Raw genomic sequence first — 576,716 nt, forward strand, 5'->3', positions numbered from 1 at the left:
AATACATTTTGTCTCACCGACTGTCCCCATAAATGTTTGTTTACAATTTGCTTAAAAAAATTCAAAAAGGCCACCCTGAAGTGGTGACATCCACAAAACAGAAGACTTTACACAACTCCGTGGATGGGGAGAAAAGCAAAAAAAAAACAAATTATCGCTCTCTGAATTAGGCAAAGCAGAAACAAATGATTTTATATTTTTTTGTGGTTTTATTGTGGAAGACTAGTAGATTATAACAAAATTCAACATTTTTTCTATTTCTATATCATACAAACCTAAAGAATAAATGTGACGTGTTATTTAAGCTAAACTAGTGTGGCATTTTTTTTTTTTAAATACAGTATTAAGGACATCCTATTGGTTCCACTTATGGGTGAAGGAAGGAGCAGACCAGACATGCCTATCTCCCTACAATAATTTCTGTGGGACTGCTGACATTAGCCAAGTGCTATTTCCGTCAGCCCTATAGAAGTGAATGGATCGGTGGCTGCGCTTGCGCGGTGGGTGCCCTTCGCAATCACTTCTATGGGACTTCTTAAAATAGCTCAGTGTGCCCCATGGCTACTTTTTCGCTTTCCTTCATTTTGCAGGCTCCGTTCTAGAGATGTGTGTGGGTCCCAGAGGTGTCCCCAATGTGTGAGATGGGCCAACCCCCTTAACTACAGTATTTCTGATAAATCTCCTGAATGTGTTTTAGCGCCATTATAATAATACTTAGTTTGTACTACTTCTTTGATGACATCTTGAAGATGCATTGTTAAAATGTTTAATCGTATATGTATACATACAGGTGAAACTCGAAAAATTTAAATATCGTGCAAAAGTCCATTTATTTCAGTAATGCAACTTAAAAGGAATTGCATCAATGCAGCTTGAAATTAGAATTTTGTGAAAAGGTTCAATATTCTAGGCTCAAAGTGTCACACTCTTGTCAGCTAATTAATCCATACCCCCTGAGCAAAGGGTAACTCAATTGAGACTTTGGGGTTTCATAAGCTATAACCCATAATCATCCAAATTATAACAAATAAAGGCTTGAAATATCTCGCTTTGCATGTAAAGAGTCTATCACATATATTAGTTTCATCTTTTAAGTTGCATTACTGAAATCAATGAACTTTGCACGATATTCAAATTTTTCGAGTTTCACCTGTATACTGTAAAACAAGTGTGTTCTGTTAAAAGATTCTTATTAATCAAATTATAGACATTGCTTATCATAGAAATCTATTGGATTAATGTGTGTTTGTGGTATGATTATTTTTTTTTTGATGTTATAATAAATGGGATGCAATTAGCTGAATATGTAAATTTTCTAAATTATACTTTGTAATGTACAATCAATTGTGGTAATTATGCAAATCAAACTCTTATTGGCTTTGTGTGGGGGTGGTCTTATAAACCATATAATTTTCAATTACAATGGAAAACAGTCTTTTTAGTAGTTTTACTTCAGTATTGGTATTCAAATTTATGCTTAGTCTATTTCTGTATAGTATGTTGGAAAAAAAAAACTTGGAAATGAGCAAAGACACATATTGCCCCTTGTCATTTAAGGTGGAATATTTTACCACTCCATCAGGTTTTTTCCTGAGGGGTCCCATCTTTCCCAATTTCATGGAGCCTTTTAACCTGACGAAGGGGACCTAAGTATCCCCGAAACACGTTGTTTTATCTGCTTCACCTGATGAGCAATTTCTAATAAAGAAGAAAATTTTTTCATACCTGCATCTGTCCTTGACTGCGGTCCCACTACGATATTATCTTTCCCAATTTGTCAACTCCAAAAAACATCTATAAACACAGATTAATTTGCTTATTGCAAACTATTTCACCCATTTAAGGGGTTGTTTTTATTGGACAATCTCTGTTTGCTAGTAGAATACAAGTTGTCCAACTACTGCAACCACTAGCTTCCATTTGTAATTTGTGGAGGAATCTCAATGGCTGCTTAAAGGGGTTGTCCAGCTTTATTTAAGTGACGGCCTATCTTAGGTTGGGTTATCACTAGTTGATCGGTCAGGGTATGACACCCCTCATCAGCTGTTCTGTGTGACTCAGTCATGAAAAGTCTAGAAAGGTAGGGGGCACACCAAATAATACACGGAGTGCAAAGGGTGGTGAAAAGAGCATAAGACAACACCTGACCCAAGAGAGAGTCACAAGAACCACCCCATAAATGCACATCCGACAATGAATCAGTATCAAAAATATGTATAAAGTTTATTAAACACACCAACACACACACATTTTAAAAATTGTATACAATTAGAACAAAGTGCGCTATGCAATAAAATATATGTAACCGACACACACAGGTCCACTGAATTGCCACAAAATGGGCATATACACTATAAACCAGCATATAAAAATCCAATACAAAACATAAAGCAAATATGAAGTAAGGTAAGACCACTAGAAATGCAAACAGACCATGATGAGGTCTAATTTAGAGAGCCAAACCTACATGAGCCGCTGGTGCAGTGGACCTGGAAGAATGAGTAACGCCCAACGCGTATCGCCGGAAGGATCCGGCTTACTTATTGTCCAATAAGCTAATCTTTGTTACTACTCTCTTTTCCTTTAACCCCTTAAGGACGCAGGGCGTATCGGTATGCCCTATTTCCCGAGTCCTTAACCCCTTAAGGACATAGGACGTACCGGTACGCCCTATTTCCCGAGTCCTTAAGGACCAAGGACGTACCGGTACGTCCTAACTTTAAATAGGCATTCCGGCACCCCAGGGGTTAATCTGAACAGGATGCCGGCTGAAATCATTCAGCCGGCATCCTGTCACAACGCCAGGGGGGGTCATGTGACCCCCCCCCCGTGTCGGCGATCGCAGCAAACCGCAGGTCAATTCAGATCTGCGGTTTGCTGCGCTTTTTGCAGTTTCTGATCCCCGCGGTCCCTGACCGCGAGGATCAGAAACTTTACAGTGCCTAAATTCAATATTTTTCACCCCCCCCCCCGCACCACCCGCCGGCATCAAATCGTGCAGGGGTGCAGGGGGGGGGTGAAAAATATTGAATTTAGGCACTGTAAAGTTTCTGATCCTGGTGTTGCATGCGGTGGGGGCGTTGCGGGAGGCGGGCGGTGCGGCAGGCGGGATCGCGATCGCCCGCCCGCCTCCCCATGAACGATCGTTGGCTTCTAGTGGGTATACCAGGGTGCCAGCACATTGCTGGCACCCTGGTATAAACGGCTGACATCTATGCAGATGTCAGCCGTTTAACCCTTTCCATACCGCGGTCCGTACGGACCGCTGTATGGAAAAAGTTAACTTTTATCGGTCAGGGAGCTCCCTCCCTCTCCATCGGGGGGCTGCTGTGCCTTTGCAGCCCCCCGATGGAGAGATGAGAGCCCCCCGACAGCCCCCCTCAGCCCCATGCTTACCCTTCCCCGTCTGCGAAGTTGTGGCAGATGGGGAAGGTTCCCAGGGCTCAGGCGTCCTGCTGTCCATGGTGCTGAACAGATCTGTGCTAAAAGCATAGATCTGTTCAGTGTAAGTAAAATACAGTAATATATATTGTACTGTACTGTATTATACAGACATCAGACCCACTGGATCTTCAAGAACCAAATGGGTCTGGGTCAAAAAATGTAAAAAAAAGTGAAAAAAGTTAAGATAAAAAATTTTTTTTTTATCACTGAATAAAAATTAAAAAAATAAAATAAACTACACATATTAGGTATCGCCGCATCCGTAACGACCTGATCTATAAAACGGTCATGTTATTTTCCCCACATGGTGAACACCATAAAAATAAAAAAATAAAAACTATGAGAAAATTGAAATTTTGCCCACCTTACTTCCCAAAAAAAGGAAATAAAAGTGATCAAAATAGTCACATGTACACCAAAATAGTACCAATCTAACCGTCATCTCATCCCGCAAAAAATGAGACCCTCCTCAAGATAATCGTCCAAAAACTGAAAAAACTATGGCTCTTAGACTATGGAAACACTTAAACATGATTTTTTTTTGTTTCAAAAATGAAATCATTGTGTAAAACTTACATAAATAAAAATAAAGTATACATATTAGGTATCGCCACGTCCGTATCGACCGGCTCTATAAAAATATCACATGACCTAACGCCTCAGGTGACCACCGTAAAAAAAAAAAAAAAAAAAAAACGGTGTAAAAAAAGCAATTTTTTGCCATCTTGCGTCACAAAAAGTGTAATAGCAAGCGATCAAAAAGTCATATGCACCCCAAAATAGTGCCAATCAAACCGTCATCTCATCCCGCAAAAAATGAGACCCTACTCAAGTTAATCGCCCAAAAACTGAAAAAACTATGGCTCTTAGACTATGGAGACACTAAAACATTTTTTTGGTTTTAAAAATGAAGTTATTGTATAAAACTTACATAAATAAAAAAATTGTATACATACAGGGAGTGCAGAATTATTAGGCAAGTTGTATTTTTGAGGATTAATTGTATTATTGAACAACAACCATGTTCTCAATGAACCCAAAAAACTCATTAATATCAAAGCTGAATATTTTTGGAAGTAGTTTTTAGTTTGTTTTTAGTTTTAGCTATTTTAGGGGGATATCTGTGTGTGCAGGTGACTATTACTGTGCATAATTATTAGGAAACTTAACAAAAAACAAATATATACCCATTTCAATTATTTATTTTTACCAGTGAAACCAATATAACATCTCAACATTCACAAATATACATTTCTGACATTCAAAAACAAAACAAAAACAATCAGTGACCAATATAGCCATCTTTCTTTGCAAGGACACTCAAAAGCCTGCCATCCATGGATTCTGTCAGTGTTTTGATCTGTTTACCATCAACATTGCGTGCAGCAGCAACCACAGCCTCCCAGACACTGTTCAGAGAGGTGTACTGTTTTCCCTCCTTGTAAATCTCACATTTGATGATGGACCACAGGTTCTCAATGGGGTTCAGATCAGGTGAACAAGGAGGCCATGTCATTAGATTTTCTTCTTTTATACCCTTTCTTGCCAGCCACGCTGTGGAGTACTTGGACGCGTGTGATGGAGCATTGTCCTGCATGAAAATCATGTTTTTCTTGAAGGATGCAGACTTCTTCCTGTACCACTGCTTGAAGAAGGTGTCTTCCAGAAACTGGCAGTAGGACTGGGAGTTGAGCTTGACTCCATCCTCAACCCGAAAAGGCCCCACAAGCTCATCTTTGATGATACCAGCCCAAACCAGTACTCCACCTCCACCTTGCTGGCGTCTGAGTCGGACTGGAGCTCTCTGCCCTTTACCAATCCAGCCACGGGCCCATCCATCTGGCCCATCAAGACTCACTCTCATTTCATCAGTCCATAAAACCTTAGAAAAATCAGTCTTGAGATATTTCTTGGCCCAGTCTTGACGTTTCAGCTTGTGTGTCTTGTTCAGTGGTGGTCGTCTTTCAGCCTTTCTTACCTTGGCCATGTCTCTGAGTATTGCACACCTTGTGCTTTTGGGCACTCCAGTGATGTTGCAGCTCTGAAATATGGCCAAACTGGTGACAAGTGGCATCTTGGCAGCTGCACGCTTGACTTTTCTCAGTTCATGGGCAGTTATTTTGCGCCTTGGTTTTTCCACACGCTTCTTGCGACCCTGTTGACTATTTTGAATGAAACGCTTGATTGTTCGATGATCACGCTTCAGAAGCTTTGCAATTTTAAGAGTGCTGCATCCCTCTGCAAGATATCTCACTATTTTTGACTTTTCTGAGCCTGTCAAGTCCTTCTTTTGACCCATTTTGCCAAAGGAAAGGAAGTTGCCTAATAATTATGCACACCTGATATAGGGTGTTGATGTCATTAGACCACACCCCTTCTCATTACAGAGATGCACATCACCTAATATGCTTAATTGGTTGTAGGCTTTCGAGCCTATACAGCTTGGAGTAAGACAACATGCATAAAGAGGATGATGTGGTCAAAATACTCATTTGCCTAATAATTCTGCACGCAGTGTATTAGGTATCGCCACGTCCGTGACAACCTGCTCTATAAAATTACCACATGATCTAACCTGTCAGATGAAAGTTGTAAATAACAAAAAAAAAAAACGTGCCAATAAAGCTATTTCTTGTTACCTTGCCGCACAAAAAGTGTAATATAGATCAACCAAAAATCATATGTACCCTAAACTAGTACCAACAAAACTGCCACCCTATCCTGCCGTTTCTAAAATGGGGTCACTTTTTTGGAGTTTCTACTCTAGGGGTGCATCGGGGGGGCTTCAAATGGGACATGGTGTCAAAAAAAAACAGTCCAGCAAAATCTGCCTTCCAAAAACCGTATGGCGTTCCTTTCCTTCTGCGCCCTGCCGTGTGCCCGTACAGCGGTTTACAACCACATATGGGGTGTTTCTGTAAACTACAGAATCAGGGCCATAAATAATGAGTTTTGTTTGGCTGTTAACCCTTGCTTTGTAAATGGAAAAAAAAATATTAAAATGGAAAATCTGCCGAAAATGTGAAATTTTGAAATTGTATCTCTATTTTCCATTAATTCTTGTGGAACACCTAAAGGGTTAACAACGTTTGTAAAATCAATTTTGAATACCTTGAGGGGTGTAGTTTCTTAGATGGGGTCACTTTTATGGAGTTTCTACTCTAGGGGTGCATCAGGGGGGCTTCAAATGGGACATGGTGTCAAAAAAACAGTCCAGCAAAATTAGCCCTCCAAAAACCAAACGGCGCACCTTTCACTCTACGCCCCGCTGTGTGGCCATACAGTGGTTTACGGCCACATATGGGGTGTTTCTGTGAACAGCAGAGTCAGGGCAATAAAGATACAGTTTTGTTTGGCTGTTAACCCTTGCTTTGTTAGTGGAAATAATGGGTTAAAATTGAAAATTAGGCAAAAAAATTAAATTCTCAAATTTCATCTCCATTTGCACATAACTCTTGTGCAACACCTAAAGGGTTAACGACGTATGTAAAATCAGTTTTGAATACCTATAGGGGTGTAGTTTCTTAGATGGGGTCAGTTTTAGGGAGTTTCTGCTCTAGGGGTGCATCAGGGGGCTTCAAATGGGACATGGTGTAAATAAACGAGTCCATAAAAATCTGCCTTCCAAAAACCAAACGGCGCACCTTTCACTCTACGCCCCGGTGTGTGGCCATACAGTAGTTTACGGCCACATATTGGGTGTTTCTGTAAACGGCAGAGTCAGGGCAATAAAGATACAGTCTTGTTTGGCTGTTAACCCTTGCTTTGTTAGTGGAAAAAATGGGTTAAAATGAAAAATTTGACAAAAAAATTAAATTCTCAAATTTCCTCCCCATTTGCCAATAACTCTTGTGCACCTAAAGGGTTAACAATGTATGCAAAATCAGTTTTGAATACCTTGAGGGGTGTAGTTTCTTAGATGGGGTCATTTTTGGGTGGTTTCTATTATGTAAGCCTCGCAAAGTGACTTCAAACCTGAACTGGTCCCTAAAAATTGAGTTTTTGTAAATTTCGGAAAAATTTCAAGATTTGCTTCTAAACTTCTAAGCCTTATAACATCCCCAAAAAATAAAATATCATTTCCAAAACATTTCAAACATGAAGTAGACATATGGGGAATGTAAAGTCATCACAATTTTTTTGGGTATTACTATGTATTACAGAAGTAGAGAAACTGAAACTTTGAAATTTGCAAATTTTTCCAAATTTTTGGTAAATTAGGTATTTTTTTGTGCAAAAAAAATAATTTTTTTGACTTCATTTTACCAGTGTCATGAAGTACAATATGTGACAAAAAAACAATCTCAGAACGGCCTGGATAAGTCAAAGCGTTTTAAAGTTATTAGCACTTAAAGTGACACTGGTCAGATTTCCAAAAAATGGCCTGGTCCTTAAGGTGAAAATGAGCCCGGTCCTTAAGGGGTTAAGGACTCAGGGCGTACCGTTACGTCCTAACTTGAAATCGGGATTCCGGCGCCACGGGGGTTAATCGGAACGGGATTTCGGCTGAAATCATTCAGCCGGTATCCCGTAACAATGCAGGGGGGGGGGTCATTTGCCCCCCCCGTATCGACGATCGCAGAAAACCGCAGGTCAATTCAGACCTGCGGTTTTCTGCGTTTCCGGTCCATTCGGGTGTCCTGTGACCCGATGAACCAGAAAAAGACTGCGATCGGTGGCGTAATTATATACCACCTATCGCAGTCCGAGGATTTGGAGAGGCTGTGCTGGCCCTGGTGCTGAACACTGCTGTCCAGGGTGCTGATTAGTGCAGGGGAGAGAGGCGCAAGATTCAAACTTCCTGCGCTCCTCTCTCCCCTCCTCTTCCTGTTCTGCACGAGCACCCGGCAGCATCGTCCAGGACCAGCTCCTGAGTCCCCCTAATCGATATCCATCACCCTCCTGCACCCATCGCCACCCAGGTAGGTTAGGGTCAGTGAGGGAGAGGCACCGTTAGGCAGGGAAAGAAGGGAAAAGTTAGTTAGAAAAAAAAAAGCACTTTTATTCAAAACTTTCTTTGATCCATCTATCAGACCCCAGACCCCCCCCCTGCCACTTGCCCCCCCCACCAGCAATACTGGAGTGGGGACGTCCTATACCAGACCCCACTGTACAGTATGGTCATGACACGTCCCCGGTTTGAGGCCATCCGGAAATGTCTGCATTATTCCGATAATGCAGCATGTCCACACCAAGGTGATCCTGCCTATGACCGGCTGTATAAGATACGGCCGGTCATCGATCACTTTGGGGCCAAATTTCAGCAGGCCTACGTACCTGGAAGGGAGGTCGCGGTTGATGAGTCTCTCGTTGCGTTCAAGGGGAGACTCAGTTTCCGCCAATATATTCCCACAAAGCAGGCGAGGTATGGCGTGAAGCTATGCAAAATTTGTGAGAGTACCTCAGGGTACACTTACAAATTTCGTGTGTACGAGGGGCGAGATTCCCGGATTCAACCCCCAGAATGTCCCCCCACTCTGGGTGTTACCGGGAAACTCGTGTGGGACCTTATGTACCCACTGCTGGATAACGGTTACCACTTGTATGTGGACAACTTTTACACCAGCATTCCCTTGTTCAGGTCCCTTGCCGCCAGATCCACGTTCGCTTGTGGGACCGTGCGGAAAAATCAACGCGGCCTCCCTGCCTACCCACTCCAGGTACCTATCCCCAGGGGTGAGACCCGTGCCCTTACCAGTGGAAACCTGTTGCTGGTCAGGTATAAGGACAAGAGGGATGTCCTTATGCTGTCCACAATCCACGGTAACAGCACCACCCCTGTTCCTGTGCGAGGTACTGCGGCAACGGTCCTCAAGCCCGATTGTATCGTCGACTACAATCGGTATATGGGAGGAGTTGATCTCTCTGATCAAGTCCTCACGCCATATAACGCCATGCGCAAAACCTGGGCATGGTACAAAAAAGTTGCGGTCTACTTGGTGCAGGTTGCCATGTACAACTCTTTTGTACTATCCCGAAGCGCTGGCAGCACAGGGACATTCCTCCAATTCTATGAGGCAGTCCTCAAGGACCTGATCTTTTCGGACCGGGAAAGAGCAGGCCGGAGTACCTTGGGAATTGGAGGCGCCCGGATCGTCCCTGGCCAACACTTTCCAGGTGTGGTCCCCCATACTGGAAAGAAGGGACGAACCCAAAAAAAGAGCAGAGTGTGTCGCAGGAGGGGGATACGGAAGGACACCACCACTCAGTGCGACACGTGCCCCGATCATCCGGGCCTCTGCGTTATCGATTGCTTCAGGGAATATCACACTTCCATGGAGTACTAAATTTTTATAATCCCCAACAGTCCACTAGAGAACATAAAAAACTATGGCTCTCAGACTTTGGAGACACGGAAACTATTTTTTTTTCCCGAAAAAATATTAGTTTTAGTGCAGGCCCTCCAGATGTTGTAAAACTATAACTCCCAGTATGCCCAGACAACCTACAGCCATAAGCAGGGCATGGTGGGAATTGTAGTTTTACAACATCTGGAGGGCCGCAGTTTTAGGATGCCTGCTTAGTGTCTCCAAAGTCTGAGAACCATACATATTGGGCATCGTCGCGTGCGTAAAAGTCATCGCTATAAAAATAATTTTTGATCAAATGCCTCGGATGAACGGTGTTAAAAATATAAAATAAAAACACCAATTTTTGGGCAAAATTTCCATTTGAATCCTTTTTGCCGGTAATAAAGCAAGGGTTAACAGCCAAACAAAACTAAATATTTATTGCCCCGATTCTGTAGTTTGCAGAAACACCCCATATGTGGTCGTAAATGGCTATATAGCCGAACGGCAGGGCATAGAACGAAGGGAACTCCATACGGTTTCTGGAAGGCAGATTTTGATGGACAGTTTTATTTTTGACACAATGTCCCATTAGAAGCCCCCCCTGATGAAGCCTAGACTAGAAACTCCAAAAAAGTGACCCCATCTAAGAAACTACACCCCTCAAGGTATTCAAAAGTTACTTTACAAACTATGTTAACCCTTTAGGTGTTCCACAAAACTAAATAGTGAATGTAGAAACAATTTTAGAATTTAATTTTTTTGTTACATTGCCTCAAAAAAGAGTAATATAGAGCAACCAAAAATCATATTTACCCCTAAAATAGTCCCAAAACAACAACCACCTTATCCCGTAGTTTCCTAGATGGGGTCACTTTTATGGAGTTTCTACTCTAGGGGTGCATCAGGGGGGCTTGAAAGGGTACATGGTGTAAATAAACCAGTCCAGCAAAATCTGCCTTCCAAAAACCATATGACGTTCCCCTTCTTCTATGTCCTGCCGTTTAGCCAAATAGTAGTTTACGACCGCATATGGGGGGTTTACGCAAACTACAGAATCAGAGCAACCCATTTTGAGTTTTGTTTGGCTGTTAACCCATTTTTTCCAGTAATAAAGTAAGGGTTAAAATGGAAATTTTTCCAAAAAATAGAAATTTCTAAATTGTTTCTCCATCTGCCATTAACTCTTGTGGAACACCTAAAGGGTTAACAAAGTTTGTAAACCCAGTTTTGAATACTTTGAGGGGTGTACTTTCTTAGATGGAGTCACTTTTTTGAAATCTCTATTATAGGGGTGCAACAGGGGGCTTCAAATGGGACATGGTATAAACAAAACCAGTCCTGCAAAATCTGCCTTCCAAAACCCATATGGCGTTCCCCTCCTTCTATGTGCTCCCGTTCGGCCAAACAGTAGTTTACGACCACATATGGGGTGTTTCTGCAAACTACAGAATCAGGGCAACCCATTTTGAGTTTTGTTTGGTAGTTAACCCTTGTTTTACTCCTGGAAAAAATTTATTATATTGGAAAATTTTAAAAAAATAGAAATTTCGAAATTGTTTCTCCATCTGCCATTAACTCTTGTGGAACACCTAAAGGGTTAACAAAGTTTGTAAACCCAGTTTTGAATACCTTGAGGGGTGTACTTTCTTAGATGGAGTCACTTTTTTGAAATTTCTATTCTTGGGGTGCAACAGGGGGCTTCAAATGGGACATGGTATAAACAAAACCAGTCCTGCAAAATCTGCCTTCCAAAACCCATATGGCAATCCCCTCCTTCTATGTGCTCCCGTTCGGCCAAACAGTAGTTTACGACCACATATGGGGTGTTTCTAAAAACTACAGAATCGGGGCAACCCATTGTGAGTTTTGTTTGGCAGTTAACCCTTGTTTTACTCCTGGAAAAAATTTATTATATTGGAAAGTTTTCCAAAAAATAGAAATTTCGAAATTGTTTCTCAATCTGCCATTAACTCTTGTGGAAGACCTAAAGGGTTAATAAAGTTTGAAAAAACAGTTTTGAATACCTTGAGGGGTGTAGTTTCTAGAATGGGGTCATTTTTGGGAGGTTTCTATTATCTAAGCCTCACAATATGACTTCAAACCTGAACTGGTCCATAAAAAGTGGGATTTTGAAGATTTCTGAAAAATCTCAAAATTTGCTTCTAAACTTCTAAGCCTTGTAATATCCCCAAAACATAAAATATCATTCCCAAAATGCTACAAACATGAAGTAGACATATGGGGAATGTAAAGTCATCACAATTTTTGGTGGTATTACTATGTATTACAGACGTAGAGAAACTAAAACTTTGAAATTTGCAAACTTTTCTAAATTTTCTGTAAAAATTGTATTTTTTTATGGAAAAAAATTAACTTTTTTGACCCAATTTTAGCAGTGTCATGAAGTACAATATGTGACGAAAAAACAATCTCAGAACGGCCTGGGTACGTCAAAGAGTTTTAAAGTTATGAGCACTTAAAGTGACACTGGTCAGATTTGCAAAAAATTGCCAAGTCCTTAATGTGAAATAGGGCTGAGTCCACACCACACAACAAAACCTTCCATTTCGACTGCTGTTCGGGTAATTGATTCTACCACTCGTTAGGTTACTTTCACACTCGGGTTTGGTGCGGATCCGTCATGGATCTGCACAGACGGAGCCGTTCAGATAAAACAACCGTCTGTCTCCGTTCAGAACGGATCCATTTGTATTATCTTTAACATAGCCAAGATGGATCCGTCTTGAACACCATTGAAAGTCAATGGAGGACGGGTCCGTTTTATATTGTGCCAGATTGTGTCATAGAAAAGGGATCCGTCCCCATTGACTTACATTGTGTGTCAGAACAAATCCATTTGGCTCAGTTTTGCCAGACAGACACCAAAACGCTGCAAGCAGCGGAATGGAGATGGAACGGAGACAAACTGAGGCAAACTGAGGCATTCTGATCCGTTTTGGACCACTTGTGAGAGCCCTGAACGGATCTCACAAATGGAAAGCCAAAACGCCAGTGTGAAAGTAGCTTTACCCAAGGCAATCATCACAGTTCAGTAGGGGGGCAAATTAATGTTCCTTTTGTACTTATCTGAATAGGACAGAATATTCATGCAGTTGCTATGTTTTTTGACAATGCTCTATAACAGGCTTTACGAATAAGTGCTGCAGACACATTCAGATTCTCTGCAGTCAATGGTCTTCACTCTCTTTTCCTACCCCCCCACCCCCCAAAAAAATAAATAAAATCATAGTCTTATGTTATGTGAAAATAATTACATAATGATAAATGCTTCCCTAATAGATACTAGATTACTGCAGGTAACTGGAATAATAAAAGTGATTTGTTTCTCTGTAGCCTTAATGTTTCTATAACATTCAGAAAGAACAGTTATCTGTTCCCCACCTTCTGCCATTTCCTAGGTGAAATGATTTGTTAAGGTAAATTGAGTTGAACATTTATCACTATGATATTTTCATTCATTTTGTGCTTGGTGCAAATGTTTAAAATTTTCATGTTGTCTGTTATTTGTATGTTTGACCGAACTAAGTGAAAATAAGAAAAAAAGCATTTCCATCATGTTATAGGAACAGAAAAAAGAAATGAATGTCAGTTCAGGATCCATCACATAAAAGTTATTGGGGGACATTTACCAAGCACATTGCACCAGAATTATGGTTTATCATGAGCCAAAAAGAATGGCGTTTTGATTTGTGCCAAATATATCAACTTTTTTCTATGGAATTTTCATCATAAACAATGCATCATGCCACAAATGAATTATAAATGTCAAAGTGGTAAGAGCTATCAAATTGGTGCATATTACGCCTCATTCATCATCCTCTTATCGACAGAAATGGCTCAATTTGTTGCGGACAATTATGCCAGCTTATGTGGGGGTGTTTTGTGTAAAAAGTTGCATTTATGGCAGAAAGATGAGACTTTTTGGTATTTTATTACAGTACCACATTCGAATTCGGTGACCTCTTTAGGATGACTGATCTTATATACCTGTAGCAATGGGACTAAATAAAACACCTGAATTCAATGACTAAGGCCTCTTGCACACAAACGTTTTTTTGTTCCGTTTAGGTTCCGTTTTTTGAGTTCCGTATACGGACCGTATACGGAAGCATTCATTTCAATGGATCCGCAAAAAAGATGGAAGGTACTTCCGTTTCCGTATTTCAGTTTTTCCGTTCTGTTCAAAGATAGAACATGTCCTATTATTGTCCGCATAACAGGCAAGGATAGTACTGTTCTATTAGGGGCCAGCTGTTCCTTTCCACAAAAAAATAAATGCACACGGACGTCATCAGTATTTTTTGCGGATCCGTTTTTTGCGGACCGCAAAATACTGAAAAAGCCATACGATCGTGTGCAAGACGCCTAAGAGGTGTGTCTATGACCCAATACTTTGTCTTTGTAGTGTACAGTATGTAGCATTTCTATAATCATACTAACCCATAGAATAATGCCAATATGTTATATATTGTGAAGTAGTATAACATTTGTATGCTGTCTAAAACCTTGATGCGTCCTATAGTCAGGTTGGGCTTATAGTTCGAAAGATACTGTATTAAAGAAAGACATCCAATTGGAACTACTCCTGGGCTTGGCTACAAATATTGCATCAAATAACTACATAAGTTATTCCAGCCTTAACTACTTCTCATAAATCTCCTCAATGTGTTGTAGTGCCATAAGCAATAGATGTCAGTACGTAGCTTGTCATTAGTGTCGAGCGTGAATATTCGAATCATGAATTTTAATCGTGAATATCGCCACTTTGAGAATTTGTGAATATTTAGATTATAGTGCTATATATTCGTATTCGCGAATGACTGGAGATCACGAATTCTCAAATTTATGGCAAATATTCAGCCCAAAATTCGCAAATTCGAATATTGCCTATACCGCTCATCACTACTTGTCATATTTCTTGGACAACATCTTGAAGATGACCCTTTATAAAATATCCTATCCTATATGCATACATATATATCAAGTGTGAAAATCTCTGCTCCAGAAGCCAGGCAAAGAGGTCAGAGAGGGCATAGCCTGACATGCTCACCTGTTCTGCAGAAAAGAGGCAGAACGGGCTTGGCTTGAAAACCAATCATTGAGATCTGTGCTCAGTTTCAGTTATTGGGTATTCACACTGGTTCTTGTGTGTACTAGATCACTCTGTGCATATGGTAAGTGTTCTTGTGTTTTTGATCCAGCTTGTTTACCCAACTACACTTTGCCTGTTCCTTTATTGCTACTGTGCTAGACCTTAGACTGTCTAGAGACTATTCTTCTGAGTTTGTGTCTTGTACCTTTGTCTCTTATGGTTCTGACTCGACTTATTTCTGTAATTGCTACTGGATACTGTTTTGGCTTTGACATTTGTTAGCTCTGTTTTTGACCCTGGCTAGTTCTACAACTCAACCTGTCTGCTCTGCCTGCCAACAGCAACCCAGTGAAAACAAGATAGAATTTTATACCACTAGTTAACCAGTTAGGTTCCTGAGTAGGATTGCTGTATCAGGGCAGCTATTCTGCTGAATGCAGGGTCACTGTAGTTATATTGTTGTTGCAGGGAAAGTTTGACAGCTCTTGCTGAACCAGGTAGCTAGCGCCAAGTCTGTCAGTGGATGCGCAGTTTGCTAAACAAGTTGCCTGTATCCTGTCAGTTGTGTTGTATTGTTTGTTGTGTTATAAAGTTGATTGTGCCACATAATGAAATTATATATACAGTACAGACCAAAAGTTTGGACACACCTTCTCATTCAAAGAGTTTTCTTTATTTTCATGACTATGAAAATTGTAGATTCACACTGAAGGCATCAAAACTATGATGAATTAACACATGTGGAATTATATACATAACAAACAAGTGTGAAACAACTGAAAATGTCATATTCTAGGTTCTTCAAAGTAGCCACCTTTTGCTTTGATTACTGCTTTGGCATTCTCTTGATGAGCTTCAAGAGGTAGTCACCTGAAATGGTTTTCACTTCACAGGTGTGCCCTGTCAGGTTTAATAAGTGGGATTTCTTGCCTTATAAATGGGGTTGGGACCATCAGTGGCGTTGAGGAGAAGTCAGGTGGATACACAGCTGATAGTCCTACTGAATAGACTGTTAGAATTTGTATTATGGCAAGAAAAAAGCAGCTAAGTAAAGAAAAACGAGTGGCCATCATTACTTTAAGAAATGAAGGTCAGTCAGTCAGCCGAAAAATTGGGAAAACTTTGAAAGTAAGGGCTATTTGACCATAAAGTAGAGTGATGGGGTGCTGCGCCAGATGACCTGGCCTCCACAGTCACCGGGCCTGAACCCAATCGTGATGGTTTGGGGTGAGCTGGACCGCAGAGTGAAGGCAAAAGGGCCAGCAAGTGCTAAGTATCTCTGGGAACTCCTTCAAGACTGTTGGAAGACCATTTCAGGGGACTACCTCTTGAAGCTCATCAAGAGAATGCCAAGAGTGTGCAAAGCAGTAATCAAAGCAAAAGGTGGCTACTTTGAAGAACCTAGAATATGACATATTTTCAGTTGTTTCACACTTGTTTATTATGTATATAATTCCACATGTGTTAATTCATAGTTTTGATGCCTTCGTAGTCATGAAAATAAAGAAAACTCTTTGAATGAGAAGGTGTGTCCAAACTTTTGGTCTGTACTGTATATTACTTATAGAATTGGAGAAATCTATTGGATTAATGAGCAGGATTGCTATGAAAATGTTGTTTTACGGTATCAGATGTTATAATAAATGGGATGCAATTAAGTACATATGCACATTTGTGTAATGCATAATCAGTTATGGTAATTATGCAAATCAAATCATATTGGCTTTGTGTGGGGATGATCTAACAAACCATATCATTTTCATTTACTATGGAAAATAGTCTTGTAGTTTTACTTTAATATTGGCATTAAAATGTATGTTTAGTCTATTTCTGTATAGTATACTTTAAAAGACAACATATGTTTCTTGCCCCTGCATTGCCATGTATTGCCTTATGCTATTTCAGGTGATATATTTTACTACTCCATTATCAGGCTTTTCCTGAGTGTCCCATCTTACCTAGGTTGGCTCCCCTAAAACCATTTCTGAACGTAGGTTTACTTCAACAAAGGACAACCCTTCAAGAACACCTTAATTGCTGTCGTGGTTTTGTAATAATATAGTCAACCAACATTAAAGGGGTTTTCCAAGATTTTTATATTACATAGAAACATAGAAACATAGAATGTGTCGGCAGATAAGAACCATTTGGCCCATCCAGTCTGCCCAATATACTAAATACTATGGATAGCCCCCGGCCCTATCTTATATGAAGGATGGCCTTATGCCTATCCCATGCATGCTTAAACTCCTTCACTGTATTTGCAGCTACCACTTCTGCAGGAAGGCTATTCCATGCATCCACTACTCTCTCGGTAAAGTAATACTTCCTGATATTACTTTTAAACCTTTGCCCCTCTAATTTAAAACTATGTCCTCTTGTAGCAGTTTTTCTTCTTTTAAAGGGAACCTGTCACCGGGATTTTGTGTATAGAGTTGGGGACATGGGCTGCTAGATGGCCGCTAGCACATCCGCAATACCCAGTCCCTATAGCTCTATGTGCTTTTATTGTGTCAAATAAACGATTTGATACATATGCAAATTAACCTGAGATGAGTCCTGTCCCACGTACAGGACTCATCTCAGGTTAATTTGCATATGAATCAAATCGGTTTTTTTACACAATAAAAGCACACAGAGCTATGGGGACTGGGTATTGGGGATGTGCTAGCGGCCATCTAGCAACCCATGTCCCTAACTCTATACACAAAATCTCGGTGACAGGTTCCCTTTAAATATTCTCTCCTCTTTTACCTTGTTGATTCCCTTTATGTATTTAAGTTTCTATCATATCCCCTCTGTCTCGTCTTTCTTCCAAGCTATACATGTTAAGGTCCTTTAATCTTTCCTGGTAAGTTTTATCCTGCAATCCATGTACTAGTTTAGTAGCTCTTCTCTGAACTCTCTCCAAAGTATCAATATCCTTCTGGAGATATGGTCTCCAGTACTGCGCACAATACTCCAAATGAGGTCTCACTAGTGCTCTGTAGAGCGGCATGAGCACCTCCCTCTTTCTACTGGTAATGCCTCTCCCTATACACCCAAGCATTCTGCTAGCATTTCCTGCTGCTCTAAGACATTGTCTGCCTACTTTAAGTCTTCTGAAATAATGACCACTAAATCCCTTTCCTCAGATACTGAGGCTAGGACTGTATCACTGATTTTATATTCTGCTCTTGGGTTTTTACGTCCCAGGTGCATTATCTTGCACTTATCAACATTAAATTTTAGTTGCCAGATTTTTGACCATTCCTCTAGTTTTTCTAAATCCTTTTCCATTTGGTGTATCCCTCCAGGAACATCAACCCTGTTACAAATCTGTGTGTCATCAGCAAAAAGACACACCTTACCATCGGGGCCTTCTGCAATTTCGCTGATAAAGATATAAAACAATATGGGTCCCAGAACAGATTGATGACCTATCCTCAGGACAGTACCTGATCAGTGGGGGTCCGACACCCGGGACCCCTACTAATCAACTGTTTGAGAAGGCATTGATGCTCCTGTGAATGCCAGGGCCTTCGCTCTGCTTTTCCTAGGCCAAATGGCGACATGTTCATGTGTCACGTGGCCTAGGAGCAGCTGAGCCTAGTCAAGTGAATGGGTCTGGGCACGATACTAAGCACAGCCACTATACAATGTACGGCACTGTGTTTGGTAAGCTGTGAGAAGGTAACAGTGCTCACAGGCGGGTGTCAGACCCCCACTGATCAGATACTGATGACTTATCCAGGTCATCAATAAAAAAAAAATCTGTAAAATTAAATCTAAACCTAATCATTTCTCTGTAGTCTTCATATAGTCTTGTAGTTTCTATAAAGAGCAGTTATCTTTTCTCTGTGGTCTGCCAGAGATATAAACAGGGAAGAAGAGAGAGTTTTTTCAGGTCTAATACATTTGGGTCCCCGCCTTGAATAAAATGGACAATTCTGCCTTATCGGACCCAAATTTTACATTTTCTAGTTTCTATTGTTGAGCAAAGTGAGCTTCGGATCATAGATCCGAAGTTGCTTCGGTCAGGGCTTCATTTGAATGCTGTACGGATATTTGTCTCCGTACAGCAATTTAAATGTATGGGCTCCGGCAATCAAATTAGTTATTTCTGAAGTCTTGTGGGACCTCGGTGAATAACTTCAGGATTTGATTTTTAAACTTTAAAACCATTTTAAAACATGTATCTAAGGTCTGCTTAGGTACCAGTTTGCACCAAAGCCGACTTCAGATCCATGTTTTAAAATGGTTTTAAAGTTTAAATATCAAATCCAGAATCTATTCACCGAAGTCTTGCAAATAACTCACTTTGCCTCACCGGAGACCATATATTTTAATGCTTTACGGGGACCCATCTCCAAGTTTGTAGCGAATGGACTTCGGATCTAGGATCCAAAGCTCGATTCACTCAGTACTACTAGGTTCACACCAGTGGTGTGAATTCTGGCAGGCTGTTCTGGCAGAGAACAGTCTGCTGAAATTCACCAGATCCAGCACTGCCGGATGTGGACGGAATGGCCGCCGGTCCCATTAAGTATAAAAATTTTGTCCGCGTCCGGCTGAAAAGCGGAGAACCCGCCGGACACAAACCACTGCATGCTGTGGTTTTTGTCTGGCTGATCGTCTGCCGGACCAGCCTACCAGATTGTAGCTACCGCTGCTGTGAAGGTAGCTTAAGAAATTCGCTCATCTTTAAGTTTTTTTCATTGATTTTGTGCATGGTTTATAACTTTCATTTTATCTGTTATTTGTATGTTTGACCTTACTCTCTTTTACCAAACTAACAAAAAAAAGGAAAAAGCTATTACTTCATGTCAAAGCAACAGAAAAAAAGAAAATAATATTGCTTGTTCAATCACATAATAGAAATCAACGGTAAGTCCATCAGGTGTCCAGTGTGTTGTCCAGCATGCTATCATATTTTGTCACACATTTTTCACACACACTGCAAAGTAAGCCCATAATGTAAACTATGATGCAGAGGTGAACATGGCCTACATTTAACCCATTAAGAACCAACCTATTTTGAACCATAACAGGACCATACCTCAACCATACCTCGAGCCATACCTTTTTATTTTTCCATCAACAAAGCTGTCTGAGAGCTCCTTTTTTGAGGACAAATGTAGGGTACCTCTAACTTATTAGTTACCTTTAATATAAAAAAAGAAATAGTGGGGAAGGGAAAAAAAGTAATTCTGCCATAACATATAGCTGTATACAAACCGGATTCCAAAAAAGTTGGGACACTAAACAAATTGTGAATAAAAACTGAATGCAATGATGTGGAGATGGCAAATGTCAATATTTTATTTGTAATAGAACGTGGATGACAGATCAAACGTTTAATCCGAGTAAATGTATCATTTTAAATGGAAAATACGCTGATTCCAATTTTCACGGTGTCAACAAATCCCCAAAAAGTTGGGACAAGTAGCAATAAGAGGCTGGAAAAAGTAAATTTGAGCATAACGAAGAGCTGGAAGACCAATTAACACTAATTAGGTCAATTGGCAACATGATTGGGTATAAAAAGAGCTTCTCAGAGTGGCAGTGTCTCTCAGAAGCCAAGATGGGTAGAGGATCACCAATTCCCACAATGTTGCGCAGAAAGATAGTGGAGCAATATCAGAAAGGTGTTACCCAGCGAAAAATTGCAAAGACTTTGCATCTATCATCATCAACTGTGCAAAACATCATCCGAAGATTCAGAGAATCTGGAACAATCACTGTGCGTAAGGGTCAAGGCCGTAAAACCATACTGGATGCCCGTGATCTCCGGGCCCTTAACCACCTCAGCCCCCAGTGCTTAAACACCCTGAAAGACCAGGCCACTTTTTACACTTCTGACCTACACTACTTTCACCGTTTATTGCTCGGTCATGCAACTTACCACCCAAATGAATTTTACCTCCTTTTCTTCTCACTAATAGAGCTTTCATTTGGTGGTATTTCATTGCTGCTGACATTTTTACTTTTTTTGTTATTAATCGAAATTTAACGATTTTTTTGCAAAAAAATGACATTTTTCACTTTCAGTTGTAAAATTTTGCAAAAAAAACGACATCCATATATAAATTTTGCTCTAAATTTATTGTTCTACATGTCTTTGATTAAAAAAAAAATGTTTGGGTAAAAAAAAAAATGGTTTGGGTAAAAGTTATAGCGTTTACAAACTATGGTACAAAAATGTGAATTTCCGCTTTTTGAAGCAGCTCTGACTTTCTGAGCACCTGTCATGTTTCCTGAGGTTCTACAATGGCCAGACAGTACAAACACCCCACAAATGACCCCATTTCGGAAAATACACACCCTAAGGTATTCGCTGATGGGCATAGTGAGTTCATAGAACTTTTTATTTTTTGTCACAAGTTAGCGGAAAATGATGATTTTTTTCTTTTTTTTTTTTTTTCTTACAAAGTCTCATATTCCACTAACTTGTGACAAAAAATAAAAACTTCCATGAACTCACTATGCCCATCAGCGAATACCCTGGGGTCTCTTCTTTCCAAAATGGGGTCACTTGTGGGGTAGTTATACTGCCCTGGCATTCTAGGGGCCCAAATGTGTGGTAAGGAGTTTGAAATCAAATTCTGTAAAAAATGACGAGTGAAATCCGAAAGGTGCTCTTTGGAATGTGGGCCCCTTTGCCCACCTAGGCTGCAAAAAAGTGTCACACATCTGGTATCTCCGTATTCAGTAGAAGTTGGGGAATGTGTTTTGGGGTGTCTTTTTACATATACCCATGCTGGGTGAGATAAATATCTTGGTCAAATGCCAACTTTGTATAAAAAAATGGGAAAAGTTGTCTTTTGCCAAGATATTTCTCTCACCCAGCATGGGTATATGTAAAATGACACCCCAAAACACATTCCCCACATTCTCCTGAGTACGGAGATACCAGATGTGTGACACTTTTTTGCAGCCTAGGTGGGCAAAGGGGCCCATATTCCAAAGAGCACCTTTCGGATTTCACTCGTCATTTTTTACAGAATTTGATTTCAAACTCCTTACCACACATTTGGGCCCCTAGAATGCCAGGGCAGTATAACTACCCCACAAGTGACCCCATTTTGGAAAGAAGAGACCCCAGGGTATTCGCTGATGGGCATAGTGAGTTCATGGAAGTTTTTATTTTTTGTCACAAGTTAGTGGAATATGAGACTTTGTATGAAAAAAAAAAAAAAAATCATCATTTTCCACTAACTTGTGACAAAAAATAAAAAATTCTAGGAACTCGCCATGCCCCTCACGGAATACCTTGGGGTGTCTTCTTTCCAAAATGGGGTCACTTGTGGGGTAGTTATACTGCCCTGGCATTTTCCAGGGGCCCTAATGTGTGGTAAGTAGGTAAATGACCAGTGAAATCCGAAAGGTGCTCTTTGGAATGTGGGCCCCTTTGCCCACCTAGGCTGCAAAAAAGTGTCACACATCTGGTATCGCCGTATTCAGGAGACGTTGGGGAATGTGTTTTGGGGTGTCTTTTTACATATACCCATGCTGGGTGAGATAAATATCTTGGTCAAATGCCAACTTTGTATAAAAAAATGGGAAAAGTTGTCTTTTGCCAAGATATTTCTCTCACCCAGCATGGGTATATGTAAAATGACACCCCAAAACACATTCCCCACCTTCTCCTGAGTACGGAGATACCAGATGTGTGACACTTTTTTGCAGCCTAGGTGGGCAAAGGGGCCCATATTCCAAAGAGCACCTTTCGGATTTCACTCGTCATTTTTTACAGAATTTGATTTCAAACTCCTTACCACACATTTGGGCCCCTAGAATGCCAGGGCAGTATAACTACCCCACAAGTGACCCCATTTTGGAAAGAAGAGACCCCAGGGTATTCGCTGATGGGCATAGTGAGTTCATGGAAGTTTTTATTTTTTGTCACAAGTTAGTGGAATATGAGACTTTGTATGAAAAAAAAAAAAAAAAAAATCATCATTTTCCACTAACTTGTGACAAAAAATAAAAAATTCTAGGAACTCGCCATGCCCCTCACGGAATACCTTGGGGTGTCTTCTTTCCAAAATGGGGTCACTTGTGGGGTAGTTATACTGCCCTGGCATTTTCCAGGGGCCCTAATGTGTGGTAAGTAGGTAAATGACCAGTGAAATCCGAAAGGTGCTCTTTGGAATGTGGGCCCCTTTGCCCACCTAGGCTGCAAAAAGTGTCACACATCTGGTATCGCCGTATTCAGGAGACGTTGGGGAATGTGTTTTGCGGTGTCTTTTTACATATACCCATGCTGGGTGAGAGAAATATCTTGGCAAAAGACAACTTTTTCCATTTTTTTATACAAAGTTGGCATTTGACCAAGATATTTATCTCACCCAGCATGGGTATATGTAAAATGACACCCCAAAACACATTGCCCAACTTCTCCTGAGTACGGCGATACCAGATGTGTGACACTTTTTTGCAGCCTAGATGCGCAAAGGTGCCCAAATTCCTTTTAGGAGGGCATTTTTAGACATTTGGATACCAGACTTCTTCTCACGCTTTGGGGCCCCTAGAATGCCAGGGCAGTATAAATACCCCACATGTGACCCCATTTTGGAAAGAAGACACCCCAAGGTATTCAATGAGGGGCATGGCGAGTTCATAGAAATTTTTTTTTTTTGGCACAAGTTAGCGGAAATTGATATTTTTTATTTTTTTCTCACAAAGTCTCCCGTTCCGCTAACTTGGGACAAAAATTTCAATCTTTCATGGACTCAATATGCCCCTCACGGAATACCTGGGGGTGTCTTCTTTCCGAAATGGGGTCACATGTGGGGTATTTATACTGCCCTGGCATTCTAGGGGCCCTAAAGCGTGAGAAGAAGTCTGGAATATAAATGTCTAAAAAATTTTACGCATTTGGATTCCGTGAGGGGTATGGTGAGTTCATGTGAGATTTTATTTTTTGTCACAAGTTAGTGGAATATGTGACTTTGTAAGAAAAAAAAATAAATTCCGCTAACTTGGGCCAAAAAAAAGACTGAATGCAGCCTTACAGAGGGGGGGGGGATCAATGACAGGGGGGGTGATCAATGACAGGGGGGGTGATCAATGACAGGGGGGTGATCAGGGAGTCTATATGGGGTGATCACCCAACTGTCATTGATCACCCCCCTGTAAGGCTGCATTCAGACGTCCGTATGATTTTTACGGATCCGATCAGTCTATCAGTGGATCCGTAAAAATCATGCGGACATCTGAATGGAGCTTTACAGGGGGGTGATCAATGACAGAGGGGTAATCAATGACAGGGGGGTGATCAGGGAGTCTATATGGGGTGATCACCACAGTCATTGATCACTCCCCTGTAAGGCTGCATTCAGACGTCCGTATGATTTTTACGGATCCGATCAGTCTATCAGTGGATCCGTAAAAATCATGCGGACATCTGAATGGAGCTTTACAGGGGGGTGATCAATGACAGAGGGGTAATCAATGACAGGGGGGTGATCAGGGAGTCTATATGGGGTGATCACCTCCGTCATTGATCACTCCCCTGTAAGGCTGCATTCAGACGTCCGTATGATTTTTACGGATCCGATCAGTCTATCAGTGGATCCGTAAAAATCATGCGGACATCTGAATGGAGCTTTACAGGGGGGTGATCAATGACAGAGGGGTAATCAATGACAGGGGGGTGATCAGGGAGTCTATATGGGGTGATCACCACAGTCATTGATCACTCCCCTGTAAGGCTTCATTCAGACGTCCGTATGATTTTTACGGATCCGATCAGTCTATCAGTGGATCCGTAAAAATCATGCGGACATCTGAATGGAGCTTTACAGGGGGGTGATCAATGACAGGGGGGTAATCAATGACAGGGGGTGATCAGGGAGTCTATATGGGGTGATCACCACAGTCATTGATCACTCCCCTGTAAGGCTCCATTCAGACGTCCGTATGATTTTTACGGATCCGATCAGTCTATCAGTGGATCCGTAAAAATCATGCGGACATCTGAATGGAGCTTTACAGGGGGTTGATCAATGACAGAGGGGTAATCAATGACAGGGGGGTGATCAGGGAGTCTATATGGGGTGATCACCACAGTCATTGATCACTCCCCTGTAAGGCTGCATTCAGACGTCCGTATGATTTTTACGGATCCGATCAGTCTATCAGTGGATCCGTAAAAATCATGCGGACATCTGAATGGAGCTTTACAGGGGGGTGATCAATGACAGGGGGGTAATCAATGACAGGGGGGTGATCAGGGAGTCTATATGGGGTGATCAGGGGTGATCAAGGGCTAATAAGGGGTTAATAAGTGACGGGGGGGGGGGTGTAGTGTAGTGGTGCTTGGTGCAACATATTACTGAGCTGCCTGTGTCCTCTGGTGGTCGATCCAAACAAAGGGGACCACCAGAGGACCAGGTAGCAGGTATATTAGACGCTGTTATCAAAACAGCGTCTAATATACCTGTTAGGGGTTAAAAAAATCACATCTCCAGCCTGCCAGCGAACGATCGCCGCTGGCAGGCTGGAGATCCACTCGCTTACCTTCCGATCCTGTGAACGCGCGCGCCTGTGTGCGCGCGTTCACAGGAAATCTCGCGTCTCGCGAGAGGACGCACCGGCGCTTCCACCCAGAACAACAGGACCGCCGCAAAGACGCAATCCTGCGTACGGCGGTCCTGAGGAGGTTAAACGACACTGCACCACATACAGGAATGCTACTGTAAAGGAAATCACAGAATGGACTCAGGAATACTTCCAGAAACCATTGTCAGTGAACACAATCCACCGTGCCATCCGCCGTTGCCAGCTGAAACTCTACAGTGCAAAGAAGAAGCCATTTCTAAGCAAGATCCACAAGCTCAGGCGTTTTCACTGGGCCAGGGATCATTTAAAATGTATTGTGGCAAAATGGAAGACTGTTCTGTGGTCAGACGAGTCACGATTCGAAGTTCTTTTTGGAAATCTGGGACGCCATGTCATCCGGACCAAAGAGGACAAGGACAACCCAAGTTGTTATCAACGCTCAGTTCAGAAGCCTGCATCTCTGATGGTATGGGGTTGCATGAGTGCGTGTGGCATGGGCAGCTTGCATGTCTGGAAAAGCACCATCAATGCAGAAAAATATATTCAGGTTCTAGAACAACATATGCTCCCATCCAGACGTCATCTCTTTCAGGGAAGACCCTGCATTTTTCAACAAGATAATGCCAGACCACATTCTGCATCAATCACAACATCATGGCTGTGTAGGAGAAGGATCCGGGTACTGAAATGGCCAGTCTGCAGTCCAGATCTTTCACCTATAGAGAACATTTGCATCATAAAGAGGAAGGTGCAACAAAGAAGGCCCAAGACGATTGAACAGTTAGAGGCCTGTATTAGACAAGAATGGGAGAGCATTCCTATTTCTAAACTTGAGAAACTGGTCTCCTCGTTCCCCAGACGTCTGTTGAGTGTTGTAAAAAGAAGGGGAGATGCCACACAGTGGTGAAAATGGCCTTGTCCCAACTTTTTGGGGATTTGTTGACACCATGAAATTCTGATTCAACATATTTTTCCGTTAAAATGGTACATTTTCTCAGTTTAAACTTTTGTTCCGTGATTTATGTTCTATTCTGAATAAAATATTAGAAGTTGGCACCTCCACATCATTGCATTCAGTTTTTATTCACGATTTGTATAGTGTCCCAACTTTTTTGGAATCCGGTTTGTATTTACATAGTGGTAAGGTTGACAAAAGATATAGATACATCAGGTCCAACCTATAATGCTATCCTAGGGGTCTACCTCTTGAAGCTCATCAAGAAAATGCCAAGAGTGTGCAAAGCAGTAATCAAAGCAAAAGGTGGCTACTTTGAAGAACCTAGAATATGACATATTTTCAGTTTTTTCACACTTGTTTGTTATGTATATAATTCCACATGTGTTAATTCATAGTTTTGATGCCTTCAGTGTGAATCTACAATTTTCAGAGTCATGAAAATAAAGAAAACTCTTTGAATGAGAAGGTGTGTCCAAACTTGGTCTGTACTGTATATCAAAGCAAGACTGATAAAAGTGACCTAGTCTGTAAAGAGTATTCAAAAGGTCAATCAATTGCCGAATAATAATCTCATCGGTTCTGTTATCAGCTAGATCCAATATACAGTTTGATAGGTATTGCTAAACTCCCTTTAAACAGCTAGCTACATGTTAGTTACACACATCAAGTTAATCCTCCGTAGGAAATATCAATGTAATTCCTTAGATACAAAGGTATAACTGAGGGCATAGATGTCATGGATGATCACCCAATGTTGACAAGCGTCAGGCAGACACAAGCAAATGCATGGCAAAGACAGCTATGAGATAAAGCAGTGAAAAGTTTCCCATGTCAATAAGCTCACATGCAGACATAAATAATAACAGCGAAAATAAGTCCAGCATGTAATAGAAGTCAATATTCATTAAATCAGACCAGTGCCAAATAATGCCAGTCACGGCCAACAGGGCCGAATAATTGCGTGACGCCAGAGATGAAAAACTTGATGTTTAAAGCAGACCAAAACAGCAGATGTCAATCATATAGCAAAGCTTCCGGCGTGGCGATAGCGCCAGGCTCAAACGATAAATGTTATATTTTATGAGTAATAGCCTGTGATTTTTAAAACCCTACTCAGAAAAATCAGTTTTTAAGTGCTGCCATCTAATGGCCGTTAAAAACAGTAGTACGCTAGTGCAATACGGCCTTTTGATTTTAAAAAAACAATCCCTCACCTCATCCACTTGCTGGCGCAGAGGCAGTCTGCTTCTCTCTTGATTAAAAATACCTGACAAAGAACCTACCCTGAGCGTGATGACTAGTGTTGAGCGAATTGAAGAATCCAAAAATTTGATTTGCAACAAATCCGAATTTTTTTGTGCTTCGTGGTAATGAATTTTTTTTTTTTCTAAAATGGCGTCTATACATGTTAAAAGTGAAAGCAAAAAGTCTGGGAACACAAGATCACCCATAATGCCGTGCAGCCCACCAATACGCAGATAGCCATCCCCTAAAAGCCTCATCCCTGTGATGTCACAGCCCTTTAAAAGCCTCATCCCGCGTGGTCTCCACCATTTCAATGTGAGCTCAGCTCTTGCACTAGGGATAGTAGTGCTGACGATCTGTAGAAAAAGACAACATTTAATTGGCAGTGTGAAAGTGACAGTGCAGGGATAGGCAGGGACTGTAATCTGAAGCCGAAGGGATCTATAGCATACAGTGCAGTTTGAATCAATCTCAGTGTAGAACACAGAGCTATCTTATTGAATGGTGTCCACAGTGATTAATAGAAAAACAATTTTATTGGGCCCTGATTCCCAAATTGGGGTGAATAACCAATCTCATTCTTCTGTTATTGGGGTGTCCACCATGTTTGATAGATAAACAATTCTATTACACCTAGATTCTCAAATTTGGGTGAATAACCTGTCTTCTTCAACTGTTATCGGGGTGCACACCTTTTTTTAAATAGATAAACAATTCTATTAGGCTTTGATTCTCAAATTGGGGTGAATAACCAATCTCATTCTTTGGTTATTGGGGTGTCCACCATGTTTGATAGATAAACAATTCTATTACACCTGGATTCTCAAATTTGGGTGAATAATCAGTCTCTTTCAACTGCTATTGGGATGTCCACCATGTTTAATAGATAAACAATTCTATTACACCTTTATTCTCAAATTTAGGTGAATAACCTGTCTCCTTCAACTGTTATCGGGGTGCACACCTTGTTTAATAGATGAACAATTCTATTAGGCTTTGATTCTCAAATTGGGGTGAATAACCTGTCTCATTCTACTGATATTGGGGTGTCCATCTTGTTTAATAGAAAAACAATTCTATTAAGCCTTGATTTTCTAATTGGGGTGAATAACCTGTTTTGTTCTACTATTATTGGGGTGTCCACATTGACGCTGAATAACTTACCAGTATATATACAGTTACATATGCAGTTAGTGTTACTGTACAGTATGTCCAACAGACAGTTGCCAGGGCCCTCCAAAGGAACGGGCTGTGGCAAAAATGTTGCTGTAGCCAAGTAGCAGCAGAAAAAAAGTGCTTTAACGACCAATCCCACTGTTCTGAATGGTTGACTCGGTCTTCAACATCATCTCAACTGACATCAGACACTCAAAGCCAGGAGTCAGTTGGTTTCTCTGACACTGTATAGACAGTGTTGTACAAGAATGGATGGAAAATCAAAACCAGTACTTTACCAATCCGAGCTGGTTAAGGCTGTACAGTCCGGCTCCAAAGCTCTTGTAGTCAGCTGTGTGTGGCAGATTCAGTAATCTGTATGTTCTGTGAGCTGTAAGGACCTATGAGGTGTCCCACGTGGTCCTTTGCTATCTCCTGTCTGTACACGTGACTTGGGAGTTTGCAGGGAACTGGGTCCTAGAGTCCGGTCATTATATTCTACCGGCTGGGTTCTCCTGCTTTCGCTGAATATAACAGACAAGTCCGCTGTGTTATGTTGGTATTATTGCCTACTCAGCTGAAATTCGATCCCTCACTGTTCAATACCAAACGCGTTTCGGGACTGAAAGTGCCCCTTCCTCAGTGGTTGAGAATTGGTAAAGATTGGTAAAGTACTGGTTTTGCTCTTCCATCCATTCTTGTACAAGTCTAAATATATTAAGCTAGCTCCAATGTAGTGACTTTACTTAACTCTGCGGACGGAAGTAATCTATATTGCAGACACCTATATACTGGAAGACTACCTTGATTTTACCCTTCTCTTCTTCAAGTGTTATTAAGGAGGACTCTGTTTTTTCAGTTTTCTTCATTTTTTATTTTTTTTTGTGTATGAGGGTCACACCCTGTATCAATAGGGGGACCTCTGAACTTGTCACAATATAGCCCCGTTGAGGATTTATACAGAGTTACATATGAGAGTGAATGACACATGCCATCATATGTAAAGATCATATTTTAAAGTGTTTATGCTGCTATTTTTTTGAGGACATATCTGTACATTTTAGCAATTTCTTATCTACGTATTTCCTAGTTTTATCCAATTTAGAATAAATAGTTTTATTTACTGTCCATTAGTCATTAGTTTTATTTATCATTATCATTAGTGGTCAGATATAGAGTGCCCCCCACTGTCTATCCAATACTTACTCCTTCTATTTCGGTACTGGGGTTACCGTGGGGTGTGCACCTGGTCATTTCCTGTGATTTTCGTTGAGCCACTTACCAGTATACACTTACATACATTTTTACAATTGGTTTCTCTGACAGCACAGTTAAATGGCATGACCCAAGAACAAGTTCTGTGCCCTCACCTGTCCTGAACCTGCCTCTTTCCTTTACTGCTCTTTCTGCCATGCAAATTATGTATGCCGCAGGCTCTGCTCTGCTTTTTACCGAGGGTGAGCTTATTGAGGACAGTCAGCAGCTACAGGCCAGTCCATATTTAGAGGAGAGGTCCACTGCATCCTCCTTTAGGCGTGCAATAAGTGACAATGTCAGTCGAGTGGGAGCAGGTGTTATGAGTGGTCAGAGACGTGGCCATGAGACTAGTGAGAGTGACTGCCAAGAAAAAGGGGGTCCAGTCAGCACATCCCAATGCACAGGTGCACGTCGCCATGCCTAAAAGCACAAAGACAGAAAAACAATGCAACAGCACTCTGCGAACGCAAATAATATACAATACCATAGTTATAAGAAATATTTTGGTACTAATGCTATGCTCATTTTATAAATATGAGATTCTTGGCAAATACATTTTCTACAAAATTATTTGTGCCTTTCTGCCAGTGTCAAGGCGATCTCTCTAGGACAGGAACCTAATTTTAAATACTACCTGTTGGGTGTCATACTGGCTGCCACAAAAATCCAGGGAATGCAGGTTTCACATACATGCTGGGTCCACTCTGCCTTTTGCCACTTTTGGTGCCATGATAGCCTCCATTAAATCCAGGGAATGCAGGTCCAACATGCATGCTGAGCCAATTCTAAACCTTACCTCTCCTGGAACCAGAGGGCTTCCAATTAATACAGGGAGAGCAGGATACAGCTTTATAATTGCACTAATTAAACCTGCATTTCCTGTATTTTTGTGATGACCAGTATGGCTCCCAACAGGTAATATTTAGTGTTAGGCTCCTGTCGTAGAGAGATCGCCTTGACGCCGGTGGACAGGCACAAATAATTTTGTGCAAAATGTACTGTGAGTAAATACACCAGCTCTTTCATATCCTGATCATACCTTGGTCCATTTTTTCTGCATATCAAGGCTGTTTTATATATCACTTTTATCTAGTTTTTTTTTTCCAATGTTTTAATGTATTTAATAAAAGGTATATTTTAATAGGGAAGGACACATATTAGTGATAGTGAAACCATCAAAAAGATGTTTAAAGAAGCAAAAACCTATCCAGCCGTAATTCCTGGGGCTTACCAGACATTGCAGACATTTCCATTAACAAACCATTTAAAGTTTTTATGAGAGAATGGTAGAACAAATTGATGGCTAATGGAAATCATGATCTGACACCTAGTGGATGAATAAATAAGCCCGCTATCACACAAGTTTGTGAGTGGATGAAAACATTGTGGCTGTCAGTGTATTATTGTGAGCTCTGAGATGGTGTATTACTGTGAGATCTGATTTGGGAAATGTCACGTTCCAGAGGCCCAAGACAGACCTCCCGGACGTCTTGCAAACAGGACACAGAGAAAACAGACCAAGGACCAACAGAGAACTTTATTACAAATTTGAACCTGAAGAACAGAGGCAAAACCCAGAGAGCAGAGAGACAGTGAGCCCCGTTCTTCACAGAGCCCCTGCAGGTGGGGATGAACTGGACCGAGGGCTCACTGGTCACACCTCCAGGAAGGTCCCGGTACACTTGGCCCCTACCTGCAAAGAACCACGCAGGTGCAAGCACCAGCAGAATGGACAGCAGAACTGGAACCCAAACAAACTCAGGATATGGATCAGACAACAAGATGAACAGGAACCAGAGCAGAAGCAGATGCCTGGACCCCAAGTGAAATGGAAGCATGGAGGTCTCAGGCAAAGCTGCACACAGACTAGAAATCCTCCCTCCGGAGAACCCAGGGACCCTCTCACGAAGGCAGGACAACACAGGAACAGAAGCAGTAAGGCACTGCAGGACAGACAGGGAACAGACTAGATCAGAATCAGTAATCACTGCCAGGCTGGACATAGAACAGACGGGATCAGAAGCAGTTTAGCACTGCCATGCTATCAGACACAGTTAGAGCACTGCTAGGCTAAACATGGAGCAGAGTAGATCAAGGCAAAGAACAGGTACAGAACATCAGACAAGGCAACAAGAACAACAATGCATTACCAGGCGACACCACAAACAAGGGCAGATGACAAAACCCTGTGGGTCAGCAGCAAGGCAGAAGAAGGACTGACCACAGCTCACAGCTCACAGATCGATATAGCTGCATAATGAGGGCACCTGATAAGCCACACCCAGGAACAGACCAGGGAATGTAAACCCCATCAGAACCACAGAACCAGGAGTACCAGAACCATAGAACATGCAATCACAAATGTCAGTTCACACCAGACACAGAATGTTGCAGCCAGTATGCCCGAACAACAACCAGCATACACAGGAGAACTGTAGCCAGTATGAGGTTACAGACAGCCAGCCTACACAACAATGAGAGACTAACAGAACCACACTGTGATACAACAGACATGCAACCATACTTAGATCATGTTTAAACACAAAGCCACAGCAAGCATGCATCGCAGAACCAACATACATGGGAACACCCACAACCAGTACACAAAGCGCATGCAGCCAGCCTACACGTCACCAGAGACAGGAGCCACAAAGATGCAGACACGGAAGCCACAAACACAGGCCACAGTTAACACACAACACCGGAGACAGCACGCAGGCCCAAGCAACCAGCATTCACAGGTGTCAGCCTGTAGCCAGTATGCGAGGGAACCTGCAGCCAGACTACACGGCAACAGTGTCAAGAACTGCACAGAGATTCAGACAAGGGGAGTACTCACATTCACGGGCATAGTTCAAACAAGACACTGCAGCCAGCACGCAGCCCCAAGCAACCAGCATACACAGGTTTCGGCCTGCAGCCAGTACGCAAGAGAGCATACAGTCAGCCTACACGGCCAAAACTGTCACAGTGAACCGCACCATGACAGGAAAAAATAGACTTAACACGACTTAGATACGTAAACGTTTACTAATCTATGATAAAAGATATATATGCTAAAGATAACATACAGAGTACAGTAAGTAACAGTCTCCAAAGCCTTAAAAAAATGAGCGAGCTCCCCATCGGTTAATTCCCAACATGGCACCCGGCCGACACCCATATGATACAAAGAGAAGTAGTGGTAACAAGAGACATCTTACCGTAAGGACGTCCTCACTGGAGCTAGCCTCTTTGCTTTGCCCCACTTAAAGGTCTTCAGTGTGCAGTACACATGTACAGTTACTTCAGGCTTCTGGAACATGGCTAGGCACAAACAGATACCTTGTAATACAAGTAAAGAATGAAACCGTTGTATAGTCATTCAAAAATATGGCATTAGCAATGACTTAAATGGCACCCTATATGAACAAAGCAAAAAAAGTAACATCAGTGATCGTGAATAGAGTTGAGCGAACACCTGGATGTTCGGGTTCGAGAAGTTCGGCCGAACTTCCCGGAAATGTTCGGGTTCGGGATCCGAACCCGATCCGAACTTCGTCCCGAACCCGAACCCCATTGAAGTCAATGGGGACCCGAACTTTTGGGCACTAAAAAGGCTGTAAAACAGCCCAGGAAAGAGCTAGAGGGCTGCAAAAGGCAGCAACATGTAGGTAAATCCCCTGCAAAACAAATGTGGATAGGGAAATGAATTAAAATTAAAATAAAAAAAATAAAAATGAACCAATATCAATTGGACAGAGGTCCCATAGCAGAGAATCTGGCTTCACGTCAGCAGAGAATCAGTCTCTCCATGCCATAGAAAAGAATCTGGCTTCATGTCAGCAGAGAATCTGGCTTCATGTCAGCGCAAAATCAGTCTTCATGTCACCCACCACTGGAACAGGCCACTGTCACACATTTAGGCCCAGGCACCCAGGCAGAGGAGAGGTCCCGTAACCGAGAATCTGGCCTTATGTCAGCGCAGAATCTGTCTTCATGTCATAGCAGAGAATCAGGCTTCACGTCACCCACCACCGGAACAGGCCACTGTCACACATTTAGGCCCCGGCACCCAGACAGAGGAGAGCGGTCCCGTAACAGAGAATCTGGCCTTATGTCAGCGCAGAATCTGTCTTCATGTCATAGCAGAGAATCAGGCTTCACGTCACCCACCACTGGAACAGGCCACTGTCACACATTTAGGCCCAGGCACCCAGGCAGAGGAGAGAGGTCCCGTAACAGAGAATCTGGCCTTATTTGAGCGCAGAATCTGTCTTCATGTCATAGCAGAGAATCAGGCTTCACTTCACCCACCACTGGAACAGGCCACTGTCACACATTTAGGCCCAGGCACCCAGGCAGAGGAGAGAGGTCCCGTAACAGAGAATCTGGCCTTATGTCAGCGCAGAATCTGTCTTCATGTCATTGCAGAGAATCAGGCTTCACGTCACCCACCACTGGAACAGGCCACTGCCACACATTTAGGCCCAGGCACCCAGGCAGAGGAGAGAGGTCCCGTAACAGAGAATCTGGCCTTATGTCAGCGCAGAATCTGTATACATGTCATAGCAGAGAATCAGGCTTCACGTCACCCACCACTGGAACAGGCCACTGTCACACATTTAGGCCCCGGCACCCAGACAGAGGAGAGCGGTCCCGTAACAGAGAATCTGGCCTTATGTCAGCGCAGAATCAGTCTTCATGTCATAGCAGAGAATCAGGCTTCAAGTCACCCACCACTGGAACAGGCCACTGTCACACATTTAGGCCCAGGCACCCAGGCAGAGGAGAGAGGTCCCGTAACAGAGAATCTGGCCTTATGTCAGCGCAGAATCTGTCTTCATTTCATAGCAGAGAATCAGGCTTCACGTCACCCACCACTGGAACAGGCCACTGTCACACATTTAGGCCCCGGCACCCAGACAGAGGAGAGCGGTCCCGTAACAGAGAATCTGGCCTTATGTCAGCGCAGAATCTGTCTTCATGTCATAGCAGAGAATCAGGCTTCACGTCACCCACCACTGGAACAGGCCACTGTCACACATTTAGGCCCAGGCACCCAGGCAGAGGAGAGAGGTCCCGTAACAGAGAATCTGGCCTTATGTCAGCGCAGAATCTGTATTCATGTCATAGCAGAGAATCAGGCTTCACTTCACCCACCACTGGAACAGGCCACTGTCACACATTTAGGCCCCGGCACCCAGACAGAGGAGAGCGGTCCCGTAACAGAGAATCTGGCCTTATGTCAGCGCAGAATCTGTATTCATGTCATAGCAGAGAATCAGGCTTCACGTCACCCACCACTGGAACAGGCCACTGTCACACATTTAGGCCCCGGCACCCAGACAGAGGAGAGGTTCATTCAACTTTGGGTTGCCCCGCAATATAATGGTAAAATGAAATTAAAAATAGTATTGAATAAGGAAGTGCCCTAGAGTAGAATAATATATTGTTAAGGGGAGGTAGTTAATATCTAATCTGCACAAGGGATGGACAGGTCCTGTGGGATCCATGCCTGGTTCATTTTTATGAACGTCAGCTTGTCCACATTGGCTGTAGACAGGCGGCTGCGTTTGTCTGTAATGACGCCCCCTGCCGTGCTGAATACACGTTCAGACAAAACGCTGGCCGCCGGGCAGGCCAGCACCTCCAAGGCATAAAAGGCTATCTCTGGCCACGTGGACAATTTGGAGACCCAGAAGTTGAATGGGGCCGAACCATCAGTCAGTACGTGGAGGGGTGTGCACAGGTACTGTTCCACCATGTTAGTGAAATGTTGCCTCCTGCTAACACGTTCCGTATCAGGTGGTGGTGCACTTAGCTGTGGCGTGTTGACAAAACTTTTCCACATCTCTGCCATGCTAACCCTGCCCTCAGAGGAGCTGGGCGTGACACAGCTGCGTTGGCGACCTCTTGCTCCTCCTCTGCCTTCGCCTTGGGCTTCCACTGGTTCCCCTGTGACATTTGGGAATGCTCTCAGTAGCGCGTCTACCAACGTGCGCTTGTACTCGCGCATCTTCCTATCGCGCTCCAGTGTAGCAAGTAAGGTGGGCACATTGTCTTTGTACCGGGGATCCAGCAGGGTGGCAACCCAGTAGTCCGCACACGTTAAAATGTGGGCAACTCTGCTGTCGTTGCGCAGGCACTGCAGCATGTAGTCGCTCATGTGTGCCAGGCTGCCCAGAGGTAAGGACAAGCTGTCCTCTGTGGGAGGCGTATCGTCATCGTCCTGTGTTTCCCCCCAGCCACGCACCAGTGATGGGTCCGAGCTGCTTTGGGTGCCACCCCGCTGTGAACATGCTTCATCCTCATCCTCCTCCACCTCCTCCTCATCCTCGTCCTCCTCGTCCTCCAGTAGTGGGCCCTGTCTGGCCACATTTGTACCTGGCCTCTGGTGTTGCAAAAAACCTCCCTCTGAGTCACTTCGAAGAGACTGGCCTGAAAGTGCTAAAAATGACCCCTCTTCCTCCTCTTCCTCCTGGGCCACCTCCTCTTCCATCATCGCCCTAAGTGTTTTCTCAAGGAGACATAGAAGTGGTATTGTAACGCTGATAACGGCGTCATCGCCACTGGCCATGTTGGTGGAGTACTCGAAACAGCGCAACAGGACACACAGGTCTCGCATGGAGGCCCAGTCATTGGTGGCGAAGTGGGTCTGATCCACAGTGCGACTGACCCGTGCGCGCTGCAGCTGAAACTCCACTATGGCCTGCTGCTGCTCGCACAGTCTGTCCAGCATGTGCAAGGTGGAGTTCCACCTGGTGGGCACGTCGCATATGAGGCGGTGAGCAGGAAGGCCGAAGTTACGCTGTAGCGCAGACAGGCGAGCAGCGGCAGGGTGTGAACGCCGGAAGCGCGAACAGACGGCCCGCACTTTATGCAGCAGCTCTGACATGTCGGGGTAGTTGCGAATTAACTTCTGCACCACCAAATTCAGCACATGCGCCAGGCAAGGGATGTGCGTCAAACCGGCTAGTCCCAGAGCTGCAACGAGATTTCGCCCATTATCGCACACCACCAGGCCGGGCTTGAGGCTCACCGGCAGCAACCACTCGTCGGTCTGTTGTTCTATACCCTGCCACAACTCCTGTGCGGTGTGGGGCCTGTCTCCCAAACATATGAGTTTCAGAATGGCCTGCTGACGTTTACACCGTGCTGTGCTCAAGTTGGTGGTGAAGGTGTGTGGCTGACTGGATGAGCAGGTGGAAGAAGAGGAGGAGGAAGCTGAGTAGGAGGAGGAGGAGACAGGAGGCAAAGAATGTTGCCCTGCGATCCTTGGCGGCGGAAGGACGTGCGCCAAACAGCTCTCCGCCTGGGGCCCAGCCGCCACTACATTTACCCAGTGTGCAGTTAGGGAGATATAGCGTCCCTGGCCGTGCTTACTGGTCCACGTATCTGTGGTTAGGTGGACCTTGCCACAGATGGCGTTGTGCAGTGCACACTTGATTTTATCGGACACTTGTTTGTGCAGGGAAGGCACGGCTCTCTTGGAGAAGTAGTGGCGGCTGGGAACAACATACTGTGGGACAGCAAGTGACATGAGCTGTTTGAAGCTGTGTGTGTCCACCAGCCTAAATGACAGCATTTCATAGGCCAGTAGTTTAGAAATGCTGGTATTCAGGGCCAGGGATCGAGGGTGGCTAGGTGGGAATTTACGCTTTCTCTCAAATGTTTGTGAGATGGAGAGCTGAACGCTGCCGTGTGACATGGTTGAGATGCTTGTTGACGCAGGTGGTGGTGTTGGTGGTACATCCCATGTTTGCTGGGCGGCAGGTGCCAACGTTCCTCCAGAGGCGGAGGAAAAGGCCGAGGCGGCGGCAGCAGCAGCAGAAGAGGCCGAGGCGGCGGCAGCAGCAGAAGAGGCCGAGGCGGCAGCAGCAGAAGAGGTAGCAGGGGGAGCCTGAGTGTCTTCCTTGTTTTTTAGGTGTTTACTCCACTGCAGCTCATGCTTTGCATGCAGGTGCCTGGTCATGCAGGTTGTGCTAAGGTTCAGAACGTTAATTTTTCGCTTCAGGCTCTGATGGCACAGCGTGCAAAGCACTCGGGTCTTGTCGTCAGCACATTGTTTGAAGAAGTGCCATGCCAGGGAACTCCTTGAAGCTGCCTTTGGGGTGCTCGGTCCCAGATGGCGGCGGTCAGTAGCAGGCGGAGTCTCTTTGCGGCGGGTGTTCTGATTTTGCCCACTGCTCCCTCTTTTGCTACGCTGTTGGCTCGGTCTCACCACTGCCTCCTCCTCCGAACTGTGAAAGTCAGTGGCACGACCTTCATTCCATGTGGGGTCTAGGACCTCATCGTCCCCTGCATCGTCTTCCACCCAGTCTTGATCCCTGACCTCCTGTTCAGTCTGCACACTGCAGAAAGACGCAGCAGTTGGCACCTGTGTTTCGTCATCATCAGAGACGTGCTGAGGTGGTATTACCATGTCCTCATCATCAGGAAAAATAAGTGGTTGTGCGTTAGTGCATTCTATCTCTTCCACCCCTGGGGAAGGGCTAGGTGGATGCCCTTGGGAAACCCTGGCAGCAGAGTCTTCAAACAGCATAAGAGACTGCTGCATAACTTGAGGCTCAGACAGTTTCCCTGATATGCATGGGGGTGATGTGACAGACCGATGGGCTTGGTTTTCATGCGCCATCTGTGCGCTTTCTGCAGAAGACTGGGTAGGAGATAATGTGAACGTGCTGGATCCACTGTCGGCCACCCAATTGACTAATGCCTGTACCTGCTCAGGCCTTACCATCCTTAGAACGGCATTGGGCCCCACAAAATATAGCTGTAAATTCTGCTGGCTACTGGGACCTGAGGTAGTTGGTTCACTAGGACTTGTGGCTGTGGCAGAACGGCCACGTCCTCTCCCAGCACCAGAGGGTCCACTAATACCACCACGACCATGTCCACGTCCGCGTCCCTTATTAGATGTTTTCCTCATTGTTCCTGTTCACCACAATTTTGAGAATGGCAAATTTGGGAATGCTTTTTCAACCCAGAACAAAAAGTGTGCTTTTACGGTCACTACAAATAACTTGACCAGCTAAAACAGTGCAGATTTGGTTGAATATAGATGTGAGACCTGTTTTTTTTTGCGCTGTGTGACAGGTATAGGTTTAATCACATAATTACACTTCTATCAGCACGCTAGCGTGTGTCTTAGGTTTTTCTGAATGACACTATCAATACCTTCAATGTAAGATTTTCTTTTTGGGATAGATTTCAAGTAGGCCTCAAATACCAGAAACTAGTTATTTTGAGAATGGCAAATTTGGGAATGCTTTTTCAACCCAGAACAAAAAGTCTGCTTTTACGGTCACTACAAATAACTTGACCAGCTAAAACAGTGCAGATTTGGTTGAATAGAGATGTGAGACCTGTTTTTTTTTGCGCTGTGTGACAGGTATAGGTTTAATCACAGAATCACACTTCTATCAGCACGCTAGCGTGTGTCTTAGGTTTTTCTGAATGACACTATCAATACCTTCAATGTAAGATTTTCTTTTTGGGATAGATTTCAAGTAGGCCTCAAATACCAGAAACTAGTTTTTTTGAGAATGGCAAATTTGGGAATGCTTTTTCAACCCAGAACAAAAAGTCTGCTTTTACGGTCACTACAAATAACTTGACCAGCTAAAACAGTGCAGATTTGGTTGAATAGAGATGTGAGACCTGTTTTTTTTTGCGCTGTGTGACAGGTATAGGTTTAATCACAGAATCACACTTCTATCAGCACGCTAGCGTGTGTCTTAGGTTTTTCTGAATGACACTATCAATACCTTCATTGTAAGATTTTCTTTTTGGGATAGATTTCAAGTAGGCCTCAAATACCAGAAACTAGTTATTTTGAGAATGGCAAATTTGGGAATGCTTTTTCAACCTAGAACAAAAAGTCTGCTTTTACGGTCACTACAAATAACTTGACCAGCTAAAACAGTGCAGATTTGGTTGAATAGAGATGTGAGACCTGTTTTTTTTTGCGCTGTGTGACAGGTATAGGTTTAATCACAGAATCACACTTCTATCAGCACGCTAGCGTGTGTCTTAGGTTTTTCTGAATGACACTATCAATACCTTCAATGTAAGATTTTCTTTTTGGGATAGATTTCAAGTAGGCCTCAAATACCAGAAACTAGTTATTTTGAGAATGGCAAATTTGGGAATGCTTTTTCAACCCAGAACAAAAAGTCTGCTTTTACGGTCACTACAAATAACTTGACCAGCTAAAACAGTGCAGATTTGGTTGAATAGAGATGTGAGACCTGTTTTTTTTTGCGCTGTGTGACAGGTATAGGTTTAATCACAGAATCACACTTCTATCAGCACATTAGCGTGTGTCTTAGGTTTTTCTGAATGACACTATCAATACCTTCAATGTAAGATTTTCTTTTTGGGATAGATTTCAAGTAGGCCTCAAATACCAGAAACTAGTTATTTTGAGAATGGCAAATTTGGGAATGCTTTTTCAACCCAGAACAAAAAGTCTGCTTTTACGGTCACTACAAATAACTTGACCAGCTAAAACAGTGCAGATTTGGTTGAATAGAGATGTGAGACCTGTTTTTTTTTGCGCTGTGTGACAGGTATAGGTTTAATCACAGAATCACACTTCTATCAGCACGCTAGCGTGTGTCTTAGGTTTTTCTGAATGACACTATCAATACCTTCAATGTAAGATTTTCTTTTTGGGATAGATTTCAAGTAGGCCTCAAATACCAGAAACTAGTTATTTTGAGAATGGCAAATTTGGGAATGCTTTTTCAACCCAGAACAAAAAGTCTGCTTTTACGGTCACTACAAATAACTTGACCAGCTAAAACAGTGCAGATTTGGTTGAATAGAGATGTGAGACCTGTTTTTTTTTGCGCTGTGTGACAGGTATAGGTTTAATCACAGAATCACACTTCTATCAGCACATTAGCGTGTGTCTTAGGTTTTTCTGAATGACACTATCAATACCTTCAATGTAAGATTTTCTTTTTGGGATAGATTTCAAGTAGGCCTCAAATACCAGAAACTAGTTATTTTGAGAATGGCAAATTTGGGAATGCTTTTTCAACCCAGAACAAAAAGTCTGCTTTTACGGTCACTACAAATAACTTGACCAGCTAAAACAGTGCAGATTTGGTTGAATAGAGATGTGAGACCTGTTTTTTTTTGCGCTGTGTGACAGGTATAGGTTTAATCACAGAATCACACTTCTATCAGCACGCTAGCGTGTGTCTTAGGTTTTTCTGAATGACACTATCAATACCTTCAATGTAAGATTTTCTTTTTGGGATAGATTTCAAGTAGGCCTCAAATACCAGAAACTAGTTATTTTGAGAATGGCAAATTTGGGAATGCTTTTGAACCCAGAACAAAAAGTGTGCTTTTACGGTCAATACAAATAACTTGACCAGCTAAAACAGTACAGATTTGGTTGAATAGAAATGTCAGGTCTATTTTTTAGGCGCTGGGTGACAGGCTCAACTTGCCCCTGATGTAATATATGGCCAAAAAATAACCACACTGTTGATGGTTAAATGCACTTGGGTGACACAGGCTCAGCCTGCACCAGATGTAGTATATGGCTAAAAAATAATCAGACTGTTGATGGTTAAATGCACTTGGGTGACACAGGCTCAGCCTGCACCAGATGTAGTATATGGCCAAAAAATAATCAGACTGTTGATGGTTAAATGCACTTGGGTGACACAGGCTCAGCCTGCAGCTGATGTAGGATATAGCACAAAATAACCACACTATCGATGGTTAAATACACTTGGGTGACACAGGCTCAGCCTGCAGCTGATGTAGTATATGGTCAAAAAATAATCAGACTGTTGATGGTTAAATGCACTTGGGTGACACAGGCTCAGCCTGCAGCTGATGTAGTATATGGCCAAAAAATAACCAGACTGTTGATGGTTAAATGCACTTCGGTGACACAGGCTCAGCCTGCAGCTGATGTAGGATATAGCACAAAATAACCACACTATCGATGGTTAAATACACTTGGTGATAGCTCGTGCTGGCGCACCACAAGTCACAAAATGGCCGCCGATCACCCCAGAAAAAAGTGATCTAAAAACGCTCTGGGCAGCCTCAAAAAAGTGAGCAAGTCAATAATAGCACTTCAATGATCCACAGCTGCAGATCGATCACAGAATGAAGTCTTTTGGAGGAGTTAATCTGCCTAATCTCGCCCTAACGTCGCAGCTGCAACCTCTCCCTATACTGATCATAGCAGAGTGGCGTGCGGCGCTACGTGACTCCAGCTTAAATAGAGGCTGGGTCACATGGTGCACTGGCCAATCACAGCCATGCCAATAGTAGGCATGGCTGTGATGGCCTCTTGGGCCAAGTAGTATGACGCTTGTTGATTGGCTGCTTTGCAGCCTTTCAAAAAGCGCCAAGAAAGCGCCGAACACCGAACCCGAACCCGGACTTTTACGAAAATGTTCGGGTTCGGGTCCGTGTCACGGACACCCCAAAATTCGGTACGAACCCGAACTATACAGTTCGAGTTCGCTCATTCCTAATCGTCAACAATTGAGCTTCATAAATTCCGACAGTAGCGATGAGGACTTCTTGGGGTTCCCTGACGACTAGCAGAGTACTTAACAGTAACAGGAAGAAAATAAGAAAAAAAATATTTTTAACCAAATGGTGGGCTGAAATATTTTATTAATATTTTTTTCTTATTTTCTTCCTCTAAAACCTAGTTGTGTCCTATGGTGCAGAAAAAATGATAATTAATATACAGGTGAAACTCTAAAAATTGAAATATCGTGCAAAAGTCCATTTATTTCAGTAATGAATTATTATTTCAGTAAGGAATTGCATGAATGCAGCTTAAAATTAGAATTTTGTGAAAAGGTTCAATATTCTAGGCTTAACGTCAATCCATACCCCCTGAGCAAAGGGTACCTCAAAATTGTGACTTTGGGGTTTCATAAGCTATAAGCCATAATCATCCAAATTATAACAAATAAAGGCTTGAAATATCTCCATTTGCATGTAATGAGTCAATCTCATATATTATTTTCACTTTTTAAGTTGCATTTCTGAAATGAATGAACTTTGCACGATATTCAAATTTTTCGAGTTTCGCCTGTATATATATTTTTTATAAAGTGCTTTTTAGTGGGTTTTTTTTTGGGGGGGGGGGATTTTTTTTTTTTATAGCTAGCATCTGAAGCTGTAATCATTTCATTTGTGCCTAGGCTTTTAACCATGACAGACCTCAGGCCTCCGACTGCCACGTAATCCATGAACACTCCACCATTTAGTTGTGGACTGTTGATAGATTGGTAGATGGAGGCACCTCCCTCTGTCACTTGAATGAGATGAATAATTGTATTTACACTGCGCCTCAACAAGCAAGATAATCTGCAGGTAATTTTGAAGTGGAAGCAGCACTCGCAAGAGCTTCACTACCTCTTCAGACAGCTGATATTAATGGCCTGTCCTGAGGATAGGTCATCAATATCTTTGCACTATGCAACCTCTTTAATCCTTGTTTAAACCTCATGCACATGGCCAAATTAAGGCTCCGCTCTTTACAGAGCTTTAACCCCTTAAGGACTCGGCCCTATTTCACCTTACGGACTTGGCCATTTTTTTGCAAATCTGACCAGTGTCACTTTAAGTGCTGATAACTTTAAAACGCTTTGACTTATCCCGGCCATTCTGAGATAATTTTTTCGTCACATATTGTACTTCATGACACTAGAGTTGAGCGAACACCTGGATGTTCGGGTTCCAGAAGTTCGGCCGAACTTCCCGGAAATGTTCGGGTTCGGGATCCGAACCCGATCCGAACTTCGTCCCGAACCCGAACCCCATTGAAGTCAATGGGGACCCGAACTTTGGGCACTAAAAAGGCTGTAAAACAGCCCAGGAAAGAGCTAGAGGGCTGCAAAAGGCAGCAACATGTAGGTAAATCCCCTGCAAACAAATGTGGATAGGGAAATGAATTAAAATTAAAATTAAAAAAATAAAAATGAACCAATATCAATTGGACAGAGGTCCCATAGCAGAGAATCTGGCTTCACGTCAGCAGAGAATCAGTCTCTTCATGCCATAGCAAAGAATCTGGCTTCATGTCAGCAAAGAATCAGTCTCTTCATGCCATAGCAGAGAATCTGGCTTCATGTCAGCACAGAATCAGTCTTCATGTCATAGCAGAGAATCAGGCTTCACGTCACCCACCACTGGAACAGGCCACTGTCACACATTTAGGCCCCGGCACCCAGACAGAGGAAAGCGGTCCCGTAACAGAGAATCTGGCCTTATGTCAGCGCAGAATCTGTCTTCATGTCATAGCAGAGAATCAGGCTTCACGTCACCCACCACTGGAACAGGCCACTGTCACACATTTAGGCCCCGGCACCCAGACAGAGGAGAGCGGTCCTGTAACAGAGAATCTGGCCTTATGTCAGCGCAGAATCTGTCTTCATGTCATAGCAGAGAATCAGGCATCACGTCACCCACCACTGGAACAGGCCACTGTCACACATTTAGGCCCAGGCAGAGGAGAGAGGTCCCGTAACAGAGAATCTGGCCTTATGTCAGCGCAGAATCTGTCTTCATGTCATAGCAGAGAATCAGGCTTCACGTCACCCACCACTGGAACAGGCCACTGTCACACATTTAGGCCCCGGCACCCAGACAGAGGAGAGCGGTCCCGTAATAGAGAATCTGGCCTTATGTCAGCGCAGAATCTGTATTCATGTCATAGCAGAGAATCAGGCTTCACGTCACCCACCACTGGAACAGGCCACTGTCACACATTTAGGCCCAGGCACCCAGGCAGAGGAGAGAGGTCCCGTAACAGAGAATCTGGCCTTATGTCAGCGCAGAATCTGTCTTCATGTCATAGCAGAGAATCAGGCTTCACGTCACCCACCACTGGAACAGGCCACTGTCACACATTTAGGCCCCGGCACCCAGACAGAGGAGAGCGGTCCCGTAACAGAGAATCTGGCCTTATGTCAGCGCAGAATCTGTATTCATGTCATAGCAGAGAATCAGGCTTCAAGTCACCCACCACTGGAACAGGCCACTGTCACACATTTAGGCCCAGGCACCCAGGCAGAGGAGAGAGGTCCCGTAACAGAGAATCTGGCCTTATGTCAGCGCAGAATCTGTATTCATGTCATAGCAGAGAATCAGGCTTCACGTCACCCACCACTGGAACAGGCCACTGTCACACATTTAGGCCCAGGCACCCAGGCAGAGGAGAGAGGTCCCGTAACAGAGAATCTGGCCTTATGTCAGCGCAGAATCTGTCTTCATGTCATAGCAGAGAATCAGGCTTCACGTCACCCACCACTGGAACAGGCCACTGTCACACATTTAGGCCCAGGCACCCAGGCAGAGGAGAGAGGTCCCGTAACAGAGAATCTGGACTTATATCAGCGCAGAATCTGTCTTCATGTCATAGCAGAGAATCAGGCTTTACGTCACCCACCACTGGAACAGGCCACTGTCACACATTTAGGCCCAGGCACCCAGGCAGAGGAGAGAGGTCCCGTAACAGAGAATCTGGCCTTATGTCAGCGCAGAATCTGTCTTCATGTCATAGCAGAGAATCAGGCTTCACGTCACCCACCACTGGAACAGGCCACTGTCACACATTTAGGCCCAGGCACCAAGTCAGTGGTGTAGTATGAACCACATGAAGTTTTACCAAATATCCAGTCTGCAGGTTTGCAATAGGGTCATACCAATATACAGGAGCTGCAGCAATGATCACTTGTTAAATATAGTTCCATATATTCATAAGCTGTTAGCAGAGAGTCAGGACATGCTAAATAAACCTCTTCAAATGTGCTATTAGATAACTGAGGAAAGTTTTAACAGACAAAGTCTTTACAGTGGACTCTTCCAGAAAGCCCCCTGTGTATTCTGCTACTTGGTTTGGTCTCCTCAGTGCAGACATTTACTGTGAAGGAGGTAGGATCTCTGTCTAAGTTCTCTAAAGCTAAAGTTCATTTATCTATTGTAAAAAGTTATAATATATACCCATAATAGTTCTGTAAAATGTAAAGAGGTTACTGTATGTTTTTTAGCAGCCTTTAAACCCTGCAGCACATGCTAGGCTGAGTAGATGATGTACAGTTAAAGAGACATGTGTTCTTCCTAAAATGGCTGCAAGACATGCTGTATTCCAGGTCACCCTGCTGCAATATCTTCGTAAATGATTTTCTCTTGTTCATTTTTCTGTATGCTTTGTTATATCCTGTAACATGTATGTGGGAATGTAATATAATGACTGCCTGTTATGATATAGGTGGGCTGGTGACCTGGCTGTATACCACATAGTGGCAGTGTTTCCCTGTTGTATTACAGGCTCCAGCCAAGTGCACTACACCTCAATAAAGCTTTAAACCACAGAAGACCTGAGTGTCTTCCCTTAGAGTCCACTTAGAGTTTATGCCTGGAGGAGCTGGTGACCGAGTGAGTGTGAAAGCTGGAGGTGTCGCAGATGGTGCAAGGAAAAGAAGGTTACATTTGGTGCCGTGACTCGGATGTCATCATTCTGCTCAAAGTGACCAGTGAAGATACCTAAAGTCACCAGTGTGCGAGTTCTGAGGTGATTGTGCCACGGCGGAGCTGCTAGGCGGCAGATTGACCTTATTAGCGGTTTATATCCTCTCAGGAATAGAAGATGAGTGGACGAGCCAGAGCCCGCGGAAGAGCACGTGCCAGGGGGCAGCCCAGCCAAGGACAGCCTGGACAGGAGCAAGAGGCTCAAGAACCTAGACGCATTGAAAGACCCCAGCAGCCACCAGCCGAGCCTTTGCTTGTGGGAAGAGGGCGCCAGAGAGGCCCGCCAGTAGTGGAGAGACCTCCGACTGATGTTCTGCAGCTTTCAGCTGGATTTCAGGACATATCCCTCGGAGAACGGGGTGGCCGCAGGCGTGACTTCCATGACCTTGGAGTGAACACCCGGCAGACCATTGAATAGAAATGTGAGACCTGTTTTTTTTTTTGCACTGTGTGACAGGTTAAGGTTTAATCACAGAATCAGACTTCTATCTGCACGGTAGCGTGTGTCTTAGGTTTTTCTGAATGACACTATTAGTACCTTCAATGTAAGATATCCTTTTTGGGATAGATTTCAAGTAGGCCTCAAATACCAGAAACTAGTTATTTTGAGAATGGCAAATTTGGGAATGCTTTTTTAACCCAGAACAAAAAGTCTGCTTTGACGGTCTCTACAAATAACTTGACCAGCTAAAACTGTGCAGATTTGGTTGAATAGAGATGTGAGACCTGTTTTTTTTTGTGCTGTGTGACAGTTATAGGTTTAATCACAGAATGACACTTCTATCAGCACGCTAGCGTGTGTCTTAGGTTTTTCTGAATGACACTATCAATAACTTCAATGTAAGATTTACTTTTTGGGATAGATTTCAAGTAGGCCTGAAATACCACAAACTAGTTATTTTCAGAATGGCAAATTTGGGAATGCTTTTTCAACCCAGAACAAAAAGTCTGCTTTGACGGTCACTACAAATAACTTGACCAGCTAAAACTGTGCAGATTTGGTTGATTAGAGATGTGAGACCTGTTTTTTTTTGCGCTGTGTGACAGTTATAGGTTTAATCACAGAATGACACTTCTATCAGCACGCTAGCGTGTGTCTTAGGTTTTTCTGAATGACACTATCAATAACTTCAATGTAAGATTTTCTTTTTGGGATAGATTTCAAGTAGGCCTCAAATACCACAAACTAGTTATTTTCAGAATGGCAAATTTTGGAATGCTTTTTCAACCCAGAACAAAAAGTCTGCTTTGACGGTCACTACAAATAACTTGACCAGCTAAAACTGTGCAGATTTGGTTGAATAGAGATGTGAGACCTGTTTTTTTTTGCGCTGTGTGACAGTTATAGGTTTAATCACAGAATGACACTTCTATCAGCACGCTAGCGTGTGTCTTAGGTTTTTCTGAATGACACTATCAATAACTTCAATGTAAGATTTTCTTTTTGGGATAGATTTCAAGTAGGCCTCAAATACCACAAACTAGTTATTTTCAGAATGGCAAATTTGGGAATGCTTTTTCAACCCAGAACAAAAAGTCTGCTTTTACGGTCACTACAAATAACTTGACCAGCTAAAACTGTGCAGATTTGGTTGAATAGAAATGTCAGGTCTATTTTTTAGGCGCTGGGTGACAGGCTCAACTTGCCCCTGATGTAATATATGGCCAAAAAATAACCACACTGTTGATGGTTAAATGCACTTGGGTGACACAGGCTCAGCCTGCAGCTAATGTAGTATATGGCCAAAAAATAATCAGACTGTTGATGGTTAAATTCACTTGGGTGAAACAGGCTCAGCCTGCAGCTGATGTAGTATATGGCCAAAAAATAACCAGACTGTTGATGGTTAAATGCACTTCGGTGACACAGGCTCATCCTGCAGCTGATGTAGGATATAGCACAAAATAACCACACTATCGATGGTTAAATACACTTGGTGATAGCTCGTGCTGGCGCACCCCAAGTCACAAAATGGCCGCCGATCACCCCAGAAAAAAAGTGATCTAAAAACGCTCTGGGCAGCCTCAAAAAAGTGAGCAAGTCAATAATAGCACTTCAATGATCCACAGCTGCAGATCGATCACAGAATGAAGTCTTTTGGAGGAGTTAATCTGCCTAATCTCGCCCTAACGTCGCAGCTGCAACCTCTCCCTATGCTTGAATCAGCAGAGTGACGTGTAGCGCTACGTGACCCAAGCTTATATAGAGGCTGGGTCACATGCTGCACTGGCCAATCACAGCCATGCCAATAGTAGGCAAGGCTGTGATGGCCTCTTGGGGCAAGTAGTATGACGCTTGTTGATTGGCTGCTTTGCAGCCTTTCAAAAAGCGCCAAGAAAGCGCTGAAAACCGAACCCGAACCCAGACTTTTACGAAAATGTTCGGGTTCGGGTCCGTGTCACGGACACCCCAAAATTCGGTACGAACCCGAACTATACAGTTCGGGTTCGCTCATCCCTACATGACACTAGTAAAATGAAGTTAAAAAAAAATAATTTTTATTTATAAAAAATTACCAAATTTACCAGAAATGTGTAAAAAATTGCAAATTTCCAAGTTTCAATTTCTCTATTTCAATAATACATAGTAATACCTCCAAAAATAGTTATTACTTTATATTTACCATATGTCTACTTCATGGTTGGATCATTTTGGAAATGATATTTTATTTTTTGGGGATGTTACAAGGCTTAGAAGTTTAGAAGCAAATCTTGAAATTTTTCTGAAATTTTAAAAAACCTAATTTTTAGGGACCAGTTCAGGTCTGAAGTCACTTTGCGAGGCTTACACAATAGAAACCACCCAAAAATGACCCCGTTCTATAAACTACATCCCTCAAGGTATTCAAAACTGATTTTACAAACTTTGTTAACCCTTTAGGTGTTCCACAAGAATTAATGGAAAATAGAGATACAATTTCAAAATTTCACTTTTTTGGCAGATTTTCCATTTTAATATTTTTTTTCCAGTTACAAAGCAAGGGTTAACAGCCAAACCAAACTCAATATTTATGGCCCTGATTCTGTAGTTTACAGAAACACCCCATATGTGGTCGTAAACTACTGTACAGGCACAACACGGCACGGCGCAGAAGGAAAGGAATGCTATACGGTTTTTGAAAGGCAGATTTTGCTGGACTGTTTTTTTTGACACCATGTCCCATTTGAAGCCCCCCTGATGCACCCCTAGAGTAGAAACTCCATAAAAGTGACCCCATCTAAGAAACTACACCCCTCAAGGTATTCAAAACGGATTTTACAAATGTCGTTTACCCTTTAGGTGTTCCACAAGAATTAATGGAAAATAGAGATACAATTTCAAAATTTCACTTTTTTGGCAGATTTTCCTTTTTAATAATTTTTTTCCAGTTACAAAGCAAGGGTTAACAGCCAAACCAAACTCAATATTTATGGCCCTGATTCTGTAGTTTACAGAAACACCCCATATGTGGTCGTAAACTGCTGTACGGGCACACGGCAGGGCGCAGAAGGAAAGGAATGCCATACGGTTTTTGGAAGGCAGATTTTGCTGGACTGTTTTTTTTGACACCATGTCCCATTTAAAGCCCCCCTAATCAGGGCCGGATTAAGAGCATCATGGGCCCGGTGCAGAAGATTTTAATGGGCCTTTTTATAGAAAATGAAAACACAACGCAGAGCAACTTTTTATAGCACAAATAAAGTGTGAATTTACGCAAAATTACACATGTGAAAATACGCATGCATAAAGTTTGAAGTGTGCACGGGTCTGCGTAATCCCATTCAAGTCTATTGGACTAAAGTTCATGCGTAATTTTGAAGCAGATTTACGCACGGGTTTGCGTGTGAAAAATCTGCTGTGTGAACTTAGCCTAAGTGTACATCTCTGGCCACAGTTTAAATATACAGCCATCTATATAGATGGCTGTATTATGTATAGCCACCCCCTAAGGAGTTAACTAGTGCTGCTGGATATGTCATTCAGGAGCATGAAAAAGCTATTCACGTCTAGCTTTTCCATGCTCCTGAATGGCATATGTGTTTATAAAAGCTAATCTATTATAAGCAGATCTGCCATTGAGGAGCTTGGAAAAGATAGGTAGGCAAGAAATAGTCACCTAGCTTTTCCATGCTCCTGAATGGCATATGTGTTTATAAAAGCTAATCTATTATAAGCAGATATGCCATTGAGGAGCTTGGAAAAGATAGGTAGGCAAGAAATAGTCACCTAGCTTTTCCATGCTCCTGAATGGCATATCTGCTTATATGCATACATGTTTATAATAGCCAAGCTATTATATGCAGATCTGCCATTCAGGAGCATGGAAAACCTAGGTGACAATTTCTCACCTTACCTTTCCATGCTATGCTCCTGAATGGCAAATCTGCCTATAGGCATATCTGTTTATAATACCTGATCTATTATAAGCAGATATACCACCCAGGAGCATTGAAGAGCTAGGTGACTATTTCTCCTTAGCTTTTCCATGCTCCTGAATGGCAGATCTGTTTATAATAGATCAGGCTCAGCTATTATAAAGATATATATGCCTATAAGCAGATATGCAATTCAGGAGCATGGAAAAGCTAGGTGAAAAAAATCATCACCCAGCTTTGCCATGCTCCTGAATGACATGTATAAATTATACAGTATACAGTATAATAGGTCAGGTGAGCCAATGCTGATTTACTTACCGCCTATGAGTTGTTTTCTGGGCAGTACACTGAAGGCTGCTGAACGCGACTCACCGCTGGCTGCACCCCTGACTCCACGCAGGAAGAATTTTGAACTTCCCGCGCGCAGCAGCCGTCACGGTCTTTCACTTTACGGCATGGCCTAGGCCCCAGGGGAGGAGTCTGACGTGACGACGCAGCGCGGCGTGCACAGCTGACCTGTCACCTGACCTGATCTGTCAGCTTTCACTGTCCTGGTGAGTTCTGTAAAGGGCCGGCCTGGGAGATTTCTCCTTGCGCGCCGGCCTTGTCATCATCTGACAGTCAGCACGGTTCGGTCCTACTAAAGGGCAGCGAGGCGGCCTATGCGGGCCTAGCTCCGGTTGGCCTATGCGGACAGGGCCGGACTGGGGATAAAAACCAGCCCTGGAAAAAGTTGCACACCAGCCCCACAGCATTGTGTCCTTATTTACTTGTTTATAAAAGGCGAAAGCATTCATTTTAAAACACGAATATGAATTTTGCCCCACAATAGCTCTTTTGTAGAACCCCCATGGGGGGGGGGGAGCATGTAGCAGAGCTAGTATAGCATGTAGCAGAGCTGTGTGTAGCATGTAGCAGAGCTAGTATAGCATGTAGCAGAGCTGTGTGTGTACAGGGTGCATGCAGCAGTGTAGCAGAGCAGGAAGCCTGGCAGGGACTCAGTGACACCATTCTTTTAACTAATAAACTCTCAGACAATTATCTGAGTCCCTGCAATAACTATAGCCACTACATCACAGTCTGCTCCACTGCATTCACTGCAGCAGAGCTGTGTTTGCCAGGAGCCAGTCCCTCCTGACCTTCGGTTCACTTGAGAGCCGACTCAGGCTACTTTCCCACCTGCGTTCGGAGCTCCGCTCGTGAGCTCCGTTTGAAGGGGCTCACAAGCGGTCCTGAACGCAGCTGTCCAGCCCTAATGCATTCTCAGTGGAGGCGGATCCGCTGAGAATGCATCTGCCTGCCAGCGCTCAGCCTCCGCTCCGCTCAGTGAGCGGACACCTGAACGCTGCTTGCAGCGTTCGGGTGTCCGCCTGGCCGTGCGGAGGCGAGCGGATCCGTCCAGACTTACAATGGAAGTCAATGGGGACGGATCCGCTTGAAGATGACACTATATGGCTCAATCTTCAAGCGGATCCGTCCCCCATTGACTTACAATGTAAAGTCTGAACGGATCCGCTCAGGCTACTTTCAGACTTAGAAATTTTTGTGAACGGATGCGAACGTCTGCATTATAGGAGCGGATCCGTCTGATGAAACATCAGACGGATCCGCTCCGAACGCTAGTGTGAAAGTAGCCTCAGCAAGTGAACCGAAGATCTGATTCATGAAAAAGATCCGAACTTCCCATCTCTAAGAGCAGTGATGCAGCCGCGGTGACAGAGTGGGAAGGGGGGGGCGTGGTGTAGTGACAGCGTGGGGAAGAAGAAATTACAGAGCTGGGGGGGTGGAGCAATGAAAGGTTCTGGGGGAGGAGCAGTGACAGAGCCGTTACAGAGCCAGGAGCATTGATAGAACTTTCACCTCTGCCAGCACCCCTCAGAGGACCCCCTTTCTGCATGTGTTGTCAAACTGGGAAGGTGAGGGGGGTCCTTTCCATGCCACATCAGCAGCTAGTTTGCCTAAACCACCTAGAGGTACGGGTAGTAATGTGCTAAGAGCAAGAGTGTGCACTAAACTAATTGCTGTGATCACATTAAGGCCTCGTTTACACCAGGCAGTGCGTTCCGGCCTGATTCTGTCCAGAATGCCCTGCACCGCATTGCGGCCGGCTAACTATATTGTGAGGCAGGAGGGGGCGTAGTGGTCTGTTGAAGTGATTGGCACCATAACCATGCCCAACGGCTGCAATGCGATTGGCTGCACAGGATCGCAAGGCACATTATGTCTGCGGTCCAGTCAAAACAAAATGCTGCAAGCAGCCTTGTGACCGGACCTCAGGCATAATTGTGCCTTGCGATCCCGTGCATCCGATCGCCTGCGCCTGTGGCTACGGTGCCATTCACTTCAATGGATTGTCACGCCCCCTCCTGCCCCACAACATAGTGAGCCGGCCGCGATGTAGGCATTCTGGACAGAATCATCTGGTGTGAACGAGGCCTAAACTTAGTCATTTCACACCACAAAGGCTGGAACGCAAGCCAGCCACCCATCCCTGCATAAGAAAGCGTGGCGGTGCATTGAAATAAGGTTTTGATTTAAAATTATTTTTTGTATCAGGACAAGTAGGTTGTCATGAGGAACAAGTAGATCGAGCCCCCGCTTTAGTCCTTCGACAAGTAGTTTTTTTTAAAATTTCCACACCCCTGCACTGTTATGGGGGATCTGCGGATGGCACTGTTATGAAGGATCTGCGGATGGCACTGTTATACAGGATCTGTGGATGGCACTGTTATACAGGATCTGTGGATGGCACTGTTATGGAGGATCTGTGGATGGCACTGTTATGGAGGATCTGTGGATGGCACTGTTATGAAGGATCTGTGGTTGGCACTGTTATGGGGGATCTGTAGATCACGCTGTTATGGAGGGGATCTATGGATGACACTGTTATGGGGATCTGTGGATGGCACTGTTATGGGGATCTGTGGATGACACTGTTATGGGGATCTGTGGATGGCACTGTTATGGAGGATCTGTGGATGGCACTGTTATGGAGGATCTGTGGATGGCACTGTTATGGGGATCTGTGGATGGCACTGTTATGGGGGATCTGTGGATGGCACTGTTATGGAGGATCTGTGGATGGCACTGTTATGGGGGATCTGTGGATGGCACTGTTATGGAGGATCTGTGGATGGCACTGTCATGGGGATCTGTGGATGGCACTGTTATGGGGATCTGTGGATGGCACTGTTATGGAGGATCTGTGGATGGCACTGTTATGGGGATCTGTGGATGGCATTGTTATGGGGATCTGTGGATGGCACTGTTATGGAGGATCTGTGGTTGGCACTGTTATGGGGGATCTGTGGATGGCATTGTTATGGGGATCTGTGGATGGCACTGTTATGGAGGATCTGTGGTTGGCACTGTTATGGGGAACTGTGGATGGCATTGTTATGGGGATCTGTGGTTGGCACTGTTATGGGGGACCTATGGATGATGCACTGTTATAGGGGATGTGTGCTATGACTGTACTCTGTACTCAGCCTCCGAGTCCTACCTGATACACAGCCCTGAACAGCCGGATGACAGCTCTGCACAAGCAGCAGCTAGCAGGCTGAAGGACCTTCCGTGATGTCATGATCATGTGATCAGTCACATGTGTGGGAGGAGTCAGGCTCCGGGCAATGTCCGTGCTGGAGCCTGCTGTTGGGGGCGGGGCCGGGGGATGGGCTCCTCTCTCTGTCAGTCCCTCTGTGTAATACTGCACCAGTCAAGGAGCCTCCTCGCTGTCAGCACGGCCGGCCGTGCAGCAGTCAAGGCTACCGGCCTAACGGGCCGTGCCAGTCCGGCCCTGTATGCGGGCTGCTGGGCCTATTTTCATGCAGGGGCCTGGAGCTGCAGCTCCATCCGCCCCTACGTTAATTTGGCCCTGCCCCTAATGCACCCCTAGAGTATAAACTCCATAAAAGTGACCCCATCTAAGAAACTACACCCCTCAAGGTATTCAAAACTGATTTTACAAACGTCGTTAACCCTTTAGGTGTTCCACAAGAATTAATGGAAAATAGAGATACAATTTCAAAATTTCACTTTTTTGGCAGATTTTCCATTTTAATATTTTTTTTCCAGTTACAAAGCAAGGGTTAACAGCCAAACCAAACTCAATATTTATGGCCCTGATTCTGTAGTTTACAGAAACACCCCATATGTGGTCGTAAACTACTGTACAGGCACAACACGGCACGGCGCAGAAGGAAAGGAATGCCATACGGTTTTTGAAAGGCAGATTTTGCTGGACTGTTTTTTTTGACACCATGTCCCATTTGAAGCCCCCCTGATGCACCCCTAGAGTAGAAACTCCATAAAAGTGACCCCATCTAAGAAACTACACCCCTCAAGGTATTCAAAACGGATTTTACAAATGTTGTTTACCCTTTAGGTGTTCCACAAGAATTAATGGAAAATAGAGATACAATTTCAAAATTTCACTTTTTTGGCAGATTTTCCATTTTAATAATTTTTTTCCAGTTACAAAGCAAGGGTTAACAGCCAAACCAAACTCAATATTTATGGCCCTGATTCTGTAGTTTACAGAAACACCCCATATGTGGTCGTAAACTACTGTACAGGCACACGGCAGGGCGCAGAAGGAAAGGAATGCCATACGGTTTTTGGAAGGCAGATTTTGCTGGACTGTTTTTTTTGACACCATGTCCCATTTAAAGCCCCCCTAATGCACCCCTAGAGTATAAACTCCATAAAAGTGACCCCATCTAAGAAACTACACCCCTCAAGGTATTCAAAACTGATTTTACAAACGTCGTTAACCCTTTAGGTGTTCCACAAGAATTAATGGAAAATAGAGATACAATTTTAAAATTTCACTTTTTTGGCAGATTTTCCATTTTAAGAATTTTTTTCCAGTTACAAAGCAAGGGTTAACAGCCAAACCAAAACCAAACTCAATATTTATGGCCCTGATTCTGTAGTTTACAGAAACACCCCATATGTGGTCGTAAACTACTGTACGGGCACACGGCACGGCGCAGAAGGAAAGGAATGCCATACGGTTTTTGAAAGGCAGATTTTGCTGGACTGTTTTTTTTGACACCATGTCCCATTTGAAGCCCCCTGATGCACCCCTAGAGTAGAAACTCTATAAAAGTGACCCCATCTAAGAAACTACACCCCTCAAGGTATTCAAAACAGATTTTACAAATGTCGATAACCCTTTAGGTGTTCCACAAGAGTTATTGGCAAATGGAGATGAAATTTCAGAATTTAAATTTTTTGGCAAATTTTCCATTTTAATCCATTTTCGCAGTAACAAAGCAAGGGTTAACAGCCAAACAAAACTCAATATTTATGGCCCTGATTCTGTAGTTTACAGAAACACCCCATATGTGGTCGTAAACAGCTGTACGGGCACACGGCAGGGCACAGAAGGAAAGGAATGCCATACGGTTTTTGGAAGGCAGATTTTGCTGGACTGTTTTTTTTTTACACCATGTCCCATTTGAAGCCCCCTTGATGCACCCCTAGAGTAGAAACTCCAAAAAAGTGGCCCCATTTTAGAAACTACGAGATAGGGTGGCAGTATTGTTGGTACTAGTTTAGGGTACATATGATTTTTGGTTGCTCTATATTACACTTTTTGTGAGGCAAGATAACAAGAAATAGCTGTTTTGGCACCGTTTTTATTTTTTGTAATTTACAACATTCATCTGACAGGTTAGATACACAATGATTTCATTTTTGAAGCAAAAAAAAACATTTTTTAGTGTTTTCATAGTCTGAGAGACATAATTTTTTCAGTTTTTCGGCGATTACCTTGGGTAGGGTATTATTTTTGCTGGATGAGATGACGGTTTTATTGGCACTATTTTGGGGTGCGTGTGACTTTTTGATCGTTTGCTATTAAACTTTTTGTGATGTAAGGTGACAAAAAATGGTTTATTTAGCAAAGTTTTTATTTTTTACGGTGTTCATCTGAGGGGTTAGATCATGTGATATTTTTATAGAGCCGGTCGATACGAACGCGGCGATACCAAATATGTATACTTTTTTTTATTTATGTAAGTTTTACACAATAACAGCTTTTTTAAAACAAAAAAAATGATGTTTTAGTGTCTCCATATTCTGAGCCATAGTTTTTTTATTTTTTGGGAGATTGTCTCAGGTTTGGGCTCATTTTTTGCGGGATAAGGTGACGGTTTGATTGGTACTATTTTGGTGGGCCTTTTTGATCACTTGCTGTTGTACTTTTTGTGATGTAAGGTGACAAAAAAATTGTTTATTTAGCACAGTTTTTATTTTTTATTTTTTACGGTGTTCATCTGAGGGGTTAGGTCATATGATATGTTTATAGAGCCGGTCGATACGGACGCGGTGATACTTAATATGTATACTTTTTTTTTCTTCCTATTTTTTACCAATTTTTTTTAACTTTATTTGGGGAAAATTACATTTTTGTTTATTTTTACTTGAAACTTTTTTTGGGGAAAACTTTATTTTTTCAACTTTTTTTTTCACTTTATTTTTTGTCCCACTTTGGGACTTGAACTTTTGGGGGTCTAATCTTTTGCAATGCATTCCAATACTTCTGTATTGGAATGCATTGGCTGTATGAGTAATACTGTGTGTATTACTCATACAGCTTTCGGGGCCTGTGAGATCCAGGGGGCTGGATCTCACAGGCTCTTCACCGGAAGGCAGCGCGATGCCTTCCTTAGGCATCTCGCTGCCTTCCATGCCATCGGGTCCCCTCCACAGCCCCATGGGGACCCGATGGCACCGCCGACCACCGCCGCCGCACCAGGTAAAAGCCGCAAACCGCAGGTCTGAATTGACCTGCGGTTTGCTGCGATTGCCGATAAGGGGGGGTCACGGGACCCACGGCGCATTTAGCAGTGGTGCCTGCTCAATGATTTGAGCAGGCACCATGTTCCTATCACCGCCCGCCGGGCGGCGGTGATCGGAACTATAGATGACGTACCGGTACGTCATGGGTCCTTAAGGACTCGGGAACCATGCCGTACCGGACCGGTACGTCATGGGTCCCTAAGGGGTTAATATGGTGCTGATTTAAAGAGAATGTGTATCAGAAAATGAGCTACTGTTTAAAGGGAATCTGTCAGCTCCAAAACAAACCCAGCTAGTGTTAGCTGTGTATAGTGTAAGTGACACAGAGTCTGGTTAAGTCATCTTTATCTTGACACTCATTTGCATTCTGATGCTGTGCACCGACGAATCAGCAGTAAAATGCATTGGGTGGACTCCTCTTTAAGTGTTTTTCATTATGTGTGTGAGCTCAGGAGTCCTCTCAATGCATTTTACTTCTGGTTTGTTGGAGCATAGCATCGGAATACAAGTGAGTATGAAGTGTGAAATTATTACATATCCAGACTTGACATTACTTATTACTATACACCACTTACTGTAGTTTGGGAAGTATTTAATCGCTGACAGATTACCTTTAAATCATGTTTTTATGTCAACGTATTTCTTTAGAATTTTTGTTGATTTGTGTTTTAATTCTCTGTGTCGCTATATTAAGAAAATTGTGCAGTTTTCGCACTGGCCACTAGAACTGTTGAGACTTCCTGTTCTGTACAGGTAACTTTTCGGTAACAATCTCATTACGATCACAAAAAGAATTACAATGACAGATGTCAACTCTGTATAGGTAACACAGGATCCACCATTCACAATAAGTGATATCACAGCTTACCTACTCCCTCCTGACCTCTGTACAAGTCACAGACCATGCCAAGAAAAATCTCCTATTGAAGTCATTTAGGTCCTTCTTTCTCCTCAAAGAAGAGAAAGTCTTGACCTTTTAGGCCTAGTGTGAAAACTGCAAGATTTTAGGATTTTTTTTATATAGTTAGGAACATGGAATTTGTAAGATAAAAATATATGTTTAGCATAAATGTTCAATTTAAAAAATAGGTGGATTTCTGGTGGTGACACATTCACTTTAAGTTCACCTTCGTATGCACCTGTTTGCATACAGAAGCATATGGAGTTTTTTTCTGTCAGAGTCTGTCCAACTTTTAACATACAGAGCTACTCTCTCCTAGGAGCATAGATCGAGAAACAAAAATAAAAGTTAATAATACACATTAAACAATTAATATGCTGCACATTTATTAAGACCGGCGTTTTAGACACCGACCTCTTCATAAGCTAAATGTAAGACAGCTTCGTAGCAGTCTTATATTTAGACCTATTCCTACGCCTAAAACAGCCATAGAAAATGGTAAATGAGATGGGCCTGCCAGCCATTCCCCACCCACGCCATGCCCACAATTTTAGACCTGGTGTAAGCGGGTATAAGTCACAGATTGGTGCGCAACTAGCTATTGCACAGCACTCTGCTCCTATAATACGCCTAGTTTAGTTGGAAAGGGGTCAGAGGGGCTTAAAAATAAATAAAAGAATAGATGCTCACCTCCACCGATCCCCTGCTACTGCTGTTCCGATACTGCCTTGGTCCCTGCAGACCTCCAATCTTAACATGCAGGAAATGCCTCAAAATGCCCTGCCAGCTATCAACTGGCTGAAAGGTCACTGCTGTGGGGATTGGTGGAGGTGAGTATCTCTTATTTTATATTTTTAATACCTCTAACCCCGCTGCCAAATATTTTGATTTAGCTGGAACACCTGTTTAATTCCATGAGTGAAACCAGAAGCTCTGTAAATGTAGTCCTGCTTTTCTATGCTTTTTCAGTGTAGTCATGAAGTATGGCACCAGAGAAATGTGGCCCAGGGAAGTGAAAATGGAAATTTTAATTTGATGCTTTCAGGAATCAAATTCTGAGGAACGATAACAGTCAGACACAAAGAGATGTATAATTACAGGTAATTAAGGCACTTATTTCTACATGTGCAGCCTGTCACTGCTTTTAAATGAATACAAAATGTATGACCACTGACTGACTGCTTTGTGCCGTAGTAAATTGCACACCATGTATCACAATACATACTTATGGCTTTCCACGTAGCTAATACCTGAAATATGCAAAGTAAAAAATTATGGGAAATCATTAGAATGGTTTATTAAAAAGATTAATTACAGTGCGGCACAATATGTCTAGTGGAATCTCAACAAGACACCCTGCAATGCATTGTGCTGCTTCCCCAGGCCCATCAAACAGAACAATGAAACCAGGTATGGAGCCTTCTAGAGATATTTGAAAATATTTAGGTTTTCATTATCTGAAGCCTTTGATTAAACCTATACTAAACCTGCCGATTTTTCTGCAAATGATCGCTAACTAGCGTTCTTATGAATCCAAATCTTTTGACTAGAGTTGAGCAGACACCTGGATGTACAGGTTCGATGGGTTCGGCCAAACTTCACAAAAAAGTTTGAGTACGGGACCCGAACTTGACACGAACTTGAACCCGAACCCTATTGAAGTCAATGGGAAACCAAACTTTTGAGCACTAAAATGGCTCTAAAAATGTCATGGGAAGGGCTAGAGGGCTGCAAATGCCAGCAAAATGTGATTAAGAGCATGTCAACTGCTCTGCAAACAAATGTGGATAGGAAAATGACTTCAAATAACAAAAATAAAATACGTAAAAATACGAGGTGCATATGGAGTAGAAGGTTGAGGAGGCAGTGGATGTGGTGGTGGATGAAGGTGAAAGCGGCAGTGGAGGAGGAGGAGGTAGCCTACACTGGTTTTTGGTTTTAATTTAAATTTTTTTTAATTAGGGTACACCCCAAAACATTGGGAAATATAACCTGTGATCACCCCCTCCAGCCGTGCTAAACAAACGTTCAGACAATACACTGGCAGCAGGACAGGCCAGCACCTCCAAGGCATAAAAGGCAAGCTCAGGCCATGGACCCAATTTGGAGACCCAGAAGTTGAAGGGGGCAGACCCATCAGTCAGAACGTGTAGGCGTGTGCACACATACTGCCCCACCATGTCGCACGTCCCCTTGATGTTCATGATCCAATTGGATATCTTCTCTATCAACTTTCGATGTTCTTTTCTGCGCCTACCATGTTGATCACAGTTAGCAGCGAATCAGGGTTCCACGCCGGAGAGGGAGCATGAGAAAAGGATACCACATCCAAGGGAGGTTAATTGTTTGTAATTAAATGTGATCGAGCGGAAAAGTGGGACAAATTATTGAAGCACAAATGTGGGACAAGTTGTTAAAGTTTAAGCATTGAATGAAAGGAGGGGGCGCGTGTCAATTAAAGAAGAATTTTTGAAATTAAATTCCCTGTCACCAATGCAGAGCAGGGGTTTGTATACGGCAAAATTGGTAAAATGTCACCTGACAATGTAAAAGACGATTTTTTTTAATTTATGTCCCTGTCACCTATGCAGAGCAGGGGTTTAATCACGGCAAAAATGGTCAAATGTCACCCAAGAATGTAACAGACAAATTAGTGAAATGTTTTTACCTGTCTACTAGGTATAGCAGGGGTATATGACAGCCAAAAATTGGTGAATTTCACCTGAATATGTAACAGACAAATTAGTGAAATGTTTTTAACTGGCTACTAGGTACAGCATGGGTATATCACACCCAAAAAATGGGGCATTTCACCCGAATATGTAACAAATTAGTGAAATGTTTTTACCTGTTTACTAGGTGCAGGGGTATATCACACCCAAAAATTTATGAATTTCACCAGAAAATGTAACAGACAAATTAGTGATTTTTTTTTTACCTGTTTGCTAGGTATAGCAGTGGTATATCACACCCAAAAATTGGTGAATTGACATAAAATAAAATACGCACAAATGAAAAAAAATAATGGAGTAGGAGTTTGAGGAGGCGGTGGATGTATCGGTGTAGGTGGAAGCGGCGGTGGAGGAGGACGAGGTAGCCAACATTGGTTTTAATTTTTGATTTTTTTTAAAATTAGGGTACACTGCAAAAGAGTGGGAAATATCCAAAATACAACAATGAGCAATTGCGCTGTAGTATAACAATGGCTGGGTAAGGCCGGTATACATGTCTATTCTGCACAAGGTACGGACAAGTCTTGTGGGATCCATGCCTTGTTCATTTTAATGAACGTGAGCTTGTCCACATTGGCTGTGGACAGACGGCTGCGCTTGTCTGTGATAACGCCCCTTGGCGTAAATGGCAAGCTCAAGCCATGTGCCCAATTTGGAGACCCAGAAGTTGAAAGGGGCAGACCCGTCATTCAGTACGTGTAGGCGTGTGCACACATACTGCTCCACCATGTTGCTAAAATGCTGCATCCTGCTAAGACGTGGCCACCCAGTTATCAGCACAAGTTAGAATGTGGGCAACTCAGCGGTCGTTGCAGAGACTGCAGCATGTAATCGCTCATGTGTGCCAGGCTGCCCAGAGGCAACACAAGCTGTCCTCTGTGGGAGGTGATGGCCAGTGATGGCCAGTCTGGCCAGCATGTGCAAGGTGGAGTTCCACCTTGTGGGGACGTCGCATATGAGGCGGTGAGCGGGAAGGCCGAAGTTACGCTGCAGCGCTGACAGGCGAGCAGCAGCAGGGTGAGAACGCCGAAAGCGCGCACAGACGGCCCGCACTTTATGCAGCAGCTCTGACATATTGGGGTAATTTTTAAGGAATCTCTGCACCACCAAATTCAGCCCATGCGCCAGGCAAGGGATGTGCGTCAAACCGGCTAGTCCCAGAGCTGCTACGAGATTTTGCCCATTATCGCACACCACCAGGCCGGGCTTGAGGCTCACTGCCACCAACCATTCATCGGTCTGTTGTTCAAGGCCCGTCCACAGCTCCTGCGCAGTCTGGGGTTTGTCCCCCAAACAGATAAGTTCTAATACTGCCTGCTGTTGTTCTCCCTGGCTGTGCTGAAGTTGGTGGTGAAGGTGTTACACTGACCGGATGAGGAGCCGGTAGAGGATGAGGAAGCGGAGTAGGAGGATGAAGCAACAGGAGGCAAACTGAAGCGCCCTGCAATCCTCGGTGGTGGAAGGACATGCGCCAAACTTCTATCCGCCTCAGGCCCAGCCGCCACTGCATTTACCCAGTGTGCTGTTAGGGAGATATAATGTCCCTGACCGTGCTTACTGGTCCAAGTATCCATAGTTAGGTGGACCTTACCACAGATGGCGTTGCGCAGTGCACACCTGATTTTGTCCCCCACTTGGTTGTGCAGGGAAGGGATGGCTCACCTGGAAAAGTAGTGCCGACTGGGCACAACGTACTGTGGGACAGCCACCGCCATAAGGCTTTTATAACTCTCCGTCTCCACCAGACAGAATGACAGCATTTCAAAGGCCAGTAAGTTTGAAATACTGGCATTCAGGGCCAGGGATCGCGGGTGAGTAGGGGGGTACTTCCTCTTCCGCTCCAGTGTTTGGGAGATGGAGAGCTGAACGCTTCCATGGGACATTGTGGAGATGCTTGGGGACCCAGGTGGTGGTGTTGCTGGCAGATCCTCTGTTTGCGGGGTGGCAGGTGCCACTGTCACTCCAGAGGTGGATGAAGAGGCCGAGAATGCAGCAGAAGAGGAAGCAGGAGAAGCCAAAGACCTTTCTTTGTTTTTGAGGTGTCTACTCCACTGCAGCTCGTTCTTTGCACTTAGATGCTTGGTCATGCAGGTTATGCTCAGGTTGAGAACGTTTATGCCTCGCTTCAGGCTCTGATTGCACAGCGTGCAAACCACTCGTGTCTTGTCATCAGCACATTGTCTGAAGAACTGCCACGCCAGGGAACTCCTTGGAGATGGCTTTGGTGTGCTCGGTCCCTTGCTGCGGTGGGCAGTAGCAGGCGTACTGTCTAGAGGATGGCCGCTCCGCTTTTGCACCCTGCTCCCTCTTCTGCTGTGCTGGTGTGCGACCACCGCCTCTTCCTCCGAACTACACAGGTCAATCGCATGACCTTGATTCCATGTGGGGCCGAGGACCTCATCGTCCTCCACATCATCTTCCACCCAGTCTTCACCCCTGACTTCCTTTTCAGTCTGCACACTTTCGAAAGCCACAGCAGTTGGCATCTGTGTTTCGTCATCATCCGAGACGTGCTGCGGTGGTCCTCCCATGTACTCATCTTGAAACATAATTGGTTGGGCATCGGTGCAATCAATCTCTTCCACTTCTGGGGCAGGGCTAGGTGGATGGCCCTGGGGAATCCTGCTAACAGAGTCATCAAAAAGCAGAAGAGACTGCTGAATGACTTGGGGCTCAGACTACATGGCTGATTTGCAAGGGGGTGAGGTGAAAGACTGGTGGCCATTGGCTACAGGTGCTAACTCTGATCTTTCAGCAGGAGACTGGGTGGGAGACATTGTGAAGGAACTGGAGGCACTGTCAGCAACCCAATCTACTATCGCCTGTACTTTTTCAGGCCTCACCATTCGTAGAGCCGCATTAGGCCCGACCAAATAACGCTGAAGTTTCTGTCGCCTACTCGCACCCGAGTAAGGTGTTTCCCTTGTGCGTGTAGCTGGCACAGACCGACCACGTCTTCTCCCAGCAACAGGAGCTCCACCAGCAGCACCACAACCGGGGCCTCGTCCCTTATTTGATGCTCTCCTCATATTTCTTAAATTTAGGATCTTGCCCAAAATTGGTGTTTTTTTAATAACCTAATAGAACACCAGTATCTAACGCGTTTATCTCACACTGACAAATGCAGCAAAGGCTGCAAAATTTATTTTTTGGCCCAAAATTTCTGTTTTTTTAATAAAAGAATAGAACACCAGTATCTAATGCGTGTATCTCACACTGACAGACGCAGCAAAGGCTGCAAATTGAGTTTTTGCCCAAAATGGGTGTTTTTTTTATAACAGAATAGAACACCAGTATCTAATGCGTGTATCTCACACTGACAGATGAAGCATAGGTCCCTGATGTAGGGTATTGCTAAAAATGGGTGTTTTATTAAACCCAGAATATTATTGCATTATTTAAAACTTGTATGTCACACTAACAAATGCAGCATAGGCCCCAGATGTAGGGGATTGCCAAAACAGAATAGAACACCAGTATCTAACGCGTGTATCTCACACTGACAGATGCAGCATAGGCTGCAAAATTAAGTATTTTGCCCAAAATGGGTGTTTTTTTTAATAACAGAATAGAACATCAGTATCTAACGTGTGTATCTCACACTGACAGATACAGCAAAGGCTGCAAATTTAGTTTTTTTGTCCAAAATTGGTGTTTTTTTAAACCCAGAAAATTATTGAAGCATTTTAAGCTTGTCTTACACACTGACAAATGCTGAAAAGGCACCAGATGTAGGGTATTGCCAAAAATGGGTGTTTTATTAAACCCAGAATATTATTGCAGTGTTTCAAGCTTGTATCTCACACTGACAGATGCAGCGTAGGCTGCAAAATTAAGTATTTTGCCCAAAATGGGTGTTTTTTTAATAACAGAATAGAACACCAGTATCTATCGCGTGTATCTCACACTGACAGATGCAGCAAAGGCTGCAAATAATTTTTTTTTGCCCAAAATGGGTGTTTTTTTAATAACAGAAAATTATTGAAGTATTTCAAGCTTGTCTTACACACTGACAAATGCTGCAAAGGATATTGCCAAAAATTTGAGTTTTTTTAAACCCAGATATTATTGCAGTATTTAAAGCTTGTATTTCACACTAAAAAATGCAGCATAAGCCCCAGATTTAGGGTATTGCCAAAAATGGGTGTTTTTTTAACCAAGAAAATTATTGCAGTATTTCAAGATCGAATTTCACACTGACAAATGCTGCAAAGGCACCAGATGTAGGATATTGCCAAAATTGGGTGTTTTTGTAAACCCAGATTATTATTGCAGTATTTCAAGATTGCATTTGAATGTCACAAATGCACATATGCTGTGCTGGTGCACTGAGCTTGCATAAAACGGCCGCCGCAGCCCACCTAACGAACAGACGGATAAAAGTTTGTTTTCTGTGTCACTGGGCTCAGGGCGGGGTAAAAAGATTGTGCACTGCACCCACAAAACTAAATCTATGTAGATCGCTGAGTTAACAAGCACTTCAGATTAAAGATTATTTCCTAATCTCTCCCTCACAGCAGCAGCATCCTATCCATACACTAATCAGAGCAGAGTGACGTGTAGCGCTACGTGACTCCAGCTTATATAGAGGCTGGGTCACATGCTGCACTGGCCAATCACAGCCATGCCATTAGTAGGCATGGCTGTGATGGCTTCTAAGGGCACAAAAGTAAAACGCTTGTTGATTGGCTGCTCTGCAGCCTTTCAAAAAGCGGCAATAAATCGCCGAACACCGAACTCGAACCCAAACTTTTACTGAAAAGTTTGGGTTCGGGTCCGTGGCCCAAAAATCTTAAAGTTCAGTACGAACCCGAACTTTACAGTCCCAGCCGCCGCATGGATGGAGCCTGCAAATTGCGGTCCCCAATGCGCGGACCGGACCCACAACAGCCAAGGCCCTATTCTGCCCTTTTTATTGAGTTCCTTTACACTTTATATGGTTGTCAGAAAGGGACAGGCGCAGCCTCCTTGACTTGTCTTTCTCCTGTTTAGCCAATGTGTAGTGCTGATAGCAGAACAGTAAACACGTTAAGTGTAGCAGGGACAGATAGTCTATGGGGATCTAAGGAAAACAGACCAAGTGGCATCCTACTGACAGAGAGAAGGATAGTATTATTCATAACATAGAGCAGTCACACAAAGAGGGTTTGTACATGGAAGCAGCCTGTGGAGGTAATGCACGTCTATGGCTTCTAGAATCCACAACCTTGGCTGAGTTTAAAGGTCTCAGGTCCCCAGTCATACCAAAAAGGGACAGATTGAAGGTCTGTTTAAGGTTTACACCCCTCAGTGGGCATTGTAGACAAAATTTATGAGAAATTTGCACCCCTTGGCTTGATTGGAATATTAGTACTGTTGTACTGGAAAGTGCCTCAGAGAGTTCCTGGAATTGACTCCATAAACCAGTCTCAGGAAGCAGAAACTGGAGTTAAGCGAATCAAAGATCACAAAGTGGACTTCGATCTGAATTTCAAGAAAAAATTGATTTGGCGTGAAGTCAAATTTCCTCATGCTTCAAGGTATTGAATAAATTTTCTCAAAATGGTGGTAAAACAATTTGTGTGCAAAGAGTCCTCTGTGGCCATGTTGATTGAAGATCCCACACAAAATTTCGTGTGTGGTGACGTATGACATCACCACGCCAGCCAGCGTGATGACATCATCACCACCGCGCAAGATTTCGTGCTGGATCTTCAAGCAAGGTGGCGATAATGAGCTCTTCACGATCAAATGGATAAGGTGAGTATTTTTTTTTAACAGATTAACCCCTGGTCATCTCAGATGCTACGATCAGCAATGAACACAGCATCTGAGGGATTCAATGATGAGGGGGAGGCACAATCGCCGTTCCCCATCATTGCGCCCACTACTCACAAAGAAATGTGCTTCATGACAAAGTAATTTATCACAAATCAAATTTCTTTGTGAAATTCCACAAAGCAGCCGATCGAAGTTTTGAGAACTTTGCTCATCTCTAGTGGTAACCTTCAATAACTTTCTGGAAACTGTTGATACATACATCAGTAAAAGTTGGTTATTGGTTTAAATGCACAAGACTACCTTATCATTTGTGGCTATTATTTACATTTCCTGCCTTGCACCTCACAAACTGCCAACACTACAGGCACCCCATTTTCCAACCGGCAGGAGACTGCAACCAGAGTGTGCCCCAGGGGAACAAAAATACACCCCCTCTTCATTGTCTACAGTTCGGGTAGTGCTGGAGCAATACTGCAGCTATTGTGAGTAATCACCATCATCCTTGCACTACAATCACTCCCATCCTCTCCATCACACTCCTCCTGTCCAGGCAGCTGCAAAGACTAGTTCTGCCCTCTAACTGCTGAATGACAGCTTTCTCCCTATACTGTGTGTAACGGTCACATGGGTGGAAGTAGTCCACTCACCTCTAAGGGGTTCCAAACCAGGAAATAAGTCGCCAGATAGTTTCAGCAGAACAGATAACTTTATTCGGTGCTTTTCAGTCTTTTCATAGGAAGGTTATAGCAACAATTCAACCATGTTTACCGTATTTTTTTGTGCTGCCTTTGCAATGTATATTACATGCTTGGCACTCAGCAGTGTCTGTTTCTTTAAGACCCTCCATTTTCTTGAAGCCTAGGGGCGGGTCTTCTCTGTACCACTAGAGCTTGCTGGGACATATCCTGTTCAGTACAGCTCTAGTTACTGTAGTTACCAGATCCACAGGACATCTTAAAGCTATTACAGATTGCAAACCTGATGAACACCAAAGCCTGTGAGTAAAGGGGTTTTTCTAGTCAGCTTGTGTAGAGGGATGTTAGACATTGCAGATAGATAATGTGTGTTTCAGTGTAGTAAGCAAGCACATGTTAGTTAGACCCTATCTTTTGTATTAGCTATGTATAATGTATGTTGCTTGAATAGCCATGCTTATATCTTTCTTTTTATGTTTGTTTCACAGTTTTACCTCACATATCATCTCATATTATATGAACACTATTGTACGCATTCCTGTTCATTATATCTCAGTAAAGATTGCATCAGTTCAGTAAACCAGCGCATCTTTCATTGGGATTCGGTTTATACTTGATGTTAAGCTGTGTACCTAAAGCAACACGCAGTCGAGACATTACAGTAAAAAGGCTTTAAAACGTTGTCAGAAGCAGTTAAACAGCTTTGAATCGTCCTCCGCAGTAAAAGGACTAATAACTCCTTTCAGCCAAGTGGAGTGAAACTAAAGTGAAAGTAATTTCTCTCACTCACTACAACACTGATACTGCCTGTGTCCAGTCATCATCATTATCCACGCTGCCAGCTAAATCAAGATGCAGAACACAGAGAACAACACTCTGACAGTTAACCCTCAAGGCTCCTATAAGGAGGATGACACACACAGCTTGCCCAGAATCAAGTCTAGATGCACAACACTGTCCAGAGCATCCAGTCAAACAAATCTGACTTCAGCTAGCGCCGATTCAGCAAGATCTAAGCGTACTAGTTCTAGACGTTCAAGCATCACCCGTCGGTCATCGGCTAGCGACAAAGCGACTAAGGCAAGAGCAAAAGCAGAGGCAGCTTGCGCCATGGCTTCTTATGCGGAGCAGGAAGCTGAATTGATGAGAGAGCAAGCAAAAAGTGAATCTGAAGCACTTAAAAAGAAAGCAGAAGTGGAAGCATCTTTACACTTACTCAAACAGCAGAAAAACGCGGCAGCAGCCTTAGCCGAGGCAGAAGTTTTCACAAGGGCTGCTGAAGCTCAGTTCGATGGCATAGGAAACCATATGTCATCCCACAGCGCAATCCAACGCACCCGTGAGTACGTACAGTCACAAGCAACCATGTACACTGACCAGCAGTCCAATGACGCGCCTAGGTCTTCATTGACTCCACCAGCAATAAGCAACTTTGATACTACGCAACATTGCAAGACTAAATCAGAATCTCAGTGTAGGAAGTCAAGTGGTCGCATGCTCAGAGACCAATCTGCCAACCCTCCAAGAGTGCAAACGGATGCTCGCGTACTCCCTCCTCAAGCAAATACAAGTCTGGATTATAGCAGAAAGACTTACAACAGACGAGAACAACCACCTAAACAAAGTGGATTCAGTCAAGCGCCTCATCAGCCTTACCAGCCGCAGTCATACCCTGAGTTTACATCTGAGAAGTATTCGCCAGACGCAACAAGTGCTATAGAAGTGGCAAAATTCCTGATGCACCGTGAGATAGTGGGCGCTGGTCTCATGAAATTCGATGACCGTCCAGAAAACTACTGGGCCTGGAGGTCATCTTTCCTGAGCGGTACCCAAGACTTAAATCTGACAGACAAAGGAATGCTTGACCAGCTTGTCAGATGGCTAGGACCAGAGTCCACTGAGCAAGCCCAAAGGATCAGATCAGTACATGTTCATGACGCAGCAGCAGGACTTGCAATGGTGTGGCGGAGACTAGAACAATGCTATGGATCACCTGAAGTGATCGAGGATGCTCTTCTGAAAAGGATAGAAAACTATCCAAGAATAACAAATAAGGATTATCAAAAGCTGAGAGGTTTGGGAGACCTACTCTTAGAAATAGAAGCCGCTAAGTCTAGTGGATATCTGCCAGGTCTCTCATATCTGGATACAGCACGTGGAGTTGAGCCCATAATTGAGAAACTTCCTTACAACTTGCAAGAAAGGTGGGTAGCTCAAGCTTCAAGATACAAGAAAGATCATCGAGTTGCATTTCCACCGTTCGCCTTCTTCGCTGAATTCATAGAAGACCAAGCTGAAATACGCAATGACCCAAGCTTTGCTTTCCTGAACAAGAGAACGGCAAGCTTCCCAAAGGTAGAGCAGAAACCTCCAGGGCTTTACAAAGAACGCAGAGCAACAGTTTCTGTAAGGAAGACAGAAGTTCCGCCTGAATCTGCAGCCAATCAGGAAGACAACACAAGGAAGAAAGTTGAGGAGCCAGATAAAATATGTCCTATCCACAACAAGCCTCATCCACTAAGAAAATGTTGCAGTTTCAGAAGTAAGACATTAGAAGAGCGCAAAGCTTATCTTAAAGACAATCGCATTTGTTTCAGATGCTGCGCTTCAATTCAGCATCTTGCAAAAGACTGTACAAAAACAATACAATGCGCAGAGTGTAACAGTGACAAACACTTGTCAACACTACACCCGGGACCACCACCATGGAACCAAGAAGTTCAGGCAACTCAAGAAGATCATGGTGGGGAGCAAGGCGAGAATACAACGCCAGCAGTAACCTCAAAGTGCACTGAGATCTGTACAGAGCAGGGCCGCTCAAGATCATGCTCCAAGATATGCTTAGTCAAGGTGTATCCAGCAGGTTTCAGAGAAAAAGCAGTCAAGATGTACACAGTCATGGATGAACAGAGTAACAGATCTCTGGCAAAAACAGAATTCTTTGACCTCTTCGGTGACAAAGGAAGTCCAACTCCATACACCTTGAAGACTTGTTCTGGAGTTGTAGAGACAATAGGGAGAAGAGCAAATAACTACATCATCGAGTCATTAGATGGAAAGACAAAGGTGACTCTACCTACCCTCATAGAATGTGATGAGATACCAGACGACAGGTCAGAGATTCCCACACCTGAAGTTGCTCGTCATCACCCTCATCTGGTGCGAATAGCAGACCAAATACCAGCACTAGATCCAGATGCTGCAATCACCCTTCTACTTGGGAGAGATATTCTCAGAGTGCACAAAGTCAGAGAACAGTATAATGGGCCACACAATGCACCATTTTCACAACGCCTTGATCTCGGATGGGTCATCGTTGGAGAAGTATGTCTAGACGGACTGCACAAACCAGCAAAGGTAAATGTCTAAAGAACACATCTGTTGCAGAATGGTCGTACATCTTGTCTTTGCCCATGTACCAACAGTCTACACATTAAAGAGAGATTAGATAACCCAACACATCATCGGAGTATCCAGAGGTGCATGGAAGACTTAGCCTCAACTGGAAATACAGATGAACTGGGTTGTAAGGTGTTTGAAAGAACACGAGACGACGACAAGCCAGCACCCTCGGTAGAAGATACCCTCTTCCTCGAGATCATGGACAGAGAAGTCTACAGAGACAAGTCAGGCAGCTGGGTAGCCCCTCTACCCTTCCGGTCACCACGCCATCGCCTTCCTGACAACAGGGTACAAGCAGAGAAACGCTTCAGTTTGTTGCAGCGCACTCTACAAAGAAAGCCAAATATGAAGAAACACTTCCAAGCCTTCATGCAAAAGATTTTTGACAACGAGCATGCAGAAAGGGCACCACCGCTACAAGAAAACCAAGAACACTGGTACTTACCAATATTTGGGGTGTATCATCCTCAGAAACCAGGTCAGATACGTGTAGTATTTGACTCTAGTGCGAAGCACGAAGGCATCTCACTAAATGACGTCCTTCTCAGCGGACCTGACCTGAACAACACACTCCTTGGAGTACTCATCAGGTTCAGAAAAGAACTTGTAGCAGTAACAGCAGATGTACAACAGATGTTCTACCGTTTCTTCGTTCGAGAAGATCACAGAGACTACTTAAGGTTCCTGTGGTATGCAGACAATGACTTTAACAAAGACATCACAGAGTATAGGATGAAGGTACATGTGTTTGAAAACAGCCCTTCCCCAGCTGTAGCTATCTACAACCTGAAACGAGCAGCACAGCAAGGTGAAAGACATGGTCAAGAAGCCAAACAGTTCGTCATGAAGAACTTCTACGTGGATGATGGACTTGCTTCTTTCTCCAGCAACGAAGAAGCTATTAACGTCCTGAAAAGTACAAAAGAAATGTTGGCAGAATCCAACATAAGATTGAACAAGGTAGCTTCCAACAGCTACAGAGTCATGTAAGCATTTCCAATGGAAGACCATGCTAAAGACCTCAAAAACTTAGATCTAGGAACAGAATCACCACCCTTGCAAAGAAGTCTTGGGCTTAGTTGGGACCTAAAGATTGACAGTTCCACCTTCAGGGTCTCCAGAGAAGAGAAACCATTCACAAAAAGAGGTGTCCTATCTACAGTCAACAGTCTTTATGACCCCCTGGGATTCGTAGCACCCATCATCATGCAAGGCAAAGCTTTTTTGAGACAGATCACTACTGAGCAGGAACAAATTGACTGGGACGTACTTCTTCCTGAAGAGAAGCAAATGCAGTGGAAGTTGTGGAAAGACTCATTGTTAGAGCTTGAACAACTCAACATTCCAAGACCGTACGTATTTGTTTCCTTGTCTGCTACAAAGAGGAGAGAATTATGCGTATTCTCTGACGCTTCCACTATGGCTATCGCAGCTGTAACTTACCTTAGGGTAATAGACACTGAGGGACAAAGCCATGTTGGGTTCATCATGGGAAAATCTAAACTAGCTCCCAGACCTGCTCACACTGTCCCACGTCTAGAACTTTGTGCTGCTGTCTTAGCAGTAGAGATGGCAGACATGATTACGACTGAACTGGACATTGAGATCCATGCAGTGAACTTTTATACGGACAGCAAGATTGTGTTAGGATATATTCACAACGCTTCAAAAAGATTTTACACATACGTGACCAACAGAGTGACACGTATCAGAAAGTCTACAAGTCCAGATCAGTGGCATCACATCAGCACGGACAAGAACCCAGCGGATCATGGGACAAGATTGGTGTCAGCCGCTGTTCTCAAGCAAACTAACTGGTTCGTAGGTCCATCGTTTCTTGGTAAGCCAGAAACCAAAGAGACTACTCAGGTAGAGACCTTTCAGCTCATAGAACCAGATCAAGACAAAGAGGTAAGACCTCAAGTTGCAGTTTGCAAGACTTTAGTTACCAGAGACAGTCTGGGCACCCATAGATTTGAAAGGTTTTCCAGTTGGAAGTCGCTGACCCGTGCAATCGGAAAACTTATCTGTCTAGCCAGATACTCCTGCAGAGCTACTAATACTGATCAGCGTAGCAACGACCATCTTGAACAAGCCAAGGTCGCGATCATCAAATGCGTCCAGCAGGAAGTCTTTAAAGAAGAAATTCAAAGCGTTCTGAAAAAGGAAGATATTTCTCGACACAGTTCGCTCAAGAAGTTGAACCCTATCCTCGACGAAGACGGAGTACTAAGAATTGGAGGTCGTTTGTCGGCAGCGGATATAACTATCCAAGAGAGACATCCCTTCATCATACCTAAGAATCATCACATCGCTCTTCTTCTGGTAAGACACTATCACGAGCAAGTTGCACATCAAGGATGACACTTCACTGAAGGAGCAGTACGGTCAGCAGGATTGTGGATCATAGGAGGTAAGAGACTAGTCTCCAGCGTGATCAGCAAATGCGTTACCTGTAAGAAGATTAGAGGGAAACTTGAGGTTCAGAAGATGTCAAACTTACCTGCAGACAGACTTGCTTCAGATCCTCCGTTCACTCACGTAGGTCTAGACGTTTTTGGACCATGGAACATCTCTTCTCGCAAGACCAGAGGAGGCAGTGCCGAAAGTAAACATTGGGCTGTTCTGTTCTCTTGCCTGAGTACTAGAGCAGTTCATATTGAAGTGATTGAATCTTTATCCACTTCAAGTTTCATCAATGCCTTGAGAAGATTCTTCTCTATCAGAGGACCAGCGAAATTGATTCGTTCAGACCGCGGCACAAACTTTATTGGGGCCTGCAAGGAGTTGAAGATCATCTCTACAGACTCTGAAACAGGTTCCTATCTTAAAGATCAAGGATGCACTTGGACTTTTAATCCTCCACACGCATCGCATATGGGAGGAGCCTGGGAGAGGATGATTGGAGTAGCTCGTCGTATTCTGGATGCCATGCTCCTGAAGGTTGGGTCTACTCGCCTCACTCATGAAGCTTTGACTACACTAATGGCTGAAGTCGTGGCCATTATGAACGCCAGACCTTTGGTTCCAGTGTCTACAGATCCGGAGATGCCATCAGTCTTGACACCCGCAATGCTGCTGACCCAGAAGATGGAACCAGTGACTTTGACCTCAAGGACTTGTATACCAAGCAATGGAGACAAGTTCAAAGCCTTGCGGACATTTTCTGGAAGAGGTGGAGACAGGAATACCTGGTGACACTCCAGCCACGCAAGAAATGGCAAGATGACAAACCCAACTTACAAGTTGGAGACATTGTCTTATTAAAAGACACTCAGGCCCACAGGAACGAATGGCCTATTGGACTCATTGTGGGGACTGATCCTAGTAGTGATGCTAGAGTTAGAAAGGTTGAAGTTAGAATTGTTAGACAGGGCATTCCCAAGGTGTATGCTAGGCCAATTTCTGAAGTAGTTTTACTTCTGTCTAAAGGTTAGTGGCATAACAAAAGGTACGCCAGGTGGGGAGTGTGCTGCCATTGCAATGTATATTACATGCTTGGCACTCAGCAGTGTCTGTTTCTTTAAGACCCTCTATTTTTTGAAGCCTAGGGGCGGGTCTTCTCTGTACCACTAGAGCTTGCTGGGACATATCCTGTTCAGTACAGCTCTAGTTACTGTAGTTACCAGATCCACAGGACATCTTAAAGCTATTACAGATTGCAAACCTGATGAACACCAAAGCCTGTGAGTAAAGGGGTTTTTCTAGTCAGCTTGTGTAGAGGGATGTTAGACATTGCAGATAGATAATGTGTGTTTCAGTGTAGTAAGCAAGCACATGCTAGTTAGGCCCTATCTTTTGTATTAGCTATGTATAATGTATGTTGCTTGAATAGCCATGCTTATATCTTTCTTTTTATGTTTGTTTCACAGTTTTACCTCACATATCATCTCATATTATATGAACACTATTGTACGCATTCCTGTTCATTATATCTCAGTAAAGATTGCATCAGTTCAGTAAACCAGCGCATCTTTCATTGGGATTCGGTTTATACTTGATGTTAAGCTGTGTACCTAAAGCAACACGCAGTCGAGACATTACATTTTTGTTAAAGCATTTCAACTCCCCTTAGGGTGGGTTCACACTTGCATTATGGCATTCCGTTATAGGTTCCATTTATAACGGAATATAACGGAATGCCCAGACAGAATGAAAAACGGAAGCCGTTAAGAGGCCTTCCGTTTTGATCCATCATAATAGAAGTCTATGGGCAAGCATAACAGATCCGTCTTTTTATTTATTTATTCTTCTCCATTTTCGTGCAATTAATACAGCTCGAACCGCTTAACATGCAGATCGTGTTCAAACTGCTTTTCAAAGCTGAGAGGAGCGCTATGTATTTCTGGAATTGACCGGACTTCTTGTTAAAAATAAAAAAATTACCATAGAAATGAATGGCATAATTCTGCAACTAATATAGCCCATCTAATGTGATGTAGATAAAATTGGTATCAGTATAGACGGTGCCTTTAGTATTATATTAGGCCTCATGCACATGGCCGTTGCCTGGCCGTGGCCGTATTGCGGCCCGCAAACAGTGGGTCTGCAATTTGCGGGCATCGGCCGTGTGCTCCCCGTATCACGAATGCGGACCCATTCACTTGAATGGGTCCGCAATCCAGAGATGCGGTATGGAATGGAGGCATGGAACCCCACGTAAGCTTCCGTGGTGTTTCTGTCTGGGCCTCCGCACCGCAAAAAAATAGAACATGTTCTATTTTTTTCCGGTGCAGATGGATCACGGACCCATTAAAGTTGCAGTCCCCAATGCACGGAACGGCAGCACAATGGCCGTGTGCATGAGGCCTTGTGCAGAGATTACTATATACTTTGAACTTTACCATTACATATTAAACTCTCTCTCTCACACACACACACACGCATAAACTTTCAGCTCTTTTCAAGCACTATGGGGGTCATTTATGATTTGAGGTTGTTTTTGTGTCAGTTTTAAGTTCGGCTTTGTTTTGTGTGCCTGCACCAGATTTATGAAATGGTGCACCTTAATAATATGTCTGCTGTAGTGCAATGTGGTTTTAACATTTAGGTGTAAAAGTTCACCAAGAGGTTGCATGGAGTAGGCTGTGACTTTTAGCTTTTAAACAGACCACTGTGAAAAGTGGCAAGGAACACCAAATTAATACAGGAAAATGTCGCACTAGAATGAGGGGTAATCTCGCAGAGGTGCTCCCACTGACAGACAACACCCAGTCTGACAAAAGGTAAGTACAATAAATAGATAATAGTAGAAAAAAAGTAGAAAAAAGTAGAAAAAAAGGCTCTACTGATTTGCACGACACGGTTAGGCGCTCTCTCCAAATATGGCAGTACCAATTGACAAAATAATCGATATAGTAATAATTTCACTAGATGGAGGGCACTCAAATGACTGGGTATGTATATAGGAATTCAATTGCATATGAGGTATATCTCGTTTTATTATTGTACCTTTATATACAAATGATGGATGTATATATCAGGATGAAGTAGCAACATTCAGTAATGATATAACATACAGAAACAATAAGATTTCATCATGCAATAAAAGTTATTAAAATTGTGTCAGGAACGTTATGATTCCTCTTATAAGGTGAAAAAAGTAAAAGGGTCCTTGTATGACTGAAGGATGCCTACCTATGCAGATGATAAGTCTGCATATAGGTCTTATACTGTAGTCTAATGGTAAAATAAGTCCGCTTATGTCCGCTTTTATCCTGAAAATACAGTCACCTTAAGGAAGAAAGCAGGAACAGTCTTACCCCATATAGATGTATTCCGGGGAGCTGCTGCAGAAAGGTGTCCTTACTGAGGTCGTCCGGTCCTCTGCGGCGTGTGGCGGTGGTGCGCACGTGTTCTTCAGCTTCTTCGGGGTCTTCTTCTGTTCCGGCTTCCTGGATCGCTGCGTCACTCTCTGCTATAGATAATAGTGGGGCACTCTCTATTAGTAAAGGGATCTTTATTGAATAAGATAAATTAACAATAGAATATCACAAATATGGCAATGGAATATCAGCAATAGTTGGTAGTAATATTTAACTCAGTAATGTCATAAAACCTAAAACAATAAAAACATACATGCATATACAGATCCCAATAATCAAATAAAATTTAAAAGGCAATAATGTGAGGTCTCTGATCCTAAAAGCAATAATAATCGTGAAAGGTAGTCGATCATAAATATTCGATAATAATGTTCGATGGTAAATTCGATAAAAAATCTTCGATGTAAAATATTCGATAATAAAATATTCAATAAAAATTGTTGAAGATGAGAAGAAGTCACAAATGAGAATTATCGATCTCTACCGAATATTCAAAATAAATGCCCAGTTCTCAACACACATTCATTTAGTGACCAAAATTCGAAACACAGATGGAAGTCGATAATGCATAGGACGACGTTCCACCTGCTCATACAGACAGCGGCGTCCCGCTGTATTTGGCTAGAAAGCGATCGCTTAGTTTTAAATGGAGTATGCACAGTCTTACCAGGAGGTCTTTTAGCTGGACTGTAAGCCCTCGACTCGGTCCACTTTCTATGAAGGTTAAGGTTCCGGTCTCAAGGGCTGTTTGATCAAATTTGAATTTAGCGCCAAACGAACTGCTGGATACACGTGGTCTTGTGTTTGAAACCAGACGTCTTCCGTGTAGTGGTAGTTTCCTTCTTTAGCAATTCAATATTCATACGATAATATCCGAGCCTCCTCAGTCTGGCAATGTCCTTCTTCCAAGTAGGGGGGTTAATACCAGACGCGTTTCGGGGTTTTAGAGCAGTGACCCCTTCATCAGTGGTTGAAGGGGTCACTGCTCTAAAACCCTGAAACGCGTCTGGTATTAACCCCCCTACTTGGAAGAAGGACATTGCCAGACTGAGGAGGCTTGGATATTATCGTATGACTCACGATTATTATTGCTTTTAGGCTGGGTTCAGACCTGAGCGTATTTGATATGCGCGTTTAACGCGCGTTTTTGTCGCGCGTTTTTATGCGCGTTTTTTGCAATAGTAAATGCGCGTTTGACGCGCGTTTGTGTGATTGACTGCAGTGTCCTATGGCCACAAACGCGCGTCAAAACGCCCCAAAGAAGCTCAAGAACTTGTTTGAGCGTAGGGCGTTTTTCAGCGCGTTCAAACGCGCTGTAAAACGCTCAAGTGAGAACCAGGGCCATAGGGAAGCATTGGTTTTCATGTGTTGAGCGTTTTACAGCGCGTTTGAACGCGCTGTAAAACGCTCAAGTGTGAACCCAGCCTTAGGATCAGAGACCTCACATTATTTCCTTTTAAATTTTATTTGATTATTGGGATCTGTATATGCATGTATGTTTTTATTGTTTTAGGTTTTATGACATTACTGAGCTAAATATTACTACCAACTATTGCTGATATTCTATTGCCATATTTGTGATATTCTATTGTTAATTTATCTTATTCAATAAAGATCCCTTTACTAATAGAGAATGCCCCACTATTATCTATTTAAGGAACACCAAATGTTGCAGAAAATGTCACAGTTGCCATGACTTGAGACCTTTTTAGACCACAAAACTGACATATTTAATAATATAAATGTCCCCCTATACAAAACTGACATATCTGGTAAGATAAATGTCCCCCTATTTCCTTCAGGATATCTAGTTTGATCTTGTACTTGACTTATTATGGTTGAAATTAATATGTTAAGTAAAAAAACGAATTTAGAAGATCAAACTGATACAATAGACAGCAGTTTCCAATATTTGTCCAACAAGATAAACATGTCGTGAATTCTGAAATTTCAATTAGTGCTCCTTTCAAATGTCAGCTTTGTTAAAATGGAATTAATAAGGAATTGACCTCATCTACACTAGTTCCAATGCAAGAAAAACACTGTTTGCACATATTTTGTGCCAAAAATGTTTTAATGAATTCTCATGAAGTCTATATTCACACTGTATTTGAGCTGTATTTTTGATGTATAAGGTAAACTTTCATAGGGATCAATCTGTTCTTCGGACTGATTTTTTTAATGAAAGTTTCTTTTGCTTGATTTAAAAAATTTTTTTTACAAGAAATCTGGGGCATTTCACTTTGTGTTCTGCATTGCCTGGGATTGACTGACACACAGGGGGACCCATACAAAATATTGCTGTTGGGCCCTATGATATCTTTGCATGCCCCTGTTTCTGAGATAGCGATCACGTCTCATAAGAAGATGTCAGTATTATATGTTGCACGTTGTAGGCACAGAATTTGTGCATGAGCCTCAAGTTACACTACTGTAAGTACTGTATATCTAGAGCAAATTAGTCCTTTGTGTAGAATCCACAAGTGGTCTTGACTATTGCAGACATTATCATTCCTCTAGAAGTAGACTTATTCCATAGCTGGCAGCCTTCAAAGTTATACTGCTGGGGCATAAATCTACATCTATGACATTAACATACAGTATACAATCTTTAATGCATATTCAACTTGTATATTTCCCATTCCAGGATCACCTAGTAGAAGCAGATGGTGTAAAATGTTAATGATGCTCTTCAAAATGATTCAGATTCTCAAGAGAGGCCATATTGCCAAATGCAATTAGAAATATGGACTAATTGGCTAAGTAAAGAAAGGAATGCAAATATATGGAAGGTATTTTGACTTGCGTTGCTGAAATGAAATGAATGAAATGTGATTGACCATCATAAATCATTGAACAGACTCATTATTAAATATTTATTTACCGGTTGACATGATTCTATAATAATTCATTAATTGTGCATCATGGTTGTTTTTAAAACAAAAAATAGGTAAAATCCTATGCAAAAAGGGTGCCAGTTAAATAATTATCTGCTATTGTTTACCATTTGGCTACCAGTAGCTACTAGTGCGAGTAATTTCTTACCTAGATGTTGTGATGGTCCACTCTCATCTTCTGTACCAAAGTTTCATTAGACAGAGGCTACACAGCGACTTTGGTCTGTAGCACATCGTGCAGCCAACAGTTACCGCAATACAATGTTACATCGCAACTAGTGAAAGAATATGGCGTTACATAGCAATGTGCAGGTTGGTACAACCTAACAGTTGCACAAAATCCATCCCTGCTGAATGTCTGACCACTGCTGGGATGTGGCAACTTGTGGATTACCACGCAACCGCTTCCCTTTCAGTAGTTCGCCAAGCTGTAATTTTTTGCTGTGCCAAGTGTGTTATGGGCCAGCCTTATAGGAAATATGTATACAGTTTTAGCAATCCTCTGTTAATGTATACTGTAGTATAGTATAGTAAAAGTCCTGTAACCCTACATATAAGGCCTCATGCACACGACTGTTATGTGTTTTGCGGTGCGCAAATTGCGGATCCGCAAAACATGGATAACGCCGTAAAAAAAACATAAATAAAAACTGTGCCAAAAATGCAATTTTTTGTCACCTTACATCACAAAAAGTGTAATTCCAAGTGATAAAAAAAAGACATATGCACCCCAAAATAGTACCAATAAAACTGTCATCTCTTTCCACAAAAAATGAATCCCTACATGAGACAATCACCCCAAAAAATAAAAATAAATATGGCTTTAAGAAAATGGAGATGCTAAAACAGGATTTTTTTTCAAAATTGCTTTTATTGTGTAAAACTGAAATACATTAAAATTAAAAATTCGACATATTAGGTATCACCACATCTGTAACAACCTGTTCTATAAAAATATTACATGATCTAACCCCTATGGTGAATTCCATAAAAAAAAAAAAAACTCTGGCAAAACAACCAATTTTTTGGTCACTTTGCCACAGGGTAATATTGAGTGATCAAAAAAATGTACCCAAAAATGGTACCTATAAAAACGTCAACCGCAAAAAAATTAGCCCCTACACAGGACGATCGGCCCTTCAAAATCCATATGGCGCTCCTTTCCCTCTGCACCCTTCTGTGTGCCCACACAGCAGTTTACAACCACATGTCTGTAAACTGTAGAATAAGGGTAATAAATATTGAGTTTTGTTTGGCTGTTAACCATTGCTGTGTTACAAGAAAAAATCGATTAAAATGGAAAATCTGAAAAAAAAAATGAAACTTTGACATTTCACCTCCATTTTCCTTTCATTCTCGTGGGTTAACAAAGTTTGTAAAATCAGTTTTGAATAACGAGGGGTGCAGTTTTTAAAATGGGGTAATTTATGGGTAGTTTCTACTATGTAAGCCCACAAAGTGACTTCGAACTGAACTGGTCCTTAAAAAGTGGGTTTTGGAAATTTTCATAAAAATTTTAAGAATTGCTTTTCAAATTCTAAGCCTTCTAACGTCTTGAAAATAAAATTACATTTTCAAAATGATGCTAACATGAAGTAGACATCTGGGAAATGTACAGTAACAACTATTTTATGAGTTATTACAAACTGCTTTAAAAGCAGAGACATTAAACAATTCATATTCAATTGTGAATTTTTACATTTTTTTTGTCAATTTTGGAATTTATTATAAATAAAGGTGAAACATATTGACCCAAATTTATCACTTACAGGAAATACAATATGTCACAAGAAAACAATTTCAGAATTGCTTGATTGAGTTAAAACGTTCCAGAGTTATTTCCACATAAAGTCAGATTTGCAAAATGTGGCTTGGTCTTTATTGTGAAAACTGGTTTGATCATGAAGGGGTTAAACTATGTAAAATCTGCGATCTGATGAGTGCAAGTACATTCGGTTTGGATATTTATATCCATGCCCCTCTAAATCCATCCACTTTTCTTGCAAAAACAGTTGCAAATTTTGTCACAAGTATGGCACTGTATTCCAGAAACCTGGCACAATATCTACACTTCTGCTGAATTGCTACCTGTAAGAAACTCAAAATTCGGTCTCATGTATATGGCTGTATTACAGTTCCATTTTGCAAGGAGTGACAATTGGGCAACCATAAAAGTTAAAGGAGTCTTAACTGTACTTTTTATTTGTTTCCAGTTTCATACACTGTATGCCAATCAGAGTAAACAATGGGGTATATTCCATTAGATGCTGTATTTATAGGGTTTTCTCACCTAGAAACATCTGTATTAGGGAAAATGCTAGTGGTAATTTACACTGGACTGGGACATTTATTAAAGACTGACGTCAGCTACGTCTTTCTTGATGTATTCTCTACTTCCAGAAGAAGTGCTTAATTTATGATGAGACCCACGCCTTGTCATAAATAAAGCATAATCTCCTTTAATATGTGGAAAGTACAGCGGCTCACCCCTATTTAGTATGGATAGGTGCTCACCCTCCTGGTCCTACCCTCAGGACCCACAAGGAGTGAATGGATATATGCAAAAATGAGGGGGCACACTCACAGGGAACTATTAGATGGATGATACAGTAGTATTTTAATATTTAAAAACACACCCTTAAAATAAATTGGTATAAAACATACATAAAAGCATATATATAACACATCACTTATATAGATCCTCTACATCAATCTCCAATTGTGGGTGATTATCGCAGCAAAATAGTAATGTCCCAAATGCGTTGATAATAGCACTATGGCTAAGTGTCCCAGTAAGAGTCCTGTTCTTATGTAGTATAGAGGTGGCTATATAGCCAATAGTATTGAAACAGTGGTGATATACTGAAGGCTACACAGTGGCCAAATCCTGATGGAACAATATTGATACTATATGTACCAATGTTCAGTAATATGCGCATACAGGGGTATATGCAGAGTTGTGAACTCAGAGACTGAGCTTTAGTTACTTACAGTCTCTTGTAGCTTCCGATATTCCGGTCTTACTTTTCCTGGCTGTCTGACCGCAGCATTAGTTTCCCAGGTGGCCGTACACTCGGAACGTCTCACGTAGTGTACTCGGCCAAAGCGTGGCGTCCCACGTGACCTGGTTGTCTGGGGTACCGGCTAAACGCTGGATTGACGTCACCAATGTGCGACTTGAACTGACGTCACCGGTATGTAACTTGAACTCCGGTTCTATGCCGAAGAATGATCTCGTCTATTGGTGTCTTAGAATATAGAGCTTCCTTGTTCTTTCCAAGAATCCACGCTCACTCTGTTTCGCCAGACGCGTTTCAGGGTCTTACACCCCTTCCTCAGTGGCCACCACTGTTTCAATACTATTGGTTATATAGCCACCTCTATACTACATAAGAACAGGACTCTTACTGGGACACTGAGCCATAGTGCTATTATCAACGCATTTGGGACATTACTATTTTGCTGCGATAATCACCCACAATTGGAGATTGATGTAGAGGATCTATATAAGTGATGTGTTATATATATATGCTTTTATGTATGTTTTATACCAATTTATTTTAAGGGTGTGTTTTTAAATATTAAAATACTACTGTATCATCCATCTAATGCTCTCCCTCAGTCTGTGTTTCTATAAGGAAATGAGATGCATAGATTTATGATTTTCTCCAGAAACTGGTGTCAAGCATGATAAATCTGCCGAGGTTGATGGCCCCAATCATGCCCCACTCACCATGCCCCCTTTTCAGAAAGTGTCTAAACTTGATGTTTGTAACCTTTTTAAACCAGTTTCTGTCATAAGGGCCAGTGTAAATGTCCCCCACTGTGTGCAAAAAATCCCCCTTAAAAACTGTCTGCAGCCAAAAAAGCAGGTGCCCAAAAAATTTCCAAGTGCTGATTCTGGTGCTTTTTTTTCTTTTCTTTATTAAGAATTATCAGAATACATAATAAGGTATAATGGTAGTCATAAAAACACGAAAATAAAAATAAACATCACCAGGTACAATGTAATGTCATAGGGGGGTGGAAGTTGTCCCGCATATTGAGCAAAATTGGTTCTTTAGGATTGTTTGAATCCCGACTAACACTTAATTGTGTACTATCCTTCTCTTATGGGTGTAGTTGCCAGGGTAGGAACCAAAAATAATAAATAGATCTTCAGAAATTCCTGAAAGACCTCCACAGCTTCCAACATGTTTGATTTTCGTGTGGTTTTCCCATGCTGCTAGTTCTTCAAATCTGTAGATTTGATCTACCTTATTTATCCATTGAGACAGGGTGGGCAGGTCTGACTTAAGCCCAAATTTTGGAATCAACAGTCTAGCTGCACATAAAAGGGATTTAAATAATTTTGATGGGTACTGAAGAGAGTTGGGGGGTGAGATCCCAAGTAATGCAAGCTCAGGTGAAATGGGGAAATTTGTATTGTGCACTTTGTTGCAGTTAGCAAAGATCTCTGACCACCAAGTCTGAATTCGGAGGCATGTCCACCAGATGTGAAAAAAGGAGCCTTTATGCTCAAAACATCTCCAACAGGAATCCGAGCTATCCAGATTGAAAAGACACGTGACATCGATAGTTTTATACCACCTAATTAGAATTTTGTACCCATTCTCCTGTGTTCGCACGCATCTGGTGTTTCTGTGGGGTGTCATAATAAGTGAAGAAAGTTAAGGAGGGAACCATGAGACCTTTAGGTCTCTCTCCCAGAGACCAATGAAGGCGGGTTTGGGCATCAGTGTTGGGGTACAGATTAGTTTGTAAATCTTTGAAATAAGTTTGGGGGGTGGTTTTTGTTTTGTAATTAGGATTTCAAACCAAGTAATTGGGCGTAATAAGGCGCTTTTGGGAACGTGTTTCATAGTGAAAGATCTTAAAAATGAAATTAGAGGTGGGGAGAAGTTTAATTCTGGGAAAAGTGCAAGAATGCCTCTTGAGTCAAGAACCTCATCTCCTTCACCAAACAGGGAGATGGCTCTGATTGTACAGTTGCGCACAGTTTTGGGTAAGCTATCTCTAAGTACTTGTGGTGCATGGGCCAGGATATATTTTATATGGATTAGGGGAGAAGGTAAAGGGATGTGTAGACTGAAGCAATTTCCAAGCTGCTAGTGTTGAATTAATCAAAGGGTTAGAAGTAGGGATGAGTGCGAATATTCAAATAGCGAAATATTCGTACGAATATTACAACTTCGTAAATTCGCGAATATTTTGAATATATTAAAATATATTCGTTCTAACGAATATTCATTTTTTTTTCCATCTGAACCCATTAGTCATATTAGTAATTTACTTTAATATCACTAAATTAGTGATAGTAATTTAGTATCAGAAATTTTGTGATCGTAAAAATTACTACTATCACTAATGGGTTGGCTTGGTAGAATTGTTGAATATAGCGCTATATTCTTTATCTTCGTCTATTCGACCAAGCCAACCCAATAGCATACAGCCTTTATGCGACCCGATTCACTCGCATATTTAATTGCCGATTTATCGCATAACATAAACTATCTTACATAAAGAGGAAAATTATAAATCAGTAACGATTCTCATTACTGATTTATAATTTTCCTCTTCATGTAAGATAGTTTATGTTATGTGATAAATCGGCAATTAAATATGCGAGTGAATCGCGTCGCATAAGGGCTGTATGCTATTGGGTTGGCTTGGTCAAATAGACGAAGATAGAGAATATAGCGCTATATTCGCTATATTCGACATTCAACAATTCTACCAAGCCAACAGTTACTTACGGTTGGCTTGGTAGAATTGTCGAATATAGCGAATATAGCGCTATATTCTCTATCTTCGTCTATTTGACCAAGCCAACCCAATAGCATACAGCTCTATGTGACCTGATTCACTTGCGTATGTAATTGCCTATTTGTCGCATAACATAAACTATTCTACATAAAGGGGGAAATTATAAATCAGTAACCCATTACAGATTCTCATTACTGAGTCATAATTTTCCTCTTTATGTACAGCACTAAATTAGCTAAATTGCAGTCTATATGTGTATATTACGAATATTCGCTATATTGCTATAACTTCGATTTTTTGAATATTACGAATATTCGAAAAAACAAAGTTATAGCAATATAGCGAATATTCATAAAATACACATATAGACTGCAATTTAGCTAATACAATGCTATAATCTTTTTTTCGAATATTCGTAATATTCTAAAAATCAAAGTTATAGCAATATAGCGAATATTCGTAATATACACATATAGACTGCAATTTAGCTAATATAGTGCTGTAGTATTTTTTTTTATAGTGTCAATTTTTAAAAAAAATGAAGTTCAGAAGAGACAAAAAAATTTGACTATAAAAAAAAGATTATAGCACTATATTAGCTAAATTATGTGTATTTTACGAATATTCAATATATTGCTATAACTTTGTATTTTAGAATATTCGGAATATTCTAAAAAACAAAGTTATAGCAATACAGAGAATATTTGCAAAATACACATATTAGCCAACCAATATGAAAGTTGCCTTATACAGTTTTAAAAAAATCGCAATACGCGAAAAATTTAATCGCATATTATTCGAGATAAATCGAATAATGATGAATATTCGACGAATATAAGACGAATATTCAATCGAATATTCGCAAAATATTGCAATATCGAATATGGCACCTCCCGCTCATCACTAGTTAGAAGGTCTATCATTAGAAGGAGAGACCTCAACACCCACTAAGAGGCTAGTGAAAGGATGTTTAACACATGTTTGTTCCATGTGTACCCAAGATCTATGTTGGGGACAGGTGAACCAATTAACCACTCTGGATAAAGAAACAGCTCTCCCATACATCTCTGGGTCTGGGAGGCCAATCCCTCCATGTGACTTAGGTTTGTTGAGAGAGGAATATGTCTGGCGCGGTCTCTTCCCTGCCCATAAGAAGGTCTTAAAATTGCGTTTTAATGTATTGTAGAACATTTTTGGTACAGGAATGGGCAGGACCTGCTGTAAATATGTTAGTCTAGGTAAAATCAGAGAGGTGATGATATTCTTCCTCCCAAACCAAGATAACATTAAGGCCTAGTTCACACGAACGTATGGCTTTTATAGTTTTTTGCGGTCCGTCTTAAACGGATCCGTTGGTCCGTTTTTGTCTTCCGTTGTGTTTCCGTTCCGTTTCCGTTCCGTATGTCCGCAAAGAATAGCCGTATGGTTTCCGTTTCCAATCCGTTTTTTGCGGATCAGAAACGGAATAGAAAAGGTTGGACATCATCAGTTTAGGACACATCCCTTTTTCACTCCCCCTATTTAACTTGGTCATGTGATAGTTGTGACTCCATTTTCAGCACCTTGTTTCAGCATTGAGAGCGTATTTGGAATCCTGTGTTTGGCAGACATTGGTTTCTGGCTACAATTTTCTGCTGTATCATGGCTGAGGAGGAACTGGTTCTCTTGTGCTGGCTGCTTTCTCGGGACTTCGAACCGCAGCCAACTCTGCAGAACGTGGAACCGAGGAGGAGGAGGCAGTGGGTTCACCCTATTGTCTCTCAGCGGCACAGGAAGGGTCATTTCCACACGCTGTACATTGATCTGCGACAGCATCCTGAGAAATTTCATCGGTATTGTCGTATGTCTGTGAACAGCTTTGACTTGTTGCTAGCGACTCTGCGCCCTGGCCTCACCTACCAGGACACTAATATGAGGCGCTGCATTTCTCCAGAGGAGCGGCTCATCGTCACGTTGAGGTATGCATCGTTTATTTTATAGAATGTGCTTAGTATTACATGTTATTAATGTTATCATTTTGTTATATGTGTCATAGTGTTGCGCCAAATGTTTAAATGTAAAATAGAGAAATAGTATTGGAGACGGGCACTCTATACCAGGAGACACACACATGTAGATATAGAGTGCACGTCTACACTACTATTTTTCCATTTGCCATTTTATCTGACTGGGTGATTCAGGCTAGACGACTAGCACCTATACATATTTACTGAGCGGGTGACCAACCACTTTGGTTATATTATTTGTAAATGGTGGTTGTTATAGTATATAATCTTTCTTTCTTTTTGTTTTTCAGATTCTTGGCAACAGGGAATTCATTTGTATCTCTGCATTTTGAGTTCCTGCTGGGAGTTTCGACGATTTCTATGATAGTTCGTCAAACATGTGATGTGATTTGGCAGCGACTCAGGGAAGCGGTGATGCCAGTGCCCAAGGCTGAGGATTGGATCCGAATTGCTGCGAGTTTTTATGGTGATGCGCAGTTTCCAAACTGCATTGGGGCACTGGATGGCAAACACATACGTGTTAAGAAGCCGCCTCATTCAGGGTCCCTGTACTACAATTATAAACAGTATTTCTCTGTCGTGCTAATGGCCTTGGCTGACTGTAATTACAAGTTTATAATTGTGGATATTGGTGCATATGGGAGCACTGCAGATGCGCGCATTTTCAGTGCTTCCAGAATGTGTGAGAGACTTCGAGCCAACCAGCTTGCCCTACCAGAGCCCAGATTGCTGCCAGGTTCTGCGGGACCACCGGCTCCATTTGTAATTGTGGCTGATGAAGGGTTTGCTTTGGCACCACATGTCATGCGACCCTTTCCCAGACGCAACCTGGATGACAGCAGACGTATCTTCAACTATCGGCTGAGTAGAGCTCGTCGGTATGTTGAGTGTGCGTTTGGAATACTCACACAGAAGTGGAGAGTATTCCTGTCATCCTTACAGATGGCACCGGAGAATGCCACCCGGGTTATTCAAGCGTGTGTGATCCTGCATAACTTTGTCAGGATTAATGATGGTCCCTCAGAAGTTGAGGATTTGGAATCTGGTCCATCTTCTTCAGGAGGATTGGACCAGACCCTTCACGGACGACCAGGAACTGCAGCCCTTGCAGTTCGGGCCCTCTATGAAGAATATTTTTCAAGTCCTGAGGGAGCAGTGCCGTGGCAGATGGGCGTAGTTCATGGCAGAGTGTAAAATAATCTGGACTCTGGTAATCCTAGTAACTTTCTTTTCCTAGTTGTATTTTTGTTTTTTTGGTGGTGGGGTTATATGTTGATAGTGTAGGGACTCACAAGACAAAGAGGACCCTTGACGTGGGCTTGTGGGCTGGGGTTATATTGTATGAATTGTCAAATTACATTCGTGTAGTCTAAATTGCGAAATTAGTCAATTTTCATGACTACAAAACTCATATATTTGATTGTATAAACAACCCTCTAATACCTCTTAAAAACCATAACTAAATCGGACGGATTTTATGATTGCATACGCACCTATATGTTGCAATACTTATTCAAAACTTGTTGTTTTTCCCTAGGCATGCCGAAGACTTTTAAGATGCTGTCCAAGGTCCCGGATTCGGAGATTATTCAAGCACATACAACATGATTCCAATAGATGTAGATTATGTATTTTTGGGCTTAAGCTGCTCTGCCCATCCTGTGTCCCTGCAACTGTATACAAACAACAATTCCCAGTCTGGGTTGATATTCTATTGCTCTTATAGGGCATGCTTGGAGTTGTAATTTTTATACAGCTGGATGGAGGAAGGTTGAGCAGCGTTGACTTTACGTTTATTGCCAGCCCGAGTTGTAATGATTCACCCAAAAATAGATGTGTATGACGTTTGGAGTGTAGTGATGTAATTCAAACATGTCATGTTGTATACCGTTTAAATGTTGATGCTCTGCTAATAAAAGGAAACAGATTTTTTGAATCTTTGTATATATTTGGAATGAACATTTTCCAGGGTAAAAATAAAAGTGCTTCATATTCAACTATCAAATAAAAAAACAAAACATAACATCAAAATTAAATTTCGGATAATTCCCGCATAAAAGGGCCCTGTGTGCTAGGGCCAGCCACATTAGGGGGTGGTGGGTATCGCATCCTTGGAACAGAACAAGGGGGTCGAGGGGCAAAATCATGTTCTTGGGAAAATAGGGGCTGGGAATAAGTTGGTTGCATGGGCTGCTGGTAATATATACTGGGCCCTGGTTGTGCTGATGTGCCAACGCTTAGAGTTAAAGCCCGACAATGTACATTATGGACTGCCCGCACTAGCTCTACTGGGTCCATAGGGCTTTTTAGAATGTTGGCTACAGTAGCCATTACCGAAACAAAAATGTCTTGCTTTTCAGCAGACAAAGGTTCTATAAGTGGCGCGAGGCCACTGAGCATACGTTCTTCCTTGCCCTCAATCCTTCTCTGCCTTAAATACTCGAGCACCTGACTTTCAACAATGGCTCGAGTATTTAGGGCAGGTTCGGCAGGCTGTGGTGCGGCCCTTCTCCGCCGTGGTCTCCTTAATAAAGGTTCGGGGCTCGACTGACCCTCAGCCCCAACCTCCACAGCAGAGGACTCCTCCCTCTCTGCCGGATCCAACGTTTGCGACATTTGTGGCTCTTCAGTGGCCAGAGAAGGGGAATCCTGTGGAGCAGCCACACGCTCCTCATCACTGGTCGTAGACTCATGGCCCCTCTGCTCTTCCAGGCTGTCAACGGTGCTGTGGAATGAGAGAGTAATGTAAATAACATTGGTACATATATATCCACATTGTATGAACATATAAGCCACATTTCGTAACCCACACTGGATGACATGGCTCCAGTAGACGTGTCACATATTGATTATCAGGATAAATAATCAATCTGAAAAGGCGTTTGGAAATCCTTATTATGTAATATAGAGCTGCACAAATGGTTGTCCCTTATCGCTATCCTCACCTGTTTATAATGTTAGCCATTTGTGCCGGTCAGATCAGGATAAACAATGGTAGCTGGAATACTTTAGTGAACATTGTGGTGACAAGGCCAGTATATTCACACAAGATATTATAACAACATGTACCTGGCTTGTGCACTCCAGCCCTAGTTGTATACTAGCCTATAAAACATTACTGGTAAAATGAAAAATATTTTTCAATAAATAAGCCACTACTAATATATTTGGGGACATTTCTAAGCAAACATTCCAAATAATCTAGACATTTCATACTCACGGCCTAAGGTCCAGCACTGGCTTTAAGAAAGCCAGCTGCCGGGTATAAATGTATGGCTTCTTTCTGACGCCTCCATCACCACTTTTGCCCATGGCCTGAACTCGTTCCCGGCGGAACTGATCCCGGCACGACTGCCAGCGAGTCTTTAAGCGTTGGACTGTAGAAATATAACATAACAACCATTGGAACTTCAAAAATGTCATCACACGTATAAAATCACATCACTAAATATGGTTACTACTACATTAAAACCGGTAAATACTTAATTTAATATACCATATACTGGAGATTTAGAAACTTCATAGGCTGAATAACCTGCGAGATAGCAGGATTGTTGTAACCCGGTAATCATAACAGGCTTTAAACATTATTCAGACTTGATATTTTGACATTACAGGGATACACAATATGAAGCTCTAAAGCTGGTTTAAATGTATACCTCTAAGCATGTCCACACATGAAATATATATCAGACTGCAGCAGGCCATGGTTAAAATTGTGGTTTTACCACAGCAGGTGAGCCACAGGTGGCCATGGCTGATGAATAATCAAACAATATATAGTGCTGAGCACTTTGACATTGAAAAAGCAAGTGCTACACAACATCCTCATGGTGCACATTCTAAAAAACACTTACTGATTTACCTGCTTGTGTAATAGACTCCAATATACACCATTGCTTGACAAGTAACAATGACATTATAGGCATTTTACACATAAAACACATCAACATGGGTTGGCATACCTAATTTTCGGCGTTTTGAGGAACTGGCCTTCTCCCACTCTCTGGGCAACATGTCACGGGTCACCTCGTCCCATGCCCGCTCCTTGCACATGCCGTCGTGATAGGCCTCCGTTCGATTGTCCCAAAGCAGGGGACGTTCCTGGATCAGCAAGATCAATTTCTCTGCATCCATCTTGAGAAGCTGCTATCTTGCAAGGCAGACAGGCTGGGGCCGGTTTCAGCACCTGCACATGTGCTCTTGACAAAGTTTGTAAACACAGAACACATGGCAAAAGTAGGCTGGGCCTAGTATTTCTAAATAAGTGATCCGCAAAAAACGGATAACATACGGATGTGTTCCGTATACATTCCGTTTTTTTTGCGGACCCATTGACTTTAATGGAGCCACGATCCGTGATTTACGGCCAAATATAGGACAAGCTCTATCTTTCAACGGAACGGAAAAACGGAAATACGGAAACGGAATGCATACGGAACACATTCCGTTTTTTTTTGCGGAACCATTGAAATGAATGGTTCCGTATACGGAACACAGAAAAACGGCCCGTTCACTCGCAAAAAAAACGTTCGTGTGAACTAGGCCTAAGGGTTATAAAGTAGTAAGCTGAGCTATTATTGATTGTAGGAGGGGGTATAGTTTAAATTGAATAGTGTCGACAGATTGGGACCAATGTTAACCCCCAGATATGTAATAAATGGTGTGTCCAATGAAAACGGGGAAGAAGCCATTAAGTTGGATTTGATAGATGGGGGAAGATCAAAACTTAAAATTTCGGATTTCTTCATGTTAATTTTGAAGTTAGATAAATAGCTGAAGTGTTCCAATACATTGTAAATAATAGGGAGTGATGTTGTAAGTTTAGTGGATAGTATCAGCAGATCGTCAGCAAAAGTCGCGACTTTGTGTACATGTTGACCCAGTTTTACCCCCTCTATTCTGTACTCCCTTCTTATTGCCTGCAAAAGGGATTCCATGGTTAAAATGAAGAGAAGTCGTGAGAGGGGTCAGCCCTGTCTGGTGCCATTTCGGATAACAAAAGAGGGGGAAAGAGTGCTATTAATGATAATGGATGCTGAAGCATTTGAATACATAGAGAAGACTGCGTTGACAAATGGGGTAGGGAGCCCGAATGCCAATAAGGTCAAGCGCATATAATCCCAATCTACTCTGTCAAATGCCTTTTTGGCATCGGTGCCAAGAAAAATCATGGGTTGTTTTGATTTTTTTTTATGATATAGCATTAAGAACTCTAGAGGTATTTTCCTTACCCTCTCTACCTTGGATGAAGCCCACCTGGTCCCCATGAATTAAATCAGGCAGGAGCAGAGATAGGTGCAATGCTAATATTTTTGTGAATATTTTAAGACCAAGGTTCAGTAGGGAAATCGGGCGGTAATGTGCGCAATTAGAACTATCTTTCCATTATTTAGCGATCAAGGAGATGTGTGCTCTTGTCATATCTTCCGAAAATGGAACACCAGACAGGGCACTGTTATAAATAGCAAGGAGGTGAGGGTTAAGGATCTTTTGGAAAGTACGGTAGTATAAAGCAGGAAGGCCATTGGGCCAGGGCATTTCCCAGTAGGAAGTTGTTTAATGTCTGTTTCCAGTTCATTTATAGTGAAGGGAGCTTGTAGGGTACATGCTTGTGATTCCGATATGGAGGGTAATAAAAGGGAGTGTAGAAAGTTATTTAATGTCTTCGGTGTGAGCGGGGGGGGGGGGCTTTATCTCTCAATTCATTGTCACTTAGGTTATATAACTCGTGATACATTTTCTGGAATTGAGAAGTAGAGATGTCGCGAACATAAAATTTTGTGTGTATGGAATAGATTTTAGGAACCGGGAGATGGAAAAAGATGCTTGGTCGGTCCTCTTACTTCCAATTTGGGGCACTGCGCGTATGCCTTGCAATGTACTGTGCCACCAGATATGAGTGGTGTGTTAAGTAGTACTATTCCTATCAGTTTAATCCCTGTTACGTCCCCTATCAGGGGCCGGTGTATGTAATAGAATTTTGGGACCGGGAGATGGAAAAAGATGCTTGGTTGGTCCTCCTACTTCCAATTTGGGGCACTGCGCGTGCGCCGTGCAATGTACTGTGCCACCAGATATGAGTGGTGTGTTAAGTAGTACTATTCCTATCAGTTTAATCCCTGTTACATCCCCTATCAAGGGACGTGTATGAAATAGATTTTAGACAACCGCAAAGAGTTGTCAATAGTTGACACACTCATGACATAAATTTTATTCCTCTATGCGTCAATCTTGGTGTATGTGCCTTTTTTTTTTGTTTTGTTTTTGCAGACACAGTGCAGCACCAGAGGCCAGAAAAATTAGGCATGTACACATGCCTGAAAAATTAGGTATTGTTGCAGAAAAATGTATGTTTTCCAGGCAGAAAGTGCACTAAAACATTGCGGCTTGTACCCTAGTTGGTGGCGGATAAGTCACGCAAGTCATCCGGCATGCAGAGATAAAATACAGCAGCGTGTGGACCATTTTTAGCCCAAGGCAGCTCATCTCATCAGGCCTTTTTTAGTCAAATGTATCGCCCACTGTCAGTCCCTTCGGGATCCATGCCTCATTCATCTTAATAAAGGTGAGGTAATCTAGACTTTTTTGACTTAGGCAACTTCTCTTCTCAGTGACAATACCTCCTGCTGCACTGAAGGTCCTTTCTGACAGGACACTTGAAGCGGGGCAGGCCAGAAGTTCTATCGCAAATTGGGATAGCTCAGGCCACAGGTCAAGCCTGCACACCCAGTAGTCAAGGTGTTCATCGCTCCTCAGAGTGTCGATATCTGCAGTTAAGGCGAGGTAGTCTGCTACCTGTCGGTCGAGTCGTTCTCTGAGGGTGAACCCCGAAGGGCTGTGGCGATGCGTAGGACTTAAAAAGCTCTGCATGTCCTCCATCAACAACATGTCTGTAAAGCGTCCTGTCCTTGCCGGCGTGGTCGTGGTAGGAGGAGGATTACTTTCACCTCTTCCCCTGTTAGATTCCCGTTGTGCTATGACATCACCCTTACACGCTGTGTAAAGCATACTTTTTAATTTATTTTGGAACTGCTGCATCCTTTCCGACTTGTGGTAATTCGGTAACATTTCAGGCACTTTCTGCTTATACCGGGGGTCTAGTAGCATGGCCACCCAGTACAGGTCGTTCTCCTTCAGCCTTTTTATACGAGGGTCCCTCAACAGGCACGACAGCATGAAAGACCCCATTTGAACAAGGTTGGATGCCGAGCTACTCATGTCCCGTTCCTCGTCCTCACTGATCTCACTGAAAGTCTTTTCTTCCCCCAGCCACGTACAACACCACGGGTACCAGATAGGTGACAACGAGCACCCTGGGATGCCTGCTGTGGTTGGTCTTCCTCCTCCTCCTCAAAGCCACATTCCTTCTCTGACTCCTCTTCCTCAGACTCCTCTTCCAGCGTTGCCGCAGGTCCAGCAAGCGATGCTGATAAGGCTGTTTCTGGTGGTGATGGTGACCACAACTCTTCCTCTTCCTCTTCACGCTTCCTCTTCACGCTCCGCAGAGGCTGTCCTAGCACCCCGGTCATACAAATACTCGTTGACGGCTTTTTCTTGTTGGAGCAGGTGGTCAAACATTAGGAGTGTTGAATTCCAACGTGTCGGGCTGTCGCAAATCAAGCGCCTCACTGGCATGTTGTTTCGCCGCTGCATATCGGAAAAGTGCGCCATGGCCGTGTAGGAACGCCTGAAATGGCCACACACCTTCCTGGCCTGCTTCAGTATGTCCTGTAAGCCTGGGTACTTATGCACAAAGTGTTGTACAATCAGATTCAACACATGTGCCATGCACGGCACATGTGTCAACTTGCCCAAATTCAATGCCGCCAACAAATTGCTTCCGTTGTCACACACCACTTTGCCGATCTCCAGTTGGTGCGGAGTCAGCCACTGATCCACCTGTGCGTTCAGGGTGGACAGGAGTGCTGGTCCGGTGTGACTCTCTGCTTTCAGGCAAGTCAACCCCAATACAGCGTGACACTGTCGTATCCGAGATGTGGAATAGCCCCTGGGGAGCTGGGGTGGTGCAGTTGATGTGGAGCAAGACGCAGCAGCAGAAGAGGACTCAGCCGAGGAGGTTATGGAAGAGGATGGAGTAGGAGGAGTAGATGAGGTGGCAGCAGACCTGCCTGCAAGTCGTGGCGGTGTCACCAACTCCTCTTCAGAGCCACGCATTACATGCTTGGCAGCCTTCAGCAGGTTTACCCAATGCGCAGTATAGGTGATATACCTGCCCTGACCGTGCTTTGCAGACCAGGTATCAGTGGTCAGACTTTGCCATGACTTCCTTTTGCACAATCGAGTACAGGTTGGGGATTGCCTTTGTGAAAAGAAATTTCGGCCGGGTACCTTCCACTGCGGTGTCCCAATAGCTACAAATGTTATCTGCTTAGTTACGCCCCTCCGGAGTATACCCAGTCAGTGGCGCAGTGGGTCCACACCCACTTGCATAACACCTACCTTTGCCTAGATCTTCAGAGGCGCAAGATTTATGTCCGGCTGCTTTCGGTGTTCCAGGCGCCATCTTGGATTCTCTGGCAATGTAGGTATTCGCTGCCTTTTTGATACATTTCTCCACCCCCCCTGCTTGAATCTTGTTTCTAGATGGACCGGATGGGTCAGAGGTTTTAGGTCCACCGATCTTGACCATCTTTAATCCTTCACTTCTTGCGTATATAGGCTAAGAGGGTATAGCTAGAAGCGGAGCTGTGCTTCGCACTTCCATCAGCGTCCGGTGCAGGCTCAGTCCCCAATTCTGGTGCTTTTTTGCAGGTAAGTAAAACAAAATATAATTCCAGAGCCAAATTCATCTGTGTAAATACCCCTATGGGAGAATACTTCCATACAAATGTAATGGATGGTGCATTGGACAGTGATACACAAAAACCCAAACAGCTTGGTTGGCCTCCATTTCCTCAAAGTATAAGGTTATTAGAAATTGGTGATTTTCTTAAAATTTGATTTGGATCTAAATGAACAATCTCTCTCCTATCTCTCTCTCCCTCATCTTCCAGCTGCCTCTCTCTCTCATCTCACTATTCCATCTCTCTCTCCCATTTCTCTTTCCCCTCTATCTCTCTCTCCCTCCCTTTCTGCCATCTAACTCTCCCATCTGGCTCTCTCCCACTCTGTTCTTTCTCCATCCATCTTCCTGTCTCCCTCTCTCCCATCTCTCTCCATTCCTTTCTCCCTCTCTCATTTTTGAATCAATTTGCTCAATCTCTAGTTATTATCAGAAGCAACTTTATTGCTGGGTTTGCTTATTGTCAATCTTCTGTAAGATGACTAGTGTTGAGCGAACAGTTCGAGCATAGTTTTCGTAAAAGTTCGGGTTCGGGTTCGTCGTTCGGCATGTATTTTGGCGCATTTTGAAAGGCTGCAAAGCAGCCAATCAACATGCATCATACTACTTGCCCTAAGATGCCATCGCAGCCATGCCTACTATTGGCAAGGCTGTGATTGGCCAAGTGCAGCATGTGACTCAGCCTCTTTATAAGCTTGTGCGCACGTCGGGACGTGCTCACTCCCGATGTGAATAGAACAGGGATAGACGCAGCTGATGCTAGGGCGAGAATAGGCAGGGATAATTGAATAACTGGAAGCAAATTTCTCTCCTCCACCTGTGATTCATCTGAACAACTGCAGCTGAGCTGCTTTTTTGATAGGGATTGGCTATTTTTAGAGTGGCCAGAGTGATTTTTCCATCCACATGTACCTGGGCTGACCGCCGGCCGCCATTTTGCGACTTGTAGTGCTGCAGCAGAAGCTGCCACAGTGTGCATTCCAAAGCTCCAAACAAGTCAGACATCTACACCTGGGATTCAGACCAATAGCGATTTAGCAGCACAGTCCAAGGCTATTTTTTTTAAAGGTTGTGCAGACCATTTTGTGGCACATGTTACTGGGCTGATAGGCGGCGGCCATCTTGGGACTAGTGCTGCAGCACAATCTCTCCCAACGTCCATTAATCACTTGTAATAGTGGTCTGTGCCATAGAAATCCTACATCAGGGACTTGGGTGTGCTTGTGTCACCCCTACTAATACCAGTCCACCTGTAATCCATACAGTGAAAAGCCATAAAGTATTCCAGTGAGGGAATTTTTATTTTATTTAAAAAAGGCCAAGTTAGTTTATCTGGCGTTCAATATACTAGATACAGTTAGGCCTGCGTTTCATACATCTGGAATTAGCAAACTAATGTGCTGGGGTTGGGAAAACATATATGTACCCATACTAGAATCTGTCAAAGAAAGCGGTACTCACATATAACAGTCATTCCATCTGTAATCCATACAGTCAAAAGACTGAAAGTATTCCAGTGAGGGAATTTTTTTTATTTAAAAAAGGCCAAGTTAGTTTATCTGGCGTTCAATATACTAGATACAGTTAGGCCTGCGTTTCATACATCTGGAATTAGCAAACTAATGTGCTGGGGTTGGGAAAACATATATGTACCCATACTAGAATCTGTCAAAGAAAGCGGTACTCACATATAACAGTCATTCCATCTGTAATCCATACAGTCAAAAGACTGAAAGTATTCCAGTGAGGGAATTTTTTTTTTATTTAAAAAAGGCCAAGTTAGTTTATCTGGCGTTCAATATACTAGATACAGTTAGGCCTGCGTTTCATACATCTGGAATTAGCAAACTAATGTGCTGGGGTTGGGAAAACATATATGTACCCATACTAGAATCTGTCAAAGAAAGCGGTACTCACATATAACAGTCATTCCATCTGTAATCCATACAGTCAAAAGACTGAAAGTATTCCAGTGAGGGGATTTTGCTTATAAAAAATAATATATTTCATTGTGGTGCGAGTTGAATCGCAACAATGAAGAAAAATACTATTAAGGGACGAGGACGCGGTTGTGGTGGTGTCCGTGGAGCCTCTGTTGCTGGTAGAGGACGTGGCCGTTCGGCCCCAGGCGCACACAGTAGGGAACGAACTCCCTCAACTAGCCGGCAGAATGTACCGCAATATCTCGTGGGGCCCAATGCCGCTCTTAGGATGGTAAGGCCTGAGCAGGTACAGGCATTAATCGATTGGGTGGCCGACAGTGCTTCCAGCACGTTCACCACATGGTCTTCCACCCAGTCTTCTGCGGAAAGCGCACAGGTGGCACCTGAAAACCAAGCCCATCAGTCTGTCACATCACCCCCAAGCATATCAGGGAAACGGTCTGAGCCACAAGTTATGCAGCAGTCTCTTCTTCTGTTTGAAGACTCTGCTTCCAGGGTTTCCCAGGGGCGTCCACCTAGCCCTTCCCCAGTGGAGGAAGACATACCATGCACTGACGCACAACCACTTATGTCTCCAGATGAAGAGGACATGGGAATACCACCACAGCAGAGTCACCGACTCTCTGATGATGACGAAACACAGGTGCCCACTGCCGCGTCTTTTTGCAGTGTGCAGACTGAACAGGAGGAGGTCAGGGAGGGAGACTGGGTGGAAGACGATGCAGAGGACGATGAGGTCTTAGACCCCACATGGACTGAAGGTCGTGGCGATGACTTTCACAGTTCAGAGGAAGAGGTAGTGGTGAGACCGAGACAACAGCGAAGCCAAAGAGGGAGCAGGGGGCCAAAGCAGACGAGCCGCCGCCCCCAGAGTTCGCCTGCTACTGGACATCGCAAACAGGGACCCAGCCCCACAAAGGCAGCTTCAAAGAGTTCCCTGGCATGGCACTTCTTTAAACAATGTCCTACCGACAAGACCCGAGTGACTTGCACGCTCTGCCATCAGAGCCTGAGGCGAGGCATTAACGTTCTGAACCTCAGCACAACCTGCATGACCAGGCATCTACATGCAAAGCATGAACTGCAGTGGGGTACACACCTTAAAAACCAGGCACTCGCTGAGGCTCCCCCTGCTCCCTCTACCGCTGCTGCCTCGGCTTCCGCCTCGAGAGGAATGTTGCCACCTGCCGAGCAGCAAACAGAGGATGTGTCACCGACACCACCACCACCGCCACCGTCAACTAGCGTCTCCACTATATCACACAGCAGCGTTCAGCTCTCAATATCTCAAACCTTAGAGAGGAAGCGCAAATTCCCCCCGAGTCACCCTCGAGCCCTTGGCCTGAACGCCAGCATTTCTAAACTGCTGGCCTTTGAAATGCTGTCATTCCGGCTGGTGGACACAGACAGCTTCAAACAGCTGATGGCCATGGCTGTCCCGCAGTATGTGGTTCCCAGCCGCCACTACTTCTCCAAGACAGCCGTGCCTTCCCTGCACATGCAAGTGTCCGATAAAATCAAGTGTGCACTGCGCAACGCCATTTGTGGCAAGGTCCACCTAACCACAGATACGTGGACCAGTAAGCACGGCCAGGGACGCTATATCTCACTAACTGCACACTGGATGAATGTAGTGGCGGCTGGGCCCCCGGCGGACAGTTCCTTGGCGCACGTCCTTCCGCCCCCTAGGATCGCAGGGCATCATTCTCTGCCTCCTGTAGCCTCCTCCTCCTACTCGGCTTCCTCCTCCACTGCTTCCACCAGCTCATCCGGTCAGCCACACACCTTCACCACCAACTTCAGCACAGCCCGGGGTAAACGTCAGCAGGCCATTCTGAAACTCATATGTTTGGGGGACAGGCCCCACAGCGCAAAGGAGTTGTGGCGGGGTATTGAACAACAGACCGACGAGTGGTTTCTGCCGGTGGGCCTCAAGCCAGGCCTGGTGGTATGCGATAATGGGCGAAATCTCGTGGCAGCTCTGGGACTAGCCGGTTTGACGCACATCCCTTGCCTGGCGCATGTGCTGAACTTGGTGGTGCAGAGGTTCATTCACCACTACCCCAACATGTCAGAGCTGCTGCATAAAGTGCGGGCCGTCTGTGCGCGCTTCCGCCGTTCACATCCTGCCGCTGCTCGCCTGTCTGCGCTACAGCGGAACTTCGGCCTTCCCGCTCACCGCCTCATATGCGACGTGCCCACCCGGTGGAACTCCACCTTGCACATGCTGGAGAGACTGTGCGAGCAGCAGCAGGCCATAGTGGAGTTTCAGCTGCAGCACGCTCGCGTCAGTCGTACTGCCGAACAGCACCACTTCACCACCAATGATTGGGCCTCCATGCGAGACCTGTGTGCCCTGCTGCGCTGTTTCGAGTACTCCACCAACATGGCCAGTGGCGATGACACTGTTATCAGCGTTACAATACCACTTCTATGTCTCCTTGAGAAAACACTTAGGGCAATGATGTTAGAGGAGGTGGCCCAGGTGGAGGAGGAGGAGGAGGATGAGGGCTCGTTTCTAACACTTTCGGGCCAGTCTGTTCGAAGTGGCTCAGAGGGAGGTTTGTTTAAGCAGCAGAGGACAGGTTCACAAGTCGCCAGCCAAGGCACTGTACTGGAGGACGAGGAGGATGAGGAGGAGGAGGTGGAGGGGGACGAGGATGACGCAAGTTCACAGCGGGGTGGCAGCCCAGGCCCATCACTGGTGCGTGGCTGGGGGGATACGGTGGACGATGACGATACGCCTCCCACAGAGGACAGCTTGTCCTTACCCATGGGTAGCCTGGCCCACATGAGCGAATATATGCTCCAATGCCTGCGCAACGACAGCAGAGTTGCCCGCGTTTTAACGTGTGCAGACTACTGGGTGGCCACCCTGCTGGATCCCCGGTATAAAGACAATGGGCCAGATATATCATTAGGCTAAGTCACTTTTGTGGAGTCAAAAAGTCGCAAAAAAATGCGCAAATCAAGATTTTGCGACTTTTTTGCGACTTTTTGAAGGCAAGCGCTAAGCACTCCAGTTTTGAGAAAATGGGCGTTTTGGCTTATGCAAATGATTGGCAAGTCAAATTTACTATAGCGACTTTTTAAAAAAGTCGCAAAAAAGTCGCAAAAAAGTCCCAATTTCACTCCAGCGAGGACCATGCTTATCTTATGAGACTTTTTAATAGAACATGCGACTTTTTCATAAAAACGTGCGACTTTTTCATTAAGATGTGCGACTTTTGTAAAGCTGCTTACTGACGGATAAACTGCTACCGTCAAACCACATTTATTATAGTCTTAAAGGGCCGATCATAAATCTGACTTGGCTAAAACTGACTTTAGCCATATGTGAAAGTGGAGTGAGCTGTCAGAGTAATGATACATCTGGCCCAAAGTGCCCACTTTAATTCCTGAACTGGAGCGCGACCGTAAGATGCGCGAGTACAAGCGCACGCTGATAGAGGCGCTCTTGAGAGCATTCCCACATGTCACAGGGGAACAGGTGGAAGGTGAAGGCAGAGGAGTGGCAAGAGGTCGCCAACGCAGCTGTGTCACGGCCAGCTCATCTGAGGGCAGGGTTAGCATGGCAGAAATGTGGAAAAGTTTTGTCTCCACGCCACAGCTATCTGCACCGACACCTGATACGGAACGTGTTAGCAGGAGGCAGCATTTCACTAACATGGTTGAACAGTATGTCTGCACACCCCTCCACATCCTGACGGATGGTTCGGCCCCATTCAACTACTGGGTTTCGAAATTGTCCACGTGGCCAGAGTTAGCATGTTATGCCTTGGAGGTGCTTTCCTGCCCGGCGGCCAGCGTTTTATCTGAACGCGTATTCAGCACGGCAGGGGGCGTCATTACTGACAAGCGCAGCCGCCTGTCCACAGCCAACGTGGACAAGCTGACCTTCATAAAGATGAACCAGGCATGGATCCCACAGGACCTGTCCCTCCCTTGTGCAGAGTAGTCCTTATTAACTGCCTAAAACATGTCTTGTTGTGCTACGGGCCACTTCTTTATTTGATACAAATTTTATGAAACCCACAGTTGAATGAAACTCTTCTCTGTCTGGGCGCCGGGGCCTAACCAGATGAAAGTGGCCGGTTAAACTAACGGGTGACATGAAGCCATAACCTCTGCCATGCTACCTCTGTCTTCTGTCTGGGTGCTGAGGCCTAAGTCAAATAAAGCGGTCTTCTGCTGTGCTGGGGGATATGAAGCTAATCTCTGACCTCTCTCCTCTGTCTGGGTCCAAAGGCCTAAATCACTGAAAGAGGCCTTCTCCTGTGGTGTGTGATATGATGCCAGAATATGTGCTGTGGGGCCTCTCTTCTCTTCCTGGGTGCAGGGGTCAAATAAACTAAATTGTGGCCTACTCCTGTGGTGGCTGATATGATGCCAGAATATGTGCTGTGGTGCCTCTCTCCTCTTCCTGGGTGCAGGGGTCAAAGTAACTAAATGGTGGCTTCTCCTGTGGTGGCTGATATGATGCCAGAATATGTGCTGTGGTGCCTCTCTCCTCTTCCTGGGTGCAGGGGTCAAAGTAACTCAATGGTGGCTTCTCCTGTGGTGGCTGATATGATGCCAGAATATGTGCTGTGGTGCCTCTCTCCTCTGTCTGGGTCCAAAGGCCTAAATCACTGAAAGAGGCCTTCTCCTGTGGTGTGTGATATGATGCCTGAATATGTGCTGTGGTGCCTCTCTCCTCTTCCTGGGTGCGGGGGTCAAAGTAACTCAATGGTGGCTTCTCCTGTGGTGGCTGATATGATGCCAGAATATGTGCTGTGGTGCCTCTCTCCTCTTCCTGGGTGCGGGGGTCAAAGTAACTCAATGGTGGCTTCTCCTGTGGTGGCTGATATGATGCCAGAATATGTGCTGTGGGGCCTCTCTCCTCTTCCTGGGTGCAGGGGTCAAAGTAACTCAATGGTGGCTTCTCCTGTGGTGGTTAGTATGATGCCAGAATATGTGCTGTGGGGCCTCTCTCCTCTTCCTGGGTGCAGGGGTCAAAGTAACTCAATGGTGGCTTCTCCTGTGGTGGCTGATATGATGCCAGAATATGTGCTGTGGTGCCTCTCTCCTCTTCCTGGGTGCGGGGGTCAAAGTAACTCAATGGTGGCTTCTCCTGTGGTGGCTGATATGATGCCAGAATATGTGCTGTGGGGCCTCTCTCCTCTTCCTGGGTGCAGGGGTCAAAGTAACTCAATGGTGGCTTCTCCTGTGGTGGTTAGTATGATGCCAGAATATGTGCTGTGGGGCCTCTCTCCTCTTCCTGGGTGCAGGGGTCAAAGTAACTCAATGGTGGCTTCTCCTGTGGTGGCTGATATGATGCCAGAATATGTGCTGTGGGGCCTCTCTCCTCTTCCTGGGTGCAGGGGTCAAAGTAACTCAATGGTGGCTTCTCCTGTGGTGGCTGATATGATGCCAGAATATGTGCTGTGGTGCCTCTCTCCTCTGTCTGGGTCCAAAGGCCTAAATCACTGAAAGAGGCCTTCTCCTGTGGTGTGTGATATGATGCCTGAATATGTGCTGTGGTGCCTCTCTCCTCTTCCTGGGTGCGGGGGTCAAAGTAACTCAATGGTGGCTTCTCCTGTGGTGGCTGATATGATGCCAGAATATGTGCTGTGGTGCCTCTCTCCTCTTCCTGGGTGCGGGGGTCAAAGTAACTCAATGGTGGCTTCTCCTGTGGTGGCTGATATGATGCCAGAATATGTGCTGTGGGGCCTCTCTCCTCTTCCTGGGTGCAGGGGTCAAAGTAACTCAATGGTGGCTTCTCCTGTGGTGGTTAGTATGATGCCAGAATATGTGCTGTGGGGCCTCTCTCCTCTTCCTGGGTGCAGGGGTCAAAGTAACTCAATGGTGGCTTCTCCTGTGGTGGCTGATATGATGCCAGAATATGTGCTGTGGTGCCTCTCTCCTCTTCCTGGGTGCGGGGGTCAAAGTAACTCAATGGTGGCTTCTCCTGTGGTGGCTGATATGATGCCAGAATATGTGCTGTGGGGCCTCTCTCCTCTTCCTGGGTGCAGGGGTCAAAGTAACTCAATGGTGGCTTCTCCTGTGCTGATTGATATAAAGCTGATGGTTGTGCCATCTGACATGGTTGCCAGGGTCTGATTCAATGGGGGCCTACTCCTGTGGTGGGTGATCTAAATGCCTGATTCTCTGCTGTGAAACCTCTCTCCTCCGTCTGGGTGTAGGGGTCAAAGTCTTTCAAAGTCGCCTTCTCCTGTGCTGATTGATATGAAGCTGATGGTTGTGCCATCTGACATGGTTGCCGGGGTCCCATTAAATTGTGGCCTACTCCTGTGGTGGTTGATATGATGCCTGATTCTCTGATGTGGAACCTCTCTCCTCTGTTTGGGTGAAGGGGTCAAAGTAACTAAATGGTGGCTTCTCCTGTGGTGGCTGATATGATGCCAGAATATGTGCTGTGGGGCCTCTCTCCTCTTCCTGGGTGCAGGGGTCAAAGTAACTCAATGGTGGCTTCTCCTGTGGTGGCTGATATGATGCCAGAATATGTGCTGTGGTGCCTCTCTCCTCTTCCTGGGTGCGGGGGTCAAAGTAACTCAATGGTGGCTTCTCCTGTGGTGGCTGATATGATGCCAGAATATGTGCTGTGGTGCCTCTCTCCTCTTCCTGGGTGCGGGGGTCAAAGTAACTCAATGGTGGCTTCTCCTGTGGTGGCTGATATGATGCCAGAATATGTGCTGTGGTGCCTCTATCCTCTTCCTGGGTGCAGGGGTCAAAGTAACTAAATGGTGGCTTCTCCTGTGGTGGTTGATATGATGCCTGATTCTCTGCTGTGAAACCTCTCTCCTCCATCTGGGTGTAGGGGTCAAAGTCTTTCAAAGTCGCCTTCTCCTGTGCTGATTGATATAAAGCTGATGGTTGTGCCATCTGACATGGTTGCCAGGGTCTGATTCAATGGGGGCCTACTCCTGTGGTGGGTGATCTAAATGCCTGATTCTCTGCTGTGAAACCTCTCTCCTCCGTCTGGGTGTAGGGGTCAAAGTCTTTCAAAGTCGCCTTCTCCTGTGCTGATTGATATGAAGCTGATGGTTGTGCCATCTGACATGGTTGCCGGGGTCCCATTAAATTGGGGCCTACTCCTGTGGTGGGTGATCTAAATGCCTGATTCTCTGCTTTGAAACCTCTCTCCTCCGTCCGGGTGTAGGGGTCAAAGTCTGTCAAAGTCGCCTTCTCCTGTGCTGATTGATATAAAGCTTATGCTTGTGCCATCTGACATGGTTGCCGGGGTCTGATTCAATGGTGGCCTACTCCTGTGGTGGGTGATCTAAATGCCTGATTCTCTGCTGTGTAACCTCTCTCCTCCGTCTGGGTGTAGGGGTCAAAGTAACTAAATGGTGGCCTACTCCTGTGGTGGGTGATATGATGCCTGATTCTCTGATGTGGAACCTCTCTCCTCTGTTTGGGTGAAGGGGTCAAAGTAACTAAATGGTGGCTTCTCCTGTGGTGGCTGATATGATGCCAGAATATGTGCTGTGGGGCCTCTCTCCTCTTCCTGGGTGCAGGGGTCAAAGTAACTCAATGGTGGCTTCTCCTGTGGTGGCTGATATGATGCCAGAATATGTGCTGTGGTGCCTCTCTCCTCTTCCTGGGTGCGGGGGTCAAAGTAACTCAATGGTGGCTTCTCCTGTGGTGGCTGATATGATGCCAGAATATGTGCTCTGGTGCCTCTCTCCTCTTCCTGGGTGCGGGGGTCAAAGTAACTCAATGGTGGCTTCTCCTGTGGTGGCTGATATGATGCCAGAATATGTGCTGTGGTGCCTCTATCCTCTTCCTGGGTGCAGGGGTCAAAGTAACTAAATGGTGGCTTCTCCTGTGGTGGTTGATATGATGCCTGATTCTCTGCTGTGAAACCTCTCTCCTCCATCTGGGTGTAGGGGTCAAAGTCTTTCAAAGTCGCCTTCTCCTGTGCTGATTGATATAAAGCTGATGGTTGTGCCATCTGACATGGTTGCCAGGGTCTGATTCAATGGGGGCCTACTCCTGTGGTGGGTGATCTAAATGCCTGATTCTCTGCTGTGAAACCTCTCTCCTCCGTCTGGGTGTAGGGGTCAAAGTCTTTCAAAGTCGCCTTCTCCTGTGCTGATTGATATGAAGCTGATGGTTGTGCCATCTGACATGGTTGCCGGGGGTCCCATTAAATTGGGGCCTACTCCTGTGGTGGGTGATCTAAATGCCTGATTCTCTGCTTTGAAACCTCTCTCCTCCGTCCGGGTGTAGGGGTCAAAGTCTGTCAAAGTCGCCTTCTCCTGTGCTGATTGATATAAAGCTTATGCTTGTGCCATCTGACATGGTTGCCGGGGTCTGATTCAATGGTGGCCTACTCCTGTGGTGGGTGATCTAAATGCCTGATTCTCTGCTGTGTAACCTCTCTCCTCCGTCTGGGTGTAGGGGTCAAAGTAACTAAATGGTGGCCTACTCCTGTGGTGGGTGATATGATGCCTGATTCTCTGATGTGGAACCTCTCTCCTCTGTTTGGGTGAAGGGGTCAAAGTAACTAAATGGTGGCTTCTCCTGTGGTGGCTGATATGATGCCAGAATATGTGCTGTGGGGCCTCTCTCCTCTTCCTGGGTGCAGGGGTCAAAGTAACTCAATGGTGGCTTCTCCTGTGGTGGCTGATATGATGCCAGAATATGTGCTGTGGGGCCTCTCTCCTCTTCCTGGGTGCTGTGGTCAAAATAATAGTAAGTGACCTTCTCCATTGGTGGGTGACTTGAAGCCTGATTCTGTGCTATGGGACCTCACTCCAATTAATATTGTTTAATTTTTATTTATTTTATGTTAACTCATCATTTCCCTATCTACATTTGTTTGCAGGGGATTTAACTACATTTTGCTGCCTTTTGCAGCCCTCTAGCCCTTTCCGGGTGTGTTTTACAGTCTTTTTAGTGCCCAAAAGTTCGGGTCCCCATTGACTTCTATGGGGTTCGGGTTCGGGATGAAGTTCGGGTCGAGTTCGGATCCCGAACCCGAACATTTTTCGAAAGTTCGGCCGAACTCGTCGAACCCGAACATCCAGGTGTTCGCTCAACTCTAAAGATGACACTTCATAGCTTCTCGAAATTGTAATGTATATTAAACATTATTCAAACAGAAATGCTAATCTTCAGGACTAGCAGAATGCCATTCAAACAGAATTCATACTACATATATTTTAACTATATAAAAACACTCTTCTCTTGGTTGATGGGTAACTGAGTCTACAGTGTTGGACATGTCTACATTATTCTTTATCAAGTTTAAAGCATTTCATTTGCATTGGCTATTTTAGTATATACTGTGCAGGTCTTTGACACTAAGATGGTATAACACAGTCAGCAATGTTTACTTATGATTTTCAGTCCAAAAATCTAAACAGTAATTTTCAATCTAAACCTTAATAAAACATATGAATCTGTCCTGTTAAATGTATTGGCATGCAGTATGCTTGCAAAATAGAACCTAAAGATGGCCATACACAGAGGTTAACTGATTGAGATACTCGTATTTATGTTCATTTCAGTGTGGAGAGGAGAAGAAACCATTACCAGACCCCAATAGCTAAGGGAACACAGGAAATCCAGCATTCTCACCTCTCTTTCACCCGACATCTTTTGTTGGAGGTGGTCTTGAGACCCCCATAAGTATTACAGGTGAAACTCAAAAAATTTGAATACTGTGCAAAGTTAATTTATTTCAGTAATGCAACTTAAAAGGTGAAACTAATACACTACGTGCAGAATTATTAGGCAAATTAGTATTTTGACCACATCATCCTCTTTATGCATGTTGTCTTACTCCAAGCTGTATAGGCTCGAAAGCCTACTACCAATTAAGCATATTAGGTGATGTGCATCTCTGTAATGAGAAGGGGTGTGGTCTAATGACATCAACACCCTATATCAGGTGTGCATAATTATTAGGCAACTTCCTTTCCTTTGGCAAAATGGGTCAAAAGAAGGACTTGACAGGCTCAGAAAAGTCAAAAATAGTGAGATATCTTGCAGAGGGATGCAGCACTCTTAAAATTGCAAAGCTTCTGAAGCGTGATCATCGAACAATCAAGCGTTTCATTCAAAATAGTCAACAGGGTCGCAAGAAGCGTGTGGAAAAACCAAGGCGCAAAATAACTGCCCATGAACTGAGAAAAGTCAAGCGTGCAGCTGCCAAGATGCCACTTGCCACCAGTTTGGCCATATTTCAGAGCTGCAACATCACTGGAGTGCCCAAAAGCACAAGGTGTGCAATACTCAGAGACATGGCCAAGGTAAGAAAGGCTGAAAGACGACCACCACTGAACAAGACACACAAGCTGAAACGTCAAGACTGGGCCAAGAAATATCTCAAGACTGATTTTTCTAAGGTTTTATGGACTGATGAAATGAGAGTGAGTCTTGATGGGCCAGATGGATGGGCCCGTGGCTGGATTGGTAAAGGGCAGAGAGCTCCAGTCCGACTCAGACGCCAGCAAGGTGGAGGTGGAGTACTGGTTTGGGCTGGTATCATCAAAGATGAGCTTGTGGGGCCTTTTCGGGTTGAGGATGGAGTCAAGCTCAACTCCCAGTCCTACTGCCAGTTTCTGGAAGACACCTTCTTCAAGCAGTGATACAGGAAGAAGTCTGCATCCTTCAAGAAAAACATGATTTTCATGCAAGACAATGCTCCATCACACGCGTCCAAGTACTCCACAGCGTGGCTGGCAAGAAAGGGTATAAAAGAAGAAAATCTAATGACATGGCCTCCTTGTTCACCTGATCTGAACCCCATTGAGAACCTGTGGTCCATCATCAAATGTGAGATTTACAAGGAGGGAAAACAGTACACCTCTCTGAACAGTGTCTGGGAGGCTGTGGTTGCTGCTGCACGCAATGTTGATGGTGAACAGATCAAAACACTGACAGAATCCATGGATGGCAGGCTTTTGAGTGTCCTTGCAAAGAAAGGTGGCTATATTGGTCACTGATTTGTTTTTGTTTTGTTTTTGAATGTCAGAAATGTATATTTGTGAATGTTGAGATGTTATATTGGTTTCACTGGTAAAAATAAATAATTGAAATGGGTATATATTTGTTTTTTGTTAAGTTGCCTAATAATTATGCACAGTAATAGTCACCTGCACACACAGATATCCCCCTAAAATAGCTAAAACTAAAAACAAACTAAAAACTACTTCCAAAAATATTCAGCTTTGATATTAATGAGTTTTTTGGGTTCATTGAGAACATGGTTGTTGTTCAATAATAAAATTAATCCTCAAAAATACAACTTGCCTAATAATTCTGCACTCCCTGTATATGAGATAGACTCTTTACATGCAAAGTGAGATATTTCAAGCCTTTATTTGTTATAATTTGGATGATAATGGCTTACAGCTTATGAAACCCCAAAGTCTCAGTTTTGAGGTACCCTTTGCTCAGGGGGTATGGATTAATTAGCTGACTAGAGTGTGACACTTTGAGTCTAGAATATTGAACCTTTTCACAAAATTCTAGCTGTAAGCTGCATTACTACAATTCCTTTTAATTTGCATTAGGCCTCATGCACACGACCGTTGTTTGGGTCTGCATCCGAGCCACCGTTTTGGCGGCTCAGATGCAAACCCATTCACTTCAATGCTGTCCGCATCCGTTGCTCTGTTCCTCGGCCCCGCTAAAAAAATATAACATGTCCTATTCTTGTCCACGCTTTGCGGACAAGAATAGGCATTTATATTGAAGGCTGTCCGTGCTGTTCCGCAAATTGCGATTTGCAGACGGCAAAACACACCACGGTCATGTGGCCTTACGAAAATAAAATTGACTTTTTGCACGATATTCTAATTTTCGAGTTTCATCTGTAAATCTCACTGAAATTCATTGAGTTTAGGCAACTTTATCTAATGGTTATGGCCTTCCTACTTTTTGTGATATAACCATTTGTGATCAGTGATACTGCAGCCCCTGAGATCAGGCGCAGGCACTCAGCGATACAGTGCCTGCGCGGGATTTCAGAGGACAAGAGAGGAGGAAGCAAGGACGGTGCAGTGAATAAATTAAACGACGTAGTGGAGGGGGCGGCACCGTTCAGCAAGGATGTAGGAGTACATTTATTTCTTAGGAGGCGTGCTGGGCTTGGAAGAAAGGCGGGCTGGGCACTGCAGGGGGGCGTTACTGGGCACTAGAGCAGAGTCATAACGCCCCTCTGGGCACCTTGAGACTTAATTTGCATATCAGAAAAATCGCTTTTTCATCTGAATGAAAAGTTGAATAAAAGAAAGAGGACACATGCAGGAATGAGGGTACTTTATTGCACATTGCTATGTTAACAGTATTATAGGCTCAAAATAGGTGACAGATTCCCTTTAACCATTTTTTACATTGTAAAAATGTATTTAAAAAAATATATGATTCCTAGTAGTAAATTGCCAAAAAACAAACACAAATGAAATCGCAATGGGGCAGATTTATTAATTCTATAGCTGGTGTAAACTAAAGGCCATCATACACATAACTGTATTATTGGCCAAACCTGCCGAGAACAGAAGATTAATGTGTATGGGGAGCTCCCGAATCTTCTCCAAAATAATGTTGGGCAAGAGAAGGATTGGGTGAAGTGAATAGTTCTGCCTGATGCTTTTGTTTTCCCAGGAGATAAACTGCCACCAGAAGTGTCTAGCAGCGGCTTTCTCCTCTCTCCGTTGACAATACAGTCGGAAGAGATAGCTGTCGGCTGTATAATCATCTAGCTGACAGCAATTGAATATTTATGGCTGGCTTTAGTCAGGAAATCTAGACTTATTACATTTATCACAGGTGCTCAAGTTGGATGATAAATTTGGTGCATAGCTAAAGACTTTTGTCTAACTCTGTAACAACTATTGGTTGGCTTACTTTGAGACAGAATTTTTCACCAGAATTGTGGCGTAAATAAAGACACAAAACATCGCATCTTATGCCATGTCCCCCTTCCCATTAAGCCCCAATCCCTTTTTGAGCAAGTCAGAAAAAAAGTGTAAAACCCTAGTTGGGCCAAATTGCACAACTTTTTGCAATTTTCTAGACAGATTCTAGGGACAGACACTCTAGTAAATCTGGTCCAATAAACCTCATGAATCAAAGCACAAATAAAATAAAAAAACATGGCCTTATTTCCCCTAGCAACTGATCCAAATCAAAGAGTCATTCTTCCATTGAAGTTTAGAAAATGAAAGGTGACCATTGATTGGTTTTAGGACAGTTTTGCCCCATGGTACCCGTTAAGCTCTTGAGTTGGAAAATAAAATGTGAACCATTTTCTCCTACTGCTCCTCTTTGGTGGAATTTATTGTCTGGAACAGTTTTTGGATATACAGTATTAAAGCATTTTCTGCAAACCGATTGACTTTTGAATGCAGCTAAGTACACCCAAAAACATGAAATGCACCTAGACTTTTAATACCAGTCATTATACAATGTTCTGTACAGCTCTATGTATCCTAAGGGAGAAGTATATAAAGCAGTATTATTATTAGATGAGAACATGCACTTTAAATTGAGTCATTCGCTCAACAAACCCGAGAAACGCAGCCAGGCACTATACAGGTTTCACAAGAAAAAAGTTATGTTAGTCATGATCCAAGAAACCCATTTTAAAGCCTCATCAGTGACTCAGGGCTGGAGCAGATACTATCAGACCTGGTTTCATAGCCCCAACCTGTCTAAAAAGGCAGGAGATGTGTCCTTAGCACTCTATAAAAATTTCTGTCTTCAGACATAGACCCTAGAGGTCGGTTTCTCAAGCTCTCAGTTGACCACACTACCATTACAGTTGCTAATGTTTATTTTCCCAACCAGGGACAGACGACCTTTGGTTCTAAAATCATCAAGAGACTGGCTCCAGTCGCAGATGGCTCTTCCGTTATTCTAGGTGGAGACTTTAACATGGTGATGGACCCAACCATTGACTCCTCGACTGGTAAGTCCTCCATCTCTTCTGTGTCCTTAAAAATGTTCAAAGCTGATCTCTCGGCGCTCAGGCTGATTGACCTTTGGCGTGTGCTGCACCCAGGTGTTAGGGACTATAGTTTCCACTCACAGGCCCATAAAAGCTATGGCAGACTCAATCACCTTTTTATTTACCAGAAGCTACTAGATACAAATCCCCGGTGTTCAATGGACACTTTTATATGGTCTTATCATTCGCCCGTACACTGTTTATTATCTCCCCAAACAACACACAGATGCCCATTTACATGGAAACTAAATGATAACCTATTAAACAACCTAGCCTGTGCATTGGAACTACAAACAGCTATCTCAGACTTCAATACGCTCCATCTATCTGACACCACTGTAGCACCAGTAAAATGGTAAGCCCTCAAATGTGTCATTAGGGGTTTATTCCTGTCTCATGGAGCCAGACTTAAAAAAGAACAATCACACAAACTAACACCCCTCCTTGCAGACCTTGACCATAAGGAAACCTCTAATAAGGTATCTCCTACTGATCAGCTTAAAGCAGATATTTCTTCGATACCAAAAACATTTATGCACCCGAGACAAAATCAAACATGGTTTCTTTGAATACGGAGATAAGTGCAGTAGATGGCTAGCAAGAACACTGCATCCCAGAATGCAACTCCCTTCTATGTCAATCCATGTCATGTTTTTCAACTCCTTCCTAGTTTGTCTTTGTTTCCATGCTGCATCATTCATATGATACTTATCTCACGGGTAGGATTTCATCTAGGTTGACTCGTGACTCGTTTCCTCCACATTCTTCCTTATATTCCTAGTTGATGTCCTTTCTTCATTACATTGTTGTATGACTAAGCTATTTCCTCATCTACAGTCAGGTTCATAAATATTGGGACATCGACACAATGCTAACATTTTTGACTCTATACACCACAACAATGGATTTGAAATGAAACTAACAAGATGTGCTTTAACTGCAGACTGTCAGCTTTAATTTGAGGGTATGTATATCCAAATCAGGTGAACGGTGTAGGAATTGCAACAGTTTGCATATGTGCCTCCCACTTGTTAAGGGACCAAAGTAATGGGACAATTGGCTTCTCAGCTGTTCCATGGCCAGGTGTGTGTTATTCCCTCATTATCCCAATTACAATGAGCAGATAAAAGGTCCAGAGTTAATTTCATGTGTGCTATTTGCATTTGGAATCTGTTGCTGTCAACTCTCAAGATGAGATCCAAAGAGCTGTCACTATCAGTGAAGCAAGCCATCATTAGGCTGAAAAACAAAACAAACCCATCAGAGAGATAGCAAAAACATTAGACGTGGCCAAACAACTGTTTGGAACATTCTTAAATAGAAGGAACGCATCGGTGAGCTCAGCAACACCAAATGACCCGGAAGACAACGGAAAACAACTGTAGTGGATGACTGAAGAATTATTTCCCTGGTGAAGAAAACGCCCTTCACAACAGTTGGCCAGATCAAGAATACTCTCCAGGAGGTAGGTGTATATGTGTCAAAGTCAACAATCAAGAGAAGACTTCACCAGAGTAAATTCAGAGAGTTCACCACAAGATGTAAACGATTGGTGAGCCTCAAAAACAGGAAGGCCAGATTAGAGTTTGCCAAACGACATCTAAAAAAGCCTTCACAGTTCTGGAACAACATCCTATGGACAGATGAGACCAAGATCATCTTGTACCAGAGTGATGGGAAGAGAAGAGTATGGAGAAGGAAAGGAACTGCTCATGATCCTAAGCATACCACCTCATCAGTGAAGCATGGTGGTGGTCGTGTCATGGCGTGGGCATGTATGGCTGCCAATGGAACTGGTTCTCATGTATTTATTGATGATGTGACTGCTGACAAAAGCAGCAGGATGAATTCTGAAGTGTTTCGGGCAATATTATCTGCTCATTTTCAGCCAAAGGCTTCAGAACTCATTAGATGGTGCTTCACAGTGCAGATTGACAATGACACAAAGCATACTGCAAAAGCAACCAAAGAGTTTTTTAAGGGAAAGAAGTAGAATGTTATGCAATTGCCAAGTTAAGCACCTGACCTGAATCTGATTGAGCATGCATTTCACTTGCTGAAGACAAAACTGAGGGAAAATGCCCCAAGAACAAGCAGAAACTGAAGACAGTTGCAGTAGAGGCCTGGCAGAGCATAACCAGGGATGAAACCCAGCGTCTGGTGATGTTTATTCATTCCAGACTTCAGGCTGTAATTGACTGCAAAGGATTTGCAACCAAGTATTAAAAAGTGAAAGTTTGATTTATGATTATTATTATGTTCTATTACTTTTGGTCCCTTAACAAGTGGGAGGCACATATGTAAACTGTTGTAATTCCTACACCGTTCACCTGATTTGGATGTAAAACCCTCAAATTAAAGCTGACAGTCTGCAGTTAAAGCACATCTTGTTTGTTTCATTTCAAATCCACTGTGGTGGTGTATAGAGCCAAAAATGTTAGAATTGTGTCGATGTCCCAATATTTATGAACCTGACTGTATATGGTTTTCTAACAAATGTTACCTCAACCTATGTTTATTGGATGATAAAAATAATTTTATAAAAAAGAGATTGAACCATAAAATTCAGTCATTCGCTGAAAGCTTTGAATTTACAATGTTTTTATGGTGTAGGTCATAGCAACTTTAACCTTTACTCCAATGAATGGTTCTGTCAATGCAGTAAAAGTGCTGTTCCATATCAATTATCATTCCATTAACTAGGGCATGGTCAGTACAGTTGTCAGCTGTTATATCTAAGGTGTCTAAGGGGAACAGATGGGTATATGTATGTAAGCAGTGTGCTTATATGTGAGATTATTACTCAGTCTATAGATGTCATGTATAAGTATTTGATAAACTTCTATATATATATAATTTTTTGTATTATAAGACACAGTCACAGTACCCATGCTGCCCCTGTCCACTACTGAGAGCACCTGTAATGGGCATGTTATTAGCTGGTCTAATGAATCCTAGTTTTGTTTACATATTGTGAACGGCTGGTTGCTTGTGCATTGCTTTTCTATGAAAGAGATGGAATTACAAAATGAAGAAGAGAAGTAGTGTGATGCTCTTGGCAAAATTATGCTGGGAAATCCTGGGTCATGGCATTCGTGTGGATGTTAATTTGAAATGTACCTAAGTAATATTACAGACAAAGTCCTGCTTAGGCTACTTTTACAACTGTGTTTGACTACAATGATATCCGACAGGGATCCAGAATAGGTTTTCAGCAGGAGTGCTGGGTTCCAGAAAGACAAAAACTGGTGCATGATGGAACAGCGTGCCGGATGTGAAACTAGCCTAATGTGCAAAAAAAGTCTGAAATGTTTTGAACATAATGAAGAGATCATAGTGTTGATTTGGCCTTTGGATTCCCCAGGTCACAATGTTATTCAGTACCTTTGGGATGTGCTGAAAGACAAATCAAATCTATCTATGTCTCACCTCCCAAATTACAAGACTTAAAGGGGTTGTCTGAGATAATTAAAAATCCTTGCAATTGCCTAAAATAAGAAAACCTTTTACTTTCCCCTTTCTTGTCTAAGATTTTAAATAATCTTCGGCAATCCCTTTAAAGGATCTGCTGCTAATGTCTTGTGGCAGATACCGCAGGACACCTTCAGAAGTCTTGTGGATTCTGTGCCTCAATGGGTCGGTGCTGTTTTGGAGGCACATGAGCAGTGACCCGGTGGTTCACTACTAAATGGGTTTCTGTAACTTTACTGTTTATGTTATGTTCCACAGGCTAAATATGAGAGTAAGGATTAATTTTTCGGGCCCTAGATTCAGTTGCTAGTTGTTGGCTGTCCCCACCCCTCTAATCTGGGAGCATTAGTAAAGAAGTGAGTGTGTAGATGGTGTTTGAGAGAGATGCAACTGACAGAGATACGCCAGCCCTGTGAGCTTAGAGAAACCAGAAAAGTGGCTGAAAACAGTGCCTGCCACTAAATGAAGTAAGTATTGAACTTTACAGGAGGTTTAGGGCCCTTTCAAGGGACAGTGGATGACAAAAAAGTCAATGACATTAATGTGTGTATGGTTGGCTGCATTTGGTTGATGATCACTGCACTTGGTTGGGGATAACCTTTATGTACCTTGTCATAATTATGAAACAGACTGGCCATCTGAGGATTTGTGCTGCTTGGCTGAACTGGCATGTTTGCTTGGATTAACTGGAAAGAGACTCAAAGATATAGGCCATGCAATGAGTACTTCTCTATGTACAGCCTTGGGAAAACTGTGTATGTAACCTAGAAAGATTGAATCTACTTTTGCAAGACCCTGTGTGTCATCAGCCCATATTGCTTCAGTAAGGTACAGTGGACTTCATCCTCATTGTCTTGCATAGCCTTCTTGCATTGCCACGTCATTGTCCCTTTCCCTACCCATCGAGGGAGCCCTGTTTGCACCTCAAAATCCACTGATACCAAAGGCACCCCACCTACCACCAGGCAGGGAACCACAAACCAGGGTGTGCCCTGAGGAGAAGAAAAGGTGCACCACTCCCTTCACTGGACAACCTAGGGAGCCCCAGAATGAGGACCGCCAACATAAGTCCTACTGCTACGACCATTGCCGCCACCTACTCCTGTTCTCCAGCTCTCCTATTGGGCAGGTGCTTATATTGCTTATACAAGTCATAGCCAAAAGTGTTGGCACCCCTGAAATTTTTCCAGAAAATGAAGTATTTCTCCCAGAAAAGTATTACACATGTTTATTTGTGTGTATTGAAACAACACAACAAAATTGAAAAAAACGCCAAAAAAGATATAATTTTATGCAAAAATCCCAAAATGGGCCGGACAAACTTACTGGAACCCTTAACGTTATATTTGGTTGCACACCCTTTGGAAGAAATAGCTGAAATCAATTGCTTCCTATAACAAGCTTCTTACACCTCTCAACTGGGATTTTGGACTACTCTTCGTTTGCAAACTGCTCAAGGTCTCTCATATTTAAAGGATGCCTTCTCCCAACTGCAATTTTAAGATTTCTCCATAGGTGCTCGATGGGATTTAGATCTGAACTCATTGCTGGCTACTTCAGAACTCTCCAGCGCTTTATTACCATCCATTTCTGGGTGCTTCTTGAAATATGTTTGGGGTCATTGTCCTGCTGGAATACCCATGACCTAGGACGCAAACCCAGCTTTTTGCCCCAAAATCCTTTGGTAATCTTCAGATTTTATGATGCCTGAGGCAGGAAAACAACCCCAAAACATCTTTCAACCTTGACCATATTTGACTGTAAGTACTGTGTTCTTTTCTTTGTAGGCCTCAATCCGTTTTCGGTAAACAGTAGAATGATGTGCTTTACCAAAAGCTCTGTCTTAGTCTCATCTGCCCAGAAGGATTTTGGCTTACTGACATACATTTTTGCAAACTGCAGTCTTACTTTTTTTTAGGTCTCTGTGTCAGCAATGGGGCCCTCCTGGGCCCCCTGTCATAGCGTTTCATTTCATTCTGATGTCAACGGATAGTTTGCGCTGACACTGATGCACCCTGAGCCTGCAAGACAGCTTGAATTTCTTTGGAACTTGATTGGTGCTGCTTATCCACCATCCGTACTATCCTGTGGAGCAACCTTTCATCAATTTTTATCTTCCGTCCACATCCAGGGATTAGCTACAGTGCCATGGCTTGTAAACTTGTTGCTCACCGTGGACAAAGGAACATCAAGATCTCTGGAGATTAACTTATAATATTGAAATTGTTCATATTTTTCCACAATTTTGGTTCTCAAGTCCTCAGACAGTTCTCTTCACCTCTTTCTGTTCTCTATGCTTACTGTGGCACTGTCACAGCGGACAGGATACAAGATACCCAGAATATCAACAAACAAGTCTAGGCAAGAAGCTGGGGATAAAGGTCACCTCCTGACAAATCCCTACCAGCTCTCCCTAGACTTCTATGCCCACGTTCAGACCCTGAAGGTGGGAAAAAACGTGTCCCCGTGCCTAGGCTGAAGATTCCCTAAAATCCCTAAGATGGTGAAAGGGGGAAAGAGGCAGCCTGCTCCCTCAGGACCTGGAGGGGGCAGGCGTCTCTCTAACAGCCTAGACAGACAACCACAAGAAAACAAAACCAACTTATCTTTTACTGAGCAGGAACAGCAAATCCTTCCTTCCGTCCATCCTTCCTCTGAGCCAGACAGAAGCTATAACCCGCACAGGACACTGGGAGTGGGCGTAATTTAAACTCAAACCAACGACCCCACCCAGTGCACCTGAAGGGAGGCGGATATAGCTCAACTCCAAAACAAAAGGCTACACACGTGCTGCTAACCTGGCAGACCTCCGCACATAGCCTGAGCAGGGCATGACAGTCACACACAGACACACAATGCAAAGTTTGTGTCAACTTCTCCCCTTTTTATTTGGTTTCAGGTGTGATTTTTATATTGCCCACACCTTTTACTTGCCACAGGGGAGTTTGAACAAGCATCTCATGCTTGAAACAAAGTTGTTTACCGACAATTTTGAAAAGGTGCCAACAATTTTGTCTGGACCATTTTTGGAGTTTTGTGTGAAATTATGTACAATTTGGCTATTTTTCTTTGAGTTTTTTTTTTGTGTTGTTCCAATACACACAAAGAAAATAAACATGTCAGTCAGGGGTCAGTATTGGGTCCTATCCTCTTTAATATATTTATTAATGATCTTGTTGAAGGCTTGCGCAGTAAAATATAAATTTTTGCAGATGACACTAAACTGTGTAAAGTAATTAACACGGAAGAGGACAGTATACTGCTACAGAGGGATCTTGGGCAGAGAAACAGATGAGATTTAACACTGACAAATTTAGGGTTAAGCACATGGGAAGGAAAAATACATGTCACAAGTACATACTAAATGGTAAAACACTGGGTAACACTGACATGGAAAAGGACCTAGGAATTTTAGTGAACAGCAAACTAAGCTGTAGAAACCAGTGTCAGGCAGCTTCTGCCAAGGCCAATAAGATAATCGGTTGCATCAAAAGGGATACCTGTGATGAGAACATAGTCCTGCCACTTTACAAATCACTAGTCAGACCACACATGGAGTACTGCGTACAGTTATGGGCTCCTGTGAACAAGGCAGACATAGCAGAGCTGGAGGGGGTTCAGAGGAGGGCAACTAAAGTAATAACTGGAATGGGGCAACTACAGTACCCTGAAAGATTATCAAAATTAGGATTATTCACTTTAGAAAAAAGATGACTCAGGGGAGATCTAATAACTATGTAGAAATATATCAGGGGTCAGCACAGAGATCTCTCCCATCATCTATTTATCCCCAGAATTGTGACTGTGACGAGGGGACATCCTCTGCATCTGGAGGATAGAAAGTTTGTACACAAACATAGAAGAGGATTCTTTATGGTAAGAGCAGTAAGACTATGGAATTCTCTGCCTGAGGAGGTGGTGATGGTGAGTACAATAAAATAATTTAAGAGAGGCCTGGATGTATTTCTGGAGTGTAATAATATTACCGGCCATAGCTACTAGAGAGGGGTCGTTGACCCAGGTAGTTATTCTGATTGCCTGATTGGAGTCGTAAAGGAATTTTTTTTTCTCCTAAAGTGGGAAAAATTGGCTTCTACCTCGCAGTGTTCTTTTTTTTTTTGCCTTCTTCTGAATCAATTTGCAGGGTAACAGGTTGAACTACATGAAGAGATGTCTTTTTCAACCTTATAAACTATGTTACTATGTGTATAACAAAATGTGTATTTGCAATAATTTTCTGGGAGAAATACTTCATTTCTGGAAAAATTTCAGAGGTACCAACACTTGTGGCCATGACTGTATCTGATAACTGTAAGTTACTATATACACTTTATAGAAAATACTATATTTCTATGTACTTACTTAGCATATAGTTTTCAGTGAGTGACAGCCTAGGATATAAAAGTTATTATATAAAAAAAGAACCTTATGGTCGATAAATAACCAATCTTGTTAAAGTGCCTCAGGAAACTCAATATAATTATAGCATTATCTCATGATTTCTATCAACGACACAAGGTTTAGCAAGTTATGTTCCCAGATATAGAAATAATTATAGTGCTTACATCCAGGTAGCTATGGTGTTATTGTTTTGCTGCCATTTAAAGCTGGGATGATGTATATGTTACATAAAAGGTGTCAACCTATAATACATATTGGTCTTTGTAAACTAACTACATGGAGCCTCTAGGTACTATTACAGCTATCCAAGCTAATTTCAAAAGAATAAAGAGTTGTTTGGCAGATAATGACATTCGCAACAGCAATTGGGAGAAAATTTCACTTAGACACTGATTATTATGTAGCGAATGAGCGCTTTCTAATGCAATTTGATTTGTTTATTTCCTATTTAGAGTGTATTATTTATTTACACCCATTTAGGATATATAATAACTTATGTGGTTTAATCTTGTAAACTGTACTCATGGAAAAACAAAATTGGCTCAAGTATTTACCACTGAAGACCACACTAGAGCACAATAGATGATTAATGAATATTAATATTAAACTCTTTATCACCTTAGTCCACTAGACACACTAGGTGTTAAGCCACTCTAGACCACCAGGAATATTACAGGAATAGAATAATTAACCCCTTTGCAGCCTCTGATGCAATAGCATGTGAGTGGGGCACAAGAGGTGTATGATTCCGCTCCATACACGGCAGATGCCAGTTGTGTAATACAGTTGGCCCCTGGCCAGGGTCGTACATAGAAACTATTGGGCCCAATAGCAAGAATCTAAATTGGGTCCCCATGCCTCATTTATAGCACATCCCAATACCCATTCTTGGCCTCTCTTTTTGCTCCATGAATTGTTCTTGCTGTTGCGTGTTATATTGTGTGTCATCAGGGCTGGACTGGAATTACAAAACAGCACTGGCACACAAAAGTGGTATACTGATATATACAGTGTATGAGGTACGAGGTATAATAGATACAGTGTGTATAGGTATATAATATACACAGTAGTGTAATTGCATGTGAGTACGAGGTAAAAATTTAAGCTCATACCTCACATATCAGCCCACTGCTGCCTAAGGGGCTGGAAGGCATTGGGCTTGCCTTCTGTGCTATCGGGTCCCCGCCACTGCAGCGCGGAGACCCGATGGGGAAGCGGAGGGCACACATACCCTTCACTGTGACACTGGCATACAAGGGGTTAAAACGCTGACATCTGTGTTTTTACCGATGCCGATGTATGCAGCAGGGGCCCGGCTGCCAGTGACTGCCGGGTCCGTGCCGCTAATCGGGCGGACGCAGGCTCCTGCACCCGCTCGATCAGCCCACCGTACATATTCGGCGCTGGTCCTTAAGTCACATCCGCCAGCGCCGTACATGTACGGCGCGGGTCCTTAAGGGGTTAAAGAACAAGTTTAGTTATTAAGTGACTTTGAGGGGCTAATACAGTCCTGATCAAAAGTTTAAGACCACTTGAAAAATGGCAAAAAATCATATTTAGCATGGCTGGATCTTAACAAGGTTCCAAGTAGAGCTTCAACATGCAACAAGAAGAAATGGGAGTGAGACAAAACATTTTTTGAGCATTCAATTTAACCACCTCAGCCCCCATAGCTTAAACACCCTGAAAGACCAGGCCACTTTTTACACTTCTGACCTACACTACTTTCACCGTTTATTGCTCGGTCATGCAACTTACCACCCAAATGAATTTTATCTCCTTTTCTTCTCACCAATAGAGCTTTCATTTGGTGGTATTTCATTGCTGCTGACATTTTTACTTTTTTTGTTATTAATCAAAATTTAACGATTTTTTTTGCAAAAAAATGACATTTTTCAGTTTCAGTTGTAAAATTTTGCAAAAAAAAACGAGATCCATATATAAATTTTGCTCTAAATTTATTGTTCTACATGTCTTTGATAAAAAAAAATGTTTGGGTAAAAAAAAAATGGTTTGGGTAAAAGTTATAGCGTTTACAAACTATGGTACAAAAATGTGAATTTCCGCTTTTTGAAGCAGCTCTGACTTTCTGAGCACCTGTCATGTTTCCTGAGGTTCTACAATGCCCAGACAGTACAAACAGCCCACAAATGACCCCATTTCGTAAAGTAGACACCCTAAGGTATTCGCTGATGGGCATAGTGAGTTCATAGAACTTTTTATTTTTTGTCACAAGTTAGCGGAAAATGATGATTTTTTTTTCTTTTTTTTCTTACAAAGTCTCATATTCCACTAACTTGTGACCAAAAATAAAAAACTTCCATGAACTCACTATGCCCATCAGGGAATACCTTGGGGTGTCTTCTTTCCAAAATAGGGTCACTTGTGGAGTAGTTATACTGCCCTGGCATTCTAGGGGCCCAAATGTGTGGTAGGGAGTTTGAAATCAAATTCTGTAAAAAATGGCTGGTGAAATCCGAAAGGTGCTCTTTGGAATGTGGGCCCCTTTGCCCACCTAGGCTGCAAAAAAGTGTCACACATGTGGTATCTCCGTATTCAGGAGAAGTTGGGGAATGTGTTTTGGGGTGTCATTTTACATATACCCATGCTGGGTGAGAGAAATATCTTGGTAAAAGACAACTTTGTATAAAAAAATGGGAAAAGTTGTCTTTTGCCAAGATATTTCTCTCACCCAGCATGGGTATATGTAAAATGACACCCCAAAACACATTCCCCAACTTCTCCTGAATACGGAGATACCAGATGTGTGACACTTTTTTGCAGCCTAGGTGGGCAAAGGGGCCTATATTCCAAAGAGCACCTTTCGGATTTCACTGGTCATTTTTTACAGAATTTGATTTCAAACTCCTTACCACACATTTGGGCCCCTAGAATGCCAGGGCAGTATAACTACCCCACAAGTGACCCCATTTTGGAAAGAAGACACCCCAAGGTATTCGCTGATGGGCATAGTGAGTTCAAGGAAGTTTTTATTTTTTGCCACAAGTTAGTGGAATATGAGACTTTGTAAAAAAAAAAAAAATCATCATTTTCCACTAACTTGTGACAAAAAATAAAAAATTCTAGGAACTCGCCATGCCCCTCACGGAATACCTTGGGGTGTCTTCTTTCCAAAATGGGGTCACTTGTGGGGTAGTTATACTGCCCTGGCATTCTAGGGGCCCAAATGTGTGGTAAGGAGTTTGAAATCAAATTCTGTAAAAAATGACCAGTGAAATCCGAAAGGTGCTCTTTGAAATGTGGGCCCCTTTGCCCACCTAGGCTGCAAAAAAGTGTCACACATGTGGTATCTCCGTATTCAGGAGAAGTTGGGGAATGTGTTTTGGGGTGTCATTTTACATATACCCATGCTGGGTGAGAGAAATATCTTGGCAAAAGACAACTTTTCCCATTTTTTTATACAAAGTTGTCTTTTGCCAAGATATTTCTCTCACCCAGCATGGGTATATGTAAAATGACACCCCAAGACACATTCCTCAACTTCTCCTGAATACGGAGATACCACATGTGTGGCACTTTTTTGCAGCCTAGGTGGGCAAAGGGGCCCACATTTCAAAGAGCACCTTTCGGATTTCACTGGTCATTTTTTACAGAATTTGATTTCAAACTCCTTACCACACATTTGGGCCCCTAGAATGCCAGGGCAGTATAACTACCCCACAAGTGACCCCATTTTGCAAAGAAGACACCCCAAGGTATTAGCTGTCTGATGGGCATAGTGAGTTCATGGAAGTTTTTATTTTTTGTCACAAGTTAGTGGAATATGAGACTTTGTAAGAAAAAAAAATAAAAAATCATAATTTTTCACTAACTTGTGACAAAAAATAAAAAATTCTAGGAACTCGCCATGCCCCTCACGGAATACCTTGGGGTAACTTCTTTCCAAAAAGGGGTCACTTGTGGGGTAGTTATACTGCCCTGGCATTTTCCAGGGGCCCTAATGTGTGGTAAGTAGGTAAATGACCTGTGAAATCCTAAAGGTGCTCTTTGGAATGTGGGCCCCTTTGCCCACCTAGGCTGCAAAAAAGTGTCACACATGTGGTATCTCCGTATTCAGGAGAAGTTGGGGAATGTGTTTTGGGGTGTCATTTTACATATACCCATGCTGGGTGAGAGAAATATCTTGGCAAAAGACAACTTTTCCCATTTTTTTATACAAAGTTGGCATTTGACCTAGATATTTCTCTCACCCAGCATGGGTATATGTAAAATGACACCCCAAAACACATTCCCCAACTTCTCCTGAGTACGGCGATACCAGATGTGTGACACTTTTTTGCAGCCTAGATGCGCAAAGGTGCCCAAATTCCTTTTAGGAGGGCATTTTTAGACATTTGGATACCAGACTTCTTCTCACGCTTTGGGGCCCCTAAAATGCCAGGGCAGTATAAATACCCCACATGTGACCCCATTTTGGAAAGAAGACACCCCAAGGTATTCAATGAGGGGCATGGCGAGTTCATAGAAATTTTTTTTTTTTGGCACAAGTTAGCGGAAATTGATATTTTTTATTTTTTTTCTCACAAAGTCTCCCTTTCCGCTAACTTGGGACAAAAATTTCAATCTTTCATGGACTCAATATGCCCCTCACGGAATACCTTGGGGTGTCTTCTTTCCGAAATGGGGTCACATGTTGGGTATTTATACTGCCCTGGCATTCTAGGGGCCCTAAAGCGTGAGAAGAAGTCTGGAATATAAATGTCTAAAAAATTTTACGCATTTGGATTCCATGAGGGGTATGGTGAGTTCATGTGAGATTTTATTTTTTGACACAAGTTAGTGGAATATGAGACTTTGTAAGAAAAAAAAAAAAAATTTCCGCTAAGTTGGGCCAAAAAAATGCCTGAATGGAGCCTTACAGGGGGGTGATCAATGACAGGGGGGTGATCAATGACAGGGGGGTGATCAGGGAGTCTATATGGGGTGATCACTCCCCTGTCATTGATCACCCCCCTGTCATTGATCACCCCCCTATAAGGCTCCATTCAGATGTCCGTATGTGTTTTGCGGATCCGATCCATGTATCAGTGGATCCGTAAAAATCATACGGACATCTGAATGGGCCTGACAGGGGGGTGATCAATGACAGGGGGGTGATCAATGACAGGGGGGTGATCAGGGAGTCTATATGGGGTGATCACCCCCCTGTCATTGATCACCCCCCTATAAGGCTCCATTCAGATGTCCGTGTTTTGCGGATCCGATCCATGTATCAGTGGATCCGCAAAAATCATACGGACATCTGAATGCAGCCTGACAAGGGGGTGATCAATGACAGGGGGGTGATCAATGACAGGGGGGTGATCAGGGAGTCTACATGGGGTGATCACCCCCCTGTCATTGATCACAACCCCTATAAGGCTCCATTCAGATGTCCGTAGCCTGACAGGGGGGTGATCAATGACAGGGGGGTGATCAGGGAGTCTATATGGGGTGATCACCCCCCTATAAGGCTCCATTTAGATGTCCGTATGTGTTTTGCGGATCCGATCCATGTATCAGTGGATCCGTAAAAATCATACGGACATCTGAATGCAGCCTTACAGGGGGGTGATCAATGACAGTGGGGTGATCAGGGAGTCTATATGGGGTGATCACCACAGTCATTGATCACTCCCCTGTAAGGCTCCATTTAGACGTCCGTATGTGTTTTGCGGATCCGATCCATCTATCAGTGGATCCGTAAAATTCATACGAACCTCTGAATGGAGCCTTACAGGGGGTTATCAATGACAGGGGGGTGATCAATGACAGGGGGGTGATCAGGGAGTCTATATGGGGTGATCACCTCCGTCATTGATCGCTCCCCTGTAAGGCTCCATTCAGACGTCCGTATGTGTTTTGCGGATCCGATCCATCTATCAGTGGATCCGTAAAATTCATATGAACCTCTGAATGGAGCCTTACAGGGGGTTATCAATGACAGGGGGGTGATCAATGACAGGGGGGTGATCAGGGAGTCTATATGGGGTGATCACCTCCGTCATTGATCACTCCCCTGTAAGGCTCCATTCAGACGTCCGTATGTGTTTTGCGGATCCGATCCATCTATCAGTGGATCCGTAAAATTCATACGGACCTCTGAATGGAGCCTTACAGGGGGTTATCAATGACAGGGGGGTGATCAATGACAGGGGGTTGATCAGGGAGTCTATATGGGGTGATCTGGGGTGATCAGGGGTGAATAAGGGGTTAATAAGTGACGGGGGGGTGTAGTGTAGTGTAGTGGTGGTTGGTGCTACTTTACTTAGCTACCTGTGTCCCCTGGTGGTCGATCCAAACAAAGGGGACCACCAGAGGACCAGGTAGCAGGTATATTAGACGCTGTTATCATAACAGCGTCTAATATATTTGTTAGGGGTTAAAAAAATCACATCTCCAGCCTGCCAGCGAACGATCGCCGCTGGCAGGCTGGAGATCCACTCTCTTACCTTCCGTTCCTGTGAGCGCGCGCGCCTGTGTGCGCACGTTCACAGGAAATCTCGCGTCTCGCGAGATGACGCACGGATGCGTCCAGGAGGAATGAATCAACCACCTTCCGGACGCATCCGTGCGTTAGGCGGTCGGGAGGTGGTTAATGAAAACAACGAATAAACTGAAACAGGCTGTTTTTCAGCTGAACAAAAGTTTAGGACCACACCTCCAAAAAAAAACGAAACCCCACCCAGAACAGAAATCCAACTTCCAAACATGAACTCAGTAATGAGTAGCTCCGCCGTTATTGTTTATCACTTTAAAAATTTGTTTTGGCATGCTTGATGCAAGCGTTTCCATGAGGTGAGTGGGAACATTTCTCCAAGTGGTGAAGACGGCCGCACAAAGGCCATCTACTGTCTGGAACTGTTGTCCACTTTTGTAATCTTCCCTTGCCATCCATCCCCAAAGGTTCTCAATTGGTTTTAGATCAGGGGAACACGCAGGATGGGCCTAAAGAGTGATGTTATTTTCCTGGAAGAAGTCCCTTATCCTGCAGGTATTGTGTACTGTAGCGTTGTCCTGTTGAAAAACCCAGTCGTTACCACAAAGACGAGGGCCCTCAGTCATGAGGAATGCTCTCTGCAACATCTGGACATAGCCAGCGGCCGTTTGACGCCCCTCCACTTCCTTCAGCTCCATTGTTCCACTAAAGGAAAAAGCACCCCAGACCATTATGGCGCCCCCTCCATGTGGCGCGTAGAAAACATCTCAGGTGCTCTGCTTGTCATGCCTGTAACTTTGGAAACCATCAGGACCATCAAGGTTCAATTTTTTCTCATCAGAGAATAAAACTTTCTTCCACCTTTGAATGTCCCATATTTGGTGCTCTCTTGCAAAGTCCAAATGAGCAGTTCTGTGGCGTTCAAGGAGACAAGGTCTTTGAAGACGTTTTTTTGTTTTTGAAGCCCTTCAGTCTCAGATGCCGTCTGATGGCTATGGGGCTGCAGTAAGGGCTTTAATTTGGGTCGAGGATCGTCCAGTGTCTTGACGGACAGCCAATTGAATCCTCCGGCTCAGTGCTGATGAAATTTTTTGGGGTCTTCCACTTGACTTTTTTGTTCCATAACCCTCAGGATCATTTAATAAATTCCAAATGACAGTCTTACTGCGTCCCACCTCAGCAGCGATGGCGCGCTGTGAGAGACCCTGCTTATGCAGTTCAACAACCCGACCACGTTCAAAAAGGGAGAGTTTTTTTGCCTTTGCCATCACAACGTGTGACTACCTGACAGAAAATGACAATGAATCCACATAATCCACATCTTTGCACAGATTTGGTCTTTTAAAGGCATGTGGTCCTAAAATTTGGATCAGCTGAAAAACAGCCTGTTTCAGTTTAATTGTTATTTTCAATTAATTGAATGCTCAAAAAATGTTTTGTCTCACTCTCATTTCTTCTTGTTGCATGTTGAAGCTCTACTTGGAACCTTGTTAAGATCCAACAATGTAAAAATATTATTTTTTGCAATTTTTCAAGTGGTCTTAAACTTTTGATCAGGACTGTATTAAGGATTAGCAAATTGATTCTTAACAAACCAGTTAGGTAATGAATTTCACAAGTATTTGAAGCCAGAGCTTTTCAGGTTTACTTTGGACAAATGCAGTAAGCCATTGTGCTGCACATGTTGGCAGGCAAAACCACCACGGAGGAAGAAGGACGCTCATACGACCCAAAGAGAAAGTGGGAGGAGGGCATCTTCTGATTGGCTCAGAGGCTCAAAAACAGCCTTAACAGAAGATCAGGGTAGCAGCAGGTAGGGAGATGCCTGTGTAGAATGAGTAGACCTCATTCTATGTTGAGCTGTTGATGAGGGTGGATGGACTATGCAGTATCTGAGTGTAACAGGGACAGTGTAGGTAAAGAACAGAAATAAATAATTGTGTACAATACTAGGGACTTTGATCAGAGTGAGGGGCTGGGACACAGTGTTTAATAATACAGTTGCTGCAGAACCTCATTTAAGTAGTTCTGCTTTATAAAACATGTCACCTGCAAGAAAAAAAAACTGTTGTGCTAAACAAGTGCATATTTTTTTTCAAATATGTTTTTTGTGTTGCATTATAGCAAAAGCTTTTTTCGGTAATTTCTATACCAATGAAATTAAATTCAAATGACACCATAGACAGAAATATTGCCATATTCCCTGCATAGTTATAGAGGTGGTGATGTTGGGGGGTTGATAATTGCATTACAAGATTGCACAGTGTGTCTTAATAGTAAACAAAGGTCTTTTTTGAATGTGTGTTTTTGCACACAAATAAAGCCTCATTCACACTTCAGTGTTTCACAGACGTGTGCTGTACGTGTTCTCCACGGACAGCACACGTCCCTATTCATTTTAATATGTGTATTCACACATCAGTGTTTTAGCACGGATGCATGCTCTATATTGTCCGTGTTCACGGATCCATTACGCCCTTTAAAGTCTATTGGTCCGTGAAAACCATTGATGCCATCAGTGTTTCATCCGTGTTTCACGGATCATTAAGAAGAGATTCTTTGAAAATTATTTTTCAGCTGTTTAGTGTCACTGAAACACGTATGCAACACGGACAGCAAAAAACGGACACACGGACCCAACACGGATCATTCATGGACAGCTTCACGGATGCATCACTGACCACCTGATCATGGATTTGAGCATGGACACGGACATGTGAATGAGGCTTAACATAGTAGACAAATCAGTTATCAGCCTTTCCTGCATTGTTATAGTGATGGTGTGATGTAAGGATGAGCGAGTTTGTTTCTACTGGTTCAGGACTCGTTCCGAATTTTTCAAACAGGATTCACACAAAGCTGAATTGTTTGTGATTTGTTTTGGGGGAGAGAGACCAGTAAACTACATGTATATTATATGGCATTATATGCTCTCTTTTTCTTGATTCTTGACAGAACCGATTTTTTTTTTTTAAATCAGCAAATCTGAAACAGATCACATCTTGAAAGGTTTGCTCATGTCTAGTGTGATGTGAATAATTACAGTGCATGTTTTCAATGAATGCCTTAATAATAAAGAAAGGTATTTTTGAAATCTGACTTTTTAAATGCAAATAACGCAGTAGGCAGAAATATTACCCGTGCCAATACTGCAATATTCCCAAAGTAAATTGTGGCTAGCAGTGTTCAATGTTTCTGTAGAACGGGAAGGACATTTAATTGTGACTCTGTCTTTTAATTACAGAAAACAAACTTGGAATTTTTCTATAACCATTCCATAATTTGTGTGACTGTGTACCAAACCTATGACTTTTCATTTAGGAAAATCAGCCGTTTTCATTAGGCCTCATAATAAAATGTCAGGAATATGGAATATTTCAAAATGAAAAACCCAGCCTTGTCATTCCAGAGCCAGAATGATGGTGGTAGCAGCACCAGCTGTCCAGCCAAAAAAAGAAGTAGTAGTGTAGTAGTAGTAGGTAGTGATGGCCTTGTGGTTCGCCCAGCGGTCAGTTCGCCGCGAACTTTGCGCGTTCGCGATCTGCCTAACATGCGAACATATGGCGATGTCCACGTGCGCCATATTCTTTTGGATTGCACCGAACTTTGACCCATGACGCATCCATCAGGTGGGACAGGACAGCCAATTGAGACGTTTCAGCACATGGACACACCCCCAACCCGATAACAGAACCCGATCTGGCAGCCATTTAACATTATGTGTTTTGCCAGTGTAGGGAGAGGTTGCATTTTGGAGCAGGGACAGGCTGTTAGGAACTTAGGGACACCAAACGCTAGCTAATAGGGCCACAAAAGTCCTTTTAAGGACTGGTAATGTTGTGCTATCAATAGGTGTGATACACAGAGGGGTGTGATATACTTAAAATATATTTTTTAACATAGAAAGCATATTATAGTGCATTTGTATGCTCCCAGAAAATACTGATTGAGGGCTGCGATCTATCAGCTTCCACAAAATAGTGATAGAGGTTTTCCATATAGCTGCGTCCACAAAATTACTGCTTGAGGGTGATATACCAGCTTCAACTAACAACTGATTAGAAATATTTGCGAGTTCTCAAAGTTGCGATATTCGCGATAAATGTTCGCAATTTGAATATTCGCGCTCAACACTACTGTCAACGCATAAGTCGCGGTATGACCAACACTCACCTAGGGACGACCGCCTTAGGAAGGCACCTGGCCTTCCATCACCGAGCCCAGTGGGACCAACGCCATCAGAACCCACAAAGCCACACTACCGGCGCTTCACGCACGTCCTGCATCTTCTCCTTCTCCTCTCTCCTCACATTTGTCCTCCACACCATCTTCCACCATGCCGTCATCACGTTCATCTGGCACAAGGCAGGCTTAAAATTTTCTAGCGTAAAAAATGATGACGCCAGATAATGCTCTTGCCCAACGGCTGACCGCTGGCTTGTCAGAACTGCTAGCCTGCCAACTACTGACATATAAATTGGTGAACTCGGAGGTCTTTAGAAAATTTGTGGCCATTGGCACACCACAATGAAAGGTACCCGGAAGGAAATATTTCTCCCAGAAGGGCATCCCTGAACTATATGGCCACGTTCAGCGGCAAGTTAATATATCTCTGGCACACAGTGTCAGTGCCAAGATACATCTGACCACAGACACGTGGTCTAGCAAACACGGGCAGGGAAGGTACATCATTTTTACTGCCCACTGGGTGAACCTTCTGACGGCCATCAAGCATGTAAACCCGTGGCACCCGTGTGGATTTGGTTTTGCCGCCACGGATTGCATGCAGGCCGGCTGTCACGGATGTATCATGGTCTGGTGGTAGTTGACCCTGACACTTTAGCCGTGCATGCTTGTTGCTGATGGCAACGTGTAGTTTGTAGCATGTTTGGACACTTTCCCTTTAAGTCTGCTTCCCTTCCCATTTCTGGTGTGTATAGGGTTAAGGTGTGAGCAAGTTGGAGCTGGGTGTGGCCTCTTGGCTCTTATAGTACTGTTTTTTGGAGCCTGAGGTTTTAGTTGAGTTCAGCTTCTGGTGGAGCTGGAGTTATGCTGCCATCCTGTACCTTTCCATCTGTCCAGCTTGAGGGCCACCTTGTTGAACATAGTTTGTCATCCCTGGGGCAGGCGGGGACCCTATGCATAGTTGTAATGGTGGTAGTGGTGATGGTACTGGTAGTGACAATGGTAGTGGAAGGGGAATGGTAGCAACAGTGGCACTTGGCAAATACAGAGCAGGGAATTGAGGGGGTGCTGAGGAGGAAACATCAGAGGAGGGTGGTGAAAAAACTGGTTTGGGGACATTGATCCAAAGTCACTGTTCATCCAGGTCTTCACAAGATTGTAAATGTATTTATTCAATATTACTGGTGATGTTCAAGACTTTGGTGTTGCCTGGTCTACCTGTACCCAGAACAAGTCTCTAAAAAAAAACTGCTGGCCTTCTGCACCCCTTTCCTGTTCCTAATGTCCCATGTTTTAATATCACCATGGACTTTAACACCAACATGCTAAACTTTGTTTCTCTGCTTGGCCTCCCATCTGCCAGCCAATTGGCCAAGTTGTTTGTGGAACACTTTTTATATGATGGAAAAATATGTTTAAAAAAACATTTGTTAAGACTGTGAAAGGTGAGCTCTACAATTCACTCTTTAGGCAGACCAGTTTTCCTGTCTCCAGTATTCAAAAAATTTGAGCAACCATGGGAACCAGGAGCCCATATAGTCATATATCTTCTATATGAAAAAGAATTTTCATATAAAAGAGAGGATAAAAAAAATATAAAAATATATTATCCTTCATACAGCAGGTGTGCTCCTTATCAAGTAACCATGTCCCCTCCAGACAGACATGTTTTAGGGAGTTGGCATACTCCTTACCAGATGGTCTCATATCTTTAGTAATAACTTTTAAATACAATGTCCATCTATGTTCACAATTATTATTTTATTTTTTTTATATAGACTGAACTTGCCATGAACTCATCTTTGCCTCCTCAGCCACATAATATAATTTTGGTTCAGGCTGATCTTATTCTTAAAGGCAATGAGATGAGCATTCATTTTGATTATAATGTCATTAGATAATATTGTATACGTATGAAAATGCACAACAATATAACACCTAAGAACACCACTTGCCTGTTATCCTGATGAAGGGATTTGGTGTATTCTGAAACACATTGGAAGGAAGTTGGGTCTCTGCATGCATCTGCAGAAGTGTGTGACACCACACTGAAGTCCCCTTTGGAATCACCTGTTGGCTTCTATCCCAGTACTCAATGGCTGTGCGCTTGCGAAAAGGAACTGAAGACAACAAAGGAGAGAGACACAGAGACTATGTGAGACTGTGAGACTATGGGAATGTGAGAGCGAGGCTGAGGACAGGAATCGGACAATTTCGGTGACATCAATTAACTATACAATTAGAGCATTATTAAGTGTTGTATTACTACTACGGCATCGATATTGATAGGTACTGTACTCCCTTGAACACTAATTCATTATCCACTAAGTAAGTGGAAGGGTGTGAATCTATCTAAGATAGGGATCAGTTTGCTTATTAGTGAAATTATACTTTTGTAGGGCTAAGGTAGGTTGTCTGGATTTAGTATCCTGCTGCGGCACCATAACCGCATTGTGGGAGCACAAGTATTTTGTTCACTACTAGAGAAATTCGATTCAGCCGGTTCGCCAATTTTTTTGAAAAAAACTGCTATTTACTGGCTGCACAGAGCCTTTATGGAGGTGTAGAACACTGTGCCTTGCAGTAACACGCATAGGGAGTCTGCAGTGGTAGTGAAACAATTCTGTGTCAGTATGACATGCAGATGACAGGCGTCACTCTTAGAATCCCTGCACACTTCACTTAGTTACAGGGCCAAAACTGAACATATAACTCAAGTGTGAACTCAGCCTTATCGGTCAATGTTAGCGTCAAAAAGAAGCGCACTCCTTTTACACCATCAGCAGCTGATTCCACATAGATGTATACAGAACCTGTTCTATTAAACACTTATGCAAGAAGAGGCCCCAGAGAGAGTGGAGAGGGTGTCAGCAGTAAGTTTGTCTTGTTGTCACAAATTATTTTGCCCTTCCTCTGATCCGTCAGAACAATAACCCCTAAAAAAATTATCCTGTCTGTCGAGCATCAGCCTTCACTCGGTCAGCATTTGGTCAGTAATCCATCAGTATTGCTAAAGCCAAAAAAAACAGGAGTGGATCCAAAACAGAGATGACACGTGAATGGAATATTTGCATGTCTTCTGTGTTTTGTACCCACTCCTGCTTTTGGCTATCAAATCATAAGCTAATTCTGATGCAAAATAGGGACAATGTCATGCAGGCCTTACAGCTACTACGCAGATAGGATCCCTAGTACATCTCATTTTTCCATCCTTCAGACAGATCAGAAGAAGGGTCAAATAAATGATGATGTCAGCCAGGCTGAAAGGCAAAATAGTGGCCCAGTCATGAAGTGGGGAGGGTGGGAACAGCATGAGAAGTCCAAAGAGTGGCCCTATGACATAGTGGAGAGGTGGAAGCAGCATGAGGAGACCACAGAGTGGCCCGGTGACAGCAGTATCGGGAGGAGGCCACAGAGTGACACAATGACAGTGTGTTGGTGGCAGCAGCAGCATCAGGAGGCTGCAGAGTGGCACAATGACAGAGTGTGGAGGTGTCAGCAGCATCAGGAGGAGGCCACAGGGTGCACAATGACAGTGTGGAGGTGTCAGCGCATCAGGAGGCCACAGAGTAGCATAATGAACAATGTGGAGGTGGCAACAGCAGCAGCATGAGGATACCACAGAGTTTCACAATGACATGAGTGTGGAGGTGGCGGCAGAAGCATCAGGAACAGACCACAGAGTGGCACAATGACAGAGTGTGGAAATGGCAGCAGCATCAGGATGCCAAAGAGTGGCAAGGTGACATAGTGTTGAGGTATCAGCAGCATCAGGAGACCACAGAGAGGCAAGGTGACATAGTGTTGAGGTGGCCGCAGCATCAGGAGACCACAAAGTGGCAAGGTGACATAGTGTGGAGGTGGCAGCAGCATCAAGAGACCACAGAGTGGCAAGGTGACATATTGTGGAGGTGGCTGCAGCATCAGGAGACCACAGAGTGGCAAGGTGACATAGTGTGGAGGTGGCAGCAGCATCAGGAGACCACAGAGTGGCAAGGTGACATAGTGTGGAGGTGGAAGCAGCATTAGGAGACCACAGTGACCCGGTGACAGAGTGGGGAGGTGGGTGGCAATACCAGTACAAGCTGAAGATGGTGGGTGAAAGAAGGAGCACTTAGCATTAGATGTGTGGCATCAGGCGGGTGGCAGCATCAGAATACTAGCTGAGGCAGGTAGCCAGAAGCAACCGGTCTCTTTTGCGCGAAATATAGGCATGGGTCACTTTTGCTAAATTTTCCAAGCTGCTAGAAGTTTCCTGAGGCTGGAGAATTTTTTTGGCTTGGCAGAACATTAAAAATGGCTTTTTATGCAGTTAGAGTGCTCCAATATATTTGTGATTGCGCTAATCGGCACTAATGATGTGAATATTTTGGTGCAATACGTGAAACTTCACATTTTAGCAGGTCTGCATGTATCTATGGACAGCAGAACCTAACACACTGCACCAGCTACACTATTTCAAGATATAACCTACACTGACTATCTGTATTACATATATAAGCTATCTAACTGTAAGAAACAGTCATGTAATGTCTCAAAGTTTCATTATCCTGGTAAACTGTGTTAAAATTTAATGTAAAATGCCTGCAGTATTTGTTTGGTCAGTAGATGGCAGCATAGGACCAATTTGCATTGGAGGTTACCATAGAGAAAGTGTATTAGTGACACTGGTTCTTTAAGGCAGCAGCTAAGTCTTGAAGTGACACGCCCCTTGTGATGTCAGCCTGCCTCAGTGTGAGCAGGAAGAAGGAGGAAGAGAGATTGGAACTGCAGCTGCCGCCATATTGGCAAGATAGAAAACAAGTTCTGTGTTGTGTAAGACGTGTGTGGAGATACTAAAGGACTTCCCTGTGTGGCCAAGCTGTGTGAACTTCGGTCTAGAGACGGATGGAGTACAAAGAAACATTGCATTTAGTGAAGCCAAGTTAAAAGGAATGTGTGCAGCAACTAACCTGTGGAGCCGACATTGGGCTGTGTGGATTGCCCCAAACAGTAAAGAGACTCACAGTGCTGTCGAGGTACCGGACAGTAACTGTAAAATTCTGGATTATATTCAACTGGTTTTCTGGCCTACTGAGGAGGACTTCTTTGTTGCGGATCCTGCGCTGGTTAAAGGAAAGGACGACATCGGGCCCCATCGTGCACTGCCACAAACTGTAAGCGGTCCACTTGGACCACTGGGATAAGGGGGGTGCGCACCCGCTTGAAAGTTAGGGTCAGTTAGGGATAGTTTGTGGGACTATTATTTCTTAGTGTCCGCACTGCGAATACGGACACAGCAAAGGTGAAAATTGTTGCAGTATTTAGCTTGTATTGTTTATACTGTTTTAAATATTTTGCTTGTCTTTACCTCTGTAACTTCACTGTTAACCTGCTTTTATTAATTTATAGTAAATGCAATTTTCTTAATCTTGACTTCTGCGTACGCACTCTTTTCTGGTTGCGGAGTTAAACCACCTGCCTTGCTCTCGGTTCACATAACTATCTATCTACTGTAGTGTGGAAAGCACAGAGCATAGCAATGACACTGCTGTCTCTCTCAGAACTTTAAAAAGCAGTAGAAAATGGCTGCTCTGGAGCTTCTTATATAGTAAGGGGTAGGCAACTTTCCTATTGGTTGCTAGGGATGTTGCTAAGCTCAGACAAAGACATTGCAGCCTTCTCATTGGCCCACAAACAAGAAGGGAGGTTATTGATGGAAAAAAAATCTAGAATATTCGAAATTACGAATATATATCACTATATTCAAAATATTTGCAAATTCTCAAAGTGCCCATATTCACGATTAATAATCGCAATTCGAATATTCCCGCCCAACACTATTCAGGAACCACTTGACAACCAGATTGAATACGTATGCCATGCAGGGCGCATGGCTCAGCCCTCCTTGACGCAGCGCCGACACCATGTTCTTCCCGTTGTCGGTCACCATGGTTCCGATTTTGATTTTTCACGGAGAAAGCCAGGATTCGATTTCTTGATCAAGGACACAGAGCAATCCCTCCCCTTTGTGACTCTGTTCACCCAGGCAAACGAGGTGCAGCCGTTCCCTGCCCATGTGGTATTGCTAGGGGAGCACTGTGAAATGTCCCTGCAGTAAAGGCTTAGGACACGGTGGAAGATGAGTAGGCAGAGGCGGACATTGTCCCAGGACCAACGGCATGAGAACGTGGAGGCGGGAGTTGCTGGTGTGGCTGTGCAGGAGCTACATTCACCCAGTGGACCGTAAAGGACATATATTGTCCCTGACCGAACTTATAGCTCCACAAGTCGGCGGTGCCGTGCACTTTGGCAAACACCGACAGGCTCAAGGACAGGCCCACCTTCTGTTCTACAAATGTGTGCAGGGCTGATACTGCTTTTTTGGAAAATAAATGACGGCTTGGGACTCTCCGCCTTGGCTCAGCACAAGATATCAGTTCTCTGAAAGAGAAGCACCACTTGGAAAGGGAGGGACTGCAGCACCAGCAACTTGGCAAGGAGCACATTCAGCTTCTGCACCGTTGGATGAGTGCACGCATACGGTTGTCTCTTGGCAATCACTTTGGTGATCGATTGCTGACGGAATGACTGAGGAGGAGTAGAAGGAGGAGCAGGAGCATCAGGACCAGAAGATGATGGGAAGGAAAGATCGTTCCATTCTGGTGCGTGCCACTGGGCGATGCTGCGGTTGCTGCGGCAAGCTGGACCACCACATCAGAGCCACGGTTCTCCCAGGCCACTTTAGGATTGTTCCTATTACCCAGGATGTAACCTCCCCTAATGAACCCTGTTCAACATAAATGCTGTGGAATGATTCCTCCCTATCCTTTCCCAAAACCTCGAATAATCTTTCCCTGCACTTGTAAATCATTTTTTTTAGCACAATGAAGTTTTTTCTAGCACTGTCCCTAGTTCCTGCTGACGTCTCTCTTGGCAGTAAGTACACTGTAAAATGGCAGAATCCAAGATGGCTGAGGCTTTTTATAGGGCTGTGACATCACAGGGCTGGCTGGCTGCTGATTGGCTGCATGCATGGCATTATGGGTGATCCCGCCTTCCTAGAGTTCCTTGCTCCATGTCCTCACATGTGCAGCAGGCATTTTAGGAAAAAATGTGATTCGTTACCACGAAGCGTGAGGAAATTCGGATTCGGTGAGAATCAAATTTTTCCTGACATTCAGATCGAATTCCCCTTCGTCAACTTAGATTTGCTCATCTCTAAATATTACCTATGATTTTACAGATAAAGTGGAGCTGTAGTCTAGTCATAGACACTAATTCTGCTATAATGCTGGCTTATGTGACACTCACCAGCCCTCTCCCCTCCTCTCCATTGTTAGTACACTCATATAGTTATATTCCTGTCATAGAACAAAAATGCTGCCTGCTTTAACACTGTTGAGACTGCTGTAATCACAGGTCATTATTACAGTAGCTTATTGTCTAGATCATGGGTGTCAAACATGCGGCCCGCAATGAATATCTTTGCGGCCCGGCAAAGATATTCATTGCTCTGGTTACCTGGAGGCGGGCGGAGTTAAAATAAAAAAGTCAGAGGCGGTCCAGGAGCGGTTGAAGGATGGCGGAGCAGTTGGAGGCGGTCCAGGAGAGGATGGAGGCTGGCGGAGGCGGTCCAGGAAGGATGGAGGTGCGCAGAGGTAAACGTCACGTCCTGATGTGACGTCATCAGGCTCCGCCTGGAGTTCTGACATGCTGCGGACGGCGCCATTGCGGCTATAGACGCAGGGTACCAGATTCACAAGGTAAGAAAAGTACCGTATTTTTCGCCCCATAAGACTCACTTTTTCCCCCCTAAAAGTGGGGGGGAAATGCCCCTGCGTCTTATGGGGCGAATGCTTCCATTTTACAGCACAGTTTGCGACGCTGCAGCATCGCAGACTGCTATGTATGAGCCGGGAGAGAGGAGGGGCTGGAGTACGTAACTAGGGGCGGGGCCCGGTGCAGTCACTGTACTCTTACACCGGGCCCCGCCGCTCACCAAAGTATTTATAAACGTGAATCCTTATCCTGTTATTAAGTTGAACTAACGCTGCCCTCTCCCATGTTCCCCTGTATCCCCATAGCACTTACTTAAGCTTCAATAGCAGGCAGAGCGGACGGCAGCAGTAACGTCACTCACTGACGTCGAGCGCCTGCTCCGCCCACTTTATGAATGAAGCAGGCGGAGCAGACGCGCGACGTCAGTGAGTGACGTTACTGGTGCCGTCCGCTCTGCCTGCTATGGAAGCGTGTTCGTAAGTGCTGTGGGGATACAGGGGAACATGGGAACATGGGAGAGCGCAGCGTTAGTTCAACTTAATAACAGGATAAGGATTCACGTTTATAAATACTTCGGTGAGCAGAGGGCCGGTGTATTGGGGGACACTGTTATGAGGGGGATCTGTGGATGACATATAGCAGTGTCATCCACAGATCCCCCCCATAACAGTTCCATCCACAGATCCCCCCACCTCATAACAATGCCATCCACAGATATCCCATAACAGCACCATCCACAGATCCCCCACCCCATAACAATGCCATCCACAGATCCCCCCACCCCATAACAATGCCATCCACAGATATCCCACCCCATAGCAGTACCATCCACAGATCCCCATAACAGTGCCATCCACAGATCCCCCATAACAGTGCCATCCACAGATCCCCCATAACAGTGTCATCCACAGATCCCCATAACAGTGCCATCCACAGATCCCCCATAACAGCGCCATCCACAGATCCCCCATAACAGCGCCATCCACAGATACCCCATAACAGCGCCATCCGCAGATCCCCCATAACAGTGCCATCCGCAGATCCCCATAACAGTGCCATCCACAGATCCCCCATAACAGTGCCATCCACAGATCCCCATAACAGTGCCATCCACAGATCCCCATAACAGTGCCATCCACAGATCCCCCATAACAGCGCCATCCACAGATCCCCCATAACAGCGCCATCCACAGATCCCCCATAACAGTGCCATCCATAGATCCCCCATAATAGTGTCATGCACAGACCACCATTAATTCAAAGCCCACCAAAAGCACAACTTTTGGTTAAAAATATTTTTTTCTTATTTTCCTCCTCAAAAACCTAGGTGCGTCTTATAGTGAAGTTTAATATTTGTATATATATATATAGGTCTCACTTGTGTTATTGGGCAACGGGATGTTGGGGGTCAGCAGTCATGAAACAACAATGTTGTTCTATGAAAATGTACGATTTTATTTTATTTTTATTGACGCGGCCCACATAAACTTAAATTTTGTTTTTTTGGCCCATGTTAGCCTTTGAGTTTGACATGCTTGGTCTAGATTGATAAGATATTTTAGCTCTTTTAGCTCTATCTACACTCACCTAAAGAATTATTAGGAACACCTGTTCTATTTCTCATTAATGCAATCATCTAGTCAACCAATCACATGGCAGTTGCTTCCATGCATTTAGGGGGGTGCCCCTGGTCAAGACAATCTCCTGAACTCCAAACTGAATGTCAGAATGGGAAAGAAAGGCGATTTAAGCAATTTTGAGCGTGGCATGGTTGTTGGTGCCAGACGGGCCGGTCTGAGTATTTCGCAATCTGCTCAGTTACTGGGATTTTCACACACAACCATTTCTAGGGTTTACAAAGAATGGTGTGAAAAGGTAAAAATATCCAGTATGCGGCAGTCCTGTGGGCAAAAATGCCTTGTGGATGCTAGAGGTCAGGGGAGAATGGGCCGACTGATTCAAGCTGATAGAAGAGCAATGTTGACTGAAATAACCACTCGTTACAACCGAGGTATGCAGCAAAGCATTTGTGAAGCCACAACACGCACAACCTTGAGGCGGATGGGCTACAACAGCAGAAGACCCCACTCATCTCCACTACAAATAGGAAAAAGAGGCTACAATTTGCACGAGCTCACCAAAATTGGACTGTTGAAGACTGGAAAAATGTTGCCTGGTCTGATGAGTCTCGATTTCTGTTGAGACATTCAAATGGTAGAGTCTGAATTTGGCGTAAACAGAATGCGAACATGTGTCCATCCTCTGATGGCTACTTCCAGCAGGATAATGCACCATGTCACAAAGCTCGAATCATTTCAAATTGGTTACTTGAACATGACAATGAGTTCACTGTACTAAAATGGCCCCCACAGTCACCAGATCTCAACCCAATAGAGCATCTTTGGGATGTGGTGGAACGGGAGCTTTGTGCCCTGGATGTGCATCCCTCAAATCTCCATCAACTGCAAGATGCTATCCTATCAATATGGGCCAACATTTCTAAAGAATGCTATCAGCACCTTGTTGGATCAATGCTACGTAGAATTAAGGCAGTTCTGAAAGCAAAAGGGGGTCCAACACCGTATTAGTATGGTGTTCCTAATAATTCTTTAGGAGAGTGTACAGTATCTCTCTATATTTCTGAAATATTGATCTCTATCTGATCTGCTCCTGCAGCTATCAGCAGGGAGGAAGTAAATGGCAGCCTGATTTAAACACTGTTGAGACTGCTGTAATCACAGGTCATTATTACAGTAGCTTTAGTACCTAGATTGGTAAGATATTGAGGTTATTTTAGCTGTATCTATTAGCTATCTATGTACAGTATCTGTCTGTCTCTACCTCTCAATCTCTATATTCCTCTATTTCTGTATAGATTTCTATCTTGTGTGCATCAGCAGGAAGGAAGGAAGGAAATCTCTGCCATAATTTGTCTCCTCCCACTCTGCTCCATACATAAATGAATATATTATGCAGAATGGAGAATGAAGCTAACAAACAATGAAAAGCACTATGTTTTTAATTTTAGATTACAAACTGAAATGTATGCTCTGAGGTGCATATCCCACGAGACTTTTAAGTAGATCACTGGAGGTATGATTTAATGTATTAAAGATAAAAGTAGAGATTATGTTGACAAAAGGTCAATTTAATCAATTAAGTAGACATCTACCTACCTCTCTTTACGCATGTGTGCTTGCCCTGACAGAGATGAACAGGAAAGAATTGTCTCATTAATAAATGTTGCATTGTATGTTGCCATGGAATCTTCTTCCAAGTTCAAGCTTTAAAGGCCAGTATATTTATATACCTTCAAATATTTGCTCTTTCAGGATACTGTGGTCTTTACAGTAATTAACACAAAAGCAGATAACATTGTATAACAGAGAAATTGGAGGCTTGAGCAGAGCCTATTTTTGTGTACACAAATCCTATGCAGAATGCAGATGCACAGATATGTAAAATTCTGGCATCTCTTTGTTTCATCGACAAGCAATGTTCAAGTTCAAAGTTTTATTTGTTGTGTGTAAAATTTTGGAAGCTGGAAGGCTAAAATACAGCTTAGGCAATACAGATATTTCACGTAATTACTCATCTCTAATTTAGTCCTATGTGTCTCTGTGGTTACAAACTACATACAATCCCAGTATATACAGTTTGATCATGCAGTCATGTACTGCTCAATTCCCTCTGCCCTCCTCATGTTGCTAATCTATAGAGAATAGGAGAGGGAACAGAAAGGGAGAGAGGGACAGAGAGAGAAAAGAGAAACACAGGGGTGACTTTTTTTTCATATACCCTATAAGGGAATTAATAGAGAGGAATCAATATAGGTAGGACCTGTGTCAGCACAGTAGGCAGGGAAAACACATACAAATGGTGAGCCCTAACTTGCACTCAACCCGCTGTCCCTGTCTACTTGCAGAACAAGCCCTAAGCAGCAAGTCCACAACTAGTAGACAGTCCCTATGCTGGTTAAGTGTAGAGAGTCAAACCAAGCACCCGCTGTGAAAATCGCAGGGACCTGTTCACACAACTGGAAGCCAGAAACAGAAAAACACACAGAGAAGGGTCGTGCAGGAAAAGGTCGGAGCCAGGAGGTCAATACAGTACTAAATCACAGAGCAGAGAGAGAGGTCAAAGTCAAGCTGAAGTCAAATCCAAAAGTAACAATCCAAACAACAAAATAGCAACAGGAGCACAGAAAGGAAAACCCAAGGGTGTATTGCCTGCAGCGGTTTACATAGCGCACCAAGTTCATGGATCGGGACCTGATAGGTCCATGACTCAGCGCTCCATTAGTCAGAAAACTAGCACACAGGAATAGAGCAGCTGAGCAATCAGCCCACTGTTAGTCTTCTCCAGCACAAGCCTGCTGAGGGGAGATAAAGCATAGCAAACAGTTACTAATGACTATGTCGCATCACCAGGGGACATGGCTTAGCTGCATGCCTCTCCCAGCACAGCTGCGCCTAAGCTGGAGATCTCACTGCTGGAGTAAGTTTGTGACACCAGTATTCAGGATTCTCATTTCTCATTGATTTGACTAGTAACAAAGTAACATAGTAACATAGTACATAAGGCTGAAAAAAGACATTTGTCCATCCAGTTTGGCCTGTTATCCTGCAAGTTGATCCAGAGGAAGGCAAAAAAAAAAACTGTGAGGTAGAAGCCAATTTTTCCCACTTTAGGGGAATAAAAAATTCCTCCCCGACTCCAATCAGGCAACCAGAATAACTCCCTGGATCAACGACCCCTCTCTAGTAGCCATAGCCTGTAATATTATTACACTCCAGAAATACATCCAGGCCCCTCTTGAATTCCTTTATTGTACTCACCATCACCACCTCCTCAGGCAGAGAGTTCCATAGTCTCACTGCTCTTACCGTAAAGAACCCTTTTCTATGTTTGTGTACTAGGTACAATGCAATGCTTAATGTCCCCTGTGATGGTGCTGTAAGGAAACTGGATAGTTACAGAGCTAGGTTTTCCCACATTCGATTGCTGGGGTTCAAGCAGAGGAATATTTTGTGACCAGCCTATGTCAAGCAAGTTTGATGTAAGTACAAAGTAGAGATCCAAAACCTTTTTTAAGATTTTAGGTGGAAAAGATGAGATTAGATATAATAATACATACAAGGTTTTATTTTTATACTACATTTCAATACATTCATAGGAAATATTTACAATACTGTAGGCCAACATCTAATGTATAAGTCTGGGATTTCAGAAATTTAGTGAAAAGGTTATTTTACTTAGCTTGAGCCGTGCAAAAAATTAAGGAGAAGTGGATAAAGTGCTCTATAAAAAATGAAATGGTGATTTATAATGATTGTGATTCGGGGTCACAGTTAGGGTCCATTCACACGTCCGTAAGTGCTTTGCGGATCCGCAAATTGCGGTTCCGCAAAACACGGACACTTGCAATGTGCGATCCGCAATTTGCAGATCCGCACATCACAGACACTATAATAGAAAATGCCTTTTCTGGTTCGCAATTGCGGACAAGAATAGGACATGTTCTATTTTTTCCAGGAACGAAATTGCGGATCCCGAAAAAACTGATGAATAATATACACTCACCTAAAGAATTAGGAACACCATACTAATACGGTGTTGGACCCCCTTTTGCCTTCAGAACTGCCTTAATTCTACGTGGCATTGATTCAACAAGGTGCTGATAGCATTCTTTAGAAATGTTGGCCCATATTGATAGGATAGCATCTTGCAGTTGATGGGATGCACATCCAGGGCACGAAGCTCCCGTTCCACCACATCCCAAAGATGCTCTATTGGGTTGAGATCTGGTGACTGTGGGGGCCATTTTAGTACAGTGAACTCATTGTCATGTTCAAGAAACCAATTTGAAATGATTCAAGCTTTGTGACATGGTGCATTATCCTGCTGGAAGTAGCCATCAGAGGATGGGTACATGGTGGTCATGAAGGGATGGACATGGTCAGAAACAATGCTCAGGTAGCCCGTGGCATTTAAACGATGCCCAATTGGCACTAAGGGGCCTAAAGTGTGCTCAGAAAACATCCCCCACACCATTACACCACCACCACCAGCCTGCACAGTGGTAACAAGGCATGATGGATACATGTTCTCATTCTGTTTACGCCAAATTCGGACTCTACCATTTGAATGTCTCAACAGAAATCGAGACTCATCGGACCAGGCAACATTTTTCCAGTCTTCAACAGTCCAATTTTGGTGAGCTCGTGCAAATTGTAGCCTCTTTTTCCTATTTGTAGTGGAGATGAGTGGTACCCGGTGGGGTCTTCTGCTGTTGTAGCCTATCTGCCTCAAGGTTGTGCGTGTTGTGGCTTCACAAATGCTTTGCTGCATACCTCGGTTGTAACGAGTGGTTATTTCAGTCAACGTTGCTCTACTATCAGCTTGAATCAGTAGGCCCATTCTCCTCTGACCTCTAGCATCCACAAGGCATTTTCACCCACAGGACTGCCGCATACTGGATGTTTTTCCCTTTTCACACCATTCTTTGTAAACCCTAGAAATGGTTGTGCGTGAAAATCCCAGTAACTGAGCAGATTGTGAAATACTCAGACTGGGCCGTCTGGCACCAACAACCATGCCACACTCAAAATATCTTAAATCACCTTTCTTTCCCATTCTGACATTCAGTTTGGAGTTCAGGAGATTGTCTTGACCAGAAGCACCCCCCTAAATGCATTGAAGCAACTGCCATGTGATTGGTTGACTAGATAATTGCATTAATGAGAAATAGAACAGGTGTTCCTAATAATTCTTTAGGTGAGTGTATATTATATGAATAATATATCTAGAGTAATGCATACCATGATGAAAAAAATATATACCACTCACAGGTGTAATTTTCACCCTTTTTTAACTTACCTGTTTATAGCCCTTGTCTTTTCAGTTTCTGTGGGTGGGCAACAAAGAGAGAGAGATGTTTGTTTCTCAATATATATGCATTGTCTAAGGGATACTCTTTTTCATTATGGAGAGACTATGGTACGCCAAGTACACATGTGCAGTATTGTAGGCCAAGCAATGCCCCTGTGGATTTCTGGGAAAGATATTCAAACTAGCTTTCCTAAACCTGCCAGAAGATGTAAGACATGATAATTTACATATATTTTACCCAGAAATCAAGAGGAGTGTTGTGTAGCCCAATAGTTGTCACGCTTATCAACTGGTCTCCATAATAGAAATAGTACCCACCCAGAGGTTACCCTAACGCCTTACAAATAGATATGTTAATCTTCTCTGCTGTTTTTTTCTGATTTAGTCCTGAAAGAACTATTTGCAGACTTGCAGATGTAATGCCGACTTAACTTTTTTTTCTTGCTTTGCTACATAGGCATGTTTAAAAGGCGAGAAATAATCTCTGCCAATTTGCTGTATTAAAATAATGCAGTGCTCATATTGCTGCTGCGTTCTTATTAGTACAATACTGCACAAATATACTCAGTGTACCGGGCGCATTGCCTGGCCTTCTCTCTCTCTCTAGAAACAAATCACAAAACATTCTGGTTCAATTGTATATACACATTTTGAGAAGATGGAATCCTGGACCAGTAGAACCAGTTTATTCATCCTTAGTCATATATATATATATAACGAAAAAAGTAGGACTGCACTCCGAAGTAATGGTGAAGTGAAGATTTTTATTCACCCATAGTATGGCAAACTTGCTGACGTTTCGGCTCACAAGAGCCTTCCTCAAGCATAGAGTCAGTGAAAGTGAATGCATATAAAGGCATATCATAAGTGACCAACCAATCACAGTGTGGTTAAAATCATAGTTCAATTAGATACATCTGTTATAAGTGAATAAACAAAGTGCATGTGCATAAAGTGACATGTGCCGTGAGATCCACAATCCCAGGATGATATCCCTTCATGTAGATCAAACAACGTATATAAAACATCAAATATATATAAAGATTACATTATGATTGAAATTATAATAGAAGTGATAATGTATAAAAGATGAGGATCGTAGAAACTAAACCTTAGGAAGCCGTGGCGCCCACATAGACCATCGCGTTCGTTGGGCGTCTCAGTCTCTTCATTGCGCATGACAAGACGAGCGTCATCATGTATGTCAGTGTTTCGATGTGACGCATGCGCTCTGCAGAGCCAAAATGAAACCACCATTTTGCTTAGAGGCAAATTGCCCTGCGGTTCCATTCGTGTTTATCACATAAATGTTAGCTGTACAAGATGTCTCCTGCACAAAGTAAATAGCCGCGGTAGGTATCTCCTACGTTGACCAGCATATGGATGGGGATCCCGCCCCGCCGAGATGGACACCAATCCATTAGGCCGCATGTGTCAGAGGGGGACACCTCAATGAACCCCGCTGGCACTGTCAGTCCCATTGCTGGCAATAACGCAGCCGTAGAGGGGTTCTCCTTCAGAAATACAAAGACAGCATCACACAAAAAAATAGTTGTTACACGTCTGGAATTGCGCATAAAAGAGAGAACGCTGATGCCACTGCTGGGCCACATCGCTTCCAAAAGGCACAGTTCAGGGGTCCACATCCAATATTGTGAAGGTTAAAATTTCTAAAAGGCAAAGAGAAATTCATACATTAGTTTCTAAATAAATGATATATTGTATATGCAAGTTTGCCATACTATGGGTGAATAAAAATCTTCACTTCACCATTACTTCGGAGTGCAGTCCTACTTTTTTCGTTTTATATTATTGGGTATTGCCGTTACCCTACATTGGACCTTGCACCCACATCCGGGTTGGTGCTCCCGCTGGACTTTTCATATATATATATATATATATACACACACACATACATACACTCACCTAAAGAATTATTATTAACACCTGTTCTATTTCTCATTAATGCAATTATCTAGTCAACCAATCACATGGCAGTTGCTTCAATGCATTTAGGGGGGTGGTCCTGGTCAAGACAATCTCCTGAACTCCAAACTGAATGTCAGAATGGGAAAGAAAGGTGATTTAAGCAATTTTGAGCGTGGCATGGTTGTTGGTGCCAGACGGGCCGGTCTGAGTATTTCACAATCTGCTCAGTTACTGGGATTTTCACGCACAACCATTTCTAGGGTTTACAAAGCATGGTGTGAAAAGGGAAAAACATCCAGTATGCGGCAGTCCTGTGGGCAAAAATGCCTTGTGGATGCTAGAGGTCAGAGGAGAATGGGCCGACTGATTCAAGCTGATAGAAGAGCAACGTTGACTGAAATAACCACTCGTTACAACCGAGGTATGCAGCAAAGCATTTGTGAAGCCACAACACGCACAACCTTGAGGCGGATGGGCTACAACAGCAGAAGACCCCACCGGGTACCACTCATCTCCACTACAAATAGGAAAAAGAGGCTACAATTTGCACGAGCTCACCAAAATTTGACTGTTGAAGACTGGAAAAATGTTGCCTGGTCTGATGAGTCTCGATTTCTGTTGAAACATTCAAATGGTAGAGTCCGAATTTGGCGTAAACAGAATGAGAACGTGTATCCATCATGCCTTGTTACCACTGTGCAGGCTGGTGGTGGTGGTGGTGTGGGGGATGTTTTCTGGGCACACTTTAGTCCCCTTAGTGCCAATTGGGCATCGTTTAAATGCCACGGGCTACCTGAGCATTGTTTCTGAGCATGTCCATCCCTTTATGACCACTATGTACCCATCCTCTGATGGCTACTTCCAGCAGGATAATGCACCATGTCACAAAGTTCGAATCATTTCAAATTGGTTTCTTGAACATGACAATGAGTTCACTGTAATAAAATGGCCCCCACAGTCACCAGATCTCAACCCAATAGAGAATCTTTGGGATGTGGTGGAACGGGAGCTTCGTGCCCTGGATGTGCATCCCTCAAATCTCCATCAACTGCAAGATGCTATCCTATCAATATGGGCCAACATTTCTAAAGAATGCTATCAGCACCTTGTTGAATCAATGCCACGTAGAATTAAGGCAGTTCTGAAGGCAAATGAGAAATAGAACTGGTGTTCCTAATAATTCTTTAGGTGAGTGTATACAGTTGTGTTCAAAATTATTCAACCCCCACTGAAATTGAGTGTTTTGGCAAGTTTGACATTGATTTTGATCATTTCAGTCATCTTGTTTACAATTAAATCAAAGAGGCACTTGTAAGTCAGACAAATATAACATAACATTTATAATGAAATAACCACAAATGTCTTTTCTGTGCTCACATCATTATCAGTTTTATTCAACCCCCAAGTGACATTCAATCTTAGTACTTAGTAAAACATCCTTTTCCAGTTATAACAGCTTTTAAACGTGAAGCATAGCTTGACACAAGTGTCTTGCAGCGATCTACGGGTATCTTCGCCCATTCTTCATGGGCAAAAGCCTCCAGTTCAGTCACATTCTTAGGCTTGCGCGCTGCAACTGCTTTCTTTAAGTCCCACCAGAGGTTCTCAATCGGATTTAAGTCTGGTGACTGCGATGGCCACTTTAAAATGTTCTAGCCTTTAATCTGCAACCATGCTCTAGTGGACTTGGAGGTATGCTTGGGATCATTGTCCTGTTGAAAGGTCCAACGTCTCCCAAGCCTCAAGTTTGTGACGGACTGCATCACATTTTCATCCAATATCCTTGCACACGCTGAAGCTTCCCTGTACCTATAGAAGCAAAACAGCCCCAAAGCATGATTGACCCCCCGCCATGCTTCACAGTAGGCAAGGTGTTCTTTTCTTCATAGGCCTTGTTCTTCCTCCTCCAAACATAGCGTTGATCCATGGGCCCAAACAGTTCTAATTTTGTTTCATCAGTCCACAGAACACTATCCCAAAACTTTTGTGGTTTGTCCACATGACTTTTGGCATACTGCAGTCGACTCTTCTTATTCTTTGGAGACAGCAAGGGGGTGCGCCTAGGAGTTCTGGCATGGAGGCCTTCATTACGCAGTGTGCGTCTTATTGTCTGAGCTGAAACTTCAGTACCCACATCTGACAAATCTTTTTTCAGTTCCTCAGCAGTCACACGGGGACTTTTCTCCACTTTGCGCTTCAGGTAGCGCACAGCAGTCGAAGTCAGCATCTTCTTTCTGCCACGACCAGGTAGCGTTTCAACAGTGCCCTTTGCCTTGAATTTGCAAATGATGCTTCTTATGGTCTCTTGGTATGTTTAACATCTTTGCAATATTCTTATAGCCATTGCCCTTCCTGTGAAGAGAAATCACCTCTTCTCTTGTCTTCCTGGACCATTCTCTTGACTTCACCATGTTTGTAAACACACCAGTAAATGTCTAGAAGGAGCTGAGTATCACAGTCCTTTTAAATCTGCCTAATTGGTGCTTATTATGCTTGATTGCTGCTCCTTGACATCCACAAGTGTTTTCAATACCTGATCGAAAATACTTGAATGAACCTCTGTTCTTAAGAGTGGTAGTCTTTAAGGGGTTGAATAATTGTGTCAATGAAGAAATCACAAAAAAAACAATACTGTATTACAAAAACAATTGATGACATTTTAGTTGCATTTGGTTCTTTAAAAGGTCCTTGTAAGATTTCATTCTGAACACAATTACAAATGTACACTAAATTCCCTAAAACCCTTTACAGCATTGGGGGTTGAATAATTTTGAACACAACTGTATATAAAACTATTGGGGTCTGACTCCCACACCCTCACTGATCAGCTGTTTAGAGCACTGCTTCCTCTTCATAATTTACCTTTGCACTGTCTCCTTTGTAGTGGCGGTACAGTGCATTTATAATTGCTCATCCCATTCACAACAGTTCCTCCTGCTGTCACTACTAAGTAATATGCAGGTAAACTTTGAAGAGGAAGCAGCACTCGCATCAGGGCCACGGCACCTTCAAACAGCTGATCAAAGAGGGTGCCAAGAGTCAGACAGATAAAAGAGGACTGGATCCAGCAAGTAAAAATCAAAATCTTTACTCCATATCAAATCCTGAGAATAGGTCATCGATATTAAACCACTGCACAACCCCTTTAATCACTTCCTCTGCTGAATATAAAATAGTTCTTCAAACAAAGCACCAGAGATTCCACTAATAAATATCGCTGTGTGAGGAAATTATACCCCCAACTCCCAATTTCCTTCTTCTCCACTGTCTAGAAGGAAAGACATACTATATACTTCTATGAATTTAGAAATAGGGATGAATGAATGACAGGCACCTGGGTCCCTTCAGCCCTGAGAGGAGGGGAAGAGAGCAGGAAAGCTACTGAATATGTGGTCCACCAATGAATGTTGTAAGAGGTGGACCAGAATTTCGGCCACAGGAGAAACAGTGTGGTGCGTTACTAGAGGTAAAAATGTGCATAAAAACCTAAGGCCTCCTGCACACGACCGTATGGCTTTTTCTGTGTTTTGCGGTCCGTTTTTTTTCACGGATCTGTTGTTCCGTTTTTTGTTTCCGTTGTGTTTTCGTTTCTGTTCCGTTTTTCCGTTGCGCTTTTCCGTATGGCATATACAGTATACAGTCATTACATAGATAAAATTGGGCTGGGCATAACATTTTCAATAGATGGGTCCGAAAAAAACGGAACGGAAACGGAAGACATACGGATGCATTTCCATATGTGTTTCGTTTTTTTTGCGGACCCATTGACTTGAATGGAGCCACGGACCCATTGACTTGAATGGTTACGTATACGGAACGCAAAAAGCGGCCAGTAAACGGGGGAAAAAAACGGCCGTGTGCAGGAGGCCTAACAGTGTTTTTTATAGGCATGTATATAAGGCTTCATTTGAAATTGATTACATACCGTAGTAATACTTTTCATGAAGATGCCAATTTAAAGAGGTTTAATCTTATTACTGAGTATCCAGCCTATTTTATTCGGGCTCTGACATTATTATGGATTCATAGTGTCTAAAAGACAGATAGGACTATCCCAGGATTGAGAATGAAGGGATGTATTACGCTTGGGTTCTTTATAGTAAATTTATTTGCACAGCTAAAAGCCAAATTTAAATGCCAATTGAGTATTGTGGTTAAGTAGAAAATGTGTGCCTGTGGACCTTTTCTATCTAGAACATGTTTTAGAAATAATTGGCTTTTGTAAGTTTTTTTTTTTTTTAATAATTGGATTAGCTGCAGAGGAGATTTCAATCTGTTTTGATCAATCCAATGCCAGTATCACAAACAGAGCATGGTATCTCCAGAGATGGGACTACCACCTCTTCATAAAAATGGTTATTAGATTAGTTCAAGCAGACTTCCTTTAGGAAAAACGCTAAGCACATAATACTAGTGAATGGCAATACATGGGGCAATTAATGGGCACTTATTTTTATTCATAATGAAATTTGGCGCAATGTAACAGTGTCTGTTGTAGTAACTGAGTTTCATAGCAAGGTTCACGAATATGACTGCAGATGGCTCTGATGAAAATACTGGTGTCTAGATTCAATAAATTCCAATTTAAATACTTTAACGAAGTTGATGAACAGTTAAAAGTAGAATCGGATCTGCTTTACATGAAATAATTGCTGCATACACCTATTTGTGCTGGATTATGGTATGTATACGGCATTAAGGCATAATTTTTGAACACTTGGCCCCAATAAGCTTCTTTTTTTTTTTTTTACCATAACAACAATTTTTGGGAGTTCTCTAATATGAAAAAGCATAACACATGTGATGGTGCATTGCGTTTTTAAATACACAATGGTTTAACATCATTAACTATGTGTTTACTCATAGCTCTCTGCCATGATTTGCTGTTGCTGTCATTACACTCAAGAGCTTAAAAGGAGGGGCGGCGAAAAAGAGCAAAAATTCATAAAAAATTGATAATGAAAAGATACAAAAATCTACATTTTTGGGCCAATTGGAGCATATTTTATTACTGTAAAATTTATTTGGACACAAATAGATTTTTTTTTGAAAATCAACAAATCAGACACTAAATGAATTTCCATAAGTTCACTCATCTCTAATACACAGTCGAGTCAAATTATTATGAACACCAGCTATAGTCCAGAGTAACCTCTGTGTGTAGCACAGACAGAAGCTGGAAGTGCTGGAAATGACTCAGTAAGGTCCTGGTAGGTTGTCACAGGTATCTGGAGACATGCTGACTGCAATGCATCCCACGGCTGCTGGAGGGTAAGTGGGGGAGGATCCATAGAGCGAACACTACTATTGAGGTGGTCCCACAGATGCTCAATTGGATTCAAGTCTGGGGAATTATGGTACAAGGGTAGTACTTAGAAGTTTCAGTCAAGCTCTTCTAACCAATGTTGGACATTTCAACATCGTTTGATCGCAATGGTTCCATTTGTCTACTCACAATACACTTTCATCACACAGCATGCGAACAGTTCACAAACTACAATTTCAGAAATTCCGCCACCCTAGACCATAAGGCTAATCGCATACATTCCCCTTCAGATGATGGTAACAGCGTTTTCTGGCTGAGATTGGAGAACCTGTTACATTGCTCTAATAGACCAAAGCCTCAAGCAGGCTTCGGAGTCTATTAGAGGAATAAACCAATAGAGGCCACTAGGTGGCAGCACTGTGTGTGTATATATATATATTTTGTGAGGGGTAGCTTTCTTTCAGGGGATCATCCTCACAGATACAGCTTCAGGACACCAGGTTTAAGGTCCAAATTGTGTATTTATTGTGGCACACCAGCAAAAGCAGAACAACAAAACAATAAACTTTGGGGAATTGAGTCAGCACAACCTGCATATAGGTGCAGATCACTATGGCGAAATACATATACAAACGGAGAATACAAATGTGATCGCACTCTATATCCAGCATTCTGCCCTGCCTCCATGCTGGATGAGACATTGGTGTACATTTTGGCCAAAGCGTAATAAGCCACTCACCGCGTCAAGGTTGCCTCCATTTGAGTGGTCCCTAACACTCGTTCCCACCTGTTCATGGGCCATGACAGCCACACACTGACCTGCATTCCCTGGATTTTGTGTGGCTGTCATGGCCCATGAACAGGTGGGAACGAGTGTTAGGGACCTTGACGCGGTGAGTGGCTTATTACGCTTTGGCCAAAATGTACACCAATGTCTCATCCAGCATGGAGGCAGGGCAGAATGCTGGATATAAAACAATAAACACTCGCCCGTACAGGCTATAACTAATACATTAACATCCCTGACTCACCTATTAGGTACAGTTCACACCCTGTAAACTGATGCGGCTTTCCCAGCCAATGTCCCACAGCCTCCTGGCTGTACAGAGCACAGTACACCCACTTTCTCAATTCCGATGTCGCTTGTGGGGGATAAAGGCTCAGTAGTCTGCCTGACTATGGCCCTGCGACCCTCCCAGGCATCGCTGCGTCCCTCAACTCCAGGCTACCACCCAGCCTCGTGGCCCCTCAGCCTTGCCTCGCTGAGACCACACTCCCAGAGCCTCCTGGACTCTGTCCACAGGTAACACACTCCTCCTTTACTGACACCCTGGAAGGTGCTTTATGCCAGTCTGAGTACCGCCAGCTGATCTAACTTGTTGTGGAATAGGGGTGTGGACCGCACTATCCACCCCTTACTTGCCTCTAACCTGTGTGAGATCTGTCACTGTCTCACTATATATATATATATATATATATATATATATATCATATTGACAATTAAGTGTTCAATGATGGCTATATAGCCATCAATGAACACAATGGGCAATCGAATAATTGCCAGTTATAGTCACCCAGTGGGACTTACAAAAAGTAAAAAAAAAGTTTTTTTTTTTACACATATAAAAAAAAATTGAAATATAAAAGTTCCTTAAGGGGGTTTCCTTAAAATAAAAATAAAAATACTTAACTAATAAAAAATAAACATCATGGGTATCGCCGCGTGCAAAAATGCCCATACAATTAAAATATAACAATATTAATGGCATACGGCAAATGGCGTAACGGGAAAAAATAAAAATAGCCAATTCGCCATTTTTTGTGATTTCAACTGCCCAATATATATTTTTTAAAGTGATCAAAAAGTTGCACACACTTCAAATTGGTATCACTGAAATGTACAGATCACCCCACATAAAATAAGTACACATAACTACAAAAAAGTTATAGGGGGTCAGAATATGATGATGATATTTTTTTTTAGTATTAAACCGCAAAAATTATACAAGTGTGGTATCATTGCAACCATACTGACCTGGAGAATGAAGATAAAAGGTAAATTTTACAGCATAGTGTAGTAAAAAAATTTAAATAAAAACCTTTGTCAGAATAGAGTTTTCTTCCAATTCTACCCCATTTGGATATTTTTTTCTGCTTTCCACTACATGGTATGCAATCGTAAATGGCGCCATTTGAAAGTACTATTTTTCCCGTGAAAAATAAGGCCTCATAAGTTTATGTAAATGGGAAAATAAAAAAGTTAGGACTATGGGAAGGAGGGGAGTGAAAAACCAAAACATAAAAATGGAAAATCTCAGGGTCCTTTAAGGGTTAACCATGACAGCAACGAGAGATATGTGATCAGATCAGATCACGATATGTGAGCTACACGCTGCCAATGTCGAAGGTAGGAAGTGGTCAAAATTATGCAACTCAACTGTGAATATACAGTGCCTTGAAAAAGTATTCATACCCCTTGAACTTAAAGCCACAAACTTAAATGTATTTTATTGGGATTTTATGTGATAAACAAATCCAAAGTAGCAAGTATGTATGAAGCAAAAAGAAAATGATACATGGTTTTCTACATTTTTAGGCCTCATGCACACGACCGTTGTTCTGGTCCGCATCCGAGCCGCAGTTTTTGCGGCTCGGGGGCGGACCCATTCACTTCAATGGGGCCGCAAAAGATGCGGACAGCACGCCGTGTGCTGTCCACATCCGTTGCTCCGTTCTGTGGCCCCGCAAAAAAAATATAACATGTCCTATTCTTGTCCGTTTTGCGGACAAGAATAGGCATTTGTACAATGTGCCGCCTGTTCTGTTCCGCAAACTGCGGAAGGCACACGGGCGGCTTCTGTGTGCAATTTGCGGACTGCAAAAAACGGAACGGTCGTGTGCATGAGGCCTAAATAAATAAAAATCTGGAAAGTGTCTAAAGCATTTGTATTCAGTCCCCTGTATTCTGATACCACAAAATAAAATCTAGTGTGACCAATTGTCTTCAGAAGTCACCTAATTAGTAAATAGAGTCTCTGTCAGGGACAAAGTTGTGGAGAAGTGTAAAGCAGGTTTAGGTCATTAAAAAAATATCCCAAGCTCTGAACATTTCACGGAGCACTGTTCGGAGTATGGAATAACTGCAAATCTACCAAGATATGGCTGTCCACCTAAACTGACAGTCCAGGCAAGAAGAGGACTATTTAGAGAAGTAGCCAAGAGGTCCATGGTCACTCTGAAAGCGTTGTGTGTGTCAGTAATGTCATTGTACTGTACAGCTGAGACTTGTAATCCCACACATACAACATGAGTATCCTAGCAGTCAACTGCAGACAGGGCAGCAATTTTAGGCCTATTGCACACGACCAGATGGATTTTTCTGTATTTTGCGGTCTGCAAAAAACAGATCTGCAAAAAATACGGATGACATCCATGTGCATTCCGTTTTTTGTGGAACAGAACATCTAGCCCCTAAGGGCTGGTTCACACAAACTTTTTTTGCGTTCCGTATACGGTCCATATACGGAACTATTCATTTCAATGGTTGCGCAAGAAAAACAGAATGTACTCCGTATGCATTCCGTTTCCGTTTTTCAGTTGAAATATAGATCATGTCCTATTATTGCCCACAAATCACGTTCTGTGGCTCCATTCAAGTCAATGGGTCCGCAAAAAAAAAAAAAAACACATACGGAAATGCATCCGTATGTCTTCCGTATCCGTTCAGTTTTTGCGGAACCATCTATTGAAAATTTTATGCCCAGCCCAATTTTTTCTATGTAATTGCTGTATACTGTATATGCCATATGGAAAAACTAAACGGAAACACAACGGAAACAAAAAACAGAACGGATCCGTGAAAAACGAACCGCAAAATACTGAAAAAGCCATATAGCCGTGTGAAAGAGGCCTAATAGAACAGTACTATCCTTGTCCGTTATGCGTTATATCTTGAAACAGAACGGAAAAACGGAAACGGAATGCATACGGAGTACATTCAGGTTTTTTTGGGGACCCATTGAAATGAATGGTTCCGTATACGGACCATATACGGAGCACAAAAAACGGAACGGAAACGGAAAAAAAAATGTTCGTGTGCATGAGGCCTTATTCACTCCCTTTGCAGACAATGGTGAGTGGAAATGCAGTCTTTGTTGAAAATCACAAATATTCATGAGGAAAACCTCAGAGATTGTTGCTATGCGCCCCCACTACATGTCAACAAAGGACCAGAACAGAACTAGGTAAATAAGGAACAATCTTTTTTTGCCTAAATCTTGCTTAGGGCCCTTTCACACTTGCGTTCTTTTCTTCCGGCATAAAGTTCCGTCGTCGGGGCTCTATGCCGGAAGAATCCTGATCAGTTTTATCCTAATGCATTCTGAATGGAGAGAAATCCGTTCAGGATGCATCAGGATGTCTTCAGTTCAGGACCGGAACGTTTTTTGGCCGGAGAAAATACCGCAGCATGCTGCGCTTTTTGCTCCGGCCAAAAATCCTGAACACTTGCCGCATCGACGGATCCGGAATAAATGCCCATTGAAAGGCATTAATCCGGATCCGGCCTTAAGCTAAACGTTGTTTCGGCGCATTGCCGGATCCGACGTTTAGTTTTTTCTGAATGGTTACCATGGCTGCCAAGACGCTAAAGTCCTGGCAGCCATGGTAAAGTGTGGAGCAGGGAGACAGGGAAAGGAAAATGCAGCGGCACTACTTGCAAAACACCTATACCTTCGTGCGTCCGTGTCAAATCCAGGGGAGGCAGCCGTGATGTGGGACCCAGCTGGAGGTGGTGCTCAGCGTGATAAAGTGGTAACTGGATAAAAGTAGAGAAAGAGACGCGGCACTCACCGGACTTCTGAATGCTGGTGACTGTTTATTACAGGTGCGACATCATGCGCAGGCAGGGGGGGCGGGATGGCCACAGTGTGCGTCGGCGGCGACGGCCGTTTCGCGCTGGGATAGCGCTTCTTCTGGCCGGATATGACGTGCAAATGCACGGCTCACCTTATATAGGGGAAGAGGAGCCGGACGTGTCCATGGCAATCCCGAACCTCCCCTGTGTGCAGGTGCATGTAAAAGCATACAGACAGAGACACAAGTAATTAGTTACAATATACAAATGAAGTCATAAAAAAAGACAAGATAATCATGAAATACACATAATATAATTGGGCGACAAATTTCAGGGGTTAGGCCGAGGTTACTAACAGTGAGGGCAGATTCTGAGGTGTAGTTGCATGCATATAGACGCAAGATCTGAAGAGGGGGTAATATCATTGGTTTCAAAAAAAGGGGTGCGGGTGGAACACCCAAATCTGCGGTAATGGGATGGTTGAAGCGGAAATAAAGAATAGACAAGGCGACACGGCCGTGCCGTCATAAGAAGACCGCCATGTCGTTCTTGTCATTTAGACCGAGAGGACCCATGGCATTAGTCCTGATGATCCATCTGGCCTCCCGTTGCAGCAAGAGGCGGTGGCGGTCACCTCCACGGGGGATGGGCCCCACAGCCTCAATGCCCGCAAAGGAGAGGCCAGATGAATCACCATTGTGGGCCGCATGCACATGTTCAATAAGGCGAGGAGAACCTCGCCCGGTGCGGATTGAATTAATGTGCTCACGCACCCGTTCAAGCATCGGCCTGATTGTCTTCCCGATATAAAACATATTGCAGGTACAGAAAATAACATACACGACAAAGGGGGTGCGACAGTTAATAAACTGTCGAACTTTGTGTGTTACGCCCCCTAAGAACAAGGTTTTGGCCTGGGCGTTAAGATGGCAGAAGGAGCAGGTACCACATTTGTGGTTACCTATGGGAATCCTGCTATTTAACCAATTAGATCTTCTGGGTTGCCGAAGAACGCTTTGGACCAATTTGTCCCTTATAGTGTGGCACTTCCTAAAAGAAATAATTGGTTTGCTGGAGGCTATTGTGCCCAATGAAGCATCATGTTTTAAGAGGTCCCAGTTGCTGTATATTGCCCGTCTAATGATGTCAGCTACGGGACTATACTTAAAGACGAAGGCTAATCTCTCGTCTTTTTCTCCGCCAATATTGTCCCTGAGGAGACTAGATCGAGGGCGACTAGCTGCTCGATGCAGTGCATCCAGTACAGTCCTCCTTGGGTAACCCCTCTCAACAAGTCTACCCATAAGTTGGTGGGCCTGCTTGAAAAAGTCCGCGTCGGTACTATTAATTCTACGCAATCGGACAAATTGTCCGTAAGGTACCGCATCTTTCACGGCGGGAGGATGGAAACTGGCCTGGTGGAGCAGCGAATTAGTGGCAGTGGGTTTACGGAAACCTGTTGTGTGCAGGTGGCCTTCAACCACGGAGACATGTACGTCAAGAAAGTCCAGACATCTGCCTCCGAAGTTGAAGGTGAACTTCATGTTCATATTATTAGTATCATTGAGGTACTGCACAAAACGTCCGCACTGCTCTTCGCTGCCCGACCAGACCAGGAACACATCGTCCACGTATCTAAGGAACCTGTGGATGTAGACAAGAAAGGGGTTACCCAAGGAGAAGATGTACGTCTCCTCAAATACCGCCAGGTACAGGTTGGCAAAGGTACATGAAACCGGTGTACCCATTGCTGTACCCTGTATCTGGCGGTACCATTGACGGTTGAATTGGAAGACATTATTACTGAGGACCAGATGGAGAGACTCTGATATGAACTGGGAAAACGTTGAGCCTTTATCTGTCCGGGAGAGGACTGATGCCACCGCTTGAAGGCCTGCGTCATGGGGAATGCGGGTGTAGAGACTCTCCACGTCCAAGGACACAAGGTGGAATTCCTCCCGCCACTCAAGGTCATTGATGGCGCGGAGGAAGTCCCCGGTGTCCTTGAGGTACGTGGGAGTCCCCACTAGGAGAGGCCTAAGGAGCCAGTCCACATACTTCGAAATAGGCTCCGTCGGGGACCCAATACCTGCAATAATGGGTCTCCCCGGTGGATGAAGTAGGGACTTGTGTACCTTTGGCACGAAGTACCACGTCGGGTACTTAGGGAACTTAGGAACAAGCTTCTCCATGATGCTTTTAGGCAAAAAGTTAAGATCAACGTATCTAGAGAGTAGCGAGTGAACCCTGTCGAGTATGGATGGCACAGGGTTCTCACTAAGCTTTAGATACACGGTGGCATCATCTAACTGTCTAGAAGCTTCCTCGAGATAGTAGGTTCTCGGCATCAGGACCACGTAGCCCCCCTTGTCGGCGGGCTTAATGACCACATCGTCTAGGCCGCATAACCAATGTAAGGCGGTCTTCTCCTCATGAGTAATGTTAGGGGGTGCCACTGGGTATACCAGTGCACGTACATCCCTAAGGACCTGCTTATAAAAAAGGTCAATGGAGGAGCCCGTCGGCATGGGGGGCAAAAACGTGGACCCGATACCTCCCGAAAAGGGTTTGGAGGGCTGTGAGGAAACGATATCCTCGTTCTCGGTCTCAATGTCTGCCAGGAACTGGATGCATGACAGTTCGTCTGCATCAAATCTGGGGTACAAGTGGAACTCAGCAGGCGTCAAACATGCCGGGACCTCGCCTGGTAAAGGCGGAGGGCGTGGTAGACACCTCTCAGCAAACAATTTTTTAAGGAACAGTTTGCGTACGGCTTTATACAGGTCAACCTCAAACCCCACAGGATCAAACTGTTCAACCAAGCTATATCCCAGTCCCCGAGAGAGAAGGGAGATACAGCCGGGGGACAATCTGTGGGGCGTAAGGTTAATCACTGTATTGCTAGAAGCAGGTATAGAGGATAAAGGATCAGGGACAGTCATTGTCTCCAGGTGACTTGTCGTCGCCTTCTCGTCGATCTGCGAGCTTGGATGTTTTTGCCTCTTGCGACGGCCTCGTCCCCTCCTGGTTCTCCTCCTAAAGGGGGTTGGTCTGTATTGCGTCCAGCTGATCCAGAGACTCCTATGTCGGACTGGCTAGAGTCAGAGTCCGAGGTCCAAAAATCACTGCGGGTACGTCGTATGTTACGTCTTGGACGACCGCGGTTCCTATTCCAGTCGAACACTCTATCTGTTTCGTAATCCATTTTGTCACGCAAGAACTTGTCCCTCCTCCGCTCTTTAATGTCGATTTGGGTGATGGCTAATTTATTGTTCAGCTTTTTTTCAAAACTGCTGTACTGTGCGGCTGTCATTCTTGCCTTGATTTCGGCATGTGCCTTTTCAAGGTCAGTGTTGACACGCTGGTACTCTTTTTCATCACGCAATAGAATCAAATTCATAATTTCCATTGAAAAGTCGGCATGCATGCGTTTCCATGCCTCCACAAACTCAGGGTCATCTTCATATTGGTAAATCTCTTTATAGATTCGTAGCCCGCGTGGGACCCGACAGCTTTCCTTGTAGGAAGTTAAGGACTTAATGGTCCAGAACAAACGGACCTCTCGGTCGGCCAGCTGAAAAATCTTTGCCTCTAATAAGCGTGTACTCATGGAAAGGACTTGGTCTCTGTCATTGCACAGAGTGAAAAAGTGTAGTGGGGAGCGGGGGAGCAGTATACTTACCATCCGTGCGGCTCCCCGGGCGCTCCAGAGTGACGTCAGGGCGCCCCACGTGCATGGGTGACGTGATCACATGGATCACGTCATCCATGCGCATGGGGCGCTCTGAAGTCATTCTGGAGCGCCCGGGGAGCCGCACGGACGGTAAGTATACTGCTCCCCCGCTCCCCACTACTACTACGGCAACCAGGACTTTAATAGCGTACTGGCTGCCATAGTAACACTAAACGCATTTTGAAGACGGATCCGTCTTCAAATGCTTTCAGTTCACTTGCGTTTTTCCGGATCCTGCGGGCACCTCCGGCAAATGGAGTACACGACGGATCCGGAAACGCAAGTGTGAAAGAGCCCTTAGCCTATGTATACATTGTTTACCATCAGCTTTGCTTTATATTTTCTTACATAACTCAGACAACCCCTTTAAAAGACTTTGGCTGTGTGTTTGGGATCATTATCCTGCTGCAGAATAAATTTGGAGCAAATCTGATGCCTCGCTGATGGTACTGTATGATGTATAAGTATCTACCTGTATTTCTCGGCATTGAGGACACCATTAATCCTTCCTGACTAAATCCCAAACTACATTTACAGTCCCAAACATGCAAGTAACCTCCACCTTGCTTCAATGTTGCCTGCACACACTCATTGGTCATACCGCTCTCTAGCCCTTCAGTGAACAAACTGCCTTCTGTTACAGTCAAATATCTTTAATTTTGACTAATTAGTCCAGAGCACCCTTTGCCATTTTCTGCAACCCTTTTCCTATGATTTTTGCACAGTTGAGTAGCTTTTCCTTGTTTTGTCCACAATTCCTCCATGACGACCACTTCTAGCCAGACTTCTCTCATCAGAAGAAGGGTGTACTTGGGTCCTACTGGTTTCTCTTTTTGAAAACATTCTTAAATTTTTGTATTTTCCACACCTGCAAAAAAATGTTGTACAGTAGTATAACTTTTTGTGGTATTTTAAGGTGTGTAAAAACTGAGTAATCTAGAAAGGGGGTTGTCCAGGTTTCACTAAGTGATGGCCTAAACTCAGGAATCAGGATAGGCCATCACTAGCTGATTGACAATCAACTCTTTTGGTGTAGCTCCATCATTGGATGGCAGCTTTGGAACTACATAGCACCATCAACTGTGTAGTTGACAAAGTTTTTCACTACAGCGTTGTTCCCATTTACTTCAGTGGGAGCAGCGCTGTAGAAAGGAGCTCCATTCACTACAGAGTAGATGGTGCTATAAAGTTCTGGAGCTGATTTCTGGCAAAGGGGCTATACTCGAACAGCTAATTGGCAGGGTTGCGGGGTTTTGGATCCCCACCAATCGGCTAGTGATGGCCTTTCCTGAGAAAAGGATATCTCTTAGTAAACAGAGGAACAAAGGCAGATAAACTATTTGAATGTTAAGTTCCTTATAACAATTTCATATTTTTAATATAATGTTATAAAAACGGTGATGTTATAAATCTTCTAAATTAATTTCTTGGTGGAAAAAAGTATGCCTGCAAGATATACACAGATTAATTTGTTGATGGTTATTATGGTAATTATCTGAGGCTAAATCCTGGTATTTCTAGTCTAGGAAAATAATCTGTGTAAAGAGGGGACATATTTACATGGTATAATGATTATGTCCTTTCATTGAATCATAAGTATTACTGCATTTGCTGAACAAAATAAAATAATTTGCATTCTGGGAAATTGTTCTCAGGGTAGGTAATAATAGTGGCATTACAATTTTGTCTTTCAAGCTGAATGCATCCTTTCTTTTTACTGTAAAAATAGTCAAACCACATTCCTAAAAAAGATCCAAATGTTCAATATATAGGCAATGTGGCTATTTGCTATTGCTTTCACCTTAGCCATGCTGCGGGAATCTACTGGACTACACCTCCACTATTATTATTATAAAATATACGCACTTCACTGGTGCACTTATTTGTGGCAAAAGCGTTTAGTGGCCTATTTCAGTCCAGAAAGAAAAATATGTACGCACTTCACTGGTGTAGTTTTTTGTGGCGATAGGGTTTAGTGGTCTATTTCAGTACAGAAAGAAAAATATATACGCACTTCACTGGTGCACTTATTTGTGGCAAAAGCGTTCAGTGGCCTATTTCATTATAGAAAGAAAAAAATATATGCACTTCACTGGTGCGGTAATTTGTGGAAAAAAGGGTTTAGTGGCCTATTTCACTAAAGAAAGAAAAAAATATACGTACTTCATTGGTGCACCTTTTTGTGGCAAAAGGGTTTAGTGGCCTATTTCAGTACAGAAAGAAAAATATATACGCACTTCACTGGTGCACTTATTTGTGGCAAAAGCGTTCAGTGGCCTATTTCATTATAGAAAGAAAAAAAATATACGCACTTCACTGATGCGTTTTTTTGTGGCAAAAGGGTTTAGTAGCGTATTTCAGTACAGAAAGAAAAAAATATACGCACTTCACTGGTGCACTAATTTGTGTCAAAAGCGTTCAGTGGCCTATTTCATTATAGAAAGAAAAAAATATATGCACTTCACTAGTGCGGTAATTTGTGGCAAAAGGGTTTAGTGGCCTATTTCACTAAAGAAAGAAAAAAATATACGTACTTCATTGGTGCACCTTTTTGTGGCAAAAGGGTTTAGTGGCCTATTTCAGTACAGAAAGAAAAATATATACGCACTTCACTGGTGCACTTATTTGTGGCAAAAGCGTTCAGTGGCCTATTTCATTATAGAAATAAAAAAATATACGCACTTCACTGGTGCAGTTATTTTTGGCAAAAGGGTTTAGTGAAAAATCACTAAAATAAAGTGTCCTAAATGGGAGGAAATGCTCAAAAACCCCAAACACTGTGGCGTGTTTATAACCGGGGGAGGAGATCCTTCACATGTGATCCGTTGCTAGCGGCAGTCCCCAGCAAAAAATGCATACAATGGAGGATGTTGGCAGCGGACCACATGCACCACAAAGGCTTCGTACACAAGATGGAGTAGTGTGTGGATGAAATTATACAAATACATAAATCACTGCAAAAGGTGCACCACAATGATATGCAGCTGACAATACTGGCTAATCCATCAGGCTGATGTTAAAAACTGAAACTTTAGCCAATGTAACATAGTAACATAGTACATAAGGCCGAAAAAAGACATTTGTCCATCTAGTTCAGCCTGTTATCCTGCAAGTTGATCCAGAGGAAGGCAAAAAAAAAACCTGTGAGGTAGAAGCCAATTTTCCCCACTTTAGGGGAATAAAAAATTCCTTCCCGACTCTAATCAGGCAATCAGAATAACTCCCTGGATCAACGACCCCTCTCTAGTAGCTATAGCCTGTAATATTATTACGCTCCAGAAATACATCCAGGCCCCTCTTGAATTCCTTTATTGTACTCACCATCACCACCTCCTCAGGCAGAGAGTTCCATAGTCTCACTGCTCTTACCGTAAAGAATCCTTTTCTATGTTTGTGTACAAACCTTCTTTCCTCTACACGCAGAGGATGTCCCCTCGTCACAGTCACAGTCCTGGGGATAAATTGATGATAGGATAGATCTCTGTACTGACCCCTGATATACAGTGGCGGAAATAATTATTTGACCCCTCACTGATTTTGTAAGTTTGTCCAATGACAAAGAAATGAAAAGTCTCAGAGCAGTATCATTTCAATGGTAGGTTTATTGTAACAGTGGCAGATAGCACATCAAAAGGAAAATCGAAAAAATAACTTTAAATAAAAGATAGCAACTGATTTGCATTTCATTGAGTGAAATAAGTATTTGAACCCCTACCAACCATTAAGAGTTCTGGCTCCCACAGAGTGGTTAGACACTTCTACTCAATTAGTCACCCTCATTAAGGACACCTGTCTTAACTAGTCACCTGTATAAAAGACACCTGTCCACAGAATCAATCAATCAAGCAGACTCCAAACTCTCCAACATGGGAAAGACCAAAGAGCTGTCCAAGGATGTCAGAGACAAAATTGTAGACCTGCACAAGGCTGGAATGGGCTACAAAACCATTAGCAAGAAGCTGGGAGAGAAGGTGACAACTGTTGGTGCGATTGTTCGAAAATGGAAGGAGCACAAAATGACCATCAATCGACCTCGCTCTGGGGCTCCACGCAAGATCTCACCTCGTGGGGTGTCAATGGTTCTGAGAAAGGTGAAAAAGCATCCTAGAACTACACGGGAGGAGTTAGTTAATGACCTCAAATTAGCAGGGACCACAGTCACCAAGAAAACCATTGGAAACACATTACACCGCAATGGATTAAAATCCTGCAGGGCTCGCAAGGTCCCCCTGCTCAGGAAGGCACATGTGCAGGCCCGTCTGAAGTTTGCCAATGAACACCTGAATGATTCAGAGAGTGACTGGGAGAAGGTGCTGTGGTCTGATGAGACCAAAATAGAGCTCTTTGGCATTAACTCAACTCGCTGTGTTTGGAGGAAGAAAAATGCTGCCTATGACCCCCAAAACACCGTCCCCACCGTCAAGCATGGGGGTGGAAACATTTTGCTTTGGGGGTGTTTTTCTGCTAAGGGCACAGGACAACTTATTCGCATAAACGGGAAAATGGACGGAGCCATGTATCGTGAAATCCTGAGCAACAACCTCCTTCCCTCTGCCAGGAAACTGAAAATGGGTCGTGGATGGGTGTTCCAGCACGACAATGACCCAAAACATACAGCAAAGGCAACAAAGGAGTGGCTCAAGAAGAAGCACATTAAGGTCATGGAGTGGCCTAGTCAGTCTCCGGACCTTAATCCAATCGAAAACCTATGGAGGGAGCTCAAGCTCAGAGTTGCACAGAGACAGCCTCGAAACCTTAGGGATTTAGAGATGATCTGCAAAGAGGAGTGGACCAACATTCCTCCTAAAATGTGCGCAAACTTGGTCATCAATTACAAGAAACGTTTGACCTCTGTGCTTGCAAACAAGGGTTTTTCCACCAAGTATTAAGTCTTTTTTTGTTAGAGGGTTCAAATACTTATTTCACTCAATGAAATGCAAATCAGTTGCTATCTTTTATTTAAAGTTATTTTTTCGATTTTCCTTTTGATGTGCTATCTGCCACTGTTACAATAAACCTACCATTGAAATGATACTGTTCTGAGACTTTTCATTTCTTTGTCATTGGACAAACTTACAAAATCAGTGAGGGGTCAAATAATTATTTCCGCCACTGTATTTATACATATTAATTGGATCTCCCCTCAGTGGTCTTTTTTCTAAAGTGAATAACCCTAATTTTGATAATCTTTCAGGGTACTGTAGTTGCCCCATTCCAGTTATTACTTTAGTTGCCCTCCTCTGGACCCTCTCCAGCTCTGCTATGTCTGCCTTGTTTACAGGAGCCCAGAACTGTACACAGTACTCCATGTGTGGTCTGAATAGTGATTTGTAAAGTGGTAGGACTATGTTCTTATCACGGGCATCTATGCCCCTTTTGATGCAACCAATGTATTCCAGTCTTGCAGCCTTATCCCTTATCCAACTGCATGAGTGATCTCACTATGGAGGTATATTGGAGCTTGGCTGTGAGTTGGATCTTAGCACCTTTCAGACCATGTTCACACACCATAGGTAGTCTAGTGGTAGGACCCATGCCACACTGGGATACCTTGACGGTGGTGCAAAAGGGCTCCGTTGTGTTCCTGACTTGAATACATTGGCTAAAGTCTCAGTTTTTAACATCAGCCTGATGGATGAGCCAGTATTGTCAGTTGCATATCATTGGGTTGCACTTTTTGCAGTGATTTATGCAAAAGGATTTAGTGGCCTATATCAGTACAGAAAGAAAAATATATACGCACTTCACTGGTGCATTTATTTCTACTGAAAGTGTTTACTGGCCTATTTCGGTACAAAAAGAAAAATATATTCTCAGTTCACTTTGGCGGTCATATGTGTTGAAAGCATGGCTGGGAGTCAGCAGGGTGGCAGCAGTGGGAGGTCGGGAGCCAAACGTGCCGGGGGTAGAGCACCTGCTTCGCAGCAGCCTACCTACCTGGGAAGTAGTGGTGCAGGGGTTCAGTAGAAGTAGCGGCGGTAGCAGTCAGTCAGTGCGGCGGTTATATGTGTTATTTTCTATTTTAGTACAAAAAGAAAAATACATTATCAGTTCACGTCAGCGGCGGTTATATGTGTTGAAAGCGTTTAGTGGCCTATTTTAGTACAAACAGAAAAATACATTCTCAGTTCACGGTGGCGGTGGTTATATGTGTTGAAAGCGTTTAGTGGCCTATTTCAGTACAAAAATAAAAATAAATTCTCAGTTCATGTTGCCGGCGGTTATATGTCTTGAAAATATTTAGTGGCCTATTTCAGTACAAAAAGACAAATACATTCTCAGTTAACATCGGCGGCGGTTATATGTGGTAAAATCTTTATTGAAGTATTTTGGTCGAAAAACAAAATTTATTTAGCGGTCAGTGCTGCGGTTATATGAGTTTAAATCTTTATTTATGTATTTCGGTCGAAAAACTAATTTTATTCAGCGGTCAGCGCTGCAGTTATATGCGGTAAAATCTTTATTGAAGTTTTTCGGTCGAAAAACTAAATTTATTCAGCGGTCAGAGCTGTGGTTTTATGCGGTAAAATCTTTAGTGACGTATCTTGATAAATTTTGCTACTCTTCTGGGCTCAAAGCTATCTTGACGCTTTGTCTTTTTATTGTCTGTAGCTACTAGAGGCCTGTTCATGCCAGGCAGGTTTCCTCAGAAGTATCTGGGTCGATGAGCAGCCGATACCGCACTTGTATCAATCTTGACAGAATTCATCTCCAGGTGGAGAGAAATATTTTTTTTGGAATGTTTTCTCTATAGTAACCACGTCGTTGAATAAACAGAAGACTGTCGGATTCTCTACTTTCTTAAGCAACACTTAATTTTTATTATTACATTTATTAAATATTGAATATTAAATTGAACCAAAACTTGATTAAAATTATAAGAAAGAAAAATTGAATTTGCCAATATATTATCCCAATCTTCGAGGCAAATTCACAGACAATCAATTTGCCAAGCTTTTTGAGCCGGAGAATATGTATTATTAAATCGTGTTTTAAGCAACACTTTATAAAGTTGAGAAATTTTAACCTTCTGTTCTGTTCCATATTCCCTATAAATGAATAGACGAAGCGGCCACTCTGTGGCCTCCTCATGCTGCTGCCACCTCCACAATCTCTCATCGTTGTGCCACTCTGTGGCCTCCTCCTGATGTTGCTGCCGCCGCCACCTCCACACTCTGAGATTGTGCCACCCTGTGGCCTCCTCCTGATGTTGCTGCCGCCGCTACCTCCAGACTCTGTCATTGTGCCACTCTGTGGCCTCCTACCGATGCTGCTGCTGCCGCCACCTCCAGGCTCTGTCATTGTGCCACCCTGTGGCCTCCTCCTGATGTTGCTGCCGCCACCACCTTCAGGCTCTGTTTTTGTGCCACTCTGTGGCCTCCTCCTGCTGTTGCTGCCGCCGCCACCTCCAGACTTTGTTGTTGTGCCACTGTGGCCTCCTACTGATGCTGCTGCTGCCACCTCCAGTCTTTGTCATTGTGCCACTCTGTGGCCTTCTTCTGATGCTGCTACTGCTGCTGCCGCCACCTCCAGACTCTGTCATTGTGCCACTCAGTGGCCTCCTCATACTTCTGCCACCTCCACACTTTGTCACTGTGCTACCCTATGGCCTCCTCCTGATGCTGCTGCCGCCACCACCTCGAGACTCTGTCATTGTGCCACTCTGTGGCCTCCTACTGATGCTGCTGCTTCCGCCACCTTCAGACTCTGCGATTGTGCCAATCGGTGGCCTCCTCATACTGCTGCCACCTCCACACTCTGCCATTGTGCCACTCAGAGGCCTCCTCATACTGCTGCCGCCACATCCACACTCTGTCATAGTGCCACTCGGTGGCCTCCTCATACTGCTGCCACCTCCACACTCTGTCATTGTGCCACTCGGTGGCCTTCTCCTGATGCTGCTACTGCTGCTGCTGCCACCTCCAGACTCTGTCATTGTGCCACTATGTGACCTCCTGATGCTGCCGCAACCTCCAGACCCTGTCATTGGGCCACTCTGCGGTCTCCTCATGCTGTTCCCACCCTCCCCACTTCATGACTGGGCCACTATTTTGCATTTTGGCCTGGCTGACATCATCATTTGTTGTGTTTGATTGTGCCACTCTGTGGCCTCCTGCTGATGCTGCTGCTGCCGCCACCTGAAGACTTTGTCATTGTGCACTCGGTGGCCTTCTCCTGATGCTGCTACTGCTGCTGCTGCAACCTCCAGACTCTGTCATTGTGCCACTTGATGGCCTCCTACTGATGATGCTGCTTCCGCCACCTCCAGACTCTGTCATTGTGCCAATCGGTGGCCTCCTCATACTGCTGCCACCTCCACACTCTGTCATTGTGCCACTCGGTGGCCTCCTCATACTGCTGCCGCCACATCCACACTCTATCATTGTGCCACTCGGTGGCCTCCTAATACTGCTGCCACCTCCACACTCTGTCATTCTGCCACTCGGTGGCCTTCTCCTGATGCTGCTACTGCTGCTGCTGCCACCTCCACGCTCTGTCATTGTGCCACTATGTGACCTCCTGATGCTGCCGCAACCTCCAGACCCTGTCATTGGGCCACTCTGTGGTCTCGTCATGCTGTTCTCACCCTCCCCACTTCATGACTGGGCCATTATTTTGCCCTTTGGCCTGGCTGACATCATAATTTGTTTGACCGTTCTTCTGATCTGTCAGAATGATGAATGAGATGCACAACGGATCCTGTCTGTGTAGCAGCTGTAAGGCCTGTATGGTCCCATCAGAATTGACTTATGATTTGGTAGCCAAAAGCAGGAGTGGGTACAAAACACAGAAAACATGCAAATATTCTATTCACATGTCATCTCTGTTTTAGATCCAGTCCTGTTTTTTTTGGCATTAGCAATACTGATTATTGAGCAAATGCTGACCAAGTGAAGGCGTATGCTCGACAGAGAGGATCCGTTTTTTGTGGGTTATTGTTCTGACGGATCAGAGGAAGGGCAAATTAATCAGTGACGTCAACACAAACTGACTGCTGACACCCTCTCCACTCTGTCGGGGGGGCTCTACTTGTATAAGCGTTTAATAGAACAGGTTCTAATAACATCTATGTGGAATCAGCTGGCGACGGTGTAAAAAGAGTGCGCTTCTTCTTGCTGCTAACATTGACCTGTAAGGTTGATTTCATACTTGAGTTATTTGGTCAGTTTTGGCCTCGGGACTGCCCTAATAAGTGAAGTGTGCAGTAATTCTAAGAACGAAGCCTGTCATCTGCATGTCATACGGACTCACAGTATTATTTCACTACCAAATCAGACTCCCTATGCGTATTAATACAAGGCACAGTGTTCTACACCACTATAAAGGCTCTCAACAGACAGGAAATAGCTGTTTTTTTTACGTAATTTACTGCGAATATATATCAAATTTTTTAAAAATTTGCTCATCTCTACCTGTCAGTAATCCTAATGAGGAGGTGGCTCACTGATGTGTTAGCGTCCTCTAATCCCAATGCCTCTTCGTAGAAAACTATGTGCATTAAGTATGAAATTATCAAGCACATTCTTTTCTCTCTAAAGAAGAATAAAAAAATCAATAAATAAAAAAAAAAAAATATATATATATATATATATATATATATATATATATATATAAGAAGAAAAAAGGCAGCACTCCAGATTAGTGATGAAAAAGTGGATGGTTTATTCACCCATCTAGCATCAACGTTTCAGCTCTCTCATTGGAGCCTTTGTCTAGCTAAACAAAGGCTCCAATGAGAGAGCTGAAACGTTGCTGCTAGATGGGTGAATAAACCATCCACTTTTTCATCACTAATCTGGAGTGCTGCCTTTTTTCTTCTTTATGCATTTGGGACTTTGGTCTCAGGCCTCTATAAGGAATTGCACCCACGTTTAATGTGTGCTGCTTTTTTCTTTTATTTTTCTTTCTCTCTCTCTCTCTCTATATATATATATATATATTATATATATATATACAGTACAGACCAAAAGTTTGGACATACCTTCTCATTTAAAGAGTTTTCTTTATTTTCATGACTATGAAGGCATGAAAACTATGAATTAACACATGTGGAATTATATACATAACAAACAAGTGTGAAGCAACTGAAAATATGTCATATTCTAGGATCTTCAAAGTAGCCACCTTTTGCTTTGATTACTGCTTTGCACACTCTTGGCATTCTCTTGATGAGCTTGATGAGTCCCCTGAAATGGTCTCCCAACAGTCTTGAAGGAGTTCCCAGAGATGCTTAGCACTTGTTGGCCCTTTTGCCTTCACTCTGCGGTCCAGCTCACCCCAAACCATCTTGATTGGGTTCAGGTCTGGTGACTGTGGAGGCCAAGTCATCTGGCGCAGCACCCCATCACTCTCCTTCATGGTCAAATAGCCCTTACTTTCAAAGTTTTCCCAATTTTTCGGCTGACTGACTGAACTTCATTTCTTAAAGTAATGATGGCCACTCGTTTTTCTTTACTTAGCTGCTTTTTTCTTGCCATAATACAAATTCTAACAGTCTATTCAGTAGGATTATCAGCTGTGTATCCACCTGACTTCTCCTCAACGCAACTGATGGTCCCAACCCCATTTATAAGGAAAGAAATCCCATTTATTAAACCTGACAGGGCACACCTGTGAAGTGAAAACCATTTTAGGGGACTACCTCTTGAAACTCATCAAGAGAATGCCAAGAGTGTGCAAAGCAGTAATCAAAGCAAAAGGTGGCTACTTTGAAGAACCTAGAATATGACATATTTTCAGTTGTTTCACACTTGTTTGTTATGTATATAATTCCACATGTGTTAATTCATAGTTTTGATGCCTTCATAGTCATGAAAATAAAGAAAACTCTTTGAATGAGGTGTGTCCAAACTTTTGGTCTGTACTGTATATATATATTGTACATACAACAACACACCATAAAGTTAGCACATCCTAGAATATAAAACAAATTTGCAAATGCACACAATGCAACAGCATTCTGCTGACACTCAATACAGATTTAGAAGAGCTAACACTCAAACTCTTAACTCAAATTTCTTAACTCATTGTGATATCCAGTAAAAAAAAAAAATAATCCATTGAAAAGCAATTGAAGGTGTCAGTTTAACACAATTAGTTTAGTTAACGCATCTAGTTAAGGCTACTTTCACACTAGTGGCACGGACCTCCGGCAGGCTGTTCCGTCGGGTGAACAGTCTGTCGGATCCGTCCTGCCGCTAGTGAACGTGTGCCCCAGAACTGCCGATCCATCCCTATTGACTATAATGGGGGCGGGGGCGGGGCCTAGTTCCAGCGGAGGCACAGCAGTGCACGGCGAAAGGCTGCCGGAATAAATTTTGGACATGTCGTAGTGCCTCTGCCGACAGGGGACAGAGCGGCAGTCCGGATCTGCATTCACTAGCGGCAGGAAAGATCTGACAGGCTGTTCACCCGATGGAACAGCCTGCCGAAAGTCTGTGCCGCTAGTGTGAAAGTAGCCTAAGTATGTGTGTCAACTGTACTACATCTGTATATAGATTTTAAATTTTACTAATGCCATATTCACTATATAAATAAATATGAGGTGCTTACAGTAAGTCCATAGCCTGTGGCGTTCATAGAGAAGTAAAGGCCCTATAGCATGGATCAAACCACGCCCCCCACAAAGAACAGAAGGTTTTCCTCCTAAACCCCTTTCAATGACCCTTCCACTGCTTCATTTGCTAAAAGTTGTTCATTTAGAGGGTAAAGTCCTGACCAAGTTTTCACCTCCAGTAGAAGAGGAGATAATCCCAACTAAGACTGGGCCCCCTCTTGCCCTAGTCCCATAGCAGTCGCATGGTCTGCCGCTATGGTACTTACGCCCCTGTCCACAGCTATGGCAGACATTCCGGTATTCTGTTCTGGTAGAGGAACAGAATACCAGAATTGCCATCTCTTGCCAGATCCATTGACCACAAAGGGGTCTGTCATGTTTCTGGTATTCATTTTGGCAAGCTGCCAGTCAAAAGAACGCTGTATGAAGCCTCCCAACAGGCCTCAAATGAATTTAGGGAAAGTAGGGACTAATTCAAAACAGATGGGCGGCTAAGCGTGCACAACTACCAGCCTCTTATAATTATATGGATGACTGCCTCTTATAATTACATGCATAACGATAACAATAATTATAATAATAATAATAATCATCATCATCATCATAATTCTGATGACTACATTCCAAATCATGAAGTGAAGAAACACCCCTAGGACCACACCCTTTTATTATATGGTAAAAAAGTGTGGCAAAAAGTGTGGCAACTATAGCTATAGTGGCATTTGCACCTGGATCAAAATACCTGAGAGGACCTGAAGGACCCTGTGCCACATAACATTGTGTCTGCATATAGACCAGAAACCTCAAGTTGCAACTCATCAAACAAAAGATACTTACATCAGTCATAGTGTCCAATTAGTAGCAGATGCAATGATATACTTGAATATAGATTTTATGTTGATGGATGCTTAGTCTTTTCATGTTTATGCATAGTTCTTGGACAGATAGATTAAATCCTTGTAGCATGAGAAACTGAGTGAAAGACACACTGCAGGATGGACAGATGCAAGTAAATTTAGAGGCAAGGTTTTGACAATTCCCATGCAGACCTGTGTGCCTCCATGGTTATACTCTAGAGATTATCATATTGATTCTAAATGACTTAGATTTGTTATGAATTTCACAAAAATGTGCCCGCAAACGAATCCAAAGCAGAGATGAGCGAACTTCTTGAAAATTGTTTACTGTCTGATTCATCAAATTTTCATAAAAATTCAGTTTGTGTGGGAATCGAAGCTACATGAATCGAAGTTACTCTAGTTGGCCTGAAAACTGGTATATTAACACCGTCTAGTCTCCTGGAACTTTTATGAAAAGATGTCATTTTCTAATTTTTGCTCTTTCTCCCCCACTTACCCTTTTAAGCACTTGAGCACAATGGCAGCAATAGTAAATAATGTCAAAGTGACACTAAAATATATAGCTATGGGTAAACATATGGTTGATGGTGTTAACAAACAGTGTGTTTAAAATCAAACTACACCATTGCACGTGTACCATATTTTTTCATATTAGAAAGCTTCCAAAAATTGTCCCCTATCAGGGGCAGATGGTGTTTAAACACACACAGTGTTTTTGCAGAAAAACTGTGGTTTGTTGGGACCAAATGTCCCAAAATTATTCCAGGGGAAGAATGCCTGCCTGTATTTATGCACACACACACTCACACATGTTAGTGTCAGAAGAAATAGTGGCTTGTGCAGTGTCCCACTCTGTGTGAAAAGGGGACACTTTAAACTTTTGCATATGTATGAAATGTATTTATAATTCCCTTTAAAAGGCTGGCAGTGTCATTACATCTATTCACCCCTAGGTGGTGCAGGCACCACTTATATATCTAGCTTGGGGTTTGCTAATACGAGGAAGTTGAAGCAAGTTGTTGGTTGTTGAGAGGAGAACAGAGGAGAAGTTAGGAAGGTAATGGAGGAGCAGAACAGGCCTAGTCCACAATGTAGCTGCCATTTTAGCCACTTGGCTCTGGCCAGGCTAAGGGAGTATAGACAATAGTATTACAGCACAGCACAGCACAGACCAGTGAGTCTACGTCTGCATATACAGAAAGTCTAGTGGAGGTAGAGCTCAACTAGCCAATAGACTTCACAAGCAACAGTGACCGGGAGGAACCTAAAAGTACCTGGACACAGCCGGATGATTAATGCGCGAAATTATCCTTTACCAAATGCCCAATGGACATAGTGGACCGTAATTCTTCAGTGGGCATCCTTTCCAAAGAATGGAGCAGAAGACTGATGCCTGACATTAGGGAGCCGCCCTGTGGATTGCTACTGACCAGTAAGAGTTATTATATTCAGTACCTGAGTGCTAGAGAATGGACTTAGCACAGACTTATATAAGAAAGATAATTGAGGAAAGGTGAATGGGCACTCTTATAAGTGGAATCACATAGACTCAATATGTAGTAGGTCACTAAAATGTATTAAATAGGTAGAGTATAAAGTATAAATAAAATATATATGTATAAAAATAAATACTAAATAAATGTTCAAACAAATATATTAAAAAAATATATAGCCAAATGATAGCAGCACTGTGGTTATTCAGTAAAATATTCCAAGGGTAAGGAATATGGGTAATCAGCTAATAAGCTTGTAGAACAAACACTGAGATACAAGTTCCGAGGTCAAGGCAGAGTTCGTTCAAATATCATATATCTCAGATATTAAACAAAAGGATCCAAGTAGATCATATATGTGATGTCGTGAACAGATTTCTTTATAACAGTATTGCATGGAAAAATTGATACCCAGTTCAAAATGTGACCTATATTGGTGATAGGTATAATTGATATAGTCAAAAACAGTGCAAATGGAAAAGAAAAGATGCAAACCAATGCATATCAAAAAGATGTGTCAAAGGCATAAATAAATAAAAAATGCAACAAATGCAAGAAATGCAAAGAATGCAACAAAATGAAGGGATTATGTTGTCTCTAAAGTGCGAACGTGCTGATGGAGGAATAGATCAGAAAAAATGATCAAGTAAAATAATCGGAGTGACGATGTGTGCGCACTGCCAGTTGCAGGAACTGTCTCCGCAATAGTAATACACTTTTAAAGTAGTTTCTCTGGAGAGTATAACTTATAGTTGCTGATTAATATTCATATATATTGTTGCGATCTGAAATCTGAGTTCAAAATATGATCGCAAAGTTCAGAGATACAAAATGAGGTTGCAGAAAGTTATTCCAGTACTCACATGTATGTAGAAAATGTCCTGTTCGTGGCGTCCCACGTGGAGTGAGTATAGGGTAAGCTTACCTCTGACTTTTATCTTTTGTAATCTCAAATAGAAGGCTTCGATAGTACCTCACTTAGCAAGAATACATGATCTGTATGGCAGATGCAGTCTGTTACGGAGCACTGCTGTATTTCGTTGCTACTCTTTAGCGATCCCGGGAGTCGGCTTGTAGTGAGGCCCCCTGTGTATATTTGCCGTCCCTCGTGTCTCCGATGGTGCCTGCACAGGTGATGGAGCTGAACTAGCTTCCTGCTACTTTCTGTAGCCGTAATTTCTGGACCTTTTACTTGAAAGCGCTTTCTTTAACATCAGCTGGGAGAGCGATATTGAATATCTAATTGCCGGTTATGATGGTGTCAGATCAAATATATCTTATACTCCAGACGCGTTTCGAAGACTCTGCTGTCTTCTTCCTCAGTGGCTATATTTGTTCTGTCTGACAAACCGGCTCTTATATATATGTCTTCCTGGAGGGCTCTATAGTAAATCTGGAATGGATTGTATGGTGTAAGATGGGATTCTCATTGAGTTGCGGTTTATTTGCGTTTTATATGCGTTTTTTCGGCACTGGTGAGTTTTTTACTTATAGGTATCTCTGGCTCTTCTAGAGAGCCCTCTATAGATTATTTTGGACCAAACTCATTGCAGATTTGAGACAGATTTGATGTCAATGAGTCGATTCCCAATATAATCGGGCGTCCTGGTGGGTCTATCAGATTTTTGTGTATTTTAGGCAGGCAGTAGAAGATAGGTAGCCTCTGCTGGGTCCCCAAAATAAAATAAAATTCTTGTTTTGTTAATAGACCTTGTTCAAAACCTTTATTACAGTATTGAGTTAATGTTTCCATAAACTCTTCTGTGGGGTCTTTTTTTTAGTTTCCTGTATGTTGTGTCATCTGAGAGTTGTTTTAAGCATTCTGCATTATATTTATGTGTTTCTAAGAGGACGATAGCTCCTCCCTTATCAGCTGGACGGATGGTTAGATTGTTCTGTGTTTCTTTAATTGCGCGTATCTCTTGTGTAGTTAAATTGTTTCTTCTGGTGGATTTCTCTGGTATTCTTCTCAATTCGGTTTCTATATTCCTTTGGGAATTTTTTTACTTTGGTTTTAGTTCTGTATGTTTAAATTCTGCCTCCTTATATTCGCATGTGTTTACTGTGACCGGATTAAAAAATAAATAAAATTTTAAACAAAGTTTCCTCACAAACTTCTCTACCCCCACATACGTATCAAACTTATTCAACTTTAATGTTGGTGCGAATTTCGTTTGAGCATCAGTTAAAATCACTGAACTCAGATTCACTATAGTTTCCTGGTTTTCCGTATTTATCTGTGGCTGTTGTAAGCCCCTCTTTTTTCTCTGGCTTCTTCATGTCTTTTTTTCTTTATATAAGAAAGAGCCTGTTAAAGTAAAAGTCTTAAGAAAACTCCTTAATAGGGTTGAGCGAACCCGAACTGTAAAGTTCGGGTTCGTACCAAACTTTAGGATTTTGGGACCCCGGACCCGAACCCGAACATTTCCGTAAAAGTTTGGGTTCGGTGTTCGCCGCTTTCTTGGCGCTTTTTGAAAGGCTGCACAGCAGACAATCAACAAGCGTCATACTACTTGCCCCAAAAGGCCATCACAGCCATGCCTACTATTGGCATGGCTGTGATTGGCCAACTGCAGCATGTGACCCAGCCTCCATTTAAGCTGGAGTCACGTAACGCCACCCGTCACTCTGCTCGGATTAGTGTAGGCATAGGCTGCTGCTGCTGTGAGGGAGAGATCAGGGAGGAATCTTATGAAGAACTGCTTCTTTACTCAGCTATATACAGCAAATGTGTTTTGTGGGTGCAGTGCACAATTGTTTTAAGCCTGCCCTGAGCCAACTACTACTGAAAAACAAACTTTTTTCCTTCAGTTAGTCAATATCAATACATAATCGGCAGCCATTTTATGCAACGATAGTGCACCAGCACAGTATATCTGCATGTCTGCAAGTCCAGAAATACTGCTTTGAGACACTGGGTTTAAAAAAAAACTTTTTTCATATAGTGCACATCTAGGAATATCGCTGCATAAGTGACTGTTCAATTTAGGCCAGAAATACGGCTTTCTCATACTGGGTGAAAAAAAACCATCTGTTTCATATAGTGCACATCTAGGATTATAGGTGCATAAGTGAGTGTCACATTTAGGCCAGAAATACGGCTTTGGAATACTGGGTGAAACAAACCCCTCTGTTTCATATAGTGCACATCTAGGATTATAGGTGCATAAGGGACTGTTCATTTTAGGCCAGAAATGCGGCTTTTGCTTACTGGGGTTAAAAAACCCTCTGATATACTGCACATCTGGGATTAGAGGTGCATAAGTTCCTGTGAAATTTAGGCCACAAATGCGGCTTTCTCATACTGGGGCATACTGGGGTGAAAAAAAAACCATCTGTTTCATATAGTGCACATCTAGGATTATAGGTGCATAAGTGAGTGTCACATTTAGGCCAGAAATACGGCTTTGGAATACTGGGTGAAACAAACCCCTCTGTTTCATATAGTGCACATCTAGGATTATAGGTGCATAAGGGACTGTTCATTCTAGGCCAGAAATGCGGCTTTTGCTTACTGGGGTTAAAAAACCCTCTGATATACTGCACATCTGGGATTAGAGGTGCATAAATTCCTGTGAAATTTATGCCACAAATGCGGCTTTCTCATACTGGGGCATACTGGGTTGAAAAAAATACATCTGTTTCATATAGTGCACATCTAGGATTATAGGTGCATAAGTGAGTGTCACATTTAGGCCAGAAATACAGCTTTGGCATACTGGGTGAAACAAACCCCTCTGTTTCATATAGTGCACATCTAGGATTATAGGTGCATAAGGGACTGTTCATTTTAGGCCACAAAATACGGCTTTTGCTTACTGGAGTTAAAAAAACCTCTGATATACTGCACATCTGGGATTGGAGGTGCATAAGTTACTGTGAAATTTAGGCCACAAATACGGCTTTTGCTTACTGGAGTTAGAAAACCCTCTGATATACTGCACATCTGGGATTAGAGGTGCATAAATTCCTGTGAAATTTAGGCCAGAAATATGGCTTTTGCTTACTGGAGTTAAAAAAAAACTCTGATATACTGCACATGTGGCATTAGAGGTGCATAAATTACTGTAAAATTTAGGCCACAAATACGGCTTTTGCTCACTGGAGTTAAAAAAACCTCTGATATACTGCACATCTGGGATTAGAGGTGTATAAATTACTGTGAAATGTAGGCCAAAAATACAGCTTTTGCTTACTGGGGTTAAAAAAAACCTCTGATATACTGCACATCTGGGATTAGAGGTGCATTAATTACTGTGAAATTTAGGCCACAAATACGGCTTTTTGCTTACTGGAGTTAAAAATCCCTCTGATATAGTGCACATCTGGGATTAGAGGTGCATAATTTACTGTGAAATTTAGGCCACAAATACCGCTGTTATATAGAGTTAAAAAAAAGTATTTTTAGTGCAGTACTCTACATCAGGGTTTTTATTGGCGGTAAATTTTTTTTAACAGACTTAACCACTTTTTACTTTGCTTGGTGAACGCTAACTGTGAGGCAAACATCTAATAAGGGACGCGGTCATGGTCGTGGTGATAATGTTGGTGGAGCCTCTGGTGCAGGGCGAGGACGTGGCCATTCTGCCACAGCTACACGTCCTACTGAACCTACTACCTCAGGTCCCAGTAGCCGCCAGAATCTACAGCGATATTTGGTCGGGCCTAATGCAGTTCTAAGGATGGTAAGGCCTGAGCAAGTACAGGCGCTAGTCGATTGGGTGGCCGACAGTGGATCCAGCAGGTTCACATTATCTCCCACCCAGTCTTCTGCAGAAAGCGCACAAAAAGCGCACAGAAAGCCCATTAGTCTGTCACATCACCCCCGTGCATATCAGGGAACCTGTCTGACCCTTAAGTCATGCAGCAGTCTCTTATGCTGTTTGAAGACCCTGCTGGCATCCACCTAGCCGTTCCCCAGGGGTGGAAGACATAGAATGCACTGACGCACAACCACTTATGTTTCCTGATGAGGACATGGGAATACCAACTCAGCACGTCTCTGATGATGACGAAACACAGGTGCAAACTGCTGCGTCTTTCTGCAGTGTGCAGACCGAAAAGGAGGTCAGGGAGGAAGACTGGGTGGAAGACGATGCAGGGGACGATGAGGTCCTAGACCCCACATGGAATGAAGGTCGTGACACTGACTTTCAGAGTTCGGAGGAAGAGGCAGTGGTGAGACCGAGCCAACAGCGTAGCAAAAGAGGGAGCAGGGTGCAAAAGCAGAGCAGCCATCGCCAAAACAGTTCGCCTGCTACTGGCCACAATCACCAGGGACCGAGCACACCAAAGGCAGCTTCAAGGAGTTCCCTGGCATGGCACTTCTTCACACAATGTGCTGGGGACAAGACCCGAGTGGTTTGCACGCTGTGCCATCAGAGCCTGAAGCGAGGCATTAACGTTCTGAACCTTAGCACAACCTGCATGACCAGGCATCTACATGCAAGACATGAGCTGCAGTGGAGTAAGCACCTTCAAAACCAAGAAAGGGCTCAGGCCCCTCCTGCTGCCTCTTCTGCGGCTGCCTCAGCCTCTTCCTCCGCCTCTGGAGGAACGTTGGCACTTGCCGCCCAGCAAACAGAGGATGTGCCACCAACACCACCACCTCCGTCACCAAGCATCTCCACCATGTCACACGGAAGCGTTCAGCTCTCCATCTCAGAAACCTTGGAGAGAAAGCGTAAATTCCCACCTAGCCACGCTCGATCCCTAGTCCTGAATGCCAGCATTTCTCAACTACTGGCCTTTGAAATGCTGTCATTCAGGCTGGTGGAGACGGACAGCTTCAAACAGCTCATGTCGATTGCTGTCCCAAAGTACGTCGTTCCCAGCCGCCACTACTTCTCCAGGAGAGCAGTGCCCTCCCTGCACAACCAAGTATTGGATAAAATAAAGTGTGCACTGCGCAACTCCATCTGTGGCAAGGTCCACCTAACCACAGATACGTGGACCAGTAGGCATGGCCAGGGACGCTATATCTCCCTAACTGCACACTGGGTAAATGTAGTGGCGGCTGGGCCCCAGGTGGAGAGCTGTTTGGCGCACGTCCTTCCACCGCCAAGGATCACAGGCCATCATTCTTTGCCTCCTGTTGCCTCCTCTTCCTACTCGGCTTCCTCCTCCTCTTCTACCACATCCTCATCAGTGACAGACCTTCACCACCAACTTCAGCACAGCCAGGGGTAAACGTCAGTAGGCCGTTCTGAAACTGATGTGTTTGGGGGAAAGGCCCCACACCGCGCAGGAGTTGTGGCGGGGTATAGAACAACAGACCGACGATTGGTTGCTGCCAGTGAGCCTCAAGCCCGGCCTGGTGGTGTGCAATAATGGGCGAAATCTCGTTGCAGCTCTGGGACTAGCCGGTTTGACGCACATCCCTTGCCTGACACATGTGCTGAATTTGGTGGTGCAGAAATTCATTCACAACTACTCCGAAATGTCAGAGCTGCTGCATAAAGTGCAGGCCGTCTGTGCGCGCTTTCGGCGTTCTCATCATGCCGCCGCTCGGCTGTCTGCTCTACAACATAACTTCGGCCTTCCCACTCACCGCCTCATATGCGACGTGCCCACCAGGTGGAACTCCACCTTGCACATGCTGGAGAGACTGTGCGAGCAGCAGCAGACCATAGTGGAGTTTCAGCTGCAGCACGACCGGGTGAGTCGCACTGCGGAACAGCACCACTTCACCACCAATGACTGGGCCTCCATGCGAGACCTGTGTGCCCTGTTGCGCCGTTTCGAGTACTCCACCAACATGGCCAGTGGCGATGACGCCATTATCAGCATTACAATACCACTTCTATGTCTCCTTGAGAAAACACTTAGGGCGATGATGGAAGAGGATGTGGCCCAGGATGAGGAGGAGGAAGAGGGGTCATCTCTAACACTTTCAGGCCAGTCTTTTAGAAGTGGCTCAGAGGGAGGTTTTTTGCAACAGCAGAGGCCAGGCCATGTATATAGTGCAATATGATATAATATACCTGGAGACTTACTCAATTCTCCTTATTCTTTATATAGAGACGCATATAATGTTCATGTGGTTCTCATGCGTTTTTTTTGTTGTTTTTTTTTGTTGCCAACCTCTTTCATCTCTTTTCTCACTCTACCACAATAAAACTGGGATTTGTTCATATTTGTTTGATATTTTCTCATGATGTGTGGGGGTGGGGGCCTTTATTTGGTCTCTTTGAAAGAGGTTGGCAACAAAAAAAAACAACAAAAAGACAAATAACACGCATGAGAACCGCATGAACGTTATATGCGCCTCAATATAAAGAATAAGGAGGATTGAGTAAGTCTTCAGGTATATTATATCATATTGCACTATAGAGGAGAGTTAGTATTTTACAAAGGTGTAATAAATGTAGGAGGGTTCACATTTTATATAGATTGTATTCTATATAAGACAATGTTCAACAAGGTACAAGGGAAGGACCTATTGGTGGATCCACACCAGATTTTGCAAGGAACTTTAATTAGCTAAAAGACGCAACCCACATGGGTATATAAGGAGGCAATATAGGATCTCAAAAACAAGCTACTGAGGAAAGGTGGGTAACCTCGAAACGCGTATAGCAGGAGTGGATGAGATCCCTATATCAGAAGAAAGCCTACAGTAATATTGGAACGTATAGCCGGCTATTGCAGAAAAACTAATAACAAGATTCCTATAAACATCTGCACGGAGGTGGTACCACCTCCGGAATACATAAGAAGCCTAAATTACACAAATTGAATAGCTTCCAGGTCACGTGGGATGCCCCGATCACGTGAGACGCTCTGACATCACGTGAAACGCTCCGAACACGTGGAACGCCGAAACGAAACCGGAAGAAAGTCCCGAACATCACAGCCACAGCGCCGAAGGATACCATCGGCAGCCGCACGTTACTGGGTAAAGGAAGAGGGGTGAGTGCACTGACCTGAGGTGGGACGCCACCACGGCCAGATTACAGAAAATCGAGCAGCCAGCAGTGAGTACTAACAACTAACTGCATACAATAACCCCCAATAAGGACCTTTTGTCACTTGTGTTTTAATTGTGTTTTATATGTTGCTTTTTTATTGATTTATTGATTTTTATGCAAATAAATATGTCATACCCACTATGCATGTCCAGATATTGTGTCCCCTACTATATCCATCAAATTTTCTATCTACCAATCCGTGATTAGGGTGAATCACATATTAGTGTGAGCACCTATCTATGTAAGCAGGAAGGATGAGCCGCTATCCAACTCCGCATTTCTGGATCCCACAAGACTTGTCTGTACCTTGTGCAGAATAGACAGTTCTAACAGCCTCAACCATCCATCCTTGTACTGAAGTGCACTTGTTCCCTTTTTTTATTTTTTATATGTCCCAATATTTTGGGGGATACCCCTATGTAAAAATGCAAAATAACACACATCTGTGTTGGCTACCTATTCCTCCTTCGCCGCCGCTTCCACCTAGACCGCCACGTGAGCCTACACGGCCACATCCATCCATTCACCGCCTCCTCAACCTCTTCCTCCTACATCATTCCTAATTTTTATTTTTTTAAGGTCTTTTATGTTTTTTTAATTCATTTCCCTATCCACATTTGTTTGCAAAGCATTTGCCATGCTCTTAAGCACATTTTGCTGCCTTTTGCAGCCCTCTAGCTCTTTCCAGGGCTATTTTAGAGCCATTTTAGTGGCCAAAAGTTTGGGTCCCCATTGACTTCAAGTTCTGGTCAAGTTCGGGTCCCGAACCCAAACTTTTTTTTCAAGTTCGGCCGAACCAGCCGAGCCCGAACATCCAGGTGTCCGCTCAACTCTACTCCTTAACTGACAACTGTGCAGCCTGTTACAAGGATTACAGCTAAACCAATATCTGAGTCATATCTTTATGCCATATAAATGTACTGTACTGACTATCTGGAGACAAATGATTTAAGTAAAAGTTCAACTGTTTTACTACAACTGACTCCTCATCTTTTCCACCACCAACCTTTGCACCTAACGGTGCTGGCGTCACAAACAACCGGGGTCCCAGCCTCATAAGCACCCTAAACACCTATACCATCAAGGGCACATCAACTACCATCTGGCTGGTGATCCCTGTACTAGAGAGTGCCCCGGAGGATTTAGTGCTGTCCTCCCCATCACTGCACGCCGGCCCAGAGAGCTACAAAAATCGTGAGTAGTACTACTACCCCCATCAGCAGGGCCGGCTTCAGCACCCGGCATACCCGGGCTAGTACCGGGGCCCACTGCTCCTGGGGGTGGCCCACTGAGCTGCTATGAGCACTGCCATCAATGACACAGCTGTCATTTCACTTATGCAGTACCCCTCTGGTGGGCCCTCTGATAGTCATATGAGACCGGCTGCTGCAAAGCTTCAGACACGCCCCCTCTACATAAGACATGTGCAGTACGCAGCCCTGCAGGGTATTGCGATGTGAGGTCACGATTACTTAGGCAAACGAGGGTTGTTATGGGTTACTCACAGTTTCTAGGATGACCCTGGGCAGGTTTACAGCAGTGATGGAGAGGCTGGCACAGAAGTCCTCTGGGGCACTCTCTGTATATAGGGACCAGGCCTGATGGTGGGTGAGGTGCCCTGGATGTTGAAGATGTTTAATGTGCCTAGGGCAACGTCCCTTTAAGGTTCGTAAGGCCAGTGCCTGTAACGGTGGCACACCGATTGATAGTGGTAATAAGTGAGGAACACGCTGTTATGGTGAACCAAACCTTCCTTTACTGGAAAACGGTTAACTTTATACAGTCTTTTGTAAGTTCCAGGTAATTCAGCAGTAATGAGCAGGCTTTCACATCAATGGCAGGTACAATGTTCTTTGCAAGATGCTCAGAGGGTAAAAACAACACTCACAGACCAGGCTGCACTCTTCCTCAGAAATCCTGTGCACTATTCTTCAGAACTCCTGGCAGTTTTTATCCCAAGGCCCGTATGCCCTAATGCTGGCTTTATCCTTGGTAGCAAACTTCCTCAGGTATATATCCTTGCTTTGGGTGAATCCTTCTGCCCTTCAGCTTACTTGTCTAGCTGGAATACTGGCTCTGCTCTGCTTATGGGAACTTGGTTTCTCAGGAGGCAACTCTTCCCCTGGTGATAATATTCTGAGCTAACTCTGGCTCAAAATCCTCAGGCAGGCTGGTCCACTTGGCCTCCTGGTGTCAACTAGAAGCCTGGGCTGTCTAGCTGCATGTCAGGATGTGGCCCTCAGCTTCTCTCTGGCTAAGGTGCACACTCCCTTCTGTCTCTACACAGACTCCTGACTACACAGACTAAACCCCTCCCTGTCTGGGCCTAAATATATATACTAGGGGTTACCTAGCTCCCTCTAGTGCCTAGGATGCTGAACTACACCCTAATAGGCCTGACACACATGTCACAGGAAAATACACATAAATACATATTAAAATGCATTAAAATGTACTGTGAAATACACTGCCACTGTCGCACAGGAGGTGGAGAACAACGTGGCCCAATTGACCCTTGTGTAGTGCCCACATTTACCTAGTGGGACACTACACATGCTGCCTGAGGAGAGAGACTGCAGGGCTTGAGCAAAAGTGTGAACACAGTCTATGAGTCTGCACTGTGACTGTCTCTTCTCTGTGGGACAGGAGGGGGTGGGGGTCAGGGGACTCTTCCAGCTGCTGCTGGATGCTGTAGACCAGCAGCTCCAATGCTATTTAGTTGTTTTACTGCCTCATTAAGAAGTTTGCCTCCATGACACCTGCCCCCCCCACTTCATATCCTGTCCTATCTCATCCTCATGGATTCCCTTCTGTCTCCTCTCCTCCCTCATGTATCCAGAGCTCCTGTTCCACCCTCCTATCTCCTGTTGCTGCCCTGCACATACCTCCTGCCCCTACTTATTGTATGAATCCCCCTCAGAGCCCCTTCCACCTAATTGCTGTGTCCACCCCTCTTGTCTATTTAGGGCCCCGGGCCCCTGTCTCACTCCTCTGCCTCTCATTATGATAGCGTCTGAACCGCATTCACCATAAGGACCTTCTAACGTCTCAGGGTCATGTGACTGTGCCCCCCAGCCTGTACTGTGCCCCTCATCCCGTACTGTGCCCCCTTATACCCTGCATTGTGCCTTCTTACCACACCCTGTACTGTGCCCTCTTATACTCTTTTATCCGGTCACTGTACAGAGGTGTTATCTGGTCACTGTACAGAGGTGTTCCCAAAAATCTTTGCTGGTGATAGATTTATTGGTCACTCACATATGAGTGACCAATAAATCTATCACCAGCAAAGATTTTTGGGAGTGCCGGTTTTCTTTCATTCTTCTGATTTTGGGATTACCTCCACACAAACCGAGCACCCCTCAACCAGTACGCTGTGCCGCCTGACTTCATTACACTGTACAGAGGTGTTATCCGGTCACTGTATGGAGGTGTTATACGGTCACTGTACAGAGGTGTTGAAAATGGATGTCGGGCGACACTGCTGTTGTGGGTGCACGGTCCGCGGGTGTCCCCCAGATGCTTGATTAGAAGAAAGAACCGGCACTCCTTGCGATGTAATTATAAGTATTTTATTCGCCACTCTAGGATAGAGGTGACGCGCGTTTCGGCACATGCAAGTGCCTTTGTCAAACTCATGCAAACAGCAAGTGGCAATGAAATGAACATCAACATATGTTTAAGGTGTTATCCGATCAATGTATGGCAATAACTGTATCCCTTTCTCTGCCCACACCACCTTTTTAGACCTGGCATGAATGGGGAAAAGTTGCAGAAAAGTTGCAGATCATACTGGAGGGTAGACAAGACCTACCAGACAGAACAAACTGGACCAGTTCCAGCCACTCTACCTCCCCAGAAATCCCTGGAATCATGTAACAGGGTATGTGCCAGGGAAAACCACAATTAGTGATGAGAGATTGGAGATTTTTTGTGATTTTTAAACTGGAAAACCATTTTAAAACCTGGATCCGAACTCAGCTTCGGTTCCGAGTTCAGATCCAAGTTTAAAAATGGTTTTCCAGTTTAAAAATCAAATGCAGAAGTTATTTACCGAAGTCTCATGAGACTTTAGCAATAACTGACTTTGCCTTGTCAGAGGCCATATATTTTAATGCTCTCTGTACAGCATTAATCCGATGTTTCGAGCTAAGCGACTTTGGATCTAGGATCCAAAGCTCGCTTCGCTCATCCCTAACCACAATCATTTAGAAAACGAGGACATTTTAAATTTTTTTTAGGAAAAACTACTGGACAGAAGTATGCACATTATACAGCAGAATTCAATATTGGTGAAGGCACGGAACTGCGGTACTACGGAAGGCTGGAAAAAAGTCTCAGTGATGGGAGTAGGCAAAATCTACAGTTGATGACGTACAGAAATATTCAATTTACAGAATGTAGCATTCGGGTTGCAGAGGTACACAAAACTGTGGGTGGTTGTATTAGTTGCACTGAAGCTCCCTGGGCCGGCATGCTGTGGTGGGAAGGCTGCACCAGTTCTTCCCTTTGAGGCACACTGCAGTTCTTGGGATCCTCCTGCCTGATGGCGGTTAAGGTGTCCTTCTTCCTCCTTAATGGTTTTGTTCACCAACATGGACAGTAAGATGGAGCTGAGCTCTGTTTTATGATTTATCCGAAACATCAAAAATTTTGTGACAAATTTTTGGTGAAATTCATACCAAATCCTATTAGTTTAAAATCAATTCGCTCATCCTTAATTAAGATGATTTCTGAAGCTCAGAGCCCTGCAGCCAACAATAAAGTCAGCAAAATTTCTTGAGGGCATAGCTATCTCTTTCAAGCCTTTTAGGGGCATTCTACTTGCTGTGAACAAAATCTACATTTACAGTACAGGAAATGGAATGTTATTGCAACCAGAATTTTTTTTTTAAATCACATGATAATGTCCACAGACTTTCAATTAAACAACTGGGAATATGTTATCCAGCAGAGAAGTTCTTACAGAGAAATCAATCAATAGAACTACTTCAAATCAAGACACTCAAAGGGAATTTCAAGGACAGAAAACATTTGAGACAAAAATGACCAATTATCAAGAAAAATGAACTTGAAACTACCATGATTGAATTTTTAACCTAGCCTCACTAGTGTGCTATTAGAGAACAGTGTTATACTAAGAAAGGGCCGGTACAATTTTCAAATGTTTTATTCATGATTGTGATTATATTCCATACATTTTGCTACATTTTTTCATGTTTCCCCTTGGTTTGTAAGTAGTAAGAATAGCAGGATCATATCACTGTGTACTTCTCTATATCAGGAGTGGTTAATTTTCTTGAGCTGCAATTATGGAAGTTTGTCAACAGCACTGCAGGCATGCCACTCATAAGAGTACCAATACTACAGTGCTCCCATAATTGTGCTGACCAATTATGTCCCATTTTTGTCTTCATGTCGCTGCTTTTGACATTGACTACTTACAGGGGAGTCACATCGTGGAGGAACTGCTTGGTGTCATTAACCAAGAAATCGAATCCTTGCTGTCTCCTCGCCGATTGAAGATCAGAACCACGGTCACCTATAACAGGAAAAACATTGTGTTGGTGCTGTGTCAAAGAGGATTGACCCATGGTCCTGTCTTTAATCTGGTTGTAAACCTGTTCCTCATATCTTTCACCCAATTGCAAGAAGTCTTGAAAATAGCCAGGAAACTATGCATGCACTTCAGCCACTCTCACCCTGAAAAACACGCCCTCCTTGAGCTTCAAAGGCAGACTCATATATGATTTTTCCACAAGTTGGAACTCCAACCTTCACATGTTGGACCGACTATATGAGCAGGGGAAGGCCATGAACAATTTCTTGATGATGCAGGTGTACAGGAGTACTCCTTTGTGTAACTTCGACATTAGCCAGTCAAAGCTCATAAGTGACACCTGCTGTTTGCTCAGGCCCTTCTAGGAGGCCACTTATTTGTCAGTCACCAGGACTATGGGATGAATGATGTAATTCCACTCCTTCACGTCCTGAGAAGATACTGATAAATCTGGCTTGTCAGGGGATAGGAGACGTCAGGGCCACACAGAAAATTAGGTGAGGTGAGCTTCAGGCGTTGCAGCCCTAGAGATAAGTGGGGGGTGGCAGTGGAAAAATGAGCACTTTTATTGTGGAAGCGCTCATCTCTCTATATCCAACTGTATTGCTGTCCTCATGTCCCCTGTATGTTTTGTAGTGATATATGTAATGTTAGGAGGGAAGGGGTTAGGTTGAGAATTTGGTAAAGCGATTGGGGGAGGGGAGTGGAGGGGCGCTGTTTCAATTTTCACTTCAGGAAGCAGAAAGGCTAGGTGCACCCCAGGGAGTGGTGCCTACATTTCACAGCCACCTGAGCCCTATGGGGCTGAATTGGCAGAATAGGAGGAGTAGGAGGACATTAATTCCCAGGAATTGTATACAGAAATAGGTTTCTTTATCTGCCCAAGCTACAGGAGAAGAACAGGAGGAGCATGAGGAGCTGGAGGGAGATGAGGAGGACCAGGCGACAGACCGTGGCAGTATGCAATGGAGATAGAGGCAGAGAGTCCCTCTTATTCCCCTTGTGCAAATGGCCAGATGCATGCTGAGTTGCTTGCGTAGTGACAGCCACACTATCACCATTCGGCAGAGGGATGACTACTGGCTCTCCACCATGTTAGACCCTTGCTAACGGACCAAAAGGAGGGCCTTTTTAACATCTGCTGAGAGGGATGAAAAACTCAGCTACTATCAAGACATTTTATGTAGGAAGTTGGTCACTGCTTATGTGCGCCATCGCCCATCCTCAGGAAGTTCTGACCGGGGGGACCCCCTGCGCTCCCACTCCGCTGCCATGAGTGGTGGGACAGGAGCAGCACCAGCCCCATCAGCAGCAACTTAAGTCTCAAGTCTCTAATGAGCACATTTGGTCACCCGCCTACTGAAGATACCACCTAGCAGCAGCAGCAGGACATGAAGCAGAATCTGAACTAGCAGGTGGTGGCATACTTGGACTGCACCCTGCCATACCTGATCCAAGATCCCCATGAATACTGGCCCACAGGGCCAGATTAAGAGCATTATGGGCCTGGTGCTGAAGATTTTAATGGGCCTTTTTATAGAAAATGAAAACGCAACGCAGAGCAATTTTTTATAACACAAATAAAGTACATCTGTCATATGTTTTATGCATATGAAATCACCAGCATAACTGAATAGATGTTGATGTAACGATACCTTGCATACCTTTATAGAATCTGTTCTTTAGCTTTTACTTAGCTTAATTTTTTTTTAAGTAAAACACTTATGGGGGCCCAGAGTGTCAAAAGAGGTGTGGTAGGGGGTCCTCTGTGCCCCCCAGACTGTAACACCTCTCCCATGTGAAGTCACGCCCGCTCCTTTGGTTGACACCAACTGCTCTCTTGACAGCTACGTGTTGAGATCCTGCGCATGTGCCATGAATGGGTAAATGGGGATTGCAGTACACAAATGTGGAGTCTATAGGAACCTGAGACTTTGCATGCACCGCAATCCCCATTCACAGCGGATGTGTGTGTGTCAAAGAAGGTGCAGGCATGAACTCACAGGGCAAAAACAATGGTGCTTATAGAAAAGACTACATAGTGTAGAGGTATACTGTATATTGTGTGGCACAGTGTATGCTATATGTGTATAACATAAACAAATTTCACATGAAAACTTAGAATTACTTGGCTTGGCCCTTGGGGATCTCGGACACTACTTCAACACTTTGGCTGGGGGGCTCGGTGGAGCTGATGTTGTGTTTTATCCTAATGAGAAACATTTCATAATAAGGATTTGGAGAAGGGGCAGTTGCGTCGCAGAGCAGGGAGATGCGGGTGCTGCTACTAGTGGGCTCATACCATGGGGGAGTAATAAAGCCCTCCATAATGCCCCCCCAATAGAAATAATTATCCTTATAATGTGACAGTGCAAAAAATACCCCCTTGTAATGCCCCCAGTTGAGCTAATGTCCCCATAGTGCTCCCATAATGTGCCAGTATGAAATACCCCCTATAGTGCCCTCAGTAAATGCCCCCATAGTGCTCCTCTCCCCCTTCATTCTAGTGCCCCCATAATGTACCAGTATAAAATATAGAGTGCCCCAGTAGATGCCCTCAGTGTCCCCCATAATTTGCAAGTATAAAATACTCCTTCTTAGTGCCCCCGTAGATGACCCCATAGCACTCCGCTCCCCCACAGTACCCACCATAATGTGCCACAGTATAAAATGCTACTGTACAGAGCCTTCCATATAAAATACCCCTTCTTTGTGGCCTCAGATGCCCCTATAGTGCCCACCAATAATGTGCCAGTAAAAAGTGCCCCCAATAGCGTGCCAGTAATAAGTGCCCCCATAGATGCCCCCCAATAATGTGCCAGTAAAATATGCCCCCATAGACGCCCTCAATCATGTGCCAGTAACAAGTAACAAGGGGCCCCCAATCATGTGCCAGTAACAAGAGCCCCCCAATCATGTGCCAGTAGCAAGAGCCACCTCAATCATGTGCCAGTAACAAGAGCCCCCCCCCAATCATGTGCCAGGAACAAGATCCCCCCCATCATGTGCCAGTAACAAGAGCACCCCCCCAATCATGTGCCAGTAACAAGAGCACCCCCCCAATCATGTGCCAGGAACAATAGCCCCCCCCCCCCCAATCATGTGCCAGGAACAAAAGCACCCCCCAGGCCCCCAATCATGTGCCAGGAACAAGAGCACCGCCCCCAATCATGTGCCAGGAACAAGCGCACCCCCCCCCAATCATGTGCCAGGAACAAGAGCCCCCCCAATCATATGGCAGAAACAAAAGCACCCCCCAGGCCCCCAATCATGTGCCAGGAACAAGAGCACCCCCCCAATCAAGTGCCAGGAACAAAACAAGTGCACCCCTCCAATCATGTGCCAGGACCAAGAGACCCCCCCCCATCATGTACCAGGAACAAGAGCACCCTCCCAGGCCCCCAATCATGTGCAAGGAACAAGAGCACCCTCCCCAATCATGTGCCAGGAACAAGAGCACCCCCCCCATCATGTGCCAGGAACAAGAGCCCCCCCCCATCATGTGCCAGGAACAAGAGCCCCCCCCCCATCATGTGCCAGGAACAAGAGCCCCCCATCATGTGTCAGGAACAAGAGCACCCCCCTAATCATGTGCCAGGAACAAGAGCACCCCCCACTCATGTGCCAGGAACAAGAGCCCCCCCCCCCTCAACCATGTGCCAGGAACAAGAGCCCCCCCATCATGTGCCAGTAACAAGAGGCCCCCCATCATGTGCCAGTAGCAAGAGCCCCCCCATCATGTGCCAGTATCAAGAGCCCCCCCATCATGTGCCAGTAACAAGAACCCGCCATCATGTGCCAGTAACAAGACCCCCCTCCATCATGTGCCAGTAACAAGAGCCTCCCATCATGTGCCAGTAACAAGAACAAGAGCCCCCATCATGTGCCAGTAAGAGCCCCCCCCCATGTTCCAGTAACAAGAGGCCCCCCATCATGTGCAAGTAACAAATAAAACATATAAAGAGACACAGGGAAGGGACACGCCTCTCCTTCCCCTTCCCCGCCGCAGCACAGCCATCTGTATTGCTGTCCTGAGGACGGCGATACAGATTAATATGGAGATGAGTGCTTCCACAATGGAAGCGCTCATCTCCCTGTACACTGCCGCCGCCACCATCAGAGTACTGGTGTCACCCCATCACTGGTGTCACCCGGTGCAGCCCACACCCGCCGCACCCCCCTCGCAACGCCACTGGAGCAGGTCTTCATAGTTATGTTAATTGAAGACAGGGTAACGTCGCAAATACTCAAAATGGCAAACTTTAGGTGACTTGCAAACATCCGTGGAGCATGGTCCGTGCAATCCCGGCCTGCCATCCAGCAGAGTGCACAAAGTGCACAGCGTCATAGCAACCAATGACGCCGTGCAGGTCATGCACTCAGCAGGATGGCAGGCTGGGATTTGATTGACCGTGCTCCACAGATGTGAGCATGACTCCTTAGAGGTTATATTCTAATTGCAAAATTTAAAAATTATATAACACAAACACGGTCAGTTTCAATGCCCCTATACATTACACTAATAAAACTTGAAATGTAGTTACACTTTATAATAGAAACTGAAAATGATGTAAAAAAAAATATATTTTATACTTCATCTAAGGAATCTGATAGCTCGTTCTCATAAATAACATTTTCATCAAATGGATTTGATCATACCGATTCCTAGAAAAAGAAATATTAAATTACAATAATTAGTAAGGATAACATTAGAAAGGTTCAAGAAGATGTACATTGTGGGTGGACCCTGTGTGACAGCTTGGGGACAGAGTGCTTCCAAAGAATGAAAATCAACGCTTTGTGAGCATTCTGTCACCAGGCTGTCACCCAGGGTGTGAAGATGTACATTGTGGGGGGACCCTGGGTGACAGCTTGGGGACAGACCATTTGCGAGCATTCTGTTACCAGGCGATTTGTTTAAGTCAAGCTCAGCGCAAAGGCTGTACGATTATAATATTCAAAAAATATATATAAATATCACATCAGTTTGCTTTTACAGAACATATATATATACACCATGATAAAAAATTTATCGGGAAGTTCACTATGATCGCGATGATAGGCGCGCTCCCGATGCATTGCAGCAGAGAATTATGGGAAGTGAGGGCAACGTCAGAAGAGCGCTGCGTATGGGCAACGGCTGCGCTACAGTCCCTCCCCCTTAGAGCAGAAACTTAGATATTTTGAAGACGGAGTAACGGAAACTAAGAAATGAGACATGTCCAAAAACAGGTGTTTGCAATGCATGCGTTGGAAACGAATAGGGAAAAAGGCTAAGCATCGAGAAAAAAGGTGTAGAGAGGTAAATTTGTGGAATGATAGGTACAATTTAACTGATCGGTGATGGTCCGGCTGCTGGGACCCCTATAGATCCCGAGAACAGAGGTCCCATTCCCCTGATCTGATAAAGCGCCAGGTCGGGCATGCGCTCCATTCATTCTCTATGGACCATCACAAATAGCAGAGCGCTGTACTCTACTATCCTGTGGATAAGGGATAACTCGGCACAACCCCCTTAAATAGTTATTCCTAACTCACAATGCTATGGCATATAACTACTAGCATACACCATAATATTATCATACTATAGGTGGGCCTTTGACTGCCGGAAACCTGTCTACCATGAAAATAAAGGGATCCGGCCACACACTGTACTCCCATATTCGGGAGTACAGTGGGCACACTTCTCTTATGTGCAAGAGCATAAACCACAGTAGACAACTAGCAGCACTTGCGGAATAGGAGAACATTAATAAACACAATCCTGCTTATTACATGACATACTTCTGAATACAAACATTTTAAATGAATGTTTTTCATAAAAGCAATCTCAATTTCACTGGATAATGGGGTAATTGTTGCATCTTATTTTTCTAATGGGCTGTGAAGCGCAAAGCACATTTATTGCATCCACTTGATTTATGCTCATTACTTAACAAAATTACATTGAAAAGCGAAATATATTAAAGATAATAGTAATAATAATGGCTGGATCACAGTAATTTGCACACAATTCCACCATTTAATATATAACATAATACCATATTCATGAAATAGACGATATGAATTGTGTTTTTTTTTTAGATAATATAAATGTAGAGAGTTTTTAATGTATTGTGCTATATATTAAATGGTGGGATTGTGTGCAAATTACTGTGAGCCAGCCATTATTATTACTATTCTGAGGGGTGGTCAGTGGGCTGGGCTCCAGGGTAACTGGTGAGCTTCCTCTACCGTATTGGTAATTTTGAAAAATGAAATATATTAAAGAACTATCTGGAGAGAGACTGCATGTTTACTGTGACTGGAGATATGATGTGTAAATCACTCGGGGACCTGAAATCTCATTATCATCAAATTGACTCTGACTTCACTGTCGTGCCATTTCATGTTACTGGTAGATCAAAGCAGAGAAGGGCCATATTGTAAATTAAATATTCTGCCAGTCAACACATTTCTTATCTTTTATGTTTCTAGGTATTTTAAGCTGTTGTAATTACTTATTCTATGTACAGTACAAGTATTGTTCCACACTTAAAAATAGCTCTGTGTCCCAATAGACTTAAAGGGAGCCTACTAAATCAGTTCTAAAGTAAGCATGTGGCACCAAATCAAAAAAATGCCTTTCTTTTGAATATCTCTGCTTGAAATCCAGCGAAATCAATCTATTTAATTTGAAGCAAATTAGGAAGCCATTGCACCATGGGTGGGGCTTCCCAGCACCTCTCCTTCATAGTGAGTGACAGTGCCAGGATCCTCCGGTTCTGTAATCTCATGTCTGTGCTGATTGGTCTAAGTTCCGCTCATGCACAGACCAGCCCTCGTTCCCTGCCTTCTTTTTTTTTAGTGTATTTGCACTGAATTTAGACTGATCAGCGGAGCCATGCGATTTCAGAGACAACAGAGATGGAAAGCATGGCACTGTCAATCAACCATGGGGGCAGATGTTGAACAGTGGTACTGGGGGAGCGGTGGGGCATGGAATGGTGTACCAGAATTCCTAAATTACATCAAAATCAAAAGAATGATCTCTCTGGATTTCAAGCACGAATTATCAAAAGGAGGGTTTCTAATTAGGTGCCCATCCCCTACAAGGCCGTATGCTTACCTAAGAAGTAATTGGGAGCTGTCAGACTCCGCTTAATGGGGGTAAGGGCGGTTTCACACTTGAGTTAGGATATTCTGTTATAGGTTCTGTTTATAACAGAATATAGCGGAATTCGTAGACGGAAAGCAAAACGGAAGCCTTTACCCTAACACAAGTGAGAACCCGCCTTTATTTGATGGACTATTCTTTATAATTAAATCAAATGTTAACTTTTTTCAGTAATAACACACGGCTGCGTCTATTTAATAGCTATTACTGCGCTGACCGTGGAAAGTGTGTTAACGTGGACTCATGCACAGTGTTGCCTGTCTTCCTGCATGGCCAGGTGTGTGGAGGGATCCCTGGTGTGGTCAGGCAGCTGTCTCTGAAGCTGCAGTGTCTTCTCTGCTTGTCAGAGAAGAAGAAGAAGAAGAAGAAAGAAGAAAATCCCTTTATTTTCCCTCAGTGGGGAAATTTTGGAATAACAGCAGCAATCACATTCACAACAGGAGCAAAAATAAGAGTAATTAGAAATTAAAGATTAAAATACAAGAAAAACATAACACAGAATTTACTTTAAAAATTCACTACTGGGTTTCTGGGAACAGCGGTGGTTATAAATCCTAACCGCTGCTGGGAGGAAGGACCTCCGATAACGTTCCTTCGTGCACCTAGGATGCAGCAGTCTGTCACTGAAGGAGCTCTCCAGCTCCACAACAGCTTTGTGCATGGGGTGGGAGACATTGTCAAGGGCTCTTTCACTCGGGCGTGTCCGGATTAGGTCCGGATGCGTCCCGGTGCATTGCGGCAAATCCGCACGAGTAGGAACGCAATTGAAGTCAGTTTTGACTGCGATTGCGTTCCGATGTTCAGTTTTTATCGCGCGGGTGCAATGTGTTTTGCACGCGCGTGATAAAAAACCGACTGTGGTACCCAGACCCGAACTTCTTCACTGAAGTTCAGGTTTGGTTAGTTGTAGTGTAGATTGTATTATTTCCCCTTATAACATGGTTATAAGGGAAAATAATAGCATTCTGAATACAGAATGCATAGTAAAATAGGGCTGGAGGGGTTAAAAAAAATATATAAAAAATTTAACTCACCTTAATCCTCTTGTTCGCGCAGCCGGCATCATTTCTGTCTTTAACTGTGAGCAATAGGACATTTGATGACGTCACTGCGTTCATCACATGGTCCATCACATGATCTATCACCATGGTGATGGATCATGTGATGAGCGTAGTGATGTCATCAAAGGTCCTATTGCTCACAGTTAAAGACAGAAGAGATGCCGGCTGCGCGAACAAGTGGATTAAGGTGAGTTAATTATAAAAGAAAATTAACCCCTCCAGCCCTATTTTACTATGCATTCTGTATTCAGAATTCTATTATTTTCCCTTATAAACATGTTATAAGGGGAAATAATAATGATCGGGTCCCCTTCCCGATCGTCACCTAGCAATCGTGCGTGAAAATTGCACCGCATCCGCACTTGCTTGCGGATGCTTGTGATTTTCACGCAACCCCATTCACTTCTATGGGGCCTGCGTTACGTGAAAAACGTAGAATATAGAACATGCTGCGATTTTCACGCAACGCACAAGTGATGCGTGAAAATCACCGCTCGTGTGCACAGCCCCATAGAAATGAATGGGTCCGGATTCAGTGCGGGTGCAATGCGTTCACGTCACGCATTGCATCCGCTCGGAAATCTCGCCCGTGTGAAAGAGGCCTAACTGTATAGCTTCTAACCTGATTGACCTTTATAGTACTAACCCTTGCACTATGAAACAATGCACATGAAACTAACCTCGATAAGGGTGGACTTTCTGTTTGGCCTCACTAATGATCCATGTTATTATTTGAACATCTTGTTGTCTTCAGTATGTGGTGTGTTCGACTGGGCAGCTCAACGTGTGAATTTGCAATCACTTGTCTGACATCCCACACGGAGGAATGTCTCAGCTGCTACAATGCATTTTGGAACAGTACATAAAGGTGACATTGCTGTTTGCTGTGCAAGGAGTTGAACAAGTCACAACCCCCTAAGGCCTCATGCACACGACCGTTGTGTGCATCCGCGGCCATTGTTCCGTTTTCCGTTTTTTTTTCGCGGACCCATTGACTTTCAATGGGTCCGTGGAAAAATCAAAAAATGCACCGTTTTGCAGCCGCATCCGTGATTCGTGTTTCCTGTCCGTCAAAAAAATATGACCTGTCCTATTTTTTTGACGGACAACGGTTCACGGACCCATTCAAGTCAATGGGTCCGTGAAAAAAAAAAGGATGCACACAAGATTGCCATCCGCGTCCGTCATCCTTGTCCGTAGGCTACTTTCACACAGACGGATCCGCTGATCCGTCTGTATAAAAGCTTTTTAGATATGATTTTTCACTTCGTGAAAACTCAGATCCGACAGTATATTCTAACACAGAGGCGTTCCCATGGTGATGGGGACGCTTCAAGTTAGAATATACTAAAAGAACTGTGTACATGACTGCCCCCTGTTGCCTGGCAGGTGCTGCCAGGCAGCAGGGGGCAGCCCCCATCCCTCCCCCCCCCCCCTGTATTTAACTCATTGGTGGCCAGTGTGGCCCCCCTCCCTCCCCTGTATTTAACTCATTGGTGGCCAGGGAGGGAGGGTGGGCCGGCCGCACTGGCCACCAATGTGTTAAATACAAGGGAGGGAGGGGGGGCCGGCCACACTGGCCACCAATGAGTTAAATACAGGGGGGAAGGGGGGGTCTGCCCCCTGCTGCCTGGCAGCACCTGCCAGGCAGCAGGGGGAAGTCATGTACACAGTTCTTTTAGTATATTTTAACCTGAAGCGTCCCCATCACCATGGGAACGCCTCTGTGTTAGAATATACTGTCGGATCTGAGTTTCACGATCTAACTCAAATCCGATGATATATTCTAACATAGAGCCGTTCTCATGGTGATGGGGACGCTTCAGGTTAAAATATACCATCGGATGGGAGAAAACTCCAATCTGATGGTATATTAATAGGGACTCCTGACTTTACATTGAAAGTCAATGGGGGACGGATCAGTTTGCAATTGCACCATATTGTGTCAACGTCAAACGGATCCGTCCCCATTGACTTGCATTGTAAGTCAGGACGGATCCATTTGGCTCCGCACGGCCAGGTGGACACCAAAACGACTTTTTTTTCATGTCCGTGGATCCTCCAAAAATCAATGAAGATCCACGGATGAAAAAACGGTCACGGATCACGGAACAACGGAACTCCATTTTGCGGACCGCAAAAAAAAAACGTCCGTGTGCATGAGGCCTAAGGAGTTCACACGGGCGAGATTTCCACGCAGGTGCAAAGCGTGAGGTGAGCGCATTGCACCCGCACTGAATCGTGACCCATTAATTTCTATGGGGCTGTACACATGAGTGGTGATTTTCACACATTACTTATGCGTTGCGTGAAAATCGCAGCATGCTTTATATAGTGCGTTTATCACGCAACGCAGGCTCCATAGAAGTGAATGGGGCTGAGTGAAAATCGCAAGTATCCGCAAGCATCACAAAAAGTGTAATAACAAGCGATCAAAAAGTCATATGCACCCAAAAATAGTGCCAATCACACCGTCATCTCATCCCGCAAAAAATGAGACCCTATCTAAGATAATCGCCCAAAAACTGAAAAAACGATGGCTCTTAGGCCTCATGCACACGACCGTTGTGTGCATCCGTGGCCGTTGTGCCGTTTTCCGTCTTTTTTCGCGGACCCATTGACTTTCAATGGGTCCGTGGAAAAATCGGAAATGCACCGTTTTGCAGCCGCATCCGTGATCCGTGTTTCCTGTCCGTCAAAAAAATAGGACCTGTCCTATTTTTTTGACGGACAACGGTTCACGGACCCATTCAAGTCAATGGTGCCGTGAAAGAACACGGATGCACACAAGATTTGCATCCGCGTCCGTGATCCGTGGCCGTAGGTTACTTTCATACAGACGGATCCGAAGATCTGTCTGCATAAAAGCTTTTTCAGAGCCGAGTTTTCACTTGGTGAAAACTCATATCCGACAGTATATTCTAACAAAGAGGCGTTCCCATAGTGATGGGGACTCTTCTAGTTAGAATATACTAAGAACTGTGTACAGTCGTGGCCAAAAGTTTTGAGAATGACACAAATATTAGTTTTCACAAAGTTTGCTGCTAAACTGCTTTTAGATCTTTGTTTCAGTTGTTTCTGTGATGTAGTGAAATATAATTACACGCACTTCATACATTTCAAAGGCTTTTATCGACAATTCCATGACATTTATGCAAAGAGTCAGTATTTGCAGTGTTGGCCCTTCTTTTTCAGGACCTCTGCAATTCAACTGGGCATGCTCTCAATCAACTTCTGGGCCAATTCCTGACTGATAGCAACCCATTCTTTCATAATCACTTCTTGGAGTTTGTCATAATTAGTGGGTTTTTGTTTGTCCCACCCGCCTCTTGAGGATTGACCACAAGTTCTCAATGGTATTAAGATCTGGGAGTTTCCAGGCCATGGACCCAAAAATGTCAACGTTTTGGTCCCCGAGCCACTTAGTTATCACTTTTGCCTTATGCACGGTGCTCCATCGGCTGGAAAAAGCATTGTTCTTCACCAAACTGTTGTTGGATTGTTAGAAGAAGAAGCTGTTGGAGGGTGTTTTGGTACCATTCTTTATTCATGACTGTGTTTTTAAGCAAAATTGGTGAGTGAGCCCCACTCCTTGGATGAGAAGCAACCCCACACATGAATGGTCTCAGGATGCTTTACTGTTGGCATCTCACAGGACTGATGGTAGCGCTCACCTTTTCTTCTCTGGACAAGCCTTTTTCCAGATGCCCCAAACAATCGGAAAGAGGCTTCATCGGAGAATATGACTTTGCCCCAGTCCTCAGCAGTCCATTCACCATACTTTCTGCAGAAGATCAATCTGTCCTTGATGTTTTTTTTGGAGAGAAGTGGCTTCTTTGCTGCCCTTCTTGACACCAGGCCATCTTCCAAAAGTCTCGCCTCACTGTGCGTGCAGATGCGCTCACACCTGCCTGCTGCCATTCCTGAGCAAGCTCTGCACTGGTTGCACTCCAATCCCGCAGCTGAATCCTCTTTAGCAGATGATCCTGGTGCTTGCTGGACTTTCTTGGACGCCCTGAAGCCTTCTTAACAAGAATTGAACCTCTTTCCTTGAAGTTCTTGATGATTCTATAAATTGTTGATTGAGGTGCAATCTTAGTAGCCACAATATCCTTGCCTGTGAAGCCATTTTTATGCAACACAATGATGGCTGCACGTGTTTTTTTTGCAGGTCACCATGGTTAACAATGGAAGATCAATGATTTCAAGCATCACCCTCCTTTTAACATGTCAAGTCTGCCATTTAACCAATCGCCTGACATAATGATCTCCAGCCTTGTGCTCGTCAACATTCTCACCTGAGTTAACAAGACGATTACCGAAATGATCTCAACAGGTCCTTTAATGACAGCAATGAAATGCAGTGGAAAGTTTTTTTTGGGATTAAGTTCATTTTCATGGCAAAGAAGGACTATGCAATTCATCTTATCACTCTTCATAACATTCTGGAGTATATGCATATTGCTATTATAGAAACTTAAGCAGCAACTTTTCCGATTTCCAATATTTATCTAATTCTCAAAACTTTTGGCCATGACTGTATAAGTGTATCAATCAAAGATGTAATCAAATCAATCAAATATAAAAGTGAACAAAATTCATGATATCAACATTTAAAATATATAGACAAATCTCATTATCAATATCCAAAATACATACAGTACAGACCAAAAGTTTGGACACACCTTCTCATTCAAAGAGTTTTCTTTATTTTCATGACTATGAAGGCATCAAAACTATGAATTAACACATGTGGAATTATATACATAACAAACAAGTGTGAAACAACTGAAAATATGTCATATTCTAGGTTCTTCAAAGTAGCCACCTTTTGCTTTGATTACTGCTTTGCACACTCTTGGCATTCTCTTGATGAGCTTCAAGAGGTAGTCCCCTGAAATGGTCTTCCAACAGTCTTGAAGGAGTTCCAGAGATGCTTAGCACTTGTTGGCCCTTTTGCCTTCACTCTGCGGTCTAGCTCACCCCAAACCATCTCGATTGGGTTCAGGTCCGGTGACTGTGGAGGCCAGGTCATCTGGCGCAGCACCCCATCACTCTCCTTCATGGTCAAATAGCCCTTACTTTCAAAGTTTTTCAAATTTTTCGGCTGAATGACTGACCTTCATTTCTTAAAGTAATGATGGCCACTCGTTTTTCTTTACTTAGCTGCTTTTTTCTTGCCATAATACAAATTCTAACAGTCTATTCAGTAGGACTATCAGCTGTGTATCCACCTGACTTCTCCTCATGCAACTGATGGTCCCAACCCCATTATAAGGCCAAGAAATCCCACTTATTAAACCTGAGAGGGCACACCTGTGAAGTGAAAACCATTTCAGGGGACTACCTCTTGAAGCTCATCAAGAGAATGCCAAGAGTGTGCAAAGCAGTAATCAAAGCAAAAGGTGGCTACTTTGAAGAACATAGAATATGACATATTTTTCAGTTTGTTTCACACTTGTTTGTTATGTATATAATTCCACATGTGTTAATTCATAGTTTTGATGCCTTCAGTGTGAATCTACAATTTCATAGTCATGAAAATAAAGAAAACTCTTTGAATGCGAAGGTGTGTCAAACTTTTGGTCTGTACTGTAAGTGCAGTACATTCACAGTGTTCCGTGATCAATTACATAGTGTACCGTGAACATACATAATACAGTGTAATTACTCATTACAATGTGCAGGTGTACCCTATTACATAGTGTAACCTAAAAAACTCACATCAGCTGATAAGCTGCAAAACATGGAGCATCGCGCTCTCGGCGGCGTCCCCACTCAGTCCCTGCGCATGCGCGGGAACACTAAATCTCGCGATCCCTCGAGTGCAGGAAGGCTGATAGAGCCCATATCAAAAGATGGCTCGATCTGCTCCTCCCAAATGTGCGCATGTCCATGTAGAAGAGGCCTCCCACCAATAGTCATGTGATCCTTGTCACATGATCGGACAAAGGCAGATAAACAAAAAAAGTTTAAGAAATTCAATGGGGAGCTATGGGTCAGGATCGCATCGATACTTGGCTCCAGAGCATATGTGAGTCACGCACACATGGGAACTTAGGACCCAGCGTCCTGTCAACCCTAGGATCTGGCAACAAATTCACTCAACAACTTGATTGTTTTGCACACATGTTCACTATACCCAGATTAGGGACTACGGACAACACGGTACAAGGGAAGAGACACCACTATTCCACTCTAAAGTCAACATTCAGGCCACTGGGCCTCAAGGTTCTCAAAGTAAAAATCCAAAATAACTCTCGCTTTTTAAGGAGGGCTTTCCTATCTCCCCCCCCCCCCCCCCGCCTGCCCATTTGTATCTGTTCTAATATGCTCCATGTTTGCAGCTTATCAGCTGATTGTGAGTTTTTTAAGTTACACTATGTAATAGGGTACATCTGCACCTTGTAATGAGTAATTACACTGTATTATGTATGTTCACGGTACACTATGTAATTGATCACGGAACACTGTGAATGTACTGCACTTATGTATTTTGGATATTGATAATGAGATTTGTCTATATATTTTAAATGTTGATATCATGAATTTTGTTCACTTTTATATTTGATTGATTTGATTACATCTTTGATTGATACACTTATATATTGTGTGATTGTAACACATGTGCACATAGCTTGAGAAAGACCGCAACAAGCGGTTGAAACGTCGCTGCTACCTGACACTGGGTGAATATACCGCATGTGTTCCTTTTGAAATTTATGGTGTGCTGCTGGCTTTTTTTCGTCTTACTGAATTGGACCGTGGTGCTGCATCTTCGTGTTCCAAGTTTGCTGTCTGCATCTGAAGACGCTCTGCACCTAACAATGGCTGCACCTTCGGAAATCCGTGATCCAGATGTCTTTACCTACAGTAGGGAGGATGAGCTGAGGATAATGCGTGATACGGTGAGAGACACCACTTTTTTATTCGCTCCGTCACTACTGGACATCAAAAAACTATTTGAATATGAATCCAAACGCCTAATTAATTTGGAGCTGCATATGTTCACTCTTTGTGAGTATCACCAAACCCACAGAATACCGCGTGGTATGAGGTCACAGTTGAGACCGGACTTATTCCCCAATAATGTTGATTTTTGCACCAGATTCACTAAAAATATGCAACAAATTTGCTTTTGATATGATATTGCTCAATGTGGAGTTCCTGCAAAAAGAAATAACTGTGGTGCAGGAAATTATCCGTAAAAACACAGTTCTACTGGAAGAATTGATGTCAGCTGATGAATATGCTGTGTATATTACTTCATGTACCCCACACTTTGACAAATTTAAATCTGAATTGCAAGAAAAGAAACGGCACAAATGGATCTGTGATATGGAGGATTATACGCGGGGGTATATCTATATGTGGCAACGAGACCCCCCAAAAAAAAAACCAAGGGGTGATAGGAGACAGATGAATCCTCTGGGACAAAAAGAGTATGCGATTGCGACCCCAGGAACGTGTGAAATGGGAACATGGTGATGATGACCTACAAGCAACACCTTCTATACCTTTTTAGGACTCGGTTTCAGATCCAATAGAACCAGGAGGGGGCGGCAAACGCCATCACAAATGGAGAAGACAAAACCAAAAACCACAGACCCCAACGCCAGAAAGTGTCAAAACAAAAAGAGGACACAGTGGTAAATATTTCGTCTCAAATTGAATGTTGCACAACGATCCGTGTTGGACAAGGGGCTTTCGTTTTGCCCCGTCTCCAAGACGGATTGGTTCAACAGGTGTTGGATTTATATAGGTTCTTACGGACTATTAGTAAAAAATTTGGTTCTCTACTCAGCACCAAGAAGTGATGAGGATAGATTATCGAATTAACTTTGTGTAACACAGGGCTATATTTAAGAGCAATTTCAACCCTGTTATTGATCATCCAGCGATTGATGCTTTTTTTCTGGCATGAGGAGAGATATTGATATGCTAAAACATGATTCTGACACTAATTGTCTGAAATACAGCAATATTACATCTCAAGAGATCGCCGCGGTGGACTCTCTTGCCTCCGACCACAGCCTCACCATCAGTCTGCGGACAAGGGTGGTGGGTTGTGGTCAGAGATCTAGTGGCCAATTGAATGATGGTACAGGTGTACAAGCGAGTCACACAAGATCCAAATTTGGCTTGTTAAGAGAGTTGAATCATGCCTTGGAGGCCTTGAAGGCTGACATCATCGATAATAAGCTCTTTTCTACCTATATTGTGACAAACCCTGTACACCTATACTGTACACCTTACCCAAGATCCACAAGAGACTGGATTCCCCCCCGCCCGGGCAACCTATTGTGTCCTGGAGGAAGTCTCTATTCTGCAATGTGGCTATCTTTTTGGACAAATTGTTACGTCAATATGCTACTTCCCCAAAGTCCTACATTAGGGACACCAGTGACTTTTTGTCCAAAATAGATGATCTCGCTATACCTGTTGGCGCCACTCTGGTATCATTCGACGTGTGTAGTCTATACACGTCGATTGACCATGAGTTGGGCCTCCAGGCAGTAAAAGCTTGTTTAAGACACTCAGATTATACCGAAACTTGCCAAATTTAAATTTTGACACTCCTGAGATTTGTTTTGACCAGAAATTACTTCCTGTTTAAGGATGACTTCTTTGTGCAGATGTGTGGGACGGCGATGGGGTCCAACCTGGCGCCCACTTATGCTAACATCTATATGGCCCACCTCAAGGAGTCATCCGTGTATGGCAGCCACCACTTCACACAAGTTCTGGGGTGGTGGCGCTATATCGATGACATCTTCTTGGTGTGGACAGGCGACACGTTGGGCCTTCTCGCGTTCCACGCATTTCTCAACGAGGTCGATCCTACGGTAAAATTTACTGTGGTCCATTCTACAGATAAATTACAATTTCTGGATACAGAGGTCCAGATTATGGGACGGGGATTGGTTACGGATCTTTATGTGAAAAGTACTGGCAAAAATACGCTGTTGCGCTATGATAGCCATCATCCCCGTTCTATGATCCGGTCGTTGCTCTATAGTCAATTCCTCCTAGTCAAGAGGATCGTGAGGGATGAATTGACTAGGGAAACACAATTTAATGAAATGGGTCAGAAATTTGCTGTCTGAGGATATTCTAAGAAATTGATTAGGGGTAGCATTTTGCGAGTTGACATTAATTCCACACAAAGCCCCAAAGAGGGCTCTGCAAAAGCCCCCCATATTCCCTTCGTCTCCCAATTCTCTGCCGACAGTCCGCAAATTGCGGCGGTCATCAGGAGACATTGGAAGATGATAGGAAGCAGCTTCCCCCCAGGTTGAGGAGTTCCATACACCCCCATTATTCTCCTATCGGAAAGGGCGCAAATTGGGCGACAGGTTGGTGAGGTCGGATGTGGGTAGCGGACCAGTGTGAGTACATTATGTGGCTCCACGCGGACTGGCTGCTACCCTTGTCACCATTGTGTAAACTGTTATCTTATGTTGAAGGGGGATTCATTCCCTAATCCGGTGACCAATAAAATGATCAAAATCACCCAGTATTTGACCTGTGACTCGTCCTACGTGGTCTACCAACTATCATGCCCTTGTGGGAGGTGGTATGTTGGGGAGACCACATGGGACGTCAAGACACGGTTAAACCAACATTGATACTCCATTAGAAAAGAAAAAATGGATCTGCCAGTGTCCAAACACTTCAAAAAGGCGAGGCACTCAGAAAAAGATCTGAGGTTCCGCATATTAGAACAGATACAAATGAGCAGGCGAGGGGGAGATAGGAAAGCCCTCCTTAAAAAGCGAGAGTTATTTTGGATTTTTTACTTTGAGAACCTTGAGGCCCAATGGCCTGAATGTTGACTTTAGAGTGGAATAGTGGTGTCTCTCCCCTTGTACCGTGTTGTCCGCAGTCCCTAATCTGGGTAATAGTGAACATGTGATACAAAACAATCAAGTTGAATTGATTTTAACATTTCTTTTTTGTTTTTATAGATTTGGCTATTAATCACAGTCATGACTGACACCCTGCATAAAGACAAGAGCATCCTGAGTCTTGCCAGCTACCCGCAGTTTGGTTTTATTTTTTCACACACAAGGAGGATGGCCCGATCTGTGTTTTGCTTCATGTGTGGCGCTTGATATATGATAGTTGGAGGCCTACCCCCATAGTGAATAACCTTAATATTTTAATTAGAATTTACCGATGCTTTTATCACCAAGAGTTACATCAGGTCTGGCGCTAATCATTTAGTCTGCTTAGTGGATTAGTGGGGTGACCCAAGGGTGACGGTGACGGTTCGCAGCAATGATTCGCAGCGACGCCGCCGCCGCCTGATCACGGCGATGACCTGACTGATGGTACGGTTGGTCTCAGCTGTGGGACACCAGCCTTTCCTGTTATGCGCATGTATTGAGTGAATTTGTTGCCAGATCCTAGGGTTGACAGGACGCTGGATCCTAAGTTCCCATGTGTGCGGGACTCGCATATGCTCTGGGAGCCCAAGTATCGATGCAATCCTGACCCATAGCTCCCCATTGAGTTTCTTAAACTTTTTTTGTTTATCTGCCTTTGTCCGATCATGTGACAAGGATCACATGACTATTGGTGGGAGGCCCCTTCTACATGGAAATGCGCACATTTGGGAGGGAGCAGATCGAGCCATCTTTGATATGGGCTCTATTCAGCCTTCCTGCGCTCGAGGGATCGCGAGATTTAGTGTTCCCGCGCATGCGCAGGGACTGAGTGGGGACGCCGCCCAGAGCGCGATGCTCCATGTTTGCAGCTTATCAGCTTATTGTGAGTTTTTTAACTTACACTATCTAATAGGGTACACCTGCACCTTGTAATGAGTAATTACACTGTATTATGTATGTTCACGGTACACTATGTAATTGATCACGGAACACTGTGAATGTACTGCACTTATGTATTTTGGATATTGATAATGAGATTTGTCTATATATTTTAAATGTTGATATCATGAATTTTGTTCACTTTTATATTTGAAATTGATTTGATTACATCTTTGATTGATACACTTATATATTGTGATTGTAACACATGTGCACATAGCTTGAGAAAGACCGCAACAAGCGGTTGAAACGTCGCTGCTACCTGACACTGGGTGAATAAACCGCATGTGTTCCTTTTGAAATTTATGGTGTGCTGCTGGCTTTTTTTCGTCTTACTGAATTGGACCGTGGTGCTGGTCCACATCGGCCTGATTTGCACCCGAACAAGAGAGTGTGCTGCATCTTCGTTTTCCAAGTTTTATATATACAGTGGAGGAAATAATTATTTGACCCCTCACTGATTTTGTAAGTTTGTCCAATGACAAAGAAATGAAAAGTCTCAGAACAGTATCATTTCAATGGTAGGTTTATTGTAACAGTGGCAGATAGCACATCAAACGGAAAATCGAAAAATAACTTTAAATAAAAGATAGCAACTGATTTGCATTTCATTGAGTGAAATAAGTATTTGAACCCTCTAACAAAAAAAGACTTAATACTTGGTGGAAAAACCCTTGTTTGCAAGCACAGAGGTCAAACGTTTCTTGTAATTGATGACCAAGTTTGCGCACATTTTAGGAGGAATGTTGGTCCACTCCTCTTTGCAGATCATCTCTAAATCCCTAAGGTTTCGAGGCTGTCTCTGTGCAACTCTGAGCTTGAGCTCCCTCCATAGGTTTTCGATTGGATTAAGGTCCGGAGACTGACTAGGCCACTCCATGACCTTAATGTGCTTCTTCTTGAGCCACTCCTTTGTTGCCTTTGCTGTATGTTTTGGGTCATTGTCGTGCTGAACACCCATCCACGACCCATTTTCAGTTTCCTGGCAGAGGGAAGGAGGTTGTCGCTCAGGATTTCACGATACATGGCTCCGTCCATTTTCCCCGTTATGCGAATAAGTTGTCCTGTGCCCTTAGCAGAAAAACACCCCCAAAGCAAAATGTTTCCACCCCCATGCTTGACGGTGGGGACGGTGTTTTGGGGTCATAGGCAGCATTTTTCTTCCTCAAACACAGCGAGTTGAGTTAATGCCAAAGAGCTCTATTTTGGTCTCATCAGACCACAGCACCTTCTCCCAGTCACTCTCTGAATCATTCAGGTGTTCATTGGCAAACTTCAGACGGGCCTGCACATGTGCCTTCCTGAGCAGGGGGACCTTGCGAGCCCTGCAGGATTTTAATCCATTGCGGTGTAATGTGTTTCCAATGGTTTTCTTGGTGACTGTGGTCCCTGCTAATTTGAGGTCATTAACTAACTCCTCCCGTGTAGTTCTAGGATGCTTTTTCACCTTTCTCAGAACCATTGACACCCCACGAGGTGAGATCTTGCGTGGAGCCCCAGAGCGAGGTCGATTGATGGTCATTTTGTGCTCCTTCCATTTTCGAACAATCGCACCAACAGTTGTCACCTTCTCTCCCAGCTTCTTGCTAATGGTTTTGTAGCCCATTCCAGCCTTGTGCAGGTCTACAATTTTGTCTCTGACATCCTTGGACAGCTCTTTGGTCTTTCCCATGTTGGAGAGTTTGGAGTCTGCTTGATTGATTGATTCTGTGGACAGGTGTCTTTTATACAGGTGACTAGTTAAGACAGGTGTCCTTAATGAGGGTGACTAATTGAGTAGAAGTGTCTAACCACTCTGTGGGAGCCAGAACTCTTAATGGTTGGTAGGGGTTCAAATACTTATTTCACTCAATGAAATGCAAATCAGTTGCTATCTTTTATTTAAAGTTATTTTTTTCGATTTTCCTTTTGATGTACTATCTGCCACTGTTACAATAAACCTACCATTGAAATGATACTGTTCTGAGACTTTTCATTTCTTTGTCATTGGACAAACTTACAAAATCAGTGAGGGGTCAAATAATTATTTCCCCCACTGTATATATATATACTAGCTGAAGGACCCGGCTTCACTCTGGTATATTTAATCTATTTCATTTAATATTTTTGTGTGTGGCATTAAAAGATATCAACACTATCCACTATAACAGTGACATCTACAGCACCCCGCCCCCATTAACAGTGACCTCCACAGCCCCCCACCCCTTAACACTGACCCCCCCACAGTGCCCCGTACTTTAAAATTGGACCTCCATAGCAGCCCACCCCCTTAACTTTGTAACTTTGACCTTTATAGCAGCCTTTTCCTTTAACAGTGAGTTTCATAGCACAGCACCCCCTTGACAGTGACCTCCACAGGGGCCCGCCCCCTTAATAGTGGCCTTTACAGCAATCTGTCCCTTAACACTGACCTCCATAGCGGACCATCCCCTTAACTGTGACCTCCACAGCAGCCTGCCCCTAGGGTGGCCAGAGGTCCAGTTTTAGGCTGGACAGTCCAGCTTTCAGACTCACTGTCCTCTGTCTGGCACAGGGCCTGGACGGACACAAGGGAGTCCTTTTGAACAGCTCACTCTCAGACAGCAGCACTGTGCTGTCTGAGTGTGAGCTACAGGAAGAAAATCACCATCCCTCCCACCCCTGACGCTGACAGAAGTTGATTTTTAACTTAATTTTTTCAATCCCTGTTGGCTGAGGAGTGGGAGGGGGCGTGGCCTAACCAGATCTGGGCATGGCTTAGAGGGACCTAGAAGTTGATTTTTAACTTCAATTTTTCAATCCCTGTCGGCTGAGGATTGGGAGGGGCGTGGCCTAACTGGATCGGGGGTGTATCCTTTTGAACAGCTCACTCTCAGACAGCAGCACTGTGCTGTCTGAGTGTGAGCTACAGGGAGAAAGTCACCCTCCCTCCAACCCCTGCAGCTGACAGAAATAGATTTTTACCTTCATTTTTTAAATCCCTGTTGGCTGAGGAGTTGGAGGGGGCGTGGTATAACTGGAACAGGGGTGTGGCTTAGCGGGACCTGGGGTGGGGTTTTAAGGCCGTCTTTTGAGGGTGGAAACATTGTGGCAGAGGGCGTGTCTGGGCTCCTTCCTGCAAGAGTGACGCCCACTGGGCACCTTACTGGCTCATTTGCATACCAAATTAACTGGATTTTCAGAGGATAAAAACATCTATGGATGGAACAAAGGCACATCTTGAAATAAGGTAGTAAGTGCTGTTAGGCCATGGTTTTACTTCAATAGCGATTATCCTGGAGACAGATTTCCTTTACTGTAAAGCTCACCTACAGCAGTGAAGAAAAATGGCTGGGTTGTTATGGAAACCTGGAGTAAAACTGTGTATGTGGAGGCTAAGGGCCTGCGAGCTTCTACTGCAATTGTATTTTTTTTTATATATATATATTAGGAACGGTACGTCCTAGAGAGCTGAGACCTGGTCTAAATTCAGTTCTCATCTATCTGCAACTGGCTGTAATATATGCCTATATAAGGGACTGAGGGTTTGATACATTGTAACCACTCAGCCCCAAGTGATGGAGGTTCAAATGTTTTGTGCACTATACTGGACATATACTCCATGTCTGCACCACTCTGCTCTACAATATTGGCTGCATAGTGAGTTACAGCTGTCAGGGGTGTATACATGCACTAATAGGCATAGGAGCACACCTTGCCTTATGCCTGCTGGCTTACTGTTGTAGTATGGATCGGTGGAATACACATTGTATTTCCTGGTTTATCACGCCAAGGCAACGGTATCACTTAATACACAGGGGGTTTACATTGCACCTACAGTGTATATTTTCCAACACCTGATCTAGTTGATAATCACCAAGGGATTCCCTACGACCATGATAAAAAAATTTAATGGTACATTTAATAAAGTTTTGTTATTTTGTTTTAGTGCCTCAATTTGCAGTGATTAGACCAATATTGGAGACATATCACCTATCTCAGTGATTGTGAAGTCCCTTCCTTTTCAACTGTTAAATGAGATACTCATTATAGAATAACACCCATCATAACCTCCAGATTATCCCTCTTCATTGTACCAATCCATCAGTACTTGTGAGCTATGGAAAGGAAATATTTAGCTCATTAGAATGCACTGAATCTAATTAACAATTGGAAATACCATTATTATTATTGTTATAAATTGATAGTGTATTGAGCATCTTCCATAGCACATGTTTTTTTTTTTAAGGCAACCCACTAGGAGAAGGCAGTGAAGACAGAGAGGATGGAACTGAGGATTAGGAGGAATGTTGTGACCCCAGGCTCCAAGGCCTCTTGCACACGACCGTATGCCCTCTGAGACATACAATCCGGACCGTGAGCGGGCCATATGTCCCGGAGTGGCATTGATTAAGCGCACGGGAGCGCACAGCATCATAGATTGCAATCGTGCTGTGCAGGTCGGGCCGCCCGCGGGACTATTGTCCTGCACTCATATGATCTTATTAGTGCGGGACAATAGTCTCACGGGCGGCTGACATGCACAGCATCATTGTAATCTACACTGCTCAAAAAAATAAAGGGAACACAAAAATAACACATCCTAGATCTGAATTAATTAAATATTCTTCTGAAATACTTTGTTCTTTACATAGTTGAATTTGCTGACAACAAAATCACACAAAAATAAAAAAAATGGAAATCAAATTTTTAACCCATGGAGGTCTGGATTTGGAGTCACACTCAAAACTAAAGTGGAAAAACACACTACAGACTGATACAACTTTGATGTAATGTCCTTAAAACAAGTCAAAATGAGGCTCAGTAGTGTGTGTGGCCTCCACGTGCCTGTATGACCTCCCTACAACGCCTGTGCATGCTCCTGATGAGGTGGCGGACGGTCTCCTGAGGGATCTCCTCCCAGACCTGGACTAAAGCATCTGCCAACTCCTGGACAGTCTGTGGTGCAACGTCACGTTGGTGGATAGAGCGAGACATGATGTCCCAGATGTGCTCAATTGGATTAAGGTCTGGGGAACGGGCAGGCCAGTCCATAGCATCAATGCCTTCGTCTTGCAGGAACTGCTGACACACTCCAGCCACATGAGGTCTAGCATTGTCTTGCATTAGGAGGAACCCAGGGCCAACCGCACCAGCATATGGTCTCACAAGGGGTCTGAGGATCTAATCTCGGTACCTAATGGCAGTCAGGCTACCTCTGGCGTCAGGCTACCTCTCCAAAGAAATGCCACCCCACACCATTACTGACCCAATGCAAAACCGGTCATGCTGGAGGATGTTGCAGGCAGCAGAACATTCGCCACGGCGTCTCAAGACTCTGTCACGTCTGTCACATGTGCTCAGTGTGAACATGCTTTCATCTGTGAAGAGCACAGGGCGCCAGTGGCGAATTTGCCAATCTTGGTGTTCTCTGGCAAATGCCAAACGTCCTGCACGGTGTTGGGCTGTAAGCACAACCCCCACCTGTGGACATCGGGCCCTCATATCACCCTCATGGAGTCTGTTTCTGACCGTTTGACCAGACACATGTACATTTGTGGCCTGCTGGAGGTCATTTTGCAGGGCTCTGGCAGTGCTCCTCCTGTTCCTCCTTGGACAAATGCGGAGGTAGCGGCCCTGCTGCTGGGTTGTTGCCTTCCTACAGCCTCCTCCACGTCTCCTGATGTACTGGCCTGTCTCCTGGTAGCGCCTCCATGCTCTGGACACTACGCTGACAGACACAGCAAACCTTCTTGCCACAGCTCGCATTGATGTGCCATCCTGGATAAGCTGCACTACCTGAGCCACTTGTGTGGGTTGTAGACTCCGTCTCATGCTACCACTAGAGTGAAAGCACCGCCAGCATTCAAAAGTGACCAAAACATCAGCCAGGAAGCATAGGAACTGAGAAGTGGTCTGTGGTTACCACCTGCAGAACCACTCCTTTATTGGGGGTGTCTTGCTAATTGCCTATAATTTCCACCTGTTGTCTATTCCATTTGCACAACAGCATGTGAAATTGATTGTCACTCAGTGTTGCTTCCTAAGTGGACAGTTTGATTTCACAGAAGTATGATTGACTTGGAGTTACATTGTGTTGTTTAAGTGTTCCCTTTATTTTTTTGAGCAGTGTATGATGCTGTGCGCTCCCGTGCACACGATCAATGCCGCTCCAGGACATATGGCCCGCTCACGGACCGTATGTCTTGGAGGGCATATGGTCATGTGCAAGAGGCCTAAGACTGCAAAAATGCAATCAACAGAAGTATTTTCAAAAGCGTTGCCCAACAAGGCTGCTGTTGGATTTAATAATTTTTATGTAATAAAGTCTTGAATTTTATCACAATCTACTCAGGTGCTGGATGCCATTTCTTCATTGCTGCAAAACTACCCTACCTTCGTAAAATTTAAAATGGAAAGAAGTCCCCCTGTCCTCCTCTAAAAGAAAGGCAAAATCCAGATGATTGCATTATGTGTAGTGCTCAGCAAGCTTCTTAATCCATGATTGCTATCAAATTCTACAGGTGAAATTCAAGCTGCTCTAAGTGACTATATTATGCTGCTGGTCTAAAATGTCTACCTTGGATTCTTTCATTGTATCTAAAGATGAACCTACATTTAGAATAATATTCTCTAACCACATACGGTACTTTACTAAGCTTTCACATCACTTTTTAGTAATAGAGCAAATGAAGAAGGAGTTAAATTTAATTTGAATTCAGTAGCTCTAGCTAACTTCAATTTCTGCACACCAGCTATCTGGCTTTGCAGTGAAGTATGCCTGCATAACCATTGATAATGGGCACGTTTGGGAAATCTATTTCATGAACTGCTCCTTGGTAACTAATAGAAATGTATAAAATAAATCTAGAGGTGATTTGCTCTGATTAATTTTCATATACTGGGAACTGCCTTTATATATTACCCTTGTGTAGAATTCATTTTGAAATAAGATTAGTGCATGAGCCCAAGTCAGTGTATATGTTAACTAGAGATGACATCAGGGATTTACAGTAAGAGTAGACTTAGTGATAAGTTAGATTGATGGTGATGTCTTTAATAAAGTTAGAGTACTGGTGACATAAATTTTCAGAATGATGTGTAAGAAAATAATATTTTGTATAGATAGGAAGCGGTTAAACATTTCCATTACAGGTCTCTTTTCGTTCTCTCTTTTTTATTCTTTAGAATTCTCTTTTTTTCTCTGCCTCTTTTTAAGTTCTTGAACGCAAAGACAGCAAAATAAATGTCAAAATGACACTGACATACACTCACCTAAAGAATTATTAGGAACACCATACTAATACGGTGTTGGACCCCCTTTTGCCTTCAGAACTGCCTTAATTATACGTGGCATTGATTCAACAAGGTGCTGATAGCATTCTTTAGAAATTTTGGCCCATATTGATAGGATAGCATCTTGCAGTTGATGGAGATTTGAGGGATGCACATCCAGGGCACGAAGCTCCCGTTCCACCACATCCCAAAGATGCTCTATTGGGTTGAGATCTGGTGACTGTGGGGGCCATTTTAGTACAGTGAACTCATTGTCATGTTCAAGAAACCAATTTGAAATGATTCGAGCTTTGTGACATGGTGCATTATCCTGCTGGAAGTAGCCATCAGAGGATGGATAAATGTTCTCATTCTGTTTACGCCAAATTCGGACTCTACCATTTGAATGTCTCAACAGAAATCGAGACTCATCAGACCAGGCAACATTTTTCCAGTCTTCAACAGTCCAATTTTGGTGAGCTCGTGCAAATTGTAGCCTCTTTTTCCTATTTGTAGTGGAGATGAGTGGTACCCGGTGGGGTCTTCTGCTGTTGTAGCCCATCCGCCTGAAGGTTGTGCGTGTTGTGGCATCACAAATGCTTTGCTGCATACCTCGGTTGTAACGAGTGGTTATTTCAGTCAACGTTGCTCTTCTATCAGCTTGAATCAGTCGGCCCATTCTCCTCTGACCTCTAGCATCCACAAGGCATTTTTGCCCACAGGACTGCCGCATACTGGATGTTTTTCCCTTTTCACACCATTCTTTGTAAACCCTAGAAATGGTTGTGCGTGAAAATCCCAGTAACTGAGCAGATTGTGAAATACTCAGACTGGCCCGTCTGGCACCAACAACCATGCCACGCTCAAAATTGCTTAAATCACCTTTCTTTCCCATTCTGACATTCAGTTTGGAGTTCAGGAGATTGTCTTTACCAGGACCACATCCCTAAATGCATTGAAGCAACTGCCATGTGATTGGTTGACTAGATAATTGCATTAATGAGAAATAGAACAGGTGTTCCTAATAATTCTTTAGGTGAGTGTATACTGTATAGGTTGATGGTGTTAACAAACAGCACACCATCAGATGTTATTCTTTTTAAAATGGAAAAAACAAAAAATTCTTCCTTATTGAGGGCAGATGCCGACTGGTGTTTATACAGTAGTATACAAAGTAGTGATAAAAAAAATATGCCTTAACGGGGCAGATGACTGGGTGTGTTTATACATATATGAACAGTGTTATCATAAAAAAAAACTGTGGCTTGTTCTGAAAAATCAATCCAAATATTATGCCTTAACAGGGGTAGATGCCTACCTATGTTTATACACACACTGTAGTATCGGAAGAAACCATGGCTTGTTCTGGATAAAAGTGTCCAAAAATGATCCCTTTTTTATATGGTGTGGATATGTAGATATGGAACCTCACAGACAAGCTATGAGTTGTGTGAGGGATAGCAGAAGTCGAAGTAACAACCATGATGGCAGAAACACTTCAGTATGGAACCTGATGGACAGATATGCAGCTGTGTAAGGGTAGTCGTAGTGGCTGAAGGGGGGAAAGGCCAGCAGCAGAAATCTAGTATGGAACATGATGGACTGGCATACATTGGCATGATTGAGCCAGTGATAAATAGCCACTATTAGAAATGGCATATCTATTTATTGGCCTCAGCTGGAGGTGTAAAAATCCTCACAGATCCAGACTGCAGGCTTGTCAAGAAACTACGGCAATAGCAAAATGGGTCAGCTCTGGCCGCTGTTACAATATGCCTGCCCTGGAGAAAGGGTGCAGTCTAGGTAGTTCAGGCTGTGCAGGCGTTTACTGATGTGAGTCACTTGAAAAACTGCTCTATCATGTTAATCAAACTGAATTAGCTTCTGTAGTTTCTACTACGTGTCCTATCAGAGAAGACTGGAGGTCAGTGACTCAAGAAATATCCTTGCAAACACCTTGGGGAAGATTTATCAAGCTGGTGTAGAGTAGAACTGACTTTGTTGCCCAGAGGAACCAATCAGATTTGACCTTTCATTTTCCAAAGGAGCTATAAAAAATGAAAAGTGGAATCTGATTAGTGGCTATGGACAACTAAGCCCTACTTTACAGCAGTTTGATAATTCCCCTCCATTGTACCTGTCTTGGAGAAACAAGGGATCAAAAAAAGGGAGGAGAACACAAGACAAAGACAACACAAAAACACCATACATGTATAAGCCTCATAAAACTGAGATGAATATACCTTTGTGAGGGTAAACATACGAAAGTCAGAGTTGAATTATTCAGCAATGCTATCCAACTCCACCTGGAGGAAATAATATGAGAAACCCCTTAACTGTGTGGGGTATGTATCGGTTAACAAAACAGATTTACATACAAACCGGATTCCAAAAAAGTTGGGACACTATACAAATCGTGAATAAAAACTGAATGCAATGATGTGGAGGTGCCAACTTCTAATATTCTATTCAGAATAGAACATAAATCACGGAACAAAAGTTTAAACTGAGAAAATGTACCATTTTAAGGGAAAAATATGTTGAATCAGAATTTCATGGTGTCAACAAATCCCCAAAAAGTTGGGACAAGGCCATTTTCATCACTGTGTCGCATCTCCCCTTCTTCTTACAACACTCAACAGACGTCTGGGGACCGAGGAGACCAGTTTCTCAAGTTTAGAAATAGGAATGCTCTCCCATTCTTGTCTAATACAGGCCTCTAACTGTTCAATCGTCTTGGGCCTTCATTGTTGCACCTTCCTCTTTATGATGCGCCAAATGTTCTCTATAGGTGAAAGATCTGGACTGCAGACTGGCCATTTCAGTACCCGGATCCTTCTCCTACGCAGCCATGATGTTGTGATTGATGCAGAATGTGGTCTGGCATTATCTTGTTGAAAAATGCAGGGTCTTCCCTGAAAGAGATGAGGTCTGGATGGGAGCATATGTTGTTCTAGAACCTAAATATATTTTTCTGCATTGATGGTGCCTTTCCAGACATGCAAGCTGCCCATGCCACACGCACTCATGCAACCCCATACCATCAGAGATGCAGGCTTCTGAACTGAGCGTTGATAACAACTTGGGTTGTCCTTGTCCTCTTTGGTCCGGATGACATGGCGTCCCAGATTTCCAAAAAGAACTTCGAATCGTGACTCGTCTGACCACAGAACAGTCTTCCATTTTGCCACACTCCATTTTAAATGATCCCTGACCCAGTGAAAACGCCTGAGCTTGTGGATCTTGCTTAGAAATGGCTTCTTCTTTGCACTGTAGAGTTTCAGCTGGCAACGGCGGATGGCACGGTGGATTGTGTTCACTGACAATGGTTTCTGGAAGTATTCCTGAGCCCATTCTGTGATTTCCTTTACAGTAGCATTCCTGTTTGTGGTGCAGTGTCGTTTAAGGGCCCGGAGATCACGGGCATCCAGTATGGTTTTACGGCCTTGACCCTTACGCACAGAGATTGTTCCAGATTCTCTGAATCTTCGGATGATGTTATGCACAGTTGATGATGATAGATGCAAAGTCTTTGCAATTTTTCGCTGGGTAACACCTTTCTGATATTGCTCCACTATCTTTCTGCGCAACATTGTGGGAATTGGTGATCCTCTACCCATCTTGACTTCTGAGAGACACTGCCACTCTGAGAAGTTCTTTTTATACCCAATCATGTTGCCAGTTGACCTAATTAGTGTTAATTGGTCTTCCAGCTCTTCGTTATGCTCAAATTTACTTTTTCCAGCCTCTTATTGCTACTTGTCCCAACTTTTTGGGGATTTGTTGACACCGTGAAAATTGGAATCAACGTATTTTTCCTTTAAAATGATACATTTACTCGTATTAAATGTTTGATCTGTCATCTACGTTCTATTACAAATAAAATATTGACATTTGCCATCTCCACATCATTGCATTCCGTTTTTATTCACAATTTGTTTAGTGTCCCAACTTTTTTGGAATCCGGTTTGTAAAAAAATAAATAATCATATTTGCCTCATCTATTTGCTCGCAATCGGTCGGCCGCGGCTATCTTGATTGAAACTCTCACAAGAAATCCTGTGTGACGTATTTCTCTGTAGATCTTTAATCAAGATGGTGGCGGCAGGCCGTCGCGAGCAAATGGATGAGGTAAGTATGATTTAATTTATTATTTGTTTTAATTTTACACTGTGTTATTGCTATCAGATACCTCAATCAGCTATGAACATGTCATCTGAAGGGTGCAATGATGGGGAGCGGCGCAATCGCTGTTCTCTTTTTTTGCACCCACTTTGTGACGAAGTAAATGTATTGTGCTGTATTGAAACAGGGATTAGACCCTGAAATGCTGAAATGTTAGAGTCCCATAATGGGACAAAAAATTAAGTGAAAAAAGAAGTAAAAAAAAAAAAAGTTTAACAAAAAAATGTAATGTTTCAAGTAAAAATAAAAGTGCCATTTTTCCCAAATAAAGTTAAGAAAAATAGGGAAAAAAAGAAAAGTAGACATATTAGGTATCGCCGCGTCTGTATCGACCGGCTCTATAAAAATATCACATGACCTAACCCCTCAGATGAACACTGTCAAAACAATCAAATAAAAATTGTGCTAAATAAAACATTTTTTTTGTCACCTTACATCACTAAAAGTGAAACACCAAGCTATCAAAAATGCATATGCCCCCCAAAATAGTACCAATCTAACCATCACCTCATCCCATAAAAAATGAGCCCCTAAGACAATCGCCAAAAAAACAAAAAAAAACTATGGCTCTCAGACTATGGAGACACCAAAACATGATTTTTTTTGTTTAAAAAATGCTTATATTATGTTAAAGGGTTCTGCAGTTTGTTTAAACTGATGATCTATCCTCTGGATAGATCATCAGCATCTGATCGGCGGGGGTCTGAAACCCGGGACCCCCGCCGATCAGCTATTTGATAAGGCAGCGGCGCTCCAGGAGTGCCACGGCCTTCTCACTGTTTACCCCAGGCCCAGTGATGTCACGACTAGTATCAACTGGCCTGGGCTAATATCTGTTCACTTGAATGAAGCTTAGCTGCGCCCAGGCCAGTTGATACTAGTAGTGACGTCACTGGGCCTGCGGTAAACAGTGAGAAGGCCGTGGCACTCCTGGAGCGCAGCTGCCTTCTCAAACAGCTGATCGGCGGGGGTCCTGTGTGTCAGACCCCCGCCGATCAGATGCTGATGATCTATCCAGAGGATAGATCATCAGTTTAAACAAACTGCAGAACCCCTTTAAATGTAAAAAAAAAAGTGTACATATTAGGTATCGCCGCATCTGTAACAACCTGCTCTATAAAAATACCTATCCCCTCAAGTGAACACCGTAAAAAATAAAAAAATAAAAATGGTGTAAAAAAAGCCATCATAAAAAGTGTAATAGCAAGCGATCAAAAAGTCATACGCACCCCAAAAAAGTGCCAATGAAACAGTCTTCTCATCCCACAAAAATAAAACCCTACCTAAAACAATTCTTCTCTAACAAGCGAGACCCTAGTCAGGTTCTCCCATTCCCTAACCGCAGGTGCCACACCATCTCTCCAATACCCAGATGCTATGGCACGATGTTTAGAAATATCTATCTTATCCACTACCCCCAGAATGCATATTTCAAACTCCCTAGGGACGGTAAACCCATGATATGCCTTTATTTTTTCATTTACCTTCCACCAGAAATCTTTATACATGTCAACAGTATGTGCACATCATCCACCCCTATCTGGCCACATTTTTTGCAGCAAAATTCTTTGGATTTATAGTATTTCATAAGACTCTTGGGGGAATAATATAATTGGTATAATATATTAAGTTGGGTAATCCTATGAAAGAAGTTGTTTGAAACCCCATTTTTTGGCTGTATCACCCTCTCCCAAAACTCTTAAGAACATCCTGCCATTTGTGCATTAGATAATTAATTGCGCTTTTTTCTGTCTTTTGATGTAACAAGGATTCATATATCTTAGACACCAGTTTCTTTCCCGCTATTAATTTTGAAATATTAGCTAGAGGGCGTGGGAAGGTAGTAATTTGTGTTCCCCTTCCCTATGACATCCGTAAGGCTTGTTTCAATTGTAGATAGAAGAAACTCATATCCCTATCTCCTATTCCACACTCAGTTCAGGTATGTGATAATATCTCCCTCCTTCCATATTTGACCCAGTCTGAAGATTCCATATTTCCGCAAGATTCCCTGTTCAATTAGCTTTAATTCTGGAAGTTGAGAATTATCCCACAGTAGGGTGTCAGTATGTAATCTCGTCAGTGGCCACAATTCTCTTACCTCTTTCCAGATTTTGGCCCACAGGCCAAATATTGGTATTTTACTAATTTGCTGTTGTGACAAAATGTCAGCCTCCACCAATTGGAAGATACTGCATTTGTCCAGCTTTTTATTGATCCCTGCTATTATGGCCTTATATCTTTGAGTTACTCCATATTAACATATTTCTGATATGGCCAGAGAAAAAAAAAATGAGTTCCAGATTTGGGACCGACAGCCCACCTTCTCTCTCGCGAATATACAGTATTTGAGCTCTTATCCGCTGTTTTTTACCTCGCCATATCAGATCCACCAGAAGAGAAGCTATTTTTATTTTTTTGGGGAATTAATACCACCGCGTTCCACAATATGTAGTTCAAGGAAGGTAAAATGCACATTTTCACTAGGGAAATACGTCCTGCCATTTCCTGAATTTTAGGGAGCACATTTAGCTGAACATAATCCTTAGAGTTAGGGGTTATCAAAATTCCTAAATATTTTATTGGTTCATCTGATCTCTTAACTTCCAATGCCCCCAGTATTAAGTTATTCAAGGGATCAATCGGGATACAGGCCGATTTAGACCAATTAATATTTAGTCCATCATATTTACTATAATCGTCGAATATCTGGAAGATCCTAGCTAGTGATCCATTGGAGCCCACAAACAGCATGATATCATCTGCATATAAAGCAATTTTTTCTTCATGGGATCCAAACCTAAAACCCATGATTACTTTATCTTGTCTAATCATATCCGCTAAGGGTTCCATGACTATAGCGAATAGCATTTGGGAGAGGGGGCATCCCTGTCTGACCCCCCTACCAACAGCTATATTGTCTGAATATTCTCCATTCAAAATCACCCTTGCAGAGATTTCGGTATATAACGGTTTGATCCAAGAAAAAATATATATCACCAATTCCCATTTTCTTCAATGTTGCAATTAAAAAGGGCCACTCTATAGTATCAAAAGCTTTTGAGGCGTCTACAGTTAAAATCATGCGCTCTCCCCTGTTTGTGGGCTCCAATTGGACATTCATGAAATATCTAATGATATTTTCAGTTGTAGTTTTTCCCGACATGAAACCGGACTGATCCTCATGAACTAGCGTCGGCATTAACCCCCTAAGTCTGGCTGCCAAAATCAGTGCTAGTATTTTATTATCGGTGTTGATCAATGAGATAGGGCGGTATGAATCTGGAAAAATAGGATCCTTCCCCGGTTTCAAGATAAGAGTAATAAGAGCTTCCCTCAAGGAGTCGGGCAATCTCCCCGTCTCCCTGGAGGCAGCCCACATTGTAAGCAATTTGGGGATCAGTATTTCTCTATATTGAGCGTAAATTTCATATGGGATGCCATCTATACCTGGGGTCTTGTTTTTAGTTATGCTTGATAATATTTTATCCACTTCTGTGGGTTCAAGGGGGGTTTCCAGATCTTCCCTTTGTTCCGGGGTTAATGAGGTAATAGTAGCTTTATCCAAAAACTGCTGTATTTGCACCATGCTTTCTTTTATCTTAATACTGTATATATCCGCAAAATATTCCTTAAGTAGGTCTAACTTGGCTGTTTGTTCCGCAGTTTTCTGCCACTGTTTATTTGCTAAACAATATATATATATTTTTTTTGTGTCTGGGCTGCCACAAGGGCGGCTAGATTTTTACCGGGTATATGTGCGTAGATGTAATTGTCCCTAACAGTTTTCTTTTTGTTGTTCTGCCAACAGAAACAGTTAATCTTCCATTTTGGTTACTTTATCGAACCATTCTTTATATTTTTGCCCTGTAGGTATTTTTTTTAATGCCTCTCCGCCTCTTGTTCTAGTTCCAATATTTTCCTCCTTATGCCCTTCTTATATATTACTGTGTATTTTGTGATAATCCCTCTGAAGGCCTTTGCAGCCTCCCAGACCACATTAGTTTCTGCTGAACCCTCATTTATATCAAAATATTCCCTAATCTCTTTCGAAATCCTATTGTGTATACCTATCATGTTTATCCATCCTATGTTTATATTCATCCCTCTTTTTTTCCCCTTTACCCATTTTAGGATTGTGATAATAGGGTTGTGATCCGAAATACCACGTTGTCCATACCTAACTCGTTCAATGTCCAGTGAGCCTTTGTTATTTGTAAAAACTAAATCAATCCGTGATAAACTCCTGTGCGTTTTAGAAAAACATGAGTATCTCTTTAGCCTTGGATACATCACTCTCCAGATATCGATCCAACCCAATTCTTCTGTAATACTTTTTAATTTAGATCCCGTGCATTTCCCTTGTATATTCCCTAATCTACAGTACATCTATCTATTTTACCATCCATTACGTTATTAAAGTCTCCTATTACCAAAAGCGATTTATCCCCCGTGTTGAGGGCAAAGTCATGAATTTTAAGTAGGACCTATGTTTTAAAAGGTGGCGGTATGTAAACATTTGCTATTACCCATGCTTTCCCTTCTAGTATACAGTCCATAAGGACATAACAGCCTTCTTTATCTATCTCAGTTCTTACTACTTTAATGTCTATATCTTGATGTATTAGTATACTCACCCCTCTCGCATATGATGAATAGACTGAATGGAAGGAATACTGCATCCAAGGTCTACTCACCCCTTCTACAGTCTCACTTGTCAGATGTGTCTCTTGTAAACAAAATTATAGCGGGGAGGGACCTTTGTATTGCATCAAAAACTGCCACCCTCTTTACACCCCTACTCCATCCCCTAATATTCCATGGAGATTATTCTCATAAAAAACAGTTGGTATTAACTACCCATCACTTAGATCATTGATAACCAATGGAGAGGGGGGCGAGGGACACCGGGAGAGGAGAGAGAGAAAAAAAAAATACAAAAAAAGGGAAAAGCAGCTGAGGAGTTAACCCTTGCCCACCCCATCCATCCCTCCCCTCCTGAATGACCCAGAGTACAGTCTAACCCTGGCTCTCACCTCATCTCTTAATCATTTCTTTAATCCATTCTTCCTTGTTCTCTACCTTTAGGTCATTTATCTGTAGGAGATCCTCTAAGTCCGAAATTCTTTTTTCTGCTTCAGTCATCCTGTCTTTATATTTTTCTAAGTCCGCTCTAAGAAGCCCAACCACCTCCTTGATGTTTCCAGTCTGGAGAGAGAGAGAGGTCTTTTATTGCCAGGCTACAGTTCTTTATTTCTTGGAATATAGCTTTCAGACTAGGCATCTGCTCCACTTTATTGGGGTCCACCTCTTTCAACTGTTTGCTACCTCTCTCCCTATACCGGAAAAACCTCCCCACGTGTTTTCAAATTGACATTCTCCACCGAACTGAAGGATTCCCCCTCAGGGTCCTGGGATGTATCATCTTTTTTCTTCCTGGGGGGACTAGTCTGTCCACGCATATTAGTCAGCAGCAGTTGCTTGGACTTTTCTGCTTTTTTAACCATTGGGGAAATTGAAGAGTTCAACTCTGGTTGCCCCCTCCAATTTTTCCCTATCCCCTGTCTGGCCATCTCTATACTCCGTATTTGAACCAAGTCTGAAAAAAAACCGGCCAACACTGCAGTGGCCTACAGGGGCGAAGCCTCCCCGCCCCCCGGGTAAATACTTTAGTAGCCTGCTGAACAAAAGTGTTAATCAGCTTAATACAATTGGTGCTATTTCCCCCAATCCACCACTCCCTCGTTCCTCTCAGCACCTTGTTCCAACCTTTTGTGAAGGCTGTCCTCCAGCTTGATGCGGTTAACCGTTTAGTATATATACTCAATTTAAAGAGAGTACATTTTTCAGATATTAGACCGACGGTCACAAAAGGGAATCAATAGGCCACCAACATCAACAGTGAAAATATGTATATCGCCGGCAGTCCTACTCAGTCGATTTAGTACGATTCACTCGGTTAAACTCAAATTCCAAATACAGTTATTTGGGTTAGTTCCGGCCGCATACGGGTGCAAATCACTCAGCTGAGCTCACAATCCATACTAAATGGTCGACCCCGTTAAGGAGACGTCCATTCAGTATAGTTAATGTAATTAAACCACCCCTAGTACTTCCATGGCTAATAAACCGTGCCGACTTTTTGAGTGGTAAGACAGACAATAGGTTATATGGATTAATACATAACACACAATTAGTATGGTTGACGCAGCTGAAGTTGCAATCCGCTCAGTGTGGCTGACACTGCTGCACTCCGAGTTAATTGATATTATTAGCCCGGAGAGCAGTCCCAAATGTCCCCACTCCATAAATTAGCAGGCTTGCACTTATGTGGCAACTCTCGATTAGTAGGATTAGTTCATGCAGCTATTATCAATCTTCAATGCGTCCCATCTTTATCCATATGTATGTCCATAACAATCCAGTTAAGTTTATACACTTGTCTGTGTGGTTCCTATCACATCAATATAAGCTCCCTTTCATACCGCACCGTCCGCGTAGCTGAATGGTCTCAGTTTGATGCAGAAGTGATGAAAAAAAGGGGCTATAGGGAAAGCGAATCTTGCATTTATGCGCCGCAGCCCTCCTCCCAGGCTGTAGGTTCCCTGACCGACATACAAGGGTGGGGGGGGGGGGGGGGGTAAGAGGTGGCTGGATGGTGGATGTTGAGCCAATACACCAACAGACCCCCCTGTCCAACAAACGAAACTCCGCTCATTATCCACTCAGGCCCGGCAACCATACATCTCACCTCAGTGTCGGCCGGCTTCTAGCTTCAGGGGAGAGGCGGAGAAAGCGCCACGCGATCCTCCTAGCACTACCGAATTCCGATGGTCTCTCAGGCTCCGGAGGTCATCTAGGCGCATCTCAACCCTTCGGCATCCGACATCCGGCTACAAGCAGAGACATTCAGAGTCCAGAAGTTGCAGGGCAACGAGGCAGCAGGGAGCAGATCGGTAAGGCAGCGGGACGGTGAGCTGCTGCAGAAGAGGCCTCTATTTCATTGAGGTGCTGGCTGGCTGGAGCTCGGCAGCAGGAAGGGAGGTGCGCACGTCACCTGCGTGAGTCCGCACGCATGCTCCTCCTTTGCATCGCGGCCTACAGCTCCATTTTCCATTAATTCTTGTGGAACACCTAAAGAGTTAACAAAGTTAGCAAAATCAGTTTTGAATACCTTGAGGGGTGTAGTTTCTAAAATGGGGTCATTTTTGGGAGGTTTCTATTATGTAAGCCTCACAAAGTGACTTCAGACCTGATCTGGTCCTTAAAAAGTGGGTTTTGGAAATTCTCAGAAATTTGAAGATTTGGTTCTAAACTTCTAAGCCTTCTTATGTCCCCAAAAAAAATAAAATGGCATTCACAAAATTATTCAAACATGAACTAGACATATGGGGAATGTAAAGTAATAACTATTTTTTGAGTTATTACTATTTATTATAAAAGTAGAGAAATTGAAATTTGCAAATTTGCTAAATTTGCAAAATTTGGTATTTTCTTTTATAAATTATTTTTTTTACTCAATTTCAGAATGGCCTGGATAAGTAAAAGCGTTTTAAAGGTATTAGCCCATAAAGTGACACATGTCAGATTTGCTAAAAATGGTCTGGTCCTTAAGGTGAAAAATGTCTGGGTCCTTAAGGGGTTAACACTAGTGTCAGAGCATTGTGGTGTGTGCGTGTGAAACTAGCTTGACATGATTATACCTCCACATTAAAGTAAATATAACAATAACTAATACTGATCAAAGCTGAATTTTCTAAGCATTTAAGTTTTAGTATTTGTAATTTATGAATATAAATTTGAACATTGTACCTTCAGAAAGTGTATTAATTGTTTGTTCCCTGGCCAGCCTCTGTAAGTGATCACTTTGTCTCTGGAACAATTGATTATGTTATATTTGTCGTTTTTAACTAGATTCACTGATTTGTCTTTAAATAAATAGATTCTTATTCCTGCAGTACTAGCACACAGCTTGACATTTAGGCGTATCAATTTTATAAGGTCATCACAGTTTGCTTGGAATGAATAAAAAGACTAGAAGTTAGTTCAGAGCATTATTTCCTAATCCTTCTTCAAGGGGAAGTTCATGTCTTGAGGATTTCCTTAAACTAAGCATACAAAATGCACACACAAAAAAACATTTTATTAAAGAATCCAGCATCCTTACTTTCATGATCGGGCAATTTTCAGTTTTTTCGTTTTTGTTTTTTGCTCCCAGTCCTCCCAAACCCATAACTTTTTTATTCTTCTGTTCAAATAGCTGTATAATGACTTTTTGCGGGACAAGATGACCTTTCTAATGGTAGTATTTACGGTTGCATACAATGTGGTGGGATGCGGAGAAAAAAATTATAGATTTGGCGCGGGATCTTCAATCAAGATGGCCGCGGCGGCCTTCTTACGCTCAAATGGAAAAGGTGAGTATTTTTTTTAAACCTGTGAAAGCCCTAATTTCTTATCTCAGATGCTGTGATCAGCGATTAATAAATCTGTGTAAAATTGGACAAACCTACAGGTAATGGGATATGCATCTGTCAACTAGGTGCCTTGAGGAGATGCTCAAAATAGCCAAGGAGTAGTAATTTTGCTTAACTACATGGGTCAGTAGTAATTTACCGGATTGATTTCCAATATCAGAAAAAGGTTGGTTTGTAAAGAGACTAAGGAACTGTCTACCAACCATCAACCACTCATCTTTATTAGCTTTAGAATCGTCCTGAATAAATCTGTCGTTCAGAACCTTCCATCTGAGTCTTACATGAGAGTGCTAGGCCATTTTTTTCTTTATTAAAGGAAATGGTAAGTTTAAGACAGCCACTTTAATATGCCTTCAATAAGTCCCATAACACTCGGGAGTATGATCATCTAAATGGATTTCAAAGAGCATAGGAGAATAATCTGCCACAGTATTTCCAAAAACATGATCAATATCATTGTCAGAGACAATGGTGTGAAGCTTAGCAGTAGGCCACTAAAGAAGGATGCTTTATAGTGATGATCGAGCACTCAGCCGAGTACCGCATGTGCACAATGCTCGAGTCTCCTCCTTGCACGTGTCTTGGCTGCTATGCAGCCAATAAACATGCAGGGAGGTACTGGCACGCACTGTAATGCTGTAGTCATGTTGGCTACTGGCATTACAGTGATTGGCTGGCCGGAACGCGTCATCTGGTGCTATAAAGCACCCGATGACACGTGTTCGGCCCAGTCTTAGTCAGGGAGAGTAAAATTATATGGAGAGCAGTAATATATGTTTGTAGTGCAACCTGCGCTAAATTGTTCAGTCTTAGGCAGAGCTGTGCATAGGAAGGGACAGTGTAGGGAATGTTATTGGAAGATTTTTATTAGAAAAACTTTTCAGAGACCCAAAAGTCCTTTTAAGAACAATTGTGTATGACAGCAGCAATATATAGGCCGCTGCATACAGTTAAATTGTCCACGCCACATCTCCTGTGTAAAGTGTGCGCATCCCTAAAATATCGGTGACATCCAGTGTACTTTTTCCGTAGACGGTGACGCTGTGGACAGTTAAATTATCTGTGCCACGTCTCCTGTGTAAAGTGTGCGCATCCAAAAAATATTTGTAACATCCAGTGTACTTTTTCAATAGACAATGTCCGCTGCGGACAGTGAGATTAGCTGCACCACATCTCCAGTGTAAAGTGTGCGCATCCAAAAAATATTTGTAACATCCAGTGTACTTTTTCAATAGACCGTGTCCGCTGCAGACAGTGAGATTAGCTGCGCCACATCTCTGTGTAAATTGTGCGCATCCCTAAAATATCAGTGACATCCAGTGTACTTTTTCCGTAGACGGTGTCCGCTGCGGACAGTTAAATTATCTGCGCCACATCTCCTGTGTAAAGCAGCGATGGACTGGCCATCGGGAGTACCGGGAGAATCCCGGTGGGCCGATCGAATTATGGGCCGGCCAGGGCCGCCATCAGGGGGGTAAAGCTCCAGTAACAGCAGGCAGTGTGGGGGCGGCGCTCACTCACTGACGTCACACGCCTGCTCCTCCCACTAGGCGGCGCAGGCGCGTGACGTCAGTGAGTGAGCGCTGCCGCCCGCACTTGTTACTGGAGGCTGGAGGCGGGAGCTGAATGTAAGGTAGTAAAGACTCTTTACTAAAGAGATGAGCGCTGTGCCCCCACGTGTAGTAGAATACCTACCTGGAGCCAGACTGTGCACAGAAAGGGCACTTTGTCACTGTGGACAAAGTATTACACTTTCTGTGCACAGATTGGCTCTAGGTGGGTACAGTGTGGCACTGCAGTCACTAAGGGCACTATTTATCTGGGCATAGTAGGGCACTATCTGCCCACATAGTCAACATATGGCGCTCTGGGCACTGCCATATAATAGTGTGGGTACGGCGATATTTGGTTCTATGTGGGCACTGTATGATTGTGGGCAGATAGTGCCATACTATCCACAGATAAATGGTGCATTTAGTGCCTGTCGTGCCCACATAGTGCCATATAGAACCCATACTCGGAAAGCGCCATACTTGTGTAGACAGAGTATAATTATAGGCAAAGTATGGCACTTTCTGCCCACGTTTTAGCTCTAGGTAGGTATGATATGGCACTTTGTGGGCACTGTAGACACTAAATACACAACTTATCTGAGCATAGTATGCCCAGGTCTTCCCACGGTCATACAGTGCTCAGATAGCGCCATGTTATGCACAGATAAATGGTGTATTTCTTGCTTATGGTGCCATACAGTACCTACCTAAAGTGAAAACCTACAGTACTTTGGCCACAGTCATACAGTGCCGACATAGAGCCAAAGTATGGCACTTTCTATGCACCTAGGTAGGTACTATATGGGTACAAATGTGCTATTTTTCTGTGAATAGGAGGGCACTATCGTGCTCTATGTGGGCACTGTATCACTATTAGGGCAGATAGTGCCATAGAGACAAAATGTCTCCCAGCACATTATACATGGCTCGTCATCATGGTTACGACCTCCCTGTAATCCAGCATTGGTGGTCGAAAAAAGCACCAAACTATGTGCACTCCCACAATCCCGGCTACTCCTATAGTGTGCAAGCATGACCACCGCTGCTGGATTACAGGGTGGTCAAAACCATGGAAACGAGCAGTGCATAATGTGATGGAAAAATGACTCCCGCCAGCAAAGGAAGCAATATGGACAATCACAATACATTAGTAAGTGCCTTGTATTAATTTTCTCTACAAGATAAATGCCACTTGCTGAAGAGACATAACCCCTTTTTTGAGTGTGTTTGGAAAAAATAAAGTGGGCCGGTCTGGCTGAAGTCCAGGGCCACTTTATTGTCCCAGTCCATCCCTGGTGTAAAGTGTGTGCATCCCAAAAATACCATATTGGCAGTGTGTCTTATGGGGCGAATGCTGCCATTTTTACCATGCTAACACGGCTGCGATGCTGCACAGGGCGACGATGTATCAGCAGGGAGGGAGGAGGGGCTGGAGATCAGCAACTGCTGTTGGAATCACGGCGGGGCCCGGTGCAGTCACTTTACTTTTACACCGGGCACCACCGCTCACAGCAGTCTTCATATCTAAACTGTAATCATCCTTAACCTCTTGGTATCAAACTCCCGTAGCATGCAGGGCAGCCGGCAGCGTAACGCCACTTACTCACGTCACGTGCCTGCTCCTTCCACTTTATTAATGAAGCAGGCGGAGCAGACACGTGACGTGAGTAAGTGACGTTATGCTGCCAGCCGCCCTGCATGCTACAGGAGTTTGACAGTAAGTACTAGTACATGGGATAGCGTTACTTTAACTAACGTCACCAAGAGGTTAAGGATGATAACAGTTTAGATATAAAGACTGCTGTGAGCGGGCCCTGTGTATTGGGGGACACTGTTATGGGGGGATCTGTGGATGACACATATATAGCAGTGTCATCCACAGATCCCCCCATAACAGTGTCATCCACAGATGCCCCCATACCAGTGCCATCCACAGATCCCCCTCCCCATAACAGTGCCATCCACAGATCTCCCTCCCCATAACAGTGCCATCCACAGATCTCCCTCCCATAACAGTACCATCCACAGACCCCCCTCCCATAACAGTGTCATCCACAGATCCCCATAACAGTGCCATCCACAGATCCCCCATAACAGTGCCATCCACAGATCCCCCTCCCCATAACAGTGTCATCCAAAAATCCCCCCATAAGTGTCATCCACAGATCCCCCATAACAGTGCCATCCACAGATCCACCATAACAGTGCCATCCACAGATCCCCCCATAACAGTGCTATTCACAGATCCCCCTCCCCATAACAGTGCCATCCACAGATCCCCCATAACAGTGCCATCCACAGATCCCCCTCCCCATAACAGTGGCATCCACAGATCCCCCCATAAGTGTCATCCACAGATCCCCCATAACAGTGCCATCCACAGATCCACCATAACAGTGCCATCCACAGATCCCCCATAACAGTGCCATTCACAGATCCCCCCATAACAGTGTCATCCACAGATCCCCCATAAGTGTCATCCACAGATCCCCATAACAGTGCCATCCACAGATCTTCATAACAGTGTCATCCACAGATCGCCTCCATAACAGTGTCATCCACAGATCCCCCATAATAGTGTCATCCACAGACCACCATTAGCTCAAAACCCACCAAAAGCACACCTTTTGGTTAAAATTTTAAAATTAGATTTCCGCCAGCACCTATGTTATTGGATCCAACCCCCACTTCTCCTCTTCCGCCTCCAATTCAACCTCCGAATTATCTGCATGTAGCACCAGTCAGTCATCAGTCGGTAGCTGGAAGCAGTGTAGCACTGCAGTGGGGAAGCGGCAACAGGCCGTGCTGAAGCTGATATGCTTAGGGGACAAACAGCACACCGCCGGAGAGCTGTGGCAGGGGATAAGAGACCAGACTGAGCTGTGGCTCTCGCCACTCAACCTAGAACCAGGCATGGTTGTGTCTGATAATGGCTGTAGCTTGGTGGCAGTTTTGGAGCTCGGCAAGCTTAGACACATCCCATGCCTAGCCCACGTCTTAAACTTAGTGGTTCAGCGGTTTCTCAAAACCTACCCCAAATTGCCTGAACAACTAGTGAAGGTACGCCGCATGTGTGCACATTTCCGCACGTCATCGATAGCTTCAGCCGGTCTGTCAATGCTGCAGCAGCGCTTAAAAAATTGCCAGCTCACCGGCTGTTGTGCGACGTGGGCAAGTGCTGGAACTCAACATTTCACATGTTGGCCAGGCTTTGTGAGCAGCATAGGGCAGTAGTGGAATACCAGCTGCAACATGGTCGTCGCCTTTCCAGTCAGCTTCCGCTATTAACAAGCGAGGAGTGGGCATGGATGTGTGACCTCTGTGAGGTTTTAAGAAACTCTGAGGAATCAACACATATGGTGAGCGGTGATAACGCTATTATCAGCGAAACCATCCCACTTCTGTGTCTACTCAAACGCTCACTGCTCACAATTAAGGACGATGCTTTGCATGTGGAAGAGATGTAAATGGGGGAAGACATTACACAGGGTGATAGTCAGACCACCCTCAGTTCATCCTCTCAGCGCAAATTGGATGATGAAGAGGAGGAGCAGGAGACGGTTGCCTCCGCTACAGAGGGTAGTACCCATGGAAGTTTAATTCCTTCTGTTCAGCATGGGTGGGCAGAAGAGGAGGAAGAGGATGAGGAGATTGAGAGTGATCCTCCTGATGATGACAGTGAACTCTTGCCTTTTGGTACTCTGACACACATGGCTGACTTCATGTTAGGCTGCCTTTCCAGCGACCCTCACGTTATACGCATTTTAGACAACACAGATTATTGGTTGTTCACCCTTCTCGACCACCGCTACAAAGAGAACTTATCATCTCTTATTCCTCTGGTGGAGAGGACGAGCAAAACGGTGCAATACCAGAAGATCCTTGTTAAAAAAAAATTGTAAGAATGGTTAGGACCTAACCTGGGTAAGGTTTATTAACAAATAATTTTACAAATGCCTAGGAAGGCAATAAGACCTATCTTGACCCAGGTGAAATTTAATACTTCACTTTTATTATTATATATATTAAAATCTGAATTACTAGGTGAGTGCTCATTTTATTTACCTTTATTAACTATTTTACAAACAAAAAAAATACTATGTTTAAAAATACAGTCAGCACTCCACTAGAGAATTGAGATGTTGAACGGCAATAACGGGGAGTGGAGGGGTGCACTACCTCCCACCCTATTACTTGTAATACAGGGCAATGCCGTATTACTTAGTGCAGGGCTGTTGCCAACTGAATATTGTTGTCAGTATGGCAGTGTAAAGCAGTGGGGAACAGGCGGCATCGACCCACTGTCAGAGGGATGCTAATGACTCCCTTATACACGTGAGGCCAACTTAATGCCAGACCACAGATAGCCCTGCAAGCTATAGTACACACCATAAGCTTGTGTTTGAACTGAATAGCTTGATTGTTCTCTCTATTGAGATGTAGCCCAGCCGGACTGAACACAGTTGGATCACAATGGAGTGGAAGACTGAATCTAAAACTGCAAACTACAACTGCCCCCCGACATGTTTCACCAGTATTCTTGCTTCATCAGGGGAAATGGGCAGCATGGGTCAAGATAGGTCTTATTGCCTTCCTAAATTTCCAAAAATTGCTCCCAAAATTTCCAACTGACAACGCTGGCGGCAGAGTCCGTAGTTCCTTTGGCAACCGAGGAGGGGTAGACAAGGGGAACACACAGCAGTTCCAACAGAAGCAGGGCAACACTCTCCAAAACCTGGGACAGTTTCATGACACTCCGCCAGCACCCTCATCCTGATGCTCGGCCTAGTGTCAGAAGGAGGGAAACATTTTGGAAGATGATAAAGGAGTACATAGTAGACCATGTCAGCATCCTCAATGATCCCTCAGTGCCTTACAACTACTGGGTGTCCAAGCTGGAGACGTGGCATGAATTGGCGCTCTACACCTTGGAGGTGCTGGCCTGCCCTGCCGCCAGCATTTAGTCTGAGCGGGTATTTAGTGCTGCTGGTTAGAGTTGAGCGGACACCTGGATGTTCGGGTTAGACAGGTTTGGCCGAACTTCGGAAAAAAGTTCGAGTTCAGGACCCAAACTTGACCCGAACTTGACCCCGAACCCGAACCCCATTGAAGTCAATGGGGACCCGAACTTTGAGCACTAAAATGGCTGTAAAAAATGTCATGGAAAGGGCTAGAGGTCTGCAAATGGCGTCAAAATGTGGTTAAGAGCATGGCAAGTGCTCTGCAAACAAATGTGGATAGGGAAATGACTTAAAATAACATAAAATATGTAAAAATAAAAAATATTTATCTTGATCTAGGAGGACCAGGTCCATATGGAGAAGGAGGTTGAGGAGGCGGTGGAAGTGGTGGTGGAGGAGAAGGAGGAAACCTGCACTGCTTTTTGGTTTTAAATTTATTTTTATTTTCTTAAATTAGGGTACACCCCAAAACATTGGGAAATATAACCCTCCAGTCGTGCTAAACACACGTTCAGACAATACACCGGCTGCAGGGCAGGCCAGCATCTCCAAGGCGTAAAGGGCAAGCTCAGGCCATGTGCCCAATTTGGAGACCCAGAAGTTGCAGGGGCTGACCCATGTCAGTTAGTTCGTGTAGCCGTGTGCATACTTACTGCCACACCCACCATGTCGCACGTCCCCATGATGTTCACAATCCAATTTGATATCTGCTCTATCAACTTTCGAGGTTCTTTTATGTGCCTACCATGGTGATTACGAGTGGCGGGGAGGAATCAGGGTTCCAGGCCGGAGAGGGAGCGTGAGAAAAAGAGACCAAATTTAAGGGAAATAAATGTATTTAAAAAAATTGGGGATCAAGAAGAAATGTGGGAAAAGTTATTGAGGCGCAAATGTGGGACAAATTACAGAAGCCCAAATGTGGGCCAAAATATTCAAGCGGAGTAGTGGGAAAAGCTATTGAGGCGCAAATGTTGGCCAAAAGAGTATAGCGGAAATGTGGGACAAAGTATTGAAGCTTAAATGTGGTACAACTTGCTTAAGTTTAAGCATTGAATCAAAGGAGGTGGCACGCATCAATTAAAGAAACATTTCAGAAATTAAATTCCCTGTCACCTATGCAGAGCAGGGGTTTATTCATGTCTAAAATTGTATAATGTCAACCTAAGAATGTAACAGAAAAATTACAGAAATTATTTAACCTGTCTACTTGGTAGAGCAGGGGTCTATGACAGAAAACAATTGTTTATTGTCAGCCGAAAAAGTAAAATAAAAATTATTGAAATTTATTAAGCTGTCAACTAGGTAGAGGAGGGGTATATTACACCCAAAAATTTGTGAATTTGACCCTAAAATGTAACTGACAAATGTTATTTTTTTTTTTACCGGTCTACTAGGTATAGCAGTGGTACTTCACACCAAAAAAATGCTGAATTTCAGCAGAAAATTTAAATGACAAATTTATTTTTTTGTTAACCGGCCTACTAGGTATAGCAGTGGTACATCACACCCAAAAATTTGTGAATTTCACCATATAATGTAAGAGACAAATTTGTTTATTGTTTAACCCGTCTACTAGGTATAGCAGTGGTACTTTACACCCCAAAATTGTTGAATTTCAACTGAAAATGTAACTGACAAATATATTTTTTTTTGTTAACCGGCCTACTAGGTATAGCAGTGGTACTATACACCCAGAAATTGGTGAATTTCACCCAAAAATGTTAATGACAATTTATGTAATTTTTTTAACCGGCCTACTAGGTATAGACGTAATACTATACACCCAAAAATTAATGAATTTCACCAAAAAATGTTAATGACAATTTTATTTTATTGTTTAACCTGTCTACTAGGTATAGCAGTGGTACTTCACACTCAAAAATTGTTGAATTTCAACTGTAAATGTAACTGACAAATATATATTTTTTTTTAACCGTCATACTAGGTATAGCAGTGGTACTATACACCCACAAATTGGTGAATTTCACCCAAAAATGTTAATGACAATTATTTTTATTTTTTTAACCGGCCTACTAGGTATAGCAGTGGTACTATACACCCAAAAATTGGTTAAATTAACCAGAAAATGTAAATGACAAAGTAGTGAAATTATATAAAATAAAACACGTACAAAAAAAAAAAAATGGATTTATGAGGTGGAGTTACTCCATATGGAGTAAGAGTTTGAGGAGGCGGTGGACGTAGCGGAGTAGGTGGAAGCGGCGGTGGAGGAGGACGAGATAGCCAACACAGGTTTTTGGTTTTAATTTAATTTTGTAAAATTAGGTACACTCCAAAAGAGTGTGAAATATCCAAAATACAAACATGAGCAATTGCGCTGCAGTATAACAATGGCTGCTTAGTGCCGGTATACATGCCTATTCTGCACAAGGTACGGACAAGTCCTGAGGGATCCATGCCTGGTCCATTTTAATGAATGTGAGCTTGTCCACATTGGCTGTGGACAAGCGGCTGCGCTTGTCTGTGATGACGCCCCCTGCCGTGCTAAACACACGTTCAGATAATACACTGGCTGCAGGGCAGGCCAGCACCTCCAAGGTGTAAAGGGCAAGCTCAGGCCATGTGCCCAATTTGGAGACCCAGAAGTTGAAGGGGGCAGACCCATCATTCAGTACGTGTAGGCGTGTGCACACATACTGCTCCACCATGTTGGTGAAATGCTGCCTCCTGCTAAGATGTTCCATATCAGCGGGTGGTGCTGGTTGTTGTGGCGTGCTGACAAAGCTTTTCCACATGTCGGCCATGCTAACCCTGCCTTCTGAGGTGCTGGCGGTGCCACAGCTGCGTTGGTGACCTCTTCCTCATCCTCAGCCTTCGCCTTGTGCTTCCACTGTGCCCCCGCTGTCAGATGGGAATGCCACCAGCAACGCGTCTACCAGCGTGCGCTTGTACTCGCGCATCTTATGATCACGCTCCAGTGAGGGAATTAAGGACTGTACGTTGTCCTTGTAACGGGGATCCAGCAGCGTGGCCAAACAGTAATCAGCACAAGTTAAAATGTGTAATCGCTCATGTGTGCCAGGCTGCCCAGAGGCAACGAAAAGCTGTCCTCTGTGGGAGGTGTATCGTCTGTGTCCTCTGTATCTTCCCATCCATGCACCAGTGATGGCCATGAGCTGGTCTGGGTGACACACTTCTGTGAACATGATTCCTCCTCCTCCATCTCCTCCTCCTCATCCTCCACCTCCTCATCCTCCAGAACTGTGCCCTGGCTGGACAATTGTGTACCTTGGGTTTGTGGGTGCAGGAACCCACCCTCGGAGCCACTTGGGAATGACTGTCCGGAAACCCTACGAAATGATCCCTCTACCTCCTCCTCCTCCTGTGCCACATCCTCTTCCATCATCGCCAGGAGCGTTTTTTCAAGGAGGTATAGAAGTGGGATAGTAACGCTGGCACTGGCCATGTTATCGGCACTGGCCATGTTGGTGGAGTACTCGAAACAGCGCAACAAGGAACACAGGTCTCGCATGGAGGCCCAGTCATTGGTGGTGAAGTGGTGCTGTTTCGCCGAGCGACTCACCCGTGCGCGCTGCATCTGAAACTCCACTATCGCCTGCTGCTGCTCGCACAATCTGGCCAGCATGTGCAAGGTGGAGTTCCACCTTGTGGGCATGTCGCATATGAGGCGGTGAGCGGGAAGGCCGAAGTTACGCTGCATTGCTGACAGGCGAGCAGTAGCAGGGTGAGAACGCCTAAAGCGCGCACAGACAGCACGCACTTTATTCAGCAGCTCTGACATGTCGGGGTAATTTTTAAGAAATCTCTGCACCACCAAATTCAGCACATGCGCCAGGCAAGAGATGTGCGTCAAACCAGCTAGTCCCAGAGCTGCTACAAGATTTCGCCCATTATCGCACACCACCAGGCCGGGCTTGAGGCTGACTGGCACAAACCACTCATCGGTCTGTTGTTCAAGGCCCGTCCACAGCTCCTGCGCGGTGTGTGGTTTGTCCCCCAAACAGATACGTTTTAAAACTGCCTGCTGTCTTTTATCCCTGGCTGTGCTGAAGTTGGTGGTGAAGGTGTTACGCTGACCAGATGAGGAGCTGGTAGAGGATGAGAAAGCAGAGTAGGAGGAGGAAGCAACAGGAGGCAAACTGAAGCACCCTGCAATCCTCAGTGGTGGAAGGACATGCGCCAAACTGCTATCCGCCTCAGGCCCAGCCGCCACTGCATTTACCCAGTGTGCTGTTATGGAGATATAACGGCCCTGACCGTGCTTACTGGTCCACGTATCCGTAGTCAGGTGTACCTTGCCACAGATGGCGTTGCGCAGTGCACACCTGATTTTGTCCCCTACTTGGTTATGCAGGGAAGGGATGGCTCGCCTTGAAAAGTAGTGGCGGCTGGGCACGATGTACTGTGGGACAGCCACCGCCATAAGACCTTTAAAACTCTCCGTCTCCACCAGACGGAATGACAGCATTTCAAATGACAGTAATTTAGAAATGCTGGCATTCAGGGCTAGGGATCGCGGGTGGGTAGGGGGTACTTCCTCTTCCGCTCCAGCGTTTGGGATATGGAGAGCTGAACGCTTGCGTGGGACATTGTGGAGATGCTTGCTGACCCAGGTGTTGGTGTTGCTGGCAGATCCTCTGTTTGTGGGGTGCCAGGTGGCACTGTCACTCCAGAGGTGGATGAAGAGGAAGCAGGAGGAGCCAGAGACCTTTCTTTGTTTTTGAGGTGTCTACTCCACTGCAGCTTGTGCTTTGCACTTAAATGCCTGGTCATGCAGGTTGTGCTCAGGTTGAGAACGTTTATGCCTCGCTTCAGGCACTGATTGCACAGCGTGCAAACCGCTCTTGTCTTGTCGTCATCACATTGCCTGAAGAACTGCCACGCCAGGGAACTCCTTGGAGCTGGCTTTGGTGTGCTGGGTCCCTTGTTGCGGTGGGCAGTAGGAGGCGTACTGTCTAGAGGATGGCCGCTCTGCTATTGCACCCTGCTCCCTCTTCTTCTGTGCTGGTGGCTCTATGTGACCACCGCCTCTTCCTCTGAACTACATAGGTCACTCGCATGACCTTGATTCCATGTGGGGTCGAGGACCTCATCGTCCTCCACATCATCTTCCACCTAGTCTTTACCCCTGCCTTCCTTGTCAGTCTGCACACTTTCGAAAGCCCCAGCACCTGTGTTTCGTCATCATCTGAGACATGCTGCGATGGTCCTCCAATGTACTCATCTTGAAAGATAAGTGGTTGGACATCGGTGCACTCAATCTCTTCCACTTCTGGGGCAGGGCTAGGTGGATGTCCCTGGGAAACCCTGCTAACAGAGTCATCAAAATGCAGAAGAGACTGCTGCATGACTTGGGGCTCAGACTGCTTGGCTGATTTGCAAGGGGGTGAGGTGAAAGACTGATGGACATGGGCTGCAGGTGCCAACTGTGGTCTTTCAGCAGGAGACTGGGTCGGAGACAATGTGAAGGAACTGGATCCACTGTCAGCAACCCAATCTACTATCGCCTGTACTTGTTCAGGCCTCACCATTCGTAGAGCAGCATTAGGCACGACCAAATACCGCTGTAGGTTTTGTCGCCTACTCGCAACTGAGGAAGGGGTTTCACAGCAGGTCCTCAAGTATAATGTTTTAGAGGGTCAGCTCAGCAGAAGGCTCTCAACCATAATATTTTACAGGGTCAGCTCACCTGCAGGCCCTCACCTTATTATACCTAATAGGTAATTTGAGCGCATGCTGCCTTGCTTGGAAGTGGTAGCCATAGCTGTTTTTCAGGCTCCCTCTCCGGAATCAAACCCTGATTCCCCGTTACCCATGGTCACCATGGTTGGCGCTTAAAATAACATCGAAAGTTGATAGGGCAGACATCCGGATGGATCATCGCCGTCACAGGCATGTGTGATCGGGCCCAGGTTATCTAGAGTCATCAAAGCGGCAGCAGGCCCTCGCCCATAATGTTTTAGATGGTCAGATCAGCAGGCCCTTGCTCCAAATGTTTTTGAGGGTCACTAGCAGGCCATCAATCATAATTTTTCAAGGCTGTGTAAGATGCCCTTCTTTATGTGTAACAAAGGGTGTATTGTAGTGCCGGTTCCTTGTAATTTTTGGCAGCCCTTTCACTTAGTGCATAGGCTTTATGAGTGTAGGATTCCCACTACCTCAACAATTGTACTACAATGTGAATGAGGCCCTCCTTTATGTGATATACAGGTTGTATTAGAGTGCCTTTTCCTTGTAATTTTTGGCAGCACTTGCACTTTATATACAAGTAAATATACAGGAAAGAATGTTTCCTAACAATTTTTCCTCTAAAATCGATTTTATCTTCGGTTTTGTATGTATTATTGTCAGTCTGTAAAAGTGGCGTACTACTCGGACAACATCGTTCCCAGCAGCGACCTGGGAGTCCAAGATGCATCCAGACATCCTCCCCATGCTGTTCCCAAACCATTTCGGTGGCGTTTCCATAAATTTCTGACCTTTTCCTATGAACCAGGCACCCTCCCCTCTTCAGAGCGGGGGGGTGCCTGGTTTAATGATCGGGTGCTCGGTAGAGCACCGGAACATTCTGATGTGTTTGGCCTGAGCCCTCGAGCACTATGGTTCTCGATCAACACTAATACTTTAGGCAAAAATTTCAAGTAAGAATAGAGATGAGACGGGGAGAGGACAGAAAACTTATCTAATAAGGAATGCATATTATCAGCTACAGAGTCTACCAGCAAATCCCCATGCAAAGCACCTTGGCCTATGGTTAAGAGGCTGCAAAGACAGCTGCCATATACAGACACGCCAATGAAGCTGAAGGAGGAATATACTGTATATACATGAGAACAAATGGTTGATGATTAACCCCTTCAGGACACAGCCATTTTTCACCTTAACCGCTTGCCGCCACGCTAACGCCGAAAGGCGTCATTGCGGCGGCTCCCCCAGGCTACGCTAACGCCAATAGGCGTCATCTCGCGTGAGCCGAGATTTCCTGTGAACGCGCGCACACAGGCGCGCGCGCTCACAGGAACGGAAGGTAAGAGAGTTGATCTCCAGCCTGCCAGCGGCGATCGTTCGCTGGCAGGCTGGAGATGTGTTTCTTTTAACCCCTAACAGGTATATTAGACGCTGTTTTGATAACAGCGTCTAATATACCTGCTACCTGGTCCTCTGGTGGTCCCCTTTGTTTGGATCGACCACCAGAGGACACAGGTAGCTCAGTAAAGTAGCACCAAGCACCACTACACTACACTACACCCCCCCCCCCCGGCACTTATTAACCCCTTATTAGCCCCTGATCACCCCTGATCACCCCATATAGACTCCCTGATCACCCCCCTGTCATTGATCACCCCCCTGTCATTGATCACCCCCCTGTCATTGATCACCCCCCTGTAAAGCTCCATTCAGACGTCCGCATGATTTTTACGGATCCACTGATAGATGGATCGGATCCGCAAAACGCATCCGGACGTCTGAATGAAGCCTTACAGGGGCGTGATCAATGACTGTGGTGATCACCCCATATAGACTCCCTGATCACCCCCCTGTCATTGATTACCCCCCTGTCATTGATTACCCCCCTGTAAAGCTCCATTCAGACGTCCGCATGATTTTTACGGATCCACTGATAGATGGATCGGATCCGCAAAACGCATCCGGACGTCTGAATGAAGCCTTACAGGGGCATGATCAATGACTGTGGTGATCACCCCATATAGACTCCCTGATCACCCCCCTGTAAAGCTCCATTCAGATGTCCGCATGATTTTTACGGATGCACTGATAGATGGATCGGATCCGCAAAACGCATCCGGACGTCTGAATGAAGCCTTACAGGGGCATGATCAATGACTGTGGTGATCACCCCATATAGACTCCCTGATCACCCCCCTGTCATTGATTACACCCCTGTCATTGATCACCCCCCTGTAAAGCTCCATTCAGATGTCCGCATGATTTTTACGGATGCACTGATAGATGGATCGGATCCGCAAAACGCATCCGGACGTCTGAATGAAGCCTTACAGGGGCATGATCAATGACTGTGGTGATCACCCCCCTGTCATTGATTACCCCCCTGTAAAGCTCCATTCAGATGTCCGCATGATTTTTACGGATGCACTGATAGATGGATCGGATCCGCAAAACGCATCCGGACGTCTGAATGAAGCCTTACAGGGGCGTGATCAATGACTGTGGTTATCACCCCATATAGACTCCCTGATCACCCCCCTGTCATTGATTACACCCCTGTCATTGATCACCCCCCTGTAAAGCTCCATTCAGATGTCCGCATGATTTTTACGGATCCACTGATAGATGGATCGGATCCGCAAAACGCATCCGGACGTCTGAATGAAGCCTTACAGGGGCGTGATCAATGACTGTGGTGATCACCCCATATAGACTCCCTGATCACCCCCCTGTCATTGATTACCCCCCTGTCATTGATTACCCCCCTGTAAAGCTCCATTCAGACGTCCGCATGATTTTTACGGATCCACTGATAGATGGATCGGATCCACAAAACGCATCCGGACGTCTGAATGAAGCCTTACAGGGGCATGATCAATGACTGTGGTGATCACCCCATATAGACTCCCTGATCACCCCCCTGTAAAGCTCCATTCAGATGTCCGCATGATTTTTACGGATGCACTGATAGATGGATCGGATCCGCAAAACGCATCCGGACGTCTGAATGAAGCCTTACAGGGGCATGATCAATGACTGTGGTGATCACCCCATATAGACTCCCTGATCACCCCCCTGTCATTAATTACCCCCATGTAAAGCTCCATTCAGATGTCCGCATGATTTTTACGGATGCACTGATAGATGGATCGGATCCGCAAAACGCATACGGACGTCTGAATGAAGCCTTACACGGGCGTGATCAATGACTGTGGTTATCACCCCATATAGACTCCCTGATCACCCCCCTGTCATTGATCACCCCCCCTGTCATTGATCACCCCCCTGTCATTGATCACCCCTCTGTAAGGCTCCATTCAGACATTTTTTTTGCCCAAGTTAGCGGAATTATTATTATTTTTTTCTTACAAAGTCTCATATTCCACTAACTTGTGTCAAAAAATAAAATCTCACATGAACTCACCATACCCCTCACGGAAACCAAATGCGTAAAAATTTTTAGACATTTATATTCCAGACTTCTTCTCACGCTTTAGGGCCCCTAGAATGCCAGGGCAGTATAAATACCCCACATGTGACCCCATTTCGGAAAGAAGACACCCCCAGGTATTCCGTGAGTGGCATATTGAGTCCATGAAAGATTGAAATTTTTGTCCCAAGTTAGCGGAACGGGAGACTTTGTGAGAAAAAAATTAAAAATATCAATTTCCGCTAACTTGTGCCAAAAAAAAAAAAATTCTATGAACTCGCCATGCCCCTCATTGAATACCTTGGGGTGTCTTCTTTCCAAAATGGGGTCACATGTGGGGTATTTATACTGCCCTGGCATTCTAGGGGCCCCAAAGCGTGAGAAGAAGTCTGGTATCCAAATGTCTAAAAATGCCCTCCTAAAAGGAATTTGGGCACCTTTGCGCATCTAGGCTGCAATAAAGTGTCACACATCTGGTATCGCCGTACTCAGGAGAAGTTGGGGAATGTGTTTTGGGGTGTCATTTTACATATACCCATGCTGGGTGAGAGAAATATCTTGGTCAAATGCCAACTTTGTATAAAAAAATGGGAAAAGTTGTCTTTTGCCAAGATATTTCTCTCACCCAGCAAGGGTATATGTAAAATGACACCCCAAAACACATTCCCCAACTTCTCCTGAATACGGCGATACCACATGTGTGACACTTTTTTGCAGCCTAGGTGGGCAAAGGGGCCCATATTCCAAAGAGCACCTTTAGGATTTCACAGGTCATTTACCTACTTACCACACATTAGGGCCCCTGGAAAATGCCAGGGCAGTATAACTACCCCACAAGTGACCCCATTTTGGAAAGAAGACACCCCAAGGTATTCCGTAAGGGGCATGGCAAGTTCCTAGAATTTTTTATTTTTTGTCACAAGTTAGTGGAAAATGCTGATTTTTTTTTTTTTTTTTTTTCATACAAAGTCTCATATTCCACTAACTTGTGACAAAAAATAAAAACTTCCAAGAACTCACTATGCCCATCAGCGAATACCTTGGGGTCTCTTCTTTCCAAAATGGGGTCACTTGTGGGGTAGTTATACTGCCCTGGCATTCTAGGGGCCCAAATGTGTGGTAAGGAGTTTGAAATCAAATTCTGTAAAAAATGACCTGTGAAATCCGAAAGGTTCTCTTTGGAATATGGGCCCCTTTGCCCACCTAGGCTGCAAAAAAGTGTCACACATCTGGTATCTCTGTATTCAGGAGAAGTTGAGGAATGTGTTTTGGGGTGTCTTTTTACATATACCCATGCTGGGTGAGATAAATATCTTGGTCAAATGCCAACTTTGTATAAAAAAATGTGAAAAGTTGTCTTTTGCCAAGATATTTCTCTCACCCAGCATGGGTATATGTAAAATGACACCCCAAAACACATTCCCCAACTTCTCCTGAGTACGGAGATACCAGATGTGTGACACTTTTTTGCAGCCTAGGTGGGCAAAGGGGCCCATATTCCAAAGAGCACCTTTCGGATTTCACTGGTCATTTTTTACAGAATTTGATTTCAAACTCCTTACCACACATTTGGGCCCCTAGAATGCCAGGGCAGTATAACTACCCCACAAGTGACCCCATTTTGGAAAGAAGAGACCCCAAGGTATTCGCTGATGGGCATAGTGAGTTCATGGAAGTTTTTATTTTTTGTCACAAGTTAGTGGAATATGAGACTTTGTAAGAAAAAAATAAATAAAAAAAAAATCATCATTTTCCACTAACTTGTGACAAAAAATAAAAAATTCTAGGAACTCGCCATGCCCCTCACGGAATACCTTGGGGTGTCTTCTTTCCAAAATGGGGTCACTTGTGGGGTAGTTTTACTGCCCTGGCATTTTCCAGGGGCCCTAATGTGTGGTAAGTAGGTAAATGACCTGTGAAATCCGAAAGGTGCTCTTTGGAATGTGGGCCCCTTTGCCCACCTAGGCTGCAAAAAAGTGTCACACATCTAGTATCTCCGTACTCGGGAGAAGTTGGGGAATGTGTTTGCAGACATGCAGATAGCCTGTGCTGGTGCACTATCGTTGCATTAAATGGCTGCCGATCATTTATTGATATTGACTAACTGAAGAAAAAAAATTCGTTTTCAGCAGTAGTTGGCTCAGGGCAGGCTTAAAAAACTTGTGCACTGCACCCACAAAACACTTTTGCTGTAGATCGCTGAGTACAAAAAACAGTTCTTGATAAGATTTCTCCCTGATCTCTCCCTCATAGCAGCTGCAGCCTCTCCCTACACTAATCCGAGCAGAGTTAAGGGGCGGCGCTACGTGACTCCAGCTTAAATAGAGGCTGGGTCACATGCTGCAGTTGGCCAATCACAGCCATGCCAATAGTAGGCATGGTTGTGATGGCCTTTTGGGGCAAGTGGTATGACGCATGTTGATGGGCTGCTGTGCAGCCTTTCAAAAAGCGCCATAAAAATCGCCGAACACCGAACCCGAACCCAAACTTTTATGTAAATGTTCGGCTTCGGGTCCGGGTGCCGAAAACCCTAAAGTTCGCTTAACTCTACTAGTAAGTATTCCTATACAGCAGAAATCTCATTATTTTTTATTTTTTATTTTTTTTAGGTAATTGGCCATGCAGCTCTATAGTGTAGTGGTTAACATTCTTGGCTGTAATGTAGAAGGTTGTGAGTTCGAATCCCGCCAGAAACTTTTCAGAAATAGAGGCTAAATTAGATTTAAATTCACTGACTCGAGCATCGCACTTAAGAAGATGCGATATTCGGCCTAGCATGCTCGCCCCACACACTACTAATGAGCAGTTTTCTTCACCTGCCTACTAGAAAAACCATCCACCAGCAGCAAGACATGGAGCAGAACCTGAACCAGCAGGTGGTGGCATATTTGGACTGCACCCTGCCAACCAACATCCAAGATTCCCTGCACTACTGGGCAGCCAAACTTGATTTGTGGCCGCAACTGGCCAAGTTAGCACTGGACAAGCTTTCCTGCCTGGCCAGCTGGGGGCATAGTTACCCCAAGGAGAACTCACCTTTCCATCAAAAATGTGGAGAGAATGACCTTTGTGCAGATGAATCAGGCATGGATCAGCCAGGATTTCCACACACCAGGGCCTGATGCATCAGTGCCTGACTAGATCATTCTGGGTGCCACACCCAAAGTTTGTGAAAAGAGACCCGTGTCTTCTGGCCACCTGCTTCACCTACTATTCTGATGCTGCCACATACATGCTGCCTCTGCTGCCATGTTCTCCTACTAGCACCCAATATCTTGTGTTGTTACTGCCACTGCTGTTGCCCCCACCCTGTTACTGACCACTATGTTGACTCCTCATGCGTTTGCCACCCTCACCACTCTGTGACCAACCACTATGTTGACTTCTCATGCGTTTGTTTCCCTCATATCTCTGTGACTGACAACTATTTTGACTCCTCATGCAGTTGCCATCTCACCATTCTTTGACTGACCACTATGTTGACTTCTCATGCGGTTGCCACCTAACCACTCTGTGACTGGGCCACTATGTTGACTAGTGTTGGGCGGGAATATTCGTATCACAATTTTTAATCGTGATTATCGCCACTTTGAGAATTAGCGAAGATTTAGAATATAGTGCTATATATATAACGTCACATGGCAGTTCTAAACTATGATAAGGAGTGGACCGAAATAGTGGCTGCAGGAGTTCGGTGTGCAGCACGCAAAGCACCGACCCTGGGTCAAATGGTCAGCCTCAGTATGCATAGTGAGCATTCCAATAATAAACTAGTCTGGCTCACCTGCAAAGGCAACTACAAATGCGGACATACGAAATGCATATGTTGCAGCCACATGCTAGTGGGTACAACTTTTAAATCCTCAACCACTGGTAAAAATTATGTTATGAGATCTTATTTAAATTGCAATACTGAATTTGCTATCTATCTGATTACATGCACAATATGTCACTTACAGTATGTGGGCTGCACGACGAACTCAATCAAGGGTCCGTAAACACATATCAGATGTTCCGCATTTCAAAAATTTATCTGCAGCAAGTTTACGTTTTGCAGTGGCGCATGGGGGAAATACCTCTTCACTCATGGTTCAGGAAATTGAAAGAGTAACCACAACTGTCAGGGGCGGTGATCATAGAAGGAAGCTTCTCAGCAGAGAAGCTTTCTGCATGTTTGAACTGGGAACCTGTCTTCCTAACGGTCTCAATAAGTGATATGATCTTATATTGCAATACCAGTAATATCTCTTGCCGCCAGTTCTTAAACAAATTTTTCTATTGATGTTCACACTCGTGTGTTTTTTTTTTCTTTTTCTATTGTTTCTTTTTTGTTTATATGTATTTTAAATAATGGAAGCTGCTCCAGGTTTTGTATTTTACCCCAGTATGGAAATCAGGGGTTTATAAGGATTTGGAGATAATGGTACCATTGTCATGAGTAAGGACCAGTATTGTAAGGTCCGAAACACGTAGACCGTGTACCATGTTTGATTTTGGAAAATTTGAAATGGCAGAATATAAAATACAAGCTGGACTTTATCTTTTTTCTTCTAGTTTGTTCATCCCAGTCCTGGACGTGTCCGTGCTTTGTAAATTGTGCACACAGGTGAGCACTGCTTTATTTTGTCAAATTGTATTTTACTGTGGACTGCGTGCCCTCCCTGTGTGCGAAGATTGTATACACTGGTGGTATTTCCAGTAAATTTTTGGGTCTGAATATGGCACATATGGCGTTGCGGTCATTGGAGGAAGTTCAAGACCGCACTAAAAAGATGGATGCTATTTTTAATCAGCCAGATCAGGCCATACAAGATAACCTGGATCTGCGAATCCTCATGTCGTCTTTGGAGAAATTATTAACCAAAGAGATGCGTACCTGGGGGGATCTGACATTTTTACAAAAATATATAGAGAAAAACATGATCCCGTGGGGCTTAAGAATAAGGAAAAAAACTACAATTATCTACTCTGATATTTTTCTAACACAGTGGCAAGAGATTTTATCGGATTGTTCAATCAAACTCATGCAACTAATTTTGAAGACCAAACACTAATGGAATTGCGAGAGGAAATCAAGATTCTCAGGAACTATTACTGACACATGTGGATAGAATTAGACCACTCTTTTGTGAGTTGGATGATAAACTGACAGAAAGTTTGAATAAAATGGAGGAGGAAAGTTTATTTACAGTACAAACAAAAAATTAATTTAATAGGGACCTACTGGACTACAAAACTAATACTGTTTTTTCCTGTCCGGAATCAAAATCCAACACTCCTCGGTCGATCTTAAGGAAAAAGACTCGTTCCAGGAATAAACGTCACTCAAAAGTTTATTTCAGCTCCACAGAACTGGACTCATCCGACTCAGCAACAGAGGCTACACCTTCTTCTACATATTTACGTGTTACTACAGCACGTAACCCCCCACCAACTTCTCAATCAAAGAGATCTACTTAAAAAAAGACAGGCGGGGAGAAAACACAAGAAAAAATCGCCGCTATCCATCACGAAATAGGAAGGAGAAGGAGAGATTCAGGTAATTAATTTGTTTGCTACTGTCTGCTGAACATTTGAGTGCTTTGAAAAGAGGACTTTCTTTCTCACCGACATATCATTTTGAATTATTGTCGATGTGAATCACCTTACTTGGAACCTGACCCTTAAAAAACATTTTCAAAAGACATTTAAAGGGTTTCTGTCACCCCACTAAAGTGATTTTTTTTTTTTGGGCTAGTTAAATTAGTTATATAGCGATATCTGAAAATATAATAGTGTTCCTTACTTTGATCCAGCAGTTTAGTCAAAAAACTAAGTTTTATCATATGCAAATTCGGTCTCTACCAGCAAGTAGGGCGTCTACTTGCTGGTAGCTGCTGCAGAAATCCGCCCCCTCCTCTTGTTGATTGACAGGGCCAGCCGGGATCTCCTCCTCCGGCCAGCCCTGTCGGCATTTAAAAAATCGCGCGCCCGTGTTGAATCTGCGCAGGCTCTCTGAGATGAGGAGGCTCGTCTCCTCAGAACTCCCTCAGTGCGCCTGCGCCGATGACGTCTTCTATTTCGATGATGTCATCGGCGCAGGCGCACTGAGGGAGCTCTGAGGAGACGAGCCTCCTCATCTCAGAGCGCCTGCGCAGATTCAACACGGGCGCGCGATTTTTGAAATGCCGACAGGGCTGGCCGGAGGAGGAGATCCCGGCTGGCCCTGTCAATCAACAAGAGGAGGGGGCGGATTTCTGCAGCAGCTACCAGCAAGTAGACGCCCTACTTGCTGGTAGAGACCGAATTTGCATATGATAAAACTTCGTTTTTTGACTAAACTGCTGGATCAAAGTAAGGAACACTATTATATTTTCAGATATCGCTATATAACTAATTTAACTAGCCCAAAAAAAAAAAACACTTTAGTGGGGTGACAGAAACCCTTTAACTTGGATCAGGATTCCTCACAAGATAGTGAAGAGGATGGACTTTACAATTCACATTGTTCAATGACTTTTAGGGAGTTGGCACGGGTCTGCCATCTCCAGGAAATGCGGTCTGAGCAGGAGATCAAGAGAAATATTAACAAGTAATTTAAATTTACTACTACTAAAAGTGAATTCTATCCCATACAGTCCAGATCTCCTGCTCTAAACCGCTTCCAGGATTTGATAGAGAGAGACCTATTTGCACTACATGAGAGAGTTACATCTATAAAGGTGGATGTAGGTTCTGGGAATGGATGGAAAAAGCTAATGCAAAAATCTGATTTGGTTATCAAGGAGGAAGGTAAGGGGGGTGCTGTTGTGGTAATGGACAGTTATATTTACAAGAAACAGGTACTTGAAATGTTGAAGGATACCTCCAAATATTTTCACGATCAGTGTGGGGGAAAAACTCCACACTAAACACAGGAGGGAAGGCAAACAGTAACTGGGCCTTGAAACTAGGAAAGAAACAGGTCACCTCCTAAACAACCCTAATCCGGGCTATCAATAGGAAAAGACATTGAAGGTAGGAATATTCATATGCTTTATACCTAGGCCCTTATAACCCTATAAGGCCCTGGAATGAGGTTAGGACCAGAGACAACCCATTCCTCCCCAGATGGACGAATGGAAGTCTCTGTCTCAGGACCAGATACAAACAACAGGGAATATAACAAACACAAAACAATAAGAACAGACAAGACTTATCTGAAAGTAGAAAACTGGCAACTCCAGAAGCACCATAGAGTATGACTGACCAGCTAGTTAGCAGGCAGGAAGAAAATCTATAAACCGCACCTCGAAGAGTGAGAAGCTGCTACTTATGGGAAAGGTAGTTTACCAACAAGCAACACCTGAAGCAAGGGGTGTGGCATTCACCAAAACACAGACACAATAAGATCCACAGTGAATTTGTCAATTTAACCCACGAGTTGCCAGTCTCTCCAATCTCCTGGTACCTGCCACGGGAACGTTCTTGACACATATGTTCCATAACCTTGCAACCGACTCCCCTTATATCAAGCCAAACCATTACAGATTTTGAAGAAAGGCAGCTTTTTGGGGATTTTAAGTGGAAAAAAAGATTGATTATATCTATGTAGAACATCTAGTAATCTCAGTTTTTCACTCCTTGCCAAAAGTACATAAAGAAGTTTTCCCACCTCCCATTAGACCTATTGTGGCTGGGATCGGCTCATATTCGGAGAGATTTTCTGAATTGGTCAACTCCCTCCTACAACCTCTTGTTCCCCTAATTCCGGGTTACATTAAGGACACTAAAAGAGTTCTGCAATCCTTTGATAAATTCTAGTGGCGAGACAATTATGTCTGGATCACTGCTGATGTGGTGTCTTTATACACTAACATACCCCATGACCAGGTGTTGTTGGCTCAGGAGTGGTTTCTTTCAGCCTATAGTGACTACACTTTGACACTCCAGGAATTTGTTTGTTTATCTGTTGAATTTTTGATGAAACATAATTTTTTCATGTTCAACAGGAATTTTTTTCTACAGATACAGTATCTGGAGTCTCGATGGGAGCTAAATTTTCTCCCTCCATAGCCAATATATATATGGTTTGGTGGGAGAAGCAATTTTTATTTGCTGACTCTAATCCATATTTTTGGGATGTTGAGTGGTATGACCTGTTGATTGTGTGGTCTGGAGATGTGGCGCTCATACCATCCTTTAATACATATCTAAATGGTTGTTTGAATTCTATTGTTTTCAGTATGTCTTATGATACACGGCATATTCACTTCCTGGACCTTCGTCTGGTTGGAGATGTTATAAACTCCAGGGTATGTTCATCAACATTTAGAAAGGAAACAGCAGGTAATACAACTTTACTGGCCACCTCATGCCATCCCCCGCATGTGACCGACAATATACCTAGAGGAGAACTGATTATGTTGAGACGTAACTGCTCCAATACAGACACGTTTTTACAGGCGGCTGAAGATGTTGGTAATAGGCTGTATCACAAAGCATATACCACACAATCAATACAGGGAGCTAAGAAATGGGCCCTTGCTCTGGATAGAGAGACTTTGGTCTTTCCTGAAGAAATAAAATCTAAAAATAGGAAGGTACTTAATTCTAAGTTCAGCCAAAGCCAGGTCACGTTTATCACAAAATACAGTGAGGAATATCAAGAAATTTGAAAAATAATAAAACATCACATGACAGTTCTAAACTATGATAAGGAGTGGACCGAAATATTGCCTGCAGGAGTCCTTTGGGCAGCACGAAAAGCACCGACCCTGGGTCAAATGGTCAGCCCCAATATGTGTAGTGAGCATTCCAATAATAAACTAGTCTGGCTTACCTGCAAAGGCAACTACAAATGCAGACATACAAAATGCATATGTTGTAGCCACAACTTTTAAATCCTTAACCACTGGTAAAAATTATGTTTTGAGATCTTATTTAAATTGCAATACGGAATTTGCTATCTATCTGATTACATGCACAATATGTCACTTACAGTATGTGGGCTGCACGACGAACAAGAGTCCGTAAACACATATCAGATGTTTCGCATTTCAAAAACAGCAATGTATCTGCAGCAAGTTTACATTTTGCGGTGGCGCATGGGGGAAATACCTCTTCACTCACAGTTCAGGGAATTGAAAGAGTAACCACACCTGTCAGGGGCAATGATCATAGAAGGAAGCTTCTCAGCAGAGAAGCTTTCTGGCTGTTTGAACTGGGAACCTGTCTTCCTAACGGTCTCAACAAGCGATATGATCTTATATTGCAATACCAGTAATATCTCTTGCCGCCAGTTCTTAAACAAATTTTTCTATTGATGTTCACACTCATGTGTGTTTTTTTCTTTTTATATTGTTTCTTTTTTGTTTATATGTATTTGAAATAATGGAAGCTGCTCCAGGTTTTGTATTTTTCCCGATACCCCAGTATGGAAATCACATGACACTTTATCCTTTTAAACAGGTGTGTTAGGGGTTTATAAGGATTTGGAGATAATGGTACCATTGTCATGAGTAAGGACCAGGATTGTGAGGTAGACCGTGTACCATGTTCGATTTTTTAACATTTTAGGCCGCAGAAAATAAAATACTACGTTTTAGAAGCTGGACTTCAGCTTTTTTCTTCAAGTGCTGTATATTTGTATTCGCGAACATTCTAGATTTCTTTTCCATCAGTAACTTCTCTTCTTGCTTGTGGGCCAATGAGAAGGCTGCAATGTCTTTGTCTGAGCTTAGCAACATCCCTAGCAACCAATAGGAAAGTTGCCTACCCCTTACTATATAAGAACCTCCTTAGCAGCCATTTTCTGTAGTTTTATGGAGTTCTGAGAGAGACAGCAGTGTCATTGCTGTCCTCTGTACTTTGCTGTGTAATTACAGTTGCAAGAAAAAATATGTGAACCCTTTGGAATGATATGGATTTCTGCACAAATTGGTCATAAAATGTGATCTGATCTTCATCTAAGTCACAACAATAGACAATCACAGTCTGCTTAAACTAATAACACACAAAGAATTAAATGTTACCATGTTTTTATTGAACACACCATGTAAATATTCACAGTGCAGGTGGAAAAAGTATGTGAACCCCCTAGACTAATGAGATCTCCAAGAGCTAATTGGAGTGAGGTGTCAGCCAACTGGAGTCCAATCAATGAGATGAGATTGGGGGTGTTGGTGGTTACAGCTGCCCTTCCCTATAAAAAACACACACCAGTTCTGGGTTTGCTTTTCACAAGAAGCATTGCCTGATGTGAATGATGCCTCACACAGAAGACCTATGATTAAGAATTGTTGACTTGCATAAAGCTGGAAAGGGTTATAAAAGTATCTCCAAAAGCCTTGCTGTTCATCAGTCCACGTTAAGACAAATTGTCTATAAATGGAGAACGTTCAGCACTGCTGCTACTTTCCCTAGGAGTGGCCGTCTTGTAAATATGACTGCAAGAGCACAGCACAGACTGCTCAATGAGGTGAAAAATCCTAGAGTGTCAGCTAAAGACTTACAAAAGTCTCTGGCATATGCTAATATCCCTGTTGGCGAATCTATGATACTTAAAACACTAAACAAGAATGGATTTTATGGGAGGATACCACAGAGGAAGCCACTGCTGTCCAAAAAAAACATTGCTGCACGTTTACAGTTTGCACAAGAGCACCTGGATGTTCCACAGCAGTACTGGCAAAATATTCTGTGGACAGATGAAACCAAAGTTGAGTTGTTTGGGAGAAACACACAACACTATGTGTGGAGAAAAATAGGCACAGCACACCAATATCAAAACCTCACCCCAACTGCGAAGTATGGTGGTGGGGGCATCATGGTTTGGGGCTGCTTTGCTGCGTCAGGGCCTGGACGGATTGCTATCATCGAAGAAAAAATGAATTCCCAAGTTTATCAAGACATTTTGCAGGAGAACTTAAGGCCATCTGTCCACCAGCTGAAACTCAACAGAAGATGGGTGTTGCAACAGGACAACGACCCAAAGCATAGAAGTATATCAACAACATAATGGCTTAAACAGAAGAAAATACGCCTTCTGGAGTGGCCCAGTCAGAGTCCTGACCTCAACCCAATTGAAATGCTGTGGCATGACCTCAAGAAAGCGATTCACACCAGACATCCCAAGAATATTGCTGAACTAAAACAGTTCTGTAAAGAGGAATGGTCAAGAATTACTCCTGACCGTTTTGCACGTCTGAACTGCAACTACAGGAAACGTTTGGTTGAAGTTATTGCTGTCAAAGGAGGTTCAACCAGTTATTAAATGCAAGGGTTCACATATTTTTTCCACCTGCAGTGTGTATATTTACATGGTGTGTTCAATAAAAACATGCTAACATTTAATTCTTTGTGTGTTATTAGTTTAAGCAGACTGTAATTGTCTATTGTTGTGACTTAGATGAAGATCAGATCACATTTTATGACCAATTTGTGCAGAAATCCATATCATTCCAAAGGGTTCACATACTTTTTCTTGCAACTGTACATTAGATAGTTAGTTAGTTAGCATATATATATATATATATATATATATATATATATATATATATATATATATATACACTCACCTAAAGAATTATTAGGAACACCTGTTCTATTTCTCATTATTGCAATTATCTAGTCAACCAATCACATGACAGTTGATTCAATGCATTTAGGGGTGTGGTCCTGGTCAAAACAATCTCCTGAACTCCAAACTGAATGTCAGACTGGGAAAGAAAGGTGATTTAAGCAATTTTGAGTGTGGCATAGTTGTTGGTGCCAGACGGGCCGGTCTGAGTATTTCACAATCTGCTCAGTTACTGGGATTTTCACGCACAACCATTTCTAGGGTTTACAAAGAATGGTGTGAAAAGGGAAAAACATCCAGTATGCGGCAGTCCTGTGAAAAAAATGCCTTGTGGATACTAGAGGTCAGAGGATAATGGGCCGACTGATTCAAGCTGATAGAAGAGCAACGTTGACTGAAATAACCACTCGTTACAACCGAGCTATGCAGCAAAGCATTTGTGAAGCCACAACACGCACAACCTTGAGGCGGATGGGCAACAGCAGCAGAAGACCCCACCGGGTACCACTCATCTCCACTGCAAATAGGAAAAAGAGGCTACAATTTACACAAGCTCACCAAAATTGGACTGTTGAAGACTGGAAAAATGTTGCCTGGTCTGATAAGTCTCGATTTCTGTTGAAACATTCAAATGGTAGAGTCCGAATTTGGCGTAAACAGAATGAGAACATGTATCCATCATGCCTTGTTACCACTGTGCAGGCTGGTGATGGTGTAATGGTGTGGGGGATGTTTTCTGGGCACACTTTAGGCCCCTTAGTGCCAATTGGGCATTGTTAAAATGCCAAGGGCTACCTGAACATTGTTTCTGACCATGTCCATCCCTTCATGACCACCATGTACCCATCCTCTAAAGGCTACTTCCAGCAGGATAATGCACCATGTCAAAAAGCTCAAATCATTTCAAATTGGTTTCTTTAACATGACAATGAGTTCACTGTACTAAAATGGCCCCCACAGTCACCAGATCTCAACCCAATAGAGCATCTTTGGGATGTGGTGGAACGGGAGCTTCGTGCCCTGGATGTGCATCCCTCAAATCTCCATCAACTGCAAGATGCTATCCTATCAATATGGGCCAACATTTCTAAAGATTGCTATCAGCACCTTGTTGAATCAATGTCACGTAGAATTAAGGCAGTTCTGAAGGCAAAAGGGGGTCCAACACCGTATTAGTATGGTGTTCCTAATAATTCTTTAGGTGAGTGTATATATATACACTGCTCAAAAAAATAAAGGGAACACTTAAACAACACAATGTAACTCCAAGTCAATCACACTTCTGTGAAATCAAACTGTCCACTTAGGAAGCAACACTGAGTGACAATCAATTTCACATGCTGTTGTGCAAATGGAATAGACAACAGGTGGAAATTATAGGCCATTAGCAAGACACCCCCAATAAAGGAGTGGTTCTGCAGGTGGTAACCACAGACCACTTCTCAGTTCCTATGCTTCCTGGCTAATGTTTTGGTCACTTTTGAATGCTGGCGGTGCTTTCACTCTAGTGGTAGCATGAGACGGAGTCTACAACCCACACAAGTGGCTCAGGTAGTGCAGCTTATCCAGGATGGCACATTAATACGAGCTGTGGCAAGAAGGTTTGCTGTGTCTGTCAGCGTAGTGTCCAGAGCATGGAGGCGCTACCAGGAGACAGGCCAGTACATCAGGAGACGTGGAGGAGGCCGTAGGAGGGCAACAACCCAGCAGCAGGACCGCTACCTCCGCCTTTGTGCTAGGAGGAACAGGAGGAGCACTGCCAGAGCCCTGCAAAATGACCTCCAGCAGGCCACAAATGTGCATGTGTCTGCTCAAACGGTCAGAAACATACTCCATGAGGGTGATATGAGGGCCCGACATCCACAGGTGGGGGTTGTGCTTACAGCCCAATACCGTGCAGGACGTTTGGCATTTGCCAGAGAACACCAAGATTGGCAAATTCGCCACTGGCGCCCTGTGCTCTTCACAGATGAAAGCAGGTTCACACTGAGCATGTGACAGATGTGACAGAGTCTGGAGACGCCATGGAGAACGTTCTGCTGCCTGCAACATCCTCCAGCATGACCGGTTTGGCATTGGGTCAGTAATGGTGTGGGGTGGCATTTCTTTGGAGGGCCGCACAGCCCTCCATGTGCTCGCCAGAGGTAGCCTGACTGCCATTAGGTACCGAGATGAGATCCTCAAACCCTTAGTGAGACCATATGCTGGTGCGGTTGGCCCTGGGTTCCTCCTAATGCAAGACAATGCTAGACCTCATGTGGCTGGAGTGTGTCAGCAGTTCCTGCAAGACGAAGGCATTGATGCTATGGACTGGCCGCCCGTTCCCCAGACCTGAATCCAATTGAGCACATCTGGGACCTCATGTCTCGCTCTATCCACCAACGTCACGTTGCACCACAGACTGTCCAGGGGTTGGCAGATGCTTTAGTCCAGGTCTGGGAGGAGATCCCTCAGAAGACCATCCGCCACCTCATCAGGAGCATGCACAAGCATTGTAGGGAGGCCATACAGGCACGTGGAGGCCACACACACTACTGAGCCTCATTTTGACTTGTTTTAAGGACATTACATCAAAGTTGGATCAGCCTGTAGTGTGTTTTTCCACTTAAATTTTGAGTGTGACTCCAAATCCAGACTTCCATGGGTTAAAAAATTTGATTTCCATTTTTTTATTTTTGTGTGATTTTGTTGTCAGCACATTCAACTATGTAAAGAACAAAGTATTTCAGAAGAATATTTAATTAATTCAGATCTAGGATGTGTTATTTTTGTGTTCCCTTTATTTTTTTGAGCAGTGTATATATATATCTCAATGAAAAACAGAGAAGCACTCCAGTATAGTGAAAAAAAGAAAGCTGTTTATTCACCCAGTGGTGACGTGACGTTTCGGCTCCAACATGAAGCCTTTCTCAAGCTTGAGAAAGGCTTCATGTTGGAGCCGAAACGTCGCGTCACCACTGGGTGAATAAACAGCTTTCTTTTTTTCACCATACTGAAGTGCTGCTCTGTTTTTCATTGATATTATCCTGGGACGCTATTCCCATTGGAGCTTGCACCCAATCTCCAATATCCTAAGGTTGGTGCTGCCATTTATAATATTTTATATATATATACAGTACAGACCAAAAGTTTGGACACACCTTCTCATTCAAAGAGTTTTCTTTATTTTCATGACTATGAAGGCATCAAAACTATGAATTAACACATGTGGAATTATATACATAACAAACAAGTGTGAAACAACTGAAAATATGTCATATTCTAGGTTCTTCAAAGTAGCCACCTTTTGCTTTGATTACTGCTTTGCACACTCTTGGCATTCTCTTGATGAGCTTCAAGAGGTAGTCCCCTGAAATGGTTTTCAGCTCACAGGTGTGCCCTGTCAGGTTTAATAAGTGGGATTTCTTGCCTTATAAATGGGTTTGGGACCATCAGTTGCGTTGAGGAGAAGTCAGGTGGATACACAGCTGATAGTCCTACTGAATAGACTGTTAGAATTTGTATTATGGCAAGAAAAATGCAGCTAAGTAAAGAAAAACGAGTGGCCATCATTAGTTTAAGAAATGAAGGTCAGTCAGTCAGCCGAAAAATTGGGAAAACTTAGAAAGTAAGGGCTATTTGACCATGAAGGAGAGTGATGGGGTGCTGCGCCAGATGACCTGGCCTCCACAGTCACCGGACCTGAACCCAATCGAGATGGTTTGGGGTGAGCTGGACCGCAGAGTGAAGGCAAAAGGGCCAACAAGTGCTAAGCATCACTGGGAACTCCTTCAAGACTGTTGGAAGACCATTTCAGGGGACTACTCTTGAAGATCATCAAGAGAATGCCAAGAGTGTGCAAAGCAGTAATCAAAGCAAAAGGTGGCTACTTTGAAGAACCTAGAATATGACATATTTTCAGTTGTTTCACACTTGTTTGTTATGTATATAATTCCACATGTGTTAATTCATAGTTTTGATGCCTTCATAGTCATGAAAATAAAGAAAACTCTTTGAATGAGAAGGTGTGTCCAAACTTTTGGTCTGTACTGTATATATATATTACAAATAGTGGAAGATAGTCAGTGTACCGTAGGTTAGATCGTAATATAGTGAAGCTGATAGGTTCCAGTGCAGGATGTTAGGTAGTGTGATAGGTTCTGCTGTCCATACATACATGCTACAGACATAGTGCTGTGATGTCACAAGTTCACAACAATACTTAGTATACCAATCAGTAATATGTAATCAGACCTGCTAAAATGTGAAGTTGCACGTATTGCGCCAAAATATGTGCATCATTTATTGCTGATTTGTGCAATCGCGAATATATTGGAGCACTCTATCTGCATATAAAGCTATTGTAATGTTTTGCTGTGCCAACCATTTTCTCCAGTCTCAGGAAACTCCTAGCAGCTTGTAAAATGTAGCAACAGTGACCCACGCCTGTATTGCGCGCGCAATACGCGCATATTACATTGCCGATTGTCGCAATCAAGAAAATAATAGCAAATTCTCGAATTTGCGAATATATGACGAATAATCGCCCAGATATTCGCGAAATATCACAAATCCGAATATTGCCCCTGCCACTCATCACTAATGTTGACTCCTCATGCATTTGTTCTACACCAATGCACAGGCTCTCTGCAGCAGGGAAATAACAGTTTTTTTAAAGCAATTTATCACAAAAAAATTTGCATCGAATCAAATCTTTTTGGAAAATTCAGCTAACTGCCCAAATTGAATTTTTTAAAAGTTCCCTCATCTCTAATGGCCACCTTTGAGGCAATTTTTTTTTATCATTGTATTGTAATTTTGAGCTAAAAATCAAATTTTAATTGATCTTTGCTAAAAAAAAATTAACATAGTTTTTAGTCATTGCATCTGCACACTATTGGGGCTTCTGTTTTACAGCACATCCATCAAGGAGCTGCCATGATGGATCAATCTGTAGCCTCTATCTTTACTTTCCTGACAGCCCATAAACACTCATTATAGCTAAATTCTAATCTGTTTGTTAATAATTTAGCTTAAATTAGTGCTTATAAGCGGTTAGGATTTCAGAGGTAAGGGCTACAGGATGTTCTGTCAAAACAGCTCCCTGCTGCATTTACTGTAAAAAGACAACAGTCTGCAGATACATTGAAGGAGTTGAAAATGTTTAATTAAAAATAATTTAAAAAATGATATTAGCCCAAATGTAGTAGAATGCAATGATAAAAAATAATGCCTGCAATGATGCCCATAGTCTTTAAAGGCTATGGACACCTTTAAGGCAATTTTGTCATGATTGATTGATTTTACTAATTTTGGGCTAAAAATATGTTTTTAATTAGTCTTGTGATACAATCACAAAATCAGTCTGTTTGCAGACTGTCCCTCCTGAGTTCCATCAACTGGCAGCTCATGTAAAGCCTTATCTCTGACCTCATAAACACTCATTTACCCATATCCTTATCAGTTTAAAAAATGGCCAATTGAAAAATGATTTTTAGCCCAAAATGAGCAAAATACAATCATACAATATTGCCCTGAAAGTGACCATAGCCCTTTAAGTCTCAATAATTGTGGGACTGGGATACCACAACATGTTTGAGGGGCCACAAGACATTCCAAGAAAAAGTGAATTTTCATTTTTGCATGCAGAGAATAGCTGAAAACAGAAAATGATTTCTGTTCTTCTAAAAAAAAATGGGTTGCTTAGATAAGCGACTACAACAAAAGGCCCCTTTTCATTAAAATGTAATACTGCAGGTGCAAGCTCTGAAATCATTAGTTCCCGCATTTCATTTTGTGCTTAGTCTAGAATATTATAAGAATTCAATGGTCAAGATCTTGAACAATAAAAATGTATGAGATCCTGTAAATCATGAAGAGCTGAAAATTTAATTGTTTATTGTGTCAGGGGCTGTAAGTTTTAATGATTCATGGCTTGATTTTCATTGTTCTGAAAAGCGATTTCAAATGCCTATTATAAACTAGAAGCAAAGTATTATATATTTTTTTGCTCAGTGTGTAGTCTAATCATTAGGACTGTATTTCGCTTGCACATGGATTGATTGATCTCTGCTTGAATGTACAGAGCTTCACAGTAACTTCCCTGCCCCCCAGTGGGCAGACACAGCTCTATATAGTTTTAATTAGATGCTTGTATAGAAATAATATCTCTACTGTAAGGAAATAAGACAAATATGTCATAAATGTATGATCATTACCTGAAACTAGGGTCAAAATGTGACATTTTTATTCTGGTGCATTTGTATGTTTGCTTTGCAATTTCTACCTACTGTATTATTTATAAATATTTTTTTCATTAAAAAGTAGTAAAGTATAACCTTGTGTATGAATGTGTGCATGTGCAAAAGGAAGGGGCAGGCATGGGTACCTTGATAACTGCTCATAAACTGAAGGATGTAAGAGCCATAAAAATATTTCTAGAGCTATTGTGTATTAGAAACTAGTACTGGGAATAAATCCCAATTATTTATGGAATCCCTGCTTTTGACCCAAATCTCTCTGCCATTCTTTGCTTATTCCTCTTTCCTAAGCTGCAGCCATAATCAATTGTTTTGGCTACAGCGGTGACATCCTGTATACTGCTGCAGCCAAATACTGACTTCAGTGGTGTACTGCACAAGACCACTAAGTTTAGTGATTGACTCTAGCATTGTATGGGACCTCACCGCTGGTGGCTGGGAATGTAAGTTTAAGTTTGCTATTTAAGGCTACTTTCACACTGGCGTTTCTGGGTCCACTTTTGATATCCGTTTCAGGGCTCCCACAAGCGGCCCAAAACAGATCAGTTCGGCCCAAATGGATTCTGAATGGATAAGGATCCGTTCAGAATGCATCAATTTGGCTGCGTTTGGGCTCTGTTGTGCTTTTGACGCGGACACTAAAACGCTGCTTGCAGCGTTTTACTGTCCGCCTGACGATGCGGAGCCAAACGGATCCGTCCTGACTTACAATGTAAGTCAAGGGGATGGATCCGTTTTCACTGACACAATATGGTGCAATTGAAAACGGATCCGTCCCCCATTCACTTTCAATGTAAGTCAAGACGGATCTGAAGTTTTTTTTTGAATAATGCAAACGGATCTGTTATGAACGGATACAAGCGATTGCATTATTGGTGCGGATCCGTCTGTGCAGACACAAGACCGATCTGCACCGAACGCCAGTGTGAAAGTAGCCTAAATTGACTCCCAAAAGCTTCCCCAAATAAAACAAAAAGCATCTTTTGACAATCCCTTGAATTCATTTCTAAGGCAAGTTAATCTTTCTTATCTTTTACACAAGGCGAGATAAGGCTACAGCTCCACAGCAACTTTTGATCACACAATGGTTGCTATAAAATTGTGGCAGCAAAACCTCAATATTTCCCTATGTAGGAATAAATCATTCAACGTTTGAACAAATTTCAATATGGTAGGATCATCAAGAGGCAATCCATAGCTTTAATTATTTCATGTTTTTCTTCATTATTCTTCTCCCTTTCTATAGAATATCTTTCAGGAGGATTCCTCTCAGGATTAGCTTCTTTGAATGTTTCCTACTTCAAACGTGTATAACTCAAACTCTTGATTTCTCTAAAATTAAAAGACTTTTCATTCTGTATTTTTACCTGACAAATTGTTTAAATTGGTCTATGCAAACATGCATTCAATCTAGAAAAATACACCATAATTAGTTTTATTTTATATTTCAGCAATAAATATAAGTATGTTTCTCTGATTTATCAGTGATACATTCAATTAATTAGATAGTCGTGTTGATTCTGGAGATTAAATCTTGAGACCTAAAACTGCAAGACTATTTACTTTCATTAGGACTTTTTTTTATCATATATCCATCCTACATTTCTCATTAAACTGTCAAATCTTGAGTTTATTTTTCTGTTGTGTATTTTCTATCACTAGGCTGTATTATTTTATTCTGTTCTCATCGGTGAAAATATTGCTGCTTTTTTGAAGGATTGTGACATTAAAAGCCTTCTCCACTGACATCTGCTTATGTGTTTCGATCAGATGATCTTAATCATATAGGATATGATTTTATTTAAGTCCTATTTTATAAAGACAGGGCATTGAGATTTGCAGAGTTTATGTGATTAACATAATTACAATTTCTAATGTTGTTGTTGGTTACATGTACACTGTAGTTGTCAGAATGCAACATATATTGCTAATATAGCTAAAAATAAATAGAAATCTGTTGTCTATCTTCTGATCTATGCATTGATATCTAATACACTGCGTGCAGAATTATTAGGCAAATGAGTATTTTGACCACATCATCCTCTTTATGCATGTTATCTTACTCCAAGCTGTATAGGCTCGAAAGCCTACTACCAATTAAACATATTAGGTGATGTGCATCTCTGTAATGAAAGGGGTGTGGTCTAATGACATCAACACCCTATATTAGGTGTGCATAATTATTAGGCAACTTCCTTTCCTTTGGCAAAATGGGTCAAAAGAAGGACTTGACAGGCTCAGAAAAGTCAAAAATAGTGAGATATCTTGCAGAGGGATGCAGCACTCTTAAAATTGCAAAGCTTCTGAAGCGTGATCATCGAACAATCAAGCGTTTCATTCAAAATAGTCAACAGGGTCGCAAGAAGCGTGTGGAAAAACCAAGGCGCAAAATAACTGCCCATGAACTGAGAAAAGTCAAGCGTGCAGCTGCCAAGATGCCACTTGCCACCAGTTTGGCCATATTTCAGAGCTGCAACATCACTGGAGTGCCCAAAAGCACAAGGTGTGCAATACTCAGAGACATGGCCAAGGTAAGAAAGGCTGAAAGATGACCACCACTGAACAAGACACACAAGCTGAAACGTCAAGACTGGGCCAAGAAATATCTCAAGACTGATTTTATGGACTGATGAAATGAGAGTGAGTCTTGATGGGCCAGATGGATGGGCCCATGGCTGGATTGGTAAAGGGCAGAGAGCTCCAGTCCGACTCAGACGCCAGCAAGGTGGAGGTGGAGTACTGGTTTGGGCTGGTATCATCAAAGATGAGCTTGTGGGGCCTTTTCGGGTTGAGGATGGAGTCAAGCTCAACTCCCAGTCCTACTGCCAGTTTCTGGAAGACACCTTCTTCAAGCAGTGGTACAGGAAGAAGTCTGCATCCTTCAAGAAAAACATGATTTTCATGCAGGACAATGCTCCATCACACGCGTCCAAGTACTCCACAGCGTTGCTGGCAAGAAAGGGTATAAAAGAAGAAAATCTAATGACATGGCCTCCTTGTTCACCTGATCTGAACCCCATTGAGAACCTGTGGTCCATCATCAAATGTGAGATTTACAAGGAGGGAAAACAGTACACCTCTCTGAACAGTGTCTGGGAGGCTGTGGTTGCTGCTGCACGCAATGTTGATGGTGAACAGATCAAAACACTGACAGAATCCATGGATGGCAGGCTTTTGAGTGTCCTTGCAAAGAAAGGTGGCTATATTGGTCACTGATTTGTTTTTGTTTTGTTTTTGAATGTCAGAAATGTATATTTGTGAATGTTGAGATGTTATATTGGTTTCACTGGTAAAAAAAAATAATTGAAATGGGTATATATTTGTTTTTTGTTAGGTTGCCTAATAATTATGCACAGTAATAGTCACCTGCACACACAGATATCCCTCTAAAATAGCTAAAACTAAAAACAAACTAAAAACTACTTCCAAAAATATTCAGCTTTGATATTAATGAGTTTTTTGGGTTCATTGAGAACATGGTTGTTGTTCAATGATAAAATTAATCCTCAAAAATACAACTTGCCTAATAATTCTGCACTCCCTGTATTCATATCTGATATTCTTGTAGATCAATTTACTATTAGAAGTACCATGAGGAAGTCTACTGGAAGGTACTACCATTCCATCTTCTTCAATGTGCACCATCTCTGCCTGTCACTTTAATCTGGAATCCAAACATCTAATATTCCTTAATTGTTCCCAGCGTCAGTGGTGTAACTAGAACTGACTGGGCCCCAAAGAAAATTTTTGAATGGCACATTCCCCCCAGTAACCTACTCCCGTGCAACCCTCACTCCTGCAGCTAGTCAAGCTCACTCCCTCAGACCAAACCCAGCAGCGGCACAATTTCCTACACGTGTATACTGTATGTCATGTCACTGTATATAATGTTATTGGATAATACTGTTGAGGGGGCCCTAACAAAAAAATCATTCAGTTCTCCTCCCAGACTATCCCCTTTTTTGAGTTCGGGTTTCGCAGCAGTCGCTTCCCCTGTTTCCACTATGGTTACACCCCTGCCTAGGTTACTTCCCCCATTTCTTCAGCCACTACTCCTAGCACTCCACCACTAAGGCCCCTTTCAGACGGGCGTTGCGGGAAAATGTGCGGGTGCGTTACGGGAACATCCGCGATTTTTCCGCGCGAGTGCAAAACATTGTAATGCGTTTTGCACTCGCGTGAGAAAAATCGCGCGTGTTTGGTACCCAAACCCGAACTTCTTCACAGAAGTTCGGGCTTGGGATCGGCGTTCTGTAGATTGTATTATTTTCCCTTATAACATGGTTATAAGGGAAAATAATAGCATTCTGAATACAGAATGCATAGTAAAACATCGCTGGAGGGGTTAAAAAAATAATAATAATTTAACTCATTTTAGTCCACTTGATCGCGTAGCCCGGCATCTCCTTCTGTCTTCATCCGATGTCTGTGCAGCAACAGGACCTGTGGTGACGTCATTCCGGTCATCACATGATCCATTGCCATGGTAAAAGATCATGTGATGGATCATGTGATGACCGGAGTGATGTCACCACAGGTCCTATTGCTGCACAGAGATCAGATGAAGACAGAAGGAGATGTCGGGCTACGCGATCAAGTGGACTAAAATGAGTTAAATTATTATTATTTTTTTAACCCCTCCAGCGATGTTTTACTATGCATTCTGTATTCAGAATGCTATTATTTTCCCTTATAACCATGTTATAAGGGAAAATAATAATGATCGGGTCTCCATCCCGATTGTCTCCTAGCAACCGTGCGTGAAAATCGCACCGCATCCGCACTTGCTTGCGGATGCTTGCGATTTTCACGCAACCCTATTCATTTCTATGGGGCCTGCGTTACGTGAAAAACGCACAAAGAGGAGTATGCTGCGATTTTCACGCAATGCACAAGTGATGCGTGAAAATCACCGCTCATGTGAACAGCCCCATAGAAATGAATGGGTCGGTATTCAGTGCGGGTGCAATGCGTTCACCTCCCGCATCGCATCCGCGCGGAATACTCGCCCATGTGAAAGGGGCCTAAGTGGATTCTCTCCCACTCAATGATAACAAAAAAGTGACAAAACAGGGGAGGGAGCTGTGCTGTACTTGAATAACATGTCAATGTTCTTTCCTGCGGCACCTATCATATTTTATTAAAACAGTTAGGCTATGTTCACATCTCCATTATTGAACACTGGAAGTCTGATCTGGCAGAGGAACAATCTACCACAATTAATGTATTGGCATAGCCAGACACAGCCACACACCACCAGATCCCCATTGACTATAATGGGATCCAAAGGGGATCGGGGGCTTTCCGGCAAAAATACCAGCTTTCAGTTGTAATAGGCGGGTTTTCTTCAGGAAGATCCAAGCTATGGCAGACAAACGGCTTCCACTATCTCACAAGGGGAAGCCGCAAGGGTCCCTGAAGCGCATCATTGTCGAGGAAAGCCACTTCAGATGCCATGGTCACAATTGACCATGACATCTGAAGGGTTAAATATCTGTAATTGGCATTATCACCCATTGTAGACATTAGCCACAGGAGTCTGATGTTTAAAACAGGCCATTGCGCTTGTGAGTGTGCGCCATTTTTAAAGTACACCGCCAGCAACGAAGTGTTAATATTTCTGCCTTACCTTTGTCCTCTATAACTATATTCCCATGATCATCTTTTAGATGGACAGTATTATGTTTTCTTTCAGTTTAGCATTTACATGTTTTTCAAAATTTTGGAGATTTATTTTGTTGTCCACAATTAGTTTTTCTTTGGCTAGTTTATGCAACTTGATTTCATTTTTATGTTTCCTGATGAGCTATTTCTAAGCCTGGAATTCTTTTTCTGAACCCTTAGCCTTCAATATTTTAATGCTTTTCTTTTGATTTATTATGTTCAGTACATCTCTTTTTAGCCATCTTGGCTTCCTTTCATTCCTGGCATTTGGGTAAAAACCTACTGACAAACTACAGGATTACTACTGTAAGCATTATATGCATATTTTCTAAGGGGACATTATTATTCAAAGGATAATAAATATATACGTAGTTCCACAACTTTAAAGGGGTTCTCTGTTTTTAAAATTAATTTTTATCTGCCCTGAAGGCCCAAGCACTGTGTATTTTCCCTATATACCTGTTTTTAATGTCACTTTCCTTCACCTCTTCTCAGCATCACTGCATTCTGGTGTCACGGTAGGTAGGTAAGCGGGGAAATAACCAAACACAGGGAAAACAAACAGAACAAATGACTAGGCCCAAAAGCTAGGGAGAAAAGGGTCACCTTAGGGCTCTTTCACACTTGCGTTCTTTTCTTCCGGCATAGAGTTCCGCCGTCGGGGCTCTATGCCGGAAGAATCCTGATCAGGATTATCCCCATGCATTCTGAATGAAGTGAAATCCGTTCAGGATGCATCAGGATGTCTTCAGTTCCGGAACAGAAAGTTTTTTGGCCGGAGAAAATACCGCAGCATGCTGCACTTTTTGCTCCGGCCAAAAATCCTGAAGACTTGCCGCAAGGCCGGATCCGGAATTAATGCCCATTGATCCGGACTTAAGCTAAACGTCGTTTCGGTGCATTGCCGGAGACGACATTTAGCTTTTTCTGAATGGTTACCATGGCTGCCGGGACGCTAAAGTCCTGGCAGCCATGGTAAAGTGTAGTGGGGAGCGGGGGAGCAGCATACTTACCGTCCGTGCGGCTCCCGGGGCGCTCCAGAGCGACGTCAGGGCGCCCCAAGCGCATGGATCACGTGATCACATTGGACACGTCATCCATGCGCATGGGGCGCTCTGACGTCATTCTGGAGCGCCTCGGGAGCCGCACGGACTGTAAGTATACCGCTCCCCCGCTCCCCGCTCCTACTATGGCAACCAGGACTTTAATAGCGTCCTGGGTTCCATAGTAACACTGAAAGCATTTTGAAGACGGTTCCGTCTTCAAATGCTTTCAGTACACTTGCGTTTTTCCGGATCCGGAGTGTAATTCCGGCAAGTGGAGTACATGCCGGATCCGGACAACGCAAGTGTGAAAGAGGCCTAAGGCTTTCCCTAAACTGCTGTGCACATATGCATACCCTAATGGTGGATATGAACATGCCCTCGTGCCTAAGTCTATACACCCCCTAAAAACCCTAAGCAGTAGGGAAAAGGGAAGAGGTGACCTGCTTCTTCCAACCAGGAGGAAGCAAGCGTCTCCCTAGAGGCCTAGATAAAAGACACAATGGGAAGAAAAGGAAAGGACTTATCTTGAGCTGTGATGGAGCAGACGATCCACCACACATCCAAAGCCCACAGGAATGAACTATAACCCGCACAGGCCACTGGGGGAAGGAAGAATTAATAGCCTCACTGATAATCAACCCAGAACACCTGAGGGAAGGTGGATCCAGCTCAAACCCAAACCAAAACAGAGGAGTCAGACATGTGCAGCCAGTCTGACAGATCTCCACACATTCACAGGACAAGGCGTGACATCTGGCAGGATATTTACATGCAGATCTTCCTCTGCTTCCTGCTAGGCTTCCCAACCATATTCAGAATGCTTTGTTTTGCAAAGTTTCTCAGGGCTTCCTCCGCCTGCCACATTGTTCCCTCTGTAGTAATCATTCTCCTACACCTTCTATCTCCATGTTAGCAAAATGGAGCAAAACCTAAGCAGATAAAAAAACATTAGAGTTTGTAGAAATATTCAAGACCTCAGGACGGAGCTTCACAAGGATTGCCAAATAGGGTGCTGAATAACTTCCAATGACATGGTCAAAAAGATAGTCTTTGCTGTCCATAAACATTTATAGAGCTCATACACTTGAATGCTATATGAAGATGGATCTCCGTACGGCATTCAAACAAAGTTTTGACTAAAGCAACTTTGGATCTACGTATGATCCAAAGCTCACTTTGCTAAACAGTATTCAAAAGCTAACACATATTGCTGGTGACTTTATAATCATATATTGTGCTAGAAAATAAAGTAGTAATGTGTATATTAGCTTTCTGAGCAGATCTCAGTGTGGTGAAGCTATAGTACATAGTGTATATGATATGTAGATGCTAGGACACAGTTCTACCCTCAGCATGTCTAGTCCTGTCAATCAAGGGGAGGGGAGAGTGTGCAGAGCAGAATACAGAATGCACTACACTTAGGGGGCCTGTTGGGGGGGGCATTGGGCAGACAAGGTGGAATTTTATAAATGGGGCACAGTGAAGGTGGAATGATATAAAGGGGGCACAGAGAAAGTGAAATTATATATAAGGGGACACAGTGAAGATATCACAGAAAAAATATACAAAACATCCTGCACGATATGAGACTCTTAGCCAATTTATTTTGATCAAAACACATCTGTGCCCACCTACCCAGCGCCAAGGTGGTCTCAAGTTCAGGCAGGTCCTACTCAGTACCTACCTATGTAGTTGTGCATCTATATTTAGGCGATCAGACCCTGCACATATAGTGTGTTGCTCCTAGTTACCTCTGTGTGCATCAGCAACCAATGAGAGGAGAAGCACGCACAGCTATATGTACCACCTAATCAAGGTCGCCTATTAGATAGGTGGGGCAAAAGTGCACATGAATGCTACTCCCAGGATAGAAGCGCATCTGAAGGTGACACTCCTTCAAGACAAATTTAAAAAAATCACGGAAAAAGATACATGATACAATAGTAGATCAAAATATATTGAATTAGAGTCTCAGATTTTATCATATCAGAGTGAGGGCTTAGTCCATATGTTGTGTTTGCATCTATTGCTATAGTGTATTATTTTCTGGAACACAGTGAAGATGTATTATATACAGTGGGGGAAATAATTATTTGACCCCTCACTGATTTTGTAAGTTTGTCCAATGACAAAGAAATGAAAAGTCTCAGAACAGTATCATTTCAATGGTAGGTTTATTGTAACAGTGGCAGATAGCACATCAAAAGGAAAATCGAAAAAATAACTTTAAATAAAAGATAGCAACTGATTTGCATTTCATTGAGTGAAATAAGTATTTGAACCCTCTAACAAAAAAAGACTTAATACTTGGTGGAAAAACCCTTGTTTGCAAGCACAGAGGTCAAACGTTTCTTGTAATTGATGACCAAGTTTGCGCACATTTTAGGAGGAATGTTGGTCCACTCCTCTTTGCAGATCATCTCTAAATCCCTAAGGTTTCGAGGCTGTCTCTGTGCAACTCTGAGCTTGAGCTCCCTCCATAGGTTTTCGATTGGATTAAGGTCCGGAGACTGACTAGGCCACTCCATGACCTTAATGTGCTTCTTCTTGAGCCACTCCTTTGTTGCCTTTGCTGTATGTTTTGGGTCATTGTCGTGCTGGAACACCCATCCACGACCCATTTTCAGTTTCCTGGCAGAGGGAAGGAGGTTGTCGCTCAGGATTTCACGATACATGGCTCCGTCCATTTTCCCGTTTATGCGAATAAGTTGTCCTGTGCCCTTAGCAGAAAAACACCCCCAAAGCAAAATGTTTCCACCCCCATGCTTGACGGTGGGGACGGTGTTTTGGGGGTCATAGGCAGCATTTTTCTTCCTCCAAACACAGCGAGTTGAGTTAATGCCAAAGAGCTCTATTTTGGTCTCATCAGACCACAGCACCTTCTCCCAGTCACTCTCTGAATCATTCAGGTGTTCATTGGCAAACTTCAGATGGGCCTGCACATGTGCCTTCCTGAGCAGGGGGACCTTGCGAGCCCTGCAGGATTTTAATCCATTGCGGTGTAATGTGTTTCCAATGGTTTTCTTGGTGACTGTGGTCCCTGCTAATTTGAGGTCATTAACTAACTCCTCCCGTGTAGTTCTAGGATGCTTTTTCACCTTTCTCAGAACCATTGACACCCCACGAGGTGAGATCTTGCGTGGAGCCCCAGAGCGAGGTCGATTGATGGTCATTTTGTGCTCCTTCCATTTTCGAACAATCGCACCAACAGTTGTCACCTTCTCTCCCAGCTTCTTGCTAATGGTTTTGTAGCCCATTCCAGCCTTGTGCAGGTCTACAATTTTGTCTCTGACATCCTTGGACAGCTCTTTGGTCTTTCCCGTGTTGGAGAGTTTGGAGTCTGCTTGATTGATTGATTCTGTGGACAGGTGTCTTTTATACAGGTGACTAGTTAAGACAGGTGTCCTTAATGAGGGTGACTAATTGAGTAGAAGTGTCTAACCACTCTGTGGGAGCCAGAACTCTTAATGGTTGGTAGGGGTTCAAATACTTATTTCACTCAATGAAATGCAAATCAGTTGCTATCTTTTATTTAAAGTTATTTTTTCGATTTTCCTTTTGATGTGCTATCTGCCACTGTTACAATAAACCTACCATTGAAATGATACTGTTCTGAGACTTTTCATTTCTTTGTCATTGGACAAACTTACAAAATCAGTGAGGGGTCAAATAATTATTTCCCCCACTGTATAGGGGGCAAAGAGAAGGTGGCATTATATATAAGGGAACACAGTGAAGGTCGCATTATATATAAGGGGACACAGTGAAGATGGCAGGATATAAAGGGGGCACGGTGAAGTTGGCATTATATAAAGCGAGCACAGTGAAGGTGGCATTATATATAGGGGCACGGGGAAGCTAGCATTATATATAAGGGGGCACGGTGAAGGTGGCATTATATAAAGGGGGCACAGAGAAGCTAGCATTATATATATAAGGGGGCACAGGATAGGGGGGATCCACTGGGACACCTACAGATCACGAGAACAGGGGCCCTGTACCCCTGCAGGCCCCTTGGTGCTCTCTTAAAACGACCGGAAAGGCTGGTTGCACATGTGCGCGGCCACTCCATTTCTATCTGAGTTCGCGAGATAGCTGAGTACAGCGCTCGGCTATCTGTGTCATTTAGGGGAGCAACAAGGGGCCTGAAGGGGATATAGGGTCCTCATTGTCATGATCTGTGGTGGTTCCAGAGGTAGGACCTCCACCGATCAGATAGTTATCCCCTATCCACCAGAATACCGCTTTAATTTTATTCCTGTATTTATTGTATGAGCTTGTTCTGGTGCAGTATTTATGGACTATGTTTATATCCAGTATTATCCCTGGTGCAGTATTTATGGACTATGCTTATATCCAGTATTATCCCTGGTGCAGTATTTATGGACTATGCTTATATCCAGTATTACAATTATGTAGTGATGTTGGTTCCAGCACTGCATTTGCAGTTAAACTTGGATCTGACACTGTACATTGATCTGATACGATCTATTCATATCTGGGGCCTCTGTCACAGATTCTGTTAAAAAGACCAGACAAGAAAGTCTGCACAGGGCATGGAGGACACATCATGAAAGGGGTGGGGCATACACAGGAGGGTGGAGTCTCATGAAAATGGGGCATGTCTACACTGAAATGTGAGTGCAGTACTTGGCAAACACACACAGCAAACTTCTCTACGGCAAGTTGTGTGTGCTGCATTCCTCCTACGCTACTTCAAAGCAGACTATAAGTTCTACTAAATATTCTCCATTATGTGGTGGAGGAGGGACCCATGTTAATTAATTGGGGGACCTCCAAGGAATAGAGTGCTCTGTACTCCTGGAACCCTTTACCTGGCCCTGCCTGGCACCCCCACCGATAAGCAGTTTGAAGAGGCTGTGGCAATCTAGTGAATAACCGTAGCCTATTCCTAAGCCAGTGATGTCACTTTCAGTGGTCATATGGCCTTGGCCTAGGCCTAGTAACAGCTCAGTTCTATTTAAGCGAATAGGCCTAGGCTGCAATACCAAGCACAGCCATTATACAATAAACAGCACTGTGCTTGGTATGCTGTGAGGAGGCTGTAGCACTCACTGGAGTGACATGACCTCCTTTGTACAATCTGTTTTACTTCTACAACAGCTGCTGATTTCTTTGAGAACCGTAACAGAAATGCAAATGTTCTGATCACAAAGAACAAAGACATGCTTCTGTTGTTATTTGATAAGTTAATTATATCCTTTGCACTTTCACATCATCTCAAAGTTCAAACAGATAATTAAATTAAAGCTCATTATACGCCTTCCCTTTCTATGCATTACGCCAACTTCCTAAAGTTAAAATCTTTTTCCTTTAAATGTAAATATATGTAAAGCTAGTACAACCTTTAAAAGATCTAAATACTCCAAAGAAAGCATAAAAATCTATAATTAATACTAGTGACCATAAATGTACTCAAGGTAGAAGTTAGATATAAAATAAAGATGCGCAATAGTAACCTGTATAAAATGACATTTCAAAAGTAATAAAATGCATCTAGAATCCTTTTGAAAAATGGATTGTTGCTACCTCCTGGTTACACACTCTCCTAATGATGGAGATATGCCTTCAGTTAACTATATATAGGCTGATGCCCATCACCAGTTATATGGTGTATGAATGATGCAGTGGTAGTAGACATAGCAGTTAATAAATAATAATAATAAATAAATAAAATATGCTACATGTGCACTTGGCAGCAAAAGGCATCTGTGTTGGTCCCATGTTCATATGTGCCCGCGTTGCTGGGAAAAATTATGTTTTAATATATGCAAATGAGCCTCTAGGAGCAACGGGGACGTTGATGTTGCACCAAAAGTCCCTGTTCTCTCTGCAACTGCAGATCCCTCTCCACTTTGATTGACAGGGCTAGTCATTATGACGTTTTCACTGCCTTGTCAATTAAAGTGGAGAGGGAGTGGCCGTTCCAGAGAAAGTGGAGCCTCTAGGTGTAATGGCCGTGCCCCCATTTCTTATAAAAAGTTCATTTGCATATATTAAAACATAGCTTTTCTCAGCAATGAAGCACATATGAACATGAGACCAACACAGATGTCTTCAGCTGCCAAGTGCACATGTAACAAGTCAGACAGTTTCATAGGTACAAATCTGCTGACAGATGCCCTTTAAATTTGTCTCTGTGTTACACATTTTGGGATTCAACCCTTCTTCTGACAATGTAGAGATATAATAACAGGATTGTAAGTGTCGACATATACATAAGAAGTGGATAAATGCCTTGGTAAATAAATAAAAAATAAATACATAAATACAAAGTAAAGGGGTATTTTGCTTTTGTTAGAAGGGTTCCTTGACAATTAGCAGATCACAAAATGTTAGCCTGCCGGAACCCTTACAGTCAACTGTTATCTGTGGGGAAAACTGGGAGTGTTTTAGTCCCCTGCAGCACCTCCACAGACGAAAGTAAGTATTACACAGTGCTCAATTTATTCTAGTTTCACACCTGCAGCAAAGTTATCCAGTCTAGTCGGATACTGCCGTGCACCACCAGACCCCAATGACTATAATAGGATCCGGCAGAGATTCGGCCAGTTTCCTGCTGCATCCTATTATAGCAAATAGTGCACAGCAGTATCTGGCTAGGCCAGATACTGTAAACTCCAGCAGCCTGTTCCTACCACAGGTGTGAAACTAGCCTAATTAGTTAAAGACTGGGCCATTTTTCATTTTTTCATTATTTTTTTTTTCTACTACATGCGTCTTAGAAAGCCATAACTTTTTTCCGTAAATAGCGGAGAAGCTGGGCGGCACAGCCTAAATCCCCTTATCAGTCCCTGTAGCATGGGTAACACAGATGCGGAGACACAAGCGCAATTGAGTGAAGCTGCGGTCAGGTGGTGCAACGCCTAACAAAAAGCTGATAGCCAAAAGTTTTCACAAGATTGGAGAAGATAATAAGGCGGCACTCACCCAGCAGTAAACCCAACGATCCTTTATTTCATCTGGGATACAGGTAACACTTGCCCTACAGGCCCTACAGGCAAGTGTTACCTGTATCCCAGATGAAATAAAGGATCGTTGGATTTACTGCTGGGTGAGTGCTGCCTTATTATCTTCTCCTATCTTGTGTCATAACTCTTTTCCATTCGGTTATGCAAATACTTTTTGTGCCTTTTTTGGTGATACATTGGGCTTTATTTTTATGTCATTTTTATTTTAGCTTTCTTTGTGTTTTTTTTTTTTTACTAGGAAAATATAAAAAATTGAAAAAATTGGTATTTCACTTTTTTTATAGTACAAAGTGCAACTAAAATAATTTTTTATGTGTCTCCTTTCTGTAATGGTCATTTTAAAACAAGGGAATATATTGATTAAAGTCGCTGGGATGGCCTAGAAGCTGTGGTGTGGTTGCAGGTTTTAATAATTATTTTAATTGATTTTAGTTGATTCTGTAGCTGAACCGTTTTTAGGAGATGATCCTGGTACTTGCTGGACTTTCTTGGGCACCATGAAGCCTTCTTCACAGCAATTAAACCTCTCCTCTTGATGATCCAATAATTGGTTGATTTAGGTGTAATCCTAGAGGCAGCAATGTCCTTGTATGTGAAGCCCTTTTGATCCAAAGCAATGATGACTGCACATATTTCCTTGGAGATAACCACTGTTAACAGAAGAAGACAATGATTTCAAGCACCACCATCCCCCTTCCTCTTAAAGCAACCAGTCTGTTTTTGTAATTCAATCAGTTTTGCATGGTGATATCAACTGCCTTATCCTCGTTAACATTTTCCCCTGAGCTAACCAGTTAATTTAATTTTCATGACAAGTAAATTCTCCTAGCAAGGAATGACTTTGCTATTAATTGCGATTCATCTGATCACTTTTCATAACAATCTAGAGTTAATGCAAGTTGACACCATAGAAACTGAAGCAGCAAATTTTGTGAAAATTTTTGTTTGGCCATTGTACCGCATTACCACCTCTTTTTGTACACCCCCTCCACACACACACACACACACACACACACACACACTATCTGCATTGTGTGATCCTGTGTCATCTTGGATATTTATTGCCATTTCCTGCAATGTGTGTATGTATTAATTTCCTTACAAACCAATGTTAAAGTGTAATGTGCCTGGTTCACCAGCAGATAGTGGCATCTAAGGCAGAGTTAGTTTCCATGGAGAGGACCCTTCTTGTTCCTTCCAGCCTTCTCTAGAGAGGGAGGAGTTTAGTTAGTTAGTGAGTCAGTTCGGAGTAGCCCCTGTATGGGGAAGCAGCAGGCTCTCGTCCCTCCTGGACGAGCCTGCAGAAGAGCAGTCTAGCCTAACCCTTCTGGGGAAAGGTTGTGTGTAGGGATGAGCGAACCCGAACTGTATAGTTCGGGTTCGTACCGAATTTTGGGGTGTCCGTGACACAGACCCGAACCCGAACATTTTCGTAAAAGTCCGGGTTCGGTGTTCGGCGCATTCTTGGCGCTTTTTGAAAGGCTGCAAAGCAGTCAATCAACAAGCGTCATACTACTTGCCCCAAGAGGCCATGACAGCCTTGCCTACTATTGGCATGGCTGTGATTGGCCAGTGCAGCATGTGACCCAGCCTCTATATAAGCTTGGGTCACGTAGCGCTGCACGTCACTCTGCTGATTCAAGCATAGGGAGAGGTTGCTGCTGCGACGTTAGGGCGAGATTAGGCAGATTAACTCCTCCAAAAGACTTCATTCAGTGATCGATCTCCAGCTGTGGATCATTGAAGTGCTAATATCGACTTGCTCACTTTTTTTTAGGCTGCCCAGAGCATTTTTAGATCACTTTTTTCTGGGGTGATCGGCGGCCATTTTGTGGCTTGTGGTGCGCCAGCACAAGCTACCACCAAGTGCTTTTAACCATCAATAGTGTGGTTATTTTTTGCTATATCCTACATCAGCTGCAGGCTGAGCCTGTGTCACCGGAGTGCATTTAACCATCAACAGTCTGGTTATTTTTTGGGCATATACTACATCAGGTGCAGGCTGAGCCTGTGTCACCCAAGTGCATTTAACCATCAACAGTGTGGTTATTTTTTGGCCATATACTACATCAGGTGCAGGCTGAGCCTGTGTCACCCAAGTGCATTTAACCATCAACAGTGTGGTTAATTTTTGGCCATATACTACATCAGGTGCAGGCTGAGCCTGTGTCACCCAAGTGCATTTAACCATCAATAGTGTGGTTATTTTTTGGCCATATACTACATCAGGTGCTGGCTGAGCCTGTGTCACCCAAGTGCATTTAACCATCAACAGTGTGGTTAATTTTTGGCCATATACTACATCAGGTGCAGGCTGAGCCTGTGTCACCGGAGTGCATTTAACCATCAACAGTCTGGTTATTTTTTGGCCATATACTACATCAGGTGCAGGCTGAGCCTGTGTCACCCAAGTGCATTTAACCATCAACAGTGTGGTTATTTTTTGGCCATATACTACATCAGGTGCAGGCTGAGCCTGTGTCACCCAAGTGCATTTAACCATCAACAGTGTGGTTAATTTTTGGCGATATACTACATCAGGTTCAGGCTGAGCCTGTGTCACCCAAGTGCATTTAACCATCAACAGTGTGGTTAATTTTTGGCCATATACTACATAAGGTGCAGGCTGAGCCTGTGTCACCCAAGTGCATTTAACCATCAATAGTGTGGTTATTTTTTGGCCATATACTACATCAGGGGCAAGTTGAGCCTGTCACCCAGCGCCTAAAAAGTAGACCTGACATTTCTATTCAACCAAATCTGTACTGTTTTAGCTGGTCAAGTTATTTGTAGTGACCGTAAAAGCACAGTTTTTGTTCTGGGTTGAAAAACTATTCCCAAATTTGACATTCTCAAAATAAGTAGTTTATGCTATATGAGGCCTACTTGAAATCTATCCCAAAAAGGATATCTTAGATTCAAGGTGCTGATAATGTCATTCAGAAAAACTTAACACACACGCTACCGTGCAGATACAAGTCTAATTCTGTGATTAAACGTATACCTGTCACACAGCGCAAAAAAAAATAGGCCTCACATTTCTATTCAACCAAATCTGTACTGTTTTAGCTGGTCAAGTTATTTGTAGTGACCGTAAAAGCACAGTTTTTGTTCTGGGGTGAAAAACTTTTCCCAAATTTGACATTCTCAAAATAAGTAGTTTATGCTATATGAGGCCTACTTGAAATCTATCCCAAAAAGGATATCTTAGATTCAAGGTGCTGATAATGTCATTCAGAAAAACTTAACACACACGCTACCGTGCAGATACAAGTCTAATTCTGTGATTAAACGTATACCTGTCACACAGCGCAAAAAAAATAGGCCTCACATTTCTATTCAACCAAATCTGTACTGTTTTAGCTGGTCAAGTTATTTGTAGTGACCGTAAAAGCACAGTTTTTGTTCTGGGTTGACAAACTATTCCCAAATTTGACATTCTCAAAATAAGTAGTTTATGCTATATCAGGCCTACTTGAAATCTATCCCAAAAAGGATATCTTAGATTCAAGGTGCTGATAGTGTTATTCAGAAAAACTTAACACACACGCTACCGTGCAGATACAAGTCTAATTCTGTGATTAAACGTATACCTGTCACACAGCGCAAAAAAAAAAAAATAGGCCTCACATTTCTATTCAACCAAATCTGTACTGTTTTAGCTGGTCAAATTATTTGTAGTGACCGTAAAAGCACAGTTTTTGTTCTGGGTTGAAAAACTATTCCCAAATTTGCAATTTTCAAAATAGTGGTGAACGGGAACAATGAGGAAAACATCTAATAAGGGACGCGGACGTGGACATGGTCGTGGTGGTGTTAGTGGACCCTCTGGTGCTGGGAGAGGACGTGGCCGTTCTGCCACAGCCACACGTCCTAGTGAACCAACTACCTCAGGTCCCAGTAGCCAGCAGAATTTACAGCGATATTTGGTGGGGCCCAATGCCGTTCTAAGGATGGTAAGGCCTGAGCAGGTACAGGCATTAGTCAATTGGGTGGCCGACAGTGCATCCAGCACGTTCACATTATCTCCCACCCAGTCTTCTGCAGAAAGCGCACAGATGGCGCATGAAAACCAAGCCCATCAGTCTGTCACATCACCCACATGCATATCAGGGAAACTGTCTGAGCCTCAAGTTATGCAGCAGTCTCTTATGCTGTTTGAAGACTCTGCTGCCAGGGTTTCCCAAGGGCATCCACCTAGCCCTTCCCCAGGGGTGGAAGAGATAGAATGCACTAACGCACAACCACTTATGTTTCTTGATGATGAGGACATGGGAATACCACCTCAGCATGTCTCTGATGATGACGAAACACAGGTGCCAACTGCTGCGTCTTTCTGCAGTGTGCAGACTGAATAGGGTCAGGGATCAAGACTGGGTGGAAGACGATGAGGGGACGATGAGGTCCTAGACCCCACATGGAATAAAGGTCGTGCCACGGACTTTCACAGTTCGGAGGAAGAGGCAGTGGTGAGACCGAGCCAACAGCGTAGCAAAAGAGGGAGCAGTGGGCAAAATCAGAACACCCGCCGCCAAGAGACTCCGCCTGCTACTGACCGCCGCCATCTGGGACCGAGCACCCCAAAGGCAGCTTCAAGGAGTTCCCTGGCATGGCACTTCTTTAAACAATGTGCTGACGACAAGACCCGTGTGGTTTGCACGCTGTGCCATCAGAGCCTGAAGCGAGGCATTAATGTTCTGAACCTTAGCACAACCTGCATGACCAGGCACCTGCATGCAAAGCATAAACTGCAGTGGAGTAAACACCTTAAAAACAAAGAAGTCACTCAGGCTCCCCCTGCTACCTCTTCTGCTGCTGCCGCCTCGGCCTCTTCTGCTGCTGCCGCCGCCTCGGCCTCTTCCTCCGCCTCTGGAGGAATGTTGGCACCTGCCGCCCAGCAAACATGGGATGTACCACCAACACCACCACCTGCGTCACCAAGCATCTCAACCATGTCACACGGCAGCGTTCAGCTCTCCATCTCACAAACATTTGAGAGAAAGCGTAAATTCCCACCTAGCCACCCTCGATCCCTGGCCCTGAATGCCAGCATTTCTAAACTACTGGCCTATGAAATGCTGTCATTTAGGCTGGTGGACACAGACAGCTTCAAACAGCTCATGTCGCTTGCTGTCCCACAGTATGTTGTTCCCAGCCGCCACTACTTCTCCAAGAGAGCCGTGCCTTCCCTGCACAACCAAGTGTCCGATACAATCAAGTGTGCACTGCGCAACGCCATCTGTGGCAAGGTCCACCTAACCACAGATACGTGGACCAGTAAGCACGGCCAGGGACGCTATATCTCCCTAACTGCACACTGGGTAAATGTAGTGGCGGCTGGGCCCCCGGCGGAGAGCTGTTTGGCGCACGTCCTTCCGCCGCCAAGGATCGCAGGGCAACATTCTTTGCCTCCTGTCTCCTCCTCCTCCTACTCAGCTTCCTCCTCCTCTTCTTCCACATGCTCATCCAGTCAGCCACACACCTACACCACCAACTTCAGCACAGCCGGAGTAAACGTCAGCAGGCCGTTCTGAAACTCATATGTTTGGGGGACAGGCCCCACACCGCACAGGAGTTGTGGCGGGGTATAGAACAACAGACCGACGAGTGGTTGCTGCCGGTGAGCCTCAAGCCCGGCCTGGTGGTGTGCGATAATGGGCGAAATCTCGTTGCAGCTCTGGGACTAGCCGGTTTGACGCACATCCCTTGCCTGGCGCATGTGCTGAATTTGGTGGTGCAGAAGTTCATTCGCAACTACCCCGACATGTCAGAGCTGCTGAATAAAGTGTGGGCCGTCTGTTCGCGCTTCCGGCGTTCACACTCTGCTGCTGCACGCCTGTCTGCGCTACAGCGTAACTTCGGCCTTCCCGCTCACCGCCTCATATGCGATGTGCCCACCAGGTGGAATTCCACCTTGCACATGCTGGACAGACTGTGCGAGCAGCAGTAGGCCATAGTGGAGTTTCAGCTGCTGCACGCACGGGTCAGTCGCACTGCGGAACAGCACCACTTCACCACCAATGACTGGGCCTCCATGCGAGACCTGTGTGCCCTGTTGCGCTGTTTCGAGTACTCCACCAACATGGCTAGTGGCGATGACGCCGTTATCAGCGTTACAATACCACTTCTATGTCTCCTTGTGAAAACCCTTAGGGCGATGATGGAAGAGGAGGTGGCCCAGGAGGAAGAGGAGGAAGAGGGGTCATTTTTAGCACTTTCAGGCCAGTCTCTTCGAAGTGACTCAGAGGGAGGTTTTTTGCAACACCAGAGGCCAGGTACAAATGTGGCCAGACAGGGCCCACTACTGGAGGACGAGGAGGACGAGGATGAGGTGGAGGAGAATGAGGATGAAGCATGTTCACAGCGGGGTGGCACCCAAAGCAGCTCGGGCCCATCACTGGTGCGTGGCTGGGGGGAAACACAGGACGATGACGATACGCCTCCCACAGAGGACAGCTTGTCCTTACCTCTGGGCAGCCTGGCACACATGAGCGACTACATGCTGCAGTGCCTGTGCAACGACAGCAGAGTTGCCCACATTTTAACGTGTGCGGACTACTGGGTTGCCACCCTGCTGGATCCCCGGTACAAAGACAATGTGCCCACCTTACTTCCTACACTGGAGCGTGATAGGAAGATGCGCGAGTACAAGCGCACGTTGGTAGACGCGCTACTGAGAGCATTCCCAAATGTCACAGGGGAACCAGTGGAAGCCCAAGGCGAAGGCAGAGGAGGAGCAAGAGGACACCAACGCAGCTGTGTCACGGCCAGCTCCTCTGAGGGCAGGGTTAGCATGGCAGAGATGTGGAAAAGTTTTGTCACCACGCCACAGCTAACTGCACCACCACCTGATACGGAACGTGTTAGCAGGAGGCAACATTTCACTAACATGGTGGAACAGTACCTGTGCACACCCCTCCACGTACTGACTGATAGTTCGGCCCCATTCAACTTCTGGGTCTCCAAATTGTCCACGTGGCCAGAGCTAGCCTTTTATGCCTTGGAGGTGCTGGCCTGCCCGGCGGCCAGCGTTTTGTCTGAACATGTATTCAGCACGGCAGGGGGCGTCATTACAGACAAACGCAGCCGCCTGTCTACAGCCAATGTGGACAAGCTGACGTTCATAAAAATGAACCAGGCATGGATCCCACAGGACCTGTCCATCCCTTGTGCAGATTAGATATTAACTACCTCCCCTTAACAATATATTATTCTACTCCAGGGCACTTCCTCATTCAATCCTATTTTTATTTTAATTTTACCATTATATTGCGGGGCAACCCAAAGTTGAATGAACCTCTCCTCTGCCTGGGTGCCTGGGCGCCTGGGCCTAAATATGTGACAGTGGCCTGTTCCAGTGGTGGGTGACGTGAAGCCTGATTCTCTGCTATGATATGAAGACTGATTCTGTGCTGACATAAGGCCAGATTCTCTGTTACGGGACCTCTCTCCTCTGTCTGGGTGCCGGGGCCTAAATGTGTGACAGTGGCCTGTTCCAGTGGTGGGTGACGTGAAGCCTGATTCTATGCTATGACATGAAGACTGATTCTGTGCTGACATAAGGCCAGATTCTCTGTTACGGGACCTCTCTCCTCTGCCTGGGTGCCTGGGCCTAAATATGTGACAGTGGCCTGTTCCAGTGGTGGGTGACGTGAAGCCTGATTCTCTGCTATGACATGAAGACTGATTCTGTGCTGACATAAGGCCAGATTCTCTGTTACGGGACCTCTCTCCTCTGTCTGGGTGCCGGGGCCTAAATGTGTGACAGTGGCCTGTTCCAGTGGTGGGTGACGTGAAGCCTGATTCTCTGCTATGACATGAAGACTGATTCTGTGCTGACATGAAGCCAGATTCTCTGCTATGGCATGAAGAGACTGATTCTCTGCTGACATGAAGCCAGATTCTTTGCTATGGCATGAAGAGACTGATTCTCTGCTGACGTGAAGCCAGATTCTCTGCTATGGGACCTCTGTCCAATTGATATTGGTTCATTTTTTTTAATTTTTTTTTTATTTTAATTCATTTCCCTATCCACATTTGTTTGCAGGGGATTTACCTACATGTTGCTGCCTTTTGCAGCCCTCTAGCTCTTTCCTGGGCTGTTTTACAGCCTTTTTAGTGCCCAAAAGTTCGGGTCCCCATTGACTTCAATGGGGTTCGGGACGAAGTTCGGGTCGGGTTCGGATCCCGAACCCGAACATTTCCGGGAAGTTCGGCCGAATTCTCGAACCCGAACATCCAGGTGTTCGCTCAACTCTAGTTGTGTGCTGGCTAGCAGAACACTGTTTGCTCTGCTAGGCCCAAAGGCTCTGCCTCTGATGTCTACATGGTTGATTGTCCCCTCCTGGGCTTGCATTGCCTTAAACTCCAAGCTAAGAGAGCTTGATGCCAGAAAGAAGATCCAAAGATTAAAGTAAGAGACAGACTAGAGACAACAAAGCTAAGTTCCAGCAGAAGAGGAAAGTTTCTATTTACTCCAGCTAGCATAGCAAAGCTACAGATATAGCAGAGCTGAGATTGTTGCAGAAGTGTTTGCCTGCCAAAATTAAGCCAATACCTTCTGATGACCAAGAAACCGCTTGGAAACTGTTTGGATTACCGTTTTATGCCAAGTAAAGTTGTGTTCTACGTTGATACAAAGTCTGGACTCTGTTTATTCTACTCATTCATCACCCAAGTACTTGCTTCGGACTACACCACGTCTGGGATCCAAAGATATTCAGTTGGGAGCACGGTGACATGTGCATACAACATCTACAGAGACATTGTAGGCCACTCTACACCACTCTGACAATCCTACATCTGGGTACCAACGCTACCATCTATAAGAGGGACTCCATGTCCTCGTTGCTTAACCGCAACTGGCGTCATGACTACTTGCTCTATAAAAGGGACATATTTCGTAGAAACCTCCTAAGGGGCAAGGGATACCCCAGGAGCTGGCAGTGGGCCGCTGCACCATGACTGTATTATCGCAGTGTTATACTGAATTATATTATGTCATTTAAGGAGGTGCATTTTGCCTGACCGTAAATCTGTATGCCTCTGCTTTTATTTTCAGACACACACAGATTTTATTCTGATGGATTATTTAAAAGTTGAGGGACGTTCCATTGCATGGATTATTACTTACGCATTTTCCCCACAGGAGGAAAGACAATATAAACAACATTCTGCAGCCAACAGAGCACTAGCTAGTTTCATATGGAACTTTTGCAGCCATCCACCTGTAAAATACAGATGTCATATTCCTGAGATAATAAAGAGCATCTATTAGCAGGATCAACCCTAATAAACCAGGTATACTGTCTGGTATAGTTCATCTTGCTGATTACAACAATAGTTCTTTTGTTAACATCTGTGGCCTCATTCAGGAGAAGTCATCTATTAATTAACTATGCTAATGAGAGGCTCTAGCTCCTTGGAGCACCACAAAGCCTCCACTTTCTACCCTTAGCCACTCCGCCTTCCCCTTGACTGACAGGGCCAAACATCCTGATAGTCCTCTTGCCTGGCTTTGTAGTCGCATGCATGTGCCCACTGGTGTAACTAGAGTGTTATGGGCCCCAGTGCAAACTTTGGATTGGGCCCCCCCCCCCCACTCGATTCATACAAAGAGGCGGCATATTTTTTTTACACTAAGCCCAATGCATGGCTACACTCACCCAGTCCTAACTAATAAAATATGGTTCTATCTCATCCAGGGTGTCGCTGGTGTTGGCTTGATGTCCACTGGATCCAGAACAAGGTCCTTGTAGTGATAGAGAAAAAAAGAATAATCACATAAGGAAGGGATGGTGACTGCCCCTGTGAAATCACCAGCAGGGGGCGCTACCACAAAGTAAGTGCTACCACACAGTACTAATGTCGACATTGTGGCCCCTCACAGTAATCAAGCCCACCTTGTGGCTCCTTCACAAAAGTTATGTCCTCCTTGTGGCCCCTCACAGCAGTTATACCCACCTTTGTTCCTGTCACAAGTTATGCCCACTTTTGTGTCCCCTCATAGTAGTTATACAAGATATGTTCCCCCTTCACAGTAGTAATGCCCATATATGTGCCCCCTTACAGTAGTAATGCCCAGATATGTGACCCCTCACAGTAGTTATGGCCATATATGTGCACCCTCACAGTAGTTTTGCCCACATATGTGCCCCCCCACAGTAGTTATGCCCACATATGTGCCCCCTCACAGTAGTTATGCCCACATATGTTCCCCCTCACAGTAGTTTTGCCAGATTAGGTGCCCCCTCAAAGTAGTTATGGCAGATTAGGTGCCCCCTCACAGTAGTTATTCCAGATTAGGTGCCCCCTCAGTAAAGATGCCCACTTTTGTGCCCCTGGAGTGGGCACATATCTGGCCATAACCACTGTGAGGGGTCACACATCTGGCATATCTATGTGAGGGGGCACATATCTGGCCATAACTACTGTGAGGGGGCACATATTAGCGCATGACTACTGTGAGGGGGCACATATCTGGGCATTACTTCTGTGAGGGGGCACATATCTTGGCATTACTACTGTGAGGGGGCACATATCTGGGCATTACTACTGTGAGGGGGCACATATCTGGGCATATCTACTGTGAGAGGGGCACATATCTGGGCATAACTACTGTGAGGGGGGAACGTATCTTGTATAACTATTGTGAGGGGACACATATCTGGGCATAACTACAGTGAGGGGGCAAAAAAGTGGGCATAACTACTGTGACAGGAACAAAGGTGGGCATAACTGCTGTGAGGGGCCACAAGGAGGACATAAATATTGTGAAGGGGCCACAAGGTGGGCTTCATTACTGTGAGGGGTCACAATGTGGGCATTAGTACTGTGTGGTAGCACTTAGGGGAAATGTCCTAGATTACCCTGCTATACATTGGCATGGCTCAGTCTTACAGGCCAGCACAGTGCCCCCTGCTGGTTATTTCACAGGGGCAGTCACTATCCCTTCCTAATGTGATCCAGTAGACATCACGCCGACGCCAGCAACACCCTGGATGAGGTAGGACTAGATTTTATTAGGACTGGGTGAATGTAGCCATGCATTGGGCTTAGGGCTTTTTAACACGAGCAGAGACCAGTTCCGGACAGCAGAGACACGGAGCACTAACATGATTGATAACGCTCCGTGCCTCTCTGTGATCTTTTTACTACAAAATCACGGTGACAACTTTATCTCACTGTGATTTTGTAGCAAAAAGATCACAGAGAGGCAAAGAACATTATTAATCATGTTAATGCTCCGTGTCTCTGCTGTCCGGAATGAGGCTTGGCTCTCTTTCACGCAGCGGATTACCCGCATGGCATCCGCTCGTGTGAAAGAGCCCTTAGTGTAAAGAAAATCTGCTGCCTCATTGTAAAAATGGTGAGGGGGGCGATCCAAAGTTTGCACTGGGGCCCATAACACTCTAGTTACGCCACTGGTCATAAGTATCTGGTCGGTTGGGTCCGACACACGGAACCCCTGCCGATCAGCTGTTTGAGAAGGCAACGGTCACATGGCCTAGGAGCAGCTCAGCCCCATTAAAGTGAATAGGGCTGAGTGCGATACGAATCACAGTAGCTATACAATGAATGGTGCTGTGCTTGGTGAGCTGAGAGAAAGCCGCAGCACTCACAGGAGCACCGCTGCCTTCTCAAAAGAGCTGATCGGTGGGGGTCCCGGGTGTCGGACCTCCATCAATCAGATACTGATGACCTACCCAGAGGATAGTAAATCAAGATCAGTAAAAAAAAATCTCAGAAAACCCTTTTAATACATCAACTATGAACAAAGCAAGCTAGGCACTATTGTGGAGATTCACTGGTATCAATGTCATTGAGCTGCCTTCAGTCCTGAGATTGATGCTGGAGTTCATAAGCTCATGGATCCTCGCCAAAAGTTTACTCCTTCTTGTCGCTATTCCTGTGAATGTAAGTGCTCTTTGTAAGCTCCACAATGTGTCCTGGATGATGTTGTCTGGAGCTGTTCCAGCTGATGGCAAGCTCCAGCCACTTTACAGAAGGTGCACCTCTCTTCATCAGGGATCCCTGATAAAGGAAGGCAGACGTTCCAAAATGCTAAGGATCAGTGTATCTGTTTCCTTGGACTATCCATAGCAGGAATGAAATCACACATCTAATTTCACTGATCCCAAGCTTTCCTCTGGCTAGGGCAGCTCTGAACAGCATCACCCAGGACACATCGTGGAGCCTACATAGAGTGCTTACCTTGAACAGAGATGCAATAAGGAGCAGTAAACATTTTGCGAGAATCAACAAGCTTATGAACTCCAGCATTGATCTCAGCATTGAAGACAGCTCAGAGACATCAATACCAGTGAGTCTACCACGATAGTACCTGGCTTGTATGGTTTATAGTTGATGTATACACTTCTTACACTAAGTGCAAGTCTGTTTGTAGCTATTATGTGCAAAACAACTGTGCGTGTTCGAAAAGATACCATTGAAAAGATGATCCAGAATTGTTATATTATCATGAATGCAAGAATTTACTAGATCATACATGTCAGTTCACGGGTCCTCTTTACCTGTCACTTTCTCACTCAGCCTCCAGATTGACTCAACCCGTCTTCAGGGTGCAATCATTGCTAGCCTCTCTTTTTTACAGCCCACAACCATGCTTTTGGTGGCTGGCTAGGCCTAGACCTCTTCCCAATCTCACAGAAGGTCTTACTGATCACCATTCATGCACTCCATACACACTCTCCCAGCTCTGACTTGCTCTACTTAGCTAGCTTCTTGGGGCTTACAGGAATAGGTTCTCCGTGCTACAAATTTTAATGACCTATCCTAAAGATTAGTCACTAATATCAGATCAGTGGGCAGGGCCGGTACAAGGCAGGGGCCGAAGGAGCGGGTGCCCTGGGCGCTACCATTTGCGGACAGGAGGGGGGCGCAGGTGAAGTGCCAGCAGCAGTGGCGTCGCCAGGGGGGGGCCAGAGGGGGCCACGGCCCCCCTACATCATGCTGTGCCCCCCCATGTGCCCCCCCAACTAAAATGACCCCCCCCCCCCCCCAAGTGAGCAGCCGCCGCCGGGCACAGGGAGATGAGCGCTTCCATTGCGCTCATCTCCATTGTAAACTGTCTGTGCCAGCGGAGGTGCAAGGGAGGGAGAGGCGTGTCCCTTCCCTTTCCTCTGATAGGCTGCAGGCAGGCACCGAAGTGGAGGAGAGGCCCCGCCCCCTAATTACTCCTGTTTACCTTTCTAAAGCTAAAGGACCTTTGATGATGTCATCACAGGTCCTGTAAGGGAACTGCACAGTGTAAAGTGTAGTTCCCAGGTTAGAACAGTGCATCTGCCAGGACCTGTGATGACATCATCTTCAACATCACAGGTCCTGCAGAATCTAGCAAAGGAACTGCACCAAAAATGGTGTAGTTCCTTGGTTTCAAAGGTACATCTGCCAGGACCTGTGATGACATCATCACAGGTCCTTCAACCCCTAACAGCAAGTATTAAAAGTTCACAAGCAGCTCTGTATTGATCCATACAGACTGGAATGGAGAGGTAAGAGGAGGTCCTCCACTTTTCATCATTTACCCCCCCCCCTCCATGCCCTGTTTTTACTCATTGCTCACTCATGTATACTACTTCAGACAGTTACCACTACCTCATGTACCTCACAGTGACTATAATGCATAACTGACCACATATTTCTATAAACACTGCATCTACAGTATTATACCTTCTATGTGTCACATCAATACACTGCTCTGTATATATATATATATATATATATATACACACACATACATGCACACACACTGCATATATTACACAGTATTATACATGCAATATGTACAGATATATAGTATATACCGCAGTGCACTGATATGTGAGGTATGAGGTATAATAGATGCTGTGTGTACAGATATCAGTACACTTCTGTATATACTATATATGTGAGGTACGAGGTATAATAGATGCAGTGTGTACAGATATATAGTATATACAGCAGTGTACTGATATGTGAGGTACGAGGTGTCAATACACTGCTGTATTTACTATATACCTGTACACACTGCATCTATTATACCTCGTACCTCACATATTACACTACTGTATATACTGTATACACTGCATATATTATACCCTGTACCTCACATATCAGTACACTGCTGTATATACTATATACCTGTACACACTGCATCTATTATACCCTGTACCTCACATATCAGAACACTAGGGAATATACTATATACCTGTACACACTGCATCTATTATACCGCGTACCTCACATAACTGTACACTGCTGTATATAATATACATCTGCATCTATTATACCTCTTTTGTGTGCCAGGGCTGTTTTGTAATCCCAATCCGGCCCTGATGGCATAAATTATAAAATGCAGCAGCAAGAATAGTTCATGGAACAAAGGGAGGGGCTATAAAAGGGGAATGGGGGCCCAATTTAGATTCCTGCTATGGGGCCCAGTGATTTTTATGTACGCCCCTGGCTGCAGGCACTAGGCCGGCAGCCTATCAGAGGCCGGCGCAATGACGTCATCGTGCCGCCTGAGCCTTACATTACAGCGTGGGACACAGGAAGAGGCTGCATCGCATCGCTGACACTTAGGTAAGTATAAGTGTTTTTTTTTTGTTTTTTTTTACAATAGTGTTACTGGCACATTGGGGGGGCTTATTACAAAACTGGCACATGATGATGGGGGGGACTTTATACTGGCACATGATGATGGGGGGAACTTTAACTTTATAGTGTCTGTGACTTTCAAAGTCCCACAGTCCTTTGTTCTATTGCTTTAAGTATATTCTTGTTTTGAAACAACATTGATTCTTTCTTAAAAACGGGGGGGGGGGGGGGGGGGGGGCGCAGTTTGCCATCTTCGCCCTGGGCACCAAATGGCCTTGTCCCAGCCCTGTCAGTGGGTATCTTACTCCCAGCACTCCTCAGCTTCTTGAAGATTAAGTGGCCCTTCTGTGAGACATGCATCCTCTTCAATGTTTCCATGTTATCTCCCTTGTAGTGTTGGTTCAGTGTAATTATAACTGCTTGCTCCATTGAAGCAAAAGGGAGAGGAAGCTGCAATTACACTGGGCCACCGAGAGAAATGGCATGCAGGTAAACATTGAGAAGTATGCAGCACTTGGACGAGCATCTTGGCCGGAGAACCCCTCTAAACTGACTCCCTCATTTGCAGTCTTTTCTCATCCCACATGCTTGAATCCTACTTCCTGGTTTGTCATAAGGCTGCTGTCCCACCATTCCATAGGGCAGTGAGGTTTGTCCTGACATCAGCAAATCGTTGGACACTAACCACGCCCCTTGCTCTTGCCAATGACACTTTTTATGCCCTACGTTACAAGGCTCCAATGCAAGAAGTAACCTACAGCAACTGAATAGGAAAACAGGGTGCAGTGGAAGGCTAATAACTTCAGAATAAGGCAGTTTTGATAAGTGATGGTATTTGGGGAAAGTGATATAACAGCGATATCTATTGGGTAAGAAACATTCATATTAGTGGCACACCCCTTTAAATTCAGTGTAGTGTGCAAAACTATACAGTAATAAATACTGCCACTATACACTGATGAGCAAAAGTGTAACAATATTTAGAACTTTTGACTTTCAGGCTCCATATCTCACCATCCACTATAGCTTCAAACATGAAACTACCATAATTTTATAGACAATCATCTTAGCTATCTCATATATAAATTGGACTTGCAATTATTTAGCATATGATTAGTTATGCAGATTCTTGTCATGTTACTGCATTGTTACTGTTCTGCTCCTGGTTGAGGAGCAATCTTTTTCTTCTTGTATACTACAAGTTACAACCTGTTCTCACATTCCCTAATAGGTCAGTGTTGATTCCCAAGCGAAAGGACATTGGTTCGAATCCAAGAGCAACCATGAAGAAGATTTTCCAAGAAAAGAGAAACAGCATTATCCAGCTCATCGATAGCGGTATCTCGGCCAAGAAAATTACCAAACTGCGTCATGTGAGTGCCGTGAGTGACAGTTGGAAAGATACGAAATGAAGTCTGTCCATCCATTCCAAAGAGGTGGATGTCCAGGTAAAATATTGGAGTCAAGAAGTCGGTACATCAGAAGGTCTATCTGTTCTGGCATGACAAACACAGCAGTGGAGGTGGCTCGTATGCTTCGTAATAGTGAGATCACAGACATCCATGCAAGCACCGTGCAACATGCATTACACAAGTCTGGAATGGTGGCCAGGAAAAAGGTGAAGAAGCCTCGACTTCAATATCATCATACCATCAGCTCAAGTTTGCAAAAAGTATGAACAGTGTACAGTAGAAGATTGGAAACAGGTGATTTGGAGCGATGAGACTAAAGTCAATAGACTGGGCTCTGATGGGTGCAAAAGGGAAAAGGGGGCTAACAGACCAAGAAATTAAAGGAACTGTCATGTTTGGTGGAAGATGCCTTATGATATGGGGTTGTTTCACAGCCAAAGGCATTGAATACTTGACCAGGGTCGATGGTGGTCTCAGTGCTAAGCTATATATGAGTATGCCACAAGACCAGTTACTTGATACACTACAGTACTATAGGTATGAAAAAGACAACATAGTGTTCCAGCAGGACAATGACCCGAAGCATACATCGGGATTTACGAAAAAATGGTTCAATGGCAATGAAGTAGAGGGTCTGGATTGGCCTCCACAGTCCCCAGACCTCAACCCAATCGAACACTTGGGGGTAGAGTTAAAGAAAAAGCTGTATTCATACCCAAGTGAGTCAGCCAGTATGCACAAACATTGGGAACGTGTAGAAGAGACCTGGGAACAGATTTCAGTCAAGACTTCCTTGAATATGATTGAGAGCATGCCCAGAAGCTGGAGCCTGAAAGTCAAAAGTTCAAACCATTGTTACCCTTTTGCTCGTCAATGTATATTACAACATATAGTGTACAGGAACATCAATCAAAAGTATTTCTAAAACTAAGCATAACAATATAGTTCATAGGAGGTTAAAGGGGTTGTCCGAGTTATGAAAAAAAATAATATAGCACTGAAAATCTGATATATAACTAAGCTAAGCAGGTTTTATGCAAAAAAAAAATATATATTTTCTCATTTCCCTGATTCTTTTCTGGCCCTTTGTTTACATGCAATAAAAACAATCTCTGCCCCTCCCCCTGCACTGCTAAGGGAGTGAATACAAGAGCTGCCCTGAGTGACATGTTTGCCTGCTGGGAGACTCAGCAGCATGTTGTATGTGTAGGACTATAAGTCCCAGCTGTATAATGACACTGCTAAGGGAGTGAATGCAAGAGCTTCCCTGAGTGACATGTCTGCCTGCTGGTAGACTCTGCAGCATGTTGTATGTGTAGGACTACAAGTTCCAGCTGTATAATGACACTGCTAAGGGAGTAAATACAAGAGCTTCCCTGAGTGACATGTCTGTCTGCTGGGAGACTGCAGCATGTTGTATGTGTAGGACTACAAGTCCAAGCTGTATAATGACACTGCTAAGGGAGTGGATACAAGACCTGCCCTGAGTGCTGGGAGAATCAACAGCAACTTGTAAGTGTAGAACTACAAGTCCCACCTGTATAATGACACTGCTAATACACACAGGATCTTCCCCCTACCTTATTGTGCAATGCTCTCTCTAGTATGTCAGCTCCAGTGCCCAGCATTGTCTCCTCACTGCCTGCAGAGCTGTGCAGCTGAAGGGGTTAAGAATCCTAGCAGAGAGTAGACAGCAGTGAAGGAGGGTGTGGCCAGCACAGTGACTTATGACCTTTATCAGAGCAGGGAGAGAAGCTGACATCACAGGTCATGTGACCCTCAGTGAAATCTGAGAAACCAGCCACTGGAGATGAAGTGAGTTAATTGGAAAGCTGTTACATTTGCTTAGTTAGGAACATAGAAAGAACAAAAAAATAACTCGGATAACCCCTTTAAGTATTAGGCTACTTTCACACTTGCAGTAGCCTTTTCCGGCAGGCAGCCTTTTCCGGCAGGCTAACACAAGTCCACCATGCCACCGCAAGTCTGATCTGGCCCCATTCACTATAATCACGCTGTGGTTTTTGTCTGGCCGCCTCTCGGCTTGTTTGCCATGCTGCGGCCGGACCTCCGGCCTGCCCCTTTATAGTGAATAGGGCCGGAGCGGACTTCCAGCGGCACGGTGGACTTGCGGTAGCATGGACGCCGCCTGGCTATTCCCCCACTGGAACAGCCTGCCGGACCCTGCTGCCGCAAGTGTAAAAGTAGCCTTATGCCCCCTTACAAAAGAATTGGTCTACCCACCTTCTTTGTGGAGATAAGCTCCAACCCACGCCAGTGTTATAACATTGTTTGTTCAAAGTTAACTTAAAAGGAGGCATATGAGGCAAAATCTGGTGTAATATGATGCTTGCTTTGTTAATCATTGACAATTACAAAAATTTTGTAATAGATCTACTGTATATAGTTTTTTTTTTTTTTTTTACTTTTAGTTTTGCTCGCCTTTGGTGTGGGTTTTTGTGGCCATTTCCCCATTTCTAATTGTTTTTTCACTGCACCATTGCATATTGCAATGGCATATTTTAAAGATCCGATACAAAATCGGTAACAAGAAACTTCACTTACTATATGCCATTTATAAAACTGGTTTATGTGGCAGAAGAGCCTTCAGGCACCCTTCAGATATCAGTGCTAACACTGCTCTCACTGTAGCTGTGTTTCTGCTTATACGCTCTATGGGAAAAGAGCTAACAAATTACGCCACAGTTTTTACCATTACCATTCCTAACATTTCTATATTGAGAAACACATGTGCCCACGTACTATAAAGTATATGGCAAATGTCAAGTTTTTTATTTTTGTATTGCAAGGTACTAAAACAACAAAGATTCCCTGTGAGAATGTCCAAGTAGTGTTCCATATTTCTATTAAAATTCAATTTACCAAGGACGACTAACAAACATTGCTGTTTGATGCTACTAATACAGAAGAACAATTTTACATAGCTTTGATTTAATTGGCAACCTCTACAAGATATGCAAATCACGTATCTGATACATTTTAAAAAGTGGATGCTAAATAACCCGATTTAGCAGTCCAGGGAGGTATGCAGAGGCAGCTGCAATACAAAAAAAAAATACTTTGTCACACTTCAGAATTCAGAGATTTTCCACAGAGACCTTCGAAGGATAAGTGAGAAAAGTTACACTTCAGTTCTAAATAGAATAAATAATCTTAAACTGCTTATTGAAAGGTCAAGCAAAGATAAGAGTGCACAAAATGTCAGTCTTCTATAAAAAAAAAATAGAGGACATGAAGTTAAAAAAGCCTTTGTGTAAAAAAAAAGCATAAATCATTAGGCATTCCATGTATGCTCTTTATCTAATTTAAAGGGTACTTCCATTTTTTATGATGATCTTTAAAGAGGAGCTGTCCCCTCTCCTGACATGTCTCTTTTAGTAACTACTTGCATTCCCCGTGTAATAACAATTCTGGAACATCTATTCCTATGGTTTTATGTTGTGCCATTCCTTTGTTATTTATGCTAGAATTTTATGATTGAATTGCCATCAGCTTTCAGTAAAGGTCCAGATGGGTGTTACCAGTTGTGGGTGTGTCTGTGCAGAGTCGGACACATCAGCAACTGGTAACACCCAGCAGTACCTTTACTGCAGACAGCTGGCAATTTATTTTTATAAACTTCTAGCAGGAATAATACAGGAATGGCACAACATAGAGTCATAAGAATGGATGTTCTAGAATTGCTATTACATGGGGAATGAAAGTAGTCACTAAAACTGACATGTCAGGAGAGGTGACAGGTTCTCTTTAAGGAGCCATGGAAAGGTATAGAAGAGACTTCCAACGTCAAATGATTTTATACAAGATATCTTTTATAATAATCTGCTAAAGGGAGTTGAGACACAAGGTTGTAATGACTTTCAATTCAGTATGACGTTCCCATTCCTGAGCAAATTATTTAATTTGTGTTACCCCACATCTGTACACAGAACATTTTTCATAGGCTTAGGCATGTTTAATTACTTAAAACCACATGGATAGTATAATCCCAGTCAAAGTCAAAGTATCTGCCAACATACCCCAGCTGTCTACACTGCAGGATGGAAAAGAAAGCAACTAGCGGCATTAAAGCCAATTTTTTTTTACTCTGCAATGCATCTATATTGATTTATTTAGTATTAGAAATAATTGTAATAATATAATAATGTAATTAAAAAAATAAGCATCATTGCAAATTATGTTACAAATGTCGACTGTATTTTATACTACAAACCCCTGCAGCCATGTGTTACACTTTTCAATTTGCCCCTGCTTTATGCTAGCCTTTAGATCCATGCAAATGAAGGATCAGGCTAAGGCTACATTTACATGACCGTAATTTTTTGGCGGAAATTGCAGATCCACAAAACATGGATACCGGCTGTGTGCTGTCCGTATCTTTTACGGCCCCATTAAAATGAATGGGTCCGCACCCGTTCCACAAAACCATTTTGTGGCACATTATACCACCCCAACAGAACCAACAGAGCCAAATACCACAGTCCATCACAAAATACTGCCAGCAGCACAAAATACATCCCCAAAAACTTCCACTGGCTGGCCCTGAGGAGGATTAAGACGGCGCCTTGGGCATCGGCCCATGGGGATATTTCCCTGTAGGGTCTATGTCCAATCCGCCCCTGGTTGGATCCATGGAAACCAGTCAGATCCGTTATGGTCGGGCATAGACTTGTATTATGACGGATCAAAACGGAATGCCTCTTAAAGGCTTCCAATCTGCATTCCATCATATATTCGGAATACAATTAAAATGCAATCCATAACGGGATTCCTCCACTGCCCGAACGACGAACCCAAACCTGTAAAGTGAGGACTAGAGATGAGCGAATCGAATCGCATAAAACTTTGTTTCAATACTGTACGGACTGGTACCACTTGGAACCGAACCCGAGTTCGGGAAATGGTTTCTTTACAGTACAAATTAATTTATGAATTTATTACTCGAAGTCTCGCGAGGCTTCGCGAAGCAATAACTTTGGCTCATTGGAGCCAATACATTCTAATACTGTATGGAGCTCCTGCTCCGTACAGTATTGGAACCAGGTTTTATGCAAATCGACTTCGGATGTTTCATTTGAAGTCGATTCGCTCCTCCCTAGTCAGGAAACATCTCACTGCCTTAAGGCCTGATGGCACAGCAGACACATGACAAACCAGGAAGTAGGATTCAAGCATGGGGGATTAGAGAAAACTGCAAATGAGGTAAAAAGAAAATCCAAGGAAGAATGGGAGATAGAATAATTAATGAAAATAAACTTTAAGAAATAAACAGTTTAATGGATGATGACATCTCTGAGGCGTATGCTTAGAAATATCCATATTCCACCTCACAACCCAAACTTTTTCTTGGTGTAGGGTCAGACTGGTCTTCCAGAGTACCAGAGGATCCTCCGGTGGGCCCAAGCTCTCATACAATAATGGGCCCTTTATAATACAGGGTCCATACTATCTAGCAGAAAACAATTAGAAATTAACTGACCTTGGAACTAATAACCACCAGATATTCTATTAAACCTTACAAAAGTCCTGAATATGCAATGATAACAAAAATAGCTTAAAAGTGAATGTGCGTATGTCCTGCACACACAGAGGTTGGGCCCTCAGAATTATTTCCTCTGATGGGCCCAGGAACTTCCATCCAGCTCTGTCTTGGTGAACAGCCTGGCAGTGTTGCATCATCTTCTACATCTCACCAGGACATTACTAGTAAGTAAAAAATGTACAAAGTATGCTTTGTGTGATATATTAACATGTCTTGGTTGTGAACCACCAAGGGTGGAGGAAATCTCATCCTAGGTTGTAAAGCATTTTTTTTTCTAGAAAGAGGTCGGAGCTAAATTGGCTATTCAGTTTCTACTTCCTGTCTAGAGGAGTTATGGAATTGGTGAGCTAGAGAGAGGAGTGCATACCAGTCTGCTGAAGAGTCTGCACATGTTCTACCTGTGGTGATTACACAGAAAAAGGTTAAAGGCCCCCATAGCTTTTACCAGGTCATGTTAAAGTTTCCAGCCTGCCTAGCATCATTTTTGCAGTGGCTATTAGGGCTTTGGAAAGTTTGTATGTTCTGTACCTCACTACCAGGAACTGCAGAAAATGTATATTGTTGAATACCACTAAGAAAGGATATAACTCAGAGAAACAAATAGCTCCTACCAGTAAAGGTTTAGCTCCAGTCAGTTAAACTGCCATTGAAGACTGTCTTCTGCTTCCATGATTGGAATTGTTCCATTACTAGTCAAGTAAAGGAACCGTGAAGTTTTTGTTTCACCACTTCCCTGTCTTGTACATATTATTTTGCACATCACCATCAAGGGCAGCGTGCGATCAGGTAATTATTACTCCTATGGTGTGGATCCCCTCTTCATTCTGCCAGCCCTGGGAGTAAGGGAGAAGGACCTGGCCACCAGAGAAACCACTGCCATCTATACAATTACCACCTCTATCTCCTCTCCGCACTTCCACGAGGTTGCTGCATATCTGAACCAACACATAGTAACCAGATGCCTTGGAACATCAAATATGGGTCCTCCTCTCTCCTTGATTGTGTGTTACTTGCAGATGGTCAGGATCCAGCAACAGAACTACAAGTGAGTCTTTGTGTGGAGCTGATCCACATCTGTCTCTCCAATGAGTGTTAGCATGCTTCTACCTCAACTCTATCTTGTGGTAATTCAAAGTCATCTCCTGAATGTGCAGCACACCAGACATGCAGGGTATAGCGACAGTGAGGTCGCGGTATGGGCAATCGAGGGTTACTCACTTTTCTTTGGAGAACCCTGGGCAGGCATGCAACAGTGAAGGAGAGGCAGACACTAGTTCATCTGGGGCACACTCTGTATGGAGAGACCTGGCCTGATGTTATGTGAGGTGCCCTGGGTGTTGTAGGTATTTTTAGTGCCTTAGGCAAGGTCCCTTTAAGGTTCGTGACGCCAGTGCCTGTAACGGTGGCACACCGATTTATAGGAGTAATAAATGAGTACACAGTTGGTGAACTAAACGTTGCTTTACTTGGTGGTAAAAACAGTCCAACTTTGTACCTGTTGTTACAGTAAATGGTAATGCAGTCCCTTGAACAATACTCCACAAGCAGGTTGACTTTCAATGGTGGCAGGTATTAATCTTGCAAGATACTTGGAGGGTAAACAGTTAATGCTTTGCAGTGCAATGCTGCTCTATCCCCTTCAGCTATTCTAGCTGGCTGGATCCCAAGGCCCGGATGCCTAATTGCTGGCTTAAATCCTTGGTATAAATTCCTTCCTCCAGTATTGGCACTTGCTTTACTTTATAGAACCTCTGCCCATCAGGGTACTTATCTGACCTGGTATTATCCTTGCTTGGTAGGGAAGCTGCAGGTTTCTCCCAGGAGGTCCATTCCTACTACTGGGGTAATCTTCTACAGGCAGGCTAGGGTTCTTCACTAGCCTCCTGGTTGTAGCTAGCAGCCAGGGCTATCAAGCTGCATGTCAGGAGGAGGCCCTCAGCATATCTCTGGCTGGTGCCTTCTCACTTCTGTCTTCACAGACTCCTGACTATGAACCTACCCCTCCCTGTCTGGGCCTGGACATTTATACTAGGGGCTCCCTATCTCCCTCTAGTGCCTGGGATGTCTAATTACACCCAACTAGGCCTGCTATACATAATACAGGGAAGCATTGCATGTAAAAACACATAGAAAAATACATTAAATGCATATAAGATCACTGTCCCTTGTGAGTAGAAGTAACACCTGAACCAATTGACCCTTGTGTAGTGCCCACGCCTACCTAGTGGGACACTACAAATGTATATCATTGCACTTAGTAAATGTTGGCCCTACTTGGGCTCCTGATTTTTTCCTTTAAGGCCACTGGAGCCCAGGATTGGACTGACCCACCTCTAGTCCCCTACTGTTATGGGGAGCCGGCACTGCGCTCTCCCTCCACAGCGCCGCTGGCATCCCGCACAGAGTGAGGAGCGAGGATGCAGCCAGTGTCCTCGTCTCCATGGCAGCAACAGGTCAGGGAGGACCTGGCCGCGCACACCTCCTCAGCATGGCCGGCGTCCTCCATCCCCTAGGAAATGAGCTGCAGAGTTACTGAGCGCCGATAGCGTTGACTCGGCACTCAGCTGTATGAAGGTATGGGAGATGAGTCATGTGACACTGGCCATGTCACGTGACTCAGTAATTGGGGACTATTTAAACAGGCTTCCTGCTGGCCACAGGTTGCCTGTGATTGGTCTTGCTACCCTTACCAGCATATTGTTATATTGTGTACTCTGTGTGTTTTGACCTCGGCTTTGTCTTTCACCTCGACCTTGTGACCTCCCTGGAAATGTTGTGACCTTCTGGCTTCTGACTTCGGATTGTGTTGACTCTGTTATTGTGTTTCCCCTTGTGTACCTGCATGACCTCCTGGCTTTGACTTTTGCTTCCTTGACTTTGTTACGGTTTCCTCTTATCTTCTCTAGGCCGCTGCACGTATCTAGCTAGGGACTGCCGCCAAGTTGTACGTCGTCGGTTGGGACGGGCTGAGCAAGTAGGTAGGGACAGAGGTGCGGGTCGGAGATCAGGGCTGCACTCTTCCCTTGTATCCGTGACACCTACCCTCTTCGCAAGTGGCACATGGCACAGTACACTGACTGCACTACATACAGATATTCAGTATACAGCATCTTACCTGTCTATGCATTCATATAAAAACTGGGTACATTATTTAACAAACTACCCAGTTTATTATTACGCATATCAGATGAGATGACCTGCTGGCACAGAGACAGGGTTTCCAGGACAGAATATTTTGAAAGATAGACTAAGCAGCAGGCTACTACTGAAAATAAATGTGTGCTGGTACAGTTTTTGTGATTTGCAATTTGTTTATTTTTTACTATTTATTTTTATTATCATTTTGGGCAAAAAGGGGTGATTCAAATTTTTATATATTTTTTTTAATTTTTTAAAAACATTTACTTTTTTTTTACTTTTTAAAGTCATCCTAGGTGACTATAACAAGCAACCATTACATTGCCTTTTGTATTCAGTAATGGTATATTATTCATGACAAAATACACAATTCAGTATATTCCAATACAGTGCTGCCACCTGCAGGCTTGTATTGAAACATACTAGTGATAGGAATCTTAATCAGGCTCTGGTGTATCATTACAAGGTAACAGCTTCCCCAATCTCAGTCAGGAAAGCTGTTACTGGAGTAGGAGCGTGTAGCTCACACATTTTCACCACTCAGATTTCATGGTCACATGAAACAACAAGACACCTGATGACTAAGGTGCACGCTCCACTCTGAAGCAGGCAGCATCTTTAGAGACCTGTTGGGAAGGGGTTAAGCTTCTTAGATATCTGTATTTAAAATTATCTGGCAATTGAGTTCAGTTTCTACAGCTTTTATTATTTGTTGGCCTGGTTGTATTGCATTAAGTTGTGTTAAAAACTTGTCATATTGGCAGTGAACTTGTGGAGGTGGAAGATCTAATCTCATCTCTGGATTGGATGTCTCGGGAAGCTGCATAGTGTCGGATGTTGGGGAGACCAGCTACCACACAACAACTTAAAGCACTACGGTAAACGTTCATGCCATGGACATCATACCACTCATCTGTTGTTTCATCATAGCATTCAACATTGAATGTGGTGGTAAATCCATTAAAACCTCCTACAGCAAAAAGAAGGTCATCTAGTACTTCAATTCCAAAGTTGCTTCGAGGTGTGACCATAGGAGTCACCACGTGCCAAGTGTTGTTGACAGGGCTGTAAGCCTCAACACTTCTCAGGCGATTAGCTCCATCAAAACCTCCAACCTAAAAAATAAAATAAGTATTACTTAAAGATGGAAAATACTGAAATGGAGATTCTTTTTCATAGAAGTTGGTGATAATTGGGTGTTTACTAGAGGACACTTAGGGAAGAGCACTGTTATGTTTAAGAGCTATAAAATATATATCTAAAGTACCAAACAATTGTCACCTATGATAAATTGTTCTGGGTGACTGATTAGAATAAGAATCACTAGAATTCTTTGGGCTCCATAGCAAAGTCCAGATTGCCCCTCCATCACGTGGCAGTAACATGAAGTTTAGTTCACAGTGGAAGAACAGAAAATGAGATGGTCTGCTTGTTGTTTGTCTTCAGTTTTGCATATTTCCTACTACTGAAGCATATTTCCACCCTTTAGGACAATGTAGGCTACAATATGGATCTGTCTTTAACCTTCCATTGTCATAAAATATGAAATTTGCTTATAAGATGGCGAACCCCATACTCTTTGTATGTGCAGCACATGGACTGCTGATGTATCCTTTATTATTAGCCGTCTGTTTCTTTAAATGAATAGACTAGTTAATTAAAGGCCCTTTACACTGCCTGAACATCGGGCAGATTATTGCTAACAATCATTCTTACGAATACTTGTTAGTGATAATCTGCTGGTATAAATGTGCCACCAGTTACCCAATGAACGTGCGTTTCAATAATAGGATCATTTGTGCAGTCACCTAAATCATTGTTTGCTGGCAACAGATCATGCTTTCTAAACAGCACTCTGCTGCTGGCAAACAATGACTCTGTAGGGGGACGAACAATGGCGCCTTTACACGAAACAATTTAGCCGATTATTGTGGGGAAAGAAGCATACTTTCCCGACAATGGCCTGCTCGACCATGCATTTACATGTAGCGATCTCCTCCACAGTATGGGCAAGAGTAATCGCTAATGCCCTCACTCATCCCCATACAGAATCATTGTGTGCCAGCAGCAGAGTGTTCAGACAGCACAATCTGCTGCCAGCAAATAATGATTTCGGTGACGACACCAACAATCCTTTTGTTTGCGTTTCGCTCATTCATTGGTTAATCGGCGGCACCATTACACCGGTAGATTATCGCTAACAAGCATTCCTACAAGTGTTTCTTAGCGATAATCTTCTCAATGTTCAGTCAGTGTAAAGGGGCTTTATGAGACTGCTCAGTGGTTTAATTGTGTTTTCTTTGTAAACAGGTACAGTACAGACCAAAAGTTTGGACAATAGTGAAGAAATATCCGGCTCAGTTCAGGTGAAGTATTGTAACTTTATTCCAGCGTAATAAAGTCTGTATACAAGTGTAAATTCATCAAAACTATGAATTAACACATGTGGAATTATATACATAACAAACAAGTGTGAAACAACTGAAAATATGTCATATTCTAGGTTCTTCAAAGTAGCCACCTTTTGCTTGGATTACTGCTTTGCACACTCTTGGCATTCTCTTGATGAGCTTCAAGAGGTAGTACCCTCCACATGTGTTAAGTCACAGAAGTTGTGTCCAAACTTTTGGTCTGTACTGTATATATACTGTATATGATTGTGTTTGTATGTATTATATCAATGTTGTCTACTGCAAGTTACCCAAAGTAGGGGTTGCAATATCCTACGGTGCCTCCATAATATGCTGTTATGCTTGATTGCAGGAATGATTGTCTTATTGGTTGTCAGCTACAGATAGCGGAGTAGGCAAAGAAGAGCCTGGACCAGATAGAGAGGTGTACGTTGTGATGCCGATTTGTTGCGGTACCACACTGTAATAAGTAGCTGCAGGGGGGAACAATTAGGAAGAGATATGGTTGGAGGTGGGTACCTATTTCATTAAATATTGGCCAGTGAAACCAGCCTGTGATCTGTTTAACCTGAGGAGATTACGGTGAGCTACAAACTGGTGTAGGTTTGGACTTTGGGAAAGGTGATGAACTGGATGTTTAAAACATGTTGCCGACTGTAAGGATTGCTAGTGGGCTGAAGGTTAGGTGGAGTGATGTAGGGCCTGAAATGAGCGATATAATAGATTTCCTAGTGAGACCAACTTCTGGAAGGGAACAGATCAGCTACGTTACTGAGCTGTGTTCTGTGCAGACTGCCAACAAAGCTGTATATGCTAAGTGTACTGGCAGCCTAAATAAGTTTAACTCAGGAGAAGTCTGCTGTGGTGATAATCACCATGGAAGGATCCAGGAAGGGGTGAGTGGTGCTTAGCTCAAACCAAGGAAGACTGCAGCTAGGTCAAGTCAGTTCTGTGAGGACTGGAGAGACGCTATAGTAGATGCCTTATTATCTGTTGACCTGAGGTGAAATCTAGTGGGTTTATTTGTGAGGTGTTTCAAACTGAATGGGCCTGTCTCAAAAATAAGGGTCATGTGAGTGGGGGCCCTTGAGATTAGTCCCTACGTAAAAGCAATAGGGCTCTAGGGAGTAGAGCCTTGACTGCGAGAAATAGCTACCTTATATTAAATGGAGGGTGATTGGACAGTTGTTTGTGTGAAGCCACACATTTGCTTGGATGTGGCTCCTGTGGAGTGAACAGGAACCTGAAATAGAGGGTTGCACAATTGTTGTGTCCAAATAAGTCTGCAATATTTAAGCAATAGCGCCACCTTGTGTGTAATTGAAACCAATTTGATTCCGTGTCCCTTAAATAGACTGTATCCATTAAAATGGTTCTCCAAGACTCAACTGTCACCATTGTTCTGGTTTCAGCTTCCTTCTCCTCTGCTTCTGGCCTTCTGGACTGGAAGTGTGATGTATTGTCTACAGGCACACCATTGCTGACATCCAATTAATAGCCTCAGCAAGCCATTGATCAGTAAGCAGCAGTGATGTGCATGTAGATTGCAGGTTACAATTCCACTCAAGTGGGGATAGGAAGCGGAGGAGAAGGAAACTGAGCGCTAGAACCAAAGTGACTATGGCAGGTGAGTCTAAAGTTGAACCAGTTAACTTAATTTGGTCTACAATTGCCTTTTTTTTTTTAAAGGGGAACAACGCAAATAACACATCCTAGATGTGTGAATCGGTATGCTTTACATTTTTAGGTATTAAATATCCATACCACATATACTTTTTCTCTATAGGCAATAACTCCCACACCACTACGCCGGCTCCACATTGGAGAGATTGTAGTCCACTGTTTGGTATCAAGGCTGTACATCTCAGCAGTGAATAGGCACTCATTACCATTGAATCCTCCGCAGATGTAAATCTGAACAAAAATTAATAACGAACATAAAAAATATTATACGGTTCTATACGGTTCTTCTACATATTGAAGAAAGATTTACATAAAAGTATCAGTGCTTTATCAGCATTTTATTAATAAAATCACAGAATGGTCTAATAAGTGATTTCCCTGCAAGATACCCAACTGGCAGTAGACATCACATCACTAGTAGTGGATGAAGTCCCAAAGAATGTGGTTTTTGACTCATGGATGATAAAAACGCTAAAAACGCTAAAAACGCTATTATAAATTTTTACTCCTCAATACGAATCACACTGATACACTGCAAATCATGAGCTAAGGAGAGTAATCTAAAATTATGACCTAATATTACAGTTCTAGATAAGCATTAATCTAAATAATTTGTCTTGCATAACGTCATATAGAATATAGGCTTCTGAAAACTTGAATGTGTAGCAACCAATGTTTCACCCTGACATTGGCCACAATTTATGATATCCTAATATCCATAGAAACAAAAAACTATGCTATGGACAATCATCTCCATAAGAAAAAGAGACCCATCCACAGAGAGCTGTTTCTGGATTTTTGACCCTCATCAGTGCTAGCAGGGTATTGGCTAGGTGAAAGATCCTGATGTGATTCTAGTGGAATATTTTTTATTTTCTTATGGAGACTACCAACTTGGTGTAGTGAGTTTAATATGCCAGGCAATGCAAAGTAGCAATTTTCGAGGAAGAAGGAAAGTTGTCTCTCTGGTACAACCTATTGGAAGTAGCTATCCTATCAGTTAATATTCAACCTTTTAATAGGTTTTCCCTTATGAGGAAGATTCTGGATTAGCTTATATCCTTGTTCATGTTACAAGGCCTATTAAAAAGTCAGTCTCAGTATAGCTACCCACAACAGGTGACACTAGAAAGACAATTTAATTTTTTCCTGAAGGACGGCTACTTTGCATACCATGGTTTCTCATTATAACATAGATAGGTGGATTATAACAGACATGATGGATACCACCAGTGCCTATCTGACTTAATTAGATTACAATAAAATCCTTATGGTTCTGCCAGGGTGTCTGTCTGCATGGAGTACTATAATTCAGATGTGAACCCAACCGTAGATTTAAAAAAGTGCCATCAGCACTTAAAGGGGTTGTGACATAAAATCAATATATCCCCAATCCACAGCAAGACTGGGGATAAGCACCTGATCGGTGGGGAATCTGACTGGTGGATCCCCACCGATAATAAGAACAGAGGTCCCGTGTGTCGGTATCAATTGATTGTCTCTGGGACTGTCGGAGATAGCCATGTGCAACACTCGGTTATTTCCGGCACTCCAATTGAATAAGAATGTAGTGGCAGCATGCATACTCAATCTGCCACTACTACCTCATGGACCCCATTCTCATAATTGTGATTTTATTCCAGACTCCTACCGATAAGATGCTTATCCCCTATCCTCTACCTTTAAGAAAGATTAATATCTCCTTACCTTGTCATTAAGTGTGGTGGCACTGGCATCACTCCTCTGCTCATTCATAGGGTCAATCAAAGTCCACTGGTTGTTTTCTGGGTCATACCGTTCAGCAGTGTTCAGACGAAAGTGGCCATCAAAGCCTCCCATTGCATAGATATTTCCATCCAGAATAGTGACACTGATATAACATCTTTTTGAATGCATGGGTGCTACTTGCTGCCATGTTTTCTTAATTGGGTTAAAACTTATTACACTGCTAAAATAGTCCACACTATCAAATCCACCAATAATATACACATGCTCCTTAAAATATGCTGTTCCATGGTACGCTCTTGGACTTAAATCTTCATTTATAATATTGACCCACTGGTCGGCACGGGAATCATAGCACTCAATAGCATTTGTGGGACTACCTCCACTCCAACCACCTATAGCAAACAAGACTGCATAAGGAAGACGAGGTCTGTTCATTGGGTTTATCAAATCCACATTTGAGGGGCCATTTATATTAAGGTCATAAATAGCTTTTAAACCATTAATGATGATAGGCTTGCACTCTTCATTCTCGCTTACATAGTTGTTTGTTTTAACATTGTATTTGAAGTAGTCATCATCCATGAATGCAAAGCGAACCTAGCAATAAAGATTAGAGCAGTTTATAAAACGACAACCAAAGGAGTGAGAAGTACTGAGAAACTGTAAAGTCAAATACATATACATTGTAGAAATATATACAGTATCTATCTAAATATAAATGTACTTCAAAACAGATGAAGGTGCCCTGTGGTATCTGATACTAAGACATTATCATAGAACATTTAAAGGCTATGTACACCTTTGGGGACATTTTTTATTTATTATTGCAATGTACTCATTTTGAGCTAAAATCATTTTTTCAATTGTTTTCTTTTTCAAATTCAGAGCCCTTTTCTCTTACAGGGCTGAGATTCTCTGGTAGCAGGCTCTGTATTTTTACTGTTTCCCATCAGACAGCTCAGCTGAGAGCTCATTATTTCTAAACTGACCTTATAAACACTCATTATAGCTTAGTTCTTATCTTACTGATAAGAATGTGGCTTAAACAACTGTTCATGACCTCTTAGTAATTTAGAGATAAGGTTTATTAGATGACCAAAGTATGATTCAAAAAGCTAGAAAAACTGTTAACCCTTTGTGACCGAACAGCTCATTATTTTTAATAATGACCAATTGAAAAAAAAGATTTTTAGCCCAAAATGAGTAAAATGCAATGATAAAAATAAATTCTCCCGAATGTGTACATAGCCTTTAAATTCTGATTCAAGAGAGGGTGCCTTCATGGATTGGGTTTGTTTTGTCGGAAAATTCAGCACCTTGAACTCTTTGTCATGTTCTTCAAACAATTCTTTAACAATTTTTATTGTGTGGCAGGGACATCCTCATACTGAAAGAGGCCACTGCCTTCAGGCAATTTCTCAAAATGATTGCCAGGACTCAAGGTTTCCCAGGAGAACATTGCTCAGTGTGCCATCCTTCACAAGGTTAGCGTGGGCAGTCTGAGCTGTCTGCAGCTGCATTACAACAAGCCACAATACACTGTACGTTTTTTACAATACACTGTGGGACAGATTTATCATTACTCTGACAGCTCACTCCACTTTCACATATGGCTAAAGTCAGTTTTAGCCAAGTCAGATTTATGATCGGCCCTTTAAGACTGTAATAAATGTGGTTTGACGGTAGCAGTTTATCCGTCAGTAAGCGGCTTTAGAAAAGTCGCACGTCTTTATGAAAAAGTCGCATGTTCTATTAAAAAGTCTCATAAGATAAGCATGGTCCTCACTGGAGTGAAATTGCGCATTTTTTTGCGACTTTTTTCGCCACTTTTTAAATAGTCTAGATCTGTCTAGAGATTCATTTACATAAGAAAACATGCCCACTTTCAGAAAACTGGTGAGCATAGTGCAGAGCAGAAAAAAGTCGCAAATTTTTGCACAGTTTTAGCGATTGCGCAAAATTTTTTTGACTTTTTCACTGCATTATTTTGACTTGAGCTAAAGATAAATCTGGCCCTGTGCGTTTAACAATGCACAGCCAGCTAATACTGACAGATGTTATGACTTTTCAGCTATGCAAAGTTTTGGAGGGAAAAACCAGATGCACTGACCTTCTGCCTGGTGTAGCTGTGCTGTTTATGCCTTAAGACTTGCTTATGTCTGGAAAAACTGCTAATTCCCATATTGTTTGCATTGAAGCTCTAAATAAGTCTATACTAAAAAAAAATTGTAACATTGTATATGCTTGTTTCTCCACTCCACCCTTCCCACTAGAAAATTCTAGTTCAGCTAAGAACTATATATCAGGAGAGCAGTCAGAGCCCTTAGTTGACTCCAGATAGTGTCCAGTGCTTAGTAAAAGAAGCTTTGCTAGGCTGCATAAGTGACCAGAAGATGCTGAGATAGGGATGCTGAGCCACAGACCCAGGGTTACCTACCCATTGACCAGGGAGCCAGCTGGACAACTAAGCCACAGACCCTGGGCCACCAGCCTTTGTCCAGGGTAACAGCCTTCTTGAGAGAGAGTGGGACAGGTAGCTCAGGGCTTTCCTCACCATACACCCTTCTTCTGTCTGAGAGGAGACTGGAGAAGCCAGCTCAGTGCCTTGCCTGTATTGTTTTGAGTTTCTCCAGTAAAGAAGAACACTGGTTTATTGCAGACCCTGACTCTCTGGACCGATTTCCCATTTTCGTGTTCGGGGGACCCAGCGTAGCATCGGGGCTACCCCACACTCAGCCACTGCACCTTCGCTACCCACTAGTCCGAACAGCAAACACCAGGCATGGATGTAGGAGGCACTGTGTATGATGGTAAAAGTCTAAAGAGCCATGGCACACCACTTTCTTAGTTTGATCAATGGAAAGTGAACAGAGCCTCAATAGTCACATATTTATAGAGATATGCTATTAACTGTTACTTGTACAGAACCTTTTTAATTTTGTTAGGAGACCATTTAATGGTGAAAAAAAAACCTTGGCATTACCTCTGAAAGAAGAATTGAGATATACTGTTTCCGGCTTGAAGGGTTATGTTTGATCCACTTGGTAATAGCTTCAAATGCAAATTCTTCCTGTTTAATGTTCAGTTCATCTTTCTCTAAAATGCCTTTAAGGTCCGTAGCTGACAGATCAAGGAACTCATCTGAGATTTTCAATATATTTTCAAAGTTTTGTAAGATGTACATGTATGCCTCCTGATGGAGCTCAGGGCAATAATAATATTCTGTGAACCTATAGATACCAATACAATTTTGTGGGCACAGTTGGTTTTTCAGGAAATCAGAGCAAATACGTAGAAGCCCTAGAATGTTGAAAAAGTCTGCCGCAATAAAGAGATTTTCCACATTTTCAGGGTTGATTGGGACTGTCCAGGTGTAGGCATACTGTAAGACTAATTTCATTGTGTCTGGAGATACACCAGCGATGTCATATACTTTCTCCTCACTGTTTTTCCAGCTACCTGTGAACAATGCTCTGGAAATAAAAATGAAATTGGGAATAACATGATGTACCCATTGACACTGGTAATGTAGAACACCTAGGTGAAAGAGTCAGCTAGAATAAAATAGATTAAAGGGTACTAGACACAGGACATGAACAAAGGTGGTTCTGTGTCTGGTAGATACATAATATAGGAGAGAAAGTATTTACAGTGCTTGTCTGTTGTAAGGTAGTAGAGCGCTACCATCTGGATATACACTAACCTAAAGAATTATTAGGAACACCATACTAATACGGTGTTGGACCCCCTTTTGCCTTCAGAACTGCCTTAATTCTACGTGGCATTGATTCAACAAGGTGCTGATGGATGGATACATGTTCTCATTCTGTTTACGCCAAATTCGGACTCTACCATTTGAATGTCTCAACAGAAATCGAGACTCATCAGACCAGGCAACATTTTTCCAATCTTCAACAGTCCAATTTTGGTGAGCTCGTGCAAATTGTAGCCTCTTTTTCCTATTTGTAGTGGAGATGAGTGGTATCCGGTAGGGTCTTCTGCTGTTGTAGCCCATCCGCCTCAAGGTTGTGCGTGTTGTGGCTTCACAAATTCTTTGCTGCATACCTCGGTTGTAACGGTTATTTCAGTCAACGTTGCTCTTTTATTAGGTTGAATCAGTCGGCCCATTCTCCTCTGACCTCTAGCATCCACAAGGCATTTTTGCCCACAGGACTGCCACATACTGGATGTTTTTCCCTTTTCACACCATTCTTTGTAAACCCTAGAAATGGTTGTGCGTGAAAATCCCAGTAACTGAGCAGATTGTGAAATACTTAGACCGGCCCGTCTGGCACCAACAACCATGCCACGCTCAAAATTGCTTAAATCACCTTTCTTTCCCATTCTGACATTCAGTTTGGAGTTCAGGAGATTTTCTTGACCAGGACCACACCCCTAAATGCATTGAAGCAACTGCCATGTGATTGGTTGACTAGATAATTGCATTAATGAGAAATAGAACAGGTGTTCCTAATAATTCTTTAGGTGAGTGTATATTATGGACTGTGTTATAAGTTTACTACATGGTAAAGAGAGGCTGCCGCCACTCTAAGATATGCATGTGTTATAGTAGCAAGTAAGATGTTTATGTGCTCATGCACAGCAATAAACAATGCTATTTAGCAACATTATTGTACTGTTGGTAATGTCCTGTTGGTTATTAATCACTATTGATATGTGCATTGTGCTCTATTACATAGTCTTATGTAAGAGAAGGACCTGTGGTCACCTGGACATGCCTGTGCAGGTCCTCAGTACTGGTTACTGGTTTCTTTATAATCATATATTGTACTTGTGACTAAAGCAGTAATATGCATACAGTATTAGCTTTCTAAGCATAGAAATCCACTCTTCTCAACATGGTAGGGCTATAGTAAGTAGTGTATATGATATGTACATGCTAGGACACTGTCCTGTCAATTAAAGGCAGGGGGGAGTGTGCAAAGCAGTGCTCCAACTATTCAGCCTTGGTGCTCCAACTTGCTCATTTGCGTACAAATAAAAACACAGATATCTCTGTGGCTGTTTAGCATACAGACAAAAAAAGGACATTGTTTTAATCAGCATGATCAACCCTGCCAGGCAGTATGTCTGGTTTAATAGGGTTGATCATGCTGACAGAGCCTCTTTAAAACTGGTTGTCCAGGAAAAAATAATGGAGGTCATTTACTAAGCTGAAATACGCCTAAATTAGGCATATTTCAGGTGCAGATGGCAACACAATGATTAGTTGCACCGCTATCTGCAATTTTGCCCCTCTCACGCAAGTTCTAAAATTGTGGGCATGGTGTGGGCAGGAAAGGGGAAGAGCCAGCCTGTTTTAGGCATAATGTAGAAAATGTTCAATATGTAAGACAGCTCGGAAGCTGTCTTACATTTAGAACTGGAGATGGATGTGCCGAAGTTATGGAGAGGCCTGCACCGGATCATCTGCCAGCTATGGGGCTTTATTAGGACCATTGTCTAAAACGCTGGTCTTAATAAATGTGCCTCAATATCTTTAAAATAAATAAAATAGGTATACTTGCCTCATTGATCCCTTACCGCCTCCATTCATAGGATGCTCAGTCCCCCTTCATTCTCCACTTCCTGCTGAAGCATGGATGCCCTGACACATGGACACGTGAACGCACCAGCAGACAATCACTGACTGGAACCGGTTACTGCTGCGGCCAGTGATTGGCTGCAGCAGTCACAAGTTCCTGAGTTGGGAGGTCAGTACTGCAGCAGGAAGCAGAGAATGTCAGGAGACCGGGCAACTTTGGAACAGGAGCGGTAGGGTATTGGAGAATTCAGTTATTCAGGGAGAACAATATGGAGCATGCTTTTATTCAGGGTCACAGTTCAGGTATTGTTTAATTCGAGGACACAGTGAGGGACATGTTTATGTTCAGCAGAAAGAAGGGTGGTGCATAATGTTTTCAGGGTTCACAGTTTGAGCATTTTTTAAATCAGTTAGTAGAATGTGTGGGAGCATATTTGTATTCAGAGGAGCACAGTGGGGACTTTTTTAATGCAGAAAATATGTGGGCGTTTCTTTCATTCAGGTGGCACAGTGTGCGGCATTTCTTGATCATTCAAAGGGCACAGTGTGCACATTTTGTATTTTTTATTGGGGCACAGTGGGTCTTTTTAAATCAGGGTCATGTGTGGGCATGTTTTTACTCAGGAGCAAAGTGGGCACAATGTATAGCATAGTTATATTTAGGGGGCGGTGTGTGTGGCTATTATATTAAGTGGGTGGAGCAAAAACAGGAAGCTGAAAAAACCTGGTCAGCAAACTCTGCAGTGACGGCCTGTGGTCAGGAGATGTCATCATGGTCTGGGCCAGATAGAGAAGAAAAGAGAATGGCTCCAAACAGAGAAGATGCCACACATTGAGAAATATGTTACTATTTTCATGGAAGGTGTAGTTTGATATAGAACAAACTTACATAGCAGTTGTGAACTTGACTTTGCAGTTCATCTCTGTATTTAATTTGATCCTGAAGGTATATTTATGAGCTTAGTTCTGGTATATAAGGTTAACTGAGGTTAGCGCTGGGCTATATTTATATTTTGAGCTTGGTTCTGGTATTGTATGTTATGCTTGGCTCTGGTGCTCAATTTATATACTGCTCTTGATTTTGGTGCATTAAGCATTAATTCTATTTAAACTTTTGTATTGAGGTGTATCAGAAACATAAGAGATGTGCCCTGGCGCATGAGGCATGACTCTTCTTTTACCTCTCCTATATAGACTGCATATGTCTATAGTACTGAATGCGCACCTACAGGTCCATAAATAAATAATTCATGGTGTGGCAAACTAGATTAAATTCTATCATTGGTTTGGTGGCACATAAATTGTGATAATTTATATTAAATTACTGTTACATACAATAATATTTATTAGATTCCATGTTATATATGTTGTATTTAGAATATTTTAACAATTTTATTTAGTTATAGAAGGAATAATTTTAATAGTGTGCTATACTGTGGGAATTTTAACATTAGGTTCCCTACTTGGGCTACAAAAATATACATGGGGGGCATGTATATTTTTGTAGCCCAAGTAGGGAACCTAATGTTAAAAATTTTAATCTCACCCCTGGACCACCATTTCACATCGATGGCCTATCCTGATTCTAATTTCTGGAAAATCCCTTTAAGTCCTGTTCCGTTCCGTTATTGCACAAAACATATCCGTATGGTTTCTGTATTTGATCCGTTTTTTTTTTTGCGGATCGTATACGGGAACAGTAACTTATTAATCACCAAACACATGAGCAATATGGGCTGGGCATAGCATTTCCATAGTATGGATCCGCAAAATACGGATGAAATATGGATGACATATGGATGTGTTCCGCGTGCTGGAATGGAAGCGATATAGGGTTTCGTGTGCATGAGCCCTAACATCTATTAAATTATAAATCACTTAAAAGGGCTTTTCTGGGAATAATTGTCGTCACTGATAAAGCCAGTCTTTGGCTGCAATAGAGCAGGTGAAAATGTCCATACCCTGGGAAGAAAACAATGCAGGGACTGGAACAGAATCCAGCACACAGGATCGGAGCAGTGGGAAGTAGGGAAGTATGGCTCTTACAATACATGATGGAGGCTAGAGCCACAAGTAAATAGTTTAAATATTTCTTAGAGTCAATGAAGAACATTCTCCTTAAAGTTAAACCACTCTCTAAACATGATAAACACTGACCTAAAATATGCACTGCATCCGCATAGGATGTTCTTATGGGCACTGAATTCCACACCGCTGGCTTTGATGACAACGTCACACAGCTTGCCCTCCAATCTCAGTTCATTAAAAATAGTGTAAGCCATGGAGGTCATTTTGCTTTCTGTGTCGACAGTTGAGAAGTTTTCCTCGATCTCCATTGTGAGTATGCAACAGTTTGTCCTGTCACCCTTTACCTCACCAAGCCTTTCATATAATGGAATACTGCAATAAAATTATTTGATGGCATCACAATCTACATTGTGTGATGGAATTCTGAACGGAATGGTCAGGATTCAGGAAGAAACATTGGTGTGCCTGTTCAATGTGGAAGTGTAAAGCATTAAATCTTCATGTATATTTCATGATTTATCTATTTATATCGTTTTTTTTTCTGATTTATTTTACGCATGATTTGATGAAATCTCATTGAAAAATTAAGAAAGGGGTCCAGCTTCCAAAAAAGATGACGTTCTTTATTCCAATACACACAAAGACATTAAAAATCCAACATAGCAAACAGGTCTACGCGTTTCGGATACTCTGATACTGATCCTTACTCATGACAATTTTGTTGCTGACTGGCTGCGATCTTAAATAGCTGAAATCCTGAGGGTCACAGGTGATTGCGATAAACAGGAATGAGCATATAAAGTCACAACCTCTGTTCAAATGCCAAGTAAAGATGAGGACAAAAAGTTGGATGCATCAAAGGTAAATGTTAAATCTAAAAATACATTATGAAAAGGAATCAGTAATGCAGGATTAAATTGTGTTTACGATTCAATTCTGCTGGGACATGGGAACCCATGCGAAAAATCCAATAGAACTCCCTATTAAGAAGTTTTCACTTGTAATCCCCACATCTGGTGGGAGGGTTGACCCTCTCCAAAGCTTGAACCTGGAAACCTGCGGTATTGCCCTGGTGTGAAACCGCAAAGTGACGACTGACTGCTGAAACATTTCTAACTTTTGTATGTGGAATATCCAAGAAATGTTTACAAATTCTCACTTTTAAGCTATTTGTGGTGCAACCAATGTATTGAAGATTGCATATAGAACAGGTGATGCACTATACCATGTAACTAGTGTTGCCATTAACATATTGGTGGTGTGGTCTCTGGATAAACCAAAGTGTCTCTGGATTTTATAGACGTGCTTGCCTTTGCAAGATTCAGGGTCCATGGGGGATATTTGCGTTCTATAAGTCTGTTGGCTACAACCTTCATCTCCATTTTAAATGTGTCCTCTTTAGAACAATTCCGCTTGGCCCGAATTAACTCTCCTTTAGGAATATTATGAACCACATGCGGAGGATGAAAGGGTGTAGCCATGAGAGTGGTATTACCAGCCGTATCCTTACGGAACATGCTGGAAAAGACCTGTTGTGTGACATGATAACCCTCTAAAGACAAGTGAAGGAAGGTAATGGTGGGGGTGCCATGTAAAATAGTGAATTTCAAATGACACTGATTATTATTGAGAAAGGTCCCAAAAGAGGGTACGGCCGCCGAATCGCCCGACCATACAAACAGCAGGTCGTCGATATAACGGCCATACCATCTCAGGGAGCCGCTCCAATATTCCATGAAAATAATGAATGGCATTCCCACCACGCCATATAGATATTTGCCATGGATAAGGACGTGACATCTGCTGTGATCCAAGAAAAGTGTTGTTCCCATTTGAAATTGAAGAACACCTGCAATACCACTCGGGTATCCTGCAAATAGCCAGGTATGGATTGAACCAAAGGCTGCAGGATACTGTCTACCCAAGCGGACAATCTCTCAGAAAAGGAGCCAATGCCTGCGACTATTGGCCTCATGGCCCGGGGAAACCACTCTTATGAATTTTCGGTAAGGAGTGGAAAATTGGAATAACTGGATGTTAGATAAACATATAGTCCAGTTGTTTCTGAATAATGAAATCATTTTCCAAGCCATCGGACAATAATCGCAGTAATTCCTGTTGATACTGGGGGGTGGGGTTGTGGTCGAGCTCAAGATAGCGAGGTTTTGTTTTTTATAAATGTAACTATCTAAGACCACCACAGCCCCACCTTTGTCCGCTTGCTTTATAACAACATCATTCAAAAGCATCAGCTCTTTTAAAGCAATATTCTCCCGATGGGACAGATTATCACATTTGTGAATATTATCACATGAGAAAGTTTCTTCACTCAAAGCGACTAAGTCCCTCTCGATAAGTTCCTGAAAGCGATCCAATGCAAAGGAACACGACTGCACCGGATAGAAATCACGATTTAAAAGTGACAAAATGGTGCTCAAAATGATCACTGTCTCTTTCATTCTGAAGAGCACGACACTGTTGCATGTGAGAGAGATTGGCAAGTTCTTCAAAAGAAAAAGCCAAAACTATCCACAACTACTGTATACACAGGAGCACAGGACCTCTTCTACAAAATTTGAATTTGGGTAAACAATACCTGACACAACCAATGTATGCCTGTCTGAGTGCCAATGAGACATGTCAACAGGCTTATCTGTATGTTCAAATGGGAGACTAAAACGTGGGTCCTAGGAGGACAGCAATAGTTTTGTTGTACCTCTTATCTCTCTTACTCTTATACAGCATACAATGGCGAGAGAGAAGGTGCCCATAAAGAAGGGATGTGTATGCACTCATATAGGGCTTTTGGAAAGTCTTTAGCTCCTTTCACTTTTTTCACATCTTGTTATGTTGTGGCCTTGTGCTAAAATAAAAAAGTTAAAGTTTTCCCAATCATTCTGCCCTAAATACCCCATAATAACAAAATGAAAACAGAATCTTTGATAACTTATTGAACAATAAAAAATAAAATGTTGCACTGATGTAAGTATTCAGACTCTTTACTCAGGACTTAGTTGAAGCACCTTGGGCAGCCTCCAGTCTTCTTGGGTATGGTGCCACTTGGATTTGGAGATTTTCTGCCATTCTTCTCTGCAGATCTTCTCAGGTTATGTTAGGTTGGATGGGGACTGTCAGTGGACAGATATTTCCAAGTCTCTCCAGAGATGTTCGATTGGGTTCAATTTAGGGTTCTGGCTGGGCCACTAGAGACTGTTGGTAATTCAGGGAAGGGGGGAACAGGAGAACGACACCTCTGCCGAAAGGGTGGCCCCTATTGCAACCTGAACTAGATAAAGAACACTCATACAACAGGTAACCTTTAGCTGGGTGATGATCGGCCACAGCTTATTTATTTTTTTAACGGCAAAACCAAAGAACTGTCATCTTGGAGCGGTATGCCAACCGCCGGACATCCGGCGGGCAAGTACGCCATCAGCTATCTCCAACTCTTCGCTGTAACAAATGCCGCCACGGAGGAGACCCGTAGCCTTAAACGGGGCTCCGACCACCACCCAGCAAAAACATAGCCTGTTCAATCCCATCCTGCAGGCCGGAAAAAAAGATGTCCAGGCCTATTTCCGTGAGATGGACACTAGTGTTGATCACGAATATTCGAATTTCGAATTTTTATCGCGAATATAGGTACTTCGAAAATTTGCGAATATTTCGAATATAGTTATATATATTCGTAATGTGGAATATTCTAATTTATTTTTTCAATTTTAATTTATTTTTTAATCAGTACACATGATCCCTCACTGCTTCTAGCTTGTGGGCCAATAAGAAGGCTGCAATATACTTGACTTTAGGAGTAGTAGTGTTTGCGAATTTTGCTCTATATTCGTTTTTTTTTTTATATTTGCTATATTGCTATATATTCTTGTTTTAGAGTATTACGAATATTCAAAAAAACTAAGTTATAGCAATATAGAGAATATTCGAAAAAAATCGAATATAGAGCAATTTAACTAATATAGTGCTATAATCTTCGTCTAAGAGTTGTAAATTGAAAAATTCGCAATAAAAAAATTTGAATCCGAAGATTCGAATTCCGAAAATTCGCATATTACACAATCATTACCTTTCCGATTTTTCAAGTAAAAAAAAAAAAATGCGAATTTTCGAATTTTCGATGGCGATGACGCACCACAATGCCACCACGGGACAGCACAAATCGGGACATGCGAGAATTGACTGTTCTCCTACACTTCTCAGCCGCTTCAGCATCTCTGGCCCCATGCCAAAACACTCGAGGAATGATTTCTGACCACACTAAAACCATCTCAGCAAAAAAGGACAAAAACCTTTCAATATCAGAGCGCATGAGTGTCATGAGCTCTGCTAAACGTGAGAGGCAAAGGTCATTGCCACCGGCATGAATCACAAGAATCACATGACCCCTAGAATGAAAAGCGATGTCTACCACCTCCGTGAGAATCTGAGACCATTTAAGACCTCGGATACCCCTCCAGGAAACATCCACCTCTCGAAATCCCAGCATTCGACCTCCAGGCCTGCACTCCGCTCTCTGAGCTGCCCAAAATATGTACGAGTGGCCAACCAACCAGACCGCAGGACGCACCACACCTGAAAGAAAAAACAGTTATCACAAATCCAACAAGCAAATAAAGGCCAAAAACTCGCCACACCATACCCACCGTTTTTAATCCCGGAGACATAACTGAAGACATGAATCAACAATATCTTTTATTTCCCTATTTTAATTTTTAATTTTTATTTTTTTGGAGCTACCGCACTCCTACTATTGTTAATAAGTAAACCTCATCTTAGTACCGCCAACCATCTCCCTTTTTTTTTTTTATCAAAAGATCCGGCCTAACAGGCAGATTGCCACCTACCAATACGCATAACCTCAGCCTCTGGCAGGCCTGCCCTGGCTGCCTCCGTAGCAGCCCCAATACGAAACGAGTGGGTGCCAAATTCCTTCGGGTCAACCCCCACCCGCTCCAAGCAAGAGCGAAAAACAGCTGTAAACTGGAATTTAGTCAGGGGGGAGCCATCTCGATAAGTGAAGAAATTAGACCCCCCAGAACTCAACGCACTGTATTCCGTAACCAAACGAACTGGACAAGCCATACCCTCAACCTAATGAAGAGGGATCCACACCCCCCTGCCAAACTGATCCGTTTTAGATCTGCGAACCAAAACTCTGATCGCCCCATTCCCAAAGACTACATCCTGAAACAGCAAACTCCCCAGTTTCTTACCAGAGGGAGGAAGCAATTCGCCCACCCGAAGGGCAGCAAAAAAGGCCAAACTAAAACAAGCCGAGAACAACGCAGCTTCAAACGGCGAAACGCACACCCCCGAACAGGCTTCGACCAGCCTGCATAACAGGCCGAACGAAACGGGATGCCTACAATCCCTAAGAACATATTCCTTCTTCCAACCCTTCATGGCCTGCCTGATAATGAAATGTTTGGAGACATCGGGCCAACCACAAAGTGGAAGTAAAAGGCCACTCCAGACAACCGCCGCTGAGCCACTGGTGCAGACACACCCATAAATCTCAACTTGAGTAACCACTCCACCGTCACCTCTAAGCGGAGGCCATCTTGCACCGCTACGTTCCTGGCACCCACGACCGATAGCCAGTCGGCCCATGCCTTACCGTGAGCCTGCCAGGTCGCTGGAGACACCGAAGAACCGATAAGGGACATCAGCTGCTGACCACCAAACGCCATAGGTGCTGCGGACATTCCTCCCCGATTTTCTCCGCCTCCGGAAGCAGTTCCCGAAAAACCTGCCAATGAAAACGGGAAAGAGCATCAGCAATTCTGTTATCAACACCTGGAATATGGCGAGCCCTGAAATAAATATTATGCTCCAAGCAGCGCAAAACCAAATGTCGCAAAAGCGCAATCACAGGCAGGGAAGAAGAAGACAGACGGTTGATACAATGAACTACTCCCAAGTTGTCGGACCAAAAACACACGTGATGATCTGAGAGTTTCTGCCCCCAAATTTCAACTGCCACCACAATCGGGAATAATTCCAGAAACGTCAAATTCTTACAGAAACCACGAGAGCGCCACGAATCCGGCCAAGGAGAAGAACACCATTCCTTACCTAAAATAGTACCAAAACCACAGGAACCGGAGGCATCCGAAAAAAGAGACAGAACCGAGTTAGGCATCTCCTCAGAGATAAAACACGTGTGCCCGTTATAGGAGTGTAGAAAAGCCTGCCAAACACGCAAGTCAGCTTTGAGGGACCTAGTTAGACGAATACGGTGATGCGGGGCTCTAGCCCCGCGGGTAGCTAGCGACAAGCACCTGGAAAAAACACGGCCCATGGGCATCACACGACATGCAAAACAGAGCAAACCCAACAACGATTGCAACTGCTATAGGGTAACCTTACGAGCCACAAGAAAACCCTCGATTAAATATAGCAACTTCCGAATCTTCTCACTGGGTAAACGAAAAACCATCTCAACAGAATCAATTTCAATGCCCAAAAATGACAAACACGTGACCGGTCCCTCCATCTTCTCCGCTGATATGGGAACCCCAAACCTCGCCATACAGGCCAAGAATACATTCAGGAGAGTAAGGCAACCATCCCCCGATCCCGGGGAAACAAACAAAAAGTCATCCAGATAGTGAATGACCGACGAGGATAAGGCCTCATACCTAACCACCCATTCCAGAAAACAACCAAACATCTCAAAATAGTGGCAGGAGATAGAACACCCCATGGGGAGACAGGTATCATAATAAAAACGACCTTCAAAAGAACATCCCAGAAGGTGATGACAATCCGGGTGAACGGGCAAAAGTCTAAAGGCTGATTCAATGTCCGATTTAGCCAGGAGAGCGCCTCTTCCCGCCCCCCTAACCAGTGCCACCGCCCGATCAAAAGATACATAAGACACTGAGGCTTCCTCAGGCAGAATGGCATCATTCACCGATGAACCCTTGGGGTAGGACAGGTGGTGTATGAGGCGAAACTTCCCGGGTTCTTTCTTGGGAACAACCCCCAAAGGAGACACTCTCAGGTTAGGAAAAGGAATATAAAGTGGAATACCAGCTCACTATAACTGCGGTTTGGATGTATCCGCGTGCTCGGTGTCGTGGTTTTTCAACCTCCTTGATCAGGTACAGAGAAATAATGGATAGATTCAGACTCCAGCACTCACTTTTTTTGAAGTGTCAAGTTCTCCATCTTTATTGGGTAATTGTGCACAGACAATACAGGACTCGAATTCTCTCTGGTGTAGGCTGTTGACGCGTTTCCAAAGATTCTTATTCGTAACAGTGGAGTGCGTTTGGTGCTCTCAGGTATAAATAGGAACTCAAGTGTGTTTAATTAGCGCTATAGTCACTCCCACCTGTGACCATGCACAGGGTGGAGAGAGAGAATAGCAAGGGGTAGTTGAAATTCCTCCCCTTTACACAGCACATGTCCCAAATAGCTATCACCTGGAGCATCAGAATCATTCCAATCGAATATCTGACATACAGAGAGTTACATAAAGTTACTTTAAAAACAAACTTGTTTCTATATGTACAGATTATCTCTTCTAGCATATTAAAATTGCATAACATAAAAATAAAAGAGTATGAAGAGAAGAGAAACAAATGCGGAAAGGAAAGAAAACTCTGCTGGCAAATCCGCTGCGTTATATAGGGATCCATTCACATTGTATATGCGTTACTTCTTAGTTTGCTTTTCAAAAATAATTACTGAAAAACTTGTTGGATAATATGTATGTGTAGATATATACATAAGTATTCTGCATACACAATATATAGGCAAACAGGAAAAAAGCATAAATATACAGATTTATAAATGAACATTAGCAAAAATGCATGATTTCCCTTCTTAGATTTAAACCTTTTGGATATCTTGTCTCCAGTTTAAATATCCAAAAGGCCTCTCTCAGATTGACTTGATGTTTTGTGTCCCCTCCTCTGATAGAGGTTTTAACTTGTTCTATAGCATATGTTTTCAAGTATTTGGGGCTACGGTTATGTCTTTCAATGAAGTGTCTAGCTACATTTGATATGTTGGTATAGGAAGGATTATCTATATAATTAAGGTGTTCCAGAATCCAATTTTTTAATTTTCTTATGGTGCACCCTATGTACATTTTATCACAGTATTCGCAAAGGATCACATAAACTACTGCTTTTGTGTTGCAATTAATGTAGGACTTAATATTGTAAGTCTGTGTGTGATCTGTATTGCAAAAGGTTTTTGTGTTTTGTACATAGTTGCAGGTTCGGCAGCGCTGGCTGCCGCAGCGTGTGAAACCCTTATATGTCAACCATGTATCTGTTTGCGGGCGAGTTTCTCGAATAAACATGGACGGGGACAAAGAGTTTCCTATTGTTTGTGGTCTTTTTGATACTATCCTGCAGCCCTCTTTAAGTACCGTATTGAGTATGTTGTCCTCATGTAGTACTGGAAGGTATTTTTTGATAATATTTCGGATTAAATTATATTGGCGGCTGTATGTAAGTACTAGAGTAGGTTGTATTACTTTATTTTTGTTGTTTTCACTTAACTCCTCTTTTGTATCTTTTAGCTCTATATTGCTATTTTTTCCGACAATATGTTCTGCTTGTTTATGTATTATTTTGTTTCTATGTTTATTTTTATTTTTACCATCCTCCTTTTTATTTTTGTTTTTATTTTTGTTTTTGAAAAGCAATGATTCCCTGTTTTTTTTTTTTTGCTATTTGTAAGCCTCTTGAGATCATCCATTCAGGATATTTTCTATCCAAGAGGCGCCTTCATATTACTTGGCATTCCCGTTTGAAGGCTTCTAGTGTATTGCAGTTTCTCCTGGCCCGTATAAATTCTCCCACTGGGATAGATTTGATGGTGTGATGACAGTGATGACTGTCTGCCCGTAGAATTGTATTCCCTGCAATCTCTTTTCTGTAAGTTTCTGTCTGGATGACTTTATTTGGAATGCCCGTAAGTCTTAGATCCAAGAAATTCATCATACTTGTGTCCTCACTGTATGTGAATTTGAGATTGTAGTTGTTATTCTGTATATACTGTATGAACTTGTGTATGGCAGGTACATCGCCACTCCATATTATGAGCAAATCATCGATGTACCTGCCATACCAGTTCAAACAGTGGGCAAAAGGATTGTTGACATTATATATGTATTTTTGCTCCCAGTAAATCATAGTTAAGTTGGCAAGGGCTGGAGAATATTTGGCCCCCATTGAAACACCTTGTGATTAAAGGTAAAACACATTATCAAATAAAAAATAATTATGGCACATGAGGAAACGGGTTACATCGAGGACATAATCTATGAAGTCATCTCCATAACCACTGCACTTGTGGAGATGATACTCAATGCTTCAAGTGCAATGGAGTGTGGGATAGAGGGGTATAATGCTACCACATCTATCGTAAGCCATCTGTATTGGGAGTTCCATTGTTTGTTATAGAATGATCGGAGGACTTCTGATGTGTCCTTGATGTAAAACCTCTATCAGAGGAGGGGACACAAAACATCAAGTCAATCTGAGAGAGGCCTTTTGGATATTTAAACTGGAGACAAGATATCCAAAAGGTTTAAATCTAAGAAGGGAAATCATGCATTTTTACTAATGTTCATTTATAAATCTGTATATTTATGCTTTTTTCCTGTTTGCCTATATATTGTGTATGCAGAATACTTATGTATTCAGGGCACACCTGTGAAGTGAAAACCATTTCAGGGGACTACCTCTTGATGCTCATCAAGAGAATGCCAAGAGTGTGCAAAGCAGTAATCAAAGCAAAAGCTGGCTACTTTGAAGAACCTAGAATATGACATATTTTTAGTTGTTTCACACTAGTTTGTTATGTATATAATTCCACATGTGTTAATTCATAGTTTTGATGCCTTCAGTGTGAATCTACAATTTTCATAGTCATGAAAATAAAGAAAACTCTTTGAATGATAAGGTGTGTCCAAACTTTTGGTCTGTACTGTATATAATTCAACATGTGTTAATTCATAGTTTTGATGCCTTCATAGTCATGAAAATAAAGAAAACTCTTTAAATGAGAAGGTGTGTCCAAACTTTTGGTCTGTACTGTATAACAAAATAAAACTAAGAATAAGTGCACTTGAGTACAAGAATGCATGGTTGAGGCTGGTATAAATGTCTATTCTGCACAGGGTACAGACAAGTCCTGTGGGATCCATGCCTGGTTCATTTTAATAAACGTAAGCTTGTCCACATTGGCTGCTGCCTGTGATAATGCTCTCTGCCGTACTAAACACACGTTCAGACTATATACTGGCTCCAAGGCTGACAAAGCTTTTCCACATTTTGGCCATGCTAACCCTGCCTTCTCAGGTGCTTGTGGTGCCCCAGCTGCGTTGGCGACCTCTTCCTCTTCCTTTGCCTTTGCCTTGTGCTTCCACTGTGCCCCCGCTATCAGGTGGGAATGCTATCATCAGCGTGCGCTTGTAGTCGCGCATCTTCCGATCAGTAACAGATGTTTTCACTAAATTGAGTTCCCTGTCAGCAATGCAGAGCAGGGGTTCATTCACGGCAAAAGGGGGTTCATGTCACCCAGCAATACAACAGAGGATTTTGAGAGATTTTGGCCCCTGTCAGCAATGCAGAGCAGGGGTTCCTTCACGGCAAAAGGGGGTTCTTGTCACCCAGCAATAGGACAGAGAATTTTGAGAGATTTAGGCCCCTGTCAGCAATGCAGAGCAGGGGTTCATTCACAGCAAAAGGGGGTTCATGTCACCCAGCAATAGAACAGAGGCTTTTGAGAGATTTAGGCCTCTGTCAGCAATGCAGAGCAGGGGTTGATTCACGGCAAAAGGCGGTTTATGTCACCCAGCAATACAACAGAGGATTTTGAGAGATTTTGGCCCCTGTCAGCAATGCAGAGCAGGGGTTGATTCACGGCAAAAGGGGGTTCATGTCACCCAGAAATAGAACAGAGGATTTTGAGAGCTTTAGGCCCCAGTCACCCAGGCACAGCAGGGGTTCATTCACGGCAAAAGGGGGTTCATGTCACCCAGCAATAGAACAGAGGATTTTTAGAGATTTAGGCCCCTGTCAGCAATGCAGAGCAGGGGTTCATTCATGGCAAAAGGGGATTCATGTCACCCAGCAATACAACAGAGGATTTTGAGAGATTCAGGCCCCAGTCACCCAGGCACAGCAGGGGTTTGTATACGCCAAAAATGGTAAAATGTCACCGGACAATTGAAAATAAGATTTTTTTCAATTTAGGGCACTAAAATTGGCACTTTTTAAAATTAAAATGGCTCTAAAATAGTCATTGAAAAGGCTAGAGGGATGTAAAAGAGCATGGCAACTGCTCTGCAAACAAATGTGGATAGGGAAATAACTTAAAATGAAATAAAATAACAAAAAAATACAAATTATTAACCTGCAACTCAGAGAAGGAGGTGGATATGGAGTCGGAGGTTGAGAAGGCAGTGAATGTGGTGTTGTAGGTGGAGGCAGCAATGGAGGAGGAACAGGTAGCCAACAATGTTTTTTTTTTTTTTTTTTATTGGGGTAGGTAGCCCCCAAAATATTGGGACAAATAAAAAAAAAGAAAATAAAGAATGATTGCACTTGACTTGAGTACAAGAATGAATGTTTGATGGTGGTATAAATGTATATTCTGCACAAGGTACAGACAAGTCTTGTGGGATCCAAGCCTGGTTAATTTTAATGAACGTGAGCTTGTCCACGTTGGCTGTGGACAGGCGGCTGCGTCTGTCTGTAATGACGCCTCCTGCCGTGCTAAATACACGTTCAGAGAGTACACTGGCTGCAGGGCAGGCCAGCACCTCCAAGGCATACAGGGCAAGCTCTGGCCATGTGGACAATTTGGAGACCCAAAAGTTGAATGGGGCAGAACCATCAGTCAGTAAGTGTAGTCGTGTGACCGGATGAGGAGGTAGTAGAAGAGGAGGAGGAAGCCGAGTAGGAAGAGGAGGCAACAGGAGGCAAAGAATGATGCCCTGCGATACTTGGCGGCGGAAGGACGTGCGCCAAACAGCTCTCCGGCTGGGGCCCTGCCGCCACTACATTTACCCAGTGTGCAGTTAGTGAGATATAGCGTCCCTGGCCGTGCTTACTGGTCCACGTATCTGTGGTTAGGTGGACCTTGCCACAGATGGAGCTGCTCAGTGCACACTTGATTTTATCCGATACTTGGTTGTGCAGGGAGGGCACGCCTCTCCTGGAGAAATAGTGGCGGCTGGGAACGACGTACTGTGGGACAGCAAGCGACATGAGCTGTTTGAAGCTGTCTGTCTCCACCAGCCTGAATGACAGCATTTCAAAGGCCAGTAGTTTAGAAATGCTGGCATTCAGGGCAAGGGATCGATGGTGGCTAGGTGGGAATTTACGCTTTCTCTCAAAGGTTTGTGAGATGGAGAGCTGAACGCTTCCGTGTGACATGGTGGAGATGCTTGGTAAAGGAGGTGGTGTTGTTGGTGGCACATCCTCTGTTTGCTGGGCGGCAGGTGCCAACGTTCCTCCAGAGGCGGAGGAAGAGGCAGAGGCAGCAGCAGAAAAGGGAGCAGGAGGGGCCTGAGCCCTTTCTTGGTTTTGAAGGTGCTTACTTCACTGCAGCCCGTGTCTCGCATGTAGATGCCTGGTCATGCAGGTTGTGCTAAGGTTCAGAACGTTAATGCCTCGCTTCAGGCTCTGATGGCACAGCGTGCAAACCACTCGCATCTTGTCGTCATCACATTGTGTGAAGAAGTGCCATGCCAGGAAACTCCTTGAAGCTGCATTTGGTGTGCTCGGTTCCTGTTGACGGTGGCCAGTAGCAGGCGAACTGTTTTGGCGACGGCTGCTCTGCTTTTGCACCCTGCTCCCGCTTTTGCTACGCTGTTGGCTCAGTCTCACCACTGCCTCTTCCGCCGAACTCTGAAAGTCAGTTGCACAACCTTCATTCCATGTGGGGTCTAGGACCTCATCGTCCCCTGCATCGTCTTCCACCCAGTCTTCCTCCCTGACCTCCTTTTCGGTCTGCCCACTGCAGAAAGACGCAGCAGTTGGCACCTGTGTTTCGTCATCATCAGAGACGTGCTGAGGTGGTATTCCCATGTCCTCATCAGGAAACACACGTGGTTGTGAGTCAGTGCATTCTATGTCTTCCACCCCTGGGGTAGTGCTAGGTGGATGCCCTTGGGAAACCCTGCCAGCAGAGTCTTCAAACAGCATAAGAGACTGCTGCATGACTTGAGGCTCAGACAGGTTCCCGATATGCACGGGGGTGATGTGACAGACTGATGGGCATGGGTTTCATGCGCCACCTGTGCGCTTTCTGCAGAAGACTGGGTGGGAGATAATGTGAACGTGCTTGATCCACTGTCGGACACCCAATTGACTAGCGCCTGTACTTGCTCAGGCCTTACCATCCTTAGAACGGCATTAGGCCTGACCAAATATCCCTGTAGATTCTGGCGGCTATTGGGACCTGAGGTAGTAGGTTCAGTAGGAAGTGTAGCTGTGTCAGAACGGCCACGTCCTCTCCCTGCACCAGAGGCTCCACCAACACCACCACCACGACCATGACCGCGTCTCATATTAGATGTTTGCCTCATATTTAGCGTTCACAAAGCAAAGTAAAAAGCTGTTAAGTATGTTAAAAATAATTAACCGTCAATATAAACCCTGATGTAGGGTATTGCACTTTATTTTTTTTTAAACTCTTTATGACAGCGGTATTTGTGGCCTAAATGTGACACTCACTTATGCACGTCTTATCCCAGATGTGCAGTATATTAGAGGGCTTTTTCACCCTAACCAAAAAGCTGTATTTCTGTCCTAAATGTGACAGTGACTTATGCACGTGTAATCACAGATGTGCAGTATATTAGAGGTTTTTTTCACCCTAACCAAAAATCTGTATTTCTGTCCTAAATGTGACAGTGACTTATGCACGTGTAATCCCAGATGTGCAGTATATTAGATGTTTTTTTCACCCTAACCAAAAAGCTGTATTTCTGTCCTAAATGTGACAGTCACTTATGCTTGTCTAATCCCAGATGTGTAGTATATTATAGTTTTTTTTTCATTCCAGTATGCCAAAGCTGTATTTCTGGACTTGCAGATAGCCTATGATGGTGCACTATCGTTGCATAAAATGGCTGCCGATCATGTATTGAAATTGACTAACTGAAGAAAAAAAAGTTAGTTTTTAGCAGTAGTTGGCTCAGGGCAGGCTTAAAAAAATTGTGCACTGCACCCACAAAACACTTTTTCTGTAGATCGCTGAGTACATAAACCAGTTCTTGATGAGATTTCTCCCTGATTTCTCCCTCACAGCAGCTGCAGCCTCTCCCTACACTAATCCGAGCAGAGTGACGGGCGGCGCTACGTGACTCCAGCTTAAATTGAGGCTGGGTCACATGCTGCAGTTGGCCAATCACAGCCATGCCAATAGTAGGCATGGCTGTGATGGCCTTTTGGGGCAAGTAGTATGACGCTTGTTGATTGGCTGCTTTGCAGCCTTTCAAAAAGCGCCATAAAAATCGCCGAACACCAAACCCGAACCCGAACTTTTACGTAAATGTTCTGGTTCAGGTCTGGGTGCCGAAAACCCTAAAGTTCGGTACGAACCCGAACTTTACAGTTCGGGTTCGCTCAACTCTACTACTAACCCCTCCATCCACCCCTACATACAGGGTAATACAGCGCCACATACCTCTTACATCCAGTGACGTCTCTTTGATGTAGATGTTCTCTTTCCTTATCTTCTCCTTTCAGACCTTCAGACCAGACCACCATTTTTCAGCCATTTCTCGTCTCTGCAGTTTGACAAACAAAATCTTAGTTTACTACTTTTCCATCATTCTCCCATCTTTTGGACAAATCATCCTACTACCCCTAATACTGTGCCGCTGTGCTCCCTAAAACTACACTGCAGAAACAGATAAACCCCCTGATAATAGTAGTACCATGCAGATAGTGCCCTTCAATAATTATTGGCACACAGTGCCCTAAAATAACTGCGCCCAGCAAATAGTGCCCCTAACACTAATAGTATAAACATAATGTCCCCCAAAAATAATTGTGGTAAGCTGATACTGTGCCAATGTGCCACAGTAATAGTGCTCCCAAAAGTCCCACCAATAGTAATAATTCTCTGCTAGAGCACACATGGTAGTAATAGTGCTCCTACAGTGCCCCAACATGTCCCCACTGTGCCCCAGAAGTAATAATGCTCCCATAGTGCCTATACTAGTAGTCATGTTCCCCATAGACCAAGTAGTAATAAAGACCATCATAATGCCCCCAGTAGTAATAATTCTCCTTATAATGTGCCAATGCAAAAAAATACCCCCTTTTAATGCCCCCAGTTGAGCTAATATCCCCATAGTGCCCCCATAATGTGGCAGTATAAAATACCCCTATATAGTGCCCCCAGTAAATGCCCCATAGTGCTCCTCTCCCCCCCTTCTTCCTGGTGCTCCCATAATGTACCAGTGCCCCATATATAGTGCCCCAGTAGATGCCCTCAATGTCCCCCATAATTTGCAAATATAAAATACCCCTTCTTAGTGCCCCCCATAGATGAGCCCATAGTACTCCTCTCTACCCTTCCTTATAGTATCCACCATGATGTGCCCCAGTATAAAATGCCCCTATACAGAGCCCCCCTTATAAAATACCCCTTCTTTGTGGCCTCAGTAGAGGCCCCCATAGTGTCCCTCTCCCCCTTCCCCCATATAAAATACTTCTTCTTTGCGGCCTCAGTAGATGCCCCCATAGTGCCACCCAATAATGTGCCAGTAAAAAGTGCCACCAATAATGTGCCAGTAAGAAGTGTCCCCATAGATGCCCCCACAGTGCCCCCCAATAATGTGCCAGTAAGATGTGCCCCCATAGATGACCCCAATAATGTGCCAGTAACAAGTGCCCCCATTGATGCCCTCCAATCATGTGCCAGTAACAAGTGCCCCCATTGATGCCCCCCAATCATGTGCTAGTAACAAGTACCCCTATAAATGCCAACCAATCATGTGCCAGTAACAAGTACCCCCATAGATGCCCCCAATCATGTGCCAGTAACAAATACCCCCATAGATGCCCCCAATCATGTGCCAATAACAAGTGCCCCCATAGATGCCCCCAATCATATGCCAGTAACAAGTGCCCCCATAGATGCCCCCATTTATGTGCCAATAACAGGTGCCTCTATAGATGTCCCCCAATCATGTGCCAGTAACAAGTGCCCCCATAGATGCCCCCCAATCATGTGCCAATAACAAGTGCCTAGTGCCTGCAGCCTATCAGAGGAACGGGGAAGGGAGACGCCTCTCCCTCCTATGCCCCAGCACTTCCATCTGTATCGCTGTCCTGAGGACGGCGATATAGATGACTATGTGCCCTGCCACCGCCCCCCACGTCACCAGTGGCCAGCGGGGCTCAAGATGCAGCTGCCTTGGGCCCCCAAGGAGCAACTGGCCCCGGGGAAGCTGCCCCTTTTGCCCTGCGTTAAAGACGGCCCTGGTTCATTCCATCGCTCATCCTCATGCAGAATCATTGTTTCTGGGCAGCAGAGTGCTGTTTAGACATTACGATCTGCTGCCCAGAAACAATATTTTAGGCATCTGAAAAAACAATTGTTTCACCTGATGAACTAGCATTTTGCTGATTTATCAGGTGATCGGCAGCATCTTTACACAGGCAGATTATTGGGAATGAGCATTTGAATGAACGTATGATTATCCAACCCCTATAATGCCCCCCAAAATGCCAGGGCACCTTATACAGTTTATACTTACCCCGCTCCCTGGCACCCACGTCGCTACTGATGCCCGTACAGCTGCCGCTGCATCTCCCCATCGCACGGATCCAAACATCTGGCGACTGGGCAGGGGGGGGGGGGGCAATAGTAGACCGCAACAGGGATGAGCCTCCCTAGCGTCACCCGTGATGGGAGATGCAGCGGCGGCTGTGCGGTCATTGGTCAAATGATCACTTGGCTGACAGCTATCCCTCCAATTCTCACTTACATATGCATGTTTGGTTCATGTGTAGTGAATGGGGACAAGGGGAAAGCTGCTGCTACACACTTCTGGAAGTAGCTTATCGCCTGAGAACAAAATGATTGAGCAGTTGAAATCCATTATACCCAATTCTCATCTTCCCTGACATCAGATGCAGGTGAATAGTTAGGAGGCTCCTTACATATTAGATGGCCATCTGACCAGGCAAAACCAGTGGGTTTGGCTGACATACAGTGGATATAAAAAGTCTACACACCCCTGTTAAAATGTCAGGTTTCTGTGATGTAAAAAAAATGAGACAAAGAAATACAGCCAGGTCCATAAATATTGGGACATCAACACAATTCTAACATTTTTGGCTCTATACACCACCACAATAGATTTAAAATGAAACAAACAAGATGTGCTTTAACTGCAGACTGTCAGCTTTAATTTGAGGGTATTTACATCTATATCAGGTGAACGGTGTAGGAATTACAACAGTATGTGCATATGTGCCTCCCACTTGTTAAGGGACCAAAAGTAATGGGACAATTGGCTTCTCAGCTGTTCCATGGCCAGGTGTGTGTTATTCCCTCCTTATCCCAATTACAATGAGCAGATAAAAGGTCCAGAGTTCATTTCAAGTGTGCTATTTGCATTTGGAATCTGTTGCTGTCAACTCTCAAGATGAGATCCAAAGAGCTGTCACTATCAGTAAAGCAAGCCATCATTAGGCTGAAAAAAACAAAACAAACCCATCAGAGAGATAGCAAAAACATTAGGCGTGGCCAAAACAACTGTTTGGAACATTCTTAAAATGAAGGAACGCACCGGTGAGCTCAGCAACATCAAAAGACCCGGAAGACTACGGAAAACAACTGTGGTGGCTGACCGAAGAATTTTTTCCCTGGTGAAGAAAACACCCTTCACAACAGTTGGCCAGATCAAGAACACTCTCCAGGAGGTAGGTGTATGTGTGTCAAAGTCAACAATCAAGAGAAGACTTCACCAGAGTGAATACAGAGGGTTCACCACAAGATGTAAACCATTGGTGAGCCTCAAAAACAGGAAGGCCAGATTAGAGTTTGCCAAACGACATCTAAAAAAGCCTTCACAGTTCTGGAACAACATCCTATGGACAGATGAGACCAAGATCAACTTGTACCAGAGTGATGGGAAGAGAAGAGTATAGAGAAGGAAAGGAACTGCTAATGATCGTATGCATACCACCTCATCAGTGAAGCATGGTGGTGGTAGTGTCATGGCGTGGGCATGTATGGCTGCCAATGGAACTGGTTCTCTTGTATTTATTGATGATGTGACTGCTGACAAAAGCATGAATTCTGAAGTGTTTCGGGCTATATTATCTGCTCATATTCAGCCAAATGCTTCAGAACTCATTGGACGGCGCTTCACAGTGCAGATGGACAATGACCCAAAGCATACTGCAAAAGCAACCAAAGAGTTTTTTAAAGGAAAGAAGTGGAACGTTAAGCAATGGGCAAGTCAATCACCTCAGCTGAATCCGATTGAGCATGCATTTCATTTGCTGAAGACAAAACTGATGGGAAAATGCCCCAAGAAAAGCAGGAACTGACGACAGTTGCAGTAGAGGCCTGGCAGAGCATCACCAGGGATGAAACCCACCGTCTGGTGATGTCTATGCATTCCAGACTTCAGGCTGTAATTGACTGTAAAGGATTTGCAACCAAGTATTAAAAAGTTAAAGTTTGATTTATGATTATTATTGTGTCCCATTACTTTTGGTCCCTTAACAAGTGGGAAGCACATATGCAAACTGTTGTAATTCCTACACCGTTCACCTGATTTGGATGTAAATACCCTCAAATTAAAGCTGACAGTCTGCAGTTAAAGCACATCTTGTTCGTTTCATTTACAATCCATTGTGGTGGTGTATTGTGTCAATGTCACAATATTTATGGACCTGACTGTATAAAGCTGCCATTTCCTATATGCTTCTCCATCACTTAGATTCTTTGTAAACTTCATGTATGTACTGACCTTGTTAATAAAATATGCATATCACATTTGCATCTGCAGCGAGCCTCTGTGGAGCTAGTGCAGATGATGAGAGTCATAGTGTACCTGATGAGATGTTGTGTCACGGTGTACTCCCTCATACTGTTGATCCCTAGGGATCAGAGCAGTGGAAAGGTAGTTTGAAGAACTGGCTAGAAGTAAATGTATAACAGTCACTGTATACTTAGTGAAAACTATAACTTGTGGCACATCCAGCAATAGTAGGTTCAAAGTGCAGCTTTGGTCACCAGGACATTAGGTATTATTGCTGCTTATGTGGCAATTAAATGGCACTTGCAGGCACTTGTGAATATATGTGTCCACGTATGACACAGGCTTGGTGTTTGACTAGTCTGGAAGAGGTCTGGATGGGTGCCTCAACCGTAATCCCTGACTTGCAGCAGGGTCTGTAAAGCAGTGGTTTTGCTGATCACTCTGCTGTCTTTATCTGCTGTCATTTTTGGGAATGCTGTACAGTATCTTGACTCTGGCAATCTTCCTCAATAAACTGTTCTCCTGTGAGAACCTATCAGGCTCCTGGAGTAGGAGACATCTGTTCATCCAGTTCGGCCTGTTATCCTGCAAGTTGATCCAGAGGAAGGCAAAAAAAAACTGTGAGGTAGAAGACAATTTTCCCCACTTAAGCGGAAGAAAATTCCTTCCTGACTCCAATCAGGCAATCAGAATAACTCCGTGGATCAACGACCCCTTTCTAGTAGTTATAGCCTGTAATGTTATTACACTCCAGAAATACATCCAGGCCCCTCTTGAACTCTTTTAGTGAACTCACCATCACAACCTCCTCAGGCAAATAGTTCCATAGTCTCACTGCTCTTACCGTAAAGAATCCTCTTCTATGTTTGTGTACAAACCTTCTTTCCTCCAAACGCAGAGGATGTCCCCTCGTTACAGTCTCAGTCTTGGGGATAATTAGATAATGAGAGAGATTTCTGTACTGACCACTGATATATTTATACATAGTTATTAGATCTCCCCTCAGTCATCTTTTTTATAAAGTGAATAACCCAAATTTGAATAATCTTTCAGGATACTGTAGTCCCCCCATTCCAGTTATTACTTTAGTTGCCCTCCTCTGTACCCTCTCCAGCTCTGCTATGTCTGCCTTGTTCACAGAACTGTACACAGTACTTCATGTATGGTCTGACTAGTGGTTTGTAAAGTGGTAGGACTATGTTCTCATCACGGGCATCTATGCCCCTCAGTTTTGATGCAACCCATTATCTTATTGTCAGCAGCTGCCTGACACTGGTTACTTTCTACAGCTTAGTTTGCTGTTCACTAAAATTCCTAGGTCCTTTTCCATGTCAGTATTTTAGGGTCCATTCACACGTCCGTTTTTTCTTTCCTGATCTGTTCCGTTTTTTCTGGAACAGATCTGGACCAGATCTGGACCCATTCATTTTCAATGGGTCCTGGAAAAAAACGGACAGCACAATGTGTGCTGTCCATTTCCGTTGTTCCGTTCCGCATGTCCGTTTAAATATAAAACATGTCCTATTCTTTTCCTGAAAAATCGGATCCTGGTACAATACAAAGTCAATGGATCCGCAAAAAACGGAAGACATTCGGATGTCATTACGTATGTCATCCGTTTTATACGAAATCCGTTCCTGGAAATTACATTTAAATTTTTTTTTTTTTTTTTTAAGAAATCCAAACAACTTTATTTGCTTATTAAAATTTATACATGTTTCCGTTTTTTGCGGATCCGCAAAAAACGGATGACATACGAATGACATACGGAAACATTTTCAGGAACAACGGATCCGCAAAAAACTGACAGAAAATCGGATTATAGAAAAATACTGACGTGTGAATGTAGCCTTACCCAGTGTTTTGCCATTTAGTATGCAGAGAATTGCAGATATCCCCAGGTCAGAGGTAGTGTACATCAATTTGGGAGTGTGCTGGATCTCTTTATTGATATGTATCCAAGACTGGTATACAGTGCCTTGAAAAAGTATTCGTACCCCTTGAATTTTTCCAAATTTTTTCACGTTTTACCCACAAACCTAAATGTATATTATTGGGATTTTATATGATAGACCAGCACAAAGTAGCAAGCATGTGTAAAGTGAAAAGAAAATGATACATGGTTTTCAAAATTTTTAATAAATAAAAATATGAAAAGTGTGGCATGCATTTGTATTTAGCCTTAAATAAAATCGTGTAACCAATTGCCTTCAGAAGTCACCTAATTAGTAAATAGAGTCCACCTGTGTGTAATTTATTCTCAGTATAACTACAGCTGTTCTGTGAAGGCCTCAGAGGTTTGTTAGAGAACATTAGTGATCAAACAGCATAATGAAAACCAAGGAACACACCAGACAGGTCAGGGATACATTTGTGGAGAAGTGTAAAGTAGGATAAGGTTATAAAAAATATCGCAAGCTCTGAACATCTCACAGAGCACTGTTCAATCCATCATCTGAAAATGGAAGTGATGCCCAGGCAAGGAGAGCACTAATTAGAGAAGCAGCCAAGAGGCCAATGGAAGAGCTACAGAGATCCATAGCTTAGGTGGCAGAATCTGTCCACAGAACATTTATTAGTCATGTTCTCCACAAATCTAGCCTTTATGGAAGAGTGGCAAGAAGACAGTCACTTTTTAACCCCTTTAGGACACAGCCTTATTTCACCTTAAGGACCAGGCCAATTTTTGCAAATCTGACCAGTGTCACTTAAAGTGGTGATAACTTTAAAACGCTTTGACTTATCAAAGCCATTCTGAGATTGTTTTTTTGTCACATATTGTACTTCATGACACTGGTAAAATGAAGTAAAAAAAAATCATTTTTATTTATAAAAAAATACCAAATTTACCAAAAATTTGTAAAAAATTGCAAATTTCCAAGTTTCAATTTCTCTACTTCTATAATACATAGTAATACCTCCAAAAATAGTTTTTACTTTACATTCCCCATGTGTCTACTTCATGTTTGGATCATTTTGGGAATGATATTTTATTTTTTGGGGATGTTACAAGGCTTAGAAGTTTAGAAGCAAATCTTGAAATTTTTCAGAAATTTTCAAAAACCCAATTTTTAGGGACCAGTTCAGGTCTGAAGTCACTTTAGGAGGCTTACATAATAGAAACCACCCAATAATGACCCCATACTAGAAACTACACCCCTCAAGGTATTCAAAACTGATTTTACAAACTTAGTTAACCCTTTAGGTGTTGCACAAGAGTTATTGGCAAATGGGGATGAAATTTGAGAATTTCATTTTTTTGCCAAATTTTAACCCATTTTTTCCACTAACAAAGCAAGGGTTAATAGCCAAACAAGACTGTATCTTTATTGCCCTGACTCTGCCGTTTACAGAAACACCCCATATGTGGTCGTACACTATTGTACGGCCACACAGTAGGGCGTAGAGGGAAAGGTGCGCCATATGGCTTTTGGAAGGCAGATTTTGCTGGACTGGATTATTTACACCATGTCCCATTTGAAGCCCCCCTGATGCACCCCTAGAGTAGAAACTCCCTAAAAGTGACCCCATCTAAGAAACTACACCCCTCAAGGTATTCAAAACTTTTTACAAACGTCGTTAACCCTTTAGGTGTTGCACAAGAGTTATTGGCAAATGGGGATGAAATTTGAGAATTAAATTTTTTTGCCAAATTTTCCATTTTAACCCATTTTTTCCACTAACAAAGCAATGGTTAACAGCCAAACAAGACTGTATCTTTATTGCCCTGACTCTGCCGTTTACAGAAACACCCCATATGTGGTCGTACTACTGTACGGCCACACGGCGGGGCGTAGAGGGAAAGGAGCGCCGTGTGGTTTTTGGAGGGCTGATTTTTATGAATCGGTTTATTTACACCGTATCCTGTTTCAACCCCCCTGATGCACCCCTGGAGTAGAAACTCCCTAAAAGTGACCCCATTTTGGAAACTACGGGATAAGGTGGCGGTTTTCTTGGGACTATTTTTAGGGTACATATGATTTTTGGTTGCTCTATATTACATTTTTGTGAGGCAAGGTTACCAAAAATTGAAATTCTGAAATTCCATCTCCATTTGCCATTAACTGTTGAACACCTAAAGGGTTAATAAAGTTTGTAAAATCAGTTTTGAATTCCTTGAGGGGTGTAGTTTCTTAGATTGGGTCACTTTTAGGGAGTTTTTACTCTTGGGGGCATCAGGGGGGCTTCAAAAGGGACATGGTGTCAATAAAAAAGGCCATCAAAATCGGCCTTCCAGAAACCATGTCGGTCCTTTCCTTTTGCCTTTTAGTGATACAGCAGTTTACGACCACAAATGTGGCATTTCTGTAAACTGCAGTATCAGGGTAATAAATATTATGTTTTGTTTGGTTGTTAACCCTTGCTTTGTTACCGTAAAAAAACGTATTGAAATGGAAAAGTGCCAAAAATAGCTGTTTTGGCACTGATTAAAAAAATTTTTTGGACTGTGTTAATCTGGGGGGTTAGGTCATGGGGTATTTTTATAGAGGAGATTCTTATGGACGCGGTGATACCTAGTAAGTCAACTCTTTTTTACAATTATTTAGGTTTTAGACTATATTATCCTTTTTGACACAAAACTTTTTATTTTGTATCTCTAAAGTCAAAGAGTAATTATTTTTATTTTTTTAGCCGATTATCTTAAGTGGGGGCTCATTTTTTGCGGGATGAGAGGACGGTTTTATTGGCACTATTTTGGGGGCTATATGACTTTTTGATCGCTTGCTATTAAACTTTTTGTTATGTAAGGTGACAAAAAAAAATCTTTTTTTGCACAGTTTTTTTTTTTTTTTTTGACCGTGTTAATCTGGGGGGTTAGGTCATGGGTATTTTTATAGAGGAGATTATTACCGACGCGGAGATACCTAATTTGTATATGTTTATAAAATTATTTTAGTTTTTACAATTTTTTTAAAGTCTGAGAACCAGTTTTTTTATCCGATGTCAGTGGTTAAATTGGGATATAAATTTAGTACTCCATGGAAGTGTGGTACTCCCTGAAGCAACCAATAATGCAGAGGCCCGGATGATCGGGGCACGTGTCACATTGAGTAGTGGTGTCCTTCCGTATCCCCCTCCTGTGACACACTCTGCACCTTTTTTGGGTTTGTCCCTTCTTTCCAGTATGGGGGACCACACCTGGAAAGTGTTGGCCAGGGACGATCCGGGCGCCTCAAGTTCCCGAGTTACTCCGGCCTGCTCTTTCCCGGTCTGAAAAGATCAGGGCCTTGAGGACTGCCTCATAGAACTGAAGGAATGTCCCTGTGTTGCCAGCGCTCCGGGACAGCACAAAAGAGTTGTACATGGCAACCTGCACCAAGTAGACCGCAACTTTTTTGTACCATGCCCGGGTTTTGCACATGGCATTATATGGCTCGAGGACTTGATCAGAGAGATCAACTCCTCCCATATACCGATTGTAGTCGACGATACAATCGGGCTTGAGGACCTTTGCCGCGGTACCTCGCACAGGGACAGGGGTGATGCCATTACCATGAATTGTGGACAGTACAAGGACATACCTCTTGTCCTTATATCTGACCAGCAACAGGTTTCCAGTGGTAAGGGCATGGGTCTCACCCCTGGGGATAGGTACCTGGAGGGACTGGAACAAGGGGATACTAGTATAAAAGTTATCCACGTAAAGGTGGTAACCCTTATCTAGCAGTGGGTGCAAAAGGTCCCACACAAGTTTCCCGCTAACACCCAGAATGGGGGGACATTCTGGGGGTTGAATATGGGAGTCTCGCCCCTCGTACACACAAAACTTGTAAGTGTACCCTGAGGTACTCTCACAAAGTTTGTACAGCTTCACGCCATACCTCGCCTGCTTTGAGGAAACATACTGGCGGAAAATAAGTCTCCCCTTGAACGCAATGAGAGACTCATCAACCGCGACCTCCCTTCCAGGTACATAGGCCTGTACAAATTTGGCCCCAAAGTGATCGATGACCGGCCGTATCTTATACAGATGGTCATAGGCAGGATCACCTCGGGGGGGACATGCTGCATTATCTGCATAATGCAGGCATTTCCGGATGGCCTCAAACCGGGAGCGTGTCATGGCTGCACTGTAAAGTGGGGTCTGGTAGAGGACGTCCCCACTCCAGTAATGCCTGACACTAGGTTTCTTGACTAGGCCCATATACAGCACGAGGCTCCAAAATGTCCTCATCTCGGCTGCACTGACCGGCGTCCAGCCACCGGGCCTAGCCAAAAAGGAGCCCGGATGTTGAGCAATGAACTGTTGGGCGTACAGGTTCGTCTGCTCCACCATTAGATTTACCAGTTGGTCACTGAAAAAATGACTAAAAAAGTCATATTCAGTGAAGCCCACTGTGGAAATCTGGATTCCTGGTTGGCCTACAAAATCAGGAATCACGGGCTCAAATCGCTCTGGGGTACACCAGACAAGTTCACCGGCAGGGGGCTCCGGTGGATTTAACTGGTGGGCCGGAAAACTAGTACGAGCCCCAGAGCTGCTCGTACTAGGGTGGGCCACAGGGTCCCTAACATGGCAGTCCCCTTGTTCCGCCTGGCGGCGTCTCCGCCGCCTTGGGGGCTCATCATCATCGCTAGATGATGAGGAGGACCCGGATGACAACAGGAAAGTGTGGTCATCCTCGTCCTCACTGGGACTCTCGGAGTCGGAGGCAAGCTGGGCGTATGCCTACTCGGCCGAGAACGTCCGGCGGGCCTTTGGGGAGTGTGTGTCTGCGTGTGTATGTGCGTGCATGTAAATCTTTATTTGGTGTGCGTGTGTGTGGGGCACGTGTGTTCACGTACTCACCCTAAGCCTAACAGAAAAAAAAAGACTAACAAAAAAAAAAGGGAAAAAAGTAAAAAAAATAAAATAATTTAATTAAAAACCGCTGATCAACCGTCCGAAGTTGATCAGCGGTGGAGTGTGCGAAGCGCTAACAGTGGCCGGATGCTAAGAGTGCCAGCCACAGTCAGCGTACGCACAAAAAAAAAAATACCTGCGCCCCAAAAAAGTTGGGAGGGGGGGCATGGGGGCAAGCAGCAGCACCCCTGGGGGGTCTAGGGTCACACAGCTGTGCTGTGGACCCCAGACACCCTACTTAGGGTGATGCAAGAAAACTTTTTTTCACCACTAACTTTCCCTTTATTTCCCCTGCCTAGCCCAACCTTTCCCTATACTTTCCCTAATTACCTGCTGATAAAGATGGGCGTGCTGGGGCACAGATCGGGTCCTGGGGGCAAGGATGGGTGCTGGGGCACAGATGGGGTTGCGATCCACACGTGCAGGCTGCTATCATTTGAATCTCCCGCCGACCCGCCCTCCTACCAATCAGAGGCGATCCTGAGAGATCGCAGGATGGTGATTGGTGGGGTAAAATCACACCACCAATCACCATCCTGTTCCGGGTTATCGGGTCACCAGAGACCCGAATAACCCGGAAACGCAGAAAACCGCAGGTCTGAATTGACCTACGGTTTTCTGCGATCGCCGACATGGGGGGGGTCACAGGACCCCCCGGCGCATCTAGCCAAGGTGCCTGCTCAATGATTTGAGCAGACACCGGGTTCCGATCACCGCCCGCTGGGCGGCGGTGATCGGAACTTTACATGACGTACCGGTACGTCATGTGTCCTTAAGTACCAGGACAACATGCCGTACCGGTACGTCATGTGTCCTGAAGAGGTTAAAGCAAGCCATAAGAAGTCCTGTTTGCAGTTTGCCACGTAGGGGACACATTAAATATGTGGAAGAAGGTGTTCTGGTCAGATAAGGCCAAAGTTGAACTTTTTGGCCAAAATTCACAACGCTATGTATGGCGGAAAACTAACACTGCACGTCACCCTGAAAACACCATCCCCACCATGAAATATGGTGGTGGCAGCATCATGTTATGTGGATGCTGTTCTTCAACAGGGACAGCTTTTCTTCTCCTTATTGTATGTCTTGCAGTGCATCCCCCCCCCCCCCCTTCCTCCCTTTAGGCTTATGGAGTGCCTTTAGTTCTTTGAGATAAAAAATGTAGTTCCATGTGCTGAAGTGAGACAACCCCTTTAATCACTAACTTCCTGGACGTGAACTACCTATTGACCATCTCATCAGTCTGTCATTGCATTTAAATTGCTAAGAAAACAAGAATGGATCCCAGTATGAGGAATAAAGAAAAATATCCCTAATGTACATATAAAACATGGACCACAAATGTAGCTTTGTGAATGCCTTTCAGAAGGCTTCAGAACAAATGAATACACATACTGTATATTGGATTGCTGGTTGAATCAATATAAAAAGATTACGCTTACAAATGGTGGAGGGGCCAGAATTATCTGCCAATTTGACCAGAAATTTCAAATGGTGTCCCTGAGATCAATGGATGAAAAGTTGTCATTTTTGGCGAAAAAAAAAAAATCATTATACAATCATAATTACATTGTATTAATCGAATGATGGATTTCTTTATTAAATACTCCAGATTTGCAAAAAAATAAAAAATCTAATATGAACCAAGCCATAATTATTAAATAAGTCACAAGCATGTAGCTGAGGCACCAATGTCCAACCCTGACAATTCCATTCATAATTCCATGGCACAATGCAGACTGTGATGTCATGGAACAACATCAGATTTTTATTCCATTACATGAAATGCTTGGAGAAGAGAAGATTTAGTGATAGTATAGACCACTGCATACTCCTAATGGATATCAAGGAAAGCTTCCCAACCAGCAACATGGAACACAAAATGACTTGTTCGGTTTTTAATGAGCTGAGATTGGAGGACAAGCTGTGTGATGTTGTAATCAAAGCCAGCGGAGTGGAGTTCAACGCTCATAAGAACATCCTATGCTGCTGTAGTCCATACTTTAGGTCAGTGTTTACTATGGCCCTGGTAATAAATAGCCATTATACAGTAAATAGGTAAAAAAAGCAAATAATAGCCGTCATAGCTACTGCTCTTACAGGAAACAATCCCTTTTTATCCTGATCTATCTTGATTGGGAAACCCTATATTCTATAAATGCAAATCATGGCCCATTTAGGCTAGCACTGCACAATATATAGTACAATGTCAATGTTTCCCTATGGAGAAAAGTTACAAGATCATTGCTAAAAATCTGGCCGTGTTATTGATGATCACTCTGATCAGGAGCTGTGCTGTTTGATCATCACATAGCCAGAACTGTGATTCAGTTCCAATTCATTGACTGTAAGCAAAGATCTAGAAAACCTTGATCCTGAGATTTAATGTTGGATTTATACACCTACGCTTTTCAGAATTATGCTGAGAATCGCATGAATGTTTGTAACCCTAATCATTTTCAAACTAGTCGGGCCCACACTTACAGTAGGCATACACATGAGATTAAAGTTGGTTGGAATGGCCAATATCAGCCATTCCATCCAATTGTTGTTTGAAAAACTTGCACAAACAATCAATCTCGATGGCTGACAGCAGACTTTTGTTTGCAGAAAATATGATCTGCCATGCAGGAAAACTTTGGCTGCTCATCAGCTGAAACTGCATGTTGATGGTATGATCAGCTGAATTCAGCTAATCACTTACCGTTCTGCTGAAGTACCAGGGAGTCAGTTCTTTTTTAATAAAAAACTGATTCTGTGGTCGGCCAGTTCAGTTGGTGGGATCGTTTTTGTACCACTAAGTGGTTGCAAAGTGGCTGATCATCATCTCAAATGTATGGCCAGCTTTAGATGCCACAATAGAAGAGTCATCTAGGTTCTTGAAAATGTCCTTTATTATCTTTATTTTATTCTTGCAGAGCATTATTTAAGAGCAGTTGGAACAACGGTATAAAAAAATATTACGACATCCCCGGTGTCTCTTCAGAGACAATGGAATTGATCCTAGAGTATGCCTACACCCAGACCATCCAAATCAGTACTGATAATGTACAGAATCTCTTCATTGCTGCTGACTACTTGAACATCCTGGACCTTGTATGGCTTTGCTCTGAATTCCTTAGAAGCCAACTGTGTCCTCAAAACTGCATTGGCATCTTTAAATTCACAGAATATTATTACTGCCCTGAGCTTCACCAGGAGGCACATATGTGTGTGCTGCATAACTTTGGAAATGTAATGAAGACCTCAGATGAGATTCATGACCTGTCTGCTGTAGAACTTAAAGGTCTTATAGAAAAATGGGAACTTCATTTCAAACAGGAGGAAGCTGCATTTGAAGCGATTATGAAGCGGATAGCCCAGCATGCCAGAGACAGTATCGCTTCCCCAAAAAAAGAATGATTAGAAGACTTCTATTCTAGTTACAATAAAACTATTCTAAATCAAAATTCGAATTGCCTACATGTACTGTAAGACAAAGCAAACGGTGATATGTGTTACAAATAAAAGAGACCATCTAAGAAAAAAAAGGGGGTTACTGGCTTTACAGCCTCTTACCATGTTTCAATGATGCCGCAAGCTTTCAGAATCCGGAAATACCCATAAGCCTTTATTGCACTTCTATTTTGAATTTAGGCCTCTGTAAAAAAAAAAAAAAATCCACACTGTTGTAGGAATGTACCTTATTATTATTCTTTAGATTAATGCTTGCCGTAAGCACAGCACCCATCCCGAAAAGGCCAGCACCATATTCAACACTCATACAACAGAGTGACACATGTTAGAAACAAGTATTAATGAAAATGAGAAATTCCTACACATTTTTGCAGCCTTTTGTGGTCACTTTATCAGGTGATGTTATCACCAGGTACATTGATAGCCTGTGCCTTGCTACCAATCTAGCGATCCTTTTCTGGATTCTTCTGGTCCTTTTACACTGGCCAAGGATCAGAGCAATTATCGGACATCGGATACTGGCTAAACATATATCCAAACAAGGATAGAGCCAATTTATTAATTGAGGGATTCAATTCAAGACTTCACGCACCTGAATGCAAAGGTCCAGGGTGTAAATTACTAGATAATCTTAGATCTGTAATACAACAAAGATTTAGAGAAAAAATTCAAAGTGAATAAAAAAAAGGCAGATTTGAGGCTCCTCCATTAATTGATTTCATAATTTCACCACTGGGTATAGTATCAAAGAACGAAAAGAATTCTTTCACACTGATCCACCATCTATCATATCCTATAGAGACTTCTCTAAATGACACTCTGGGTATACCCAGGCCACTCTGTCTTAGGGTACGGCAGCACAGAGTGTCCATGCTGCGGGCAGTTTGTGAATAGAGATGAGCGAATCGAAGCTGACGAAGTGGAATTCGATCTGAATTTCAGGAAAAATTAGATTCGCACCAAATCCGAATTTCCTCATGTTTTGTGGTAATGAATTGCATTTTTTCCTAAAATGGCTGCTGCATGTGTGAGGACATGGAGCAAGGAACTCTGGGAAGGCGGGATCACCCATAATGCCATACATGCAGCCAATCAGCAGCCGCCAGCCCTGTGATGTCACAGCCCTATAAATAGCCTCAGCCATCTTGGATTCTGCCATTTTCCAGTGTACTTAGTGCAGGGAGAGACGTCAGCGGGCACTAGGGACAGTGATAGGAAAGAGTTCATTGTGCTAAAATTAAACAATTTACAAGTGCAGGGAAAGATTATTCAAGGTGTAGGGAAAGGATAGGGAGGAATCATTCCACAACATTTATGTTGAACAGGGTTCAGTAGGGGAGGTTACGGCCTGGGTAATAGGAACAATCCTATTACACCTTGCAGCACTGATTGGGGACCCAAAATACCATTATACAGCTCTGTAATTACAGCAAACTGTTCTTTTTATTACGGTGTTACAGCCATTAACAGGGTTTATTACAAGGAAATATTTCTACGTCTTATTTGCCCTTGTGCGGTGAAGTTATATGTTCTAAAGCAGCGGTCCCCAACCGCCGGGCCGCGGCCCAGGACCGGGCCCTGGAAGATTGTTTGCCGGGCAGCGGCAATACAGAGGAGCGGAGACGCCCGACGCGCACATCACACACAGCGCGCGGCCGTACAGCAGGAAGAAAGGCGAGCGTTCCTTCCTTCCAACTGTGATGCCGGCCAGCCCCTGCCCCACCAATGAAAATGCTGAAAAGGGCTTGTGAGGGAGGGATTGGTTAGGTCTTACTGCCCCACCAATGGAAATAAACATGACGGCCTGAGGGGTTGTCGGCATCCAGTTTCAGTAAGTACCTGAGGGAGTGAGCAGGAGAATGCCCTGCAGTTCCTCTTCCTTTTCACCTTGAAAATATCAGCAGTGCAGCAGAGCCCTGTGCATTAGAGCCCAGTGCAACAGAGGCTAGTGCAGCAGAGACCAGTGCAGCAGAGACCAGTGCAGCAGAGACCAGTGCAGCAGAGACCAGTGCAGCAGAGACCAGTGACCACTAGTTTTGTGCAGCCAATTCAGGTATAGTTACCATGTCAGCCTGAAATCAAGGCAGGGAGATAACAATGTAATAGTAAGGCCTATTTCACACTGATTCTGTGTTATGGTGAGCTGAGTCACATTTAAATAATAAATGTAATCGTTATATAGTGTTTAATTTTTTCATATGCACCTGTTTTGTTATGCACGTGAATCAGTCAGCGCCAACCAGCACCCTCCTAAACCCCTCCCACCATCTAGGCCCCGCCCCAGACCCCCAACCCCCACCCCACCTGATCCCTGGGAAAATTGTCTTGCATGAAACTGGTCCTTGGTGCAAAAAAGGTTGGGGACCACTGTTCGAAAGCACTTTTTGGCTTGTATTAGTGAGCAAAAAAGGGCTTATTAGCCGTTGTGTGGTGAAATGCAAAAATTACAGCTGTTTTTGTCATGTATTAGTGGCAAAAGAAAAATATATTTGCCGTTCAGCGGTGTAGTTATTAGTGTTGGGCGAGCATGTGTAAGAGATGTCAAAAATAGGCACCCCATAAGAATAAACTAATATCTATATAATTTCTAGCTTCAACAATCCACAAGTATGACTGTATTATATTAAATTCATGACATTGCTATTAACCACCAGTAGATGACAGCAGAGAGAAAGCTTGAATAGCAGAGCTACAAACAGCAAAGGGGAACTGAATAACGCGGATCTTGGTTTATGGGAGGACAGGATTTACTGCTACATTTCCTGTATCCCCATACTGAAGGTCATGTGTTTGTTCCTTCCATGTAAGGGAACACAAATTCAGAGCCATAAATAGGCTAAAATTATGTAAAACACATTCCTATAATCAGCTAAGGATGCTGGTGATGCAGAAACATGTTCAATAAAATCACTTCTGTCTTCACCCAGCCCGCTCCCTTCGCACATTGGAATTATTGACCATACTTTCAGCATATGTGCAACAAAATTGGTGGCCCATACGGGGAGCGGGTGAAGAAGACGCGGTCCCGGAAGTGAAAAAAAAAACTGTTACACGAAGCATAGAGGAGAAATTAACCCTTGCCGCATCGCCAGCGAACATAAATGGATCTAGAAAGCCTGCAGGATGAAATCAGTGGTCACCTAATCCACTTGCCAGTGGGGGATATCATCGAGATTTGCCAATTCATCAAAGCCCCTGAAGCCAGCATGGCGAAAGGAAAAACCCGGCGCCATTTTATGCAGATCATTAATGAGGTAATAGATGAACTGGTCGAAGCTGAAAGTGAGGAGGTGGTGACATAATTTCTGCAAGCCACAAAAGGATTCATTAGCGAACTAGAGAAGAAGAGGGACAATGCGGAACTCCCAAGCTTCAGTGAGAAAGACCTTCAATCAGAACAACAATTGGCCGACTTAAAGCGACAGTATCACACTATGCAGGAGAGGTTCCAGGAAACGTCCAGAATAATGGAGGAACAGATTAGAGAGCTGAGCACCAGAAGTAAAGACTCAAGTAACAGTCAGCCAAAACCAGTGCCATTCCCAATTACTCAGAGACTACACCATGGTAGCTTGCCAGAGGTGACAATCAGAAAAGACTTCAAGATCACAGGCCAGATTGGGGAAAAAGAGCAGAAGGATAAGCTGTCCTACACCAACTTAATGCACCAAATCGACCTGGGACTACAGAAAGGATATCCTGAGACTGAGATTATTGAAGCAGTGGTCAAAGCTATTAGCCCTAGCCTAAGCCTTAGAGGTATGCTGGAGATGAAAAATGGACTGACTCTAGTGCAACTTAGACGAATCTTGAAAAGTCACTACAAGGAGGATAAAGCCTCAGAACTGTACCAGCAACTCCTTAATATTTCCCAGAAAAGCGACGAGACTCCACAGAATTTCCTGTTCAGAGCTATTGAATTGAAAGATCGGGTGCTATTCGTCTCCAAGGTGAAGGCTCGGAAGAACATTTTGGGACTGAGCTGATCCAGAAGAAATTTCTAAGATCGGTGGGTACTGGACTAAGAAATGACCACATCAAATTCCAATTAAAGCAGTATTTAGATGACCCTTCCTTTCCAGATGAGGTGCTCATAGAGAAAACAAATGAAAGCCGCTAATATGGAGATTGAAAGGGAACAGAAGCAAAAGAAAGCTCAACATAGCAGTTCAACCAATGGCAAAGAATGTCAGTCTAACACCTTACAGTGTCCTCAGGAACCAAGTGTCCTGACAACAACTGCCAACACCACACCTTGGTCTCCACCACAGGCAAGTAGCCCAACGATTCAACAGCTATCGAATAGCAACTCTGACCTGGAAAAGCTGATTCTGCAGATGCAAAAAGAGATGATAGAGATGAAGACACTCCTCCAAGATTCAAGGACCCAACAAGACCGTGAATTCCGAGGGCCTCAGGCAACAGTGGGTACGAGTAATGGATGTTGTCAATCCTGTAAAAGGACTGGTCGGACAAGTACTTGCGATCATTGCTTCAACTGTGGACGATCTGGACATAGAGCAAGATATTGCCAAACACCCAGGCCAAACTATTTAAATGGGAGAGGGTTGCTGTCAAGGGACCGACAGTAACCTGCACTAGAACCAACCCTGTGTCCCAAAGTGCATCCCCTGTAGGTAGCAAGCCAGCAAGCTTCAAAACAACGGCTGGTAGGGGAAATCCAGACTCCGTTCAAAGATTGCCCAACTGCTATAACCAAAGATGCCTTCAGATGTCTGAGCAAGTACCAACTCACGTGGATGGCGTGACCATGAGACAGAACCACAAGCTACTGAGTCTCGTTGGGAAAAGGTGCCTTGTGAACTGTGAAATAGACAATACTCCTGTCCAAGCCCTATGGGACACTGACTCCCAGGTGAGCATCATCAATGAGAACTGGAGACAGCGGGTTCTGCCACATACAGTGCTTTGGAAGAATTGCTGGGGCCAGAAGTCCTCTGTGGGAAGGCTGCCAATGAGACTGAAATTCCTTTCTCCGGCTGGATGGAGGTAGTTTTTCAACTAACAGCGGGATGCAATAACACCAAGCAGCTAGTAGTGCCACTTGTGGTATCATCAGATGAGAAAGTCGCAGAGATGCCAATCATTGGATATAATGTCATAGAAGAACTCTACAAGGAAACAGCTGCCAAAGGAAGGAGAACCATTACAGGGTTCGTGGACCTACTAAGAGCCGCCTTGGAGTTGCCGACCCCCAAAGCAGAAGTGATGGTGAGTCAACTACAAGCCAGCCTGAGAGAAACTGGTGGTACCGTACTAAAGACTGGTACAAAGAACCAAAGGATTCCGGCAAACACTGTGACGTGTGTCAGATGTAGGGCTCACGCCAAACCAGCCTTGCAAGAGCAGACGGTCTTGTTTATACCTGATGAGATTCAGGATGTGTCAGAAGGAATGTATATCGGGGAAACATTAGTGTCACTTAATAAGGGACAGTTTTCCAAACTATCCATCCTGGTTCAGAACACCACCCAGCGAGACATTATCCTGCCAAGTCAGACCAGGATTGGGTGCCTCGAACCCATCAAGACAACATACCCAGCTCAGGTGAAACCAAAAGAATCAGTGCATGTTGCCACTCACCCGGTGACTCATAGTCTGCAGTCATCCAGATCAGGGCCAGAAAGTCGAATTGACAATTTAAGCACAAGTCAGTCACTGGTAAGTTATGCTCATCAAGAACACTGGGATCCGCCAGTACCTATAGAACACCTTTCCGAGGAAGATCAACAGATAGTCAAGGCAATGCTAAGGGAAGAATGCCACGCCTTTGTTAAAGATGATTCTGACATTGGATGCATCCCTTCCTTACAATTACAACTGTGCCTTAAAGACAATACACCAGTTAGAAGAACTTACATGTCAGTGCCAAGGCCACTACACCAGGAGGTGAAAGAATATCTGCAGGATCTTCTGAACTGTGGATGGATCGCAGAGTCAAAATCATTATACTCTTCACCCATTGTGTGCGTGAGAAAGAAGGATGGTAGTTTAAGACTGTATTGCGATTACAGGGAATTGAACCAGAAGTCCATCCCTGACCGCCATCCAATCCCTAGGATCCAAGACATGCTGGACAGCCTATGAGGAAATTCATGGTTTTCTGTGCTAAATCAAGGAAAAGCCTACCATCAAGGATTTGTGCAAGAATCCAGTCGACCACTGACTGCCTTTATCACACCTTGGGGTCTGTATGAGTGGATCAGAATACCCTTTGGCCTTAGTTCTGCGCCAGCTGAATTCCAACGCAGCATGGAAACTTGTCTAATCGGACTGAGAGATGAGGTTTGTCTGCCGTACCTAGATGACAACCTGGTTCACAGCAGATCATTCAACGAACATGTGGAACATGTCCGGTTGGTACTGCAACGGTATCAGAAACATGGAGTAAAGTTAACAGCGAGTAAATGTGAACTTTTCAGAAACAAAGTCAGATTCTTAGGTAAAATCGTGTCCAAAGATGGCCATTCCATGTATCCAGCAGACATTGCACCTGTGCTGGCCTTGAGGAACAACCAGCCAAAGACTGTTGGAGAAGTCAGGAAGTTATTAGGATTCATTACCTACTATCGTCCTTACATCCAAAACTTTTCCAGTATTGCAAAGCCCCTGTATGACTTACTATCAGTGGATAAAACACCCACCATAACGTCAGTGCCAGCTCAATAATCTAAGAAGAGGAAGAAGCCATCACCAAAACTAAAAGATCAACTACCTTCTCATCAGTCTATAGTCTGGACTGACCACCACCAGGCAGTGCTGAACCAGCTCATTGACGTCTTAACTCATCCTCCAGTTATGGGTTACCCTGACTACAGCAAACCCTTTGTTATGCACTGTGATGCCTCTCAAGAAGGACTAGGAGCTGTGTTGTACCAAGAGCAGGAGGAAAAATTGAAAGTAATTGCTTATGGGTCTAGGACTCTAACACCTGCTGAGAAAAACTATCACATGCATTCAGGAAAGTTAGAATTCCTTGCGATGAAATGGGCCATATGTGAAAGGTTCCGAGGATACCTATACTACTGTCCATCCTTTGTAGTGTATACTGACAACAATCCACTAACCTATGTCCTAACTACTGCCAAACTTAATGCAACAGGCCATCGATGGGTTGCAGAACTCGCTGACTTTAATTTCACTATCAGGTATCATCCAGGAAAGAGAAATGCAGATGCAGATGTACTCTCTCGTATGCCACTAAGTCCCAAACAATACATGCAGCAGTGTTCACACAATGTCGACCCCAAAGTCATCAATTGCATAACCCAAGCACTTCAAGTGCAACAGAAAGAAGAAATGCCTTGACTGTGTCCAATAACCATCGCAGGTACAACGTCAACAATAGATGGTACCCAGAAGAAGGTAGCTCAAATACCTAAAGAGACCATAAGGACAGCACAAAAGGAAGACCCAGTGATCGATCTAGTGTGGAAGTACAAAAACCAAAACAGGTTCCCATCAAAACAAGAACGACAAGGTGAGCAGTTTGATCTCTTTATACTAATGAAACAGTGGACCAAATTGTACCTTGACGAGGATGGAATCTTGAGACGGAAAACACCCTCAGTTTCTCAACTAGTGTTACCCAAGCTGTATCATTCACTGGTGTTGAGAGAATTGCATGAAGAAATGGGTCACTTAGGAGTGGAAAGAACTGTAAACTTGATCAGAGAAAGGTTCTTTTGGCCGCATATACAGAGAGATGCTGAGCAATACATTAACCATCAGTGCACCTGCCTGAAAGATAGACGCCCTAATAAGCCTACCAGAGCCCCATTGAACAATATTGTCACCACTTATCCCTTTGAGATGGTCTCCATCGATTTCCTCCATCTGGAAACATGCAAAGGAGGTTATGAGTACATACTAGTAATAAGAGACCACTTCACCAGGTTTGCTCAGGCCTATGCAACCAAAAACAAGTCAGCAAAGACTGTTGCCGATAAGATATTCAATGATTTTGTCTTGAAATTCGGATTTCCTACCAGAATTCACCATGACATGGGAAAAGAATTTGAAAATCAGTTATTCTTGGCATTAGGGAAACATTGCCACATTCAGAACTCTTATACAACTCCGTATCATCCGGAAGGAAACGGCCAATGCGAAAGATTCAACTGAACTCTGTTGTCTATGCTTCGGACCCTGTCACCAGATTCCAAGAAAGACTGGAATAACTCACTTGCCCAGGTAATACATGCATACAACTGCACCAAAAGTGAAGCGACGGGGTACTCTCCATTTTTCCTACTGTTTGGAGATCTCCAAGACTACCAATAGACAGTATGTTTGACAGCCCAGTAACAGCAAAATATAAGAATCACTCTGAGTATGTAAAAACATGGACAGAGAGGATGACTGAAGCCTATCAGGTTGCTTCAAAGGTCCCAAGCTGCACAAAGAGGGAAAGAGCACTATGACAGAAAAATTCATGGAGTAGAACTTTCACCTGGCAGTAGAGTCCTTGTAAGAAACCTTTCTGAAAGAGGAGGACCAGGAAAACTGAGATCGTTCTCGGAAGAAACTGTACATGTTGTCCTGAGGAAAAAGTCTGAAGATAGCCCAGTGTATGAAGTCAAGCCAGAAACTGGAAAGGGCCGAACAAGAATCCTGCACCGTAATTTGTTATTGCCTTGTGATTACTTACCCGTTGGCCAAGGTCAGCAGATACCTAACAGACCAAGCACTAAAAGACGAGACCAAGTTTCAAAGACTTATCAACCAGCGACACAGATATCTGAAGAAATATCAAAAGAGGAATCAGATCTTGAACAAGAGCAATGGAGATCATTCATCCCTGTAACTCAGAGAAGTCACACAAGGGAAGATATAGAACTGAATCCTGAAGCAGTAGAGTTCCATCCTTGCCAGTTGGAAACAAATGAGGGAAGTACAGAGGAAGCTACAATGGAAACTGCAGAGAATGAGCCGGTGATTCCGCCTGGACACATTACATGTCCAGTAGGAGACACAGAAGAAGAAAACGCTTCACCAGAAAACCCAACAGAGACAGTTGACAGCGATGAAGGCGAGTTCGAGGATGCTACAGATGCCTTACCGCTACGCCGGATACAACCCAGCAGAACCAGGAGACAGACAAAAGTCCTGACTTAAGACACTTTGGGTCAACCCAGTAGTGTTGCCAGGAATGCAGCAGTAAAGGTTATAGACTGTGTTTATACCCCACAAGTTTACCCTAACTGGTATCTAAGCCCAGAACTTTTTGCTGAGGACTCTAAAAATTGGTAACCGTATCCATGTCTTCAATGCTATGGTTTATTATTATCTTCTTATGTTGAAAATGTTAAATGTTATGTTCTGTGGTTAACAAAAGGAACTTTCTTGGACTCTTACTGCAGACACTCCAAGTAGAATAACCTTCAAACAATGAAAACTAGGTAAAGAGAAAAGTAAAAAAAAAAGGACAAAAGTAATACGGTGTCCCCTAGTTTTATATAAATTCTTATCTTCACAAAAACATGCACAAATCTGTGTTAAAGGGGTTTGTACTAGTTAGCTAAAGGCAACAATATCCCCCCAGGCTTCATGGCGCTGTGGGCCGGGTGGGAAACTGTGACATAACCGGGAGTAGATGTCGCAAGGAGGACAGTTCCTCAAGTAAATCTGTTACTATTTAACCTTGGCTCCCCATGATTGTGGAAGATGAGCAAGAGAATTATGATTCTTATACTAAAGTCTGCGTATGTCGAGGACGACATAAAATTTTGTGGGGGAGAGTGTAAGAGATGTGAAAAATAGGCACCCCATAAGAATAAACTAAATCTATATAATTTCTAGCTTCAACAATCCACAAGTATGTCTGTATTATATTAAATTCATGACATTGCTATTAACCACCAGTAGATGGCAGCAGAGCGAAAGCTTGAAGAGCAGAGCTACAAACAGCAAAGGGGAACTGAATAACGCGGATCTTGGTTTATGGGAGGACAGGATTTACTGCTACATTTCCTGTATCCCCATACTGAAGGTCATGTGTTTGTTCCTTCCAGGTAAGGGAACACAAATTCAGAGCCATAAATAGGCTAAAATGATGTAAAACACATTCCTATAATCAGCTAAGGATGCTGGTGATGCAGAAACATGTTCAATAAAATCACTTCTGTCTTCACCCAGCCCGCTCCCTTCGCACATTGGAATTATTGACCATACTTTCAGCATATGTGCAACACATGATCTGCCAAGCACCTTTTTCACTCGAGCATTGCGATGCTTGGCACATCGCGGTGTTTGGCCAAACACAGCGTGTGCTCGAGCGCGATGCTCGAGTCTCCTCTCCCACTTCCACTCACTGTAATGCCGTAGCCATGTTCGTTACTGGCATTACAGTGATTGGCTGGCCGGAACGCGTCATCGGGTGCTTAGTCAGGGCGAGCTTCAGCAGAACGGACAGATAGTGTTCGGAGAGAAATAGTGTTTTTTTTTTAGGGAGTTTTGAGTGTTGAAAGGTGTTAGAGACCCAACAGTTAGCACTATTGTTTTATCTGGCTGCAAAATATATTAGTGCGTGCAATTGTTTGGCTGCTGGTGACATCTGCAACATTACCTACGCTACATCTCCTGTATAATGTTAGCCGCTGGTGACAGCAGCGACATAACCTGCGCTACATTTCCTTTATAACGTTAGCCGCCGGAGACAGCAGCGACATTACCTGCGCTACATCTTCTGTATAATAATAATAATAATAAAAAAGAAAATGACTGCACACCATTATACATACAAACAATAGAGCTAAAAAATGGGGATCATTCTAAATAAAAGTGGTACAATACCGACTATCATTGAGTCAGTGGAAGCTCTTAGCGCACATATTGGATCAAACGTGTACCAGGCGTCAAGGTGGCTTCCGCAGATGGGTCCCTAACACTAGTATACTGCCTCTCTTTGGACTTACCTAAGCCTACAATATTCAGGGCAGTGTAGGAACCAGCTACATACGTACTCTGCTCAGAAGCACCAGGTAGATGGGCGTGTTCAGTCTAAAAGAGGCACTACCCTCAATTATTCAACAAAAATTTTAGACTAGAACCTTCAGAAATCACAGGTGCATATCCATGAAGCAAACATGATTATAAAAAAGAAAATGGTATACTGCCTCTCTTTGGACTTTCTAAAGCCTACAATATTCAGGGCAGTGTAGGAACCAGCTACATACTGTCACGAGGGTGTCAAGAACCACACCTGACTCCGTTATATCCGGGGTCAGGAAGTCGCAGCGGTTGGCTGCGCGCTCTATGGAAGATAGGGCTGTTTCCTTATGGTAGCTTTCTGGGTTTGCTTTGCAACCCTTTTTGGCTCACTCAGGGATCCGTAGCTCCTTCTCCTCAGCTGTTCCTTGTCCAGCACTCCCAACCTCCTTATATTCCCCTCTCACACTTCTCTGGTTGCCAGATATAGAGCTTCCTGCCTGGACATCTATTCTGACCCTCTGGAGATGTGTTGCTGCGTTCTCTGGTTGTTGGTCCAGAACGCTACCCTCCGGATCCCTGTTGGACCTTTGTGGTCTGCTGTGGTCGCCCACCTGGGTGTATGTGTTTGTCTGTATTGTCTGTCCTCTCCCTGGTGTTTCCCTCTTAGTGTCAGTGGTGCGGACTAGCGATCCCACCGGCCCGTTCACTATCTAGGGCTCATTTTAGGGAAAGCCAGGGTTTAGGCACGTGATCGCCGCACGGGTGAGGAACCCGTCTAGGGACGTCAGGGCAGTCAGGTGCCAGCTGCAAGGTGAGTCAGGGGTCACCACCTTTCCCTCTCCCTTGGGCAGGGCTTTCCCTTTTCCCTCCCTGTGCGTGACGCCGGTCATTACACATACGTACTCTGCTCAGAAGTCCCAGGTAGATGGGCGTGTTCAGTCTAGAAGAGGCGCTACCCTCAATTATTCTACAAACAATTTAGACTAGAACCTTCAGAAATAATGGTGACAGCAGCGACATAACCTTAGCTGCTGGTGACAGCAGCAACATTGCCTGCGCTACATCTCCTGTATAACGCTTGCGCATCATAAATATCAGTGACATTCAGTTATATTTTTTCACCACTGATGACAGCGACAGTGGTCCTGTGCTACATCTCCTGTATAATGTTTGCGCATCATAAATATCAGCGACATTCAGTTAAATTTTTTCACCGCCGGTGACAGCGACATTACCTGCGCTACATCTTCTGTATAACGTTTGAGCATCCTAAATATTTGTGACATTCAGTTTAATTTATTTGCGCATACACTTACAAAACCTGCGCTACTATACGTGTGACATACTTGCAAGCATATATACCATTTAATATGCTCAATGCGAGCAGTAAGGGACAGGGAAGTGGCATTGCTGCTGATGGTGCACGCAGAGGCCGTGGCCCTGGGCGCGGTAAAACTGTGCCTGCTGCCAGAGCACAAGAAACATACTCATCCACGATGCCTAGCTTCATGTCCCAGACTGCAGGGCGGCGCAGAACACCACTCTTGAAGTCACACCAGTGCGACCAGGTGGCGGGTTGGATTGCAGCAGATAATGCTTCCAGTCGGTTAAGCACTACCCTGTTTTCCACAAAGTCCAGTCTCAGCAGCCAAGAGTCTGGTCAACAGAATCATCACTCTGATCCTCCTTCCTCCCACCATGGAGAGTCTTGGCAAACAAGTATTCCCACACTCGTATATTCCAAGGAGCTCTTTTCATCGCCATTCCTTGATTTGGCCCTCTCACCAAGCCCGCTTGAAGAGGGACATGAGGAAATCTTGTGCACTGATTCCCAAACTCTTAAGCATCCAAAGTCAGAAAAAGATGATGTGGGGAACGGCAATTAGTGTTTCACGAGGTGGATGATGATGATGAGACACAGTTGCCAATAAGTCAACCGCAATTAGTGTCTCAAGAGGTTCATTATGAGGATGAGACACAGTTGTCAATAAGTGAGGTTCTTGTTAGGTCAACAAGTCAGGAGGATGACCAGAGTGAGGAAGTGGAAGAGGAGGTGGTGGACAATGAAATCACTGACCCAACCTGGGAAGGTGGCAAGCCGAGCAAGGACAGCAGTATAGAGGGGCAGGGATCCTCAGCACCGCAACAGGCTGGAAGAGGCAGTGGGGTAGCAAAAGGGAGAAGGCGGGCCACACCAAACAGGACTGCAACTGTTCCCTGGAGCAACCCCTTGCGGCAATCTCCCCTGCCAAGGGGTAGGTGTTCCGCAGTATGGCACTTTTTTGAGGAAAGTGCGGACAATAAAAGAATTGTCATTTGCAACCTGTGCCATACCAAAATAAGCAGGGGTGTGAACACTAGCAACCTCACCACCACCAGCATGATCCGCCACATGGCATCAAAGCACCCTAATAGGTGGGCCGAATGCCTGGGTCCTTAATCAGTGTCTGCGGGTCACACCACTGCCTCCTCTTCCCCTGTGTTACAAGCTGGCCAATTACTTGTCCAAGACACAGGCTCCATCAGCTAGCACATCCACTTCTGTGTCCCAGCGCAACGTACAGATGTCCATACCCCAGGCCTTTAAACGAAAGCGCAAATACCCAGCCACCAACCCACAGGCCATAGCACTAAATGCGCACCTTTCCAAATTGCTGGCCCTGTAAATGTTGCCATTTAGGCTTGTGGACACTGAGGCTTTCCGCAGCCTGGAGGCGGTGGCCGTCCCTCTTTACTCAGTCCCCAGCCGCCACTATTTTTCCCGGTGTGTCATCCCCGCATTACACCAGCATGTGTCCTGTAAAATCACCCATGCCCTGACCAACGCACTTAACGACTGACACATGGTCGAGTGCTTTTGGCCAGGGACACTAAATTTCCCTGGTGGCACACTGGGGGAACGTTGTGGAAGCCGGGAGCGAGTCGTACGCTGGGATGGCAGAGGTGCTACCAACGCCAAGGATTGCTGGCCCCACTTCCATCAGTATTTCCACCACCACCTACATTAGTGGCTGCAACTTTCTCTTCTCCTCCTCCACCTCCACTTCCACCTCTGAATTCTTATCTTGCAGCACCAGTAAGCCATCAGTCAGTAGGTGGAAGCAGTGTACCACTGCAGTGGTGAAGTGGCAACATGCCGTGCTGAAACTAATTTGCTTAGTTGACAAACAGCACACCACCGCAGAGCTGTGGCAGGGTATAAGGGACCAGACTGAGCTGTGGCATGGTTGTGTCTGATAATGGCCGTAACTTGGTGGCAGCTTTGGAGCTTGGCAAGCTCACACACATACCATGCCTAGCCCACGTGTTCAACTTGGTGGTTCAGCGGTTTCTCAAAACCTATCCCAATTTGCCTGAGCTACTGGTGAAGGTGCGCCGCGTGTGTGCCCATTTCCGAAAGTCATCTACAGCTGCCGCCGGTCTGGCAATTGCCAGCTCACCGACTGTTGGAACTCCACGTTCCACATGTTGGCCAGGCTTTGTGAGCAGCAGAGGGCAGTAATGGAATACCAGCTGCAACATGGTTGTCGCCTTTCCAGTCAGCTTCCACTCTTCACAAGTGACGAGTGGGCATGGATGTCTGACCTTTGTGAGGTTTTGCGCAACTTTGAGGAATCAACACAGATGGTGAACGGCGATGCCGCTATTATCAGCGTAACCATCCCACTTCTGTGTTTACTGAAACACTTGCTTCTCACAATGAAGGATCACCAGCAGGCCATCAATCATAATTTTTCAAGGGTGTGTATGATGCCCTCCTTTTTGTGTAATAAAGGGTGTATTGGAGTGCCGGTTCCTTGTAATTTTTGGCAGCCCTTTCACTTAGTGCATAGGCTTTATGAGTGTAGGAGTCCCACTACCTGAACAATTGTACCACAATGTGAATGGGGCCCTCCTTTATGTAATATACAGGTTGTATCGGAGTGCCTCTTCCTTGTAATTTTTGGCAGCACTTGCACTTTATATACAAATAAATATAGAGGAAAGAATGTTTCCTAACAATTTTTCCTCTAAAATCGATTTTATCTTCGGTTTTGTGCGTATTATTGTCAGTCTGTAAAACTGGCGTACTACTCGGACAACATTGTTCCCAGCAGCAACCTGGGAGTCTTAGGCTACTTTCACACCTGCGTTCAGGTGTCCGCTCGTGAGCTCCGTTTGAAGGGGCTCACGAGCGGTCCTGAACGCAGCCTACTGGCCCCAATGCATTCTCAGTGGAGGCGGATCCACTGAGAATGCATCTGCCTGCCAGCGCTCAGCCTCCGCTCCGCTCAGTGAGCGGACACCTGAACGCTGCTTGCAGCGTTCGGGTGTCCGCCTGGCCGTGCGGAGGCGAGCGGATCCGTCCAGACTTATAATGGAAGTCAATGGGGACGGATCCGCTTGAAGATGACACCATATGGCTCAATCTTCAAGCGGATCCGTTCCCCATTGACTTTCAATGTAAGGTCTGAACGGATCCGCTCAGGCTACTTTCAGACTTAGAAAATTCTCTAAGTTATAATGCAGACGGATCCGTTCTGAACGGATGCAAACGTCTGCATTATCGGAGCGGATCCGTCTGATGAAACATCAGACGGATCCGCTCAGGGCCGTCTTTTCGAATGGGCACGCTGGGCAGTTGCCCGGGGGCCCCACTTGCCTGGGGGCCCGCCTGCCCAGTGAACCCACCAGCCAACTTCCCAACCGTCATTTAGCAGCGTTGCCGCCAGGGCCGTCTTTACCAAGGGGCAAAAGGGGCAGCTGCCCTGGGCCCAGTTGCTCCTGGGGGGGCCCAAGGCAGCTGCCTCTTGAGCCCTGCTAGCTACTGCCCCGGGTGTCAGGCTGTCGGCTACACAGGCATCATGATCGTACTGTGTTAATGATCTTAATTCTAGGACCTTAATGAGTTTTGATCTAGGACCTTAATGACATCATTACCATGTGACCAGTAACCTAGCAATTACTGGTCACATGGCTATGAAGTCATCACAGGTCCTATCAGGAGTGTTGCAGAAGTTAACTGTGGAGCTTTTCTGTGTAAAGATTACATCAGAAAAAGGTGACATGGGGTTGTTATTTTAATATACTGTAAACTACTGTATAGTGGGGTGCTGTGTACTGTGTGGGGGGCTGTATACTGTGTGGGGGCCTGTATACTGTGTGGTGGGCTGTATATTGTGTGGTGGGCTATATATTGTGTAATGGGCTGTATATTGTGTGGTGGGCTGTATACTGTGTGTGTGTGTGGGGGGGTGGCCTGTATACTGTGTGGTGGGCTGTATAGTGTGGGGGGCCTGTATAGTGTGGGGGGCCTGTATAGTGTGGGGGGGGGGGCTGTATAGTGGGGGGAGTGCTATACTGCTGTACTGTATAGTGTGGGGGGCTGTATACTGTGGGTGCGGTATAGTGTAGAGTGCTGTACTGTATAGTGTGGGGGGCTGTATCGTGTATAGTTTGGGGTGCTGTATACAGTGAGGTGCTGTATAGTGTGGGGGTCTATACTGCTCTACTATATACTGTGGGGTACTGTATAGTGTGGGGTGCTAAACTGCATACTGTGTGGTGCTGTATACTATAGGGTGCTATACTGCATACTGTGTGGTGCTGTATACTATAGGGTGCTATACTGCATACTGTGTGGTGCTGTATACTATAGGGTGCTATACTGCATACTGTGTGGTGCTGTATACTATAGGGTGCTATACTGCATACTGTGTGGTGCTGTATACTATAGGGTGCTATACTGCATACTGTGTGGTGCTGTATACTATAGGGTGCTATACTGCATACTGTGTGGTGCTGTATACTATAGGGTGCTATACTGCATACTGTGTGGTGCTGTATACTATAGGGTGCTATACTGCATACTGTGTGGTGCTGTATACTATAGGGTGCTATACTGCATACTGTGTGGTGCTGTATACTATAGGGTGCTATACTGCATACTGTGTGGTGCTGTATACTATAGGGTGCTATACTGCATACTGTGTGGTGCTGTATACTATAGGGTGCTATACTGCATACTGTGTGGTGCTGTATACTATAGGGTGCTATACTGCATACTGTGTGGTGCTGTATACTATAGGGTGCTATACTGCATACTGTGTGGTGCTGTATACTATAGGGTGCTATACTGCATACTTGGGGGTTTACATCCACTTTAATCATACAACTAAAAAAACGAAATAAATATAGATATATATATAAATGTACACACTCTGGTGCTGGTGGGTAATGCTGGTGTGGGTACTGCTGGTGCTGGTGGGTATTAATGTTGGAGTGGCGTGTGTACTGCCTGGGTACTCTACATTGTGACATCACAAAAAAAAAAAAATGTTTGGGTTTACATCCACTTTAAGTTATTAGTGCCCCTCAAGTTTTGACTGTAATATCTTATGTGTCCCCCTTATATAGCAATCTTAGAGTTGCCACTCGTTCGAGGAAGTGTAAAAAAGGTGAGGAAAAATAAAGTTTATTACGTGTTGGTGAAAATAACCTTTAGTGCAGAAATGAAACGTAATGTTTTGAGTGGAGCACAGAAGAGGAAAAAGGCTGCAGAGGAGAAAGAGAAAATGTGCAAACTTCCAAAACTAACATCTTGGCTCAATCCAGGTGCAACGTCAGCCAGTAGTTCTGCTCCTCCAGATGTAGCATCCACATCTACATGCACTCCAATTCCAGCAGAAATACCAATGGTATCATTACCTGATCCTACTGCTGGGGAAAATCCACAAGAGGAAATGCCCAATAAATATCGCCTTATTGATAATTTGCATTTTTATTCTAGTGCGTGATTGTGTAGACAGGGCCCCAGTGCACTGTATTGCCCGGGGGCCTATAATGCTCTTAAGATGGCACTGGATCCGCTCCGAACGCTAGTGTGAAAGTAGCCTAAGATGCATCCAGACATCCTCCACATGCTGTTCCCGAACCATTTCAGTGGTGTTTCCATCAATTTCTGACCTTTTCCTGTGAACCAGACACCCTCCCCTCTTCAGAGCAGGGGGTGCCTGGTTTAATGCTCTGGTTCTACCATTGACTTCTATTGTGCTCGGGTGCTCTATAGAGCACCTGAACCTCCCAAAGTGTTCTACTCGAGCACCAGAGCACCCGAGCACTTTGGTGCTCATTCAACGCTAATCTCTAGCGTTAACCATAAATTTGCCTTGATTCATATACAACTTTATGTCGCCAAGGAGCTCTGGGCCAAGGAAAGCTTATGGGAAGCGGCAAATTAGCACTTCATCCACCGTGCCATGAAAAATATTCAAAATTTTTCAAAGCAGCAGCTGGATCTGAATGAAGATCTCTTGTGAGCACTGGTCACCGCTGGGTGCATGCGCACTGCTCTGTCCACTATGGGCAAAGGCATTGATCTTTACAGTGCGCATGCGCGGGCCTGGTGGTGACCAGTGCTCGCACAAGATCTTTAAGCCAGAGAAGGAGGATGAAGTAGGAGAGGAGGGCAGGCCAGAGGACTGCAAGGTTAGTGGTTAGGCCGGCACATCAGAGAGGGGTCTGGGCACTTGCGGCTATAGCGCCGCCCCTGTGCACCTGCGGGACCTAATCTGTATATCTTTATAAAGTGGTTTTTTTTCAGCTTCTGGACTTGGGACAGACACAATAAACATACAGTGAAAAGAAGAAAAAATCTGGCACTGTAAATGCTTGGCAGTAGAAATCTTCAGTTTATTTAGCAACATAAATCCACGTACAGACAATGCAGACACAAGCGGTACTCTGTAACAGAGTACCGCTTGTGTCTGCATTGTCTGTACGTGGATTTATGTTGCTACAATAAACAGAAGATTTCTACTGCCAAGCATTTACAGTGCCAGATTTTTTCTTCTTTTCACTACGTCTTGGATCCCCTGGTCCTTTCGCGCACACGGAGTATTTATGCATAAGGTGAGCTGGAATTGTAACTCATTATACAATAAATATACAATTTGTATGTTGGGCAAATGTGCTATAACGTGATATGAGCAGTCTAAAATGCTCAAAGTAGGTGACAGACCCTCTTTAACTGCCCCAGCCCTATCTACTGTTAGAAGCTGTGACAGTTACAGGAAAAGAGCTGCAGCAGAAAGGAAATACCTCCTGATCTCTGGATCTATGTCAGGTACATGGCAGGTTCTAGCTTTGTTAGAAAGAGATTGTCATGTCTGATTTTCTTATAATCCAGAAGGAGAGGGATGGAAGGAATCAGTGTGCACAGAAAAGGCTTGGGCCTGCCCTCTTGGCACTTAACTGCTCATTTGCATATGTACTTTTTCTCTGTAATGAAGCAGCAGGTCGCTAAGTGAAAGTTATCATTCCATACAGTTATCATTCCAACAGTGATTTTCCCGATGACAGACTCTTTTTAAACTGAATGCCCCACACTGGCCAATTATTATCACAATTTGCTTTTGCCAGGCAACAATGAATCTCCTCGCTGCAAGGATCACACTAATGGAAATGTCCATCAGATCTTTGGCCATGATCATGATGTGTAAAAAGACGATTAGAAAATCCAATCTTCTCCACTCCTGAATAATAGGCGATTGCCTTAAACTGATCACAGAAGGCATTTCCTCCTAGGGAATTATTTTTTAGCAACAACCATTAAATGTGTTATAGGTTTATGAAACCCAGTAAACACGGAGGACGTCTTCATTCATTGTGACTCAGCATCTGAGCTTTCACAAGTCCTTTTCTGTGGAATTAACGTCTTTCATCTACCAGTCTGGGCTGATTGAATGCATATTGATTTCATCCTGCAATATAAATCATCCATATTTTTCTTAACCCCTTTAGGACACAGCCTTACTTCACCTTAAGGACCAGGCCATTTTTTGCAAATCTGACCAGTGTCACTTTAAGTGGTGATAACTTTAAAACGCTTTGACTTATCCAGGCATTCTGAGATTGTTTTTTCATCACATATTGTACTTCATGACACTGGTAAAATGAAGTAAAAAAAAAATCAATTTTTATTTTAAAAAAATACCAAATTTACCAAAAATTTGTTAAAAGTTGCAAATTTCCAAGTTTCAATTTCTCTACTTCTATAATACATAGGAATACCTACAAAAATAGTTATTACTTTACATTCCCCATATGTCTACTTCATGTTTGGATCATTTTGGGAATGACATTTAATTTTTTGGGGATGTTACAAGGCTTAGAAGTTTAGAAGCAAATCTTGAAATTTTTCAGAAATTTTCAAAAACTCACTTTTCAAGGACCAGTTCAGGTCTGAAGTCACTTTGTGAGGTTTACATAATAGAAACCACCCAAAAATGACCCCATTCTAGAAACTACACCCCTCAAGGTATTCAAAACTGATTTAACAAACATTGTTAACCCTTTAGGTGTTCCACAAGAATTAATGGAAAATAGAGATACAATTTCAAAATTTCACTTTTTTGGCAGATTTTCCATTTTAATATATTTTTTTCCAGTTACAAAGCAAGGGTTAACAGCCAAACAAAACTCAATATTTATGGCTCTGATTCTGTAGTTTACAGAAAAACCCCATATGTGGTCGTACACTGCTGTACAGGCACACGGCAGGGCGCAGAAGGAAAGGAATGCCATACGGTTTTTGGAAGGAAGATTTTGCTGGACTGTTTTTTTGACACCATGTCCCAGGTAGGGGCTAATTTTTTGCGGGATGAGGTGATGGTTTGATTGGTACTATTTTGGTGGGCATACGCCTTTTTGATCGCTTGCTGTTTTACTTTTCGTGATGTAAGGTGACAAAAAAATGGTTTATTTAGCACAGTTTTTATTTTTAATTTTTTACGGTGTTCATCTGAGGGGTTAGGTCTTGTGATATGTTTATAGAGCCGGTCGATACGGACGCGGCGATACCTAATATGTCTACTTTTTTTTTCTCCCTATTTTATACCAATTTTTTTTAACTTTATTTGAGGAAAATGACGTTTTGGTTTATTTTTACTTGAAACTTTAAATTTTTTGGGGGGAAAACTTTATTTTTTCAACTTTTTTTCATTTTTTTTTTGTCCCACTTTGGGACTTCAACTTTTGGGGATCTAGTCCTTTAGGCCTCTTTCACACGACCGTATGGCTTTTTCAGTGTTTTGCGGTCCGTTTTAAACGGATCCGTTGTTCCGTTTTTTGTTTCTATTGTGTTTCCGTTCCGTTTTTCTGTTCCGTTTTTCCGTATGGCATATACAGTATACAGTAATTTCATAGAAAAAATTGGGCTGGGCATAACATTTTCAATAGATGGCTCCGCAAAAAACGGAACGGATACGGAAGACATACGGATGCATTTCCGTATGTGTTCCGTTTTTTTGGCGGACCCATTGACTTGAATGGAGCCACGGAACGTGATTTGCGGGCAATAATAGGACATGTTCTATCTTTTAACGGAACGGAAAAACGGAAATACGGAAACGGAATGCATACGGAGTACATTCTGTTTTTTTTGCGGAACCATTGAAATGAATGGTTCCTTATACGGACCGTATACGGAACACAAAAAACAGCCCGCAAAACGGGAAAAAAAATCTGGTCGTGTGAAAGAGGCCTTACAATACATTCCAATACTTCTGTATTGAAATACATTGGTTGTATGAGTAATACTGTGTGTATTACTCATTCAGCTTCTGGCCTGTGAGATCCAGGGGGCTGGATCTCACAGGCTCGTCACCGGAAGGAAGCGTGATCCTTTACTGCTGTTAATCCAGCCTAAATATATACAGTAATGTCACAGAAAGATATAATTATTCCATGTTGTTTCACAGCTGGCAACATGTCTTTGTCACATTATGTCGTATTGGGAAATGACTGCCAGATGATTACATCGATTAAAACTGTTATTCAAAAACATAACATCAGTCATTAATGCCTCTGTTCACACTGTGAGTAGTGTAACTTATTTATGATTGCTTGGTCACTCTACCAGTATCATTAAGGTATAAAATATTGTAGCGCATATACATTTTGAGTAGTGTTGCGCGAGCATGCTCGACTGAACTGCTGTTCAGCTCGAGTATCGCTATGCTCGGCACATCCGAGTGCTCGGCCGAATACTACGGGTGCTCGAGTACAATTTAATACAATGAAAGTCAATGGGATACCCGAGCATCAAACCAGGCACCCCCTGCTCTGAAGAAGAGAGGGTGTCTGATTCAGAAAAAAAAGTTAGAAATTTATGGAAACCCCATCAAAATGGTTTGGAAACAGCATTAAGAGGATGGCTGGATGCGACTTGGACTCCTAATATCTATAACATACAATAGACAACCACACAAATGCTATATGCCAAAAGCCAGGTATATGCAAGTCATCAATCTATCCATGAGACAGATGTCAGGCTTAGTCAGCACACCTTAAAATGGCAGCCTTGTGCACTATGAGATATTCCAAACTCATCTGACTGAGAGCCAGTAAGCCTCAAAATTACTTCAGATCTGTTGGATGGTTTGGGTGGACCTGCGCACCTAGAGCAATATAATTAGGGAGAAAAAAGTTTTCTGATTGTCCTAACATAATATTCAATAACCTTTCTATACAATTTTGTCATATAAAAAACTCATTTGCATAAACATGGGCATATGGGAAACACATGCAAATGAGCAGAATCTACCTTGTTTTTCAGCTGAAAAACTATTCGCGATCTACACTACTCATGAACAGCGGCATCTATTTGTTTAATAGTCTTATGACACGAGTAAAAGTCTTGTCATAAGACTATGAAACCAATAGATAACGCTGTTCATGAGTCATGAACAGCGCCATCTATTGGTTTCATAGTCTTATGACAAGACTATTAGTGTAGCCTTTTGCATGGAAAATTTGCGATAAAAATTTGGGATTAGAATATTCGCGATCTACACTACTCATGAACAGTGCCATCTATTGGTTTTATAGTCTTATGATAAGACTATTACTCTTGTCATAAGACTATGAAACCAATAGATGGCACTGTTCATCTTGTTGGGGTGCTAGTAAGTGGGGCACACTGCTCAACAGAGTCCACACACTGTGTAGCACTCAGCCTATAATAGCCTGCGCTAACAGGTGTATATCGGATTGCTGCTATCATTCATACATCTTCTAGCACTTTATCTGCGGTAATATAAGCTTTCTAGGGTGTATCTGAGGACTATTGCCCTGCTTATAATGACTCATGATTGGCACCATTTATTGGTTTCATAATCTTATGACAAGACTATGAATCCAATAGATGGCACTGTTCATGAGTAGTGTAGATCGCGAATATTCTAATCGTGAATTTTTATCACAAATTTTCAATGCAAAAGGCTACACTAATAATCTTGTCATAAGACTATGAAACCAATAGATAGCGCTGTTCATGACTCATGAACAGCGCCATCTATTGGTTTCATAGTCTTATGACAAGGCTATTACTCTTGTCATAAGACTATGAAACCAATAGATGGCGCTGTTCATGAGTAGTGTAGATCGCAAATTTTATGCCCATGTTTATGCAAATGAATTTTTACATGACAAAACTGTATGGAAAGGATATTAAATATTATGTTAGGACAATCAGAAAACATTTTGTCTCCCTAATGATATTGTTCTAGGTGTGCAGGTCCACACAAGCCATCCAACAGATCTGAAGTAACTTTGAGGCTTACTGGATCTCAGTCAGATGAGAGCTGGTTTGGAATGTCTCTAGTGCACAAGACTGCCATTGTAAGGTATGCTGACTAAGCCTGTTATCTGTCTCATGGATAGATTGATGGCTTGCATATATGTGGCTTTTGGCATATAGCCTTTGTGTGGTTGTCTATTGTATGTCGTAGATAATAGGAGTCCAATACGCATCCATCTATCCTCTTAATGCTGTTTCCAAAACATTTTGATGGGGTTTCCATCAATTTCTAACCTTTTTTTGTGAACCAGACACCCTCTTCCGAGCAGGGGGTTCCTGGGGTTCTCCCATTGACTTCTATTGTGCTCGGTAGAGCACACGAGTAGGGATGAGCGAACCCGAACTGTATAGTTCGGGTTCGTACCGAATTTTGGGGTGTCCGTGACACGGACCCGAACCCGAACATTTTCGTAAAAGTCCGGGTTCGGGTTCGGTGTTCCTCGCTTTCTTGGCGCTTTTTGAAAGGCTGCAAAGCAGCCAATCAACAAGCGTCATACTACTTGGCCCAAGAGGCCATCACAGCCATGCCTACTATTGGCATGGCTGTGATTGGCCAGTGCACCATGTGACCCAGCCTCTATTTAAGCTGGAGTCACGTAGCGCCGCACGTCACTCTGCTATGATCAGTATAGGGAGAGGTTGCAGCTGCGACGTTAGGGCGAGATTAGGCAGATTAACTCCTCCAAAAGACTTCATTCTGTGATCGATCTGCAGCTGTGGATCATTGAAGTGCTATTATTGACTTGCTCACTTTTTTGAGGCTGCCCAGAGCGTTTTTAGATCACTTTTTTTCTGGGGTGATCGGCGGCCATTTTGTGACTTGTGGTGCGCCAGCACGAGCTATCACCAAGTGTATTTAACCATCGATAGTGTGGTTATTTTGTGCTATATCCTACATCAGCTGCAGGCTGAGCCTGTGTCACCAAAGTGCATTTAACCATCAACAGTCTGGTTATTTTTTGGCCATATACTACATTAGCTGCAGGCTGAGCCTGTGTCAAAGAAGTGCATTTAACCATCAACAGTCTGGTTATTTTTTGGCCGTATACTACATCTGGTGCAGGCTGAGCCTGTGTCACCCAAGTGCATTTAACCATCAACAGTGTGGTTATTTTTTGGCCATATATTACATCAGGGGCAAGTTGAGCATGTCACGCAGCGCCTAAAAAATAGACCTGACATTTCTATTCAACCAAATCTGCACAGTTTTAGCTGGTCAAGTTATTTGTAGTGACCGTAAAAGCAGACTTTTTGTTCTGGGTTGAAAAAGCATTCCCAAATTTGCCATTCTGAAAATAACTAGTTTGTGGTATTTGAGGCCTACTTGAAATCTATCCCAAAAAGAAAATCTTACATTGAAGGTATTGATAGTGTGATTCAGAAAAACCTAAGACACACGCTAGCGTGCTGATAGAAGTGTCATTCTGTGATTAAACCTATAACTGTCACACAGCGCAAAAAAAAAACAGGTCTCACATCTCTATTCAACCAAATCTGCACAGTTTTAGCTGGTCAAGTTATTTGTAGTGACCGTAAAAGCAGACTTTTTGTTCTGGGTTGAAAAAGCATTCCCAAATTTGCCATTCTGAAAATAACTAGTTTGTGGTATTTGAGGCCTACTTGAAATCTATCCCAAAAAGAAAATCTTAAATTGAAGGTATTGATAGTGTGATTCAGAAAAACCTAAGACACACGCTAGCGTGCTGATAGAAGTGTCATTCTGTGATTAAACCTATAACTGTCACACAGCGCAAAAAAAAAAACAGGTCTCACATCTCTATTCAACCAAATCTGCTCAGTTTCAGCTGGTCAAGTTATTTGTAGTGACCGTAAAAGCAGACTTTTTGTTCTGGGTTGAAAAAGCATTCCCAAATTTGCCATTCTGAAAATAACTAGTTTGTGGTATTTAAGGCCTACTTGAAATCTATCCCAAAAATAAAATCTTACATTGAAGGTATTGATAGTGTGATTCAGAAAAACCTAAGACACACGCTAGCGTGCTGATAGAAGTGTCATTCTGTGAATAAACCTATAACTGTCACACAGCGCAAAAAAAAAAAGGTCTCACATCTCTATTCAACCAAATCTGCACAGTTTTAGCTGGTCAAGTTATTTGTAGTGACCGTAAAAGCAGACTTTTTGTTCTGGGTTGAAAAAGCATTCCCAAATTTGCCATTCTGAAAATAACTAGTTTGTGGTATTTGAGGCCTACTTGAAATCTCTCCCAAAAAGAAAATCTTACATTGAAGGTATTGATAGTGTGATTCAGAAAAACCTAAGACACACGCTAACGTGCTGATAGAAGTGTCATTCTGTGATTAAACCTATAACTGGAAGATGCGCGAGTACAAACGCACGTTGGTAGACGCGCTACTGAGAGCATTCCCAAATGTCACAGAGGAACAAGTGGAAGCCCAAGGCGAAGGCAGAGGAGGAGCAAGAGGTCGCCAACGCAGCTGTGTCACGGCCAGCTCCTCTGAGGGCAGGGTTAGCATGGCAGAGATGTGGAAAAGTTTTGTCACCACGCCACAGCTAAGTGCACCACCACCTGATACGGAACGAGTTAGCAGGAGGCAACATTTCACTAACATGGTGGAACAGTACCTGTGCACACCCCTCCACGTACTGACTGATGGTTCGGCCCCATTCAACTTCTGGGTCTCCAAATTGTCCACGTGACCAGAGCTAGCCTTTTATGCCTTGGAGGTGCTGGCCTGCCCGGCGGCCAGCGTTTTGTCTGAACGTGTATTCAGCACGGCAGGGGGCGTCATTACAGACAAACGCAGCCGCCTGTCTACAGCCAATGTGGACAAGCTGACGTTCATAAAAATGAACCAGGCATGGATCCCACAGGACCTGTCCATCCCTTGTGCAGATTAGATATTAAGTACCTCCCCTTAACAATATATTATTCTACTCCAGGGCACTTCCTCATTCAATACTATTTTTTATTTCATTTTACAATTATATTGCGGGGCAACCCAAAGTTGAATGAACCTCTCCTCTGTCTGTGTGCCGGGGCCTAAATGTGTGACAGTGGCCTGTTCCAGTGGTGGGTGACGTGAAGCCTGATTCTCTGCTATGACATGAAGACTTATTCTGTGCTGACATGAAGCCAGATTCTCTGTTACGCGACCTCTCTCCTCTGCCTGGGTGCCTGGGCCTAAATATGTGACAGTGGCCTGTTCCAGTGGTGGGTGACGTGAAGCCTGATTCTCTGCTATGACATGAAGACAGATTCTGTGCTGACATCAGGCCAGATTCTCAGTTACGGGACCTCTCTCCTCTGCCTGGGTACCTGGGCCTAAATGTGTGACAGTGGCCTGTTTCAGTGGTGGGTGACGTGAAGCCTGATTCTCTGCTATGACATGAATACAGATTCTGCGCTGACATAAGGCCAGATTCTCTGTTACGGGACCTCTCTCCTCTGCCTGGGTACCTGGGCCTAAATGTGTGACAGTGGCCTGTTCCAGTGGTGGGTGACGTGAAGCCTGATTCTCTGCTATGACATGAATACAGATTCTGCGCTGACATAAGGCCAGATTCTCTGTTACGGGACCGCTCTCCTCTGTCTGGGTGCCGGGGCCTAAATGTGTGACAGTGGCCTGTTCCAGTGGTGGGTGACGTGAAGCCTGATTCTCTGCTATGACATGAAGACTGATTCTGCGCTGACATAAGGCCAGATTCTCTGTTACGGGACCTCTCTCCTCTGCCTGGGTGCCTGGGCCTAAATGTGTGACAGTGGCCTGTTCCAGTGGTGGGTGACATGAAGCCTGATTCTCTGCTATGACATGAAGACAGATTCTGTGCTGACATCAAGCCAGATTCTCTGTTACGGGACCTCTCTCCTCTGACTGGGTGCCTGGGCCTAAATGTGTGACAGTGGCCTGTTCCAGTGGTGGGTGACGTGAAGCTTGATTCTCTGCTATGACATGAAGACAGATTCTGCGCTGACATAAGGTCAGGTTCTCTGTTACGGGACCGCTCTCCTCTGTCTGGGTGCCGGGGCCTAAATGTGTGACAGTGGCCTGTTCCAGTGGTGGGTGACGTGAAGCCTGATTCTCTGCTATGACATGAAGACTTATTCTGTGCTGACATGAAGCCAGATTCTCTGTTACGTGACCTCTCTCCTCTGCCTGGGTGCCTGGGCCTAAATATGTGACAGTGGCCTGTTCCAGTGGTGGATGACGTGAAGCCTGATTCTCTGCTATGACATGAAGACAGATTCTGTGCTCACTTCAGGCCAGATTCTCTGTTACGGGACCTCTCTCCTCTGCCTGGGTGCCTGGGCCTAAATGTGTGACAGTGGCCTGTTCCAGTGGTGGGTGACGTGAAGCCTGATTCTCTGCTATGACATGAAGACAGATTCTGCGCTGACATCAGGCCAGATTCTCTGTTACGGGACCTCTCTCCTCTGCCTGGGTACCTGGGCCTAAATGTGTGACAGTGGCCTGTTCCAGTGGTGGGTGACGTGAAGCCTGATTCTCTGCTATGACATGAATACAGATTCTGCACTGACATAAGGCCAGATTCTCTGTTACGGGACCGCTCTCCTCTGTCTGGGTGCCGGGGCCTAAATGTGTGACAGTGGCCTGTTCCAGTGGTGGGTGACGTGAAGCCTGATTCTCTGCTATGACATGAAGACAGATTCTGCGCTGACATAAGGCCAGATTCTCTGTTACGGGACCTCTCTCCTCTGCCTGGGTACCTGGGCCTAAATGTGTGACAGTGGCCTGTTCCAGTGGTGGGTGACGTGAAGCCTGATTCTCTGCTATGACATGAAGACTGATTCTGCGCTGACATAAGGCCAGATTCTCTGTTACGGGACCTCTCTCCTCTGCCTGGGTGCCTGGGCCTAAATGTGTGACAGTGTCCTGTTCCAGTGGTGGGTGACATGAAGCCTGATTCTCTGCTATGACATGAAGACAGATTCTGTGCTGACATCAAGCCAGATTCTCTGTTACGGGACCTCTCTCCTCTGACTGGGTGCCTGGGCCTAAATGTGTGACAGTGGCCTGTTCCAGTAGTGGGTGACGTGAAGCTTGATTCTCTGCTATGACATGAAGACAGATTCTGCGCTGACATAAGGCCAGATTCTCTGTTACGGGACCGCTCTCCTCTGTCTGGGTGCCGGGGCCTAAATGTGTGACAGTGGCCTGTTCTAGTGGTGGGTGACGTGAAGCCTGATTCTCTGCTATGACATGAAGACAGATTCTGTGCTGACATGAAGCCAGATTCTCTGCTATGGCATGAAGAGACTGATTCTGTGCTGACATGAAGCCAGATTCTTTGCTATGGCATGAAGAGACTGATTCTCTGCTGACGTGAAACCAGATTCTCTGCTATGGGACCTCTGTCCAATTGATATTGGGTCATTTTTTTTTTTATTTTAATTCATTTCCCTATCCACATTTGTTTGCAGGGGATTTACCTACATGTTGCTGCCTTTTGCAGCCCTCTAGCTCTTTCCTGGGATGTTTTACAGCTTTTTTAGTGCCGAAAAGTTCGGGTCCCCATTGACTTCAATGGGGTTCGGGTTCAGGACGAACTTCGGATCGGGTTCGGATCCCGAACCCGAACATTTCCGGGAAGTTCGGCCGAACTTCTCGAACCCGAACATCCAGGTGTTCGCTTAACTCTACACACGAGCATACCAATGTATTCGGCCAGAGCACACAAGCACTTTGGTGCTCGATCAGCACAAATTTTGAACATTAAAGGGGGGGGGGGGGGGGTTGCTTATGTACTAATGACCTATCCTTAAAGAGTCACTGTACTTTCACAGAATTTTATTTTATTTAATAGAGTATGGTGTAATTAGAAAATTTCTAAATCACTTCATTTAAAAAATCTTCCTGCATCCCCCTGAAAAAAAGCTGTAAAATCATGACTACTAGGAGTCTCTTTTCCATTTAATTTGCAGTCCACTGCCTGTTGTCAGGCAAGATCCATCCCTAGTAACAGACACAGAATACGGCTCACAGGAAATGGGGGCGTGTCACAGCTAGCTAAGATCCTGAGCCTGATAAAGAACTGCTTTTACTGAGTTTTTTAAGATTATAGAAGCCTCCTGTGTGTTTTTAAGTGTAATTACCCCTTCAAATGTGATTTCCCCTACTAATGGAGTGGGAAGTAAGGGAAAGCAGTACAGTAGTAACAGATTCCACAGAAAGGATACGTCCCCTGCTTCTGAGTGCAATGAATCTAGCTGTGCAGTTGAAACGGAATAATATGGCTGAAAGAGACATTAGGAAAGCCCAAAAAGACCTGTTTCTTCACATTTATTATTGTCTAAAGTACAGCCATTATGCAAACGTTTATTTATTTATTTATTTATTTTTAATTCTTTTTTTTTAAAGCTCAAGTATGCTTCAAGATAACAAAGTAAAAGGGGGGTCAGTCAGCACATCCCATGCGCCGGTGCCCGTGCAAGTTGCATTGGCTGAAAGCACAAACACAAAAAAACTATGCAACAGCACTCTACAAACACAAATAAAGTACAATAATGCCATAGTTATAGAACATATTCTGGTGCTAATGCTACACTCGGAACAAAATCACAGAAATATAGTGGCCAATATGGGGGAACTGCTCAGACCCCAAACACAAGCAGATATTAAATAGTTAGCGTAGTGGTAGGACCCCTTGCCATGCTGAGAGACCGTGACATGGTGCATGAGGGGCTCCGATGTGTTCCTGAGAGGAATATATTGGCAAAAGTCTCAGCTTTTAATATCTGCTTGTGTGACTAGCTAGTATAGTCAGTGGCATATCCGTTTGGTGCATTTTTTTCCTGTGATTTATATATTTATATATTTTCATCCGCACAATGCTCCGTTTTGTGTAGGATGCCTTTGTGGTGCATGTGGACCGCACCGGCATCCTCCATTGTATGCATTTTTTGTTGGGGATGGTCATCTGCTGCGGTCCACATGCGGTGGGACTACTCCCCCAATGAGAAACACGCTACAGTGTTTGGGGTTTGAGCAGTTCCCCCATATTGGCCACTATATTTCTGTGATTTTGTTCCATATGTATTGAATGTGCCTTCACCTGGCATTTAACATTCTTTTGCACCTGGTAGCCTCCATCACACGGTCTGATATGGGTGTGGCTTACAGTCTTGCTTTATTCACATTACATTAGTTGTCCTGCTATGCGGTTGTGTGGAAGCTTGACTGTGAGCTGGATTTCATCACCTTCAGACCGTGTTCACACCATAGTTAGCGTAGTAGTAGGACCCCTTGCCATGCTGAGAGACCGTGACGTGGTGCATGAGGAGCTCCGATGTGTTTCTGACAGGAATATATTGGCAAAAGTCTCAGCTTTTAATATCTGCTTGTATAACTTGCTAGTATAGTCAGTGGCATATCCGTTTGGTGCATTTTTTTTCTGTGATTTATACTAATGCTACACTCATTTTATAAATTTGAGATTCTTACCGAATACATTTTGTACAAAATCATTTGTGCCTGTCCGCCAGCGTCAAGGGGATTTCTATAGTACAGAAACCTAACAGTAAATGCTACCTGTTATGTGCCATACTGGCACATAACAGGTAGCTGGGTCCACTCTTTACCACTTTTGGTGCCATAATTGCCTCCATTAAATCCAGGGAATGGAGGTCCAACATGCATGCTAATTAGTGCAAATATAAAGCTGTAGCCTGCTCTCCCTGCATTCATTGGAAGCCTTCTGGCACCGGGAGAGTGAAGGTATAGAGTGGGCTTCATATATAAACATTGGGAGGAGGACCAGAGGTACGGTACAGAAAACAAGCAGGAAAAAGAGATGAGTATAGAGTTGTATTTTATTATAAGGCATTTAATGTCATGAGTCCCTTTTTTAGGCGACTAGAACCACTCCTTTAGGAGTCTTTATTCAACAACCACATTGCAAAAGTGAACTTCCTTACTTGTGGATGGGTTACTGAACTATGAAGTTGTAGGTTCTCTGAAGCCTACCCTGCTACAGAACTGCTGAAAGTCATTGATGGTCCTAATTGTGAGGATAAGATGGTAAAAGGACAGCCTGAAGAAATAAAACTTACCAGTCCTGAAACAGCAGTGGGATAAACCCTTGATGTACACTACTTTGTAAGGTTATTTTAACTGTCCTAAAACAATAGAATAAAACCTATATGATATACTTACTGTTACATTGGTGGCCCGAAGGCATGATTGTCTGCTTATACAATCCAGTGTTCCTGTCCCAAGTGGGGCGAACATGCCACTGAAGTAGCTATGTGTTTCCACACAGGCTGTAGCAAGCTGCTTGCCGGCTAGGTCTCTCTCGGTCTGCCAGTACGACATGCGCGCACACTCCCTCTGGCTCTTAAAGAGCCAGTGCATGCACCCTAATCTTCACCAGCCACTATTGGGTACTTAAGGCACCTCTTTCTGTTTTAGTCCGCTTGTTTCCTGCAAAGGTGTGCTGTCTTAAATTTGTCTGGCCATCTACCAACTTTAGCTTTTTCCTGGATATGATCCTTCACTGCCTGACCTGACCTCTGCTTGATTTTCGTACTGATCCTGAGCTGCTGTCCTGACTCTGACTGTTTACTGACCTCAGTCTGTTCCTGACTACGTCTTTTCCTGATCCCTCGGTGTTCCGCACTGGTGCCTCTTGACCCCAGTGGTCTGCAGTCACTTAAATAGAGACTATTCCAAAAGGTAATGGTGGTTCCCCTGCAACAGAGTCCTGATCCTTGAATTAGGGTTAAAAGGTGATGACCATGGGACGACCAGGATAATGCCCTTGGAATTAGCCTCAAGCCAAATCTGTTCAAGTGGCACTCTTACCATCCATATCGGCCAAAGCTATACTATGATGGTCGCTCATAAAGTTAATATAGAAAAAAACTAGCAGCAGGTGAACAGTGGAGATTTGCTATATATTAAAAGTATAATATTTTATACTATTTTATTATTATTACCTTTTTATGTCAGAATACCCTTTTGCTTTTCACCAGCTTTTGAATATGGAGTGTACATTCCTTCTTGATTGACAGAAACTGTATTCAGCTTAAACGTTTGTATTCATTTTTGTAAAATGTTACTAGTATAGTTTTTTCAGCAAAGATCATAAGACAAGAATATATAGAAAAACAAGGTTTCATCCATTATGAAATGCAAGACCTTCCAGTAGTAATGCTAATTCAGAGGCCTTCTTCAAGTCAATTCCCTTGCAGTGCTGTATTAAACCAGGCGGATCAAACACACTTATGTTTCTTTTCACAATCTATAAATTTTATGCTAAGGACCATAAGAGGTGACCTCTCAAATGCCATTTTCTACTGTTAAGTTTTACATAAAAATGTCTCTATTTGTCTCTAGAGTTAAAGTACTTCTGGGCTCAGTTTCTATTGTACTGTATTTCATGTTCAGTGCCCTCAATAAATTATTCCTGCAAATTCCATTTTATGCAGCGCTCTACATTTCAATTTTCTTCTGAATATCGCATCCTAGTTTTATACCATTTTACTTTCATTTTGACCTCAACTTTGGTACTGATAAATTGAAAATGAAAAAGCATTAGAGAGCAGTAATGTTTTCATGGGACACGGGGAAAGTGTATAAAGAAATGAATGACTACAGTGCGGCTAGTGTACGTGATTGTCCATATTTATTCTAAGCACATACAGGCTGAAGTGGGCTGCAAATACATTTATATGAAGAGATAAAGCATATACTGCGTCGTCTTATATATGTATAATGTTATTCCAGGAAGAAGTGTTATTGAAGTGATGGCTAAGCTTAAAAAAATGTAAGACAGTTAAGAACATTGTTAAAAAAATGGAAAAGGAGAAATAACACATAATTAGTGTTGAGCGAACAGTTCGAGCATAGTTCGGGTCCGTACCGAATTTTGGGGTGTTCGTGACACGGACCCGAACCCGAACTTTTTCGTAAAAGTTCGGGTTCGGGTTCGTCGTTCGGCATGTATTTTGGCGCATTTTGAAAGGCTGCAAAGCAGCCAATCAACATGCATCATACTACTTGCCCTAAGATGCCATCGCAGCCATGCCTACTATTGGCAAGGCTGTGATTGGCCAAGTGCAGCATGTGACTCAGCCTCTTTATAAGCTTGTGCGCACGTCGGGACGTGCTCACTCCCGATGTGAATAGAACAGGGATAGACGCAGCTGATGCTAGGGCGAGAATAGGCAGGGATAATTGAATAACTGGAAGCAAATTTCTCTCCTCCACCTGTGATTCATCTGAACAACTGCAGCTGAGCTGCTTTTTTGATAGGGATTGGCTATTTTTAGAGTGGCCAGAGTGATTTTTCCATCCACATGTACCCGGGCTGACCGCCGGCCGCCATTTTGCGACTTGTAGTGCTGCAGCAGAAGCTGCCACAGTGTGCATTCCAAAGCTCCAAACAAGTCAGACATCTACACCTGGGATTCAGACCAATAGCGATTTAGCAGCACAGTCCAAGGCTATTTTTTTTAAAGGTTGTGCAGACCATTTTGTGGCACATGTTACTGGGCTGATAGGCGGCGGCCATCTTGGGACTAGTGCTGCAGCACAATCTCTCCCAACGTCCATTAATCACTTGTAATAGTGGTCTGTGCCATAGAAATCCTACATCAGGGACTTGGGTGTGCTTGTGTCACCCCTACTAATACCAGTCCACCTGTAATCCATACAGTGAAAAGCCATAAAGTATTCCAGTGAGGGAATTTTTTTTTTATTTAAAAAAGGCCAAGTTAGTTTATCTGGCGTTCAATATACTAGATACAGTTAGGCCTGCGTTTCATACATCTGGAATTAGCAAACTAATGTGCTGGGGTTGGGAAAACATATATGTACCCATACTAGAATCTGTCAAAGAAAGCGGTACTCACATATAACAGTCATTCCATCTGTAATCCATACAGTCAAAAGACTGAAAGTATTCCAGTGAGGGAATTTTTTTTATTTAAAAAAGGCCAAGTTAGTTTATCTGGCGTTCAATATACTAGATACAGTTAGGCCTGCGTTTCATACATCTGGAATTAGCAAACTAATGTGCTGGGGTTGGGAAAACATATATGTACCCATACTAGAATCTGTCAAAGAAAGCGGTACTCACATATAACAGTCATTCCATCTGTAATCCATACAGTCAAAAGACTGAAAGTATTCCAGTGAGGGAATTTTTTTTATTTAAAAAAGGCCAAGTTAGTTTATCTGGCGTTCAATATACTAGATACAGTTAGGCCTGCGTTTCATACATCTGGAATTAGCAAACTAATGTGCTGGGGTTGGGAAAACATATATGTACCCATACTAGAATCTGTCAAAGAAAGCGGTACTCACATATAACAGTCATTCCATCTGTAATCCATACAGTCAAAAGACTGAAAGTATTCCAGTGAGGGAATTTTTTTTATTTAAAAAAGGCCAAGTTAGTTTATCTGGCGTTCAATATACTAGATACAGTTAGGCCTGCGTTTCATACATCTGGAATTAGCAAACTAATGTGCTGGGGTTGGGAAAACATATATGTACCCATACTAGAATCTGTCAAAGAAAGCGGTACTCACATATAACAGTCATTCCATCTGTAATCCATACAGTCAAAAGACTGAAAGTATTCCAGTGAGGGAATTTTTTTTTTATTTAAAAAAGGCCAAGTTAGTTTATCTGGCGTTCAATATACTAGATACAGTTAGGCCTGCGTTTCATACATCTGGAATTAGCAAACTAATGTGCTGGGGTTGGGAAAACATATATGTACCCATACTAGAATCTGTCAAAGAAAGCGGTACTCACATATAACAGTCATTCCATCTGTAATCCATACAGTCAAAAGACTGAAAGTATTCCAGTGAGGGGATTTTTTTTATTTAAAAAAGGCCAAGTTAGTTTATCTGGCGTTCAATATACTAGATACAGTTAGGCCTGCGTTTCATACATCTGGAATTAGCAAACTAATGTGCTGGGGTTGGGAAAACATATATGTACCCATACTAGAATCTGTCAAAGAAAGCGGTACTCACATATAACAGTCATTCCATCTGTAATCCATACAGTCAAAAGACTGAAAGTATTCCAGTGAGGGAATTTTTTTTATTTAAAAAAGGCCAAGTTAGTTTATCTGGCGTTCAATATACTAGATACAGTTAGGCCTGCGTTTCATACATCTGGAATTAGCAAACTAATGTGCTGGGGTTGGGAAAACATATATGTACCCATACTAGAATCTGTCAAAGAAAGCGGTACTCACATATAACAGTCATTCCATCTGTAATCCATACAGTCAAAAGACTGAAAGTATTCCAGTGAGGGAATTTTTTTTATTTAAAAAAGGCCAAGTTAGTTTATCTGGCGTTCAATATACTAGATACAGTTAGGCCTGCGTTTCATACATCTGGAATTAGCAAACTAATGTGCTGGGGTTGGGAAAACATATATGTACCCATACTAGAATCTGTCAAAGAAAGCGGTACTCACATATAACAGTCATTCCATCTGTAATCCATACAGTCAAAAGACTGAAAGTATTCCAGTGAGGGGATTTTTTTTATTTAAAAAAGGCCAAGTTAGTTTATCTGGCGTTCAATATACTAGATACAGTTAGGCCTGCGTTTCATACATCTGGAATTAGCAAACTAATGTGCTGGGGTTGGGAAAACATATATGTACCCATACTAGAATCTGTCAAAGAAAGCGGTACTCACATATAACAGTCATTCCATCTGTAATCCATACAGTCAAAAGACTGAAAGTATTCCAGTGAGGGAATTTTTTTTATTTAAAAAAGGCCAAGTTAGTTTATCTGGCGTTCAATATACTAGATACAGTTAGGCCTGCGTTTCATACATCTGGAATTAGCAAACTAATGTGCTGGGGTTGGGAAAACATATATGTACCCATACTAGAATCTGTCAAAGAAAGCGGTACTCACATATAACAGTCATTCCATCTGTAATCCATACAGTCAAAAGACTGAAAGTATTCCAGTGAGGGAATTTTTTTTATTTAAAAAAGGCCAAGTTAGTTTATCTGGCGTTCAATATACTAGATACAGTTAGGCCTGCGTTTCATACATCTGGAATTAGCAAACTAATGTGCTGGGGTTGGGAAAACATATATGTACCCATACTAGAATCTGTCAAAGAAAGCGGTACTCACATATAACAGTCATTCCATCTGTAATCCATACAGTCAAAAGACTGAAAGTATTCCAGTGAGGGGATTTTTTTTATTTAAAAAAGGCCAAGTTAGTTTATCTGGCGTTCAATATACTAGATACAGTTAGGCCTGCGTTTCATACATCTGGAATTAGCAAACTAATGTGCTGGGGTTGGGAAAACATATATGTACCCATACTAGAATCTGTCAAAGAAAGCGGTACTCACATATAACAGTCATTCCATCTGTAATCCATACAGTCAAAAGACTGAAAGTATTCCAGTGAGGGGATTTTTTTTATTTAAAAAAGGCCAAGTTAGTTTATCTGGCGTTCAATATACGAGATACAGTTAGGCCTGCGTTTCATACATCTGGAATGAGCAAACTAATGTGCTGGGGTTGGGAAAACATATATGTACCCATACTAGAATCTGTCAAAGAAAGCGGTACTCACATATAACAGTCATTCCATCTGTAATCCATACAGTCAAAAGACTGAAAGTATTCCAGTGAGGGAATTTTTTTTATTTAAAAAAGGCCAAGTTAGTTTATCTGGCGTTCAATATACTAGATACAGTTAGGCCTGCGTTTCATACATCTGGAATTAGCAAACTAATGTGCTGGGGTTGGGAAAACATATATGTACCCATACTAGAATCTGTCAAAGAAAGCGGTACTCACATATAACAGTCATTCCATCTGTAATCCATACAGTCAAAAGACTGAAAGTATTCCAGTGAGGGAATTTTTTATTTATTTAAAAAAGGCCAAGTTAGTTTATCTGGCGTTCAATATACTAGATACAGTTAGGCCTGCGTTTCATACATCTGGAATTAGCAAACTAATGTGCTGGGGTTGGGAAAACATATATGTACCCATACTAGAATCTGTCAAAGAAAGCGGTACTCACATATAACAGTCATTCCATCTGTAATCCATACAGTCAAAAGACTGAAAGTATTCCAGTGAGGGAATTTTTTTTTTATTTAAAAAAGGCCAAGTTAGTTTATCTGGCGTTCAATATACTAGATACAGTTAGGCCTGCGTTTCATACATCTGGAATTAGCAAACTAATGTGCTGGGGTTGGGAAAACATATATGTACCCATACTAGAATCTGTCAAAGAAAGCGGTACTCACATATAACAGTCATTCCATCTGTAATCCATACAGTCAAAAGACTGAAAGTATTCCAGTGAGGGGATTTTGCTTATAAAAAATAATATATTTCATTGTGGTGCGAGTTGAATCGCAACAATGAAGAAAAATACTATTAAGGGACGAGGACGCGGTCGTGGTGGTGTCCGTGGAGCCTCTGTTGCTGGTAGAGGACGTGGCCGTTCGGCCCCAGGCGCACACAGTAGGGAACGAACTCCCTCAACTAGCCGGCAGAATGTACCGCAATATCTCGTGGGGCCCAATGCCGCTCTTAGGATGGTAAGGCCTGAGCAGGTACAGGCATTAATCGATTGGGTGGCCGACAGTGCTTCCAGCACGTTCACCACATGGTCTTCCACCCAGTCTTCTGCGGAAAGCGCACAGGTGGCACCTGAAAACCAAGCCCATCAGTCTGTCACATCACCCCCAAGCATATCAGGGAAACGGTCTGAGCCACAAGTTATGCAGCAGTCTCTTCTTCTGTTTGAAGACTCTGCTTCCAGGGTTTCCCAGGGGCGTCCACCTAGCCCTTCCCCAGTGGAGGAAGACATACCATGCACTGACGCACAACCACTTATGTCTCCAGATGAAGAGGATATGGGAATACCACCACAGCAGAGTCACCGACTCTCTGATGATGACGAAACACAGGTGCCCACTGCCGCGTCTTTTTGCAGTGTGCAGACTGAACAGGAGGAGGTCAGGGAGGGAGACTGGGTGGAAGATGATGCAGAGGACGATGAGGTCTTAGACCCCACATGGACTGAAGGTCGTGGCGATGACTTTCACAGTTCAGAGGAAGAGGTAGTGGTGAGACCGAGACAACAGCGAAGCCAAAGAGGGAGCAGGGGGCCAAAGCAGACGAGCCGCCGCCCCCAGAAATCGCCTGCTACTGGACATCGCCAACAGGGACCCAGCCCCACAAAGGCAGCTTCAAAGAGTTCCCTGGCATGGCACTTCTTTAAACAATGTCCTACCGACAAGACCCGAGTGACTTGCACGCTCTGCCATCAGAGCCTGAGGCGAGGCATTAACGTTCTGAACCTCAGCACAACCTGCATGACCAGGCATCTACATGCAAAGCATGAACTGCAGTGGGGTACACACCTTAAAAACCAGGCACTCGCTGAGGCTCCCCCTGCTCCCTCTACCGCTGCTGCCTCGGCTTCCGCCTCGAGAGAAATGTTGCCACCTGCCGAGCAGCAAACAGAGGATGTGCCACCGACACCACCACCACCGCCACCGTCAACTAGCGTCTCCACTATATCACACAGCAGCGTTCAGCTCTCAATATCTCAAACCTTAGAAAGGAAGCGCAAATTCCCCCCGAGTCACCCTCGAGCCCTTGGCCTGAACGCCAGCATTTCTAAACTGCTGGCCTTTGAAATGCTGTCATTCCGGCTGGTGGACACAGACAGCTTCAAACAGCTGATGGCCATGGCTGTCCCGCAGTATGTGGTTCCCAGCCGCCACTACTTCTCCAAGACAGCCGTGCCTTCCCTGCACATGCAAGTGTCCGATAAAATCAAGTGTGCACTGCGCAACGCCATTTGTGGCAAGGTCCACCTAACCACAGATACGTGGACCAGTAAGCACGGCCAGGGACGCTATATCTCACTAACTGCACACTGGATGAATGTAGTGGCGGCTGGGCCCCCGGCGGACAGTTCCTTGGCGCACGTCCTTCCGCCCCCTAGGATCGCAGGGCATCATTCTCTGCCTCCTGTAGCCTCCTCCTCCTACTCGGCTTCCTCCTCCACTGCTTCCACCAGCTCATCCGGTCAGCCACACACCTTCACCACCAACTTCAGCACAGCCCGGGGTAAACGTCAGCAGGCCATTCTGAAACTCATATGTTTGGGGGACAGGCCCCACAGCGCAAAGGAGTTGTGGCGGGGTATTGAACAACAGACCGACGAGTGGTTTCTGCCGGTGGGCCTCAAGCCAGGCCTGGTGGTATGCGATAATGGGCGAAATCGCGTGGCAGCTCTGGGACTAGCCGGTTTGACGCACATCCCTTGCCTGGCGCATGTGCTGAACTTGGTGGTGCAGAGGTTCATTCACCACTACCCCAACATGTCAGAGCTGCTGCATAAAGTGCGGGCCGTCTGTGCGCGCTTCCGCCGTTCACATCCTGCCGCTGCTCGCCTGTCTGCGCTACAGCGGAACTTCGGCCTTCCCGCTCACCGCCTCATATGCGACGTGCCCACCCGGTGGAACTCCACCTTGCACATGCTGGAGAGACTGTGCGAGCAGCAGCAGGCCATAGTGGAGTTTCAGCTGCAGCACGCTCGCGTCAGTCGTACTGCCGAACAGCACCACTTCACCACCAATGATTGGGCCTCCATGCGAGACCTGTGTGCCCTGCTGCGCTGTTTCGAGTACTCCACCAACATGGCCAGTGGCGATGACACTGTTATCAGCGTTACAATACCACTTCTATGTCTCCTTGAGAAAACACTTAGGGCAATGATGTTAGAGGAGGTGGCCCAGGTGGAGGAGGAGGATGAGGGCTCGTTTCTAACACTTTTGGGCCAGTCTGTTCGAAGTGGCTCAGAGGGAGGTTTGTTTAAGCAGCAGAGGACAGGTTCACAAGTCGCCAGCCAAGGCACTGTACTGGAGGACGAGGAGGAGGAGGAGGTGGAGGGGGACGAGGATGACGCAAGTTCACAGCGGGGTGGCAGCCCAGGCCCATCACTGGTGCGTGGCTGGGGGGATACGGTGGACGATGACGATACGCCTCCCACAGAGGACAGCTTGTCCTTACCCATGGGTAGCCTGGCCCACATGAGCGAATATATGCTCCAATGCCTGCGCAACGACAGCAGAGTTGCCCACGTTTTAACGTGTGCAGACTACTGGGTGGCCACCCTGCTGGATCCCCGGTATAAAGACAATGTGCCCACTTTAATTCCTGAACTGGAGCGCGACCCTAAGATGCGCGAGTACAAGCGCACGCTGATAGAGGCGCTCTTGAGAGCATTCCCACATGTCACAGGGGAACAGGTGGAAGGTGAAGGCAGAGGAGTGGCAAGAGGTCGCCAACGCAGCTGTGTCACGGCCAGCTCATCTGAGGGCAGGGTTAGCATGGCAGAAATGTGGAAAAGTTTTGTCTCCACGCCACAGCTATCTGCACCGACACCTGATACGGAACGTGTTAGCAGGAGGCAGCATTTCACTAACATGGTTGAACAGTATGTCTGCACACCCCTCCACATCCTGACGGATGGTTCGGCCCCATTCAACTACTGGGTTTCGAAATTGTCCACGTGGCCAGAGTTAGCATGTTATGCCTTGGAGGTGCTTTCCTGCCCGGCGGCCAGCGTTTTATCTGAACGCGTATTCAGCACGGCAGGGGGCGTCATTACTGACAAGCGCAGCCGCCTGTCCACAGCCAACGTGGACAAGCTGACCTTCATAAAGATGAACCAGGCATGGATCCCACAGGACCTGTCCCTCCCTTGTGCAGAGTAGTCCTTATTAACTGCCTAAAACATGTCTTGTTGTGCTACGGGCCACTTCTTTATTTGATACAAATTTTATGAAACCCACAGTTGAATGAAACTCTTCTCTGTCTGGGCGCCGGGGCCTAACCAGATGAAAGTGGCCGGTTAAACTAACGGGTGACATGAAGCCATAACCTCTGCCATGCTACCTCTGTCTTCTGTCTGGGTGCTGAGGCCTAAGTCAAATAAAGCGGTCTTCTGCTGTGCTGGGGGATATGAAGCTAATCTCTGACCTCTCTCCTCTGTCTGGGTCCAAAGGCCTAAATCACTGAAAGAGGCCTTCTCCTGTGGTGTGTGATATGATGCCAGAATATGTGCTGTGGGGCCTCTCTCCTCTTCCTGGGTGCAGGGGTCAAAGTAACTCAATGGTGGCTTCTCCTGTGGTGGCTGATATGATGCCAGAATATGTGCTGTGGTGCCTCTCTCCTCTTCCTGGGTGCGGGGGTCAAAGTAACTCAATGGTGGCTTCTCCTGTGGTGGCTGATATGATGCCAGAATATGTGCTGTGGGGCCTCTCTCCTCTTCCTGGGTGCAGGGGTCAAAGTAACTCAATGGTGGCTTCTCCTGTGCTGATTGATATAAATCTGATGGTTGTGCCATCTGACATGGTTGCCAGGGTCTGATTCAATGGGGGCCTACTCCTGTGGTGGGTGATCTAAATGCCTGATTCTCTGCTGTGAAACCTCTCTAATCCGTCTGGGTGTAGGGGTCAAAGTCTTTCAAAGTCGCCTTCTCCTGTGCTGATTGATATGAAGCTGATGGTTGTGCCATCTGACATGGTTGCCGGGGTCCCATTAAATTGGGGCCTACTCCTGTGGTGGGTGATCTAAATGCCTGATTCTCTGCTTTGAAACCTCTCTCCTCCGTCCGGGTGTAGGGGTCAAAGTCTGTCAAAGTCGCCTTCTCCTGTGCTGATTGATATAAAGCTTATGCTTGTGCCATCTGACATGGTTGCCGGGGTCTGATTCAATGGTGGCCTACTCCTGTGGTGGGTGATCTAAATGCCTGATTCTCTGCTGTGTAACCTCTCTCCTCCGTCTGGGTGTAGGGGTCAAAGTAACTAAATGGTGGCCTACTCCTGTGGTGGGTGATATGATGCCTGGTTCTCTGCTGTGGGACCTCTCTCCTTTGTCTGGGTGCTGTGGTCAAAATAATAGTAAGTGACCTTCTCCATTGGTGGGTGACTTGAAGCCTGATTCTGTGCTATGGGACCTCACTCCAATTAATATTGTTTAATTTTTATTTATTTTATGTTAACTCATCATTTCCCTATCTACATTTGTTTGCAGGGGATTTAACTACATTTTGCTGCCTTTTGCAGCCCTCTAGCCCTTTCCGGGTGTGTTTTACAGCCTTTTTAGTGCCCAAAAGTTCGGGTCCCCATTGACTTCTATGGGGTTCGGGTTCGGGATGAAGTTCGGGTCGAGTTCGGATCCCGAACCCGAACATTTTTCGAAAGTTCGGCCGAACTCGTCGAACCCGAACATCCAGGTGTTCGCTCAACTCTACACATAATGCTTTTTTATGTAAAAAAGGTACAAAAACTGATATAATCACAACTGTAATAATGTGTAATGCTTTGTTTGCTTTAAAAAATAAAATAGTAATGGTGCAATATCATATTTATAATCCCCCTATCATAACGAAAATGGTACCATCGAAAGGCTAGTTTTGCAAAAGAAATAAAGCAAGCCCTTATAAAGCACAGACAATGTAAGCATACAATTTTATAGCTCTCAGAAAGCAGTGACACAAAAATAAATACATTTTTAAGTGTTTTCTTTTAGCAAAAATGTCAAAACATAAACCATGCATAATTGGTATCGCTATCAAATGAACTGATAAATAGAGATGAGCAGATTTCTTGAAATATATTTCGGATTAGATCTGGCTGAATCAGTCAGGTGAAAGTGTTACAATTGCCCTGAAAAGCCATTTCAAGCTCTTTAACGCCAAGCCAGCATTAGTCATTTTAAACTTAGAGTGACATATATGGCTATGGGTAAACACATGGCTGCTGGTGGTTACTGTGACGGACCCCCAGTACTCAGGAAGAGTATGTCAGCCTCTGTATTCTTCCTTACTCAGGAGATATTGCAAACCACTGATCTGTAGCTCCCAGTTTCCCCAGTCACTGGTCGAGACTCAGTGTACAGTAGGTGAAACAAAAATCTGCTTTATTGAGCAACTGCACAAACTTATATACAGAAATTGTGATCAGATAAAACTAAAATCCCATCACATCCCCCTTCCCCTCCCAATACATTCTGTCAGCACCACACCACAAGGGTCCACCTGCTAATAGCTCCAGACAGCTCTAGCAAGAGCCTGGCCAGAATGGCATTGTTTTGAGCTCCTCCAGAGTACAATGGGAGATAACGAGAGGGAGGGGGAGAAAGATGGGTGCTGACAGTCTTTTCATAACCAGGTCACACAACATAACATAATTACACCCAACAGCACTACACATATAACTCTTCACCATGTCGTCACATAGCTCCTCCAAGTTTATGGCAGACCCGGTGAGACCCTGTACGAGTCCACTTGAGGATGTCTATGTTAGTCATCCTTCTAGTTCTATTTGACAAGATAGTCCATCAGCATTGGCATTGTGTTTCCCCAGGCCGGTATTGGATTGTTAAATAGAATGGCTGTAGGGCCGGGCTCCACCGCAATCCATGTGCCCCGGACACCCAGTTCAACCAAACAAATGGGGGTCTCCAAAATCCTAGGTCCGTAGTCGCTAGGAAGGAGGCTGGCCATCAGCCCCCTCCAGGAGCCCAGGTCACGGTGGGTTCCGTGACATTTCTTTCCCCCCAAAGGTAGACTAAGTAGGTCCCAGTCCCCCAACTGGTCTGGACCTGTATTTGTCGGGCAGTATAAGTCCACATATTCCATGCAAAGGATGTCCTGCCTCTGGGAAAGAATTTCCTCTGTGCTTTTCTGAAACAAATGCGGCCCCTGGGGAGAAGTAAAGATGGTATTTTTACCCAGACCCCAAAGCCACCTGCTGGTAGCGAGGCCGGCTTCCTGTTCTCCCATGAATGATAGAGCAGACAACAGTGCGGGACATAGGCCAGTGGTGCTCTGCTCTGGTGTCAGCACTTTAGCTGGAAAAGCATGGGGCAGCGGTTCCTCTGCACGCAAATCTAGAAGGTCCCCCACATCTGAAGCTGGTGACGAGGAAATGGGGTTGGCCGCCATCTCTCCCAGAAGCTTCAGGGAGCTATGGGTGTGGGCAGATGATAACAGCACTCTGCCCTGTTGCCAGCTCTTCTGCTGGGAAGTAAGCTGCCAGTTTGGTGGCCTCACAGAGAGTCTAGGGTCACTGATTGTTGTAGGGAGAGGCCTGTAGAGCTTTGCCCTGATGACAACTCTTCAGCTGGGCTAGTAGTTCCTCGGCATCGGCCTGCAGTTGGGGAGAGGGGCAGCCTGCCCTAGCTCCCTGGAACACCCTCTGCCGCTGGGGATAGAGGTCGGCTACCTCTTCTTCCTGGGTCTCCATCTGCCACTGTGAGGAGAAGTCAGCTACCTCTTCTCCCTGGGTCTCCATCTGCCGCTGGGGGGGGAGAGGTTGGCTACCTCTTCTTCCTGGAATGCCCTCTGTCACTGGGGAGAGAGGTCAGCGACCTCTTCTCCCTGGGTCTCCATCTGCCGCTGGGAAGAGAGGTCGGCTACCTCTTCTCAATGGGTCTCCATCTGCTGCTGTGGGGAGAGGTCAGCTACCTCTTCTCCCTAGGTCTCCATCTGCCGCTGAGGGAGAGGACGGCTACCTCTTCTCCCTGGAACTCCCTCTGTTGCTGGGGAGAGAGGTCAGCGACCTCTTCTCCCTAGGTCTCCATCTGTTGCTGGGGAGAGAGGTCGGCACCTCTTCTCCCTGGGTCTCCATCTGCTGTTGGGGAGAGAGGTCAGCTACCACTTCTCCCTGGAAGGCTGCTGGGCATCTGCCTCCTCTTCCTGAAAACCCAGGGCTGTACCAGGTGCTGGACAGAGGTTTGTGGCACTCTGCCCTGTTGTCAGCGCCTCACCTGGGACTGAGTGAGCTTTACAACCTCCACAGAAAAGTCAATTAAATCCACACTCTCTGAGCATATGGCTTCCACTGGGTCTGATACACTCTGCTGGATGCGTCTTAGCAGCTCTTTGTATGCCTTTCCCAATAGCCATTCTTGTTTTATCAGGTACTCCAATTCAGCTCTAAGCTCTGAAACTCTCTACAAACCAAGCAAGCCTTCCCAGTATGCAAAATGTTCTTCAGGGGAGAGTTCCTCTCATCCCAACTTTAAACATACCAATATGAACAGACCCCAAAGGTAGGTGAGTTCATACACAGGAAGACCTAGAGTCCTATCTAGCCCTATAGGACCCTGGTACTAATGGCAGGGACGAGACTACCTGTTCCTCCAAAAGGAAGGACGAATAGGAGTCTCCTTCAGGTCTAATACAAACAATAGGGAAATGCAACACACAGAACCCAAACAAAATACAAAAGGGAAAGGAAAGACTTAAAGAAAACCACAGAAATAAGATAATAATGCACTTAGTAAAGTAGATGCAAACATTATACATGGACAAAGTCCTCACTCTGATATAATAATATCTGAGACACTTAGTCAATATATTTTGATCAAAACATCTAAGCCCGCCTACCAAGTGCCAAGGTGGTCTCAGGTCAGGCGGGTCCTACGCTAAACCTACCTAAGCCATTGGGCTTCTATGTTCAGGAGCGCAGACGCCGCACATATGGTGTGCTGCTCCTAGTCACCTCCATGTGCATCAAGCAGCCAATGGGAGGAGGAGCCAGCACACCTATATGTACCACCTAATCAAGGTGCTCTATTGGATAGGAAGGGCAAAAGTGCGGAGGAATGCTACTCCCAAGATAAAATAGGTGCGCATTCACACTTGAAGGTGCCACTCCCTCAAGCAAATCCTACTTAGACAAAAAAATTCCACAGAAAAAACTAAGATAAAAACATCCTGCACGATATGATATACAAATGTGCGGATGTCCCTGGCCATATTATTGAAGAAAAACACAGAAATAAGATAATAATGCACTTAGTAAAGTAGATGCAAACATTATACATGGACAAAGTCCTCACTCTGAAATAATAATATCTGAGACACTTAGTCAATATATTTTGATCAAAACACATCTAAGCCCGCCTACCGCCTGACCTGAGACCACCTTGGCGCTTGGTAGGCGGGCTTAGATGTGTATCCGCAATGTGTCGATCCGATCCGCAATGTGTCGAGCTCGAGCGCCAGGAAGACAACACACCGCTCGACGATCCCGGTCTTTGTGACAGATCGCCCTATCTGTACCCCTAATAATTGAGTCTCCCACTACCAGCACCTGTCTGGCCTGCCCTGCTCTCCTGGTCATCTGCTTACTGAAGCTGACATTCCCCTGACTGGCAGAGGAAGTGTCTAGCTGCAGCAGTGCTCTCCCTGAACTACATCCCCCTCATCTGCCAACCATGCAAACCTGTTGGGGTGTGTCAGATCAGGGCTAGCCTCCCTGGCACTCTTCCCCGCTTTCTGTTACCTAGCTAGCTACCTCACTTTCCTGAGCCTCCTCATTACTACTGTCCCCCACACCTACCCCATAGAGTGCTTGCTCAGTGAGCAGCAAACTCTTTTCCAAATTGTCAACGCTTTTCAGTGTTGAAATTCGCCTGTTTAGATACTCGATGTGCGATTCCAAAAAGGCAATTTGCTCACATTTTGAACAAAGATATGCAAATATATGTTCCAAGACTGCATACATCAGACTAGATGTGAACTGGACTGCGCTGTCAATAATCGAACACATACTAAATGGGGATTTCGCAATAAAAGAGAAAAAAATTCAATATAGTGCCGTGATAAGCATCTAACTTACTGTAGTCCCCTCCTAAAGTCCCTGAATCTGAAGTCACGTAATCTAAAGTCACACACTTAATACAAACAAACACTTCAAATCAAACACACGAACGCTCACAAACTCTGTTATTTGCCTGCTTGTATAAATGCAGCTCTCAAACCAGCCTGCTTTTTTTCCCTTTGGATTAAAAGGGCCATAAGTGTGAAGTGTGTAGTGATTCTAAGTGTGACACCTGTCATCTGCATGTCTTACCGACTCACAACATTATTTCACTACCAAAGCAGACTCCCTATGCGTGTTACTGTAAGTCACAGTGTTCTACGCCACTATAAAGGCTCTCTGCAGCCAGGAAATAGCGTTTTTTAACAAAATTCGCCACAAATTTATTTGGATCAAACCAAATTTTTCCCAAAAATTCAGCGAACCGGTGAATCATATTTTTTTTAAATTCGCTCATCTCTAGACATGACTCTGCAAACCATCACTGACTGCGGAAACTTCACACTGGACCTCAAGCAACTTGGGTTGTGTGCCTCTCCACTTTTCCTCCAGAGTCTGGGATTTTGATTTCCAAATGAAATGCTAAATTTACTTTACTTTATCAGTGGACTTTGGACCACTGAGTAACAGTCCAGTCCTTTTTCTCCTTAGCCCAGGTAAGATGCTTCTGACGTTGTCTCTGGATAATGAGTGGCTTGACACAAGGAATGTGACAGTTGTGATCATGTCCTGGATACATCTGTGTGTGGTGGCTCTCGAACCACTGACTGCAGTCCATTCCTTGTGAATTTCCCACAATTTCTTGAATTCTTGAACGCCCGTTGCACCTTTTTCTACCACACTTTTTACCACCATTAATTTGCTTGGATACAGCACTCTGTGAACAGCCAGCTTCTTTAGAAATGATCTTTTGTGGCTTCCCCTCCTTGTGGAGGGTGGCAGCAGTCTTCCCCATGATTGTGTAGCCCACTGAACCAGACTGAGGGACCATTTAAAGGCTTAGTATACCTTTGCAGGTGTTTTGTGATGATTAGCTGATTAGAGTGTAATGATCAAAATAGCTAAAAAAAAAAAAAAGCTATGAAAAAAGCCTTGTTTGTGACCCTCATATTAAGACATAACTTTTATTGTGTTATCTTGGAAACATCATCTTCAGGGGTTAGGAGCAGAGCCCCAACCTGCTCCTAACCCCAGAAGATGCTGTTTCCACAGCGAAACATGTCGGGGAAGAATTGTTTGTTATTTTAACTTACTGCTCTCTATCCTGATTGCTGCAAAGAATCACTGATAATATCTGCTCATTAAAATGGGCATGAACCCTATCTAAAGGGCAGCTTACCAGGGATCACTGTGATCTATAGATCATGGTACATTCTGTGACAAGGTAGCTAAATAAAATAGCTACAGTCACAATACCCTTGCCTTTCGTTTGGAGCTAGCGATATTCCTCATCCCTTTTAATTTCTCCACACATACATAAAGGGATTTAGATATCACCCCAAAATAAAATCGAAAATGTCAGTCCTGTGTCCCAAAACACGGACAGGTACTTGCGCTGCTGGTTCCGGTGTAGTGTGGTGGGTAGTTCACACTGGATAATCATATAATAAAAGTTTGAAACTGCGCTGCTTGAGATTTTGTCATCCGATACACAGGTGAATGAATCAGGGTATTAGCCTCTATCTTCCTCTCTCAAAGGGTTCGATCCTCCTCAGACCGCCTCCTCTCCAAGGTTAGATAACCGGCATATAGTGAAGTACCCTCTTAGTAGTTAGTATAAATAGGTTTTATTCTACTCACAAACAATGGTAGACAATAGGCATATCACAATGATAAAATCCGTAACGTTCCTGCCCGACCCGGGTTTCGCTCTCTGGCTTCCTCAGGGGTGACAACTGCGCATGTCCGCAGTGGGGCCCTTTAAATAGCCCAGCTTCCCAAGTTACGGGAGCCATTATTCATTCAAATCATATTAGAATGCTTCAATACAAACAATAGTTTTCACATAGTTTTCAAATCATATTAAAATACTTCAATACAAACAATAGTTTTCACATATGTTAAATAAAAGAAATCCTCTCCCAATCAAACCACTTATTTCCTATGTTTCCCCTCTCGGGTTACCGCAGCTTTATGATATAAGTAAACCTCATTGGTCCATTCTATTAAACTCTGTCATCTCCGTTATTTTCAGTTTCCTTTCTATTCATACAGCCTATATCCCAGATTTCTCAGACAACCTCTCAAATCATAAACCTTTCACATTTTCCTATACCGTTCGTAATGCAATCACCTAATTTCTTCACCGCCCACTATTGGTCACGTCATTCAGGGAACTCTTAACCTCACCTCCTCCCCCTCATGACGTCCGCATCACATGATTCGACCGCCCCTTGAGCAGCCACTCCCCATGACGTAGCCCGAAAGGTCCTCAAGAGAAAAGGTAAAGAGCTCACCAAATAACGTCACCCATAAAGAATACTTCTTATCCCATGTCTACACTAAGCAAGGTTTCAGATCAAACTCTATGTTCAGACCACTCGGCTGCAAGGTCCCTAGTTGGTAGATCCATTGCACTTCTTTCCGGTTAATTTGTAACAGCGAGTCGCCTCCTCGCCAGTGTGGTTTAACCACTTCCACTCCAGCAAACTTCAAGCCCCGCGGGTTCTTACCGTGCGCGAGCTTGAAGTGAGCTGACACACTGTGGCTCATCAAGCCTTTCTTGATGTTCCTTATGTGTTCCTGGATCCTTATTTTCAGCTTCCTCACCGTCCTACCAACGTACTGGAGTCCGCAAGGACACTCCAATACGTATATTATACCCTCATTCTCGCATGAGCAGTTTCCTTTTATTCGAAACTCCCCTCCATTTTTATTGGATACAATACAGTTAAGTGTTCTCATTCTTCCTTTTGTGTTCCGATTTTTACACCCGGTGCAGAACCCACACCATGTAAATTTCCCTCCCTCCTTACTCGGCTTTACACCCACTGGGGGGATGGCACTATGAACCAGCTTTGTTCTAATATTGGAAGCCTTCCTAAAAATAAAAGAAGGGTTATCAGGTATGACTTTTCCTAGTATTAGGTCATTTTTAAGTGTACCCCAGTTTTTTTTCACCTCTTTTTTAACAGTATCCGACATTGAGCAGTACCTTGTTGCAAAGGAGAATCTGTAGTCCCTCTCATTCTTATTTTCCTTTTCTTTTATATATTCCTTTTCTTTCTTTTTTTCATCTTCTACAGTCTGGATGCACGCATCCAGGCTGTCTTCTTCATACCCCCTTTCAAGGAATCTATCTTTTAGCACCTTACATTGTGACCTATAGTCTTCCACTACTGTGCAATTCCGGGCCATTCTTTTAAATTGCCCTTTTGGTATATTTCTGAGCCATGGCCCATAGTAGCAACTTTTCATGTCAATATACGAGTTAACATCTGCCTCTTTGAAGAAAGAACTGGTTTTAAATAGATCATCCTCTATCCGTATACATAGATCCAAAAAGTTTATGGAAACATTACTAATCTCCCCCACAAACCGCAAGTTCCATTCGTTATTATTAAGCCGGTGAATAAAAGTCTCGAGTCCCTCCTTCTCTCCTTCCCACACTAGGAGACAGTCATCGATATATCTCCTCCAGAGGGTTAACCTACCCCCTGGGGTGTCCGCTCCTAGTGTGGGAAGGATGGTGCTCTCCTCCCATGCCCCCATAAAGATGTTGGCAAAACTGGGGGCGAATTTCGCCCCCATCGCCGTGCCAATGCACTGTACATAATGGGAGTCCCGGAACCAAAAGTAATTATGGTCAAGACAGTAGTCCAAACATTTCAGGATAAAGTTCCCCTGCAAATCACCTATTTTCGGGTCCTTTTTAATTCTACTCCCTACCGCTTCTATGCCCAATTTTTTCGGGATTACTGTGTACAGGGATGCCACATCAATTGTGGCAAGACTGGTATCCGATGAGGCCACCTATAAGAAGCTAAAAAGTAACCCTACACATGAATATAAAAAAATTCTTGATGGCATATTAGTTGATGGCTTCAAAAAAGGGATATTAAACAAAAAAGAGTTTGAGTATTTGACCGTTCCACATCCTATAGTGCCAGTGATATATCACCTGCCAAAGGTGCACAAAAGCCTGACTGGCCCCCCGGGGAGGCCTATAATTTTGGGGTTAAACTCCCTGACATGTAAAGTCACAGAATACATAGACTTTTATCTACAGGGATACGTAACGCAAAACCCCTCGCATTTGAAGGATACAGGGGCAGTGATACAACTTATAAATGATCTGAGCCCGCCCACACTGAATACATGGATGGCCACAATTGATGTGGCATCCCTGTACACAGTAATCCCGAAAAAATTGGGCATAGAAGCGGTAGGGAGTAGAATTAAAAAGGACCCGAAAATAGGTGATTTGCAGGGGAACTTTATCCTGAAATGTTTGGACTACTGTCTTGACCATAATTACTTTTGGTTCCGGGACTCCCATTATGTACAGTGCATTGGCACGGGCGATGGGGGCGAAATTCGCCCCCAGTTTCGCCAGCATCTTTATGGGGGCATGGGAGGAGAGCACCATCCTTCCCACACTAGGAGCGGACACCCCAGGGGGTAGGTTAACCTTCTGGAGGAGATATATCGATGACTGTCTACTAGTGTTGGAAGGAGAGAAGGAGGGACTCGAGACTTTTATTCACCGGCTTAATAATAACGAATGGAACTTGCGGTTTGTGGGGGAGATTAGTAATGTTTCCATAAACTTTTTGGATCTATGTATACGGATAGAGGATGGCCTATTTAAAACCAGTTCTTTCTTCAAAGAGACAGATGTTAACTCGTATATTGACATGAAAGGTTGCCACTATGGGCCATGGCTCAGAAATATACCAAAAGGGCAATTTAAAAGAATGGCCCGGAATTGCACAGTAGTGGAAGACTATAGGTCACAATGTAAGGTGCTAAAAGATAGATTCCTTGAAAGGGGGTATGAAGAAGACAGCCTGGATGCGTGCATCCAGACTGTAGAAGATGAAAAAAAGAAAGAAAAGGAATATATAAAAGAAAAGGAAAATAAGAATGAGAGGGACTACAGATTCTCCTTTGCAACAAGGTACTGCTCAATGTCGGATACTGTTAAAAAAGCGGTGAAAAAGAACTGGGGTACACTTAAAAATGACCCAATACTAGGAAAAGTCATACCTGATAACCCTTCTTTTATTTTTAGGAAGGCTTCCAATATTAGAACAAAGCTGGTTCATAGTGCCATCCCCCCAGTGGGTGTAAAGCCGAGTAAGGAGGGAGGGAAATTTACATGGTGTGGGTTCTGCACCGGGTGTAAAAATCGGAACACAAAAGGAAGAATGAGAACACTTAACTGTATTGTATCCAACAAAAATGGAGGGGAGTTTCGAATAAAAGGAAACTGCTCATGCGAGAATGAGGGTATAATATACGTATTGGAGTGTCCTTGCGGACTCCAGTACGTTGGTAGGACGGTGAGGAAGCTGAAAATAAGGATCCAGGAACACATACGGAACATCAAGAAAGGCTTGATGAGCCACAGTGTGTCAGCTCAATTCAAGCTCGCGCACGGTAAGAACCCGCGGGGCTTGAAGTTTGCTGGAGTGGAAGTGGTTAAACCACACTGGCGAGGAGGCGACTCGCTGTTACAAATTAACCGGAAAGAAGTGCAATGGATCTACCAACTAGGGACCTTGCAGCCGAGTGGTCTGAACATAGAGTTTGATCTGAAACCTTGCTTAGTGTAGACATGGGATAAGAAGTATTCTTTATGGGTGACGTTATTTGGTGAGCTCTTTACCTTTTCTCTTGAGGACCTTTCGGGCTACGTCATGGGGAGTGGCTGCTCAAGGGGCGGTCGAATCATGTGATGCGGACGTCATGAGGGGGAGGAGGTGAGGTTAAGAGTTCCCTGAATGACGTGACCAATAGTGGGCGGTGAAGAAATTAGGTGATTGCATTACGAACGGTATAGGAAAATGTGAAAGGTTTATGATTTGAGAGGTTGTCTGAGAAATCTGGGATATAGGCTGTATGAATAGAAAGGAAACTAAAAATAACGGAGGATACGTCATGAGATGACAGAGTTTAATAGAATGGACCAATGAGGTTTACTTATATCATAAAGCTGCGGTAACCCGAGAGGGGAAACATAGGAAATAAGTGGTTTGATTGGGAGAGGATTTCTTTTATTTAACATATGTGAAAACTATTGTTTGTATTGAAGTATTTTAATATGATTTGAAAACTATGTGAAAACTATTGTTTGTATTGAAGCATTCTAATATGATTTGAATGAATAATGGCTCCCGTAACTTGGGAAGCTGGGCTATTTAAAGGGCCCCACTGCGGACATGCGCAGTTGTCGCCCCTGAGGAAGCCAGAGAGCGAAACCCGGGTCGGGCAGGAACGTTACGGATTTTATCATTGTGATATGCCTATTGTCTACCATTGTTTGTGAGTAGAATAAAACCTATTTATACTAATTACTAAGAGGGTACTTCACTATATGCCGGTTATCTAACCCTGCAGAGGAGGCGGTCTGAGGAGGATCGAACCCTTTGAGAGAGGAAGATAGAGGCTAATACCCTGATTCATTCACCTGTGTATCGGATGACAAAATCTCAAGCAGCGCGGTTTCAAACTTTTATTATAGATATCACCCCAGACAGGGAGCCCTGGTGTCTTTCCCCTAATATAGGATCCAAATAAGAATAGGGCAAGGGTGTAGCCACGAGCTGAAGTATGGGTTAATACACCCTCACTAATGATTACTTATTGGTCCCAACAGGCAGGATACTCAATTAATACTAGTAGAAATAAGCAGATATAGAGGAGACAGCCAGTCAAAATGTTATCCTTTTTGGTTCAGTTTGGGGTATTTATTTTAAAAGAAAACAGAACAAAGGTTATTAAGAAGGTAACAAACAGGGCTTTTTTCATAGCTTTTTTCGCTATTTTGATCATTATATTGTATTTACCCTGGACCATAACAAGGTCTTTTTGTTAATTTTTTTTTTTCTGATTAGAGTATGACACTATGGGGGTCATTTACAATACTGAAATATTCCTAAATTAGGCATATTTCAGGTGCAGATGGCTGCTAGCTGTGACTTTCCCCCACTCACGCCAGGTCTAAAATTGTGGGTGTGGCGTGGGCAGGGAAGGGGATGGGCCGGCAAGCCCGTTTCATTCACCATTTTCTATGCCTGTTTTAGGCATAGAAAATGTTCTAAATGTAAGACAGGTTAGGAGGCTGTCTTACATTTGGAAGCAGCGGTGGATGCATCAAAATTATAACTTCATAACTTCGGCGGATCCACCGCCAGCTACGGGCCTTTATTAAGATCGGAGTCTAAAATGCCGATCTTAATAAATGTGCCCCGATGAGTCTACAAGATTGAACTTTTTCACAGTATTCTAATTTTCTAAGATACTAACTCTTGGGTTTTCATTAGTTATAAGCCATAATCATCATCATAAAAGGTAATAAATGCTTAAAATAGAACACTCTGTGTGTAATGAATCTGTATAATGTATGAGTTTCACTTTTTAAATTGAATTACAGTGATAAATTAACTTTTCAATGATATTCTAATTTATTAAGATGCACTAGTAGAATCCAACTGAAAAGCCTCCTTATGAAATCAGAGGCACTTTGAGCAATAGTAGAGATCATTATGGCAGCTTTATTACTGCTCTGTACAAAAGGAGTCACAGTATGTCAGCCCCACGAATGAACAGCTATACAGCTGTAAAAATAGAATAATCGTGAGAACAGAAAGGATAAGTGGTTAAAATGCCAAAAAAACATCATGTCCCAGGGTCCACAATTAACCTTTTAAGCATTGTCCTTAAGGATTTCATGTAATCACCTAACAGCACATCGGGGGAGAAAGCAGTTGAAATGAACTTAATTGCAGCATTGGTGTTTATTTATGTTGCTATTAAAGTAAAGCTGCAAAACTGGCACTTTAAGAGGCATTTTATGGCAGACTAATAGGAGGAAGTTATTTATTGACTGGATTAAATTTGGATACTTGAACATAATAGTTAGTAGCTAGTTCATTGCTTGCATTGATTTTCTCATTCACACTAGATACCAAGATAATTAGGTGTCTTTCACTGAGTCTAGTAAATTAACGAAATCCTGTGATGACCAATACTTTCTCTGAAATGCTTGATCTGACCTTAAAATAACTGTATCAAAACATAAGCTTGAATGGCAGACAACAATTGAAACTGAGACCTGTGAAAGCCTTAGCTATTAAACAGATACACAAACTCATAGGTAATTTATATGAGCTAAAATTGAAATGGTTCATCCAGTCCCTTTGAATCCAGAGGAAAAGGGAAATTGATGACTGATTATAAACTATCTTGCAGCTTTATAAGAAGACTAAAACAGCGAGTTTGCGAGTGCCTAAGTGTGCTTTTCATTAGTGATGATCGAGCATGCTCGGCCGAGTACCGGTTTGGCCCGAGCATCGCTATGCTCAGCAGATCCGAGCGCTCTGCCGAGTACCACATGTGCTCGAGCGCCATGCAAGAGTCTCCTCCCCGGACGTTTGGCGCCTTCTAAGCAGCTAATAAACATGCTGGTAAGTATTGCCATCACTGTAATGCCATTAGACATGTTTTCTACTGGCATTACAGTGATTGGCTGGCCGGAACACGTCATCGGGTGCTATATAGCACCCGGTCACGCGGGTTCGGCTCATTGCAAGTCAGGGAGAGCTGCTTTTAGGAAGGGACAGAGCGAGTGTAGATTGAATTTGATCTCAAACCTTTCAGAGACCCAAAAGTCCTGTTAAGGACTATTGTTAGAGGTGGCAGCAAAATTTATTTTGGGGAAATTATTTTTTGTGTCAGGGCGACCGTTAGTGACATTCATTTTCTGCATTCTACAAACGCTGCTTGCTGTGGCCAGTGAGAAGCAAATCAGCACTGATATTGTCACGAGGGTGTCAAGAGCCACGCCTGACTCCGTTATACCCGGGGTCAGGAAGTCGCAGAAGGTGGCTGCGCGCTCTATGTCTAAAGATCACGCTGCTTCTTAATGATAGCTTTCTGTGTTTGCCTTGCAATCCTTTTTGTCTCACTCAGGGATCCGTAGCTTCTTCTCCTCAGCTGTTTCTTGTCTGTCACTCCCAACCTCCTTATAATCTCCCTCCCACTTCTCTGGTTGCCAGATATAGAGCTTCCTGCCTGGACTTCTATACTGACCCACTGGAGCTGTGTAGCTGTGATTCCTGGTTGTTGTTCCAGAGCGTTACCCTCCTGATCCCTGTTGGGCTTTTGTTGTCCACTGTTGTCGCCCACTTGGGATTATATGTTTTGTCTGTATTGTCTGTCCTCTCTTTGGTGTTTTCCTTTAGTGTTAGTGGTGCGGACTAGTGTTCCCACCGCCCTATTCACTACCTAGGGCTCATCTTAGGGAAAGCCAGGGTTTTAGGCACGTGATTGGCGTACGGGTGAGAAACCCGTCTAGGGATGTCAGGGCAGTCAGGTGCCAGCCTCAAGGTGAGTTAGGGGTCACCACCTTTCCCTCTCCCTTGGACAGGGCCTTCCCTTTTCCCTCCCTTTGTATCACGTATGTCATCGGCACGCCGGTCGTGATAGATATCTAGGCCGAGTGCGACACCTATATTTAATCCAAATTGCAGTTACAGTCAGTTTCTGTATTAAACAAACTCTGCTTGCTGTGACCAGTGAGAAGTAGAGTTGAGCGAACCCGAACTGTAAAGTTCGGGTTCGTACCGAACTTTAGGGTTTTCGGCACCCGGACCCGAACCCGAACATTTATGTAAAAGTTGGGGTTCAGGTTCGGGGTGTTCGGCGATTTTTATGGCGCTTTTTGAAAGGCTGCAAAGCAGCCAATCAACAAGCGTCATACTACTTGCCCCAAAAGGCCATCACAGCCATGCCTACTATTGGCATGGCTGTGATTGGCCAACTGCAGCATGTGACCCAGCCTCTATTTAAGCAGAAGTCACGTAGCGCCGCCCGTCACTCTGCTCGGATTAGTGTAGGGAGAGGCTGCAGCTGCTGTGAGGGAGAGATCAGGGAGAAATCTTATCAAGAACTGGTTTATGTACACAGCGATCTACAGAAAAAGTGTTTTGTGGGTTCAGTGTACAATTTTTTTAAGCTTGCCTGAGCCAACTACTGCTGAAAACAAACTTTTTTTTCTTCATTTAGTCAATATCAACACATGATTGGCAGCCATTTTATGCAACGATAGTGCACCAGCATAGGCTATCTGCAAGTCCAGAAATACAGCTTTGGCATACTGGAGTGAAAAAACCCTCTAATATACTGCACATCTGGGATTAGACAAGCATGTCAACAAGTGACAGTCACATTTAGGACAGAAATAGAGCTTTTTGGTTAGGGTGAAAAAACCCTCTAATATACTGCACATCTGGGATTACAAGTGCATAAGTGACTGTCACATTTAGGACAGAAATACAGCTTTTTGGTTAGGGTAAAAAAAAAACTCTAATATACTGCACATCTGGGATTACAAGTGCATAAGTGACTGTCACATTTAGGACAGAAATACAGCTTTTTGGTTAGGGTGAAAAAAAACTCTAATATACTGCACATCTGGGATTACACATGCATAAGTGACTGTCACATTTATGTCATAAATACGGCTTTGGCATACTAGGGTGAAAAAAGCCTCTCATATACTGCACATCTGGGATTACACGTGCATAAGTGAATGTCACATTTAGGACAGAAATACAGCTTTTTGGTTAGGGTGAAAAAAACTCTAATATACTGCACATCTGGGATTACACGTGCATAAATCACTGTCCTATTTAGGACAGAAATACAGCTTTTTGGTTAGGGTGAAAAAAACCTCTAATATACTGCACATCTGGGATTACACGTGCATAAGTGACTGTCACATTTAGGTCATAAATACGGCTTTGGCATACTAGGGTGAAAAAAGCCTCTCATATATTGCACATCTGGGATTACAAGTGCATAAGTGACTGTCACATTTAGGACAGAAATACAGCTTTTTGGTTAGGGTGAAAAAAAACTCTAATATACTCCACATCTGGGATTACACATGCATAAGTGACTGTCACATTTAGGTCATAAATACGGCTTTGGCATACTAGGGTGAAAAAAGACTCTCATATACTGCACATCTGGGATTACAAGTGCATAAGTGACTGTCACATTTAGGACAGAAATACAGCTTTTTGGTTAGGGTGAAAAAAAACTCTAATATACTGCACATCTGGGATTACACATGCATAAGTGACTGTCACATTTCGGTCATGAATACGGCTTTGGCATACTAGGGTGAAAAAAGGCTCTCATACACTGCACATCTGGGATTGCATGTGCATAAGTGACTGTCACATTTAGGACAGAAATACAGCTTTTTGGTTAGGGTGAAAAAACCCTCTAATATACTGCACATCTGGGATTACACGTGCATAAATCAATGTCATATTTAGGACAGAAATACAGCTTTTTGGTTAGGGTGAAAAAAACCTCTAATATACTGCACATCTGGGATTACACGTGCATAAGTGACTGTCACATTTAGGACAGAAATACAGCTTTTTGGTTAGGGTGAAAAAACCCTCTAATATACTGCACATCTGGGATTAGACAAGCATAAGTGACTGTCACATTTAGGCCATAAATATGGCTTTGGCATACTGGGGTGAAAAAAGCCTCTGATATACTGCACATCTGGGATTACACGTGCATAAGTGACTGTCACATTTAGGACAGAAATACAGCTTTTTGGTTAAGATGAAAAAACCCTCTAATATACTGCACATCTGGGATTACACGTGCATAAGTCACTGTCATATTTAGGACAGAAATACAGCTTTTTGGTTAGGGTGAAAAAACCCTGTAATATACTGCACATCTGTCATTACACGTGCATAAGTGACTGTCACATTTAGGCCATAAATACGGCTTTGGCATACTGGGGTGAAAAAAGCCTCTAATATATTGCACATCTGGGATTACACGTGCATAAATCACTGTCACATTTAGGACAGAAATACAGCTTTTTGGTTAGGGTGAAAAAACCCTCTAATATACTGCACATCTGGGATTACAAATGCATAAGTCACTGTCACATTTAGGACAGAAATACAGCTTTTTGGTTAGGGTGAAAAAACCCTCTAATATACGGCACATCTGGGATTAGACAAGCATAAGTGACTGTCACATTTAGGCCATAAATACGGCTTTGGCATACTGGGGTGAAAAAAGCCGCTAATATACTGAACATCTGGGATTAGACAAGCATCAGTGACTGTCACATTTAGGCAAGAAATATGGCTTTTTGGTTAATGGGGTGAAAAAACCCTCTGATATACTGCACTTCTGGGACTAGACGGGCATAAATGAGTGTCACATTTAGGCCACAAATACCGCTGTCATATAGAGTAAAAAAAAAAATAGAGTGCAATACCTTACATCAGGGTTTAATATTGGCGGTTAATTATTTTTAACATAATTAGCCACTTTTTACTTTGCTTTGTGAACGCTAACTATGAGGCAAACATCTAATAAGGGACGCGGTCATGGTCGTGGTGGTGGTGTTAGTGGAGCCTCTGGTGCAGGGAGAGGACGTGGCCATTCTGACACAGCTGCACGTCCTACTGAACCTACGACCTCAGGTCCCAGTAGCCGCCAGAATCTACAGCGATATTTGGTCAGACCTAATGCCGTTCTAAGGATGGTAAGGCCTGAGCAAGTACAGGCGGTAGTCAATTGGGTGGCCGACAGTGGATCCAGCACGTTCACATTATCTCCCACCCAGTCTTTTGCAGAAAGCGCACAGGTGGCGCCTGAAACCCATGCCCATCAGTCTGTCACATCACCCCCGTGCATATCGGGGAACCTGTCTGAGCCTCAAGTCATGCAGCAGTCTCTTATGCTGTTTGAAGACTCTGCTGGCAAGGTTTCCCAAGGGCATCCACCTAGCCCTTCCCCAGGGGTGGAAGACATAGAATGCACTGATGCACAACCACTTATGTTTCCTGATGAGGACATGGGAATACCACCTCAGCACGTCTCTGATGATGACAAGACACAGGTGCCAACTGCTGCGTCTTTCTGCAGTGTGCAGACAGAAAAGGAGGTCAGGGAGGAAGACTGGGTGGAAGACGATGCAGGGAACGCCAACAGCGTAGCAAAAGCGGGAGCAGGGTGAAAAAGCAGAGCAGCCGTCGCCAAAACAGTTCGCCTGCTACTGGCCACCGTCAACAGGGACCGAGCACACCAAAGGCAGCTTCAAGGAGTTCCCTGGCATGGCACTTCTTCACACAATGTTCTGACGACAAGACCCGAGTGGTTTGTATGCTGTGCCATCAGTGCCTGAAGCGAGGCATTAACGTTCTGAACCTTAGCACAACCTGCATGACCAGGCATCTACATGCGAGACACGAGCTGCAGTGGAGTAAGCACCTTCAAAACCAAGAAAGGGCTCAGGCCCCTCCTGCTCCCTCTTCTGCTGCTGCCTCGGCCTCTTCCTCCGCCTCTGGAGGAACGTTGGCACCTGCCATCCAGCAAACAGAGGATGTGCCACCAACAACACCACCTCCGTCACCAAGCATCTCCACCATGTCACACGGAAGCGTTCAGCTCTCCATCTCACAAACCTTTGAGAGAAAGCGTAAATTCCCACCTAGCCACCCTCGATCCCTGGCCCTGAATGCCAGCATTTCTAAACTGCTGGCCTTTGAAATGCTGTCATTCAGGCTGGTGGAGACAGACAGCTTCAAACAGCTCATGTCACTTGCTGTCCCACAGTACGTCATTCCCAGCCGCCACTACTTCTTCAGGAGAGCCGTGCCCTCCCTGCACAACCAAGTATCGGATAAAATCAAGTGTGCACTGCGCAATGCCATCTGTGGCAAGGTCCACCTAACCATTGATACGTGGACCAGTAAGCATGGCCAGGGACGCTATATCTCCCTAACTGCACACTGGGTAAATGTAGTGGCGGCTGGGCCCCAGGCGGAGAGCTGTTTGGCGCACGTCCTTCTGCCGCCAAGGATCGCAGGGCATCATTCTTTGCTTCCTGTTGCCTCCTCTTCCTACTCGGCTTCCTCCTCTTCTTCTACCTCCTCCTCATCCGGTCAGCGACAGACCTTCACCACCAACTTCAGCACAGCCAGGGGTAAACATCAGCAGGCCGACGAGTGGTTGCTTCCAGTGAGCCTCAAGCCCGGCCTGGTGGTGTGCGATAATGGGCGAAATCTCGTTGCAGCTCTGTGACTAGACGGTTTGACGCACATCCCTTGCCTGGCGCATGTGCTGAATTTGGTGGTGCAGAAATTCATTCACAACTACCCCGACATGTCTGAGCTGCTGCATAAAGTGTGGGCCGTCTGTGCGCGCTTCCGGCGTTCTCATCCTGCCGCCGCTCGGCTGTCTGCTTTACAGCGTAACTTCGGCCTTCGCGCTCACCGCCTCATATGCGACGTGCCCACCAGGTGGAACTCCACCTTGCACATGCTGGAGAGACTGTGCGAGCAGCTGCAGGCCATAGTGGAGTTTCAGCTGCAGCACACACGGGTGGGTCGCACTGCGGAACAGCACCACTTCAACACCAATGACTGGGCCTCCATGCGAGACCTGTGTGCCCTGTTGCGCTGTTTCGAGTACTCCACCAACATGCCCAGTGGCGATGACGCCGTTATCAGCGTTACAATACCACTTCTATGTTACAATACCACTTCATCGTCTGGCGATGATGGAAGAGGATGTGGCCCAGGACGAGGAGGAGGAAGAGGGTCATCTCTAACACTTTCAGGCCAGTCTTTTAGAAGTGGCTCAGAAAGAGGATTTTTGCAACAGCATAGGCCAGGTACAAATTTGGCCAGCCAGGGCCCACTACTGGAGGATGAGGAGGAGGATGGGGATGAAGCATGTTCACAGCGGGGTGGCATCCAATGCAGCTCGGGCCCATCACTGGTGCGTGGCTGGGGGGATACTGAGGACGCAGACGATATGCCTCCCACAGAAGACAGCTTTTTCTTACCTCTGGGCAGCCTGGCACACATGAGAGACTACATGCTGCAGTGCCTGCGCAATGACTGCAGAGTTGCCCACATTTTAACGTGTGCTGACTACTGGGTGGCCACCCTGCTGGATCAAAATCCTCTGTTCTATTGCTGGGTGACATGAACCCCCTTTTGCCGTGAATGAACCCCTGCTCTGCATTGCTGACAGGGGCCTAAATGTCTCAAAATTCTCTGTTCTATTGCTGGGTGACATGAACCCCCTTTTGCCATGAATGAACCCCTGCTGTGCCTGGGTGACAGGGGCCTAAATCTCTCAAAATCCTCTGTTCTATTGCTGGGCGACATGATCCCCTTTTGCCGTGAATGAACCCCTGCTGTGCCTGGGTGACAGGGGCCTAAATCTCTCAAAATCCTCTATTCTATTGCTGGGTGACATGAACCCCCTTTTGCCGTGAATGAACCCCTGCTCTGCATTGCTGACAGGGAACTAAATTTAGTGAAAACATCTGTTACTGATCGGAAGATGTGCGACTACAAGCGCACGCTGATGATAGCATTCCCACCTGACAGCGGAGGCACAGTGGAAGCACAAGGCGAAGGCAGAGGAGGAGGAAGAGGTCGCCAACGCAGCTAGGGCACCACCAGCACCTGAGAAGGCAGGGTTAGCATGGCCAAAATGTGGAAAAGCTTTGTCAGCCTTGGAGGTGCTGACCTGCCCTGCAGCCAGTGTATAGTGTGAACGTGTGTTTAGTACGGCAGAGGGCATTATCACAGGCCGCAGCCAATGTGGACAACCTTACGTTTATTAAAATGAACCAGGATCCCACAGGACTTGTCCGTACCTTGTGCAGAATAGACATTTATACCAGCCTCAACCATCTATTCTTGTACTCAAGTGCACTTATTCTTTGTTTTATTTTGTCATATGTCCCAATATTTTAAAATTTAAAAATAAAAAATAAATCAGTGTTGGCTACCTATTCCTCCGCTTTCACCTACACCGCAAAGTCAACCTACACCGTCCCATTCACCGCCTCCTCAACCTCCTACTCCTAGATCCAGATTGTTATTTTAAATTTTTCTGTATTTTATGTTATTTTAAGTCATTTCCCTATCCACATTTGTTTGCAGAACAGTTGTCATGCTCTTAAGCACATTTTGATGCCTTTTGCAGCCCTCTAGCCCTTTCCAGGACTATTTTAGAGCCATTTTAGTGCCCAAAAGTTCGGGTCCCCATTGACTTCAATGGGGTTCGGGTTCAGGTTCAAGTTCGGGTCAAGTTCGGGTCCCGAACCCAAACTTTTTTTTCAAGTTCGGCCGAACCTGCCGAACCCGAACATCCAGGTGTCCGCTCAACTCTAGTGAGAAGCAAATCAGCACTGATATCTAGGCCGTGTGTGACGCCTATATTTAATACATATTGCAGTTACAGTCAGTTTCTGTATTATACAAACTCTGCTTGCTGTGACCAGTGAGAAGCAAATCAACACTGATATCTAGGCCGTGTGTGACGCCTATATTTAATCCAAATTGCAGTTACAGTCAGTTTCTGTATTAAACAAACGCTGCTTGCTTTGACCAGTGAGAAGCAAATCAGCACTGATATCTAGGCTGTGTGCGACACCTATATTTAATCTAAATTGCAGTTACAATCAGTTTCTGTATTATTCAAACTCTGCTTGCTGTGACCAGTGAGAAGCAAATATACACTTATTTCTAGGCCGTGTGTGAGGCCTATATTTAATCCAAATAGCAGTTACAGTCAGTTTCTGTATTGTTCATGGTGTCATAAAAACCCAATTAAATCAAAATAGATCCCAATAATAAATCAGACAACTCAGAAATAATAAGTAAGAATACTTTTATTAAATACTAATATATATTGGAAATATAAAGGCCACAGTGTTTTATGTTATCCGGTTAAATTAATCAAACTCTATTATCGTAATTTTCCAACCAATTATATTAAACCATCACTATCATATAATTAACGAAAAACAAATAGTCCGCTTCCACAAGCGACTATTATCCCCATACAAACACCATGACACCTTTTTTTTTTTTTTTTTTTTTTTTCTTAAAGAAAAGGGGTGGGGGGGATAGGGAGTTTCTTGATGTCTTCAGCCGTGACTGCGCAAGCATTATCTGCTACTCTTCTTTTATAGGTACCTCGAGCAGGACTGTTAGAGTGATCTCCAATCAAAATCTTCTTCACCTGCTTGAGGACCCTACAGACTGCACCAACAAGCATCTGTTACTCAGGTAAGTAAAATAATTTATACCTATATTGCGCATGCAAGATTAGGGTTCATGACACCATGTCCCCCCTTCCTGCATCCACAACAAGGTTTGATCATGGTGTCATAAAAACCCAATTAAATCAAAATAGATCCCAATAATAAATCAGACAACTCAGAAATAATAAATAATAATACTTTTATTAAATACTAATATATATTGGAAATATAAAGGCCACAGTGTTTTATGTAATCCGGTTAAATTAATCAAACTCTATTATCGTAATTTTTCAACCAATTATATTAAACCAACACTATCATATAATTAACGAAAAACAAATTGTCAGCTTCCACAAGCGACTATTATCCCCAACCGCCATACGCCAAAATTGGCCATATGGCTAAATCACACCGTAGCCAAAATCAATTATATTCTGCAGACCGACATTCAGGATGTCCAATCCAATGTTGGAAAGTGGTAACCTATCATTGTCATATAAACCAGGTAAGAATCCCTCTAACTCAGAATGTCTATAAGCCAAACAATTCTGTTTTAACATAAATTTACCAATATTCCTATTAACCCGAATTCTTATTTTTTTAAGAAATTTTAAACCTAAATAACTCCACTCGAATCTAGGAAAGATTTCAGATTCCCATTAAATCTGTCTAAAAAACTTAACCATGAAGAAATATCCTCTCGCAACTGTCCCGTCAAGCGAATATGATCATGAGGATTCTTTTTACCAGACGTAGCGGCATAAAGTCTTTTGGAAAAAATTCTCCCCATAGGTACTACTCGCGAGATAAAGTTTAAAGAACCAAGGGCAGATTGCAATTTTCTTAAAGTACACTTCTTAGCAGATAATAAATTATTCAAAGCAATCCTTGTAGACAGAATTTTTTCCTCCGGTATCCTAAAAATCATATTCTCGGTATCAATTTCAATACCGAAAAATTTTATGATACGCGTCGGGTAAACCGTTTTTTCTTCTGCTATTGGAATGTTAAAATAATTTGCAATGCACTTAAACGTGTTTAATAAATTTATACAATCGTCAGATGAAGGATTACCAATAAATAAAAAGTCATCTAAATAGTGAAGAACATAGCCTCCACTATAATGAGATTCCACCATCCATTGTAAGAATGAGGAAAAGGCCTCAAAATAAGTGCATGACAACGAAAATCCCATTGGTAGGGCTTTATCATAATAAAATTTCCCATTGAAATATAAGGAGATGGATGATGACGAGACACAGTTGCCATCAAGTAAACCACAATTACTGTCTGCAGAGGTTGATGAAGAGGATGATATACCGTTGTCAATCACTGAAGTTGTGTTGGGGTCAGAAAATGAGGAGGATGATCGGAGTGGGGAAGTTGAAGAGGACTTGGTGGACGATGAGGTCACTGACCCAACATGGGAAGGCGGAAACGCGAGCGAGGACAGCAGTCCCGAGGGGGAGCGATCTGCAGCACCGCAACAGGCTGGAAGAGGCAGTGGGGTGGCAACAGGGAGAAGGCGGGCCATGCCAAACAGGCCCCGCAAGTGTTACACGGAGCACCCCCTTGCGGAAATCTCCCTTGCCAAGGGGTAGGTGTTCCGTGTTTTGCGGAAAGTGCAGATGACAAAAGAATAGTAGTTTGCAACCTGTGCCACACCAAAATGAGCCGAGGTGTGAACAGTAGCAACCTCACCACCACCAGCATGATCCGCCACATGGCAGCCAAGCACCGTAATAAGTGGGAGGAACGCCTGGGTCCACAATCTGTGTCCGCGTGTCACACCACTGCCTCCTCTTCCCCTATGTTGGGTGACGACCAATCGCCTGTCGAAGGCGCAGGCCAGGATGCCTCCCGTGCTGCACCTGTACCGTCGCAAGCACCATCAGTGACCACATTCACTTCCCTGTCCCAGCGCAGCGTCCAAATGTCTTTACCCCAGGCATTTGAACGCAATCGCAAATACCCAGCCACCCACCCACCCACAGGCCATGGCACTAACCGCACAACTTTCTATGTTACTGGCGGTTGAAATTTTGCCATTTAGGCTTGTGGACACCGAGGCCTTTCGCGGCCTGATGTCGGCAGCCGTCCCTCGGTACTCAGTCCCCAGCAGCCACTATTTTCCCGGTGTGTTGTCCCCGCCTTACACCGACGCCCAGGATTGCGAGCCCTACTTCCATCAGGGTTACCGCCAGCACCTATGTAAGCGGCTCCTCCTCCTCCACCTCCTCCTCCACTTCCACCTCCGAATTCTCCGCGTGCAGCACCAGTCAGCCATCAGCTGGTAGCTGGAAGCAGTGTAGCACTGCTGTGGGGATCCTCAACAAGCCGTGCTGAAGATGATATGCTTAGGGGATAAACAGCACGCCACCGCAGAGCTGTGGCAGGAGATAAGAGACCAGACTGAGCTGTGGCTCTAGCCACTCAACCTGCAACCAGGCATGGTTGTGTGTGAGATAATGGGCCTAACTTGGTGGCGGCTTTGGAGCTTGGCAAGCTCACACACATCCCATGCCTAGCCCACGTCTTTAACTTAGTGGTTCAGCGGTTTCTGAAAACCTACCCCAATTTGCCCGAGCTACTGGTGTGTGCACATTTCTGCAAGTCATTAACAGCTTCAGCCGGTCTGTTGACGCTGCAGAAACGCTGTTGTGCAGCGTGAGCACGCGCTGGAACTCCTTGTTACACATGTTGGCCAGGCTTTGTGAGCAGCAAACAAAACAATAGCTGATCTTAGGGAGACCAGCTACAGAAAACACTGTGGAGCCTCATTTAAGAGTCTCGACACAGCAAAAAGCTCTCTGGGAAACAGTGATATGCAAAATAACCGTGGAGCCGGTTATGGGTCTTCAACACAGTTATTTTGCATATCACTGTTTCCCAGGGAGCTGAATGAGGCTCCACAGTGTTTTCTGTAGCTGGTCTCCCTAAGATCAGCTATTGTTTTGTTTGAGTAGTCTCCAAGGCATTGCTCCCGGTTAGCCAGAATCCTACTCCACACTGATGAGGGGCAACACCCTGAAACAGCTGTCTGTGGATGGATAACTGGCTTAGGTCTTCCCCGTCACATCCTTAAAGCTTGTAAAAGAGTGGGATCTTGATATAGGGGGCCACTTAATATGGTGGATTTGGTGATCTCTGTAATGGGGACACCCCTTTGCTTGGTTTTCCTTCTTTTGAGGGATATCTGGCTTTCACTGTGTTGAAGACCCATAACTGGGGCTCCACGGTTATTTTGCACATCCTTGTGAGCAGCAAAGGGCAGTAATGGAATTCCATCTGCAGCACGGTCATTGCCTTTCCAGTCAGCTTCCGCTCTTCACAAGTGAGGAGTGGGCATGGATGTCTGACCTCTGTGAGGTGTTAAGAAACTTTGAGGAATCAACACAGATGTGAGCGGCGATAACGCTATTGTCAGTGTAACCATCCCACTTCTGTGTCTACTTAAACGCTCGCTGCTCACAATTAAGGCCGACGCTGTTCGTGGGGAAGAGTTGGAAATGGGGGAAGAAGACATGACCTTGGGTGATAGCCAGAACACCCTCAGTTTGTCTTCTCAGAGCGTATTGGAGGAGGAGGAGGAGCAGGGGACGGTTGCCTCCACTACACAGGGTAGTAGCCATGGAACTTTAATTCCATCTGTTCAGCGTGGGTGGGCAGAAGAGGAGGAAGAGGATGAGGAGATGGACAGTCATCCTCCTGATGTCGACAGCCAAGTCTTGCCCACTGGTACTCTGGCACACATGGCTGACTTCATGTTAGGCTGCCTTTCCCGTGACCCCCGTGTTATACGCATTTTAGATAACAGGGATTACTGGGTGTTCACCCTTCTGGGCCCCCGCTACAAAGAGAACTTCTCATCTCTCATTCCTCCGGTGGAGAGGACGAGCAAAATGGTGCTATACCACAAGTTCCTTGACAGATTGCTGCAAAAATTTCCATCTGACAGCGCTGGCAGCAGAGTCCGTACTTCCTTGGGCAACCAAGGTGGGGAGACAAGGGGAACACACAGCACTTCCAGAAAAGGCAGGGCAACACTCTTCAAGGCCTGGGACAGTTTTATGACACCCCACCAGCACCCTCAACATGATGCACGTCCTGGTGTCACAAGGAGGGAAAAGTTTTGGAAGATGGTAAAGGAGTATGTAGCAGACCGTGTCAGCGTCCTCAGTAATCCCACAGTGCCTTACTACTACTGGGTGTCCAAGCTGGACACGTGGCTCGAACTGGCGCTCTACGCCTTGGAGGTGCTGGCCTGCCCTGCTGCCAGCGTTTTATCTGAGCGGGTATTTAGTGCTGCTGGTGGCATTATAACAGATAAGCGTATCCGGCTGTCAACTGAAAATGCTGACAGGTTGCCCCTGACTTCTCCACTCCACCAGAGGAAAGCCACGACATAAAGGCACTTTAAATGTGTTGTTTAGAATGTACTGAATACTCTGTATTCCCATGCACCCCTTCCGCCACAAAAAAGGGTATATGGTTGAATCTTCCTTTTCTCATCCTCCTCCTCCCCGTCCATCACGTATATGCCTTCTCATATAATTTTTCGGATGGTCAGCTCACCAGCAGGCCCTCACCCATAATGTTTTAGATGGTCAGCTCACCAGCAGGCCCTCACCCATAATGTTTTAGATGGTCAGCTCACCAGCAGGCCCTCACCCATAATGTTTTAGATGGTCAGCTCAGCTGAAGACCCTCACCCCTAATGTTTTAGTGGGTCACCAGCAGGCCATCAATCATACTTTACCTCTCCTGTATAATGTTTTCTCATCTTAAATGCCTATGACATTCCCTGTAATTTTTTTGTACTCGTTCCAATGACAGGCTCTCTTAAGAGTCCTGTATTGTTATTTATTGTCACTACCTCCCTGAGTCGGTACTGGGAAATTTGCGTGCCCCCGCCTGCCTTTCTTGGAAGTGGTAGCCATGGCCATCCCTCAAACTCCCTCTCCGGAAGCGAACCCTGATTCCCCATTACCCATGGTCACCATGGTAGGTGCAAAAAAGAACATTGAAAGTTGATAGAGCAGACATTCGAATAGATCGTCAACATCACAGGGACGTGCGATCAGCTTAGAAGTTATCTAGAGTTAATAAAGCGGCAGCAGGCCCTCACCTACAATTTTTTACACGGTCAGCTCAACGTCTGTTCCTCTTCCAAGTTCATTATCATCAGATGATAGTCTGGTCAACACAATCGCAATCACCGGGGGTCACGTAACTAATTAGCACGGAGGAGTGTCTTTGGTTATCGGAATGAACCACACAAATCGACTCGATCCACACGCTCAAAACGGCCATGCACCACCACCCACAGAATCGCGAAATAGGTATCAATCTGTCAATCCTTTCTGTGTCCGGGCCGAGTGAGGCTTCCCGTGCGTAGTCAAATTAAGCCACAGGCTCCACTCCTGGTGGTGCCCTTGCATCAATTAGTTTAAGTTTCAGCTTTGCAACCATACTCCCCCCGAAACCCGAAGACTTTAGTTTCCCAGAAAATGCTCGGCGGGAAATGGGAATAACGCTGCCGGGGATCGTCTTCGAACCTCCAAGTTAAGTTGTTGATTAATGAAAACGTTCGTGGCAACAAAGGTTTCGGCTATGGTTCGGCTTGCTCCGGTACAAGAATGTCACCTCTACAGGAACAATACGGATGCCACCGGCCGTTCCTCTTCCAATGAGTTCAGTTTGATCGTCCAAGAGTCCGGTCAACACAATCAAAACCACCGGCCTTCCCTCTTAGTCATGGCCCCAGTTCCGAAAATCACAAAAATTTTTGTCTGAACTTGCTCTTTATATAAAAGTAAATATACAGGAAAGAATGTTTCCTAACAATTTTTCATCTAAAATCGTTTTTATCTTCGGTTTTGAGAGTTTTATGGTCAGTCTGTAAAAGTGGCGTACAACTCGGGCAACATCGTTACCAGCAGCGATATTGTAGTCCAAGATGCATCAAGACATCCTCCCCATGCTGTCTCCGACCCATTTCGGTGGTGTTTCCATCAATTTCTGACCTTTTCCTATGAACCAGGCACCCTCCCCTCTTCAGAGCAGGGGGTGCCTGGTTTAATGCTCGGGTCCTCCCATTGACTTCTATAAGGCTCGGGTGCTCGGTAGAGCACCCGAGCATCCCGGCGTGCTCGGGCAGAGCACCCGAGCATCGGGGTGCTCGATCATCACTACTTTTCATCTAAAGTGTGTTTTGTCTTAAGGGCATGACTTCAGATTAAGTGACTTGAGATTCAGGGCCTTTCGGAGGGAACTGCATTTATTAATTTATCATATGCATTGTATAATTTACCTTGTTTTATGTTTCTGGTGTACTAGCAAGCATGTGCTCCATAATTGGCAATACAGTACAGTGTGCATTTTGAGCAATGTATGCAGTCAGGAAACAACCATTTGCTGAGCAAAATGTGAACAAATTGCAAATTTAGAAGCCTGTATCTTGTATCTAAATGAGTAAATTGCAACACTGGAATGCCTTGACAATATGGAAAAGAGTTTGCTGCTCACTATTAGTGTTGAGCGCGAATATTCGAATATCGAATTTTTTTCGCGAATATCGGCACTTCGCTAATTCGCGAATATTTCGAATATAGTGATATAAATTCGATATTTCGAATATTCGTTTTTTTTTTTTTATATTTTATTTTTTATTGTTATATTTTTTTATTTTCCACTTCCCTAAAGTTGTTCTTACCTGTCCTTTGGATTCCTGGCTGCTCCAGTCAGTGCCCGTTGCCGCTTCTGCCGACTTCCGTGCTCATGGAGCGTCCCCATAACCATGGGAACGTCTCCATATACTAGAATGTACTGTCGGATTTGAGAATTACGTGAAAAATCGCAATTTGATTATTTCAAGTTATAATAATCGAATTTCGATTTTAACTTAGCACTGCTATATTCCATATTAGGCTATAGAATATAGCAGTGCTAAGTTAAAATCGAAATTCGATTATTATAACTTGAATATTATTATTTTTTTTTTTTATTGTTATATTTTTTTCTTTTCCACTTCCCTAAAGTTGTTCTTACCTGTCCTTTGGATTCCTGGCTTCCTGGCTGCTCCAGTCAGTGCCCGTTGCCGCTTCTGCCGACTTCCGTGCTCATGGAGCGTCCCCATCACCATGGGAACGTCTCCATATACTAGAATGTACTGTCGGATTTGAGAATTACGTGAAAAATCGCAATTCGATTATTTCAAGTTATAATAATCGAATTTCGATTTTAACTTAGCACTGCTATATTCCATATTAGGCTATGGAATATAGCAGTGCTAAGTTAAAATCGAAATTCGATTATTATAACTTGAATTAATCGAATTGCGATTTCAACTTGGACCTAGTTTACTATGGTTGGCTTGGTAGAATTAGCGAATATGACGAATATATTCGTTATATTTCACAAAACGAATATAACGAATGTATTCGTCATATTCCACAAAACGAAGATAACGAAGTATTCTGCATCTTCGTTTTAGCTACCTATTCATCAACTTCGCTAATTCTAGCAATCATATAGGAAACTTTACTATAGAGACAGCTAAGTTTAATTCGCTATGCGATTATATTACTTTGCTTTTTTTTTATAAATAGAATAATTATAATAATTATCAGGTATTATAATTATTCTATTTTTTTATTTAAAAAAAGCAGTCATATAATCGCATAGCGAATTAAACTTAGCTGTCTCTATAGTAAACTTTCCTATATGATTGCTAGAATTAGCGAAGTTGACGAATAGGTAGCTAAAACGAAGATGCAGAATACTTTGTTATCTTCGTTTTGTGGAATATGACGAATACATTCGTTATATTCGTTTTGTGGAATATGTTGAATACATTCGTCATATTCGCTAATTCTACCAAGCCAACCATAGTAAACCAGGTCCAAGTTCAAATCGCAATTCGATTAATTCAAGTTATAATAATCGAATTTCGATTTTAACTTAGCACTGCTATATTCCATAGCCTAATATGGAATATAGCAGTGCTAAGTTAAAATCGAAATTTGATTATTATAACTTGAAATAATCGAATTGCGATTTTTCACGTAATTCTCAAATCCGACAGTACATTCTAGTATATGGAGACGTTCCCATGGTGATGGGGACGCTCCATGAGCACGGAAGTCGGCAGAAGCGGCAACGGGCACTGACTGGAGCAGCCAGGAAGCCAGGAATCCAAAGGACAGGTAAGAACAACTTTAGGGAAGTGGGAAAGAAAAAAATATAACAATAAAAAAAAAAAAAAAAAAAAAAATTATTTTTATAATAATCGAATTTCGATTTTAACTTAGCACTGCTATATTCCATATTAAGCTAGAATTAACGAATATGGAATATAGCAGTGCTAAGTTAAAATCGAAATTCGATTATTATAACTTGAATTAATCGCATTGCTATTTCAATAGGAGAGTAGCCTTTTAAGTTAAAATCGCAATACGCGATTATTTAAATCGCATATTAATCGTGACAACAAGAATAATGACGAATATTCGATTTCGACGAACATAAAACGAATATTCTATCGAATATTCGCGAATTTCGTCGAAATCGAATATGGCACCTGCCGCTCATCACTACTCACTATGCAGACACTCAGTGGGGTAGATAAGGGGGAAGGTGGTAGTATGGAGGCGCAGGAGAGTGAGGTAGCTAGTTGAGCAACATTTAGAAAGTGGGGTAGAGGGAACAAGTTTGCAAAGTTGGCAGATGAGAAGGATGTCAGTGCAGGCATGACACTGCTGCAGAAAAACACTTCCTCTGCCAGTCAATGGGAATGTTACCTCCAGCAAGGAGGGGACCAGGAGTACAGGGCAGGCCAGACAAGTCCTGGTAGTGGGAGACTCGATCATTAGGGGTACAGATATGGCGATCTGTCACAAAGACCGGGATCATCAAACAGTGTATTGTCTTCCTGGTGCTCAAGTTCAACATATTGCTGATCTGGTTGATAGATAACTGGGAGAGGCTGGTGAATACCCAGTGGCCATGGTTCACATTGGCACCAATTACAAATGGTTTCAGGGACTTAGGTTGCAAGCTCAGGGCAAGGACCTTAAATGTAATATTCTCTGAAATACTATCTGTACTACAAGCCACACCACAAAGGCGGAGGTAGAATAAGGAGGTAAACAAGTGGCTCAAGAACTGGTGTAGGAAGTAGGGGTTTGGGTTTTAGACATTTGGGTCAACATCTCTGTCGGCTACAGGCTCTATAGCAGGCATCTCAAACTCGCAGCCCTCCAGCTGTTGCAAAACTACAACTCCCAGCATGCCCGGACAGCCTACAGGTATCAGCCTTCAGCAGGGCATTGTGGGAGTTGTAGTTTTACAACAGCTGGAGGGCCGCGAGTTTGAGATGCCTGCTCTATAGTAAGGATGGGCTGCACCTCAATGGGGAATGTGCAGCTGTTTTGGGGGAGAAAATGGCTAGAAGGTTGGAGAAGTGTTTAAACTTTGGACTGGGGGAGGGTAATTTAAATATAGGAGGTAAAGATAGTGCAGATAGTCACCTGGGGTGAGGTAATCGGACTGGGGGGGGGGGGCGGATTGGAGGACTACAACAGTTCATAAGGAAAGGTGTAGGGTAAAAAAATATCCAAAAATCTCTTAATTGTATGTATACTAATACCAGAAGTCTGACTAATAAAACTGGTAAACTGGAATTAGTAATGTGTGAGAAGTACTATGACATAGTAGGAATAGCTGAAACATGGCTGGATGATAGCTATGACTGGGCGGTTAACGTACAGGGTTACAGTCTATTTATAAAGGATAGTCAAAACCGGAGAGGGGGAGGGGTCTGCCTTTATGTAAAGTCCTTTCTAAGGCCCACACTCTGGGAAGATATAAGTAACTGACATGAACATGTGGAGTCACTGTGGGTAGAAATACAAGGTGGGAAAGCCAATAATAAAATACTGATAGGAGTTTGTTATAAGACACCTAATATACCAGAGTCCACAGAAAATCTACTACTAAGTTATAATGAGGTCGCTAATATGGGGGACTTCAACTACCCGGATATAAACTGGGAAACTAAAACCTGTGGATTTCATAAAGGAAATATTACCTTTCCCAACTGGTACAGGACCTGACAATTGGGACGGCTATATTGGACTGAATATTAACCAATAGACCTGACAGTACTGGGACACCTGGGAAATAATGACCATAATATAATAAACTAAAGTTGTCATTGAAAATGACAGTAGATATTTTTAAAAGCATCCTAAATTCTCATTGTGAGAGATACATACCTTATTGGAATAAAAGAGTAAGGAATAAAAATGTGGATAAATAGAAATGTAAGGCCTCTTTCATATGAGCGTGGCGGATTGGCTCCAGATGCGTTCAGGGTGCGTTCAGTAAAACTCGCACCATTTTGCAAGCAAGTCAGTTTTGTCTGCGATTGCGTTCAGTTGTTCAGTTTTTTCTGCACGGGTGCAATGCGTTTTGATGCATTTTTCACGCGCGTGATAAAAAACTGAAGGTTTACAAACAAAATCTCTTAGCAACCATCAGAGAAAAACACATTGCATCTGCACTTGCTTGCGGATGCAATGGTTTTTCACTGAAGTCCCATTCACTTCTATGGGGCCAGGGCTGCGTGAAAAACGCTGAATATAGAACATGCTGAGTTTTTCACACAACACAGAACTGATGTGTGAAAAAAAAATGCTCATGTACACAGACCCATTGAAATGAATGGGTCAGGATTAAGTGCGAGTGCTATGCGTTCATGTCACGCATCGCACCCGCGTGGAAAACTCGCTCGTGTGAAAGGGGACTAAAGGGGGTAATAAAGGACAAAAAGAAAGGATTTAAATTACTAAAACAGGAAGGTAGTAAAGAAGCACTAAAAACTATAAGGAAAAAAATAGAATATGTACGAGATGTAAAAGACAGATAAAGGCAGCCAATCTGGATACAGAGAGGCTCATTGCCAAAGAGAATAAACTAACACTAAAATGTAATTGGTAAAAAGTTTAAACCTGAGAGTGTTGGCCTATTAAAGAATGATGAGGGAGAAGTTGTAGAGGGTGATGAAGAGAAAGTGACGTTTGGATCATGTGTCCGTCTATTGCCCATCGTGTGTCATCTGTATTTCACACACAGCTAGGCTGAAAATGTATTTTCAGAGCATCTTCTACCAATCGTCTGTAAAAATAATCGAAAGAACATGGATACCATCCGTGTTATGTAAGTGGTTTTTCACGGACCCATAGACTTTAATGGGCATGTTTGGTCCACATCATGGACCAAAAGTAGTGCATGTCTCCATGGTTCATAGGTCAGTGGAAAATCACTGATGTGTGAACAAACACATTAAAATCAATACGTACGTGTGCTGTCCATAGAGAACACAGACAGCACACGTCCATGATTTACAGATGTGAAAATCGGCCTAATAGGATGGAGTTATTTATTAAATGGACACTGGAGTAAATTTGTATACTCAAGCATAATAGATGACAGCTAGTTCATTGCTTTCATTGATTTTCTCATTCACACTAGATACCAAGATAATTAGGTGTCTTTCACTGAGATTGGCAAATTAAAGAAATCCTGTGATGACCAATACTTTCTCTAAAATGCTTGATCAGACCTTAAAATAAATATATCAAAATAAAAGCTTCAATAGCAGACATCAATTAAAACTGAGACCTCATAGAAAAAGCTTACTTTAGCAAAACACGCTAAAACAAATACAAGGGGAAAAGCTTTTGCTATCCAACAAACAAATAAAGAACTCATAGATAGATAACGCAACCTAAAATTTAGAGGTTGGGACAATGCTGCAAAACCTTACACCACCACTAGGAATAGTATGGCGTTTGCAAGTATTAACCAGCCTGAGACCCATGCACAAGCACCGCTGTCTGTTTAAACAGCTGATCAGCAGAGGTGCTAAGAAGATCCCCCCCCCCACTAATCTAATTTTGAAATCCTTGATAACTCCTTTAATCCTTTCTACTTCTAAATTTTTTGTATGAACCCCATCAGTCCTAAACTTTTCTATGACTAACTACAGATTCTGTATTTTGCTTTGGTTTCGAGACTGGTCTGGAACTGTCACCTATAGGTGTCTGATCCAGGGGTTACAATTTTTGCATCCAACCTGGAAAGGCTGTACTTCCTTACAGAGGTTATGGCTACTTTCACACCAGTGGCACTACGATCCAGCAGCCTGATCCGGCAGACAATGCAGATATTTTTGCAGGAATGCTGCCAAGTCTCTGCCAGACCCCATTATACTTAATGTGGCCGACAAGCATTCTGGTTGCGTCTGGCAATGCCAGATGCAGAAAATTCCGTCAGGCTGTTCTCTGCTGGAACAGCCTTCCAGAATTCACACCACAGCTGTGAAAAAAAGATTTCCCAACCCATTTTAAGCAGGCATACACTATATGGACAACGGTATGTGGAAACCTGACCTATATTTGCTTGTGGGACTTCCCATTCCGAAAGCATGGGTGTGTATATATGGATTTGGGCACCTTCTTGCACCTATAAAAGCCTCCACTATTTTTGAAAGAGTTTTCACAAGATTTTAGAGTGTGTTGATGAATTTGTGCCCATTCAGTCAAAAGAGAATTTTTTCAGTGAGGTACTGTTGTTGGATCAGAACGTCTAGCTGAGAACTGGCATTCCAATTCATACCAAAGGAGTTCAATGGAATGAGGTTAGGCTCTTCCACACTAAACTCATCAGACTAGGTCTTTTTGAACCTCTACCCAGGGGCACAGTCATGCTGGAACAGCAAAGGTATTTGCACAACCTGTTGCCACAAAGTTGGGAGGGACAGTTATCTAAGATGTCTTTGCATGGATTACTCTTCACAGGAGCTAAGGGTCCTAGGCCAAACACTGAAAGGAAGTAGTATGGGGATACCACTAGGCACAGTAGCCACAATGCATTATCTAGCCACCCCCAACCAGATTCTTTCTTCAGAATGCCAGACCCTATGACAGTGCCATGTGTAAAGTCACTGATATCTTCAGTACAACTCATACTACACCAATGTTTGTCAATGGAGGTTGCATGCTTGTGTGCTTAAAGGGGTTGTACAGCTATGGCAGCCTTTCTGGATGCCCAATTCCCCCACCTTGCAGGCTTTCAGCTCTTTTGGTCCACCTCTGCAGTCTCACACCTTGTAAGGCAGTACATCACAGGGTCACATCAATGCTGATTGAGAAAAAACAGCTGTAGTCAGTCATTGGTTGCAGTGGCATATGTGGACTCTATTCATTCTAGAAGTTTACAAGTAAGGATTGGAATCCTGAGATCTCAGTGATAAAGGAGCCATTATCGAGTGGCGGGGAGCAGGTAACTATGATTACTCTGTACAGCCAAAACTTTGGCTACATTTCTGGTTGTCCCTACACCTCATTGGAGCGGTGGAGGGACAACCAGAAAGGTAGCCAAAGTTGGACAACCCCTTTATTTTGTCTTTGTGTAACAGGTGTGGCTGAAACACATGAATCAACAATTAGGAGGAGTGTCCACATAATTTTGGCTGTACAGAGTAACTTTGTTACCATGTCTGGTGAAGAGAGTCTGAATACCTGGGAATAAAAATTAAAATTTACAAAAATTTACAAAGGTAGCATACAAGAGTAAAGTCCTTAGTACAGGGAGCAAACACTGTGATACCCATTGTTTTACCATATATATCATCTAAGGTGATGCCCATGTCTGCAAAGACAGGGAAGGCAACATATTGCTATACAGTCAGGTACATAAATATTGGGACATCCACACAATTCTAACATTTTTGGCTCTATACATCACCACAATGGATTTGAAATGAAACAAACAAGATGTGCTTTAACTAAAGAATGTCAGCTTTAATTTGAGGGTATTTACATCCAAATCAGGTGAACGGTGTAGGAATTACAACAGTTTGCATATGTGCCTCCCACTTGTTATGGGACCAAAAGTAATGGGACAATTGGCTTCTCAGCTGTTCCATGGCCAGGTATGTGTTATTCCCTCACTATTCCAATTACAATGAGCAGATAAAAGGTCCACAGTTCATTTCAAGTATGATGTTTGCATTTGGAATCGGTTGCTCTCAACTCTCAAGATGAGATCCAAAGAGCTGTCACTTTCAGTGAAGCAAGCCATCATTAGGCTGAAAAAACAAAACAAACCCATCAGAGAGATAGCAAAAACATTAGGCGTGGCCAAAACAACTGTTTGGAACATTCTTAAAAAGAAGGAACGCACCGGTGAGCTCAGCAACACCAAAAGACCCGGAAGACCATGGAAAACAACTGTGGTGGATGACCGAAGAATTATTTACCTGGTGAAGAATACAGTTGGCCATATCAAGAACACTCTCCAGGAAGTAGGTGTATGTGTGTCAAAGTCAACAATCAAGAGAAGACTTCACCAGAGTGAATACAGAGGGTTCAACACAAGATGTAAACCATTGGTGAGCCTCAAAAACAGGAAGGTCAGATTAGAGTTTGCCAAACCAAATCTAAAAAAGCCTTCACAGTTCTGGAACAACATCCTATGGACAGATGAGACCAAGATCAACTTGTAACAGAGTGATGGGAAGAGAAGTGTATGGAGAAGGAAAGGAACTGCTCATGATCCTAAGCATACCACCTCATCAGTGAAGCATGGTGGTGGTAGTGTCATAGCGTGGGCATGTATGGCTGCCAATGGAACTGGTTCTTTTGTATTTATTGATGATGTGACTGCTGACAAGAGCAGCAGGATGAATTCTGAAGTGTTCCGGGCTGAATATTATCTGCTCATATTCAGCCAAATGCTTCAGAACTTATTGGACAGCGCTTCACAGTGCAAATAGACAATGACCCAAAGCATACTGCAAAAGCAACCAAAGAGTTTTTTAAGGGAAAGAAGTGGAATGTTATGCAATGGCCAAGTCAATCACCTGATCTGAATCCGATTGAGCATGCATTTCAATTGCTGAAGACAAAACTGAAGGGAAAATGCCCCAAGAACAAGCAGGAACTGAAGACAGTTGCAGTAGAGGCCTGGCAGAGCATCACCAGGGATAAAACCCAGCGTCTGGTGATGTCTATGCATTCCAGACTTCCGGCTGTAATTGACTGCAAAGGATTTTCAACCAAGTATTAAAAAGTTAAAGTTTGATTTATGATTATTATTATTATTCTGTCCCATTACTTTTGGTCCCTTAACAAGTGGGAGGCACATATGCAAACTGTTGTAATTCCTACACTGTTCACCTGATTTGGATGTAAATACCCTCAAATTAAAGCTGACAGTCTGCAGTTAAAGCACATCTTGTTTGTTTCATTTCAAATCCATTGTGGTGGTGTATAGAGCCAAAAATGTTAGAATTGTGTCGATGTCCCAATATTTATGGACCTGACTGTATATGTGTCTGCACTTTCTGCTGCTGGTGCTGCTGTGTGTATATGCTGCTACACGTATTTGCTGCTACTGCTTTAGGAGATCATTTGTAGGGAGTGTCCAATAAAATATGTTAATGCAAATGTCTGTTTGTAATGATCTCCCAAAACAGGGCTGTGGCATCACATTGCATAATTCCAAATTGTTTCTGGTAGAGTAAAAAAAAAACAACTACTTATTACAAATCTTAACTACAGTAGAGTTGAGCGGACACTTGGATGTTCGGGTTCGACTGATTCGGCCGAACTTCACAAAAAAGTTTGAGTTCGAGACCGGAACTTGACCTGATCTTGACATCGAACCCGAACCCCATTGAAGTCAATGGGGACCCTATTTTTTGAGCACTAAAATGGCTGTAAAAATTTCATGGAAAGGGCTAGAGGGCTGCAAATGGCATCAAAATGTGGTTAAGAGCATGGCAAGTGGATAAGGAAATGACTTCAAATAACATAAAATACATAAAAATACAAAATAATAATCTTGATCTAGGAGGACAAGGTCCAAATGGAGTAGGATATTTAGGAGGCAGTGGATGTGGCGGTGTAGGTGGAAGCGGCGGTGGAGGAGGTAGCCTACACTGCTTTTTGGTTTTAAATTTATTTATATTTTTATAAATTAGGGTACACCCCAAAACATTGGGAAATATAACCTTTGATAACCCCCTCCAGTCGTGCTAAACACACGTTCAGACAATACACTGGCTGCAGGGTAGGCCAGCACCTCCAAGGCGTAAAGGGCAAGCTCAGGCCATGTGCCCAATTTGGAGACCCAGAAGTTGAAGGGGGCAGACCCATCAGTCAGTACGTGTAGGCGAGTGAACATATACTGCTCCACCATGTTGCACATCCTCGTGATGTCCACGATCTAATTGGATATCTTCTCTATCAACTTTCGATGTTCTTTTATGCGCCTACCATGGTGATCACGGGTGGCGGGGAATCAGGGATCCAGGACAGAAAGGGAGCGTGAGAAAGAGAGACCACATCCAAAGGAGGTCAATGGATGAAATTAAATGTAATTGAGCGGAAATGTTGGACAAAGTATTGAAGCATAAGCTTCCAAGTTAAGGAGGGGGCGCGCGGCAATTACTCACGCTCGACTCAGGGAGGTAGTGACAATAAATAACAATACAGGACTCTTAAGATGCCCTGTTATTGGAATGATTAATAAAAAAAATATAGGGAATGTCACTGGGGTATTTTGGATTTGGAAACGTTAGCCAGGAGAGGCCCTGCTGCCGCTTTGTTGACTCTAGATAACTTCTGCCTGATCGCACGTTCCTGTGACGTCCACGATCCATTTGGATATCTTCTCTATCAACTTTCAATGTTCTTTTCTGAGCCTATCATCTTGATCACGGTTATCGGCGAATCAGGGTTCCACGCCGGAGAGGGAGCGTGAGAAAGGGAGACCACATCCAAGGGAGGTCAATGGCTGCAATGGGATGAAGCGGAAATGTGGTACAAGTTATCAAAGCAGAAGGATCGAATGAAAGGGCCAAATAAAGACGAATTTTAGAAATTTAAGTCCTTGTCACCTATGCAGAGCAGGGGTTTTTCATCGCCAGAAATGGGTTAATGTCACCCACCAATGGAACAGATTATTTTTTAAAAATTCGGTCCCTGTAACCTATGCAGAGCAGGGGTTTATTCACAGCAAAAATTGTAAAATGTCAACCCAAGAATGTAACAGAAAAATTTGTGAAATGTATTAACCTGTCTATCACAGCCAAAAATTGTTGAATGTCACCCGAAAATGTAACAGACAAATGAATGAATTATTTTTTACCTGTCTACTAGGTACAGCAGTGCAAAACCTACAAATGACTACCAGACCGCTTATAAATTAATGTCATTTTATTACATGATTACACATATTACACAAACATGATTAAAAAAAACATGGGTGCAGGATAAGAAACAACATCATCTGGAGGATAAACACAGCAGATACTACGTCCATAGATCAGTCCATCTATATAATATGATAGAGGATAAAGTGCAAGTGCAAAAACATGTTCATTCACAATCAGAAGGACATGGAACGGCTACCCATGCTGTGCCTCCTCCAGGATGGCGTCAACCCCGACGCGCATTTCGGCGAACCTTCGTCTGGGGGTGGCATCATCGCTGGGGAACACAGGTTAAATACACCATCAAACCAATCACCACACATAAAATTATTATCTTTCTTTGCATCATCTGTGTAACTCAGGAAGTGAGATGCGGTCGCGCCAAACAGCGCTTGGAAATCATGTGAACTGCATTGTACCACGTGATCGCAACCGCGATCATGTGATGATGATGTCAGCACGGAATCGCGTCACAAAGTATCGCGAGTACGTATCTCTACCATCAATGAAAACATTGCGCATGTCAGATCCGATAGTCGTAAGGTTCACCGCATATTAGCTGTGAGTTGGAGATGAAATGATGGGAACAGATGGAGAGTTAGATGATTATGAATAGAATACCAATATTGATGAGAGATGAGAAGAGAGAAAAGGGCGGCCGCCCAAGATAAATAAAGTAGAATGAAAGACATGATTAGATTATACACTGCGTGCAGAATTATTAGGCAAATTAGTATTTTGACCACATCATCCTCTTTATGCATGTTGTCTTACTCCAAGCTGTATAGGCTCGAAAGCCTACTACCAATTAAGCATATTAGGTGATGTGCATCTCTGTAATGAGAAGGGGTGTGGTCTAATGACATCAACACCCTATATTAGGTGTGCATAATTATCAGGCAACTTCCTTTCCTTTGGCAAAATGGGTCAAAAGAAGGACTTGACAGGCTCAGAAAAGTCAAAAATAGTGAGATATCTTGCAGAGGGATGCAGCACTCTTAAAATTGCAAAGCTTCTGAAGCGTGATCATCGAACAATCAAGCGTTTCATTCAAAATAGTCAACAGGGTCGCAAGAAGCGTGTGGAAAAACTAAGGCGCAAAATAACTGCCCATGATCTGAGAAAAGTCAAGCGTGCAGCTGCCAAGATGCCACTTGCCACCAGTTTGGCCATATTTCAGAGCTGCAACATCACTGGAGTGCCCAAAAGCACAAGGTGTGCAATACTCAGAGACATGGCCAAGGTAAGAAAGGCTGAAAGACGACCACCACTGAACAAGACACACAAGCTGAAACGTCAAGACTGGGCCAAGAAATATCTCAAGACTGATTTTTCTAAGGTTTTATGGACTGATGAAATGAGAGTGAGTCTTGATGGGCCAGATGGATGGGCCCGTGGCTGGATTGGTAAAGGGCAGAGAGCTCCAGTCCGACTCAGACGCCAGCAAGGTGGAGGTGGAGTACTGGTTTGGGCTGGTATCATCAAAGATGAGCTTGTGGGGCCTTTTCGGGTTGAGGATGGAGTCAAGCTCAACTCCCAGTCCTACTGCCAGTTTCTGGAAGACACCTTCTTCAAGCAGTGGTACAGGAAGAAGTCTGCATCCTTCAAGAAAAACATGATTTTCATGCAGGACAATGCTCCATCACACGCGTCCAAGTACTCCACAGCGTGGCTGGCAAGAAAGGGTATAAAAGAAGAAAATCTAATGACATGGCCTCCTTGTTCACCTGATCTGAACCCCATTAAGAACCTGTGGTCCATCATCAAATGTGAGATTTACAAGGAGGGAAAACAGTACACCTCTCTGAACAGTGTCTGGGAGGCTGTGGTTGCTGCTGCACGCAATGTTGATGGTGAACAGATCAAAACACTGACAGAATCCACGGATGGCAGGCTTTTGAGTGTCCTTGCAAAGAAAGGTGGCTATATTGGTCACTGATTTGTTTTTGTTTTGTTTTTGAATGTCAGAAATGTATATTTGTGAATGTTGAGATGTTATATTGGTTTCACTGGTAAAAATAAATAATTGAAATGGGTATATATTTGTTTTTTGTTAAGTTGCCTAATAATTATGCACAGTAATAGTCACCTGCACACACAGATATCCCCCTAAAATAGCTAAAACTAAAAACAAACTAAAAACTACTTCCAAAAATATTCAGCTTTGATATTAATGAGTTTTTTGGGTTCATTGAGAACATGGTTGTTGTTCAATAATAAAATTAATCCTCAAAAATACAACTTGCCTAATAATTCTGCACTCCCTGTATAGTAGTTCAATATGTAATTATATGAGAAATAATAAATAATAAATAATAATATAAAATACAAAGTGTATCCATTTCATAAAAGTCATCTGTGCATATCACTAATATCAAATATATAATTATAAACCTAATAAATATTAGAGACATATATATATATATATATATATATATATATATATATACATATCCAAAATACACTATATATAAGAATTATGAGTATATATAATCTATATATGCAAGATGTATAAACAATACACCATAAATAATAAATCATAAAGTGAAGAAGTGCATTGTGATAGTAGTTTGCTAATAAAAATAATAATAAATAAATTAATAAATAAGTAAATGTGACATATGATGTGTGAAAACTCACAATTAGTGACACAAATTGTAAAAAAAATGTAAAAAGACGATTGATGAGTATTACTAAAAAAAGTGACTAGAAGTGTAATCGCAAATCTTGTGACTGAGTGACCATATATAAATGTCACACATTGGTATTTAATCAACATGTGACCATGCCAACAAGTATCTATCATAGTACCAACTAGACCCTATATCCGACTACATGTAACTATGTGTATCATGTTACTCAGAAAGATGATATTTAATAATAAAACTAAAAATAAAATTACAAAATAAAAAAATTACAACCACGCCATACTCTCATCGCATCCCTCCATATATAGCAGGTATAGCAGTGGTATATCACACCCAAGAATTGGTGAATTTCACCCGAAAATGTAACAGATAAATTAGTGATTTTTTTTTTACCTGTCTACTAGGTATAGCAGTGGTATATCACACCCAAAAATAGGTGAATTTGACCCAAAAAAAGTAACAGACACATTAGTGATTTTTTTTTTACCTGTCTACTAGGTATAGCAGTGGTATATCACACCCAAAATTTAGTGAATTTCACCCGAAAATTTAACAGACAAATTAGTGAAATGACAAAAAATTTAATCCATACAAAGAAACAACAACTTGATTTATGAGGTGGAGGTCCATATGGAGTAGGAGTTTGAGAAGGCGTTGGACGTAGCGATGTAGGTGGAAGCAGCGGTGGAGGAGGACGAGGTAGCCAACACTGTTTTTTGGTTTTAATTTTATTATAATTTTTTTATTCGGGTACACTCCAAAAGAGTGTGAAATATCAAAAATACAAGAATGAGCAATTGCGCTGTAGTATAACAATGGCTGGTTAAGGCCGGTATACATGTCTATTCTGCACAAGGTACGGACAAGTACTGTGGGATCCATGCCTGGTTCATTTTAATGAACGTGAGCTTGTCCACAGGCGGCTGCGCTTGTCTGTGATAACGCCCCCTGCCGTGCTAAACACACATTCAGATAATACACTGGCTGCAGAGCAGGCCAGCACATCCAAGGCGTAAAGGGCAAGCTCAGGCCATGTGCCCAATTCAGAGACCCAGAAGTTTAAGGGGGCAGACCCGTCATTCAGTACGTGTAGGCGTGTGCACACATACTACTCCACCATGTTGGGGAAATGCTGCCTCTTGCTAAGACGTTCCATATCAGCTGGTGGTGCTGGTTGTTGTGGCGTGCTGACAAAGCTTTTCGACATTTCGTCATGCTAACCCTGCCTTCTGAGGTGCTGGCGGTGCCCCAGCTGCGTTGGCGACCTCTTCCTCCTCCTCTGCCTTCGCCTTGTGCTTCCACTGTGCCCCTGCTGTCAGGTGGGAATGCCACCAGCAGCGCGTCTACTAGCGTGCGCTTGTACTCGCGCATCTTACGATCACGCTCCAGTGAGGGAATTAAGGACGGTACGTTGTCCTTGTAACGGGGATCCAGCAGCGTGGCCACCCAGTAATCAGCACAAGTTAGAATGTGGGCAACTTGGTGGTCGTTGCGGAGACACTGCAGCATGTAATCGCTCAAGTGTGCCAGGCTGCCCAGAGGCAACAAAAAGCTGTCCTCTGTGGGAGGTGTATCGTCTGTGTCCTCTGTATCCCAGCAGCCATGCATCAGTGATGGCCATGAGCTGGACTGGGTGCCACCCTGCTGTGAACATGGTTCCTCCTCCTCCATCTCCTCCTCCTCCACCTCCTCATCCTCCAGAACTGTGCCCTGGCTGGACAATTGTGTACCTGGCATTTGTGGGTTCAGGAACCCACCCTCGGAGCCACTTGTGATTGACTGGCCGGAAACCCTATGAAATGATCCCTCTTCCTCCTCCTCCTCCTGTGCCACATCCTCTTCCATCATTGCCAGGAGCGTTTTTTCAAGAAGGCATAGAAGTGGGATAGTAACGCTGAGAACGGCGTTATTGGCACTGGCCATGTTGCTGGAGTACTCTAAACAGCGTAACAAGGAACACAGGTCTCGCATGGAGGCCCAGTCATTGGTGGTAAAATGGTGCTGTTCCGCAGAGCGACTCACCCGTGCATGCTGCAGCATGTGCAAGGTGGAGTTCCACCTTTTGGGTACGTCGCATATGAGGCGATGAGCGGAAAGGCTGAAGTCACGCTGCAGCGCTGACAGGCGAGCAGCAACAGGGTGAGAACGCCAAAAGCGTGCACAGACGGCCCACACTTTATGCAGCAGCTCTGACATATTGGGGTAATTTTTAAGGAATCTCTGCACCACCAAATTCAGCACATGCGCCAGGCAAGGGATGTGCGTCAAACCGGCTAGTCCCAGAGCTGCTACGAGATTTCGCCCATTATCGCACACCACCAGGCCGGGCTTGAGGCTCACTGGCACCAACCACTCATCGGTCTGTTGTTCAAGGCCTGTCCACAGCTCCTGCACGGTGTGGGGTTTGTCCCCCAAACAGATAAGTTTTAAAACTGCCTGCTGTCGTTTACCCCTGGCTGTGCTGAAGTTGGTGGTGAAGGTGTTACGCTGACCGGATGAGAAGGAGGTAGAGGATGAGGAAGCAAAGTAGGAGGAGGAAGCAACAGGAGGCAAACTGAAGCGCACTGCAATCCTTGGTGGTGGAAGGACATGCGCCAAACTGCTATCCGCCTCAGGCCCAGCCGCCACTGCATTTACCCAGTGTGCTGTTATGGAGATATAACATCCCTGACCGTGCTTACTGGTCCACGTATCCGTAGTGAGGTGCACCTTGCCACAGATGGCGTTGTGCACACCTGATTTTGTCCCCCACTTGGTTGTGCAGGGAAAAGTAGTGGTGGCTGGGCACGACGTACTGTGGGACAGCCACTGCCATAAGGCCTTTACAACTCTCCGTCTCCACCAGACAGAATGACAGCATTTCGAAGGCCAGTAATTTTGAAATGCTGGCATTCAGGGCCAGGGATTGCAGGTAGGTAGGGGAGTACTTCCTCTTCCACTCTAGTGTTTGAGAGATGGAGAGCTGAATGCTTCCGTGGGACATTGTGGAGATGCTTGGTGACCCAGATGGTGGTGTTGCTGACAGATCCTCTGTTTGCGGGGTGGCAGGTGGCACTGTCACTCCAGAGGTGGATGAAGAGGCTGAGACTGCAGCAGAAGAGGAAACAGGAGGAGCCAGAGACCTTTCTTTGTTTTTGAGGTGTCTACTCCACTGCACCTCGTGCTTTGCACTTAGATGCCTGGTCATGCAGGTTGTGCTCAGGTTGAGAATGTTTATGCCTCACTTCAAGCTCTGATTGCACAGTGTGCAAACCACTCGTGTCTTGTCATCAGCACATTATCTGAAGAACTGCAATGCCAGGAACTCCTTGGAGCTGGCTTTGGCGTGTTTGGTACCTTGGTGCGTTGGGCAGTAGCAGGCGTACTGTCTAGGGGACGGCCGCTCCGCTTTTGCACCCTGCTCCCTCTTCTGCTGTGCTGGTGGCTCTGTGCGACCACCGCCTCTTCCTCTGAACTACACAGGTCACTCGCATGACCTTGATTCCATGTGGGGTAGAGGACCTCTTCCTCCACATCATCTTCCACCCAGTCTTTACCCCTGCCCTCTTTGTCGGTCTGCACACTTTCGAAAGCCCCAGCAGTTGGCACCTGTGTTTCATCATCATCCGAGACGTGCTGCGATGGTCCTCCCATGTACTCATCTTGAAACATAAGTGGTTGGGCATCAGTGCACTCAATCTCTTCCATTTCTGGGGCAGGGATAGCTGGATGGCCCTGGGGAACCCTGCTAACAGAGTCATCAAAAAGCAGAAGAGACTGCTGCATGACTTGGGGCTCAGAGTGCTTGGCTGATTTGCAAGGGGGTGAGGTGAAAGACTGATGGTATCGGCTGCAGGTGCCAAATCTGATCTTTCAGCAAGAGACTGGGTGGGAGACAATGTGAAGGAACTGGAGGCACTGTCAGCAACCCAATCTACTATCGCCTGTACTTGTTCTGGCCTCACCATTCGTAGAGCCGCATTTAGCCCGACCAAATACCGCTGAAGGTTCTGTTGCCTACTCGCACCTGAGGAAGGTGTTTCACTTGTGTGTGTAGCTGGCACAGATCGACCACGTCCTCTCCCTGCAACAGGAGCTCCACCAGCAGCACCACGACCGAGGCCACGTCCCTTATTTGACACTCTCCTCATATTTCTCAAATTTAGGATCTTGCCCAAAATTTGTGTTTTTTTAATACCAGAATAGCACAGCACTATGTGAAGAGTGTATCTCACAATGACAGATGCAGTGAAGTCTGCAAAATTAAGATTTTTGCCCTAAATGGGTGTTTTTTTAATAGCAGAATAGAACAACAGTATCTAAAGGGTGTATATCACAATGACCTATGCAGCAAAGGCTGCAAAATAAGTTTTTTGCCCTAAATGGGTATTTTGTTAAGAGCAGAATAGAACAATAGTATCTAAAGGGTGTATCTCAAACGTACAGATGCAGACAAGGCTGCAAAATTAAGATTTTTGCCCTAAATGTTTTTTTTTTTATACCAGAATATGACAGCAATATATAACGCTTAAATTTCACACGTACAGATGCAGACAAGGCCGCAAATTAAGTATTTTGCCCAAAATGGGTGTTTTTTTAATACCAGAATAGCACAGCAGTATCTAAAGCGTGTATCTCTCACTGACAGATGCATACAAGGCCGCAAATTAAGTATTTTGCCCAAAATGGGTGTTTTTTAAAACCCAGAAAATTATAGCTGTATTTCTAGCTTAAATTGCACACTGACTAATGCGGCAGAGGCCCAAGATGGAGGTTATTGCCAAAAATTGGTGTTTTTTCAAAGCCAGAAAAATTTGGAAGTATTTCAAGCTTGTTTTAACAATAACAGATGCAGCAAAGGCTGCAATATTAATTACTTTGCCCAAAATGGGTGTTTTATTAATAACAGACTATGACAGCAGTATATAACGCTTGAATTTCACACTGACAGATGCAGACAAGGCCGCAAATTAAGTTTTTTGCCCAAAATGGGTGTGTTTTTTTTACTAACAGAATATGACAGCACTATATAATGCTTGAATTTCACAAAGAATGCTGGCACCTACCGTGTTTTGGTGTCTATCATCATTGTAAGCCTGACCATTTTAGAGTGGTCTTTGACTCAAGCGCTCGCTATGAAGGCATTTCTCTCAATGACAATCTTCTCTCTGGACCCAATCTGAACAACAACCTCTTGGGAGTCCTACTCCGCTTTAGACAAGAGCCAATTGCCATTATGGCCGACATTCAACAAATGTTTCATTGTTTCATTGTCCGTGAAGATAACAGAAACTTCCTCAGGTTCCGATGGTATCGCAATAATGATGTCAACAACGAGGTCATAGACTATCGGATGAAAGTTCACGTGTTCGGCAATAGCCCTTCCCCCGCAGTTGACATTTATGGACTGAGAAAAACTGCCCAAGAAGGCGAACAGGAGTTCGGTACGGATGCACGTCAGTTTGTGGAAAGGAACTTCTACGTGGATGACGGTCTTAAGTCCCTACCTACGGAAGAAGAGGCCATTGACCTTCTCACCAGAACCCAGAACATGCTTGCCACTGCCAACCTTAGACTACACAAAATCATCTCCAACAGCAATAAGGTAATGGGAGCATTTCCTTCTGATGATCATGCTGTCAGTGCCAAGGAATTCCAACCAGAGTCTGACCTTTCCCTCACACAACGCAGCCTTGGATTGCTGTGGGATGTTAAGCAAGATACGTTCACATTTCAAACATCAGCTTGCGACAAGCCCTTCACAAAAAGAGGAGTACTGTCTGCAGTGAAAAGTATCTACGACCCTTTTGGATTCATAGCACCCTATACTATTCAGGATAAGATATTACTCAGACAACTCACTACAGAGAACACTGACTGGGATACCCCTTTACCCAAGGAGAAACAACAAAGGTGGGAATTCTGGAAGCAGTCCCTCCAGGCATTGGAACAGTTTAAGATACCACGCTCTTACACTTCTGCGTCCTTGAAGAAGGCCACCAGACTAGAGATCCATGTCTTTTCGGATGCATCCATGGAAGCCATAGCTGCTGTAGCTTATCTCCGAGCTGTACACTCTAACGGTGGAATAGGAGTAGGATTCGTCATGGGCAAAACCAAGTTAACACCAAAGCCTGCACATACCATCCCAAGGCTTGAACTCTGTGCAGCCATGTTAACTGTTGAAATTGCTGAGCTTATAGAGCACGAAACAGACCTTGACATTGATTCCTTTGACTTTTACACAGATAGCAAAATCGTGCTAGGATACATACATAATCAAACAAGACAATTCCATGTGTATGTCGGCAATCGAGTGGAACGCATCAGGAAATTCTCCACGCCAGAGCAATGGCACTATGTACCCACGACCTTAACCCTGCCGCTACCCTGCCGTCGTGCAGTGCCTGCTGCTACATTTCTGGATATATAATGGATATCTCTACCAGTACTCTTGAATGAAGAATTCTTCTCAAGGCCTGTAGAGTCTATCTTTGAACTTGTCCAGCCGGACCCTGATAAGGAAATCAAGACCATTGCAGTTACACTTAACACCTCTGTGGAAGCAAAGGTAAAACTGAAATCTCGTTGATTTGAGCGGTTTTCTAAGTGCTCTTCGGCTGTACGAGCGACTGCACGTCTTATTCACATTGCTCATCACTTCGCAAGCAAGGATAGCACAAATCAAGAGTGTCGTAAGTGCACATTTGTAAAGAACTCCTCACACCAGGCTGATACAAAGGGAGGTAAGAAGGACTGGTGCTGTTGCTGACTTCCCCTCTGAAGATGGACTTAAGTAACTATCTACTTCCTACCGTTCCACACTTCAAGAGCTTTTCTACAAGTATTGATGTAATGTTTTCTTGTTTATGTTCCTTTGTTCTTTTTGTTGCAGGTGTTCCAGTAGAAAAACATCTATATTTCATGGACTTGAACAAGGTTATTATTGTTATAAATGTTATTAGAAATCATAGATTTCGACGGGGAGTATCATGTTACACATGCATGGTTTGCCTTTTCATTATGTGTGTCCCTTCTCTCTTCCCCTAGCTTCTGCTCTCTCTCTTGTCTCCTCCCCTCTTCTTCATTCTGGCTTCACCCCTCATCTCAGCTACTTGCTCTGTTAGCTGCTCACAGCATGATTTTTGACCTATCCATTTGTTCATCGGTGTATGATCTGCACAGTTTGGAATAAACTTCTTCACGATCTACAAGGTGTCGTTTGGATCGAGTCACTGTCAGCCAATTCAACTAAGATTGATGGTTACCGCTATCTCAGCACAACTGTAAGTTACAGAGATCCCACTTTCAATGCTTAGATTGGAGAGGCAGAACATGGGTGTTTTATTAATAACAGACTATGACAGCAGTATATAACGTTCGAATTTCACACTGACAGATGCAGACAAGGCCGCAAATTAAGTATTTTGCCCAAAATGGGTGTTTTTTTTTACTAACAGAATATGACAGCAGTATATAACGCTTGAATTTCACACATACAGATGCAGCAAGGGCTGTAAAATTTAGTATTTTGCTCAAAAGGGTGTTTTTTAAAACCCAGAAAAATAAAATTGTATTTCTAGCTTAAATTGCACACTGACTAATGCAGCAAAAGTCCAAGATGGAGGTTATTGCCAAAAATGGGTGTTTTTTAAAAAGCCAGAAAATTATTGCATTATTTCAAGCTTGTTTTTAACAATCACAGATGCAGCAAAGGCTGCAATATTAAGTATTTTGCTCAAAATGGGTGTTTTTTTTTTACTAACAGAATATGACAGCAGTATATAATGCTTGAATTTCACACATTCAGATGCAGTAAGGGCTGTATATATTGTGGCCAAAAAGCGTGTTTTTTAAAACCCAGAAAATTATTGCTGTATTTCTAGCTTAAATTGCACACTGACTGATGCTGAAAAGGCACCAGATGTAGGATATTGCCCAAAATTTGTGTTTTTTTTAAACCCAGATTATTATTGCAGTATTTCAAGCTTGGTTTTAAATGTCACAAAAGCACATATGCTGTGCTGGTGCACTGAGCTTGCATAAAATGGTGGCCGCCGCCCACCTAACTAACAGACGGATAAAAGTTATTTTTCTCTGTCACTGGGCTCAGGGCAGGGTAAAAAGAATGTGCACTGCACCCACACAACTAAATCTATGTAGATCGCTGAGTTCAATTGGAGTTCTGATTAAAGTTTCTTTCCTATTCTCTCCCTCACACCAGCAGCATCCTCTCCCTACACTAATAACAGCAGAGTGATGTGCAGCGCTACGTGACTCCAGCTTATATAGAGGCTGGGTCACATGCTGCACTGGCCAATTACAGCCATGCCATTAGTAGGCATGGCTGTGATGGCTTCTAAAGGCACAGAGTTAAACGCTTGTTGATTGGCTGCTCTGCAGCCTTTCAAAAAGCGCCAAGAAATATCTGAACACCGAACCCGAACCCGAAATTTTAATGAAATGTTTGGGTTCGGATCCGGGGTCCAAAAATCCTAAAGTTCGGTACGAACCCGAACTTTACAGTTCGGGTTCGCTCAACCCTAATCTTAACTATTTCATTTCCTTTAAAGTCCATATGTATAATCTTTTATTTATACACTCACCTAAAGAATTATTAGGAACACCTGTTCTATTTCTCATTAATGCAATTATCTAGTCAACCAATCACATGGCAGTTGCTTCAATGCATTTAGGGGTGTGGTCCTGGTCAAGACAATCTCCTGAACTCCAAACTGAATGTCAGAATGGGAAAGAAAGGTGATTTAAACAATTTTGAGCGTGGCATGGTTGTTGGTGCCAGACGGTCCGGTCGGAGTATTTCACAATCTGCTCAGTTACTGGGATTTTCACGCACAACCATTTCTAGGGTTTACAAAGAATGGTGTGAAAAGGGAAAAACATCCAGTATGCGGCAGTCCTGTGGGCAAAAATGCCTTGTGGATGCTAGAGGTCGGAGGAGAATGGGCCGACTGATTCACATTGATAGAAGAGCAACGTTGACTGAAATAACCACTCGTTACAACCGAGGTATGCAGCAAAGCATTTGTGAAGCCACAACACGCACAACCTTGAGGCGGATGGGCTACAACAGCAGAAGACCCCACCGGGTACCACTCATCTCCACTACAAATAGGAAAAAGAGGCTACAATTTGCACAAGCTCACCAAAATTGGACTGTTGAAGACTGGAAAAATGTTGCCTGGTCTGATGAGTCTCGATTTCTGTTGAGACATTCAAATGGTAGAGTCCGAATTTGGCTTAAACAGAATGAGAACATGTATCCATCATGCCTTGTTACTAGTGATGTCGCGAACATAAAATTTTCAGTTCGCGAACAGCGAACGAGAACTTCCGCAAATGTTCGCGAACTGGCGAACCGGGCGAACCGCCATAGACTTCAATAGACAGGCGAATTTTAAAACCCACAGGGACTCTTTCTGGCCACAATAGTGATGAGAAAGTTGTTTCAAGGGGTCTAACACCTGGACTGTGGCATGCCGGAGGGGGATCTATGGCAAAACTCCCATGGAAAATTACGTAGTGGACGCAGAGTCGGGTTTTAATCCATAAAGGGCATAAATCAACTAACATTCCTAAATTGTTTGGAATAACGTGCTTTAAAACATCCAGTGTGTGTATACGATCAGGTATGATGTTGTATCGATCAGGTAGTGTAAGGGTTACGCCCGCATCACAGACATTGACAGACCAAACTCCCCTTTTAATGCACCGCAAACAGTTCATTTGCACAACCGCAAACTCCCCATTTGCACAAGGTTGGATACCAAGCTAGCCACGTCCCGGTGATGTCATTGAAGGTTTCTTCCTCCACCCAGCCACGTACAACACCAAGGGTCCCCGAAAGGTCAATTGAATTGATTTTTCGAACGGGGAGATGGTTAAAAAAACGCTGGCTCCCTCCCCTTTGTTTTTATCCACGGTGACTGCGTCTGCGCCGTGCAATTTACTGTCACACCCGATATGAGTGGTATTTTCTGTAGTACTATTCTCATCAGTTTAATCCCTCTAACGTCCCCAATCTGGGTGCCATTTATTGAATAGATTTTTCGAACGGGGAGATGGTATCAGTGGTTGGCACTGGCAGTGGGCACACTACAGTCAGTAGAAGCGGGCCTGACACACACTGGCAGCAGGCAAGCAACTGAAATTACACTAAAGTGTAAAAATTAAATGCCTTATTTATCGGCAAGCTACTGTGCCACCCGCTATGAGTGGTTGGCACTGGCAGTGGGCACACTACAGTCAGTGGAAGAGGGCCTGACACACACTGGCAGCAGGCAAGCAACTGAATTTAGACTACTGTCTAAAAATTAAATGCCTTATTTATCGGCAAGCTACTGTGCCACCCGGTATCAGTGGTTGGCACTGGCAGTGGGCACACTACAGTCAGTGGAAGCGGGCCTGACACACACTGGCAGCAGGCAAGCAACTGAATTTAGACTACTGTCTAAAAATTAAATGCCTTATTTATCGGCAAGCTACAGTGCCACCCGGTATCAGTGGTTGGCACTGGCAGTGGGCACACTACAGTCAGTTGAAGTCGGCCTGACACACACTAGCAGCAGGCAAGCAGCTGAAATTACACTAAAGTGTAAAAATTAAATGCCTTTTTTATGCAAAGTCCTGTGCCAGCCGGTATGAGTGGTGGGCACTGGCAGTGGGCACACTACAGTCAGTGGAAGTCAGCCTGACACACACTGGCAGGCAACTAACCTTAGATTAAAGTGTAAAAATTAAGTGCCTATTTTTTAAGCAAAGTCCTGTGCCACTCGGTATGACAGGGGTGGGCACTGGCAGTGGGCACACTACAGTCAGTTGAAGTCGGCCTGACACACACTAGCAGCAGGCAAGCAGCTGAAATTACATTAAAGTGTAAAAATTAAATGCCTTTTTTAAGCAAAGTCCTGTGCCAGCCGGTATGAGTGGTGGGCACTGGCAGTGGGCACACTACAGTCAGTGGAAGTCAGCCTGACACACACTGGCAGGCAACTAACCTTAGATTAAAGTGTAAAAATTAAGTGCCTATTTTTTAAGCAAAGTCCTGTGCCACTCGGTATGACAGGGGTGGGCACTGGCAGTGGGCACACTACAGTCAGTGGAAGTCAGCCTGACACACACTGGCAGGCAACTAACCTTAGATTAAAGTGTAAAAATTAAGTGCCTATTTTTTAAGCAAAGTCCTGTGCCACTCGGTATGACAGGGGTGGGCACTGGCAGTGGGCACACTACAGTCAGTTGAAGTCGGCCTGACACACACTAGCAGCAGGCAAGCAGCTGAAATTACATTAAAGTGTAAAAATTAAATGCCTTTTTTAAGCAAAGTCCTGTGCCAGCCGGTATGAGTGGTGGGCACTGGCAGTGGGCACACTACAGTCAGTGGAAGTCAGCCTGACACACACTGGCAGGCAACTAACCTTAGATTAAAGTGTAAAAATTAAGTGCCTATTTTTTAAGCAAAGTCCTGTGCCACTCGGTATGACAGGGGTGGGCACTGGCAGTGGGCACACTACAGTCAGTTGAAGTCGGCCTGACACACACTAGCAGCAGGCAAGCAGCTGAAATTACATTAAAGTGTAAAAATTAAATGCCTTTTTTAAGCAAAGTCCTGTGCCAGCCGGTATGAGTGGTGGGCACTGGCAGTGGGCACACTACAGTCAGTGGAAGTCAGCCTGACACACACTGGCAGGCAACTAACCTTAGATTAAAGTGTAAAAATTAAGTGCCTATTTTTTAAGCAAAGTCCTGTGCCACTCGGGATGACAGGGGTGGGCACTGGCAGTGGGCACACTACAGTCAGTTGAAGTCGGCCTGACACACACTGGCAGGCAACTAACCTTAGATTAAAGTGTAAAAATGAAGTGCCTTTTTTTTAAGCAAAGTCCTGTGCCACACGGGATGACAGGGGTGGGCACTGGCAGTGGGCACACTACAGTCAGTTGAAGTCGGCCTGACACACACTAGCAGCAGGCAAGCAGCTGAAATTACACTAAAGTGTAAAAATTAAATGCCTTTTTTATGCAAAGTCCTGTGCCAGCCGGTATGAGTGGTGGGCACTGGCAGTGGGCACACTACAGTCAGTGGAAGTCAGCCTGACACACACTGGCAGGCAACTAACCTTAGATTAAAGTGTAAAAATTAAGTGCCTTTTTTTAAGCAAAGTCCTGTGCCACACGGAATGACAGGGGTGAGCACTGGCAGTGGGCACACTACAGTCTGTGGGCCTGCAGCTCCTCACACACAGGCAGGCCAGGCAACTGCAATATGTATATAAAGGAAAAAAAAAAAGCAGACTAATGTTGCAGCCCTAAAAAGGGCTTTTTGGGGTGCTGTCAGGACGCTGTCCTTACAGCAGAGATCAGATGAGTCTTTCAGGACTGGAGTGGACACTGAATTCACTAGCCTAGCTATCGATTTCCCAATTAAATCAGCAGCAGTTACAGTCTCCCTCCTCTCACTAAGACTGCAGCTTCAGAATGAATCTAAAATGGATGCTGTGCAGGAGGTGGGAGGGTCTGGGAGGGAGGGTATGCTGCTGATTGGCTGGAATGTGTCTGCTGACTGTGAGGTACAGGGTCAAAGTTTGCTCAATGATGATGTATAGGGGGCGGACCGAACATCGCATGTGTTCGCCCGGCAGAGGCGAACGCGAACAAGCTATGTTCGCCGGGAACTGTTCGCCGTCGGATAGTTCGGGCCATCTCTACTTGTTACCACTGTGCAGGCTGGTGGTGGTGGTGTAATGGTGTGGGGGATGTTTTCTGGGCACACTTTAGGCCCCTTAGTGCCAATTGGGCATCGTTTAAATGCCACGGCTACCTGAGCATTGTTTCTGACCATGTCCATCCCTTCATGACCACCATGTACCCATCCTCTGATGGCTACTTCCAGCAGGATAATGCACCATGTCACAAAGCTCGAATCATTTCAAATTGGTTTCTTGAACATGACATTGAGTTCACTGTACTAAAATGGCCCCCACAGTCACCAGATCTCAACCCAATAGATCATCTTTGGGATGTGGTGGAACGGGAGCTTCGTGCCCTGGATGTGCATCCCTCAAATCTCCATCAACTGCAAGATGCTATCCTATCAATATGGGCCAACATTTCTATAGAATGCTATCAGCACCTTGTTGAATCAATGCCACGTAGAATTAAGGCAGTTCTGAAGGCAAAAGAGAGTCCAACACCGTATTAGTACGGTGTTCCTAATAATTCTTTAGGTGAGTGTATATTACCCATTATAAAGTAAAAGGCCTAAATCTTAGATATCACATGTACGTCAGCATAGACCCCTCTGGTGATCCAGTATAACTTATTTATCACAGAGGAATATCACCTTGTGAACTCAGCAGTGTCTACATATCTTATGTTAAATTATTTTCCCAAATCCTTTGTGTTATCAGTTAAAAACTATAAAAAGAAAATTGAAATTAAGATGGTTTCTTCCTGTCCTTCAGGTTTTTTAACCATGAAATGAACCCTGGTATAGAGGAAATATACTGATATTTTCTGCTGAGTATATTGCTTGGCTCACACTATATAGATTGTAAAGGAAATCACATGCTTAGGTAACAAATCTCTGTTTGACCACAGCATTATCCAAGCAATTTTCAGAAATTTTAGTTGTATAAGTATAATGGTATGTATTCTTTTATACAGTACACTAGCACAGGATCATTTTCCTAAAGGTGATAATACACCTTCAAGTAGCTTTTTCCGAAAGCTATGCATCCCGAATCCTATGCTCAACAGGAAAAGGGCAGTAAAGGTCCTTTTACATGGACCACTAATCAGGCCAATTACAGGAAACAAGCATTTGTAGAAACTCTTGTACCTGATTACTGGTCTGTGTAAAAAGTGCTGTCGGTCACACGATGAATGAGCAAAAGCTTGTTCTTCAGGTGATCGTGTCTTTCGGCCAGCACCAGTGTAAACCGTTATATGCTGCTCAGAAACTATGATTTTCTGGCCAGCAGATCATATGTCCCCATACGGCGGAGGTGATAGCTGATTGTAAATACAGCTCTCATCTCCGCTGACAGTCAGGCAATTGTTGGGACCATTTGCTTAGTTCTTGATAGCTTTCTGAAACATTGGTAGTGTAAAAGGACTATTAGCCTATAAGGGGGTTGTCATGCCCTGCTCGGACGGTGTGCGGAGGTCTGTTAGATTGGCAGCACGTGTCTAACCTTTTGTTTGTTTTGGAGTCGTGCTGGATCCGCCTTCCTTCAGGTGCTCTGGGTGGGGTCATTGGCTTAAATTTTCTTCACTCCCAGAGGGCCGTGCGGGTTATACAATTCAGTCTGGCCTTGGATTCTAGGAAGGAGGGATTGTCTGTTCCAGCTCAGATAAGTTTGGTTTTTGTTTGTGTTGTTTGTGGTCTAGGCTATTGGTGTGTCTTCTGCTCCTTCTCCCCTTTCACCATCTCAGGAATTCTAGGGTGTTTGCAGTCCAGGCACGAGGACACTTCATTCCTACCATCAAGGTCTGAATGTGGGCTTAGCAGCATAGGGAGAGAAGTCAGGGATGTGCTAGGAGGTGACCATTCCCCAGCATCTAGCCTAGACACTTGTGTATTTGGTTGTCTGTTTATCTGAGATCCTGTCCGCCGTGACAGGGGTACTCTGATGAGCATAGTCAAAAGGGCAATTATCTTCCCTCATCCGTTTACTGTAAACCACCAGTAAAATAACTAGTAGCCATAATTACTTTATGTATTGTTATACAGTATATGCTGTAATATGACATGTTGGACTGGACAGATTATTGTATATGGAGACTGACATGCATTTTATTGCAAGCTCTGCATTTCTGAGAGTTCTCTACCTTTAACACCGTAGAAGATTGGAAGAGTGGAGGTCATGAATAGAAGGAGCTCAGAGCACCTTGTGGCCAATCACAGAATGAATGGTACACTGCTGTTGAGTCAAGATGCACCTGCTGCAAGTTAGTTAGCAGTGAGGAACATCCATGGCTGGAATTGGGACTGCTGAGAGAGGTAGAGACTCTGAAATACGCCATGGTCCTGATCTAGACCTCTGTTGATAATTCAACCATTGGAAATGAGTGCTTGTTCTGGGACAACACAAGTTGTTCTGGACCACTTCTGGCCTGGAGACTGCAGCATGAGTAGGCCTGAACCTCATACCCTGGAGTAAATAGTGACCAGAGATTGTGACCCTGCCAGTCTGCCAGGTACTGCAACTGCCTACTATATGTGTGTATTGGGGACTATGAATAGTGGTCCTGTTAATGTGAGATATACTCGGGTCTGAGTAAAGAGACTGTGCCATGATGACTGCTTGTTAAATCAGTGAGCGCACTGTAAGTGATGAAAGAGTTTTTCCTGGAGCCTGGTACATGTGGCCTGTGTTTAGGGTGGTGAGGAGGGTGGTGCTGGGTCGGAGCTGCTGTCACGGTTATCATCCCTCATGATGACTGGCTCTTTTCTCCTCCCCAGGGTAATTACACATCGATTCAAATGGAGTTTCTGCACCCAGCTTACTGCTACCTAGGGTAAATGTTATGGGTTGAAACTTCAAGGTATAAAATGTCCAGAGTAGCAGGAGAATGAAATAGAGAAACACAAGAGCATGATTAAACTCGCCATTGTTACTAAACATGGCTCTTTCTTTAATACACACTTGCTGGTTACATCTTCTGTACAATTCTGCAAAGGTTCGAAACCTTTGCATCAGTTTCCACTGGTTACATCAAATAGGTCAGTTGTGGTGCATTCCTTCCCTTGGTTTTGGCTGTCAGACCTAGGCTCCATTGATATGACCACATCCATTTTGCAGTCTGCAAATTGCAGATCCGAAAAAAAATACAGATACTGTCAGTTTGTTTTGCGGACCCATTGATTTCAATGGGTACATGGTCTGCATTTTCCAGATTAGAATAGGACATGTTCTATAATTTGCGGAACTGACATACTAATGCAGACAGCACATGTATGTCATCTCTGTGCTGTCCGCACTCATATATCCATAGATCTAGAACACAAGAGACACTATTCATTACAGCCCAGATGGCACAAGAGCTATGTAACCTGATGCAGAGTCTAGTAAGAGGTGCTGATTAATAAACAAGCTAAAACCCACACATGCAGAGGCACCCAAGCACTTCATAAATGATGGAAGTAGTAAATGCACTTACTATGTATGCACTGCTGGAAGATGTGACTGTTCACAGAAAATGCAGTCTGAGATGCTGAGCATTTTGTAGTGTTCCAGCTCTGAGCCCTGGATGGGGAAGAGGCCTCTACACTGAGCTCTGGAGCTAGCCAGTGAAGAAAGACACACCCACGTCCTTCATTTTGTCTATCTCTACTTGTTGATAAGGACGGGATTAACCTAGTAACAGTGAGTGGACAGCATTTAGAAGGGAGACCCCTAGTGGCAGAGATTTCAGAAGTGTTTTTAGGGTGGATAACATGAAAGTTCTTAATCAAATTGATCTACAGACTTGTTCAGGATCGCCTAAAGTGACCTTTGAGAAGAAGTTGTTTTCCTAAAGGTAGTGACCATTTAGAGGTACATTTTCTTGGAAGGATCCACACCATGACTTACCATAAACAGTCGTTTATATGAAAAAAACGCAGCACTCATTTGTCTTCAATAATGCAGGATTTATTCACCAACACAATGCGACGTTTCAACCGACATGGTCATTCTCAAGCAACAAATAATGTGAACAAAACCAGGTAAATATATACACACCCTCCCAGTAGGTCACATGACCAACTTAAATATGTAAATTATAAATCAATTATGTTAAATACATATATCACACCAGCCTATGGTCTCATCATTTAAACCTAAGTATACTTGCCACCACCCCGTTACATATATTACATACAGTGTCATTCATATAAATATGATTGTAAAGCCAAAAAGAAGTGCTTATTTATAAAAACTTTGATGGAAATCTGGTGGTCACATCTCAGAAGGGACCTTCCTCATTGTTCTACTAGAATCAAAAAGCGCGCGTATACCGGCGTCTCTCTGTTGGAAGTGCGCACGCGCTTAGGACACATGTGAGCACTCAGAGGACGCGCTCATCCTGGCGTTCCTCTGTGAGTAGTGCGCACGCGCGTCGGGTGTATGTATAAGTTCCTTGCGCTGACGTTCTTCAGTCCTCCTTGCGCTGCTATGGTAACACTCTAAACAAAATGTGTGGGCGTGTCGCATCAAGTCACTGATGCATCTGCTCCTCAGCTCCGTCTGTGTTGTCAGTGTCCTTTTGTCATGCATGTCTCTGCTCTAATAACTAGTTTAACCCTCTCAGGTAGTCTTACAATACTAAGCGGCTCCAGTCCTCAGTTATAACCAGAGAATATGTCATTACAGTAATCAGACACTATGTATATATATATATATATATATATATATATATATACAGTACAGACCAAAAGTTTGGACACACCTTCTCATTCAAAGAGTTTTCTTTATTTTCATGACTATGAAGGCATCAAAACTATGAATTAACACATGTGGAATTAAATACATAACAAACAAGTGTGAAACAACTGAAAATATGTCATATTCTAGGTTCTTCAAAGTAGCCACCTTTTGCTTTGATTACTGCTTTGCACACTCTTGGCATTCCCTTGATGAGCTTCAAGAGGTAGTCCCCTGAAATGGTCTTCCAACAGTCTTGAAGTAGTTCCCAGAGATGCTTAGCACTTGTTGGCCCTTTTGCCTTCACTCTGCGGTCCAGCTCACCCCAAACCATATCGATTGGGTTCAGGTCCGGTGACTGTGGAGGCCAGGTCATCTGGCGCAGCACCCCATCACTCTCCTTCATGGTCAAATAGCCCTTACTTTCAAAGTTTTCCCAATTTTTCGGCTGACTGACTGACCTTCATTTCTTAAAGTAATGATGGCCACTCGTTTTTCTTCACTTAGCTGCTTTTTTCTTGCCATAATACAAATTCTAACAGTCTATTCAGTAGGACTATCAGCTGTGTATCCACCTGACTTCTCCTCAACGCCACTGATGGTCCCAACCCCATTTATAAGGCAAGAAATCCCACTTATTAAACCTGACAGGGCACACCTGTGAAGTGAAAACCATTTCAGGGGACTACCTCTTGAAGCTCATCAAGAGAATGCCAAGAGTGTGCAAGGCAATAATCAAAGCAAAAGGTGGCTACTTTGAAGAACCTAGAATATGACATATTTTCAGTTGTTTCACACTTGTTTGTTATGTATATAATTCCACATGTGTTAATTCAAAGTTTTGATGCCTTCAGTGTAAATCTACAATTTTCATAGTCATGAAAATAAAGAAAACTCTTTGAATGAGAAGGTGTGTCCAAACTTTTGGTCTGTACTGTATATATATATGTATATATATATATATATACAGTTCGCTGTCAATGGGGCTCAACAATGACAATTCAAAAAATTGTTTTTGATACATCTAAATTAAATAGCATGAACTCCACCATTAAACCAAGGATTATAATACCGGGATTGAGCAATGGTCTCCTCTCTATGGATAACAAATTATATATCAGGTCCGTTGATCACAAAAAAACACGTTTATGGGCTAAGTCAACCATGTATACCCCCGAGGACATTATACATCCAATAGGTAGTGGGAGAGTCCCTCATTTCTGTGGGAGAGTCACCCCCACCCATATCACAATCAATTGACTTAACCGATAGGATAGAGGGGTCATCCGTTCCCAGAGTCTCCCTTTTTTTATCTCTATTAGAGTTTTCCCATTCATGCCAGCCCTTTGTTCGTCTGTGGACAATCTGGACCCTTTATAACTACAATATTAACATTAACTTAAAGGAGGCCATTTATCAAGGGGCAAATATGCGGAAAAGATGGTAGAGGCCACGCTGTAAAGGTCACAAATTCCCAGTAAATCTAAATCACTGGTGGATCCTCCTTGACCTCGAACCATTCAGTCATGCAGGTATATAATAACCACAGTCAGAGGTATCATATAAATAGGTATACATTACGTTAATGTTCCTAATATAGCAGCAGCGCTGTGTGAACTATCCAAAGAGGGAGGTCCCCTCTCTGATTGTGCCCCCAGTCTCCACCATTGGTGCAGATACCTTTAAAAAATTAAAAGAATGTATAAACAAATGTATTCATTCATAAATCACAACCACAGATGGTTGGGTACATCACTTCAATAAAACATATTCAGAGCTAGGATTATGTATAATAGTCCTATCACAATGAGGTGGAAAACATGACTCTGTCCAGTTCAGTATAGTGAGCCAACTTTTAATTCCCTGTTAAAACCTTTAGGTTCAAGTGTTTGTAATTCAAAAATCCACCTTAATTCCAACCTTTTCAATAGTCTTTCTCTATCACCTTCTCTCCTTTGAGGAGGTACCCCATCAATCACTCAAAATCGAAGTTGAGAGACATTATGCCTGTATTTCAGAAAGTGTTCCGGAACTGGTAGTTCATTTCTTGGGGTGTCCACCTGTCTCTCTCCAGAGAGTAATTTCCGTATTTGGTAGCGATATTGATTAAGTCTATTTCTGAGTTCCTGTGTTGTCTCTCCCACATATAATAACCCACAGGGACATTGTAGTGTGTAGGTTACATACTCTGATCTACACGTATAATAACCCCTTATTTGGTATTTTTTATCTGTTCTAGGGTGTGTTAAGCTACTCCCCTTTAGCATGCTATTGCAGTTACAACAGCCCAAACAGGTTGAGACAAAGGGAATCCTTCTACTCTCTTTTCGTGGTCTATTACCATTGAGTAAATCCTCTCGTTTTGAGTTACTCACCCTATATTTGCGTCTCTGCACCATAGTTTTTGGATAGCCTCTTTGATTTAACTTATTGCACATTTCCTCCAATTTGGCCAGTAATTTCTCTTCTTCTGATACTTTCCGTTTTACCCTAAGTAATTGACTGTATGGTAATGATTCTTTCATGAATTTGGGATGGTCACTTTTAAACAAAAGCATGTTGTTCCTGTCTGTGGGTTTCACAAATAGGTCCGTCTGTAGAGTCCCCTCAGCACCATAAACCATAGTGTCTAGGAATTGTAATGGACTAATGTAAATTGTAATTTGTCAAGTGCGGAATTGACGTACTGTTTGAACTCAAATAGTCCCTCCAGTGTTCTTGTCCATATGAAAAAAATTTCATCTATATACCTCATCCAGTGTGTTAGTTTCTAGCCTAATATCTTCCACACCTTTCTTGACAAGATCTATATATGTATTGATAGCATCTTTAAACACTGGAGGTTGGAAGTCGCTTTGTAAGTGTAATCCCATATCCGTCAATTTTAACATCCTAGAGTCACTAGCCTCCTGAGTAGTGCTAGATATGGTTACTGCAGCTGAATCTCCAAAGAAAACCTTCAACTTAATGCGCCTAAAGAACTTACGTAAATCAATCTCACAATTATACTAATCGATATCTGTAGTCGGGCAAAAAGAAAATCCCTTTTCTAACAAGGATAGTTCATCAGTGGACAAGTCAATAGATGATATATTTACAACCAATGTTGGTTCCTCTCTTTCTATTTTCGTTGGCCTTGCTTCTCCTGTTGTCTCTGAGTCACTTGTAGATCTCTGTTGTCCAGATGCGGTTTCTTTGACCGTGTCATCCTTGTAATATCGTGTCTTGCCCCTGTGGTGCTTGCGTCCTCCTCTCCTTGTCGTTCTTTGCCTCCTTGGCTCACACTCTGTTCTAAAAAGCGCTGCTCCTCACTCATTTCACCGGAAGATTCTGTATCCGTATTATAGGCTTTCCTCCTCCGGAATTCTTGCGAATCTCTGTCGTCCCTGCGTCTTCTTTCTCTGTCCCCCTTCCATTTTTTTTTTTTTTATATACAGGTGAAACCCGAAAAATTAGAATATCATGCAAAAGTCCATTTATTTCAGTAATGCAAATTAAAAGGAATTTCATTAATGCAGCTTAAAATTGGAATTTAGTGAAAAGTTTCAATATTCTAGGCTCAAAGGGTCACACTCTAGTCAGCTAATTAATAATTAATCCATATCCCCTGAGCAAAGGGTACCTCAAAATTGTGACTTGGGGGTTTCATAAGCAGTAAGCCATAATCATCCAAATTATAACAAATAAAGGCTTGAAATATCTCGCTTTGCATGTAATGAGTCTATCTCATACGTTAGTTTCACCTTTTAAGTTGCATTACTGACATAAATGAACTTTGCACGATATTCTAATTTTTCGAGTTTCACCTGTATATCGCCTTTCAGGTAGTCATCCTGGTCATGGAACCATTTCTGTCTTTTAGAGGCCTCAATATTCGTGCGATAGGCTTGAAGGTCTTTGTCTGATTGTCCTTTGATTATAGTAAAATCCTGAGTTGTCATCATGGATCTCAGTTGCAGTTCCAGTCCCTCTATCCTTTTCTTACTCTCCATTAATTCCTTTTGAAGATATTCCATGTTTAATAGTATAATGTATATGGAGTAGCGGTTTGAGATCTGCTGAAACTTAGTACAAAATTCCAGGTTCTTTGGTGTCAGGTGTGTTCTCAAACCTCTTGGTATCCGTTCAGCCATATAGTATTCTCTCAAGGTGGAAAGATGTAGTTCAAGGTTGATATATCGTTTGATCTCCATTTCCTATTTTCTTTTTATTAAGTCCTTAGTGGGTTTATTCAAAAAAGAGCAATCACCCACCACGCCATCCAGAATGCGTGTCATCTCCTCACTGGAATATACTGATTTGCTTGGTGAATCCATTATAGACACCCACTTTAGGCCACAAAACTGTAAAGTAAGTTCATATGTGGTATCGCGTGGACGCTACCAGACTGTTGTAGTCATAGAAAAAAATAAAAGTTTGTAGAAGCACAACGAAAAAATAGTAAATACGGAGCCTTTCTGGCGGTGGTGCCGTGTTGGGAGCCAGTCTGAAGCTCCCCCTTCAATGCGTCGTTTATATAAAAAAAAAACGCAGCACTCGCTTGTCTTCAATAGTGCAGGATTTATTCACCAACACAATGCGACGTTTCGACCGACATGGTCTTTCTCAATGAACAAATAATTTGAACAAAACTAGGTATATATATATATATACACACCCTCCCAGTAGGTCACATGACCAAATTAAATATGTAAATTATAAATCAATTATGTTAAATACATAGTGAGGAGACCATTGCTCAATCCCGGTATTATAATCTTTGGTTTAATGGTGGAGTTCATGCTATTTAATTTAGATGTATCAAAAAATATTTTTTGAATTGTCATTGTTGAGCCCCATTGACAGCGAACTGTATATATATATATAGTGTCTGATTACTCTAATGACATATAGTTGCATAAATGGACATATTCTCTGGTTATAATTGAGGACTGGAGTCGCTTAGTATTGTAAGACTACCTGAGAGGGTTAAACTAGTTATCAGAGCAGAGACATGCATGACAAAAGGACAATGACAACACAGACGGAGCTGCGGAGCAGATGCATCAGTGACTTGATGCGACACGCCCACACATTTTGTTTAGAGTGTTACCATAGCAGCGCAAGGAGGACTGAAGAACGTCAGCGCAAGGAACTTATACATACACCCAACGCGCGTGCGCCAGGATGAGCGCTCACACATGTCCTGAGCGCGTGCGCACTTTCAACAGAGATACGCCAGGATGCGCGCGCTTTCTTATTCTAGTAGAACGATGAGGAAGGTCCCTTCTGAGATGTGCCCACCAGATTTCCATCAAAGTTTTTATAAGTAAGCACTTCTTTTTGGCTTAACAATCATATTTATATGAATGACACTGTATGTAATATATGTAACGGGGTGGTGGCAAGTATACTTAGGTTTAAATGATGAGACCATAGGCTGGTGCGATATATGTATTTAACATAATTGATTTATAATTTACATATTTAATTTGGTCATGTGACCTACTGGGAGGGTGTGTATATATACTGTGTGTATATATATATATATACCTGGTTTTGTTCACATTATTTGTTGCTTGAGAAAGACCATGTTGGTCGAAACGTCACATTGTGTTGGTGAATAAATCCTGCCTTATTGAAGACAAGTGAGTGCTGCGGTATTTTCAAATAAACGACGCATTGAAGGGGGAGCTTCAGACTGGCTCCCAACACTGCCGGCACCACCACCAGAATCCATCGTACAGCAGATGTCGTATCTTTAAAGATGGCACCTGCTCAGAGCAGAGTGAGCACCATAGCTAGTGGGTGCCTGCTGTTTCATACAGCAGACAATCACGGCTAATGTCCGTGATGGGCGTTAATGCAGATTGCAGACATTTAACATCTCAGATGCCATGGTCAAATGTGACCACTGCATCTGAGAAGCTGGAAACTCCTCCCCCTGAAAGAGATTGGGGAAGGCATCTCTTGAAAGTAATCAGCTATTTCTGTATAGGGTAATGGAGAAAATTCCATTACCTTATACAAATTGCATCAGATGATTGCATGTTGTGGTCCACTTGGGGACCTATAAAAAAAAAAAAAAGAAAAACAGAGTTTAAAAAACTATATAAAAATTCTAATCATCCCCCTTTCCCCAAAATCAAAATACTTAAACAATGAAAAAAAATCTACATCATGAGCATTCAATATGGTGAATGACATAATGGAAAAAAAATAAAAATGGCTGAATCGCCATTGTTTTTCATCACTTTATATCCCCAAAAAAATGAATAAAATGTGATTAAAAAGTCATACACACCCCATAATGGTATAATCAAAAACTACAGATTGTCCTGCAACAAATGAGCCCTCACACATCTCTGTAGACATAACTATAACGTTATGGGGGACAGAATATGGCGATGAAAAGAAAAAATTAATTTTTTCAAGTTTCTTTTCCAGTATTAAATTCCAAGGAAAACTACACATATATGGTATCTCTGTAATTGTACTGACCTGGAGAATGAAGAGCACAAGTCAGTTTAACCACATAGTGAATGTCGTAAAAACAAATCCATAAAACTGTGGCAATCCAAGAGGTAGTGGCCTGGTGCGTTCCCTGCAGTAAGGTTCAGATCCCTGTTTAGGGGGTGTAAAAAACAGGGAACCACCAGAATAACTGCCTTAGGTTTAGTCCTAAGTAAAATCTATTGGTTGGCGCAGTAGTTACACACCTACTGTCGTAATATTAAGATTGATCTGCATTTGGATCTCGCTGCCCCACTGCATTATGTATGAGCAGCCTTACTGTATGGCACCTTTAGCATATAGCCAAATTACCACTATAGATTATTTGCTAATAAAGATAACAATTAAATATTTAATTTATTGCATTTTTGACACACACAGTTTAATAAACTACCCATGTTTGATGAGTTATACATACAGTATAATGAACCTCATAGGAGCAGATAAGTAGCTGCACAGCGGACCTACAATCAGGCATGTGGACAGGATAATTGGGACAGATTGAGAAACTGAGAATCTATTAGTAATGTTCATCCCTGAGCTAATTAGGATTCATCAGTATCCTGTGGAAAATAAGGTTAACATTTAAATTAATGAAACAAGGAAACTCGAACTTTAAAAATGCTGCCATGCAGTGAACTTTGAAACTGCACGCTGTTGACTACATGCAGTTTCTGCATCAACGAACATGCATTCACAATGTAAAAATATATTTATACCGTGTTAGCCAGTAAATGGAAGATAAATTTTTTTTGATTCCTCAGTGGTTGATACCTTTTAATTGCTAACTGAAAAGATGGCACAATTCTAAGATTTCAAGGCTATCTGGGCCTCTTCCTCAGGCATCTCTTAAAAGGGTTGTCAAGGTTTAGAGCTGAACCCGTTTTCACCCAGGCAGCCCCCCTGATATGAGCATCAGAGCATTTTATGCGATACAGGGGCTTTTTTTTTTCATTTTTAACACTGCTAGGAAGAGTCTTCCGCCTAGCAGTGTTGCTGGTAATGTCACAAGCACTGATAGGTGGCCTTTAGTGCTGCCCTAGCCATTTTACTGACTAGGGCAGAGCTAAAGCCCAACCATTAGTGCCGGTGGCTCACCAGACTCACTGCTAGGCGGAAGCCTCTGCCTAGCCTTACCCATGGAGAGCCCCGTACATAGCCGGATCGCCATAAAAAAGCCTTTGCCCTGCGCGATTCAGCATAAAATGCTCTGATGCTCATGTCAGAGGGGCTGTCTGGGTGAAAACTCGAATATGTCCGGGTTCAGCTCTGAACCCGGACAAAACTTTTAAGATTCACATATTTATACACCCAGTACATAGGAATAGCGGGTTAGATGAGACAAGTGATGGTAAGCAGATCAATATGAGTGGAGGAGTAAATAAAGAGTTGTAGCAGTAAATTGTTAGAGCCCTTATATGTGAGGATAATAAATACTCAGTATGAAAGTTTTGTTGTCCCCTAACATGAATGTGATGAACCCAAGAGGTCTGAGGGTCTCATTCCTTAGGAGATGTAGCATGACATAAATCCATGAGCTACATTTTCAGGCCTCGTTCACATTTCCATTTTTCACAGACATGTGCTGTCCGCAGTTTCTGCGGACAGCACAGGTATGCATTGATTTAAATGTGTCTGTTAACATTTCAGTATTTTTTACTGACCGTGGGTCAGTAAAAAATTGTGGGGACATGCACTACTTTGATCTTTGATGCGGACCAAGCACGCCCATTGAAGTCTATGAGTCCGTGAGAATCAATGAAAAACATTCGTGTTGTGTCCGTTTTCCCCGAAGACTAATAGGAGGTTCTTTGGAAATTAATTTTCAGCTGAGCAACGTCAGTGAATTACGGATGACACATGGATGGTAAAAACAGACACACGGACCAACCACAGAACCTTCAGGGACAGCTTCATGGATGAAACACGAACGCTTTATTTCACTGACGTGACACTGACGTGACACTGACACGAAAATGTGAACGAGGCCATATTCCTGATGTGAATGTGTCAAAGGTAATCATAAGCTTGCACAGTGTATTCCCAGACTCACCTACCCTTCTGAGATATAAAATTCCCTTTTACTATAAATACTTTTATGTCTGAGATGTTGTGGTCATGGCTGCAAAAGTGTTTTGGTAAACGCAAATCTTTCCTTTCTTCTTTTATTGTGTGGTGATGAGAGTTAATTTTTGTTCTAAGTTTTTGACCAGTTTCACCGACATACAGACCCCCAGTAGGACATTTGGTACGTACAATCAAACCACAGTTGACATGACACTTTTGCAGCCATAACCACATCACAGACAGGAGACAGGTGTGGGAACATGATTTCCTACCCTAAACTCTGGCCCTGTAACGGGACCTCACAGCAGTATAATAATTTATAATGCTGTGTCAGTGCCCAACATCGGCTGTGATGAATAGTACTGACATAATGAGGTCAGTACAATTCATTACAGCTGATCTTGGGCACTGACACAGCATTATAAATCATGATTTTGTTTCAGCAAAGGTAAAAAAAAAAAATGTAAATTACACGCAGCAAAACTGAATTACATTAAATACTTAATTGAGTTACATTAGTGTAATTCTGCTCTGTGTTTTCCCTTTCTTGAAGAAAATGCTGCATAAAGGAAGGTATGTTGTTATGAAAACTGCATGCATTTTTTTATGTTTTCGTTGTTTTGTTTTTTTTGCTGCATCCAAAACGCAGCACAGATGTGACGTTTGGCAGCACATAGAGCCACACGACGAAGATATACAGTGGAAATTTGCAACCGTAAAGGGTGCATCTACAGTGGAAATCCACAAAGTAAACTGGCATGCTGCAGAGCGATGGTCAGCAGTATCAACCCTATTAAAATGCATACTGTCTGGTAGAGTTGATCCTGCTGATTAAAATTATACCTGTCTTGTGAAAATTTGTTGTAGTGTTTGCGAAAAAAAACACTTTTATTCCTTATGTAAATGAGGTTTTCAGTGCACAGAGGGGTTGTGCCAACATTGAAAAGCTGTCAGTCAGTTCAATGAAACCTTCATTTGCATTAAGAATAAAATTAATACAAATTCTTCTTCAGTACTTACCTGTCCATTCTGTCACTGATTCCACCGTCTCCGTTGCGCTCAGACTGGGTGTGGGCTCTTTCTCTCAGATTCCAACTGGACCGAGTCTTCCTGTTCAGCTGCATACAGTATATGTAGCCAAATTGGAACACATTTGGTCGATACCTGAGCAGAAGAGCCTGCAGCCAGTCTCAGTGAAGTTGAGATGGCAGGATCAGTGGTGCAAAGGACGGATGAGAAGACCCCTGGATTTTGCAAAAAAAATAAATAAATGTGGATGTACCCAGGCTTGGACTGGCCTACAGGGAAATAGGTGAATCCCCGGTGGGCCCCTGTCAAAGTTGGGCCCCAGTTCCCCAGCACAGCATCATAACCCCTTAGGGCATACCGGTACGCCCTGTTTCCCGAGTCCTTAAGGACCCAGGGCGTACCGGTATGTCCTAACTTTAAAACGCGATTGCGGCGGGGGTTAATCGGAACAGGATGTCTGCTTAAATCATTCAGCGGGCATCCTGTCACAATGCCGGGGGGGGGGGTCCCGTGACACCAGAAGTATTGGAATGCATTGTAAAGGGGATTAGACCACCAAAAGTTCAAGTCCCAAAGTGGGACAAAAAATAAAGTGAAAAAAAAGTTGAAAAAATAAAGTTTTCCCCCCAAAAAATGTAAAGTTTCAAGCAAAAATAAACAAAAACATAATTTTCCCCAAATAAAGTTAAAAAAAAATTGGTAAAAAATAGGGGGAAAAAGAAAGTATACATATTAGGTATCGCCGCGTCCGTATCGACCGGCTCTATAAACATATCACATGACCTAACCCCTCAGATGAACACCGTAAAAAATTAAGTGTGCTAAATAAACCATTTTTTTGTCACCTTACATCATAAAAAGTACAACAGCAAGTGATCAAAAATGCATTTTCCCACCAAAATAGTACCAATTTAACCGTCACCTCAGCTCGCAAACAATGAGCCCCTACCTGAGACAATCGCCCCAAAAATAAAAAAACTGGCTCAGAATATGGAAACACTGAAACATCATTTTTCTTTTATTTAAAAAACTGTTATTGTGTAAAACTTACATTAATAAAAAAAAGTATACATATTAGGTATCGCCGCGTCCTTATCGACCGGCTCTATAAAAATATCACATGACCTAACCCCTGAGATGAACACCGTAAAAAAATAAAAAATAAAAACTGGGCTAAATAAACCAATTTTTTGTCACCTTACATCACAAAAAGTGTAATAGCAAGCGATCAAAAAGTCATATGCACCCCAAAATATTGCCAATCAAACCATCATCTCATCCCGCAAAAAATGAGACCCTACCTAAGATAATCGCCCAAAAACTGAAAAAACTATGGCTTTCAGAATATGGAGACACTAAAACATGATTTTTTTTTTTGTTTCAAAAATGATATTATTGTGTAAAACTTACATAAATAAATAAAAAGTATACATATTAGGTATCGCCGCGTCCGAATCGACTGGCTCTATAAAATTATCACATGACCTAACCCCTCAGATGAACACCTTAAAAAATAAAAAATAAAAACCGTGCAAAATAAAAAAGATTTTGTCACCTTACATCACAAAAAGTGTAATAGCAAGCGATCAAAAAGTCACACGCACCCCAAAATAGTGCCAATAAAACCGTCAAACCTCTCAAATTATGGAAACACTAAAACATGATATTTTTTGCTTCAAAAATGAAATCATTGTGTAAAACTTACATAAATAAATAAAAAAGTATACATATTAAGTATCGCAGCGTCCGTGACAACCTGGTCTATAAAAATATCACATGATCTAACCTGTCAGAAGAATGTTGTAAATAACAAAAAAAAAAACAGTGCTAAAACAGCTATTTCTTGTTACCTTGCCTCACAAAAAGTGTAATATAGAACAACCAAAAATCATATGTACCCTAAACTAGTAACAACAATACTGCCACCCTATCCCATATTTTCTAAAATGGGGTCACTTTTTTGGAGTTTCTACTCTAGGGGTGCATCAGGGGGGCTTCAAATGGGACATGGTGTAAAAAAAAAACAGTCCAGCAAAACCTGCCTTCCAAAAACTGTATGGCATTCCTTTCCTTCTGCGCCCTGCCGTGTGCCCGTACAGCGGTTTACGACCACATATGGGGTGTTTCTGTAAACTACAGAATCAGGGCCATAAATATTGAGTTTAGTTTGGCTGTTAGCCCTTGGTTTGTAACTGGAAAAAATTATTAATATGGAAAATCTGCCAAAAAAGTGAAATTTTGAAATTGTATCTCTATTTTCCATTAATTCTTGTGGAACACCTAAAGGGTTAACGACGTTTGTAAAATCAGTTTTGAATACCTTGAGGGGTGTAGCTGCCTTCCAAAAACCATATGGCATTCCTTTCCTTAAATATCCTTCCCAAAATGATCCAAACATGAAGTAGACATATGGGGAATGTAAAGTAATAACTATTTTTGAAGGTATTGCTATGTATTATAGAAGTAGGGAAATTTAAACTTGGGAATTTGCAATTTTTTACAAATTTTTGGTAAATTTGGTATTTTTTTATAAATAAAAAAGATTATTATTTTTTTACTTCATTTTACCAGTGTCATGAAGTACAATATGTGATGAAAGAACAGTCTCAGAATAGCCTGGATAAGTCAAAGCGTTTTAAAGTTATCAGCACTTAAAGTGACACTGGTCAGATTTGCAAAAAATGGCCAAGTCCTTAAGGTGAAATAGGGCTGAGTCCTTAAGGGGTTAACCAGCCTATATCCATGTATAAACTTGGCAGATTATTTAAAAACTACACAGTTTATTATTATAGATGCATCAGGGGTCTGAGACGACTTCAAGATACAGAGGCAGGCCAACGGATATCCTCTTTCCCCAGAAGGTGTTGCATGGACCCTCATAATCAATCGTCCTGAGCATGTTACTGCTGCCTGCTGCTATGTGAGCAGGCAGTATTTGCATGTAGGTGCATTGAGGTCTTCCTGAATTATGCTGGTGGGCCCTAGGGACCCCAGTCTGACACTGGACGTACCCTTAGCCCTCCTTTACACACAGTAATTTTGGGGTGTTTTCTTCATCTATTTTTTGTAGGTTCTTTTGGGTGTTTTGTATTTATTCAGACAACTTGTAAAAAAAATTCCAAGCATTCCTCAAATCCTATAGAGCAGCCTAAGGGCTCGTTCACACGACCGTGTGAAGCCCATGCCCGTGCTGTGTACTGCAAATGTGCACCGACCATGGGCCATCTGCATAGGGATTGTGGACCCATTCACTTGAATGGGTCCGCGATCCCTCCGTTTCTGCAAAAAGATAGAGAATATTCTATATTTTTGCGTGCGGAGGCACGGAACAGAACCCCAGAAGGCACTCCGTAGTGCTTTTGTAGTGTTCCGTTCCGTGTTTCCGTTTCGCATCTCCGGATTCCATGTGCATTCACTTCAATGGGTCCGCATCTGTGATGCGGAATGCACACCGAATGGTGCTAGTGTATTGAGGATCCGCAAATGCGGTCCGCAATATGGCAACGGGCAGCACACATTCATGTGAACGAGCCCTAAGAAAAATGCCAGAAAAATGCCATACCTAGAGCATGCTGTATTTTAAAGAAAATAACTAAAAATGTTGCAAAAACACTGGCCTAGATTTACTGATCCTACGGATGGCGTAAAATTTTCTAGACCTGTTCCAGATATATCACAGGGGCTCAAGCTGGATGATAAATCTGTGGCAGGGATAATACTGTATACCAACTATTGGCTGGCTTACTTTGACACAAATTCAAAATTGTGGTGCAATTTTGGTGCAAAATGGTGCATCTTAGGCCCGTCCCTTTCTGTGGAGCATGTCAGAAAAGTGTAGCCATAACTATAGATGTACCAATTTGTGCGACTTTTTAGACAGATTGTTGATGCAGACACATTAGTAAATCTGGGCCACTGTGTTTTTCATAAAATGTGGAACACCATCCTAAAGGGTTTGGATCATCTTCACTAGAGATGAGCGAATCAAAGTTGACTAAGTGGAATTCGGTACGTATTTCAGGAAAAATTCAATTTGCACTGAATCCGAATTTCCTCACGTTTCGCGGTAACGAATCTCATTTTTCCTAAAATGGCTGCTGCACGTGTGAGAACATGGAGTAAGGAACGCTGGGAACGCGGGATCAATCTGCAGACAGCCCTGTGATGTTACAGCCCTATATATAGCCTCAGCCATCTTGGATTCTGCCATTTTTCAGTGTACTTAGTGCAGGGAGAGATGTCAGCAGGCGCTAGGGACAGTGCTAGGAAAGACTTTATTGTGCTAAATAAACGATTTGCAAATTCAGGGAAAGATTATTCAATGTGTAGGGAAAGAATAGGGAGGAATCACTCCACAGCATTTATGTAGAACAGGGTTCAGTAGGGGAGGTTACAGCCTACGTAATCGGAACAATCCTATTACACCTTCCAGCAAACCGTTCTTGTTATTGGGGTGCAAATGCTGTTTGATACAGCCATTAACAGGGTTTATTACAAGGAAATATTTATACGTCTTATTGGCCTTGTGTGATGCAGTTATATGTTCTAAGGCATTTTTTGGCTTGTTTTAGTGGGGAAAAAAGGGCTTATTAGTCGTTGTGTGGTTGCCCATTTTGGAGTGTATTAGTGGCACAAAAAAAATGTAATTTGCCATTCAGCGGTGCAGTTATATGTTCTAAATCTCTTTTTGTCATGTATTAGTGGCAAAAGAAAAATATATTTGCCGTTCAGCGGTGCAGTTATATGTTCTAAAGCCTTTTATGGAGTGTATAAGTGGAAAAAAGATAAATATATTTGCCGTTCAGCAGTGCAGTTATATTGTTCTAATGCCCTTTTTGTCGTGCATTAGTGCAAAAGATAAATATATTTGCCGTTAAGCGGTGCAGTTATATGTTCTAAAGCCTTTTGTGGAATGTATAAATGGAAAAAAAGACAAATATATTTGCAGTTCAGCTGTGCAGTTATATGTTATAAAGCCTTTTTTGTAGGGGTGCACCGAAATTTCGGCAGCCGAAAATATCGGCCGAAAATGCACCTAATCCACTTCGGCCGATATTGTTACATATCGGCCGAAAATATGGGGTGTGGGATTTGTCACCCACCATCTGCGGGCGGGCGCCGGGCGGGCGGTTTACTTTGTCACTGCATCTTTATTTTACCTTACAATCGTGAGGCTCCAGTAACTAACAACTCTGCAGGCAGAGCGGAGGCCGGCGTAACGTCACTTACTCACGTGACGCGCCTGCTCCGCCTCCTTCATTCATAAAGTGGGCGGAGCAGGTGCGTCACGTGAGTAAGTGACGTTACGCCGCCCTCCGCTCTGCCTGCAGAGTTGTTAGTTACTGGAGCCTCACGATTGTAAGGTAAAATAAAGATGCTGTGAGCAGCAGGGCCGGGGCTGTTATGGGTAGGGGGATCGGTCTATGGAACTGCTATGGGTAGGGGGATCGGTCTATGGAACTGCTATGGGGAGGGGGGATCTGTGCACTGTTATGGGGAAAGGGATCTGTGCACTGTTATGGGGAAAGGGATCTGTGCACTGTTATGCCCATAACAGTGCACAGATCCCCCTCTCCATAACAGCGCCACCCACAGATCCCCCTCTCCATAACAGCGCCACCCACAGATTACCCTCTCCATAACAGCGCCACCCACAGATCCCCCTCTCCATAACAGCGCCACCCACAGATCCCCCTCTCCATAACAGCGCCACCCACAGATCCCCCTCTCCATAACAGCGCCACCCACAGATCCCCCTCTCCATAACAGCGCCACCCACAGATCCCCCTCTCCATAACAGCGCCACCCACAGATCCCCCTCTCCATAACAGCGCCACCCACAGATCCCCCTCTCCATAACAGCGCCACCCACAGATCCCCCTCTCCATAACAGCGCCACCCACAGATCCCCCTCTCCATAACAGCGCCACCCACAGATCCCCCTCTCCATAACAGCGCCACCCACAGATCCCCCTCTCCATAACAGCGCCACCCACAGATCCCCCTCTCCATAACAGCGCCACCCACAGATCCCCCTCTCCATAACAGCGCCACCCACAGATCCCCCTCTCCATAACAGCGCCACCCACAGATCCCCCTCTCCATAACAGCGCCACCCACAGATCCCCCTCTCCATAACAGCGCCACCCACAGATCCCCCTCTCCATAACAGCGCCACCCACAGATCCCCCTCTCCATAACAGCGCCACCCACAGATCCCCCTCTCCATAACAGCGCCACCCACAGATCCCCCTCTCCATAACAGCGCCACCCACAGATCCCCCTCTCCATAACAGCGCCACCCACAGATCCCCCTCTCCATAACAGCGCCACCCACAGATCCCCCTCTCCATAACGGCGCCACCCACAGATCCCCCTCTCCATAACGGCGCCACCCACAGATCCCCCTCTCCATAACGGCGCCACCCACAGATCCCCCTCTCCATAACGGCGCCACCCACAGATCCCCCTCTCCATAACAGAGCCACCCACAGATCCCCCTCTCCATAACGGCGCCACCCACAGATCCCCCTCTCCATAACAGAGCCACCCACAGATGAATTTCATTCATGAAAAAGAATTATTAATAAAATCATTAAAAAAAAAGTATTTTAAAAGTATTTGGGCAAAAAGGCAGTTTCGGTTTCGGTTTTCGGTCAAGGGCATCCTGAATTTTCGGTTTCGGTTTCGGACCAGAATTTTCATTTCGGTGCACCCCTACTTTTTTGTTGTGTATAAGTGAAAAAAGTGCCTATTTGCCGTTCAGCGGTGCAGTTATATGTTCTAAAGCCCTTTTGTGGAGTGTATAAGTGGAAAAAAGAATAATATATTTGCTGTTCAGCAGTGCAGTTATATGTTCTAAAGACTTTTTTGGAGTGTATAAGTGGAAAAAAATAAGGGCCTATTTGCCGTTCATCGGTGCAGTTATATGTTCTAAAGCCCTTTTTTGCGTGTATTAGTGGCACGAAAAAAGTATTTGTCGTCGAGTGGTTAAGTGAGAAAATTACAGCCCTTTTTGGCGTGTATTAGTAGGGGAAAAAAGGGCTTATTAGCCGTTGTGTGGTGAAGTGAAAAAATTACAGACTTTTTTGGGTGTTTTAATTTTCTATTTATTTATTTGATCTAACAATATGTCAGACAGAGAAGTGCCAGGCCCTGCACAGGGGAGTGGCAGAGGCCTAAATGTTTCTGGTGCAGGTACAGGCTGCAGCAGAGTAAGGGGACATGGCATCAGGAGTTACAGCGAGAGGCCTGAGCTCCCTGTGTCATCTAGCGGTCGTGTCTTGACCAGCAACCCAGCAGTTCTTGAATGGTTGACTCGGTCATCCACTTCGTCCCAAGTGACATGAGACACCCCCAGCCAAGAGTCGGTAGGTTCGTCAGACACAACCCTTAGTTGGCATGGCCCGGGAGCAGGCCCTGCCTGGGCCCTGTGCCCCCACCTGTCCTCAACCTGCCTCTGTCCTTTTCTGTTCCCTCAGCCAGAGAAGTATTATATGCTGTGGGCTCACCCACACTATACAGCGAGGAAGAGCTACTAGAGGACAGTCAGCAGCTACTGGCCAGCTAAGATATGGAGAAGACATCCGCCACTTCCTCCGCTAGATGGGCAAGTAGTGATAAGGAGAGCGGCGTGGGAGCTGGTGTTGCGAGCGGTGAGGCTCCTGACACAGAGACCGTTGAGGAGGACATCAGCGACGTGCAGACAGTACCTCGATGATGATGACGTAGCTGATCGCACTTGGGAGCCGGGTGAATTAGGGGCTTCATCATCATCAGGAGAAGAGCGTGGCAGCTTGTCCGTGAGGCATCGGCAGAGCCAGAAAGTCGCTAGCATGGCCGGGAGTCAGCAGGGTTGCAGCAGTGGGAGGTTGGTAGCCAAACATGCCTGGGGTAGACCACCCCGTGGCAGCAGGGGTCACTTCGAGAGGCCTGAGCTCCCAGTGTCAGCGAGCGGTTGTGTCGTGACCAGCAACCCAGCGGTTCTTTAATGGTTGACTTGATCTTCGACTTCGTCGCAAGTGACATCAGATACCCCCAGCCAAGAGTCAGTGGGTTCGTCAGACACAGCCCTTAGTTGGCATGGCCCGGGGTAAGGCCCTTTGCCCTCACCTGTCCTCAACCTTCCTCTGTCCTTTTCTGTTCCCTAAGCCAGAGAAGTATTGTATGTTGTGGGCTCAACTGCACTATACAGTGAGGACGAGCTACTAGAAGACAGTCAGCAGCTACTGGCAAGCCAAGATGTAGGAGACATCCGCCGCTTTCTCCACTAGGCAGGCAAGTAGTGATGAGGAGAGTGGCATGGGAGTTGGTGTTGCGAGCGGTCAGGCTCCTGACCCAGAGACGGTTGAGGAGAACTTCAGTGACGTGCAGACAGTACTCAATGATGATGATGTAGCTGATTTCACTTGGAAGCTGGGTGAATTAGGGGCTTCATCATCATCGGGAGAAAAGGGTGACAGCTTGGCCGTGAGGCAGCAAGTCGCTAGCATGGCTGGGAGTCAGCAGGGTGGCAGCAGTGGTAGGTCAGGAGCAAAATGTGCCTGGGGTAGACCACTCGCTTTGCAGGAGCCTACCTGCCCGGGAAGTAGCGGTGCACTGGTTCATGGGCGCAGCGGCGGTAGCAGACAGTCAGTGCATAGTGTTGGGGGTAAAATCACCTATCCGGCGGTGAGGCAGTTTTTTGTTAACCCGCCGGAGGAGGAGAACATGGCCATATGTAGAATCTGTGGGCAGAAGGTGAAGCGTGGCCAGGGTGCCAATGTTGGCACCACAGCCCTGCGTCAACATATGCAGCGTCACTATAAAGTGGCCTGGGAGAACCGTGGCTACAATGTGGTCGTCCAGCCTGCCGCAGCAACCGCTGCACCACCTAGTGGCATGCACCCGGTTTCAGGCAGTCAAGGCTCCACCACCTCAGCCGAAGGGAGCGGTCTGTCCTTCCCATCATCTGCTGGTCCTGATGATCCTGCTCCTCCTCCTACTCGTCAGTTATTACGTCAGCAATCGATCACTGAAGTGATTGCCAGGAGTAAACATTATGCGTGCACTCATCCAAAGCCGCAGAAGTTGAATGTGCTCCTGTTCAAATTGCTGGTGCTTTAGTCCTTCCCTTTCTAAGTGGTGGACTCTGCACCTTTCAGAGAACTGATGGCTTGTGCCGAGCCGAGGTAGAGAGTCCCAAGCCGTCATTTCTTTGCCAAAAAGGCAGTACCAGCCCTGCACACACATGTAAAACAGCAGGTGGGACAGTCCTTGAGCCTGTCGTTGTCTGCCAAAGTGCAGTATCCATTTTTTGGGGGTTATTGTTCTGACGGATTAGAGGAAGGGCAAAATAATCAATGACGTCAATACAAACTTGGGCATGCTGTAGTGCTTTTTGCACCGCTACAGCTACTTCCCTAGTGCTCATTTTACACACACCCTCCCCGTTGTTTGACAGATCTAATAGCCTTGTCTAATGGTGTCTCCGATGCAACTCACTAATAATCATTGGTGGTCCAGAGTTAATATCTTGCATGGAATCATTGATGCCAGTGGGTTTTATGAAAATTACTAGCAGAAGGACCTGACTTCGCTCGGGTATATTTAATCTATTTCATTTAATGTTTGTGTGTGTCATTAAAAGATATTAACACTATGCACTATAACAGTGACATCTACAGCACCCCGCCCCCAAAACATGGGCCCTTAACAGCTGTGTGGTCTACCTCTTTTCAGGTACACCACTAGCTCTCTCATTGATTTATCAATTTTTCTGGCTAAAAAGTGTGTCTTATAGTCCAAAAAATACAGTAAGTGCTGCTCCAGAAGCGGAGGACCCATCAAGATGGTGTAGCACACACAGGTCTTCATAAATCGGAGCCTTAGTTCTACAGAATAAAATGACTGAACATTAATCATTTTCTGGTAATTTCTCCCTTTTAATTTCACTATCGTGTCTTTAGTACATTTGTTTAGATATTTCCTGTTATACAGGAGAAAATCTGAAATGCATATGTCTGAAAAAAAACCTTTGGTAATCCATTACCAGGGCCATCTTTAACGCAGGGCAAAAGGGGCAGCTGCCCCGAGCCCAGTTGCTCCTGGGGGGCCCAAGGCAGCTGCCTCTTGAGCACCGCTGGCCACTGGTGACATGGGGGACAGCGGCAGGGCACAGGGAGATGAGCGCTTCCATTGTGGAAACGCTCATCTCCACAGTCATCTGTATCACCGTCCTCAGGACAGCGATACAGATAGAAGTGCTGCGTTTCCCTTCCCCCTTCCTCTAATAGGCTTCAGGCACTAAGCTTGCAGCCTATCAGAGGCCGGTGCAGGCAGCGAGATTAAGTCATCGCGCCACCTGAGCCGTACAGCGCGGGACACAGACCGGAAGAGGCCTGCATCGCATCGCTGTCGGCTGATAGAGGTAAGTAAGTACGTTTTTATATTTTTATATGGTAGTACTACTGGCACATTATTGGGGGGCATCCATGGGGGCACCTGTTACTGGTACATGATTGGGGGCACCTGTTACTGGCACATGATTGGGGGGCATCTATGGGGGCACTTGTTATTGGCACATGATTGGGGGACATCTATGGAGGCACCTGTTACGGGCACTTGTTACTGGCACATGATTGGGGGCCTCTATGGGGGCACTTGTTACTGGCACATGATTGGGGCATCTATGGGTGCACTTGTTACTGGCACATGAATGAGGGGCATCTATTGGGGTACTTGTTACTGGCACATGATTGGGGGGCATATATGGGGGTACTTGTTACTGGCACATGATTGGGGGGCATCTATGGGGGCACTTGTTACTGGCACATAATTGGGGGGCATCTATGGGGGCACTTGGTACTATCACATGATTGGGGGACATCTATGGGGGCACTTGTTATTGGCACATGATTGGGGGACATCTATGGAGGCACCTGTTACTGGCACATGATTGGGGGCATCTATGGGGGCACTTGTTACTGGCACATGATTGGGAGCCTCTATGGGGGCACTTGTTACTGGCACATGATTGGGGCATCTATGGGTGCACTTGTTACTGGCACATGAATGAGGGGCATCTATTGGGGTACTTGTTACTGGCACATGATTGGGGGGCATATATGGGGGTACTTGTTACTGGCACATGATTGGGGGCATCTATGGGGGCACTTGTTACTGGCACATTATTGGGGGCATCTATGGGGGCACATCTTACTGGCACATGATTGGGGGGCATCTATGGGGGCACTTGTTATTGGCACATGATTGGGGGCATCTATGGTGGCACTTGTTACTGGCACATTATTGGGGGGCATCTTTAGGGGCACATCTTACTGGCACATTATTGGGGGGCACCATGGGGGCATCTGTGGGGGCACTTCTTACTGGCACATTATTGGTGGCCCATTTTACTGGCACATTATTGGGTGGCACTATGGAGGCATTTATGGGGGCACTTCTTACTGGCACATTATTGGGGGCACTATTGGTGCTTCTACTGAGGCCACAAAGAAAGGATATTTTATGTGGGGGGCTCTGTATAGGGGCATTTTATACTGGGGCACATTATGGTGGGTACTATGGGGAAGGGGAGAGAGGAGTACTTTGGGCTCATTTATGGGGGCACTAAGAAGAGGTATTTTATACTTGCAAATTATGGGGGACAATGAGGGCATCTACTGGGGCACTATATATGGGGCCTTTTATACTGGTACATTATGGGGGCACTAGGAAGAAGGGGGAGAGGAGCACTATGGGGGCATTATATAGTGGTATTTTATACTGGCACATTATCGGGGCACTATGGGGACATTAGCTCAACTGGGGGCATTAAAAGGGGGTATTTTTTGCATTGGCACATTATAAGGAGAAATATTACTACTGGGGGGCATTATGATGGGCTTTATTACTACTGGGGGTCTATGGGGAACATGATTACTAGTATGGGCACTATGTGAGCATTATTACTTCTGGGGCACAGTGGGGACATGTTGGGGGCACTGTATGAGCACTATTAATACCATGTGTGCTCTAGCAGAGAATTATTCCTATTAGTGGGACTTTTGGAAGCACTATTACTGTGGGGGCACCTTGGCACAGTATCAGCTTACCACAATTATTTTTGGGGGACATTATGTTTACACTATTAGTGTCAGGGGCACTATTTGCTAGGAGCAATTATTTTAGGGCACTGTGTGCCAATAATTATTGAAGGGCACTATCTGCATGGTACTACTATTATCAGGGGGTTTATCTGTTTCTGCAGTGTAGTTTTGGGGAGCACAGCGGCACAGTATTGGGGGTGGTAGGATGATTTGTCCAGAAGATGGGATGATGATTGAAAAGTAGTAAACTAAGATTTGTTTGTCAAACTGCAGAGACGAGAAATGGCTGAAAAATAGTGGTCTGGTCTAAAGGTCTGAAAGGAGAAGATGAGGAAAGAGAACATCTACATCAAAGAGACGTCATTGGATGTAAGAGGTATGTGGCGCTGTATTACCCTGTATGTAGGGGTGGATGGAGGGGTTAGTAGTATAGTACTATCTGCACGTTGTAACAAAAAAAAAAGTAATCTGCAAAATACTATACATTTGTGTCAGAAGTTGTGCTTTTTAAATTTTTAGAATAATGATACAGCCATTTTATTTGATACTTTTGTGCTGATTCTTATTTTTTTCTCTATATTAAGGGACACTATAGTCACCAGAACCACAACAGCTAAACGTAGTAGTTCTGGTGTCTATAGAATGTCTCTGCAAGCTTTTTAATGTAAACACTGCCTTTTCCGAAAAATAGTCAGTATTTATATTACTGCCAAGGAACACCTCTAGTGGCCACTCATCATTATTAAAGTTTACTACTCTACGAGATGTGTGGATTTTTGTGTGTGTATGTGTTGTGATGGAAGGCGTGTTGAATGCTAGGGTTTGGGAAGGCGGGATCCAGGGGGCCCAAGTAAATTCTTACCCAGGGTCCAATCAATATTAAAGACGGCCCTGTCCATTACAAGTAATATATCACAGCAGAATTCCCTCTTGAGCTGAGCAGCCTTCACATTCAGCAATCATTTGTTGAATACACTTTCCAAATTATTTGGGTTATCAACTGAAAAGATGAAAAACAAAAGGGAAATTAAAATCGTTCCTTCCTGTCCAGCAGCGAATATCTTGTGAATTTTTATTCAAGCATGAGGTTAACCCTGAATAGCAGAACAGATACCACTCACTGTTTTCTACTGACTGCTTTGCTTGCCTTTATAATATGCAGATTGGAAAGATTGTGGATTTGAGAAAGATCTCCTTGAGCTGCGCTGAAACATTGCGTTATGAGTGAATTAAGCCTTTTCACTGGAGATGCAGTTGGTTTCTCATTATTTGTATTTTTTTACATTGAGAAACAATGGGCGAGTGGTCGTGAGAGGATTTTTGTACCCTATACTCACACATTATAATATAGTTCTCCTATCTTTTGCTTAGGGCTCGTTCACATGAACGTTTGTTGCGTTCCGTATATGGGCCCTTTTTTGAGTTCCATATACGGAACCATTCATTTTAATGGTTCCGCAAAAAAAACAGAATGCACTCCGTATGCATTCTGTTTCCGAATTTACATTTTTCCGTTCCATTCAAAGATAGAGCATGTCCTATTATTGCCCGTAAATCACGTTCCGTGGCTCCATTCAAGTCAATGGGTCTGCAAAAAAAAAGGAACAGATACGGAATGTACTCCGTATGTCTTCCGTATCCGTTCAAACCTCTCACTGTGTCTACCCCCCTCCCCCTTCGTTCAACCCTGAGGGGGTGAACACACGCCAGACAGTGTACCTGGGAAAGGGCATCCGCATTTCCCTCTAACCGGCCTGCCCTGTGTTCCACCGAAAATGTAACGTTTTGTAGGTAGAGAAACCATCGGGTGACCGATGCATTTCTGTCCTTGGCCTGGCTCATCCACTTAAGAGGGGAGTGGTCGGTCACCAATAAATAGTAGCGGAGAGACTCGAGTGCCCACTTGATAGCCAGGCACTCTCTCTCCACTATACTGTACCTGGTTTCGGCTGGGGTGAGCTTGCGGCTTAGGAAGACAACGGGATGCTCCTCCCCGTTGACTTCCTGAGACAGTACAGCACCGAGGCCTACTTCGGAGGCATCCGTTTGTACCACAAACTCCCTCTTGAAGTCGGGCGTCACCAAAACCGGTGACCCACACAGGGCCGACTTCAAAGTGGCAAAAGCCTCTTCCGCCTAATCATCCCAGCGAACCATCACTGATATTTGTCCCTTCAAGAGCCCTGTCAAGGGCGCGGCTAGAGTAGCAAAGTGGGGAACAAACCTCATGTAATAGCCCACCATTTCCAGGAATGACTTTATTTGCCTAGTGGTGACAGGTCGGGGCTAGGGATGAGCGAACCCGAACTGTATAGTTCGGGTTCGTACCGAATTTCGGGGTGTCCGTGACACGGACCCGAACTTGAACATTTTCGTAAAAGTCCGTGTTCGGGTTCGGTGTTCGGCGCTTTCTTGGCGCTTTTTGAAAGGCTGCAAAGCAGCCAATCAACAAGCGTCATACTACTTGCCCCAAGAGGCCATCACAGCCTTGCCTACTATTGGCATCGCTGTGATTGGCCAGTGCAGCATGTGACCCAGCCTCTATATAAGCTTGGGTCACGTAGCGCTGCACGTCACTCTGCTGATTAAAGTATAGGGAGAGGTTGCAGCTGCGACGTTAGGGCGAGATTAGGCAGATTAACTCCTCCAAAAGACTTCATTCTGTGATCGATCTGCAGCTGTGGATCATTGAAGTGCTAATGTTGACTTGCTCACTTTTTTGAGGCTGCCCAGAGCGTTTTTAGATCACTTTTTTTCTGGGGTGATCGGCGGCCATTTTGTGACTTGTGGTGCGTCAGCACAAGCTATCACCAAGTGTATTTAACCATCATTAGTGTGGTTATTTTGTGCTATATCCTACATCAGCTGCAGGCTGAGCCTGTGTCACCGAAGTGCATTTAACCATCAACAGTCTGGTTATTTTTTGGCCATATACTACATCAGCTGCAGGCTGAGCCTGTGTCACCCAAGTGCATTTAACCATCAACAGTGTGGTTATTTTTTGGCCATATACTACATCAGGGGCAAGTTGAGCCTGTCACCCAGCGCCTAAAAAATAGACCTGACATTTCTATTCAACCAAATCTGTACTGTTTTAGATGGTCAAGTTATTTGTAGTGACCGTAAAAGCACACTTTTTGTTCTGTGTTGAAAAACTATTCCCAAATTTGCCATTCAGAAAAACCTAAGACACACGCTACCGTGCAGATAGAAGTCTGATTCTGAGATTAAACCTTAACCGGTCTCACATTTCTATTCAAGCAAATCTGTACTGTTTTAGCTGGTCAAGTTACTTGTAGTGACCGTAAAAGCACTTTTTATTTTCTGGATTGAAAAACTATTCCCAAATTTGCCATTCTCAAAATAACTAGTTTCTGGTATATGAGGCCTACTTGAAATCTATCCCAAAAAGGATATCTTACATTGAAGGTACTGATAGTGTCATTCAGAAAAACCTAAGACACACGCTACCGTGCAGATAGAAGTCTGATTCTGTGATTAAACCTATACCTGTCACACAGCGCAAAAAAAAACAGGCCTCACATTTCTATTCAACCAAATCTGTACTGTTTTAGCTGGTCAAGTTATTTGTAGTGACCGTAAAAGCACACTTTTTGTTCTGGGTTGAAAAACTATTCCCAAATTTGCCATTCTCAAAATTGTGGTGAACGGGAACAATGAGGAAAACATCTAATAAGGGACGCGGACCTGGACATGGTCGTGGTGGTGTTAGTGGACCCTCTGGTGCTGGGAGAGGACGTGGCCGTTCTGCCACAGCCACACGTCCTAGTGTACCAACTACCTCAGGTCCCAGTAGCCGCCAGAATTTACAGGGATATTTGGTGGGGCCCAATGCCGTTCTACGGACGGTAAGTCCTGAGCAGGTACAGGCATTAGTCAATTGGGTGGCCGTTAGTGCATCCAGCACGTTCACATTATCTCCCACCCAGTCTTCTGCAGAAAGCGCACAGATGGCGCATGAAAACCAAGCCCATCAGTCTGTCACATCACCCCCATGCATATCAGGGAAACTGTCTGAGCCTCAAGTTATGCAGCAGTCTCTTATGCTGTTTGAAGACTCTGCTGCCAGGGTTTCCCAAGGGCATCCACCTAGCCCTTCCCCAGGGGTGGAAGAGATAGAATGCACTAACGCACAACCACTTATGTTTCCTGATGATGAGGACATGGGAATATCACCTCAGCACGTCTCTTATGATGACAAAACACAGGTGTCAACTGCTGCGTCTTTCTGCAGTGTGAACAGGAGGTCAGGGGTCAAGACTGGGTGGAAGAAGATGCAGGGGACGATGAGGTCCTAGACCCCACATGGAATGAAGGTCGTGCCACTGACTTTCAGAGTTCGGAGGAAGAGGCAGTGGTGAGACCGAGCCAACAGCGTAGCAAAAGAGGGAGCAGTGGGCAAAATCAGAACACCCGCCGCCAAGAGACTCCGCCTGCTACTGACCGCCGCCATCTGGGACCGAGTACCCCAAAGGCAGCTTCAAGGAGTTCCCTGGCATGGCACTTCTTCAAACAATGTGCTGACGACAAGACCCGAGTGGTTTGCACGCTGTGCCATCAGAGCCTGAAGCGAGGCATTAACGTTCTGAACCTTAGCACAACCTGCATGACCAGGCACCTGCATGCAAAGCATGAACTGCAGTGGAGTAAACACCTTAAAAACAAGGAAGTCACTCAGGCTCCCCCTGCTGCCTCTTCTGCTGCTGCCGCCTCGGCCTCTTCTGCTGCTGCCGCCGCCTCGGCCTCTTCCTCTGCCTCTGGAGGAACGTTGGCACCTGCCGCCCAGCAAACATGGGATGTACCACCAACACCACCACCTGCGTCACCAAGCATCTCAACCATGTCACACGGCAGCGTTCAGCTCTCCATCTCACAAACATTTGAGAAAGCGTAAATTCCCACCTAGCCACCCTCGATCCCTGGCCCTGAATGCCAGCATTTCTAAACTACTGGCCTATGAAATGCTGTCATTTAGGCTGGTGGACACACACAGCTTCAAACAGCTCATGTCACTTGCTGTCCCACAGTATGTTGTTCCCAGCCGCCACTACTTCTCCAAGAGAGCCGTGCCTTCCCTGCACAAACAAGTGTCCGATAAAATCAAGTGTGCACTGCGCAACGCCATCTGTGGCAAGGTCCACCTAACCACAGATATGTGGACCAGTAAGCACGGCCAGGGACGCTATATCTCCCTAACTGCACACTGGGTAAATGTAGTGGCGGCTGGGCCCCAGGCGGAGAGCTGTTTGGCGCACGTCCTTCCGCCTCCAAGGATCGCAGGGCAACATTCTTTGCCTCCTGTCTCCTCCTCCTCCTACTCAGCTTCCTCCTCCTCTTCTTCCACCTGCTCATCCAGTCAGCCACACACCTTCACCACCAACTTCAGCACAGCACGGGGTAAACGTCAGCAGGCCATTCTGAAACTCATATGTTTGGGGGACAGGCCCCACACCGCACAGGAGTTGTGGCGGGGTATAGAACAACAGACCGACGAGTGGTTGCTGCCGGTGAGCCTCAAGCCCGGCCTGGTGGTGTGCGATAATGAGCGAAATCTCGTTGCAGCTCTGGGACTAGCCGGTTTGACGCACATCCCTTGCCTGGCGCATGTGCTGAATTTGGTGGTGCAGAAGTTCATTCGCAACTACCCCGACATGTCAGAGCTGCTGCATAAAGTGCGGGCCGTCTGTTCGCGCTTCCGGCGTTCACACCCTGCCGCTGCTCGCCTGTCTGCACTACAGCATAACTTCGGCCTTCCCGCTCACCGCCTCATATGCGACGTACCCACCAGGTGGAACTCCACCTTGCATATGCTGGACAGACTGTGCGAGCAGCAGCAGGCCATAGTGGAGTTTCAGCTGCAGCACGCACGGGTCTGTCGCACTGTGGATCAGACACACTTCACCACCAATGACTGGGCCTCCATGCGAGACCTGTGTGCCCTGTTGCGCTGTTTCGAGTACTTCACCAACATGGCCAGTGGCGATGACGCCGTTATCAGCGTTACAATACCACTTCTATGTCTCCTTGAGAAAACACTTAGAGCGATGATGGAAGAGGAGGTGGCCCAGGAGGAAGAGGAGGAAGAGGGGTCATTTTTAGCACTTTCAGGCCAGTCTCTTCGGAGTGACTCAGAGGGAGGTTTTTTGCAACACCAGAGGCCAGGTACAAATGTGGCCAGACAGGGCCTACTACTGGAGGACGAGGAGGACGAGGATGAGGAGGAGGTGGAGGAGGATGAGGATGAAGCATGTTCACAGCGGGGTGGCACCCAAAGCAGCTCGGGACCATCACTGGTGCGTGGCTGGGGGGAAACACAGGACGATGACGATACACCTCCCACAGAGGACAGCTTGTCCTTACCTCTGGGCAGCCTGGCACACATGAGCGACTACATGCTGCAGTGCCTGCGCAACGACAGCAGAGTTGCCCACATTTTAACGTGTGCGGACTACTGGGTTGCCACCCTGCTGGATCCCCGGTACAAAGACAATGTGCCCACCTTACTTCCTACACTGGAGCGTGATAGGAAGATGCGCGAGTACAAGCGCACGTTGGTAGACGCGCTACTGAGAGCATTCCCAAATGTCACAGGGGAACCAGTGGAAGCCCAAGGCGAAGGCAGAGGAGGAGCAAGAGGTCGCCAACGCAGCTGTGTCACGCCCAGCTCCTCTGAGGGCAGGGTTAGCATGGCAGAGATGTGGAAAAGTTTTGTCAACACGCCACAGCTAAGTGCACCACCACCTGATACGGAACGTGTTAGCAGGAGGCAACATTTCACTAACATGGTGGAACAGTACCTGTGCACACCCCTCCACGTACTGACTGATGGTTCGGCCCCATTCAACTTCTGGGTCTCCAAATTGTCCACGTGGCCAGAGCTAGCCTTTTATGCCTTGGAGGTGCTGGCCTGCCCGGCGGCCAGCGTTTTGTCTGAACGTGTATTCAGCACGGCAGGGGGCGTCATTACAGACAAACGCAGCCGCCTGTCTACAGCCAATGTGGACAAGCTGACGTTCATAAAAATGAACCAGGCATGGATCCCACAGGACCTGTCCATCCCTTGTGCAGATTAGATATTAACTACCTCCCCTTAACAATATATTATTCTACTCCAGGGCACTTCCTCATTCAATACTATTTTAATTTCATTTTACCATTATATTGCGGGGCAACCCAAAGTTGAATGAACCTCTCCTCTGTCTGGGTGCCGGGGCCTAAATGTGTGACAGTGGCCTGTTCCAGTGGTAGGTGACGTGAAGCCTGATTCTCTGCTATGACATGAAGACTGATTCTGCGCTGACATAAGGCCAGATTCTCTGTTACGGGACCTCTCTCCTCTGCCTGGGTGCCTGGGCCTAAATGTGTGACAGTGGCCTGTTCCAGTGGTGGTGACGTGAAGCCTGATTCTCTGCTATGACATGAAGACTGATTCTGCACTGACATAAGGCCAGATTCTCTGTTACGGGACCTCTCTCCTCTGCCTGGGTGCCTGGGCCTAAATGTGTGACAGTGGCCTGTTCCAGTGGTGGGTGACGTGAAGCCTGATTCTCTGCTATGACATGAAGACTGATTCTGCGCTGACATAAGGCCAGATTCTCTGTTACGGGACCTCTCTCCTCTGCCTGGGTGCCTGGGCCTAAATGTGTGACAGTGGCCTGTTCCAGTGGTGGGTGACGTGATGCCTGATTCTCTGCTATGACATGAAGACAGATTCTGTGCTGACATAAGGCCAGATTCTCTGTTACAGGACCTCTCTCCTCTGTCTGGGTGCCTGGGCCTAAATGTGTGACAGTGGCCTGTTCCAGTGGTGGGTGACGTGAAGCCTGATTCTCTGCTATGACATGAAGACTGATTCTGCGCTGACATAAGGCCAGATTCTCTGTTACGGGACCCTCTCTCCTCTGCCTGGGTGCCTGGGCCTAAATGTGTGACAGTGGCCTGTTCCAGTGGTGGGTGACGTGATGCCTGATTCTCTGCTATGACATGAAGACATATTCTGTGCTGACATAAGGCCAGATTCTCTGTTACAGGACCGCTCTCCTCTGTCTGGGTGCCGGGGCCTAAATGTGTGACAGTGGCCTGTTCCAGTGGTGGGTGACGTGAAGCCTGATTCTCTGCTATGACATGAAGACTGATTCTGTGCTGACATGAAGCCAGATTCTTTGCTATGGCATGAAGAGACTGATTCTCTGCTGACGTGAAGCCAGATTCTCTGCTATGGGACCTCTGTCCAATTGATATTGGGTCATTTTTATTTTTTTTATTTTTATTTTAATTCATTTCCCTATCCACATTTGTTTGCAGGGGATTTACCTACATGTTGCTGCCTTTTGCAGCCCTCTAGCTCTTTCCTGGGCTGTTTTACAGCCTTTTTAGTGCCCAAAAGTTCGGGTCCCCATTGACTTCAATGGTGTTCGGGACGAAGTTCGGTTCGGGTTCGGATCCCGAACCCGAACATTTCCGTGAAGTTCGGCCGAACTTCTCGAACCCGAACATCCAGGTGTTCGCTCAACTCTAGTCGGGGCCAATTCTGTATCGCCTTTATTTTGTTCACTTGGGGTTTGATGACTCCGCGCCCAATGACATACCCCAGGTACTTAGCCTCTTCTAACTCTATCGCACATTTTTTGGGGTTAGCGGTTAGGCCAGCTTTCCGAAGGTAGTCCACTACAGCCTGCACTTTGGATAGGTTACTTTCCCGGTCAGTACTGTGGATGGCAATATCGTCCAGGTAAGCCGAAGCACAATGTCCATTAGTCGCTGAAAAGTGGCGGGGGCACCATGCAGAAGAAACGGGAAGACCTTATATTGATACAGCCCCTCAGGCGTGATGAAGGCAGTTTTCCCTTTGGTAGCCTCCTTTAGGAGAACCTGCCAGTACCCTTTTGTGAGGTCCAAAACAGAAAAATACCGGGCTTGTCCTAACCTCTCGATAAGCTCATCCACCCAGGACATGGGATATGCATCGAATTTGGAAACCTTGTTAAGTTTTCGAAAGTCGTTACAAAACCGCAACGTCCTGTCCGGCTTGGGTATCAATACTATAGGACTGGCTCACTCACTTTTTGACTCCTCAATGATGTCAAGCTGCAACATTAGCTGCACCTCCTCCGATATGGCTTGTCGCATAGCCTCGGGTACCCGATATGGTTTTAATCAGACTTTTGCCTGAGGCTTAGTGACAATGTCATGCTGGATTATGGAAGTGCGTCCAGGGAGGATCGAGAACACATCCGTGTGTCAGCAATTTTTACTGTGGCAGCCGCCTCTGATGCATCAGACAGAGGGGCGGTACCTATTTTTTTTAGAAAACCCGGCCACGGGCTGTCTTCTGTACAGGTTTCCCTATCTTTCCACAGTTTTGAGTAAATTCACATGGTAAACCTGCTCTTGATTTCCCCTCCCTGGCTGGTGTACCTTGTAGTTTACATCTCCAATTTTCTCGAGTACCTCGTAGGGCCCCTGCCACCTAGCCAGGAACTTACTGTCCACGGTCGGCACCAGAACCAAAACCCGATCACCCAGGTTAAAGATCCGGATCCGAGCCTGCCAATTATAGACCTGACTCTGGGCTCACTGAGCTGCCTCCATATGCTCCCTAACAAGATGCAACACTGTCTCTATCCGATCTTGCATCTGGGTAACGTACTGAATGACACTTTTATGTGGAGTGGGTTGTTGTTCCCACGCCTCTTTGGCCACGTCCAAGAGACCGCGAGGGTGTCTGCCATATAGCAGTTCGAAGGGTGAGAACCCAGTAGAAGGCCTGGGGTACCTCTCGCACTGCAAACATGAGATAGGGCAGAAGGAGGTCCCAGTCCTTCCCATCTTTAGACAATACCTTTTTCAACATATTTTTTAATGTTTCGTTAAACCGTTCTACCAGACCGTCCATTTGCGAATGGTAAACGGACGTCCGTAGTTGTTTTATGTGCTGCAACTTACAGAGTTTCCTCATCACCTTGGACATAGAAGGGGTCCCTTGGTCGGTCAGAACCTCTTTAGGTAGTCCTTCTCGGGAAAACATCTCTATTAACTCCTTAGCTATGACTTTGGAAGGAGGTATGTCGCAGTGGCACCGCCTCCGGGTACCGAGTGGCATAGTCTAGAATGACTAAGATGTGTTGATGCCCTCGGGCGGACTTCGGTACTGGGCCTATGAGGTCCACAGCTATTCGGTCAAATGGTACTTCGATAATCGGGAGAGGTACTAGGGGACAACGGAAATGTGGCTGGGGGCTAGTTATCTGGGAGGTCGGGCAAGACTTACAAAACTCTTTCACTTCTTTGAATATGCTGGGCAGTAAAACTGCTGTAGAATATGATCCTATGTTTTCTGCAGCCCCAAGTGACCTCTGAAAACATGTTGGTGGGCTAGATCTAACACAAGCTTGCGATAAGCCTTGTTGACTACAAACTGTTAAATAGGCTCACCCCATAGTTGGTTTACCCGATACAACATTTCCTGATGAATTACAAAATGGGGGAAACACTGACTCTGCCCAGGTTGTTTTGGTTCACCATCTACTATTAACATGTTTTCCCAGGCGCGGGATAGGTTTGGGTCCCGACGTTGGCGGCTACCAAAATAATCCGGGAGACATTGAGGTCTACCAATTCATGTCTCCACCATCACACTTAGCGGGGTTGTCTCCCCCTCTTCCACCGAATTGGCGGTCACCCCTACTGCTGGCCCTTCAGTCTCAGGTTCCAGGGTTCTGGTCTCCCCTTGAGCTGGGCCACTCTGCTAGGGTTACCCCTGTCTCAATGGTATCAGTCATTCTCATATCAGGCCACAGTGCCGGGAAGTCTCTCCCTATTATAAGTTCGTAGTGTAAATTTTGGGCAACTGCCACTTCGTGAGTCCATCTGCCAGCCCCTGTGGTTAGAGACACCAGGGCAGTGGTATAGTCTTTTAAGTCTCCATGGATGCACATGACCCCGACTTTCCGGACAGTATACTCCATGGACCGTACAAGGGGAGCCCTTACTAGGAACACCAGACTCGCTGAATCCAGCAGAGTCTCCTCTGGAGTGTCTCCTACCTCCACCTGGCACAGGTGGTTTAGAGTTTTTGGGATACCTGCTGCACACAGCTTCCTGGCATATAGCGACTGATGGTAGCCATACTTAGTATACCTGGGTTCCATCTGATGGGGACAGTCAGCTCTTACATGGCCTGGCTCCTGACACCGCCAGCAGACTATCAGAGCCAGGTCCGTAGAGGGTACACTCCGGGTGGGTTGGTTGGTACAAATCACCGGGTCTGGGATGGAGACTTACGGGGTTTGACTGCCCCCCTCCCAAAAGAAATCCTGTAACAGTCTTAGTAGCCTCGTAGAGCTCCACCAAGTCCACCATTTCTAGGGCGTTGCCAGGAGACACCTGGCCGATCTAGTGCTGGAGAGGGGGTGGCAGAGCCACCCAGAACATATCAGCTATTAGTCTATCCAGCATAGCCGTTGACTCGGCACATGCTGTAGCCACTTTTGCAAGAGGTGGAGTGAGTCATAATACTGGGTCCTCGAAGGCTCAACCAGCTTAAACCCCCACTGATGTACCCGCTGGGCCCAGACCAACACATTCACCCCCAGTCTTGCCAAAATCTCACCCTTTACTTCTTGGTAGTCGTCCGCTTGATCGTCCGGCAAGTCGAAATACACCCGCTGGGAGTCTGATGCCAGGAATGGAGCGACGACCTCAGCCCACTGGTCAATGGGTAGCTATTCCCTGATGGCCACTTTCTCGTACATTGCCAGGTAGGTTTCGATGTCGTCTGCACATGGATGCACATGACCCCGACTTTCCGGACAGTATACTCAATGGACCGTACAAGGGGAGCCCTTACTAGGAACACCAGACTCCCTGAATCCAGCAGAGTCTCCTCTGGAGTGTCTCCTATCTCCACCTGGCACAGGTGGTTTAGAGTTTTTGGGATACCTGCTGCACACAGCTTCCTGGCATATAGCGACTGATGGTAGCCATACTTAGTATACCTGGGTTCCATCTGATGGGGACAGTCAGCTCTTACATGGCCTGGCTCCTGACACCGCCAGCAGACTATCAGAGCCAGGTCCGTAGAGGGTACACTCCGGGTGGGTTGGTTGGTACAAATGACCGGGTCCGGGTAGCTATTCCCTGATGGCCACTTTCTCGTACATTGCCAGGTAGGTTTCGATGTCGTCTGCGGGAGTCATCTTAGTAATGGCGGAACGGACTGCTTTCCATGCATGGTGGACACTCAAGGTTGCTCATGCTGTCTGCAAAGCCATCAGGTGTTGTAGCAGCAACTGGTTAGTCTCCTGCTGCTGCCTTATTAGCCTTGCGTTGTTGCAGGTCTGTCTCTAGATGCTGCAGATTGGCCTCTATGATGGCCTTCACAACAGCCTCCATTTTGTCGTGGGGCACTGGTTGTAATACAGCTGGATTAATGTACAACATACAACTGTGCCTGAATAATGCAGAAACCAAAAATATCGGCGTTCACGCCAGCCTCACTGCTCGTGCCCGCATCCTCCACCAATTGTGGGGACTCACTCTAGTAGTCAGGATAAGCGGGCGCAGTACAGAGGCAAAATACAAGTTCTTAACTCAAAACGTCAATGTTTTTTCATACTTGAGGCAATTGCACAAAACAGCACATAACTTTGCAGTCTTGGGGTTAATTCACACACAATGGAAAGTTCATATAACACAAGTCACCTTGCTGGCATTTCTGCCTCCAGTAGTCCACAGCAGGCTTTAGGGGGCCCGTTTCCCCAACGTGCGGCTCTCAGCCCCTCCAGCTATGCACAAAGCCTCAGATCCCGAAACAGAGACATCTCTACTGAGCCCAGCTGCCTATTTAAGGACAGCCAGGTTCTGCCAAAACCCGGACCAGGACTTAAAATCCGGTCTGGTGTTTGACCTGACCTGGCTGGAAATCTGCCCAGCAGCACATGCTGGGAGGAAAATACCTGTTTTCCCAGACCAAACCTCTCACTGTGTCACAATAGATCGATGTTAGAGGCTATCATCCATTTGATTTACAGACAGCAGACTTACTGAGATGAGAAAATGGGGATTGATTTTATTCTCAGAAAAGCAGACCTATTTGCTTGTTTCAGACAACCTCTTGAGGCCGATTAGTCTTGTTACATAAGAAATCAGCTCATTATGTGTAGGTGAGGCTTACTGACATCAAGCTAATTGTAAGCTTGTGTACTTGTTCTATAAACAGCTGTCTCGCTGTAACATAAATACTTATTTTTTTCATATTGTGTATTTATTGTATAGATCCTGTATTACAGACAAATAAATAATTTCAGCTCACCCTTACATGCCACGGCTGTGCACGGAAACCCCGGACCAGGGAACAATTCAGCCAAAGTTCAAAAATGTAAAAATTCCAGCAATCAGACCACTGTTAAAATTCCAGAGTTTATTGCATCATCTTAAAGTCCATTAGCCGACCAGAGAGAAAAGCTGTCGCTTTTCGACATAAAGTCAAAATCATGACCATCATGGTCATGCTGGAATTTCGCTTTTTTGCACTTTGGCTAGATCCTGTATTACATACCGTATTTTTCGGACTATAAGATGCTCGTTTTAGCAAGAAAAAATCTTGCTCAAAAGTACCTGCGTCTTTTAGTCTGCAGTCATAGTGGTCCAGCAGTGCCAGACCTCCCTGACTGCCGGATTTCCCGCTGTTCCCTTGTTTTAAACTGAACTCTTACATTCCTTCACTGTATGATGGCAGGACATAGCAGTGACATAGCCATTTTCTCAGTTTAAGGGGTTTTCTGGGTGTTTAACCCCTTAAAGACCGGGTCTTTAAAGATGGCGCCCGCTCCTGAGCGCTGCGGGCGCAATAGCCACGGGTGGCCGCCTGCTTCTTACAGCAGACATCCACGGCTCATGTCCGCAACCGGCAAGTGCATTGGAGTATATGATAATAGCAATCTAATGAATGCATGTTATAGTTCCCTACGGGAACTATTAAAAAGTAAAAAAAAAAGTTTAAAATAAAAATAAAAAATCAAATCACTCCCCTTTTCCCAAAATAAAAATAAAAGAACAAAAAAAAAGCAATACACATCATGGGTGTCGCCATGTGCAAAAACGCCCATAGTATAAAAATATAAAAATATATTCCCCATACTGCAAAACTGAGTTTTTAGTCGTATCATTTTCAAAATTTTTTATTAAAAAGTGATCAAAAAGTCATACATACCCCATAATTGTATCAATGAAAAGTTCAGATCGCCCCCCGCAAAAATTAGCTCCTATACAGCTCCGTTCACATAATTGCAAAAAAGTCATAGTGGTCAAAATATGGCAACAAAAAAATAAAACAGATTTTTTCCCACTTTTAAATTTTTTTATCACTATCAAAAAGCAAGAAAAACTATACATATAAGTTATCGCTGGATTCGTACTTACCTGTTGAATAAAAGTATCAGTTTTATCATACAGGGCACGTCGTGAATAAAAAACCCGTAAAACTAGAGTGGAATTGCTTTTTTTTTTTCAATTTCACCCCATTTGGAATTTGTTTCCCGCTTCTCACTACATCATATGCATGCAATATTAAAAGGTGGCGTTGGAAAGTACAACTTGGCCCTCAGAAATCAAGCCCTGATATGCTATGTGAACAGACAAATAAAAAAATTATGGCTCTGGAAAGGCAGGGAGCGCAAAACGAAAACGCAAAAAAAAAAACTCTGGGGCTGAAAGGGTTAACCCCTTAAGGACTTAGGACGTATTGGTACGGCCATGGTTCCCGAATCCTTAAGGACCCATGACGTACCGGTACGTCATGGCTTTAATTGCTATTCCGGCGCCGCGGGGGTTAATCGGACGGGATTTCGGCTGAAATCATTCAGCCGGCATCCCGTAACAATGCAGGGGGGGGTCATTTGACCCCCCCGTATCGACGATCGCAGAAAACCGCAGGTCAATTCAGACCTGCGGTTTTTCTGCGTTTCCGGTCCATGCGGGTGTCCTGTGACCCGATGAACCGGAAATAAGACTGCGATCGGTGGCGTAATTATACACCACCTATCGCAGTCCGAGGATTTGGAGAGGCGGTGCTGGCCCTGGTGCTGAACGCCGCTGTCCAGGGTGCTGATTGGTGCAGGGGAGAGAGGCGCGAGATTCAAACTTCCTGCGCTCCTCTCTCCCTCCTCTTCCTGTCCAGCACCCTGACCGTGCAGCACCGTCCAGCCTCCAGCTCCTGAGTCCCCCTAATCGTAATCCATCACCCTCTGCACCCATCGCCACCCAGGTAGGTTAGGGTCAGTGAGGGAGAGGCACCGTTAGGAAGGGAAAGAAGGGAAAAGTTAGGAAAAAAAAAAACTTTTACTAAACTTTCTTTTCTTTCTTTTCTGATCCTTCTACCAGACCCCCCCGCCACTTGCCCCCCCCACCAGCCCCCCACCACCACCAGCCCCCCCACCCCCCACCCTTCCCCCCCACCTGCCCCCACCTCACCAGCCCCCCCCCCTTTCACACCAGCCCCCTTACCACCACTTTTTTTTTTTTTTTCTGCGTGCGCTGACTGTCCGGCACTTTTTTTGTCCGGCACTGTTAGCGCATCGCCCGCCCCACCCGCCCCACCGCTGATCAGCGTTGTACCGCTGATCAGCAACTTTGAACTTTTTTTTTTTTTTTTCTAACACTTGCCCCTTTTTTTTCCTTATTTAGTACGCGAACACCCGTTGCCCCACACACAAGCACATATAATAAAGTTTGCCACACACGCACACATACACGCACACACACCCATGGCCCGCCGGATGTTCTCGGCCGAGGAGGCATACGCCCAGATTGCCTCCGACTCCGAGAGCCCCAGTGAGGATGAGGATGACCCCACGTTCTTTTGTCATCCGCATCCTCCTCCATCATCATCGGATGACGATGAGCCACCAAGGCGGCGGAGACGCCGCCAGGCGGAGCCAGGGGCCCCACATGCTAGGGATCCTGTGGCCCACCCTAGTAACGAGCCGCCCTGGGGTTCGTACTGGTTTCCCGGCCCACCAAATAAGTCCACCGGAGCCCCCTGCCGATGAACTTAGCTGGTGTCCCCCAGTGGACTTTGAGCCTGAGATCCGGATTTTGCTGGCAATCCTGGAATCCAGATTCCACAGTGGGGTTTACTGAAATTGACTATTTAGTTTTTTTTTCAGTAACCCACTGGTGAATCTGATGGTGGAGCAGACGAATTCTGTATGCCCAACAGTTCGTCCGCTACAAAACCCAGGCTCATTTTGGCTAGACCCGGTGGCTGGACGCCGGTCAGTGCAGCCGAGATGAGGACATTTTGGGGCCTCGTGCTGCATATGGGTCTAGTCCAAAAACCCAGTGTCAGACAATACTGGATTGGGGACGTCTCTATACCAGACCCCCTGTACAGTATGGTTATGACACGTCCCCGGTTTGAGGCCATCCGGAAATGTCTGCATTATTCCGATAATGCAGCATGTCACCCCGAGGTGATCCTGCCTATGACCGTCTGTATAAGATACGGCCGGTCATCAATCACTTTGGGGCCACATTTCAGCAGGCCTACGTACCTGGAAGGGAGGTCGCGGTTGATGAGTCTCTCGTTGCGTTCAAGGGGAGACTCAGTTTCCGCCAATATATTCCCACAAAGCGGGCGAGGTATGGCGTGAAGCTATACAAAATTTGTGAGAGTACCTCAGGGTACACTTACAAATTTCGTGTGTACGAGGGGCGAGATTCCCGGATTCAACCCCCAGAATGTCCCCCCACTCTGGGTGTTACCGGGAAACTCGTGTGGGACCTTATGTACCCACTGCTGGATAACGGTTACCACTTGTACGTGGACAACTTTTATACCAGCATTCCCTTGTTCAGGTCCCTTGCCGCCAGATCCACGTTCGCTTGTGGGACCGTGCGGAAAAATCAACGCGGCCTCCCTGCCCACCCCCTCCAGGTACCTATCCCCAGGGGTGAGACCCGTGCACTTACCAGTGGAAACCTGTTGCTGGTCAGATATAAGGACAAGAGGGATGTCCTTATGCTGTCCACAATCCACGGTAACAGCACCACCCCAGTCCCTGTGCGAGGTACCGCGGCAACGGTCCTCAAGCCCGATTGTATCGTCGACTACAATCGGTATATGGGAGGAGTTGATCTCTCTGATCAAGTCCTCAAGCCATATAATGCCATGCGCAAAACCCGGGCATGGTACAAAAAAGTTGCGGTCTACTTGGTACAGGTTGCCATGTACAACTCTTTTGTACTATCCCGAAGCGCTGGCAGCACAGGGACATTCCTCCAATTCTATGAGGCAGTCCTCAAAGACCTGATCTTTTCGGACCGGGAAAGAGCAGGCCAGAGTACCTCGGGAATTGGAGGCGCCCGGATCGTCCCTGGCCAACACTTTCCAGGTGTGGTCCCCCATACTGGAAAGAGGGGACGAACCCAAAAAAGATGCAGAGTGTGTCACAAGAGGGGAATACGGAAGGACACCACTACTCAATGTGACACGTGCCCCGATCATCCGGGCCTCTGCATTATCAATTGCTTCAGGGAGTATCACACTTCCATGGAGTACTAAATTTTTATAATCCCCAACAGTCCACTAGAGAACATAAAAAACTATGGCTCTCAGACTTTGGAGACACGGAAACAATTTTTTTTCCCCCAAAAAATATTAGTTTTAGAGCAGGCATCCTCAAAATGCGGCCCTCCAGATGTTGTAAAACTAACTCCCAGCATGCCCAGACAACCTACAGCCATCAGCAGGGCATGGTGGGAATTGTAGTTTTACAACATCTGGAGGGCCGCAGTTTTTAGGATGCCTGCTTAGTGTCTCCAAAGTCTGAGAGCCATACATATTGGGCATCGTCGCGTGCGGAAAAGTCGTCGCTATAAAAATAACTTTTGACCAAATGCCTCGGATGAACGGTGTTAAAAATATAAAATAAAAACGGTGCCAAAACACCCATTTTTGGGCAAAATTTCCATTTGAATCCTTTTTGCCGGTAATAAAGCAAGGGTTAACAGCCAAACAAAACTCAATATTTATGGCCCTGATTCTGTAGTTTGCAGAAACACCCCATATGTGGTCGTAAATGGCTATATAGCCGCACGGCAGGGCATAGAACGAAGGGAACTCCATACGGTTTCTGGAAGGCAGATTTTGATGGACAGTTTTTTTTTTGACACCATGTCCCATTAGAAGCCCCCCCTGATGTAGCCTAGACTAGAAACTCCAAAAAAGTGACCCCATCTAAGAAACTACACCCCTCAAGGTATTCAAAAGTTACTTTACAAACTATGTTAACCCTTTAGGTGTTCCACAAAACTAAATAGCGAATGTAGAAACATTTTTTAAATTTTTTTTTTGTTACATTGCCTCAAAAAAGAGTAATGAAGAGCAACCAAAAATCATATTTACCCCTAAAATAGTCCCAAAACAACAACCTCCTGATCCCGTAGTTTCCTAGATGGGGTCACTTTTATGGAGTTTCTACTCTAGGGGTGCATCAGGGGGCTTGAAAGGGTACATGATGTAAATAAACCAGTCCAGCAAAATCTGCCTTCCAAAAACCATATGACGTTCCCCTTCTTCTATGTCCTGCCGTTTAGCCAAATAGTAGTTTACGACCACATATGGGGTGTTTCTGCAAACTACAGAATCAGGGCAACCCATTTTAAGTTTTGTTTGGCAGTTAACCCTTGTTTTACTCCTGGAATAAATTGATTATATTGGAAAATTTTCCAAAAAATTGAAATTTCTAAATTGTTTCTCCATCTGCCAATAACTCTTGTGGATAACCTAAAGGGTTAACAAAGTTTGTAAACCCAGTTTTGAATACCTTGAGGGGTGTACTTTCTTAGATGGAGTCACTTTTTTGAAATTTCTATTCTAGGGGTGCAACAGGGGGCTTCAAATGGGACATGGTATAAACAAAACCAGTCCTGCAAAATCTGCCTTCCAAAACCCATATGGTGTTCCCCTCCTTCTATGTGCTCCCGTTTGGCCAAACAGTAGTTTACGACCACATATGGGGTGTTTTTGCAAACTACAGAATCAGGGCAACCCATTTTGAGTTTTGTTTGGCAGTTAACCCCTGTTTTACTCCTGGAAAAAATTGATTATATTGGAAAATTTTCCAAAAAATTGAAATTTCTAAATTGTTTCTCCATCTGCCAATAACTCTTGTGGAGAACCTAAAGGGTTAACAAAGTTTGTAAACCCAGTTTTGAATACCTTGAGGGGTGTACTTTCTTAGATGGAGTCACTTTTTTGAAATTTCTATTCTAGGGGTGCAACAGGGGGCTTCAAATGGGACATGGTATAAACAAAACCAGTCCTGCAAAATCTGCCTTCCAAAACCCATATGGTGTTCCCCTTCTTCTATGTGCTCCCGTTCGGCCAAACAGTAGTTTACGACCACATATGGGGTGTTTCTGCAAACTACAGAATCGGGGCAACCCATTTTGAGTTTTGTTTGGCAGTTAACCCTTGTTTTACTCCTGGAAAAAATGTATTATATTGGAAAATTTTCCAAAAAATTGAAATTTCAAAATTGTTTCTCCATCTGCCATTAACTCTTGTGGAAGACCTAAAGGGTTAATAAAGTTTGAAAAAACAGTTTTGAATACCTTGAGGGGTGTAGTTTCTTGAATGGGGTCATTTTGGGAGGTTTTATTATCTAAGCCTCACAATATGACTTCAAACCTGAACTGGTCCATAAAAGTGGGATTTTGAAGATTTCTGAAAATTTCAAAATTTGCTTCTAAACTTCTAAGCCTTGTAACACCCCCAAAAAATAAAATATCATTCCAAAATGCTGCAACCATGAAGTAGACATATGGGGAATGTAAAGTCATCACAATTTTTGGGGTATTACTATGTATTACAGAGGTAGAGAAACTGAAACTTTGTAATTTGCTAATTTTCAAAATTTTCGGGTAAAATTGTATTTTTTTTATGCAAAAAAATTAACTTTTTTGACCCAATTTTAAGCAGTGTCATGAAGTACAATATGTGACGAAAAAACAATCTCAGCACGGCCTGGGTTAAGTCAAAGCGTTTAAAGTTATGAGCACTTAAAGTGACACTGGTCAGATTTGCAAAAATGGCCAAGTCCTTAAGGTGAAATAGGGCGAGTCCTTAAGGGGTTAATATTGAATTGATGACCTGTCCTATACAAGCATTGCCAGAGCTTTCATACCTTAGATTTTTTGCTAGCAACTAAGCAACTAGCTTTTGTTTAATGTTTTTGTCCAAGATTAGAAAAATATGGCTGCTTTCTTCCAAAAACAGCACCACCCCTGTCCATGGGTTGTGTCTGGTATTGCAGCTTAGCTCCACTGGAGTCAATAGCCCAGGAATTCAATACTGCACACAACCTGTGCAACGGGGTGGTGGTTTTGGAAGAAAGCAGCCACGTTTTTCTAATTCTTTTCCACGTTGTTCAATCTCTTTAACTAAAGCATGCAGCTTAGTTTTACTTTGTGTCAAATCAAGGGATATTTCTAGCCGGAGACAAAGTGGACAAAGCCAGAATCCAATTTCCACTCCTATTGTTTGCATAACCTAAGCTCAGTAAAGGTAAAGGAGAAGTTAATACAATATCCACCAGATTCTACCTTTCATTTTCTAAAGGAGCTATCAAAAATGAAAGGTGGAATCTGATTGGTTGCTATGGGCAACTAAGCCAGTTTTCCTTTACACCAGTCTTGAAAATCTCCCCTATAGATTACATGAGACTTTTTTGTTACATATTAGATTGTACTTTGAAGCAGAAGGAAGAGAATAATGTAGTTGATGAAGACCATGTATGAATATTTCTAAGGCTGGTTTCACACGGGCGTTGCGGATTGGGGCCGGATGCGTTCAGAGTGCGTTCAGTGAAACTCGCACTATTTTGCAAGCAAGTTCAGTCAGTTTTGTCTGCGGTTGCGGATCCGTTTGCATTACCATGAACAAAAAAAATAAAATTGAGCCATATTGTGTCAACTTCACACGGATCCGTCCCCATTGACTTACATTGTAAGTCTGGACGGATCCGTTTGCCTCCGCACGGCCAGGCGGACACCCGAACGCTGCAAGCTGCGTTCAGGTGTGCGCCTGCTGAGCGGAGCAGAGGACAAACGGTGCCAGACTGATGCATTCTGAGCGGATCCGCATCCACTCAGAATGCATTAGGGCTGGACGGATCCGTTCGGGGCCGCTTGTGAGAGCCTTCAAACGGAACTCACAAGCGGAGCCCCGAACGCAAGTGTGAAAGTAGCCTTAGTTGTTCAGTTTTTACCGCGCGGGTGCAATGCGTTTTGATGCGTTTTTCACGCGCGTGATAAAAAAACTGAAGGTTTACAAACAACATCTCTTAGCAACCATCAGTGAAAAACGCATCGCACCCGCATTTGCTTGCGGATGCAATGCGTTTTTCACGCAGCCCCATTCACTTCTATGGGGCCAGGGCTGCGTGAAAAACGCTGAATATAGAACATGCTGCAATTTTCACGCAACACAGAACTGATGCGTGAAAAACAACGCTCATGTACACAGCCCCATTGAAATGAATGGGTCAGGATTCAGTGCGGGTGCTATGCGTTCACGTCACGCATTGCACCCGCGCGGAAAACTCGCTCGTGTGAAAGGGACCTAAAAGCGGTGGCACTGACTGCTAATCATGTAGTTTGGAGTCAACAGTAGCAATTTTCTATGCAAAAATTTAAAGGTTCATTGTAAACTACACTCACCTAAAGAATTATTAGGAACACCATACTAATACAGTGTTGGACCCCCTTTTGCCTTCAGAACTGCCGTAATGCTACGTGGCATTGATTCAACAATCTTTAGAAATGTTGGCCCATATTGATAGGATAGCATCTTGCAGTTGATGGAGATTTGAGGGATGCACATCCAGGGCACGAAGCTCCCGTTCCACCACATCCCAAAGATGCTCTATTGGGTTGAGATCTGGTGACTGTGGGGGCCATTTTAGTACAGTGAACTCATTGTCATGTTCAAGAAACCAATTTGAAATGATTCGAGCTTTGTGACATGGTGCATTATCCTGCTGGAAGTAGCCATCAGAGGATGGATACATGTTCTCATTCTGTTTACGCCAAATTCAGACTCTACCATTTGAATGTCTCAACAGAAATCGAGACTCATCAGACCAGGCAACATTGTTGAGCTCGTGCAAATTGTAGCCTCTTTTTCCTATTTGTAGTGGAGATGAGTGGTACCCGGTGGGGTCTTCTGCTGTTGTAGCCCATCCGCCTCAAGTTTGTGCGTGTTGTGGCTTCACAAATGCTTTGCTGCATACCTCGGTTGTAACGAGTGGTTATTTCAGTCAACGTTGCTGTTCTATCAGCTTGAATCAGTCGGCCCATTCTCCTCTGACCTCTAGCATCAACAAGGCATTTTTGCCCACAGGACTGCCGCATACTGGATGTTTTTCCCTTTTCACACCATTCTTTGTAAACCCTAGAAATGGTTGTGCGTGAAAATCCCAGTAACTGAGCAGATTGTGAAATACTCAGACCAGCCCGTCTGGCACCAACAACCATGCCACGCTCAAAATTGCTTAAATCACCTTTCTTTCCCATTCTGACATTCAGTTTGGAGTTCAGGAGATTGTCTTGACCAGGACCACACCCCTAAATGCATTGAAGCAACTGCCATGTGATTGGTTGACTAGATAATTGCATTAATGAGAAATAGAAAAGGTGTTCCTAATAATTATTTTGGTTGAGTGTCCATCGTTCATAAAAATACAAAATTAGAAAGGTATAACCTACAAACTTGTACCCTTAAGCAGGGACAAAAGTCATACCCACACAAAAAAATGTACCGTATTTTTCGCCCCATAAGACGCACTTTCCCCCCGCCAAAAGTGGGTGGAAAATGCCCCTGAGTCTTATGGGACGAATGCTGCCATTTTACATCGCAGTCTGCGATGTATCAGCTGGAGGGGGGAGGGAGGAGGGGCCGGTGTCATGCAAATGCAGCGGGGCCGGTGCGGTCACTGTACTCCGGCCCCGCCGCTCACTCATTTCCTTAATGCCTAAACCTTTTATAATAATAACTTTAATTGAAGTTCCGATCCCCAGCCCCATCTGTACTACTTACTAAATGTTCTGTAGCAGGCAGAGCAGGGCGGGCGGCCGTAACTCACTGATGTCACGTGCCTGCGCCGTCTACTTCATTCATGGGGTGGGGGATATGTGGATGGCACTGTTATGGGGTGGGGGATCTGTGGGTGACACATATATAGCAGTGCCATCCACAGATCCACCCCCCATAACAGTGCCATCCACAGATCCCCCTCCATAACAGTGCCATCCACAGATCACCCCCCCATAACAGTGCCATCCACAGATCCCCCCATAACAGTGCCATCCACAGATCCCCCCCCCATAACAGTGCCATCCACAGATCCCCCCATAACAGTGCCACCCACAGATCCCCCCATAACAGTGCCATCCACAGATCCCCCCATAACAGTGCCATCCACAGATCCCCCCATAACAGTGCCATCCACAGATCCCCCCATAACAGTGCCACCCACAGATCCCCTATAACAGTGCCATCCACAGATCCCCCCATAACAGTGCCATCCACAGATCCCCCCATAACAGTGCCATCCACAGATCCCCCCCATAACAGTGCCATCCACAGACCCCCCCCATAACAGTGCCATCCACAGATCCCCCCCATAACAGTGCCATCCACAGATCCCCCCATAACAGTGCCATCCACAGATCCCCCCATAACAGTGCCACCCACAGATCCCCCCATAACAGTGCCACCCACAGATCCCCCCATAACAGTGCCATCCACAGATCCCCCCATAACAGTGCCATCCACAGATCCCCCCCATAACAGTGCCACCCACAGATCCCCTATAACAGTGCCATCCACAGACCCCCCCCCATAACAGTGCCATCCACAGATCCCCCCATAACAGTGCCATCCACAGATCCCCCCATAACAGTGCCATCCACAGATCCCCCCATAACAGTGCCATCCACAGATCCCCCATAGTAGTGTCATGCACAGACCACCATTAGTTCAAAACCCACCAAAAGCACACCTTTTGGTTAAAAATATTTTTTTTCTTATTTTCCTCCTCAAAAACCTAGGTGCGTCTTACGGACCGGTGCGTCTTATAGGGCAAAAAATACGGTATATAGCTTTATTACATCAAATAAAGACAAAGAATAATAAATACACAAACAGATAAATCAGATAACAATTACCTAAAATATTATTTGGCCCCCCAAGTCTCACTACCCCCAAAAAGAGTGTAATACATGTCCACAACAATAGAAACTATCGCAGGTGAGATAAAGGATAAATATAAGTAAAGTAATATAAACCCCAGCCTATATCCAGTGATAACAAGTATCTAAAGAGAGGATGTTCCATAATGGATAGAGGCAGGAAAGGTCAAACTCAAAATAGAAAAAAATATATATCAGCCACCTCTAGGCTCACCTGTAGATGTGATCAGTGGGAGAAAGGCGTAGGGTGACCAATAAAAACACCTTGATGCCCGTTTCGCCCTGACAGCTTCATCAGGAGGTCAAATATCTACTGACCTTGTGTCCTTATATATCCATGTATGGCGGCAAAAGCTAACATAAGTGGCGTGTATCGGCGCATGCCTCCTGGGTGATGCGCGCCGCGTCATCATGAAGGCGTCAATAACATCGGAGGGGGGAGTGGAGAGTAACCATCAGCGATCCAGTCCTCCCACCAAGGCCCGGAACGACGTCACCACGTGACGCGGCCACGCAGCGCACCTCAGTGACGCTCTCAACCAACCTATCAGGAGCACCTGGATACCACTGTCATGGGGATAGATAAATATAAACAGACCAATGTATTCCTATTCCCAAGCATAATCGGAAAGTAAGTTGAGATGTTACAGCATACAGTACATAACTGAAAGCTAAATGTGTAGTATTGCTATCAGAACGGAACCATGGATAAATACTAATGATATACATATTCTCGATATTTGTAAAAATACCATTTGTTTGCTGAAAATACATACTGTAATAATGCTGAAAAAACATTATTCGCGTTAAAGTGACAGTGTATAATAAAAAAATCGATAATGAAAAATTACCTAAAAAAGATAAAAGTGCAAATGTGCAAAAGTGATAAAGAGCATACTTAGTGAATAGAATAAATGAAAATAGATGAGCCCATCATAAATATAATCGTATGTGTATATAAAAAAGTGAAAAACCATATAATTCATAAATATGTAAATAGCCTTGAAAAACAAACTCATGAGAATACAATGCAATATGCCAAATGATAAATATACAGCAAAAAGCATAAATGGATTCATAAACCACATGGTTCCTGATCAAAAATAGTAATAAACCTGAGCCCATGTATAAAATAATCCAATCCCCAGAGGTATTTCCCAAAAGAGGGTATCCAATCATGGCATTAATCCATAAACTTATTGTCACCAACTTGCCTGTCCGAGCTCCAGCGCAGCAGTCTGGGGCTCAGACACTGCAGCATGGTGCTAGACGTGCTGTCATGCCATCATGCCATCATGCCAAGCCCCTTGGTTACATGGCGTTTAGGCCACGCCCCTCTCAGAGCCGTATAGGTCACACCCCCTTAGGTCACACCTGAGCTACGTGATGTCAGCGCTCAGGTGATTAGCTCCCTATTTAAGGCTGCAACTGGCAATCACCTTTGCCAGTTATAGGTTTTCCTTGCTGTGCTCTACTGCCTGTGTGTATTGTACTGTTGCTTTTGGATTTGACCTCGGCTATACCTTGACCTCTCTCTCTGCTTTAGCGATTCTGTACCTTCTTCCTGTCCAGTATTGACCCCTTGGCCAGTTATACTGTCAGAGCCGTAGGCAGGGACACGCACACACATAGTGAGCCCTAACTTGTACCCAGCCCACTGACCCTGCCTACTTGTCCTAGGTGACAAATCCACAACTGGTCAGCGTTCCCTATACTGGTAAGTGCAGAGATACAATCCAAGTGCCCGCGAAACCGCAGGTACCTGTTCACACACAGGACACACAAACAAACGCCAAGGGAAGTCGAGCCAGAAACAGTCAAACCAGGAGATCGATACCAACAGAATCACAAAGCGGAAGGAGGGAGCAATAACAAACCGCCCTCTTCTTGCAGGCGCGGTAGGATTGGTACCCTCACCTGTTTTGCTGTGAGTGGAAATTCCTCTGCCAGCGCCCGCAACAGAAGAATGCAGCATCTCTCGCAGCACGGCCTGGAAATGTTGCATTCTGACAGCCCTCTGTGATGCTGGTAACATGTCTGCCATCTTGTGTTTGTACCGGTGGTCTAAGTACATTGCCACCCAGTACAGGTCCTTGCTCTTTATGCTTTTTATACGGGGGTCCCTCTTCAAACACTGGAGCATGAAGACCCCCATTTGCACTAAATTGGAAGCGGTGGAGCGCCCTGGCTCCTGCTCATCGTCCAGGAGAATGTCGTACTCGGTCTCGTTTCCCCAGCCACAGACAACACCGGGGATCCCCGAAAAGTTTTAAGTCCCCCTCAAACCCTGCTCTTCTTGCTCCTCCTCCTCCCCCCAGCCACCATCCTCCTCTGACTCCTCTTCAGACTCCTGCTGACTTGTCTCAGATGGAGTAGCCCCCCCGGGAATTCATTCAACATTGCGACTTCCTCATCTTCCATCTCCTGCTCCTCGATGGCTTAATCAATGACAGGATGCAATGTATGCTCCAGAAAGAAGGCATAAGGTACAATGTCACTGATGGCGCCCTGGCTGCGACTAACCAGTTTGGTGATCTCATCAAATGGCTGCAGAAGTCTGCATGCATCGCGTATGAGCAGCCACTGGCACGGTGAAAATAAACCGAGCTCCCCAGAACCTGTCCTGCTGCAGAGTTCGTACAGATAGCCGTTAACGGAGCATTGCTGCTGGAGCAGCCTATCAAGCATATACAAGGTGGAGTTCCAGCATGTCGGGCAGTGACAAATCAGACGTCTGATGGGCAAGTGGTGTCGCTGCTGAACGTCAGCAAGGCGAGCCATGGCCGTGTAAGATCTTCTAAAATGGACAGAGATTTTCCTGGCCTGCCGCAAGTCGTCCTGGACCCTGTGGTATTTGGCAATAATTACTTCACGACTAAGTTCAGGACGTGTGCCATGCACGGCGTGTGTGTCATTTTGCCCTGTTTTAGCGCGCTCAGAAGATTGGCACCGTTGTCACACACCACTTTACCAACTGTCAAATTGAGCTGGGTTAGCCACTGATCGCCTGTGACTGCAGAACTGAAAGCAGTGTAGGACCAGTGTGGCTCTTGGCTTCTAGGCACAACAGCCGCAGCACAGCATAGCAACGTCTCATCTGGGACGTCAAATAAGTTCTGGGGAGCTTGGGGGGCACAGCGAAAGAGGCGGTAGTAGGGGAAAAGAAGGAGTCAGCCAATGGAGGAGACGGCGGATGGAGTAGGAAGAGGAGAAGAAGAGGCAGTCCTGCATGCAATCCTTGGCGGTAACACCAAATCCACACGGGAGCCACGGGTTACATGCTTGACAGCCATCAGAAAGTTTACCCAGTGGGCAGTAAAAGTTATGTACCTTCCCTGCCTGTGTTTGCTAGACCACTTGTCTCTAGTCAGATGTATCTTGGCACCGACACTGTGTGCCAGAGACATATTCACTTGCCGCTGAATGTGGCTATATAGCTCTGGGATGCCTTTCTGGGAGAAATATTTCCTCCCGGGGACCTTTCACTGCGGTGTGCCAGTGGCCACAAATTTTCTAAAGGCCTCCAAGTCCACCAGTTTATATGACAGTAGTTATCAACTTTTCATGCTCAAACATTTGGTCCACGGAAGCCTGACTGCACGGTGGGAGGTGGATTGGAGGACAAATGGGAGGAGAAGGAGAAGAGGCAGGAGGTGGAGCGCTGGGAGTGTGACTTTGTGGGTTCTGATGGCGTTGCTCCCACTGGGCTCGTTGATAGGAGGCCAGATGCCTTCTTAAGGCGGTCGTCCCTAGGTGAGTGTTGGGCTTACCGCGACTTATGCGTTGAGAGCACAGGCTGCAGATGGCAACACTATTGTCAGCAGCTGACATGTTATAAAAAGCCCACACTGTGGAGCCATGTGCTGGCGTCCTTGGAGCACCAGAAGTGACCGTGCATGGTAGATGGCTCGCTCCAGATACATTTGTAGTCTGCTTTTTGCCTACTGTGCCCTGCGAGCTCTGCCTGATTCTCTTCCTTCTCCTCCCTCTTTGCTACTCCGTCTCTACCTCTGAACTCCCCTCCTCTTCCTCTCTTGTGGGCACCCACGTGACGTCCATTGACACGTCATAATCCTCACCTTCACCACCACTGACATTTGGGATTTCGGAGCAGGCATCAACAGCGGGGACCTCCCTCCTTGGGCTGATCTGGGTACTATTGTCAGACAGCTCGGTGGTGGCCGTTGCTACCTCCTTTTCCTCATCCGATGTCAAGAATGGCTGTGCATTGGTAAGGTCTGGGAATGGATGGGAAAATAATTCATCTGATTCGAGTGGAGGGGTTATGGTGAAGGTGATGGTGGTGTATTTGGGGGTTCACACAGCAGAGAGTGAGGAGGGTGCAGATACAAAGGATGAGGAGGGTGCAGAAGCGGAAGGCTGAGTGAGCCACTCAACCAACTCTGGTGTTCCCTTTGAAGAAATCACACGCGCCTTCTTCAACTTCCCAATTATGCTCCGGCCAAGTGCACCTGCCCAACCCCTACCACCCCTGCAGAATGGCCTGCCTCTTCCTCTGCCTTTCATTTTAAAAATGACCCTGTGCCTAAGTACCTAGAGAAGAGCAGTATTTGTGGAAGCAGGTATATCGCAGGCCTCAATCAATATTTGGTAGAAGCAGGAATATGGAACCCCTTAATCAGTATTTTGTGGAGGCAGGTATATCGAAGCCCTTAATCAATATTTGGTGGAAACAGGTATATCGAACACCATTATTAGTATTTTGTGGAAGCAGGTATATCGCAGGCCTCAATCAATATTTGGTGGAAGCAGGTATATCAAACCCCATTATCAGTATTTTGTGGAATCAGGTATATCGCAGGCCTCAATCAATATTTGGTGGAAACAGGTATATCGAACCCCTTAATCAGTAATTTGTGGAAGCAGGTATATCAAACCCTTTAATCAGTATTTTGTAGAAGCAGGTATATCGCAAGCCTCAATCAATATTTGGTGGAAACAGGTATATCGAACCCCTTAATCAGTATTTTGTGGAAGCAGGTATATCGCACGCCTCAATCAATATTTGGTGGAAAAAATTATATCAAACCCCTTAATTGGTATTTTTTGGAAGCAGGTATATCGCAAGCCTCAACCAATATTTGGTGGAAGCAGGTATATCAAAGACCCGCACACAACTGCTGCACAATACAAATGCACTATAATATACTTTCTATATTATAAAGTATATTATAAGTATATCATACCCCTCAGTATATCACACCTATTTATAGCACATCTAAACCAGTCCTTAAAAGGACTTTTGTGGCCCTATTAGCTAGCGTTTGGTGTCCTTAACAGCCTGTCCCCGCTTCAGAAAGCAACCCGTCTCTACACTGGCAAAGCACAGAATGTAAAACGGCTGCCAGATCGGGTTCTTTTATAGGGTGGGGGTGTGTCCATGTGCTGAAACATCTCAATTGGCTGTCCTGTCCCACCTGATGGATGTGTCATGGTTCAAAGTCCAGCGCAATGTAAAAGAATATGGTGCTGTCGGACATCGCCATATGTGCGCATGTTTGGCGAATCGTGAACACACAAAGTTTGCCGCAAAATGACTGCCGGGCGAACCACAAGGCCATCTCTAATAACATGTCCACATAAGGCTCCGTGGATTTCTCGGTCATTGAACATACAGAAACTCACCCTCCTCCCACAAACTCAGATATACAGGAATCAGAGTCCATGTTCACTGAAGAACAAACTGTATGATCTAAGTGTGTTATCAAACCAACATAAAAGATTAGAGAGAACTTTGAGGCAACCAAAGAAGAGTTCAGTGACAATTTAAATGATTTATGGCAAAGAACTGAACACTATATAGCAGCTCTCTCATGCTATAACAGTGATGCACCAAAGTTAACCACAGCGTTGAATCGTTTAACTAAAGCCTATGTCTGCTATCAGCCACTGTCTGCAAAGTAGATCACTTTCCTGAGCGACTCCGATTTTGATGATGCCTCAGAAGAGTTGAGAGAGAGAAAGAATCTCCTCCAAGAGAAGGATGCCTTAGTACAAGACTGCATCGCACACTTGCAAGAAGTGAGATCCCATCGACCAACTTCAACCAAATATACGCTTTCATATTCCAAAACCTCTTGTTCCGGAAGGTCAGCGTTGCATGACAAGATTATAGAGATCCGGGCAGAATCAGAGGAAGCTAGTGTAAGAAGTTCCTTTGCTAAGAAGGAGGCTGAGATCACAAAGAAGAGAGCAGAAATGGAGGCTGAGATTGCAAAGAAGGAGGCAGAAATAGCAAAGAAGAAGGCAAGGAGGAAAGCAGAAATGGTGCAGATAGAGGCATAGGCAGAAACCTAACTAAAAATTCTCCAAACTAAAAGTGAAGAAGCAGCTACCTTAGCAAGGTACCGACCTAGACAGTTTTATCCCAGGAGAAGTGGAAGATATGTGCTAAGGCAATCATCGCCTGCTCCTCCTGCTAAATCGCATGTACCAACGCCACCTTTAAATCACAAACTGGATGAATACACAGAGCACCAGATATCTGTCATGGGTAGTACGGAGAAGGAAAGACAACCAAGGGGAACCACAACAAAACAACAACAGACTAGGCCCCAAACCTAGGGAACAAGGTCACCTCCTAGCAATCCCTGATACTCTCCCTAAGCTGCTAACAACATGTGCAAATCTCAAAGGTAGAAATGCACATGCACAGGAACCTGAGACTGCTGAAACACTGCACCAAACCCTCAGCTTAGGGAACAGGGAAAGAGGCAACCGCCTTCTTCCAAACTGAAGGAGCTAGTGTCTCCCTGAGGCCTAGTCAGAACAGACACACCAAGAAAGGGAAAAGGACTTAGCTTGAGAAGCAACTGGAACAGAAGAACCACCTCACAAGCAGAGCACTCCACAGAAGAGCTATCAGCCGCAGAGAAACAAGTGAGAGGCGGAACATATAAAGAGCCACCTGACTGATAATGAGCAGCCACTGCGAAGGGGTGGAAACCTGTCAGCAACAATGAAAACAAGAGACATCTGTCAGATAGACTCCTGAGTCTTCCGTCTATCTGAACTTCTAAGATCTCTCCCAGGGCCGGTTGTGACAGTACCCCCCCCTTCTACGGGTGACCTCTGGGCACACAGGACCAACTTTATCAGGGTGGGCTCTGTGAAAGGCCTTCAGAAGCCAACTGGCATTCACATCAGTCGCCGGGACCCACATTCTCTCCTCCGGACCGTAACCCTTCCAATGAACGAGGTATTGAAGGGAACCCCGAAGGACACGAGAGTCAACAACTCTGGAAATTTGAAACTCCAGAATCACGTCAACCTTGACAGGTGGAGGTGGCAAAGGAAGATGGTATAGCAGGTTCCACATAACTCTTTAACAAAGATTTATAGAAGACATTATGGATCTTCCAAGCCTGCGGAAGTTCAAGGCGAAAAGAAACCGGATTAATAATGGCAGAGATCTTGTATGGACCAATAAATCTTGGACCTAACTTCCAGGATGGCACCTTCAACTTAATGTTCTTAGTGCAGCCACACCAAATCACCCACATTCAGGTCTGGACCAGAGACACGTTTCTTGTCAGCCATACGTTTATATCTATCGCCCATCTTTTTTAAATTGATTTGAATTTTCCACCAGATAGATGATAAGGAAGAAGCAAATCACTCCTTATCAGGTATACCAGAGGAACTATTCCCAGAGAACATACCAAACTGAGGGTGAAGCCCATATGCACCAAAAAATGGTGACTTATCAGTGGACTCCTGATGATGGTTATTCAAAGCAAATTCAGCCAATGACAAAAATGAGGACCACTCCTCCTGATTCTCAATGACGAAACATCTCAAATATGTCTCCAGATTCTGGTTAGTGTGTTCAGTTTGTCCGTTCGACTGAGGGTGAAAAGCCGAAGAGAAGTACAAACGAATCTCCAGGCGAGTACAAAAAGCCTTCCAGAATCTGGACACAAATTGAGTCCCTCTATCAGACACCACATCAGAGGGAATGCTGTGTAATTTCACAATGTTATCAACAAATGTCCGAGCCAGAGTTTTGGCATTGGGTAAACCAGAAAATGGAATAAAGTGTGCCATCTTACTGAAGCGGTCGACCACCACCAAAATCGCCATCATCCCCGAAGAACTGGGCAGATCGGTGATAAAGTCCATGGACAAGTGCGTCCAGGGACGGGATGGGATGGACAAAGGAAGAAGAGATCCTGAGGGCCGAGTATGAGTCACCTTGGCACATGCACAGGTCTCACAAGCTGCCACATAGCCCTCAACACTCTAACGTAAACCTGGCCTCCAGAATCTCCGAGAAATGAGATCAACAGTGGATCTGCTCCCAGGGTGTCCAGCAAGGACAGTATCATGATGTTCCTTAAACACCTTGTGATGAAGCTCAGAAGGAACAAACAACCTCCCTGCGGGACAGGAATCAGGTGCCTCTCGCTGAACTTCCAACACCTCCACCTCCAGTTCAGGATAGAGGGCAGATACAACTACCCCATCAGCCAAAATCGGACCAGGATCCTCAGTATCACCCCCTAGGGAAGCTACACGACAAGGCAGCCGCCTTGACATTCTTGACCCCAGGGCAAATAGTGACAATGAAATTAAATCTGGTGAAAAACAAAGACCATCTGGCCTACCTTGGGATTAAACGTTTAGCCGACTCCAGGTAGGCCAGATTTTTATGATCGGTAAATACAGTAATGGGATGAATCACTCCTTCTAACCAATGACTCCATTCCTCAAAGGCCAACTTAATTGCCAGCAACTCCCTATTGCCAACATCATAATTTCTCTCGGCAGAAGAGAGTTTTTTCGAAAAAAAAAGCACAAGTGCGCCATTTGCCAATAGAAGGACCCTGCGACAGAACTGCACCAACTCCCACTTCTAATGCGTCTACCTCAACAATAAATGGCTGGGACACATCAGGCTGCACCAAAATGGGAGCAGAAGAAAAACATTTCTTTATAGTGGAAAAAGGATGTAACGCCTCTTCCGAACAGACAGAGAAATCCACCTCTTTCTTAGTCATGTCAGTCACAGGTTTGACAACAGTGGAATAATTCAAGATACATTTTCTGTAGTAATTGGTAAACCCTAAAAACCTCATACGCGCTTTCTGATTCTCGGGCAGATCCCATTCCAAAACCGCAGACTTTTTCGGGATCCATGCGAAAGCCCGAAGCAGAAAGCAGGTAACCCAGAAAAGGAATCTCTTGAACAGCAAACACACATTTTTCGATCTTGGCATATAACTTATTCTCCCGGAGGATCAGAAAGACTTGTCTCAAATGATGATGGTGACTCTCCATGTCGGACGAGTAAATCAATATGTCATCCAGTTATGCGACAACAAACCTTCCCACCAAATGATGAAAAATTGTCATTGATGAATTGTTGAAATACCGCCGGGGCATTGGTCAAACCAAAAGGCATGACCAAGGTCTCAAAATGACCCACAGGAGTATTAAAAGCTGATTCTTACCAAATGAAATGCCCCTCTTAGGTCTAATTTAGAAAACACCTTAGCTCCAACAATCTGGTTGAACAAATCTGGGATCAGGGGAAGGGGATAAGGATCGCGGATAGTGATGCGATTCAACTCTCGGAAATCTAGACACGGTCTTAATGTTCCATATTTTTTCTTTACAAAAAAGTCTCGGTTGTATAACCTTTCTGAACCCGAAAGAGTTGCTATGCGAAAGTATATTACTGAGAGTTTGGCAAAGGGACACATAAGACCATCTAAGTCACCTATTGTGGCGGGGTGCCACAATAGGTGACTTAGATGGTCTTACAGTATGTGTCCTTTTGCCAAACTCTCAGTAATATACTTTCGCATAGCAACTCTTTCGGGTTCAGAAAGGTTATACAACCGAGACTTTGGCAACTTAGCTCCGGGAATCAGATTGACAGGGCAATCATATTCTCTATGAGGGGGCAACTCCTGATCCACACTCTCAGTGAACACATCAGAGAAATCAGAGAGAAATGGGGGTAACATCTTAGTGGATATCCCAGCAAGAGATGTGACGAGACAGTTGTCCATACAGTAATCACTCCAGCCCTTGATCTGTCTTGCTTGCCAATCAATGATAGGATTATGTTTGGTCAACCATGGCAACCCTAGCACCAGAGGAGGCGGCAGACCCTTCATTGTAAAACAAGAAATACCCTCAACATGAGAATCCTCCACCCTTAAATGGATATCCTGCACCATGTGAGTCAAAGATTTTTGAGAAAGGGGAGCAGAATCAGTAGCGAACACTGAGATCTCTTTGTTGAGTGCATTAGATTTAAAACCATGCATCAGGACAAACTGGTAATCCACAAGATTAACCCCTGCCCCGTTGTCCGAAAATACCTCCACATCAATATTTTTTGAATCTAGCGCCACCCTAGCAGGCAGGAGAAAACGGGAACTACCGGTAAAAGACAAGAGCATGTTCTCAGATTCCCCAACTACTCTGCCAAGAGTTAGAGAACAAAACTTATTGGTAACTCCTTTTTTTTTAATTCTTGCCTTGATATTTTACATAGGGACAAACATTAACAAAATTACCCCCTTTACCACAAAAAAAAAAACTGAGTCTCTTTCTAGCCCTGAAGTTCTTATCACCAGGGTCTGGAGAGACCTGTCCCAATTGCATAGGTTTATCTCCAAACATGGGCTCAGGTGTCTCAGTACCCCAAGTGTCAGAGGGGACCGACCTCCCTTCAGGTAATACATCCCGAGAGAATGGAGTCTTGCACCTTTCTCTCAAACGTCTATCAATTCGTAACGCAAGAGACATGGCAGCTTCTAATGAAACAGGATTTTCATGGAGTACTAGAGCATCTTTTAGTCTCTCAGAAAGCCTCTGACAGAACTGACTCTGGAGGGCAGGGTCATTCCACTCAGAATCAGTTGCCCACCTCCTGAATTCAGAGCAATGGGACTCAGCAGACCGATTTCCCTGTTGCAAGCTGCTCAACATAAATTCAGCCAGAGAAACTCGGTCTGGGCCGTCATAAATAGGTCCCAGGGCTCTGAAAAAATAATCCACCGACTGCAGGGATTAAAATCCGGTCGGCAAAGAAAAGGCCCAGGATTGAGCGTCACTTTTCAATAAAGAAATAACAATCCCCGCCTTTTGACTCTCGTCACCAGAGGAGTAAGGGCGGAAGTGAAAATAAAGTTTACAAGACTCCCTGAACCAAATGAAGTTGTCACTTCCTCCGGCAAATCGGTCCAGGAGTGCGATCTTAGGTTCAGAGCAGGTCTGGACCCCACTGGCGGAGACAGACGCCTGACACCTTGCAACAGTTTCACGGAGGTCTGCTACCTCCAGCGACAACCCCTGCATGCGATCCACCAGTGCAGAGAAAGAATCCATGACAACACAGAGCAGGGGAAACAGTAACGGTATTCAGCAGCTGATAATGTCATGGGTAGTACGGGGAAGGAAAGACAACCAAAGGGAACCACAAAACAACAACAGACTAGGCCCCAAACCTAGGGAACAAAGAGGTCACCTCCTAGCAATCCCTGGTACTCTCCCTAAGCTGCTAACAACATGTGCAAATCTCAAAGGTAGAAATGTACATGCACAGAAACCTGAGACTGCTGAAACACTGCACCAAACCCTCAGCTTAGGGAACAGGGAAAGAGGCAACCGACTCCTCCCAAACTGAAGGAGCTAGTGTCTCCCTGAGGCCTAGTCAGAAACACCAAGAAAGGGAAAAGAACTTAGCTTGAGAAGCAAATGGAACAGGAGAACCACCTCACAAGCAGAGCACTCCACAGAAGAACTATCAGCCGCAGGGAAACAAGTGAGAGGCGGAACATATAAAGAGCCACCTGACTGATAATGAGCAGCATCTGCGAAGGGGTGGAAACCTGTCAGCAACAATGAAAACAAGAGACATCTGTCAGATAGACTCCAAAAAATGAACATGACTTTCGTATATATGAAAATCCAAAAAGCTTTATTATAAATATACATAAACAGTACATACATACATAATGATAAAAAAGGCAGCACAAGGCGGGATACACGGATGAGGAACAGGACCCAAGGAGAGGCCGGGAGATCAGCACACCAAAGGACAGGGAAAAAGAATACTAGCTAGAAAAACACACCAAAAAACCTCATGGCAGCAAAGCCCCAAACAAAGTACAAGAGAGGCAATTGTAATAAAGTTGAGGTTTGGTGAAATGAGCATACCCTAAGTGGTGTAGCGATCTCTCGGCCAACTCCTGACCCAACGCCATTTCGCAAGAAACCTGGCTTCTTCCGGGGATATGGAAACATATGAAAAACATCTCCCCTATATAGTGCCCACACAGGTGTGTGGAAGATAATTAAGATAATTAAGATTGCAGGAACTGGTGATGCCTGCACCAATGATGTTGGAGCTCCAGTAATTGGGGAACAATCAGCGGAGGCATGTGAGCCTAATGAGGGCGGAACTGGGCTGACGCGGCGATCATGTGATCAAACACATGACCGCAGTGTCAAAAGTATGTCCAGGAACACGCCCAGAGTACTACGGTCATATGGAGGGAGTGCCGGGGGCGGTGCAGTCGGCGCAACCAAGTACCTGAGTAGCAGCGCTGCCGGGTAAGTAGAGCCACAAGCTACAGGGGGCGGAGGAGTAGTGATGAGGCGCGCACGCGATCAAGCATGTGATCGCGACGTCACAGGCACCAGGAGACACGCCCCCACCGCAGGTCCACAGTCAGTGGGAACGCCCAACCCCGGCACCGCAGGCGGGGCATATGTGACGGAGCGGTCACGCGGTACATCACATGATCGCAGCGCCACAACTCAAGCAAGGATGCAGATACCAGCCCGTAGCTTCCTCCAGATGTAGGCAAGTAATCAATGTACATAATAACATGTTTTATGAGCCAAGGTAAGGGATACCTGACTGGCAGATAAGAGATCAATCTAATCAAATAGGATAAAATAACATAGTATACAAGACATAATTAACCCCTTATTGTACTAATACACAGCGGACAGCAGTATCGCAGTGTGGATATGTGGGAATACACCTCACCACACCGCGATATTGTATCACATGACAATATTCAGACCCATTGTGCACGGTGTAATAAGTGCATTCATATATATAAGGAAACAGTGGCACGAATGCCAGTGTTCCAGAAACTCACTTAGCTTGACATAAAGTGCTAAATGCATGAAATTATTGATATAATTATACAGTATATAAGTGTTATCCAGGGCGCCCAATTATGGGAGCTTAAATTGTTACAGTTATAAATCATAAACAATTAATGACAATGCAGGTGCCATAATAATTAAACCAAAAACAGGAAATATACTGAACACAAGAAAAAAAGAGTGAACGAGCGAGTGAGCAGGGTGCACGGTGCGGTGATAGAAAAAGGAGAAATTATACAGAATAATGAGTGCATATAATCAAAATATCTCAAAAGAGAAAATTATTATACAATATCGGAGAAGCTGTCATAGTTATGACACAAGCGTATGGCCCGGAAAAATCCAGGATGTTATTGGATCCAAGGCACGTTTAAACAGTATTGCACAAAGGGACAGACTCTGTATGGGACCATGTCGCCACCGATGTGATCCTCCACTCCAGCAGGCATCGTAGGAAATGCTAGAAATAGATAAAGAAAGCACAGCATGTTAAAAAACAGGGAAATGACAGACAATAAAATTAAAAACAAGGGACCCGGGATGAGCAGAGGGACCCCAAGGGAACTCAAAACAGGAAAAAATCGGTGGAGACATCCATCACGAGAAACATCCATTATAGAAAAGGGGCAAAGGAGAGGTCCTCATTTAACCCCCTGAGTGTCATGCTGTCTAATTCGTGAATCCAGCGTACTTCTTTTTGCGCCAAGATCTTCCTCCAGTTACCACAGCGTAGTGTCATGTATACCCTGTCGATACCACAGATTCTAAATAGCGAACTATCACAGTCGTGAAACAATTTAAAATGTTTAGGAATGGTTTTTAGTAGAGTGATGTCATTTTCGTCTTTGGCGGCTTCAATGCCCAGAACATGTTCACGTGTCCTCCTCTTAAGCTCCCTAGATTTCAGCCCAACGTAAATACGTTGGCATGGACACGTCCCCACATATATCACACCTGGTGTATTGCAGGTGATGGTATGTGTGATAGTATATTGTTTGCTGTTGGTAAATGGGTTGCTGAAGGAAGTAGTCCTGTCAATATTAGAGCATGCAACGCACTTCCCACATGGGGTACATCCCCATTTGGGACCTTTTGAATCGGGATTCAATTTGGTCTGATGGCCTGGATGGTAACTGTTTACCAAAAGATCTTTTAGATTTTTAGTGCGTCTGTACATAATGGAAGGACAAGTGGGTAATATTCTTACCAAGATGGGGTCTAGTTGTAGAATCTCCCAATACTTTGCTAATGTATCTCGGATAGATTTCCACTGTGGATTGAACAAGGTGATAAACCGTACCTTATCAGTTTAATTGTGTCGTTTACGGTTGTATGCCAGAAGTGTATGTCTCTGTGCTCATTTCGCTTTCTGGTGACACTGCATAATATTCGCCTCTGAGTAACCACGGTCGGAAAATCTTTTATGCAGGTCCCGAGACTGACTGTTGAATGCCTCGTCCGTTGAACAAATTCTCCTGGCCCTTAAGAACTGGCCATATGGAATACTGTGAATAAGGTTATGTGGGTGACAGGAGTGCGCATGTAGAACGGAGTTGGTGGAAGTTGCCTTGCGGAACAGGTCTGTGGATATCCTACCGGACTCGTCTACACGAATCTGTACATCGAGAAAATCGAGGTATGTCTTATTAATCCTAGATGTCAATGTAATATTTCGATTGTTACAGTTAAGCAACCCCACCAACTCGGTGAATCCAGACTGTGGGCCCTGCCACACGACGATAATATCGTCGATGTAGCGGGCCCACATCTGGACTTCGCCAATGTCACCGTATACCTCCGCCAGGAACACCTCCCTCTCCCACAGCCCCAGGAACAGACAGGCGTAGGATGGCGCACAGGCCGTTCCCATGGCCGTTCCCTGGAGCTGCAGGTAGAAGGCGTCCCCAAAAAGAAAAAAATTATGAGTTAGGACAAACTCAAGAAGCTCAACAACAAACTCACCCAAGTCGTCCTCGATGTTGGACATGGATAAGAAAAACCGGACCGCCTCCAAACCGTCCCTATGACGAATGCTGGTATACAGTGATTCAACGTCACATGAGGCGATCCACATGTCCGATTCAAGATGGAGGTCGTTCAGGCGGCGTAAAAAGTCAGTTGTGTCTTTCACGAATGATGGAAGTTGTTCCACAAGGGGCTGCAACATAAAATCAATATATTTGCAGGCTGGTTCACACAAATTCCCCTTCCCTGATACGATGGGACGTCCAGGGGGACATGTATCATTTTTATGAACTTTAGGGAGTAAATATAGACACGCCACATTCAGATATTCAAGGCTTAAAGCTTGTTTTTTTGTAATAATACCATTTGCCTTGGCACGTTGCACCAGGGCAACCAATTCTCATTTGTACTGGTCACTAGGGTTAAATGTCAAACGTTTATAACAGGTGGAGTCCCTGAGTTGTCTATAAGCTTCTTTTTCGTATGCATCACGAGGCCCCACCACCACATTGCCGCCTTTGTCGGCGGGTTTAACCACCACCTCCTTCATTTTTTGCAGTTCTTTGACAGCACTTCTCTGTGTGAAGGTCAGATTATTAAATCTAGTAGGATAGGATGCTGAGATCTTTTGGAGCTCTCGAGTGACCAGCTGTACGAAGGCATGAATGTTAGGGTACATACTGAATGCCGGGAATCTGGTTGATTTTGGTAGGAGAGAGGATGGAAACTTACCACATGGCCCAGTAGCCCCTGGTTCCTGTTCCTCCATCAGTTCCTCCAGAATTGTGACTGCTTCTATTTCTTGTGGCGTAGTGAGGGTTTCTTGTGATACATCCTTAGTAAAAAACATATTTTTAAAAATCAACTTGCGAGCGAAGAGATTGAGGTCTTTAACTACTGTAAAACAATCAAAATAGTCAGAGGGCACAAATGATAAACCAAGGCTTAGTACTTCTAATTGTGCTTTGGACAATTCTTTGTTCGATAAGTTGATTACCTTGGGGTTGATGTCAGGTGTTGGGTTATCAGCGTTACTTTTAGGATAATTTTGTTTGTAATGTGTCGGAGATGCCTTCCTTTTCATTCTGCGGCTGGGATTTCGTGTAGGTAACCGCACTGACTGGTTGGATTCACCACCCGCAGATGTACTCGAAGACACAGAGCTAGATCTAGATCTAGTTTCAGCCAGGAACTTGCGCCATTTATAGACAAAGTTGTTCTCAAAGTCTAATTTATCCCGCTGGAATTTTTTGCTTTTTACTGACTTAATTTGTTTTTCCCATACATCATATGAATCTTGAATCTCTTTTTCCCATCTGTCTCGTTCGCTGGTAGACAACCGTGACACAAGTTGTTCAGTACTGCATTTAATAATTGGTTCCAACTCACATAATGTTTTTTTGTTCAGGTCGATGATTGCCTGTATCAAGGACCTGGAGCAGGTTTTACATGACTCCTCCCACTTTGTCAGAAAATCCGTATCCTGACTGTTATATGTGGGGAAAATTTGGATCCTTAGGCCTCTCGGAATGTAGTTAAACTTGAGGTAATTTTCAAGTGATACCTGATTCCACCACGTCTTCACCTGTTTAAGATGGTACTTTTTGAGTTCGTTCTTGAGGTCCCTTATCTGCCGACCATCCACCTCCTCACCAGTGCTCCCACCATTGTTAAACAGGTCTTCTGCCTGTGTATGCCATAGGGCAGTGCGCGTCCGGAATTCCATCTCAAGTCAAAGCTTGAGGATACAAAATGCACTCTGAAGACACAAAGAGCATACAATAGTCAACCAATATTAACCGGACAGAAATAATCTAAAAAAAAAAAAACTCACGAGGAGCCTCAGTTAACATGACTTTCGCATATATGAAAATCCAAAAAAGCTTTATTATAAATATACATAAACAGTACATACATACATAATGATAAAAAAGGCAGCACAAGGCGGGACACACGGATGAGGTCCAGGACCCAAGGAGAGGCCGGGAGATCAGCACACCAAAGGACAGGGAAAAAGAATACTAGCTAGAAAAACACACCAAAAAACCTCATGGCAGCAAAGCCCCAAACAAAGTACAAGAGAGGCAATTGTAATAAAGTTGAGGTTTGGTGAAAGAACAAAATGAGCATACCCTGAGTGGTGTAGCGATCTCTCGGCCGACTCCTGACCCAACGCCGTTTCGCCAGAAACCTGCCTTCTTCCGGGGACATGAAAACATATGAAAAACATCTCCCCTATATAGTGCCCACACAGGTGTGTGGAAGATGATTAAGATAATTAAGATTGCAGGACCTGGTGATGCCTGCACCAATGATGTTGGAGCTCCAGTAATTGGGGACCAATCAGCGGAGGAATGTGAGCCTAATGAGGGCGTAACTGGGCTGATGCGGCGATCATGTGATCAAACACATGACCGCAGTGTCAAAAGAATCTGTGGCAGGACCCACAGTCTGGATTCACCGAGTTGGTGGGGTTGCTTAACTGTAACAATCAAAATATTACATTGACATCTAGGATTAATAAGACATACCTCGATTTTCTCGATGTACAGATTCGTGTAGACGAGTCCAGTAGGATATCCACAGACCTGTTCCGCAAGGCAACGTCCACCAACTCCGTTCTACATGCGCACTCCTGTCACCCACATAACCTTATTCGCAGTATTCCATATGGCCAGTTCTTAAGGGCCAGGAGAATTTGTTCAACGGACGAGGCATTCAACAGTCAGTCTCGGGACCTGCATAAAAGATTTTCCGACCGTGGCTACTCAGAGGCGAATATTATGCAGTGTCACCAGAAAGCGAAACGAGCAAAGAGACATACACTTCTGGCATACAACCGTAAACGACACAATCAAACTGATAAGGTACGGTTTATCACCTTGTTCAATCCACAGTGGAAATCTATCCGAGATACATTAGCAAAGTATTGGGAGATTCTACAACTAGACCCCATCTTGGTAAGAATATTACCCACTTGTCCTTCCATTACGTACAGACGCACTAAAAATCTAAAAGATCTTTTGGTAAACAGTTACCATCCAGGCCATGAGACCAAATTGAATCCCGATTCAAAAGGTCCCAAATGGGGATGTACCCCATGTGGGAAGTGCGTTGCATGCTCTAATATTGACAGGACTACTTCCTTCAGCAACCCATTTACCAACAGCAAACAATATACTATCACACATACCATCACCTGCAATACACCAGGTGTGATATATGTGGGGAAGTGTCCATGCCAACGTATTTACGTTGGGCTGACATCTAGGGAGCTTAAGAGGAGGACACGTGAACATGTTCTGGGCATTGAAGCCGCCAAAGACGAAAATGACATCACTCTGCTAAAAACCATTCCTAAACATTTTAAATTGTTTCACGACTGCGATAGTTCGCAATTTAGAATCTGTGGTATCGACAGGGTATACATGACACTACGCTGTGGTAACTGGAGGAAGATCTTGGCGCAAAAAGAAGTACGCTGGATTCACGAATTAGACAGCATGACACCCAGGGGGTTAAATGAGGACCTCTCCTTTGCCCCTTTTCTATAATGGATGTTTCTCGTGATGGATGTCTCCACCGATTTTTTTCCTGTTTTGAGTTCCCTTAGGGTCCCTCTGCTCATCCCGGGTCCCTTGTTTTTAATTTTATTGTCTGTCATTTCCCTGTTTTTTAACATGCTGTGCTTTCTTTATCTATTTCTAGCATTTCCTACGATGCCTGCTGGAGTGGAGGATCACATCGGTGGCGACATGGTCCCATACAGAGTCTGTCCCTTTGTGCAATACTGTTTAAACGTGCCTTGGATCCAATAACATCCTGGATTTTTCCAGGCCATACGCTTGTGTCATAACTTTGACAGCTTCTCCGATATTGTATAATAATTTTCTCTTTTGAGATATTTTGATTATATGGACTCATTATTCTGTATAATTTCTCCTTTTTCTATCACCGCACCGTGCACCCTGCTCACTCACTCATTCACTCTTTTTTCTTGTGTTCAGTATATTTCCTGTTTTTGGTTTAATTATTATGGCACCTGCATTGTCATTAATTGTTTATGATTTATAACTGTAACAATTTAAGCTCCCATAATTGGGCGCCCTGGATAACACTTATATATAATTATATCAATAATTTTATGCATTTAGCACTTTATGTCAAGCTAAGTGAGTTTCTGGAACACTGGCATTCGTGCCACTGTTTCCTTATATATATGAATGCACTTATTACACCGTGCACAATGGGTCTGAATATTGTCATGTGATACAATATCGCGGTGTGGTGAGGTGTATTCCCACATGTCCACACTGCGATACTGCTGTCCGCTGTGTATTAGTTCAATAAGGGGTTAATTATGTCTTGTATACTATGCTATTTTATCCTATTTGATTAGATTGATCTCTTATCTGCCAGTCAGGTATCCCTTACCTTGGCTTATAAAACATGTTATTACAGGGAGTGCAGAATTATTAGGCAAGTTGTATTTTTGAGGATTCATTTTATTATTGAACAACAACCATGTTCTCAATGAACCCAAAAAACTCATTAATATCAAAGCTGAATATTTTTGGAAGTAGTTTTTAGTTTGTTTTTAGTTTTAGCTATTTTAGGGGGATATCTGTGTGTGCAGGTGACTATTACTGTGCATAATTATTAGGCAACTTAACAAAAAACAAATATATACCCATTTCAATTATTTATTTTTACCAGTGAAACCAATATAACATCTCAACATTCACAAATATACATTTCTGACATTGAAAAACAAAACAAAAACAAATCAGTGACCAATATAGCCACCTTTCTTTGCAAGGACACTCAAAAGCCTGCCATCCATGGATTCTGTCAGTGTTTTGATCTGTTCACTATCAACATTGCGTGCAGCAGCAACCACAGCCTCCCAGACACTGTTCAGAGAGGTGTACTGTTTTCCCTCCTTGTAAATCTCACATTTGATGATGGACCACAGGTTCTCAATGGGGTTCAGATCAGGTGAACAAGGAGGCCATGTCATTAGATTTTCTTCTTTTATACCCTTTCTTGCCAGCCACGCTGTGGAGTACTTGGACGCGTGTGATGGAGCATTGTCCTGCATGAAAATCATGTTTTTCTTGAAGGATGCAGACTTCTTCCTGTACCACTGCTTGAAGAAGGTGTCTTCCAGAAACTGGCAGTAGGACTGGGAGTTGAGCTTGACTCCATCCTCAACCCGAAAAGGCCCCACAAGCTCATCTTTGATGATACCAGCCCAAACCAGTACTCCACCTCCACCTTGCTGGCGTCTGAGTCGGACTGGAGCTCTCTGCCCTTTACCAATCCAGCCACGGGCCCATCCATCTGGCCCATCAAGACTCACTCTCATTTCATCAGTCCATAAAACCTTAGAAAAATCAGTCTTGACGTTTCAGCTTGTGTGTCTTGTTCAGTGGTGGTCGTCTTTCAGCCTTTCTTACCTTGGCCATGTCTCTGAGTATTGCACACCTTGTGCTTTTGGGCACTCCAGTGATGTTGTAGCTCTGAAATATGGCCAAACTGGTGGCAAGTGGCATCTTGGCAGCTGCACGCTTGACTTTTCTCAGTTCATGGGCAGTTATTTTGCGCCTTGTTTTTTCCACACGCTTCTTGCGACCCTGTTGACTATTTTGAATGAAACGCTTGATTGTTCGATGATCATGCTTCAGAAGCTTTGCAACTTTAAGAGTGCTGCATCCCTCTGCAAGATATCTCACTATTTTTGACTTTTCTGAGCCTGTCAAGTCCTTCTTTTGACCCATTTTGCCAAAGGAAAGGAAGTTGCCTAATAATTATGCACACCTAATATAGGGTGTTGATGTCATTAGACCACACCCCTTCTCATTACAGAGATGCACATCACCTAATATGCTTAATTGGTAGTAGGCTTTCGAGCCTATACAGCTTGGAGTAAGACAACATGCATAAAGAGGATGATGTGGTCAAAATACTCATTTGCCTAATAATTCTGCACGCAGTGTATGTACATTGATTACTTGCCTACATCTGGAGAAAGCTGCGGGCTGGTATCTGCATCCTTGCTTGAGTTGTGGCGCTGCGATCATGTGATGTACCGCGTGACCGCTCCGTCACATAGGCCCTGCCTGCGGTGCCGGGGTTGGGCGTTCCCCACTGACTGTGGACCTGCGGTGGGGGCGTGTCTCCCTGGTGCCTGTGACGTCGCGATCACATGCGCTGCTACTCAGGTGCTTGGTTTCGCCGACTGCATGGCCCCCGGCACTCCCTCCATATGACCGTATGGGCCATGGATTGGTCCTTGTGGCTTACTCTGGGCGTGTTCCTGCACATACTTTTTTTTTTTTTTTCCACAAACTTTATTAATATACCAAAGCACTACACAGGAAAAACAGAAACAAGCTTCAGCTTGATATAATTATTTGTTAACACTTTACCCTTAACCCCCCATTTCCCACCCTCCCCACCCTCTGTGATGTGTCCAGCCCCCCCTCCCCCCCCCCCCGTGCAACTGAGAAGGAAGGGGAGAAGAAAGAGAAGAGAATATATATTAACTCATCACTTTCAGTCAGCCCATATCTTAATCCATTTCTCTAGTGAGTCTCTCTGCTTATAAAGAATCCGTTCATAATTTTTAACCTTATTAACCAGATTTATCCAATTATTTACCTCTGGAGTATGATGTGCAAACCAACTCCGACTAATCAAGACCCTGGCCAGTAATAATATTCTACCTAACAGGATCTTTTTATATTTATAATTATGGTTACCTAGGGAAGAAAGATCATTCAATAAGAACAATTGGGGCTCAAAGGGAATCCGTATTTTCAGTTTTTGTAGAAGGACATTATTAATACCATTCCAATAGGTTCCAAGTTCTGGACAAGCCCAGATCATGTGTAAGTAGTCCGCTCCTAGAGTATCGCAGCGAGGACATTTAGAAGTATTTCTTAGTCCGCACTTATTTAGCCAGATGGGAGTAACATATAATCTATGGTAAATATTGAACTGTATTAAAACATGATTAAAGTTATGGGATAGTAAATGGGAATTACTAAAGATACTTCCCCACCCTACCAATTGTATATCTGGACAGTCCATCCCCCAGGCCCTTTGTCCCGGCGATTGTTTCTCTCCAAAGCGTGACTTAAGTAATAGTTTATATACAGTCGTGGCCAAAAGTTTTGAGAATGACAAAAATATTGGAAATTGGAAAAGTTGCTGCTTAAGTTTTTATAATAGCAATTTGCATATACTCCAGATTGTTATGAAGAGTGATCAGATGAATTGCATAGTCCTTCTTTGCCATGAAAATTAACTTAATCCTAAAAAAAACTTTCCACTGCATTTCATTGCTGTCATTAACCACCTCAGCCCCCAGTGCTTAAACACCCTGAAAGACCAGGCCACTTTTTACACTTCTGACCTACACTACTTTCACCGTTTATTGCTCGGTCATGCAACTTACCACCCAAATGAATTTTACCTCCTTTTCTTCTCACTAATAGAGCTTTCATTTGGTGGTATTTCATTGCTGCTGACATTTTTACTTTTTTTGTTATTAATCGAAATTTAACGATTTTTTTGCAAAAAAATGACATTTTTCACTTTCAGTTGTCAAATTTTGCAGAAAAAAACGAGATCCATATATAAATTTTGCTCTAAATTTATTGTTCTACATGTCTTTGATAAAAAAAAAATGTTTGGGTAAAAAAAAAAATGGTTTGGGTAAAAGTTATAGCGTTTACAAACTATGGTACAAAAATGTGAATTTCCGCTTTTTGAAGCAGCTCTGACTTTCTGAGCACCTGTCATGTTTCCTGAGGTTCTACAATGGCCAGACAGTACAAACACCCCACAAATGACCCCATTTCGGAAAGTACACACCCTAAGGTATTCGCTGATGGGCATAGTGAGTTCATAGAACTTTTTATTTTTTGTCACAAGTTAGCGGAAAATGATGATTTTTTTATTTATTTTTTCTTTTCTTACAAAGTCTCATATTCCACTAACTTGTGACAAAAAATAAAAAGTTCTATGAACTCACTATGCCCATCAGCGAATACCTTGGGGTCTCTTCTTTCCAAAATGGGGTCACTTGTGGGGTAGTTATACTGCCCTGGCATTCTAGGGGCCCAAATGTGTGGTAAGGAGTTTGAAATCAAATTCTGTAAAAAATGACCTGTGAAATCCGAAAGGTGCTCTTTGGAATATGGGCCCCTTTGCCCACCTAGGCTGCAAAAAAGTGTCACACATCTGGTATCTCCGTACTCAGGAGAAGGTAAGGAATGTGTTTTGGGGTGTCATTTTATATATACCCATGCTGGGTGAGAGAAATATCTTGGCAAAAGACAACTTTTCCCATTTTTTTATACAAAGTTGGCATTTGACCAAGATATTTATTTCACCCAGCATGGGTATATGTAAAAAGACACCCCAAAACACATTGCTCAACTTCTCCTGAATACAGAGATACCAGATGTGTGACACTTTTTTGCAGCCTAGGTGGGCAAAGGGGCCCATATTCCAAAGAGCACCTTTCGGATTTCACAGGTCATTTTTTACAGAATTTGATTTCAAACTCCTTACCACACATTTGGGCCCCTAGAATGCCAGGGCAGTATAACTACCCCACAAGTGACCCCATTTTGGAAAGAAGAGACCCCAAGGTATTCGCTGATGGGCATAGTGAGTTCATAGAACTTTTTATTTTTTGTCACAAGTTAGTGTAATATGAGACTTTGTATGAAAAAAAAAAAAAAAAGAAAAACATCATTTTCCACTAACTTGTGACAAAAAATAAAAAATTCTAGGAACTTGCCATGCCCCTCACGGAATACCTTGGGGTGTCTTCTTTCCAAAATGTGGTCACTTGTGGGGTAGTTATACTGCCCTGGCATTTTCCAGGGGCCCTAATGTGTGGTAAGTAGGTAAATGACCTGTGAAATCCGAAAGGTGCTCTTTGGAATGTGGGCCCCTTTGCCCACCTAGGCTGCAAAAAAGTGTCACACATCTGGTATCTCCGTACTCAGGAGAAGGTGGGGAATGTGTTTTGTGGTGTCATTTTACATATACCCATGCTGGGTGAGAGAAATATCTTGGCAAAAGACAACTTTTCCCATTTTTTTTATACAAAGTTGGCATTTGACCAAGATATTTATCTCACCCAGCATGGGTATATGTAAAAAGACACCCCAAAACACATTCCTCAACTTCTCCTGAATACAGAGATACCAGATGTGTGACACTTTTTTGCAGCCTAGGTGGGCAAAGGGGCCCAAATTCCTTTTAGGAGGGCATTTTTAGACATTTGGATACCAGACTTCTTCTCACGCTTTGGGGCCCCTAAAATGCCAGGGCAGTATAAATACCCCACATGTGACCCCATTTTGGAAAGAAGACACCCCAAGGTATTCAATGAGGGGCATGGTGAGTTCATTGAAAAAAAAAATTTTTGGCACAAGTTAGCGGAAATTGATTTTTTTGATTTTGTTCTCACAAAGTCTCCCTTTCCGCTAACTTGGGACAAAAATTTCAATCTTTCATGGACTCAATACATATGCCCCTCAGCGAATACCTTGGGGTGTCTTCTTTCCAAAATGGTGTTATTTGTGGGGTGTTTGTACTGCCCTGGCATTTGAGGGTCTCCGCAATCATTACATGTATGCCCAGCTTTAGGAGTTTCTGCTATTCTCCTTATATTGAGCATACGGGTAATGAGATTTTTTTTTTCCGTTCAGCCTCTGGGCTGAAAGAAAAAAATGAACGGCACAGATTTCTTCATTCGCATCGATCAATGTGGATGAAAAAATCTCTGCCAAAAAAAGAAAAAGGAGGGGAAAGGCGTCTGCCAGGACATAGGAGCTCCGCCCAACATCCATACCCACTTCAGCTCGTATGCCCTGGCAAACCAGATTTCTCCATTCACATCAATCGATGTGGATGAATAAATCATTGCCGGGATTTTTTTTTTTATATATACAAAGTGTTTGCCAAAGTATATGAACACCGCCACCTCCTCAGCTCATATGCCTCGGCAAACGTATCTTTTACTGCAGAGGAGAAATCTCGTCTTGCAGCGCCGCATACACCGACTTGCGTGTAATCTGACAGCAGCGCAATGCTTCTGTCCGAATGCACATCAGTGCTGCAGCTGGTCGATCGGTTGGTCCATCTGGAAGGTAAAAAAAAACAAAACAAAAAAGAAAAAACCAGGCCGCAAAGCAATAACTTTATTAACTTTAGAACAGAACATATTAACTTTTTTTAACTTTTTTACTTACCGGTAATTTTTTTTTTGTTTAGTTTTTTTTACTTTTATAGAACAAACCTCTCCTTCCCCATGGGACAATGTGCAAAGCGCAAATCGCCCAAAGATGTGGCGAAGTACGTTATGCACTTTATCCCAGGTGAAAGGAGAGGTTTGCAGCAGCTGTGAGAGAAAGGGCCCTAATAGCCCTGTGTGCCTGTCCTGGTGAGATGTAATCCCTATGCTAGGTGTACCTGTGTGTGGTACTTCCGGAAACACTCACCATAGCATAGGGCAGGGTGGTCCGGACAGTCAGGACAGAAATAGCGGGTGTCACGCCTTATTCCACTCCTGCTACAGACACGACATTTTTTTCGGGGTGGCGGTTGGGTTGAGGTACCAGCAACGACACTGGGGAAATGTCGCTCGTGTAGACGGCTAACTACACTGGTGGATGGGGCCACGGAACCTCCCGGATAAATGAGGTTCTCGATGATCTCTTCCTGGAATTTGAGGAAGGATCCTGTTCTCCCAGCCTTACTGTAGAAACCAAAACTATTATAGGCAGCCAATTGAATTAAATATACAGACACCTTCTTATACCAGCGTCTGGTTCTGCGGGAAACTAAATAGGGAGCCAACATCTGGTCATTGAAGTCCACCCCTCCCATGAGCGCATTATAGTCGTGGACTGAGAGGGGCTTTTCAATGACACGGGTTGCCCTTTCAATTTGGATTGTCGTGTCTGCGTGAATGGAGGAGAGCATGTAAACGTCACGCTTGTCTCTCCATTTCACCGCGAGCAGTTCTTCGTTACACAAGGCAGCCCTCTCCCCCCTTGCAAGACGGGTGGTTACAAGCCGTTGGGGGAAGCCCACGCGACTAGTTCGCGCGGTGCCACAGGCGCAAATCCGTTCTAGAAACAAATGCCTAAAGAGGGCCACACTTGTGTAAAAATTGTCCACATAAAGATGGTACCCCTTGCCGAATAAGGGTGACACCAAGTCCCAGACTGTCTTCCCACTGCTCCCCAGGTAGTCAGGGCAACCAACCGGCTCCAGGGTCTGATCTTTTCCCTCATAGATCCGAAATTTGTGGGTATAGCCTGTGGCCCTTTCACAGAGCTTATACAATTTGACCCCATACCGGGCACGCTTGCTTGGGATGTATTGTTTGAAGCCAAGGCGCCCGGTAAAATGTATTAGGGACTCGTCTACGCAGATGTTTTGCTCGGGGGTATACAAATCTGCAAATTTCTGGTTGAAATGGTCTATGAGGGGCCGAATTTTGTGGAGCCGGTCAAAAGCTGGGTGGCCTCTGGGACGGGAGGTGGTGTTGTCGCTAAAGTGCAGGAAACGCAGGATGGTCTCAAATCGTGTCCTGGACATAGCAGCAGAGAACATGGGCATGTGATGAATCGGGTTCGTGGACCAATATGACCGCAATTCATGCTTTTTAGTTAGACCCATGTTGAGGAGAAGGCCCAGAAAAATTTTAAGTTCGGAAACTTGGACTGGTTTCCACCGGAAAGACTGGGCATAAGAGCTTCCCGGGTTGGCGGATATAAATTGTGTGGCATACCGGTTTGTCTCTGCCACGACTAAGTCCAAGAGCTCCGCAGTCAAGAACAGCTCAAAAAATCCCAGGGCCGAACCGATTTGAGCCGTCTCAACCCGAACTCCAGACTGGGCGGTGAAAGGGGGAACTACAGGTGCGGCTGAAGTTGGTGACTGCCAATCAGGGTTTGCCAGCACCTCAGGGATTCTAGGGGCTCTACGGGCCTGTCTGCGCGGTGGCTGCGACGGGGTAACTATTGCACGTGCCACCGTACCAGCTTCAACTGCCCTTCTGGTGCTCGCCACGTCACCATGTTGTACGGCAGTGCTGGTACTAGGTCCAGGAAGGGCTGCGCTGCTGGTGTATGCCTCACCACGTGATCCGGCAGCGACAGCCCCACTCTGCTGCTCTTGAAGCGGATCCTGCATAACCTGTGGTCTAGCGACACGGGGCCGGGTATGCCTGGTGCTGCCAGGGACCTCCACCTCCTCGTCCGAACTTTGGGTCAGAGAGCCACTGCTTTCCACAGGTTCATATTCTGACCCGCTAGATTCGTCAGATGAGGGTTCCCACTCCTCATCCGACTGGGTCAGAATCCTGTAGGCCTCTTCAGAAGAATACCCCCTGTTTGACATTTTGGACTACTAAATTTAGGGGTATTCCCTGAGACTACCCAAGAAAAAAAGCAAGCCTGTCTTACAAAGGGGAGGCTAGCGAAGTACCGGAGGCCGCTGAGGTTGATAAAAAATATCAAAACTGATTTTTTTATCGCCGCAGTGCGTGTAAAGTGAATGTGCAGTGATCAAAAAACAAATTTTTTTTGTCACTGCGGTGGGGCGGGCGTGGGTGAACGCACGTGTGGGCGACCGATCAGGCCTGATTGGGCAAACACTGCGTTTTGAGTGGAGGGCGAACTAAGGTGACACTAATACTATTATAGATCTGACCGTGATCAGTTTTGATCACTTACAGATACTATAAAAGTACAAATGCTGATTAGCGATACGCTAAACAGCGAATAAAAGTGACTGCGGTGCGGTGGGCTGGGCGCTAACTGACGCTAACTACCTAACCAAGGAGCCTAAACTATCCCTAAAACCTAACAGCCAATACTAGTGAAAAAAAAAAGTGACAGTTTACACTGATCACTTTTTGTCTTTCACTAAGTGATTGACAGGGGGCGATCAAGGGGTTAATTAGGATGATGGGGGTGATGGAAGGTGATCAGGGGCTAAGGTGTAGTGTTGGTGGGTACTCACAGTGATCTCTGCTTCTCTGCTGGATCCAACCGACGAAAAGGACCAGCAGAGAAGCAGAGAAGCCATATAACAGATCATATTTACTAATATGATCTGTTATCTGGCTTCTGATTTGATTTTTTGAAAATCGCCAGCCTGCCAGCCAATGATCGTGGCTGGCAGACTGGTGACGAAATACTTCTTTAACTTTTGCCGGCCCGCGATGCGCATGCGCGGGCCGGCAATGCACGAAATCTCGCGTCTCGCGAGAGGACGCACCGGCGCGTCCACCCAGAACAACAGGACCGCCGCAAAGACGCAATCCTGCGTACGGCGGTCCTGAGGAGGTTAAAGGACCTGCTGAGATCATTTCAGTAATCGTCTTGTTAACTCAGGTGAGAATGTTGACGAGCACAAGGCTGGAGATCATTATGTCAGGCTGATTGGGTTAAAATGGCAGACTTGACATGTTAAAAGGAGGGTGATGCTTGAAATCATTGATCTTCCATTGTTAACCATGGTGACCTGCAAAGAAACGAGTGCAGCCATCATTGCGTTGCATAAAAATGGCTTCACAGGCAAGGATATTGTGGCTACTAAGATTGCACCTCAATCAACAATTTATAGGATCATCAAGAACTTCAAGTAAAGAGGTTCAATTCTTGTTAAGAAGGCTTCAGGGCGTCCAAGAAAGTCCAGCAAGCGCCAGGATCGTCTCCTAAAGAAGATTCAGCTGCGGGATCGGAGTGCCACCAGTGCAGAGCTTGCTCAAGAATGGCAGCAGGCAGGTGTGAGCGCATCTGTACGCACAGTGAGGCGAAGACTTTTGGAAGATGGCCTGGTGTCAAGAAGGGCAGCAAAAAAGCCACTTCTCTCCAAAAAAAACATCAGGGACAGATTGATCTTCTGCAGAAAGTATGGTGAATGGACTGCTGAGGACTGGGGCAAAGTCATATTCTCCGATGAAGCCTCTTTCCGATTGTTTGGGGCATCTGGAAAAAGGCTTGTCCGGAGAAGAAAAGGTGAGCACTACCATCAGTCCTGTGTCATGCCAACAGTAAAGCATCCTGAGACCATTCATGTGTGGGGTTGCTTCTCATCCAAGGGAGTGGGCTCACTCACAATATTGCCCAAAAACACAGCCATGAATAAAGAATGTTACCAAAACACCCTCCAACAGCAACTTCTTCCAACAATCCAACAACAGTTTGGTGAAGAACAATGCATTTTCCAGCACGATGGAGCACCGTGCCATAAAGCAAAAGTGATAACTAAGTGGCTCGGGGACCAAACTTTGACATTTTGGGTCCGTGGCCTGGAAACTCCCCAGATCTTAACCCCATTGAGAACTTGTGGTCAATCCTCAAGAGGCGGGTGGACAAACAAAAACCCACTAATTCTGACAAATTCCAAGAAGTGATTATGAAAGAATGGGTTGCTATCAGTCAGGAATTGGCCCAGAAGTTGATTGAGAGCATGCCCAGTCGAATTGCAGAGGTCCTGAAAAAGAAAGGCCAACACTGCAAATACTGACTCTTTGCATAAATGTCATGGAATTGTCGATAAAAGCCTTTGAAATGTATAAAGTGCGTGTAATTATATTTCACTACATCACAGAAACAACTGAAACAAAGATCTAAAAGCAGTTTAGCAGCAAACTTTGTGAAAACTAATATTTGTGTCATTCTCAAAACTTTTGGCCACGACTTTATATTTGAAATCTTCATACATTGTGAAACGTTCCCTATCCACCCATTTAACAAAGAAACATTATCTATTTCTAATAGTGATTTATCGTTCAAACTGAAAAGTGCTGACCGAAGCTGGAAATACCTAAGCCATGAAAGATTCCCTATATTGTGTGATAATTCCACAAATGACTTAATCTCTCTATTCTCAACAACCTGTGTGATCTAAAGGATTCCGTTTTTTTGCCAAAATTGATCTCTTGCTATACCTTCTAAGGACTGTAAGTGAATATTATGCCAAAGAGGCGTGAATGTGAGTGAACCCTTTACCCCCAACCATGCTCTAGTAGTAGCCCAAATTTTGAGTAATAATTTTATAGTCTCTTTATGGCCCTGATATGTTATTATATGGGGAACTTCTCACTAACCTGCTTAGGAAGGTAATATTTTGCCATTCCTGGCACGTCCATAGCTGAGCGGCAATAAAGTAACCCTTGATGCAGGGGAGATTTAATCCCCCCTGCTCCAAAGGTTTATATAAATATTCCAATTTGAGCCGCACACGTTTCCTTCCCCACACTAGGTCGTTAATTATTCTTTCCATAAGTTTAAAATATTTATCCTCTATCCAGATAGGTATATTCCTAAGAACATAAAGGATTTGAGGTAGAATCACCATTTTGACCAGTGATACTCGATCCGCCCTAGATAGAGGAAGTCTCAGCCAAATCCCTATTTTTGTCCTAATTTTCGTTATCAATGGGATCAGATTGAGTTGAATGCAGTTTTCAACCTTGGGAGATATAGTCATATCCAAGTATTTAATGGTGTCAACGACATCTAGCTGGGTAGTCAAGGACTCCTTCTGGGAAAGAGGGTCTATTGGCATCAAACTAGTCTTTGACCAGTTTATGTCTAAGCCTGATACCTCACCAAATAGTTTCACCATCCCCATAATTCTTGGTAGAGTTATTTCTGTACTATCTATAAAAAAGAGGACATCGTCTGCATATAGGGAAATGCGATCCTTCACACCCAGTACTCCAAAACCTCTAACCTGGGCGTCCTGCCTAATAGCCAGAGCCAGAGGCTCAATATAAATGTCAAATAGGAGTGGTGATAATGGACAGCCCTGGCGAGTACCTCTGTTTAGGTTAAAACTACTAGTAAGGCTCCCATTAAGACTCAGCTTAGCCGTAGGGGATATGTACAGTAGTTTGATCATATTTATAAATCTCTCCCCAAAACCCATCCTGGCCAGAACCTTCCAGAGGAATCGCCACTCCACCCTGTCAAAGGCCTTAGAGGCGTCCAGTGACAGGATGGAGCGAGCAGACCCACTAGGTGCCTGTATATTGGCATAGAGCCGGTGAAGATTGTGATGAGTACCCTTTTTTAGGATAAAACCGTTCTGATCCGGATGAACAATGGAGGAGATAACCCCCGCGAGTCTTGTAGCCAGAATCCTCGCCAGGAGCTTTACGTCCGCGTTCAGCAGTGAGATCGGTCTATACGATCCCAAATCTATAGGGTCCTTACCTTTTTTGGGGATTAGTATAATCACGGCTTCCGACATTGAACCCGGTAGGGTCCCCTCCACCGCCGAATCAGCAAAGACCCCCAGCAATTTTGGAAGAATAAAATCCTTGTATTTAATATAGAATTTATATGGTAGTCCATCTGACCCGGGGGTAGAGTTACCGGAACAAAGTTTAATAGCCCCTGCAAGCTCCTGAATTGAGAGGTCAGCGTCGAGTACCCTCCTTTGAGCCGAAGTAATAGTGGGAAAAGTAATACCATCAAGATAAACATCCATCATTTCATCCGTTATCCTACAATCGGCTCTATACAGCTCTGAAAAGTAGTCCAAAAAGGCTTTCTCTTTAGGGTTTTGTCCAGTAACTATCCTCCCATTGGCCAGTCGGATACTATCTATATGTTTCTTGGGATCCTGGTTCGAGATAACCCTAGATAAGAGTTTGCCTGGACGCCCTGATTCTGTAAAATATTTTTGACCCTTAAAAAATAAACTCTGTTGGGCCTTCTCCAATAAAAAATTTGAGTATAGTTGTGTGGTCTTATCCATAGTTTCCCTATTTCCCTCTGTCCTATTTATATAGAAAGATTGAGTAGCTAAAGAAACTTGCTCTTTTAAATTTTCCTCCTTTTCCCCATACTCCTTTCTCAGGTTGGCGATATTACTAACCATTATTCCCCTCATATAAGCCTTGAAGGTGTCCCATACTACTTGTATTTTTGCTGAAGTATAATTAGCCTCCCAAAATTGGTTAATTTCCTTTTGTATTATTTCATGATTCTTTATTACTGATAACCAGTAGGGGTTAAGTCTAAATGTAGACCGCCCCATTTGTTTATCATAGATCGGGCAGAGTTCAAGGAGTAGGGGGAGATGATCCGAGAGTGACCTGGTCTCATACTTCATTCGTTTAACATATCGCACATATTTTTTATTAATCAAAGCATGGTCTATTCTGGACATAGATCTTCCTAATTTACTGATGCATGAAAAAACCCTTCTCCCCTGTCCCAAACTTCCCCAAACATCCAACAGAGGCATCTCCTCTGCCCACCATAGAGACCCTATCGACCACGGGATTGATAACACAATTATAGTCACCCATAATCAATGTGAGACATTCAGGCCATTTTTCCATAAATTTTAGCAGAGAAATAAGAACTGAAAAGGCAAATGGGGGTGGGATATAGACAAAGGCCAAGATACACATCTTCCCCGCCAACTTACAGTATAGGAAGACAAATCTCCCCTGGTGGTCAACAGAGGATGCCTCGCACTTAAAGTCAATCATTCTGTGAATAAAAACAGACACTCCTCTAGAATGACTAGAGAAGATAGAATGGTACGTGTGCGCAGCCCATCCCCTGGTGGCCACCCTGGAGGTCTCCCCAGTAAAATGTGTTTCTATCAAACATACAATGGCTGGGAGATGTAGCGCATCAGATCAAAGACCGCTTGTCTTTTTCTCCTATCCCCCAGGCCCCTGACATTCCAAGTGAGAATTCTAATTGACATTATAGTTAACGAAGGGAAAAAAACATTTAAAAAAAAAACACCCTTCTCTTCCCCATATTGGACACATCACAGCCCCCCTCAATCATCCCCCCCCACCCAACCAACCCCCACTCCAAATAATCCACGCTTATAAAGCAGCAGATCTCTCGCCTATGACCACCCCTCCACTCTAACGGCCCAACCTCTGCTTAAAGAGAGAACAGGGAGAATAAAAAGCATCATCTATAAAGACTTTGATCCCTTGTTCCCGCCAGAGCAATTGGATCACATATCATTTCGTTAAAGCCACTCCGCAGCCTTATCCGGCGTATCAAAAAATGAAGTTGTGTCGTTAAAAATAATCCGGAGTTTGGCTGGGAAGAGAAGTGAATACTTAATCTCCCTTTCTCTTAATCTCTTTTTAACAGTATTAAAGGAGCGTCTCTTTTCTTGAACATCTTTTGAGAAATCTGGAAAGAAGGCCAGTCTATTTCCATCAGGGGAAACAGGGGGACATTCCCTCGCCCGCCTTAGTACTATATCCCTGTCTCTGAAAGTCAGCATTTTTACAAGGAGGGTCCGTGGTTGTCTCCCCGGAATTGATTTACCGCCTGGGACTCGGTGGGCTCTTTCTACTAGAAAAAAAGATTAAAAATGTTCTCTCCCAAAATTTTCAAGAATCAACGTCTGTATAAATTGAGTGTGGTTCCTGTCTTCAGCACCCTCTGGGATCTCCAGGATTCTTACATTGCACCTGCGGGATCTATCTTCCAAATCCGCCACCTTTTTTTTAAGGAGGTTAAAGTCTGTCTTAAAGTTGGACATCTCAGTGTTTAATTCTTTGTATTCATTTTGAATAGTAGCCATAGAGCTCTCCACATTATTAACCTTATCTCCAATTTTGGACAGATCGTCCCTTATCAGTCCCACATCAACTTGAATTGCGCCAAGCTGGATTGTAATGGCCTGTATTAGGTCCCCATTCTGCTTTACTGCCAGTAAGATTTCTTTTAACGGTGAGGGATTGGGGTTGATAACATCTTCTCTGTCCATTCCCTCCACCCCTTGGGGGTTCCCGGAATCTTTTTGTACTTCGGATTCCATCACTTCAGAGTTCTCATTCTTTTTAGAACTGCTGTCTTTCTGCCCGCCTCTGGTGTTGACCCTGGGGGACCTCAAAAATTGATCTATCTTTCCTCCTTCGGAGGATTTAACGGCCGATTTCTGCCCAGAAAGATCGACAGAGCGCCTACTTGCTTTGGGTGCCATTTCCCCTTTTTATTTTATAAATCTTTTTTTTTTTTTTTTTTTTTTTTATTTATTTTTAAATTAAGTTTTCGGAACTCTCCTTTTCCTTCCTTCTCTCTCTTTCTCAGAAGTTTTTATTTTTTATTTTTTTATTTTTTTCCCTTTCTTTCCCCCTCACCAGGCACCTCCCTCTCTCTCTGCCCCCATGAACAAGAGTTAGTTTTTTTTTGTTTGTTTGTTTGTTTTTTTGTTTGTTTGTTTTTTCTTTTCTTTCCTCCCTCTTTCTTACTTTCTTCTTTTCCTTTTTTTTTTTAACCTTTTTTTTTTCTTTCCCTCCCCCCCCGCAAAGTCCAATGCTTTTCTGTAGGTGCAGTGTACCGTATAGACTATCAGATCAAAAACACTTTGAACACATTAAATGGTTAGTGAATTAGCTGGTAAATGAGAACTTAATTAAATTAACTGGTTGCTCAGTTGAATTGCTCAGTTAGTTCATATTAGTAGAAGGGGAAGATGAAGGAACAATCTCAACAGTCTTCGGTACTATGATGGTGCCCAAGTACCCAGGTGGAAAAGGCAGGGGGACACTCTTCGGAGGTTTGCAAGCTGTAGACAAGCGTGGAGGCAGGAAGGCAGTGAAGGCAGGAGGGCAAAAGGCAGAACGGAGAGAGTCAGAGAACCGGAGAGTCAGAGGGGCCACTCGAACCCCCGCTATCACGATTGCAGCATGCAGAAACAGGAAACTCTTCCAGACGCCGCTGACCACGGGAGCTAGCTCAGGAGGAACCAAGCAGCAGTGAGGCGCCGCACCAGGAGAAGCAAGAGGAGGAAGGCTGAAGTAAAATCACCACCGCCACTCAGTCTGTTCGAGCCAGCGTCGCTACATACAGACACAGACCCGGGAGAGGCGCTAACACAGGCGGCAGCAGGAGAGAGCAGGAGACGCCGGCATCAGCGGTTCGGTAGGGCAGCCAAGCGGTGGGGAGGAGAGGGGAGCGTGACGTCCTTACGTCATCACGTCATTTCCCAACACAGCGCTTGTTCCTGGACATACTTTTGACACTGCGGTCATGTGTTTGATCACATGATCGCCGCGTCAGCCCAGTTCCGCCCTCATTAGGCTCACATGCCTCCGCTGATTGGTCCCCAATTACTGGAGTTCCAACATCATTGGTGCAGGCGTCACCAGGTCCTGCAATCTTAATTATCTTAATTATCTTCCACACACCTGTGTGGGCACTATATAGGGGAGATGTTTTTCATATGTTTCCACATCACCGGAAGAAGCCAGGTTTCTGGCGAAACGGCGTTGGGTCAGGAGTCGGCCGAGAGATCGCTACACCACTCAGGGTATGCTCATTTTGTTCTTTCACCAAACCTCAACTTTATTACTATTGCCTCTCTTGTACTTTGTTTGGGGCTTTGCTGCCATGAGGTTTTTTGGTGTGTTTTTCTAGCTAGTATTCTTTTTCCCTGTCCTTTGGTGTGCTAATCTCCCGGCCTCTCCTTGGGTCCTGTTCCTCATCCGTGTGTCCCGCCTTGTGCTGCCTTTTTTATCATTATGTATGTATGTACTGTATATGTATATTTCTAATAAAGCTTTTTTGGATTTTCATATATGCGAAAGTCATGTTCATTTTTTGGCGATAACTGAGGCTCCTTGTGGGTCGGTTTTTTTTTTTTTTTTTAGATTATTTCTGTCCGGTTAATATTGGTTGACAACTTAATCCTTATGCCACATCATTCTGTCCTGATCAATCTAAGCCTTATGTGCTCCTACATGCCCCAGAGACACCACAATGCAATCCAGCAGCAAGGAATGGGAGATCAGACATGTCGGACTTTGCCAGATACATGATGCGCAGGGAGCTGAGAAACATTAGCCTCTCAAAGTATGATGACCATGCTGAAAACTACAAAGCCTGGAAATCGACCATTAAAGCAGTAATCAGCGACCTTAACCTCACTGCCAAGTAAGAACTTGACTTGCTTGTCAACTGGTTAGGCCCAGAATCCGCACAATGCGTAAAGACATTAAGAGAAGTTCATGCAGACCACTCAGAGGAAGGTCTCGCTGCAGCATGGGAGAGACTTGAACAGACCTTTGGCAGTTCTGAAGCTATAGAAAATGCGTTATTCAAGAGACTTCAAGCCTTCCCAAAAATAACTGGCAAGGACAATCGCAAGCTCCAGGATCTGAGCAACCGACTAAAGGAATTCGAATTGGCGAAAATGGACCTACATCTGCCAGGACTGAGTTACCTTGATACTGCCCATGGTGTCAATCCAATTGTGTTAAAACTACCACACGGCATGCAAGAAAAATGAGCAGACCAGGGCTCCAAATATAAAAGAGAACACAAGGTGTCTTTTCCCTCTTTCTCTTATTTTTCCAGATTCATCAGTGACCAAGCTCGGAAGAAGAATGATCCTATCTTTGACTTCACAGAATCCACTCTACCTGCTTCATCCTCATGCTCAAGGTGTGACAACACAACAAGTAAACGTAGAGACTTAAAGGGAACAGTATCAGTTAGGAAAACAAATGTCTCACTTATTGCAACCTCCACTACTAGGAAGGAATCCCCCGTCCTTAAAGAAAGGCACCCTAATCGCATGTGCCCTATCCACAAAAGACATCATCCTTTAAAAGAATGTTGTGGCCGGGCTCAGGCCAAAGACCTTGCATGAACGCAAAGAGACACTCAAAGAGCTTGGAGTGTCAAATCATATGGCAAAAAACTGTAAAACTATCATCAGGTGTGCAGAACGCAGCAGTGACAAGCATGTTACATCAATGCATCCTACTTTGCCTCCAGACAACGCACCATCTCAAGCCGCAACCAAAGTCATTGCACTTCATGCCGGGGAGACACCGACTCAAGAGCTAGCTACAACGACTGTCTCCTCCTTCTGTATGGAAATATGCGGCAAGGAGACTGGTTCCAAGTGCTGTGCAAAAGTGTGTTTGGTCAATGTCTACCCAGAAGGGCAATCTGAAAAGGCTACCAGAATGTACTGTATGCCATTATAGATGAACAAAGCAATAGGTCTCTGGAAAAACCTAAATTCTTTGAGATCTTCGGCATAACGAGAGAAGCAACACCATACACCCTAAACACTTGTTCTGGTCGTGTAGAGACTTATGGTAGAAGAGCCACTGGATACCTTATCTCCTCCATTAAAGGGAACGTTCATATACCGTACCCTTGCCAACGTTAATTGAATGAGACCAGATACCTGATCAAAGAGATTAAATTCCTACTCCCGAAGCTGCATACCATCATTCTGTCACCCTCAGACATCTGTGAAGCTCTGACAGGCGTTCTTTAGAACCTCCTGCTTGAGGTTCTTTTGTTTTGCTTTCGTTTTGTCATCTCGTTTCCCTCTCTCAGCTGTTATCTAGTTGCACTGATTGCATCCCTTTAAATCCCATCCCATACTGCATCACTTTGCGGTTTATACAACTTCCTGGAGTGTGTGCATGCTGGATGCTACAACTGATGCTTCTACAGATAAGTCTGTTCATTTATCTTTGTTTTCCTGTTTGCTTGATCCGAGGTGACCCTGACTCCCTCCGTATTAAGTGTAGGGAGCCGGTGGTCGTGTCCCCTCACTATTATAGGGTGTTCAGGTTTCATACAGTCGAGGAACGAGGGTATGCAAATTTCTACCATTGAGAATTTTGCATAGGCTAAGCAGAAAGGGAGAGAGCTAGGGCTTACAGGGCTTACCCGTTGGTTCCTTAGTTTTGGATCAAGTCAGTCGGCTCTTCATTTGTGTCTTCTAGTTTTCTGCTACACCATCCGTGACATTATAAACCGCCAAAACCGTCTTAAGCATGAATCCGGTTTCAACCTTGATTGACCGCATGCAGGGTCTTTCACTGGAGGTAGCAGATCTCCGGAAAACTGTCTCTCAGTTTGAGGTGACCGTTTCTGCTTGCGTTCATGGAGTTTGTTCTGAGCCTAAAATCTCGCTTCCGGATACGTTCCCCGGGGGGTAGAGCCACAGTGGATCTCATCGCTCGGAGATTCTGGTGGCCGGCGCTTCATAAGTCGGTTGAGGGTTTTGTGGCAGCCTGCGAGACCTGAGCTCGTGCCAAAGTCCCTCATTCACGGCCATCAGGTCCTCTCCTCCCGTTACCCATTCCTTCCCGTCCTTGGACACATCTGTCCATCGACTTCATTACGGACCTGCCTCGTCCTCGGGAAGACTGTGATTCTGTGGTGGTGGACCGTTTAGGCAATAATGGCGCATTTCATCCTTTTTCCTGGGTTGCCCATGCCTAAGACGCTGGTGCAGGCATTTATTGATCACATTGTCCAAATGCATAGTATTCCTTCCGACATAGTCTCTGATAGGGGCACGCAGTTTGTTTCCAGATTCTGGAAGGCCTCTGTTCTCGCGTTGGGGTTCGGTTGTCATTCTCTTCTGCTTTCCACCCACAGTCGAATGGCCAGACAGAGCGCGTCAATCAGAATCTGGAGACATATCTGCGCTGTTTTGTGGTGGAGAATCAGGAGGATTGGTGTTCTTTTCTCTCCCTTGCTGAGTTTGCTTTAAATAACCGTCGTCAGGAGTCCTCTGATAAGTCGCCATTTTTTGGTGCATATGGGTTTCATCCGCAGTTTGGGACATTCTCTGGAGAGGGGTCTTCTGGTTTACCTGATGAGAAGAGATTCTCCTCGTCTTTGTCATCTATTTGGCAAAAGATTCAGAATAATCTAAAGAGCATGAGTGGAGATATAAGCGTGTGGCGGATAAGAGACGTGTGCCTGGTCCGGTCCTGAATGTTGGTGATCTGGTGTGGTTGTCTACTAAGTATATAAAATTGAAGGTTCCCTCCTGGAAGTTGGGTCCTAAGTTTATTGGGCCTTACAAAATCTTGTCCGTCATCAATCCTGTTGCCTACCGTCTTGATCTTCCTCAGACTTGGAAGATCCATAATGTTTTTTCATAAGTCCCTATTAAAACCTATGTCCAACCCATTGTACCCTCCTCTTTGCCTCCTCCTCCGATTGTGGTTGATGGTAACCTTGAATTTCAGGTCTCTAGGATTGTGGATTCTCGTGTTGTCCGCGGTTCTCTCCAGTACCTCGTTCATTGGGAGGGTTAAGGTCCTGAGGAGAGGATGTGAGGTCCCAGTGACTGACATTAAGGCCACTCGTCTCATCAGGGCTTTCCATAGGTCCATCCTGAGAAGGTGGGCTCTGAGTGTCCGGAGTCCACTCGTAGAAGGAGGGGTACTCGTCAACCGCCAGACATCTGTGAAGCTCTGACAGGCGTTCTTTAGAACCTCCTGCTTGAGGTTCTTTTGTTTTGCTTTCGTTTTGTCATCTCGTTTCCCTCTCTCAGCTGTTATCTAGTTGCACTGATTGCATCCCTTTAAATCCCCTCCCATACTGCATCACTTTGCGGTTTATACAACTTCTTGAAGGTGTGTGCATGCTGGATGCTACAACTGATGCTTCTACAGATAAGTCTGTTCATTTATCTTTGTTTTCCTGTTTGCTTGATCCGAGGTGACCCTGACTCCCTCCGTATTAAGTGTAGGGAGCCGGTGGGTCGTGTCCCCTCACTATTATAGGGTGTTCAAGGCGTCATACAGTCGAGGAACGAGAGTATGCAAATTTTTACCATTGAGAATTTTGCATAGGCTAAGCAGAAAGGGAGAGAAGCTAGGGCTTACAGGGCTTACCCGTTGGTTCCTTAGTTTTGGATCAAGTCAGTCAGCTCTTCATTTGTGTCTTCTAGTTTTCTGTTATACACCATCCGTGACACATTCCACTTGAAACATCTAGCTAGTGAGATTCCTCCTATGGACATGAATGCTGACGTCCTACTCTTGCTCAGGAGAGACATTCTGAGAGTCCACAAGATGCTGCAACAATGCAACGGTCCTGACAATGCCCCATAAGCACAGAGACTCAAACTGTGCTAGGTGATTGTGGGCGATGTATGTATAAATAAGAGCCACAAACCATCTCAAGTGAACTCCTTCAAACTTTTGTGCTCAAAAATGGTCGCAAACCTCTCTTTAAGCCATGTGTTCATCATTACGAGGTAAAGGAAAAGCTTTCCAACCTCCTTAAGGCACCAGACAATCATTTCTACCCTTTATGACAACTTAGAAAGTTCAGTGTTTTGTACAACACATTAGCCTTGTCCATAGATGACAAAGAGTTTATTAAAATAATCCAGAATCATCTCCTTGCAAACGACGTAAAAAACAAACCCGAAATGAAAAATCATTTTATGGCCTTCATGGCCACAAATGACCATGCAGAGCCCGGCTCCACCTTTGCAAGAGCATGCAGAATGCTGGAACCTTCCCTCCTTTGGAGTATAATCACCCACAGAAACCAAACCAGATAACAGTGCTATTCGACTCAAAGTGCCAAACATAATGGCGTATCTCTAAACGACGTCCTTCTTACCGGTCCCAAACCTGCCCAATAATCTAGTAGGAGTACTTATGAGATTCAGAAAGGAGCCAATTGCCATTATTGCAGATATTCAACAAATGTTCCAATGCTTTATCATACGGCAAGACCACAGAAATTATCTCAGGTTTCTTTGGCACAGAGACAATGACACAGCAAAGAAATGGTTGAATACGCATGAAGGTGCACGTGTTCGGTAAAGTCCTTCACCGCTGTTGCTACATATGGCCTACGTAGGGCTGCCTCTGATGGTGAGTCAAGAGTTTTGGGGAAAGATGCCTGAAACTTCGTTGAAAGAGACTTCTACGTGGATGACACACTCAAATCCTTGCCCCAGCGGAGGAAGCCATAGATCTGCTCAAAAGGACACAAGGTATGCTTTCAAAATCTTGTCTGAGGTTACATAAAATCTCCTCTAACTGTGCTGCTGTAATGAAAGCCTTCCAGCCCAGTGGTAATGCCACAGAATTCAGAGACTATTACAATGAAGCTCATGTTGGATTTCTGCTTGGAAAGGCTAAATTAGCTCCGAAACCCGAACACACCCTTCCTAGGCTCAAACTTTGTGGGACTGTACTAGCTGCGGAGATTGCAGACTTTATACAGCATGAGCTAGATATTCATGTGGATGACATTCAATTTTATACAGACTGTAAGATTGTTCTGGGTAATATATACAACCAGTCGAATAGCTTCTATGTCTACGTCAGTGTAACGGATCTCCTAGTACCCCGACTGGGTACCTCCGTTGATAGATGCTCCTAGTGCTTTCCGAGGACTCCCAGCACTCCACTTGACACCGTACGCACTGCAGACCCCACGAACCGCCGAAGCTTGGTTGAGGTCTCACCGTCTCCTACCCACCCTGGACCTACGACAAGGCTCCAGGCTCCAGTGGGGGAACCTCTCCTAAAACCAGAGAGCAGGAACAGCTCTTACAAGAGCTAGTAGTTATAGCCAGGGGAGTATAGCAAATCTCCCAGCGTATAGCAATCCCCCAGTGTCGATCAGTTACCCAAACATCAGCCTCAACATGATTAAGGATAAAACAGGAACTCTTTATTGAGGGCTACCCGCCCGTATTTATGCAGGTCCCCATCTGGTGGACAAGCCCCTAGGGGACCAGAAGGAAGACTGTGACACAGGACAGATATGCAGCAATTCAGGATACACAGACACAATACATTGCCACAATGCATCATGGTTTCCTCCTCTCTGCCCTGGAGACACCCGAGGAGTAATTCAATTATCTCTCAAGACAAAGGGAAATCGCCAATACACATGTGGGGACAACAGGACAGAAATCACCATTAAACATGCAATGTCACAACCCTTACAGTAAACACAGACATTTAACATATCCCCAGATAGCTCAAGTCTGAGTGCATATTATTAGGTGATGGCACTCAGACTACACGAATACAATAAAATTAGCTATCTGGGTACCCTCACATAACATAAAATACAATTCAAAGACAGATTTAAGCTGTGCGGGCCGGCGTCTGTCTTCTCCTTTAAAGTTAGTATGGGCCATAATCCTGAGGCAAGAGGCTGGTAGCCAGGCCCCTCCAAAACCCAGTGGCGAGGTTGGTTTTGCCACAGTCAGTAACTGCATTGAAAGGATTAGAAGGTCCTCTAAACCTGAACAGTGGCACTATGTTCCATCTCATCTCAATCCCGCAGATTGCGCCACCAGACCAGCATCTGGTAGAGTCTCTGCAAATTCTTCTTGGTAAACAGGTCTGGAGTTTTTGCTGAACCAGAGTAAAGAAAAGACGTCTTCAGTCTCCAAGACCCTCATGAAGATCCAGAGATTCGCCCTGAAGATAGTACCCTTGTACTGAAAGTCTGAAAGAAGATCTGGCTTGGGCTATCACCACTTTGAACGCTTTTCCAGGTGGTCAAGGCTCGTTCACACCATTGCAAGGTTAATCCAGATTGTACATTGCTTTTGCGCTGACAATCATAACCCTGAATGTTGCAGTTGGCACGTGTGCCATAAACCTCTTACTGCAGAAGGTATTGTCCTAACTGAGTTGCTTATGATACGTAACGTACAGAAGAGTGCCTTTCACATGGAACTGAAATGTATACAAGACAAGCAAGATATTCCAAAAAGCAGCCCCATTGTCAACTTGAAACCAGCCATAACAATCACGGCATGCTGAGGGTTGGCGGTCGCCTAAACAAGGATAAGTTAGAGATTTCAGAAAGGAATCCCCTCATTATTCCTGCCAATCAACATATCACTACGGTGCTGATACGGCATTATCATGAAAGAATCAAGCACCAAGGCAGATATTGCGAACCAGGCATACTGCCATTTGGACTATTCCTAAAATTCCCGACATTGGACTGTTCCTGTCTACCCATTTTAGTTTACTGTGCTTTATTTATTGCATTTTGCCTTTCAGGTTCCAGTATTTTCATTGAACATCATATGGACATTCATGTTTTGCATATAGTGTGAAATCCTGGGATTTCAGACGGGGAGTGTGCTGTCCAAGCATTTATTTCTTCCATTTAGATAATAATGACTGTATTTGTGTTATTATATCATTACCATGTTATGTAATGCTGTCACCACGTGGTCATTCTTGTTATAGGTTTCCTAATGTATTATGTAAATTCCATTGCCTTTGCTCTCTGTTCTACTCCTCCATTTCTGTGACATCACATCCTGTGCTCTGTTCCTGTGTCTTCATTTCCTGCTGCAGACTCAGAGCTGGTGAGAGCATTTCGTTTTGACCTCTAGTGTCCTCTAGTATCCTCTAATTTCCTCTATGTGTTTTGCTCAAGGTAAACTCTATAAATTAACAAAGCATCTCCATTGTATTCTCCTCACTGGATTTTCACATACAAATGGTACCACGACCTAAGGATATTAGTGAGTTCAGCTATCTACCATTGCTTGTACAGAGATTACCACTCACAACCAGTCAGAGACTTTACTAACATACATCTGTGGCAGAATAGAATGTGCTCTGGATGTTCCACTGCTGGGACCCCCAGCCATGAACTGTTATCTATGGGGGACCTTGGAGCATTACATGGTGGGTAATGAATTCAATGAGTAGGACATGTTGGGTAGTTCTGAGTGAGAACTTATTCACACGTCCATGTCCATTCAACATCAGTGAAAAAACAGTCTGAGTCTCTGTTGCACCTGTTTTTGTTCTGTGCGTCTGATTTTTGTCCTGTGCGTCATTCATTTTTTATGTGCACTTTTAGGCTGAAAAAGGGAATTTACGGAACGTCTTCTAGCAATGGTCTGTGAAAACCTGACTGAATATGGATGGCATCCATGTACTGTCTGCCGATTTTGTGTATGTATTAACTTTAATGAACACATACGGACCATAGTAATGCATTATTCCGTGTTCCTTCTGGAAAAAATTGATTCCTATGCTGTCTGTACAGAACATAGATGGCACATGTCCATGATTTACTGATGTGTGAGTAAGGCCTGAGAGTAGCCTCTCTCCTCAGAGGCAGAGATTCCAAATAAAGGATCATTTAATAACTAAAAATGTCCAATGGGTTTTCTAAGGCTCTTTTCAGACTAGCAAGTTCCACTCATCGGACTTGCAGCGTGAGTATGCGGCAGCTCCCGTCCTGACCTCTCAGCACTGACAGGGTCGCATAGCATTATATTGATATATATATATATCTAATACATTCCAGAACTCTAAGGATTACATAGCATCATAAATCAATATATTGTTATGCAATTCTATCAGTGCTACGTAGGTAAGGACAGGGTCGGACGAATACACTGCGAGTCCGATGCGTGGAACTCGCTTGTCTGAAAGGAGCCCAAGTCAGACATACAGTGGTATACTGAGAACTGCTACAAAATGTCTCAGCGGCTCCATAAACTGAAAAAGCAGACCTCAAAGCTGCTGCAGAGTCATTCTTTAAATCTGACCAGGGCAACAGGTCTGCAATGCATGTTCACTTTGATTTTCTTCTACGTATCCCTTCATAACTAGGCAAACCAAATATGTGGTGTTGAGTAAGAGTTATGATTAGGGATGAGCTAATCGATTTCGGATGAAACATCCGAAGTCGATTCGCATAAAACTTTGTTTGAATACTGTACGGAGCGGAGCCGTACAGTATTAGAATGTATTGGCTCAGATGAGCTGAAGTTATTACTTTGCGAATAAGACTTCGGGTAATAACTTTAGAAATGAATTTCTACTGTTAAAAACCTTTACCGAACTCTGTTTCAGATCCAAGTGGTACCTTGGAGATAAAAGGTTTTTAACAGTAGCAATTCATTTCTGAAGTTATTACCCGAAGTCTCGCGAGACTTCGCAAAGTAATAACTTTGGCTCATCTTAGCCAATACATTCTAATACTGTACGCTCCGGAGCTCTCGCTGTACGGATTCGCTCATCCCTAGTTGTGATTAAAAAAAGTGACATTGTTACATGTTGTTAAACTTGCATAGTGTCAAAAGTTGGTACATTTTATTGAGTTGCATATACCTGAGAGTTTATAGCACTAGTGCATTTTTGACTAAGCTACATTAAAAAGGTGAAAATTCAGGACGGAAAAAATATAGGTGAAGAGAGTGACACCTAGTGGTGAATAGAAAATCTATCTACTTATGTTTGAGTTTCAGTGATTATATACAGTACTACAGTATCTTCTTGAACAGCACAGACGTAGATCGCATTAGAAAAAAAAAGTGTTAAAGGGAATGTGTCATCAGAAATCACCTATTGTTTAAATCTCGTTTTTATGTTTAGTATATTTTTTAAGAATTTTTGATGATATTTTTTATTTTGTTGTCAATAATTATATTTAAACAAAACCCATAAAATCCTGCAGTTTTCACACTGATCACTAAGCCTAATAATAGGCGCCACCTGTTGGTCTGTACAGATCACTGTGCTGCTTATCTGTAATTCTAATCCTGCCTATAATGATATCACCTCTGTGTATAGATAAGACAGGATCCTGCATTCACAATAAGTTATTGTCAGAGCTTATCTATTCTTTCCTTGTACAATGACCTCTGTGCAGGTCACAGAACATGTCTAGAAAACTCTACCATAAAGGTCACTGAGGTCCCCTCCTGACCATTGTGTCTATGGCCCATGGGGCTGCTGTAAAGCAATTTTCTTAATGCTTTCTAAATGCCGGGTAAGATGGCCGCCCCCATGATCATCTTCAGGAAATAGAAAAAAAAATCTGCAATCAGAAAGTAAAAACAGATTAGAAAAAATGATGGAGATGTGTTATTATTTGATAACTGTCAGGTAAAATTTTTGGTGACACGTTTCCTTTAAGTAATCTGATCCTTTTTGACTATGGAGGCCACAATTTGCATTGGAGAAACTGCAGAATCCTGATTTTGTCTAAATATGAATGAGATTTTAATGGCTTTTTTATTTATTTATTTTTACAAAACTGTAGCATGTCATAATCTAGTTGTGGTAATGTGTATGGTAAAGTGGTGGAGGACGTGTGTATCTCACCCACATTCCCCATCAGGGTGAGATAGCAGAAATATGCTTTTTTTTTTTTTCAGCAAGGCATAGCTTGCTGGAGATCTTTCTTTAGGTTTATATGGGCTGGATTTCTTTGGACTGGGAGATAGGTTGGTAGTGGGATTTCCCAGTCCATACCCCTCCAGTACACGTTTTTACCCATAGTCTGAGGCATTCCAGGTGTAGTGTGCTGCCTGGGATCATTACTGGGGAATGAAGCAGATCCCAAATTGTCAGTGTGGGGGAGATATGCCTGGAGAGTTTACCTGTATGGTTAAAGCTTGGTAACTGGCTGACCGTGAGGCTGTGCGAAGCGTGATCCTCCCTGGTGTGAATAAGACTCTACAGGGAGTGCAGAATTATTAGGCAAGTTGTATTTTTGAGGATTAATTTTATTATTGAACAACAACCATGTTCTCAATGAACCCAAAAAACTCATTAATATCAAAGCTGAATATTTTTGGAAGTAGTTTTTAGTTTGTTTTTAGTTTTAGCTATTTTAGGGGGATATCTGTGTGTGCAGGTGACTATTACTGTGCATAATTATTAGGCAGCTTAACAAAAAACAAATATATACCCATTTCAATTATTTATTTTTACCAGTGAAACCAATATAACATCTCAACATTCACAAATATACATTTCTGACATTCAAAAACAAAACAAAAACAAATCAGTGACCAATATAGCCACCTTTCCTTGCAAGGACACTCAAAAGCTTGCCATGCATGGATTCTGTCAGTGTTTTGATCTGTTCACCATCAACATTGCGTGCAGCAGCAACCACAGCCTCCCAGACACTGTTCAGAGAGGTGTACTGTTTTCCCTCCTTGTAAATCTCACATTTGATGATGGACCACAGGTTCTCAATGGGGTTCAGATCAGGTGAACAAGGAGGCCATGTCATTAGATTTTCTTCTTTTATACCCTTTCTTGCCAGCCACGCTGTGGAGTACTTGGACGCGTGTGATGGAGCATTGTCCTGCATGAAAATCATGTTTTTCTTGAAGGATGCAGACTTCTTCCTGTACCACTGCTTGAAGAAGGTGTCTTCCAGAAACTGGCAGTAGGACTGGGAGTTGAGCTTGACTCCATCCTCAACCCAAAAAGGCCCCACAAGCTCATCTTTGATGATACCAGCCCAAACCAGTACTCCACCTCCACCTTGCTGGCGTCTGAGTCGGACTGGAGCTCTCTGCCCTTTACCAATCCAGCCACGGGCCCATCCATCTGGCCCATCAAGACTCTCTCATTTCATCAGTCCATAAAACCTTAGAAAAATCAGTCTTGAGATATTTCTTGGCCCAGTCTTGACGTTTCAGCTTGTGTGTCTTGTTCAGTGGTGGTCGTCTTTCAGCCTTTCTTACCTTGGCCATGTCTCTGAGTATTGCACACCTTGTGCTTTTGGGCACTCCAGTGATGTTGCAGCTCTGAAATATGGCCAAACTGGTGGCAAGTGGCATCTTGGCAGCTGCACGCTTGACTTTTCTCAGTTCATGGGCAGTTATTTTGCGCCTTGGTTTTTCCACACGCATCTTGTGACCCTGTTGACTATTTTGAATGAAACGCTTGATTGTTCGATGATCACGCTTCAGAAGCTTTGCAATTTTAAGAGTGCTGCATCCTCTGCAAGATATCTCACTATTTTTGACTTTTCTGAGCCTGTTAAGTCCTTCTTTTGACCCATTTTGCCAAAGGAAAGGAAGTTGCCTAATAATTATGCACACCTAATATAGGGTGTTGATGTCATTAGACCACACCCCTTCTCATTACAGAGATGCACAGCACCTAATATGCTTAATTGGTAGTAGGCTTTCGAGCCTATACAGCTTGGAGTAAGACAACATGCATAAAGAGGATGATGTGGTCAAAATACTCATTTGCCTAATAATTCTGCACTCCCTATATAGGTGAGAGAGGAATCGCCTGTATATTAGTTAGAGCCCAGAAGGGCAGGTGTTTATTTTGTTTTATACTTTTTTGTGCTGGTGCTGGAACCTCACCTCACCCAGGGACGCTATAAGGCCCCCTTCACACGGACGTCGTGGGTGAGGGCCAGACGCGATGCAGGTGCGTTCAGGGAAAATTGTGTGAGTAGGCACGCAATTTCAGTCAGTTTTGCACGCGTGTGAGAAAAACTGAATGTGGTACCCAGACCCGAACCCGGACTTCTTCACTGAAGTTCGGGTTTGAGTTTGGTGTTTTGTAGATTTTATTATTTTCCATTATAGCATGATTATAATGGAAAATAATAGCATTCTTTAATACAGAATGCTAAGTATAATGTCAATTGAGGGTTAATTAAATAATAAAAACATAACTCGCCTCATCTACTTGATCGCACAGCCGGAATCCTCTTCTTTGTTCTTCTTGAAGCACCTGCATGTGGTGAGCGCGGTGACGTCAGCGCAGGTCCTGCTGAATAAAGATAGAAGGACAGTTTCAGGCTTTGTCTTGGTTCCAGCAGGCTTTAGCATTAAACTGGCAGGCAAACTCAACTCTGCTATATCTTTCTCTCACTCTGCTGTACTGACAAGCTTACTTGGTGTGTCTGTTTCCTTTTTATGTTGCACTTCACTCTTGTAGTCAGACTTATTTTCAGCCAATAAGTAGGTTAGAATACTGGTAGCTCCAACATGGATTCTCAAACAGAACTGCCTCACTTCCTTCTGGTAGCAAGCAGGACTGTCCCACTTCTGCCCAAAGTGGTGGAATGGAATGCTGAGTTCCATTATATCTAATGTAGGGATTTGCTCTGGTAGGCAGGGTAAGCAGACGCAATACAGAGGCAAGACCACGGTTGAAAAGCAAAAGTTCAGTCTTTATTCACACAAAAAGGCAGAAAATAAAAACAATACTTTGAAGGGTCCTGGTGTTAATTCACACAGCAAGAGTCCGCAGAACAAAACATGTCACCTATCAGTCCACAGCAGGCTTTAGGGCGCCTGACTCCCAGCAGGCGACTCTCATGCAGCTCTCAGCCTTGCAGCACGGCGGAACTCCTCAGCTCCCAAATGCAGAGCTTCCACAGCGCCACTATCCCCTGACGGATCATTTTCGACACCCAGCTGAGCTGCTGGCTGGGTTTTTAAATCACAGCCCAAAACCTGGCCTGGAACGTGGGGAACAGCCACCCACCCTGCTCTTTGGCTGCTCCCAATAAGAACCGGCCCAGATCGGCTTTACAGCCACACTAAGAGAAAACAATATCAGTGAGCACTAGCTGCCGCTGACACACAAAGTTACCGGTTCCTATCTCACGTACCTTCCGTCAATGACGGACCCTTGCGCCTTCCTACACTAACTATAGCTCTGCCATATTTTCTGCCACCTTCTGCTGAACCAGGCAGATTACATGTAATAAACAGTTACATAAGATTATGAATGCACATTGTGGAGGACCTGGAAAGACATACATAAGATAACATTATAGTAGCCCATTAGAGATAGTGCAATTGTGGTAACACCACTCTGGGGTGTTACAAGAGCGATCCCTTAAATAGTCTTCAGACGCAATGTGTTTGCCATTTTCAAAGAATTATGTAACTAAAATGAGTTAGCATGTTAGGGTAACGGCACAAGGGGCAGATCTGTGTGCAGAACATCTGCATGAAATCTGCACCCAAAACATACATAAATCTTACTATTTATCAAATTTTTTGCAGTTTTTATGCATATTTTTGGTGCACATTTGATGCAGATTTTCTGCAGATCTCACCCTTCCATTGAAAAGGATTAAATCTGCACAAGAAAAATGGAACAACAATTGACATGCTGCAGATTTCAAAATCCCAACAAGTCAATTTCCGCACCTAAGAAAAATGCAGTGTACATGAGAATTGTCTAATCTCATACGCTTTGCTGGTACTGTATTACACTGCGTTTTTTCCGCAGAAAAATCTGCACAGAAAAACCACACGTAATCAGCATCATGTGCAGGCACCCTTCACACGTCACAGATTTTGTTGCAAAATTTCTGCAACTAAAATCGAGTTAAAAAAATAAATGCTGTTTATAAAACACAATAAAAAGTCAGATCTGTGCTGCTAAAAGAGCTATAATTACTTATGAGATGAAGAATGATACTCCACGCCAATGTTGTTCCTTTAGGGCTGTTTCACACGAACGAGTCCATTGCGGGAATCACACTCCATGTGCAAGCATGATTCTCCGCTTTGGACTTGCAGGAGCACACGGCATTAGGGTTCATGCATACGACCATTGTTGTTTTGCGGTCCGTTTTTCACGGATCAGTTGTTCCTTATCTGAGTTTTTTTTTCCTCTGATTTAGGCCTCTTTCACACGGGCGTGTGTGCCCCGTGGTCGTGCTGCGGCCCGCAAAATGCGGGCCGCAATGCACGAGCACAGTCTGTGAGGCAGCCGCAGCGGATCACGGACCCATTCACTTGAATAGGTCCGCGATCCGGCTGTTCCGCAAAAAGATAAGACATGTTTTATCTTTTTGCGGAACGGAAGTACGGGACGAAAACCCACGGAAGCACTCTGTAGTGCTTCCGTAGGGTTCCGTTCCGTGCTTCCGTTCCGCACCATTCCGCATCTCCAGATTTGCGGACCCATTGAAGTGAATGGGTCCACATCCGTGAGGCGGAATGCCCACGGAATGGCACCCGTGTATTGCAATCCGCAAATGCGGTCTGCAATACGGCAACGGGGCGCACACGCCCGTGTGAAAGAGGCCTTAAGTCCTCTTATATTCCGTTATTCCGCAAAACATATCCATATGGTTTTGTATGCGATCCGTTTTTTGCGGATCGGAAACGGAAACAGTAACTTATTAATCACCAATAGAGATGGCCCGAACTATCCGACGGCGAACAGTTCCCGGCGAACATAGCTTGTTCGCGTTCGCCTCTGCCGGGCGAACACATGCGATGTTCGGTCCGCCCCCTATACATCATCATTGAGCAAACTTTGACCCTGTACCTCACAGTCAGCAGACACATTCCAGCCAATCAGCAGCATACCCTCCCTCCCAGACCCTCCCACCTCCTGCACAGCATCCATTTTAGATTCATTCTGAAGCTGCAGTCTTAGTGAGAGGAGGGAGACTGTAACTGCTGCTGATTTAATTGGGAAATCGATAGCTAGGCTAGTGAATTCAGTGTCCACTCCAGTCCTGAAAGACTCATCTGATCTCTGCTGTAAGGACAGCGTCCTGACAGCACCCCAAAAAGCCCTTTTTAGGGCTGCAACATTAGTCTGCTTTTTTTTTTTCCTTTATATACATATTGCAGTTGCCTGGCCTGCCTGTGTGTGAGGAGCTGCAGGCCCACAGACTGTAGTGTGCCCACTGCCAGTGCTCACCCCTGTCATTCCGTGTGGCACAGGACTTTGCTTAAAAAAAGGCACTTAATTTTTACACTTTAATCTAAGGTTAGTTGCCTGCCAGTGTGTGTCAGGCTGACTTCCACTGACTGTAGTGTGCCCACTGCCAGTGCCCACCACTCATACCGGCTGGCACAGGACTTTGCATAAAAAAGGCATTTAATTTTTACACTTTAGTGTAATTTCAGCTGCTTGCCTGCTGCTAGTGTGTGTCAGGCCGACTTCAACTGACTGTAGTGTGCCCACTGCCAGTGCCCACCCCTGTCATCCCGTGTGGCACAGGACTTTGCTTAAAAAAAAGGCACTTCATTTTTACACTTTAATCTAAGGTTAGTTGCCTGCCAGTGTGTGTCAGGCCGACTTCAACTGACTGTAGTGTGCCCACTGCCAGTGCCCACCCCTGTCATCCCGAGTGGCACAGGACTTTGCTTAAAAAATAGGCACTTAATTTTTACACTTTAATCTAAGGTTAGTTGCCTGCCAGTGTGTGTCAGGCTGACTTCCACTGACTGTAGTGTGCCCACTGCCAGTGCCCACCACTCATACCGGCTGGCACAGGACTTTGCTTAAAAAAAAGGCACTTCATTTTTACACTTTAATCTAAGGTTAGTTGCCTGCCAGTGTGTGTCAGGCCGACTTCAACTGACTGTAGTGTGCCCACTGCCAGTGCCCACCCCTGTCATCCCGTGTGGCACAGGACTTTGCTTAAAAAATAGGCACTTAATTTTTACACTTTAATCTAAGGTTAGTTGCCTGCCAGTGTGTGTCAGGCTGACTTCCACTGACTGTAGTGTGCCCACTGCCAGTGCCCACCACTCATACCGGCTGGCACAGGACTTTGCTTAAAAAAGGCATTTAATTTTTACACTTTAATGTAATTTCAGCTGCTTGCCTGCTGCTAGTGTGTGTCAGGCCGACTTCAACTGACTGTAGTGTGCCCACTGCCAGTGCCCACCCCTGTCATACCGAGTGGCACAGGACTTTGCTTAAAAAATAGGCACTTAATTTTTACACTTTAATCTAAGGTTAGTTGCCTGCCAGTGTGTGTCAGGCTGACTTCCACTGACTGTAGTGTGCCCACTGCCAGTGCCCACCACTCATACCGGCTGGCACAGGACTTTGCATAAAAAAGGCATTTAATTTTTACACTTTAGTGTAATTTCAGCTGCTTGCCTGCTGCTAGTGTGTGTCAGGCCGACTTCAACTGACTGTAGTGTGCCCACTGCCAGTGCCCACCCCTGTCATCCCGTGTGGCACAGGACTTTGCTTAAAAAAAAGGCACTTCATTTTTACACTTTAATCTAAGGTTAGTTGCCTGCCAGTGTGTGTCAGGCTGACTTCCACTGACTGTAGTGTGCCCACTGCCAGTGCCCACCACTCATACCGGCTGGCACAGGACTTTGCATAAAAAAGGCATTTAATTTTTACACTTTAGTGTAATTTCAGCTGCTTGCCTGCTGCTAGTGTGTGTCAGGCCGACTTCAACTGACTGTAGTGTGCCCACTGCCAGTGCCCACCCCTGTCATCCCGTGTGGCACAGGACTTTGCTTAAAAAAAGGCACTTCATTTTTACACTTTAATCTAAGGTTAGTTGCCTGCCAGTGTGTGTCAGGCCGACTTCAACTGACTGTAGTGTGCCCACTGCCAGTGCCCACCCCTGTCATCCCGAGTGGCACAGGACTTTGCTTAAAAAATAGGCACTTAATTTTTACACTTTAATCTAAGGTTAGTTGCCTGCCAGTGTGTGTCAGGCTGACTTCCACTGACTGTAGTGTGCCCACTGCCAGTGCCCACCACTCATACCGGCTGGCACAGGACTTTGCTTAAAAAAGGCATTTAATTTTTACACTTTAATGTAATTTCAGCTGCTTGCCTGCTGCTAGTGTGTGTCAGGCCGACTTCAACTGACTGTAGTGTGCCCACTGCCAGTGCCCACCCCTGTCATACCGAGTGGCACAGGACTTTGCTTAAAAAATAGGCACTTAATTTTTACACTTTAATCTAAGGTTAGTTGCCTGCCAGTGTGTGTCAGGCTGACTTCCACTGACTGTAGTGTGCCCACTGCCAGTGCCCACCACTCATACCGGCTGGCACAGGACTTTGCATAAAAAAGGCATTTAATTTTTACACTTTAGTGTAATTTCAGCTGCTTGCCTGCTGCTAGTGTGTGTCAGGCCGACTTCAACTGACTGTAGTGTGCCCACTGCCAGTGCCCACCCCTGTCATCCCGTGTGGCACAGGACTTTGCTTAAAAAAAAGGCACTTCATTTTTACACTTTAATCTAAGGTTAGTTGCCTGCCAGTGTGTGTCAGGCCGACTTCAACTGACTGTAGTGTGCCCACTGCCAGTGCCCACCCCTGTCATCCCGAGTGGCACAGGACTTTGCTTAAAAAATAGGCACTTAATTTTTACACTTTAATCTAAGGTTAGTTGCCTGCCAGTGTGTGTCAGGCTGACTTCCACTGACTGTAGTGTGCCCACTGCCAGTGCCCACCACTCATACCGGCTGGCACAGGACTTTGCTTAAAAAAGGCATTTAATTTTTACACTTTAATGTAATTTCAGCTGCTTGCCTGCTGCTAGTGTGTGTCAGGCCGACTTCAACTGACTGTAGTGTGCCCACTGCCAGTGCCCACCCCTGTCATACCGAGTGGCACAGGACTTTGCTTAAAAAATAGGCACTTAATTTTTACACTTTAATCTAAGGTTAGTTGCCTGCCAGTGTGTGTCAGGCTGACTTCCACTGACTGTAGTGTGCCCACTGCCAGTGCCCACCACTCATACCGGCTGGCACAGGACTTTGCTTAAAAAAGGCATTTAATTTTTACACTTTAATGTAATTTCAGCTGCTTGCCTGCTGCTAGTGTGTGTCAGGCCGACTTCAACTGACTGTAGTGTGCCCACTGCCAGTGCCCACCCCTGTCATACCGAGTGGCACAGGACTTTGCTTAAAAAATAGGCACTTAATTTTTACACTTTAATCTAAGGTTAGTTGCCTGCCAGTGTGTGTCAGGCTGACTTCCACTGACTGTAGTGTGCCCACTGCCAGTGCCCACCACTCATACCGGCTGGCACAGGACTTTGCATAAAAAAGGCATTTAATTTTTACACTTTAGTGTAATTTCAGCTGCTTGCCTGCTGCTAGTGTGTGTCAGGCCGACTTCAACTGACTGTAGTGTGCCCACTGCCAGTGCCAACCACTGATACCGGGTGGCACAGTAGCTTGCCGATAAATAAGGCATTTAATTTTTAGACAGTAGTCTAAATTCAGTTGCTTGCCTGCTGCCAGTGTGTGTCAGGCCCGCTTCCACTGACTGTAGTGTGCCCACTGCCAGTGCCAACCACTGATACCGGGTGGCACAGTAGCTTGCCGATAAATAAGGCATTTAATTTTTAGACAGTAGTCTAAATTCCGTTGCTTGCCTGCTGCCAGTGTGTGTCAGGCCCTCTTCCACTGACTGTAGTGTGCCCACTGCCAGTGCCAACCACTCATACCGGGTGGCACAGTAGCTTGCCGATAAATAAGGCATTTAATTTTTAGACAGTAGTCTAAATTCAGTTGCTTGCCTGCTGCCAGTGTGTGTCAGGCCCGCTTCCACTGACTGTAGTGTGCCCACTGCCAGTGCCAACCACTGATACCGGGTGGCACAGTAGCTTGCCGATAAATAAGGCATTTAATTTTTAGACAGTAGTCTAAATTCAGTTGCTTGCCTGCTGCCAGTGTGTGTCAGGCCCTCTTCCACTGACTGTAGTGTGCCCACTGCCAGTGCCAACCACTCATACCGGGTGGCACAGTAGCTTGCCGATAAATAAGGCATTTAATTTTTAGACAGTAGTCTAAATTCAGTTGCTTGCCTGCTGCCAGTGTGTGTCAGGCCCGCTTCCACTGACTGTAGTGTGCCCACTGCCAGTGCCAACCACTGATACCGGGTGGCACAGTAGCTTGCCGATAAATAAGGCATTTAATTTTTAGACAGTAGTCTAAATTCAGTTGCTTGCCTGCTGCCAGTGTGTGTCAGGCCCTCTTCCACTGACTGTAGTGTGCCCACTGCCAGTGCCAACCACTCATACCGGGTGGCACAGTAGCTTGCCGATAAATAAGGCATTTAATTTTTAGACAGTAGTCTAAATTCATTTGCTTGCCTGCTGCCAGTGTGTGTCAGGCCCTCTTCCACTGACTGTAGTGTGCCCACTGCCAGTGCCAACCACTCATACCGGGTGGCACAGTAGCTTGCCGATAAATAAGGCATTTAATTTTTACACTTTAGTGTAATTTCAGTTGCTTGCCTGCTGCCAGTGTGTGTCAGGCCCGCTTCTACTGACTGTAGTGTGCCCACTGCCAGTGCCAACCACTGATACCATCTCCCCGTTCGAAAAATCTATTCAATAAATGGCACCCAGATTGGGGACGTTAGAGGGATTAAACTGATGAGAATAGTACTACAGAAAATACCACTCATATCGGGTGTGACAGTAAATTGCACGGCGCAGACGCAGTCACCGTGGATAAAAACAAAGGGGAGGGAGCCAGCGTTTTTTTAACCATCTCCCCGTTCGAAAAATCAATTCAATTGACCTTTCGGGGACCCTTGGTGTTGTACGTGGCTGGGTGGAGGAAGAAACCTTCAATGACATCACCGGGACGTGGCTAGCTTGGTATCCAACCTTGTGCAAATGGGGAGTTTGCGGTTGTGCAAATGAACTGTTTGCGGTGCATTAAAAGGGGAGTTTGGTCTGTCAATGTCTGTGATGCGGGCGTAACCCTTACACTACCTGATCGATACAACATCATACCTGATCGTATACACACACTGGATGTTTTAAAGCACGTTATTCCAAACAATTTAGGAATGTTAGTTGATTTATGCCCTTTATGGATTAAAACCCGACTCTGCGTCCACTACGTAATTTTCCATGGGAGTTTTGCCATAGATCCCCCTCCGGCATGCCACAGTCCAGGTGTTAGACCCCTTGAAACAACTTTCTCATCACTATTGTGGCCAGAAAGAGTCCCTGTGGGTTTTAAAATTCGCCTGTCTATTGAAGTCTATGGCGGTTCGCCCGGTTCGCCAGTTCGCGAACATTTGCGGAAGTTCTCGTTCGCTGTTCGCGAACTGAAAATTTTATGTTCGCGACATCACTAATCACCAAACACATGAGCAATATCGGCTGGGCATAGCATTTCTACAGTATGGATCCGCTAAGTACGGATGACATACGGATGTGTTTCATGTGAATTCCGCATTTTTTCAGACCCATTGACTTGAATGGGGCCTTGAACCGTGATTTGCGGACAATAAGGCTAGGTCTACACGACGACATTTGTCGCATGACATTTTTTGCGCACCAATGTCAGGCAACAATTTTTATAATAATAGTCTATGGCGTTGCACTGCAACATGCGACATGCTGCGACTGCGACAGTCACAAAAACTCCATTCGAGGTGGATTTTTCTGCCACAGTCGCAGCCTGTCGCATTGCGACACCATAGACTGTCATTATAAAAATTGTCGCGCGACATTGATGTGACAAAATGTCACGCGACAAATGTTGCAGTGTAGTTGTGCCCTATCTGTCGCGAGACACATGTCGTCGTGTAGACCTAGGCTAATATGACATGCACTACTTATTTGCAGAACGGAAATACGGGCATATATAATGCACACGGGGCAACTTCAGCTTTTTTTGCGGAACGGAAGCGGAAAGAAAATACTTTAGTGTGCATGAGCCCTTATACTTATTTATAATGCGGTTTCTCTGCTTGACCTTACTTCTATAGGATCATACTGACATAAAGCTGTCACTATGATTCTGTAACAGTAAAGTCAAGTAGAGGCACACAGAATTATAAATCATGATAGTGCCATGTGCTCCTGCAAGTCCCGAACGGAGGATCATGCTCGCACATGGAGTGTGATTTCTGCAATGGACTCGCTAGCATGAAACAGCCCTTAGACTCCTGTTCACACAGAGATATCATTATTCGCTGGAGCTTCTTCTGGGGCACACTAATCCCTTCCGGGAGTCACATTTTCTAACTGCCGATCATCCATATAAGGCCTCCTCCCGTGACCGCATTTGTGGATCCGCAATACACGGGCACCGTTCCATGTGCATTCCGCTTCATGGATGCGGACCCATTCACTTCAATGGGTCCGCAAACCTGGAGATGCGGAACAGAAGCATGGAACGGAACCCTACGGGAGCACTACGGAGTGCTTCCGTGGGGTTTCGTCCTGTACTTCCGTTCCGCAAAAAGACAGGACATGTTCTATCTTTTTGCAGAATGGCCGGATCGCGGACCCATTAAAGTGAATGGGTCCGTGAACAGCTGCGGCTGCCCCACGGACGGCGTTCGTGCATTGCACCCAGAATTTTGCGGGCCGCAGAACGACCACGAGAGCGATCTGCCTGGTAGCCCGCGCTATGGTTACCCACGAGGCAGCGTGACTAGAATGCAGGAGTCTGCGGGAATCCGTCACGATTTCCTCATTGGTGCGTTTCTCGCACGGGGCGTCGTGCTCACGCAGGTGTGGGGGTGAAGTATGCCCCACTATATGGTATCATCAGCGATGCTGATTACTGCTGTACGATGTTTGTTTGGCAGGACTGTGTGGCCTACTTGTGCCGCGCTCTGGGGGCACAGGTGGATTGCTCCTTCCAGTTTAACTGCACAGATGCTTTGAGTGGAAGATAGTTCCAGATGCTACGCTACAGTCAGTGACATAACATACAACAATGTTTTACACGTGTGCTGGGGGTCATGTGTTTACTGCTAAAGTTTCTGTATGCATCAGACATATACAGGGTGATTTGTGGCCTGCCCCTATGCGTTATGCCACCATGCGATCTGCTACTACATTCTGTCATTTCGTGCTCGGCAGGCATCTAAACGCTGCAGTCGCTTACATGGGGAAGTTACATGCACTATGGCCCACTCCTGAGTAACCCTTGGCCCCCTACCACTCAGCAGGGGCTGGCAGTTTGTCAGGTGTTATCTGCTAGCCACCACTGCCTGTGGTTATAGCCTGCTATCAACCGTTCTGTCACCGATCTCAGCAGCTGCACTTTACCTTAATCAGTTGGGGTAGTCATAGTGCACCTTTTCTCCTTTCAGATCACCTTTCAGTTGTCCTTTTCAACTAATTGTCGTCCTGTACAGCGTGGGCCCAGGCTGAAGGTAAAAAAATAAATAAAAAAGTGTGTGTGTGTGTGTCTCGAAAAATTAGAATATCGTGCAAAAGTCCATTTATTTTCAGTAATGCAAATTAAAAGGATTGCATTAATGTAGCTTAAAATTACAATTTTGTGAAAAGTTTCAATATGCTAGGCTCAAAGTGTCACACCTTTGTCAAATAATTAATGCATATCCCCTGAGCAAAGGGTATCTCAAAATTGTGACTTTGGAGTTTCATAAGCTGTAAGCCATAATCATCCAAATTATAACAAATAAAGGCTTGAAATATCTCGCTTTGCATGTAAAGAGTCTGTCTCATATGTTAGTTTCACCTTTTAAGTTGCATTACTGAAATAAATTAACTTTGCACGATATTCAAATTTTTCGAGTTTCACCTGTGTGTGTGTGTGTGTGTCCGTTATCAGTGCGTTACCTTGGTAAGACACGTTTGCCAGCGTTGAACGCATTCCTGACACGTCATTCAGGTTCAGCGATCCGTTCCACATTTGTTATTTTTCATAGCACGCAGTCACCTGGGGTCATGAACAGGTTCACCCCTCACGGGCTTCCTCAGCACGTCAAGGCACAGGCCCATTCAGACTAAAAAAAAAAAAAACACGTTGCATGGTCCCTGCATGCTTAGTTCACTAGGTTGCGGGTGTTGTCTCGGTTGTCCTGCAACCAAGCTGTCCACGGCCTCTTCCTATGCCTCCCGGCCAACCAGTCGGGTTCACGGTGGTAGGTGGCACATCATTGCTTATTCCTCACGCACCTATGCCAGTGTTGTTAACACATTTGCTTGTCATCTGCAGTTGCAACATGTCACATATGTCCGACATTTAGGATGCATCCGTGACCGGGGACGCCACCAGGATGTCGGAGCGTGAAAGCATTTTATCACTTCGCAACTGGACCATCCCCATGCTTGTTTCAGAACTGACAAGGAGGTGCATCCCCTTTCCGGCTATTGCAAGAAAAACAGAACTATACTGCCTACTCGTGACAGAGTCAGCCTGCTCTAGCCACGAGGAGGTCTCGATGAATACCATCCACACTTCCCTCATGCAGTTACACGCTGTAATTAATACCTTGACTTCTTCAGTCACCAACATTCAGGCAAGGCTGGAGGTTGTGAAGTCCCGAAGGCGCAGCAGCCTCCGTGTCGGCACGGGACGTACACGTCGCCTCAACGTCCGTTGCCGATTTTTCAGGTACAACACCCACCATGCCTAATGTCACTCCAGCACATTTCATTCCGGCCACCATTAAAAAAGATATCCTCGAGGGCTGAGATGTGAATCTCGCCTTCTTCTTGATAGCCACGTAAGATCTCACCAAGAACAAGGTATCACTTGCGGTGACGTCTCGGTGGTTCTCAAAGGTCGGGACAACAGGCTCAACAGGAAGCTAACCATAGAAAATTCACGAGGTGGAGGGCACTCAGATGGCTGGGTATATAGATAGTCAGATTGCAAATATGGTGTATAACCAGTTTTTAATTAATTGCATATAAAATTACACCACTAAGTCTTTCAATCGTAGTGATGTTTTGGCCACAAGTTTTAGGGTAGGTAAGTATACTGTATATACCCCTATATAAAAGATGGTTAATATGGTAGGTAAGTATACTGTATATATACCCCTATATAAAGGGTGGTTAACCTACTTATGCAGGTGATCAGTCTGCATAGAGGTCCTGTTAAAACTTATAGATGTGCACAATATGAATATAAAAACCAAGTGAGATGGTCTGCATAAAATAAATTAAAATTAGATTACACTGGTGATAGTCCTCAGTAGAGCCTCTGTAATCCTCTCTTCACTATAGGAAGCTAACCATCCCAGAGTTTGTACTGGCGTTCAGCCTATACAGGGACGTAATATGCTCGGTCCATGCAGATAGGAGGGAAGAGTTAGATCTTTACCTTTACAAGGTCACAGATTTGTGGCACAAATATGGTGGCGCCGTGTTCTATGATTATCATCTATCTTTTTCAGCAAAAGCGGCAGCTGCTCTTAGTCAGTTCCAGTTCACCACGAATTGGGCCAACATTGATACCGAAATCTTTTGCTGGCACTTCACTGGTCTCAAAGCCCCGTCATGCGCACTGTGCCAGTCTATTTCCCATACGTCAGAATGGTGCCACAATGACAAAGCTGGACCGGACGGTAGTTTTAAGGGGTCACCGGCAGGTCCATCGAGTACTCCCAGCAACACTGGCGCAGTGTATAAGCTAGGTCGCGCCTTCAAGCATTTAAATCAATCCCAAATCTGCAATAACTTAAACTTTTCCACTTGCCGCTACAGTCAATGCCGTCTGCTCCATGTATGCTCCAGTTGCTTCAGAGCGCATCCCAAATTGGCCTGTCCATTAAAGTCTGATAGAGTGTGCATCAGAGTCATTGATACCGCTTATTTACACTCGTGCCTCCAAGGCTGTCATAACACTGGATTTGTGGATTTCCTGGTCGCAGGTTTCCACACAGGTCTAATCTCGCTGCCTGAAGCCACGTATGAGTGTAAAACAGTGGACAGGTTGATAGAGGCTAAATTAGAGAGAGGGTTCCTCATAGGCCCCTTTTCGGTTCCCCTGTTCGACCACTGACGGGTCAACCCGGTGGGGGTAGTCACGGGTAAATTCAGCAAGAAGGAGAGGCTGGTCCATGGGCGTCCGCAGAAATTTTTCCAGGAGGGGGGGGGGGGCATAATTTTATTGACATCCATGCTCTGCTTGTTTATGAGAATGTAATGAAGGGGAGGGGCATATTCATTATCACAAAGTATAATAACGCATGAGCTGTGCAGTGGCGGATCCAGAGCCTGGTCTCAGGAGGGGCACTTCCAGATTATTTTCTGTCCGCCTCCACAAAACAATGGTGCTTATAGAACAGACTACACAGTGTAGCGGTATACTGTATATTGTGTGGCACCTTGTATGCTATATGTGTATAACATAAACATATTTCACATGAAAACTTACAATTACTTGGCTTGGCCCTTGGGGATCTCGGACGCCACTTCCACACTTTGGCCGGGGGCTTGGCGGAGCTGATGTTGTGTTTTAGGCCTCATGCACACGACCGTTGTGTGCATCCGTGGCCGTTGTGCCGTTTTCCGTTTTTTTCGCGGACCCATTAACTTTCAATGGGTCCGTGGAAAAATCTGAAAATGCACCGTTTTGCAGCCGCATCCGTGATCCGTGTTTCCTTTCCGTCAAAAAAATATGACCTGTCCTATTTTTTTGACAACGGTTCACGGACCCATTCAAGTCAATGGGTCTGTGAAAGAACACGGATGCACACAAGATTGGCATCCGCGTCCGTGATCCGTGGCTGTAGGTTACTTTCATACAGACAGATCCGTCTGCATAAAAGCTTTTTCAGAGATGAGTTTTCGCTTCGTGAAAACTCATATCCGACAGTATATTCTAACACAGAGGCGTTCCCATAGTGATGGGGACGCTTCTAGTTAGAATATACTACGAACTGTGTACATGACTGCCCCCTGCTGCCTGGCAGCACCCGATCTCTTACAGGGGGCTGTGATCCGCACAATTAACCCCTCAGGTGCTGCACCTGAGGGGTTAATTGTGCATATCATAGCCCCCTATAAGAGATCAGGGGCTGCCAGGCAGCAGGGGGCAGACCCCCCTCCCTCCCCAGTTTGAATATCATTGGTGGCCAGTGTGCGGCCCCCCCCGCCCCCCCTATTGTAATATCATTGGTGGCCAGTGTGCGGCCTCCCCCGGCCACCCCCCCTCCCTCTATTGTAATATCATTGGTGGCCAGTGTACGGCCCCCCCTCTATTGTATTAATATCATTGGTGGCCAGTGTGCGGCCTCCCCCCCCCCCCCCCCCCCCCCCCGATCATTGGTGGCAGCGGAGATTCCGATCGGAGTCCCAGTTTAATCGCTCTGGGGCTCCGATCGGTAACCATGGCAACCAGGACGCTACTGCAGGCCTGGTTGCCATGGTTACTTAGCAATATTACAATATTAGAAGCATCATAATTACCTGCTGGCTGCTGCGCTGTCTGTGTCCGGCCGGGAGCTCCTCCTACTGGTAAGTGACAGGTCTGTGCGGCGCATTGCTTAATGATCTGTCACTTACCAGTAGGAGGAGCTCCCGACCGGACACAGACAGCGCAGCAGCCAGCAGGTAAGTATGATGCTTCTAATATTGTAATATTGCTAAGTAACCATGGCAACCAGGCCTGCAGTAGCATCCTGGTTGCCATGGTTACCGATCGGAGCCCCAGAGCGATTAAACTGGGACTCTGATCGGAATCTCCGCTGCCACCAATGATCGGGCAGGGGGGGAGGGAGAGAGGGGAGGCCGCACACTGGCCACCAATGATATTACAATAGAGGTGGAGGGGGGCCGACGGAGGCCGCACACTGGCCACCAATGATATTACAATAGAGGGGGGGGGCCGGGGGGGCCACACACTGGCCACCAATGATATTACAATAGAGGGGGGCCGGGGGGGCGCACACTGGCCACCAATGATATTACAATAGAGGGAGGGAGGGGGGGCGCACACTGGCCACCAATGATATTCAAACTGGGGAGGGAGGGGGGTCTGCCCCCTGCTGCCTGGCAGCCCCTGATCTCTTACAGGGGGCTATGATACGCACAATTAACCCCTTCAGGTGTGGCACCTGAATGGTTAATTGTGCTGATCACAGCCCCCTGTAAAAGATCGGATGCTGCCAGGCAGCAGGGGGCAGTCATGTACACAGTTCGTAGTATATTCTAACTAGAAGCGTCCCCATCACTATGGGAACGCCTCTGTGTTAAAATATACTGTCGGATCTGAGTTTCACGATGTAACTCAAATCCGATGGTATATTCTAACATAGAGGCGTTCCCATGGTGATGGGGACGCTTCAAGTTAAAATATACCATCGGATTGGAGAAAACTCAGATCCTATGGTATATTAACTCCTGACAGAACATTGAAAGTCAATGGGGGACGGATCCGTTTGAAATTGCACCATATTGTGTCAACGTCAAACGGATCCGTCCCCATTGACTTGCATTGTAATTCAGGACGGATCCGTTTGGCTCCGCACGGCCAGGCGGACACCAAAACGACTTTTCTTTCATGTCCGTGGATCCTCCAAAAATCAAGGAAGACCCACGGACGAAAAAACGGTCACAGAAAAACGGAACCCGTTTTTGCGGGCCGCAAAAAAAAAACGGTCGTGTGCATGAGGCCTTATCCTAATGAGAAAGATTTCATAATAAGGATTTGGAGAAGGGGCAGAGGAATAGCAGAGCAGGGAGAGGCTGGTGCTGCTACTAGGGGGTCATGCCATGTGGGAGTAATAAAGCCCATCATAATGCCCCCCAGTAGAAATAATTATACTTATAATGTGCAAAAGTGCAAAAAATACCCCCTTGTAATGCCCCCAGTAAATGCCTCCATAGTGCTCATCTCCCCCCCTTCCTCTTAGTGCCCCCCATAATGTACCAGTATAAAATGCCCCAGTAGATGCCCTCAGTGTCCCCCATAATTTGCAAGTATAAAATACCCCTTCTTAGTGCCCCCCGTAGATGACCCCATAGTACTTCTCTCCCCCCTTCCTCATAGTACCCACCATAATGTGTCCCAGTATAAAATTCTACTGTACAGAGCCCCCCATATAAAACACCCCTTCTTTGTGGCCTTGGTAGATGCCCCTATAGTGCCACCAATGTGCCAGTAATAACAGCCCCCCATCATGTGCCAGTAATAATAGCCCCGCATCATGTGCCAGTAATGACAGCCCCCCCCATTATGTGCCAGTAATGACAGCCCCCCCATTATGTACCAGTAATGACAGCACCCCATTATGTGCCAGTAATGACAGCCCCCCCATTATGTGCCAGTAATGACAGCCCCCCCATTATGTGCCAGTAATGACAGCCCCCCATTATGTGCCAGTAATGACAGCCCCCCATTATGTGCCAGTAGCCAGAGCCCCCCCATTATGTGCCAGTAGCCACTAGTATTGTACACAAAAAAAAATAAACACTTATACTTACCTCCTTGGCAGCGATGCGATGCAGGCCTCTTCCGGCCTGTGTCCCGCACTTTAAGTCTCAGGCGGCACGATAACGTCATCGTGCCGCCTGCGCCGGCCTCTGATAGGCTGCAGGCACTAGGCCGGCAGCCTATCAGAGGAAGGGAAAGGGACACGCCTCTCCCTCCCCTGCCTCAGCACAGTGATACAGATGACTATGGACAGCGATACAGATGACTATGGAGATGAACGCTTCCACAATGGAAGCGTTCATCTCCCTATACCCCGCCCCCCCACTTCTGAACAGCACGGGGGGGGGGGGAATTGTGCCCCGTTGCCCCCCTCCCTGGATCTGCCAGTGCTGCAGAGCAGAGGCAGAACTTAGTTCACAGATTCCAGGGGGGGGGCACCTGCCCCTCTTGCCCCACCCTGCGGACGCCCATGGGCTGGTCTATGACCTTTCAGCCCCGCATGCCTCTCATGTTGCCAGCCTCAATTCCCTCATCCCATCTGAAGAAGTGAGTATGAAGTATTCGTCCATAGATCAGGCCATAACCATCATCATGCAGGCAGGGCCTGGGGCTCATCTGTCCAAGGCAGACATATCAGATGCCTTCAAACTACTTCCCATCATGCCTGCGCTCTGGCAGTGGCATGGTATCAAATGGAAGAACCTGTATTATTTTGCCACCAAACTGACATTTGGCTCCAATAGTAGCCCCTGACTATTTAACCAGTTCGCTCAAGCCCTGCACTGGGTATTGGAAGTCAAGTTTAACTGCAGTCATGTTATTCACTATCTGGATGACTTTCTGCTGATTGAATACCCAGGGTGCACACCCCAGGATCTGGACACCCTACAAGTAGTTTTTTCCCAGCTAGGCGTGCCAGTGTCGCCTAAGAAAATTGAAGGCCCGTCCATAATGATCACTTTCCTGGGTATCGTACTAGACTCCGTCAACATGTTAGCCAGTTTACCGGAAGATAAACTGATCCGGATCAGGGAAGTCATACTCAGATTCACAGTCATAAGTGTCAACAAAGGCGGAGTTACAGTCGTTGCTAGGGATGCTAAACTTCGCCATGCGCATTATTCCACAGGAAAGGTCATTCATTTCCCGTCTGTTAGCTCTTCTTCCCGCGGCTCCACAGCAGCACAGCCCGGTTTAGCTAAACGCTCAGACTGTAGCAGATCTAGTCATGTGGGATCAGTTCCTGAGCCACTGGAATAGGATCTCCTTTTTCATCCCCTCAGCTACCAGTTCGTCTCTGGTGTTTTTTTCCGATGCTTCTTCCAGTATAGGTATTGCAGCCATTTCTGGCACCCACTGGCTGGCCGGTACATGGCCAGAGGAAGTCAGACAGATCCCAGGGTTTCTTAAGTATTCAGCCTCGTTTGAACTATACCCCATAGTGGTCGCTGCGTACATATGGGGTAGTTCATTGTCCAATTCCACAGTCACAATAGTCTCTAATAATGCAGACACGGTGGATATTCTAACAAAAGGTAGATCCAAATCCCCACTAGTCATGTCCTTCACCAGGAGACTAGTTTGGCTCTCGTTACGGTGTAATTTCCGCTATTGCTGTTCCCATATCAGGGGTACCCAGAATGTGGCGGCTGACGCTCTGTCACAGGCTAATTTTTCCCTTATCCAACAGGTCATGCCAGAAGTGGACGATGTAGGGGCCGTGATACCTCCTCACTCACAGTTGATTCTGGATTGACCAGTCACATAGTTACGGCACATGCCCTGGTAGCCAGGTCTCTTTCGGGTTAACACGGCCAGGACTTATAAGACAGCAATTGCAGAAGCAAGTGGCCCTGCGGATTCCCTTCCTGGGAGAGCAGCCCCTGGAGGAATGGGTGAAGGAACTAGAGTACCGAGTATGGCAGGAGCTATGTTTGGAGGATGCCTACCAGGTGCTCTGGTGGTATATGGCACAGTATATACCCTGGACAGCTGAGCATGACAAGCCAGAGGGAGAGGAGTTTGATGGTCCTGGCTTGTTATGGGAGTCCTTTGCAGAGCCTGACTTTGGGAGCCCTGCACAGTCCAGACTTCAGAACATTTTCTACGAGAGGGAGGCTAGGCAGGATTGGGATGACCCCCACAAGGTAGAGAAAGACCTGGCTCACCTAGCAACCCTGGAGTGGGAACTGGAGCAGGACTACCGAGATCTCTTCCACTCCATTGAGAGGGCTCAGAGAGAGAGCAGAGTGTCAGACCCAGGTACAGAGCCCTTCAGCTGGGAGGATATTGTGGAGGTTTACTGGGAAGACCCGACTGAAGTATCCCCTGCTTCAGTACCAGCTACACAGGTAGGGGACCTCATAGACTGGTCCTGGGGGGAACCCCATATGGCAGGTGGAGATGGGACCGATGTCTCTCCACCGGCCCTACAGGGATGCTGGGCAGTCGGCCCAGATCACCAACGGTAGCCGGAGTTTCAGGGAGTAGGGACAGTCGGTTCTGCTCCCCAGCGGCAGTATGTTTTGCAGGGAGAGAAGAGCATCGTCTCCATCCCCCAGCGGCCGTGTGATATGCAGGGAATTGGGAGCCCAGTCTCCATTCCCCAGCGGCAGGCTGAGTTACAGGGGGCAGAAACAGTCGGTCTTGTCCCCCAGCAGCAATGGGAGTTATTGGGAATTGGGAGCCCAGTCTCCATTCCCCAGCGGCCGTGTGATATGCAGGGAATTGGGAGCCCAGTCTCCATTCCCCAGCAGCCGTGTGATATGCAGGGAATTGGGAGCCCAGTCTCCATTCCCCAGCGGCCGTGTGATATGCAGGGAATTGGGAGCCCAGTCTCCATTCCCCAGCGGCCGTGTGATATTCAGGGAATTGGGAGCCCAGTCTCCATTCCCCAGCGGCCATGTGATGTGCAGGGAATTGGGAGACCAGTCTCCATTCCCCAGCGGCAGTGTGATATGCAGGGAATTGGGAGCCCAGTCTCCATTCCCCAGCGGCCGTGTGATATGCAGGGAATTGGGAGCCCAGTCTCCATTCCCCAGCGGCAGTGTGATATGCAGGGAATTGGGAGCCCAGTCTCCATTCCCCAGTGGCCGTGTGATCTACAAGGAATTGGGAGCACAGTCTCCATCCCCCAGCAGCAGTTTAACGCACCAGGGGGAGACAGTAAGCCCCACAACAGTGCAGATGGGACCATGGTCTCTGCACTCACAGCACAGGGGGTAGGTACAGTCGGTCCTGTCCCCCAGCAACAGGGCTGTTTAGCCAAAGGGGAGACAGTCGGTTTCCCCCCACAGCAGCATGGTGATCTATCTAAAGGGGAGACAGTCGGTCTCTCCCTACAACAGCAGAGCGGTGTATCTAAAGGGGAGAAAGGCGGTCTCCCCCTCCAACAACCAGGCTTCTTCCGTGGTAGCGCTGGTACCAGTGCAAAGTACCGCTGGTCTTTGCCCACTCAGCAACCCACCAAGGCAGTCTACCAGTCCCCCACACAGCCGTGGTGAGGCACATGGACATGGACAGTCAACCAATATTAACCAGACAGAAATAATCTCAAAAAACAGACCCACAAGGAGACACAAATGTCGGGGAAGCCAGGTTTCTGGCGAAACGGCGTTGGGTCAGGAGGCAACCGAAAGATCGACACACCACTCAGGGTATGCTCATTTTGTCTTTTCACCAACCCTCAATAGTATTACAATTGCCTCTCTTGGACCTTGTTTGGGGCTCTGTTGCCATGAGGTTTTTTGGTGTGTTTTTCTAGCTATTATGCTTTTTCCCTGTCTTTTGGTGTGCTGATCTCCCGGCCTCTCCTTGGGTCCTGTTCCTCATCCGTGTGTCCCGCCTTTGTGCTGCCTTTTTTATCATTATGTATGTATGTATGTACTGTATATGTATATTTATAATAAAGCTTTTTTGATTTTCATATATGTGAAAGTCACGTTCATTTTTTGGCGACATGGACAAGGACAGGTTTATCCCTTGCTCAGGTGTAGTAACCATTTATTGTGGGTGGGCTGTACTGCTGTTTCTGTTTTGTGGGTGGGCTGCTGGACTAACAAGGACACTGACCGGCAGAAGGTCGGATACCCTGTTAGTCTGTTTGGAAAAAGGGAGAAATGTGACGAAACCAACCTCGCCACTGGGTGGTGGAGAAGCCTGGTTACCCGCCTCTTGCCCAGGATTATGGGCCCTCTCTTCAGCCATGCTTCCTTTGTTCACAAAGGACTTTTACAAACTTTTGAACCCCTGGTCAAATGTGTACTGTAAAGGGTGGGACATTGTATATTTGAGTAGTGATGTCTGTCCTATTGTCTCCACGTGTGTATTGGCAATTTCCCTTTGTCCTGAGAGATAATTGAATTACTCCTTGGTTGTCTCCAGTACAGAAGACATTGTGTATTCTCCTGCCTGTGATGATTACATTAACCCATTGTGTAAGGTAATTGTATCACAGGCAGAGGGGAGGATTTTGTGTGGGAGTGTCTTACTGTATTGTACGTGTTTATTGGTTGTTTTTACAAAACCCTGTGGGTGGTAACCTTGTTGGAAAATGTGTATAAGTCAATGCTTGTGTGTTCAATAAAGAGTTCCTGCTTTACCCTTCATCATGTTGAGGCTGGTGTTTGGGTAACTGATCGACACTGGGGATTGCTATACGCTGAAGATTTGCTATACTCCCCTGGCTATACTATTAGCTCTTGTAAGAGCTGTTCCTGTTCTCTGTATTTAGGAGAGGTTCAACCACTGGAGCCTGGAGCCTTGTTGTAGGTCCAGGGTGGGTAGGAGACTGTGAGACCTCAACCAAGCTTCGGCAGTTCGTGGGGTCTGCAGCGCTTACGGTGTCAAGTGGAGTGCTTGGTGACTTCGGGAAGCACTAGGAGCATCATTCGACGGAGGCACCCGGTCGAGGTGCCAGGAGATCCGTTACAGCCGCTGTCCGTGTTTTGCGAATCCGTGGATCTGCAAAACATGTTACGGACGTCTGAATGGAGCCTAAACGAAACGGAAATACGTAAACGGAATGCATGCGGAGTACATTCCGTTTTTGGTTTTTTTGCGGACCAATTGATATGAATGGTTCTGTATACGGACCGCAAATATGGAACGGAAACAAAAACGTTTATGTGCAAGAGGCCTTAGGCCTGTTGCACACGACTGTATGGCTTTTTCAGTGTTTTGCAGTCCGCAAAAAACAGATCAGCAAAAAATACAGATGACGTCCGTGTGCATTCTATTTTTTGTGGAACGGAACATCTGGCCCCTAATAGAACAGTAGTATCCTTGTCCGTTATGCGGACAATAATAAGACATGTTCTATCGTTGATTGGAAGAGAAAAACTGAAATACGGAAATGGAATGCATACAGAGTACATTCCGTTTTTTTGCGGACCCATTGAAATGAATGGTTCTGTATACGGAACGCAAAAAACGCAACGTAAACTGAAAATAAAAAAACTTTGTGTACATGAGGCCTTAGGCCCCTTTCACACGAGCGAGAATTCCACGTGGGTGCAATGCGTGAGGTGAACGCATTGCACCCTCACTGAATCCGGACCCGTTCACTTCAATGAGGCTGTTCAGATGAGCGGTGATTTTCACACATCACTTGTGCGTGAAAATCGCAGCATGTTCTATATTCTGTGTTTTTCACGCAACGCAGGCCACATAGAAATGAATGGGGATGCTTGAAAATCACAAGCATCCGAACTTGCTTGCGATTTTCACGCATGGTTGCTAAGGAGACGAGGGATGAGTTACCCGGGACCCCATTTACTTTATTATATTCCATTATAACATGGTTATAATGGAAAATAATAGCATTCTTTAATTCAGAGGTCCATTGTGGGGTTAAAAAAAAATTATTTAACTCATCTCATGCACTTGATCCCGCAGCCGAGCTTGTCTTCTTTCTTCTTCTTCTTCTTCTTGCAGGACCTGGTTGGAAAAGAACCTTCGTGACGTCATGTGGTGAGCGCGGTGACTTCAGCGCAGGTCCTGCTGAATGAAGATAGAAGAACCTTCTATCAAGTGAATGAGGTGAGTTACATTTTTTATTTTTTTTTGTAACCCCACAATGGACCTTTTACTTAGCATTCTGAATTAAAGAATGCTATTATTTTCCTTTATAACCATGTTATAATACAAAATAGTAAAATATACAGGACACCGATCCCAAACCCGAACTTCAGTGAAGAAGTCCGGGTTCGGGTCTGGGTACCACAGTCAGTTTTTTTTAATCACATGCTTGCAAAACGCATTGCACCCGCGCTATAAAAACTGAAGATCGGAACGCAATTGCAGTCAAAACTGACTGCATTTGCGTACCTACTCTCACAATTTTCCCTGATCGCAGACGCAACGCATCCGGACCTAATCTGGACACACTTGTCTGCAAGGGGTCTTAGGCTGAAGGCAAAGAACAAAGACACTGACAAACGTCTTCATCCACAATCAGCTGGATAGTGACCAATGCACAGCAAAGGAAGTTGTGCCGTCATTTTTGAATGAATTTACACATCTTCCAAATTAGTGTAACATCTGACAACAAATGCTTAGCAATTTAGAACTGTTATGTGGAGCGGCGCATTACAAGCAAGTCTCATAAGAATTTCATGTGCGTAAAGAGCCGAAGATTCATAGAAAACACTATTACAAATTCAGTGGAATGAAAATCACAAGAGACCAAAACATCTTTCCAGTTCATAAAGCATCTTGTACGTAATTGTGCATAGCACAGAGGAATTCAAGTCAGAGCTATAGTCAACGGCACACATACAGCAAGGTGGAGGCTGACCAGGCAGTTGGTATGGGGTCTTGGAGGGAACGGTATTGGGCATGGTTGGACCTATCCCTGTTGCTATATAGCAAGGCAAGCAAAGGTGTGAGGAATTAGGCAATGGGTCATGGAAAGGATGTAGATACTAGTAAGCATACTATTGTCCAAGATGGCACAATTTGGCACCATAATAGGGGGCTCTTTAACCCCTTAGGGACCGGGCTCATTTTCACCTTAAAGGGCTTCTGTCAGCCCACTAAACCGTTTTTTTTTTGTTTACTAATAATCCCTATACTGCGAGCTCTGCATACATAAGTTAAATAATCATTTTTGTTCAGTAGAATTTGATAAAAAGCGATTTTTAAAATATGCAAATGACCTTGCTACCAGCAAGTAGGGCGGCTACTTGCTGGTAGCAGCCGCATCCTCCGATCCTAATGACGCCCCCTCCGCATTGTGATTGACAGGGCCAGGGAACGGAATCGTTTTCTGCTGGCCCTGCCTGTTAGCATTCAAAATCTGGCGCCTGCGCTGCGGCCGTACGTATCTTCAATTTGCGCAGGCGCACTGAGAGGCGGCCGCTCGCTCCTCAATGCACCTGCGCCGGGTGTAGATGTGACGTCATCGGTGCAGGCGCATTGAGGATGGAGCGGCCGATCGAGTGGCCGTCTCTCAGTGCGCCTGCGCAGATTGAAGATAGGTACGGCCGCGGCGCAGGCGCCAGATTTTGAATGCTAACAGGCAGGGCCAGCAGAGAACGATTCCGTTCCCTGGCCCTGTCAATCACAATGCGGAGGGGGCGTCATTAGGATCGGAGGATGTGGCTGCTACCAGCAAGTAGCCGCCCTACTTGCTGGTAGCAAGGTAATTTGCATATTTTAAAAATCGCTTTTTATCAAATTCTACTGAACAAAAATTATTATTTAACTTATGTATGCAGAGCTCGCAGTGTAGGGATTATTAGTAAACAAAAAAAAAAAAAACGGTTTAGTGGGCTGACAGAAGCCCTTTAAGGACCAGGCCATTTTTTGCAAATCTGACCAGTGTCACTTTATGTGGTGATAACTTTAAAACGCTTTGACTTATCCAGGCCATTTTGAGATTGTTTTGACATATGACACTGGTAAAATGGAGTAAAAAAAAACAACACATTTTTATTTATAAAAAAAATACCAAATTTGCCAAAAATTTGGAAAAATTTGCAAATTTCCAAGTTTAAATTTCTCTACTTCTATAATACATAGTAATACCTACAAAAATAGTTATTACTTTACATTCCCCATATGTCTACTTCATGTTTGGATCATTTTGGGAATGATATTTTATTTTTTGGGGATGTTACAAGGCTTAGAAGTTTAGAAGCAAATCTTGAAATTTTTCTGAAATTTTCAAAAACACACTTTTTAAGGACCAGTTCAGGTCTGAAGTCACTTTGTGAGGCTTACATGATAGAAACCACCCCAAAATGACCCCATTCTAGAAACTACACCCCTAAAGGTATTCAAAACTGATTTTACAAACGTTGTTAACCCGTTAGGTGTTCCAAAAGAATTAATTTCAAAACTCAATATTTATGGCTCTGATTCTGTAGTTTACAGAAACACCCCATATGTGGTCGTAAACCGCTGTACGGGAACACGGCAGGGCGCAGAAGGAAAGGAATGCCATACGGTTTTTGGAAGGCAGATTTTGCTGGACTGTTTTTTTGACACAATGTCCCATTTGAAGCCCCCCTGATGCACCCCTAGAGTAGAAACTCCAAAAAAGTGACCCCATTTTATAAACTACGGGATAGGGTGGCAGTTTTGTTGGTACTAGTTTAGGGTACATATGATTTTTGGTTGCTCTATATTATGCTTTTTGTGAGGCAAGGTAACAAGAAATAGCTGTTTTGGCACAGTTTTTATTTTTTGTTATTTACAACATTCATCTGACAGGTTAGATCATGTGGTATTTTTATACACCAGGTTGTCACGGACGCGGCGATACCTAATATGTATACATTTTTTTATTTATGTAAGTCTTACACAATGATTTCATTTCTGAAACAAAAAAAAATCATGTTTTAGTGTCTCCTCAGTCTGAGAGCCATAGTTTTTTCAGTTTTTGGGCGATTATCTTGGGTAGGGTATGATTTTTGCAGGATGAGATGACTGTTCGGCACTATTTTAGGGTGCGTATGACTTTTTGAATTATTATTTTTTTATTTTTTTTAAATGGTATACACCTGAGGGGTTATGTCATGTGATATTTTTATAGAGCAGGTTATTACAGATGCAGCGATACCTAATATGTATACTTTTTTTAATTTTACACAATAACAGCTTTTTTAAAACCCAAAAAATTATGTTTTAGTGTCTCCATATTCTGAGCCATAGTTTTTTTTTTTTGGGGGGCGATTGTCTTAGGTAGGGGCTCATTTTTTGAGGGATGAGGTGACGGTTAGATTGGTACTATTTTGGTGGGCATACGCCTTTTTGATCGCTTGCTGTTGTACTTTTTGTGATGTAAGGTGACCAAAAAATTGTTTATTTAACACAGTTTTTATTTTTTATGGTGTTCATCTAAGGGGTTAGGTCATGTTTATAGAGCCGGTCGATATGGACGTGGCGATACCTAATATGTCTACTTTATTTATTTATTTTTTCCTAATTTTTACACTTTTTTATTTTATTTGGGGAAAATTAAGTTTTTGTTTATTTTTACTTGAAACGTTTAATTTTTGGGGGGGGAAACTTTATTTTTCCAACTTCCATGCCATCGGGTCCCCCTTACAGCCGCATGGGGACCCGATGTCACCGCCGCGGCAGCAACCTGTAAAAGCCGCAAACCGCAGGTCTGAATTGACCTACGGATTGTGGCGATCGCCGACACGGGGGGGAACGGGGTCACAGGACCCCCCCTTCCCCTGTGCATTGTCCCCGGGTATTGTCCCCGAGCAGGCACCTTTTTCCGGTGATCAGAACTAAACATGAAGTACCGGTATGTCATGTGTCCTTAAGTAACGGGACATCATGCCGTACTGGTACGTCATGTGTCCGCAACAGGTTAAAAACGTTGCCATGAGGCATCACCTATTGGCCATACAGGGGCATAGCTATAGCAGAAGCAGGGGAAGCTGCTGCTTTAGGGGCCCACCGAGGAGGAGGACTAAAAGATTTTATTGTCAGGGCCCCCTCAACAGTATTATACAAAGACATTATATACATGTAGGGAACAGATGGAGCAGTTGCTAGGGGTTGCACAAGAGGAGGGGGTTGTAAAGAATTTGCTGGGGGAGGGGGGGCCGTTTCAAATATTTGCTGTGGGGCCCAGTTATTTCTAGTGATGAGAGGCAGGGGTCATATTCGAATTCGCGATATTTTGCGAATATTTTGTAGAATATTCGTCGAAAATTCGCAAATTCGAAAATTCACGATTTTTTTTTACTCAAAAAATCGGAAAGGTAATGATTGTGCGATATGCGAATTTTCAGAATTCGAATTTTTGGATTCGAATTTTTTATTGCGAATTTTTCAACTTACAACTATTAGACAAAGAAGATTATATCACTATATTAGCTAAATTGCTCTATTCAATTTTTTTTAGAATATTCTCTATATTGCTGTAACTTTGTTTTTTCGAATATTCGTAATATTCTAAAACAAGAATATATAGCAATATAGCGAATATTCAAAAAAAACGAATATAGAGCAAAATTCACAAACACTACTACTCCTAAAGTCAAGTATATTGCAGCCTTCTTATTGGCCCACAAGCTAGAAGCAGTGAGGGATCATGTGTACTGATAAAAAAAAAAAAAAAATCAAAAAAAAATCTGAAAAAATTCGAATATTCGAAATTTCGAATATATATAACTATATTTGAAATTTTCGCGAATTTTCGAAGTACCTATATTCGCGATAAAAATTCGAAATTCGAATATACGTGATCAACACTAGTTATTTCTAGTTACGCCACTGCGGCCATAGCTTGTTTTTTTTGGGGGGGGGGGGGTCGGGGGGGGTTGTGCAAGCTCTAAAAAAAAAAGTCAGGAACTCCACAATTTATACTATGCTGTCTGATTTGAGTTGTAAGTTGTCACATTTCTTAAAGGAGTTTTCCCAAAATAGAAAAATATCCCCTATCAACAGAACATAGGGGACAACCTTTAGCGGACAACAGGCTCCCAGCTATTTCCGGCAATTCCATAGGAGCCGCAATGTGAATATTCGAAATGCTGCTCCATTCATTTGGGGGAACGGGACCTCAATTCTCGTGACTTCAATTCTCCATTACAGAGGACGTGTCACCTCAAAATGCAATGCAATCTGCATGTTACAGAGCAGGAGAAGCTGAGCAGGCTGACATATACTTTTGTGGGAAAAGACTTAACAAACTTGTAATTCATTTATATGTCTGCTATTTCTGATTTCATTGTTTACAGGGGAGGTGTTATCAGTGACTGACAGATATCTTTGTATAGACACACACAGAGAATGCAGTCAATCATTGATAACACCACCCACATGAACGAAAAAGTCAGAAAGAGCAGAGATATAAATTCATAAATTACAGGTTACACTGAATCTTTTCCCACAAAACTATATATCAATCTGCTCAGCTCCTCCTGCGTTATAACATGCTGACTGCAGATTGCACAGGATTTTCTGCTGACAGATACTCTTTAAAGAGGATCTGTCCAAAACTGAGAATTTATTGGACTTTGTTGCTGATAGCATTAATGTCATCTTCGATTTATATTTTAAAGGATAACTGTCACACTTAGACCCTAATTTCAATTTTCATATATGTAGTTACTAATAACATGATATTCCAGAATCAGTTACTATTAGACTGACTTACCCCATATTTAATAAGATTCAGCCCTTAGCAACCAGTCTGCATAAAACTGCAATCTCACTATTCAGTTAAGATGGCCGCCACTGCCCTCACCCTGAGGCCAATCCCACCTGCCCTCACTAGCCAGTAACAATAGCCCCCTAAAAGTGTCAGTAACCAGAGCTCTCCCCCTAAAGGGTTAATCTCCTGCAGCACAAAGGGGTCCTCTTACCACATGTTGCTTTCATTTATACACTGAGCAGACGGCAGATCTCCCTTCCCTGGTCTGCGCTGCTTCAACTCTGCATTCTCCAGCTCTGCTGAGTGAGGGAGCGTCTGCCAAGCGCAGGGACAGGGAGAAGTGCACACAGCCCAGGCACTGTTATCAGCTGCTGGGGAAGACCTGGCTTTAATCATTTACTTACAGTCCCTGGCTGTCAGTAATCTGACCTTGAAGGCTGCGTGCTTCTGCGTCCTCCGTCCTTCAACACATAGACTGACCCTGCATATCAACCCTATTTTAAGCATAGGTAAAAGTAGGCAGTACAGGGGACAAAACTGTGGAATTAAGGGGTAATTGAATACACAGTGAAAAGTTGAAATAGGGCCACCAAGGAGATATTAATCACCACAATCCAATACTCCAAAAAAAAAATATATGACAGTTATCCTTTAACATTTTAATCCATTCGTCTGTATTTTATAGGATATTAAAGGGGTATTCCTAGGAGGAGTATTTCTAGGATATGCTCTGAATATCTGATACGTGGAAGTCCTAAGGGAATATCCCTTTAATTCCCAGGAATATCACTTCAATTACGTGTGTATTTTGAGAGCTCTTCATGGGGAAAAAAAACTATTACTTTTTGATTAATACATTAGATATACAGTATTTACAAAAATGTTGGTGTCCATGTGGATCGAATTTACATTTTCTGTATGTGGTTTACCAACCAGTGTCCTGTCTGTTTGGTAAGTAAAAGTTTCATCCCATGAAATAACAATTCTGGAGCAACTTTTCTCACAATCCTGTGTTGTGCCAGTACTCTGTTATTCATCTTAGAAATCAGGGACGGACTTAAAGTCGCCCTGGAAAAAACTGTGGCCCCATGTTTCAGGTGGACAGAAGGTAGGGCAAACAAATGTAGGCAGGAACAGCAGACATAGGTGGGGCCAGCAATATTGTAGTGCAGGACAAAATACCACCCCAGCAGAACCAGATTCTGCCGTCTGCACTATATTATGAAACTGTATCCTTATCCCGAGGAGGGCAACACCGTTGAATTCAGGAGGGCATCTGCAGCCACTGGCCAGGTGCATAAGTATCTGATGCTCCTACACGAATTCATGCTAAGATAATCAGATCTTTATGTACCTGGCTGGCGGCCATGAGAAGGCCTTAGGTGGCCCCCTGGGCTTTCTTGTAGAGTCTATGGCCAGTCCGCCCCTGTTAGAAATGTATGAATGAATTTACAACTAGATTACCATTTCCCTTGTCAATATGGTATGTCATATATGTTCTGACTCTGTCAACCATGATTAAATAATGTAAGGCCTCTTGCACACAAAATTATTTTTTTATTCATTTTTTCCCCGTTTACATTCCGTTTTTTTGCGTTCCGTATACAGACCGTATACGGAACCATTCATTTCAATGGATCCTCAAAAAAAATAGAAGGTACGCCGTATGCCTTCCGTTTCTGTATTTCCATTTTTCCGTTTCGTTCCAAGATAGAACATGTCCTATTATTGTCCGCATAACGGACAAGGATAGTACTGTTCTATCAGGGGCCAGCTGTTCCGTTCCACAAAAAACGGAATGCACACGGACCTCATCTGTATTTTTTGCGGAACGCAAAATACTGAAAAATCCATACGGTCATGTGCAAGAGGCCTAAGAGTGTGTAAGGACAGACACTAAATAAATAATTTAGTAAGTAATTGTGTTCCCCATGAGAAAATAATTCTGTATCAATTTCTCTCAGTTTATCCAAACTGTAAGTTTTCTAACAATTCTGTGTTGTGCCTTTCCTCTGTTATTCCTCTTAGAAATATATAAATCAGTTGACAACAGGATGTTACCATTCCCTGTTCCATAGAGTGTGTCCTATACAGTCTGCTGTCAACTATAATTGAACAGAGTGTGTAAGGACAGACTCTGAACTGGTAACATCTCGTCAATTTATTTGTGCTCGGATCGGCTCATGGTAAGAACCTACCCTACCTAACGCTACTCCCCCCCCACCTGGAAAGCAGCAGGGTTATGCCAGAACTGCTGTCGAAGGGTAGCCTAAAGGGGGCTACATTGATAATGAGTACCTGAGATGAAGGGAGGGTTCTTGGGAGGGCCGAAAGCATTCACACCGATGAGTGGCAGCAGGTGAGGCAGGTATAAGAAGCCTAAGCCCCGCCTCCCCTCTCACAAACACGGCAATCTCAATTGCCTACCACTTGTGCTCGGATCGGCTCATGGTGAGAACCTAACCCTTATTCCCCCCCCCCTACCTGGAAAGCAGCAGGGTTATGCCGGAACTGCTGTCGAAGGGTAGCCTAAAGGGGCTAAAAAGAGACAATGCATAGGAATTGAGAAGACTTTAATAACACATAACTACAAAACCAAATTTCGAAAGGCCAGTGACATCTCATATTGGGGATCTGGGATATAGCGCGTGTAGCAGAAGGAACTCCACTGCCCCAACTGTTTAACGACATGTACTGGTACCTTATGCATGGAGGCAGCAGCCGCTGCACCAATGCAAAATGAATGCCCTGTGATCGACAAAGGATTAATCCCTAACTTGGCCAACAAAATGCGGATGAACCTGAGGAAAGACGTAGTATTCAGAGGCACAGCCCCTAACCTGATCAACGGGGAACATGCCGCCTCGGCCTTGATCCTAAGCAACCATGCATCTAGCGCCTGTACCGGACACCAACTATGGGAGGGAAATATCTGACCTCTACCAATTCCCCGGTCCGAGACGTCTTGGTCGAGGCCAAAGTAAGAATATACATGGAGCCGCAGCGGCGGAGCTGATCTTTGTGCAAGAATTTAGCAGGCGTGTTGGCACCCGTGAGCTCGCCCGGCCTGAGGAATCCGTAGAAGGCCAGGTACATGGCAGTCTCAACCAAAGCGCTAACCTGTGGCCCAAACGGTTTACCCTGCAACATGTTAGCTAAGGACCTAAACATGCTACCGGTGAACGGCTGACGAGTATGACGTTTCTTAACGGACATTTTCTGTAAGCCCTTTATTGTCGCCTTGATAGGGTGGGCTGAGAATAGTGACGGTAGGTCCGGATATAGCATGTACCAATGGTGTTGAATACCTGCCAGGTACAGTTTAATGGTGCTAAAGGCCAGAGTGGCAAAACCCGACAAAAGCCAGTAGGTGAGTTATAGGCCCTTCCCCTGTAGGATGGTAGGTGTCCTTATAATTTTGGAACAAGCGCCAAGCCGTCTTGTATGCTCTCAGGGTGTTACTGGACAATGAATTGGCCATTAAACTCCTAGCTATGGCGAGATGTGAGACTAGTCCAACCACAACTGGGACTGGTGAGGAGTTGGCGTTGGCAACCGATCTGCCCCTGGACAAACCTGAAAGAAAATTCGAAAATTAAGGCGGGACAGAGCATCTGCTGCGACTTTACGCTGCCCACTAATGTGCGTACAAACAAAATGGAAATTATACACAAGAGATAGCAAAACAAACCTCCTGACAAATGACATGACCTGTTTTGAACTAGACCTGCCCTTCATGAGAAGGTCAGCGACTGCCGCGTTGTCAGTCAAGAACAGCACCGTACGGTTCCTCCATTGCTCGCCCCATAAAACCGCTGCCCCCACTATAGGATAAACCTCGAACAATGAGGAACATAGGGAGAAGCCTGGGATGGACGCGACCTCCGGCGGCCACGGACCAGCAGACCAATGAATGCCGTACAGCGCGGCGAAGCCGACTTACGATGACGCATCAGTGTGGATTATCGGGGACTGGTTCGAGACCACCGGAATAAATAGCGATACTCTTTTCCACTGTGACAAAAACCTATCCCACATTAAAAGATCCGCCATGGCCTCCGGAGTCTGGAAATGAAGGACCTACCCTGGGGAATGATGCGCATGGCAAAATTGAGCATGCCTAACAGGGACTGAAGATCCGCCCTGGTAGCAACCCTCACCTGAGCCCACCTATGCACAACCTCCCTAATCCTGTCTTACTTGTCTGGCGGGAGACTAGCTTGCAAACGCACGGTGTGTAAATGAATGCCCAGGAATGTAATAGCGGTGTTCGGACCTTCTACCTTGTGTGGAGCTATAGGCACGTTGAGATCTGAAAACACTGTACGCAAGAGCTGTAGGTCCTGAGGCTGCTGTGCAGGGGGTTCAATGAGGAGAAAGTCGTCTAGGTAATGTGTGACATGACTGACCCGAAAGACATTCGACAACACCCAATGCAGGGCACTAGCAAACTGGTCAAACAGCCACGGGCTAGACTTGGACCCGAAGGTCAACTTGTTGGCAAAGTAATACTGCTCCTGCCACTTGATACCATGCCACTGCCATAGGTCGGGCTGGATGGGGAGCAGTTTGAATGCGTCCGTGATATCTGCCTTAGATAACCAGGCGCTTTTCCCAAATCTGAGTATGACCTGAATAGCCTCAACAATAGAGCCATACCTCATAGAAAACTCATCTGAGGGGATCAGTGAATTTAAACTGGGTATGGGTAAGGAATGCGGGGCCGACAAATCATAAACCAACCTCTTTTTATTAGAAAACTTGCCAGTCACAACACCGACCGGGTTAACCCTCCAACATTCGAACGGGGACTGTATAACCGGGCCGATCAAATATCCCTTATCTAGCTCAAGCAGTATCAACTGTGTCACTGCCTTCAGGATCTTTTGGTTGCCGACAACAAGTTCCCGCACTCATGCGGGGCTTGAGGAAGGGCAAGCAAGCCTGTGTGAAAGCCGTAACGCAGGCCGTTGAGTACGAACTGCACCCAAGCTGGGTCTGGATGACTGGCTAGGAGACAGGCGAGGAGATCCATGTTGACCACACTTAGTCATGCGTGACTATCACCCTTTTGCGTGCAAGCGACGCGGGGGTGGGCCCTGAAACAAAGGGCACATAAATGTAGCAATCTACATTGGTTGTAGTGGCATACTGAGTAATTGAAGTTGTTGCACAGCGGTGACTTGCCGAGATACTTAACTGGGCAACCCAACTTGTCAAAGGACGGGAGAACCCTACTAGCTGGCTGGCTCGGAACAGTGCTAGCTTGGGAAGGCGCTGACGAGCTACTGCTATCCGAAAACCAGCTGGCAGTGAGGGGGCGTAGGAGCCGCAACCAGTGCAAGTCGGAGACTTAAGCCCCACAAAATGATCACAAAATAGCTCAGTATCTACCTGCCACCAATCCACGGTATGCTGACACTGAGAGAGAGTGGCTGCCACCTTGGCCGAAAAGGAGCGGTGGTAGTCGTAAAACGCGGTGCCACCGTATTTCTACCCTAAATACACGACCTTGAACAAGTAGAGATCAAACTCCTCCCTCCTGAGGGGGCTAACTGTGCATACCACGTCCCAATAGAGGCTGAAGGCCAACACGAACTCAGCGATATTAAGCTTTCTATTCAACCTGACGTCCCTACACCTGACCACTACTGAGACCTCCCCACAGTATGTGTTAAGGCTGGCCGCAGGCTAGCCTGGATTTGTGGGAGGGGCCGGTACCTGTCTTAAGCAGTCTGGCTCTCCCAGGCAGCCTGGATTTGTGGGAGGGGCCGGTACCTGTCTTAAGCAGTCTGGCTCTCCCAGGCAGCACGTCGGCATTCGGACGTCTGCTACTTCCGGGTGTGACGTCATCAGCAAGCGTCCTGCACGAGTCGGATCTCAGAGAAGCGGGTGTACCTTTCACTTCAGTCTGCAAGCTGTTCAGGTCGTTTTCCATGATAACTGCTTTGTTTGGGGAGCGTGGCAACGTGGAGGAGGGTAGGAGGGTGTGTAGAGAGGGGGAAGTGTGCCGGAGGATCGCTTCTCCTCACTGCGTTCAGGCACATGCAATTCAAGTTTTGGCGCCAATGGGCAGCATTGTTACATAGTCTCAGCATAACCTGTATCTAAGTTCATACAGGGGCTGCGAGTCATCTGGGCTCAGCAGGTTAAACTCTGGCAGCTGGGCTGGTGCCATTACTGAGTTGATTACTTACAAGGTTGCTGCTTGTGCACATGTTTGACACTCATCACATACACTACATACATACCTTAGACACATAGTTCGCACATCAGGCAGTTTGACGGAAAAAAAAGAAAAAAAAGGTACAAGTGGATTGTTAAATAAAGTAAAAAAAAAAAAAAAAAAAAGTGGGTTGTTCAAATAAAAAAAAAAAAAAAAAAACTTTATCCACCAAGCTGCATCCATACACCTCTAGCACAGGTTCATCCACCAATACAGCTACACGCTCGCACGACATACACACCCCGTTTCATCTCGTAGACTAGTGTCATACGTCATACGGTCTGTTTTCCACAAATCCTATACTTACATACATCACCTACCACGTCTGTAGGTTCTTTAGCCCGCAGTATTCGTTTTTAATTAATCTGCCACGTCACAGATTCACACAAACTCGGGCTCGCTTCATACGTCAGTGGAAACGACTATCATACTCCCTGTCAGCCTCGAAGGCTTTTCGTTCAATCGTTTCACGCTGCTGAGGGGGGAAGGGGAGGGGCTTAGATTCCGTCATCTTGTTTGTCAGCTTACGGGCAGCAGGTCGTAGGGTTAACAGGTTGTTTTTTTTTTTCCCTTTTCTTTTTTCTTTCCCCTCTTCTTTCTTTCCACGTTTTTTATTTTATTTTATTTGTTGTTTGTTTGTTTGGTGTTTTCTTTCTTTTGTTGTGTCTTTAGTCATGGGCACACATTGACTTCACGTACATATACCACCTACTTACCCCATACAGGTAGTCTGCACATATGACAGCGGCGTAAAAAAAAAAAAAAAAATGAAATGAAGGTTCTTCCTTTAGGGGGCGTGGTTACTATTAATTAAAGAAAAAAAAAAAAAAAAAGAAGGGGGCTTTCTAAAGGAGGGATTTTCATGTTGTCCTGGTGGTAATCTTTCCACTAGCCTTTTGCATACACCACTAGCATAGATACATTCACCAACCACTGTCACACTCTCGCACGACAGTCAGAGACACTTCGTTTCATCTCGTAGTATAGTGTCATACGTCATACGGTCTGTTTTCCACGACTCCTATTCTTACATACATTCACCTACCACGTCTGTAGGTTCGTTAGCCCGCAGTATTCGTTTTTAATCAGTCTGCCACGCCACAGATTCAGTTAAACTCGGGCTCGCTTCATCCGTCAGTGGAAACGACTATCATACTTCACGTGAGCCTCATCGACCGCTCCTCATACGTTCATACTGTCGGGGGAGGGGGGTTGGCTTCTGTCAGTTGTCTGTCGGCTTAAACGGGCTGCCCTGTCACGGTCTGCACCGTGAAGCCGGCATGACTGAGCCGGGTGAATGTCGAGGTCCTTGACCGCCTGCTGCGGCTTCATCCCGTTCAGCCGTTCCGCGCTTTTCTGGTGGAAGGTTTCCTACGGGGATTCCACACTGGGCTCATAGCCTTGCCTCAGCAGACACACGAGTGCCCCAATCAAATCAGGTGTCCGTTCCTTGCTCATGTCTCAGGTTTGCACCAAGAGAGAATTGCAGTCTCTGTTGGGCATGTTATACTTTGCCATGAGGATCATTCCTCAGGGTAGATCATTCATTTCAAGATTGCTAGTCTTATTACAACAGACCAGTGATTTGGACGCATCAGTGCATCTTAATGCTAACGCCCGAGAAGATCTGTTCATGTGGGACAGATTTCTCAGTGGGTGGAACGGCATTTCCATGTTTATTCCGAGGGCCACTTCTGATTCTCCACACGTATTTTCAGACGCAGCTGCCTCGGTAGGTTTCGCGGCCATATCTGCTCACATTGGTTCGCCGGCTCATGGCCCACACACGTGCTACAGTTGCCAGGGTTTTCTCAGATGTCGGCATTGTTCGAGATCTATCCTATCGTGGCAGCTGCTATAGTCTGGGGGCATAGGTGGTCGGGTCACACGGTGGTTTCCACACTGACAACATGGCGACCGCAGAGACCATTAACAAGGGCAGATCTAAATCGTTACTTATCATGTCTTTCATGCGTAGATTGACCTGGATAGCTCTGGAACAGGGGTTTCATTTTCATGCCCGGTTTTTGGACGGGGTCAGCAACGTTGCAGCTGATGCTTTATCTCGTTTTGATTTTTTCTCGCTTTTTCTTACAGAACCCAGAAGCAGACTCAGTGGGCACCCCGGTACCGGACTGGCGGCTGCTGGTCTTGGATTAGACTCTCTGATGGTGGTCGCCAGTTCACTCATTACCAAGTCTTTGTCGGCCAGTACGTTGCGGTCGTACCGCCGAGCGTGGGTGTTTTTTTTTCGAACTTTAAGTTGGCATATCCTAGAGGTGACACAGGTCAGGTCAAGTATATGGTGGCTTTCGTGCCTTATTGTCATTCGGTATTGGCTTTATCCTACAACACCATTAGGCTATATTTGGCTGGGGTGCTGCATTTTTTGGCACTTCAAGAGCCAGACAGACCCTCTATATTTTCAGCTCACCCGATCAAGGCCATCCTCAGAGGCATTCAAAAGAGCCAGGTCACGGTCAAGTCGGTCCGTCGACCTATTAAGGGGGACACGTTTCTTAGCCTGTCGGAAGTTCTCACATTCTCACCGTTCAGAGTCCTTCCCAGCCTGGTGATCAAGGCGGCGATGTACTTGGCGTTTTACAGGTTTTAAGACCAGGTGAAGTGACACAGGCCAGACAAGGGGCGGTGGCTCTCCGCAAGGGAGATTTAGTCAGGATGGGCAGTAACTCATTGCAGTTGCCTCACAACAAAACAAGGCAGGTAGGTCCCGGCCATGTAGTTAAGTTCTTCCAGACCACAAACGCATGGTGTCCAGTGACAGTCTTGGACAACCTCTTGCTGGCCCTTAGTCTTCACAGCCCCACCGACCCATTACTTCCATTCCCTGTTGGTCCACTGACGTCCAGCCAGTTCATCAAACATATTCGCATCCTGTTGACCAGTGTAGGATTGAATCTGGCTCAATTCTCGGGGCATTCTTTCCGCATCGGTGCGGCATCCGCAGCGTCCAAGCATGGAGTCCCTGTGCATATCATTAAACACTTGGGGCGCTGGCGCTCGGGGTGCTTTGTACGGTATATCCCGGAGCCACAAGCGGAGCTGGTCCAAGCATTCAGCACCTAGCACCTCAGGCCTATCCTTCCCTCACTGGTGGGTTTTGCCCCCTTTTTCAGGCATACCGACCTAGTGAGGCCAAGGCACACCTCAGGCCAATTAGGTAGGGGGGTGGTGGTTGGGCATCTTCCACTCGTTTAGGTCCTGACCACAAGTGTTAAGGCTGGCCGCAGGCTAGCCTGGATTTGTGGGAGGGGCCGGTACCTGTCTTAAGCAGTCTGGCTCTCCCAGGCAGCCTGGATTTGTGGGAGGGGCCGGTACCTGTCTTAAGCAGTCTGGCTCTCCCAGGCAGCACGTCGGCATTCGGACGTCCCCTGCCCACCCATTCCCATTCTTCATTCAACCATCACATTCAGGGTATGCCCCCTTTTTCAGGCATACCGACCTAGTGAGGCCAAGGCACACCTCAGGCCAATTAGGTAGGGGGGTGGTGGTTGGGCATCTTCCACTCGTTTAGGTCCTGACCACAAATGGTCTTGTTGTCTGGTGCTTCGTGTGCAGCCACGAGAAGACACGCCAGATTGAAGTCTTTCCCTTCCAGGATATCCTGTCGGATATTAGCGGGTATGAAATGGGATGGTGCTATCGTGGGAGTAAGACTGGACCCACCAGGAGCACCGGAGGCTGATGAACCGGCGACCGACGGTGTCTGTACCCCCATGCCGAATGCCGCAGAACTGGTCTCGATGGTCTCCAGCCTAGCCTGCATGTCTGACATGGACGAACCCATCGTGTTGATGGCAGCATGTAGCTGAGTAAGCAAAGTCTGGATGGTACTAAGGGAAACCTCATCCTGGCAGAGGCTGGGAACGGAATCCCCCTTTTCAACAACTCAGCCGTCAGTTTTGGAATGGTCCACAATCTCAATGGTAACTCCGACTGTCGCTCTGACTGCTGCTCCCCGCTGTCACGAGAGGAAGAGAAACCTTCCGGAAGAAACCTCTGAGGCATCTCCCTACTAAAATACGAAAATTGAATCAAGTGACCATACCAACACCTACGAAGCAACATCACGCCAAGCTAAGCAACAGACCTGACCAACGAAAGAACCCACTGCACCTGTGCCTAAGAGCAAGGGCGCCCACGGTCGTAAAACACAAGACCTGCCAAGTCTGTCGAGCTGACTGGACTAAGAACACAGGAAGCAGACAACCATTGAGGAGGATATAACCACGCTGAGCCTATGGTCATGAAAGCGTGTAAACACGAGT

At 44.1% G+C, this 576,716-nt stretch overlaps 2 protein-coding genes across 2 annotated transcripts; one reads left to right on the forward strand and one right to left on the reverse strand.

The window, feature by feature from the left end:
• Positions 1–300,250: 300,250 nt before the first annotated feature.
• On the reverse strand, positions 300,251–313,201 carry KLHL10 (kelch like family member 10). The gene is made up of 5 exons (XM_040434032.1): positions 313,023–313,201; positions 308,304–308,793; positions 305,300–305,917; positions 303,674–303,823; positions 300,251–300,613 (listed from the first exon to the last, which is right to left on the reverse strand). Exons 1-5 carry the CDS (start codon positions 313,199–313,201, stop codon positions 300,251–300,253), a joined length of 1,800 nt encoding a protein of 599 aa, XP_040289966.1.
• A 27,373-nt stretch (positions 313,202–340,574) lies between these two features.
• LOC121002588 (kelch-like protein 10) lies at positions 340,575–342,139 on the forward strand. Its single transcript, XM_040434033.1, has 2 exons — positions 340,575–340,744; positions 341,656–342,139. Exons 1-2 carry the CDS (start codon positions 340,575–340,577, stop codon positions 342,137–342,139), a joined length of 654 nt encoding a protein of 217 aa, XP_040289967.1.
• The last annotated feature ends 234,577 nt before the right edge of the window (positions 342,140–576,716 follow it).

The sequence above is a fragment of the Bufo bufo genome, chromosome 5, assembly GCF_905171765.1.
Source record: "Bufo bufo chromosome 5, aBufBuf1.1, whole genome shotgun sequence".
Taxonomy (NCBI): Eukaryota; Metazoa; Chordata; class Amphibia; order Anura; family Bufonidae; genus Bufo; species Bufo bufo.

Excerpts from the sequence above, each read along its gene's own strand:
- KLHL10 (XM_040434032.1), bottom strand. The coding sequence starts at position 313,201 with ATGGAGATCGAGGAAAACTTCTCAACTGTCGACACAGAAAGCAAAATG. Across the intron at positions 308,794-313,022 it reads GGATGCAGTGCATATTTTAG|AGCATTGTTCACAGGTAGCT; the intron begins GTCAGTGTTTAT and ends TTTTATTTCCAG. Across the intron at positions 305,918-308,303 it reads TCTCAATTCTTCTTTCAGAG|GTTCGCTTTGCATTCATGGA; the intron begins GTAATGCCAAGG and ends CTTTATTGCTAG.
- LOC121002588 (XM_040434033.1), top strand. The coding sequence starts at position 340,575 with ATGGATATCAAGGAAAGCTTCCCAACCAGCAACATGGAACACAAAATG. Across the intron at positions 340,745-341,655 it reads TGCTGTAGTCCATACTTTAG|AGCATTATTTAAGAGCAGTT; the intron begins GTCAGTGTTTAC and ends TTATTCTTGCAG.